Below are 576716 nucleotides of genomic sequence, written 5' to 3' on the forward strand. Positions count from 1 at the left end.
ACTCAGCCCTTTTCCTTCATTCCTTCAAAAAAAAAATGCAAATCTGCTCACAAAAAGTTAGCTTTCAGTGTGGCTGACTTTACTGAAAGCTTGGCAAGACTAAGGCAGTTAACACACACAATTCTTCATATTGGTGATTTCTCTACTTAAAAGTATGTTGACCCAAGTCATATATCACATGGACTGAACACCTTCTTCTCCTTTGTAGGATAATTCCTCTTCTCTCTAACCAACCTCCAACTCAGCTCTGAGTTTCCAGGGCACATGTAAGACTCACTAAGTCTTCTTCTAAACATCTACTCTAGGTATTACGCTTTCTCTGTCCTTCACCAATCTCTACAAGGGGAAGTGAGGAGTACAGAAAACTTTTACTCCACCCTTAAGAAATATTCATGCCCCCAACACACACACAGACACACACTTACAACACAAGTGCACGCCACTCACCCCACACTCACACCCTGTAGAAAGCAGAAGTATCTAGAGTCAGTTTGGATTTTAAGCAAAAATTCCCCTTGAATACATTTATATCAATGTTTAAAAGCTCTTACTTGCTATAGATGTATAATATTTCAGTGGAAACTCTTGTTCTCCAAGCTGACCCTTGCCTGTCCCATATCTAGACACACTGACCTTCCTTCTGTTCTTTGAAGGGCAAGCTCATTCCTTCTGTATGAATTTTGCATCTCCCTATCTTTGTGCCTCTCAGCATAACTGATTTGTTCTCATGATACATGCTTTAGCCCAGGTTTCTCCCTTTTGTAAGTGACCGTCCAATCTATAACAACCTCTTCGCAACCCACAGTCACATCACCCAATATTCTCTATAAAAATCACTGTTTTATTTCTTTAAAAGAAATTATCACACTCTGAGATTATCTTTATTTTTTTATTTAAACATTGTCAATTGTCTATCCTTGAGGAGAGGGTCCTCTTTTCTATTGTTTACTGCTGTACTTCAGGACCAGAAAATGTGGGTGATACTCAGTAAGTGCTTAATATATTTCTAAAAATAAATAATTGTGTCTGTTGTTAAAAATGAAAAAATTGAATTTGCTTAATAACTTTAAAAAGTATAACTTATCTAATATATTTTAAAGGACACATCACATTATCTGTCCCATGATAGTTAACATGAATTGAGTAATAATTATAATTATTACTGTAACCAGGACTTCCTGAGGTTAACCTGATGGTAAAGACCACCATTTACTATGCTCATATTTAGAATTCAATGTTCAGAAGAAATAGTATTAGCCTGGGAATTAAAACAGCCTCATTAAAGATTAGCATCATGGAATTCTAACCCAATCCTCTCATTTAACATTTGTGGCAACTGAGACACAGAAAAACTATCTTGCCCAATATTAATGGCATTAAGTCTGGAATTCAGGTTTCTTGAGTCTCAGATGACTAATTTTCCCTGTAAACCATGTCCCCAGTCCTAATCTAAGAGTAATCAGTTACTTCATGTTTTCATTTATAGAATAAGCAGGTGAAATTAGATGATCTCTCACCATTTGCAGTTCAATTACTCTCTTTCTTTCTTCCCCTCTGTTCATCAGTTATTCTGCAACTTGACTGGAAGCAATCTCCTTACGTTCTCATTCTTATTGTCAAGATCCTACTCAGTGATACCTTGAGTCCCCAACAACTCTAAATGTCTGTTACTCAGGGGTATTGGTGCATCTGACTGGCTGTTGCTGATACACAGCACAGCAGACTTGCAACTGCTGAATCTACACAAGTAGAAAAATAAGGATGCTTGACCATTTGCAAGCACTTCATTGAGGACTTCCTGAGTATCGGAGAATAAGGCACAGCCAATCAAACGTAATGATATAAGGTCAATTACGGTAAAATCAAAGTTAAAGTTGCAATTAATATAGAACAAGGTTAAAATTAAAGCACCTTAGGATGAAATTGTTAGGGCTTTTTTGTAACCAATGTATTTGATTCTGAATTAAATTGCCTTGTTCATCTTGTGGGGGAAGTATCTTGTATGTTTCCTCTCTTCTCAATGGTATTGGTTTTTTATTTCAAATGAAGCAGATTACCTATAAACATATATATGTATATGTATATATATATACATATACATATATATATGAATAATACAGACTAGAAATGTTTCTCATTCACTGGTGTAAAAGTCCTTGGATAAATCAAATTTAGCCTGCCTTAATTATATTGTTACCCAATCTATATATTTTATATATTTTAATACCTCACAAAAGGTTAGCTCAAAGTTTTCTGCAGTTTAAACGTTTTTTTGAGAAGGAAACTGGATTGAAGTTAATTATCTAAGCTAGTATGTGAATTTAGAAACTTTAATTTTCCTATGTTTTAGAATTTTCAGATACACTAAGGAATTTAACATTTTTTTAATGTACTATCTTTGTGCCTAATGAGGAGTTTCCCCACGCTGGTTGTACAAGCATGAGGAAAGAGAGATAATGACTTGTCCTATACACAGCCATATAATCCCTTACCTGTTCCCTCTGTTTCTCTGCAGTGTCTAGAGCATTTGGTTAAATCAGCCTTGGTCTAACTGTTGGAAAACAGTAAGGAAGTGAATACAGGAAGTAGTAGAATGGGATAAAATATTGGGGCCAAAAACCTGAAGTGTATTTCAGAGGAAAATAGAACAATCCGAGATTTACTATGTTCATATAACACAATACTCAGTGTTAATCTGGGATCTGTGGACTCTCCTGGAACATTCAAGGGAATCCATACATCTCCCCAATTTTATTTTATTTTATTTTATTTATTTTTTAATTTTTTTTTCTTGCACCATCCCCATCCTGAAAGAATATATAGTCCCATGGAGAATACACATACGAACAAAGAATGGGGGAAAAGCTCTGAGAAAGAGTTCACTGGGTTGCAAGTGGGCATGTTGGTGTAATAGGGATTCCTCTTTTTATCTGGACCCTCCTCTTGTCCTTGGAGGAAAACAAGGACAGAGCCTTGTGGCATGACACTAGAAACCCTTCTTCTGCAGTTTTACATCCTCCCAGTGTACGTCCTTTGGATGCTATGCTCAGCTGTTTGGGAATCTATCCACCTGTACTTTTTTTTTTTTTTTTTTACATCTTTATTGGAGTATAATTGCTTTACAATGGTGTGTTAGTTTCTGCTTTATAACAAAGTGAATCAGCTATACATATACATATGTTCCCATATCTCTTCCCTTTTGCGTCTCCCTCCCTCCCACCCTCCCTATCCCACCCCTCTAGGTGGTCACAAAGCACCGAGCTGATCTCCCTGTGCTATACAGCTGCTTCCCACTAGCTATCTACTTTACGTTTGGTAGTGTATATATGTCCATGCCTCTCTCTCGCTTTGTCACAGCTTACCCTTCCCCCTCCCCATATCCTCAAGTCCGTTCTCTAGTCATCTCCCAAATTTTAATGTAAAATTGTGAGTGTGCATTTTTTGGGAGGCGAGAGACAACCCAAACTTTTCATCATATTTGCAAGGGGGTCTGTGCCCTCAAAAAAGGCTAAGAAGGACAATATCACCAGGTTATCAGACAACAAGCACCATAAAAATGGAAAAGAGTTAATTAATATAAATGAACATCTCTCCTTTCCCATCTCCAATTAATTATATTTGACATTTTTCATTTTCAGACTTGGAAATCATATCTGACCTTAGGGCTGTACAGCTGAAGTAGATGAGGATACTTCTGTGACAATTTAAGGAAGAGAGCTTAGGATGAGTAAAAACTAAGAAAGTAAATTTATTAGAAAAGAAAATTGAAAATAAGGTTTGCCTAAATGGTAAAATAATAATTTATTTTACACGTAGATAACTTTAATATAAAGATTTAAAGCAACTGTTTTTCATCCCCTATTAGTTTGTTTTCATTGGTAACAACAACCAGTATTTGTAGAGAACTTACCATGTGCCTTCAATTGTGCATAAGCATATGTTTTTATATTGAGTTCTCATAATGAACCAATGGAAGAAGGAAATATTTCCCTTAATTTTTCAGACAAAGAAATTGTAATTATCCTGGCAGCTCAGGAAGGACTTCCAACAAGAGACAACATGATGCCAAATTTCCAAGTGTCAGTGTGTGTATTTTGGGAGGAATGTGGAGTTCAGGATGGAAAGGAGTGAATAAAGGGGCTGGGGAAGGAGCAGAGTAGGAAGAGTGACAGCCAAGTTAGATGCCATTTAGGTATGTAGAATCTACTCTTGAGAGCAACTTGAACAGAAGAGACTGATGAGGAAGGCTTTAAAATTTTGTCTTCGGAGATCTGCAGTAGAAGAGAGTTCCATTGAATCACGATGAGGCTCTACACCAAAGCTGGGAGTGAACACGTTTTGGAATTTTTTCAAATTTCTTCCAGCTTTATTTAATTCTTCAAAAACTAAATCTTAAGTCTCCTTAAGCAAAATGAATGTTCAGAATTTATAAATAGGTCAAGAATAGTCAACTATCTTAAGAAATTTCTTTTCATTGTTTTGTAAGAAATCTTATCAACTCTTCCAGGGCAAGGAGACATGGAAAGGAAATGTGTTGACCCTGAAGATTCTAGGGGGAGGATATGGTGATACTGCATCCCTCAAAACAGCGACAACCATCTTTAAAATCTGAAATAAGCCCATGGGTAGATTTGAGAACTTACTAAAAATATATTGTAAAGAACCCAGACATTTCAGTTCCAAGTATATATCCAAAAGAATTGAAAGCAGGAGCTTTAAGAGATATTTGTACACCCATGTTCATAGCAGCATTATTTACAATAGCCAAAAGGTAGAGGCAACTCAAGTGTCCACTGATGGATAAATGAATAAGCAAATGTGTATATGCATACAATGGGACATTATTCCTCAAAAAGGAAGAAAATTCTGACACAAGCTACAACATGAATGAACCCTGAAGATATTATGCTCAGTGATAAACCAGCTACAAAAGGACAAATTTTGTGTGATTCCACTTATATGAGGTATCTAGATTAGTCAAATTTATTGAGACAGAAAGTAGAATGTACTTTCTGGTACCGGCAGGAGTGGATAATGAGCAGACTTTTTTTTTTTGCGGTACGCAGGCCTCTCCTGTTGTGGCCTCTCCCGTTGCGGAGCACAGGCTCCGGATGCGCAGGCTCAGCGGCCATGGCTCACGGGCCCAGCCGCTCCGCGGCATGTGGTATCCTCCCGGACCGGGGCACGAACCCACATCCCCTGCATCGGCAGGCGGACTCTCAACCACTGCGCCACCAGGGAAGCCCTGAGCAGTCATTTTTTAATGGGTCCGGAGTTGCAGTTTAGGAAGATAAAAATGGTTTTGGAGATGGACGGTGGTGATGGTTGCACAACAGTGTAAATGTACTTAATGTCACCGAATGGTATACACTTAAAATGATTAAAATGGTAAATTTTATATTATGTATACTTTATCTATCAAAGAGAACAGAGTGTAAGTTAATTTATTTGATAATTTTAAGGCTGATTTCTATTCCTAGTCTTTAAATACATGAGTGCAATTAAAATCCCTTCTGGATAAGGCTGGGTTAAAAAGTATATATTTGTAAAACATAGTAGGTACTAGACTTACATATGAGAAATCAATATAAATGTTTTGCCTTAAATTCTTGTATGTTATATAGCTTGATTTAAATATACCTAAAATATTATATGGTGAACGTTATATATCTTTTGGTTATTTATTGAGTACAGTCAACTTAGAATTTCATTATCCAAATTGAAAATGTTGTTTGACATGGTTGATGACTAGTGGCTTATGTGGTAGGAAAATATTTTACTGGGAACTCTTGACTAGTGGGAAGGCCAATAAGATGTATTATCAACACTTTAAAATGGTGGTATATTCACAGAGTGCACAGTCTAATAGATGGCTAACAATTTGACAAATATAAGTTTTTAAAATTAAGTACACTGGAATGTCTCTATAATGTTTTCCAGGGATCTGGGGTTGTTTCAGTGTTACATGATCCTCTTTGGGTCCTTAGCCAGCTCTTTAAAAAATGAACGCTAGCTGCAGGAAAATGTTAAATGGAGGCATACTGTGATGAATTTCACTGTCTAGTATTTATTTTAAAGGGTTTAACTTAATATACAACACAGTGAAACTTTGCTTTCTCATACATAATGCATTAAAAATTTTAGTCCCTTAGAAAACATTGCCAGTGAAATTACAGTGAATAACAAATCCATATATACTTAGAGCTAGGATTTTTTTTGGTAGAGTTTATTTTTTCATAGCTGTCTTGAATGGATATTTTAAACTTAAATGGGTTCCATTTCTCCTAAAATAAAGCATCTTTAGAGGAGAAATTTTAAGGGAACAGATGAAATTTCTTACCATGCATGTGGTCACACCTTGTCAGAATTTAGGTCCTAAATTTCACTGTGATATTGATATTTGCACACATTTAAAGTGACATTATTTGGCAAAAGAACAAGTATCTAGTTTGAGTTAGTGGTGCACATGGCGATGACTAACCACGTACTACGAGGTTAAAACAATTTTTTAAATCACTTGTTAATGTGATAAGACCAGGCTCATGTTTTTCCTAAGCTCATTTTCAATTGGCTTTTTTGTTCAGCCAATAGGTGAATAAATGTTTGCAATTGACAGATGTATTCTTTACTCAAATAGAAAGGGCAGGAGCGTGAGATATTAACTGGAAAAGAGTGATTCACACCTTCATGGACATAAATCCCCTATTTTAAAATTGAGTAGTGCTTTTAGTATAACTTACCCTAGTTTGACTCTAAACCAAGGATTCCATCTACATGAATGGACTAATGAAATTGATCTTGTTGGAAAACATATTTCTGGAAGAATTCTGTTCTAAAGAATAATTTATTGGGTATAAATTATCTTAGAATTCCTCTTCCTTCTCCCTGTAACTCCCTATAACTCTTCCTCTCTCAACACATCACCCCACAAAAAAAGAGGCAGTGAAGGGAGGGGGAAGGGTAAGCTGGGATGAAGTGAGAGAGTAGCATTGACATATATAAACTACCAAATGTAAAATAGATAGCTAGTGGGAAGCAGCTGCATAGCACAGGGAGATCAGCTCCGTGTTTTGTGACCACCTAGAGGGGTGGGATAGGGAGGGTGGGAGGGAGATGCAAGAGGGAGGAGATATGGGAATATATGTATACATATAGCTGATTCACTTTGTTATACAGCAGAAACTAACATAACATTGTAAAGCAGTTATACTCCAATAAAGATATTAAAAAAAGAGATTAAAAAAAAAGAAGCAGTGAAACTAAGTAAATTCCACCAAATGCTTAAACTTACCTTTCTCATTAGTCTCATTCTATAGTGATGCTCTTAACAATTAATGAGTCTTTTGTATATGGAACTTAGTAGGTATTTAACAGCCTCCATTTTGATTTTTCTTAATTTTTTATAGATTGACATTGTCAATGATTATTAATGATTATCATTAATAATGATTATTAATGTTCTTAATGATCATTAATGATTATTTAATACATCACATTTTTGGTTTTGTTTGATCACTTGAAAAATTAAAGCTTGCCATGGTTATGGTCATTGTTGCTATGCAGTATATCCAAATTGTGTCTTCTGTTCTTCATCTCATTTTTCCTCCTTCTCGTCCTTCCTCCTTTCCACCCTTCTAACACAGAGCAAACTCTGAAACCTTCTTCACTGCTCTGCCTCATAGGAGCTATTCTCTGTTGGTCCTCATGAAGTCTTACCCTCTGCATGCAGAGTCCAAACCATGGCCAAGGAAGCAATAGAAGCCCCATGCACACTTATCCCCACCCATCTGAGTAGCTCCCTCAATATTGGGAACCTGCCTCTCAAATTTCACCTCCTTGTACACCTCAGAAGTCAGATAACTGCCTCCTCTGCTACACAAAATTACTTTGTTCCATTACAGCTCCATCTTCGTACGCTCGAGAAGAGATGAATCTCATCTCATACTTTTCCATTCGCTCAAAAATGGAAGTTCTTTACCACCTGTTGCCCAATGCTTCAGAAGTCTCTATCACAAATTTTATCCATGTTTACAGTGATTAACAGTGGGAAAATAATTCTCTTAGCAATTACTGTATTGTGATCAGAATAAGAAATCTTATAGAATTCTTTTAAAAAGTTTTTTTAGATATGTCACACGTCATAAAATCCACTCTTTTAAACTGTATAATTCAGTGGTTTTTAGTATATTCATAAAGTTATACAACCATTAACACTATCTAATTCTAAAGTGTTTTTCAGCACCAAAAAAAGAAACCCCATATACGTTAGCAGTCACTGCCCATCATTTTGTCCCCTTGGGCCCTGGAAACCAATAATATAATACTTTTTTGTCTCTACTGATTTGTCTATTTAAGACATTTCATATAAATGGAACAAAACAATATGCCGTTCTTGTGACTGGCTGCTTCTATTCAGTGTAATGTCAAGGTTCATCTGTGTCGCAGCATTTACGGATACTTCGTTACCTTATATCACTAGTATTCCATTGTGTGGATGTATCACATTATTTATCTATTCATCAGGTGATGGTCATTTGGGATGTTTCCACTTTTTTACTATTGTGAATAATGCTGCTATCAACATTCATGTAAAAGTTTTGTGTAGACACATGTTTTCATTTCTCTTGGGTATCAATCTAGGAGTTGCATTGCTTGGTCAAATAGTAATGTTATGTTTAACTTTTTGAGAAACTACCAGGTTGTTTTCCAATGAAGCTACACCATTTTCGATGCCCACCACAGTGTAAGGGTTCCAGTTTCTCCACCTCCTGGCCAATGCTTGTTATTTTCTGCCTTTTTGATTACAGCCATCCTAGTAGGTGTGAAGTGGTATCTCACTGTGGCTTTGATTTGCATTTTTCTGATGGCTAATGATGTTGAGTATCTTTTCCTGTGCTTATTGGCTTTTTGTGTATCTTCTTTGGATAACAGTCTATTCATATTCTTTGTCTGTTTTTAATTGGCTTTTTAAAAAATTACTGAGCTGTATTTACATGTTCTTGATACAAGTCCCTTATTAGATATATGATTTGCAAATTTTCTCCCATTCTGTGTGTAGTTTTTTCACTTTCTTGATGGTGTCTTCTGAAGTTCAAAAGTTTTTAATTTTGATGATTTCCAGTTTACCTTTTGTTGTCCTACTGCTGTTGCTTGGGGTTTCGGTATCATGTGTAAGAAACAACTGACAAATTCGTGTTCACAGAGATTTTTACCTTTGTTTTCTTCTAAGAGTTTTATAGTTTTAGCTCTTACATTTGGATCTTTCATCAATTTTCAGTTAATTTTTGTATATGTTGTGAGTTAAGGGTACAACTTCATTCTTTTGTATGAGATTTCTAGTTATCCCAGCTCCACTTGTTGAAAAGACTATTCTTCCCCTTTTGAAATTGAAAATCAACCTAAATTGAAAATTTAGGTTGATTGAAAATCAACTTATCATATAGAGGGTCTATTTCTGGACTCTCAATTCTATTTTATTAGCCTTGATATCTGTATTTATGCTAATGCCACCCTGTCACAATTACTGTAGCATCATAGTAAGTTTTCAGACGAGGAAGTGTGAGTCTTCCAGCTTTGTTCTGTTTTAAGATTGTTTGGGCTGTTTTGGGTCAGTCGCCTTACATATAAATTTTAGCGTCAGCTTGTCAGTGTCTGCAGAACTGCAACAACAACAAAAACAGCTGTAATTTTCATAGGGATTATATTGAATCTGTAGATCATTTGGGGACGATTGTAATCTTAACACTATTGAACCTTTTAATCTATGAATGTGGATGTCTTTCCATTTATTTAAGTCTTTAATTACTTTCCACAATATTTTCTAGTTCTCAGAGTTAGAAGTTTTGTGTTTTTTTGTTAAATTTATACTTATGTATTTTATTCTGTTGTAAATAGAATTATTTTCTTAATTTCATTTTTGATTTGCTCATTCCTACAGTATAGAAATATAATTGGATTTTATGTATTGATCTTGTATCCTGAAACCTTGCTGAAATTGATTATTGGTTCTAATCATTTTTAGTAGACTCTTTAGGAATTTCTATATGTAAGATCATGTCATCTTCAAATAGAGATGGTTTTACTTCCTCTTTTCCAATCTAAATGCCTTTTCTTTTTCTTTTTTAAATATCTTTATTGGAGTACAATTGTTTTACAATGGTGTGTTAGTTTCTGCTTTATAACAAAGTGAATCAGCTATACATATAAATATATCCCCATATCTCCTCCCTCTTGCGTCTCTCTCTCACCCTCCCTATCCCACCCCTCTAGGTGGTCACACAACACTGAGCTGATCTCCCTGTGCTATGCAGCTGCTTCCCACTAGCTATCTATTTTACATTTGGTAGTGTATACATGTCCATGCCACTCTCTCACTTCATTCCAGCTTACCCTTCCCCCTCCCCGTGTCCTCAAGTCCATGCTCTACGTCTGCATCTTTATTCCTGTCCTGCCCCTAGGTTCTTCAGAACCATTTTTCTTTTTTTAGATTCCATATATGTGTGTTAGCATACGGTATTTGTTTTTTTCTCTTTCTGACTTACTTCACTCTGTATGACAGTCTCTAGGTCCATCCACCTCACTACAAATAACTCAATTTCGTTTCTTTTTATGGCTGAGTAATATTCCATTGTATATATGTGCCACATCTTCTTTATCCATTCATCTGTCGATGGACACTTAGGTTGCTTCCATGTCCTGGCTATTGTAAATAGTGCTGCAATGAACATTGTAGTACATGACTCTTTTTGAATTATGGTTTTCTCAGGGTATATGCCCAGTAGTGGGATTGCTGGGTCATATGGTAGTTCTATTTTTAGTTTTTTAAGGAACCTCCATACTGTTCTCCATAGTGGCTATATCAATTTACATTCCCACCAAGAGTGCAAGAGGGTTCCCTTTTCTCCACACCCTCTCCAGCATTTATTGTTTGTAGATTTTATTTCATTTCTTGCCTAATTGCCCTGGCAAGAACATCCAGTACAACATTGAATAGCAGTAGCATCTTAAAGTCTCCCTTCCTCCAGCCCCGTCTCCGGCCCCAACAAAACTGATCTCTACACTGCGCTCAATCATTCAGTAAATACAGAATTTATTCAGTAAACATTGAGCATACACAATGTACAAGGTGCTGTTTTAAGAGTCACTTCTATTCGAGGTGACAGTGGTCTTTATAAAACACTAGTCTAACTATGACAGTCTTCCATTTAAAACTCTGTGGTGATGGTGCCTCATTATTATTAGAAAAAGGACTAACTTCTTAACAGGGCTTACCAGATCCTACCTTTCCTGGCATGAGTGTAAACCTCCAGCTTCTTCTCCTGCTGCTTCTCTCTTGAACACTCTTATGTAGGCAAACTCAACTGATTTTAGTTTTTCAAAATCTCAATACAGTTGATCCTTCTGATTTGCAGATTCTTTATTTGCATGTTCACCTACTGGCTAACATTTATTTGTAACCCTAAAACCAATTTGTAGGTTTTATTTGTAAAACCTCACAGGGCTTGTCCTTTTTATGTGACATTTTTCACATTTTTTGCTTTTTCTTGGTGACTTTGCTATTTAGAATGGCCTTCAAGTACAGTCTAATATTACTATGTGCAAGAAGGCTGTGATGTGCTTTATGGAGAAGATATGTATGATAGATAAGCTTTATTTAGGCATGAGTTACAGTGCTGTTGGCCGAGTTCAATGTTAATGAATCAACAGTGTATATTAGTAAAGCATCTTTAAACAGAAACACACATAAAACAAGGTTATGTATTGTTCACTAGATGAAAATTTTGTGACTAGATGCTTTCAAGAGCCTAACGCTAAATTTATCCTGGGGACAATGATTTGCTAATCTAGTTTTTGAAGGGAGTTTTTGGAACATTACTACTCTGAATAGCAAGAATCCTCTATGTAAAATGGTAATAATGATAACATAAAAATAGCTAAAATTTACTGAGTGTCAACTGTGTTCCAAACACTGTGCTAAATAATTTACAGACATTAACTTGTTAATTCCCATTATTTGGAATTCCCTGGGGGTCCAGTTGTTAGGACTTGGAGCTTTCACTGCCATTGTCGGCTAAGGTTCAATTCTTGGTCAGGGAACTAAGATCTCACAAGCCACACAGTACGACCAAAAAAAAAAAAAAAAAAACACAAAAAACCCCCCTCCCATTATTTTATTTAATTCATGAGGTAGGTACTATCCTGACCCCATTTTTCAGATGAGATAACTGAGCTTTAGGGATATTAACAGTTCTCCCCATGAGGCTCAGATATTTTTTCCCTGGTAGACTGAATTCAGAGACTGGGTTATTAAAAATATTTCTTGAATGCTAAATTACTTTGTTGCATTCTATTATATTTGAATTTGTAAGTACAGTCTTTAATATATTTTTTGGTTTTCATTTTGTTCTTTAATAATAAGAAGTTGTAATTTATTATAACTTTGATCCAGTCTAACCTTTTGCATGTTTAAAGTTCCTGTGCTCAATCTGTTCCATTTTAGAAGTCTTGAATTGTCCCTCATTCTAGAAGATGTGAAGAATAACTCCTTTGGGGAAACAATGATTATTAGGTATCTGAGTTCCTAGTGACTGGAAAGTGGCAGATTTCCTCAAAATATGTTTTCTCCATCTGTAAATTAGGAGAATTTTAAGGTCCTTAACAAGGCTGTAATTTTCTTTTTTTAAGAAAACACAACTTCGTCTTTATTAAATATCCGGAAAACAGAAGATTCACGGAAAATATTAATATTCAATAATTTTTATAATATTACTCTAAAAATGTAAAACACTGCCCAAATGACATAATGAAGAATTAGTTTAATTTTATTAATAAAGAAAACATGAAGATTAAATAAATTCTCAAACCACTGGCTATACACATGAATGAAATTAAGTATTCTTTATGAGTCTAGATTTAAACAGCATTATTCCCCCATAGTATTCGTGTGGCATATCACACAAGGTGTCATTAGAGAGAATTACAGTATTCAGTTAACACTGAAATTATTATCTGTAAGCCTTCTGTGATTTGTGATGGAGAAGATGAGGTTTACCTAAGGAGGAGGATTATGACAAGCTCAAAAGGAAAATGACTTGATGGCCAACGAAAAACAGAACCAAAAAAGACCACACAACTTTCAAAGCATAATTTTATATCTCATTTAGAATTCTGTCCCAGGGCGCTGTTAATTGCAATTGCAGACACCTATACTGTTTCCTGTGCGGGGAGGGAGTCCCAGATGAATGCTCTAGGACTCAGGGCCAAACTGCCCTAGGAAAGGTGGGTCAACAATTTCCCAAGAAATATGAAATTCTCAAATGAATTTCAATTGATTACTTCCCAAGTTCAAAACAGCCTATTGATTTCAGAATATAAGTTTCTATTTCAAACTATGAGGAGCCAGGTATCTTCTTTTAAAAAATGGGGAAGTTGGCTGTAGGAAGGAGAAAGGAATCATAGAATTGAAACCCTATGGAGATTAAGCAGCCTTTTTGTTGAAAGAGAAAAGCAAAGTCATCAGTGGAGGAATTGGTCAATCAGAGAGGAAAGAAGTTGAAAATCTCTTTAACTCGACTCTGCAGATCTTGGTTTGAGACCATCTTTGCTATCCTTGATTGAAAGAAAGAAAGGAATCCACTGGATTGAAAACTGCTATGGAAACTGGTTTTTGTTGCAACCCAAGAGAGTAACAGGTCCCAGAAAAATGAGTGAAAACAAGTGACTACTCTACTGCAGCTTCTCTCTATAGAAAGAGTGCCCCTTCAAACACATAGATAAAAATAAACATTTCAAGAGCGCAACACTCACATGGTAATACTGTTAAACATACGGGGAAAAGTAAACATTTTTAACTGGTATTAGAAACATATAGAATTTAAAGTGCAGGTTATTTTATACTATTTTATTTATTCCTCAAGTCTCTGCCATATTTTTTAACTCATCAGAAGGATTTCTAAAGAACATTCTGATTTGGGTGCATGCCATCTCTTTTATTCAAAAATGTATAATTTGTATTTTAGTCATAATTTCAAATTCTTTGAGGCATTCATGCTTGGGACTGTTTCTATAGTTCATATTCTTATAGGTTTAAAAGGAAATACTGAATAGTAGCAGATGACAGTAATTCATCAGGTGTTTATGAAATAAGTGAATGAATACATGTAGAAAACTATTTTCCTTAAATAAAATTATCTTCTGAATAACATTATTAATTGAAGCCCTTGTATTTAGTATTGGAGTTACCTTGAGTTGCAAAATCATGTATAAAATCACATAGTATGAAGTCACATAGTCTTGTTGGTAAACCTTCACTACCTGGAATTTCTGCAGAATGACTATTCTGTATGGACTTAATCCAGCTTCTTTCCCCCATTTTCAGCCCTTCTCCTAGTGAATTGCTAATGAAGAACTAAGAAAAAAATACACCAAGGCTTGCAAGGAAAAAGGTATACTGTTCTAATTATTAGGGAAAATTTAATTAAACTTTATGTCACTTGGAATAACATCAACATTATTTTCAAGTAGGTCTGGCCCTGGGCAAATTATGAAGTAAGAGAAGTTTGTTTTTAGGTCCTACCCTTCAGCTTTCCATGTTCTATCCCAGCATCTTTTTCTGTCTTCCATTGCACGCCTGCACCTGTCCTGATCCAGACCCTTTAAGGTATCCACAAGCTGCCTCTTAGATCCAACAGTACCCACAATAGCCCTCCATCTAGGCGTAATGTGAGCTGCCCTGTGCTCAGAACTCTTTCAGATGTTCTTCTTCTTCTCATCCAAATCAAAACTTTCTTGACCTGAGTGCCATCCTGTCAAGACTCTACTGCCTGCTTTTCAAAAAGATTGCTGAGTGATCTAATAAACACAACCTCATGTGATACTCAGATTAATGTATTATGAAAGAATTCTTCCCTCACTCCTTTTTAAAAATGATTTTAGTGAAAGAGTAACATAAATTCAGATAAAATGCATTAGTCATAAGTGTATAACTCATGAAGGTGATCACACATGTAATCAGTACCCAGATCAAGAGATAGAACATTACCAGCAGCCCAGAAACCCTTTACCAAGTGTTACATCCCCAAGAGTCTGCTCTATTCTAACTTCCGAAGGCATAAATTTTGTCCATTTTGTACTTTACTTAAGTTATGCTGTTTGTACTCTAATCACAGGAACGTGGAGGTAAGCAAGGTATAGAAGGCCTGGGAAAGATGTCGACATAGCATCATTTCCACTTGTCTTGGCCCTTGAGTGTTCTAGGTAACATAGGAACACAGCTCCTGTCTTTAGTCATATAGACTATTTGAACTAATAGCCTACCTTAGAAAATGGATGACATTTACCATCCAAGTTACATATTCATGTTATTTTTTCATCTTAAATTGGGGCTGAGAAAAATCCAGTTTGAGCTCAAGATTCTGCTGAGTTGATATCAAATATCAAAACCCCAATGGGAAAAAAAATGCAGAAAACTAGAACAAGTTGGAGTGGGATGGAATAAACATTCTAGCCTTAGCTGTTGTGTCTCTCAGACGTGATGCCCCTAAGGTAATGTGATCCTACATGTGTGGTCACCATAGCCATAAAGCACAGCTTCACTGAAATGCACCCGGAATTAATTAGCCCACAGCGTTTGAACCAGCTTGAGGAATGTTCCCATCAGTACTCCTTGTAAAAGAATTCAAGCAGCAATTCAGAGAATAACAATAATGCCAAATTACTAATTCTGTCCACTATGCTTTTCCATTTTTTTACTGAAAGTTCTTACTTAGTCACAGGTCTACTATAAATTCCTAGGTTTGGCAATTACCTCTAATTCAATTTGTATGAGGGAGAGCCCACCAGTCTGCTTGCAAGGGTGCTGCAGGAATGCTGGTTAGTGACAATTTCAGCTCAGCCTGACGTTATCTAATCTCTGACTCTACGTCCATAAACCTATGTATTTTTGTGTTATCCCATAAATGCTGCAGCAAATAATTATCTTTTGTTTTGGTTTTTGTCTGTTTGTTTTCTTTTCCCTAATGTTCCCTATGAACCAACCAATACCTGACGACCATAGTGAGCTAGCTCTCAGAATTGTTGGACAATTCATTTCCAGAATCTCATTAACCTGGATTTGAATCTCTGCTGTGCTTCCTGCTTAGCAAAGTGAGCTTGACTAAGTGACTTGACCTAAGTCTTTGTTTTCTTATCTGTAAAATGGGCTAAAAATGTTACCTACCTTTTAGAGTTGTCAGGATTAAAGGAGATTATCTGCATAATGCATTGGGTAAGTACACAGTAAAGTTGGCTAATGTTACTACATACCTTACTACATAAAGAATACTACATACATCATTAACATGACAATCATCTGTAGTATTTTTAACTTTGCTACTATTTTGGTAGTGATTCTTCTTTACCTACCTGCCCTTTACCCAATGAGCTTTCTAAAATCTGAAATTAGGAAAAGTCAGTTTTTATTGCTATGTTAGATTTAGAGAAATCAATCAATTTGCCCATGGTTATCCTGATTGGTAAGTGAACAGAATTAACAAGAAAACTTTGCCTTACACAAGTTCCCAAGTGGTATAAATATAAATAAAATGCTTTAAGTACTCAGATAAAAGAATCAGAAGCAACATTTTTTTTAACATCTTTATTGGGGTATAATTGCTTTACAGTGGTGTGTTAGTTTCTGCTTTATAACAAAGTGAATCAGTTATACATATACATATGTTCCCATATCTCTTCCCTCTTGCATCTCCCTCCCTCCCACCCTCCCTATCCCACCCCTCCAGGTGGTCACAAAGCACAGAGCTGATCTCCCTGAGAAACAACATTTTATCAAAAATACTCACTACCAGTTATAAAATAAATAAGTCACAGGAATGTAAGGTACAGCTCAAGGATTATAGTTAGTATTTTATAATCACTTTGTATGGTGTATAATCTATAAAAGTATCAAATCATTTTATTGTACACCTGAAACTAATATAATATTGTAAGTCAACTATACTTCAATTAAAAAAATACCCAAAATGTAAACATAAGCAAGCAACAGGCTCTCATAGAGCAGGAAGTTGACTAAGTATATCTTTTATTATTTTCCTATCTTCCCTTTTTGTTCACTTCCTTTTCCTGGGGTAAGAGGTCCCCTCCTGAAACCTTCTGGTTCCCATTTATCTCCACTGTAACACTTCTCCCAGACCTATGCTTCCCAGGCCACTCAAACACCGTATCTCCCTAGCCCATATCAAAACATCTTCATTATGTGATACATTCTTAAAGTGTGACCCAGTTTGCTGTGGCATTGGAAAAAGAAAAGTCCCACTAAGGTAGTTTAAAAACATTATGGGACCACCTAGCCAAAGAAATTCCATGGGAACAGGCAATCTTGGTTTAACTCAAAATAATTATTTCTTAATGGTGGAATGTTGGAAGTCCTCTACAGAGCTGTGGGTGAGACATCTTGGAAGAAAGTTAATTTTCTTAATAGATAAATCAGTCAACCTTTCAATGACTATACAGCCTGTGGGCAATTCTAGCCTTGATTAAACACACCTACTTATGTATATTTGTGTAGGTTTAGTTGAACCTTCCCAATACTTTTTTTACTACATGTAAATATGTCTACTAATATACGTCACATCTCGCCCTCCTCCCATCACTTGAAAGTTGTTACGGGACACCACCTGAATAACAGCCATATTCACACACCTATGATAAGCTGGACCTGGAAAGTAATTATCCTGGATTAGCACAAGTCCTCTGATGCTAACGTAGCAGCCAGACCCATGCATGCAGTTGCTCCCTGACCCTCAGTTACTCGTCACAGAAAACCTGCAGAAATCTGGGTAGAGCAGCCCTTATGCTATTGGTTTAATTTACTTACCATTTATACACCTGCCCTCAGTTGGAAAACAGATTTATTTAGTTACTAAGAGATTCAGCCAACCTAGGTACATATTAGGCAACAATTAAATGCTTATTCATTGGCTGGAAAACAATCAACTATAAAAAAGGGAGGCGGCAGAATCGATATTAACGCTGGAGTGGGCCTTAGAGAGAAATCACTAAGCACTGGATCCCCTTTTACTGCAGATTAGAAAAATGAACACAGGTGTCGTGACAACATATGTTGGCACAAATGGACCTGGTACCCAGGCTCTGGGTTTCTCATGTAGTGCTCCCTGCACTATGATCTCTGGTCTGCTTGTCAAAGGCGAAAACTTAGGGGCATTAAACGCAGTGTGATGCTGACGTTGTAAAGTGTTATCACCAACTGTTAGGAAGAACTGCCTATCCCACTGATTGTTATACCCCTTAAAATACATTTTACTCTCTCAACCCCGTGACTACATAATGTTTATGATAGCTTCCACTCTTACGGAGTTTTCACTTATATACTTTTTTTTTTTTAATTTATAGCTGTGTTGGGTCTTCGTTTCTGTGTGAGGGCTTTCTCTAGTTGTGGCAAGCGGGGGCCACTCTTCATCGCGGTCAGTTATATACTTAATCACTGTGTCTTTAAATCTAAAGAAATGAAAATGCATTGTTTGCAGCTGGTTCAACAACTGGACAGTGAGGAAAACCCAAACGTTCTGCGGTGGCAGATATTCCTATAACAGAGTCATCAGCCCCAGAATCACTCTGTTCTTTATGTAAACCAGTAAATACAGTACACGAAGTGTGCAGAACAAAAGTTTCTCTGGTGATTCAAGCAAAGAATAGAAGAAGCTGTCTAATGGTAGGTATGATAGGGAATGCCAAGAGTCAGAAAACTGAGGGAACAAAGTGTGAAGTGATTAGTCTGGTGTTACTACTCGGTTATTGGTACTGAAGTCGGAGTCAAACAAGAGCTGGAAAACTTGAGAGCATGGTGGGAATAACTTCGGATAAAACATTAAAGTCAACCAATTTATATATTACATATTATTTATTCTTTTGTTTTCTTTTTAATGCTTTTTTTTTTGTCAAATAGCAGCTCATTGCCTCATGTCAGAACAGCACTTGGTTTAGCACGTGTAGACGCCCATCTGCTGATTTGGAATCCATGGACTTTAATATTAGGTTACTTTTCATTTTGATTCATGAAAAGTATATAAATCATGAATTAATTAAAAACTGATATATATATATAATCCTTCTAATAGGAAACAGAATTGAAGCATTCGAATCATTGAGGGAAAATACTCCTGTTGTCCGCTTGCACACATCAGAGGGGAAATGGGTCAGTCCGAAGCCCCTCTCTGTATGAAGGAGACAACTCCGAGGACAGAGAGGCTCATGTTTTCCAAAGAAAACATGAGGGATCAGTCACAGGCAGGCGCAGATGAAATTCCCAAAGTGCTCCCTGCCGTACCTGACCATCATAACATTTGCCCTTGTCCTGTGCATGCTATCTTTTCTGCAACTTTTTAAAATAACTACTCAAAACAGAAGATGCTCAGAAACGCAATGGAAAGAGTTAAAAATTTAGGGCTGCATCCAAATGAGGACACCCCCAAGCATGGAAATTACGGGTTTGGGAAAACTGTTTTCTTGGTTTATTTGATTAACACTTTGCCACTGAGGGGAATTTTCTTTTGAGGTTTCTTATTCTGGATAGTTTTTAATGTAATTGGTTTAAGGGATACTTTACTTAAATATCTTAAAAAGAAATCTGCCACTAACTATAAAATTTTCATGTTCAGTCCAATTGACTTCAAAGTAATACAAAATGCTTATTCCCAAGTGACACCTATCAGTCTCCAGCTGTGTTCCTGATGGAGACTGACATCTGAAACCAACAATTAAAGTTACCTAATGCCAGGGCTCTTTAAAGACTAAAGGGCTTTACAGTACCCTGTCAAAGCAGCTCTTAACCAACTCATACTATTATTGCTTCTATAAGTGTGCTGGGAGGATTAATTTCTTGACACTAATTTAGCATTACAGGAAAAATAATTTTCAGGGCCAAAAGGCCATTCTTTGCCAAATCAGCACATTCAAAATAGGATGTTTTAATGAGAAACTGAAAGTATCATTAAAACTTTGACTATTCTGTATGAATTCTGTAATTATTCTGGCCTTTTCTCTCATTATCTATGTGACATCAATTAAGAGATATTACTTAAACTTAAAACTTGCCTTAAAGAACATAACCGCTCCCAACACACACACACACACACACACACACACACACACACACACACACACACACACACACACACACACACACACACACATCCCAAAGAGAGAGAGAGAGAGAACACCCCAGGATACACTACCTTTCAGAATGAGGTATGACAGCAATTTTCTTGTTTTTGTGATGCTGAAGTCTCAAAACTCTTGCAGCCATGACTGCTCCAAAACTCAGGAAAGGTGGTGTTAGGGAAACATAAGGAAATATCATTAGTATCAAGCTCTAAATTTGAAATTGAATTAATTTATTTATGTAACAAACATTTATTGTATATCTACTATGTGCCAATCCTGAGATAGTGCTTAAGACTATGGATTGTGGATGACTCAAAGGGTTCTTGATGAGAGTGGGAAGTGACATCTTTATGACTGCAACTAAAATCAACATGTGGTCTTCCCTGGTGGCGCAGTGGTTGAGAGTCCGCCTGCCGATGCAGGGGACACGGGTTCGTGCCCCGGTCCGGGAAGATCCCACATGCCGCGGAGCGGCTGGGCCCGTGAGCCATGGCCGCTGAGCCTGCGCGTCCGGAGCCCATGCTCCGCAATGGGAGAGGCCACAACAGTGAGACGCCCGCGTAACGCAAAAAAAAAAAAAAAAAAAAAAACTGTAACTCCTTTATCTAACTCTATCTTCTTCCCTTTATACTTCCTACGAAGTATAAAGGAAGCCTTTCCTCCAACTCCTTTTCTCTTCTTTCCCTTGATGTTTACCCATAAGAATGAATTACCAAGACCACATAGAATTGATTAGATTTAAAGGAACTTAAAGGAAACTGTGCAGTTGTTGGACACAATGCATGATTTATAAATTCAAGCAATTAAGGCACCTGATATCTGGTAGATTTTCAATAGGACTCTCAATTTCTCAAAAGTTTTCAGAGAGGACGCTCTAACCTGTAGTAGACTGATGAATCTCAATTCCATATTACATGAGAAAAAATAACATATAAATAGCATATAAAATTGCTGTAAGATTAATGTCTTGAGTGTTGAATAAATGTTGAAATACAAACTATTTTGGAAAATGTATACTCCTTTTTTGCTACTGCTTTTGCTTTTTATTTATTTTAGGAACTAAACCCTTTATAAAAAATTATATATATATGTAATTTTATTATATAAGTTTCAGGTGTACAACATTATAGTTCAACATCTGTGTACACTACAGAGTGGTCACCACCACAAATCTACCATCCATCACCATACAGTTGACTCCCTTAACCCATTTCACCCACCCTCCAACTCCCTTCCCCTCTGATAACTACTAATCTGTTCTCTGTATCTATGAGTTTGTTTTTGTTTTGTTTGTTGGTTGGTTTTGGTTTTGATGTTTAGATTCTACACATGTGTAAGATCATATGGTATTTGCTTTTCTCTGTCTGACATCTCGCTTAGTGTAATGCCCTCAAAGTCCAACCATGTTGTCATAAATGTCAGAATTTCATTCTTTTTTATGGCTGACTAATATTCCATTATCTATCTATCTATCTATGTATACATATATCATATCATCTTTATTATTCATCCATCAGTGGGTGCTTAGGTTGTTTCTATGTCTTGGCTATTATAAAAAATACTGCAATGAACATAGGGGTGCATATATCTTTTCAAATTAGTGTTTTCATGTTCTTTGGATAAACACCCAGAAGTGGAATAGGTGGGTCATATGGTAGTTCTTTTTTTGAGGAATCTCCATATTGCTTTCCATAGTGAGTACACAAATTTACATTCCCACCAAGAGTGCACAAGGGTTCCCTTTTCTCCATATCTTCGCCAGGACTTGTTATTTCTGTTCTTTTTGATAGCAACCATTCTAACAGGTGTGAGGTGGTATCTCCTTGTGGTTTTGATGTGCATTTCCATGATATTTAGTGATGTTGAACACATTTCATGTGCCTTTGGTCATCTGTATGTCTTATTTGGAAAAATGTCTATTCAGATCCTCTGCCCGTTTTTTAATTGGGTTGTTTTTTTTTTTATGTTGTTGACTTGTATAAGTTCTTTATATATTTTGGATCTTAATCCCTTATTGGATATATGATTTGCAAATATCTTCTCCTGTTCAGTAGGTTGCCTTTTCGTTTTGAAAGGCATGGTTCAAATGATGATGGTTTCCTTCACTGTACAGAAGCTTTTCAGTTTTATGTAGTCATATTTATTTAGTTTTGCTTTTATTTTCCTTGCCTTTGGCATCAGAGCCACAAAAACATTGTTAAAACCAGTGTCAATGAAGTTACCATCTATGTTTTCTTCTAGGAATTTTATGGTTTCAGATCTTACATTCAAGTTTTATTCCATTTTGAGTTAATTTTTGTGTATGGTGTAAGATAGTGGTAAAAATGTACTTTAAATAATAGGTCTTATTTTGACATAGACAATAGCTGACTTTCAGCTGGAAAACAGAATAGGACAATTAATATTTTTGAAGATGATCTAGAGGGAGAAATGTTCAGTTAACTGTCTAATCTTTTAGATGACATTAAGCCATACCAATTTGTAAAATGTCAAGTAAACATTCATGTTTTAAGGATGGGTGCATGAACAGCTTTTGAAAGGTGAATTTCAGGATGTGGATTGCAATGCAATTGACTTTAGCAAAACATACCACAAACTATACCTTGAGATGATGACTTCTAAATTATAGGTTAGAATGCCTGAGGCATAACTATTATAATTAGATTTTTTTCTGAAGAAATTGTTCCAAGTTCTGATGAGACTATTACAAAATATTTTGTTACCTTTTTGACATTCTTTAGAAATGAACTAGAAATGTAAAAGAAATGGTGGTTCTACCTTTGCTCAGGATTATGATTCATCTGCACCTGGAATGAGATTATGGTTTTGGTGACTATATTCCATAAAAAAAAAAAAGCAAATTGCAGTCGAGGTTTGTGCCTATTCATTTCTTCATTTTATAAGACAATTGTAACTCTTCAGTTTCCTCACAAGAAAATTCTAGAAGCCTTTTAGTAGAGGTCCATCAAGTCATGAAGTTATGAAGAAGAATTTAGGAATATTAAACAAGGGAAAAATCTTTGCAAGAAAGGTGTTTTTTTTTAACTCATATATAATACTGGGTTAATATAATATATTATATATAATAATATATAATAATATATAATTATATATAATAATATATAATACTGGGTTATCAAGAAAAATTGGAATTTTGGGGTCAAATTTTATTTGTTAGGCCATCCCAAATATCAGGTTATATATAAATTTTTAAAACAAAAAGCTGCAGACACTAATTTTCAAACTGGTGTACAGTCTATCAAAGTACACAATTCCATAAGTACTGAGTTGAATAATCCTATATTAGTTTTAATGTGAAAAAATATTCATCATTACTACTTTAACAGAAATGCTAATGGCATTAAAATAAAAGATTTGTTGTTTAATGATTTGAGGGATCTAAGTGAAATGCAGATTGAAACAATGAAGAGACAAAACATTGTCGCTTATGTTTGATCAAGAAAGGCACCAAGGCACAATTTGTAGACTCCATAACAAGCAGTAAAGTTAAACTAGGAGTTAATCTAGCTAGTTACTCATGGTATAGAGATCATTGATGGCCATGAGAAGCTGACTATTTCATATAAGTACACACTTCACAGTTACAATGAAATGAAACAGGAACTAAAGCAAGTTTTTATTTGTTTTGAAATACAACGCTCAATGAGGCATTGTTTGCATATTGAACTAAAACATAAACAATGCCGTTGTGGGTTTAATTTGTGAAATGAGTGTAAGCCTTGATGAGCTCTGATCTTTGCTATTTAGAAATAGAAAACTGCTGTTAATTTTTCATATTCATCTGAAGATTGACACAAAATATGTAGACTCCCCAAATTAGCTTAAAGTTTGAGATTTTTCTCAGCAAGAATTTAAATGATAGTGTAAAAGTAATTGACTTAAAAGTTATATGTCATAGAGTATGAAGTTTTATGGAAAAATATCCAACAAACATTTTTAAATGCTCTGATATTAAAAATACAAATGAAATACTTTTAGTTGTTGGCAATGGGTACCTAAATCCGTGCTTGATTGTGTCCTTAGCCTATGTGGGCAGTCCTGGTGTGTTGTACATGCATTATGCTTCATTTTTAGTTTGATAGTCTTTTTTTTTTTTTTTCCCGATACGCGGGCCTCTCACTGTTGTGGCCTCTCCCGTTGCGGAGCACAGGCTCCGGACGCGCAGGCTCAGTGGCCATGGCTCACGGGCCCAGCCACTCTGCAACATGTGGGATCTTCCCAGACCGGGGCACGAACCCATGTCCCCTGCATCGGCAGGCGGACTCCCAAGCACTGTGCCACCAGGAAAGCCCTTGATAGTCTTTTTAAGTTAAGCATCACAGTGTTGTGTTCAAAATGCATTAGCATTATTTTGAGAAAGTAACATAATATTGATAGAGTACTCACCTTTTCAAACATAAATATCTTTGAATTTTGTTTTGATACTAAAAAGAAAACTGTAAATACAAGACTTGCTTTACTCTAACAGTAATATAAAATTTAAATTAAAAAACAGTGTTACATACACACACGACACTTATGGTTTATTCTTATTGCCAGTTATAACTTGCCTTTGAATTGACATCCAGCTTCCATAGGGAGTATTACTAAAGGGGGTAGGTCATGTGCTCTTGACTCCTGAAATTTGATAACCATGGTAAGTGGATCTCATTCATTCTGTCTTTGTAATAATATTCTGAATTCTATGCAACAGGAAATCCATACTAAAGAATTGTTTTATAGGTTTCCAGTTTTAGCCAGCAAATATAAGGTGCTACAAAGAATAAATCTGAAAAGCAGTTAGAGAAAAAGGGGGGCATAATTAGGGTGAGTCTTGGCATTTGTGTTACTCCTTAATTAGTTGCATATTTTTATAAAAATATTATATTTAGAATTCCTGTTAAAAATTTGTTATCCACAGTGACAACAACACGCACAATGTTATGTGCTCAGAAAATTCAACCAGTGTGAGAACAGTTGAGACCTGTATCCCACTTCCCTTTCCCCAAAAATTAATGAGCAAATCTCTTAAACTCTCTGCAACTAGCATTTTGTAGCTACAGAATGAGAAATTTGCACCAGATTACAATCAAACCTATTTATAGGCTTATAAAATCAGTTATTCTATGACAATGTTTATCTTACTGTTATTGAAAAAAGAAATTTTTTTTTTTTTTTTTTTTTTTTTTTTTTTTTTGCGGTACGCGGGCCTCTCACTGTTGTGGCCTCTCCTGTTGCGGAGCACAGGCTCCGGACGCGCAGGCTCAGCAGCCACGGCTCACGGGCCCAGCCGCTCCGCGGCATGTGGGATCTTTCCGGACGGGGGTACGAACCCGTGTGCCCTGCATCGGCAGGCGGACTCTCAACCACTGCGCCACCAGGGAAGCCTCAAAATAATTTTTTTTATCTGAAGTTCTTTGGTGGGTTTCTGACAAGGGTGGAGTAAGCAAGTTAGAGAAACAGTGGAAGGAATTACATAAAAATGAATGATATAGTTTAAAAAATGCAAGACTCCTAAAATTCTAACCCTGGATATACTTGGATGATCTTTGCCCTATTTTTTGTTACATAGTCATGCAAAAGAGTGTGAACACTTTTAAAAGTTATTTCAAGATTTTTTTTCTTTTCCAAAAATTAAAGGAGTAATGTGAAGTAAACCATGTTGTAAAGTGAACAATCTGATAGGAGAAGTGGGGAGAGGCATTAGAAATGGGAAAACCAATTACATGGCTATATAGATAGTCTGCATAGAGTAAATGAGGCCCAGGTTAAGTTAGAATTTTAAAAAACTACAAAGGAGGGGAGAAAGCCAAACTTATCTCAGAAGTGGAAGCTATGGGACTGAGTAAGTGATTGGATGAACAGGGCTAAGGAGTAAAAGGACTCATTTCTACCTCTAGGTGGCTGGGAGGGCACTGGTGCTAGTAATAGGTAAGGGAACACAGGGAGAGGAGTATCTTGTTTGGGGGGGAGGCTGAAAGGGAGAGACAATGGCTTCTGTTTTACTTGTATTGAATTATACACGTTCCTAGGCATAAACAGTCTTCATGATCTAAGGCCAGGTCCAAATACTACCTTGCTCGTTCCCTTAGCTGGAAGCAAACTCTCTGCTCTGAACTAAAATAGCCTGTTTGTCAATGTTTCTTTTAAGGAGCTTGACATTTTCTCTCTCATGTAATAACTATTTTTAAATGCCCTATTTTCTGCTCTAGACTGAAATTTCCTGCAGGACAGGGACTCTTGCCTGCCTGGTTCATCTCGGTCCCTCCCTACACTGAGTGAGCATACGTGAAGGCTAAGAGCAGGTGCTGAGGAACATTCACATTTAAGTGGCCAGAGGGGATTCAAGGAAAGGATAAAGGAGGAGTGATGAGAGGGGTGGAGGTGACTGAGGCCAGAGCAGACCCACAGAAGCCAAAGGAGAAGAAAGTTCCAACGAGGAGCATGTCAGTGGGGCAATTCACCAAACAACAGGTCCTCGAATAGGAAGACTGAGAGAAGGATTTGACAATGAAAGAAGAGCGTTTGAGGAATTTGAGATCCTGAAACCCAGGATGAACACTAAGCAATGCCACAAGGCTCTTGAGTTTCTCTGGATTGATGTCCTGGGTAGCTTTAGTCCTGGTAGTTATGAAGAATTCTTTTGGCAATAAGGCCAATTTGGGGGAAAAAATATTAAGTGTTTATGGGTTTTATTTTCGTTCAAAATTAAAATAGCTTCTTCACTGGCTCCCATGGGGACAAAGGGTCAATTCTTATAGTTAGACTGCCTCTTACTTAAAGGCTAATGAGAAGAAGGCTACAGCGTTTTCAGCACTCAAATATTCAGATGAGGCAGAATTGAGATGCACCAGTGCAAAGGCTTCCCTACAGAGTCTCACATGTGCACTAGCTCATTTCATCTTGAAATCTTGCCCCAATCTCTCTGTTTTTTGAACCCATAGGCTACTTTGGAAATTCCATCATGAAGCTAGAATGCTTCATCACAGATCCTGAACTACCGGATATGCAGAGAACACTTTATCGCTGTTAATGGAGAATAGTAACATGTAGAATACAAAACATGGTTTGGGCTTAGAGGGTATATCAAATTGCCCAAAGGGGATCCTACAAGAGTTAGATTGAAACACACAAATTAAACACACAGGAGGAGGGTCCCCATCACACTGGATGTCCTCTGCTCTAGTGCAATCAGGTTATCAACTGGAGTATTTGTTCATCCTTCATTTAAGCATTAATTTTATTTTTTTAGTAACTGTCAATCAAGTGCTAGATACAAGGTGCTGTGCATGGAAAGGAAAGGAAGATGTAAGGTTCTGTTCTGCCACATCTGCTCTGGACAGTTGTCACAGCTGGATTAAGATGTTTGTACTTTATAACATAGACGTTTGGACCCTCTTGGAGATTTTTAACTGAGAGAAGAGCCGTACTTTAGAGAAAGAAAAACTCATCTCTGTCTAATGGATTGGCAGAAAAGAGCCTACAGGAGGGGGAGGCTGATGGTGACAGAAGAGGTAAATGTGGAACTGGGCCTGGGGAGGTAGCCGTGATAAAGAAAGGGAAGGATAGAGGAGGAGACACTGCCAATGCAAAATAAACCTGTCCTCTTGACTTGTTGCCTATGAAAGGTAAGAAAGAGAGGTGAAGAAGGAATTCAACGTCAAAGAAGCTGGTGCCACTGACAAAATTCATTCAAGAGGAGAAGCTGGTGGGAGAGGCTGGTGGGAGAAGCTGGTGGGAGAAGCTGGTGGGAGAAGCTGGTGGGAGAAGCTGGTGGGAGAGGCTGGTGGGAGAGGCTGGGCTGGCACCTTCAGCTTGGAGTATGTTTGGCTTGGGATGCCAACAGGACCTGCAGGTGAGGCTTCCCAGCCTTCTGAAATGGAGGTTAATAAAGGGGTGGAAGTGGAAGTCAGATTTCTAGGATTTACTAGGTCTGCAAGTAGATGGACTTAGTCCTGACCACTATTTTTTTTTTTTTTTTTTTTTTGCGATACGCGGGCCTCTCGCTGTTGTGGCCTCTTCAGTCGCGGAGCACAGGCTCCGGAAGCGCAGGCCTAGTGGCCATGGCTCACGGACCCAGCCGCTCCACGGCATGTGGGATCTTCCCGGACCGGGGCACGAACCCGTGTCCCTTGCATCAGCAGGCGGACTCTCAACCACTGCGCCACCAGGGAAGCCCCTGACCACTATTTTTGAGAGGGCTGGTGGAAGAATAAAGAAATCAGATGAACAGAACAGTCATTTTAATGGGTGTTGGAGTTGGTACTGAGAATATATGCCTCAAATTAAAAAACATTGTGTAAATAGCTTCTAAATGTGCTATAAAATATAGTGGAAAGAATGGACATTACAAAGCTTTCATTATACTTTTCAGTGATATTATAATATGCATTATTTTAGAATTGTCAAGTCAATTTATTTGCCATCCATAAAGTAAACTTCCTGATTGAATTGTGTATTTGGGGACTTTCAAATTATAATCAGTGGACATTTTTCACAAGCAGATACGTATCATACATACATATGATAGTTGTATAAAAAAGAGATTAATTGGATATTTCCTATTTTGAAATGTAGATAGTTACAAACCAATGAAGCCAAAAGGACAACAAAGTGATCTTGTTCATATTTTGACTACTGCTATCATTTAAAACTGCTTTTGAAGTACTGGAAGGGAAATCAGGATTGTTATAGTATGCTAAAAGAAACACCATGTGAGGTGAAAATAGAGAAAAAAATTACACTAAGTTTGTCAGAATATGAAAGTAGCATGAGTTGGCGGGAATTTGCAGGGAAGCCATAACGTAGTGCCACAGAAGAAAAAAAACGTAGGATTTATTCTACTATGTTAATGAGACCACACCTGTAATAACGCATTCAATGTGGGATACCCCTAACAAAAATGAACATCTAGGAAACTGGAAATAGTTCAGAGACAAGCAATAAGAATGATTAAGGGCTTGGAGAGACTGAACTGAAATCAGATTAAAAGGCCTTACATTTGTTTAACGTGGCTAACAGATGACTAAAAGTGGGCATGATATCTGTTTATAAACATCTGAAGGTTGGGTGTAAACACGAAAGATAGAGTAGGATCGCATAATATGGCACTAAAAGGATTTGACTTGAGAAAAAATTTCAAGAGAGAATTGAAGAGTAAATATAATGAAGCTGTCTCCCAGAGAGTATGCATTTCCTTTTCTTTAGAGACTCAGCCAAGAATGAGGAAGTTTAGCAGAGAGCTGGGCAGAAGAGAATGACCCAACAGGTCCCCCGCAGATCTGATTTCTTCACTTTCACTAACCAGTAGAAAACCTTTTTAAGCTTGATCTGTTTGCACAAAAATTACTCAGAAAGTGTGTTTATTTATAGATTTTTAGAAAACCAACAGCACAGCACTTTAGATTCCTGGGCAATCATATTTTATCTTCATTTGCTCTGTCATTGGCAGAGTAGTAGAGAAAACAGTGTTAAACCTAGTTCATATTGATACTGGCCTCTAAAAGTCCACTCTCCCAAAACTCAAAGGGTTGGGCTTAGAATTTATTGGGAGACAACCAAATGACTTTATTTTTTAAGAATTGTGTATACTTCCAGCTGGACTTTGAAGGTACCAAAAATGAGTAATTTAAGAGATCTATTTGAGGATTATTTCTACAAGCATCCAGTCTTCTGGCTTCTTTTTTGGTGAATGTAGGATTGAGGACCGAGCAGTACCCTGTGGTGCACTCCCGGGTACAAATCCTTTCCGTGTCCCCCGCTTCTTGTTTGTAGGAATCAGGCTTCATTCAGTCTCCTAAAACATTTCCTGAGGTTCCAAAGCACGCCTTCTCCTTGCTTGGCCCTGGAGTAACCCTTTCTCTACTCCAAACTCTGATGCTTTGGTTAGTTTGATGTCGGGCACATGAACTTGTGTTCAGTAATAGTCTTATTCCATTTTTTAGCCTCAAGTTTGCTCTTACTAAAGTGATGGAAAGGTTTTCCCTTAAGGTTACTTTAAAATAAAATTAAAATAAAAATAGAGTTTTGGATTGTGAGCTCTTAGAGGGCTTCGTTTGTTTAATTTGACTTACACACTAACCAATGCCAAAAAGGGGCCATGCACACTTTCAAAATAAATAGTAGATGATAACTGCAGGAGGGGTTGGCTAAAGGAATTGCTAATACGTGAGTCCTTTATTTCCACTGATTTTCACTATAAAGTCACATTTTTTTTTCTCCCCCCAACAACCAATGTCCTTTCTTAGATGAAGTTGAACGTTCATGGATATTCTGATGGTCTGATTCATGTCATATTGGACCTGCTAGTGTTTCTGAATCACTTCCAGAATTTTCCAGCAGATTTCTGACTTCAGAATTTTCCTCCCTACATATCCTTTCAGGCTCTTTAGCTCCTCTCCATTGATCTACTTTCACCTCTCCTTCTCATTGCCTTGTAGAACTTTGTTGCAGTACCAGACTGCGCCAATAGATGCTGCCACTTCGTGATGTTACCAGTTTAAGTTTCTTTTTCAGTGGCTAAGTCCTAAGACTAAGTGCTTGTTGAGTAACAATGCAGAAGGTAATGAGTAGCTGCTCTGATCTCCCGTGAGAGTAATTTGCTTTTTGATTGTGGGCTTATGAATTGTTTGAATTTTACTAGGAAGAAAGATAATAAAAATTAAATTAAGTTTAGAAAAATGGTACAGATGAACCAGTTTGCAAGGCAGAAATAGAGACACATGTAGAGAACAAATGTACGGACACCAAGGGGGGAAAGCGGGGATGGGTGGTGGTGGTGGGATGAATTGGGAGATTGGGATTGACATATATACACTAATATGGATACAATAAATAACTGATAAGAACCTGCTGTGTAAAAAAATAAAATAAAATTCAAAAAAGAATTAAATTAATTTTAAGACACTTCAGTTTCAGATACTTCAAGTATATTTTAGGCACGGAAATCAACAGTTGACTAATACCATAATTTTAAATGCCATACCTAAAAAAATTTTGAACTCAACATTTCTCTACAGTAATGGAAATGGAAGGTTGGAAAATTTGTTTTGGAAAGCCCAGGGGACATAAGGAGTGTAATTCTTTAAGCGAGTGTTTCTCAAACTGGTGTGTCAGATAATTTTAGGTGGTACAAGATAATTTTTATTTCTATAATAAAGATTTATTTGCAAGGTCATCTTCTATTTGTGGCAAATTATATTGGTTTTCCATTTATGATGATGATAAAAAGTTTCCTTTATCATATAAAATTATGTAATAAAAATAGCTTGTTTAAAGAATAATATTGAGTCAATGATATTAAAGGTGATATGGCAATAATTATAAAAGTGGTATTCAGTAGAAATGCTGGAAATAATGCCTCGTCTAAATATGCAATACATTTTTGCCTATACAGCCTTAAAATTCTTAAATTTCTTGTGCTCAACTTATTTCAAAGGTGGACTGAATATGTGAGATTTTATATCAGTCCTAGTGGCATCTATGTAATATATGTTTATTTAAGGCTATGTAAATGGATTTGAAAGTAGTAATAAGAAGTTAACTAATGTTGTGATGTGATTCTCTTTTTTTGGGGAGGAGATAACTTCTGTAAACATATTCTTATGTAGATTATAAAAAATTACGTGGGAGAAAAGTAACTTGAAAGCAAGATCAGTATTGCTGAAAATATGATTTTTGAAGGGGGTAAAGAAACATGCAAAAAGACTGTGTGAACAATATGCTGCACTAAAGTATGAATTTTTATTTTATCCAAATTATGCATCTTCTCACTTTTCATTAGAGGTCAAACTAACACATAATGTTTCATACCAAAACGAAATTTAAAAATCTGTAGCATTATGAGGAGAGTATTACATTCAGCATTGTACTTAATTTTTACATGATAATTACTATAGCCACTGAGCATTCCTAGACAGTGAATGATTGACAAAACACTTAAATTGCATACTTTACCTGTAACATATAAACTGTACTAAAATAATTACTATTTTTCTCACTACTACCACTAATAATAATAGCATGACAGTGGCTAGCAGCTGTTTGAATCTTAGGTCTGCCATTTATTAGCAATTTGCTAAAAATTCTAAGCCCTTAGTTTTCTCACCTGTAAAATGGGGAAAATAAGACCTGCAAAGTTAATTAAATCTGCCCATTGATATTTCCCTCTTAAGTGTATAATAACTGGCATCCTCTTCAGGCCGGAATGTGGCTCTAGATCATGGTCCCAATCCCCTTTGCGCCAAACCCACTGCCAGAACCCTTTGTACCTTGAGCGTCAGAAGAGGAAACATGCCTGGCGGTGCCTAAGCCCTCCCAAATAAATCTGCAGAAAAGAACACCCAGTGAGTGATGAGAACAACAGTGAGCACGTTTATCAGTTTAAATTTACAACCTCACCTTTCCCATTGCCTATTAATAATTGTAGATAATGCCCCACTAATCCAAAACTAAGTTGAAACTATAAGTATTCAATACTTGTTTTTGTGTTTGAACTTGACAGTGTTGGTGTTCCATTGCTTAAGACTAGCAGAGGGTGAAATATTTTTCTAAATTTTGTACAGAATATAATTCAGTTGTTAATATATTAGAACTAAATTTTCTTTGGGAGTAATTTCTACTAGTTAACTTGTAATCTCTCAGGTCACATCTAAGGCAGTATAAGTGGCTGCTTGTTGAATCATAAGCTTTGTGTTTTGAGACCACTGGGTTTACCTTGGAGAACATCCCTTAGGTTTCTTTGGGCCTCAGTTTCCTTATCTCTTGTACGGGATTAAATAACCACCATAGAGTTGTGAAAATTACATGAACTCACATGTACCATAAGTGACCAGTGTAATGACTGACACTCAGTAAATCCTCAATAAATTAAAACACTTATAATCAACGACAATTAAAAAAGGTATTCCTAACATTGATAATAGGTTTTGCTAAGAGGTGATTAAATGGATACAAAATGTATGTATTGTTTATTGCCAACTTTGCTCACATCTCTGATTGTGATATCCACGTGTGTGCGTGTAGAATATTAGATCCTATGTGGGTGCATACTGCATGCGCAGAAGGCTTACGCATGAAATGTCCCTTCAGCAATGTGCCTGGGGAAGCTCTGACGCTGCCTTGGAAGTTGGTCGTCGCAGCCCGACCTTTGGGCGTCTGGGAGGGATGCCTATACCTACGTCCAGCGCTGGAAGGGGCCCAGGCCCTTCGAGCACAACCTATCCCCAGACTGCTTACTCGTGCCTCGCATACATCTTCACCGAAAAGGGTATTTCCTTCCTTCAGAGAAAGCTCCCCAGTCCAACGTGGGGTGGATTTTACTTTACTTGGTTGCAAGTAGGAGAAGTCCCTCCTCTCTCCTCCCTTGGGGTAAGTGGAAAGGAGTCTCGCAGGGAGCCCGCAGTGGCCGACACCCAGGGATCTGGTAGCGACCGAGTTACAGACAGCTTGGGGGCTGCCGGGCCGAAGCAGGTGGGGACTGAGCCGTTCCCTGGTCCGGGGAGGGGAGTGCGGCCGCGGGTCCCTCCCCTCCGCCGGGAGGTGGCAGCGGCCGGCGCCAGGCCAGTGGGGGCGGGGTGGGGGCGGCGCGGAGGGCGCAGAGATCACCGCGGCGCCACTGGGGACGCCCAGGGCCCCGAGCGGTCCCCACGCGGGACCGCAAACGATGACAACAGGCAATCGCTCCAGGTCGAATAAAAAGGAGTCGCTTCCCCGCGCGCCGCCGCCCCCCGCTGCCTGCCCCGGGGGGGGGCCCCCCCCGGCGGCCTCCAGTGGCCGCGGGCGCCGGCGTCCCCCGCCCCCGCCCCGCGCGCAAGTGCGAGGCTGCCCGCGGCGAGGCTCACGCTCTGCCGCTCCCGGCTTCCGCGCAAAATTTCGAGCCGGGCCGCGTGAAGTTGTCGCTCCCCTTTCGGAGCGGGAAAGAGCTTGGGGAAGAGCCGGGCAGTGAGGACCGCGGTGGCTGGGCGCGCGCTTTTTTTTTTTTTTTTTTCCTCTGTCGTCGATCCGGAGTTTTGGCTCCTCTCCTTTCCTCCTCCCCCTCGTAGCCGGCTTCTCCCCCCGCCCCGTCTCTCCCCCACTGGTGTAAGCTGTTTGTTGGGGGTGGCCGAAGGGGATGTCCTCTTTTCACCAGAGGCACAGCGTTCAGGGGAAACTTCAACACTGGAAGGCACGAGAATAAGTACCTAAATACGGACGCACGGATCCGCTGCTGGGGGAGACACTTGAATTTGGGATCCCGAGACGGTCCGGGCGGCAGGAGGTGAGTGCCTCTTCTTCCGACGCCCCCTCCCCCCCGCCCCGTTCCGGGGCCCGCGGGCTCCAGGTTTCAGGGATCCCGCAAACTCTCTCCGGAAAGTGCGCGCAGCTCCTCCGGGGGCGTCAAGCGCTGGGGACAGTGGGCGCACTGCGAGGAGGTGTGTGGGGGCCGGGGTCTCTAAGGGCGCTTCGTTGCGGAATGCCCCCTGCCCAAGGGCCCGGGCCGCTCTGAGTGCCGCGATGTGTTCTGCCCTGGAGGACGCCCTGGCGCCCCGAAGGTCCCTGCCGAGCCTTTCTTTCCCCGCGGAGCCCTCGCGGAAGAGGCTGCACCGCTCCATACCTGCACTCCGTCCCCGCCTTGCAGAGGCGCGAGCCCCTGCGTCTCCCCTGCGTCTTTCTTGTGACATTTGTTACTTTGCCTTGACGCCCTAGATAAGTCAGACTAAAGGATGCTGACCCGGGTCCCATGGAGGGCCCCAGGCGCCTGGGGTTTTCACGGTGCTGGGTGCGTGTGTACGTTTAATGCTTTGTGTTCTCATCTCGAGGCACCAACCGGGCTGTTCAGCTGCGGCCGTCCCACTTTAAAAGTTATGTGGCGTGGGCCGAATGTCTCCTGCCTTTTGCCAGGGTCTGTGAAATGAGAGGCGCCTTTTCAGAGGACTCGCGTTCATTGGCCCGGGGCGCGGATGCCGTGGAGGAATGATAACTTCTCCAAACGGAGGGACCTGGCCGGGGCCGTGGGGAGCAGGTTTACTCGTTCCAAAGCCTGCGGTGTCTGGGCGGCTGCGGGACTTGAAACGGCTCGCAGCTTCAGCGTTGTTATGCGAGATTTGGAAGTAGATCGTGTGTGTGTGCTTGTTTTATTTTGCGCCGCACAGCATTCAGAACTTTCGTTTAGTAGCACTTTCAAGATGTTTCTTTCTTTTGTAAACAGTGTTCGGAACAGCTTGGAGCCATTAGGGAATTTGCCGACCGAGTGCCGCGCCTGAGCGGTGGCGAAACCGGAGAGCGCAGCTTAATTTTTGTCATCCCTTTCCTAGTTGGGGCGGCACCGTCTCCACTCACCACCACCTCTCTTTCCCCTTCCTTTGAAAGCTAATGGGGTTTGTGTTTGAGGTGAGCGCGTGGGTGGGAGGCTGTCGTTTGGAGTCGGTCTTCTCTCCCCTCGCCGCCGGCGTCTGTGCCCTGCACTGCCCAGCGGGCAGAGAGTCATTCATGAATCCTAGTCTGAGGGCAGTGGAGGAAGGTGCAGGTCCCTCAGACCTTTCTGCCAAGGTGCAGAATAGCGACGGGGCGTGTGTTTTGGTTTCAGAGCAGTTCCACGTGGAGCACCTCCGTGTGCGTGTGTGTTGTGTACTTGATCTGTGAGGAGGTAACAGGAGTCTTGTGTTCAAACCCAGTGGGCCGTTGGCCATTAATTTGCTTTCCTGGCTGTCATTACAGACACTTCCAAAATCTGATACCTAAGAGAACCAACAGGTTAGGTTTCACATTAAGAGCTCATACTTAACAGTTTTCTTTCTCCCTTACCGGTTTTGGCTTGGCACCCTGGGATCAACGTAATTGATGGAGCGAAACATATCTTCTCGAATATGGCATTTTGTTCCTCTTCTCCTCTGCGGCCACTTTTTGCACCCTCGGGCGTGTCAGTTTCAGCGGGCGCTCCTTCTTCTGGACTTAGGTGGGAGTCTTAGGAGCATTTAAGCACCGCAGGCTCCCCTTCTACAGCTCCTGAAGTTTGATTTACACGTAGGTGACTGACAGTCTTGAAAGTTGAGGATGGTTTTTTTTTTTTTTTTGTCTGTTGAGTTGTTTTGGGTTTTATTTTAAAAACCTCCTCAGGACAGGGATGTAACCTTTCACGGGTAAAATTAGGTTTTAAGCAGAAACATTGCCCTCCCCCGCCCCAACTTTTTTTCTTTTTAAATATTTCTGGCCAGTTTATAGCTGAAGAAGCAAAAGCTAGGAAGGAGGTGGGGCCGGGAGAGAATCCTAAAACAAAATATTTGGTACATAGTAGGGTGTGGTATAACATTATCCCAAGAAATAGATAGCAGTAGTAAGAAGAGGGAAACTATTTTGTGTAGAGCTAGACTGCCAGAATCTGATCTTTATGGCAACAATACCAGATGCAGATACAACTACACTCACTTTTACTGTTATTATAAACCATAAAAATAGTTTGTTCTGCCTCATTAAAAGTTGTAAGCCATTCAGAGTTAAACCATTTTTTTTGGAAATGGCTGTAGAAGACAGTTAAAACCCTTGACAGTTATAGCTTTGAAAGTAACATAATTAGATTGTCTGAAAACTGTTCCTTTTTTCCTGATTATTAAGGATATATCCTTGCCTTTCATAATAGGTAAAGGTCTAAAATCAATATGTTTTCAAAAGCCAGTTTTCCTTTGCCAATTATCTGAAAATAGTATGCGTCAACCTAAGGCCACCGTAATTAGAGGTTGTTTCACGATTATAACTGAAATTAAAAGATTTACTTGATTATTCTTTTTTAATGAATAAGTAGTTTACTGATATTAGAGACTTAATTTCTTCTTTACAGAATGAAAAGTTTTTTATATATTTAGAGAATATTTAAGTTTATGTTCAAGTTTAAAAATTTAAAAAAACCCTAAGATTTGTATAAAAAGAAATTTGTATAAAAATAATCATTACTCTTATTAAGCAGTACAGATGCTGCATTCTAGAGGATTTGTAGAAGCAGTTGAAAACAATTGTCTCTTCATGAAAGTTTCTTTTTTGAGGGTGGATCAGTAGGTTGCCATTTTGCTGTAATTTATTTTTTTCTTTCAAAAACCTCTTTGAATTAAACAGAAAAGAAAAATAAGACCTCCATTTCTGAGAGTTTTCTTTTTATTTATATTATGATTTGGGGCGTAAATAAATTTTACATAGCCACGGGAAATAAGGTGTCCCATTTCATGTTTTCAATCTCTGTTGCAAGCTCTAAATGACTAATGCCATGTCTAAAAATATATTTATGTGGCTTGGTATTTCATTTAAAAAAATTTTATGCACTAAAATTAAATTATCCTGAAGTTTTAGAAAAGTAGAATGATAGAAAAACCATGACTACTGTTACGAAAAGTTAGGATGTTGGAAAGTTCACATTCTAACTCACAAATAATAAAATTATACTTATTTCACCCAGTGGAAACTCGCACTTTTTATACAGAATTCAAGAAGAGGGGAGATAATCCTTTTCAAGACTTAGTGAAATGTTAAGTAATTTAAGAGTGCAAGTATTTATTATATTTTTCATTATCTTTTTTCCCCTCTGTTAGGTAAATGCAAGAACACTGAACATTCAGTAAAAACAGGCCCCCCTTTGCAAGAAGTTTATTCACCATAGTTCTGTATTGCAGCTGCTGGTCATATTTCATGGAGCTGTTAAAGCACTTAAAACCTAAAATTAGGTACTGTCTCGTTGTAAATATTTCAGATCACTCATCTAAGAAACAAACAGAAGAGTGTGTTATCAAAAGTAGATGTTCTGAATCCCCTCACTGAAGAGCTGAACAAAACATCTATGAAACACCTTGTTATTTTTTCAGTGAGAATTAATCATGACAGTTTCTTTTTCAAGTAGATATTATTCTTACATATTCTAAACTCTTATAATGTGTCTCCCTGTAGAGTATCTTAAACTAATTGTATTCAGAAATACCGTTGGAGGATTTTATTACAACAGTTACTGGGTGAATGCAATCCACACCAGGAGGGATAGGATGACTTTCAGTGTACCTGCTCCTCTCATGAATTTTTCCCGGTGAACTAAGAAATGACATGCTCTTTCAGGCACTCGTTCTAGAGATGGGTGAGGTGCAGTGGTGTATTTCATTGCAGTTAGCATGAGACTGCATTTTGCAGTTAGATGAATTTTATCGTGGGAGACACTCAATATTAAGTTGTACATGGAGTGAACTTGGCTTCACTTAGTTTGAACTTGAGTGGAAGAAATAAACAAGAATCACATATTCCGAAGTAGTATAAGCAACTCTGATTGCTTTTAAGAGGTCCGAAGACTTTGTAAACATTACTGTCACCTAATATTGCTTGTAGCTCTGCACATTAGGATATGCCTTGGTGAAGTTTGTGATTCTTACCATGTCCCATCCAGGTTTCTACTAGGAGAGTGGTACTGAAAATAAATACCACTATCCTTACCCCCCTAGCTCCTTTTCTTTCTTCCAGAAGAAGCGATGAAACAGATGAATTTAAAAATAGAAACCATTTCGAGTTATCAAAACCACATTTACATGGTGGTTTAAAACAGTTGCAGAGTGTGTACCTCTGAGTCTCACTGTAACCTTTTCTGTCATTGAAAGGTGCTAATTGATCTTAGGGCACTGACATAATAGTATAGTTTGATATTTGAAACCTTTCAGCATTGGTCTGGCCCTTTTCTCACCCTGAGATTTCGGTTCATGGCTGATGAAGAGTAATACCATGTTAAAATGTCAGGAATTCTAATTTTTTTCCCCCATGTAAAACATTTTAATAAAACAGCTGATATTGTTTAAGCTTTTATGTATGTACAGTAAGTAAATTTATTTTAATGTACTTCTGAGAGAGAAGGACCTATATTATCATGTTAAGCTTTTTTAAGTATTTTTTTCCACAGGTAGATTTTTTTTTTAATTGAAATTTTGAGGCAAAGTCTGATTACTGTGATCACATCTGAATAGGTTCAAAGTGAACTTGCATTAAAGCAATACAGAATAGCCATCTTGAAATTTCATATCTAAAGTATATGTTCTTAAGTATATGGAGACCTTAAAGTATATTTTAAAATAAAAATTGTCAGTTCAGTTTTTATACAGTTGTAATCTTTCTGTGTAAGTAATCAGTAATTACATCATCAATGATTATCATCATCCTCACATCACAACTGACATTTACTGAGGATTTATTTACTTTTTGCAAAACAGTTTAAATTATTTATGTGGATTAGCTAATTTTAATCTTCTCAACTGTGCCTTTTTTATTATTCCCATTTTACAGATGAGAATTATGCAGTAGAGTGGAGCCAGGATTTCAGCTCTGCCCCCCCGAACCCAGATCCCCTGTCCTTAAACGTTGCCCTAGGCAGTTGCTGCCACCTGTCACACATGAGTTCATTTTAGGTGGTACCCAAACATTTTATTTTTATATTATTAGTTGTATATTTATTTCTAAGGATATTAGGAAAATATGTAAAATTTCACATTAAACCTATAATTTCCTGGATAATGTTGTTTGAGGCAAAACCAAAAAAGGATTGAAGCAGAAGAAAATTTCAAAGCACCTATTTAAAGAACCATATTATGTAACAGTGAACAAGTGCTTGGCTAAAAGAGCCAAAATCATGAAGGCTGATGGCAAGTGACTACATTGGGAGAAACTGGTATTCTAGAATGCTCCCCAAATGTTGAGAACTTCTGTCCAGATCTTTTTAATATTTGACTTACATGTAGACTCTTCCTTTATTTTTCAAGCCTCATCCTTTAGTTAGATGTTATCCATTTTACAGTTTTTCTCTTGTTGCTTTAAGCCTGAATGCTGGTTATGAATCTCAGATCTACACGTTTCTGTTGAACCAACGGATGAGGACTGTGTAATGAATTTCTAGAGGCAAGTTTAAATGATAACGGGCTCACTTATATTTCGGAGACACTTTCAATTTACACGGGTATCAGACTTTGCGTTTTTAAGGTTTTTCTCTAGGTGAACATGCTTGTTCTGCTGTTAATAATCTGTTTTATAACTTGAATGTGTTTTCCAATGAAGCAGTGGTTTTCGTTTTGATTTACATGTTCAGCCACAGAACGCTTTGTTCAAGTGAAAGCTGACACTATGCCCACTAGAGAAATGTCCACTGCCTTAGTGAAGCAGGATGTGGGTGGGCTGTGAATCACTCATCAGCCCTGCCTCTGACCATTGGCCTCCCAACGTCTCTGTAAGGGTCATCCTGGCTGCAAAAAAATGAGTCTTCTGACGGAAGGGGTCAATTCAGAATACCTGCTGCTGTCTGTGAGTGTGTCATCCACTAAAAACCAAAACACAGGGTAACACATCGGCAAAAGTTGTGTCGGTTTACCCTAGTGTAACATGAATATTCTTATCAACTGACCTGCAACTTTCTTTCAGTTTAGTACTGAGAAAATAAAAAGTAGTCAAGATGTTTCCCACATAGAATTACAGGTCTGAATGAGGCACATAGAATTTGTTGCTACAAAGGTTTGACTAGAGCATCTTTTTTTCCTTTAAAGACTTTATGAAGACACATCAGCAGTGGCATAAATTGACTTGACCTTAGATTTTCACATAAATTATTGCTACTGTTTCTGTTATTCTTTCCTCCTTCCTTTTTAAAATGAAAGGGACATTTCTTGTGAAATGCTATAGTTAAATCATAAAAATTTATGTTCATATACCATTAAGTTTAATTCTGCTCACAAAAGCAATAGCATTAAATTTGAAACTCTATCCTTAATCAAGTAGGTCTACCACATACCAGGAGGGCTTATTCTCTGCAAGGTCATATACACAATTCACAGGCCTTTGCATATACCCAGTGGAGGGATCTATTCATTACATTTCACCTCTGACTCTGAACTCCCTCATGTTAGAGGATTTGAAAAGACCTGAATGTTCCGACTAAGAGATTGAATATTTCTAACTTAATGTGTCCAGTATGTTGAAAGTGATGATGACTTGCAGAGTCCAGAGGTCTCTGAATTAGCTAATTCTTTTCACTTCAAATTTTATATGTTAATGCAAATGTGTATTCACATATGATTTTGACTCAAGTAATTCTAGCCAAATTTAATCACAAAGTGGGAAGTCACGTTCGAATTTTCCTTTTGCAGGTTTTCAGTAATCTCAAATTGTGCTTCTAGTAGGTAACTTTGGAATGCAAACCTCAGTGAGTCGGTCAAGAACATCAGTACTACCGAAATTTTGTACGTGAACTTTAGGTATTAAGATGATGCTACTGTTTTGTTTTTCTTAGTCAACCCAAGAAGACTTCATTTAGGTCTTTTGTCTTCTCAGTTGTTGACTTTAGTTTTTAAAGGCTTCATTCATGAAAATACTAGCAAAGTTCTGGGCATATGATAAATGCTTATTAAATGCTTTTTACATTGTCTGTGTTGCTGAAGAGATGCCAAAATTATAGTGAGATGAATAGATTTTTTTTTTTTCTACTCTGGATAATTTTGAAGACTTTGGGACTTCTAGTCTATGATTATAATAAGTTCTACTTTTTCCTGGCATATACCATTCATAGGAATGGTTAGCCTGGTAAGTAACTATGGTACCCGAGGTCACAGGTTTAATCCTCAGATTACCACGTTAGCTGTAGGGGGACACTTGTCCTACACACGCTTGGTCATATTGTGTTTGTCGTTAAAAGTATAGTTATGGTATCTTGACTGTCTCTCTTTGGGGACCACTCTGGTCTATGCTGGATCTGTCTCCAAGAATCTCCTCTCATCCCGAGGCTGTTCAACCACATCTGTTCACAATTTTTATCAGGTCCCTTCTTGACTTAAAATTCTATAAAAAAATTCCCTGTTGCCTATAGGACAGATTCTAAAATTCTTAGCAGGATCTACAAGCCCTTGAAGCTGAGAACTTTGCTCAAGTTTCCCTTCTCACCTCTCACGAGCCACTCATAAGAAATCTCTTCTCCATCTGTATGGAAAAGTGCAGCCCTCAAATACACCCTGGTCATTTCCACTTCATGGCTTTGTGCATGTGGTTCTTTCTATCTGGAAGACATCTTGCCCCTCCCCCTGAAACTTCCTTTTCTGCTGCTTTTGCAAGACTCAGGATGCAAAGTGCTACCTCCTCTGACCACCGGCAGAGGCTGAGTTGGATGTTTCTTTTCTCTTTGTTCCCAAAGCACCCAGTTTCCACCTTTGGTATAGCAGTTGCCACATTGAAATGTAATAGGTAACATGAGTTTAAATTCTGCACCAGACTGAGAATTTACTGAAGCTATTACCAGTATTTGCTATTCTGTAAATTGCTATTTTCAGTAGGTAGGGGACAGTGAGTGAGTGAAGGAAATGGAAATGAAGGCAGTGGTGGTGGCACTGGACACCCTCTGCCATAAGATTGGGAACAGTGGGAATAGCTGTGATCATTACAAGGCAGGATAGCCTTAAGAATGACCTCAGGGATTTTTGGTATTAATCCAGTAGAATTGCATCTCTGAATTCAGGCCCAACTTGTTTGTATGGGTGTAATGATGCAGAGATGTATTTATGACCATTGGGAAGTCAGTGATCTAGTGGATAAGCTGAAGACCCTGAAAATCTTTGGAGAAATGGGTATTTCTTAGCACTTGAAATCTGAGGGACCCACTTCTTTTTATGGCATAGTGATTAAGTACAAAGAATATGGAGCTGGGCTCCTTGAGTTTGAAGCACAGCTCTGACACTAATGATCTGTAATGATGAGCATGTTAATTAAATTGGTTTTGCTTTGGTTTTCTCATGTGTAGTAGAACGTACTTGGAGTTCATATGCAAATTCAACAAGTAAATATATGTAAAGCATTTAGAATAGTGTCTGATATGAGTACTAGCTATTATGAATTTGATTGTGTTCCCTCCATTGGAGTATGCCAACTATTCCAGAGATACTTAGAGCTGAAAGTCCTTTTTGGGGTCATAGACTGGGGATCATACGTTGAGTACCCAATGGTCCAAGTACAAATTTAATACCCAGGGGTGATCTTGGCAAATCTGAGACTCTATTTGGAGCCATAAGAAAAGACATTAGAAAACTTAGTTTTGGCCATTTACGTTGCATGGCATTTCTTTTAACAAATACTTTCACATACAGTTATCTAGATTTTTAAAGGCTTTCATCTGTGTGGTTCCTCAACTGCTCTAAGCCACCGTAAGAACATTCTGTAATGGTACTTTTGTTTTATAGCCAATATTTGTTTCCCCAGTTGCTTTTTCCTTCAGCCTGAAGGCACCAATTATAAGAATTTGTATAATTTTCAACTGAGTGAGCTTGATGAGCTCAGTGTAAACTCTTTAAAAGATAACATTAAAGATTACTATGACTCTTACCTTTGCAGAGACAGTAGGAGGTCATTAGCATCTCCGTTTCTAGACTTGATCATTTGGTCCTTGGATTCAGATGTAATGACTATATGGCAAAGTGGGGCCGAGGGAGAAGGGGAAGTTAAAATATTAATTTTCAAGGTTCTGTTTTTTAACTGCTTACTTGAATTGCTGCCAGGTGCATCTGTATAAAAAATATGATGCTGCTACTGATGTTGTGCCTGAATCGCTCAGTTTATTTATTTATAAAACTTATTTGTTTATTTATTTAGTTTTTAACTTTTTATTTTATACAGGAGTATAGCTGATTAACAATGTTGTGATAGTTTCAGGTGCACAGCAAAGTGACTCAGCCATACATATGCATGTATCCATTCTCCCCCCAGACTCCCCTCCTATCCAGGCTGCCACATAACATTCGCTCAGTATGTTTAGACCAGTGTTTTTCAAAGACTGATTGTTGACATTTTGAGCTGGATAGTTCCTTGTTAGAGGAGCATGTGTGGCCGTCCTGTGCATTGTAGGGTGCTGTGTGGCATCCCTAGTCTCTACCCACTAGATCCCAGTAGCACCCTCCCCTGAGTATTAACAGTGTCTCCGGACATTGCCAGATGTCCTCTGGAAACAAAATTGCCCTCAGTTGAGGGCCCATAGTCAAAGTAGATCTTAAGATCACTTGATAAAATCAAAAGATTCCCAGGCATCTGCATGAGAGGACTGTTCTATTTTCAGTCAAGTGTGGCGAATCTTCATACCTTCTTCCTAAGTTTAAACACAAAATCAAACAACTCTTATTAGTCTGTGTTCATAGATAAACTTTACATAGACTGACTATGGTCAGCATATAGCTTTACACAGATTGACTCTTGTCAGCATATTTTCCTTTTTGGGAAACAGAATATGAGTGGGGGGAGCAGAATACTTAGGAAAGTATGTAGGAAGTAGATATTTATTTGAATCACCTATATGTCTATTTTAGAAAAATTACCTTTACTGTTACTTCTTAGCAGATACTTTTGATTCATTTTTGATAATGACAATTACTCATCTTTTTGCATAAATATTCAGCAGTAAGGAACTTTTACTTGTTTTAGTCTGTAGTGTCAGAAAAAGTAAAGTATTATCTATAATCATAACTGCCTACGATGAAAAAACTTCATCAGTTAAATCATTTGTTTGTTTGTAACAAGAAAGTTTCAAATGAAATAAGTCTTAGCTTTCAGTTTGTACCAGTTTCAGGATCTTGAGTTTAATAATATTGGTACAGTCTGAAGAAAGTAAAAATGAACATAAAAACTCCTTTGTTGGTTTACCAAATCCAGACCTTAGGTTCTAATTCTATAGGACATACACATTTTGTCTCCGAATTGATCTGCAGTTGACTGTAAGTAAATGTGATGTAGTCTGAGTACTACATCTGACATTTGCCTAGTTTAGATATATATGAAAGATGCTTCAAAATTTACTGAGCAGAAAAAAATGGGAACATATAATGTTAAAGTGAGAGGGGTTAACTTTGCCTACATGAGTCTTGGGTTGGATGTGAAAATTATTTTGGAGAATGAAACAACATTATAAATATATGATTAGATATATTTAGACCTAAACAGTAGAGAAATTTTAAATCTCACTAGTAACTGTAAGGATACTTGAAATTCCACATATATGTATTGTCTAGTGGTTTTACTTTAATTGTATTAGGCAGGTAATCATGTTACGTGGAAGCAGTCAGACAGACCTAGGGATTTCACATCATTTACTAATTGATGCTCAAGGAAGCAGGGCAGAGGTACTTGAAAACAAACTCACTGTCTCTCTTTCTTTCTCTATTACCTCTCCTTTGATTTATGCTTTAATTTTTGAAATATATTCTTAAGAAGAAAAAGTGGCTGCAAATATAGCATACTGTATGTGATCAAATGTATCAGTACTTCTGTTTTCTAAGAAGAGAAGGACTCCTCACAGCTACTTGTTAGCAGAGAGATAAAGTGGGTGCTAGGCAACACAATGACCGATGGGGGCCTTTCCAGGGGAGTTAGGTGGGGGTTACAGGCCAAGGGCTTAAATCATGAATTTTCAGACAGTGAAGGCGGGTTCTGCTCCATGCATTGACAGCAAGTCTGAAGAAGGCGTAGCAAACCTCAAGTCCATCCAGGCACTTTATGCCTGACATTGAACAGGAAGCCTGGTAGCCCTTTAGTCATTAGAGAATAGCCAATAAACCAGAAGTTCTGTTTTTCCAAATGAACACTTCTTGGGTTCATAAATCAGGGAACCCCCCAGAGAATTCAAGTCACATACCTACTTTCTCAGGTTTATTTCTTTGTACCGTGGATATGAATGTAAGACTTACCTATTTTTATGAACGCTCCATGGCATAAAATATAATTAGGCATTTCCTTTTTTCTCCCTGGGATATTCTCACCACCCTTGTCCTCCACTGCCCCAACTCCCTTAACCTCCTTGCCTCTTACTTTTTGCTGCCTACCTGGACAAAAAAAATCTACTCATCTTTCAAGGCTTAGCTCAAATGTCACCTCCTCTGGGAAGCCTTCCCGAGACTCAGGCAGAATTAATTCTTTTCTCTCTGTAATACCATAGCGCCTTATGTGGGCTATTGGTATAAGAGCACATTGTGCTGGGGCTAATTTTATGTGAGTCTGTCTTCTAGAGAGATTCTGAACTCACTGAGGGGCGAGACCATATCTTTCCTCCCCTGTAGCCCCAGTGCCTGGGGTAGTGATGGAAATTCACTAGCTACCCTATTCCCTGCACGTCTTCAAAGGACATACATCCAGAGCCAGACAACTACAAAGAATGGATCCTGTTTACATTTTGGAAACTGATTTCTTTTTTGCATATGGTCACTGAAGCTAGTTTATTGGTTCTATTGTATTCTAAATTATTTAAAGCTTCATTTGTACCAAAGTATTACTGATATTCTAGCAGAAGAAAAGATAAGGCCAGCATGAACTGGTATTTTGAATAAACTGAAATTAAAAGGGCAGATTCTAGTGGAGACTTATGGTTTTCCTACTTCCAGTCTTCTCTAGAAACAAACTTCAGCCTCTTTGGTTGATTTCTGTGGAGATACATTTCATGTTATTTTGAAGAATTTTTAACCCTCAGAATTATGGATTTCATCTGAAAGGAAGTATGTTCTGTATTTGTTTATGTCAATGTTTCAAAATATGGGGACCAAAATTCCTAGAGGTATCCGTTAGAAGTATATGTGGTCATTTGGTGAGAGAAATTTGGTTGTTTTTTTCAGGCATAATTTAGGAAGAAAAATTTCTGTTTAGTTTCTAGTGGTTTGTTTTCAGGCATTTTTCCACAAAAAGATGAGCAAGACCCTTCAAAACCACCAACTTGCTATTTAGGGGGAGAAAAAAGCCTTCTGTGTCCAAAAATAACATTAAATTAAAATGATTGTTTCCAATAGTTTCAAAAATTGTGGTTTTATTTCCTCGTGTATGAGTCATTTCTGAATGCAGTATGTGATTGTACTAAATCGTGATGAAGCCTATTTGCTCTGTGTTTTCGTAGGTCACGTTATTTATCAGAGAATCAGATCAGGAGAGGAATTTAGCCTAACTCTCCATTTTGCAGATGAATACTGGATTAGAGACGTTAAGTGACTTAGTCAAAAGGAAGCTAAAAAGAGAACCTTGTGCTGTAAGACACCCTAGTGCTGCCACCTCTACAACTTTCTGCCTTTATTTTTCTTTGTTTGAATTCCACAAGGAGTTGCAAATACTGGAATCAGACTGCCTTTGTATGTATCCTTCCGGGCTGCCACTCATCAGCAGTGTAACCTTGGAGAAGTTATTTACTGACCTGCTTTAGTCATAGTTGCAGCATGTGTCAACAGGGAATAATAATAGTACTTGCCTCGTGGAATTGTTGTAAGGAATAATTGAATTTATACCAGAAAGACACTGAAAATGCTCAATGTTTACGTATATTGAATTGATTTCTTTGAATAAATTGTTGAGCATATTTAATATTCAAAAAAGGGCTCTTCAAAAATAATGCTGAAGCAAGATGTTTTTAATCAATCTTTTTTTTAAACAAAAGTCATCTATATCTTGTGTAACATATTGAAACAGATATTATAGGAGGAGCCTTTGAGGGGCTTGACTAGAAGAGGTAAGGAGAGAGGCTTCTGGAATGCTGATATAGCCCTTTATCTTGATCTGATTGATGGTGAGATGGGGGTGTAGATGTAATAAAAATTTATCGGCTGTCAACTTTTGATTTGCATATTTTACTGTGTGTATGTTATACTTGCCTAAAAAATTTAAAATACAGATATAGTTATATAAAAGATGAGCAAAAAGGATTTACTGTATGGCACAGGGAACTATATTCAATATCTTATAATAGACTATAGTGGGAAAGCATCTGAAAAATGCTATATATATATATATATATATATATATATATATATCTCCAAATCACTTTGCTGTGTACCCGAAACGAATACAATATTGTAAATCAGCTATACTTCAATAAAATTTTAAAAAATGACAGATATATTTAAAATAAGTTGATATCCCTCACTTCATCCATCTCTTCCACATCCCACAAATCAGGGCAAATTGTTGTACTTCAGCGTGCTTCCTTTCAGGCATTTTTTCCTATACATGCGTAAATGTAAGAATTTTCTGGGGATGTAATTTATTTTTATTTTACATTTTAGGCCAAAATGGATCATCAGTTGTCTTAAAGCTTGCTTTTGATTGGCTGTATTTTTGGTATTTTTTCATATCATTACATATAGTTTGGGGTACTTCTGTTTAATGTATGAATATGTTTTATACTTTAACTGTTCCCTTCCTGGTATATATTTAAGTTGCTTGCGGGTGTTTACTATTACAAAGACTGCTGCAATCATGATTTTTATGTATCTTTTTATATATCTGACCCAAATTCCTGTCGGTAAAACTCTAGATGTAGGAATAATAGACGAAAGAGTGTGTGCAGCTTGCATAAATGGTGCCAAAATACTTTTCAAAAAGGTTGTAACACCTTGTGTCCCTGTGATGATGCTTGCATTTTTCTCATAAAAGCCAAGGGCAAAATTTTATGCTAAGTTGACACTGTAATTATTTGTGCTCTGGTTAATAATGAGACTCACACACTAATTGGAAGAGTTCACTGATAAGAGCAAATAATTCTGTTAACCACATATATAACAAATCTATGTTATATGTAGTTAATATCTCATTTAAGAATGGTTACTACTCCGTTACATGAATGATTATTATATATATTCATAGTTCTTAAACCACTTGGTAGGAAGAAAAAAACTCAGTGTATATAATATTCATGACATGTTTTTACTTAGCACCATAAAATATTTATAAGAATTGTTAAGAGAAACACTGATATTGTTGAGAATTTGTGAGGAATTGTATGTTATTATTCTGTTAAGAGCCAACTGTGTGCCAGGTACAGTTCTAAGCACCTTACATATATTACTATAGCTTTTAAACATGTAGATGAAAGGCATAGACATTGTATTACTATAAATGAGATCACTCCATTTTGAATGTTATTAAATATTACCACAATACCAACTGTATCTTATCAGTGTTCTGATTTGTAAATTTGGGAAATGTCATAATCTGTTTAATGTGAACATTAAAGTGAAAGCATCAAAATCCAGAGAATTGCTACTCAAGTCCTGGCTAAAGTATCATGACACATAACGTTTAAAATGAAGTATGTTAATCAGTTGGCTTTACTGTTAGAGTCTTATATGTAGAAAAGTCTGTCTCCAGAATATTCAATTCTTATAGTTTCTGGTTAAATAAGATTCTGGCTAACCTTTAATGGTTATCTAGTGCCTTAAAAGAGTAATCCAACTCAAAATAGCTAACTTATTCCTCCAGCATTGGGTAAATATAGCTATCAATTTTTGTGAGTTTTTTCTTCCTGCAGAATTTCCTGTTATTCTAAGGGATTCAATAGGACTTAGGCACATAAAACTGAAAATTATATTACTATGGGGAAACTGCTCTGTGCCTTTGAGAAGGAACTCTCTTGCTAACTTAAGTACTATATGTGTGTAGAATAGCTAACATTTTCCTCCCAAGAAATTTCATGTATGCAGTTAAAACACTCTTAAATTGATTAAGCATTTGTTATATATTTCCAGAAGCACTCAAGAGTACTTTTATGGTTATAAGAGTAGAGTGCATTAGAATGCCAGAAACCAACGAATACGCTAGAGGCCTTCAAAACCATGCCCAGCATTCCTGACTTTACCATATAAACACGCGGGACAGTCTGGAAAAATAAAACAACTCCCCTTCTCCCAAACGTAGGTAAGCTTACGATGATAACACTTCAACTGGCTTGAATATTAATTTGATACTTTTTCTGTTAGAAATCATTTTTATTACTTAGAAAACAGAATGGAGAAGTAATAAATATGACTGGTATTTGTTTCTCAAGTCAAGTATTATTTTACATCAGATTTGACCAGTTACCTTTATACTTTTTGGAAAGTGGATTATACAGCTACCACAGTATTTTGCTTATTAATCTGGGAAGCTAAAAAGCCTTTTATAAATGTTGAATCAAAACTCTCACTGCTGTGAGGGAATTAAATTTCAAGCCATATACTCCTTTTATAGGGTGAGAAGCTGAAGTATGGAGAAATTACAAGGTTTTCCCAAAGCCATACACTGAATCATGGCAGACGCGGAAATCTACGATTCTGTTTGCCTGATTCAGTCTGAAACTTCATGAAATTAAAGTTTTCTATTTCCTGACATGTGCCTTAGGAGTGTTTCCTTATTTACTTACTTGTTCATTCATTCATACGTTATACAGGGAACCATGTTTTTGCAAGATACGGTCTTGATGTAGGGACTATAAATAATATTGTGCATTTCTAGATCTTGGATATTTTATTTAAAGAAACTCACTATATTTTTCTTTTTCATGACTATGAAAAAAAAATTAAGGCATTAAAACCTAAGTTGGATTGTCTATATTCAGGCCACAACAGTGTCTATGAGAAGCATCTGATGCTTCTTCAGGGCTAATATAGTTTGTTCAAGCGTTTGAACAAGAGCTTGGTGGAAGCTCCAGGTAGCTCTGGAGCAGGGTAATGACCAGGAGAAACCACAACAGCCATCAAAAGTACAGAAAGACCAGCGTCCACATCTTTATAACCGGTGTCTTTATATTTGGTTTAATCAGGAGGGGGCTGATTATTCTGCTCCTCTCTCATATTCCTGAGTTTCAAGTCTCATATTTTAAATTCCTATTCATTGTGATCTTTTTCATACTCATTTAACCAGTATTTTCCCGAGCTTTCTTCACCCGCTTCATTTTTTTTTGTCTTCTCCACCCTTTGTCATATTAAAAAAGCAAATAGTATTTCTCTGGGTCAGACCTCACTTCTCCCTGATGGAACAGCTGGTGCCACAGGTAGCTTCAAATCAGCAAAGTATTGCATCTTCCCCCTGCACAGCACCCTATAACAGAGAATCCAAAGGACAGAGGGATGCCATCTGTCCTTCATCTTTTCTCCAGAGAGTTCACTTAACACATTTTTGGTTGGTTTGTTTTCTTGTCCTTTTCTTGCAGCCCTGAGACTTAGGACTCAGACTTGGCTCTAGCTTTATGGCTCACCAGCTCTTCCCGTGGAAGAGTTCTTTCCCAAGACAGTCCTGAGGCCCAAGGGCACTTGGAGCCATGGGAACCAAACCCGTAGATTCTACAAACAGGCTCAGGTATGGCCAAGTCCCAGGCAAACCAACCTTCCTGCAGTTTAAACATTAGTCTTTCTTTTTCTTCTTTAATTTTTCCAGAGAATAATTCAGTCTTAAACAAACCAGCAAACAAATAAAACCCCTAGGGCCTTTCTCAAAGGAGCATTCTTACAGCTTTGAAAATTTATTGTTATTAATTTCCATTTCAGCTAGTTTGATTTCCTTTCCATTTTTTGTCTGGGTATGAATGTAATGTTTGTTATACATTAATGCTGATCTGTATTGATTTAATGTCAATTTATAATTTAAAATAATGATGTACTATGACCTACTTCATATCTACCTTCTGTTCAATGCATTTCCTATGCAGATATGCTTTTGTGGCTGACTGAATTGCTCCCTAATTCCCGTTGGGAAACAAAGAGTTTTTTAATTAAAGATGCAGTCTTATTAACTAGGGGTACTTAACTTGAGGAAAAAAAGATTTAGGGGTGACATGAATGATAGCACTCTCTTAATATCTAATAGCCTGCTATACATATGAAAGCGGGATTCAGTTTCTGCTTTGTGGTTCTGGTGGGCAGACCAGAGTAGAAGTTCTGAAAGGTAGATTTTTTTAAACTAATAAGGAAGAATTGATAGAAGGAAAGAGAAGTAGATGGTTCTATTCAGTGGAGCTAAGAAGCTTTAAGTATTGTACCTAAAAACTCATATGATCAGTCTATTAAACCCTACTTACTTCTATACTCCTCATATCCCAAGACAAAGAAATAAGCTGCTATGGATTTCATTCATATTCTCTCTTTCTTTCTTTCTAAGTTTGCCCTTAAAGTCAAAACATTGCAGGGAAGCAAAACATGGAATTGAAGAGCAACACCAAATATATTTGAGATATTATTTTATGAATTCTTTCAGCTTTAGCCTTTAGGAAATTCTTTGGATTTCTAGAAGCTATAATGGCAGATTTTGTAAATGTGATCCTACTCTTAATGCAGTTACAAAGTCAGTGGATGCTTTTATACTGCAATGCTATAGGGAAATTTATTGAGAGAAAAGAAGGTATTCAAACTTTCTTGGATGCCTCAATTAAAAAATCTAGATGAATAAAATTCTCCTTAGGTGTCCCAAATTTTAGGAAGGCAAATAGCATTATATTTAATTAAATTCTTAACTATTATTTACTATAGACACAATTCAAGCATGTAACTTGTCTTTCAGTAAGTCAAAGTTACTGCTATATTTTCTATCTCTCATGTTTACTTTGTTATACATTGGATAGTCTACCCTTAAAATAAAAAAAAATAGGACTTTCAGGTGTCACACCTTCATTCCTGAGAAATTGGTGATATATAAGATTTGAGAGGAAAAGATATGTTTGTGTTGCTGCTGTTGTTTTTGTTTTCATTAATTTCCTCTGTGGGGATGGATACTTCCTGAGTTTTTTCTTCTACTTCACGAATTGTTTCCTTAGCTGAATCTAATCTGCTGTTTAATTCATTCATTTCTGTTTTGAAATTTCAATGGATATATTTTTAAAAACACTTTTATGGTTCTTTTCCAAATTTGTGTATTTACTTTTTGTAATTTGGGGTTCTTTCTATTTTGTTTCTATTTCTTCTGTCTCTTTAATTGTTTTAAGCATACTTATTATGTGATACTGTTCAGACTGTCATTAATCTCAAATTTTTGGATTCCAGTCCCCCTGTTGTTGCATCTGTTGTCTCTGTGGTGTTTGTTTCCTGATGTAACTTATCACTTTTGATGAATTTTTCTCTCAGAATCCTTTGTGGCCTATGGACCAATTTTTCATTTGCTCCCCTGCAGTCTAGGGATTTCAAACCTCCGGATCAGTCTTGATTTTAATATTTTGGCTTGAGGTTTCCATGGTAGGAACGTAATAACTATTTAGAATTTACATTTGTGCAAGGCTGAGGTATTGATTTGTCTCAAATAATTATTTCTTTTATTCTCTCCCAAAGGCTCTATCCCATGACAAGCTTCTTTGCAATTATATCACATTTGACATTCTTTGTGTTTTAAAGATATCAAAATACAGTAACAACAGATTGTATTTATTCACTAATATTTAGCACTTTACTCCTGCTTTTGCCAATTCTTAGGATGCTAAGAACTTCTTAGCATCCTATTCACACTGAATGTCCATTCCTCTCTTGCTTTCTTTTCTGGAAACGTGTTCCCTTCTCTTTCACGTGCTCATCGATAATTCTGTTATTGGAAGCATCAATCTCTCAGTGCTAAAGAAACCACTCACAATTTTGATGCTATGTAGAATGGCAAACTCAAAAGGGGTGAAGGCTAATCGCTTGATCAAAATATCAAAAATCAAATAATTGTTCATTTTTACAAATTAATGTGAGTTCAGAGAATTTGTTAAAGACTGGTGACTTTGGCTACTAACTACCTATACGTAGATAGTTCATGCAGTTTCCGAAAATAACTGATTAGTATAATATTCTTAATTGAACAGAGTTAAAAATCATTTTCACAGAAATTGCATAGGTACAATTCCACAGTATGGCAAAAACTTAAAATATTTTGATTCATTATATGAAGAATGAATAAAAAAGCAGAAATTTTCTTCCACTGTCACAAGTAAATGGCTTACATTTTTAAAATACATGATTTTATTTAATCTTCACAAAATTTAATGCAGTTATTATTATTGTCTCTATTTTATGGATGAAGAGAATGATATTTGGAGGTATTGATGAACTATCCCAAGGCCATACAGTTATCCAGTAGTAAAGCAAGGACTCACGTATAGACTTGTTTTAGTCCAAAAGTCTTTACTAGGAATCACTAAATGTATATTTCATCCAGCAAGCCAGTTTTTAGATTTCTAGGGTTTCAAGAGTTGAATACTAAACTTAGTAGATGTATTCTTCAATTCTTTTAAATTTGCAACACATTTTTCTCCAGAAGTGTGTAAAGGCAGCAGATGTGTGTTCGGTAATGCATGTGGTCCTATATTCTTCATCAGAAAGCGTTCCTAGATACGGAAGAGAGGTTTATGGCTGAGAAAAAATCAGACTGTTTATAAGGAAGGGCTCAGGTCGTTTTTTCTGCCAGGCTACAGGAGAGCCAGTTAGATGAACTATTAACAGTGAATACAGAAAGAGTCAGTGTGCAGTGTAGTTTGGGAGGAACAACAGGGGCAACACGCGAAAAGGAAAGTAGGTTTACAGAGTCGGTCTGAGTTTGTAGGTGTGATAAAAGTTGCCCGCGCTCAGGATTCTTTTAGATGTTTCTCTGAGACCAGCTGGTTACAACTGCGTCTATGTTTTCTAAGTTGACTAGCCAACCATCAACAGTTAGCAGACACAAACAAAATAGAAAACCTTGGCTGGCCCTTATTGTCAAAAACCAAGTGATGGTGATTTATAATTCCGGGAAGATTACTGCTATCAAATGCACCTATCACTAAGGACCCAGATGATTATCATGAAATTCAGCTTGTTATAATTTTTGAGCATGAGAAATTAACCACATTATTTTTAAACATTTTGTGTTAAATGGACCATTTTGCAAAGTCCATGCCCTATCTTTGTAAACAGTTCAAAAATAGCTCAGCATCTACTTCGTAGCTTGGCTTCATTTAAGGCGATTGAAATCAGGCATTACTGTTCACCCAGATCTGTTTCTTGGACACCTTTGCTGTTTTCCTTTTGTATAAGCAGGGACAAGAGTCATGTGCATGGTCACAGAATGCCCATCTTACCTCTCTGAACAGATGGCCATAGAATTGGAGCTAGGTGTTCTTTGTGCTGTTGGCTTCCCTCTCTGGCATGCTGCCTGAGCAGTTGAAACCAGCCAGTGCCTGACCCAGCTTTACAGACCCATTAATGAAATTTGTAGGGAAATGATGGGATCTTGGTGCAGAGGATGTGAAAGCAATGCCCTTATTGACAGTTGATCCCAGCTATAATATCTCAAGAATGTAATGGGAATATAAGTTGTTAGACTTCTTATACAATTGCAGTTTTCTGTGAGACAATATGCTTAGTAAAGGAGAGAATTTAATTGAAGATTATGAGGATCGCTCATGGAATCCAAGGAAGAATTGAACAACGAAGCAGCAGGAAGAGCAAGAGAGACAGTGAGGCTTCAGGAGTAACAGGATCCAGGGACTTCAATTCTGCCAGGACTTTCTTGCCGTCTCCCGCTTTTGATTCTCTTTCTGGGTCAGCTCCTCTCTGTCTCTCCCTAGCAGATCAGCTTTTTACTCATGGCAGTAAAGAGCTCCCAAGTTCTATGTCCTAGAGATTTTACCACTGAAGGAGGACTAGCCTGGTACTTTCCCAGGCCCACATCCTAAGCCATTGGAAAAGATTGTGACGAGTCATTAGACTGAGGTAATTTGGTGTCACTCGGAAAGCCCTGGGGGACCTAGTGTGTTATAAGCTGAATATGGGTCAGTGTAATAGGTGTGTATATAACCCCATGCAAGCAAGCCTTAATTTGGTACACAAGTGTTTTTGAAAATTAACTTGCAGTTTGATAATCTGCAAGTCAAACAGTAGGTTAGCTGTTCTGAATGATGGAATACAATGGAGTGACACCTCCCTTGGCCCAGGAAACTCTGCACGTGTAATAAATCCTCCACAGCTCCCACCTGGGTTAAAAGGGGGCTGTGTCAGAGGTTACGGATGGGACTATCCACACACCTCTGTCCCCATTGCAGAGTCTGCACAGGGGCTAGAACAAGAGTTTGGATGGCCTGCAATCTTTACATCTTTCCCTAGGAATAGACTAGACATTTGGAACATGGGTGGGGGGAATGTAGTCTCTTTCCCCCTTCTTTTTTCTTCTTCTTTTTTTTTTTTTTGCGGTACGCGGGCCTCCCACTGCCGTGGCCTCTCCCGCTGCGGAGCACAGGCTCCGGACGCGCAGGCCCAGCGGCCATGGCTCGCGGGCCCAGCCGCTCCGCTGCATGTGGGATCCTCCCGGACCGGGGCAAGAACCCGTGTCCCCTGCATCGGCAGGCGGACTCTCAACCACTGTGCCACCAGGGAAGCCCCTCCCCCTTCCTTTTTCTTTGCGCTGCAGCAAGAAGCAAACATAGCCTCTACTGTGTAAGCGCCCTCACAGGAGACTCCCGGTGGAATTCCCAGTCTTTGGCTGCAGCGCAGTGTGATGGTAGCGAAGAGTGAGGGGATGGTGAGGACAGTGGAATAAGGCCTCGACCACAGGGAGAAGGAAGGTGGAGGTCTTCCTCAGAACTCCCACTTTGGTCCATGGCCCCAGGGAGCAAAAGCATCTGACTTCTGATTACTTGTTATGGGGCATTTTGGCAGAGAGATGTACTGCCATAGCTGCAGGTAGGACCAATGAAAGGATTTCTGGTTTATCCCAAGGAAAGGGTACACCTCTGAATTGTTTTAAGAGAGTAAAATCATATCTTTATTTTAAAACTATCACTCTGACTGCACTGTGAAAAAATGAGGTTCAGGGAACAAAACTAGAGGACCCTTCGGAGGCTGCTTCTCCAGTCCAGGGGTGACGAGGGTTTGAACTACTATGGTAGCAGTAAGGAGAGAAACATGGAGAGATTTGAGTGAACTCTATGAGGTATTAATAGGTCATTTATTGAATGTGGAGAGTAGCGGTCAAGGAGTGGATGACAAAGCCCAGGTGTTCAGCTTTAAAGACCGGTGGACGGCCTTGCCACATGTGTACGTAACCAGAGGTGTAGTTTTTGGTTGTACAGCTTCTTCATCCCATGCCGGCCCTGGAACAGAGAGCACCACCCACTCCACCTTCAGGTTTGCGTTTATCCAGCCAGGGTAAAGCATGCCTGGACAATCTGATTTTTACTGATGGTTTGCTTAGAAAGACACAGGATTAGGGTTCTATCACACGGACTCCCCAAACTCCTCCGACTTAAGCATCTTCTCTTTCTTGAAGGCACAGGGTCCTTTGCTGTCTCCACCACCTGGATCCAGCCTAAGTACCTCATGCCATTTCTGAGAATTGTTTTTAACATTTTTGATGTGTAAATCTCATTAACTATTTAAATTGAAGAATTGTTGATTTTTTTATTCTGATATTCTAAGAGACACCTCATGCCTAGAGCAGAGTTCAAGCAAAGGATATGACCAATTTTCTGTGTATTGAAAACCTAACTTCAGAAGAAATCATCTAACACGGAATGGGTGAGGTCGCTATTATTCCTGTTTGAAATTCACCTTTTCTGGGGGAATGGCTTTGAAGTAGAGCGGAGGAACTAGATTATTGCCTCATAAAACGGCATGAGGTTACTGTTATACCTTAATTTTATGTCTTTATTAAGAGGTAATACTTCTCTTACTTGATTCAAAGAGGGTTCTTGTCTTTTTCTCATATACTTGTGAAAACTAAATGTTAAAGGATTTAGCAGAACAACCATTGCTAAATTATGATGTAAAATAATACTGTGTCTGCAGTTAGCCCAGTAGTTTTACTTGGTTCAATAATATAAAACCACCGGGCTCATAATATTTTAGTACTTTAGTGTGTTTGGCAAAGAAAGAAATTCATGTTACAGTTAAACTAAGTGACAATTAATCTCAATTTTACGGAATTATAAAGCGAAGTATTATGTTATAACATGGAACATTGATGCAAATAGCTCCCCAACTGGAACATTAAATAGATTCTGAACCAGTGCTTAACAGAAAAAGGCTAGTTTTTGCTTAATTCTCTTATGCTTGAACATCTTTCTTGAAGTCTTAATTTTTAATTTCACTTGAAATTTCACCAGTGCCCTGAGATGGTGGCCCTTCTGGAAGACGATCCCTTCTTTCCTAATGATCAGTATCCTTAATTTACTTCCTGTGTATTCTTTCTGGAAATATTACATCTTGATCACATCTTAATAATCATTTTAGTGTGATAACTGTACATGTGTTGTGGGTTGAATTGTGTCCCCTGAAAGATATGTTTAAGTTCTAACCCTCTTCCCTGTGAATGTGACCTTATTTGGAAATAGGGTCTTTGCAGATGTAATAGAGTTAAGATGAGGTTTTACTAGATTAGAGTGGGTGCTAATCCAGTGACTGGTGTACCTGTAAGAGTCAGGAAATTTGGATACAGAGACGCACACACAGAAGAAGGCCCTGTGAAGAGATAGGCGGGGACAATATTGTGTGACAATGGAGGCAGGATCGGAGGGACACATCTACAAGCCAGGGGATGCCAAGGATTGTTAGCAAACACCAGAAAATATGAAGAGACAAAGAATGATTCTTTTCTAGAGCCTCCAGAGAGGGCGTGGACCTGCCAGCGTGTTAATTTAGGACTTCTTGCTGTCAAAACTATGACAGAATAAAATTCTGTTGTTTAAGCCACCCAGTCTATAGTACTTTTATTACATCAACCTTAGGAAACTAAAATAGCATGCTATGTTGTAAGTAAATAATAGGTTACATTGGTATTAATAGTCATGTTATTGTACGTATATTTTATTGCTAGGTCAGGCGAATAGGAAAATACCTGGTGGACTAATCTCAACATTAGATTTTCTGAAAAATTACAAGACTCTACCTGAAAAACACAGGACAGGTCAACATTTTTCTTAAAATAGCCACATATTTGAGACAGGATTTTCAAAAGTTAAATTATATGGCTGTTCACACTTTTTATTCACATCATCAAGTACATTATGTGTGATTTCATCCACCATTAATTTTGTCATTCATTCAATTAATATTGTTAACCACCTAATGCTTGCCAGGCACTGAGCGAGGTGCTGTAGATGACACTAGTAAATAGGATAAGGAATACCTGCCCTAAAGAGATTACGCTGACTTTGAAATTTATTCCATAGGGAAAGCCACAGAGGTCACTTGGAGAAAGTGTCTGCTACTTAGAAAATTCACTTTCATTGTTTGCTGTGCTTTTAACTGATCTTGTAAAATCATTTTAGCATCATTTGGTTTTACTTACTCTGTGCTCCTGTATTATGGTGGAAAAAAATAAATTTTTATTTATTACACAGAAAATAAAATCAACAATAATCGAAGAATGTGAAGCCAAAGATATAATTCTTTATCAAATTATTTTTATTTTTAATGTTTCTTTTTAATGAATATCCAAACACACGCTTAGTTGTACATTACTGTTAGCATAGCTAAAATTTTGTGTTCTGATTTTTTTCACTTAATATACAATCAGTAATTTTTTGCTTTTCCATGTCTTTTTTTTTTTTTTTTTTGTGGTACGCGGGCCTCTCACTGCTGTGGCCTCTCCCGCTGCGGAGCACAGGCCCCGGACGCGCAGGCCTAGCGGCCATGGCTCACGGGCCCAGCCGCTCCGAGGCACGCGGGACCCTCCCGGACCGGGGCACAAACCCGTGTCCCCTGCATCGGCAGGCGGACTCTCAACCACTGTGCCACCAGGGAAGCCCTTTCCATGTCATTTTTATAATTATACTTTCGATCCTTAAATTATATTATATTAAACTTACTGACCATAATTTGCTTAATCAATGCTCTACAAAGATGAGGCTGCTTCTAGTTTGTATTATGAATAACACTGTAGTGAATACCTTGTGACTTTTGGAGTGGAATAGTTTACTCCTTAGGAAAGTTATTGAGTAAAAAATTTAAGCATATTTTAAAATGCAGTGACAGACTGCTTTCTAAAAATATTAGAAAACTTGACATTATCAGTGGCAGTTGAATGAGGACAGCTTTTTCACTGTATCCTTTCCAACACTGGGTGTTAGTAATATTTAAAATGGTTTAGTTATTGAAGATGTATACAGGAATCCAAAATGTATGCTTGTTGCTTAAGTTTACATATTTTGCCAACTGTGAAAGTGAACACTTTTCTAAATGTTTATTTATTATTTACATTTAAAATAATGATCTATATTTTCACATCCTTGCTTAAGTACCTTAAAAGGTTCTTTAACTTTTCCTTACCAATTTCTTTGTTCTCAGGGTCACAAAGTTTATAAAATTTATTGAAGATACTTTTCATAATCTGTTGTGTCCTTTCACTTTTGGGTCTGTTTTTCTCTATTCAGAAATACAAATACAAATTTTTTGTTTTGTTTTACACAGCTGAATATAGTGTCCCTTCCCTTTGTACTATGGTACAGTGTTTTTACCATTCATCTTACCCATCTACTAGAATGAAAAGGAACATCAGATTCTCCCCTTCAGGAGAGTATTTGGCTAATTTGTTATCCAGGTAGTGAGGAGAAAATGGTGTGATGGACCATCTATCACAAGGAGATGATCCATCAGGATTCCCTCCTGGAGGAGAGAGGAAGGGCTCATGATGCTGGTAGGTGTTGAGTCTTAGCAGGTCAGCATCAATTAGACTGGTGGCCATACATCCTAAGGTGTGCACCATATCCAAGGTGAGGCTGAGCCGGGGAGGTCCTGGTCACCAGGGGAGGGGACAGTGTGCAGGGCCAAGGATCAGGAGGTCTGCGAGGATAGGAGGAGCAAGCAAGAGATCAGCAGGAAGCAGGAACAGAGAGAGAGACCCAGATGTGATATGAGGGTCCATAAGGAGGAGAAGGGGGAGAATGGGAGAAGCAAGATGGAGATGTGAGGTAAAAGGAAAAGAGTTGGCCTTTTTCCAGTCACTGTTTCTCAGGTCCACCTCCAACACAAAGAATGACATCTTTAAATCTAGAACTTCTTGCCTACCTATCGTCCTGAATTCAGACGTATACTGCAACACCTCAGTGTGCCTTAATATCTGCACTTCCCCCTTCCCATCTTAAGTGCACTTTAAAATTGTGCTTTTCTTTAAAATGACACTTTTCTGGTTTTGCAGTATTCTCAATCAGTATCTTACTGAGACTATCACATTACACGTTACCATTACCATTTTATGACTTTTAAAAATTAAAATTAGAAAAAATTTGAGAAAATCAGAAAAAAATTGGAAAAAAAATGTTTGATCTGTGTCTCTGTGTTTGTGTATGCATAAAACAATGTACACTTTAAAATGTCTTGTGTTCTAATAAGGAAAGTAACAGGTTTATTGTAGACCATAATGCAAAGCAGAAATTAAAACCACGCCTACCTGGTTGTAGTAGGGAATATGTAAAACTGAGCAAAACGCTTGCATATGTTGAATGTTCAATAAACTGAATTGGGAACATATTGTTTCTGCAGATTTGAATACTTATTTTCCACTGAAATTATATTCTCAGAAATTTTTGATGTCACCAAATACTCCTTGAAACGTGCATTTAATAATTTATATCTGTTTATGCCTATGATGAACACTTTTTTATATAAATATTTTTTAATCTCTCATATTCTTTTAATTTTATTTTAGAACTAGAGTATGAAGGGCTAGAAATGTATCATTGCTATTTTAAAGTGCATTTCATTTATTCGTGAGTCTGAATATCGTTTTGTGGTGATTGAGCATTTTTCTGTAGGGGTGTGTGTGCCTTTCTATTTGGATTGTAAGAGCTCTTTGTATGTTAAGGACATTAGCCCATTTAGTTTGATATTTGCGGAGATACTTCTTTTTATGTTTTCATGTATCTTTTAATTGTGATTATTTGTGTGTGTGTGGAACTCAAGGGGATGTTTGGCTTTTTTGTTTTATATTCCATTGCTTTTATTATATAAGTCTTCTCTATCTGGGAATTAAAAATATATATGCCTATTTTTCTTAGATTTTTTTTAAACTCCAGTTTGCCTAGAAAATTTTTAATATATGATATGGAGTAAAGATGAATTTTTTTTTAGTAGTTTACTGACCAGTTGTCCTTCCCACATATTTCTGTAATACCTTCTTTAGCATAATAATCTTATTTTCATTCTCTTTTAAAAATTGGGCGTGCATTTTATAACATTATATGTTTTAGAACTGAGTCTGGCGATTAAGACAAATTTTCCTGTAATAGAGAGCTGTCATATTAAAATACACATTATATGTTTTCAATTTTATGTGCCTTAGAAAATGAATGGTTAATGCAGACTTTTAATTTTTAATCTGTCAATTGCTTAATGACAGACCTCTCTCAGCAAAATAGCAGACTAGGTGTTTATTACAGCCTGGGTCTCTGAAGCTGTCCTCAGATGTTTTTCCTTATCTGCAGGATGCCTGAGTAGCTGTTTATATATCTCAGTTGTACTATGATGTGATTTTCAAGATCATTATTTCTATCAGATACGGGGATAATGAATTTTGTTCTTTAAAAATAATGCTTCTACAGATTACCAACTATCATGTAAATCAAAGTTTTGGTAATTTTACAAATAATTTCGAAAGATAACTTTTTCATTTTTCCACTTTGTTTTCATCTTTTTGTTTTAGATAGTCCATTTTTAATTGAAGGAAGCTGCTTCTACTTGGGAGTGGCAGGAGAAGTAAGAAAACCACATGGAAGACTCCCAGGATTTAAATGAACAATCAGTAAGTCTTAATTCAATCTCAGTTTTGCTGAAAAATATTGTGGTAAGACTACTCAAAATCATACTAAAAAGAATATATTGTAAAAAGCAAGTTTTTGGTTATTTTTTAGTTGATTTTTAAATCCTCTTTCAAGATCATAAAACAGACCTTTGGAAATGTATACTCTTTCTGATTAATGATATCATGTTTTGAGGTCTTCTTGATTGTCTACTTGTAAAGCCAGTGGTAGAAAGATGAGGGCATTGAAATCATGCCGAGTGTTTTTGACGGTCTCAACAACTTTACACACCTCCTTTGTTGGGTTTTATTCCGGATGTGCTTGGACAGTGCATGTGTTGTTGAATGTCAGAAGCATGAAAGGAGAAGCATATTACTAGCATGCTTATTGTTCATTTCAAGGATGGTGACCACAGTCCTGAAGGGATTTCCTTATTTGCTAAGCTCTTTGGAGAGTGAAGAATGCACAAGATTGGTGGCAACTATTTTAAGATTCGGATTTCTCAAAGGGAAAGGATTTATATGGCCTTTCCTCCTAACTTATTAGTACTATCTCCATGACACTAGTTCTTTAGTGTGTGGAACTGGCGTCAGTGGGAGATCTTCCCTCACAATCCCACAGTTCTGCCAACAGCGGCCCAAGCTGTTCTGCCCACAGACAACTAGTGATGTCACAAGTAAGGAGATACGTGTACTTACTACGTGTGTGTTATGCAGACTGATGCTAGTCTCCATTAGCTTGTATAATTATGACTTGAACTTAAAGTCTCATGTTTCCATCAGGCAATAGAGGACAGTGTATTGGTGTATAATAATGTGGTTCTAGAAACGATTTCTATAACAAGTTCAATTTAAAAAGTCAGAATAATGTGTGTTCTGCTGTATACATGCCATTCTAAGTTAATTTAATTTATTTTCTATTAAGAATTTCATTTAGATGAAATGATAATCAAGTTTTTAATTTACAGACAGACATCATGACCATTATCTAATTTCTTTGTATATTATATTATTATTTAATTTCACACGGCATCATTACAGGAAAAATGTAACAAAAAATTACAAAGCCATAAGGCTATTAAAAAATCTGTCAAATAGTAGAGATTTTATTCCTCAGAAATGACTCGAGTTTTACAAAAGTAGACAAAAGGCAGTTGGTAGGCAGGGGCTTCAAGGTAGTTTTTTTAAAATTCTGGTTATTGAATTATAAGCATCAGTAGTGTAGACTCTAGCAAAAGGGATGATAGTGAGCATGATGATATGTCGCCCATGCCATTTTATGTTTTTGGATCCCAGTGACGTCAGAGGTCTGTAAGTGTGACCATATACGTACCTGAGTGAACGATGACATGATCTTGGTGGAGATGCTTCATGAGAGGACTACTGTCTATCTGTAGTTTGTTCTAACACACTGAGGATTACTTAAAAGTTTGTGTCCATGTGTGCAAGTATGCGTGAGTGTGTGTGTGTGTGTCTGTGTTAGACTGACCAACTGTCCCTGTTTTCCAGAGACCCAGGAATTTCCTGGGACATAGAATTTTCAAAGCTAAAGCAGGTGGAGTCTGTGCAAACAGGGATGGTTGATCCAGTTAATTACCTTAGGGTGTGTATATACTTAAGAACAACTGTTTGCTTCAATACAGTTAAAAGAGGTTAAAGAGAATATAGTTTTAGGTTTACCATTAGAGTGAGGTTATTACCCCAAATGCTTCATACCACCTTTTACAAAGTGAAACCCAGCACTTGTAAATCGTATAGAGTTTCCTTCCAGTGATATTTTAGGGCTGTGGAACTCAGTATTTAAAAAAAAAATTAAGTTCTCAGTGTTGTTAATGTTCAGCCAGGTTTGAGAATCAGAAGTCTTGGGTGACCTCAGCTCAAACCCAGCTGCTGAATCGGTGGTGAGAATGGGAGAGATTTTGAGAGAAGGAAAGATTGCTCTGCATTTTCCCTTTCTCTTTTCCTTCGCCAACACTGAACTCTCCATCTGAGGGTTATGATCCCGTCAGAGTCAAATTGACAGCTTCTGATCTGTGGAGTGGTTTGATAGGCCATCAAGAGTGGGCACTTCCGCTTTAAACCACAGGAAACTTGAAGCTTGGATCAAGTGTTCATGGCTTAATTGCTTTGGTTTTTATAAATATCATAAAGCCTTCTTCTTCAGCATTCTTAGACTTATAAGAGCATACAGGCTCATCTGTTCATCTTGTCCATGTGCAAAGGGACACTTGCGTCTATTAAGTCCCAAGTCAGAGTTGGGACTTTGCAATGGTCTTCTGACTCCAAGTCCAAAGCTCTCGCCATGCCTTATCGCAATTGAGTTTTCTTATTTGGACTTTCCTCACTATAGAATCAACTCCCATTACATTGAAATGATTCCTGTTTGAATGAAATCTTTAAATCTTCCAGAGTATATTGATTAATGTCTCAAAGTTTTTTGAAAAATGATACTTAGTGTTTATTAAGATATAGAACAAATAGGGTGAAATTAAAAGAGAGCTCATAATAAGATGAAAGGGAATTTACTTAGATCATAGCTATTTTACTTCAAGAAAGAGTTTTTTTTTCTCTAGGCATAGACATAACAATAGGTGCCAGTTTGCGCACTTAATGCACATCTAACATTTTCTGTATATTCTCTCCCATCCTTACCGTATCCCTGTAATGTGTTTGTTATGGTCACCATTTTACAGATAAGGAAATTATGGTTTAGAGACTGTTAAGCTCAAACAACTCTTAAGTAGCAGAGATTAGAATTGAACCCACTGTTATCTAGTCCTAAAACCTGTAATGAGTGGATTTTGCATGATACAACGTAAGGTAAGGACTTGAGTTGTGAAATCAAACATCTCTGACACTTAAATACCATTGGGAAATTTCTCAAACTCTTCCTCAACTGTAGAGTGGGGAGGATAATAAAAAGATGTTATAAGAAGGACTCAGCACATGCCTTCCTTAGAGTAAAAACTCAATAAATGTTAGCAAATATTACAATAGCCTGATATATTCATATGGTCTTTAATGAGTATGTGTGTTCATTCTTGCATATTCAACTACCTTCTGGCAGCCATCCCTGACTGGAAGCACAGAGGTCTATGGACTCAGCAGATGAAAACTGAACTCACCAGCTCTCCTCTCACTATTTTCCCCCCTTTCTCCTCTGTTCCACTACTTCCCATCTCAGTGGATGGCATCATCAGCTACTGAGTACGTTAATTCAGAAAACAGGTAGTCATCCTTTTCTCCTGCATCCCCATCTCAAAGTCCTATCCATTCTCAATTTTTAATATCTCTCAAAGTTGTTCTCTTATCTCTATATCCTTATTTTGGATCTTTATTTTTATCTCTTAACTGTCTTTTTCTGTTTTGTTTCTAGAGTGGCCTTCCTAATTTACATACCTAATCCCATCATTATTCTACTTAATATCCTTCACAGGCCTTTTCTTGCCTTCAAGAGAAAATCCCAAGTGTGTAGTAAAGCACACAGACTTAATTGCTTGTCTGTATCTCTAGTCTTATTTCTGGCTTCTTTCAGTTCCCTGAATCTTGCAGAGTCTGTGGTTTCTATGCATTTGCTAGCGCTATAGCCTCTTTCCATATGGACTTCTTCCCCGCTGGAGAACTTGTAAATCTCGAAGACTCACTGAGGGCTTCACTGCCTCTGAACAAGCCTCTCAGGTTGCCTCCTTCTTCCCTGCACTGTCAGCCACGCTGGGTCAGGGGCCTCTACAATGTGCTGCCGTACCCTTTGGCATTTACCTCTATCCCAGGACTTACCCCACAGAACTGAAATCTTATCTGTTTATTTGCCTCTCTACTAGATTATAAACTACTTAAAAGTAATAGTGGGTCTTGTTCATCTTGTATCCTTACTTCTTAGCACAATTCTTGCTGACATTCAATAAATGTTTTCTTCAAAAGCTTTTATATACTGTTAGTAAGGTATGTTAATGAACAGCCTGACAAATTTTAGAAAGCCAAAATGTTATTCTCAGAATGGATTACTGACTCATGAATTCATGTATCACTTAACATTTAAAAAAAATTGCATATAACATGTAACACTAGTTTAACAGCATGTGATCAAAACAAAGTTTGGTTTTTTTTTTTTTTTTTTTGCATTATATCTGGATCATTTTTTGCAGTCTGGCTTAAAGAATCTAGGAAATTTTAAGAGGTGAGCAATTAAACTAAGATTTAACTTTCACATTTGTCTGAAGTTCTTTATTAGAACTTCATAATTATTTAGTAGCAGTTTGTTATATCCAATTATAGCTTGTTACAGTTTTTAAGGAAATGTTGCTCTTGTTAATAAATATGAATCTAGATTATACAAAACAGTATTTACACTGATAATCAGAAGTTCATTTGATACTCTGAAATATATTATATTCCTTGTATTCAAATAAAGGCTGAGCAATATTTATGTTTTTATAGCTTCTATAGTATCTTTATACACTGAGGTATTTTAAAGTCTTACTTCGGTGGTGCTAAAGATTCCCACAGATTTTTTCTGGTCTGATTCATTCATATCAAAATGAGAGGGGGGCTTCCCTGGTGGCGCAGTGGTTGAGAGTCCGCCTGCCGATGCAGGGGGACATGGGTTCGTGCCTGGTCCCGGAGGATCCCACATGCCGCGGAGCGGCTGGGCCCGTGAGCCATGGCCACTGGGCCTGCGTGTCCGGAGCCTGTGCTCCACAATGGGAGAGGCCACAACAGTGAGAGGCCCGCGTACCGCAAAAAAAAAAAAAAAAAAAAAAAAAAAAGTGAGAGGGAGTCTGACCTAAATTAATCATCAAGCTAGAAGGTTTGAAAACATGTTGTTTGTTAATTTTATGTAGTATATGTTATACAATAAAATATTAGTGGCTACTCATTAGATAAAATGAGTTACAGTTTATGGTACAGTTGCATTCCCTAATATTAAAACATTAAGGGCCTGAATTTTCCTACATATGCAAAACATTGTTACTGAATCAGTTAATTTATATTACTGATGACATATTTCAACTAATGATGTCTAAATTAAGTCACATCCATTGGATACATATTTTGCATCATATATTTCAGCAGTATTTTTAGAAGTTCATATATATGTAGATATTAATAGTATTTATTTTCTTGCATCAAACCTGCTAATTTAATAATGCATATTAAAATTCTAGTTAGTTTAATAAATTAATCTCTTTTCTGTCTCTGTTTTTCACCCCTGGAATACCAAATGATTTTAGATTATTCCTCAGCTGTTCGTTCTTAGAGATTCCATATTATCATTTTTGACTATAGCCACTAGCACATCTTTAAAACCTGAGCTGCTCTCTGAGCCATTTAGACAGTTTTCTAGCTATTGTATGGAATTGAATATACCATCAAACTTATCATCTAGATGTAGAGCTTCAGAATCACCAACTTCTATCAGTGTTTCAACACTATGTAGAAAATAATTATTTTTATTAGTTTCAGTTTAAATCACTATTTCATTTTTGATAATGTAACATTATCCATATCTGGAAATCCTATTACTCTTCTATTGCTTTTTTCTTGGATAGTCTAATTGATTTTAGATCATGCATACAGTGTATTTTATTGAGATCTAACCGAAATCAGGTTATTGTTTTTGAGGCTACAAATCTGAAGAACTTGTCCTTTTAACTAGTCAAAAGAACCATATTTACAATATGTATTTTTTTATACCACCCACCTGGACAATATACTTCAGAATTCAATGGAATTCTGCTTAAAGCTGAATCAATTTCAGAACTATTGTAACTCCCAATTGCCAATTATGGCTTTGCTTTGCATTTAGATAATAGAGTACCTAAACGGTGACATTACCAAGTAGATACGTTAAATACATTTTAATTTTTATTAGTCATTGAGACTTGCTCTTTCATTTTAAGCGATTTTCTAACTTTGAATTTCTGTATTTTTGCATGAGCTTATGAAGATTCACAGGAAGATTCCATGAATTATTATCTCCTATGACCTTCTAAAATTATAACTTAATTTAGTAAAACTTTTCCACAAATTTTAGAATGCACACACATATGTAAAGAGAGAGAGAAGGAAAGCTCCGTATTATACAGAATACGGGTTGTAATTGCATACCATTGGTCAAGATCTAGAGAGTAAATATTAGACTTTTCTTCTGTCAACTCCGATCAGTTTGTGGCAACTATGTGGAAAAGAACCCTAAAGCTACCTCCTGGCTCATTGGAAGAGTAACATTATCAGTAGAGTGCAATCTGCCATGAACTTGGTAGGGAGGAGGGGTGGCACCAAAGCTCATACTTGCTGATCCTGAGCTGGGTAGTTATCCAGCTTTGAGCACTTTGTTTGCATAGTATAGGTGCAAATGAGAGCGATGATATCTTTGGGTACCAGAAGTCTCTTATCTAAATTTACAACTTACATATGGTATATTGATTGTCCAATAATTCTACCTTATGAATTAAAATAAAAGTAACTGTTTATGATAGAAATATAATCTGTTTTTTTATGCTTCAATAGTTTTGAGAAGTGGGAAAATTAATGTAACGTAACTTTTGCTATAAGGTATATGCCAAATGGAAAATATTCACTAATGAAAACAGGTTGCATTCACTGATAGCTGTCATGCTAAGTGCTTTGTGTGACTTATCTCATTAAACCACACAACAGTCCCAGCTCCGTCATAACCCCGACTGAAAGGAGAGCACGCTGATGCTGAGCTTAGAGATCACATTCAAGGTTGTGACCGCTAGAAAGCTGTGCTGATGGAGTGTGAGCTCGCCAAGTCTTATTCCAGAATCCATGCTGCTGCACACATTATCTTACCTGCTTTCATCAACTTAAATGGTTTTCAGACCCTTCAATACATTTGGTGTCTTAAAATATGGATTGAAGCTCAACTTGATATCAACTTATTTAAACAAAGAGCAAAAGTTTTAAATATTGTGGAGAGAAATGTAAATTATTCCACTATGATTATAAATCAGTTGCACAATTGTCGTCACTAAATCTTTAGAACAGGGAGTGGTAAGATAGAAGAGTATATGAAAATTGATGATAATTCAACAAACGCAATTAAACAAATAAAAATTTCTCACCCTCGGTCAGGAAACTTGTTAAACTAAGGATTAAAAGATAAATATTATTACAGTTTCTGTCCTGCCCAAACTTTTAGTTTAATATATGATTGTAAGATGTTGTAGAGTTATTTTAAAATGAGATTTGGGCAGTAGCTACTAATTTATTCAGTGAATACTTGTGAGGAACTGCTATATTTGAAGCATAGTTTTAGATGGTGGAAATACTTGGTGGACAAAGTAGACAAACATTACTCTCATGGAGCTTATTATATTCTAGTGGGGAGAGATGAACAGGAAACCAGTGTTATATACTAGAAAGTAATAGTGCGGCCAGAAAAACCAAGTAAAGCAGAGAGGAGGATAGGAAGTTCTGGAGCTAAGATATACGGGTGGAGCAAGTTGCAGTTTTGGGGGAGTAGTCAGGGGGATCTCACTGAGAAGATGGCATTGGGCAAAGATTTGAAGAAGCCACGTGGGTATCTGGGGAAAGTGGATTTTGGTTAGAAGGAACAGCAACTGTGAAAAAAGTGAGATGGCATCATGTCTGATACAGTCAAGGAATAAAAAGGAGGCCATTGGTGGAGAAATCAAGGGGGAGATAAGGAAGTGATCAGAATGGGAGTGTGGAGGCGAGGAGTACAGGTCGTGTAGAGGTCATTAGGCCATTGTAAGAGCTTGAGCTTTGCTCTGAGTGACATGTGAAGCAATTCGAGGGTTTTGAGCTTAGGGATGACATGATAGGACGCAAGTTTTTAAAAGATCATCCTGTCTGCTGTGTTGAAAAGGGGCCATATGAGGTCAAGAGTAGAAACCGGGCTATTCTAAGTATCCAGGTGTGAAATGGACAAGATAGCAGTAGAAATGGTGAGAAATGGCTGGGTTCAGGATACGGTTTGAAAGTAGAGCCAAGATGACTTGCTGATGGATTGGATGTGGATTGTGAGAGAAAGAAAGAAAGACCTTGACTTTCAGGTCTTTGTTCTGAGCAGTGGGAAGGATGGAGTTGGGCATTTACTGAGATGGAATGAGTTAGAAGGAACAGGTTGAGGGTGGAGATCAGGAGTTCAATTTTAGACATGGCAGCAGAGACATTGCCGTGTTTTCACCAACCCTGTCTCATACTTCTCTTTTCTGGTGCATCCGGGACTACACTTCCTAGCCTCCTTACATTTAGACAGGACGATATAGCTAGTTTAGGGGAAGTGCTGTGTGTATTATTTCCAGGCTGAGGCAGTGAGAAGCCTGTGCGTGATTCTTTGGTCTCTATGTTTGCCTAGTGTGGAGAATGAGGAGGAGGGTTGCAGGTAAAGGTGGCAGAGCTCCAAGATGGAGGAAGATTGAATTGCTGAGGCCCTGAATGGAGGACAGCTTCCCAGGAGAGTATTAAGCAACTGAGTTAATAGGGACATAATAAGTTTTACCTGATATTTGAAAAATGAGTGGAAATGTTGGGGGAGTCAGTTAGTTTTAACCATATGGAACCCAGGAGAGAAGGTTGGACTTGAAATAAATTTGGGAGGCTCCAGGGTATTGATGGTATTTAAAGAACTATTATTGGTTGAGATCACCAAGAGATGAAGTCTAGATAGAGACAAATTGAAGGGACTGAGCTCTGGGGCATTCAAATTTAGACGTTAAAGAGATGACAGTTTACATAAGACAGCGTCTTTGTCCTACTACCATAACACCTGTAAGCACTGAGGTATGCCGCAGCTAGTATATGTTGCCAAAGTCAGTGAATTCTCCTTTGATGTGCTTTCTTTCAAATTTCCTAAGGATCATATATTGTGCCTGAATTACTGGTTACTGAATTTACCCCTCTCGGGAGAAAAAGCCAGCATACAGCCGAATAGGTATTCAAACATCATTCACTTCTTTGCATTTTCTGTCCAAGAAACAAAAACCCATAAATATTTAGAAGAAAATAATCAACAAGTATTACATTCCTATTGCTGTGTTTGTAGATATGATGTTTCTTTTTTGTTTGTTTGTTTTTGTTTTTGCGGTATGCGGGCCTCTCACTGTTGTGGCCTCTCCCGCTGCGGAGCACAGGCTCTGGACGCGCAGGCTCAGTGGCCATGGCTCACGGGCCCAGCCGCTCCGCGGCATGTGGGATCTTCCCGGACCGGGGCACGAACCCGTGTCCCCTGCATCGGCAGGCGGACTCTCAACCACTGCACCACCAGGGAAGCCCTAGATATGATGTTTCTATGCATCCCAGCTTAGCAAAGAATTGATCTACATCAGCGATACTCAGCTTCAGCATTACTGATGTTCGGGTGGGGTAATTCTTTGTAGTGGGGGCTATCCTGTGCATTGGACGATGTTTAGAAGCATTTTGGTATCTACCCACGAGATGTCAGTAGCACCTTCTTCCCCCCCTCCCCCACTCTCTTTCTTTAGTGACAGTCAATGAAAAATGTCCCTAGCTGTGGACAGATGTCTTCTGGGGGGAGGCAAGCATCACTGATCTATATTATGTCTACTTTCAATGAGTTATTTGTTTATATATTTATTCCCTGCGAAATGTTTGAGGAAGTTTACCTGAACATTAATATAATATGCTATATTAAATTATTGAGGGAACTGGGATGAAAAGACAAACACATGATAATACAGAACTTAAGCAAAACAACATTGCCAAGTTAACAGTATAGAATAATAAGTACTATGCTATCAGCAGGGAAAGTCTGTTCAACAAAGGTCAAGAAAGGAATTCTAGATAGGCTAGGTCATATGTTAACTTGATCTTGAAAGAAAAGATGGAACTGTATGGACACAATAGGACCTATCCTGGCCTGGTGAATAGCAGGAATGAAAACTCAAAAGTGCAACATGTAAGGCAGTAAAGCCTGCCCAGGAACCGTAGATGGATTAGAATGACTGAATGAGAAGCTTTGTGGGGATGAAGATGTAGAGTGGTGGGAACTCTGGCTGAGAAGTCCTGAGACCAGACTGAAAGGGTCTTTGAAGCCGAGTTTCAGTATTTACATGGTGCTTGGTTACCAGCGTGATGCCTGTCATGACATGAAGTGTAGAGATGTATAAGATGCTGCCCTATCTTTGGACCTTTATCTTGGATGTAATGGAAAGTCCCATAATTTTTGAGCAAGAGAATAGTATTTTAAAAATGTTGTTTTAGGAAAATTAACCAGATGGTAGGAAGATTAGTGAAGGTGTGCAACTTGGCACGGAGGATGGTTTAGGGGCCCTTGAAGCAGTTTATGTGTGAGCTGAAAAGGGCTTAAACCAGGGGCAGGAAACTTTTTTTGGCAAAAGTCAAGACAGTAAATCATTCTGGCTTTTGCCATGTAGTCTCTGTACAACTCCTCACCTCTGCCGGTGGAGTGTGAGAGCAGCCATAGGTAACGCATACGTGAATGGGCATGGCTGTGTTCTAATAAAACTTTTTTTTACATAAACAGGTGGCAGGCTGTGGACCATACATGGCCAACTCCTGGCCTAAATGTGTGACAGTGGAAAGAAAGCTAGGAAAGAATCCATGTAAAGAACTTGAAGCTTTACTGAACTTGGGTAACTAACCAACAGGGTTAATGGGAGGAAGGTGCGTGGTAGATATGGAGAAGGAAAAGGCAAGGATTATCCTGGAGTTTCAAGCTTAGGGGATACCAGTAAGTGTTCAGGACCACGTGTCAGTGACTTAGGTAATCACAGAGATGTGTTTGAATTTAGAACTTTGGAGAACACGTCAAACTAGCAACTGGTAAAGCTCTGTGGTGCCGTGGAGGAGATGTCTAGGCTGGTCACGTAGAGCAGAACAGTATTTTTTAAGGTGCTGTATATAAGGGGAAATTATAGCTGGCAGAAGGGCAGGAGGATGAGAATACACTTACGAGAATACCATGTTTATGGAGTGGAAGGAGGAAGATGGATCGGGAGAGACTGAGATAGGGAAAAGAAAGGAAGGTCAGGGTAATACTGTCTTCAGAGCCAATGTCCAAGAATAACTTTCAGGAGGAACTGGTCATCACTTTCTGACATTTCAAGAAGGCAAGCAGAATGGGGGCTGAGAAGAAGGCTATCTCATTTGTTGATTAGAAGGCCATTGGTGGCCCCTCGGGACACTGTCCTTTTAGAGTTCAACACAGAGGTTGAACACAGAAAAGATGTAGAGACATCTCAGAGGTTGAACACAGAAGAGATGATGAGGAAGTAAGAGCAAGTTTGTATGTTGAAAGAAGAGAAGCAGATGAGTGATTGAAGGGAACACCTTTTTCAAACAAGGGGAAGCTTGTGTGTGGTTGGTGACGGGGGGAAAAGGACTCCGTGGAGAATTGACTCAAGATGTCATAGAGGGAGGAAGGGTCAGCGGAGGTCAGAATGGAGAAGATAACGGTGGGATGAGGGAGGGATCCACCCTCTGACTGAAAATGTTAGAGAATGCCCGTGTCCTTGGATATTCTGAGGTGCTCTCCCTGGAGGACATTCTTTTTTATTTAGTTCCATAGGAGGGAAGTGCAAGATCAGGAAGTGAATGGAAGCATGGTAGGATTAAATGCTTAGGTAATATAATTAGTATTAAATGCTTAAGAAGATCAGCAATAGGCATAATTTTAAAAAATGGAAGATCTCCTAGAACTCAATATTGTGAGACATTTTCAGTTTTCTTTTAGCAAAGTAGGTCACACTGATTAGGACTTAAGGCTGTGTGTTAGCATGGAAAGTTTATTTATTTATTTATTGCATCAAAACCATTAGGAAGAGACAAGAGAAAAATAAACACTTTTGTGGTCAATGAAAATGCCTCTCCTCTTTGGAAGAAACTGCTTTCTCTGTTTTCTTTGGATATCAGTACATCTAACAAAAAGAAGAGCCTATTTATTTAGATGGGATTGTGGCAAATTAGACAGTAGAGTTGGACTGAGAAAGTACTTGCCTCAAAGTACGTGGAATACTATTATCTCATATCTTCTTGGACGGAGGACTGATTTCTCTGCTCAGACTTCTTTAGGATGCAAATACCCTTGTTAGTGTTCACATGGGAAGAAGTTCATGTTAAATCTCTTGGCAGGAGCCAGCATGGCAGGGTGGAGAAAGGTCTGCCAAAAAAGTAAAAGAGAGTTCAAAAAGAAGGGGCAGACATTGCCTGCTTCCTTTAACTTTTACTGTTTTCCCCAAACTGCTGTGGACGACACCTGTGGACAGCGAATTATACCTAGATTGTGAGCCCCAGTTGCTCACAGCTAACATTTATGCAGTCCTCACTTGGGCTTTCTGAATGCTTTGTGTATATCAGCTAGTTTAATTCTCACGACAGCTTGATGAGGTGGGCACTATTATTATCCCCCAGTTTATAGATGAGGGGGCCACCCAGCTAGTGGGTGAGGGAGCAGGATTTTAACCGAGGCAGTCTGGCTCCAATATTAACTGCTAGGCGAGTCCCCTGGGAAAATGCCAATATTAACTGCTAGGCGAGTCCCCGGGGAGAATGCGCTCTTGATTTTTCAGCCCTCCACCCTGACTTGTGTTTTCAACCGCAGCGGCAGCAACGACACTGAAATGTTTTGAGTGTTCATACTGAAGGAGAAAAAACTTTGATCTGTGTCCATTTCTTTTATATTAACATTTTCTGTAATTCGCAGGTCACACCAGAGATGATGTGAAAGGGGCAGAGGCAAGACTATAAAATAGATGGTTCTTTATTTTTCAGTCTACTGATTAAAAAATGGGCATAGGTGGAATTTGGAGTCTGCTGTTTTTTCTATACCAGGGTCTTTAGGAAGATTCAAAAGCACACTCATGTTTCCTTTATATTAAAGTCTCGCCTCATTTATCTCCTTTTCATATAGCCATGCTTGATTCTGAGGACTCGTGGGCTTGCTTTAGAGGTGGTAGGGAGCTTTAGAGATTGCTCTTTCCAAACCCTTTATTTTATAGATGCAAAAATGGAGGCTGGGAGGGCTTAAGCACCTTATCGGGCTAAGGCCATTGCAACAGCACTGTGGTTTTTTTTCTTTGTTTTTTTTGCTTCGTTCTTAATGTTTAAACCCTTTTATAAAAAATTTTTATTTTATTTATTTTTTAAACAGCAGGTTCTTATTAGTCATCAATTTTATACACATCAGTGTATACATGTCAATCCCAATCACCCAATTCATCACACCACCACCCCCACCCCCACTTTCCCCCCTTGGTGTCCATACATTTGTTCTCTACATCTGTGTCTCTACTTCTGCCTTTCAAACCGGTTCATCTGTACCATTTTTCTGGATTCCACATATATACGTTAATATATAATATTTGTTCTTTTCTTTCTGACTTACTTCACTCTATATGACAGTCTCTCTAGGTCCATCCACATCTCTACAAATGACCCAATTCCGTTCCTTTATATGGCTGAGTAATATTCCATTGTATATATGTACCACACCTTCTTTATCCATTCATCTGTCAATGGGCATTTAGGTTGCTTCCATGGCCTGGCTATTGTAAATAGTGCTGCAGTGAACATTGGGGTGCATGTGTCTTTTTGGATTAGGGTTTTTCTCTGGGTATATGCCCAGTAATGGGATTGCTGGGTCATATGGTAATTCTATTCTTAGTTTTTTAAGGAATCTCCATACTGTTCTCCGTAGTGGCTGTATCAATTCAGCACTGTGTTTTGAAACAAGATTTTTTTATTCGTTTCAACCTCAGCACTAAAATTTGAATACTTTTGTATACAGATTTTTAACAGCTGGAAATTAAAATTAACACCCTGAAAACTGCCTTGAATTACTGCTTTATTTAGAGGTTGATAAAATAATTGCATTTGAGCTTATACTGAAGTTGTTGGTAGCTCAGGGGCATTTAAGAACTCTCCAGCAAAGGTGTGAAACACTTTATTTTACGTGTTTGTTTTTCTCCCAGTTATTATTTACTGCTCAATCAGCATTAACAGAAGAAAAATAATTTGGCTGCTAAGTTACTCTAGGGTAGGATTTCAAAGGATCTTATTAAAGAGAGATGTAATTTCATCCTCTGGGCCTTTTATATAACAGAGTGCATAATTGGGTTACTTCATTTTGACCCGGAATTAAACAATAGATTAAAGTCTTGCACAGGAAGTTAAAATATTTATTCAACAGAGATTTAAAAGCATATTATGGTTGTTTTTAGGATGTCTTTATACCTTTATTTTAGCTAACTTTTGTCTGAATAGCCCTTGCCTCAAAGTTTTCTGTTTATTTTACAAATCTTATAACATGTAGGTATTTGATAACTACTATGTATAATCAGTGATTTTTAAATGCATAACTTTGACAAATTGATATACATTGTATGCTTTTGTATATTGTTTACCTACATATGGCCACAGTTTAGTTATGGTGCTCAGCTATGAAAAGTATAGAGTAGATGTCACAGATCATAACAGTGCTTCAAATATTAATATTAAGGGAAGTAAGTCTGGAAGTCCGTAAGTTTAATTTTTTTTTTTAAAGGGCTTCAAATGCTTGGCTTTTTATTTATTTACTTATTTATTTATACCTGTGTTGGGTCTTCATTTCTGTGTGAGGGCTTTCTCTAGTTGTGGCAAGCGGGGGCCACTCTTCATCGCGGTACGCGGGCCTCTCACTATCGCGGCCTCTCTTGTTGCGGAGCATGGGCTCCAGACGCGCAGGCTCAGTAGTTGTGGCTCATGGGCCTAGTTGCTCCACGGCATGTGGGATCTTCCCAGACCAGGGCTCGAACCCGTGTCCCCTGCATTAGCAGGCAGATTCTCAACCACTGCGCCACCAGGGAAGCCCCTGGGAGTCCGTAAGTTTAAAGTAAAAAGCCTTTATGACTTCAGTTTTGAGAGCACTTTCATAAGATGAAAGGGATGATGTCAGGGCACTACTACCTGGAGCTGTCTAGCAGTGCAGGTATCCTTCAATGAGACTCTTGTAAAGGTAGTTACCTCTGCTCACTCACCCTGGACTGAAGGCTCCCCCTTTCTTCAATCCTCTGTGATTTGCATAATAATATCCATAATGATTCCTGTTGGGTTGATTGTTTCCATCCTCACTGTGAGATTGTGAACTTCTTATTTTTTTTCTTCCATGAAGCAAGGTTTTTATAGGCTGGGCTCCCAGCTAGACTGATGCTTTTTTCCCTCATTTTGTTTGTTTAACACCTTGGATTTTGAAAGTCATTCAAAATTAAAGGACTTGCATATTATCTTAGGAAAATAATTTGTGATTGAAACTCTGTGAAAAATCCTAAGAGGTGTTTAAACGTTTGTTCAGTAACTTGTTATCAATGGTTGGATAAGATGTCTTTCTGGAGTGCTTGTCTGCTAAACATCTATATGGTATTTTCTGTAATGGTATCTGCTTACTTTTTGGATGATTCCGACACATTCCATTGTGCATAAGTTATTCTGCAGAAGTAAATCAGGAATCATTCATGATAATTTCAGGTTACACATAATTATTTTTAGAATGTTAAGTGAATTTGCTAAACTTCAAGGGAGTACATTTTACACCGAGCGTTTCTGGTTTAGTAGGTTTAATATTTTAATGCTAGACTAATTTTTTCCCCTTAGTTTATTTTATTGTTTCTTGCACTGTCATTGGAATTGTATGTACATAATGTCCATCTTGAGCCCTTAATGTTAAGCTTGAGATGTAAGGCAATTAACTGAAGGTCTTCAGGATATTGGTATTTGTTACATGAAGATGGATTGAATGTTGATGTTGGGCTCTTAAGCTGGAAGTTGCTTTGCTGTTAGATTCTATTAGATTGAGTGTATCAACTTTTATACAAGAGATTGGGAGGAAAATTGTGCTCCCAGTGTCTGATTTTCTCTGTCTTTGGGACAAGTAACAAATTTAGGAATTGATAGAAAAGGAAAATTTTTGTGCTGTTAAAGCTTTTTTCAGACTTTGTAATGTTATTAAATAATATCCTTTGACATCTGGATGTTTATGAAAAAGCTCCTAGAAAGTTAATGATGCCTGTTTAATTAGCTTTTTCCTTTTTCTAAATGTTGCCCCTTTGGCATAATCTTTGCATTTTAAAGCTTGACGAGACAGCAGAGACCAAACAGTCCAACTCTATCATTTCATAGATACAATGAAACTATGGACCAGGGAGATTAAAGAGGTTATCACCCACAGCCAGTGGATGATAGAGGATTCATACCTGGATTTTTGAGTCCCAGGCAGTGTTCTTTACAGTCCAAGCATGCTTGGTTTTTTTCATGTCCCAGAGCTTTCACTTAGGACATTTGTTGAAGTTTTGAGTCTAGAGAACTTCCACTGATGGATTTTGAAGTCACACAGGGTAAAGCTTTACTGATAATTTCAGACTGATTTGAATCCCTACCATATTCAATTCCCAGTGTTCTGTAACACATTGAAAACCCTTATCCAGGATTTCTTATCCTCAATAGAATAAATCTGAGGCTTCTCACACTGAACCCAACCGCAGTGCTCTACTGCACAGAGAATGTGAACTAATTTTAATTGTTTCTGAAGAAAATGACATTGGTAAAAATGAAATGATCATAAGAAATGACTAAAGCGTTACAAAGAAAGTTACTATTTCATATTCTGTATTGTCCATGTCAAGATCGATTTTATTAGTGTGTTTTGCTTTCTGTTTTTATTTCTTTGAGATTCAGAAATCAATGGTAGCAGCAGGTTTTCAAACCCTGTGTTCTAGTATATTTCACAATTACTTAATACCTATGTCATACCCCCTCTCTCTTTTTCTTTCAACTGAGTGTAGGTTATTTAACCCTTATTTTAAAGCATATTGTATTGTAAACTACCAGAAGTGCTTTTTTGAAACCATTTATCTATGGGTAAACAGTGAAACATTTATATTCATGCTTTTTCTCTGGAATATAAAGGATAGGAAGTTAAGTATATCGGTAATAGTAAAAGCAGTTCAGGGTTTCTATTTATATTGTAACTCAACATTGGTAGAAGACTTTTTCAGTTGCCTACTAGTCATTTACCTCTTTTCTTCTTTGTTAACAGAATCCTGATTTTGTTGAGGGCCACCCACTGTTCTAGATGTGGAATTGCTTGAAGGCAGATTTATGGTAATCTTAGTCTGCCCTGACAGTGATTGGTCAAGTGCTGGGAGGGTGACCCAAGGGGCTTCTGGGAAAGATCTTATTTCATCTAAATAGAGTGTTACAGGAGGGAGGACTCCTTTCTTTCATCCCTTCATTGATTACTGCTTTGGAGGCTGTTGCTGGAGAATATGATGCCTTAGCCATTCTCTGAGAATGAGGTGATAAGCCTAAGAATGAAAAGCCAAAATGCTAAAGATGGCTAACCAGAAGGACAGAGAGAACTTGCATCCTTGATGAAATTATTGAGCTGTCAAGCCTGGCACATCCTCCTTCCAGACTTCTTGCTTGTGAGATAATTATAGTTTTAAATTGAGATGTTCTGTTAAGACTTGTATGTGTGGTTTCAGACCCCGGGGGAAAGGAAAGAAAAAACAGAAGTCATAGTCCCTGACCTTAAGGATCACATAATCCTGTGCTTCTTAAAACTGGTTTTTGAAATGACATAAGAATCCTTCAGAAACAAGAGGTTGCCTTATTTAATTTGTTTTAATTTTTAAACTTTTGTTGAGTATAAGTTATATACAACAAACTGCATGTGTGTTTGTGTGTTTGTGTATATGTGTGTGTGTATTCTGTATACAAATCCTTTATCAGACATATACTTTCAGATATTTTCTCCCAGTCTGTCATGCATTTTCATGGTCTTAGCTTGTTAATTGCCAAAAAAAAGAAAGAGAGAAGGAAAACAAACCTTTTGGGAGTTTGACTGACATTGCATTGAATCTACAGATCAGTTGGGGACAATTGACATCTTAACAATCAGTGTGAGGCCTTTTGCCCATATATTTATGTCTTCTTTAATTGCTCTCAGCAATGTTTTGTAGTTTTCGGTATACAGGTCTTACAGCTTGTCAGATCTGTCTTAGTCTTTCATATTTTTGATGCTATTGCAAAAGTTTTTAATTTGAATTTCCAATTGTTCATTCCTTGTATATGGAAATAAGTTGATTTTTGTATATTGATCTTTTATTGTGCAACCTTGCCAAGTAATTATAGTTCTACTGTGTGGGGTTTTCTGTATAGACAATAAAATTGTCTGTGAATAAAGACAGTTTTACCTTACCATTCCTCAGTCTAAATGCCTTTTATTTTTATTGCCTTACTGCAGTGGCTAGAACCTCTAGTACCATGTTGAAGAGCAGTTGAGAGAACAGAATCCTTATATTTCTTTATATCAAGTTGAGGATGGAGTCTGTAATTGTCCATAGAAAGTCTCAAATGAAACTTCTTGGGAGGCTTATGATTGATTTTGAAAAAAGAATTATTCATGTTTTACATTCTCCTCTGTAATGTATCTTTATATTTTAAAATAGAAAATACATTTTAAAAATGTAGTTAGATTATCTCACTCAAGCACTGTTTCTCTCTCCCAGCCCCATTGTTAAAAGTGATGCTCCAGGAAGATGAGCTATATTCAGTACTATGATTTTGAGTATGGACAAATGTATAATGACATGTAACCATCATTATACGATTTTATAGAGTATTTTCACTGACCTAGAAATCCTCTGTGCTCTACCTGTTTATCCATTCCCTCCGACCCCTGGCAACCACTGATCTTTTTACTGTTGTCATAGTTTTGTATTTTCCAGAATGTCATATAATTAGAATCATACAGTATGTAGCCTTTTCAGATTGGATTTTTTCACCTAATAATATGCATTTAAGGTTCCTTCATGCCTTTTCATGGCTTGACAGATCATTTCTTTTTAGTGCTGAATAATAGTTCATTGTCTGGATGTACCACAGTTTATTTACCCATTCACCTACTGAAGGACATCTTGGTTGCTTCCAGGTTTTAGCAATTATGAATAAAGCTGCCATAATGCACAGGTTTTTGTGTGGACATAAGTTTTCAACTCCTTTGGGTAAATATCAAGGGACATGATTGCTGGAATGCATGGTAAGAGCATATTTAGTTTTGTAAGAAACTGCCCAACTGTCTTTTAAAGTGGCTGCACTATTTTACCTTTTCCCCAAAGATGAGTGAGAGCGTTCCTGTTGCTCCGCATCCTAGCCAGCATTTGGTATTGTCAGTGTTACAGATTTTGGCCATTCTAATAGATACGTGGTGGTATCTCATTGTTGTTTGAATTTCCACTTCTCTGATGACATATGCTTATTTGCCATTTGTACATCTTCTTTGGTGAGGTATCTATTAACGTCTCTGGTCCATTTTAAAAACTGGTTGTTTTCTTACTGCTACATCAAAGTTAATATGTGAGTTGTAATATGCTATGCATGCAGAGCGTGTTTGTGATTAATAGTTTTTTTTTTACAAGTTATACAAAATTAATGTTTCAAGTGATATCTGAGTTTCAAAGGATTCTTTAAATGATCGTTATATAAATAAGTTCTTCATCTGATTATGTATACAAGTGGTCCGCTACCATGATGACAAATTGAATCATTGATTAATGCTAAGACTCTGAACGCACCTAGAAAAAATAGATTTGAAGCTGTATTCAAAGAATTTTATTTAGCCTCACCAGGGCAACTGTCTTACTGGTGCAGTATTCTAGGACCTTGCACTGAGATCCAGCTTGGTCATTACAGAGAGAGATATAGTAGAAAGGTATCTCCAAAAATAAAAAATAATGGCACATATTACTTATTAAGCACCTACTAATTATAAACCACAGTGATTTATATATGATTAATGTTTCACACTTATTAAATTTATGTGTATACATGTAATTTTTATCTTTGCAAAAATTATAATTACAATTTAGGTATTTACAGTCCCTTTTTGAAGATGAGACAATGGAATCTTAGTGAGGTTACGATTTTGCCCAAATTCACATAATGAGTGGCAAAGACTGGATCCAAATCTAGGTTGTCTGACCCCGGGGTCCTTGTTTACTCTGCTATATCATATGTATTATTTATTGGTGAATTTATTTTAAAAAGTTTAATTGAGTATTTACTCTGTGCTAGGTACTGACTGTTATAGGTGCTGAAAATATTGCAGTGGAAAAAAAAGACACCGAGTTCTTGCTTTCAAATATTTTACATTCTAGTGAAATAAAAAAGGAAACAAAGTATATACACTTTTCCTGTGGTGGTAAATGCTATGGAAAATGAGCAAAGATGTGTAACAGGATAGAAAGTGATAGAGGAAGAGGTATGTATACTATTTTTCTATAGGTTGATGGTTAGAGATGGGCAGAGTCAACTCCTTTTGTAAAACTGACATTTGGGCAGAGGTGTAAAGGAAGTGAAAGAATGAGCCATGGGAATATATGCAGGAAGAGCTTTCATGTAGAGGGAACAGCACGTGCAGTGCTGTGAAGATGGGAACTTGCTTGGCGTGAACACGGAACGAAAATGAGACCGGTGTGCCTGAAGCAAAGTGAGTGTAGGGAAGAAGGTAGGTTCAGGGACCAGAGAGGTGGTTTGGCGCCAAAACTTGGTCAAGACTTTGGATCTTACTCGGGGGGAGATGGGAAGTCATTGGAAAGATTTGAGCATGTGTTTCTGATATGAAGTTGCTTATATTTTAGATGAAGAGGAGACCATAGGACACAGGAAAGGGTTTGAGGACCAGTTAGGAGGATATTGCAGTGGTTTAGGCATGAGATGATGGTGGTTTGGGCTAGGGTAGTGACTGTAGAAGTGATGATAAGTGGTAGAATCTATTTCAAAAGTAGAGCCAACGAGATAAGCTAAAGGATTGGATGTGGTTAAGAGGAAGAAAGAGGGTCAATGATGACCATAAGTTTTTTGACTTATGATGAATATTACCATGAGAAAATTTTCAGGAAGGAAGATTGGGAAGGAAATCAAGAGTTCAGTATTTGTATGATGTGGAGTAGGTTTGTTCTTTCCTAAATGTCTCATCATTCCAAGCACATTTTTTGGCTTTGGCTGTTTTTCATTTATTGTCTATTTTCCATTTATCATCTATCCATTTATATCCATTAAATTAGACATAATTGTGTTGTTCAAAGCTTCCATATTACAGATTTTTGTCACTTAACCTATCAATTTTTTGTGTGTGGGGGGCATCACTGGATCTATCAGTTACTGAGATAGGTGTGTTAAAATCTCTCATTGTAATGGTGGATTTATTGGTTTATTTAAATACAATTGGTTTATTGGACCTTGGCAATCTCCAAGGTCTATTATTGTAATGGTGGATTTATTGGTTTATTTAAATACAATTTAAATACAAATACAATTGTATTTGTATTTTGGCTTTGTATATATTTATGTTACTGGGTCCATGCACCCAGTAATTTAGAATTGTGCATTCTTCCTGGTGAATTAGCTTTTATCAGTATGTGTTAATGTCTTTATCAAGTGCTCTTTGCTCTAAAATCTGTTTGGTTTTATATTAATCTAGCTACAACTGTCATTCTTTTGGTTAGTATTTGTGTTCTTGTTTTTGAGCTCATGTTGTTTTGAACTTTATCTGTGGGAATCCTGTGGGACCTGGATTTAAAATATGTTCCTCCACAAAGAATTCGTACTTGCTTCTGCCAGATGCCTGGAAGCCCAATCATCTGGGGTTAATTTAAACTAAATTTTGATTTAAATTTTTTTGGCAACCCATGTAGCATGAATTTTGATTCCCAGATTGAGTGATTGTGGGCTTGTGGTTAGGAATTCTCAGGAAAGCGTTTTCTTATTTTCCCATCTAAGCCAAGGTCAAGACAGACATGTGGCCCCATCATCGTCCTATGCAAGATGGGGCTTTTCCTGCTTCATCTCTGCGGGTGCAGCCATTCAAGGATCCCACCTTCATGTGAATGTCCAGATCTTAATATCTCACCTGTTTGAACTCCTGGCTTTGCCTCATTGAAACCCAAGTTTGAGTCCAATGGGGACTGATTCTAGGGCAAACCCCAGCCTGTGCTCACTAACCCTGCAGAATTTTCCAGTCTTTTAATTTTTGTCCTCTGAGGAATTTCGTTACTTTCTTGCCATGCTTTAAAAGGTATTTGATTTTTATGCAGCACTTTTACATCTGTCTTAGCAGGAAGGGTTTCTCTAGTCCACAGTGGTTCTTGCTGGCACAGAAGGTTGTAAACACACAAGGGTCTGAGTCCAAGCCCAGCATTGAGGTGGCTCTTCCCAGCTTTATGGGGTAAATACCTTCAGGTTGCATGAAGATCCTCTTCTTCAACCTCTCACCCTGTGGTTTTAGCATCCACTAATGATTATTGCCTGAATTAACTATGATGCTGAGGGCTGCGAAATGGCAATCTCCAAGGTCTATTATTTCTTCTATATGTATTATTTGCTATTTTTCTGTAAAGAAGAGCTTTCTTCTCTGACCTGTCTACCTTTTTCCTCTTATTGTGGTCTCAAGGATTATTTTTAATTAAATATATTTTTATCCTTTATAAGTTATTATTTTTGATCCTCAAACTGTCCTGAATTGAAGTGGGAGCCCCTCAAACCAACTCCTGTGTCCTTTTGATATGCCCCACTTAAATCTTTGAGTCCGTTTTTAGTCTTTGGAGCAAGAAGGTGTCCCAGGCTTGCTTTGTGCTATCACTTCACTGGCTCTCAAATCAGCCAGTTTTCCCAAGGAATCCTCCTTCTTTAGGTGGGGAATGGCAATTATAAACCAAGATGTGCTCATTGCTTCTGGAGTGTCATTGTGTTTAGGCCCTTTCAGTGGAAACAACCAAAAAGTCTTAATTTTTAAAATCAGAAGTTTATACTGATATCCTCGACTATAAGAGTTTATTTGCTCTGTAAAAATCAATGTCAGGAACAATAACATAGTGAAATGCACTGGCCTTTTGACCTTGGGCAGTTTACTTAACCATACTGTGTCTTTCTTAGTTTCCACATCTACAAGATCAGAATAATAAAAGTACTACTTAGGAGGTGTTATGAGAAGTAAGTGTGTTGATATATGTTAGAACTGTCCCTACCTAAGAGTATGCACTTTATAGTCATTTGCTAAAAATATTAGGTTGGACCTTATAGAACTACCACTGTTTGACCTTTTTTGACCTCCAAAAATGATAATTTCATATGGTTCAACATAATAAATGTATGAATACCTTCATTCACTGAGTGCCTATTAGGGGCTAGGCATCAGGCTTTGCAGTAGACACTTAAAGGTAAGTACAAGAGTCCCTGCCCTGAAGGAGATGACAGAGAAGTGATGGGGCTATAAATTAGGTTTCTCAGTAGTGCTTTTTACGTAGTGGGAGAGTGAAGCAGGACTCTTCTTAGGTGATCATGTGTCAATTGGGGGCAGGAGACAAAGTCCGGAAATCTAGAGAACAAGAAGGGTGGGGTTGTAGATTGGAGACCCCAGACTTAAGGTGGGAACTCCTATGGGATGTCCCAGGGAGTGAATTAGAAAAACAAACCACATGGGTGCAGTAATGTGTGTGCAATTATGCAAGTAAAAAATTCTCATAATCATGAACCTATTTCCATAATATGAGAAAAATGAACATGTACATTAGAATCCTACTTATTCCTTTGTTAACTCTTTTTAGAAAATTTTCTTTCCACCTTTCAATGCAAACCCAAGGCCATGGTGATATTTTTATCATTGAAATGGTGCCATTAAATACTTAACATCAAGCTAACAAGTGGTTACCCTTCACAATAGTGATACAAATAGAAGTTAATGTGATGAGTATTAATAGTCTATTCTCTCATCATCTCTTATTAAATGTTAATGTAATGAACTCAGCCAAAAAAGAATGAAATATTGCTATTTGCAGCAACATGGATGGACCTAGAGAATATTATACTTAGTGAAGTACGTCAAACAAAGACGAATGTTATATGATATCACTTATATGTAGTGTCATAAAAAAATACAAACAATAATACAAATGAATCTGTATACAAAACAGAAATAGACTCACAGACATAGAAAACAAACTTACGGTTACCAAAGGGGAAAGGGGGGTGTAGATTAGGAGTATGAGATTAACAGATACAAACTACTATACATAAAATAGATAAGCAACAAGGATTTACTGTATAGCACAGAGAATTATATTCAATATCTTGTAATAACCTATAATGGAGAATAATCTGAAAAAATATAACTGAATCACTTTGCTGTACACCTAAAACTGACACAATATTAGGTCAATTCAGTACTGAATACTCTACTATACTTCAATTAAAAAAATGTTAATGTAATAAGAATAACACAGAATTCAGTACACATATGTGACTGAAAATAGCTGATCCTTCAGGAACGAGTGACTTTTATTGGCCAATATTTAGTTAATCTCAGTGTTAATCACACATATTCGTACAAAATATGTTGTCACTTGGTGTCTTTCAGGAGTGATGCATTCTTATACTGGTTGCCATCATTTTCAGATGAGCTTTAATTGATGGAAGTGTCAGAGTGGAGGAGTATTATGAGTACCTTCTCACAAAAATCGCCTTTTACAACTGCTAATGAGCACAGTGGTTGGATCGTTACCACTCTGTTCCGCTTGCCTTCTGTATTCTGTATGTCCAGTTAATTTTCCAGTGCTTAAAAAATTAAAAGCAAAGTTTTTGTAAAATCCTAAGAAACTCCATCTTGCTAAAGGCTAACTCTAGCTGAGTCTTGACTTTTCATAGCACATGTTTCGTATTTTGTACACTTTTGACTATGATGAGACTGGCATATCTGTGTGAGTCATGCCCACGAAGAGGACACGTGGTTTGAGTTCATGCCCTGTAAGAGGGTTCTGGAACATGCATAATTATTACAATCATAAGGGTCTATTAAACCATCTTCATCAGAAACTTTAAATATGTGAACTAGTCATTAAAATAACCCTTTAAGGAGAAATTCCTTAAGGAAAACATGATGCATGAATGTGTTTATCTTTTAAATATTATACTGTTGTATTAATAACACATGATGAAAATTCTAACCACCGTTGTCTTTGGCTGGTAAGTTTTTTCCTTTGTGTATGTTCTAAATTTCCAGGTTTTCCCCTGGTGCAGCAGTATGACTTTTATGACTATCAAGATTTTAGTGGGTTCCTGGATTCCTTTCGAGGTTATTTTTTTTTTAATTCTGTGAAAAAAGCAATATCCTAATACAAAGTAAATGAAAATAGCTGTACATATGATAATAATAGCTATCTTACTGCATAACAGGCACTGTGCTAAGTATTCTATGTGCATTCTTTTATTTCATCTTCATACAACCATAGGAAGTAGATGCTATTTTATCTCGGTTTTATATATGAGGAAAACTGGAACTCGCAGATATTTAATAATGTAACAGCAAGTACCTACTGTATAGCACAGGGAACTATATTCAGAATCTTGTAATAACTCGTAATGGAAAAGAATCTGAAAAAGAATATATATATATATGTACACACACATATATATATGTACATATATATGCGTGTGTGTGTGTGTGTGTGTATAACTGAATCACTTTGCTGTACATCTGAAACTAACACAACATTTTAAATCAACTATACTTACTCAACTAAAACAAAATAATAATGTAAAAGCCAGTAGGTGGTGGAGCTGGATTTGAATCGGTCTTCAGAATTCACATTCTTATTCAGTATGTTTTACTTGACTTTCTGTGTTGGTTTTCATTGATACGTTCATTCATGCAACAGATTTTTGGTCAGTCTGCACTTTGGATGACGGAATGTGCTGGACTTCAGAAGCAGAAAGATGACAGTGACGTATCCATATAGAAACTCAGTGCACAGTCTACTGGGTGATAGTCATTGAGCTCTGAGGACCAGGGACTGAGGAAATACAAAAGAGCATGACCAGATCTGCCTGGGATGAAGACAGGGGAAGCATCAGATTAACTTCTCTGAGGAGTAATGTTTAGGCTCAACTGGCATAGAAGCGGGGAGGAGGGTGTTCCAGGAAGGGAGGACAACATGTGCAAGATGGTGGTTTTGCAGATGACTCAGAGGCCAGATTTTGAAAGGCCTTGAATGCCTGGTGAAAGAGTTTGAACTTTTGTGGTGTGAACTGTGGGGAACCATTATAAGAGTTTAAGCAGTAATAGAATTAGACTTGCTTTTTTACAAAGATTCCTCTAGCAGCCAAGTAGAAGTTTGGTTACAGTCAGGGAGTGTGCAGTTAGGGAGGCCAGACTGAAGGCTGTCAGGACCCCATAGCCTGAGTCCTTTTGGGGATAGGGCAGAGATAAAAATACCTGAGTGCCCGAGATTTCAGTTAGTACTAGAGTTGTAGTGTATTGAGTTGGTTTTTAGAGTCTAGACTATGTATTCCCATGAACCAAAGTCAATAACATTTTTTAAAATTTATTCATTAAATAATTATTTCACAACTGAATGAATTTGGAATTTATTCAACCAGAAACTCTGACATTCTATAAACAAATTCTTCGTAACAAATGGTCAGTTATGCTTGGTTTAATTTTTTAGCTTAGTGGTTATGTTCTGCAATGAAGCTGAAACTTTTACGAAAATGTATACACACTACACACAAATGCACAGTTACACATCAACTTACTATTTATAGTAAAACCCAAGTAGCTATAGATTATGAAAACTAAAATCTTAAATATTTATGAACAGATGAGAGCATTATCACCATATGTTGATAATAAATTTATATTATTAAATGAAAAGCTTTTTGAAAATATGTAGAATTAAAAGTTTTCCGTAATCAGGAAATATTGCATCAGCTACACTAATCACAGACAAAAGATTTATATTACTACTTTAGTGCAGGAGCCTGTAGACTTCTTCTGCCAGTTAGTAAATATTTCAGGTTTTGTGGGCCATACAGTCTGTGTTGTAACTACTTCACTCTGCCTTTGTTGGGCAGGACAGATTTGGCCCACAAGCCCTTGTTTGCTGACTCCTGCTCTATAGTTTTGCTTGTTTGTTTGCTTGTTTATGATTCTTAATTTTACTATAAGATGTAGGCTTGTGCTGAACAATATTTGTGTGTGTGTTTGGTCCTAGTAAATGCTTAGCGTAAGCATATTGGTTTTCGGTGATTTCTCAGTGATTTTTTTTTTTCCTTAGCAGCATAGATTAGTTTTGTATTTGGTAGAACAAGGTGTATTAATTTTTTTGTGCTGGTTTTTATGTCCTCTTCTGTTTGAAACTGGTAAAGCAGTTCTTCATGGTGACTTGATTATGGTTTGTTCGTTTTAATTATTTCAGATATTTACTTAAACAGAGAGACAGTCCCATCAAAAGTCCAATTGGAGGCAGGTGCGAAAGCCAGGCCAGTATTTTCCAGACACTGTTATAAAACTGGAGAAGCCAATGTTTATAAGCTCCCTTTGCACTGCCTCCACGATGGAGACTATGACTGGTCTCTGTTCTCCCTGTCTTTTCTGCCTCTCCTCATTCCTGGGGTCAGCTGTAGAGATTTTGAATACTTTACTAGCATACAGTACAATTTTCTCCTAGAAACACCTAAATTACTTCAGTCCTTATAATTGGATGTAACAGAGGATACTTCACTTTATCCCATCTTTTAAGATTTGGTTTAGGAGAAATCTTCTTTTCCTCCTATATAAAATATGAATATTACAATACAACCAGTTCTTTTAATTCAAGCTAAATATCATTTCCTTCATATTGTCTTTCCTATCCCCCAAGCTTGAAGTCATATCTCGTGCATCACAGTTCTGGTAGCACCTTGTCTGTATCACTCATGTGAAATTATGTGGCACTACAGTGAATATGAGAATGCTAGCTCCTAGCTGGAGGTAGTGGTGGAGTTGGGTACAGGGCTCAGGTAGGGGAAGGCTTAGCTTCTCAATCTTCATGGTGTCCATGGAGTCTCACATAGAACGTTCAAATAAGTTTGTTGGCTGAATGAATGAATAAATGGATCTTTCTTTCTTTCTTTCTTTCTTTCCTTCCTTCCTTCCTTCCTTCCTTTCCTTCCTTCCTTCCTTCCTTCCTTCTTTCCTTTCTTTCTTTCTTTCTTTCCTTCCTTCCTTCTTTCCTTTCTTTCCTTCCTTCCTTCTTTCCTTTCTTTCTCTTTCTTTCTTTCTTTCTTTCTTTCTTTCTTTCTCTTTCTTTCTCTCTTTCTCTCTTTCTTTCTTTCTTTCTTTCTTTCTTTCTTTCTTTCTTTCTTTCTTTCTTTCTTTCTTTCTTTCTTTCTTTCTTTCTTTCTTTCTTCTTCCCTCCCTCCCTTCCTTCCTTTCCTTCCTTCCTTCCTTCCTTCTTTCCTTTCTTTCTTTCCATCCTTCCTTCCTTTCCTTCCTTCCTTCCTTCTTTCCTTCCTTCCTTCCTTTCTACCTTCCTTCCTTTCTTTCTTCCTTCCTTCCTTCCTTCCTTTCAGAATAAATGGATATATTCTCCTTGAAAGAACAAGAGTGGTATTTGATACTGTTGGTAGCAGGGATTTCCCTTCTACACCCTAACACATAAACCTTCTAGTGGACTTCAGTGGCCATTGTTCAGTTCAAACTTGATTAAGTATCAGTCCTATGCTATGTCTCATTTTTAGATTCTGGGGATACACATAATTAATTAATTAGTTGATTGGTCATTTAATTAGTTATCTAATGGGTAAGACAAGCATTAATATATTATTTTAATAACACGTGGGACATGCATCTCTGGGAACATGTGCAGTGGTCTATGGTAGTCCAAGGGAAGGCACCCCACTCAAGAATCTCCTTCAGGAAGATTGGGAAGGTGGACATTCCTTCTTTCTCCTACATCCCCAGATATATCCTGAAATGTGAGTACAAGAAAGCTAGGGATATAGCAGAAGAAGAAAGCAAGAACATTTAGGAGAAGAACTAGCTATAGCAAAGGTAGAAGTGGGTGAGAAATTGTGGCTTGCACTGGGAACCACAAGCAGCTCTGTTGCTGGAGGGCTAAGAGATAGGTCTGGAGAAAGAGGCTGGCCCAGATTATGGAGAGTTAGGTGCATCATGGTAAGAAATCGTGAATTATCTCGAGAGGCAGAATAGCATAGTGATCAAGTGTGCATTCTAGAGAGTGAGTTTTGATCCTGCCTCTGCATTTTACTGCAAGTTCAGGCACCTTCTCCATTTTTCTCATCTGTAAAGTGTGGAGATACAGATGATCCACCTTCTAGAGTTTGTTCATTAATTTAGGAGTTAAGTTTTGAATACTTACTGTGTTCCAGGACATTCTAGGCACTGGGAATACAGCACTGAAAAGTAAACAAAAATCCCTATCCCAGGGAGCTTACATTCTGGGTAGAGTGGAGTGGGGAGAAAGACAATGAACAATGTAAGGAAAATGTGTAGTGTGTTAAATGACAGAAGGAGGATTCCCCACTTCTAACCTGGTTAAGGTTAGAAGTGGGGAATATGGAGGAGGTTGCAATTTTAAACAAAGTTGTCAGGGAAGACATCTTTGAGAAGATGACTGTTGAGTGAAGACCTGAAGGAGGTAGGGGTCCTATCAGTGAGGGTGACTTGGGAAAGAGCATTCCTGGCAGAGGGAACAGCAAATGCAAGATCCCAAGATGGAAAGTGCTTGACGTGTTTGAGGAACGTAAGGATTCACTGTGACAGGAGCAGGACAGGTAAGCAGTAGGAGATGGTCAGAGTGGTAATGGGGCCCAGAGTTTGTAGGTCTTTGTTGGTCATTGTTATGACTTGGAGTGAGATGAAGCATTGGAGAATTGGGGACAAGCAATAACATGATCTGACTGTTTTAATAAGAACACTTTGACTTCTATTTTGAGAATAGACTAGGTAGGGCAAGGTCAGAAGAAGGAAGACCAGCTAAGAGGCCAGTGTGATAGGAGAGGAGTGGTGAGAAGTGGTCTTTGTAAGGATTGAACAACTTGTTCATCACTTCAAATGGTGCCTGGCACATAGTAACTGTTAGCTATTAGTTGATAGTTAAAACCTCTAATGACATTCAGCAAAGAGGGTTCAATGCATATCCGTCTACTTTGCATTGCTGAGCACGGTGCCCTCCATGAGTTGATGAGCAGATTAAACACGCCTTTTTGGAAGCTGAGTGAGAAAACATATATTCAGTTACAGCTGAGTCATGACAGCCTTACCTGCCAATCGCTGCCGTAAGGAGTTAAGCATAGGGACTGAGCCAACCAAGAAGATAACTGCTACCATTTAGCGAGCACTCGTGGTGAGCCAGCGTCTTGCAGGCTCCTTAACCTCTTTTCCCTGTAATCTTCTCAGTAACTTAATGTGGTAGCTATTGTTATACCAGTATCTATGCTGCACATGAAGCCGCTGAGGAAGTTGAGTGTCCTATTCAAGACCATAGAATTGGGAAATAGCAGACTTGTGTTTGGAAAGCAGGTCTGTCTTTGTCAACTAAGTTAGATTGCCTCATATCTATTCAAAATTTCAAGTACGTTATACTGAAGAATAAAATATGTAAGTAAATAAACATATGGAGGATATATCTATATTTATGCCATTATTCATAATTCTTAAGTAACAGGATTATATATAGGCTTAATGTTATTGTGTGCCTGTGAGTGTGTGGTATGTGTATTTATTCTTCTAGAAGGTATGTCTGATATAATCACAGTAAACATTGGGCCAAATAACCATTTTCCCTAGCACTTTTAATGGTGTTGTAAAATTCTATGATGCTTCCAGGTCCTTTTCTCTGCCAGATAGACAATGCTTTCATACTGCATGATTATTATCATGAATTACAAAAGCAAGAAAACTAGGGCAGAGAGGGGCTAAACGCTTTGGTAAAGATACTTGTCTAGGTAAGTGGCAGAGTTTAGATTAGAACTGAGCAAATTAGCTCCAGAGCCCATATTCTTACGGAATAAAAGCACCAAAAGGCAGAGTCACAGGCATACAGTGTTAAAGGGACTTTACAGAATGCGCTCCTCACTTTGCATGTAAAGAAAGTGGGGTCCTGATAGTGGAATGACATACCGTAGCCAGTAATGGGTAGAGCCAGTACCATGCAGCAGTCCATGCTCTCCCTTCTGTTTTCCTGCATGGCTTTAATTTGGTCAGCTGTTTTTCCAGGTGAAAAGTGTATTCTCCAAGGGGAAAAACAAATACTTCTTTTATTCTCTCAATGTTTCTGAGCCACTTAGTTTTATTGTGGAGATTTATTAAAAATGGAACCTTTAATTTGAAAACCAGACTTGTATCTTTCAGTTATGTTGTATGTTTAATGATATTGAAAAATCAGCATAATCGGATTCTCTCTTGCTTGTTAGTTTATAATATTTAACATTAAAAAAACTTATACTATAGCCATGTTTACATAGTTATTTCTATAAATCAAATATAAGGGATAAAATATGTCTTATTTATAACCCACATAATTTAAATCATAAAAGAACTCAACTGGACAGAGATCCTCAGTAGGAACTTGAAAAAAAAGTATGACATGTATTTAATCCACACTTTCCAATCACTGCAACCAAGCAGGGAATGATTTATGTACAAGAAAAACATTTTTTATTATTTTTGTAGTGGGGCATTTATTGCACACACAGTAAGTGTTATAACCAAAACAAATATACAGTTGGGACATTGTGTTTAAATTATCTTCTGTCATGTACTATATAAACCAACAATAGTTTGAAACATATTTAAACTACCATCTGGGACAAAGCAAAAGCTGTTCCAGGATCCAGCACATGATGAATGTGAGCTGAGTTTCATTAGAAGCCTCCTAGCACGTCCCTGCATACTGAATCATTTCTTCCATGGTTCGAAAGAATTCCAACATCCGTCCTAGCTCCCAGAGGTTTTGAGTGTTTTTAATAGATCATGACATTTTTTTCTGGCCTCATAAGGAACTAAATCAATGCAGTTAAACGTTCCTGCATTTAAGTTTCCTTTTATTCCAGAGAGATGAAGCTCAGGCTTGTGTCTTTTGAAAGCTTCAACAGAATGTCCCATCTGATGAGAAAAGTTCTTAGTGGGATTTGGCAGTTTGAAAGGAGCAGTCTTCCTTTTAGAGTAGACTCACCTGAATTGAGAATCTGTTGTCATAATAACAGGTAGGTATTTAATCAAGTACCCATTAAGGGCTATGGGCTGGAGGCATTTCAGACCTTAACATCAACCTTGCATTCTAATCCAGCTCGGACTGCCTCTGAAACCTGTCTGAGTGTTTTCTTTCTAGGACACTGTGTTTGTTGCATCTTCCCTGTATAATGACAACCATGCAAATAGTGATCTTGCTACTGAGCTCTTACTATGTATCAAGCATGGTTCTAAGCCCTTTACACAAATAATCTCATTTATTCGTAACAGCAATCTTAGAGGTAGATACATTTATAATCACCATTATTTTATCTACGAGGACACTGAGGACCTGTAAGACTGTGTAACTTGCCCAAGGTGACATGGCTAGAAAGTGCTAGCCTTCTAATTCAGCCTTCACAGCAGTACAGGCATCAGCTGCATTTTTACGGGTGATATAACTAGGATCAGAGAAGTTAAGCAACTCTCCCAAATCATACACTGTATCTAATAAATGGAAAAAGCGGAAGTTGAATCCAGGACTCCTGATTCCATATGCAATAATTTTAGACTAAAACAAGTTGTCTTATTTTCAATAATTTTATATTTTTGTGCATTTATTTAAATAAGTAACGTATAAATTAAAAAAATTTTATGTTGTTCAGAGAGGTTTTTAGAATTTTTTTATCTAAATTGAATCAGAAAAGATTGCAAGATGATAATTGTGGATATGATTTTCTATAGCTAGTAAATTTTCTAGGTGTACTGGAATATTATTTTCACCCTTTAAAACAAAATATAGCAAAAAATAACATGCGCAGAAAAACATTTTTAGTGTTATGTTTGATAAGACTATAGTGTAGCTTTGTTATGATTCCCAGTATAATTCAGGTTCTTTAGTAGTTATGCTAAGATATATATTTTTTTGTTTTTATTAAAACAATACAATATTCTTTTATGGGCAATGAGAAAAAAAAAATCACCAAACTCTGGAAATCAAAGAGATTTAAATTGAGATAGATAGATAGATTGATTGATTTTATGAGGTATAGTTGTTTTACAATGTTGTGTTAGTTTGTACTGTACAGCGAAGTGGAGTTACCTGTGCTATACAGCAGGTTCTTGTTATCTATTTTATACATATTAGTGTATATATGTCAATCCCAATCTCCCAATTCCCCCCTTTCTCCCCTTGGTGTTCACATATGTTTGTTCTCTACTTCCGTGTCTCTCTTTCTGCCTTGCAAACCAGTTCATCTGTACCATTTTTCTAGATTCCACATATATGCGTTAATATACGATATCTGTTTTTCTCTTTCTGACTTAATTCACTCTGTGTTAAACTAAGATTTAATGGAGATACTACACTTGTTTTCAGGAACAAATTTCAATATATTCGAGTTTAAGTGGAGTCTGATAATGGTTGCATGATTATCCAGAAGGGCAGTAATTTTAGACAGAATGAAACCTTGAAATTTAATAAAAAGATTCTTAAATAAATGAGGCAGACTCTTGAAAAATTCTAATTTTAACTTATTAGTAATATCTTTATGAATATACGCAGATGTGATAGGAAAACGTAGGGTTTTTTTGTTTTTTGTTTTCCATAAAAATGTTCTGTTTTAAAGCCCTGTAGACATTTTTAAACAAATCTTTGTCCCCTTTTCTGATTAAGGTCATACCACTCCACAATGCTGGGGGGTAGTTTTCATTAATTTACTATTAATCTTACCATTCTGCCGTTCTTTCCTCAATAGAAGTCTAATAAAACCATTTACTGTAATAAGATAATGTTCTAACATGCCTATTTGCTTTGAAACTGGATCTCTTTTTCTGGCTTGAAACTTGTCAGCCTTTAAGTTCTCTGGCACAAGGGAGTCAAGTGAGGTTAGTCTGTGGAAAGAAGAAAGCAGATCCAACTCCGGGGTAACGTATGGACCTTGGGGGTGAGAGCTTCATCTTATTCTTTTGGGTATGAGACAGTATTTTCTATTGATGAAGCAAGTAGCAGGGAGAAGGTTCTGGGGACTGGAAGGGGACTAGGAAAAAAGATACCTGGAAAAGCCTCTGTAATTCGATGCTAATTACCAAGGTCTTAAATACAGTCTTCCTTCAGTGTGAGGTTTTATGATGACGGCGTGAGGGAGCATTGTATTCATACCAGTAGCCTCAGTGGTCACACTGCCTGGAAAGTGAAGCGGTACAGTCTACTTATTTGGCAATTTACAGTGGAGAGCCTGTGAGAAAACACTGTGCTGTGTTTTGATAATTCCTGCTTTATAGGATCCTCAATAATGTCTACTTGCAGAAGGGGAAAAGCTTTTTTCTTAGCAGAACAGTTGTTGGTGAACAGGGATCTTAGTGCCTTGTTATTTCTCAGCTATATATAGGTCTTCTTCTGACTTGAAAACAATTTAACTTCACTATATCTATCTATCTATATCTATATCTCTCTCTCTATATATATAAATAGTTCTGATTCAGAATAATTCTTTATTTATTGCCTATTAATATGTCATTGCAACATGTGTCTCCTGTTCCTTCCCTGTCATCCATTAGTTGTTTATCATATAATTTTAGTATAGTATGCTAGGATATGACTTTGATTAGTTTGAATTTTAACATTTTCAATCCAACTCTGAGCGAACCACTGTCATTGTAAAGCAAAACTGTAGCATATAATTGACATAGGAAATGGTTATCAAGCAGTTGGTGATAGTTTTCTGAGGACTTATGTACTTGGATATGGCGTTAAGATTTCATTAATGATATTTCCATTGGTTTCAAGACTTTAGTGACTCTGAACTGTATTTGGAGGAGTCCTGAGGATAAATAAATGTGTAAAACTCTGAAAAGAAACGTGAAGCCTCACAGATTGTGACACAGTTGTGTGATTTAGGTGTCTCATGTTTACCAGATCCAAAATCCAAAAATAGATTCTTAAATATTACAGTGTTAGGATACTTTAAAAACTATGTGACTAGCTTTAATTTTGTAGGAAATGACTATGATTTTTATCTTTTAAATTTTCCTTTATATTAGATTTCTAGAAGGTTATATATATATTATTATTTTAAAATTTCTATTTCTTAGAATCTTTCTTTTGATGATTCTGCCATAAGAGCTCTTCCCTTTATCTGTATTTGAAGTTAGTTACCCTATTGAGTTGTCTTTTGAGTATCTCAAACCTAAAACTAAGTTTCACTGTTTTCTTCTTGCTCATTCCCCATATACAGCCCATTACCATTATCAAGGCCTGTCCATTTATTGGCCAATATGTGCCCGGTCTGTTCACATCTTTCTAGTTTCTACTGCTTTGCCCCTGCCAGGCTGTGGTAATTCGTCTTCTGGATCATTGCTGCTGCTTCAAGCAGGTATCCCTTCCTTATTCTCTCTTCTGTGTCCTGTCTTTTCTTTATACAATGGAAGGAGTAAATTTTAAAAAAATTTAAGTTAGATCATACCCCCTTCACTCCCAAAATCCTTCAGTAGCTTCCCACTGCACTCAGATAAAAAGTCAAATTCCTTACCTATAAGCCCTGTATGATCTGCTGCCCCTAGAATGTAAACTCCATTCATTCTCATTCAGGAATGTTTATACATGTGTACAACATAGGCTCTGTGCTGTGCTGGGTAGTGGGGACACAGTTAGCAATCAATTAATGAATAAATAAATAAGAATGAGGGAAGAAAAAGGAAAAGAAAAAGAACACACGTGGACCCTGTATGCATGGAACTTAGAGTCTAGTGGTAGGGCAAATATTAATCAAATAGTCGCAAGCAAAAAAATGTAAAAGTACAACTGACCGATACTATGGAGAATAGGTTCATGGTTTTATGAAAGCAAGTAACACTGCTTGCTGTACAACACTGAAGTTGTACTGAGAGAGTTGTGATTGAGGTCATGAGTAGGAATTAATTATGTTGAGTGGAAGGGTGGGTGATTGTGTGAAGGAGGAAGGGTGAGGAGGTGTAGGGGAGAGTTTTCCAGAAGAAAGAAGTAGTATGTCAAAAGCCTGCGGTGGCAGAGGCAGACCATGGCTGGATGGCATGAGAAGTGACCGCTCCATATAATGCTGTGGATCTCATTTATGGATTTTCTAATGGATTAAATATAATGGGGGAAAAGGGAGGAATTAATAGGTTCTTGGTTAAGTGCTTGAGTGGATGTTGGCAAATATAATTAAAACATTTGGAGATGTAGGTTCAAGTCCTGGTGGTACCACTTAACTTGCTGTGGATGTGTGTGTGTGAGTCAGAGAGAGAGAGAGAGAGAGAGAGCGCAACCTATGTTAGGCAAATCACTTAATACGCTGAATCACAGATTCCTCATCTTATTTGTAATAAAAATACTTAACTCATTGTGGTGAAAGTCAAATGAAATAGTGAAAGTACATTACAAACTATAAATTGGTATATACATAGATTATTGTTGTTATTATTTCTCAAATATTTCCCTGTATTCCTCAAATATTAGTTTCCAGCCATTCTCCAGCTAGACTGCCGTTTAGATATTCTTCCTCACTAAACTGGAAGAATTTGCTCGAACATTTATCTTCACCCAAAGCAGATTGTTTCCCTATAAATCACCCTCTGTAATAGCTTCTTTGCTTCCATACTCTTTTCCTGCCTCTATTAAATTTATATTCCTTTTTGTTTCTTTTGTATCCTCCTCATTTTTTTCTTTTACTCTTCTTTCCATCTTGGTCTATATTTCACTTTTAGGATATGACTTTCTTCCATTCTCCTATAGCCTTGAGTCAGACTATGCCCGTTTATGTTTACTTCATATTCCCTTATGGGAAAGAGGAGTTTAGGATTAAGTATAGAAATGTTCAGTTTTTAAGATCATTCATATTCTTTATATTTATTTTCATTTTCTTTTATTGACTAGGTTTTTCTGCTTTAAAATCTCTTTCAAAACTCATGGCTATAACGTTTTATTACTTTTTAAAGATATAAATTACATATTAGATTTATAGTATGTATAAATATATACATATGTCTAATATGTCTAATTATGTATAAATATGTATGTATGAGTATACATGGGTGTGAGAGAGTTCTATTTGTTACATATTGGCTTAGGGAGAAAGAGATGCTCTCTTTTATGATTGGAAGACATTGTCACTCTCCCTCGGGAGAAAGGAAGTTTGCCCCAAGCCAAACATTCCTCCTTCCCCTTCCTGGGGAATGAGGAATGGCCCTCTGCCTGTGTGTGCTCTCCAGATTACTTGGAAAAAGTTCTCAGATAGATGGAGATTGTGATCTACGCATATTATGTGCTTCTTACTCTGATTCGTATTTCATATTTATTGTCTTTATTTTGGAAAACATCTTTTAGATTGAAGAATTCTCCCTTTTTAATTTTGTCTCCCTACCCCAGTTGGTCTACAGTCTTTTTTCTAGGAGATAATAGATTTAGATGCTGATCAGGATAATTTAATGAAACATGAAATCTGTGTGAGGTTAATTGTTGCTATTTCAATAAACAAAATCAAACCAGATTTACTTATTTATTGCCAAAATATGTTAAGCATGATCAACTATTCAGATACATTTGAATCTATGTTATATAATTTATTTTTGTTTTACTTTTATAAACTTTCTTTTCCATTCTTTGATACACAAATATCTGCAATAATTATCTGGCTTCTTTTCCTTCTATAATTGTTAGACTGGGACTCTTCTGTTACCTTCATTGATTGTACTCTATATTTAAGCTGCTACGAAGGAATCCTATTCGAGAATGTGTATGAATTATTTTTCTCTTTCCATGAGGCTCTTTCTGATGTCTTATTTTTCTGAGGCAGGCTGTGTGTTTTGAAAAGTTAGAATGCTAACTTTTCAAAATACCTTTTATGGAATTGAAAATGGCTAAATCCTGGTATGAAGCTTCATTTTTAAAAACTATTTCTATACTTAAAAAAATTATTTTCAGTTGTAGAAAGTTTATAAGTTCTACATTAGTATCTGAGTAAATTCTATGGACAGAGGCATATGTGGTTATGAGAGCCATAAAAATGTAAATATGGCCAAGTCATTCATTTGATACAGATTACTTACGACTTCTGAGTTGTACTTCAAAAATTGAAAAATACATTGAGCATTACTGACTCAGTGTTATGCTGGAAGAAAAATATAGATGAGAACACTAAAGAACCCAGTAGGTGCTTACGGTTGACTGCATATTTTTATATAGAAACTTGTATATTATACACAAAACTTGTTAACTTTTGCAAAACTTATCTCACCTTTTTCAGTTTTACGCGTTAACTTGCAGTTACTTGATTTAGAAAGACCATTTAACTATGTACTTAAGTGAAACCTGCTGAGAAATTTTAGTTTGCAGAAAAATAATCAGAAACATCTCATAGTCAAGTATTTTTGATTTTGGATTAGCCATGCATACCTTCTTTCCTTTCATGTGAATGATGAAAAGTTAGCTATTCTTGATATGAAACGTGAAAATATACAACGTATTTATTTTTATTATTCTACTTTATTGCATGGATTAATTCTCACAAATGGTAATAAAGTACTGTTTTTCTTCCGGGCACACTGATATAACTTGTCTTCTGCATGAAAGTATTTCAGCTTCTCAAACCATACTTCTCAAGAACTAACATCTAGTTAACGTAGCAATATTACAATCATATTAATCAAAAGCAAATATTATACATGATTAATTTTATTTTGATTTTACTTTCTTCATCATCCTTAACAGTTATAACCTTTTCAGCCCATAAAGCATTTTATATGGTGCTATAAAGTAATCTATAGCACTCTCCTTTCAGTAGTTGGTGATGGGAACTGCAAATCAATTGAAATTTCTAGCTGAAATTGGAATCCATTATGATCCAATGTCAGGATCACCTTGTTTTCCCTACTTGTCTAATATGGGTGTGTAATTTGGGGTGATGGCTGATTTTCTAATACAACTTTAAAAGAACATTCGGTATAATATTTTACTTCCCCTAATTCTCCTTGGTGGAAGGACGTGTCTAAGCTGAAGGGAAATCCACCTGCGTGGACGGGAGCCAGTCTCCTGGAACATGGTTAATGGAGCCCCTGGACAGTAAGGATCTGTGATTACTGAAGCAGCACAGAATTTCAGTTTTCAGGCCACTACATCACACTTAGCTTGTACAGCTGTGTAGTCAGGGAAGGCTGCAGATATTATTCAGGACAACAACCACAGAGTCTGTTTTTTATAGAGTATTTTCCCAATGCTTTTGGAAACGCATCGAGTGTTAAAACTAAGTGTTTTCTAGGAAAGTTGGTGATTCTTTTTTTCTCCTCTTATTGGTGATTTCAAGCTTAAGGTGAGAATATTTCTTTAATCATATGTAAACTGTATTTTTAATTGATAAAATTATGTTAAAATTAATTTGTGGGAAAATCAACTATACCTCAGTAAAAAAATAATTTGTGGGACATTATTGAGCAAATAGAAAAAAATCTATTTTTATTTGAGATTTGGTTATCAACTGTTCTTTAAATTTTTTTATTGAAATGTAGTTAATTTACAATGTTGTGTTAGTTTCAAGTATACAGCAAAGTGATTCAGTTATATATATATACATATATATGTACATATATTCTTTTTCAGACTCTTTTCCATTATAGGTTATTACAAGATATTGAGTATAGTTCCCTGTGCTATACAGTAGGTTCTTGTTTACCTATTTTATCGAATATATATATTAGCATGCATATGTTAATCCCAAACTCAATTTGTCACCTATTCTTAAATTCAGAAAATTTGCGGAGAATTTTCCCCCAGAGTGGAGATTAATGAAAGTTAAGTGCCACTGATAGAAAAGTGGAAAGATTCTAAATAAATGTTAGGAACAGAAGTGATTAGGGTGACTGGAGCAAATTCATAGGGTCTTTAAATAGAAGTAAAAATTTGAACTTAGTCATGACACAAGCAGGAAGCTTGTAGAATTAAATTTTGGTAAGAAATGTATTGTGTAGTAATGATCAGGAAGGTACGTTGATTCTTACTTTAGTTCCTTTTGAAAGCATTTTTCTTTTTTCCACTGCTAAGATCTGTGTTATTAAAAAGCTGGTTTGCATCTTCTGGTAGAAATTCTTATTAAAATAAAGTGGCAGCCACAGTGTGGTAATTTCTAAAAAGGGGGAGATGTAAAATCAACAGGAACAGAGTGTTTTTCTAAGTGTCAGCAGAAAGGTCTGGCCTAACGGGACCAAGCTGTGGGACTACGCAACACATACTCCAGAAAGCACTTCTGCTTTCCCATAGAGCATCCAGCAAAGCCTGCTAGGGCCCAAGGACGCCTTTCAGCTGATATCACCATGGAGGTGGGTACGTGATTTGTATTCCTGTTGAAGAGACTTTAATTCTCACTTCAGTGAACTGAAAACTCCCTAGTTCTCTCAAAAGCCTGGCAGCTTGCTTTACTTTTTTCTCAGCAAATAGTTAATAATAGTGAAGATTTACATAGAGATTTCTTTAATATTAGAAGGTGTGTAGATGAACATATAAAAAATAAATAAGCTGCATTTATTTGTTCTGTTAAATTCTCAGGTATAATCCTTCCACCTCACATGGTTATGGGCCCCAAGGTAAAACTCTTATAGCCTTAAGTGTACAACCGTAACCAATATAGTTCTATAATCAGCTATGTAAATAGGTTTTACCATGGGTATTAGTTAAGGTAACGTATGCTAGAGCAGATTTTTCTGGGTAGTGAAGTTATTTGTTGGTAGATGCTCTTTTTTAGGTAATTTGATAATTCAGAAAATTAATACTCAAGTGCTAATTGAAATATTACTTTAGCCTGCCAATTCCACCACTGTCATGTTGTTGTTTAATTACTTTCCATTGAATTTCTACCCTACCCCTCTTTGGCCCTTCCTTACTTATATATGGCTATTCATTAATACTGTGTTTTGCCTCTTACCCCATCTAACAGATACATAGAGTATTCCTCTGTGTTTCCCTCAAATCACTGTTTTGATCCTCTGGTACAGCCGTCCTTTGCCTTGTACCTATTAGTTCAAGGTACTGTCAGTGGGAGCGAAGGCTCTGACCACTTCCTAACTATCAATAACTGTTGATGATCCTGCTCTCCATGCAACATTCAGGCCCTCTGGTACCTTCCCTGTGTCCGAGTGGCTTAACAGCATTTTCTTCTTTTGGCCTGCATAGAAGCCTAAGCTTGTTTTATTCATTTTGGACTGCTGGGGCCTCATCTAAATTCCTTGTTCATTTTGGAACAAGAAAGAAAATGATAAAGAGAGACAGAAATGGGGCTAGGAGACAGAGTCTACCCTAGGAGATGTTATCACCATCAAGCAGCTGCTCAGAACTGTACAGCTCTGTTCATTCTCTTGGTATATCAAAAGGTCAGAAGGCTCTGGGACCTTGAGAAATGGAAACACTCAGAGGCGGCTCATTTCAATAGCTAATAGTCCACACCTGTAACTACCAAATAAGTGACTGCAGGTCTTCATAATGCTCCAAAGAATCTCAATTTCATGTAACAAATCCAGTCATCAGTTCTGGGCAAGCATTGGGACCAAAGTAATTATGATTTTATTATTAATATTTTGTATAAGTACTAATGATAACAGTGTATTTCTGGTCTCCTTCTCTGGTTTTATGTTGGAATAATCCTAATTTAACAGAATTCTAAGTTTATATTTATTACTGTTATACCACTATTTGGAATAATTTGCTTAGATTAATAAACATAAAAATAATGATAAATAACACATATCCAATTTTTGGAGTCAAAGTGTTCTTAAGTATATGAAACAAAAAAGAATGACACCTTCTCATCGTGACACTCCTAGTCCCTAGGTGATATCCACATAAATAGTTTTGTGTGTATCCATCTGAATTTTTATATAACCATTCTCAATTTCACCCTTAATCATCCATCCATCCATCCATGTATCATTTATCTCTTTCTTAAAAAATATTTATTTATTTATTTATTTGGCTGCACTGGGTCTTAGTTGAAGCAGGTGGAATCTTTGTTGCGGTATGTGGGATCTAGTTACCTGACCAGGGATCGAACCTGGGTCCTCTTCAGTGGAAGCGTGGAGTCTTAGCCACTGGGCCACCAGGGAAGTCTCTTTATTTATCTCTTATTCAAGTGTGACCACACTATTTATCTTGTAATGACACTTTCTTTTATTCTTGCAGCTTTTAAGATAAAAATATATACTTCTGTGGAAATTAACTTGTATTTGTTTGTTGATCTATAGTTCAGGGTGATGATGTCCTAGTGCTTTGTTTCTTAGCATGTGGTTGTTCAATTGGAATTGCTTTTTTTCTGAAGCATGACACTTTGTGAGCAATTTAAGTCTGATTTGTGGTAATTGTTGGAACTTTCTGTGGGTGTGACTGGTTATTGTTTGCTGGCTCCACTGAACATAGAACTAACTAAAGGGGAAGATGTGAGCAGAATTATCACAAACTTAGAAACAGAATTTTGTAGCCAAATACTCTTTGGTGACTGTTTAGAATTTGATGTAAAGATTTTTCTGACAGTGAATAAACTGTTAGAGAAAATTGTTGTTTGTCTGTGGAGGTAAGCAAAAACTAATGACATCTCTTTGCTTGTCCTTGTTATTGTCACACCTTAGTTCCTGTGGCACCTTTGTGTTCACCTTCATGCCTTGTCTCTCATCTGATAAAACTTGCACTTGGTTTATTCTTTCTGGATTCTCTTTTTATTCTGCTGTCCATATGCTCCAGTTCAAAAAGTAAACAAATGTTTTTCACCATCCAGAGTCTCTTGAACTAATTTACTTCAGCAGCTTTAACTGCCCTTTTAAACACCCAGGATACCTGAACATGTTCTGTACCACTATCAACACCACTTACGGATGTCATTTGTGCTTATTTTTACCTATTATTGTACTCTCATTTTATCTAAGTGTTTCTAATTTTGGGTTGCCCTGTTGAGACCTGGACTGCGCTTTCTACTTTCTTCTTTCACTTCCTTTGGCATCATTCACTTTTTTTTTTTTTTAAGGCAGTCAACACTGTATGAATGTGATCATCTGAACAAAAAATACCGTTTTTCTAAAGTCTGTGTGAATCTGTGGAGTTGTGTCCAAGCAGTGAATCTACTTACAGGAGGACCACATTTAAAGCATTTTCACTAACCGCACTTGTAGCAGGCGCCTCAAAGGCTATGCCATCTAGTCAGCCCTCCTTCTGAGGGAATCTAGAGCATAATAAAACCCTACCCACGCTTCCCCTCTTCAACCTCCCTTACCGTATTTTAGACCCCAGGAAGCCTCTCTTCACAGCTCTTGGGTGGGGTATTTTTATTCTCAGGGATTTGCTTAAATCTTTGAGGATATCCACATGGTTATATCTTTCAAATGGTGGAGAATTTCAGGTCTAGAGACAACTGGGGGGTTGTGTTTCTGTGCTTAGAGTTAGTAGTCAGAATTTAGATATCAATTGCCATGAAGCTAGATGAATAAAAATCTCCCTTTAAGATTGTGTCTGTTATTTATTATTATTCTTTTTACTCTGTGACTCAGTTTTTACTTTGTATGCTTTGAGATTATGTTGTGTGTGCATAAAAGTTTGTAATTATTATATCTTCTTGCTGGACTTCCCATTCTGTTAGTGGACAATGTATCTTTTTACTCCTATTTTTTTTTTTACTTTAACTTTATTGTTTCATAACATTACTATATTAGCTTTGTTTTTGGTTAGTATTTGTTCAGTGTTCCTCTTTCCATCCCCATGCTCTCATTTTTAAAACAGTTGTTTTGCATGGTTTTGTTTTAGGGGTGTCTCTTCCAAGCAGAACAAGCTTGATTTCTTTATTTTTAGATAGCTCTGATAATTCCTGTCTTTGAATTAGGAAGTTTATTGTTAACATTTCTTGTGTTTGCAGGTATATTTATATTTATTACCTTCTTTTGAGTTTTCAATTACCATTCGTTTGTTTTGCTCTTTTCTTTCCCCCTTCCTGTGCTCTACTGGATTGCTAAAGCTTTCTGTATTTTGTTTTACTTCTACTCTGCTTATTTGAAAGTTATATTGTAGTTCTACTTCTTTAGGAATCGCTTTACTTTTTAAATATACATAAATTATTTTACATTTTAAAGTCTGGAGTTAATCTGTATTTATATCCTCTTTCTGACTATACCTTGACATGTTATAAATGCTCAGTGGATAATTCTCATTGTTAATATTGACTAAAGTTTCAGTTCTACTTTTTTTGAAATGGAATATAATTATTATTTTACAGTAAATAGTTGATTAAATTTACAATATATTTTTCTCTTTTCTTCTGTTTCATCCTTCTGGATTTATTTTTCTACGTACTAAAGTATATCTTTAAATAATTGACTCAGAGTTGATCTAAGGGTGGCTTTTTAAAAATTTCATTTTTGAATAATAATTTAGCTGGGTATAAAATTCTAAATTAACATTTATTTTCTCCTTAACACTTTAAGGATGTTATCTTATTGTCTTCTGCCTGGAGCACAGTAAAAAATAAAATATTTTTTGAGTAAATGAAGGACATCTGTTGCTGATTAAAAACTCCTGTCATTCCAGTGGGTACTCCTTTGTTAATAATCTGCCATTTCTTTTTCTCTCTAATGACTTTTGACAGTAACTAATCTTTTGTTTGCAATTTTATTATGTTGTATGTAGGTATAGATTTAGCTTTATTTATCCTGTATGATGGAGTAAATTATTGACTTGAAAAATGATATAACTTTTTGAAAATTCTTACTTTTATATCTCCAAATATTTTTTATCTCTTATCCATAATCTGTATATCTTTATCTATAAAATATATTTATAATCTCTTTTCTACAACTGCTATCAGATATGTGGTAGATCCTCTCATTGCTTTGCAACGTCTGTTTATTTCAACAAAATTTTAAATTTCCTTTCAGTATTTTCGGTCTGTAATATTTATATCTTCTGTTCTTTTTAAATTTCTGTGAGTTGTTGTTTGCAAATTTTTTTTCCACACAGTCTTTCACAATGAAATGAAATTGGGTGTGAGAGAGGCAGTCAAGCCTCATTTAGCTTAGTTTCAATTAGTGATCCTGGGTGTGGTCCCCGAGCTCATGATGCTTAGGAGCCTAAGTCCCACCTGCTTCTAGACTTAGAGGCCATAGGTTTTCCCACTTGCTTCTAGACATAGAGGTCCATGGCTTCTGCCTCCCTTACTACTTTTCTATTTCTTGCCTAAAGATAATTATCATATTTTAAAAAATCTCTATTACAGCTTTTGACTTTATATTTTCCTATTGTGTTTATTATTGTTATGGTTTCTGAGCCACCAGAGGTATGTCAGTGATTGACAATATGGAAGCATCTTGACTGGAAGTTGAGACCAGACATAGGTAATAATTACTGAAGGGTAAAAGGGTGAGCATTGGTTCTTTAGATTGAATGGCTTTACTATTTATTCCTTAAACGGAGACACTTTTGAGAGTAGAAAAAGGCACTACAAGTAGTAATAGAGAACAATAAGTAAACCAAGGCCTCTACAGAAAATTGAGTTGTATAATCATTGTGCTATAAAAGACTGTTCTCCTTTAATTTTTAGATATGAATACTTGTGACTAGTATCATAGACAGTCTTCCATTGATGTCTGCACTCTACCCAGAATTAAAGATGGCTTTTCCTACAAGAAACACATGATTAGTATAAAATTATAAAAGCCTGAAGACTTTGAACACTTGGAGTACAAGGCTACTGAGAAGAAAGCATAGTGAATGAGTAAACCTGAAGCTAATTTTATTCATTAATTTATTTAGCAAATGCTTACAATTCCGTCTTTAAAATATTTATAATATTGATCCTCATGATAATTGAGGCTGTTTTCCAAAGGAACAGACACCGGAATGTCAGTAGTAGGAGCTGATTCTGAGGTAAAGTTGCATTGACTTTTATATGATGCACATTATGTGATGTAACTATATCTTGACTATTGTAACATGCTATAATTGCCAGTGAATCTCGTGAATAGACATGTATAAAAGAAATTCAGAAGCAGTATGCCTTACAAATACTGAATGAATACTGAATGAACCAATATACAGAACTTTAATTAAAACTAGTAGCATAAAAGGATCATATTTTACAAATACATTTTAGACTTTCTGTGCCTTACAAAATGCCTGCTGCTAAGGAAATACAACAAGCTGATCTCTAACTAACCTGCTATCTTTGAGGGCCTATGATTCTAGTGATTGTTTCTAAATATAAGTATTATCGATCAGGACAAAATGCATTTTCATTCTATATATCTATATCTAATATATGTCAGTACAAAATCTGTGTGTGTGTGTGTGTGTAAGTATCAAAAACCCCATGATGACTACAGGCTTTACATTTTTCTACTCATCAGCACATCTCCCCAAGCCACCATAATTCTTGTTTTTCTCTTTTTCAAATAAGCTCCCGCCATCATGTTGGTCAGGGAGAAGGATAGCCATCTCGTCTTTTGTTTGCTAGAGAGTTTCAATTATTTAATAAGTGCAAGTAATTAAGACATTAAGAATTAAAGTGACTCCAAGGAGAGCTTTGAGACTCTGAACTGCAGAGTGTTGCCTAGGTTTCTGAATTTGAATTTCAACAGAAGTGAAAAGGTCTTGCTACTGGTTCTTTCCATTTTTTTTTTTAAATAAAGATGCAGTGTAATCCATCTGAATTAGAGGCTGAAAAATTATATAACCTTTGGTTAACAAAAACAGTTATAAAATTCAAAGACAGTACTTTCATTTCTTACTAAAACTATCATTATTAGTATCCCCAAATGGCTCAGTATAAATGTGCATTTTTTAACAAGTATGTAATAACAATAGTTGATAATGTGGTTCTAGTGGATAATCAAGGATTATTAGTGCATGTGAACGTGTGTGTATGTGTGTGTGTGAGAGAGAGCGAGCAGGAAGAGGAATAGGAGTGAAAGTATCAGGGGTCAATACTTTCAAAAACTTCTTTTCCAATGACTAGGTTTTATGTGTTAACATAGACAAAAATGATAAAATTATCACCATTATTTCTGTAATCTTAAAGATGTTTCATAGTCTCTCCTCAGGTGATAAGGCACACATCAGGAAGAGGTGGTACAAACACATCTGCAAGAAGCTCCTTGGTGTAGTGGTGTAGAGTGGCTATCTGGGTAGCCACTCTTATTTCTCAGATAATAAAAGGACTTCTTTGGGGTTAAAACTCATCCATTAACTTTTAAAGAAATTTCTACCTCCATCTGAACAAGTTCAAATATTATTGATTTATTTTTCTAATTTTGAAAATAAGCTCCTCAGGTTTTCAAAGGCAACTTGAAAATTGGATACCAGTTCATATATAATTCATATAACCTCTCAACTGATGACAAGTCTTGCTGTAGCTTCACATTAGAAACATAGTTAAAATTCTTAAATTTGGAAAAGTGCACTATTTTTTATACAGTGCGTCTCTTCATATGACAGAAAATTTATACTGTATTCTACTCTCCCCCAAGGTAATTTCAAGCAGTGTCTATAATAATATTTCAGCTTCTGTAATTTTGAAGAAAATATAAGAAATCTAAAATCTTTGAAGATTTAAAATTCTGGGTTTTTTGGGGTTTTGTTTTTGGTATTTTGTGGTGAGAGAAATGTCAAATATAATACCTGACCACCAACTTTTTTCAAGAACTCAGTTTAGAAGTGCATATACTGGTATTTATTATTTTGGTTTTATGAACTATTTTTATGTAAAATAAATGTACAAAATCCTTCTACTGTGTTGGGAAAATAGAGGTTTCCTGTGAAAGGGAAAAGACAGAAAACCAATGCTAGGTTATTTTTCTGGTTCAAACTGGATCCCAGCATAGCTTATGGCACAGAGTAGGTTTTCAGTAAATACTTGTTGAATGAAAATTTTCATGGACTTTCTTGAATATAGATCTTAATAATAATGATGATAATAATAAATTAAAAGAAAACTTTTTATTAGAAAAATAAGCCAATATAAAAAAAATATCAGGGCTTCCCTGGTGGCGCAGTGGTTGAGAGTCCGCCTGCCGATGCAGGAGACACGGGTTTGTGCCCCGGTCCGGGGAGATCCCACATGCCGCGGAGCGGCTAAGCCCGTGAGCCATGGCTGCTGAGCATGCGCGTCCGGAGCCTGTGCTCCGCAACGGGAGAGACCACAACAGTGCGAGGCCCGCGTACCGCAAAAAAAAAAAAAAAAAAAAATCAAATTAATGTCTTTAAAGTTTTGTTAGTTTTTTTTCTGGAAACTTACAGAGCATATTGTGGAAGGCAAACATTGATGGGGTGAGGAAAAAACATACATACAGACAGACAGAGAACTGAAATAGCATATCTTATTGGTGTGGACCATTTTGTCATGATCAGAATTACTACTGTTTATATCCACATCTGTGTGATCCATCTTATTAGTGTGGGTTAGCTGTGGAGATTGACTTTATGATGTTTTTATGGTCTGTCCTTTACAATCTTAAAATTCTAAATTTTCATTGTGTGCACTTATCTGCATGTATAAATTTGCATATAGATACACCGGTATTTCTCTAAGGCAGAGATCAGCAGACTCTTTGTGGAGAGGGCCAGGTAGTAAATGTTTTAGGCTTTGTGGCCCTATTGTCCTGGTTTCAATGACTCAGTCCGCCCCTGAAGGAGAAAGCAGCCATAGGCAATGGGTGTGGCTGTGTGCTTCCGGCTGGCTCAGCTACAGGAACTCAGGAAGTAAGTTTGCTGACCTCCACCCTTGCCACACTCCCTTTCTCCCAGCAGCCACTAGCTTTTCACAAGTGATAAACTGAGCCCTCTCTATCATCACCCACCTGCCTTACAGTTAGTTCTGTTGTAACGCTGTATCTGCCAGTTCCTGTGTCAGAGTCTGCCTCTTTGCCTCTTATGCTTTATAGATCCTTTCCTAGGAAGACCCTGAGGGGACTTCCACGCCTCTTTACGGGTTCAGATTTGGGAAGATAAGTGCAGCCTCTGCCTTCTTTTCTGTTCCCTCACATGTGGAGGCAGTGATGCCCAGAGCAGCCCAGATCCAGAGCCAGTCTTGACTAGAGCTTGACATGTGCTGGGGGACCTCAGCCACTTAAGCTGGCAGAGTGGGGTGAGTTCTGCTGCCGTCAGTGGTGTCTGGTAGGGCGGGTCAACGTTGGGCAGGGCTTTGCGGCTGCAGAACTGGACCCGTCCACCCCCTTGTGTTTAGAGGGCTCTGATCATCTGTTGGGATTGAGATCTTGCCTGCTTGGCTGGACTGGGTGATTCACTCTTCTCTAGAGATCTGACTTACCTTCCTCATTTCTTCGCTGTGGATGAAGTGCTGCCTAATGGGCAGCTAGCTGACTCCCTTTGTTTTTTAAATACAGGTGGCATTGTGGTCTCCAGTGGCTCTGCCTGGTCCATCACTTGGCCTTTCCAGGCTCTCAGTGCCTGCCTGAACCAAGACTCTTTGGGCTCTCTCCTTGGCTCCATCCTCCCTATTTCTTGACCTCCCAAGGGTACCTGTTGCTGAAGACTCATGCCTCACCCTTGGCCCAGCATGAGTTATGTCAAAGTAGAGATTATGGTCCTTCTTTGCAGTGCAGTGATACGTAATTTGATCTTTTGTTCAAATCCTTACATCTTACAGTTATTGTTAGTTAAACACTAATAAAACACTAATATTGATTTTAAGAGCTATTTTTCACAGAACCTTAAAATTAGTGCTCAAAGATATTACAAATAAATTAAAAACAAATTAAAACCAGAGAAAAGATCAGTGGGATCCCATATTGATCCTGATACATAGGGAGCAACACAGGGAGGAATTTGAGATTCACAGGAGGTAAAAAAAAAAGACTAAAAGTATTGGTTTCCCTCAGTGATAAAAAGGTACTAGGAGGTTTTCTGCTTCTAAATTGTCTTTTACAATTCTAGGGTCAAAATTCTGGATACAATTCAGTAAGTGGACATGCACAAGAAACTAGTGATTCTTTATATTTATATCAGAAAATTTCTAGAAATTATATTGAGTAATAGTCATTCTTTTCTTACAAATCAATCTATAGAGAACTGTTTCATATGTATATGCCCTGGAGAGAGAAAAAACTAGATGCTTAAAGACCAGATAAGAGATGCTTAAAGACCAGTTGTCCATTTAATATGTGTTGAGCATTTAGTATGTGTTAAATGACATAGATGACAGGTTGTGTGGATTGGGAGATGTGAGATGGAAGAAGTTCCTAGAGACTGCAGACTGGTTTGTGTCACTTCCAAAGCTGGTAGACTTTTAATAAAGTTCAGGATCATATATATAACCAGTGTAACCCTTTGGGGTAAAGGGGGGGTTAGACAGAGGCTTTGAGAATGTGATGTTAGAGGAGAGGTTAGAGCAATGCCAAGTAGTCAGACTGCCTGATATGATATTACAGCTCGGTTCTCCACCTTAGTAGTAGGAAAATTATTTTACCTCTTTATGACTATTTTTCTCATCCCAAAGCTAGTGCTGTTGAGAGTACAGACATAGATGTAAAGAACAGACATGTGGACACAGCGGGGGGAAGGGGAGCGTGGGACAAACTGGGAGATTCAGTTTGACATAAATACACTACCATGTGTAAAAGAGATAGCTAGCGGGAACCCGCTGTATAGCACAGGGAGATCAGCTCGGTACTCTGTGACCACCTAGAGTGGTGGGATGGGGGAGTGGTAGGGAGGGGATATAGGTATACAGATGGCTGATTCACTTCATTGTACAGCAGAAGCTAACACAACGTTATAAAGCAAGTTTACTTCAATTAAAAAAAAAGTACCCAATTTCATAGGGTTGGTTATGTAAAGATTTAATGAGAGAAGACATGGAAGATACTAACATTTAAAAAATGGAATTATTAAAAATTTTTTTGAAAGTTATTATTATTATATGGATTCACACAGACATAGGTTTTAATCCCTATTCCACCATTTACTAGCTGTATGACTGTTGGCAAATTAAGTTACCTTTGTTTAACTATCCTTATCTTTATTGTAGGAGAGATTAACCTATTTCATTTAATGGATTTAAGGCTTTATTTAGATAAATATTGGTAGTGATCATTTAACACATACTAAATGCTCAATAAATGATAATACTCATTAGCATTCTCTAAAGAGATAAAATACCTGGTTTAAATAATCTGCTTTTAGGGAGAAAATGAAATATATAGAGAAATAAAATCTGTCTCCTATATGTCATTTATTTAAAATTAGCTTCTAGTTTTCCTCCACTGATAAATATTTTCAAATGTAGTCACTAATTAAATCCAGTTCAGTATTTTGTATGGATAGAGAAATAGGCAAGAAATACCAGACAAGTGTGTATATAGAAAGTTGTCCCTCAAGACTCAATATTGAAAAATAAATAAATAAATAAAGGAAAATAAAGACATTCACAGATTAAAAAAAAAAGACTCAATATTGATGAATTTTAAAATCTTGAGATAGATTGTTTTGATAAATCCACAGGTTTGCAGAAGACATTACAGGTAAACATTTGGCTTATAAAAATGGTACTGGATGTTTACGTGAGAGTCTCATCTGGTATCAACTTCAAAGACTTGAAGATTTAATTCAGTTTAAAAAAAATAGAGGGCCACTTGAGTGTAAGGAAATTTTTCTACTCTGTCATTTTCAAAGTATCTTTCATTTATTTGCCTAATCTTTATTTTTTTTAAATAAATTTTTATTGGAGTATAGTTGATTTACAATGTTGTGTTAGTTTCTGCCGTACAGCAAAGTGAATCAATTATACATATACATATATTCACTCTTTTTTAGATTCTATTCCCATACAGGTCATTACAGAGTACTGAGTAGAGTTCCCTGTACTATACAGTAGGTTCTTATTAGTTATTTATTTTATATATAGTAGTGTGTATATGTCGAGCCCAGTCTCCCAATTTATCCCTCCCCGTCTTTCCCCCATGGCAACCGTTAAGTTTGTTTTCTACATCTATGACTCTATTTCTGTTTTGTAAATAGGTTCATTTGTAACATTTGTTTTAGATTCCCCATATAAGCAATATCATATGATATTTGTCTTTATCTGTCTGACTTACTTCACTCAGTATGACAATCTCTAAATCCATCCATGTCTCTGCAAATGGCATTATTCATTCTTTTTTATGGCTGAGTAATATTCCATTGTATATATATACCACAACTTCTTTATCCGTTCCTCCATCAATGGATGTTTATGTTGCTTCCTAAAGCAGCAGCCTCTCCTAGTTTTTGGAGTGGTGACAATTCTAGTATATTGTGATTCAATGATTGGGTTTGTTTTTATACCATCCAAACTTTTCGAAGTTTTAAAACATTTTTGAGTTTATTTTTCCCATTTCTGTTTTCCCAATATACATAATATCTACCCTAAGAGTCTTATTCTGCACTAGCAAATCCATTCCCAGTCTAGAGCCCATACCTGTTGAGTAACTACTATGAAACATTTACAGATACTAAAGAGGAATATAAAAACTAGCAATGCAACCCCTCATGAAAGAGCTGAAATTCTAGCTGGGAAATTGGAAGTGAAATGATAATTCTTTCCCAATTCACAGAAAAAAAAAATGGTTTTTTATAGTTTTAGAAAACCTTAGCCTGTCTACTATGAAAGAACAAGTCACAAACATCAATTAATAGAAAATCTTGGAAACATACAGTCTTGGGTGAGTTATTAATTAATTTGTGAGAACTGTGTATGCTTATGACTGATTTTACATTGCAAAAGTAGTCGTATGTCTTCTTGTAACACTGTTACCAGTTCATACTGATAGAATTAAATACTTGGTATTTCTCAAAAGGCATAACATTTTCCCACAATTCTCTTGTGTTATTTGCTTGAGACCCGCCATTGTTGTAGAGTATATAGCTGCATGCAAATCCACATGATACAAACCACAATAGGGTTAATAAGGATTACTTGTGGAAGTAAATGGGACATGTTTGGGATCAACTCTATAGAAGAAATGACCTGACTTGGCAGAGAAGGAGATCAAAATGCAAAGGAATAAGCAAGAGCTATCCAAGGAAGGGAGATCAGCTTGGCCAGAGATGGGAACTTGCCCGTTGAATGAAAAATGTGTAGTATGAAGGAGAGAAAAAGGGAAAACAGTGGAAAATCTCCAGTGATTCAGAAAGGGCCTGTACGAGAACTTTCTAATCCTATCAGCTGACTGAAAATGAAATAGGCTGCCCTGAAAAATTGTGACTGTGGCTCTGGTAGAAATACTCAAGTCAAGACCATCTCCTTGTTGTTGAATGTTGAGGGAATTCATACATCGGATAGAAGATAGACTTCTAGACGGTGCCTTTCAAGGTACGATCCACCTCTGAGATGCTTTGATTATAGCTGTTATATTGCTGATTAGCCAGCAAATAGTGTATGTCAAAGATATGACAGTACAATTTATTGCTCTGTAATTATAAATTACCCATTCTGTTAATGAGTTTTTTAAAAAAAACAAAACACTACTGAAGCAATACATTTCTTTTTTTTTAAGGTTTATGTTCTTTGTTATATGTATGTTGTATGTTACACTTCTAAAACTTTGCGAATCCCTTTTTTAAAAATTGAAGTATAGTTGATTTACAATGCTGTGTTAGTTTCAGGTGTACAGCAAAGTGATTCAGTTACATACCACACACACGTATATTCATATATTCTTTTTTCAGCTTATTTTCTATTATAAGTTATTATAAGATATTGAATATAGTTCCCTGTGTTATACAGTAGGTCCTTGTTGGTCATCTATTTTATATACAGTAGTGTGTATCTGTTAATCCCAAACTCTTACATTTAACCCTCCTCTCCCTTTCCCCTTTGGTAACCATAAGTTTGTTTTCTATGTCTGAGAGTCTATTTCTGTTTTCTAAATACATTTAGTTGTATCATTTTTTTAGATTCCACCCATAACTGATATCATTTGATATTTGCCTTTCTCACTTAGTATGATAATCTCTAGGTCCATCCATGTTGCTGCAACTGGCATAATTTCATTCTTTTTTATGGCTGAGTAATATTCCACTATCTATCTATCTATCTATCTATCTATCTATATATATATATATATATAGACAGACATACACACATACACACATCACATCTTCTTTATCCATTCCTCTTTTGATGGACACTTAGCTTGCTTCCATGTCTTGGCTATTGTAAATAGTGCTGCTATGAACATTGGGGGGCATGTATCTTTTTGAGCAATACATTTCTTTATAGGAAGATTATGTCACATTTTCTAACTTAATTTTCTAAATCCCATTTAAGAAAAATCTGCCCTCTGCTAGTAGAAATAACAAAAATCCAAAACTACTGTCTTAGACTGAGATTTTAATGTATAAGTATCTTATTTTGGATCAAAATCCTTAAAATAAACCAAGCAGAATAATGAAAACCTATATGTTTGGCCGATAAGTTTTGAAATGGCCTAGATTTTGTCATGCACTGTGGCATTCAAAAAGCTCAGATTTTCCCCAAGTTAATAAAAAAAGTCTCTTAAATATTTTCACCCCCTAAAAGTCTGGGTTGATGGGTTTCATTTCTTCTTATGCTGATCTATCAGCCTATGTATCTTCTGCAAAGTGCAGTGAAAGCAGGACAGCAGTGAAGTATGTGGTATGGAAGCCCTTAAAAATTGTGCTTTATGTTGGTTCATGGCAAATTGAAAAAAGTACATGGACTTTGTGAGACTCTTTTTACTGGGGAGTTTTTCGTTGTACAGAAATCAAACAAAATTCTGAAGTTTTATTACTAATGTTGCTTGATTATTTTGCATAATTGAACATTTTTGCTCCAAAAGTGCAAAAATTGATTAATATATTCCTCCTCATTGTTATTTTGAAGTTGAAATTTCAGATTTTAGATTCTGAGATTCCTTTGTATACTTCTCCTTTAAAATGAATAGGTTCTGTGAATTAAAATTTTCACCAAATAAACACATTTTTATGACTGACAAAATCATGGCCCTAAATTTCCAATGGACATTAAAAATTTTGTGAAAATATCAGACATCTTGTGAAAATGTGACTTTGGAGAAGGATACAGCATAGGTGTGATCAGTATCATTTATTGTCGGCAGAATGGCAGAACCCTATAAATAATTTATTTTCTTAAGGCCAGACTGATACTTAGCGAATCCCTGTGTCATCATCAGCATTATTTAAAAGATGGCACAGAAGGTAACATCTGGGAGCCAATTCATCATTTAATTAAATTATCCTGTAATGAAATCTTCTGTAATGAGATTAATTTTAATTATTAATCAGGAGTTGACATGGGCACAAGGCACGATGAATAATAAATGAAAGGCTTTGTCTGTTCCATTTCTAAGAAAGGACCTACTTTACTGCAACAGTGCTTTTTATCCAGCCGTGCTGAGTCCTCGCAATGTGATCGTCCAAGAGCCTGGCTTGATTTTTATTTCAGAACCTAGAGAGAGGATAATTGGTCAATACTTTCAGATTTGAATTCCGAATTTATGCATTTTCAGTGTACCCATTGATTTTTTGCTTGAAGCAATTTTTAGTTTTTAAAGTGTGCTGAATATGTCAAAGACACAAAATATCTTTACAAAATAATATGAGTTAAATTCCTAATTCAGGTATGAAAATGTCCCCTTTTCCCCCAACTTTACTGAGATATAATTGATGTATAAAATTATGTGAGTTTAACGTGTACAGTGTGATGATTTGATACATGTATATATTGAGAAGTGATTACCATAGTAAGGTTAGTTAACACATCCATAGCCTCACATAATTACACTTTATTGTTTTTGTGGTGAGAACATTTAAGATTTCCTCTCTTTGCAACTTTCGAGTATATAATAACCTATTGTTAACTATAGTCGCCATGCTGTGTATTAGATCCCCAGAAGTTAATCACCTTCTAACTAGAAGTTTGTAGCTTTGGAAAATGTCACCTTTAATGGTTAAAAGTAGTTAATTGCAGTCACACTCTGTGATCAACTATAAGTAGGTAATTGTGCTCTCTTATGAATGGTCTGTCAGTTCCTGACAAATCTGTCCAAGTTGGGTAGTTGGGTACTGGCCTCCAATCAAGCTTACACCCATCCTGAATGAACCGTGTGTGGGTCAGTTGACTGGATCAGAATTCACTGGGGACTCAGCAGTGCCCCGGGAGTACTGGGCATCCGCATAATCACCACGCAGAGCCTTCCCTGAAACCCTGGCCACGTTTGCTCAGGTCTTATGGCTTCTTTTTCCCTTGGTTGCCTGAATGGAGGACAGTCATAAAAAGAGGAATGAGACCTATTCTTTGCAGCCATAGAAATCAGGGTGAGGGCCAAACTAACAGGAAAGCAGACTGAGGGACTTACAAAAACAAAAACTGATCATCTCATCCCCCTTGACTAAAGCTCTTCAACAGATTTCTAATTTTATTTAGACTAAAATCTAATATCCTTACTAGGCCTGCAAAACTTCTGCAACTTCTTCAGCTTTCTTCAGTCCACCCGTGACCCATCCCCGCCAACACACACATGCTCATTCCAGTATAGTCCCAGTCATATTATTTTAGGAATGGAAGGGGCCACGATTTTTCCTGGATCTTTTCCAGATGAATTCTTAGTTATCCTTCGGATCTTAACTTAAATGTCACTTCTTCCAAGAAGCCTTCCCAGATTCCCCAGTCTAAATCATTTCTCTTCCTGTTTTATAGACTCTCATCACATCTCCATTGATTCATTCAATATGGTGTTATTTTGGACTTACCACATGCCAAGCAGCTTTTGCTTTCATTCCAATAACTTATCAAAATGTGTATTTTGTACTCATTTTCTGTGATTATTTCTCTTTCCCACTAGACTGTAAGCCTCATGAAGGCAGGGAACATGCTGAAACCCTGGCTCGGTAGTTGGTACATAGTGTTCCCTTAATGAATACTTAATAAATGAAAACAGAGATGAGAACTTCTTAACAATTTAATCTAGACACTAAAATGAGCTTCCTTAAGAGGCAATGCACTTTCCATCCTTGGAAATATTTTAAAAGAGGCTGGATAACTTGTGTTAGAGTTGAAAGAGAAAGAGAATTTAAGCATCAGAAAAAAAATGGATATAGACGACCATAAAATTTAACTCTAATTCTGTGTAGTGGCGGTTCTAACATCTAGGAAACATTCAATAAATAATTGCTTACTAATTGACTAAGACATTATTACTTCTGGTGAGAGTCTCTCAATGCTCACTTCATAAAAGAAATTGAACATGTTTTAATTTATTCTTTACATATTTATTGAGAATACTGTGTAAAAACTGAGACAACAGGTCAATATTTTAGCCATAGCAGCAGTGTCCAACACCAAATAATCCCCTATGATTCTTTTTTCCCTTTATTTCCTACCACTTGTGTTAGCAAGAACAGAATGATTCTTTTTTCCTATGATTCTTTTTTCCCTTTATTTCCTACCACTTGTGTTAGCAAGAACACCTGTCTTAATATATTAAAATAGTGACGAATGTGTAAAAAATAAAGGGAAAATAAATAACATGAGAATTATAGAAAGCATTATCACATTCTGTAATCCGATTAGGTTGTCCTATACATTTTGAATGTTATTACTACATTCTGTAATGACAAAACTTTTGCAGGTAATAAAATTATCTTGCCTTCTGGAAAATTTCTTTATGATTAGGAACTTTACTGGTGGGCTATATATATATATATATATATATATACATATACATATATATATGTATACACACACACACACACACACACACACACACGAAGTAACTCTTTTTAACTGGTAAAATTCCACTGCTCTCAGCTATCTCTCAATCTTGACCACTTAGTATAATTACAAAGACAGAGCAGAAGAAACATCGAGCCTCTCTACAGTTTTCCAGCCCAGTTTGCTGTTTTGCTCAGTGACAATGAATCTTATATCCCACCTTATAGCTTTCAACTTATAATATGACAGAAATTTGAATTAGCAGATACACATGCTAAAGGCAAAACATCATTTTTTAAAAATTTTGATTTTACAAGCATAAGTTGTCCGTGATATTCCTCAAAGGCATGTAGGGAGAAACCCCATGTAACTACTTCCTCATGCTCCTTATGTCTAAGAAAAGAGATTCAAGCCTTCAGTGTTTTGCAACCAGAAATTTAAAATAGTCCAGCCTAGAATGGAACATTTCTTTCAACATGATCTGTTTGCTAGCAGGTTAGTAGTAATAGTAAGACTTTCAGAGCAGGAGTTTTTGTTCTTAAGTGGTATCTGGAAATTGTATTAGTAATTGTGATTAGCAGTCTCTGCTACCATGTGTCTAGTTGGCATGTATCAGCAGGGCTGAACATTTTAGCACAAGCTAGAGGTTGTATTGGGTTTCAGTAGTTTTCCTACATGAGCATGCCTTTGCCAGGCTATCTATTTGATCACTCTTAGCCAGGAAAAAAACACCCTAGTGACCTCTACCAAATTGTTTATAAAATAGTCTATTTGATTAAGGTTCATTTTATTAAGGCTCTATTATGTAGTCTGAAGGTTGATGAGTATTAGCATAAATATTAGAAATAGTACCTTTGTAAAGAATAACTTAGCAACCATTTATCTTGTGTTGAGAATTTGCTTTCGCTGCTGAAATTCCAGTTGGTAACAACTACATATAGATCGAGCCAAAATAATAATCTTTAGCTAAGTTTTGGATTAAGAAAGTTGTCAAAGCTCTAATGGATCATGTTATGTTGCTTTTGCTATGACACAAAGTGTTTGCTATAAGAGAGAATTCTTTATTCTACAGAAGAAAGGAAAGTTATTTTTAGACATGACCAATGACATGGTAAAGGCCTTTCTTCATTTCACTTTTTTCAGGGTAGTCCATTGATCCATTGTTCCAGATCGCCCAAAAATATTTTTGATTAAAAAAAGGAAAACTACAGCGGTGGTTCAGCAATGTTGCCTTTGTAATGCTTAGGGCTTTGCTTTTCCTTTTTAGCTAATTGTAGATGTACTCAATGATAAGTCCTGGGGACTTTGATGATTGTTTATGCATCTTTTACAGACACTTCCATTCTGTCTCTAAATAGTTTAAAGGTAAATAAAAATAATTAGTGACACTGTGCATTAGGTTCATTTATTCATTTATTCAACAGGTATTTATTGAGCATTTACTATGTTGCAGGCACTGTGCTGGGTAAAACAATAACAGATTCTGTTCTTGCCCTCATGTTGCTTGCAGTTAAGTTAGTAAAAGAGGGCTAAAGCCAGTAGCCATGCAAATAAATATAAAAGCCAACTGTCTTAAGTACTGCAAAGTTAGATTAAATAGTTAAAAGTTTTCTCAGAGAAAGGGATTGATTGAAGACTAAAACTGATCAATAGGAGTTCAGCAGGAAGAAGTGGTTGGGGAGAACATTCCGGGAGGGGAATAGCCTTTATACTGTTAAGGTAAGGGTGATTTTTTTGGTATTTATCCTAAGAGCATTGGGAAGCCCTTAAAGTGTTAAACGTGTCTGTGTCTGTGTGTGTGAGAGAGAGAGGGTGAGAAAAAGATTTGCTTTTAGAAAAGGTGACTTTGGCTGCACTGTAAAACACGGGTTAGAGGCATTAATAGAGGATTCAAAGTAATGATTGTGATTTATTATAACACAAATGGAGGAAATGAAAATCTGTGAACTATAGTGATTCTCTGGGGGTAGGGTGAGGTGGAGAAAAGCTCTTCTTCACAGAAAATAGCCAGCTATTATAAGTAGAGGAATGACAGAAAGTCACCATTTTGCAGTTCCTAATATAATAACTGATTAGGGTATCATTAACAGAAGCTAAAACCATTAAATCACCCTAGTGATCTCTTAGTATCACCCTAGAGACTGAATACTAATTACCGAAGAAAATTTGTAGTTTTCCAGTGGAGGGTCACCACTTGGTCCCTTGATTTGGTTTTAGACATAATGGGTTTGAGATATTTTGAGAAATTAAAGGGAAAATGTATCATTTGATTATACAGGGTAGTTGAGTAGTTTGGCTGGAAAAATAGACTTTTAGAAATTACTGTAGTACCTTTCTTTTGCTCAAAATATCACGCATTTGGTATACTTCTGTAATTGTTCTTGCTTAAAACGGTTTTCAGACAATTAAATTCTTTTTTAGTGGTAACATTTTATTTATTTATTTAACATCTTTTTTGGAGTATAATTGCTTTACAATGTTGTGTTAGTTTCTGCTGTATAACAAAGTGAATCAGCTATATGTATACATATATCCCCATATCACGTCCCTCTTGCATCTCCCTCCCACCTTCCCTATCCCACCCCTCTAGGTGGTCACAAAGCACGCAGAGCTGATCTCCCCATGCGATGCAGCTGCTTCCCACTAGCTATCTGTTTTACATTTGGTAGTGTGTATACGTCAATGCTACTCTCTCACTTCGTCCCACCTTACCCTTCCTCCTCCCTGTGTCCTCAAGTAGTGGTAATATTTTAAAAGTCACTTTTCTCCACTGTTTACTCTCTATGAAGCTATACTATGTAAAAACATTATATAAGCTGTTACTTTTTTTTTTTTTTTTGTGGTACGCGGCCTCTCACTGTTGTGGCCTCTCCCATTGCGGAGCACAGGCTCCGGACGCGCAGGCTCAGTGGCCATGGCTCACGGACCCAGCCGCTCCCGGGCATGTGGGATCTTCCCGGACCGGGGCACGAACCCGTGTCCCCTGCATCGGCAGGCAGACTCTCAACCACTGCGCCACCAGGGAAGCCCTAAGCTTTTACTTTTTTCAGAATTTTTTCAAATATAAAAGTTAACATTAATTCTTTACAGGGTTTAGAAAAAGTCAAATACTTTAGGCCTTACTTTATGGGCTGACCTATCTAATAATTAGCCCAAAAAATTACCAAATTATTACTACCACAAATAATAGATACTCGTTTTTAGAAACACAAGAAGAGTTCTAGTAAGTTAAGAGAAAAAAGTTCGTAATTTCACTAGCATTTGATGTTGATAATGTATGTTCATTTTAAACTAAAATTTTATTTGTGCCTTATATATATAGTGAGGGAATTTTTTTTTCATACCACCCACAAATATTTTGTCATATTTATTGAACAAGAGGTAACTGGATGGTTTGTTTTACTTTACCTGAATGTGTACTTCCATTCCAGGATGGTTCTTTCAGGAAAATCTCTACTTAATTTACGTTGACAGTAATTCATAAAAAAGAAAGCCTTTTACTTTTACCTCTGGAAGTCAGTTAGATGTCATAGCCATTTAGCCTCTACTAAAGCTCTATCTATAAACAAATGACAGATAGTTTAACATAAGACCATGGCCCCTGATACAACACTTCAGTTGCGTTGTACTTTTGCTCAGTGCCACATTTGTGCCTTAAAAGAATTTCTTAGGAAACAGTATAGCAGCCACATTTGGAAGTGTTTAACTTAACTATGGCATGATGATTATAGAAGAGGTAATGACTTTAGTTCTTGTGTGTATGCATGCATGCATGTGCTTGTGCACTCACACACACATGATAAAATTTAGGAAATGATCACCAATTGCTTCTTTTTTTTTGTCATCTCAGAAATAGGCAGATGTATTATGTACTAAAAGTACAAATCCCTAAGAATCTTTTGAAGAAGATGATGTCATCATTGGTCTCTTAAAAATTGATTGCCGTACTCATTTTTATCACTATCAGAAGACTTTATTAGGTGCTGAAATCAGTGCTGAAAATGCTGGATGTGGTAAGGAAAACATCGTGCTGGGTATCGGGAAACCCAGGTTCTGTGCAGACTGGGTCACAGACTTGTCATATGTTTTTGTACAAGTCATTGTTGATGAAATCATCTTTTGGTGAGAGTTTGGATAGTCTAAGGGAAGTGACTAAGTGACCAGGTAAAAGGACTTTTTTTTGGACTTCTGCTGAAGCAGCATGAGGTAGTGAGTCCATCAGGATACATCCACTTCCATTGTGTTAGGCCTCTGAAGGAGACAAGTTCAGATACTGAGTCGAAGGAGCCGGTGGAATTGAGTGGAGCTGAAGCTTCAGAGCATTAAAGCAGTTGCTGCAAACACACTTACCTTTAGAGACCAGCAGGTACATCGTGGTTGCAGTTAAATCAGACTGCAACCTGGTACAGAGGGCAGAGGTGGTACAGAGCCATCAGTGGAAGAATATATCAGATTTATCTGTTTTTAGAATTGGGAAAACGTGATCATGGGTGTCTGCAAAACAAAGGTCATCCCTAGAGACTAAATGGAAATATGCAAGAGAAATGGGGAGAAAAAGTCATTCCTGCTTGTTGGTAAGATTATCCTCTGAAAAGATGATCGTGGATTCTTGGCTGTCTAATGAAACACAAAAGTCAAGGGGGCCTATATCCTGTGGTTAGGATAGAATGTTCAGTAGTCATGTGGTTTTTGAAGTGATAATAGAGAAGAGTTTGTGTTTGGAGAGGGCTTAAAGAGAGCTCAAGCTTTGACAGGTTGATTAATAACAAGTTATGATAAAGTCCAGGTAAGTGTTTATAAGTAGCTGAAGTGGAGAAGAAATGGGAGGTCACTGCCTTTGAGGCAGTGAAGGACTGTGCTTCCAGAGGGCAGAAAAGGTTAGTAACATGACAGTGAGTCATCAGGGATGAAGGTCAGGGATGAGTTACAGAGGTGTGTAAAATAGTTGCTGAAACCAACAAGGATATTTGGAACATTGATCCTGGGATTGGTGAAATTTAGCAACCAGTATGGGTATAAGGTGGTGGGAAAGACTTAGAAGAGAAGGGGGTGTTAAGTCACAATATCAGGGTTTGTCATATCCATTGAAGTGAGTTAAAAAAATTGTCACCAACGTCAAGACTGTACGTAGGCTTAATGTGTTCAAGCATGGGCAAAAGTTTATTCCACACCCTTTCTGTTTACTGGAGGGATTGTGGTTATAGACTTAGACAAACAGAATTTAAAAGCCAAGAAGCAGTGTAAAAACTCACGTGCTGTTCTTTGACAGATTGGTTTTGGACCACTCGTCTGGATGAAAGAATGGTTCTTTTTCTGCTTTTACCCCTTTGAACACACACATCTTGCACTCCTGACTTGTGCCATTCAGAAGGGCATGGGCAAGTTTGACCTAGAGTGTTATCAAGGTCACCCTCATTCCTTTCTTCACATTTCACAATATGGGTCCTTTGGGTAGGCTAGGCATCTCTTCCCTGTGTTTATCCAGTGCTGTTTTTTGCAGATCTTCCTTGGGGGATTGGAAGACCTTCTCTTAAAATGTGTGTTCAGGGTGCTCAGATCCAGGGTTCATGTCCAGGGCCTGTATCACAGCACATTATACATGTAGGAGGAGTTCAACTTTATCATTTCATACGTTTTTGGTTCCATGATAAGTAACTTCTGTTGAAAATCCAGTCCATCAGTAGATTGTATTGGCCAAGTCTTCGAAATCCATACACACTTTTAACTACTACTCACCCTCCCCCCTTTAATTTCACGCTGATTAGTAGCACAGGCTTGAAGTGATCTTCCTGTGTGTTCCCTGACCCCTCTATGTTTCTTTCTTCACAAAGCAGCCAGAGAGATTCTTTTGAAAGCTGACATCAGCCATGCAGTTCTTCTGCTCTAACCCTGCAGAGGTTACCCATGTGACTTAACACTAAAAGACCACAGCTTTATTGGCCTACGGGGCTCAATATCATCAGTTTCACCGAACTCCCTCTGACTTCAGCTTCAAGGGCCTTTCCTCTCTTTCACTCCTCTGCAACCACTTAGCTTCTTTGCTGTTTTCAGACACTCAAAGCACTGTTCTGCCTTGGGACTTGTACGCATCCAGACCCTGAATGCTTGTTTCCCATTTATATTAGACTTTTTCTCTCATGTCTATGAGGTCGCCGTACAAATATCACCTTATTAGTGGGACTTGTTTCCTCCACCCCATCCTCTTGAATCTCCTTTCCAGCTACAATTTCTCATAGCCCTCCCTTATCACCAGCTGACATGCCATATATTTTCCTTGCTCACTTATTTATTGCCTGTTTGACTTCACTAGAATGCAAGCACCAAAAAAGCAGAGATTTTTGTCTGTTTCGTTCATGCTTTACCCGGGAGTGCCTACAAAGTGCCTGGAACATGGTAGGTATCCATTAAATGTTAGTTGAATAAATAAGGGATTGGATGGACATGTGGATGAATTTAACTTACACGATAATTTAAACTATAAAGGTAAGTAGTAAAGCCAGAATTGACAGGCCACATTTTGGTCAAAGCTAGTATTCCTTCTATTTTACCATGTGAACTAATCTGGATCCTTTCCTGAGAGATGTGGATGAAACATTAACAGTGAAGCCTTTGGTAGAGTCCACTATAACATTAAAATGTAAATTCCAGCTGGATTTAGCTTTATGGACTTTCAAATAAAACTAGTCTAATAAATTCTAGTTTAGAGGTATAGATTGAACAGAATTTAGAAAATTCTTTTCTATCATTGAAACAAAGGACTTTTGCATTAGTTGAATAAAAAAAAAAAAAAACGACTCACAAATGACTAGCTAAGGGAGAGCAGGATTTCTAGATAAGCAGGACAAAAAATTTCCACTGTTTCTCACCAACTATGTAGCTAATGGGGATGGTGGCTTTAAGCCAACTACCACTTAAGGAGAAAAAAAAGCTTAGCATTCAACAAGTGAAATAGTTAGTGCGGAATGGATAGCATCTATTGAAATTTGATTTTCAGCAGTCTCCCCAAGTGAGTGAATACATTTTTTCAACCTGTTTACTTTTGTAGCATGTGTTCTCATAGTCAAGTTCAGGATTAATTATATGACAGTATGTGGTCTAATGCTATTGAATTTTTTCAAAGATCTCTTGAGGGGTCATTTGAAACATGCTGGGACCCTAAATGGCTGACTGGCCTAGGGACGTTAACCCACAATAGTCAGGGCTTAGGGGCAATTTATTGACTATAGGACTGAGCCCCAAATCCAGATCATAAAATCTCAGAAACTGAGTTGAACTTGAGACCAGTCTAGATTGGAACCAACACCTTTGGGTTTCTTCTGTGGCAGGGTGGAATCAGGTGGGTGGTACCATGAAGTCATTTTGGATCTGGGCTGATATAAGTCTAAGGATTAATTCTAGCCCAGGAGGTAAGTGGTGTACAAAGGCAGATCCAATCCCCAGAAGGGTTTCAGGAAGCCTGGACACATTTTCAGGGTTTGGTCAAATGGACTGAATTTCAAGGCAATGATTTGGGCCCATCTGGGGGAAAGGGAGACAGACACAGGTCAGCAAGCAAACCAAAGGGCAAGGAAAGGCTGTTTTATAGTAAGCATCTAAATTTAGGTCCTTCATTACTGAGGATTTCCTGAACAAGCTACATCGCTGCTCTCCAGCTTAAGACACCCACTGTAATACCTGTGGTTTCTAGTACTTTTCTGAACTTAACTGAACTTGGCTTAAGGCATACATTGAACTTCTTCTGCATACTGTAATTCTTCAGCATTTTTATATGTGGCTTTGGCTAGGATAAACCGGTATTGATGAGAGAATTTGGGATTTCTGATATCTTTATTTAGTATACCTGAGCCATTAAGTAGGCTTGATAGAAACTGAACAGTGCTGATTAATTTTAATGGTGAAAATTTCCTTATATTTTGATGCCAATGTGTCTTAAATAAATTGTACGGCCTTGAATCTTAATTGTGTACTCTACTAATAGTTCTGTACTCTGAACACTGTTATCTATAATGGGCTTATTTATCTTTTCAATAGAATGAATTTGTGTTTAATTTATTTTTAAGCTATAGAAAAGTGAACAGTTGCCGTAAATATGAAAATTTACTGATCAGTGGCTATTGTGAGTTATTTCATTTCTTAGCTTTAAAGGTTTCTGCTCAGGAGGTGGAAAGTAAATTGATTTTTCTTTGAAATGGCTTATGGACTATTCTAGAATATATGCAGATATGCTGGAAAATGAAGGAGTGGGCTTCTTTGAGAAGAGCTTGACCTTGGGCCAGCCTAGCAACAACTCAGTTGTGAAGAATTTCATCAGAACAAAATTGTCCACATTAGCAGATATAGTTCCTACTTGTGACTCCTCAGCTGAACGTACTGCGATGGCTCTGTTATTGGTTTCATTTCCTACCCACTTGTACACTCTTTTACTCTGTCCCTAATATGCCATCCTTGAGTCCCAGCCTCTCCATCTGTTTTGGTTTTTGACACAGACCTTGATCCTACACTTGAACTCAGTTTCAGCTGGTGTCCTGGGTCAGTGTTGGTCTTGTTCCCTAGCAAGTGGCCCCACCCTAGCCCAGCGATCCCTCCATCTCCACCACCATCACCAGCAACCACCCCTGCCCCCCGCCTCGGCCCCTACACACACGGGTAAACTGTATTCTGATGACCTAACTTAACAAAGGCTAATGATTACAAATCACACACACTTTGTACCATTTACAAAGTGTCTACACATTCATTTTCTTATTTGAGATCGTGGCTGCTATTTTAAAATAGAAAAGGAAGAATTTTATATGAGTTAAAGGTGAACCATATTTTTTCATAAATATTTATACATATTCACATATACGTAGGAAAGGGTCCACACAGGCTATCTATAAATATGTTCTTGTTTTAGTGGGAAATCAAATATTATGGACTTTTTTATATGTGCAAAGTCTTCTTTGTTCATCAGAAAAATATTGCCCTCAAAGTCTTACAAATTTTATTCATTATTAAAGAAATCGTTACTTTGGTCTTGTTTTGTCATATGAAAGTGACCTCTTGTTCTTGAGATGAGAAGAAAGGGCAGTAGATTCTTCATTCTACTGTATGTATGGGAACAGATGAAGGTAGCAAAGCAGGGCCTGATAGGAAAAGAAATTAGCTTGTGTTCAACACTTGCTAAATGTTAGGCAGGGTTATATTGGACCGTAAGTCAGGAGACCCAGGCCCTTGATTACGTGACAGATCTGACTTATCTCAGGTCTTTGGTTGCCACATATGGAGTACACTGGAGTAGATCTATGACCCTTTGATTTCAAGTTTATGTAATAAGGGATGTCCACGCCCCTTTTCCTTTTGAAAGGGTTTCTGTTGGTTTTTGATATTTGAGAAATATAATTTTACAAATTTAAGAATCCAAAACTATGTTTCAGTTTTTTGAGAATGTTGCTTTTGCTTATGATTATAATAACTAACTGAATTATTTCAATCTTATCTGGCCGAGTTTTCAGGTCAATTTTACAGGTTTTTAAAACTTAGTTCTACTTATATTTTGACCTGATCAACTTTAGGTAGTAAACCAATTAAGGAAGAAAACTGCCTTTAGACAAAGTTGGTATTTTGAATGAGATGGCATTTGAAATGATCATTTTGATATAAATATTATATTTTTACATATGCATTTATAGATTATATAAATGAAGCATAGTATAGATTCTGATAAGTATTTCTTTAATCATATCAAAGTCGTACCTCTCCCTTTACGCATTCCATTTTCAGTTGATTTATAACAACATGAATGATATAAAATTTTTATGGCATTTATCTAATATTGCTCCATCTATCAATATCATTAGAACTAAGAAGCATATTTGTTTATCTCCTAAAAATGCCATTAATGCCTTGGGTGTTTTCTCCTCTCCACTTAATCTGGTTAAATAGATGGCTTGGAAAGAAACAGTCTCATTTCTGAAAAGAGACTAGATATTCCTTCAAGGTTCTTTAATTAGGTAAAATTATTAGCTCTTGACATGCTGTTCTATAATGGTGTATATATATGGAGCTGTGATTTTATCAAGCTTTTAAAAATGAATAATAGAATGAAACAGTTTAAAAGAAAAAATTGTGTAAAGTCATTCTGTGGAAGAAAGAAAATCATTAAGCACACTCTTTCCATATAGTTTGTTAATTAGATATGCAGCTGTTACACGGAAGTGAAGTGGCAGAGGTGATGAGATGTAGACGTTGCCACTTGTGTCTTGTGAAGAGTTCTACTTTGTGGCATCGATTATTTGGCCAATCTGTCTTAACAAACTAAACCTTTCCATATGGATACTAAATATGATGTATATGATACTTCTTTGCATATATATACATGTCATTGAAGATTTACTAAAGTATTTTTAATTCAACATGTAAATCCAAAATCTGCATACTCAACTTCTAACTTCCAAATATGCTATCACCTTTGTGTGTTATCAGTCTTATCCTCCACTAGTGGCCTTTTTAAGGTAAGCCGGTAAGTTTCTCAGTTCTGATGATATTGATATATGGAGTAATATTATATAGATGCCATAAAAATTTTATATCACTCACATTGTTATAAAACAAATGAAATGGAATGAAAGCAGCGCATTTAAATGACCAGGCGTTTTTATTTCATCATATGTTTTAGTAATAAGTGACAGTGCTCCCATTTTTAAAAGGTAAGGGCATCTTTAGAGGAAGAGAGTGTTTCTGATTTAGAGTTAATCCGACACGGGTTACCTGGAATGGAAGACTTGAGAGCATAACCACCCACAATCAAAAAGCATGAAGGGGCTTCCCTGGTGGCGCAGTGGTTGAGAGTCCACCTGCCGATGCAGTGGATGCGGGTTCGTGCCCCAGTCCGGGAAGATCCCACATGCCGCGGAGCAGCTGGGCCCGTGAGCCATGGCCGCTGAGCCTGCGCGCCCAGAGCCTGTGCTCCGCAACGGGAGAGGCCACAACAGTGAGGGGTCCGCGTACCACAAAAAAAAAAAAAAAAAAAAAAGCATGAAGGTATGGATTGCATGGGTGACAGACTTGTCACCTGTTCATGCCTTCCTCGAGTTAGGTGCACTCACCACAGCCCAGCTGTGGGGCCTGTGTCAGGCTGAGTAATTCTGAGAGGAAACTGCTTTAGGGAAATGATTGCTTGATATGATTGAAGTGACGGCTTTATCCATTAGTCTTTTGGGCTTTCTAGGTTATGTCTCCAATGTGCTCCAGGGTTATGGAAGTTTATTTGTTTTAATCATAGGCTTAAATAATTTTAGTTTTGGTCAAACTCTAGGCTAAAATTGATATAGATATTAAGTTTTTCTCCCCTCAAGGGATAGTTACATAATCTTTTTTTGACATGTACTTAGAATGTACAGTTTCACGGGCTTGAAAAAGTACAAATAAATAATTGGAATTAGCATTAAAGTAGTCAGAGGAAGGCTTACTCAGATCAGTAGAGCATCTTAGACATGGTCTATGATTTTTGGGTAGAATTAATATCTCTCAAAAATGGTTTTTCTCAGGATATCACATTTATTATATTTAAAAATCTTATGGTTAGAAACCTTAAGGACTCAAAATTATAGTTACAATATTCTAGAATTATTCTCTTTTCTGTTTATTTGTGCAGTTCCTTTATTGTTAGCCTTTTTATGAAATAATGGCTAGTATTTATTGGGTGCTTCCTGGGTCCTTAGAAACTAAATACTTCTCAGAATATATTATTCCATTCTGCCTTCAGTTGGCTTTATCTGGCAGGCATGCCCATTTTCCAGTCATAGAGCAGTAGCTTAAGACTGAGGATTTTTGTCCTGTCAGGCTGACTTGTTGCTCTGGGTCTTGACCACCACACCATACTGCACCCAGGACATGAACTTAACACATGATGCAGAAAAGCTTTTCCTGTTGCTACAATTATGAATCTTACAGAAACAGAAGCATTATTTTAGTGATGAGGTAGGACCAAATTATGTTTCAAAAGTCTTACTAATAATACAGTGTTGTAAAGATGAAGAGCCAGCCTTTCCTTTAAGGAGCTCATGGCTACTGGAAAGATAGACGGTTTAACAGATAATTGCAGGGTGTTTGTACAAGTGTCAAAGAAGAAAGTGACAACTCTGCAGTGAGGAGGGCTTTGGAGAAGACGAGATACTTAAAAGTAAGTGGGAGCAAAATTCTCTGTTCTTTTTTTTTTTGCGGTACGCTGGCCTCTCACTGTTGTGGCCTCTCCCATTGCGGAGCACAGGCTCCGGACGCGCAGGCTCAGCGGCCATGGCTCACGGGCCCAGCTGCTCCGCGGCATGTGGCATCCTCCCGGACCGGGGCACAAACCTGTGTCCCCTGCATCGGCAGGCGGACTCTCAACCACTGCGCCACCAGGGAAGCCCTCTCTGTTCTTTTGTATGACCCTCCCCTGGCAACTTTGTTCAGGATTTCATGATACTCTTTTCATGTTTCAATTCACATGAATTTCTGATCATGGCATTTATTCCAAATGATGCATTTCTCTACAGTTTCATTGTAGTTGGTTTTCATACTTTTCAGTTTCTTTTTATGAGTATTTAAATGCATACTTTATAATGTTCTTGAAGAAGGATAGTGATTATTCTATTTTTTCATTTTTTCCCCTCAAAATAGAAATGTATTCAACTCTTTTCTTTTTTAACTTCTGAGAGTACAATGGGTAAATTATGCACTTAAAATGGAGAATTACAGTGGTGATGTTTCATTTGAAATGGTGAGTATACGTGCCTCCCCATTTCTTGCCCTTCGGTTTTAGAGCTGTCATATCTCATAGTAAATGCTAAAAAGGTGGTTGCCCAGGTTTAGCACAGTGTTTAGAAATAATAATTGTTAAACTTTATCATGAATTACTCTGTGTCAAGCATAGTTGTCAGCATTTATTGTAGGTTATTTTATTTGATGCCCACAATTCTACACTTAGGTAACAGTTATCATGCCTATTTTAGGCATGATGAAACTGAAACACAGAGTGGTTAAAATAACTTGTCCAAGGTCACATGCTTAGCTCGTGGCAGAGTGAAAACATGAACTGGGATGACGTCTGGTTCTCAAGCCTGTACTCTCTACTTTATTGTAGCCTCTTGGCTTTGAGAAAAATCTATAATTTATGAACTGGTCATAACTTTGATTTCATTCAATAAATAGTCAGTGACTATCCTGTACTCCAGAGAATTATTTTTTGACTTCAAAATCAAAATTTCATTCAGGTCAAACAAAATGTATCTTCTAGCCAGATTCAACTTGGGGCTGCTAATTTAGGAGCTCTTCTAAGAGAAGCAAAAATAACAGCAATCTACCTATTTTAGCAAACCTTATCTGTATAAAATATCATCAGAAAAGTTTGTAAAATGACTTGAGTGGAAAATATGTAAGACATTAAATACTCATCAAATCAAGAATATTGGATCAAAAAATAGTTCCTATAATCTTTTGAAGTGTTTCTGATTCCCTTTACCATTTTTGTTGATTGCTATTCAGAGTGACAGGGGTCTGGTCTATGATGTTGACAGTGTAATTTAGCGAAGAAACAAGCAAACAAAAATGATTTAAGTCCCATTATGTGCCACACATACTGTTCTAGGTGCTGGGGTTACAGGAGTGAAGATACAAAGGTACATCTTCACGTGAAACTTCCAGTTCATTTGATGGGGGAGAGGGTGACACACAGTCATCAGATTAGCTAATGAAAACAATTTTACATAGACCTAAGTGCTTAAAGACATAAAACAAAATGTTCCCATAGAGAGTTTTGGGGTTGGGGTGGAAGCTAATTTACAGGGTATTAATGAAGGTGTCTTTGAAATGGTGACATCCGAGCAGAGACCAAACTGACACAAAAAGCAACATTCAAAGATCTGGGGCAGAGCTTCTAGATAATGGGAATATTAAATGAAGAAACCAGAAAGCAGAGGAGAGCTTGCTGTGTTTAAACAGCAAACGGGACCAAGGGGCTAGAGGGCAGTGAGTGAAGAAAAAAGCTGAGCTAGGTGAGGATGGGGAAGTAGGCAGGGACCATATTAAAATGTGATTATAAAGATGACCTTAGAGCCCAGGGCATGGAGTTTAGATTTTATATGAAATGCAGTTAATGGGAAAGCATTGGATAATTTTCAGTATAATCTAGTTTGTATTTGAAGCAGAGATCATACTTTTTTGGTTTATACTCATGGTCAGAAATATTTTAGATGACTACCCAACACACACACACACACCAAGTTTTATGAAAATATACTTAACTTTATTACACACATGACACTCTCATATTTTCTTTTCTATTCCATTACATTAAAAATTCAATTTTATGACCCAGTAAAGAGTCATATCCTACAGTTTGAGGAACAGTGTGTTTTAAAGCACCCTCACTTGTATATAGACGCATTGTGGTAGGTCAAAACTAGAAGCAAAGAGAACACGAAGAAGACATCTGCAACAGCAAATGAGATAAATTATGCTGTCTTGGACTAGGATTGACATTGTGCCGGTAGAGAGACATGTAATGGAGAAGAAGTACTGAAACAGGGAGATTTTAAAAACAATCAAATTTATTGAGATACAAATTACCTACAGAAAAATGCATACATTTTAAATATAACATTTGATGTGTTTTTGACAAATGTATGCATCCATGTGCCTACCACCGTAATTAAGATACAGACAATTTCTATCCCTCCAAAAAGCTATTCGGTCTTCTTTGCAATCAGCAAATCTCCTGTCCATAGGCTCAGGTAGCCATTGACCTTTCTGTAACTATAGATTAGTTGTGCTTTTTCCAGGATTTCATTTGAATGCATTCATACAGAATGACATCTCTTTGCTTGGCTTCTTTTTGCCTGGCATGATGCTTTGGGGCGTCCTGAATTCTTGTGAGCATCGGGAATTTATCTTTTATTGCTGCAGAATATCCAGTTATATGACTGTGCCACAATTCGTTTATCCTTTCAGCACTTGGTGAACATTTGGCTTGTTTTCAGAGTTTGGGGTCTATTATAGATAAGCTATGAACATTCATATACAAGTTTTTGTGAGAATTTATGGTTTTATTTTTCTTGGATACATATATAGGAATAGAGTGGCTGGGTCATATGGTAAATGTCTGTTTAAATTTATAAGCATCTCCCAAACTATTTTCCAAAATGGTTTTACCATTTTATATTCCTACCAGAAATTCCTAAGAGTTCTAGATGTTCCACAGTCTCACCATTTGTATTGTCTTTCAAATTTTATCTTTTCTAGTGGGTGTGTAGTGGTATCTCTTTGTAATTTTTCGTTTGCAATTCCCTATTCATAATGCTGTGGAGCATCCCTTCATGTGCTGTTAACTGTGATATATCTTGTGTGTGTGTGAATTGTCTGGTTAGCTCTTTGCCCATTAATTATTGGATTTCTTATCTTCTTATTCTTGGGTAAGAGGTCTTTATACATCCTGAATGAAAGTCCTTCATCAGATGCTTATATTGATAATATTTTCTCCCAGATTGTGACTCAAAGTGTCATTTAAAATTTATTTTTAAAATTTTTCTAAAATTTTATTTTTTTTAATTTTATTTTCACCAAATTTTTGGACATGTTTATGCAGAAGCTTTTCTGCTCCCCTCTCAATTCCACCATATGTTGTCCCACAAGTCCCTATGGCTCTATTACTTTTCCTTATCTCTTTCTTTTTTCTTTCTGTGTTTCAGTTTGCTATGTCCCCAAGTTAACTGATCTTTTTATTTCAATGTCAAATCTGCTGTTCGGGCTTCCCTGGTGGCGCAGTGGTTGAGAGTCCACCTGCCGATGCAGGGGACACGGGTTCGTGCCCTGGTCCCAGAAGATCCCACATGCCGCGGAGCAGCTGGGCCCGTGAGCCATGGCTGCTGAGCCTGCGCGTCCGGAGCCTGTGCTCCGCAGTGGGAGAGGCCACAACAGTGAGAGGCCCGCGTACTGCAAAAAAAAAAAAACAACAAAAAAACCCGGCTGTTCATCCAACCCAGTGAATTTATTTTTATTTCAAATATTCAATTTTTTAACTCAAGAAGTTCAATTTCATTCTTTTTTTACACATTTCATTTCTTTTTGTTATATTCCCATTTTCATTTAAACTCTCAAGCACATTTATGATAATGGTTTTAATATCCATTTCTCCAACTTATATTATCTCTGTTACTTCTGTATATATTTCTAATGACTGGTTTTTCTTCTATTTATATTTTCTTTGCACAGCTAGTAGCATTTTATGAAATGCTGAACATAATGAGTATTATGTTGTTGAGTGTCTGGATTTTATTGTCTTCCCTTCTGGAGTGTTAAACCATGTTTTAGAAAGCCATTAAGGAACTTGCATTTTAGAGGCTTGTTTTTAAGTGTTATTAGGGTGAGTCCACTGTAGCTTTTAACTTAGTGTGAGTTTTGCCTTCCATTAATGTGTGAACTTCAAGGGTCTCAACAGGATGTCCCAGATATTCAGTGAGGTCTTTCCACTCCAACTTGATGGAACACAAATGTCTTCTAGCTGTACCTTAGATTAGATTAGTTAAGATGGGAGTTTATCAACTGGTAATTTTTTCCACCTGTCATGTGGAGTTTCAACCTATCTCTGTACAGTTTAGTTTTAGCAGCAATATAAAGGGACCCCATGTAGATTTCTGGAGCAATTTGTCTGCATAGCTCTGTTATCTCCATTGCCCTGCCCCATGTATTCAAGGCTTCTTAACCTTCTAGAGCTCCGTTATCTGACTTCTCATCTAAAGGTATACCCTTGCTGCATTACAATCAAGAAAATGACTCTAGACAGAAAGCTGTTACGATCGTAAAGCTTGTCTTTTTTATTTCCCTGCTCTCCTGGATTACTCTGCTGACTTTGTCTAGTATCTAAAATTAACCATTTGATGTATTTTACCTGGATTTCTAGTTGTTTTATTACAGGGATGTGGGGAGAGTCTGATACAAGTTTTTTTGTTGTTGTTGTTGTTGTTTTTTTTTCTGGTACGCGGGCCTCTCACTGCTGTGGCCTCTCCCGTTGTGGAGCACAGGCTCCGGACGCACAGGCTCAGCAGCCATAGCTCACGGGCCCAGCCGCTCCGCGGCATGTGGGATCTTCCGGGACCAGGGCACGAACCCGTGTCCCCTGCATCGGCAGGCGGACTCTCAACCACTGCGCCACCAGGAAGCCCACAAGTTTTTTTTTTTAATTTATTTTATCGAAGTATAGTTGAATTACAATGTTATGTTAATTTCTGCCGTACAGAAAAGTGATTCGGATATATATATATATATATATATACACATTATTTTTCATATTCTTTTCCATTATGGTTTATCACAGGAGATTGAATATAGTCCCTGTGCTATGCAGTAGAACATTGTTGTTTATGCATGATACAAGTTCTTTAATATGGTCAGGAACAGATGTCCATGAGAAAGATTTTTTTCCTATGATATTTTATTATGGAAAATTCCAAACATTTACAAAAGTAGAGAAAGGAAAGTAGAGAAACTCTTACACCCTTCGTCCATCTTTAATAGTTAACAACAGAATACCAAACATGTTCACCTATGCGTTCTTCCTGGTCCCCTCACCCATCTTAGATCATTTTTAAACAAATTATGAGGAAGAATTTAAAGCAAGAAATGGCAAGACTTACTGCTATGTTAAAGACAAAAATAACAGAAGAGAAAATAATATTTATTGAATCCCTACTTTATTTAGTACTCATTCTTGAACTATAGAGCTAAATTTTTTTTTTTTTTTTTTTTTTGCGGTACGCGGGCCTCTCACTGTTGTGGCCTCTTCCATTGCGGAGCACAGGCTCCGGACGCGCAGGCTCAGCGGCCATGGCTCACGGGCCCAGCCGCTCCGCGGCATGTGGGATCTTCCCGGACCGGGGCACGAACCCGCGTCCCCTGCATTAGCAGGCGGACTCAACCACTGCGCCACCAGGGAAGCCCTAATTTTTTTTTTTTTTTAATCTCAGAAACTTTACAGCTTAATTTAATTTTTTTGACTGTTAATTTTTTTAAATTAACACACATTATCGAGTAGTTTATTTTTTAAAGAATGTTCACAACAAAATTGAGTGATGTATACGGAGAATCCCCATACTGTCCCTGTCCCACACATACACAGCCTCTTGCATTATCTACACCACAGTAGTGAAGTGACAAAAATTGATGAACCTACACTGATACATCATTATCACTCAAAGCCAGGTATTTTTTAAATATACCTATATTTGTGTTGCTAAGAAGCATCACAGTTAGGCCAAGAATTTTAATAGTTTATGTATAAGGATTGTCTTCTGTACAAAATGTTATCTAATTTGGCTAAAATTGATAAAAGTGTAAGAATCTTGCAATTCAGTGGCTGCCATGGCAATAGCCAGTAATCTCTTGCTTGAGAGGAAGTTTGTTTTGAGATTTTTTTTTTATTATGATGTATACTCTAGAGTTTAAAAAGGTAAGCAATGAAACAACATGGAAATGTTTTGAATTTATATAATATACTAAGTGAAAGAAACTATTCAGTATTTTCATGTACATTATAATTTGTAGTATTCTACATCTTTTACATAAATGGTTAAAATATATACATACATATAAAAGTGGTATAATATAGATAATGTGGTGGATATCTTAAAGGAATCTAGAAGAAATAAATAATGTGAATAGTTTTTTTGAGGGATTAGTGGAAATGTTTTTTCTTTCCATTATTGTTTATCAATAAATACAAATTAAAATAAATGGAAAAGAAAATAATTGGAGACCTATAATTAATGAATATAATCAGGTGACTTAATTTACAAAACATGATAATAATGAGATTAGAATTGCACCTGCATGAAAAGGAGAAAGAAAAAAAAAACATAGTTGAAGCCAAGTTCAATAAAAGGAAGAGTCTTTTTTTGTTTTTTTTAGTTTTATTTATTTATTTTTTTAACATCTTTATTGGAGTATAGTTGCTTTACAATGGTGTGTTACTTTCTGCTTTATAACAAAGTGAATCAGCTATACATATACATATATCCGCATATCTCCTCCCTCTTGCATCTCCCTCTCTCACATCCTCCCTATCCCACCCCTCTAGGTGGTCACAGAGCACCAAGCTGGTCTCCCTGTGCTATGTGGCTGCGTCCCACTAGCTATCTATTTTACATTTGGTAGTGTATATATGTCCATGCCACTCCCTTACTTCGTCCCAGCTTATCCTTCCCCCCTCCCCATGTCCTCAAGTCCATTCTCTACATCTGTGTCTTTATTTCTGTCCTGCCCCTAGGTTCTTCAGAACCTTTTGTTTTTTAGATTCCATATATATGTGTTAGCCTACGGTATTTGTTTTTCTCTTTCTGACTTACTTCACTCTGTATGACAGACTCTAGGTCCATCCACCTCACTCAATTTCATTTCTTTTTATGGCTGAGTAATATTCCATTGTATATATGTGCCACATCTTCTTTATCCATTCATCTGTCGATGGACACTTAGGTTGCTTCCATGTCCTGGCTATTGTAAATAGAGCTGCAATGAACATTGTGGTACATGACTCTTTTTGAATTATAGTAGTTTTAATATTTAATTGTAATGACTGTAAACTGTCTACTTAGAGAGGCTGTAAATATATCTTACATTGGCATCCTTTTCTTCAAAACAAGCAGTCCAAATATATTATCCAGTAGGAACATTCACTATTTCCCTAACCTCCCAGGTCTTTCAGACCTCTGTATCTTTGGACACATCCTAATGCTTTCTCCCTCATCTATAATTTGGACAAATGCCATTCACCTGGCGAAACTGTCCCTCCTACCACTACAGGCCCATAGCACTTGGCATATACCTCTATTATAACAGTTCTCAGGACCACTGTGTGTAATTGTGCAGTTTGTACACTGCACAGAGGCACCCAGATGAGGGAGTAAGTAAATCTTTCAAGACACCGAAAGTTGGGAATTCAATCACTCATAGCTAAACCAACAGATTTAATACCATTAGTGAAGCTCCTTGTGTCATAGCTCAAAATATCATGGTTGGCAATTGTGAAAAGTTGATTATCCTGTTGTCCCAACACTAAAGTTATTTTGGACAAGTATGTACAAGTTCAAATGATAATAAGTTCATAGCTTATTATCAATGAAAGCAAGTATATATTGCAATAAAAATCCCACTGTGGGTAGTATTTTCTCTACTTGGGAATAAATTGCACATGCATTTTTAAAAGTCATGACTGTAAGTTGTGCTGAGAATGTTCTTTTCTGTAACAATGGAGAGATTTTTCCTGAATAATGCATAATCATTATTGAGTTATTCCTCTATTTTTTACATAAAGTTTCTCAATTATCTATTAATCAAGTATTCCATTTCTAACATCTTGCCAATGAGCTGCACTAATGTTTGAGTGTGCCTGTGCTTCCGTGTGTGTGTGTCTCTGTGTGTGTATTTGTTCTGTAAGATAGTTCATGTTGAGATGAACGAAGGTTATCTACTCTCCCTTCCAAATCTTGCTCCTGAATAAAAATGAAAGAAGCCTCAGACCAAATTCTGCCTTCTATATAAAGATGGTATTAAACATTTATTAGCAAGCAAGCACAAAAAAGATGCCCTAGAGTTTGTTCTGTAGGTTCAAGGAAGTTCTAGCTCAATGTCCTTCTAGGTATTGTGATTATCATCTTGCATGAATGTTTCAGTTAAGGCAAATGTCAAAATTCAAAAGCAGAATTCTCTCAGCTTATGGCCAGTATCAGAAAATCAGAATCTTCTATAGTTCATGACTCAGCTTAAAGAGTTAGCCAAAAACATCATCTCAGAAGTAAAGGGGGCAGGCTGCTCTGATTTTTGTACTCACTTTATGTAAGGGTGGGAAGTATTGCTAAAATATGTTAGCAATCCACTTATCTTGAATACTTTTAATTTCATCTATGGGAGCTCATTTCTGACATTCACAGTGCTAGTCAAGAGGCCACTGTTTTCATCAGCGAAAACCCATTTCTGATATTAAACATTTTAATTTTCTGAATGTTCATTGTTGATGAAAATAAGGATACCAGAAGACTTTTAGCAGTCACCCCAGGGAATATGGGTTTTCTGAGCAGAATGTCACTCCTCTATTCTTGCATTTTTTAATAGAATGATTAAAGCACCTAAATGATAGCTTAATGTTAGTAACCCACTCATAATAATACATTGTATATGCTACAGTATTTTAAGAAAAATTTGTAGACATCATGACAACATACTTGTTTGTAATGTTAAGGGCAAGGTTAGATATGCTTTAGAAGTCCTTGGTTACAGCTTCTGTGGCAAAATGTCCCCTAAATTCTTGAATGAGCTGTGTATAGCAATGAACTCCAGAGGGGAGAAGTTGTAATTTTCCATTATCAGAAGTGAACATACCACCAGTCATAATAATAGTTACTAGTATTGTTATTATGGGTAATAGTGGTCATGGTGGATTGAAAAGTCATAGCAACAATAGTAGTCATAATAGAGGAGGAAGATGAAGACTAGCCAGTGTTTCCTGAGTGCTTATTCTGTGCTATAGTCCTTATTCAGTTACACGGTGACTTGAGCACTGTTATTTTATCTTAACTTTTCTAATTAACAATTTCACATATTTTTTAAGCAGCAGATATGGATCACAAATTCTTTATTCTCAGATTCTAAAATATGTACTCATTTCAGCAGCCTTAGATTGCTTCCTTTTTGTCAAATCTTTTATAAGGATTCTTATAAAAAATTTTAGAGACATTTCTGGAACAAGAATAGTTTATAGGGAAAGAAAGGATCTAGAGTTCTTCAGTTTATTAAAAGTTGTGCCGGAAAAGAAAAGGGGGGAAACTTTATTTCTGTTCATAAAGGCATTCAGCTTCCGTGTAAAGATATGACTCAGACCACTGAAAATAGGTTGAGATGCATTTTTTTTTTCACATGAAAGTTTATGGGAGATCACAGAAACAGAGCCTCTCTGTAGATCCTCAATTTTCCCCAGAGCATGGTCAGCTTCTCATTAAGACTACCGCAGCAGCTTTTAGAAAATAGAATAACAAATAGGCCTCTTTGGTCCGTAGACATCTTAATAAACTTTCAGGCAAGTGGTATGTAAAATAGTGCTGTAATGTTTAAAGTTTCCTGGGAATGAACCTCTGTCCTAAGCTTACGTATAATGGCTTTTTCTCAATGGTTGCTATATAAGGATCTTTAATAAGATCTCTTAAGAGCTTTGTGTCATTATTTATGTTCTAAGGTTAAGTTTTTTATATTGAAAAATCTTTTTACATTTTTGTGCTTCAAGAATTCAGGATCTTGAATGTAAAAACAAAATTAATTAATTAAGGGCATGCTTTTATTTGAAAAATAATTCTCAATAGGGTTACATGATATGGTTGCACATTGTCTTAGCTCAGGCTGCCAAAACAAATATCATAGACTGGTGGCCTAAACAACAGAAATTTGTTTCTCATAGTTCTTAAGGCTGGAAAGTCCAAGATCAAGGTACCAGCATGGTTGGTGCTGGTGACAGCTCTCTTCCTGACTTGTAGATGGCCACCTTCTTCCTGTGTCCTCATTTGGTGGAGAGAGAGAGACAGCAAGCTCTCTGGTGTCTCTTCTTGTAAGAGCACTAACCCCATCATAAGGGCCCTGCCCTCATGACCTCATCTAACCCTAATCACCTTACAAAAAGCCCATCTCCGAGTACCATCACATTGATTGGAGGTTGGGCTTCAGCATATGAATTTCGGGGAGATACAGACATTTAGTCCATAACACATATGATCAGCTTTAAAATCAAGAGTCCCTTTTTTATAGTTTTTCACTTGAAGGGAATAACGTGAATTATTGAAACTGGCATATTTTACTCAAGTTGTATTAATGCACATTTTGATGGTTGTTACGATGATGTTAGGGAAATAAATCAGTGTTTGACCATAACTATCTATGGTACTTCCCCTAAAACTTTTTTTATTTCTGAGGTTATTGATTATTGCTCTTAGCTGTTATTAAGAAAGTTAGGCAGAGCATAGGAGAAGTTGACTGCTCATAAGGTGATGGTGATGTCTGCTCAGTTCCAGATTTAGAAATGATGGCTACTATTATGAAGACAGCTATTTTGGTATTACGAGGACCAAACAAGATCATGAATGTGAAAGAGTTTTGAGAATGAGCTTACTGAAGATTAGTCTGCTGTTAGCATTCAAAGTATCAAAGCATTATTTAGTATAAGGAGGGAGTAAAGAGTATTGGTAAAGCCTGTGAGTTTTTTTAAATGCAAGAGCTCCTATCGTATTATGGCATCATAATAACTAATAGGAAGATATATAATAAGGAAATTGTACATACCTATATAGTAATCATCTTAAATATCTATTATTATAACTAATGTGTAGGGAGTAGTTTAGGAAAAATTAATTCAAACTTAGGCAGCAGTTCTTCTGTCAGTTGAACACAATTATTTATTTAAACCATGAATCTGGGCTCCAATTGCTATTTGCATTCATGATTCATGACAAACTTGGTTAAGAATAGCTATATATGTCTAAAATTAAATTGGTTATTTTTCCTGTATATTTACAGTTATGATTGCAGTATATTTAATGGCCCTAAAGCGGTCTTTTATTCTTGACTTTTTCTCTTTTGGTTAACCTGAGCCTTTCTGAACTGAGGCAACCCTATTTTAAGAGTTTACTTCCTATTATAGTAAGAGCAGAAACAATAGTTTGTATTTTTCTTGCAAAATCTATTTTGCAGAAGTATCTGAATGTGGTTAAAGTAGTAAAATGAATTTTATAAAGGTAAGTTTTTAAAAACTCTAATTAAATGATTGTACCTGATCTAATTGTAAGATCATTTTTGAACTGCAGAAATCATTTGGAAAAATTCCTAAAATATCTTTCCACTCTCACACCATACATTTCAGAATTTGACATAAATCCAAACACTCCCATTTCCAGGTCATGTCAAAAAGTCTAAACTGTTTGTTTTGCAGTAGCTTTCAAAGACCTGGAGTCCATTATCCAGAAGCAGTGGTTTCCTTATTAACACTTAATTTCTTTTAGAATGTATTCACACAAAACGGTGTGCTTCGTCACTAGGGTCGTTTGTTTTGTAATTAAGAGGAGGGGTATAGTGGTCTTTTGATAGGTTTGCTTGCGGCCACAGATTTCATATTATGGTAATTCTTATTGTTTGGGGAACAGTAATTATATATAATTATATATTCATATATTTTATTTGGAACAATAATTATGGAAATGTTATATATTTTTTACATATGTTTCATTAGGACCAGTTTACCTAAAGTATTACTAAGTCTTGCTACTACATAATATTTTCCTTTCAATATGGTTTGAATTAAAGCAATTGTTAAAGGTAAAGCAAACCCTCGAGCGAACCCCACTGATAACTTCACAGCTTATGTTGACTTTTATTTAAGTTCTTACTTCAACACTGCAAAACTCACTTACCTGAAACTCATTTGATAGTAAGAAACCAAAATGTTCTCACTCAACCCTCTGATCAGAGCCTTCTCTTTATTTATTATTATTATTATTATTTGCGGTACGCGGACCTCTCACTGTTGTGGCCTCTCCCGTTGCGGAGCACAGGCTCCGGACGCGCAGGCTCAGCGGCCATGGCTCACGGGCCCAGCCGCTCCGCGGCACGTGGGATCCTCCCGGACCAGGGCACGAACCCGCGCCCCCTGCATCGGCAGGCGGACTCTCAACCACTGCGCCACCAGGGAAGCCCCAGAGCCTTCTCTTTAAAGCAGAGGTATCATAATGTACTGGACTTGTAGCAAAGGATCTGAATTTGAATTTCAACTATCAAGTATTATTTTTGTTATCACGAGGAAGTTGCTAAATATATGAATTTTTGATTATTTTCCTCTGTAAAATTGAGATTATAACTATCTCACAGGATCAAATAAGAAAATGAATAGGTGAATCTAAAAAAACTCTCTTTTTTTGGACTGGAAAATGCATCTATAGCATCATACTTTTCCCATACAAAACTCATAGTGAAAAAGAATCACCCATTTTTTGTTGGGTTTTTCAGGTAATCTAGGTTTTACCCATTTAAAGTACCAAACCTTTTTTCTAGTTGAACTAGTTCGATTGAGCGTTTTTCTAAAAATTATTTCATATGTATTTGTTTGTTAAAATGCATGGCTAGTATTACCTTATATTTACATATTCATCAAGATCATTAGCAAAAATTTGATGAGTGTTATTCTGTACCAGGCACTCTGCTAGACTCTGTATATAAACTAATGGAAAAACAGACATAAGTCCATTTTTCAGAGTTTGAACTAGTAGGGAGACAGGCATTAGGTAAAAACAAACAAATAAATGCATAAAAATCATGGTAAGTGCTAAGAAGGAAAACAAGAGGGCTCTACAAGAAAGAAGAGGGAAGAACTACTTTAGATTGGGTGATCAAGAAAGGTGTCTCTGAGAGAGTGAAATTTAAGCTGGGATCTTAAGGATGAGAGACAGCTAGGCTTACAGAATGTGGGGGAAAGCATTCCAGGCCCTGGACACATGGATGGGTAGCCTTGGTAGAAAAAGGGCCTTTTTTGTTTTTCGGAAACTGACAGAAACCCATGGTGGCTGGAACACAGTGACATGCGGAAGAATTGTCTGACATAGATATAGAGTCCTGTACATTTTAGAAAGCACAATATAAAAAATAGCTTATAGCAACCAGTTGAGATATATGACATTGTTTTTTGTTTGACAAAAACAAACACTGAAGGTTAAGGAGGATGACTTGCCCAAGGTTACCTTTTTAGTAGGTTTGGTGAGAGCACCAGTCTCTGATACCTAGTCCTGAGCTGTTTCTCCTGTGAAAATTTCCTGGCTGAACATTTTCATACTTTCCCAATGGCCAAGGTCATCATTTTGCGGCCAAGGTTATCATTTTGCAGCCAGTTAATGAACGGAAACAATAAACGGCAGTTGGAGTACGGAAGGCCAGTTGCCCTTATATAAAGGTCTTTTGGATTCTTGCATTTGAATGATTTTGTTTTCTCTGTGTTGGGTTACTCCCCAGTTAATGTCAGCTATTCATTCCCTTTTCTATTTTTGAGGAGGTGCAGACATGAAAATTAGTATAGTTAGTTTCTTAGGCATGTGTAAAGTAATAGTAAATAGCTTCTGAGTAAGAGCCCATTGGACTGTCTTGTTAATGTAGTCCAAGAACTCAGGTGTGTGCACTTTGATATTATTTCTGACTGTTCAGAAGTCAAGTTTGTTTGGCCTTTGTTTGGGTCTTCTTCTGATGAAGTCTTGAGGGTTCCATATAGCTGAGGCATTCCTGGTGTTTGGGAATGAAACTGTGTATCTCCCAATACGTTTTGTCTCAATAGTCCAGGCAGTGATGTATAATTATTCTTAATTGTAAAATGGATTTTACTTTGGAAATATTTGCCTATAAAATAAAACACATTCCTCTGTAGCAAAAGGCAGCATGTTTACTGCCCATTATAAAAAAATTGGGTTCCCTAAGCTCAGAGTAGTTTTGCTGTAATGCAGCCCATAGCACATGCAGATGTCGTGTCACTGTGAGAATTGGAACTCAGCAACGGTCACAAAGAAATGCTGATATTCTGGCTTCTGCTATTGCTGTGAGTAATGAGGTCCTTTATCTGTGACCCAGAAGTCTCCTGTATCCTGCCAGCATATGTGAAATTGTGCCACGTTAACTTGTTAGCATGTAAATAAGGTAAAACCTCAGACCCTTCGCATTCTTGGCAGTTTTATCATGAGGATAAGATGCTGAAAAAGACATGGCTTTCTGGGAGAGAAAGGATGAGGAGGATCTCATGCACCAGTCGATAGGATTTGATGGAAATTCATGGACAACATTAGTGAACATGTTGACCAACTTGTTTGGTCAGTTTGGGAATAAATGGTTTTCCATTTTATTGTCTTTTAATGAAGATGAATTGGGGAGGTAGTTGTAATCCAAGTACCCAGAAGTAGGTTCAAAGTTATCTGTCTGAAATGTACCCTGGTTGTTGCTAGCCCTATTCCAGACATGCGGAATTCCTTGCCAATCTGGGGGTCAGTGTCAGATCCACCCCACTGTGACAAGTAATACAATGACCCGTCCTGGTCTGAAGGAATGTTCTGACCCTCTCTAAACAACAGTTATAATTTCACACCCTAAGCAGGAATGGAGGGACATTTGAAACCATTATGGGTAGAAACTAGACAAATGGCTAGGACTTTAACTGGTTCACTTGGAAGATGAAGGTGTGGGGTGTATAATACTTGTTAAGGAAGAATAGCAATAGTTGGTCTAGTTTACGGCTTAGCCTCTCCTGCTGTCTGTCATACAAGCTTAGATTTGCTAGGAGACAACAGTGAAAGGTCTTAGAGTTCTTGCAGTGGCTGGGCTGCTGTAAGGGAGCTTTGTCTCTGAAACAAAATATGTTCATGGAAAACCATAGATGAGGTATTGACTAGTTTTGGGGCTCTTATTGCCCTGGAATGCTGACAAAGATGATCTATTGGAAAATGAGAAACTGACCCAAAGAAATTGAGGCAAATTCTTGCAGTTATCCTCTCTGCCTTGGAAAACTCCTGTAATTCTTATGTTGAAACAGGGATAGAATGTTAGAGGTGTTATAATAATAGGGCAGTAAATGCCTTCCATGAAAAAGGACGCCTTAAAACAATCCTTGCGGTGCAGATCAAGCCCTAGTCTACCAAAGGGACAAATACCGTAGCCACAGCCAGAGTTGTTGTGGCTACTAAGTCTCGGGATTCCCCAAGCTGAAATAGGTGATGTCAGTGATGGTGATCTTGCTGCCCAATACGGAACATTGCATGGACTGAAAGCATTAGAAGTTCATTTGACTGAGCTCTAAGCCAGCTGCCAATCAAAACTGAAAGTAAATGCACCTTGTTTACTAGCATGGAGCTGTTCTCTCCCTCTGTGCCCCTAGATCTCTCCCTCCCCCTCTATCCCAAATTAAGCTTCTTTAAGGAGAAAGATGGTTAGGGATGAGGCTGTCTTGGAGGAGGACCAAAAATCTTATGCATCCATCCAAATGGTGTGTAAAAAGTATGTAATACGCTGGGAAACTCTGGAGAGGGGAGGGACTTCAACTTTTCTGGCCACGTTAGATAGAAGTACTCAATTTTTACCCATCCCATGGAGTAAAGGGGTACCTGAATTTAGCGAATGTGGCTTGAGCAGGATTTACAATGGGGGAAGGAAGCTAACAGATCTTGTGAGTGGGGCGCATTGGTCAATTCAGTGTATCAGTGTTAAAGCTTCCACTACTGAATTTTACATGATTATACTGTGAATGCTTGTAAAATCCAGAGGGATTCTCCTGATCTGAAAGAGCTGCATATAGAGAAGTGCTAGTACCTTTGGAGCCCCACAATCCTAATGCCTTCTTTTGAGCTTCAAGTTTCTATGACTTTGCTGATCGAAGCTTCTGGCAAAAGAGGCAGCCTCCACCCAGAGGTACCACTTGGGGTTCTGGACTCATCATATCCCTGACTTTGATACCAGATACACTCCTTTGAGTCAAACTGAATGCTTCAGCTTGTTATTCCCATTTTGGAGTGGGTCAACTCATACTCAATGAACAGCAAGGTAGGAAGGGCCCAAGAAGCCTTGGTTGTCAAATGGAAATAGTATAGTGAGGAATGCCGTTGATCTGACAGGAACAGAATCTTAACGTCACGTGAAAAAGTGGCAGCTCTCCCTTTGGGGAAAACCTTATCCTCCTGATTCCCAGAAGATTCCCTTAAATACCTGAGCTTGGTTCACTGATGGATTAGCTAAATTGAAACCTGATGGTATATCCACTGGACTGCTACGGTTGTTCAGTCTCACCATCAGCTATGTAGAAAAGTGGATATTGTCTCTGTTTGATGGGCAGAATTCAAGGCAGTTCTCACAGTGTTGGCCAATACTCCATTAATGAATCTTGTTATATAGTTATTTTAGCTGGGAAAGTTGCCAATGATTAGTTGTATGGTCTGCCACTTGAAAAACTGCCAACTGACAGATTAGAAAATCCTTTTTGGGGGCCACAAGCTGTGGACATGGTTAAGCTGTCAGGGCCATTCATGAAGATGCTTATGATAAGGGCATGTTCTCTGATGAGAACCAACTGGAATCAAGCTGGTTCAGCTTGCACCACCCAGATCACCGCCATTGCTACCTAGATTCATTATTGTCCTGGACAGGCAGCACAGCCAGGGTCACAGACTGGGCAGGAACTGAAGCACTCTGTGTTTCTGTTATAGAGATGATTGGCATGGAAGACTGATGACTCCTCTTAATAGTTGACCTGTTTGTCTCTGGGAGGGAAGACATATTTTATAGGGGTTTACCACTGCTGTTTCTAACAGATTGACTGCATTGTACCCCCTCTTGGGACTGTCAGTGGTGCCTCACAGCTGCTGACACTTTTTCAGGTTTTGGTTTTGCTGGTCCATTCCAATCAGCCAACTCCAGCCACACTGTGGGGGCCATTGAAATTAATCTAAATAAATCTGACAATGGTGTACCTTCTATCATGGAAGCAAGGGCTGATAGGCAAGGTATTTAGTAGGGGTTTCACGCTCCCTATCCACAAACATTTTGTATTGTTGCACATTGGAACAGCCTCCTTAAAATCCACTCAAAAGATTTATAACTCTGCCTCCCTGATCTTCTGGTCTACATACGTTAGTAAAACACCTCGGTTACTGAATCTTACTGGACCCAGTAAGGGATCATCTCTTGGCTACTTCCTGGGTTATGGGCAAGATGAAAGGTGTGAGAGGTTATATCAAATTTTATATTTTGAAAAATTGGCATATTATCCTGACCATTCCTAGACATGATGAGTCTTTCTTTCCCCTAAAAGCTACTGTAGACAGCCTGTTAGGTAAACCCTCTAGGTGGCAGCCTGGTTAAAGGGGAAGCAGAGGATTCAAGCTTACTGTGGTTCAGTCACTTGAATTTTCTTGTTGGATTGAGTCATCCTAGATTATAATGCTATCGATCACTTGATGGAGTAAACTGCTTGCTAGAGCCCCCCTAGAGTGGATCTTGTGGGTCAAAGTGGGGAACATATGGGCCTCTGTACGTTTTCTAAAAACGGCTTTGGCCTCTTGCTCTTGACCTTTCAGGATGAGAGATCTGTGTGTGCCAGTAAAAAATGATTGGAGAGGGCTTCCCTGGTGGCGCAGTGGTTGAGAGTCCGCCTGCCGATGCAGGGGACACGGGTTCGTGCCCTGGTACAGGAAGATCCCACATGCCGCGGAGCGGCTAGGCCCGTGAGCCATGGCCGCTGAGCCTGTGCGTCCGGAGCCTGTGCTCCCCAATGGGAGAGGCCAAAACAGTGAGAGGCCCGTGTACCGCAAAAAAAAAATAATAAAAATTTTTTAAAAATAGAAAATGATTGGAGAAAGGTGGTGAAATTGTAGTGACTGGAACATGACACATGATTTTGTGGGGATGGAGGAAGAGCAATGACTCTGAGACTGTGGGTAGAAAACTATAGGTCTGGGAGGTGCAGTAGTTGGAAGGACATTAATGATTTTTTGTTTTTCAGAGTCACCTTTAGCATCTTCTTCTTGGAGGAAAATGCTTTAGCATGGCAGTCCCATCTGTTAGAAGCACCTTCAAGTTAGCTGACTCCAGGCTCTGCTATCCCCCTGCCAGACATCTCTGACATGTTTGGAACACCATTTCCCTTAAATTTACCAACAAGTCTATCATAACAGCAGAAGGTGGCCCAGCCCCACCTCTTATTCAAAAAGCCTCTGAACACCTTTTGATGTCTTCCCCATCATTCCCATAGCTGTTACTCATTCATTTCATAGAGCAAGCAAATGCCACTGGTTAGTGGTATGAACAAACAGAGATCGAACTGACTAGTTTGCAAAACAAGACTAGACTCAATCATTGGAGCTGCACTGGGAACTGTCAGGCCCACCAACTGACCTAGAAGCCACATTGGAGGCACCATGTACCTGTGCCTCCCCGACCAAGGCCATTCCACTTATGGGGTACCATCAAATGTAAAAGCCACTTTCTTTCTGGTGGCTCAGTGTGTATCTTGGAACTGTACTTGTCATTTAGATGACTTTTATGTTAGGGTTGACATAAGAGACATTCAAATGTTTAAGGATTATAGATCATATATCATCAAATGTGGAACTCCATCCAAAATGAAGCCACCCTTGGTCACTCGGGAGTTTCATGGAGAGGTATTGACTTATTACTTATGTGTGCCCTGTGGGACATTATCTCTGTCTCCAATTAGAAGAGGCAATATGAAATTTGTTCCTGATTTTAGCTGGTGTGATCAGTGACACGAGCTTGGTCCTGGAATGCATTCAGAGAAGACTCAACTCACTGGCCAGCTCATTGTGGATAACAGAATTGTCCAAGAGTTCCTCTTGTGAGGCACATTGCTATATATAGACCAAGTAGAAAGGTTGATACAGAAACTTAAGGATAAAGCCACCTGGTTGACTTTGATTGTTTCTGAGATTTGTTCTGCTAATTTGGTCTAGTGCTCTGGGAGGCATGGTTCTTCAAGTTGGTCTAATCTTGCTGCTTAGATGCGTTTAGATGCAGAGTTTGAGGAAATGGAGGACCCAATGATTCTGGTTTCTGGATTTATTTATATGGAAAATATGGGACAGTAAAAATAAACTTGGTGAAAAAGAATTATAATAGAGCCTAACACTGGACATGTTAAATTTTGATATGGCTGTGAGATATTTATATAGAGATGTAAATTAGGAGAAAGTAAGAGTTTAGGACTTAGAGGATGGGTCTTAGGAGGTGATGAAAATTTAGGAATCTACAACATATGGATAGTATTTAAGACATGAGAATAGATGAGAGGGAGTGTGGAATTTGAGTGGTTTCAGGCAGATCATGCATTTTGCCAATAGCCTCACCTCCGTTTGACCCACTTCACTCCTTCAAATTACCCACTTGGCTTCTGAATGTATTTGAGTTTGTCAGCCTTATCGGAAAAAGAAGGAAAAAGATTAAACAAACGATGACTATAATTACTGCATCGATTACTAGGTGGTATTTGTTATACAAGGTCATGGACATAATTTGCTAAATGTTTATTTAAAAATAGGCTCTTAGGTTTTGAATTTTACGTTTTTTATATTCTAATATAGATACCACATCAGTAACCTGGCTAAGGAGGCTGCTGGAGTTTGCGGCGGCTGTTTAATTTTGATTCCATGTGGCCTTTTTCAAACCAGCAATTTGGGAGCTTATTGTACACACAGAAATTTTAAATTGTTTTTTTTCTCCATTCTCCGTGGTTTTTCAGTTGTTGTCAGAGTTACATGATTGCACTTTTGGTGTTCTTTTGTCCCCTCATGTTGGCTCTGTTTTATCTCTTAATTTCTAATATCCTTCCTAGGGATTTTTCACAAAGCTGTCTTATAATTAATTAGGCAATAATGAAAAGTGGCGGGAAATGCTATAAAAGAACCTGTGGGTATCTTATAACTCTGAAGAGGGTGGGTGCTTGATAGATTACTAGACAGTGTACAAAAGAGGAGATGACGCCACTAAGCGGGGAAGACATGAAGAGCAGGGGTCACAGAAGCAACCAACCTGTGTAAGAGTTTATGGAGGATGGGTGGTCAAGGATGCACCCCATGAAACTGCAGTAACTGATTTATTTTCTTGATTTAAAAAAATTATGTGATTTCTACTGAACCTTAGAGTTGTCACGATTGAATAAACTTAATCTTGATTTGCATGTTGCTTGGAAAGATACTCCTGCATTTAAGAAATAACAGTGGAACACGGACACCATGCAAGTCACTGCTGTAATGTACCGGCTGCCAGCCATTCATAATAGCTTCACTTTTATCAGAATGTGGGACAGGCCCTCATTGATAGTACTTACATCACTGAAAGGTAGAATTGAAGGACTAAATAGAGGTTTTGGAGGTCAAGGTGCCATTTTCAGTATTTTTAAAAAAATTGTTTTTTGAAGTATAGTTGATTTACAATATAGTGTAAGTTTAAGGTGTACAGCACAGTGATTCAGTTATATATATTTTATACATAGTAGTATGTATATGTTAATCCCAGTATCCTAATTTATCCCTACCCCCATCCCCCTTTCCCCTTTGGTAACCGTAAGTTTGTTTTCTGTATCTGTATTTTATGTATTTATTACTTTGTATTTTAATACATAAGGGAAACCAAACATTTACTCATAATAAGGCTCTCTTGGCTTTTAAAAACATCTAGTACCTTTGATTTTGGCTATTTTATTAACTCATTTGTACCTGGAGTGTATGTCATAATAATTAGCAGCATTGATTGACAGCTATAATGCCTGATTTTAAGCATGGGTAATGAAAGCAATTATAGGTAAATAAAATCTATTTTGTGGATGGAGTCTTCAAAGTATGTGGTTTGCATTGAAAAAATAAATACTATACTGCTGACACTCTGAGGTGGAAACCTTTATTTCACAGGAGGGGAAACAAATGCTCAGAAAGAACGGTTTATCTATTTGTTCCAGGTCACTTAATTAATTGATGGCAGTACACTGGGGCTAGAAGGGCATCCCAACAATCTTTGTCCATAAAATGTTATTAAAAAACCATCAGTGTAATTTTCCTACTTAGTCATAACAGTCTAAAGTAAAAGTTTGCATTTACTTTTATGATCCAAGGCACATTTTGATGCCCTAATGTAAGCTGAGATAAAGATTACATTTCTCAGAAAAATTTTATTTATCTGTACTCTTTAAGAGTTGAAACTACAAATGGCATTTCTTTTCTTTTTTTTTAAACATCTTTATTGGAGTATAATTGCTTTACAATGTTGTGTTAGTTTCTGCTGTATAACAGAGTGAATCCGCTGTATGTATACATATATCCCCATATCCCCTTCCCCTTGCATCTCCCTCCCACCCTCCCTATTCCACCCATGGCATTTATTTTCATGTTTATATTTTCCTTATCTCAAAGTTTTCACCACACGTGGCTCATTGCCCTCCCCCCACTTCCCAACCCCCAACTGAGACTGGGAAAGAAAATTACCATACAGCCAACTTTCTTTAATTTATGAACTGATTTTGTCCTCCTCAGGGTTTTGGGTATGGTTTGTTCAGTCTCTGTTGTAATAGGGACAGACATAGATTTTTACTTCCAAGAATGTTTCTTGAGCTCTTAAGAGTTTAGAAAATATTGAATAATTTATAATCCCTTTAAAAAGTAGCCAGTTCAGAAGCATATTCTGTTGAACTTAACAACTCTGATGTATACCACAATACTCAAGGAGCTGTAACTACTTAAGATGATTCAGCTGCAAAGAAGACGTTGCTTTTAGCGATCCTAACCATACAAAGATCAAAGAACTGAATCTGTCAAAAGTGGGGTCTCTAAAATAATGAATGAACCATTTTATTAACTCTAATAGACCCAGGCAGCTCTCTGTCAAGTAAGTATTGGAGTGGCATCACAACCTGGGCTAACGTGTGCTGTGGGTGGGACATGGACCCTTATCCAGTTTCTCAGCAGCAACATCCGTGGCCAATACTGTGGGGAGATAGCGCCGTCTTCAGTCCCTAAGGGCACTGGGGTTTCTTGTAGTGCAGCCCAGACCTGAAATAGGTAATGGCTCTTCACCTAGTTCCACCCTCGAAAATGAAAATGACTTCAAGAAACATTTGTGCTACAAATTACTCAGAATGAAGTATTGAATCCTTGGCTGTAGGTCTTTATTTTGAACGCTTTGCCTCACTGTATCAAAGAGTCACACTGTAGAGACCAAGAAAAATGAAAGAAAAAGAAACCATCCCAGAATTACACAGACAGATTGGAGGCAGTAATTCCCATAATGCCTGTAAATGCTAAACTGAAATATTGTTGGAGGAACTTATGAAATGAGCTTAGCTTTTTTTTTTTTTTTGAGATCTGTGAGACATATTTAAAAGGACTAGATGGGGAAAGTTGCATAATATTGTTTTCTCAAAAGAAAACAATTCTTTTTTATAAACCTTTAGAAAAAAGGGGAACCTCAATGCCGGAGAATAGACTTATTTGCATTACCCTTATCTCTTGAATTTAGCTCTTCTTGTTTCCTTTTCATTTCATTAGAACTTAACATATGTCTTCTTTTGAAAACACAAAAGGCTTTATTTTAGAAAATATTTTACATAAAATGATAACCTCTGTGTGAGCATGTCTAATTGTGTCCATCCCTTCCTCTACCTCAAATAAAAATACATTAAAAATGGATGAAATACAAATGCCTGTAATTATCTTTCCATTTTGTCAGCATGCACATATGTATGCCTAGGGGAAGAAGAAAAGTTTGTGCTTAATGGAGAGACGTAATAATGAAAGTGAAATCTTACAAACTTTCTGCCTCAACCAAAAACAAAAAACATAAAGTGTTGGTTGGGACTTTAAATGAATACCAATCCTCATTTAATCCCTATTTAAATGAGTACCAGTTCTTAACTTGCCATGAGGTATTTCTCCTGCAGAAATGTTTCACTTCAAAAGAAACTCAAGTAAAATTTGCTTTTAGAAAATTTAATGCAGGGATTTAAACTCTTCGAGTAGCTACACCAATGGGTTATGAAGGTGTCCCCATGACAGCAGGTTGACAGCCTAGGAATCAGGATAAATGCTTTAGATCCCAGTGAAAGACAGGAGCTGTTGATGGGGGTGACCTCTGACGACAAGTCATCTTACTATAAACAGAAAGGCGTGGAAAGCCATTGGTCAGAGCCAAGAGTGTTTACTCTCCTGGTCTCCTCCTAGTTAACCTAAATAACTGCACTGCTTCTAGAGCCTGCAGGTTCACGGCAGAGCAAGGTGTTTTTAAGGCTACCTGGATATTGATTCGAGACTATAAACCGTGCAGACTGTTCTGTAATCCTTGAACCGGGTTTCATCCTTACTCACACTGGAGAGTGGAATTTATTGGCTGTTGAACTTCACACATACACACAAAACTTCCTTCCAAATAAAACTGGAATTAGTTTCAGGTTTTTGGACTTTGAATGAGGTAAGTTGTATTTAGCTTCTGATAGAGGCGTTATAATTATTATTGTGTTATGTAGAAAGTCATTTAAGTATAAGCAGTTCTATCTCAGAGAAAAAATATTAGGTAAAATAAATTTGGATTTTTCTCAGTTTTAGCACAGAATGAGAGAAGAAATATGTACATAAAAATTGAGTGAGTAGGACATTAAGTTAATAGGTCATTAAGAGAAAATCCCTAGTCTGCCCATGCTGAAACTTTTAAATACATTTTGTCTTTACTTCATAAAATTGAACCTCTGTAATTACCTTATGTTAATGCTGGGACAAATGCTGGTGATCCATTAATTGATAATTAATAGATTAGCTTTCATTAGAAAGTTTTAATAGTTGACTTTGAGGGGTTTTCCCTTATAATAAGGTGCATGCTGCAGTGTTTTAACGATTAATACCAGCCATTTAAATGAAAGGCTTTTTTTTCTGGATAACTTTTATCTTGAAATTTTGTGCCGAATTTGGATTTTTCATTAGATTTCAAATGTAGTCATCACAATGATGTATTTTATATTTTTTGTGAGAACAAATATTTCCCTCTATTTATGGAAATTTCTTTTTTTCCCAAAACTATGATTGTAAGTTTAATTTTAACTTCTTAATGATACCTTAAGCTTCCAGCTGGTTTTTAACTTCATTTGGATGTGCACTTGAGCACGTGCTTTGATTTAAAACCTTGACGTGGAAGCCTTTGGAATGCTTTGGTTTAAATTACTTAAACATATTTTTTTATCGTTGAATCCCTTTTTATCTTTGAATGAAGAAAGAGTGTGAATTGGTGTTTTGCTGCATTAAGGAACTAAGCTGTGGGTGAATTGCCACAATAATTACAGTATCTTAAAGATTTCTTTCATTCAAGACAACTGAGGAAGGCTTTGCTCTGTTGGTACTGTTTTATTATTCTTGTGAGAAAAGCATAATTCTGGAGGAGAAAATGTCTTCTAAGTGTCTGATTTACTACCAGAGTTAGATTGTTTAGGGAACCTGTTTGAAGAAAAGGAGGATGAATTATCACAGCCAATAAGTTTTCCAGTTTGGTTACCAGGGTCTACTGAGCATCAGTCAGCACTATCCAGTTTCCTGCTCCTTTCCTTAGTTGCGGTTACTGTTTTCTGGAATCCTGTGTAATTGAATAATGATGTTGCACTACCTTATTTTGCTTTTTGCCTGTTGGTTTGTTCTTTCACCCAACCTTTCCTAAACTAGTAAAATACTACTTATCAAAATAGCAACAAAAGCAAATACTAATAACCATATAATGTGTTGTTATAACTTCTTAGGGAGAGGGAGAGAGGGAGGGAGAGAGGAAGAGAGAGAGAAAGAAAGAGAGAGAGAGAGACCAATTTTTAAAATCTCTAATTTGATTTCTCTCTTTCCTCCTCCAAGTTCTTTACGAGTTACTGTTGTTAGAATTTTTGAAACTGTATGATCTGACTTTTTGAACTCAGCCACCCGCAGAAGGAAGGTCGTTGTGTGTGTCAGGGGCAGTCTCACATTTTGCTTTGGGGAAATACTATAAGCCAATTTCGAAGGTAATGCAGCTGTTGAAGAAATACAAAAGCCAGATGACTTCATAAGTGTGTAGTGAGGAAACCACGATAAATTGTCCTTAGAACCGGCTCTCAGAAAGCCGTTTTAATTGAGGTCAAAGAGGAAAAAATTGTAAGTATATCTCAATTATTTATTAGGTTTACCTAGAATGAGACCTTCACGACAGATAAACCTAATTTATAGTTCCTTTACTCTTTAACCCTTGAGTTTAACCACTGTGGGGATCTATTTTACATTGAGACTGCAGAGGGTACTTCATTCTTTATGATAGACACGTATTTAGGGTCACAGAAATTTTGAAATTACCTGACTAAATTTCACTTCCATCTAAAGAATCAACTTGTACATTTTAAAAGGCTTGCAATAAATTGCTTAGTTTTTACCTGGAGTTACACAGTTAATGGAACTATTTTTTCTGACCACAAATTTGTATGTGCGAAATACGTTTCACATGGAACTATTTTGTCTTTTGCCCTTAGCTTACAGGTAATTCAAAATGTTACTTTAATTTGATAGAAAATCTACTCAATCTACTCAAAACGTAATTTGTGTTTTTTTAGTGTGTAAATTATGCCACAGAGTCTGTGTTTTATTAACTCTGCTAATGAAGAATTTCATTTTAGGATTAAAACCTGAGGAAAGGTGATGTATAAGCTTCTTACAACAATGGTTATGCAAGATGGACTTCATATAAAACAACTTTAGAATAGATTTTGAAACTCAAAATGTTGCTAGAATGTCTTTTAAAAATCAAGTTAAAATGCAGTATGCTACAAATACATTTTTGCTTATTGGGTATAGTTTAATTCTAAAAATAAAGAACATGATGCCAGAACCTCAGGATTTTCTCTTTAAAAGTTGCTATTTTAATGGAAGATCAACAATTTAAAATTTACAAAATTTGAAAATATAGCTGTCCATTTATACTTCTGTTATCAACACACTGTGCCAGAAATATTTATATCCTATGTAAATTCATATTCAGATCAATCTGCAGGTATATGTTGTTCAATTTAAAATTGTCTTTAACATTTTATTGTTTACATTCTACCTGTCAATTTGTTTTTAAAGTTAAAGACTTTCTCAGTTTTCCTTACTAGGTATTGTGATACCTTTGGGCACATTAGGAGAGTTTTCAAATATTCATTGAAAATATTTTTTAAAGTTTACATATATATATTCAAACCTAAGAGAGATTTTAACAGAAACTTTTACTAAAATTCAACAATTATGTATTAATAAACCAGATTATCTCTATATTGATTACTGTTCAAATTGAAAAGGTTAGTTATCAATCGTACCTAGTGCACAAATGATATCAGGTGCACTAGAATATGTTACACAATGACTGATATCTGTACTTTAAAACAAATGATAGCTAGTCGATGCCTGTGGCCAAATTCTTTTGAAGTTTCATGATTAAGATGAGCTGAATTAGTTAAATGGTAGAGGGCTGTGTAGTCTAGGGGCCAGTTGTGCTTGGCAGGTCATGATAAATGGAGAAGTTTTTCTTAACCTTGTGGCCAAAACATTCCAATATCTTAAAAAGGAAAAAGAAAACAAACATATAAAAAACGTTGTCAGAAACATTAGCAAGATTTCTCTATTTAGGGGAATAGGATCAATTCTTAAGATTATTTTTAAAGCGTTGTTTGTGTGAATTCATATATCTTCACTTGAATGGAGGGCAATCTAAAGGTAAAGATTTTCATATTGAATACTGGTGGATTTATTCCTTCCTGGTCAGTGAGAACGTGTACAGTAGAGTCAGCAATTTGAATTTAACTGCAATGGATTCTACCAAATCAACATTATGCTCATTAAGTATTTAGTTCTTAGTTTAGAATTGCACATTCCATTTTCCTTTTTGTTGTTTTAATATTATCTATCTTGTGACACCCAGAATTGCAACAGTACATGTTCAAAAGTATAAAGAGACCTATACATACATAGGTAGCTATCTCTTATAGTTTATAGTGCACATTTGTGAGAAAAAAAATCATTTTAACACTTATCTGTCATATTTATGCCAAGTATCATGGCAATCTAGTCTCCTTTCCAGGCTTAGGAGGGGACCAACTTTCATTTGAACTGTAACATGATATGTTAAGGCATCTTATGGTTACTTTTGTGGCATTTTAAGTACTGTATTACTTTTGATATAGTCCCTGGTGGGTAGTAATGAAAAAACATACTGTTAGAAAGAGTTTGAAATTTTCTTGAATGTTTTATACAGTATATATGGAGTTTATGGCAGGTGACAAAAGACTATGGCATAACTAAAGAGAAAATGTACTCCAGAATTTTAAAAGCTTATGTGGCTTGACATTTGATTTAATACATATATACTGTACCTGAACAATTATGCTTTGTCTCCCTCAGTCATTGTTACTAAGTTGCTTTTTAAATATTTTCAACCTTGCAATGAACTCTCAAATAATTTGAACCCTATTGTGACAGTTGTAGTTGATGAAGAGTTATAGCCTATAGGATTTTTTAGCTTTAAAACATAATTCCTCCCCAGTGTGTAATTTTATATAACCTCCCTCCCCCAAACCTGGGTCCTGGAAGGCTCCTGCATTAAAGGCCAGAAATCAAGTAAGATCTTGCCATGACAGTCCAATACTAGAGGGGTAAAATAATTTCCACTTCAGGTTTTTGGTGGTGGCTTTGTTTTTATTAAACCTCTAATCCCACTATTATGAGCGTCTTGTGTGTTGTTTTTTGTTTACAGTTGCAGTTAATAACAGAATATTCAATTGTATCTTTATACTTTGTCTATGAATAGCATTTAAAGAAGGGTTATGGCAATTTTCCTTTGGACCGAAGTAGATGCAGTAGAGTTCTCGCACACTTTTATAATAAGTAAGTGGTACCTTGGGCTTTTGGAAACCTATACTTAGTATTGCAGGGAGAAGCTCGAGTAAGCAATGATAAAAACATCGAAGAGGGATATAATAAGAAAAGGGAGGAGTAAAGAAACTTCCCTAACTCCATGAAAAGAATTTCAGAAATGTGTGAATTATAGAGCTGCAAGATTTTTGTTTCTAAGGAAGAATGACACATTATAACAATAGTTCTATTAGATTAGTTAGTAATTAGATTTTCACAAAGTCTGTCTCCAAAACTTTAATTTTTTGTCCACCATTTGGCAAAATGGTATTTTATTTTTTTGAAAAAACTCTCAATTTGTATGAGCATATTAAAACAGAGGTGTCTTTTTTAAAACTCTGTGTGACAACCTTTGTTTTCCAAAGATTCTTTTTTCATGCACTGAGTTTTTAGAAGTCAAGAACTGAATTGTAACATACCTAAAAAATGTAAAATAAGTCTTGCTGAGATATGTGGAGACGTTTTCGTAGAAGCCAGTTTAGATAGTGTAAATTTTGTATGGGAGAATAGCAGAATAGCAATTCTATGCTGATCTCCTCAACACAAATTATATTTACTTGGCTGAACAAATAATCGTAGTTATCACATTAAAGTGTACCTCCTGTGGTAAGTTCCAAAGTGGTATTAACTTGCAAATATTATATTTAGAAAAGGAACATATATTTTCTTTCACTACTCTAAGTAAATAAACACTAGAATAATTTTCGGCAAAAGCCTCTATTGCAAAAAATATATGTTTACTTGAGTATGCCAAGTGTTATTATTTTGACTCAATTTTAAAATTAATTCATATACCTACTTTTATATTTTCTTAGTTATGTTACTGTGTGCATCCTGAAGTAAAATAGAAAGGGACATCGTTTAATTCATATTTATTTAATGCTGTTAATTAGAGAACAGGATGTTCAGGGGGAAGCGCATCAAACTCTGAGCTTGGTTCAACTAATTGAAAAAATTAAATGTGTTAAAAAGGTCATCTAATGGAGATGTAGGAATTGAGAGGATAATTTACATTTCTAGAATAAAGCTGGAATAATTACAAGAAAAACTTTTAAGTTCCATTACATAATTTAAAATTCAAATATGACCAAATTCTAAGTATTAGAAAATATGAAAAAAATGGCACATAACCATTTATACCTCTGTCTCTTTTTTTTTTTACTAAATTAGAACCTAATGGTAACTAAAGTTAGGTACCCATTCTGCTTTATCAGCAATTATTTATAATAATTTATCTAACCCAGTCATAAAATACATTTTATAAAGTGTGTACTAATACAAGACTCTAGGCATTGATACACTACAGTATTTGTATAAATATTATTTACTGAGTCATGTACATTTTGTAGTATTCACACTTGAAATACAATCAGAGCTGACAATTATTGTTAACATTAATTTTGTATCACTTTCTATATTCCAAAGAGTATTGCATGCAATAACCTACAACATAATTTGTATTGGAGGAAAGAATTTTATTTTTATATCTATATTTTATCCATTGTTTTCCTTAAACAGTAATGCATTCAAATCTATTTTTTATTAGATTCTCTACAGAGTTCAGTGAAGAAATAAAAATTGTCTTACATACCACCCACAAAAATATGTATAAGTTATTCATTACATCAGCAAATTTTCATTTATAAAGTTTTTATCTTGGATTTATAGTTTCAGAATTGATCTTTCATTATCACTGTATAGTATGCTCTAAGGCCTAATCGTTAAAGTTCACTTCAAAACAAAATAAAGTTACAAAAGAGGTCTTTTTAAAATGTCTTCTTCCATTATTCCATCCTTTACGTTTTTTATTTATTTTTTTTGGCTGATTTGGGTCTTCGTTGCTGCATGCGGGCTTTTCTCTCATTGCGGCGAGCAGGGGCTACTCTTCGTTGCAGTGCGCAGGCTTCTCATTGTGGTGGCTTCTCTTGTTGCACAGCACAGGCTCTAGGCGGCGGGCTTCAGTAGTTGTGGCACGTGGGCTCAGTAGTTGTGGCTCACACCCTCTAGAGCATAGGCTCAGTAGTTGTGGCGAACGGGCTTAGTTGTTCTGCAGCATGTGGGATCTTCCCGGACCAGGGCTTGAACCCGTGTCCCCTGCATTGGCAGGCAGACTCTTAACCACTGCACCACCAGGGAAGTCCTACATTCATTCATTCATTCATTTATTTATTTATTTATTTATTTATTTTGTGGTACGTGGGCCTCTCACTGTTGTGGCCTCTCCCGTTGCGGAGCACAGGCTCCAGACGCGCAGGCTCAGCGGCCATGACTCACGGGCCCAGCCGCTCCGCGGGGCATGTGGGATCTTCCCAGACTGGGACACGAACCCGTGTCCCCTGCATCGGCAGGCGGACTCTCAACCACTGCGCCACCAGGGAAGCCCCCTACATTTTTTTATTATTGAAAATGTTTCAGGATTTATAAACAGCAAGATTACAAAATAATTGGGATAATTGGTTCCAGCATTTTTAGAAGAAGGTGGATGGGATAAAAGAAACTGGTTTTTCTTTGCAATTTTTTTTACAAGTTAATTCTGTTTTCCCTCAAAAGATTGTAAGCCTCTCAAAGTACCTAGTGTTATAAAATGTGAAAAATTTTAAGTTGATTTTTATACTTGAATATAATGGTCATAATGCAAGACATTCTAGAGATTGTATTTTATACATATATTTTCCCGACATTGGAAATATTCATTATTCTCAATACCAGATCCCACATTCTTTATAATTGTTTAAAAAGTACAATTTATATTACTCATGTACATAACAGCCTAAAAAATTTGAAGAGTGAATGGTTTTGTGAAATAAGAACATCAGTTTTTTATAAGTGGCTAGCTAATGTAATATTGTTGACCAGTCTTTTCTAACCCCTTATTCTGCTTCATTTTCTCTTGGCAATCGTTGCTGCTGACTTTATATTTGTTGCTTATCTGTTCACATTTTTATTTTATATCTCCTCCACTAAAATGCATGATCCATGCAGGCAGGTTTTTGTTCGTCTAAGTCAACGCTGTTCAACAGAAATATAGTCCAAACCGCTTGTGATTTTAGCTTTGTTAGAAAAGTAAAAAGAAGGGATTATAACCCAGTACACCTAAATATCATTTTATTTATGAGTATAAAAAATATTGAGATATTTTCCCTTTTTTGCATACTAAGTCTTTGAAATCCCATGTGCCTTTTACATTTCCAGCACATCTCAGTTTAGACTTAACCACATTTCAAGTTCTACATAGTCACGGTGTGTCTAGTGGCTACTTTGCTGGACTGTTCAGGTCTAGTTCATCGCCGTGCCTAGAAGGGTGCCTCATATACCCCAAGGCATTCAGTAAAGCCTTGTTGAATGAGTGGATCCTGATACATCAGACGTACAACAACAGCAAAGACAACAAAACGGACGCCGTTTTATGCATTAGACCATCTTTGCACTTGTTAGGGTGTTGGTACATGTTACTAGTGCTTGGTTAAAAAAAAGGTTACTTCAGTAGTCTAATTTAAAAGATTTATTAGATGGTTAATATATTGCAAGAAGTAACTAGTAGTGTCAAAAATTGTTCCATAGAATGTTAGTTTCAACTCTTAATTTTAAAACAACCTGATAAAAGCAACTGGCAAATCTAGCATCGGAGAGAAAGGCTTGCTGTGGAGCATTCAGTTCTAATTCTGTCCCTGTTAGTGCTAGCTGTGTGACATTGCCAAGTTGTTTAACCTCTCTGAGCCTTGGTTTTCTCATTTGTAGAAGGAGGATTTCATCCATCACTCCCGTTTTCATAGATTAAGTGATATTACATATATATAGTCCAGTACAATGAGTGGAAAAGAATACTTAATAAATGGCAGCAATTATCATTATTATGATATATTAAAAATTGAACTTTTAAATATTAAGGTGTTTTGATCTTCATTTTAAAAAGATTAGTTTATATGTTTATGAATTTTAGTTTTTTAACATTTACTCGTTAAAATGCCCTCAGAGATCAGGATTTAAAATTTACTACATAATTGCTTGCAGATTAATCTTTCTAGTTCTCAGCATCATCATCTGTGAATTGGGATAAAAAGTAGTATCGGGCTTCCCTGGTGGCGCAGTGGTTGAGGGTCCGCCTGCCGATGCAGGGGACGCGGGTTCGTGCCCCGGTCCGGGAAGATCCCACATGCCGCGGAGCGGCTAGGCCCGTGAGCCATGGCCTCTGGGCCTGCGCGTCCGGAGCCTGTGCTCCGCAACGGGAGAGGCCACAACAGTGAGAGGCCCACGTACCACAAAAAAAAAAAAAGCAAGCAAACAAAAAAAATTCAGTGTTTGATGTTTGTATCTTCATTACATACTAATAGTTATTTTCTTGAAATAAACTCTTAATTCTTTTTCACCTTGCTTTGGTTTTTTTTATGTACTTTTATAACATTAAGGGTTAAAATTCATATTTTTGCCACCAATTAAATGCATTTAACATTATTTATCTTTTTTCTCTTGGCATATTTTTGGCTCATTTCCTTGTGTGTCTTATGAAAACTAAGATTTGGATTTAAATTATGGGCATGAAATTCTGCCTCGTTTCTTGGCCTGCTTGTTTCAGCTTTATTCAAAACAAATTCAAAACTAAACTAGTGGTCATTAAAGACAAAATTCTACGTATTTTGTAAGAATAGTGTTCCTTTAATAGTGTGTATATTTCAGCAGTCACTGTTTAATGAAGTACTGATCTCTCAAATGGGACAGTGTGTTTAAATTTAGGTAAAACTGTCCATTTGGCTTCTAATTCTGTGATCAAGACATTGTGAACATACAAGTTTCTTTATTTAAAATTTTTATTTTTTATTGTAGTAGAGTTGATTTACAATGGTGTGCCGATCTCTGCCGTACAGCAAGGTGACTCAGTTATACACATACACATATTTTTATATTCTCGTCCATTATGGTTTATCACAAGGTATTGAATATATTTCCTGTGCTATACAGTAGGACCTTGTTGGTTATCCATTCTAAATGTAATAGTTTGCATCTACCAACCCCAAACTCCCACTCCATCCCATTCCCTCCCCCCACCCCCTTGGCAACCACATGTCTGTTCTCTATATCTATGAGTTTGTTTCTGTTTTGTAGATAGGTTCATTTGTGCCATATTTTATGACATAAGTGATATCATATGGTATTTGTCTTTCTTTCTGACTTACTTCACTAAGTATGATAATCTCTAGTTGCATCTATGTTGCTGCAAATGGCATTATTTCCTTCTGTTTTATGACTGAGTAGTATTCCATTGTGTGTGTGTGCGTGTGCGTGTGTGTGTGTGTGTGTGTGTGTGTGTGTGTACACACACACCACATCTTCCTTATCCATTCATCTGTCAGTGGGATAAGTTGTTTCCATGTTTTGGCTATTGTGAAACAGTGTTACTGTGAACATAGGGGTGCATGTATCTTTCTGAATTATAGTTTCATCTGGGTATATTCCCAGGAGTGGGATTGCTGGATCATATGGTAATTCTATTTTTAGTTTTCTGCGGAACCTCCATACTGTTTTCCGTGGAACCTCCATACTGTTTTCCATAGTGGCTGTACCAACTTACATTCCCACCAACCGTGTAAAAGGGTTCCCTTTTCTCCACACCCTCTCCAGCATTTGTTATTTGTAGACTTTTTTAATGATGGCCATTCTGACTGGTGTAAGGTAGTACCTCATTGTAGCTTTGATTTGCATTTCTCTAATAATTAGTGATGTTGAGCATCTTTTCAGGTGCCTATTGGCCATCTGTATGTCTTCTTTGGAGAAATGTCTATTTAGGTCTTCTGCCCATTTTTCGATTGGGTTGTTTGGTTTTTTGTTGTTGAGTTGTATGAGCTGTTTGTATATTTTGGAGATTAAGCTCTTGTCTCTCGCATCATTTGCAAATATTTTCTCCCATTCTGTAGGTTGTCTTTTCATCAGGTAGGTTAATTCTTACCTGTTCTTCTTTTTGGAAGTCAGAATAGAACATGATGATTGGAGCTTGCATGACTCGTGATTAACGTCTCTGCATAATCAGGACTTGCAAAACAAGTTTCTTAATGATCATCTAACTTTTCTCCATCAATTCAGAGGAAAGCTGGCGTTTTGAAGTATTTTAAAGAAGGCATAAGTTAACTTTTTTTTTTTGATCTTTGGTATTACCAAAGTTTTTTCAAGGACAGATTAAAAGGTCAGATCATATTCTACTTTATACTTTGTTTCAGTCAATAACAGTATTCTGTCAATTCTGTCTTAGAAGTATCTATCAAAAACATCCTCTCAACTCTCCCCATGGCTCCTATCTTAATTCAGGCCTTCACCATCTCTCACTGATGGATTGAATGATTCACTTAGTGAACTCATATTTGGGGACTCTCTTAATCCATTTGGGCTGCTGTAACAAAATACTGCAGGTAGTTTATAAACAACAGAAATTTATTTTTCACCATTCTGGAGGCTGGGAAATGCCAGATGGAGGCTCCAGCACGGTTGTATGTGGTGACAGCCCACCTCCTGGTTTAGAGCCAGTGACTTTCTCTCACTGTGTCCTCACGTGGTAGAAGGGCTAGGGAGCTCTGTGGGGTCTCATTTGTAAGAGCATTAATCCCATTTGTAGAGCCTTCATTTTCGTGATCTAAGCACCTCCCAAAGGCCCCACTCCCTAATTCTGGGGGGTGAGGATTATACATATGAATTCTGAAGGGTTACAAACATTCATACCATAGCAAGGAGCGTCTGTTCAAGGCTAGGGATTAGTGATATACAAGATCAATGCCATGTCTGCTTTCATGGAATGTATACTTTCTCTCTTGCTGCATTAGGCTCTTATCTGTCTCTCAGTCCTCAGCCTGTCCCCTTCCACACTACCTCCTGCACCATCTCTACCCAGTCTGTTTCTTAAAATCCTTCATTGGTCTTCATTGTCCAAAGATTAAATTCCAAATTCTTTACCATTTATAAGGTCTTCATAATATGATTCCTCTGACAAACCCCATGAAGTACCTACTTTTTCCAGATTTCGTCTTTGAAGCCTATGTCCTTTAAGACTTAGTTCAGAAGTCACTTGCCTCTGAACAAGTAGATTGTCCTCTGAACATCGACCTCACTGCATAGACCTCTCCTATAGTAGTCATGGTATCCTAAATATTATTGTTCCCTCATTCGACCATGAACAAATGAATAAAACCTCTAAAAAGAATTACTTTGAAGAATGCAAAGTTCTAACAATATCTAAAAGAATATCTATATCTACTTCAATCTTTCATCATATTCTTATTAAGCATAAGCTATGAATCTGGGACTGTGCAAACTAGATAGTAAGTAATCAATAGATGTGTTCTCTGGCATTACAATTACTACTTTAAGAATAAATTAAAATAATAAGAACTTTCTGGTTAGTTATTTGGAGAAAGATGTTACGTAAAGCCATTGGTATTAAAGATTTTTTAAAATCTTTGTTTTTTAAACCATAGGAAGCTTGTCTCATTCTGACTTCTGCTTGGAAGTATCTGTCTAGTTTGCTTGTGTGATCTGGAGCTCCTTTAGTCAGTCCCAAAGTCAAGCTATCATAGTCTTTCAGAAAGTGACATTCACTTTGAAGTGATTTCTACATATTCATTGGGCAGTTCATATAGTTTCTGGTGATGAATCATAGGTAAGAACCAGTGGGAAAGAAGGGTTTTATTATCGTGTCCTTCCCTTTTAGTTCTTATTTTTCTTGGAGTTTTTAATGGACTTTTGTGGGTTTCATAGTGAATTTTATGCTTACTTTTTAAGAAAAGTTTTCCTTTTTCCCTTTTTTTTTAAACTAATTAATCAAAAATATTTCTTCACCCTTCCATCTCTTGGTGCTAAGTTTCATATTAAGAGCATAGAATACGTTACATAATAGGACAGAGATAATAATTTCTTTGCTAACCAGTTTTATTTTCATACTGTATGAATGTATACACAGGATGCAAAAAAGAGTATAGTTAATCAAGCCAAATACTTGATTTCCCCAATTATAAAACGTCTAGGCTTAAAACTGAAAGCAAAAACATGGCTTTTTGAAAGTGTAAGGATCTTTTTTTTTGTATTTGTATTTTTAAGTCAGAAGAGGAAAGAGTTACTTTGTGAGCTGGAAAGACAATGCTGTGTCTTTAACATTTAAAACTTACTCTTAAGTGATGCCGTTTGTATCACAGTTCACACTTATGTAGTATACTCACGGTGTAAATTCAGGAGACTTATTTTCACTTCCAAGCTACATATTAGAAGTTAAAGTGCCTTGGATTCTGTAGGTTGCGTAAATAGACCATGGCAATGTAAACACCCAGAGTGTATGACAATGGACTTGTTAATGTATACTGTTTATGATACATATTAACTAAGGAATTTTTGAAACGGAATTTACTTTGCATATAATGTACCATTAAGACCATAATAATCAGACATAGTTATCTGTGCTTGAAGTTAAATTGTGAAAGGCAATGGATGTGTGCTTTACCTTATTTTAGAGGATGTATCACACACTTTCATCCAGAAATGGATAGTGTGTCCTAAAGTAAAAGTTATTTTCATTCTTTACCTTTTGTGGGTTAAAAACCACTAAGTTGAAATACAGTCTGCAAAGTATACTCTAAGTATATATGAGATGTCTGTGAGCAATGCCGAAACTTAATTGATATGCTGAGCAATATATAAAACATACAGCCACTGGATTGAGAAAATGAAAATTAATATATGAATGTTTTAGCTAACACTGTGCTTTGCCCCCAGAAGCTGGTGTTTATTATTGTGCACTTTAGTAGGAGACAGAAGCAGTATCAACTGGAAAAACATTTCTTAGTGAATTGAGAGCAGTATGACTTTCCAGTTCCTAAGTGGGAAACCTGGTTCTTCGGTTTCTTTGTTCCTAGTTAAGCTAGTCCCAAGCTATTTTAGCTGAACATTTTACATACTAATGGAGTCTAGGGAAGTGCCTTTGACAGCTGTTCATAGGATAATAGTGAAATACACTATTTAATACTGCATGCTACCGCTGTAAAATGTGGGGAGTATCTTATAGAGATCTTGGTGAGCAGAGCTGTAGCCACTTTAAGTTTAACAAGTGTGTGAACCTGAATGAGGAAGTTGTATTTTCATATGAGACTAACTAGTACTCTTTTCTTACAGGTAAAGAAAACGTGCACAGAATCAGATGTTCCAGAACCCCAGAATTCCAGGTACAGTAAAATAGAGGCCAATACTTCACTAAGAAAAATTGCAATTTTTGAGAACTAATAAGACATTAGACTCCAGATACAACTGTGTTTTAAAGCATTGAGTTTAAGAACTTATCTGTATGGAAATTACACATTAGACTGGCTAGGATGCCATTAATCATAATATTAATAAAAAGGGCACTGATTGAAGTCAACTTTAAAGAACAATAGTGGGAACATCTCTAGGAACACTTGAAAATATATTCCCTTAGCATTCATTATTTTAAGTTCACCCTCATTTTTCTTTCTAATCTCTTCTTATAACGTATTCACATTTGAAATTTTGCCAGAAACTGAATGCCTCTTAAATCTGTGTTTACCAAAAATCTACCTTTTTTTTTTCAATCAAACATTGCTAGATTTTGAGAATGCCGTCAAAGAGAAAAGATAAAAATTAACTTGGCATTCTCTTTATGGTCATATAGAGCTTGAAGAAATGATGAATTAAAGTGGTCAGGCCACTACATACAGGAGTTAGCCCCATTTAGTTGTTTGTGGTTGGACCAGATGCCTAACAGACATTTTTAGGTCTATACGGTTTCATTGTTTTTATTTCAAAATTTTAAATGGGTAAGTAAAAGTATTTTAAATATCATAACAATAGTAAACGCATATCCTTCATATGATGTAAATGATATAATTTAACTTCTTGCATTAAGAAATTTGTTTAACGGTGAGATGGGTGTTAGTTTATTTTGTCCTACTTGCTCCAGCTTATGATGTATGTAGTGATTCTCTTGATAAAGTAAAACAATACAGAGCTAGGTAAAATGTTAATGACCACCATATTTTCCTTTTGGAAAGCAAGTATATATTATATACAGTCCATTCACAGTTTGAGTAAATCTTCCTTTGTTTTATGTAATATGATATTCTTATAATTAATTCCTAGATATATTATAGTGAAATGATTGCGTGTGGTCTTTTTTTTGGATCATCAAAAGTATATAATATGATATAGGATTTTTGACATATGATCTTTGTCTTTTACGATTAGACATCAAAATAGAACCAAATACTTTTAACTCATTGGAGCTTTAGGCAATGGATGAACCATTAAATTTTTCCGACAAAGCAAAGGAATTCCAGGATGCATGGAGAGGGCAGACTCAAGCTCTAGTCCTTGTGGACATTTCCTTCCTGACCATTTTGCTGACTTCTGTGACTTATAGTTTAACTTATAGTTTAACTAATTAGATAATCTTTGCAAGTAGCTGGTCTTGAGGGTTAGTAGGGAAAACAGAACATATAATTATATTCTTTTTATTAATATTGTATATCAAAATGTTTTACTCTTTAGGCCGCTCGGGATTTTTGGACAGGTAGTGTTAGTGCTTGAACAAATTTTAAACAAGCAGAAATGCACCAAAGTGATTCAGTGTTTTCAATTTATATCAGTAAGTTAGAAAAGAAAGAGAGAATTCAGATCTCAATGTATTTAAACCTGGAATTAGATCATTCTCATTTATCTAGCAAATCCCAACCCATATGGCCTTAAAAGTGCCATTTTATTTTTAAGATCAATAACAGTTGTTTTTAAAAGATTGTTTTAAATATATTTTGTTATATATTATTATTATTATTATATAATAGAAACTAATTGAAAAGTGTCTTGACCTCTTGGAAACTACTAGTTGGTTGCCATGGATTAGCTGCTTCTAAAAGTTTCCTAATCTGCAATATATGGGTAAAATTAGGTAAATCAATTTCTAAGGATTCTAAAGCTTTGTGATATAAAAAACAAACACATAGGGGCTTCCCTGGTGGCGCAGTGGTTGAGAGTCCGCCTGCCGATGCAGGGGACACGGGTTCGTGCCCCGGTCCGGGAAGATCCCACATGCCGCGGAGTGGCTGGGCCCGTGGGCCATGGCCGCTGAGCCTGTGCGTCCGGAGCCTGTGCTCTGCAACGGGAGAGGCCACAACAGTGAGAGGCCCGCGTACCACAAAAAAACAAACAAACAAACACATAAAGCACCCTTGTTTATAAAAACCCGAAATGGAAAGGCCTTCAAGAAAACTTAGAATCATTTATTGATTCAGTGTTGCCCAGACATTTTGATAGTGTCTGGTCCCTCCTCCTAACTTATGGTGCAAATGACAACCTCCACACCCTCATAGTGTCAATAACAAAAAGAGGTGGATATTCTTGGATTCTCTATTTATTCACAGATATTAGGTCTGGGAGTGGCAAAATGGCATTAAGTCAGTGCAGTGATGGAACACCAAGAAGAGAATAAAGATACGCTATAGAACATCTTACACAAAAAGGATACAATAACTTACTGAATAGTCAACGAATCAAGGGATGCCAAAATTAATAATTATTATATGCATGTACTGAGGTTCAGTTTTTATAAACAATCAGAAAAAACATGAAGATGCCTTTATTATAGATAATGGACAGCATTCCTTTAGCATATACATGTATGGGTACATTCTTTTTTGCTCATTAAGAACCACAAATATTCATATATTCTCTCTCTCTCCCCCATGCCTCCCTCCTTCCCTCCCCTCTGTGTGTGTTTATATGTGTGGGGGGGGGTGGGGAGAGAGAGAAAGAGAGTTAAGGCCTGGGGCTAGGTAATTCTATTCTAAACAAATCTATAGTAAAGAACTGAGCTCAAAATGAAATAAGGTATCAGCATAAAATGCATGGGAGCTGGAGACCCACTGCCTTATAAAATGCTCCCTCACTTGGAACCTAAAGCTAATATCATTCATTTATTTAGCTAGCTTTATAGTATGTTGGTTTTGGATTTGAAAAGATTAGAATAAATGCAGATGGAAAGTGTTTTTACAGTAGGGAAGTAATTAAATTGGGCGTGGAAACTTTGCCAGGGAAATTTTTGGAGTGACATATGTGTATCAGCAAATTCTTTGTCTTGCTTGGCCTTAATTCCTCTTTTGGAAAGAGATGCTTGGCCCGCAGATGTGACTGGTAGATTAGAAAAAAGAGAATTTACAAACCCATACAATATAAGGAAGGTAAAATGTCTTCTTAGAAATAATATTATGTGTATATACTGAAAGTCAGACGTTAGGGACAGTATTCTCTCAGTTTCATAAGACTGTATTGAACTTGATGTCATATGGAAAGGGATAGAATGTGCTTCATGGAAAAACTGACATTCCTTAAATGTACTTTTTTTGTTGTTTTACTTTCCTCTGTGTCGTAACCATGTTGAGAATGTAGTGTTGTTGGCCTTTGTTCCTAAAACCTACGTTAACCTTCAAATGGGTACATGAGAAAACTAAAATTTATATTTCTCATGCTTTACCTTTCCCTAAAATTAAGTCTATTACTAGACAGACCATCTTAAAACAAAATCTGAATTATCATTTTTATGTTGATTTTTTTCTATATTCATGGTGACTTTATTTGTGTAGATTTGTGTCTAACATGTGCCATCCCTGAAAATACATGGTTTTTTTAAAATTTAAAATAATAGATATCTCCTGGAGTGAAATTAGAAGTTTCTATGAGTCTCCCTTTTTTTTTTTTTTTAACTCTTCTACTTTTCATTTATGAGGTGAGGAAATAATCTATCTAATTCTTTAATTGCATTCTTGGCAAATATCTTAGAGTGCCTCTATGTTAAAATAGTCCCCATAATACCCGAATGATTTCTCTGGTAAACTTCTGTTTCTCTTTATTTTTCCCTTTTTGGGCCACTAACTAGTAGAGCATTTTCACCAAGAAGAGATCAAGAACTTAGAAAGGAGATAAAACTCAAATCAGCCAGTTTTGTTATATACTTGTTCTGTTGATTAAGGAGTAAATGGAAATAAAAATTTTGGTGAAAATTAAGCTATGAAGTGACTTCTGTGAATTATACCAGTTCTTTTCCTATTATTGCTCTGTCTCATTGTGGCTACAGTATTGCCAGAAGATTACAGTAAAGAGATCTAAAGGAGAATATGAAAGTATATATATAGGAAGTACTTATGGTACATACGAGCTAAGATGATAGTTTTTGCAGATGGAGAATAAAAAGGATTCTGTGGGTAATGATGAGGGTGCCCTAGTCTATACTAACTACAACCATCAAGAGAAAGACAGAACAAACCTGCAGCTTTTAAGGAAGCATTGGAATTAATCTCAGTTTAATATCATAATATTTAAGTGAGCCTCAGGAAGTTTATCTATTCAATGTTTATGTGTAAAAGCTTAAAAATGCAACTAATTCATCTTATGTAAATAGTTATGATATGACAGTGTTATATTTAAAGTATTAAGTTATACATGATTATTTTCTAGCAAAATAATTATTGCAATAATTCCAGAAGCCTGAAATGTTTATCTGTATATAATTGCCTGTCAAAAAATTAAATGCTATATTGTTTTCATAGCAGTGAAAGCTGAGGGCCCCTTGGTGAAAACACACATTGTATTTCACTGTGTCAAATTAGAGGTCCATTTAGCCCAAAATTCTGTCTCCAAGAAGCCTCAGAAATTATTAATAGCAGGTTGCATTTCCTCAAACCTGAAAATGTCAAGATGTAGTTCCAATAAACTTAGATTCTTTCAGTAACACAACCTAACTGTATAGTCCATGGAATTATTTAACCATTTCTTTGACTTAGTAATACATCATTGACTATCTTCAGATCCTGAGATTTTATTCTTGATCATTTTTAGCTTTCCTTCCATTTCATTTTTTTTTTTTTCACATATAATCTCTGTTCACAACTCTTGACGTAGCCCACCATGTCTAGAATGCTCTGGCCACTTCCTATTACTCTAGCCTCAGTGTCAATCAGCCTTCCCCTGTAAGAAGATCTGCATTTACAGATGTCATGCTCCTCCCTCCACAGGGGCTGGACTGCTCCTTCCCCTCTTGCACTACCCTCCCCCTCCCAGCTTTGCTCACCTGCTGAATTTCAACTCATCCTTCAGATCTCTGCTCAGTACATCTTCCTCAGAGCAGCCTTTGCTGCTTCTGGTCCCACCGTCATCAGGGCCTCACGGCCTTCTCCTTCACGGTTGCCTCGTTTAATTAATGCCTGACTCATGCACTACACTATAAGCTCCACAGAGTGAGGGATCATCTCTGCTTTCTTTTGTTCCCCATTGTAACATTAGGATATAGCACAGGGCCTGGCACAAAGCAGGTCCTCAGTATATACCCGTTAAGTGAATGAAAAACTTCCAAATACAAAAATCCAGCTTGCAGTCTCTCCTGGAACTTCTCTTGTAACCACAAAGTCCTAATGTAATTTTATTAGGGATTTTTCTCAGCCATCTCAAACTCCCTTTGTATAGAATGATTACTTTCCATCCCCCAGGATCTTTTCTTTCCAGTGATAATTCTCTCAGTTGTCCTGCCTCAGAACTTCAGAATAATCCTTCACTTATTTCTCTCTTTCCTTTCCCAAATCCCGTTGGTCATCAAATTGTATTTAATTTTCCTCTGTTGTGTTTTGAATCTCTCTATCCTGCCCCTTCCCACTGCCACTATGGAAGTTCAGGCTCTTGTCACCTCACCTCTGAACTAATACAACAAATCCCCTATGGCTTCCTTGGATATAGACCTTGCCTTTCTAGTCTGCCGGGTTGTGGGACGAGCCTTTCTTAAATGATACACTTTCCATATGGGATTGTTCGTTATTAGACACACAGTATTTAGTAGACATTAGAGTATACACGGAAGCATGAACAAATAACTTTAAAAGTGAAAGTGTGTGCAAGAGGTAAAAATAAGGACATGTACTATTCATGTCTAATTGCTGTCCATAAGAGGTCAAGGATTACTTGGGCTACCTGTTATCCACTTTCTTATTGCCCTTATTCTGGTGTGTTAGATGTTCATTGAGTCCCATTTCATTTTCTTCCTTTAGCTCTAGACTGACAGAAGAGTTCTTGAATTTAACATGGTCCCTAGAAAGTAAATTCCAGAAAAAAAATATACCAGTCACACAGGTACCTTGATTTTCATCCCCTTTTCCTGTCACCATTACCTACATAGACATTAGAGTGAAATACGATATTTGTGTACTGTGTAGTTCGTTAGCTGAGAGCATCTGTTTAGGAGAGTACTTCCCTGCTAGTTCTACAGATGAGCTCATTTCACTGAGGAACAGTCAAGAATGATACACCAGAGTGTAGCCTGAATTCTGAACACGGTGGGCCAGAGTGGTTAGGAAGAGTTGCATGGAAGTTTTAGGGCTACAGCTGGGTATCAAAGGAGAGATAAGATTTGAAGAAATGGGAGAAAGAGAATCCACAGTGGGGTTAAGGGGGGAAAAAGGACTAGAAACTGAAATTGAAAGGTAGCTTTTATGGATGGTTGGTGAGTAGTCTCGTTTGATTCGTATGGAGAAATAGTCGATGAGATTGGAAAATAGGTAAATTCGCATAGATTGTGGTTGGCTTGGATTTCCTGTTCATCTGTTACCCACCTGTGTCCTCACTGCTTGGCTGCTTCAGTGTCTTTATCTCTCTTTATGATGGTTGGCTGGCTGCTCAGTCTTATCTTTTCTGCAGGACCCACAATAGGAGGAAAATATCCATGTGACACTGCTCCGATTTTGTAATTTTTACCTCTTCAGACACCAAGATAAGAGGATCTCTCTCTTTCTCTTTATCTCAGTTCCAGATTTCCATGGAAGGGAATGGTATCAGAGTGGCTTTCAGGAGGCACCTTTAGGAACACATGTATCAGTGGTGAGAACAAATTCCAAGAAAAGTGATGCTTAGCAGCTAACCCATCAGGTGCCGTCTACTTTCTACCTCTTCCCCACCCAGAGCATACAACCCACCTATTTCATCCAACACCCCTTCCCCAAGCCCTTCATTTGATGTAATCCAGCATATATCACTCGCTCCTTCCCTGATTATATATAACTCACTGGTTATCTGTTTCACTAGTATGGAGATTTGGAGCTCGATTTTAGGTCAGGTGTCTACAAACTATGATCTGCAAAGTAGAGATCTCTTGCGAGAGCATTAAGTGGAGTGGCAGCCAGACTTCCAAGTAAGAGGAGCTGCATTCACCTCTTTTTGTAAACCCTTCTACCAATTTTTGACCTTCCTGTCCCCATCCTCAAACTGACCAGTTACTATTCAATGAACCCAATCTCCTTTTCTGCTCTCAAAAACCAATCCAAATAGAAATTGTTTTCTCCATTTCCTGTGGTTAATCCAGTTGTTAGATAATTGATGAGTGTTCTTCATACTGCAGTTTAAATTATTTACTTTTCTGAAGGTAAATTTGCCAAAATGAGTATCTAGTTCTGGACTTTTCTCTCTTTTGAAACCAGTTCTCAGACCTACCTAAAGAAATACAGTCAGCCGTCAATCACTTGTTGTCCAAACTTGAAATTTTGGCCACCTCTCTTTCAGGTATTAGGAGGTCACCACTGAATTTCTAATCAGATAATAATATTATTAAAATTGTACTTGCGATGACAGATCAGCCATGGCACAGGTGCCATGGAGGCAAGGAAACCAACAGTGAGACTTACTTAAAAGGCCTGAGAGACATTTAGCAAATTGTGGTTATATTTTGGAGACGATCTTATACACCATTTATTTCATGGTTTAAACATATTTTCTAATTTTTCTACATCATGTATTTATTTTTTTGTGTGTCTTAAGAATGTGAAATAATGGATTTGGCTTGAAATCGGCATAGTGGCAGTGGAAGGACCTGTATTCTTCTTTCTGACAACCTGCATTATCCTCCAAAAATAAGAAAACTCCTGATTTCCTCACATGTATTAGTGATGAATTCCAGAGAATGGCTATGTTCCTGGTCAGCCTCTTCTGTACTAAACTGAGTTCCTCTGAAGTCTTTATGGTTAATGATCTAAAACAGTCTTTCCGGAGACTCTTAGCTGCTTTGAATTAATTTGGTCAGAGTAACACATCACATAAAGTAGCATTTGTTTAGTGATTTTTATCCAGAGGATCAGAGGAGCTAAGATAAGACTCTACTTTGCATCACAGTAATAATTAAAATTGTTATTCAATGTGAGTAGAAACATTGGGGGTCCCATTTTATGTGGGGCCGACTTAACATGAGAGCAAACTGGAGGAGCTTAGTTTTCTTTTCAGCAGTTCAATTATAGGAACATTTATTCTTGCCCTTAAAGTTACCGTTTATTGTGTATCAGCCATGTGTCAGGCACTGGTCTGAAAGCTTGAGATACTTCAGTGAACAAAATAGGAGCATACGTAATCGTGGAGTATGTTAGAAAGTGATCAATTCTAGGGATAAAAGGGAAGATCAGGAGTATTGGGGAGAGTAGATTGTGATTTTAAATCAGATGATATTTAAGTAAAGCCTTGAAGGAAATGAGAGAGTAAGTCAAGAAGGCTGGGGGAGGTGCATTCAGTTCAGATTGAGCGATGCACAGGCCCTTCAGTGGACGCCTGCCTGGCATGTTCAAGCAACAGCGGGGAGAACAGTGTGGCCAAAATGGAGAGAACCCAGAGTTTCAAATTTGAAATAGCGGCATTCTAAAAAAAGCTACTACTTCTAGTCTTTCCCATATTTTGAAAATATTTACTTGGAATTTAAATACATCAGTTGCAAATATTTGTTCTTGACTCATTGGTAGTAGTCTCTGGCAGGCATCTCATCCATCACTGCTACCAGATGGGACTGATCCACAGCCAGGAACACCTCTCTTTGCCACACCACACACATTCTCCAAGACCAGGGAGGGCTCTCTCCTGATCAGGAGGCTTCAAGCGTCTTCATCAGCAGAGCTCGAAAGCCTGAAGCCTGTTTTGTTTGTTTCTTTTTTTTTAAGTAATGTTCTTAAAGTTTCAGCTGTAAATATAGATGAGGGCTTAGTAAAGATTCTAAACATTCGATTCGTGAAGGTGCAGGGATTCTGCCATTATCTCACATTTAATCATCACATCTCAGTTGTCTTAGCAACCTACACAATGTTCTCATTTGCTTTTCAATAAGCCAAGGGATGAATGGATTCTTTGTTCATGAGTTTATGAATTTCTATCACCTGATACTTGATGTCTTTCTGGCATGCTTACTGTGCCAGATAACTGTCTCTATTTTCTTAAAATTCATGTAACCAAAATTAAACTCTGTTTTTCCTAAAAAACTAAATTTCTAATGGGAAACTATCCAACCTCAGATAAACATAAATAAGTTTATGCTATAAAATGTTTTTGTTGTAACTGTAATTAATTTCCAAGGCTCAGCAAACTTGGCAAACTCAGTTATCCAGCAGACTTGACACATGCGGGCATATCTGTGAACTAAAGAGAAAGAAAAAAGCCTGATGACAAATCTAGGTGTCATAGAGTCGATTCCCCCAAAATCACATGTTTGCTTCTCTCTGATGCTGTCTTGGAGCGTATGTTCTCTTACCTTATGTATATCTCTAGTTTTCGAGCTCATACCGTAATAAAGTGGATGTGAGCATGCTTACACGGCATAATAGGCGAATGTGGTAGACTGCCTGAGTTCAGATTCCAGCTGTTTGGCCTTGTTGCAAGCTACTTTACTTCTCTGTGCCTCGCATATCCTCACCTGAAAAATGGGATTAATACCGTATTCTCCCATGGGGTTATTTTAAAGACTAAATGAAGCAATATAGGGAAAACACTTAGAGACGTATCTGCTACATATTAGATGAATTTAAACGACGGCTCTTATTACAAGTACGCATAGTGATGGTATCGATAAGTGACAGTGTAACAATAAAAAGAGACAGGAAAATAATGAAACATAAATGTAAGAAAGCAAAATGCCTAATCATGTGGGATGTTTGGTTATTAATGCTAGAAGCCCCGTATGCTTTAGGAACCCCTGAGGGCAGCCCTTAGTACAGTGTACTGATTCTCATTAGTGTTGATCACCTTGATTCTATAAGTGAAAGTTAAATTGTGTTTATCATCATAACACATTTTAGAATTATTTCTATATAAAGTGATTTCCTTTTAAATGTGCTAGTGCTTAAAATGGTGTACATCTTAGCGACAGCGAGAATTTTGACTAAACCCTAACGAGTATTCTTTGAAGGTTCCTGATAGCTGAGATTTTGTAAAATTATTCCTTTTTTCCACTAACAGGAGCAACTCAAGTGTCTGGATTATTTAGAGATTTTCTTTTTCAGTCCAGTTCTGGTACCTAGCACAGTACCTGCCGCATAGTAGGAAACCAGTAAACATTTATTATATGAATGAATGAATGAATGAGCAGTCAGTTTTTACTTTTTTGTTTCTTTTTTGGTGAGAAATTCTTCATGCCTTTACACTATTCTCACCATGATATGCTGCATTATAGCTGATAAGGCTTAAATGTCATTTGTAAACAAGGGCAAATCCAAGAGAGGCCTCTGTTTGCTGTAGCAAGGAGGGCGACTCTACATCCCAGCTTGCCCAAGTACAATCCCAGTTTCCTTCGGCTGTCCCAGTGTCCCCTCTGGTTAGAGACACTTGACTTTCAAAAAAAATCCCAGTTTGCCTGATAAATAGTATGATCACTCTAATTCAGATCATCATGCCCTTACCAAACTTTTTGAGATAGAAAATGTGACAATCAATCTCTTTCTCCATCCCTCCCTCCTTCTCTCTTTCTTCCCCTTCCTCTGTGTCGTCTTCTCTTTCCTGTCTTAGGGGTGACTTTTATCATGGGACATTGCACTTTTATCTTTAAAGTAACACTGTGTGAAAATGCTGCTTGAAACAAAAGACCACATAGGAAATGATGGTTCTGTTCTATAGGCTTGACTTAAATAGGAGCTTGTCTGTTGCATTCTGTCATGTGATTAATTTGTAGAAATTCCATGCTTCTCAAGAATAATACCATCTTTTCAAGAACACACCCAGTCTTATTACATGACGTGATATAATCCTGTATTATTTATCCTCCCCCGTGTTACCCATTTTTTCATTTTCTACTATTCTTCTGATGGAAGATCCAGAGTCCCAACTAATGGGGATGTTACGTAACATGCCTGGGAAAAAGATGACTAATGTGGTTTGGCAAAATGCCAAGGGAGCAGCATACCCTCCAGCAGCAGCTGCTGTGGGAGCACCATGCCTGGCATCCAGCAGGAAACAAAACCGGCTGCTGTCGCTCAGACATGGATTTTTACATAGTCTCAATCATAACGTTGCAGAGGCGCTCTTGGGGTAGTTACTGTTGTAAGTTTCTCATTATGTATTGTTGTTTCTTTCAAAAAGAGAAGCAATGCTGGGCTTCCCTGGTGGCGCAGTGGTTGAGAGTCCGCCTGCCGATGCAGGGGACACGGGTTCGTGCCCCGGTCCGGGAAGATCCCACATGCCGCGGAGCGGCTGGGCCCGTGAGCCATGGCCGCTGAGCCTGCGCATCCGGAGCCTGTGCTCCGCAACGGGAGAGGCCACAGCAGTGAGAGGCCCGCGTGCCGCAAAAAAAAAAAAAAAAAAAAAAAAGAGAAGCAATGCTGATAACCATGGTGGAGAGAAAAAATGAGGTGTGTGTGTACATGACTAGATGACCCACTGTGTGGATTACCCACCAGTGTTTCTCCAAAGGGGATTTTAAGAGTCGATTCTTTGCTATGCAGGACTGTCCAGCACATTGCTGGACCGTCGGAACCTGGCTTCTTCCAAATCTCAGTAGCAGCCCCGTCACTGTGAGAACCCCAAACTCCCTGGTGTGTTTTCCCACGCTCCCCAAGTACCCAATAGATGGCTGATTGCAATCAGAGGAGGCTACTGTGTATCTTAAAAAATTCATATGTGTCTCCTGGAGGTGTTTTTAAAGATTTGAGAAATACAATGTTTAGAAAACGATGCTAGGGAAGCGAGGCTTCCAGAAGCCCAAATGAGTCACTCCACTTTGTTGGAAAAAGCGCTCTCTTCTCTTCTATAGCCCCTGACAGTTAACCCCAGCTGTGGCTCTCACAGACACTTGACATTGGAACAAGGGCATCCAGTGAGAGTACAGACAACAAAACACGGCTCATCAATAACTTAGCAAAAAAATGGAAGGTCGGTGTCCCAATAACATCATTTGACTGTAGGTGCTACTTAGACAGTCAGTAAGCTCCAGAGTCGGAATTCAAGGCCTTTTCCTGACAACGGGAAAGAGCAATGTAAGGTTTCAGAATTATTTTCCAAATGTCTGTATGTTCAGTGCCTTTTACTCTTTCCGTTCCATTTCCAATCTATTGAATTTCTCCTGACAAATTCTTGGTATTAGGGCATATGAATTTTTATAAAATTTCGTTTTACTTTATGGAAATGTTTTTCTTCATTCAAGGGAAATTAGTGATCTTTGAGGAATATTAGGAATAGTTGGCTTATAAGTATTGATAACCTCTCCTTGGTTTCTCATGTATGAGTGCTCTGAAAAGGGATTGGAAAGTCTTTGGAATTAATTTATCTTACTTGCATGTGCAATATACTCCCACATTCTTTACATTGCATTCTTTTGTGCATCCTTTCCCCTATGGTCATGCATTGAGAGTCCTTTTTAATTAAAGCAGTTGAGTGGCTGCTAAATAAAATTGGGAAAAAGAGAAGACAGGCAAAACGGAGGCTTATCTTCAGGTCAAGAATCCGATGAATAGCAAAGGAATGCTTGTTTTCTATCCCTGCAATTCCCGAGAGTAACCAAACTGGTTTTACAAACCATGTGAATTGATTCTATGTGTCTTGGGAAGGGCAAGGGGGTTGTTTAAACTAGTTTATTTGAAATATTTTGAGTTTTTTACTTTTTAAATAATGTTACCTCTTTTTTACGGGAAGGAATTTTATGCAATAGACTTTCATTAAATTGAATTTTCACCTCCAAAGTGAAGCTGCATATCAATTGGTTGAACTCTCACTAACTGAATGACTATCAGGGCAGGTTTCCATTTCTTCTTATTTAAGGAGTCAGATTTATCCAACTGCTATTTTTTTTTTCTTCATATTTTCATGTTACTTTTACCCAGCGGGCTTTTCTGTTGATATCGTCAGTAGTAAGAGTTAAACTTCTGAGTCTGACATGTGTTTCTTATTTCAAAGTTCTCTCCTAAAATTGCTCTTTTTGCATGCATGCTATAGGTTTATTTGAAAACTTTGGTTTTAGCACAGTCCAAAATTTTGATGAAACTGTGGACATTTTCTTGGGTAAATTGTCCATACTGCAGAATGGGAGGGCGGTTTCCCAAAGAAAGTCCTGGAATGACTTCTCTGAAAAGAGGCCAATTTGCAGGTTAAAATTGTGTTTAGTAAAATCTTGCCCCCCAACTGTTAACTTGTAAAATGTGTATATAAACAAGAAACCTGCACAGGGTTATTATAGCTGATACATTTGGTACGTGATGTGGGACGATTGATTTGTTTACAGATTAATCATAAAGCATGTGGATGAAAGTTAATTAAATAAGAATAAGGTATAGCGTCACTACATGGTTATTTATCTTCTGACTAAATGTGTGCCTTCCAAGGTCTGCAGTCTTTCAGGCTTCTGTTTAGAGGAGTGCCAGCTCAGGTCATGCTAAATCCAGGTCAGAATCTGAAGGGAATCAGCTTGCTTTGCTAGTGGATTTTCTGGGCATAATTTATACATGCTCAAATTTTTTTTTCAGTGTCAGACCAAGCGTATTTATGTTATAATTTATTCTTCATTTAATTTGGAGCAAATATAAATTATTCCTAATGAAGCATTAGGGACAGAAGGAAATTACTTTTGTTAAACAAGTACTTTGGTGTATTTTCCCCCTCTTTCAAGTAGAGGATTCCTGTGAAAAACCAGTATTCAATATTATTCATTATCTGGTTGGTTCACTAGATCAAGATGTCCGCGTGTAGTGTAGAAAGATGGCAAAAGTTAGGGAGTTAAAAACAGGTTGATACAAGCTGTTGAGGAAAAAAAATCAAATGAGACCACTTATGTTTTAAATCAAGAATATGTTTTCAGTGAAAATATTTTCTAATGATTCACAGAAGAATGTTGTCAACTTTGACTACATCTGCTGAAAATCAAAATATAAGTAGTTACATAGCATTGAATTCTGGCAGGAGTTTATACTGTGACATGAAACAAAGTTCCCATTACATGACAATACTTTTTATTTTTCTGGCTTTAAAAGTAGTTTTCTGACTTTTAAAAATGTTCACAGCCTTTTTTTTCTCCACATTATATGGATAAATTGGCAACATGCCCGTTTGATTTCCAGAGTAGGTTTCTTAAAATAATTTTGATGGGAAGATAATTGTTTAATGACAGTGTATAAAGTTCTGCCACAGTTTAAACAAAATTAAATGAGAGAAAATACAAAGAGGGGGTTTGTATAATTACTGGAAAAACATAGATGGAAGGAACAATTAGGCAGTTAGATCTGAAAAAATGGCAACGTGGGTTTCCAAATTTTGTAATATCCGTAAGGATTCCTTGCCTCATTCTCTGGCATTGCTTAGTTTTTTACGTTTCTGAATCTGCACATCAGAATAGCAGTGCATTTATCTACTTATTTCTAGGTTTTTTGTGATTATATATTCTCTATTTAAAAGTTTCATATAAAAATGAAACACACCTACGTATTATGTGCGAAACAACATCATTACCAAAATCGATCCAGATAAAAGTGAGAAAATTACATGCAAGCCCCCTTGTGTAAACAGTCTGCACCAATATAAGGACTTTATTTAGCAAGATTCATGAAAATCGACTTTGCATTTTTGCCCTTGGACATCGTTCAAAGGTATCACACTTTAGTCAAGGATAGTAATATAGCACACAAAGTATTATTGGTTACTTTCTCTTTTAACAGTGTTATTTTTCTATATACCTTTGAGGTGTTCTAAATTATGATTTGGTTTCCAACCAACTTCAGTTAGCATCTGCTCCTTTTATGTTAAGCTGTACACTTTTTCTCACTCACTTGGCATACATTCTAATCAATTCTAACCTCTTTGTAAGAATGTAGAAAAAGAGTTTGAAATGACTCATGTGGGCAGTTTTGCTTTTGGAATTAAACTGAGGGGCACAGCTCAAGTGTTTCTACTTTGTTCTATCACTCTTCTTAAAAAATAGTATCAAATAAGCATAGACTTTAGACACAAAAAGATCTGAGTTCAAGTGTCATCATCCTACTTACTAACATTTAAGTTTCCTCTCCTCTTTTACCCCAGAAATCTGGTGCCTTCCTCTTTTATTTTCATGAAGTCTAAATTAGATGATTTCATGTTTAATGTATGACACATAGTAAACACTCAGTGAAAGGTAGTTATCTTCCAAAGATGTGTACACAGATGGCCCTGGGGACTTATGACTTGACCTGTTTTAAATGGGGCAGAATCCAGGACTCAGCTTTCCTAGAAATAAGGAGCCTTGGATTGAGGGTCTTTTTCTACATAACTTTCTCTTATACCAGAAACACAGTATTTTAGCAGACCCAGCGAAAAGATGACAGACAGCAGCAGTGCCACAGGAGAATGTACTGCTTTTTCTATCCTTTGAGCAGTAACCATAGTGAACTAAGAGGAAAAGGGAGGAGAGCTGGGGAGTTGCCCACCACCCCGTTATGACCAGCCATCTCCACTGTGTATGGGAGGACCTTCCTTGACCTTTCTGCTCCAAGTGATGTCTAGATAATTTCAGCCAAAACATATTTTTTTTCAAAAATATTTATAGTATTCTTGGGAGGGGGGATTTACATATGTGTATGTGTATACACACACACACACACACATCTTGTTTCTATCATTGTAGTTTTGTGGATCCAGAATGCACACCTACCACAGACAGCATAATAACACAGAAGGAGGTCTAACGATAACTCTTAAAACTTCCCCTTATTAGGGAGAAGTACGTTGGTGCCTTTGTTAAGTTGTAGAGTGGCAGGCTCTTACTGTGTTATCTTTATTATTTAATTAGCTGCTCATTATTTAGTAAATAGCTCTCTAAATACAATACCTGCCCTTTTAATTCCCTGTCAGATTTCTAAAAAGGTAGCATTCATAAAATAAAACAGCATTATAAAAAGCATTCCAAAGTGAAAATGTAGTTAAGTATCTAGACGCTTAATTCAGACTACTTAGCAACACAGATGTTGAAATGTGTACTAGAACAGTTTAGTCAAATTTTCCCTGAGCAAATTCATTTTGATGAAGCACTGTGAGAATTTCTGACTGTAATTAGGAATTGTGTGCTGGCCTCTGTTTAGTCTAGCGATTCAGGGAGCACTGCAATGTGAAGTTGCTGTTGAGGTTTGACCAGTGCGAGCTGTTGCTCCCTATTAATCCCTGGTGTGAAAATCCTGAGCCATCGCTAAGTAGGGTCTTTATATATTAGCTTGTCAATAATAATTAGGATCATACGTATGAAGCCAGAAAGACTAGACTCTAAGCCCAAAAGAATAATCGAATGAATCCATTTGAAAATATAATAAAATCTCATGTTTGTAGAGAAATAAGAGAGAGGGTAACAAAGAAGAAGGACCAGTAAGAATTAGGAAGGAGCATGGTTTATAGAATGGTGAATTATTTGATACTTACTTTAATTGAGAAGACAATGCTAATAAATAATTCTTATTGAATATTTGAGAAATGGCATTGTACAGTGGTAAAGGGCATAGGTCCTGGGGACAGACAGTCTGAGGTGGAGCCCAGCTCCTTGGCATTTGCAAGTCCACCTGGGAAGCCCTTCTCTTAACCTCTCATGACTCTGCGTCATCACTTTTATCATGGGGGTAATAACAATGCCTTCCTTCCTGAGGTCCTGTGAGGATGAAATTAGGTAATGAATTTAGCACTTAGAACAGCATCAAATGCCTTTTTTATTATTTCTGTTACTTCCATTGTGTGCATGTGTTTACGTAAAAGGAAGCATTAGTATCGTGCAGGCCAAAGAGTGAGAAAAAGTGTTTTGCTAAATTAGAATTCGTGTGCTTTTAGTGTACCTGAAGGTAAGTATGATTCTGGGATTCTGAAAGCAGAAAAGTTAAAAAAAAAAAGTCCTTTCAGACCATCGTAATTTGTTTATAAAGAAAAACAGAAATCGGCCTGATAGAGAATGAAAACTATGAAACAGCTAACTGCCTTGCTTTACTGATGTTTTCCATAGGCTTTAAGTCCTGAAGACTTAGCCTAAACAATAGTGTTTCATAGAGCATATAGTGATATAAAATAAATAATCTTTCAATTTTCCCCAAAATGCCTTCTTTAACTGAAGTGGAAAAATGAATACTACTTTGTTCTGGTATGTTTAAGTCAGGGTGGTATAGTGTACAATGTTAGTTCCATATTAAAATGACAATTTGATGAAAGTGTTTATTAAGAAAGGTTGCATTTAACGTCAAGGATTTTCCTTTATATCAAGAACTATTTATTTGTTATGATTGAACTCATCTCCTTAAAATAATCTTTTCAAATCTTAGTGATAATAACCTTCTATTTGCACATTCATAATTTATACTGTCTTATAAAAGAAAGGAAGCTGCCCCGTAACTAATACTTCAGAACTGGGAGGTAGATATCTTTCCCTATCGTATATTCTTAATAAAAATGTCTTGGGAATTTAAACTCTTGACTTCTTTGGGCTACTTCCTTTGTTCACTTTTTAAAATTCAAAGTGAGTGTCGCCAAAAAGAGATAGATTAGATTTAAAAATATAAAGCACATTGTCTATTTCCTAATTCTGATATTCAGTAATGAAGCAGAACAGATAAGGTCCCTAGTTACTGAAGCCATGAGTAACTTTATTCCATTAATTCATTTACATCCATTTAACCAGTATTTATTGATGACCTATGTTTGTCCCGGTCACTGAGCTCCTTCTGAAAAGACAGTACAGACTCTTAATGGGTTTGACAAGTAGTGGTTCCTAGTTCAATATTTTTCCTAAAACATTCAGAACTGATTTTTTCATATTACAAATATAATACATTGTAGATCCTTTAGATTGGAAATACATTCAGTCATACTAAATAAAATAAAAATCATCTATATTTCCAGCTCCCACCATCTTGTAGTGATCTTCTTCTTCTTCAACATCTTCTTCCAGTTACTGGCTTAACTGCTAAAGGCTTTTCCTAATATAAAATACTTGAGACTAATAATTTTCTATGCATTTAATTATCTGGTAATATAAATCTATGAGTAACAGCATTTTCATTTAGTTTTGGGATGGACTTCTGGTCTACCTGTGTCCCTGCTTCATCGGCCACCTCAAAGCAGTTTGCTTATATTCAGCGTATAGTCCCCTTGCTCTTCATGTGAAGAGGGAGAAATGAGACCCTAATTCCTTGTTCACTTGTTTCAACATCTATGATTACATTCTATTTTCGGGCTCTTCCCTAACAGTACTTGTTCACTCATTCTTAGCTGCCTTTCAACGTGCCGTTCTTTCTGCTTGAACACACTCCCTTCGTTCTCCTTGTAAATAACTCTTACTTTTTCTTTCTCACTTAGGAACCCACTTTCTGAAAATCATTTCTCAGTGTATGTGTTTGAGGCGCTTTTCCCATCCACCTCCTATGCTCACCACAGCCATGGCCTTATAATACTGTTCTAGAATATTGTCTGATGCCCTGCCACCCTAACTGGTCTTTGGGTTGGTTGGGACCATACCTTTTATTTGTATTCAAGGGACTTAGCCACCTGCTGGGACGTGGAAGTGGGTATCATAAAATATCTACTGGATATGTGAATGAATGAAGGGATCAGCATCATTTTGGCAATGTCTTTTTACCAATAAAAACCAGAATGGAATATGCTTCTTATAGACTAATGGTTCTGAATGAAAGTAATGATTATCTTGGTGGTAGAAAGCACTGTTGTGAAAAACTCAAAGCTGTCTAGTAACTTTTTCTTATTTTTCTTGCATTTGTCACAGTGAGGTTACTAATTTCCACAGGTCTCATTAAAAAATTGTTCTTAATATTTTATATTCTAATACCTGTCTAAGGAATACAAATACTCTTGGTTCATTAATTCAACAAATATTTATTGAATTCCAGTAATGTGCCAGGCACTACTTTAGGTGGGGGTCCAACAGGGTATAAAACAGACAAGAGTTTCCTCTTTGGGATTTACATTCTACTGGAGGAAGGTAAAAAATAAGCAAGATTAATGTAAAAAATAGAATAGTGTATTAGGTGACGATAAATGCTTTGGAGAAAAACAAAGCTGGAAAAGAAAAGAGGGAATGTGTGGGGACAGAGGGTGATAATTTTGCATTGCATGAAGCCTCAGTGAGAGCATCAGACAGGGGCAATGATGGTGTGGGCCGTATCTGGGAAAAGAGTTCTAGGCAGCAAGAATAGCATGTACAAAGGTCCTGGGGTAGAGCATGTTTGTTGTGTTTTAGGGACATTGGGGCCAGCTGGAGAGCAGTGAAGATGAGAGAATGGTAGGTGATATGGTGGGGGGTGAGGTGAGGCAGAAAGCTTTTTGAATGAGTATATATATTTTTGGGGTTCTCTTCATTAAAAATATGCTAAGATTTATCATGACGTTGAGTACCTTGGTCTTCAAAATCCTCTGTTGTCCTCAGCTAAATACCAATATATATCAGTTAGATTGCATAGCCTGTATACGTTTTCAAGTTGAAAGCTATTAACAAGTTTTATAAAACCTGGTTTTTTTGTTGTTGTTGTTTTGGTTTTTGTTTTTTTTGTGGTACGCGGGCCTCTCACTGTTGTGGCCTCTCCCGTTGCGGAGCACAGGCTCCGGACGCGCAGGCTCAGCGGCCATGGCTCACGGGCCCAGCCTCTCCGCGGGGCATGTGGGATCTTCCCGGACCGGGGCACGAACCCGTATCCCCTGCATCGGCAGGCGGACTCTCAACCACTGTGCCACCAGGGAAGCCCTAAAACCTGTTTTTATGTTATAACCAAATATATAATTTCCAGGATGCTACTATGATTTTTTTTAATTCTGGAATTTTTTCCATCAAAATTAAAATGAAATATATGCAATTTTTTAAATTTCACTTTAGCCTACAGGTGTAAAATCTCAGAACAATGCATGATACACTGTGTGTTTGAGTTTAGAAAGAAAAATAAAACTTTGTTACCACTTTTTTATTAGGGAAAGGGTTAATTAAAACTCTATAATTGAGCTGTTTAAATTAAAGGTTTAAATGCTAATTCAGTTTTATCAATCGCGTTAATCACATGGTTTTATCAACCAACATCATTAAATAACTTAGTCGAGGCATTTTTTTAATTGAAGGAAGGATTCATCATAAGAGGTTTATTTAGATCATTCTGTTTCATCTTGGGAATTTGTTAGTATTTCTTAAATTGGAAGACGATTGTACTAGATGTTGAATGGGGATGGAATGGGGATGGGGATGAAAGGAGACAGACCCTATAGTATCAAACTCTCCCAGATCACCAGAACTTTTGTTCTTGCTTACTTCCTTCCCTGCCCTGGAAGACTGCTTTCTCCCCCCGCAGCGGCGTCACATTACAGCCAGCTTAACAGAGGCAGTTCATAGGGTGCCAGCTCCCCTGACTCTTGAATAATCTGAAGACCCCTTGTGCCACAGATAAAATGCAATAATAAATCTTCTTAGCTCCAGTGATTTTAGTCTCCTCAATTCAATTAAGTTGAGCTTAGTAGGAATTTGTAAATCAAATAGTGAACTCTACGTAGATTCAAATCCAGCTTAGGGCTCCTATGTTTGTTACTGATTTTCTTTTTCAGGAAAGAAGAAAAAAAAAAAAAAAAGCATTGCTGCTGTTTTCCATTTCTCAGCTTCCTTGTAAAGGTATTTCTTATTGAAACCAAACTCATAGTTCTTAAATTCCTAGACCACTATCTATCATGCACTTCAAGGCTATTTTCCAAATGGTAGAGTTCCAGAAAATCAAAAGCTGCTTGCTTTGGTTGCCTGATTTTCTCTAGCATTCTTTGGAGGATTTAAAGTAGGGGGTAAAAAACAGAAAAACAAAAAACAAAAAAACTGACCTATATTATAGAGCTCAACATGAAAAGGGGCTTAGGACGAGCTTTAACTTAATTATGCAAACACTCCTAGAATTATAATGCATACCTTCGTAGAGTTTCTTTTACTGTGGGTGCAGCAGTTTGGATTTTGCTAAAGAGTGTTATTACTAAGGATTTAATGGTTCTTACAAAAGACATGACGCATTTTACATTTGGACGCTTTACATGATGAAAAGTCCATCCCGCCTTCATCTCTTCTTGGTGACTGCCCAGCTAAAGTCCTGGATGGTGAGCTAGGGAAGAGATCCCTCCTCCAAGGGTGGCATCTGGCTCCCGGGCAGATCCCTATGCGCACTTCAGTTAATGGGCTCTACTTTGCCCGGAAGTCTTTCATGTGGTTACATTGCAGATGGACTGTCTGCATAGTCTTGTCCTCCTGAACGATTTGTGTAGAGGTTTAAAAAAAAACCTTTGTCTGATTTCTGGAATATACGCATAAGATTGAATGAATTTCAGCAGGAAAAAAAAAAAAAGTTGTTTTTACAGTAATCTAGTATAATGGTAGAGAAGGTAGACTCTGGAGCCAGACTGACTTAATCTGAACCCTGGATTTACCACTTGTTAGTTGTGAGGCCTTGGATAACTTCCTTAGCCTCTTAGTGCCTCAGTTTCCCCATCCAGACAGTGCCTACCTCAGATGCTTCTGTGAGGGGTAAATGAGATTACCGCTCAAAGCTTTTAGGACAGTGCCTGGTGTATACCGGATACTCCGTGAGTGTTCGTTATGATGTGACGTGTGTCCATGGTATTCATCCGAGTAGAGTGTGCTCTCAATTTTATGAGATTTAAAATTAAAATTGGCTTTAACTGTGCAATGGTTTAAGGCTATTTTTTAAATTTTTGGTGGAACTCATGGAGATGTGTGGTCATATTTAGTGGAGAGCAACTTCAGTTCCTTTTTGAGTAGTGAAAAAAGAGTTCACCTTCCACTAACTAGACTTTGATCTTGCAAAACCCCTGTTTCAATCTGGATTTCATTATAAGTGAAACGTAGTTGGTGAGTTAGTGGTCCTAAGGTCCTGGGTCCTTAGCTGCTGTTGAACACAGAAAAGGCTTGGGTTCTTCAGAGATGACATTTGAGGCTGGATTGGCAAGATAACTTGGAAACATCTACTCTCCCAACCAAAATTAAAGCATTAAAATTTATATTCATTTCTTTCAGGATTGTTTGAGTGGACTTAAAAAAAAGAAGTAGAGGGCTATTAAACTTTTGAAACACCTCAAATACAGCTACAACCAAAGCATGTCTATTAAAAGTTTAACCTTTCAAATTTACTAATATTTGTAAAGCCAGGTCATGACCTTAGCATCCTATGTGCTACCAACATCTGTTGATTGAACCTCTTTCATTGATTTAATGAGATAATAGTGATATATACTAGAACTTGCCTAAGTGAATGGAAAAGTTAGCCTCCTAGAAAGCTTCCTATGGAATGTGATATGAGTAAAATGCTCATGTAAAAATCTATTTTTAAAAAATAAGAATGTTATTGGTGTTTCTTAAATATAAATTACATGCTGCTTTTCCTCCAAATTCGATCTAAACTTTACAGTGAACAGCAGTGTCTGAAGACTTAGAAGAGAGAGAAAACACATTTTGAGAAAGTATTAAGTTGGTGTAAATCCAGCTTAATTAATGGCATTCGTTAATTAATATTCAGGTCATCAATTTTCAAAAAATTATCACCTAGTATAAAAATGAGCAACTTCTTCCAAAAGTAAAGATTACAGTTTGACTGTGAAGGAGACCCTTCAAAAAAATGTTCTCTGGCGCTTCCCCGGTGGTGCAGTGGTTGAGAGTCCGCCTGCCGATGCAGGGGACACGGGTTCGTGCCCCGGTCCGGGAAGATCCCACATGCCGTGGAGCAGCTGGGCGCGTGAACCGTGGCCGCTGAGCCTGCGCGTCGGAGCCTGAGCTCTGCAAGGGGAGAGGCCACAGCAGTGTGAGGCCCGTGTACCACACACAAAAAAAAAAAAAAAAAAAAAATGTTCTCCGTAGTTTTTCACTGAACTGAGATCTTAATTTCTTCTATCAATCATGCGTCTTCCCTTTCCCCTTGAAGGCTCCCTACTCTCCTGTGGCCGGGGCAGTCTCTCCTGTTGACCTGGCTTTCCTCCCCTCCAGAGGCTCCCTGCAGTCCACTTCAAACAGAGCTCTGGCTCCCCATTGGGCCAGTTAAATGATTACCCCCAGGTGTTAATTCACCCTTGGCATTTCTGGGTTTTACCTCTTTCAGCCACGAATCCTGGGGGAAGGGGAAGGGAGTTAGTTAGAAGATCAAAGTAGTGGTGCTCTAGTGGGAGCATTTGAGGCGGGGTTGAGCCCTGGTCCTATCTTCTGCTCCTCTGTACCCTACCCACACCAATTCTGGACCTTCTGCCCTCCTGAACCTAATCAGAAGGCAGTGGGGTGTGTGGCTAAACCAGAAATCGTGCAGTTGGAAGTATTTTATTTTTACTTTTGAATACAAGCAACGAAAGGTTTAATGCTTCATGATGTTTGTTTAATTGTAGTGTACAACCATATAAATAGAAGGTAACAGATGCGGTCTTAATATGGGTTTGATTCAGTATTTTTTGAGCATATAGACTGTTTTCCAAAGTACTGTGGAGGAAAGTTAAAATGAATAAAATACACCCTGCCCTCAAGCAGCTCAGAGTCAAATAGTTAATACAGTTCTTATGGAACAGAACCCGGTTGTTACTTGTGTTGTTATAAAAATGTGAAACTCCATGAGAAAAGCAAATAAAAATGCAATACCAGCATGATTATTTTTAAATCTGTAATCAGAATATTGTAAACTCTTCTTGGAAAATCTAGGAAATACAAAATTTATTAAAAGAAAACCAAAATCACTTTACCCAGAGATAACCACACTTCGGTACATATTTTTTACGTGTATTGGGAATTGTAATGCTGTATATTCACTTTTTCTGTCTTGCATTTTTAAAAACACTACATTATAATCATTTCACCATGTAATTGAAAATTATTTGCATAATTATCACATCACAGGATATAAGAGTTTATGTAATCATTTTCCCATTTGGGGACATTTGTGTTCCTTTCAAAGTTTCCCCTCTTATAAATAATTCATTGAATATATTTATGCGTAAGTCTCCTCATATTTCTAATTTTCTTAGAATGAACTTCTAGAAATGAAATTCTAGGTCAAGGGCCATGCATATTTTAAAGCTCTTGAAACATCTTGCCAGATAGCTTTCCACAAGCTTGTGCCATTTGAAAGTCTAACCAGGAGGCATAAGAGTTTTTGTCTCATGCCTGCCAGCAATGAGAATTACTGTGTTGTTTTTTTTTTTAACTATAACTTTTACTATTTGGATAAATAAAAAAGGCATGTGTTTTTTCTCAGTTGGGTAGTTTTAAAATTTAGTTTTTGAAGTGTAATATATACACAGAAACGTGCACATTCATAAACGTGCAGTTTTGTGAATTTTCGTAGAACTGGACACACCATGTATTCAGCACCAAAGAAGACAAGGAGCACGGCCAGCTCCCAGCAGCCTACCTCATGATCCCTTCCCAGCCACAATCCTCCCTTCTTACCTTTAACATCATAGTTTGATGTTACCTGTTTTTTACTTTGTATTAGTGGAATGATATATGTGCTATATATACTTTTTTGTGTCTGGCTTCTTTTGCTTAACTTTGTACTTTAAAAAATTCATCTGTATTGCTATGTGTGGTTCTATGTTTGCTTTAGTCTCCATTGATTCCTGTTAAGTGACCCTAATGTGTGAGACCTCATTAAGGCACCCATTCTCTTGACCCAGTCTGTCAGCTCTGAATGATCATCACTTCTTGTCTGTCTGAGATCTCATGGCTCACCTTTTCAATGACTCACCTGCCTGGAGTCTTAGTTTCCTATCTCTTTTTCTCTTTATCATACCCTTTAGCAGAATCAAAACTGTCCACCCTCTCTGCTCATATACTTATGGCTTCCGAATGTTTTAAGACTTACCCTATGTATTAGTTAGACTAACAAAGAAATCTGGGAGCACCCAAATTAAACAAGATAGATGTTCTTTCTCACATAACATTCCAGAGGTTGGTAGGTGATCAAGAACTGGTGGTTGGTTTCCTCTTCACTCGACTTTCCTTGGTGGGTCCAAAGTGGTGGTTCTAGTTCTTTCATCTCACAGCAGCTGAAAGGGCTAAGGATAGGGAAAATCAACCCAAATGGAAATGACACATCTCTTACACTCAGTCCTGTTGGATAGAATGCAACCACGTGTGCATAAGAGAGGTTGTGAAATGCGGAAGTATGGTTGGGTGGCCATGATCATAACTAAATCCTGTTTATTACAAAGGTAGAAGGGAATCACAAAATATTGGGGAATAACTACAAGTATGCCAGAAAACTACCAATTCATCCTTCTTTCTCCAACTAGGATTTTAATCCTTCCTGGCAATTATTCTGTCTCACAAACAACTCCGTTTCTCATTTCTGGTAGTATTTATTCAAAACTTTCTCCACTCTCCTTAACCTTATTCCACTTCATCTTCCCAAGTTTGAAGATATTGCCTCTTACTTCACAGATAAACTAAAAACTGCAGGCCAGGAATTTCCTTTGCTTCCTCTCTTATCTCTTCTCTGTATCTTATCTCATCTTTCTTTGTCTCTTATGCTATCAAAGGCCAATTCTCCCCATATATGTTCTGGGTCCCCTACAATTTCAGAGTTTACTAATAACTTCTAGTATTAAGCCAATGAATTTTTTTTAGCTATCCTGAGACCATACCCTCCTAGCTTTCCTGCCATCTCTTCGTTCTTTCTTTTCTGATGTCTGTTTTGTGTTCCTCTTTCGTGGCCCATCCCTTAAGCAGTGGTGCTTCCCAAGATTCTACCCCTTTATCTTCTCATTTACCACTGTTTATTGGGTGACTTTTTCCTTAAGCAGGGCTGATAAATATTTAGGCTGATGAATCTCATATCTGTTTCCAGCACAGATCTCTCCTCCAAGCTCCCTGTTAACTGCTGGGTGTCTCTACTTGCATGTCCCTTGGGCACTTTAATCTCAACATGTCCAAAATTGAACTCATGTGTCTTCAAATTTTCTCCTTTTTCTTTGCTTCCTATCTCAATGCATAGTGCCTTCCCTATCACAGAAATCTGCATATCCACCCTTGATTCTTTTCTCATGCTTTCCCCGCATAGTTGATCAATGATAAAATCTATCCCCCTAGAGTTTCTAGAATCTATTGCCTTTTACTGATCTCTACTATTACTGCTCTAGGTCATACCCATAATCTGTCACCTAAATAGCAGTCTCCTAATAATTTCTCTGCATCTGGTTTTCTCTTTCAATCTACTTTCCACATGAAGCAGAATGATTTATACAAAATACAAGTTTAATTATTCCCTCCTTAAACGATAGGTGGCTCCCCATCGCCTGCAGTATTAGTCCACTTTTCTTAGCCAGACATGGAAGGCTCTTCATGCTCTAGTGCCTACTGACCGCTCCACTACCTTCTCTCTTTCTTTGCCCCTTTTATTTTCCTTGCCTTCATGCTCCTTCCCATATCTGGGCTTTTAAGTGGGTTCCCCACTCTTGCTGGATTGCCTTACCCTCCCTGGTTTAGCTCAGCTCCTGTTTAGGTTTTAGAACATAGCGTATGGTTTCCTCTGCTAGAAACCTTTCTCAGATCTGCTCCCTCCAAGGTCTGGTGAAGGATCCCTCTTGTATATTACCAAACGATTGTGTGTTTGCTCTTATTGTAGAGAACCTAGAAAACTGTATTGTAATTTTCTGTTTTATGTGTCTGCATCCCCACTAGCCTTTGAACTTTTTTTTTTCCAGCTCCTTTATTTTTTTCAGTATTTACTTATGTATGTATGTATGTATGTATGTTGTGGCATGTGGAATCTTCATTGCAGCATGCGGGATCCTTAGTTGTGGCATGCAAATTCTTAGTTACAGCATGTGAGATCTAGTTCCCTGACCAGGGATCAAACCCAGGCCCCCTGCATTGGGAACACAGAGTCTCAGCCACTGGACCACAAGGGAGGTCCCCCAGCCCCTTTATTCTTAAAAATTTTTAATTGAAATATAGTTGATTTACAATGCGTTAGTTTTAGGTGTACAGCAAAATGATTCAGTTATACATATATATATATGAATATATATATATTTTTTTACATTCTCTTCCATTATAGGTTATTACAAGGTATTGAGTATAGTTCCATGTGCTATACAGTACATCCTTGTTGGTTATCTACTTTATATATAGAAGTGTGTATATTTTAATCCCAAACTCCTAATTTATCCCTCCCCTCCCTTTCCCCTTTGGTAACCATAAGTTGTGTTCTATGTCTGTGAGTCTATTTCTGTCTTGTAAATAAGTTCATTTGTATCATTTTTTTAGATTCTACACATAAGCAACATCACATGATATTTGTCTTTCTCTGTCTGGCTTACTTCACTTAGAATGATAATCTCTAGGTCCATCCATGTTGCTGCAAATGGCATTATTTCATTCTTTTTTATGGCTCAGTAATGTTCCATTGTGTATATATACCACACCTTTACCCATTCATCTGTTGATGGACACTTAGTTTACTTCCATGTCTTGGCTATTGTAAATAGTGCTGCTATGAACATTGGGGTGCATGTATCTTTTCGAATTATGGTTTTCTCTGGAGATATACCAGGAGTGGGATGGCAGGATCATATGGTAGCTCTATTTTTAGTTTTTTAAGGAACCTCCATACTGTTCTCCACAGTGGGCCTTTGAGCTTCTTGAGGGCAGAAACTCTGTCTTATTCCTCTCTGAATCTATAGATGATATTCAGAATAGTTAACACCAGATACAGCATCTGCACAGGTCCGATAAGAAGGAGGCCAGGCCCCCTGCTGTGCCAGGTGCTAGCTCATCAACTCACTGGGCTCCACCTGGGTTTTTCCTTTCTTCACCATGACCTGAAACCTTTCTCCAGAGACTAGGCTGGAGGTCTCATCTGAGTTGTCCCCCATCTCTCAGGGGTCACTGTTCTATGTTGCCTGATGTTCACTGTCTTGAAAACCATTGTTCTATGTGTTGTGTTTGCTTGTTTTCAGGTGGGAGGGTAAGTCAGCTTCATGTTACTCCATCTTGGCTGAAACGCAATCACGTTTTTATGTATTTGAGGAAGATTATGAGGGGAATGTGAATGAGGGATCTGTACATTAGGAGATGGGGCTTCAGAGAGTATTTCAACATCATGTAGGAAAGATAAAGCAATATGTATACCTTATAGTATGTTGATATCATAGAGAAACAAAATTATACATGCATGAGAATTTACACACCTGTGTTTTTGCATTCAGAGCAATCAGACTTTTGCATTGAGAATAAAGGCACCAAATCTGAGTACTCCAGCTTGCTTAGCAAAAAGCAGTAGACCCACGTTCCTTGCGGTGAAATTGCATATTCCCTTTATGTCCCTCTGCTCTTTAGATACCGGGGCTCACACATGAATGGGAGGGTAGGGCAGAACGCCATCTCCCTCATGGCATCCATTCTAGTTTCACAGAAATGAGTAGAGATGGTCGGGCCAGCTGACCTCTATAGTTACTCCGCTGTGGGTGCAGTGGCGGCTGTGGGAGCATGTTGAACACCTGCTGCCTGCATGGCTCAGGGTAAAGCAGTATGCTGATAAAGGACATCCTGTCCTGATCATTATTTCATGTGGGGCAGTTGTCTTTTTTTAAATTGAAGTAGAGTTGACATACAGTGTCATATTAGTTTCAGGTGTGCAGCATAGGGATTCAACATTTATATACATTGTGAAATGTCCAGCTATCATGTGTCACCATACAAAATTAATAATACATTTTTGACTACAGTTGACCCTTGAGCAACATGCGTTTGAACTGCTCTGGTCCATCTATATGTAGATTTTTTTTTGAGTAGTAATTACTATAGTACTACATGATGGGAGGTTGGTTAAATCTGCAAATATGGAACTGTAGGTATGGAGGAACTGCATGTATGGAGGGCTGACTATAAGTAATACTCACATTTTCCACTGTGTAAAGGGTCAGCGCCCCTAACACCTGAGTTATTCATGTGTCAGCTGTATACTTCCCATTCTGTACATTACATTCCTTATTACTTATTTATTTTGTAACTGAAAGTTTGAACCTCTTGATCCCCTTCACCCATTACACCAGCCCTCCAACCCCTTTTCCCTCTGGTAAACACCAATCTGGTCTCTGTATCTATGAGTCTAGTTATGTTTTATTTTGTGTGTTCATTTGTTTTGCTTTTTATACTCCACATGAAATTTTATGGTATTTGTCTTTTCTGTCTGACTTATTTCACTTAGATTAATACCCTCAAGATCCACCTGTGGTGTAGCAAATGGCAAGATTTCATTCCTTTTTATGGCTGAGTAGTATTCCATTGTGTATGTATGTATGTGTATATATATATATATTTGTATACACACACACACATATACACACACATACACACACACACACACACACACATAATACCATATCTTCTTTATCTGTTCATTCATCAGTGGATACTTAGGTTGCTTCCATGTCTTGGCTGTTGTATCTAATGCTGCAGTGAATGCAGGGGTGAATATATCTTTTTGAATTAGTGTTTTCATTTTCTTTGGATAAATACTCAGAAGTGGAATTGCTGAGTCATATGGTAGTTCTATTTTTAGTTTTTTGAGGACCCTCCATACTTGTTTTCCTTAGTGGCTACACCAGCTTAGTCCTACCAACAGTGCAGGTGAGTTCCCTTTTCTCCTCATTGTCTCCAACACTTGTTATTTCTTGTCTTTTTATTAATAGCCATTCTGACAGGTGTACAGTGGAACAGTTGTCTTGACTATAGGTTTTTACAGTGATGCTTTTGATGTGTCATTTGAATATTAAATTTAAAATTAAGAATATTAGAGTTGGAAGGGACCCATGAATCATTTAGCTCAAATCTACTCAGTTTATAGAGGGGGAAACTGAAATCCAGAGAGGTGAAGGGATTTGCTCAATATTTGGGGAATTTGAGGAAGAATCAAGACTAGACATTAACCCCTTGGCTCATACTTCAGTTCTCTTTCCACTACACTTTGTAAGCTACGTGGTACCTAAACAGGGGAAGGAAAGCCATCTTTTAGGAAGGTGGATCTATTGATAGGTCGGGAATTACGGTTGAAGCAATAAGGTCTGGACAGTATTGTGATTCACACCTGAAACAGAGAGAGGGTCAGGATTAGGGTGAAGTAAATGGGAATAAGAAATAAAAGGTGAATATGGGGCCTGTTTTCAAGATAAACTCATGGAACTTGTGATGAATTGGTTAATGCACAGTATTTGCACATGGTAGACAGTCAGAATATATATGTTGTAGAATGTTGAGTGAATAATGATCTACCTTTGTATAAACGTGTGAGTATACACAGCCCTCATACATATCATGAATACACTCTAAATTGGATATTTCATTCATATTAGTAAAAAAACAAAACAACAATCAAAAGTAATGTTCCTTTAGTCTTTACAATAACACTAATAGATATCGTTCCCAATATATAGATAGAAATAAGTCTCCGAGAGGTTAAATGTTTGCCTAAAATCACAAAGTTCTGTGAGGAGCTGAGTTGAGACTTGAAGACACATTTCTTGAGTGAAAACCTGAATCTTTCTACAGGAGCCTTTTTAATTACCCCAAATATGTAGGGGATATTCTGTTTTTTTCTGCCATGGCTGGTTTTTAAACCAGGTATGTCATTTTATTCCTTTATTGTATGCACTGCATAGTCTTCCTGCTTTGGAAGTACACCCCACACCCTCTTCTCTGGTTTTCCAGATTTGTTTTGCCTTTACTGCTTTTCCCTGTGTTTGACGGCTCACCCCATGATGTGCTGCATTGTGGCATTAGTTTTTGCCTGTGGGCTTCAAGTATTCCCACTTTAGGTTTTCATCCTTCACCAGTTGGGGGAAAGCAATATACATTGTGAACCTATGTACTACCTAGTAAAAATGTGTAACGTCTATGTCGTGGTTGACTGTATGCTAGGAGTGTTTTTCATAAGAGCCTGCCTCTCAGGGGTGGTGCCTGAGTAACAGCCCACATTTTTCACAAAGTGGATGTGACAGCTGTGGCTAAGCTTCGGGCTTTGTTATGTATATGCTAGACTGTTAGACGTCTTGTAAATCTCTTCTCCCCACACTGCCCAGCGCAGCACCTTGCATATACTAATTGCTCAAAAATCTTTGTTGAATGCATGATTAATGAAAGTTATTGCTGTCATTATACTCTGGACTTTTTTCCTGACTATGACATTTAACATTGAAATGTATACATCTATACGTATACACACATGCATTATAAGCCTTTATATATATACACACACACACACAAATATAAACTATCTGTATTTATTCTCAATATATTTCAAATACACATAATTGTTAAGACAGTACACAGATAAATTGTATGAAGTCTGATACGTGAACTTAAGGTTTTATTCAACCTGAGTATATTTTAGACAGATTAGCTGGGGAAATGGTAGTACAGAAGCTCAGCATAACCCGACATACAGATTAACCAAACAGATATAATCAGGGATCGAAAGAAAAATTATGGTTTTATAAAGTTTACAATTTGGGCATTTCCAGGTTAGAAAACTGTATATTTCTTTTTTTGATATATACTTGAAAATAGAGAAAATAGCTAAGCCATGAGCAATAATTTCTAAATTGATGAAGACTTACTGCCATGGCATTCTATTCTGTTCCTGTGGTTGAGAAGCATAAATAGAGTGATATAATTCCGTGCTTTCTTTCTCTTGTTTCTTTTTTAAAATTTATTTTATTGAAGTACAGTTGATTTACGGTGTTGTATTAATTTCTGCTGTACAGCAAAGTGATTCAGTTAAACATAAATATTCTTTTTCATATTCTTTCCCATATGGTTTATCAGAGAATATTGAATATAGTTCCCTGTGTTATACAGTAGGACCTTGTTGTTTACCCTTTCCATACATAATAGTTTGCACCTACTAAACCCAAACTCCCAATCCATCCCTCCCCACCCCCCTCTCCCCCTTGGCAACCACAAGTCTGTTCTCTGCGTCTGTGAGTTTGTCTCTCTCTTGTTTCTGGGCCACTGTTAGATTATGTCTAGTCATATCCACTCACAGGACATGGGATGGTCTTTTCCTCTCATTATAGAGGGTGGAATTATGCAATAGTATTTCAATATTCATTCCAGAAATTCCTCAAATTCTTTAATTTCTGATGTGATTTCAATAAGTGCAGAATTTGCCTAGCCTTACAAATAAAGGAGACAGGACAGAGTTTGGGAGAAAATGGCCAGGAGCATCATCTCCACTTATACAAATCCATGAACCAGTGTGTCAGTCAGCTTTACACTGTGTGACAGGGCAGTGCTTGCCCAGATGTTGTTAGTCCTAGATCAAAATGGAAATATTTTGTTTGCATGCAGATATAATATCCCTTGCAGTTCATTTGTGATTCATCAGAATTCCTTCTTTGAGATATATCCCTGTCCTTCACAAGATGACAGTGGTCTTATGTGTTGGGACCCCTCGGCGCACATCTTACCTGTGTGTCATCACTGCCCCTTTGTGATACCCTGCCTGGTACTGGCTTTTCACTTATGATTGTTATGGCTTGTCTTTCTCACTAAACTCTAAAGTCTTGTAGGAAATGAATTATTACTTACAAACCTCAGTAGATTTCAGATAAATATTTGTGAATGAATGAGATAATTTCATCCTATATGAAAATAATTCTGAAATGGAAGACAGCATGCAAAAACTCCATAAATACTATGCTTCTTCCATGTGCACGTTCTCAAACAAACCAAAACATCATACTACCCAAACAAAAAAGGTTTCTGTGCATTTAAAAAGGAGTACAATACAGTCCAAGAATGTATCAACCATGACAGTCTGAGTAGGTGTGATCTCATTATGCAGAACAAACGGTCCATCTTCATCTTGTGTATGGAGTGCCTAGCTCAGTACCCAGCACACAGCAGGCATCAAAGAAAGACCTTTGTGAATGAATGAATGAATGAATGAATGAAATGCCTCACATCTGAAAAATCAGAAGAGATGTTTCATGTTAATACTACTGCTCAGGGGTCCTGTTTAGTGTGTTTTTGGGGAAATAGTGCCAGTGTAAACATGGGAAGCATTCTGAGGTGACCTGCTATAGTGGAGAAGCTACAGGAATGTATTTAGGCAAGGGACCGCACAGGAAAGCTCTAATGAGATCTGTAGTTTTAGTCTATGGAACATCATCAAAAATCACCCACAACTTACCATGTAGGAATTTCTCATAATTTGAGAGGCATTCTTTTAGGGGAAAATCATATCTTCATGCTTGCTTTCGTATTTATTATGAAGTCCATGAACATTTATTCAGCATCCCTTGGGGGCAGAGCTGATAGCCTGTTGATAAACATCCAGTGTTTACCTAACACTCTAAGACTATGGAAAGAAGGGGAACTTTGTAAATATAAGGTCTCTCCTGATTATTTTTGCGATAATTACAAATAACCTCTTGCATTTGCATATGACTTAGAGTTTTAAAAGCATCTTCCCAAACATATTCTATCGTCTTTATACCATCTACCTTGTTGGGCAGGACAAGTGCTGTTTTCCTGGTTCTCTCCATGAGAAAACAGAGGTGCAGTAGAATCTAAGTAACGCCACTCCCCGGGAAAAGAATGGAGACTAGAGTCCAGGCCTTGTAAACATGCCATTCTTCCATCCAGACCAGTCGGACTTCTAAAATAGAACTCCGAAAGCGGCTTCAGGAGTTTACCTTTTGCTAAATAATGTTCGAAGGAGAGGTAACCTTGATGGCATTGAGGGCTCTAACACTTGTGTGAGCACGGGCCAAATCTCCTCTGCCGGATCCAGGTCCAATCTGCGCTGTGCCCGTCAGTGGCTGGAAGCGGAAGGGCCCACCCTGAGTCATGACTGCATTTTGAGCTGCTGCCAGACTGCTAGAGTTAATGTTGGTGACTGAGCCGGAGGAATCCAACAAGCAGCTCTGTAGCCTCTGACACTCAGTTTAATGCAAACTGAGCAGGCTCCACAGTCGTTCAGGAAGTCGCTGCATCCTTGGTACAGAAGAGGACACTATTTCACAGCCTTTTATCTGGTTCACTTTTCTTCTCCCTACTGTTAGTGCACGCTGCCCTCTAAGTCAAGTTTCTCTGCAGATAGGAGATGGAGACACCTAAGAAAAAACAACCCTTTCCTCCTTCTTTCTCCCATTTGGCTCATTCTTAGACGTACCTCCTCTCCAAGGAAGACGAGGCTCGATGTGGCCGTGCAAGAGACAGGTCAGAGGGAGCTATCTGCTTCCCCCACCCCTCCCACAAGATGCGCTTAGCAGCTCATCCCCCCCGACCCCCTGCCCACTCCCCTCCCCCGCATGTTGATTATAATTGCACCTGGAGTCGGGTTCCATATAAATGTCATTCAAATTAGCTTAGCTCTTCTCTCCAAGAATTCTTGTAAGAACCCAGGAAGAAGAGCTGCTCAAACTGCCAGCCCATGAAGCCAGACATGCCAAGGAGTCTAAATAAATCATGGCACATCTCGTTTGGGATAAAGCTTAATATACTGAGCTTGTGGCAAGCCACAATGTTTGGAATGTATTCCACATGCCTGAAATTTGGTTACAATAGGTTTCGTTTAACATGGTTCTCAAGAGTGGCCTAGACAGTCTTCATTTTAATGTTTTTGGATTTAGGAGATATTTCCGTGGGTGTTCCCAAAGCTCTACCTCACTTTGAGGTGATACTAATTGAATTGCAAAATCCAGAGTTTTCTGAAATTGGGCATCACATAATGGGAAAGGATTGAAACCATGTTTATTATTTTGCTTAAGGCTGAATTTGCACAAGAGCAGCTCAGCTTTAGAAGATGTTTTCCTAGAAGAACATTCCATCATCAAAAGCTGAACTGTTTACAGGATCAGCTTAACCAGGACATTTTCCTCACGTTCATAAATTCATAGCTGGGGTGTGAATTTGGAATTGAAACCTAGTCAGCCTTCATCACCTCTGTTACATGTTTTTTTTTTTTTTTTTTTTTTTTGCAGTACGCAGGCCTCTCACTGTTGTGGCCTCTCCCGTTGTGGAGCACAGGCTCCAGACGCGCAGGCTCAGTGGCCATGGCTCACGGGCCTAGCCGCTCCGCGGCATGTGGGATCCTCCCGGACCGGGGCACAAACCCGTGTCCCCTGCATCGGCAGGCGGACTCTCAACCACTGCGCCACCAGGGAAGCCCGCCTCTGTTACATCTTAATAGTTCACTATTTTCTATTATAAAGGGGTTTTAAAGGTAGCATATGTCTACAAGACTGTGTTTTTGTTTTTACACTATAATAGAAAATATGAAATAGTTTTGGTACCAATCTTTTTGGTTTAAAAGGGAATAAAACTATTTAATTTTTATACACTTATAAATATTTGTACCCACACTCTATATGAGATCTTAACATCAATTTATGTTCACTTTGGATCAAAAAATACACACTACAGACACTGCTGAAGATCCTTGTGTACTGAGCTACCTATCCCCTCTCTCCTTGAGAAAGTACTATCCTGAATTTGGAAATTATCATTACCATGAGTGTATTATATGTTACTACATATTTATGAATTCAAAAGCAGTATATAATATGCATTTGCCAATTTTTAAACGCCACGTGACTATAAAACAATATGCATTGTTTTGTGACTTTTTCCTCTAACATTATATTCTTTATTTATATTAATATATGTAGCTGTATCTCATTTATTGTAAACATTGTATAGTATTCTATTGTATTTACATAACCCTAATAATCTATGCATTCTTTTCTAGATGGACCTTTAAATAGTTTCTAAGTGTTTACTCTTACAAACAATGTTATGGGATACTTTTTTGGGGAGTTGAAACAGAAAAGAGGAATTTGAGTGCATGGTGTTTGCTGTATCAGAGCAAATGACAGCCAGCACCTCAGCATTTATCTTGTAATACAAGTATTAATAACAGCACGTTAAAGTGTCAGAGTGTGTCCATCAATAAAAACATTTTATGACACTAAATATCTAAAATATATCACTAAAAATTAATAGCTACGAATTATAAAATTAGAACCTATCTCTGTTGTTGCTGTTGGCTTTGCTGATTCCTGGGTGTTGTTACCTCAGCCAGATGCCCTTGGAATAGCCTCTTCTGACATGCTGTAAGGGCTTCAGTACCTGCCTGCTGTGTCCACCTTGCCCACTGATGGACTGTCTCCATCCCAGCAGAGAGATGTGTCTTCTTCAGGTGGCACTTCTGATCCCCGCTCAGCCTTTTTTGGGGGGTGAATGTGGGCTTGGAATGGGGAGGTTGGGATGGGGAAGAGAAAGGGAGCTGTTATGAGGCAAGGGGTCTCCAGGAATGGTAAAGTGACTGGAGGGTTTGTGAAGCTGTCAGAGAGGAGAAAGAGGAAGGACAGGGGCAGGAGGGGATTCCAGAGAAATCTAGGAGGGATGAACTAAGCTGTGGAATATTTACACAAAATACACCAAAAAAGTATTCCAGTATTTTACAAATGGCACCAGGGGCTTCCCTGGTGGCGCAGTGGTTGAGAGTCCGCCTGCCGATGCAGGGGACACGGGTTCGTGCCCCGGTCCGGGAAGATCCCACATGCCGCGGAGCGGCTGGGCCCGTGAGCCATGGCCGCTGAGCCTGCGCATCCGGAGCCTGTGCTCCGCAACGGGAGAGGCCACGGCAGTGAGAGGCCCGTGTACCGCAAAAAAAAAAAAAAAAAAAAAAAATGGCACCAGTAGCTAGAATAATGGAAAATCGAAAAATAGTTCTGCAACCATTAATGGTATAAACACATTTTCAACTTTATTAGATATTGCAATATTTCTTTCCAAATATGCTGTACCAATTTACATTTCCACCAGAAGCATGAGACTGACCCATTTTACCACCTCTAGCCAACATTTGACCTTATCTGATTTGTAGTATTTGACAGTCTGATGGGTTTGATACAGTGTTTCATTGTTGATTAAAGTTGCTGTTCCCTGATTATTAGGAAAGTAATTGTGTGCCTGGCCAGTGTGCTTTTTTATAATTTTTACAAGTTTTGAAATGAATTTTATTACAGAGATGATATGGTTTTATAGCATCACATTTAAAATGTAAGAAAGCAAAAGAAGAAAATTAAAGTCAACTTCTTTTGTGACAGCGACTATCCACTTGTGAGGATACAAAAATCTTTCCTCAGAGGCATTTATTTATTTATTTATTTTTAACTTCTTTTTATTGAAATATAGTTGATTTACAAGTTGTGCTAGTTTCAGGTGTACGGTGAAGTGATTCAGTAGATATATATTGAACATATATATATGTATTTAGTAAAGAAGGTCTTTAAAGAGATACAAAACAGAAAGATTCACTGATACAGCTACTGAATATTTTAATATTGCTGTATGGATACAGACATATTGTTAAAAAGTTGAAAGGAGAAATGAGAAAAAAAATAAGTGCATAATCCACACTTAAAGATACTCATGATTTTTATTATTTAAAGACAGCTTTATTGAGGTATACTTAACATGCATATTTAAAGTGTTCAATCTGATGATGTGACGTATGTGTACGCCAGTGTAGCCATCACCACAATCATCTGTCAACTTATCCATCACCCCCAAAATTTGCTCCTGCCTCTCAATTATTTTTCCTATCTCCCTTCCACTTCCCCCACCTTCATTTTCCTGCAAGCACATATCTCCTTTCTATTTATTTTCACTTTCCTCCATGCTGTGAGCATCTATCAGTGGGTCGTTCCTTTGTGTTGCTGTATCGTATTGGTTGGTGTTTGGCCATTCACTTCTTGACAGACGTTTGTGTTGTTTCCAGTTATTGAATTGATTGACCTTTTTAGAGAAAAAAAATATATATCCATAAACTTTCTCATAAGCAAAACATTAAACATGAAATAATACCTGTTATTAGTCAGAGCCTGGGACAGTATCTGGCATGTATAGGTGTTCAGTAATTATGTGGTGCGAGAACTAGATATCTGTTGGCAAATCTAAAAGCTAATGAGGAAAACAAAGCAGGCAAGCCTAAGTAGAAGATCATGGGACAGTTGAAGAACTGAAATCAGTGGTATTTTTCCTTTACCCTGAGGTCAGGAGGTCCTGCACTGCTTACCTGGAAATCTTTTCTTCAAAGCAACACATCAACTCACTTTCACTGAAAACAACCTCAATTCTTTTTTCCTCTTTTGTTCCATCCTTCCTCCAACCAGTGAGTTCAAATCCTGAGTGATCTCTGAAATTTCCCTCTCTTCACGTCTAATTAGGTTCCAGGTTCTGGTAATCCAGCGTCTTGCGTGACGGTCATTGCATTGCCCCTATGATGCTCAAGTTTAGTCTCTTCTCACCTCCTGCCTCAGCAGGTCAATAGTCTCTCATCTTGGGCCCCCCTCCAGTTTTCCCCTCTCTAATTCAGCCTCGACGTGGTCATCGCATATTTTTCTAAAAGGTAGTTTTGACCACACCGCACTGTTGCTACCAGCTCTCCACTTGCTCTTCCCTGCCAGCAGACTACAACTCACGTCCTCATCACGGAGGTGAAGGAGTTCTGTGTGCTCTTCATCACCTGCTCCCTAATCTCTAGGATGCAGAAATATTTTACTACTCGCAGGTATCGCAACACACTAGGCCATTTCCTTTCTCCGGGCCTTTGAATAAACCTGTTTTCCCATCTTCTGAACTCCCTCACCAACACCAACCCGTGTCCCCCTGATACCAGGGGAATCACTCAGAACTCAAGTCTTGAAGCCTTCTTTTATCTCTGCACACAGATGCACGTGCAGTTACAAAACCCCAGCAAAGTTAATCACTTCTCATCTCTGCTGCCAATGTCCACAGCGCTGCCCTTGTTCTGTGCTGTTGTTCCAGCTGCCTTGCTAGACTGTGACCACAGTCACAGAGTGTGGGGACCATGCTTTTTTTTCTTTTGAGTCTACTAACAGGTAGATTGGTAGTTACTTAGCAGGTGTTCAGTAAATAGGTTGGGTGTTCAGTAAATATGTTGGGTGCTCAGTAAATATGTTGGATACTCGAGAAATATTAATAACTCAAATTGCGATGTTCAGTACATATGAATAAATGAATGTTTGACTTAGATGTCTGATCATCAAGTTGTAATTTTCCAACCAAAATATGCTTAATGCCTTTCACTTGTTTTCAATCCTGTCATCGCCAACTTAGTCAAAATCCATTTAACTTCCCGCCTGAATTGTTGCATCGGAGTCCAAACCTGCCTGTGTCAATAACTTCTCCCTCTTTTCTAAGCCATATTAATGCAGATTAGCCAGACTAAGCCCCTACAATGACTGCTTTAATTACAGTACCCCGCCCTGGTCAGATTGCACTGCTTGGCTTTTAAAAGCTCTAGCTATGCTAGTAATCAAACTTTTTTCTCTTCTCCAACACACATTCTCCATTTTAGCTGGCCTGTTCTTCCCACTTCCCCATGCCAAGGTGTGTTCATTCCAGCTGTGTTCCAGGGCTCAAGTTTATCCTCTCACCAGAATACCCTCTCTTCTCGCCTCCATGTATCTGAATTCTGCGAATAATTTATGTCTTGTTAAAGTTACACCTGTGTGGCTGAGCCACATCTCCCATGGACACCTTTGGTGTTTCTGATCTATAGCACTCATAATCTAACTGCATTGTAGCCAGTCTTATAAATAGGTGAAATAACCCACTGCAACATTTCAAAGTGAATGATGGTTATAACATAAGGGGATGTATATTCTTCTCCTACCCCACTCTAGAAAGTAAGCTCCACAAAAGCACAGACTTGTTTTTTTTCATAAAGGAAAACTGAGGGCACCTGGGCATCCAAATAGTTGTCAAATAATAAATGAAGGTACAAAATTGTCTACTATATGGTGGGGATAATAAACAATAGTCCTTTCTTCAGAAGAACAACCTGGAAGGAAATATGAACAAATTTGAGTGATCGCTGAATTTTAAAGAATGTGATACAGCTTCCGAAAAGTAGCGATTTCTGTACCTGACAGTGTCACTTAGTCAATCATGTGTTTTCTGGAATTCTTGTACATTACTATAAGATGAAAGATCAAGATCATTCTAGGTCTAGATAGATAGAGCATAAAAAATGATATGAGAATATTCTAGCTCAGAGTAAATTGATGCAGTTTCTTGGATTCAGAGTAGAATGACGATACTTATATTTTTCCTAAATTATGCAATTGTTAAAAGAAGAAAATCATAACGCACTCTTTTAAAGCTCTTAACCCAGAATCTTAAGTGTAGTACATATTTGTTAAATATTTGAACTTAAGCCACTAGAGAACTTTTTTTTCCCCCGAGGGGTAGTGGGGAGGGAAGGGAATTTAAGAAGGGAAGTCACGTGGTTATAGTTTTATTTGAGAAAAATAATTCTGATGATTGTCTGGAGGACGATTTGGAGAGAAGATAGAAACACCAGGAAACTATTTGTTCCTTCGTCAAGGTATGGTCAGAGCCCTTCCTACTTGATATACACTTAAGAATGAGTGAACTGCTAAGATTCTGTGTGATATGTAGAGCCTGTAGCAAAGATTAGGTGAAGAATTATGAAGACCTAATTTAAGTACTAAATAGATTCCTAATTGGGAATCTAATTAGGCAGAAGCACTGAGAATATTTGATGAACCTGCTAAAGACTGAAGGCTTGAGGATATCGCCTAGGATTCTGATTTGAGTGACCAATTTAATAGTATAGTTAGAGATAAGAGCATGAATAGGTGTGAAAGCGATGATGATGAGTTTAGCTGTGGGCAGAGAATGTTAAAAGAGTCTGTGAGAGATCCTGGTGGAGATGACAAGTAGAGCATTGTAGATAAGATCCAGTACTTAGAAGAGATTTGAGGGTTGAGGAGGGAGGGATTTTGAATTGATTAACAAACAATAGTTGTTAAAGACATAAATATGTGTGGAAATTCCCCAGAAGGGTGTTTCCCTGAGTGACATGAGATGAGGGCTGAGGCTGCAAGATTACGGGCATCAAAAGGTTAAGAGGACAAGAATGACCCACGAAGAAGTCTGAAAATTGATGGCCAGATGTGACGTCAAGAAACCAGGAAAGAGTAGTTGTATCAGTTAAGATGGTTTCAAGTGCAGGTAATAGAGAAGCTGACTCATGGAGCTTTAAACAATAAGGTAATTTATTGGTTCACATAACTGGAATTCCGGAGGTAGAAAGGCCTCTGAGTGGTTGATCCAGGAGCTCAATAACTTCATGGAGAAATCACTTTCCTTTGTCTCCTTTTGCTCTGCCCTCCACAGTTTTGGATGTGCCCTAAGGCTATTTCTCCACTGGGGATAAAATGACTGGGGGTAGAAATCAACACTCCACGCTCCCTCATTCACATCCAGCTGAAGATTCAGTTTGGATCTGGAAGCTCTCTGAGAAGTATGAAGAGGAACTTACCCACAAGTCTCCAGCAAAGTATTCCTTGGGTCTCTTTGGCACAAATATGGTTACCTTAGGATTCCTGAAACAATCATTAACTGGAAAGATGAATTAGGCTGCCATCTCCTGGAAATGAGGGTAGACTTAGCTTTTTCTAAGACGCTGAGCTTTTTTGGTGGGAAATAAATACCTAAACAAAAATTAAGATTCTTTTAGGTAAAAGGGAATGAATTAAAAATGGCAAACCCATAGCCAGGCAACAGGACCACTACAAAATTATTAGATAAGCCTAAGAGGAAGAAATTTTGAGGAGAAGTCATTAACAATACGAAATGCCAAAGAGGGGCCAAACTAAGAGTTAAAGAAAAAGCCCATTATATTAGGAATTGGGAGGAGGTGAATCTAGGTAGACTCTGGAAACTGATTGAAGTGGAAAGAAGATTGCTGTGAGGTGAGAAAGAAAATACGAAGCATTGACTCTAATTTGAAAATTCTGGGTTTTGAAAGGAAGAACAATGTTTATATAGCAACTAGAGGGGGGAAATAGAAAGAGGAGTGCTTTTTTGCAACCACCTATTCCTGTGTCAAAGTCTAGTCCATGGCTGCTGATTAGGTTCTGTTGAAGCTCTTCCAGTGACCAGTTGTATGAACTTAGTCAACTTGTCAAGCCCTCTTGAGTTTCCAATCACTTTAAAGGCAGAAAAACAAAGCTGTGGGGTTTTTTTTGTTTGTTTTGTTTTTGTTTTTAATCTCACAGAGTTGTTAAATTTCATAAATATTTTAAAGAAGAAAATAATATTATTTTTAATTTTAGGTGTCTGTGTATATGTGTGTTTAGGAGAGATTTTAAATGTTATACTCTACTGAGGCTTCAAAAAATATTTGGGGACTGAAAATAGAACAGTTTTACTTTCAACCTCATTGCTTGGTGCTATGGTCTAAATATTTGTATCTCCTCAAAATTCATATGTTGAAATCCTAACCCCTCAAAATGATAGTATCAGGAAATAATCTTTGAGAGGTGCTTAGATCATGAGGGTGGAGCCCTCATGGATGGGATTAGTGCCCTTATAAAAGAGGCTCCAGAGAGTTCCTTTGCCACTTCCACCATGTGAGGACACAGTGGGAAAGCAGAAAACATGAATCAGGAACAGGGCCCTCACCGGGGAACTCAACCCTGCTGCACCTTGATCTTGGGCTTCCTAGCATCCAGACTGTGAGCAATACATTTCTGTAGTTTATAAGCTACCCAGCCTGTGGTATTTTGTTATAGCAGCCTGAACATACTAAGATACTTGATCTTAAGCTAAATTGGATTTTGCAAAGAATATAAGAAAATGTTTAATTTCAGGTAAAACTATGTTTTTACTAAAAATATAGAAAACGTAGTACCTGATTACATGCTAGGCACTCATTAAATAATTATTAATTTACTCTATTCTTCAAATTTAAAGACGAAAAAATACTAGAGATTCTGTCAATCACATTGTACAATTCTTTATATTTGAACTGTATTTTTTTAATCAGAGAGTTGATTTTAAGAAACAATAAAACTATGCCACAGAAAACTAGTGATATTGAGGTGTGTGATCAAGCCTAGGTAACTAGGACTAACTAGGTTAGTCAGTTGAAATTACTGGAAAATCTATTCATACATTGAACACTTATATGCCAGGCACAGTCCTAGGCACTATAGATACAGCCATGAATAAAAACTCCCCTCCTGTCATGAGCATACATTCTAGAGGGAGAGACAATTAACTAATAAGTTAATATATACTATGTCAGGGGAGATAATTGCCTTGAAGAAGAATAAAGCAGTATAAATGGTACAATTATAACATAAATTAGATAGTGGGTAATTATTGGGTGAGGTTGTTGCTGTTTTATAAGGAGGGCAGAGAAAGGCTCTCTGAATAGGGGGGGTCTGAGCAGAGGAACAGGACAAGGAGGATGGCTGAGGGAATGGTGCTCCAGGGAAAGGAAACGTCAAGTGCCAAGAGCCTGTTCTAGGAGCCTGTTGGGTATGTTTGAAGATGGGCAGGTCAGGGTTGGGGAGATGGTGTGCCATGGGCTGGAGGAGCTCCATGGGTGAGGGAATCACTTGGGAGCCAAGGTCAGGGAAATGGTGCATCGGTGTATCACATAAGGAAGTGACCTGAGAGGCCAGGTGAGCAACTGGGGAATTTCTCTAGGAGCGATGGGAAAGCGTTAGAAGGTTTTGAGCAGAAGATGAACTTGGTTTGAGTTGGTTATTGCAAAGCTCCACTCTAACTACCATGGGGAGAAAAGGCTGTCCTAGGGCAAGCATGAAATTGAGAGATAAAAACAAATGCAGCTTTCTTTTTTCCTTTTAAATACAGAATAAAAATGAAGCCATCCACCTAGGAGGTTTGCCCAAGTAATAGCACAGATAGATCTACTCTAAGAAATAGATAGTATTGGTTTGTAATTAGTAGCGCAGTAACTATTCATAGAGAAATAATCCAGCAGACACTAGTCAACCTCACTTATGTATTTGGTGAACCTTGCTCTGTAGCAGTTAGAATAAGAAGCACACCCTCCCCCTTTAGCCCCAACAAACTACAACAGATTATTGAGTTTAGGGTCCTAAAGAGTAATGCCATTATGCCATTTTATTGTAAAGAAAAAATTACATTGTAGTTATTTTTGTCAAGCTTTTAGGAACTGTTCAGTGCTTTAAATTCAGAACAGTGTGTGTTCCCCTTAAATGTTCATGGTTGGAACACATCTAACTCTATGCAATATTTAAACACCTTTTTGGCAGTGAAACTCATGGGACAGTGATCTCAAAGCTTCTCTCATCCTACATTTTATAGGCTACACATCAACTGATTTCAGAATTTAGGAGCAGCCATCTGTATTTTCTAGGCAGAATTTACAGAATAATTTTGCTTTGGAAAATGAGAAAAGTAAAGATTGCATGTGAGCCTAACAAAATACCATTCAATTTGCCTGATAATTTTTGCCAAGATTTTTGTCTTGAGGGCCGACCATAGAGCATTATTCCACACCCCCAGCTTTTGCAAACCACCCATCTTTTCCTAAGGGACCTTAACAGATGAAGCATTGAATTCTCTGCAGTCAGTGTTACCTCCCACCTGGGAAAAAGACAGCCCTGTAATTGAATCCCAGCATATGCATTGTCATCCCTCCTGCCTGTCCCTCTGGTGCTACAGCAAATTAAAAGATCTCTAAGCTCAGCCTGCCTTCCAGCTGCCAGCCCCTGGTAGACATGAGGGAGCCAGAAGGGACCAGGTGGAGCAGTTTTGAGTTGCATTAAACACACAGCACAAGGAGGTTGGCCGCAACTTCCCAATGAATATTTATACCAGCCCCATTTCTCATCTTGCTCTTTGGCATGGATCGGAGTGCTGAGCTCCTGCTGATTTCAAGGGCCCTGCATTGTGTTTGGACCTGCTCCGTGAAGTATTACGTCAGATGAGCAGTGGGCCCCAAGTTCCTATCACTAAGATGGCTGTTTGACTTTTTTTTTTTTAGTGGAGACTATCATGTTATGGGGTCATAAGGGTGGGGCAGTTGGGGAGTTCCCTGATGTCTCCTGGCATTGCTGGCTGTTCTGTGAATTACACACAGGAAGCAACCATTGCTTCCTGTGGAGTGGAACTTTAATTGCTTGTATTAAGAGCGGCACAACACTCTGGTTGGTATATTGGTATATTACTGCATTTTCTTCATTGTTTTCTGAGAGGTTTTTTTTGTTTGTTTGGTAAAAGGTCAGGCACTTATCACAGGGCTCCCTCCTCACATTTCACATTCTGATCCCCCGTGGCAGGTGCTAACTTCCTTGCCTTCAAAGTGAATGGGTTGAGTAACCTCATAAAGATACAGAATGTCTTGGCATAGAAAGGGAGAGAGTACAGAATGCCTGTCTGTGGAGGACTCACAGTGTTATTTCGAGAGCCGTGTAAACCTGAGAAGATATTAGGAAAACCATCTACACACACACCCATTAACTTTTCCTAAGTAGTAGATCATAGACTTAGATTCCTGTTCCTCCTTCCCCATCCATATTGTTATCTAATAAAGCACATGCCATATGTGTATTTTAGGATCAGATTTCTAAAGAGAAATCATTTTTTCATTGTTTCATTGTGTGACACAATAAACTTTAGATCAGTGATAAAAAATGAACTTATTTACAAAACAGAAACAGACAGAAAACAAACTTAAGGGTACCAAAGGGGAAAGGTGGTGGGGAGGATAAATTAGGAATTTGGGAGTAGCATATATACACTACTATATATAAAATAGATATTTTATATATTTTATGTATAAAATAGATAAACAGTAAGGATCCACTACTGTAGAGCATAGGAAACTACACTCAATATTTTGTAATAACCTGAAAAAGAATATATATATATATATATCTGAATCACGTCACTGTACACACATATATAGGTGTATATATACATATATATGTATATCTCAATCACTTCGCTGTACGCCTGAAACTAACACCACATTGTAAATCAACTATACTTCAATAAAAATTTTCAAAATTAAAATGTTCGAAATCCATCTCAAAAAAATAAAATTACCTTCTTAGATAACTAAATATAAATAATTAGAAAGAGGACTGTGATCATGAGAATCCAGCATAAGTTCTCTAAGCAAAAGCCATGCCAGAATAGCCTGACAGCAATACCAGAAAAGAGGAACAAAGGCCTGCATTATACTTAGCACATATGGCATTCAACAACGTGTGTCTCAAAGGCTCTTGATATATTTATGAGGAAAATACAGAAAAATAGAGACTGAAAGATAGTACTGCTATTAGCTCAATAACTATCTCCCAGTGATATAGATCTAAAGATATAACTCTAGTGCCTTCTTCAAGACCTGTCCTTGACATTGGCCTGTTCAACATGTTTATTGTGATTTGGCAATGAGCGCATGCTAGGAAAGTTTATGGGTGTCATGGCACAGGGAAAGAATACTTGGAACAGCAGAATCAGAATCTGACAGGACAAGATAAAACAGTGGACTCAATCCAACAAGATAGCATTTAAGAGGAACATATGAAAAGCTGTTCACTTAGGTTCCAAATGCCAACGGCATGTGTTGTGGCTGAGAGAAAACAGGGCTGTAAAGCATTACATGGGACAAATCATAGGGGTTTGGTTGGCTGGGTTTCAGTGTATGTTCATACTGTAAAGTGTCTGATAGCAAAGCTAGTGTACTCTTCAGACTATACTGATGGGTCCAGAGTGATCCTTTTAATATTCCTGCCATGTTTTGCACCTTTAAGGCTCTGAGTTGGGACATTCCTCTTTGAGGTTTGAAGGGAAGTTATGGGAAAGAAAGTTTAGACTTACCCCATGTCAATGGGTTAAATTTCTTCCAGGACCAAAGTTGCATGGAAACCATGTATGGAAGACTTTCTGATTAATAAGTGAGTGGAAAATGAAATGGGCTTCCTCTTAAGAAAACAATTTTCTTGATACTACAGGTTTTCAAACAGACAAATCAGACATTTATTGACAGCATTGTAGAAGTGACTTTGGTAATAGCTAACATTCATAAAGATACACTGTGTGCCAAATTCTGTGTAATTTGCGTGCGTGATCTTATTTCATTCACTCAGTAACCCTCCAGTGGGTATCATTAACTCCATTTTTGAGCCTAAAGTCCATTGACTGGTAAGTGATAGAGATGGAGTTTAAAACCCAGGTTTCAGCCTATAGTACAGGCCCTTAACATAGTACTCCCAGCCTTGCGCATAAAATGGTATTTTTGCATTCGAGGACATTGAATGTCCCTCAAGACTCCGAAATTCCATCATTTTCATAGGGAGCTATCTTTATTGTGTACATTATGCTAATGCTTTGCTCTTTTCAATTCAACATTCTAGCATTGAAAAACCCTCATTCAATCATCCAGTAAAATGTTTGATCCTTACTGGTAGAGTTTTTTCCTTAGAAAAAGAGTCTATATATTTCTTGGTATAATTAATGGTATTAGATGTTTTTATTGTGGCCGTATGGCTTTATTCTTCTGCTTACTGGAGGGAAATAATTTCCTGCTTCATTAACCATGGTTTGTAACTGATCTAACAGAAACTTGAGTCCTGTACTATTCAAATAACGGTTGGAGAATTCATTGGGCTTTTTTTCCTTTGTTTTCAAAGTAAAGGGGGGGGGCTTTGAAAACCTAAATTTAGAGAAGTGCTTTAGAGATACACTTTTTAAAAATTTACTCACATTTTTTGGGTGGGGAGACCATGTTTTATCTAAATAATCTGTTAAGAGTCGTAGTGAAGAAAGGGCCAGAGCTGTAGGACTCGTCTAGATCTGTAAGGAAGCCCTGGAAAGGAAGGACTGTAAAAGTGTCCAGAGAACAGTGTGTCCATGGCTTTATTTGCTGTTACTCCAGGGCCTGAGGTCACTCTGGCAGACGGGTCACTTGCACTGCAAGCATTCAGGCTGGCCTCAGGGACAGGCATGAGGTCACTGACAAATTGCAAGAATAGCTCCCATTATTCATGGCCCACTTCCCTGATCCTTGTTGATAGGGGTTTTCTTCCTCCAACATTTCCTTTTCTCTGCAGCAGAGCCCAGTTCTGATGATGTCTGCTGAAATGGGCTAGTGAGGGCCTCCTTCTGGGACTGTCTGGCCACCTGATCAGTGACATAGACACCGTGCAGCAGAGAGCATCCACATCTCCCAGCCTAACTGAGCCAGGGGAGAAACTGGCTCAGGACTGCAGCTGGGACAAGGGCTTCTTGGCTCCTAATCTGAAATGTGTTGGTTTAAGGTGGACGGATGTGCTTTTTCCAGAGAGTGGGAATTGGCACCCAGTAGTGACATGCCTATGACTTTCATCCAATCTAAGTTGACCAAATGGCTTTATTATATTTTTTCTCGCACAGTGGTTTTCTGTATCCATGCAGGGCATCTTCCTCCCCACCCTCTTGCACGCTCATGGGTGCACACACACACACACACACACACACACCTCACTCATTTGGGAGTTCTAACATTGCACATGCAGATATGAAACCTTCCATACACATTGACATCACAGTGCTAATCCCCGTCTCCCTCCACCCATCCCTTTGCTCTCCTACTAGCCTCCAAGCTCTCAGAAGATACTTTCTGGATTCCTAGAAATGTCCCTGAACTTCCTGGATGCTCAAGCAGTGTTTGTTGAACCAGAGTACTCTTGACTCCGAGTTATTCAAATCACTTCATCAGCATTTTTCCTATTCCTATTTTATTATTCATCCTTAGCACTCACTAAGTACCCCACACAATTCTAAGTGTAGAGGAAAAAAGCAATGAATAGAAAATAATCCCTACCCTAATGCAACCTATACTCTCATTATTTAAGTAAAAGCTGATTTTGTTATTCCAATTTTTCAGCTAAGGAGGATGAAAAGGCTTATATTACATAAAAAAGGAAGTTATGAGTAAAGCAAATACCTGAACTCTTGCCCTTAAATGCATTCTGACGGTCCAAATGAAAATTGGCTAGTTAGGCAGACTCTGAGAGCTTGGGACACAGAGCCCTGCATACACACTGTCCACTTTATGCAAAGAGAAAAGCTGGCATGGGAGTGAATGCCTTTGAAAGTCTAGGATGTTTTTGCATTTCTTGGGTCATGAAGAATTGGTGGAATCTCAGCCTGTAAATAAACAGTCTATGACTCATTACCAGGCTCTGTGCAGAAGGAATCATGGTTTCTGAGTTACAGGAGACTAAATGCACAAGTATAAAGCATGCTCTTCCTTGGGTTTGAAGAGGATATTTAAGTCTGCTAGAAATAAATTCCACCTGTGCTACAGAAGAATGCAGACAAGAAGCAAGAAAACAGCTGCATGTGACCTGCAAGTCTTCTTTTCTTTTTTTTTTAAAGAGTTTTTGTGTTTATGGATAAGTTTGTTTTTTATATTGTCCAGAAAGATGCTAGTATTCACATGGCCTTATGACATGGGTTGAAAGTGACATCTTGGAAGATAAAAAGGGGCACCTTTATACATATATATACATTCTTTTAAAAATTCTTTTCCAGTGTGGTTTATCACAGGATATTGAATATAATTCTCTGTGCTATTTAGAAAGGGGTCTCCTTTAAATATGGTAATGTAGATTTGTCAGAGTAGAAGCTTATATTGAGTTGAGTAGTTTTTGAAAACCATTCAAAATGTTTTATTGCAAGAATATGCATTCCTAATTGTGGTTTCACAGTGTGAAAAAATTAAAGCCACTTTTAAAAATGGGAAACATATAATGTGACAGAAAGAACCTGGGCTCCGGCATCAAATAGACTTGAGTTCAAGTCTTGGTGCTGCTACTTTCAACCTATGAGGTCTTGGGCATGCTGTATATCCTCTCTGAGTCTCAATTTCTTTATCTATAAAATATGGAAAATAATATGCACATCAGTGTGTTAATGTAAAGATTAACAGAGAGGATATATTTGAAGTACCAAGCGTAGGCTGTGTCTTACAATATGTACTCAGTAAAAACTGGTAGCTGTTAAACATTTTCTGCTGTTGAACTCTAAGGTAAACTTTATATTTTATATGTTACATATTGTATGAACTAGACTTAAAAAGAATCTGAAGTTTAACATACAAAAGGAAGTACAGGAATATCCTTACTGTATAGTTTATAGTTTATAGCAATAATGTATGGTTTATAGCAATAATGCATGCCTATTCTCTACAGGCTCTATTAATTGTAAGAAATATCAACCCATTAAAATAAATTCAAGCAAAGGAGACTTACTGTACAGAGCCAGATAATTGCATTTTGGCTTCCTGGAAACTGGAATGTGAGATACAAAGGCTATCTTTCTTTTGTTTTCCAGGAGTGACATATTCCTGCTCCTCTCTGTAGTGTGGGCTCCGTCCTTTCATTCCTGACTGATTTTCCTTGCTTCTTCACGTTGCATGTGGCTCAGATTGGCTGTGAGCCCCTACACTACCTGGGCAGTTTCAGTAATACTACCAACTAGATGCTTCCCCTAGAACCCCTTCTTTGAATTCATCAAAACCCAGCTAACAATTTCTGAGAAAATTTTCTAGACTCTTTAAGTTCACAGTATTAATAGTAACAACACTCCCTGCCCCACTCCTTGGAAAACGCGCCTCTATAATCTCCCATCGACCCACCTTGGGTTTAGTAATCCTGTGGCGCAGGCACCCTGCGCGCCAACAACCACTGCTAACGTCAATCCTCCAACTGATTTTTTTCATGACTCCCCAGATCAACAACCCTCGATGCCTCCTCATTGCCTATGGGTCAAGAATAAACTCCCTGGCGGTCCAGTGGTTAAGACTCTGCGCTTTCACTGCAGGGGGCGCTGGTTTGATCCCTGGTCGGGGAACTAAGATCCCACATGCCGAATGGCACGGTCAAAAAAACCCAGAAAAACAAAAAAAGAGGGATAAACTCCTCAAGTTTGACAGCACATTCCCCTGGCACCCTAAAATGAACTTAGTGTGATGAAACCTCTCTGGCCAAAGGTTTCTGTCTTGCTTTGGCCTCTGCTCCTGAATGCTCCCCTCTGAGGGCCCCATCCACCTCCTAACTCTTACGGAGCCTCTTACCTTCTACGCAGCATTTATCCCAACCACTTATCGAATTCTATACAACTCCTTCAGGCATAACCCAGTAGTGGACACGTGGTAAAGCTGGAAAAACCTATTCATATGTCTCCCAAGCCCCGCACGCCTCTGGTCAGAGGGAGGGAACGCAGCTCTCAATGACCTTCTCCAGGATGTGGCCCCAGGCTCTGTCTGGATACTTAATGTACTGTAGTTTTCTATGCATAGGATCTGCTTTCTCATTTAGATCATAAATTTCTTTGAGGGTAGGACCATGGTTTCTCCATTTAGCAAGCCTAACACCTGTGACAGTACTTTGCATGTAATAAGCAATTATTCATTTATTAGTTCAATTAAACTAAAAATATTTCTGTTGGGTGGGTTCGGTAGGAGAAGATAAAATCATGAGCATTCGTTGTTTACCGTAATTAAGCCTGTTATCAGGAGTGTGCTACCGATAATACTTTTGGGGGTTCCTACTATTCTCCTCTCCTCTGTGTCTTTTTTATCCGATTGCTATAAAGATTTCTCTTTATCTTATTTTAAGAATTTGACTGTAATGTGCTGTATGTATGAATGTATGTACGAATGTATGTATGAATGTAATGTGCTGTAATGTGTAAGGTTTGGTTTTCTTTTTCTTTTTCTCATTTATTATGTTTCAGGGCTTTATGGGTTGCTGTTTATTATCAAATTTGGCCATTATTTATTCTGAAATTATTCTGTCTCTTTCCCTTTCTTGCTTTCTAATAATATTCCACAGGTTACTTTTACTTTATTCAATATTTTCCCCAATATTTTGTCTGTTTGCTTCAGTTTGAATAACTTCTACTGGCCCAGTTTCAGATTTACTGAATTTTTTTTTTTTTTTTTGCAGTGCCTTGAAGTCCATCCAAAGACTATTTTTTTATTTAATATATTATAATATTCATTCTAGAACTTTCATTTGGCTCTATTTTGCAGTTTTCATTTTTTTTCTATATGCGATATTTAGATGTAATACATACACGTTATATTCATAATTACACATACATATAAAATATATATGGCACATATGTATATATGCCATATATGTATATATCTATATACGTGGCATATTTATATGTTTATACCTTGTGTACATATCTTTTCCTATAAATTATTTCACATATACACCATAGTTTTTTAAATCCTTGTCTGCTAATTCCAAATCCTGAGTCATCTACAGGTCTGCTTCTATTTACTGTGTTTTCTCTCTACTATGGGTCATATATTCCTGCTTCTTGTTATGACTCAAGATGTCATTCTGAACATTATGTAAAAAATAATTTATAGTATTCTGAAAATCATGTATTTATAGTTTTCTGAAGATTGTGTACAGAAACTCAGTAGAGACTGAAGCATGGTATTTGTTTTGTTTTATTTCCCAAAGTGTCTAAGTCGTTTGTTCTGGCTGGCTGTGAAAACAAGGGTCTGAGCATTCAGATTCCTTTTGGAGTTGAGTTGAGCTGGAGCGGGACTGTGAATAACCCAACTTCCAACCTCCTGAACAGCCACTGTTTTGGTAGTTCATGTTTGAACTAGAAAGGCATTGACTGATGTTTCAGATATTTTTGATTCATGTTTTTATTTATTATTGGCAAGGCCCTTGTACCTGTAACTTTGGTAAATTCACCCATTAGTTCTTATAGGGTTTTTCTAATGGATTTCTCAGAATATTTTACATAAACAATTATGTTACCTGTGAATTAACAGGGTTTTTTTTATACAGCAGGTCCTTATTAGTTAACTATTTTATTGAATTAACAATTTTTCTTTCTAAGATTTACCCCTTTTACTTATTCATTTTTGTTTTCTCCCACTGACTAAGAGTGCCAATAAAATGTCGTATTGAAGTGGGAAAAAGAGATACTCTTGCCTTAGTTCTGATCTTTCTTTAATGAGAAATCATTCAATATTTCATCATGACATAAGATGTAGATTTTTCAAGAATGGTCTTTATCATATGGGAGGCAAATGCTTCTTTTCCTAGTTTTCTGAGAGTTGTATCATGAATGGATAATGAATATTGTCAAATGCATTTTACACCCATTGAAAGTATATTCTGTTAATATATTGAATTACATTTATTGATTTTTAAGTGTTAACTCAACTTGAATTCTTGGAATAAAACACACCTGGTCATCATATATTACCCTTTTCATTGCTGGATTTTATTTGATAATAGTTTTTGAAATATTGTTTCATCTATGTTCATGAGAAATATAAATCCATAATTTTTTTTTTCTTGGAATTGCCTTTGGCAGACTTCGGATCAGGGTAATTCTGGTCTCTTACAGTGGAGTGAAAAGTATTACCTCCTATTTTTTTCTAAAAGAATTTATGAAAGATGGCTGTTATTTTTCCTTAAATGTTTGCTAGCATTCACTAATGTGACCATATGGCCATGGAGTTTTTTTAAATGTTTAATTATGAATTCAATTTCTTTAATTGGTATAGGACAGTTTTTAAAAGTTGTTATAAGTTTTTATAGTTTGTGTCTTTCAAGAAAGTCTGATTTTATCTAAATTATTGAATTATTTGGCATAATATTGTTCATAATATTCTCTTATCATCCTTTTTAATATCTTCAGTATCTCTAATGATCATCTTCTGGATTTGTAAATTGTCTCTGTTGTTCATAGATTTTCTATTTCAGTGATTTCTGCTTTTTATTGTTTCCTGTCTTTTACTTACTTTGGGTTCAGTTGCCTTTCTGTCACTGGTTTCTTAAGGTAGAAACTTAGATCACAGATTCTAAACCCTTCTTTTCTTATGTAACCGTTTAAAGATATAAATTTCTCACTAACCACTGCTTTATTTGCATATGACCAATTTTGATTTGGTTTTTCCTAAGATTTTATTTTTCAGGGTAGTTTAACACTTACAGCAAAGTTGAACAGTAGGTACAGAGATTTTCCATCTACCCCCTGCCCTGCACATGCGTAACCTCCCCTCTTATCAGCATCACTCACCGGAATGCTGCATTTGTTACCCAGGATGAACCTACACTGAAAGTACATAGTTTACCTTAGTGTTAATTCTTGGTGCTGTATATTCTGTGAGTTTGCATGATGTATAATGACATACATCTTTCATTACAATATCATACAGAGTATTTTCACTGTCCTAAAAATTCTCTGTGCTCTGCCTATTCATCCCCACCCCAGTCCCACCCCTGGCAACTATTCTTTGTGCTGTTGTTGTCACATATACTTTTATCCTATATCATAAATTACACAGTTCACTGTCTTTCATGAATTAAGAGAAAAATAAGATAATCTTTTGTATTTACCTACAAATTTACCTTTCTGTCACTCTTCATTCCTTCCTGTAGATCTGAGTTTTTGTATGGTTATTACAAATAACAAACAAATGAGGAAGCTTAGCTATCATGGAAGCTTTACTTATTTATTAACTTTTAATGGACCGTCACGTTCACCTGATTAACCAAAAAGTCTTAGCTGTGGGTTTCAATTCCTATTATTGTGAGATCACCTGCATGCTCAGTAGAGTGATATACAGAGTTTATTAAGAAAGCATTGCTGAAATTTCAACTTTTTCTCTGTTGCTTCCTGCTCCAACAGGTCTATGGAAATGCAGGACCTAGCGAGTCCTCATCCTCTTGTTGGAGGTGGCGATACTCCTGGTAGCTCCAAACTGGAGAAAGCTAATCTCAGCAGCACATCGGTCACCACAAATGGGACAGGAGGTAAGTGTACAACCCTGAAGACACCCAGAATCACATTTCAAATTTTGTTGTGGCTTTACATGTTAGGAATCTGCTAGTAAATAAATATTATATCTCATAAGCAATAACATCACAGCATCATACTCAAGTAATATATAGTTAATGGATTATTTATTGTTCTGTTGATTTTCTTGAAATTTTTGCTCCTCCTCTATAGCTGGAAGCATTCAGAAAGAATAGATAGCCCCGAGCAACATTTTGAAGGCCTTTAGCAAGGCTTCCTTTTTGTATTTGCCCTTGTACATATTTTTCAAAATGTAAAAAATGTGGCCCAAGGATTTACTCTCTGATCTTACTCAACAACAACAAAAATAGAAAATGGAAAAGAAATTCTATTAGTTTTTGGTTTTATTTTGAATTTTAAGAGAAAGGCTACTCCAAAATTTTTCTTAAAAATGGTTTTTCTTAAAAATGGTTTTGGGAATGGAAAAATGTCCATATCTGCTGCATTTTCTTTTCAAAGAGAGAAATACCTAACATGTATTTAAAATAGGAATTGAATTTTTTCTAGATACCTTTTCATATGATTAACTCATAATTATGCCACAACATATGGCAACAATAATAACTATTTCAAATATTTCACCCTATTGTTTTTATAAAGTGCATTCAACCTGTCAGAAAATACGATCTGATTTTTGCATCAGAATATGTATACGTAGAATGCCTATACATATATATATACATATATACACATATATAAGCTGCATTTTCAATTACTCACAATTATTTTGAAGTTTTGTAGATTTAGTTGTTTTTGTCGAGTGAAAAATTACTTGAAAATTGCTTTAATTTGTAAGCTATTCATATTATTAGATATCAGCATTTGCCACATCATATTTTCTTTTAAATTTTCAGTAAATATTTATTAAATCGATACACCTCTTTCCACTTATTTTAGAGTAACTGTGAAATCTAAAATTTTCTTTGTAAAGTTGTGTGGATTGCAACTTGCCTGTATTTAATAATGTTTTACATAAAACCCTTTGTAAATTAACATTTTCCTTGTTTATAGTGTTTGTCTCTAAACATGCATCTATAATTTTGGCTAATTAATTATAGGATTGCAAATTTATAAGATTGTTTAGTGATAACTTGTGGAGTAAGAACATTTATATTTAAACCTTAACTTGGGTGCAAATAATAAGATTTTAAAAAAAAAAAAAACATGCACTCTGAAATCAGACTTTGAAGGTCACTAATCACCATGTATGTATATTTAACTGAACTAAAACATACCTGATAAACTAAAATGTAAAAGTCATACCATGCAGTTATAATTTTGGCAAAAGGGTCAGAAACCAGTACAAGCACTGAAGACTATTCTCGTACACTGAGCAGGCATTCAGACAATGAACCCTTATGCTGTTCCTGTTCTCAGGGGACAACATGACTGTTTTAAACACTGCAGACTGGTTGCTGAGTTGCAACACCCCCTCCTCCGCAACAAGTATGAGAGATGATGGTACACTGCATGTGTTTGGGTGTGTGGATTTGCCCTTCTGGTTTGCTTTCTGTTGCTATTTCTGTTTGCACTCTTTTCTGTGTTCAGTACTTGTTATAAAAAAAAAAAAAAAGGAGACATGAACACACCTTTTAGTTGTTTATTGATAACAGTTGGCTATGTTTTTCTTATCAACTAGTATTCTAATCTTAGGTCAGTAGTATTCTTTTCTTAGTGTTTTCATAATTTTGCACAAACGGGTGCATCTACTATTTTTCTATCAGTTTATTAAGTGATAATTCAACACAACTGTCACGTCCATGAGCAGTTGAAGCAGATTGCGCCTCTGTACAAACTCAATCTCCAAAGCCTACAGGCTTTCATAAATTAAATTAAATTCATAACATGGCAAAATGATATTTCCTATTTTACAGACTTTAATAAATATTCCAATTAAAATACCTAAAGTAATATTAACATTTAAAAATCCATCATTTAAAAAATTACCAGTGATGAAAGCTATACATTTAAAATTATAAATTAATATTAAATCTCTTAAAATGTTTTGAACTATATATATTAACTACATTCCTATATTTATATATATATAATATAAATAAACTTTTTCCCAAACCAAAAGTTATATGCTATCAAAATTTAAAAATTAAAACAAAACCACATAAAACTTCTGTAGCACCACCCAATTCTAGCATTAAAAAGAAGAGCTCACGACCTGTTAGAAATGTGCATTACAAGCAAGCAGTTAGAATAGGCACAGTTTGCCTGGACCTTGCTGTATGTAGATTAAATTAGAATATATGACCAGTGTGAAAAGTACTCCGTTATGCCCGTTATTTAAATTTTTATCGTTTTAGTTTCTTTTTTTTTAACTCCACACTTAAAATATACTTTTCATACTTAAAAAATATGTTGCCAGAATTTAGTTCCTCTTAATTCTCACTCAAGGGTCTTTTTTTGCAAAGAACCAGACAGGAAATGTTTTAGGCTTTGTAGGCTATGCTATCTCTCTCTGTCTCATCTATACAGCTCTGTCACTGTAGCTCAGATGCAGCCATAGGCAATACGTAAATGAATGAGAGTCGTCAGGTTCCAATAAAACTTAATTTATGAACCCTGAAATTTAAATTTCGTATAATTATCACATGTCACAAAATATTCTAATTTTGATTTTTTTTTTAAACATTTAAGATGTAAAAACCATTCTTAGCTCACTGGCTGTTGTTCTATTCTGACATATTAATGTAACATAGGCAACTTTACAATAGTGAATATATACAATCAATATTTAGTAATTTACATCTAATATCCAACAGAAAAATTTTTTTAAGTGTAAAACATCAAGTTTTCCTTGTTCTTAGTATAAATGTTTAAGAGTTGTGTGACCGTGTGGGAGAAAAAAGGACTTCTGTGTCAGGAAGACCATGGATCTGAAACCTGGCACTACATTTACTAGCTGTGTCTTCTTGGACAAGTTACTTAACCTCTCTGAGCTTTAATTCTTTTCTACAAAAGAAGGATAATAATACTTTACTGGCAAAGCTTTTGTTTTAAATCATATAATGTATGTAAATTTGGGGCAATATAAACCAATATATTTTCCTTAATTAATAATTCAATAATAATTAGGCAACAGCTTTTTAAGGAAAATGGAAACATGCAGTCAGTGTGTTAAAAGACCCTCCAGTGTTTGGTCAGATAATAAACTTTTCTGCATTTAGAACATGTAAACTGGCCACAGTTTATTATTATTATAATAAAACAAAAGACAAAAGCAAAAGCTAATTTAGTGGCTTTTCAAGATCTTTCCATTAACTTAGATTTTCAAAAAGATAATTTTGATAGTTTTTACTGATACAAATGAGTCAATAGTATCACCTTAATATCCTACCCTACTACCTTGGTGCTGTTTAAATATATTACATTACTCCTTAAAAGTAATTTTTAAAGGGGTTCATCACCTTAATCCTAATTCTGTAATTACATCTGCAGATTTATATTAGAACCTAGATTTTCCTTTCAAATTTTTGTCACTTGTGAAATTGTTAAAATGAAGAACTGTCAATAAAAATATAATAAATATAATCATATCTTAGCATGCAGATCAGTGGTCAACAAACTTTTTTTGTAAAAGGTCAGATAGTAAATATTTTCAGCTTTGCAGGCCATATGGTCTCTGTTGTAACTATTGAGCTGTGCTTTCATTGCACAAATGGAGCCATAGACAATAGTTAAACAAATGAGCTTGACCATATTCAAACAAAACTTGATCAATAAACACTGAAATTCGAATTTCGTAAAATTTTTATGTCACAAAATTTTATTCTTCTTTGATATTTTTCAACTATTTAAAAATGTAAGAGTCATTCTTAGCTCATGGGCTATACAAAAACAGACCGTGGGGTAGACTTGGCACTTGAGATGTAGTTTGCCAACCCAGATATAGATTCATGTATGCTACTTCATGTATATGTATATACATGCATGTAAATGCATGCCAATCATGTGAAAAGTTACTTCCATATATGTGAGATTCTAATTTCCCTAATGGTGTCAAGATACATGATTAACTATACTTTATATACAAAATACTTAGATTTATTGGAAGTGCTTAGGATAGGGTCTAAATGTGAATTTTCACTTTCTAACTTAAAATGTATCAGGTTCCTATTATATGCCAGGTTCTGTGCTAGGAAATGGGAACCCAATGACCTATAGAACATGATACTAGCCATCAAGGGACCAAAAGTCTAGCAGAGGGAAACAGAAAAGAAAATAATGAGTGAATAATGTGTTCAAGGTGGGTGCACAGCAGAGGGAGGGAATATTTGATTCTACATGGAGATTAAGAAAATACTTCAAAGAGAAGATTTGGAGGAACCAAGATCAGACATTCTGATTTGGGGGAACCAAGATCAGACATTCTGATTGGGTTTATGGTGTTTTCTATATTTGAAACCTGTAGAGCATAGAAAAGAATCTCCCAGAGTTTTTAATATATAGATGATTGATTCACATGGGATGAATTTGTTTCTGAGTATTATGTGTCTGTGCAGTAGAACCAGCTACTACTGTGGCTCTACTCCTTTTAGATTTTCCTTCTGGAATGAAAGCCGTAAATTGGAAGCATTATCAAATTATTTTACAAAACTAAATACTTCATGGATATTTAGAAATGAAAGACATTTGGTGCTCATAGGTTTTTGAGTGAAAAAATTAATTTAGAAAAACATAAATCATAAAACTAGTAGGCAATACCTCTTTCCTCCCCTGCAGTGTTGTAAATTGTATCCTTCCTGATCTAACTCCTCCTGAAATTCTTTGTAGAACCTAAGTTGTCAGAGGTGGCTATGTGAGATTTTGTGGTTCAGGAAGGCGTATATTTGGAATTACATATATAGTCTTTTAAGTGGACACCAGTTTAAACACAGATCTCTGAAGATGAAATGTAAAATGTAAAGTACTTGGGTTACCTCTCTTTCAAGGGTTAATTAAGCCTAATATTGCAAAAAATGAACATGAGCATTAAGTTATGATAATAACATAGACTTCCTCTAAAAATAATTAATATATATTAATGTTGTATTTGAGTTCTAAAGATAATCTGAGGGCACAAGATTAAATTTGCTTTGAAAATACTTGTATGAGGGTATGCAAGAAGGTTGGGATGTAAAGAGAGAAAATCAGTGATTTAGTAGCCATAGCTGACAGTAATCTCATGCAATCTTGATTTAGTCCACAGAGATCAATTATTTTTGAAGGTTAAAAATAAAACCCAATCATGTCAATATAATAAAATGACTTTGACTTTTTTTTTACTATTTGGCTTTATGAAAAACATCAAAGTTGCAAGTGGATAACTAGTGTGGAGGGGGCCTGGCAGTATAATTATTTCTTGAAGTAATGGTTCTGTACAAAGTGCTATATGTATGTGGATTTTCCATCCCACCTTTTGGGAAATGAACCTCGAATCACTTATTTCGAGCATGTAGAAGAATAAAACCACAAAACTCTCTAACCTAAGAATTAAAAAATGATTGCGGCTTTTGAAATCAAAATGTTTATGTTGTGAGTTTGAATTTTGCTCATAAAGATGATGCTTTTCTTCTGTAGAAGGTTATTCTTTCCATTTGATAGCATGAACTGTAATGATATTGGTCACAGTCCTTAAAATAAATTAAAAGCCCTGTTTAACTTCTGTGTTAACTTAAGAAAAATAGAATACAGTAAAAAAAAAATACATTTGAACATGACAGTGAATGTACACTCATAAACTTTTGGGATGAGTATTTTTATAAGTTTTAGAAAACAGACGCATAAAACTAGGTTTGTTTCATTGATGAACATCTTTCCAATAGTGTCTTGCACATATTAAATGTGTGGAAACAAAAGCAAGACAAAAGAAAATGGAATACATTTCAAATATATTCAGACCTGTAGTGAAAACGACTTCCATTTTTCAAACTTTATAATTATCATAATGTTTACTTTATAGTCATTAGCTGTTTTCTAAATATTAAGACACTTCTTTGTATTTTAACATCTTTTTAATAAATCAGCTAATCGTATAAAACATGCCCATTTCACTTCAAGTTTTCTGTTCCTGAAAAAGACTTATTATTCCTTAATATTACTTTCTTTCTCTATAAAAATCAAATCAAAATAACTTTGCATCTTACTCAAGAGATGTTTGCTGATGCTGCCTTCCTGTGAACATAAATTATTTTCTGTGGCAGCATGATTAATTTTCCCCCTTTTCCCTATTATTCAACTCTTACCCACATATGAAAAATAAGTTTGGATTAATGTGTAATGTTTTCCCCCAAATGTTAGCATCCATTTAACTATTACTTTTAAATCCATGTGTTTTAGTCCACTGAACACATCTTGATGTGTATGCTTCTCTTTATATACTTTCTAGTGATGCCTCTTCTCAGCTAAATGAGCCTCCTTTGTCTTTGACTAAAAGCAGACCTTTAAAATTTTAATGAGAGATGATTCCAGGATAATGAACGCAACCACAAACTCTCTCTCTGGCTTTTCTTCGTTCTCCTTTCAAACTCTCTGGCTTTTCTTCCTTCTCCTTTTGACCACCTGAAACTTTCAAATTGAGGAGATTATAATCAACACCAATACTAAGTTTTTGAAATCAAGCCTCAAAGTTGGGATCCAAAGTAACAAAACTAAACCTCATGTCTAGCTTGGTTAGTTTTTTAGATATTCTGCTTCCCCTCTCCCCACTTCACAAGTGAAATATATTTAACCATTAGTATTAATACATCTATTTTAAAAATATTGTTATAGATTTAGACATGTTTACATAGGAATTTCGCCATGATTAGAATTTGGAAGTCTCTTATCTTAGTTTTGCTGGAGGCTTTGGACGATTCCTTTTTGTCACGTGTCAGAAGTCAGATGGGGACATTGCATCATAGAGAGTAGCTTTTACACCTTTCTAAACCCTACTCTGGATCATCTCTATACAGATGAAAGGAATTCTTGGTTAGTTAGTGCTGCCTGTGAGGCAGTGTGGTTTAGAGTTTGGATTCTTTCCAACCTTTACAGTTCGACTCTGAATCTTCCAGCAAATCTTCATGACATAGTTAAATCCCGGATGCTAAATTAACCCCAGAGCTCACTGAGGGAGGGTCCAGCCAATTCTCTTCATGTGGAAAGGGAACATAATCATTACTGCATGTTTCTCCATCATTAATTGCTTTTCTAACAGAGTAACGTCGCTGACTTGCTTGCTTGGTGGGTGCGCTCTGAGCCCACTATTCTTTTGGCCATATTTGTCCGTGGTGGGCGAGTCTTCAGCTTTCTTCTTCATAGTTTTCTGCTTGCTTCTGAGGTTTTGAACTGTGTCATTCCATTTATGACCAGGAAACATAAGAGGTGTTAAGCAGAAAATAATTTAGTTTATTCCCTTGCTGCTGTGATACGTGGAGCTCTGGCCACAAAGGGAAAATATGGTGTGACAAAATGGGTAGAGGCTTGCCCCTGCCAAACTCGTTGCATCTAATAATGACAGTGAAGTAGACCTCAGTGGCTACATCATTGCCAAGTGAGGATTTTGCCAAAATATACCGCCTCAGAGGAGAAATAATATATGAAAGAGTTTTCAAAAGATACAATTAGTGTTGTAGAAACCATCTCGTATTCTATGCTTATGTCTATAATGTATTGAAAATTGTTATACCATTAGAATAAAAAGCCCAACACCTTATGGCTCTTCTGGCTTTTGTAGAGCAGAAATTTACTGAGCGCTTCATTTTTCAGCCACCATATGAACACACCCCTGGTTTCTGTATTTGCATATGCCTTGTTGTATTCTTAAGCAATCTTTTTTTTTTTTAATGTCATCTTGGGAAGAATAAAATATCAGCAGTAAATCTCTTTGTTACGATTTGGATTACATGTGCTGAAGACTGACTGACGATTCCTTTCTTCTGCCTTTTGACTATAATACCAGAGTGTGCTTAGGTGATTTAAAAATGCAAATACACGTACTGCTGTTTCACTGTGTAAGGTTGACTGCCTTTATAAGCCAGATTCGAGAAAACCAGCTTAGGCAGAAGATTTTTAGATTAAATCCTCTATAAATGCATGTCCATTTAGAAGCTAAATTAACAAAACTCTCCTCCTCGACTTCCCAAGTTTCCTCTTGCATGCCATGGTAGCTAGAAAAGCCACTAGTCGTACAGTCTGCATCTTTGATATAAAGTTAGAAATAAAACTCACATGTACTTATTCTTCTACGTAGTGTCTCTCCTTGCAGTCAAAACAGAGCCTTTGAACAGCAGTGAAACCACAACCACGACTGGAGATGGAGCGCTTGACACTTTTACTGGGTCAGGTAAAGCCTTAAGCTCGTGTGTTGTTCTGTACGCATTGGGGTCCACCTCATCCTCCTGGTGAATGAGCGAGAATTGGATTTTTATAAATTCAGCAATAAATTCACTTTTTGGAAAACTCATTGTCATAAAATTATGCTTTTTTTAGAAATGATGTTTAGAATAGTTTTGCTGAATCTGCAGTTGACAGCAAAGCAATCCCCTGACTTTCTTATTAGAAATAAGCAGAACTGACTTCTTCATAATTATTTTATACAGTGCTTAATTTAATTATTAGGTTGTAATTGTTAACTTTGTTCCTTCAACTTACCCATTTAAATGACATAAAAACTGCCTTCTCTCCAACATTCGAGATGTAAAACTATCCATTTGATTCTTTCTAAATAACCTTGTTTCCTCTCTGGGTTTTAAAAAAAAAAACCTTCCTGTGTAAGCAGCTGAGTGACAGGTATTAAAGGTTAATGGGCTGCAGGAGAGCACATGCTGGTCGCATTAGAACCCAGCCTCTGAGAGCACGACTTTCGCTCAAATGCTTCAAAGAGAACAATAGCGTGTCTTTAAACATCAATCCTCTTTAAATATAAATACCTGATAACTCCCAGGTGGGCAAAAGGACAGGCAATAAGTTGACTTAAAGATTTTTTTTCGTTACTATATTTCGTTTGGTTGATTATCTGGTGAAAGGACGTTTTTTTTTTAACCTGAGGAGGAATTTGTATAGCAGAAAGATGAACATTAAACCTAGAAAAGTATTTGTGATAATTAAATCTTGGTTCTGTTATTCTACTCTAATATATTTTATACTTATTCATGTTCTCATATACAAGGAGTTTGTGTGGGTATGCTTCTCATGTAAAAAGAGCTGAGGTAAATCCTTGACTATAATGTCATTATAGCATATATTTGATTTTTATAGATACAGATGATCCCGTTTCATTGGTTCACACTGATTGGAAGCAGCTGCCATGTATTCACTTAAATATTAGTACTCCAAACAGAAAGATATAATAATTTATACACTTTGTATAGAGAAGCATGTGTCCTAATTCACATCCTTTCTAGCAAATCTCTTGCCTCTTAGCAGATAAAATAGGCACCAACTTACCCTAGCATTTATATTACTTACCATAACTGTTGTAAACTTTCTGCAAAGTAAATGCATATATGAACACAGTTTTTAAGGATAGGAATGAAATTAAGTGATTGCTGATATACTTAAATAGTACACTACAAGTCAATGAAAGATGAATGAAAAAATTATGGGATGTTAGCTCCAGAAGGAATTTCAGAGATCTGTGATGATCCGTTTTATAGGCAAGAATACGGAGGCACAGAGAAGTTAAAGGTGGTTAAGGCCATACAGTCAAGGCCTCACAGGTGGTCACTGGTAAAAATGATTCTAGAATAATGTCCTGGTCAGTCCAACAATCTTTTCTTTAATACTCCACTGGAAAATATAAAGGTGGAAAAAGAAACAGGTGTGAACCGTCAAGCTGTCTGGAATCTACTCATATTATATTTACAAATAGTTTCCCAGTTTTCTTTTAAGAATTATCTAGGGCTATGCTGTCCAGAAAAGTAGCCACTGGCCATATGTGGCTATTTAAGTCTAAATTAAATACTATTTGGTAAAGCAAAAATTTTTTATCTAGTCACATTAATTACATTTTAAGTGTTTAATAGTTGTATGTGGGTTTTTTTAGTGGCCACCATAATGGACAACTCAGATATAGAACATTTCCAACGCCATGGACCAAGTTCAATTAGACAGAGTGCTTTAGGTCAGGGATTCTCAACAGCACCACTATTAAAAACTTGGCTAATTTTTTTTATTGTGGGAGAGCTGTCCTCTGCACTGTAAGGTGTTTAGCAGCATCCCTGGCATCTATCCCAAGTTAACAGTAGCTTTCCTCAGTTGTGACAACCAAAGATGTCTTCTAGCATTTTAAATGTTCCCTGGCAGGCAAAATTTCCACCCATCCCCCAACTTCATCTCCCACCTCTCATCCCATTGAGAGTCACTAATCTAAGGTGTTACAGTAATACCGGTAAAACCTTAAAACTGCTTGACACCACCCTATGAGAATCTGATAATATTCATTAAAAATGTATTTTAATTAATTTTCAGGGCATTTTGAAGACAAGCACTTTTGCTCACTTTTGTATGCAGAAATGATGGAGTATAATGAGTTGAGTGCTTTGCATACATCTCTTGATTGATTAAATGACAATGGGGAATAAAAGGAAGGTCTCCTAAATTTGTACATGGGATTCCAGAAATCATACTGGAAAGATTAGGCTGCTCTGTGTAGGAACGGTCTTTACTTTGATCAGCATAATCTCAGCTCACTTTAATCCAATTTTGTTGTTGTTTTCAATTGTCTGCAGATTTATTAGTTAGAATAAAATATATACAGCTTCCTTAAGAAGCACAAACTTTCTAAGTTTTATGTAAACATAGTTTTTTGAGTCAAAGGTTTTGTTTTCTACCTAGAAAATGAACATATAGACATTAATATGAAATTTTAAAGGTTGAGCCTTTATACTGTTATGGGTACATTATTCTAATGGTATCTAGATTCATTCATTAGAGGGAAGAAGCATCCTATATATTCAGATTTGTGTTCATATATGTGAGGCTTTTTTTCTGAAATAATTTTGTTCTTTGGCTAATTCAATAAAAGCTGCATGTTTCTTTTTATTATTTGATGTTTCTTTAGAAAAACCTTGTGTTTCACAGTCTTGAGAATAACTGATTAGTATAGTCTGAGTCTTGGGTATACCACAATGAAGTTTTATAAATGAAACAAAAAATGTGGAATTGAGCCCTACTTAAGTATATTTCTGCTAAATAGAGTATAATTATTGTGAATCAATGAATCAGACTGAATTTCCTGTGCAGTACACTGTTGCTATTATGTAGCCCATAGTGTGAGAGAAAAGGCCAGTTCTCATTGAATTGATTTGAAAGTTTTAAACTTTCTTTATGTTTTTAATAGATAAGTAGAAAATTAATGGTTCAGGGATCCATGTGTTTTCAAATATACATAGCAAATTCACTTAAACTTGGTTGCTGAAAATATTTAGAACGTAACACCTCTAATCATATTCAGTGATTGTCAAAATTGATTCATAATATTCTTGAAAATATACTCTCTGCATTATTGCTATGAAAAGTATAATATACTCTCCGGACTCAGAGCTTACAGTCTAAATAGCATTTTAAATACATTAAATTCTATGTGTTTATGAAGCAATAGATCACAAGGGTACTTAATAGCATTTGGATATAGAAATATATCATGTTTCATAAAATAGTTAGCAACCTAAGCCTATTTGTCACTTTTACAATTCTAAAAGTTTAGCTCCAGAATTATTATGAACAACTTAGAAAAGACATAGTACTTTGAAGTATAACTATGATTGATTAGACTAAACTAATTCCAGCACTGCATTGTATACTACTTTAATCTTTTTGAAAAGTGAATGAACAGCAGATGGCCTAATAAAGACACTCTGTGTGCTTGCCCAGTATGGATTGGCTCTGAAGGGACTGCCTTAACACTTTAGGGTCCATATATTTGCAGTACATCTGTCTTAGTCAAGGCAGATGGTTAAAGGAAAGAGAAACTTCCAAACTTTTGGATACATTCCAGTTTGGGACTGCATGTTTGGCTGAAATGTTAATAGGACCTGATTTTCACCTTTAAGTTCTCCTCAAAAGAGTACAATCTCTGAGAGTTCAAAATATATTTATAAATATGACTGCTGCTGCCTCTTGCAGTTAGGTTTTTTTTTTTTAATGTTGCATTATCACCCATGCTTTCTGTGTATATTCCAATTATTATTAGAATTATTTGGACCCTGCATTTTTAACGACTCATTGGATTGACCAAATGAAAGGAAAGAGAAAACGATATCATTTTACAACTTGAAAATGAAGCCTGAAGCATCATATTTTTCTTAATTTTTATGATATTTCTAATAGAATAAATACACAGGAAGAGCAATATATTTGGAATTTAAAACATAAAGTCTGCAAATGAAAAAATGTATCTTTATATCATGAAAGCTTAATTACCTATAGTCAAGGATATCTGTTCATAGCATATTAATACGTAAGAGCATGCTACGGATTTAAGAAAATGGAGGAATGATGAAGGGGAACGATTTGTGAAAAAAGTTCGTGTCATGCTCCTAGCACATACGTGAAACAGTTTAGTTAGAAGAAAATGTTTAGGCATCTGTTTCTGTCTAGAAAACGAATGAATTTTCTGTTTAGAAAATGAATGAATTTTTTGAAACATATCTCTAACATAGTCATTTCTTGAAATAAGTTTTGCACACTCCAGTGAAATATATTTATAAAGCAACCTTTTTTTGCACTGGTTTTTGTGTCTTACAGTAATAACAAGTAGTGGCTATAGCCCCAGATCAGCGCATCAATATTCCCCACAGCTGTATCCTTCCAAGTAAGTGGTCAGTAGTCTTTCAGATTTGTTAGAATGATTTTCCAGCATTATCTTGATTAATCATGTTTATACAAGATAACAACTTTAAATCAGGATATATTTATGTATATAAATGTTATAGATAGGCAGTTGAATTGACAGATACTTGGATAGATTCATTGGATAGATTAGACATTAGGTAAATACCCTTCACAGGTCTAGGAATACCCTCACTTATATCTAGACAATTGCTTTAATTCTGGATATTTATATACTTTGAGGAAAGCATCAAGCTCAAACCGGAATACACAGATTTTTTTAATGAAAATTCAAAAATGCTGACTAGTTTAAAGAAAATCTAAAACGATTACATTTTATTCAAACATCAACACTTCGTAATTTGTTCCATCATTACAATATTTTCATTGGATTTCAAGTTCTAATAAACATTTTTGAAAAATATACACTATTGCTTTTATGACTAATATAGTCAACTTTCTGAGCACAGTGGTAGAAATTTCAAGTTTAACTACATTGGGTGTATCTGACTTTGGTTGCCATCAGCCAGATGTGTCAAGATTTTGGATTCCTGATCATGTACATTTAAAAGTTATTTTCCACAGCAGCTAGAGTGTTATCCTTCAGTATAGGCTAGAGATTGGATATCCATTTTGGGAACATTCCGTAAGATGTGGCATGATGAAGGGAATGGCATTCCATTTCTTTTCGGGAAGCTGCCTACTTTTTAATTTTTTAAAATTTTATGTATTTTTTAAGATTTCTAGTTCTCTGTAGAGAATTTTTGGTAGGGCCTTTAATGACTTTTGTAGTCATTACATAACATTGGGTCATGCATGGTAACAGGAAGTATGCTCATGAGTGTACCAATTAACTGGCCTGGGCTTTACTTTCCTCATCTACGTATCAGTTGGGATACTATTTCGAATGTAAGCAATATAGACCTGGAAGAGACTTTAGGTGTGATATCTAAACCAAAGTTTTCTTTTCACAGGTGAGGTGTAGACTTAGCAAGTTTAAATTATTTGTCCAAGGTAACTAGACTGGTTTGTAGCAGAGCCTGGGCTCCTGACATTCAGACTCTTGTCCTTTTCCATATTGTTAAAATGATATTATGGATAAACAAGAGGATTACTTCCGGGCTATTGTCAGGTTTCACTGAATCTAAGCTGTCTGAATTAATATGCAGTCTTTGTTGCCACAGTAATGCTATTTTTCTGATATTTAGGCCCTATCCACACATTCTTTCTACACCAGCAGCTCAAACAATGTCTGCCTATGCAGGCCAGACTCAGTATTCGGGGATGCAGCAGCCAGCCGTCTACACAGCGTACTCACAGACAGGACAGCCCTATAGCCTGCCCACTTACGGTATTTCACATCTTCTCTCTTCTTCTTTGGTTATAAGCACGTAATCCTGCTGGCTAGTAGTTGTATAGTCTAATATATTGATATGTTACAACTCAGAGGTAAGATCACTTTACTAATGAAATGGGTTGCACATGCGTTTTCCAAACAGATCTGGGCGTGATGTTACCAGGCATCAAGACAGAGGGCGGACTCTCACAGACTCAGTCACCGTTACAGAGTGGGTGCCTCAGTTACAGCCCCGGGTTTTCTACCCCGCAGCCAGGCCAGACACCTTATTCTTACCAGATGCCAGGTAAGTACCACACAGGAAACATGTTATGTGAGAAAGAATTCTTTGAATGAGACTCCTTGGCTTCAGACTAGGAATATAAAGTCATGAGGACAGTTTTAAATCTTACCACTGCTCACACGACGTCATCAGAAAAGACAAATAACTAGGAAGAAACATGATGAAAAGAGTTCAGTATACATCAAGAAACATGACCCATATCAAAGTTAAATATTTAAGTTTAAGTTGCATAAAATTGGCAGGAAACTAAGTCCAAGCAAAGCAACCTCCAGGCCAGTCGCCACACCAGTCACATGTTTGGCATCTATTAAAGTGATTTCAAAGATTCATGACAAAACCCAGTATTTTCTTGTCGGGATTCCTTACATACGTAATGCTTTTTTGATAAAATTTAAAATTGAATTAGCACTTCTCTAAGTCCCATTTATTGTTGAATAATTGAAGATTTTTTTGTTCATTTCTAAAATCTCTCCCCTGTTAATACTATATTTCTTGAAGAGGAATATTTAGATAATTTGTACCTCCACCTTAAAAATTTTTTCTCCATATAAGATCATTATTTAATTTTTCTTTTTGTTTTTGTCTCCAATTAAAAATTATTTTTGAACATTGTGTAGTAGTTGCAGAAAATATTTTAGTGACTTACTAAAAACATTAAAAGGTTATTTCCTATCTGTCATTTTTTCTATATGGTTAGTCGTAGTTTGGGGGCTATATTAACATTATTTGAACCAACTAATATTGCCATTTAGTTGACTGACTAAAATGAAATAATTACTTAGACCTTTTTGGCTGAAATGACAGGTCTCTTTTTTCCTTATAACATTGGTAGATACATCTGTGCATACATGCCTCAACCACAATAAGCCACTGTGGAAAATGCCATAGAGACATATCCATTTATTCCTCAGAATACTTTCATATCGGATATTCCAGGCCATGTCAGTTTGTGTCGATTACCTAATACTATTGCTATTCAAGACACATTGATAAAACAAGTAATCAGCTGCCTCAATAGTCTTTTATTTTATTCCTTAACAAGTACATTCCATGAGAACATTTTTTTTAATCTGTAAATTGATAGTTCACTTGTTTTTGCTCTAATTTTAAAAATAATTAAATAACTTTCAGACCTTGTCGTAAAATTTTAGAAGGTCGTCAAACCTTAGATGATTGCAGTATAAACAGTTCTGCCTTGGGTCTGAGCCCTAGCTCACAGCTTTTTTTGTTCTAAAGAAAGGACATAGAGGAACAGAAAGATGGGGAGCTGGAAGCATGAACTCTAAATGGATTCCATGTGTTTATTTCCTAAGCTAGCCCCAGCCAAATGTTTGAACTTGAGTAGTTTTTGTATGTATATGCAGTTGATATGACCACTGGAAAGTCCCAGTAGTTTCCTGGAAGTAGTCTCAGTATGGATAATATCTTATTCTTTGAGTACTTCTGTACGTGTAGACATTGACCCTTGAAGGTTAGCCAAGTCCTTGGTAAGACTGTTCCCACAAGTTCCTGTTTACCTCTATAGACTTCTAAAGAAAAGACTTTACCTGTTGTCACAAGACACAGCTAAGGACATTTTCCTTAGAAATCTCTCAATTTTCAATCTCACTGCCTCAACAACAAAATTTAATATATATTTCATTGAATTCTGCAAAGAGAAATATTTTTAATATTTTTCAAGAAATATTTTTTAAATGCAATTTGTTCTTTACCTCTAGGTTCTAGCTTTGCACCATCATCTACTATTTATGCAAATAATTCAGTTTCCAACTCAACGAATTTCAGTGGTTCACAACAGGTATAGTAGCTTTTTGTGTTTATGCTTTTATATATATTTCAGATTTTTGAAGAATAGTATCAGGTTAGTAAGGTTTATGTATTTCAAATTAAGATGGCATTTCAGGGTAGTAAAAATGAGCTGTCTGGAATTCTTTGGATTTGTGTAATTCTGGATGTTTCAGTTTTCCTGATTGCTAAAGTTTTGCCCTTTAAACATTTAAGCCATGATTGTTTTAGTCATTTGACAGGAAATTACAGAATCTATTGCATATTTTCCTATTATTTTAAGCTATACTAAACATAATTTTATTTTTTCTTGATAAAACAGTTATTATGAAAATTCATAGGTTGAACTATAATCCATAATCAGATTATGATGTAGACAATAAAACACTCTTGGTCCAAAACCAAATCATTTGTTCCTAAACAAAATGCCTCTCAAACTACTATTGGCTTTTATTTTTTAGTTCTATGATTTTTTTTTGATAACTGTTAAATTCCTACTGCCCTGACAGCTGTAATTTTTTGCTTTTGTCACCCACTACACTTGCTCCTAGAATTCCTTAGTCCTCATAGTGAAGTTTGCTTAATATTTTTGTGTGTTTTGAAACCTGCGATTGTTTTTAGAATCGTGTTAGAATTATGTGTGGAACAAGCGTGGATGTGCCTGAATGAGTGAGTTAGCATGGAACGACATGAATTTGTGATCTGTTCAGAAAGTTTTGTCCCTATTTCCTGCTCCTCAGTCATGTTCAGAGTAGCTGAGGTAGAAGGGTAGCTGATTTCATGGGTAAGCAACACACTAACATAATCGCTGGACTTCTGTACATTCTAAAATATGTTACTGCATAAGTGTTTGCTCTTTGGATTTACTGAAGGAATTATATTAATTGCCTTCTCCTTTCAATTTTTATTAAGGTAACAAGAGGCAAAGAGGAAAATTTGATGATTAAACAGTGGAATAATGATATTTTTGACAGCATTAAACTGTATAGTTTGGCATTAGTTTGAAAAATGGTTTCTTAGAACAGTAAACATCAAAGTCAGTATGCATATTTTATTATAAAAAATTGAGAATTTTTGATAATCCAGGTAGCTTAATTTCACTCGCTCATTTATTAATACACCAAACATTTATTGAGCACCTGTTAGCCATTAGATTTTTCAACTGTGCATTGGAGATTCGAAGTCGGTGTTCCCTGCTCTCTGGAAGGATACAATCCTCCTGAAGACACAGACATGAAAATAATATGGGCAGGGAGTGGAATATTTGGAATATAATAATAGAAATATGCACTAGGCAGAGTAGTAGCATAAGGGGAAGACTGCTTTGTTCTTTGTTGGGAGGATTAAAAAAATGATTAATAAGGAGAAGAAAATTTATTGACAAACAGTTTTATATCACAAAATACATCCAGTACTAGCAGTATATTTAATTCAGTGGCCCCAATATAATATGTAATCTGTATTTTGGACCATGGTCTGAAGACTAATTGATTCTTTTAGCAAATACTCACTGAGTGCCTATTAGATATTAGGAACTGGTCTGTATCCTGGGGAGCTGAAGGTAGGAGCAGCGTGAATGGAACCTGTTTCTTGCTTTAGGGAGCTTTCTGTCTACTGAGAAAAGCAGACAATAAACCAGTAAACACCTGAGTAAATATAGAATTGGAAAGCATGAAGGGAGAGAACAGGGTCCTATTAAAAGTATTATGAGAAGGCTAATTTTGAGTAAGGGGGATTTTGTGGAAGGCTTCTCCATGGAAATGACATTTAGGCCAAGTCTTCCAAAAGTTAGGTGAAGACTGAGGGCAAGGGTGTCCAGGCATAGAAAGCAGCATGTATCACATCCCTGAGGGGTGAAAATCGTGGGGTGTCAGTGAACTCAAAGAAGGCCGGAGTTTAGTTTGCACCTGAGGGGCAGGTGGGGAAATATCCATTTATGGAGGTAAGCTGCGGCCTGCTCATGTAGGGCCCTGTGGCTTATAATAAGGAACTTCAATTCTATTCCAAGCCCAAAGGGAAGCTATTAAAGAATGTTTTAGCAGGAGAATAGCATCATGTAATTTATTTTTGAAAAATATTACTCTGGCTTCAGAGACTTTGGAAAAAGCCAAAAATGGAAATGAGGAGAGCAGTTAGAAAACTGGTACATTGGCTACAGCAGGCAGTGAAGGTAGCTTGGACAAGGTGATAAGAGTGGAGATGAAGAGTAGGGGGAATCTTTGAGATATACTTGAGTGCAAAAAGACACTATAATCACTGGAAGCTGGTAGACTGGACCTTTCCAGTGAGTAACTTCATCTTCCTCTCCGGGCACTGGCAGCCCAGTGGAGAGCTTCCCACACAGATAGATGCTGGAGTCAGTCTCTCTGGCTTCCAGTTTGAGCCCTGAAACTTGCTGTCTGACTTTGGGCAAATCTCTTTAAACACTCTGTGCCTTTATCCCTTTACTTCAGTGTAAAATAGAGATAGTAATAATACTGCATAGGAGGTTGTGAGATTTCAATAAGTAAATCTACTAAAGGCCTTGGAGGAGTGCCTGACACAAAGTAAGCACTGTGTTAATATTTGTGATCCATGTTTTACTCTGAGAAAAATACGTTACTAGGAATTTTGTCCAAATACTGCCAAGAGTTTTCTGGTTTTTTTGTTTGTTTGTTTGTTTTGTTTTTGACTCTCAGGTAATAGTAGGGAACATCAGATCCTGAAATTAACAGACAAATAGAATTTTCATTTTCTGCCATACTGCTTAACCCTTTCTGATGATACATATATTTGCTTATACATATATTTATGAACGCAGAGAATTTCCTCTTTTGGAAACCACATCAACCATGGATCTTTGTTTCCCTTAGAAACGTGCATTAGGGACTCTTCATCCTGACCAAGGATTTGTCATCACTGATAACAGTTTGGGCTAAAACATGTCAGGTATATTAAACACCAACTATTGCAACAAATACTTATTCCTTATCTTAATATGTAAAAGGATTTTGAAGGATTATTTACATCATTTTAAGATTATTTAAAAAATTTTTAATAAAAAGCAGGTGAAAGGAATTGGCCCAATGGCTTTCTTTTCTCTCTAACAAATGATGCAAACTAAATATATGAAAGCCTCACAAAAGACTTTAGGTCAAGGCCTCAGGTGGCATGTAGCCTGTGAGAAACTGGGTAAGAATATCTTTTATTCATTTTCTTTTCTCTACTGTTTACCTCCTGCCAAGAAAACAAAATTATCAAGAGTAGCCTAAAAAGGGAACAAAAATCACAATAATGCAGCCCAAGGTCTGGATGGAAGTGGGGAGAGGGGTACACCTCCTCCTTGCTGGTGATATTAGAAGATGAGAATGAATGCTGTGAATACGAACACCTCCTTCTCTCCTCTTCAAGTGCATAAGACCTGAGGATGTACATCCTTGGAAATGTAATTCTGGGGGGAAAGTGACGCATATACAACCTTTAAACAGATTAAAATTTGTGTACTGGACCTGGTTTGCAAGACCCGCAAGGTATATCATTACCATGTGTGTGTAGGAGATGCCCGCAGAATGGTCTCTGCTTATTAGGATCACCTCAAAGCTGGGGACTCCAGAACCAGTGGAGCCAGATACTAATCTTTCCATTGCCATTGCGATTGCTTTTCTTTGGAGTATACTAGAGGGTAATCTGTCTTTCAAACACACACACATGTCAATTATTATTTCAGGATTATCCATCCTACGCAGCCTTTGGCCAAAACCAGTATGCACAGTATTACTCTGCATCAACATATGGAGCATATATGACATCAAATAACACAGCTGATGGCACGTCCTCCTCGACCTCAACCTACCAGTTGCAGGAATCTCTCACAGGACTGACTAGCCAACCAGGTACAGATCTTCATCCAGGTGAAATACTTTTTATATGTTTTGCTGTATCTAATAATATGGAGAAAATGGGCATTTTACAAACAAGGCTGAAAGCTTCCAGATAATTATGCTGATGTTTAATCTGTGCTAGTACCACTGATTTAGGTGAGGCTTTTCTGGCATTCCAGAAACCTTTCTTTTAGGTGTGGGATAGTTAGGAGATTTTAATATCAAATGACAGAATACATATGAATATGGGGATAAAAGGTAAGCGGATCTTTTACCAGACTAATTATTTCATGGAGATCTTGACAACATAGAAAAGTTGTAATATTATCTTCTTTGGGTAAAACTGATTTCCTTTATGCTTGAGAAACTGTATAACTTTTTCACCTTACGAGTCATCAGTAGCCCCAGCCAGTGAACATCTCCCACATTCCTAGGATTTTTCGGATCTTTGGTAGGTAGTTTAATATCTTTGTCTGATCAACACATATTTAAAATCCATCATAGTCTTCATTGCCAGAAGCTTGTCTGTATTCTTATTAGAATTGTATTTGCTGACATGTATTTAACACAGCTGAAGAGCTTAAAGTGAAAAGCAAGTTTAATAGAGATTCATTGTAACCCCAATCAAAATTCCAGCAGGATCTTTCGGAGAAATTATCAAGATGATTCTAAAATTAAAAGGAAAGACAAAGGAACTAGAATAGCCAAATAATTTTGAATTTTATAAGAACAAAGTTTGAGGACTCACATTGCCTGATTTCAAAATTTATAAAATATAATAATCAAGAATGTTTGGTATTGGCAAAAATATTAGATACATAGAGCAATGGAATAGAATAAAGAGTCCAGAAATATATATATTTCTGGATATATTTTGTATATGTTGTATATAATATATACAACATATACAATGATACAACATATACTAAAAGTTTGGTTTTTGACAAAGGTGCAAAGGCAATTAGAGAGAATGAATAGTTTTTCAGAAAATGGTGCTGGAACACTGACATCCATATGCAAAACAAAACAAAACAAAACATAAAACAGAATCTTGACTTGTAACTCATACCATATACAAAACATGTTAAAACTGAAACTTCTAGAAGAAAACATGGAGAAACTCTTTGTGGCCTTGGGTTACATAAAAATTTAATAGATATCACGCTAAAAACACAATCCATAAAAGAAAAGAAAAGCTAAATTAGACTTCATAAAACAACTTCTGCTCCTCAAAAGACACCATCACAAGAGTAGAAAGACACGCCACAGATTAGGAAAAAATACTTGCAAAACACATATCTGATAAAGCACTTGTATCCAGAATATATAAAGAACTATCAAAACTCAATAAGAAAATCAAAGTTAAGAAATTTTTTGTTTTTGTAAATACCATTTAGTATGTTCAAGAATATTTTTCTGACTTCCAGTTATTTGCAAGATCCAAACTCATCTCTGCTTCTTTTTTGTCCTGCTTTGGAAGGGCAAGAAAATAGGGACACATGGTCACAATACTGTAAATTCTTTCTAACTGGACCAGTGGTTCCAAGAAGACAAAAAGCCCATTAAACAATTATTCATTGAGTGCCTGTTAGGTACCAGGCACTGCTGGTAGTTCAGCAGTGAATATGCTCTCTGCATACATTTAACTTCATTTAGCTTCCATTTAACAAGCAAGACAAGATCGAGCAAATAATTAAAATAGTATGAATGTTGAGAAAAGGAAAATGCTAGATAACGTGGGGAATATTAACGAGAAAACTAATTTGAACATGAAGAAGTGACAATGAAACATACTTTTGCGATACGCGGGCCCCTCACTGTTGTGGCCTCTCCCGTTGCGGAGCACAGGCTCCGGACGCGCAGGCTCAGCGGCCATGGCTCACAGGCCCAGCCGCTCCGCGGCACGTGGGATCCTCCCGGACCGGGGCACGAACCCGCGTCCCCTGCATCGGCAGGCGGACTCTCAACCACTGCGCCACCAGGGAAGCCTGACAATGAAACATACTTTAAGCGACAGAGAAAATGCAATTATATTCATGAAATGGCAACATTCTTTCTTTTTGGTTCACTATTATATAACAACAAGGTCCTACTGTATAGCACAGGGAACTATATTCAATATCCTGTGATAAACCATAATGGAAGAGAATATTTAAAAAAAGAATCTCAAAATATTGTCTCTAATCTAACTATAGACCGAAGGGAAAATTGTTAATAGGTGTACTAGACTTTGATGCCCCTACTACCAGTTTCTTTCCCCTTATCTTCTTTTTAGACCCTCCCTCCTGTAAACACATAGCCCCTTTGAACCTCTAGTCCTCATTCCCTTTTTAGTCGTTCCACCTAACCTCCCCCTCTCTTAGCAGCCATATCTTATGTAGGGCCAGGATGAAGGGAAGGCAAGAGTTGCCTGGGGTGCAGAATGTAAGGGGGCGTTCATTCTCACAGCCCTTAAATTTTACACCCTTGGCACACTACCTGCCTTAACTTCCGCCCAGCCTAAATCCCATGTTCCAATTCTGTCCTGATCCTCTTTGAGTAAACACTTACATTTCATTAAGAATCTTATCTTAATTTAAAGAATGAGTGATTTCAGAATCCTTGCTTACAAGTGGTGGAAGCACTTTAGGTGGGGAGATATTTGACGTTCTCGTCACACTGCGAAAGGTGTTTCTCACTGGTGAATGCACGGGGAAAACAAAGTAGAATGACTGTGTTCAGAAGCAAAACCACAGACTAAATATTTGATCATCGAGATATCAGAGACAGAGTGACAGGACTGGCAAAGTGTTTTGGAATTTACTAGAATTGAGCTACCAGGAATGAAAACCATTCAAATACCCCAAAATGGTTTATGCTGCGTAGAACTTTGGGTGGAAGATTGGTTTTAATCTAATTTCAGTATGACCACAAGAGTTTCTATGCACGAAAGACACAGATGGGTACTCTCTATTAGCTAAAGAATAATCAACTTTCAGAATAGCTATTTTATTTACATTAAAAATACCAAACGCAGACATGTAGATATTCTGAGCATGTGACTTTGAATGTAACACAGTCATATGTGACATTCTCATATTCAGTATCAGAATGCTGCAATTTCTTCAGCTTTCCACTGGTTGCTAATACCAACGAATACGGTTTGACATAATTGTCAGATCTTACGAGACTTTCCATTGAATTTAAAGAAGAAATTATTTCTACTTGTACCCATATTATTCTCTCAACCAAAATCATAACAATACACGTGTCTAGATCTTTAAGGAACTCTGTGACCTCAGACCTTCAGTCAAGATAGTTTTAAGTTTGATTTTTGCCTTTGCAGGTCTGGCATGCATCCAAAAAGTAAACAAGTTCATAACTATGGGATTTTTCTTTATTATTGATGAAATTTGAGGTATTTTGTTTAAGGGTATAAAGAGTATTTTCCACTGACTGGCTCTGCGTTTGGACTTAAAGCAGAGACCTAACAGTTAAATCCACAGTTTGTCATAAATCATTCACTGTTGACTTCTCCCGTGTTTAAAATGGAAACATACTTTATGTTCTATAAGAGACAGCTGGTTGCTCTGATTTAGCGATAAACCTAATGAAATAAAGTTGGATCTAAATATCCAAAAGTTAGAAGGTGCAGTTATTCATTACGGTACTGATTAAAAGATAATTATTCAGTCATGTATAGTGTTAGCCCAGGAAAAAGCCTAGGGCAATGGGTAATGACTGATGTTATTTGGAAATTACAAATAGCATTCAGTCATTTATTTTACCTTATTAGGTAATTTGACAATGTATTTAAAGAAACATTACCATGCTGATTAAGAACAGATATTTTAGTTCATTATCTTTGAAAAGAGCTTTTTTTGCCTTTAACATAAAGGTTATCTTAGGTATATTATATTTTTGATTCACATTCCGAATGTTTGATGACTGATAGCACATTAAGCTTAGTGATATTTTTATAGCTCCTTTTTAAAATTTTAAACATCTTTAAAATTAAATATAACTAGCAATTTGTAACAACATTCTGTAGTCTGAGACCTTGGCAAGCATTTCAGATACATTAGCTAATTAAACTTTACAAGTGTTGCAGAAAAGTAAAGGATATGGTAAGATCACTCTTTGAAAAGAAGCCAGTTTCTTAGGCAGAACTCAGTAGACTGTCTAGGCCTCGTGGCATTTCACATGAGGACAGGAAGGAAAGCAAAGTACTAATTCAGTTCATTGAAGGAACAAGAGGACTTAAACGGAAAGGACTGACCACATTTAACTTCTCTGCCAATTTGCATTTTCCCTACCTGCAGCATACTGTACCCTAGTGCAATTACCTGAGTGAAATTGACAGAGATGCTGGAATTAACAGCTTTCTCCTTTTAAAAACAAATGTCAACAAATGTTTAATGACCAGTTGAGCTCAAGTTCCTGATTTTGCCCTTTATCAGAAGAAAAGCTAGAACCTTCAAAAGATATGGAGGTCAGTTCATTTCCATCTGGGTGGTTGCTGTAGGAGCCCAAATACAGCACATGGCCTCTTAAGGACCTGCTCTTTTACTCTGATGTTCTTCAGATGAATTCCTTGGCCCTCACTCTCACAGAAATTGTGTAAAGTCTGTGTAACTCTTTTGATTAGTAGAAACAGATATACATTTGACCTTTTTGTAACCTGGACAGACTGGTGCTATTTGGGAGAGGAAGTATTACCTAGTGGTTAAAGTGGGAGTTCTGGAACCATATCAACATTTCACATACAGGCTATTTCATCTTGGTTAGTTAATTGAGTCCCACATGTCTCCAGTTCTCCCATTATTAAAAGAGGCTAATAAAGGAAAAAAATTCACTGGGTAGAAGTGAAGTTTAAGTCATATATATATGTGTGTGTGTGTGTGTGTAAAGAACGTTTCACAGTAAAGAGCTCTGATAAAGCAATAAGAAAAAGATAACCCAATTTTTTTTAAATTAGTCAAAGATTTAAACAGTTACTTCATAAAAAGTAGATACCAAATGAGTAAGAAACAAAGTATTCTACATCATTACTCATCAAGAAAATGCTAATTAAAACTACAATAAGATACTACCAACCCCTACAATCGCTAATATAAAAAAGACTAGCAGTACCAAGTATTGGTGAGGATGTAGAGCAACTAGAACTCTCATTGCTAGTAAGAGAGTGAATTAATACAACAGCTTTGGAAAAGAGTGCTCAGTGTCTACTGAAGGTAAACATATTCCTTCCATTTGACCCAGCACTCCCTCTGCCAGGTGTATACATATAGGCATATGCTTAGTATATACATACAGGGATATGCTAGGAAGGGGAGCTTATGCCCACAGGTATAAACAAGAATGTTTATAACAGCTTTATTCATAGTTGCCTAAAACTACAAATAACCCAAATGTTCATCAACAGAATGTATAAAGCATAGTGTACATATGTCATGAAGTTCCAGCCACATTAAGGAAAAAGCAAACAACTGCTCCAGGCTACAATGTGGGTGAATCTCAGACATAATGAGCGGCGACTCTAGCCAAACACGTATTCCAATAAGCTTATTGAGACCCAGACACTTCCTATGACCAGTCTTTTCCCTTCCTCCTTCTACTCTTTTCACTCCCTTGTTGTGATAGCTGCTGACTTCCAGTTCATTCGAGTAGCTGAGTTGTTCCTGCCAAACCCCGTCTTTAGGGATCCAGTCAACCATCAACCACCCATAACTGAGCACAGTAACTTCGGGATTTTGCAAGATTTTGTCTATTCACCCCTTGCACTGTGGCAAGAACAAAGCTGCCTGATGAGAGTTAACTCCTGAAAATTGATCTATCATGGATAGAAAGATAGGTCTTGGGGAATGTCAACCAAAAAAATCTTACAAGCTTAATAAATGTGTGTTAATTTGAATCAATATTTTATCTGAAAAAGAACATTTGACTGGCAGGACATAGTAACCTTAGAAAAATAATTGAAAATAGAAAACATTTTGTGTGATATTTTTAAAAAGTAGATGTGTGTTTAAGTACCCAAATCCCCATCTAACGCCTATACACGTAAGCTGAAACCTGATTTACTATGACATAGGGCTGTATTCAGCATCGTAACTCAAGATCCTTTTATTATGCTTTCTACTCTCATGCATTCGATAGCAGAGACCCATGCAATGAACTGTGCTAGCAATGTTTTAAGAGCAAATAATATTTGGAACACAGACATTTTTTTTGATGCTGTCCTGACATGCACAGTTGTTTCCCAAAGAAAACATTTGACCGTTAGAAATTATTAGAGCTTAGCTATGTAAACACTGTTTACCTAAAACATCTCAGAAAAAATGTTACCTAAGTGTGATCTAGTTTGTTCAGATGTGTTTATTTAGATTAATAACTGCTTGGCTGTCCTCATAATTATTTTACTTTAATTTTTATGATAAAGCATGAGAGTCATAACATCTTTACTTTTAAAAATTGGGTAACTTTAATATGGTTTGCCATTGGACTCTCCTAGACATTTTAACATTATGCATATGATTTCAGTTAAACATAAATCAGATTTATCTCAGTAATACAAAAAGATAGCTGCTGTTACCCAGGCTTTAGTATACAAAGAAACTGAGATTCAGAGAGACTGAGTAAAATGCTTGAAGTCATATAGTAAGTCCAACTCTTGTTACTTGTGAAGTTTTACTGCACCTCACTGTCACCTTGGTGGGTTTATCTTAACACCCTCTCCTACAGACTTGCCACTGCTCTGTACTCTCCACCTCATAAGATGCTGCATCGCTAGCTTTAGACGTGTCAGACTTTTGGGTATCTGTGGGACATGCAGAACCCAATTAAACCTAAAGTCTGAAACTTAAGATTTGACTTGGTATGCTGTATGGGTCATCATGTAGAAAGTGACTGACCTATGAGAGGGTTAGATTGCCCACATGGTGTGGAGTGGGGAAAATGATCAAAGGAGACAAATGTGCCGTCCAGTACTGTAGCCGCTGACTTCAGTCTGTACTAGCCCCATTACAAGGACTTAATAGGCACGTGTGGCTAGTACAGACTGAAGTCAGCTCTAACTGTCATATACACACAGGATTTCGAAGACTTAGCATGAAAACGAGATTATGTAAAACATGTCATTTTTATATTTATTATATGCTGAAATGATAATGTTTTGGATATATTAGAGCAATTAGCATATAGGAATGAAATTAGTTTTACATGTTTCTTTTTACCTTTTTTAATGCGGCTTCTAGAACATTTAAAATTATATGTATGCGTGGTTACATTCGTGGCTCACTTTGTATTTCTGTTGGACAGCACTGGTACGCGCTGTTCTTTTAAGACGGGTCCTTTAAAAAGAAAAGATAGCAAACAGATAGCTTCTAGATAGAAATGCAAGGTCAAAGGGAAGGACTTTTCAACTTGTCTGTGTGCCCCCCGCCCCCAGAAACGGGAGAGGTTGAAGGGAAGGTAAGAGAGAGTTTGAGTAGTGGAGCATGATTATTCTCTAATAGGTGAGGCACGGAAGTCATATTTGCAGGGGGAGGGATGGCATCTCATCCTCAGACATAAGGATGTGACAACAGATCTAAATTTAGATAAATACATAGGTGGGGATAGAGATGGGAAGTTGAGGGCATCTGGAGTACAAAAGGTCTTCAGGTTTAATAGATCACATAGATCGAAACTAGGAGAAACCTGTGCGACCTGCAAAATTTTGACTGAATTAGAATTTTGTGTATTTGTGATTATAAATCTTTCTTGTCATAAGGAATTTTCTGTTGTAGGATTTGTTAAAATCATTAATCATGAAGACTCATACCTGATCTAAAAATGAAGTGCTGTCCTTGACAGTATTCATGTTATTCACAGGAGAGTTTGATACCGTGCAGAGCCCCTCCACACCCATCAAAGATCTTGATGAGAGAACGTGCAGGAGTTCTGGGTCAAAGTCCCGAGGAAGAGGCCGGAAAAGTAATCCCTCCCCGCCTCCCGACAGTGACCTGGAGGTATGCTGACTTCTCCTTAAAAGGTGTAATGTGATGTTTCATTTTATTGAATGATATATTCTATACCGTACAGTTCTGTAAAGTTTCAGACTTAAAAGAAAAAGATACATCATGAAATGAGTGGACCTACTATGAAGTAGGCATTTCACAGCTCTGAAATTGGAGATTTCGTCCATTATAATGGCAAAACTAAAAACAATAACAACTTAAAAATCATAATGCTCTATAAATTCTAGGCCTGAGATAGTTGCATCTCTTGATCCAAAAGACACAAACAGAAGGCACAAGCAGAAATTTGAAAAATAAAGCCATTGTTTGTGGAGTATTTATCTGAGAAGCACTCTTTCTGGGAGTACTAGGGTCATGAAAGATGTTTACATGGGTCAATAAATATTAAAAGGTAAAATTAATCTGTATGGAGAAAAAAAGGTGTCATCAGAAAATAAGAAAAATTCCAATCATTTGATACATATGTTAAAATTTTTATACCTGTAAAAATTTCCGTGTGTCATTGTTTCCAGTTGGGACAGATCTTTTGAGATATATCCATACTAAGCAGGTTGTTTTTATTATGAAACATCAGAAGAAACTATTCTTAACCGTAATGTGTTACTTCTTACACAGCTGCATATTTTAACTGCGAAAAAAAGTTAAATCTCCAGATTTAGTAAAGTCAAGTAATAGCCCTTGTATCTCTTCATAAGAGATCATTTCCTTGATGCGAACAACAGTAGTAGATTCAAATGCCTTCAAGAACCCAGCAGGTGATATGAATGAGTGAACTGGGCTAGGGGGCCAGCAGACTGGGAAGAGTGGGGAGCACCGGCCCAGTCTACAGGGACCCCTGCATCATTGCCACATGGACTGTCAGCCACCATTGCCACAAACTGGAAGTTTGTCTACTGCAGTCAAAACCCTGAACTTTGTGTGAAATCTTCTAATCTGGACATTTTAATCAATAATTTGAAACCGTTCAAAACACCGTGCAGGCCAAACAACCCACCTTATGACTTAATCTGACCCAAGGGTCCACACGTTACAATTTCTATTTAGGGATTGTTCATTGATTCTTTAAAATATTTTTTAAAATATAATTCTTTGCATGAATTACAAAACTTCATGAATTCATGAGACATAAAATTTTATAAGAGCACACTTCTATCATAAAGTCCAAACGTGTCTTTTGGGTATTAACTGCAAGTACATATTTGAATGAATTCATTCAGATTAGGACATCACATTTTTAAGCCTTATTATTTTTGTCACTCGTGTTCCTCAAGTTTTACAGGGGTTAGATTTGACAAATTTGGAGGAAAAATTAATGGAGTAGCATAGATTTCCATATAATGGTATCAAGATTATATCCAACAATAAAATGAGAGGTCACCTACTTGTAAAGAGATTTCGGTTTCCTTAGAACTTGATAATTCTTCGAGATTTATCTTTTTTCTCCAGCGTGTGTTTGTGTGGGACTTGGATGAAACCATCATTGTTTTCCACTCACTGCTCACGGGATCTTATGCCCAGAAGTATGGCAAGGTAAGAAATCAAGAAATTTTACCCCAAGACACCTTGTTAGAATTTTACTTTAAATAAAATCAAAAACCATTTAAAATTACCTTGTAGTGTTTTTATTGCAGTCTGTCAAGTCTGCTCTTAATTATTTATTTCCAGTGGCTCATTGTTCTTTAATGTGAACTGGCAAATTTTACAGAACTTAATTAGAAATCATATTCTTTTTCCTTTCTTCATAATAACTGAATTTTCTACATGAAAAACCAAGCTTATTACCCTCACATAATTATTTTAGAAAATGTTTTTGTAAATTGAAATGGACTTTAAACATTATAATACATATATTATTGTCTAATAAGGGAACCTTAAGAAATTGTTTGGATTAATTTGTTGCACCAGATGTTGCTATAGAATGCCATTTGATATAAGGAAGTAATCTTTTGTCTGACAGATCCTTTGCATTTATAAATATAAGTATTTTTTGGTAACTTTGAGGAAGCATATTATAGAGACTGGGAATAATACCCCGTCACACATACAAATCCAGAGGCAGATGTTCTCATTACTTTCCTTTGTCTCTTGCCATTATTTTCATAGTCAGTTTGCTTCTTGTAACAGTGCTGTTATACACGTGTGTGAGTCTGTTTCAAAGAGTGATGCACCTGCAACAGGTTTTTCAGCTAGAAACACAGTTGTAGAGGCCATTTGAGTCTTTGATTCTGTAGGACTCACAGTCTAACCAGAGTCAATTCACAACATGTTGACCTGCCTTCAATTACTGTATTCAAAGTTGTATCTAACTTTGGTTCCTTTTCATATGACACTTACAGAAGTGTCTCCCTTCATCTTTATAGTGTCACATTATTTCATAGGGTCTCATGTTAGCTCAACATGCAGTTTTTAACATCTTCTAGACTAGTTGTGATGAATTAATTGCACTCAAGCATTTCCTCCTAAATTGCGCTCTTGGTGAATTTGCATTGCATTTGATTCTTAGTATAAGTAATGAAAGTTGCTAAACATATGAAAGGTAACAATTTTATTTAGTGACCATTCAGAAAAAGGAGTCTTAGCTCCTTTATCACAATCATCATCATCTGAAACAGTGATCTCCAAAGCAGGATGTATGCGTATGTGCCAGATATACACAAGGTGCTTCACTGAGATAAGGAGAGAAAATAACACATTTATACCCGCAATTTCTATTCTTATCTGTTTCAATACATGTAAATGATTATAACTTAAAGAATATGTATGTAATTTATAAATAACTATACATAAATTTGTGGTACACACTCAAAATTCTATTACTGACAGAGCATACAGTCTAAAAAGTTTCCAGATAAAAATCTAAAGCATTTTCTTCTGAAATAATTTTGGCTTATGTGGAATACACAGTAATCCTATTGAACTGACTACAGTATTTTTGTGCAAATTTTCATATTAGATAAATGTTTAAAATAAACAGCCTAACTTGAACACACAAATCCAAATAAAAGTCCCCTTCAAAATAGTCACCATTGGAGGCTATACCTAAATATCCCTGTTGCTTCCATTATGCCAAACCAGTGGTGCGACTCATCTTTCGGAATTACCTTTAGATTTTTAAAATATTTTCTGACTTCAAATCTTCATCCTTATTGGTAATTGTGATATTTGGAAGTAAAAGGATGATTTGAACCCAAGACGATAAATAAAGAGCATGGTCAAAATGTCACTATATATATATATATATATATATATATATATATATATATATATATATATATATACACATTTTTTTTCCGTTTTCGTCAAAAATACCTTAAAGTTTCTACCATCCCAGAACTGAGCGCGGCCTTCTATTTGGGATATGAAGGGGTACCAGTAAAGAAGCAGAGGGATGGTAAACCATTATAAAACAACATCAAATAATGAAGCTGCTTTTCTTGAGTGACTGATAAACTGGCTCTAAGAGCAATTCCAAAAGCAAAGTTCTCCTACTTCCCTCAGCAGTGGTGCATCACTGAAATAACCCATCCCCTCCCAGGATGGCCACCTGGTCATGCAGCATTCATTTCACAAACAAGTTCCGTTATTTTAAAGTATTGTCGAAAAGCTTTGTTCGCATAGAAAAGAGAGACATTCTCTATGCCTACAGAGGCTTAAAACAGCCGAGCTTGCAGCAACGGCGGGAAAAGTGAGGGGAAGAAGGAAACTAATGTGTATTTAATGCCCACAATGTGCCAGCGTTAAGCATCAGAACAATTTTAAGAGGTGGGTTCTTCTCCCCAATCTGTACGTGAGGAAACATGCTCAGAGAGGGAATAAGATGTGTGCAATCACACAGCTAGTCAGTGGTAGAGATGACTCTTGGGGCCCTGGACTCTTTGACCTCAAAGCCCATGGCATTTCTGCTTATAGAACATCACATGGCATAGACGATTAAGCTACCATGAACACAATATACAAGTGACATTTCCTGAAAGGAATAAGGACAATTAGTGAGGTACTGTGAAGGCAGTTGTATGAGTTCTCCTTTAAGTTGGAATGATTCTAAGTATCTTCTTGCAGACAATTGGGATAGTTTTCCATCAAAAGGGAAAACTTAAGAAATGTTCAGTGAAATAGAGTGTGGTAGACAGATACCAGTACCTCATGGTGGTGCAGAATCGGAATAGGATCAGAGGCACTGTTGGCAGGGTGTGGGGAAGATAAGCCTACATTTCTAGAACACCTACCATGTGGTAGCACCTGTGTTTGGCATTTCACAAGCAGTAGGGATGGGGGAGAAGGACAAGAGCCTTCGAGTCAGAGAAACCTAACTTTGAAAACCCAGTGCTGACGCTTACAGTTTTCTGACCTTGGGCAAATTACTTAATTCTTCCGTCTCCATTTCTGTAACATGGGAATAATACTATTTATAGTGAAGGAGAAGTAAAGAGAATACCATGTTTAATAGCTTAGCAGAACACTTGGTGTGAACTAACGCTCACAAAAATTGTAACTGTGATTAGTCACTTTCACAAATGTTATCCAACTCAACTCTTATAATTACTCTACTGTAACGTATTGTGATCCAAGTTCTGTGGATGAGGAAACCTGGGTTATTGGAGTTTAAGAAACTTGACCAAGGTTGCAAAGTGATAAATGCTGGTACGAGTATTGGAAACCAGGTCATTCTCATAACAAAGCTTTGTCCTTAATACTATTCTCTGCTACCGGAAGGGGGCCTGCTGGAGTTGACCATGTTGAATAATGGTTTCCTCCAGGAAATTAAAAGAAATTAAAGGGAAAATGTTTTTAAGCTCTATTTTTTTCTAATCAAAATGAAAATTCCTTTATTGAGTTGCATGAAAAACAATTTAGATGACCATGTTTATTGAATTATTATTTATTTTTTAAAGTAATTTGATCATTGACTTTTTTCTTAATGTCAATAAGGAAATTGGTGTTGCCTCTTAGTAAGACGTTAATATTTTGGCATGTTAAGAAGTGACTAAATAAAGGATGTTGTTATATGAGGCCCATCCTGTGAAGCTGGGGACCACATGTAGCTCAGGGGTCATTTGAAGGGGACAGAGAGGGTATTGGGTAGTTGCACTTCACCACACACCAGAAATAAACTAGAGCTACAAGGACAACTGTGTTCATCCAACAAATATTTACTTAGCACAGGTACACATGCTTCCCGCTCTCATGGAGCTAACAAGCAAACAAAGTAACTTCAGATTATGGTAACTGCTCTGAAGACAATAAAACTAGGTCAGATGGAGAGTGACTGGGTGGGTGACTGGGGAGAGATGACATTGATGCTGACACCTAAATTACAAGAAGGAGCTAGCCGTGCAGGTTAGGGGGGAGAGGAGTGTGGAGGGGACCGTTCCAGGCAGAGGACATAGAAGGGCTCTGGGCAGGAGCAATCTTCCAGTGTTCCGGGCATATAAAGGAGCAGTGTGGCTGGAAGGTTGTAAACAAAGGTGCGTAACACAAGATAACACAAGGTAAAAACAGAGAGACAGGCAGGGGGCCGCATCAGGTCCAGCGTCTGCCGTAAGGCATTTGGAATTTATTCTAGGTGCAGTGGAAGTTGTTGTAGGGTTTAGGTTGAATTGGGACCTGGTGGTTTAAGATCGGCTGCTGCGTGGAGAAAGGAGTTTAGAGGAAGAAGACTGTTTAGGAGACTGCTGCCTGGAGAAGGGCTTCTTGAACTTGAATGTGAGTCCCTGACCCTCAGGGATTGTAAAACCCAGAGTTTCTGATTCTATAGGTCTGAGGCAGGGCCTGAGATTTCACCTTTGGAATAAATTTTCAATAAAGCTGATGGACCATGCTTTGGGAACCGCTAGAAAAGAGCATTTCCCCAACATTTTTCTTGGGAAAGCGAGTTCCAAAATATGTTAATTGATAGTCTTTGTGGAAAAAAAAACCCATGGCCAAATAAATTTGAGGAATACTTGAATTTTATGGCCATTCAGTATATGTTATCATCTTAAAGGTCCTGAGATGTTTTACAGTTAAGAATCCTTTGTAACCATGTTTAATTCCTCCGTTCCCGAGTGTCTAAGTAATGACCTTGAGGACCCACTGAAATGAGGTCTTTCTGGTGATCAGCTGACAATTCAGAAGGACTTTGCCAATAGCGAAAGTGACCAGGGCCATTATTTCTGCTGAGGAAAAAAAAGACCCCTGTACTACGTAAAGTTTATCAAATCTTGAAATTCTTAATGTCTTCAGTCTTTTTAATTTCTCGGATCAGTCTTGTTTCCACAATGTGCACTTTCAGAGTGTAAAAGTTTTGTATGACATAGTGATTTTTCTGTTCTTTTAACCAGAGAATCTTTTGTGTTCGTAGTATATCACGCTGAGTATCTTTATATAAAACATATAAGGGCAGATCTGCTCTAGGTGAAATGTAGAAGTTGGAGGACTGGAGACATCCCATTTCCCTCATGTAGACAATCCCTTCCCCCATGGTTCTCAGTCACCCCAGAAGGGTTTCCTGAGTCCTGAGGGTTGCTCAGAACACATTCTGTAGGGCAGTAATCCAGCTGAAGGAGCACCAAACTAGAGGTTAGGAGGAAGTCCTGTGCCTAGATGTACCTTAAGCTACTCATTTAACCTCTGAGCCTCTTTTCACATCTAAACATGGGTTATAATCCATTTCCTTCCTGGAGTTACCGGATGGATTAAATGATATAATGTAAAAAATATATATATAAAAGTAGCACTTAGCTCTGAAAACTATCATCCATGTCCTGTGGCGGAGAAATTTAATGCACTATTTCCCCCAAAAGGGAAATGACAAAGGCAGAAATTTCCAGACATGCAGAAGGTCAATGTTTGCACAAAGTGGTACTGCAGTGGCCTGAAGTATAGTGAGCTGAGAGCTGGAAATATAAGCGCCAGCGGTGTAAAATCATGTCCTGCCATGACCACACCTACCTACCTATCTACCTATTTTTCTCTCTCTTCCCCACCTCCAACCCCAGTAAAAATAAAGAAACAAGCAAACAAATAAGTAAGTACCATTTTTGAGCTCTTGCTATGTGCCTGGCACTTTTCTGAGTGTCCTGTCAAATGCATTACTATCTCCTTTGCTTTCACCACCACCCTATGTGATTGGTACCATGTCACACAGCTCGCAAGTGGTTTGGCCAGCCGGAACCCACGTCTCTTCCACCTGCTCTGGATCTCTGTACTCTTTTTGTCTCATGTCTTTCCCCACCACCTATCAAAATAAAATTCATGGAACATAATAATTTAGGAATGCCATTTTTACTCATAAATTGCTCTGTGTAACTAACTTTTGTGTTTTAATTAAAAAAAAACTTTAGAAAAATCCTGCTTCAGTTTATAAATAAATAATATTATGAATTTTCCAAGGATCTTCCTAATATATGATCACTTTGGACCCTGTTCAGTTGTCAACACAACATGCTCTTTTCCCAAGCAGAACTATTCCTGGATATTTACCGTGATGGCAAAGGAGGGATGTCAGTATTTGAGTTCTGCTGCCTGTGGAGCTGGTGATAGGCTCTGCAGCTGAGCACCAGCTGGCATGTACACCTTTCAGCACTGCACAGCTCTAAAGCAGGAGTTTGTAAGTTTGGCAGGACACAGACCAGGAATCATCCATCATCTGTTAGAGTTTATGAAGATTATCTCTATTCCCTGATTAATTGTATATAGTATTTTACCTGATAAGTTGCAGTAATTCCTCTTTGTTAGAAGGAGGAGTGAAAGAAGCTAAATAAATTGTGCTTTAGGGATTTGGTTTATTTTGAAGCATTAATGTGTCATGTGCTATGAGGCCATGATTCTCTAAAAGTCACTCCACAGGAAGGATGCAAAGGAAATAGCCCAAGTCAGGGAAAAGACTGAAGGAAAAGTGAACAGTTATATTGCGAAACTGAAATCCAAGCTCCCAAAACTACTTGCTCAATTTAGACAACATCTTATATAAAAGGAGCACTGGAGAAATGATATGTTCATCAGGATAAATCCACTGGTTACTTTTATATTAAACAATCTACACACACTTATGTGGAAAGGCTTCTGAAACAGCACAAGCTATATTTTAAATGATGAGATTGTCATGAAGATAAGTACTGACGTGTGTGTACGTCACCTAAGGAAAAGCAACATGATTTGCTAGAATGTGGTTAGAATGAATCAAGTGTTGGAACCATGGATTGGAGGCCACTCTGATGGCAGCATGCAGGTGACCACCCCTCTGGGCATAATGGTTAGAGCATTCTGAATTTGGAGGGAGAAGGGACCTGAGTTTAAATTCTATCTCCACTTCCTACTATGCATGTGACCTTGGGTAGTTTTCTTAGTCTTTGTGAGCTTCAGTTACTTTTATATAAAATGGGGAGAATAATTTCATAATTTGATTAGAAGGGTTAAATGAGTCAGTGCATTAAAACTCAGCACATTACCTACCACAAAGCAAACATTCAATGAGTGTAACCTGTTTTATTTGGTTCCAAGGAAGTCTGAATGTTGAGAAACTGAATTTGGGGGAAACTGGGTGTTTTATCCAAAAATGTATGTGTTGTTTCATCTCATAATGTGAGATACTCAGCTCAATGTTGTAGAGAAGAGCGTGACTAGAGAGTGATCATGGCACATATAAATTGAATGAATGAGGAATTCACAAGTCTCAAAAACTTTAGTGATAGAGAACAGACTTGTGGTTGCCAAGGGGGAGAGGGGGCGGGGAGGGATGGATTGGGAGTTTGGGACTAGCAGATGCAAACTATTATATATAGTATGGATAAACAACAAGATCCTACTGTATAGCACAGGGATCTCTATTCAATATCCTGTAATAAACCATAACGGAAAAGAAAAATAAAGTGAAAAAAATGTTAGTGTTTTTCATGGTTGCTCATAGTATATATGTTTAAGGGCACACATGCGTGTGCATGTAAACATAGTATAGTTGACCCTTGAACAATGCGGGGGGTCAGGGGTGCCGACCCCCCATGAAGTCAAAAATCTGAGTAACTTTTGACACCTTAAAAACGTAACTGCCAATAGGCTGCTGTTGACTAGAAGCCTTACTGGTAACATAAATGGTTACCACGAATTTTGCATGTTGAGGTATGATATACCGTATTCTTACAATAAAGTAAGCTAGAGAAAGGAAAATGTTATTGTGAAAGTCATAAGTAAGAGGAAGTACATTTACAGTCCTGTACTGTATTTATCAATACCATAAGTTTGTCGTCTGTTTGTAAGGTGAATCGTCTGTCAGTACCTATGTCAGTATTGTCTTACATGGTATAAAACACTGTAGATGTGATACACATTACTAACACTAGACATCAAAAATGAAAAGATAACGTGAAAAATAAATTCATATTTATTTACAGACATAACGATTCATGCACTGATAACAAAGCAGCGATGTGATTGCTTTATGGTAGCCTAAGTGTCATCAATATGGTTGCTTCACAGTAGCCTAACCTACACACTAATGAATGAGTCATTGTAAAATTTTTATGACACACAGTATTACAGTTATATTCTTAATACAGTATTGGAGACACAGTTACATTAAAAAAAAAAAAAAACACTTACCTATGATGATAGGCTGATACGCAGTTTCTCCAGTTAATAGAGAGGGGTATACTGTACAGTAATGTAATTCTTTGAAAGCAAAGTTATAAAACAGTAAGAAAACTAACCCATTATTAATTTTATATGATATATCGCTCACCTTATGCACACGTAAGGATAAGCTGTTCACTTCAATACAAGTCTTTGCACACGATGTTCTACAAGACAAAAACTTAGGCGATGGTGATTATGGGACAAAAACGTGTCATACAGTTCTTGCCGTACAGTTATTAGATTTTCACACGAAGACATTCAACACACATACACAACAGCTAAGGTTATTAACTGTCATGATGATTACTCTTCATTTAGTGGAAGTGGATCGTCATAAAATTCTTCATCCTCGGTCTCTTTACAATGAGTAGGCTGAGGACGAGGGAGAAGAGGAGGGGTTGGTCTTGCTGTCTCACCAGGCGGCAGAGGTGGAAGCGATGGTGGAGGTGGAAGGGGAAGCAGGAGAGGCAGGCACACTCAGTGTAACGTTATGGAAATACAGCGCAATTTCTGTCTGACTTTTTTTGCTTTTTCGTTTTTCTAAAAATGTTTCTATATGGTACCAATCTTTCCATCGTTTGCTTTAGTTTCAGCGCCCATATCATAGAAGGGTCCATGTCTTAAAAGAGATCAAAAGCAGTTTTGAATAATCAGAACCTTCTGCCAGACTGCCTAATGTCATTTTGTTTCCTGGCGCTGCTTCTTCTATGTCTTCTTCCTCGTTGTCTGGCACTGGTTCAGATGCACTCATCTCCATCAGTTTGTCCCCTGTTAATTTTTCTGGTGTGGTGTCTGTTAGCTCTTGAATTTCTCCAAGATCTCTATCTTGAAACCCTTCGCCCTCACCTCTCTTTGCCGTATCCACCATCTCTTTCATGATTTTCTTGATTGGCTCTGTCGTAAATCCTGTGACGTCATGCACAACATCTGGACACAAGTTTCTCCAGCAAGCATTTATTGTTTCTGGCTTGATGGCTTTCAGGGTTTTTTCTATACCAGTGATGGCATTTTCAGTGGCATAATCCTTTCAGACATTCATGATGTTCTCTGTTGAGGTTCTCTTCCATAGCATTGACAATCCTTTTCGTAGAGTACCATATATAATGAGCCTTAAAGGGCCCTGTGACCCCCCCCCCCCGCTCCCTGTTCTGGAGACTGAATTAGAGATGTTGTGTTTGGGGGCAAGTAGACCACTTTACAGTGCCTTCAGTGTTGAACTCATGGGGTTCTGGGTAGCCAGGGTCGTAGTCCAATATCAAAAGGACTTTTAAAGGCATTCCCTTACTAACAAGGTACTTCCTGACTTCAGGGACAAAGCCTCAATAGAACCAATCCAGAAAAAGTGTTCTCGTTGTCAGGCCTCCTTTTTGTACAATCAGAAGACTGGCAGCTGGTGTTTATCCTTTCCCTTCAAGGCTTGGGGTTAGCAGCTTTATATATAAGGGCGATCCGGATCATAAACCCGACTGCATTTGCACAAAACGGTAGTATTAGACTGTCCCTTCCTGCCTTAAATCCTGCTGCTAGCTTCTCTTCCTTATTAACAAATGTCCTTGGTGACATTTGTTTTTCCAGAATAGGGCAGTTTCATCTGCAGTAAAAACCTGTTCAGCAGATATTCCTTCTCCCCAATGATTTTCTTAATGGTGTCCGGGAACACATCTGCTGCCTCTTGGTGTGTGAAGCTTCTTCTCCTGTTATCGTGACATTTTTTAAGCCAACCCTCTTTCTTAAATTATCAGACCATCTTTGCTGACATTAATTTACTTATCTTGAGATGGAGGGCAACCACAGCTGAAGAACTTAAGCTATGGTACATATCAAGTAATTAAACTTTTTTTTTTTGTCACGTCATGATTTTCTCTGCTTCTTGGGAGCACTTCTAGCATCACTAGGGGCACTCGTATGGGTCCCCTGGTGTTATTTAAGGTTTATGGTATTGCAGTAAACAACGCAAAATACACGAGAGCTGCAAGAGATCACTTTTTACTGCAATGTGCAATTTACTGGAGAAATGAACTGCTCACAAGGAGTTGATTAGCCTCACTTGGCATTTAAGCAGATACTTGTAACACTTGAGCTCACTGAAATAGTAACAGGAGGTGGCTAGGAAATTACTACAGTAGTACAATATGGACTACAGTTAATTTTTTCAGTTATGATTTAATCCTGCATTTAATCCTGTTTGTATACATTTCTCTTGACTGTGAACAGTGCCGTGAACAGTCTGTGTGTGCATAAATTTTGATCAATTTTAACTTTTTAATAGATTTGTGTGTATCTTATGGTATTAAATGATAAAATAGACTAGTATCTCTATATATTTTATGCATTCATGATATACCTAATTTAATTTTTTTTTCAATATTTCTAGGCTATGTGGTTGGTCTGGGAGTTTTTTTCAAATGATCGCAAATCTCCAAAAAATGTTCCAGCATATTTATTGAAAAAAAATTCTGCATATAAATGGACCAACAAGGTTCAAACCTATGTTGTTCAAGGGTCACTTGTACATATGTATGTAAAAGTAAAGCTAAATCAAAGACAGTGACACTTCTCAAACTCTCATAGGGAATTTGAGAGACAGTGAAACTTGAAATTAATATACAAGAAAGATAAGTGGTTATTCATTTCTTTTTTTTTTTTTTTTTTTTTTTTTTTGCGGTACGTGGGCCTCTCACTGTTGTGGCCTCTCCCGTTGTGGAGCACAGGCTCCAGACGCGCAGGCTCAGCGGCCATGGCTCACGGGCCCAGCCGCTCCGCGGCATGTGGGATCTTCCCGGACCAGGGCACGAACCCGTGTCCCCTGCATTGGCGGGCGGACTCTCAACCACTGTGCCACCAGGGAAGCCCTATTCATTTCTTAAAAGCACAAACTTCTGGAGGCACCTTTTATAACCTCCCTGAAGTTTCAATCTCCGTTTATGATCTTCGCTTATGAACATTCAATCTCACTCTGTATGACAGTCTCTAGTAAGTCAGAAAGAGAAAAATAAATATCGTATATTACCACATACATGTGGAATCTAGAAAAATGGTACAGATTAACCAGTTTGCAAGGCAGAAATAGAGACACAGATTTAGGGAACAAACGTATGGACACCAAAGGGGTTGTAGGGGGTGGGGGGTGGGTTGGATGAATTGGGCGATTGGGATTGACATGTATACACTGATGTGCATAAAATAGAGAACTAATAAGAACCTGCTGTATAGCACAGGGAACTCCACTTCGCTGTACAGTAGAAACTAACACAACATTGTAAAACACCTATACCTCAACAACAACAAAAAAATAAATAAATTTTAAAAAAGCATTCCATCTCACATCTTGGGTGTTGGAGGGAGGCAGATTACATTATTGCCTTGCCTTAAACTTCCATAACTCATCATTAACTTGCCTTTTTCGAAATTCATGTCTCACTTATCTTTTCTACAGTCTTCCTCTAATATACCACCCACCTTTCTCCAAGTCCTGAGGCCTCAGTTTGGTGGGTTCATTTGCCATCTCTGTCACTTTTCTCTCAGTCCTATGCTTTCTAGCTCATCCTTCCATGGTCATTCTCACCATTCTCTTTTCTTCTCCCTTTCCATCTGGTTGCTATGCTATACTATTATATATTGTATAATATAAATATGATACTTTACTATTTTTTATTTTTAAAAGTATTTATGATATATTATGGGCTGGAAGCAAGTTCCATCCGTCCATAATCTCTATGATAGCAGTAGTATAGCATAGCAACTATAGTTGTAGCATATTACTATTGCTGTAATTCCCCTTGAAGTATATTTAATCTGTTATTAGTTTAATAAATGTGGGTGAGCATTATTCATTGGATTCTCTACTGATCAAAACAGTAGAAGCCGGTAGTGGTAGGTAAGCTGTGTGATGTCCCCTTCATGACTTCTGATTACTTAATTTGACTACTGTTCAGTTACAAATATGATGCTTACATCAAATACTTGGATTTTGAACACATCCTTTTAATCCAGAGGAAAAATTAACTAGTTTTACACCTTTACCTGCTCCCTATAAGGTCGTTGGCTACATGACTAAGAAAAGAGGCACCATGGTTCCTCTGGTCCTTGAAGTTAAGTCCACAGATGATCTTTATGGAGGTGAAGGTGGGGCGATTCACTCTTACTCATAACTGTAAGCTATTTCCAGGGAAGCCTAATTCCCAAGAAATTATACGAGTCACCATGCTACTCAGTAATCAGACTGATTCAGGTCATAAGAGTCTTTTGGAAGCATCTCAGAGGCTTAACTCCTGGGAAACCAGAAGGCCATGCCAGCCCTGGTGTTCCCTAACCATCCCAGACCTTCAGGAGAGCTCTTAGACCAGTGCTTTATAAATATTAACATGCGTATGAGTCACCAGGCAATCTTGTTAAGCTGTATATTCTGCTTCAGTAGATCTCCAGGGTAGGGTCTGTGATCTGCCTTTCTAACAAGCTCCTAACTCAGTGCTGCTGGTCTGTGAGCCACACTTTGGGTAGAAAGATCTTAATCACTGATTCTCGGTCTTGTGTACATTAGAATCACTGGAGAGCTTTGAAATTACTGGTGCATGAGTCCCACCTCAGAGAATACCTGACTTAATTGGTACAGGGTGTGGCCTGGGCAGCAGGATTTTTCAAAGCTCCCCAGGTGCTTCTCATATGTTGTCAAGTTCAGGAGCCTCTGCCTCAGACGTCATCATCCCAGCCCCGGATGATGCTATCACCCCGCTTTTGCATAAAGCCTCATCATCTTTATGCCTCTTTTTCTCTGTCAGGCTCACCTTGAAAAAAACAAAACAAATCAAAAAAACCCTGTCCAACACTCTACCTGTACCTCAACAGCTGAACGTGGCCACAAATCTCAAGTGGGTCCCAGCACACCTGGGCTAACTCTTCCAGCTGATTATTTCAAACCTTCTCTCCCCTCAGCCCTTCAAAGCCCCCTCTCAATTCTGCACAAAACTCTTCCTCCATCACTTTAAGGAAAAAAAAAAAAAGCAAACTGGAAGAATCACTTTATCTTTGCACCATAACCGTATTCTCTGCCTGCTCTCTGCACCCCCATTCATGCCCTGGATCCAGGCCCTCTCACTTACCCAGTGAATCTCCTCCCAAAAAGACCTCTTTCATTCCTGAATCCCCAGTGTCCCACTTTTTTGGATTATTCCCATCACTCTTTTACATATCGTAATAGTCCCATCACCAGAAAAGCCTCTTGAGCCGTTTTCCAGTCACTGCTCTCTTTCTCTGCTCTTCCCTCACTTGCCAGTCCTACAACTCTCTTCAAGTCTGAGAAATGACCTTCTTGCCAAATTCATGGTTTATCTTCCTGGTGTCTCTCTCACTTGTATTTGACCCAGTTAATCACTCCCTCTTTCTTAAAATCCTTGGTCCATTTCACGTCTCTCACGTGGGTCACTGTGCCTCACACTCTCCCGTACACATTTTTCTCACTGTCGCCTCTGTGTATGTTCCCTATCGCCATGGCTGTGCATGGCTAGTCCCCTCCCTTTTCTCAGGTCTCTTATCCTCCACTATCACCTCCTAAGAAAGGCTTTCCCTTCACTTCCTTTCAATAAGCCATCACCACCCATCCCCATAGCCTTCTGTGTCTGCTGACTGATTTTTTTTCACCACCTAGAATACTACATACTTCCTTGGTTTTTGTCCATGTATTCACCAGAGGGCCCATCCAGTAATAGTATAAACCCCATAAGGGCAGGGAGTTTGCTTATTTAATTTTCTGCTCTCTGCCCAGAATTTGATCATGTCTGACACATAGTAGACACTCAATAAATACATGAAAGTTCCCAAAACCCTTCTCCAGTTCCCCCTGAGAACGCTTAAGCCCACTGCCTGTCCATTACAGACAAACAACTCAATTGTAAAATTTCCCTTCTGATTCATGACTGAATGTCATGGCATTTCTTGTCACTGATTAAAAGAGTTTAGGTATTCTAACAAACCCACTAGCTATTTCCACCTTGGTTCGTGGAGCTAGTTTGTCTTTCTTTTCCTGTAATGAATTTGCACATCTTCTGCCTCTGTGTGCACGTGTCCACAAATATGATTCAGGTCCCAAGGGAGTAACTGTTCCAAGAGCTTGAGTTCTTAAAAAAAAGTCCCCCATTTCTTTAAAAATACATAATTGCTGCCTCTCCTGAAATATTTTTACAGTGTGTCCCTAGAGGAGGAATTCCAGCTGATGGCCCAGTGCAGGGCAGAGGCCCATAGACAGACTGTCTGGCTCCAATTTACGCTCTGCGCTTACACGGCTAATAGGCGTTAGTATTTTGATATAGAGAAGTGCTGTCCTTGATCCTGACTTGGTTATACACTGATCACATCCGGCTGAAAAGCACACAGTTAAGGGCCAAGAGCTACTCATTTTCTTCATCTCCCCTCTGTCTCTGTTTCTGTCTCTATATCTCTTGTCTGTCTCTCTCTGTCCAACAAATGTCTTGGGAATCGTTTCAGTATTTTCGTAGAACGCTACACAGAGTCAATTTAAATTGGCAGAGGTTCAGTTTGCCCCATAGGAAACTCTGCTGTAGACACTTTGAACCGATTGGAACTGTTATGCATGTGTAATACGTATCAGAGCTACCACAAAACCCTGTTACTCACTTTATTATCCCACTTTTCCCCTCTATCCAAGTTTTCACTGTCACTTCATTGCAGACCCTAAACTCAACACTCACTACAGTTAAACTGAGGAAAGGCAGTAACCCTTGATTCATAAGGTGCCCATAATTCTACAAACATCTAATGAAAACGAGCAAACATCTCTGTATAAAAGTTGGCTTCAATCCAGAAGTATGTTTAATTCTCAAATGCCTGATAAAGCCGTGGGATTGCAGGCTGCGGCAGCTCCTGCCCAGTGCTCTGCAAGGGAGAGGGTGTCCCACATGACAGCGACACCCACCAACTTCCTGCCCATCTTTCTTGGATTCCTACGTCTGGGGGTTCTTTAGCTGGAAAATGGGGTGCTGGAATCTTGCTTACTTAGAATTAGCTATCCCAGTGACTTAGTAAACTGGAAAAAGAAAAAAAAAGTAAAACCAGATATTTGAAAGTAAGCCCTCACCTGATGTTCTCTTAGAAACAAGATCAGCACCTCTTACAAGCACAGCTTTCCTTGGCTTGTGGCGTGGCTCTTCCTAGCCGTTCTGTGTCAAGCCTTCGGCATAGGTGACAAAACACCTCCCTTTCAACAGGCCTTAGCAAAATACAGCCAGTTCACACTCAGGCAAACCTCAAACTGAAACTTCCCCGGTTAACCAATGAAGTTTTGCCAAAATGCTTACTAAGTCCTGGCTCTGGGAGCCTGTGTGATGTGGAATCGCCGGAGCTAGAGAAACAGATAACTGCCCCTTCCTTTGCCGTGGGGTTGCGTTCCAGTGGGGTGCTCAAAAACAGTTTTCATCATGTCATACGCTATGCTTCTTCGTTAGAGAATTCTTGTTGATTTTCTAAAAATTATGTTTGTTTGTGTGCCTCTCAGATGCACAAAATGCATTCTTCATGGTTTTTCCTATCACTGCTTAGGTAGCATAGAGAGTTACGTGCTACAGAAGCGTGGCATCGGTGAAAGTAACAATCAAAAAGAAATAGTACGTTTTCTCCCATCCCTGTAAATCTGATCTGTAAATGCAAAGAATATGAGGCATTGAACATAACAAATTGAAGAATTTTATCTAAAACTTGAAAAAGAAAAATTGGCATATCATACGATAAGACTTTAACCAATCTAGTCTCAAGAAGGAAAACCTTTTATAGAAGACATTTCTGAACCCCCATCTGAAATATATATCTTTAGGGCAGTAATCATCAGAAACATAACAGAGTCCTGTGGAGCTCAGTTTTATTGTCTTGCATCAGTGAACATTCCTCAAAAGCATAGAGCATCACTAATGGAATTATATGTTTTCATGCTATAATTACATTTGATTTTTCCTGATATTTCTGTAGGCTTTTTGTTCATGGTTCCATGACTAGATGGAATATTTACAAGTTTTCTGTGTCCTCAGCCTATTCAAACCCCCCACCCCCATAACAAAGAGAGAGGGAGTCTAGAAATAGGAATTTTTTACAGGAAGAAGACACATGTATACTTTTAAATTTTTTTACCTCCAGAGATTTTCTTTCAGCAACAGCAACAAAAACATAAACAACAACAAAAAGAAATAAGAAAAAAGAATTTTATATTTGAAGGAAACAGAGCAAGAGATCTCTCTGAGTTTTGAAGCTCCTTGAGACACACAATGGGCACTTCATGTTTTTGTTTTCATTCTTGAATGAATACTTGTTGGATAAAATGGAATTTATTTGATCTTTGGGTATGTTGCTCCAAATGATCCTGTCACTGGAATACAGATGAATCTAGCATAGAGTCATACTGACTGGAGGACATAACACCGAGATGCCATCAAATATGTGAACCAGGGCTTCCTGGTGGCGCAGTGGTTGAGAGTCCGCCTGCCGATGCAGGGGACACGGGTTCGTGCCCCGGTCCGGGAAGATCCTACATGCCGTGGAGCGGCTGGGCCCGTGAGCCATGGCCGCTGAGCCTGCGCGTCCGGAGCCTGTGCTCCGCAGCGGGAGAGGCCACAGCAGTGAGAGGCCCGCATACTGCAGAAAAAATAAATAATAAAAATTTAAAAAATATGTGAACCATGAGTCTCTGTTTTTGAGAAGAGAGAACGTCTAGCTATGAAATCCACAGAAATCTCCAAGAAAGAGACGTAAACAGTTGGAAAATTATGTTGACACCCAACATACTATGATTGTCCTCTCATCTTCTCCCACATCAAGTCTTAGCTTTGCTCAACATCTCTGTGACCTTCTCCTCTCTCTCCTTCTCAGCACTCAGTTCCTATTCTGTAGGTTTTCATCACTACAGAATAAGAGGCTGACATTCACTTCAAACATGGTTACACTCTAAGGTTTCCCCCCTCAAAGCATTATGGAAGTACAGAGGGAAAAAATTGGTTGTTGAAGTATAGGTGTGGCATAAAGAGGGTCTTCTTCTTGCAAAGTCGAGGAAGTTAGGGGGTGTTTATGAATACTGCTTGACCTGACCTGGGTTGCATATTCTTATCATAAATTGAAGTAACGTTAGCATTACATTTCCCCAAGTTTAAATACATTTCTTGAAACGCCATTTATTAGAACATTGAAAACACAAGTTTGGTTCTCTCTCCTCACATCCCTACAGTCTGGCTCCTGGCCCAGCCACTCAACCCAAATCACCCTCTATGGTCTTCCAAAATAACTTCTCAGCCAAAACCAATAGTATCCGTCTAGATCTGTCAGCCTTATTTGAAACCATTTTCTTCTCCCTGCCAACACCCATTCTGGTCTCAAATTCTGAGGATTTGTCCCTTCCAGGTTTCCTCTTTTCTCATCTCCAGAGTCACATCCAGAGCTGTTCTCCTTTAGAGATATTCCAACTCTGATCATTTTAAACACAAGGTTTGTGCATGACTTATTTCCCTAGCCCTAAAATAAAGGTCTTACTTTTAAAAATAAAGTCTTACACCTCTCTCTTCCAGGCTTTCAACTGTAATTAACTGTGATAAAGTACCAACTCTGGTCTTCATTCTCAACTCCTTGCTGCTGTGTAATCTCTTAGTTTCTATAAAGAAAAATTAAGTCACTTTGACTTTTTACTAATCCCCTTACTTTCATTAGACTTCTAGATGTATATATTTTATTTTTATACATTTCTATATTATATTTACTCAATTAATGTTCCTTTAGCCATACTCCACCCTTCCCTCTTCATCCCTAGTCAAATGCAGGTTAGATCAGACTCTACACATATTCAGATAAATATTGCCTGTTGATCAAAATACAATTAATAATGAAGTTAGAGCTGCTCTGCCAGCTCTTTCTATCCCACCTCCAGACGATATCATCTGCTCTCGTCCTACAAACATCCAATAGACCTGCTTTTCTCTCTTTTCTACTTATTTTTGTCTACTTATTGTTGTCATTCTTAAAAGGACGTCCTTTTCTCTTTGTAACAGATCTGCTCCATTCTTCAGTGTCCCATCCAAGTACCTTTCTCCAAAGGACTTTCCATGGAGTATATGTAAACTGGGTCCTGTGAACTAGCTTGCTTCCTTCCTCCTCCTCTCATGAATGTATAGCTTTATGTGAAAATGTATCTAAGTCATTTTTCTGTGCATATAAAGTTCTGTAAATTCACAGATGTAGCAGTATATTTAATATGTTGTAGATAACCCTTTAGAAAGGCACCTTTTCTGATAATTGGGAAATCTTTTGCATCTTAGGTTAAAAACCCAAACAGGGCTTGCCTGGTGGTGCAGTGGTTGAGAGTCCACCTGCCGATGCAGGGGACACAGGTTCGTGCCCCGGTCCGGGAAGATCCCGCATGCCGCGGAGCGGCTGGGCCCGTGAGCCATGACCGCAGAGCCTGTGCGTCCGGAACCTGTGCTCCGCAATGGGAGAGGCCACAACAGTGAGAGGCCTGCGTACCGCAAAAAAAAAAAAAAAAAAAAACCCAAACAGTCTCCGCCTCCTTACCCCCTACAGGCATATGCACTTAAGATAATTTTAATAATAACTGTGGTTACTGAAAATTTACTTCATTATATGTGCATTTCCTTTTCAGGATCCCCCCATGGCTGTAACCCTTGGACTCCGAATGGAGGAGATGATTTTTAATCTTGCTGATACACATTTATTTTTTAATGATTTAGAGGTAAGAATTTACAGAGCTAAGAATAGTTGTATCAAACTATTAAAACTCTTATATGGTTTCTATATATGCAGATAACCTCAAGAAAACCAGAAAGATAGAAATTTAGCTCAAGAGAACAGTAAAGTTCCTGTCAAGGGAAGAAATTGTATATGCAAATATAAACAAAAGAGAAATTGTATTAATGAATGATACATATTTACTGGTGCATATTTAGAACAAAAAGTGTCTCCAAAAAGGTCTGCTTTGATGTCTCATACCATACACCCCTGTCCACTACTCCTGGTCTTTTTGGTGTCTCAGCCACAATTCATTCCATCTTTGTATCAGCATTAGCTTTTCCAGGTTACTAACAAGGATGCAATTTAGGTTAATCACTGCACAGTAGTTAGTCACAGATACTGTTCCTGGTTCTAGCGTGGATCATTAATTTTTAAAATTTTTTTATTGGCGTATAGTTGATTTACAATGTTGTGTTAGTTTCAGGTGTACACCAAGGTGGTCAGTTATAATCTTTTTTAGATTCTTTTCCATATAGGTCATTACAGAGTATTGAGTAGAGTTCCCTGTGCTATACAGCAGGTTCTTATTAGTTATCTATTTTATACATAGTAGTGTGTATATGTCAGTCCCAATCTCCCAGTTTATCCCTCCCCGCCCTTATCCTCTGGTAACCGTAAGTTTGTTCTCTACATCCGTGAATCTACTTCTGTTTTGTAAATATAGATAATCTGAAACCTAATTCTAGACATTATCATTCCCTATTTCTTCCCCTTCTGGATAAAACCATGCAAGAGCTATTTACATAGCACTTCTGACTGGTTTGATTGCACTTATTTTCTCTTTTTTCCTTAATTCATCTTTCCATTTCCAACCTCAAATGAAGAGAAAGCAAAAACAACAAACTAAAAGAACCCAAGAAAAAATAGCCTCAGGATAGCTAAATAAGTACTGTAATAAGGTATATAATAGGAGTGCTAACGATCTGAGTTATTAGGCATTCAGATGATAAAATCTGAAATAACCGAGTAACTTGGGCACTGGACAGAAGTTTCTCTCTGTCAAGAACAACTATGCTGAAATAGATTTCTCTTTCTTTTTTTAAATGACCCATTCCAATTGATTTTTTATCCCATGATTTCACAATGAAATTAAAGTGTTTATCTATAATCACATTATGAGTGAAGATGGGGATTATTATTACTGAATCTGCTCCTTGTGTTTGACATTTTATATTGGGCTTTCCATTAATTAATTAACAAACTTTTGGAATAAATATGTTTATCACATTATTGTTGTAGAGAAGAAACTGTAGGGCTCACCAGCATAAAAATCATGTCTAAGGCTACCTGCTAACTGATAGAACTGGAATTTGAAACTCTGGAGTTTGTCTGTCTCCAGAACACATACCCTGTCCCCATACTATGCTGAAATTAACAGACGTGTGCAAGGAAAGTAAGCCAAGTTAGTGCTTTGAATAAGTTTTTTTTTCAATTGACAAGGTCTTAAACCCAGTTTTAGTTACATCTGAGGCATGAGTAAAAGATGTGTTGTTCAGTATATCCCATAAACATATGTGTTGGAAACCTGTGTAATCGCATTTTCTTTCTTGTTCTCTCTGCAGTGAGTCACTGTTTTTACTGGATAATAAAATTTAAATTCTGTTTAAAGAGGTTTTATTTTTTTCTTCAAGAGACACTATGAAAGATCAGTATTCTTGGGCAAGTCTTCCAGTTTTAGATAATAAGAAGTAATAATCACCTCTCTAAAACCTGATTTAAATTAATCTTACTACTTATTACTGTCTACTGTATAGAATTATTTTATATATACACAATAATAGGAAACACACTTTAATCTTTTGGGAACTTGAATTTTTTATACATATATGGTGATAACTTTTTAGGTTGATTTTTCTGTTGGGTAAAATGGACGAGTCTCATTCTAAAAAGAATTCTAAGATTATTACTCCTCTCAAGCCTGTAAAACACACAAAAAAGAAGTTTGATATGGTTTTATCCAAGTTTTACAGTTTTATTTCATTTCATTTATTATTTTTACTAGAAATAAATGAAATAAATGACTCTAGGTTCTTAGTGGCACATTAGAAGCCAGATGGAATAAATTTACCATCCAACTTCTAACAGAACACTAAAGTGAGAACATATGATGAATTTGAATATAACTTTATATTGATGATGATGAATTTGAACATACCTTTAGCAAGTTTGACGTGAATATTGGCATATCAGAAACATGTGGTCAGCTATGGTGCTTTAAGAATTTTTATTTTGGATTTGATACTATATAAAATATATCTTTCAAATACCCAACAGGATCTCAGGTAGAAATAGTAACTGAGAAAATATTGGTATTGACTTTCTCGTCTATGTTTATAGCTTTTTAGTTGTGCTTTAGAATGTGATAAAAATTCCATTTTACTCAAACACTAAAACTTAGTATCCAACAATAATGTACTAGATCAATGAAATGATTTGGTCTCTGCATAGAAGCTGAGTTCTCAGATGTGCACATACCCATGTGCACACACATCCAGGTGCCCAAGGAAACTCAGAGGTTTATACTAACTTAGGTGAGATAAACAAACAGTAAAACTAATAAAATCTAAACAATAGCTTTCAAGATCATTCAGTACAGTTACATACATATCCACTATACTTCTGTATCTGATTTTGAAGCTTTACTTTCTCCCAGTTTTTTATTTCAGTAAACCTCTTATAAGCAAAGATTGTCATGAGCTTCGTAACTGGTATTAAGCTATGTCTGCTTCTACTGACAAAGAGAATTCCTCAGGAGAATAACTTCATCATTAGCCTATTATGTGATTTCCCCTTGTGTATTTAATCTCTCAGGGTTCCTTTTCTTAACCTAAAAATCTAATTTGAGACTCAAATCCTTCAATAGATACTGCAACATATGTAGTAGCAGCTGCTCACACATAATTCCTTAAAAGATACAAATTTAAATCCTCTTAATAGATACTTCACTACATCCTGTCCAACTGCAGAGAAGGCAAATGCTCACACCACTGTCCCTAAGAAGTGAATACTCTCTGTTTAAATAAAATGTTATTTCAGTTAAAATAACTTCCAGAAGAGAAGGCACCAGGGAGTTTGGGCTAACAAAAGTGAGAGAAGACTGCTGTGGATTATAACTGATACAGATCAGTGACAACTTTGCGGTCACCTTATAAGACAAAATTAAAGAATTTATGATTAGTGCCAGAATTATTCCAAATGTTTGAGTTCTTTCACTGAAGTTTGTTAAAGCCAAAGCATGACACTGTTTTTACTATTTTGTGTTTTGTCAAAATGTTTCTTATAAAGTTCCTCTGAGTGAACACTAATTGAAGAACAATTATTTAGATTTTTCTAAAAATGTAAGTGATTGAAGTTCAGGTTTCTTTCACTGGACTGTAATCCTTGGGCAATGGTCCAGAGTCAACAAGCATAGTTAACTAGGCATAAATTTAAAGAGAAGTTCCATTTGGAAAAACCTCAAATATAACTTCAAATATGGAACTCACGGTCCAATAAGTTTGATATACTGATGTCCTCAGGAGTAAAAAGTAAATTTGGGGGCAAAATGTACAAATTAATCATATGAGTTAATACTTGAAATGTCAGAGGAATTTCTATAAAAATTAGATGGGAGGATATTAAATATAGAAATGACTTGTAATTCATAAGATCCCCCTTTTTTAATATCATTAGTTTATTATAAAATTATGGAAATTGTTTACATGATAAAAGATTTCAGAACCTCAGTGGAATCAGCAGCTTCGCATGATTCTGTTTCAATAGTGGTTTAATTTGGTCTTCATCCTTACCAAGATCGTCACCAACTCAAGAAATAATCCTTGTCTTCGAGAACTACTTTGCTGCCTCAGTATTCTGGAAGAACTTTTATTTTCAACTTTCACACTAACTAGTTAAATCTCTTCACCCTTTCCTTTAGAACCCAATCCAAGAGCTACTACGGTTGCCTGCAGTACTTTTCCCTGAGAATTTTCTGGAAGCATAATACCTTCTTTGGTTAAAGTTTGGGCTGTGCTCCTTTCGACAAACACTCAGTCAAAATGAGGAAGAACCTCTCTAAATGCCTCTCCTGTAGCCTCAGCCCGTACTCTGTTCTCTTGCCTTCCCCTCCAATCTTAATATAAATATCTTCTTACAGTCCTTACCATCTAGAATATTGTTATTTTTATCACCTAACTTTATGTTAGAAAATTTAAATGATTGTGGTAATTCTGTCATAAACTACATTTGTTTAGAGTTCTGCCATTCATTCAAACAAAGAAGTGTTGAGTGATTACTTCTTGCCAGAGAGTGCCTTAAGTGTGGGTATAGCATATCTGGGAGACCCAAACACCCCCCTCAGGGAGCTTCCAGTCAGATGAACTTTTTGAGGCCCTTCCTTACTTACGAATATATTTATTCAAAAATTACTAAACCTATAATTTATGTACATAATATGAACCTTTAAAATTAGTTTACCTGGATTTTCAAGTTATGTACTAAAATTGTATTGATTGAGCTACTCACTAAGTTTTATATTTTAAAAGAAACCTGAGCCAACTAATTTATCCTCAGACTGCAACAAGATCTAATATACTCAGTGTGGAAAGCTAGAGATAAAATATTAAATATTTCACCATCAGATACTTCCAAGTCCTATAATGATTATAAATAGTAGCTGAAAAGTCTTTAGTATGGCATCTTATTTTCAAATTTAATGATTTTTCAGAATTGATTTTGAATGATGAACACTTAATATATATAATCAGACTCTGTGAGTTTGACTGTAATTATCTGAGGGGAAAAAATGAGGCCCAAAGGGCTAAACCATATTTACTCTGAGGTTAGTAAACTAGTTATTGAAACGCCCTACCGAAATTCCACCTTCACATCATGTACTATTTCACTGGAACTATGCCGATTATTTGAAGATAGAAAAGGACTCTTAGAACAGCAAAGAAGAAATGAATTCTTTTCTAGAAAAGTTACCATTTGTTCTGAGTACACTATACCTTAGGTCAAGTATGTGGGCGTATGTACCTAAAGTTTATTTTCCTTTGAATTTGTAGCACATTGGAGTTGGTAAATCTTCATTACTCCCTTTTACTTTCAGTATTCTTTTCAGTTGAAAGACTTAAAACAACCACAAAAAGTGTCAGCTTCTATAGTTATTAGCTTTTTGCTGGTTGAAAGACCAGGACTTTTAAAACAACATTAGCATGATTCTTTTCATGGTGTCACTGGCCCAGCAAAAAGGAAGTCATAGAAATTTAACAGAACACCATAATCATCAAGCCCCTCTGTTACTGCTCCAAAGATAATAAATAATAGTAACCACTGAGGTGTTCAGCCCAAACAAGTTTTGAGTATCTTCAGATTAGCTTTGCTTTCATACTTAAGTATGCTTAACGGAAATGGCCGAAAGTGATCACCAGTGATTATTGTAAAGATTCAAGAGAATTCCTTATCAATAATTTTAAGATTAAAATTATTTTTGTATTTGCTCTGAAGAAACTCACATGCCATATGTTTTCAGGCCCCTTTTAAGGTCCTCTTCTGGATTTAGATCTTACAGGGTAGAAACGGTGCCATTTCCCAGCATGAGAGGGCGGGATGGGTGGGCAAATGCTGCCCTCTTCTGGCCATGGGCTGAGCAGGTGGAAAGATGGAAAAAGCTTCAAACATGGTGACAAGCATCCTTTGAAAAACGACTCTTCCAATGTTTTTAACAGGAGTGTGATCAAGTTCACATAGATGATGTTTCCTCTGATGATAATGGGCAAGACTTAAGGTAAGCCATGCCTTTCAGTATGCTCTTTCCTACAGAAATTCAGCTGTGAAGTTTTGCACATGTAATTATTTCTTTTATTTCTTTTTAATGTATTTTGGGTGTTGCAGTACCTACAGTTTTGCAACTGATGGCTTCCATGCAGCTGCAAGTAGTGCAAACCTTTGTTTGCCAACAGGTGTAAGAGGAGGGGTTGACTGGATGAGGAAGTTGGCTTTTCGTTACAGAAGAGTAAAAGAATTATACAACACCTACAAGAACAATGTGGGAGGTATGTGTGGCTTTTACAATTTAATAAAGGTACTGCAGATAGAGGTACAATTTAAACTGTAGTTTCAAGTTTCATATTAGGGACTATCCTTCTGTAAGATAAATTACCAAGAGCTCATGCTGGACGACAGTGAGCCAGAAATTTTAATTTCTTAGAGTTAGTGGGGGAAAAAAAATCTAACTGCAAAATAAAACGTGCAGCACTGTCAAAGGAATTGGGAATTCTTTGTGCCCAGATGTTTGGTCAAGATTAATTGCAGGGCAGAAATAGAGACACAGATGTAGAGAACAAACGTATGGACACCAGGGGGGGGAAGCAGGGCGGGGGGGATGAATTGGGAGATTGGGATTGACATGTATGCACTGATGTGTATAAAATGGATAACTAATAAGAACCTGCTGTATAAAAAAATAAATTAAATTTTTAAAAAAAGATTAATAGCAGGACATTTATTTTGCCCTTCCTCAGCTGGGACGCTCTCAGTGAAAACCAGACAAAGGAACTGATACAGGCTGTGGAAAGAAGATCTGTCTAAACATAAGAGCCCTAGTCAGTGAAGCAGAGTTGTTAGCAATCATTACCTTTCTGGAATGCTATCAAAAATAAATGCAAACTGTGCTTTATGTCATTTTGAAGACTTCAACAAGTTAACTTTATCCTGTCAAAAACTGCATATTATCTGACAGTATATCTTTGCCATGTATAGTGTTAACTATATCATGGTTTTTATAAATTCAAATACTCTGTAGGTAGTATCTAAACCATTTTGTACTCATTCATATATTACAGGTGATATCAAAACCTGTGACATCAAAACTTAGATCCTGGATGTGCTTCTTGGCACAATAAACCTTGATCGTCTTTATTATTAGGATCAGTTTTAGGGCAACAAGATCGTAGGATTAGTTATGAGGTCACTTAACATTCTTCTCTCAGGGCTTTTTGTTTGTTTCTCTTTTTAAAGAAAAGAGGGATGGTTGAGGAGTATAAACCAGAATCTAAAATTGAAATAAGACAGCTAAATATATATTTTGCATGCTATACATGTGTATATTTACATATATGTCATAGAATACAATATAGTAAATAAAGTTTTCATCTATAAGGTATATACTACACCATACACATCTTAAGGTTGGCTGTGTGTCTATTGGCCTTGTATCCCAGTGCCTAGCTAGCTTGAAGCACATAATAGATGCTCAATAGATGTTCAGTAACTACAAGAGAACCAAAACATGTAGAACCATAGACAGTAATAATGTTAGAACCAAACCGGAGCTTAGATATGGAAGATCTTTATTTCCAAATGAGAAATAGTCTCCTGCAGGCTACTAACCTGCCCATGCGTTTAGGCAGGCAACTTAGGTTTCCTAATTCACTCTAACACTCTATACAAGACACTTCTGTAAAATCAAATAAATAGGTATTCTATTTAAAAGCAGTTGAGGGTAATAACTTTAACTTTAAGATAAATATCCCTTTGGGGAATCTGAATTAATTTTTATCATTCAGGCATGTCATTATTTCCCTCTTAAAGGGTATTATTAAAATTATTTTAAAATTAACAAGATTACTAGTAAATAATCGTATAGCTTAAAAAGTTTAAACAATGAGATATTAATCCATTTTTTGTGATATGTTAACATCTCTTTATTGAAATAATGACAAATGAGGCTCAGTAGAAACTATAAATTTTGGTTTAAAAATTTGTCCACCAAGGACTCTCCTGGTGGCGTCGTGGTTAAGAATCCGCCTGCCAATGTAGGGGACATGGTTTCGAGCCCTGGTCTGGGAAGATCCCACATGCCGTGGAGCAACTAAGCCCGTGCGCCACAACTACTGAGCCTACAATCTAGAGCCCGCAAGTCACAACTACTGAAGCTCGCATGCCACAACTACTGAATCCCGCGTGCCACAACTACTGAAGCCCTCGCTCCTAGATCCCATGCTCCACAGCAAGAGAAGTCACCGCAATGAGAAGCCTGTTCACCACAATAAACAGTAGCCCCCACTCGCCACAACTAGAGAAAAGCCCGTGCACAGCAACGAAGACCCAACAGAGCCAAAAATTAATTTATTTTTTTTTAAAAAAGTTATCCGCCTATAAATGAACTCTTAATATTCTGAAATATGATTTAACTAAGGAACTTTATTTTTTAATAGATTTACATGATCTTGTTTCCTCATGAAAGCAACAGGTTTTTCAGTAAAATTAGTATGCCTACTTCTTTTCTTATCCTAACATCAATGTAGTTTTCAACCATCGTCTATAGCTATATCATAGGCTTCAGGATTTTAAACAAAATTCTTAATTCCTTTGTACAAAACAACGTATTTCTGACAGCTTTAGCACTAGTATTAGAAACAAATTCTAGAAAACTCTATAGCTGTATGCGATAATGTCATTATTACTGTTTCCAAGTGGTAATGGTTGTGATTATTAAGAAACTAAACATTTTCAGACAACCAAAATATTTGAGGTTTGTATCCCTAGGCTGGTAGACCCCTACTTCTTCTCCAGACCTATCCTGTCAGTCTTCTGGAGTAGTTGTCAAAGCTCCTCAGGTGATTGGCATCCACCATGCCGGATTCTAGGATCAGTGAGGGCGGAGACTGGGACCCACTCTTTCACTGTTATATCCCTAATTTTTAGCCCAGAATGTGATGTGCAGAAGTTGTTCAATAAATGTTTGTGGAATGAATGAATCAGTGGATAATCAATTCTGAAATGGAAGATCAGGGTTGATATCAATCTCTCTCTTTTTGATATAGGTGGGAATAAAAATCATCTGGAGCAGACAGAAGGAAGACCAAACTAGGCATCCCAGAAAAATGTTCATCTCTTGACACTGCCCTACTTTTCTGTGTTGCAGGACTTCTTGGCCCTGCCAAGAGAGATGCGTGGCTGCAGTTGAGGGCTGAGATTGAAGGTCTGACGGACTCCTGGCTAACAAATGCACTTAAATCTTTATCAATTATTAGTACTAGGTAAGCGGTATTGTTGCAGTTTCTATATTTATTGTATTGAAGATGTAGTTCTAATAGCATAGCATATATCAAAATGTTTTAATTCCCAGATTTGTTTTAGAGTTTGAAGGGACCTAAAATTCACTGTGTGTGTGTGTGTGTGTGTGTGTGTGTGTGTGTGTGTGTGTGTCTGTGTGTGTGTGTCTGTGTGTGTGTGTGTCTGTGTGTGTGTGTCTGTGTGAGTGTGTGACTGTGTGTGTGTCTCTGTGTATGTCTCTGTGTGTGTCTGTGTCTGTGTGTGTGTGTCTGTGTGTGTGTGTGTGTGTGTGGTGTGTGTTTGTGTGTGTGTGTGTGTGTGTGTGTGTGTGTGTGTGTGTTTTGGGATAGAGGATGGGGGTTGCTGCTTCTCAGAATAACTGGGAGATCCATCTCTTTACCGTTCTCTCCTCATGACCCCTGATAAACCCCATGGGAATGTCATTTGACTTTCAAATTTAGAAAAAGCACTCTGTTGGTGACAAAGTACAGAAGATGATGGCAAAAAACACAATACTGTTTATACAATTAGTGCATGTTTTTAAGTCTTTTATGCCATTATAGAGAATATACGTAATTTGAACACATCAAAAAAAAGCAAGAGAAAGCTCCTGAAAAACTTGTAACCTTTGTGTTGTTTAGTTCAAACGGTGAAATGCTGACTTGTTAGTGTAGATAATAGAACTGAATTGACATAACTAGTTGTGTACCATGTGCCATAAATGCTAATTAATAATATAAATCCGGAACATGATAGCTAGTAGGGTGGGAATGAATCTTTGTTCTATCCTATTCCTTAGTTTTATTTCTGTGTTGGATGAATAAATAAAATCATGCTTAGCAAATGTGTGGGTAACACAAAATTCAGAGAAGAGCTAATATTTGGACTGATTGAATCAAGATACAGAGAAACCTTAGCAGGGTAAAAGGAGAGTCTAATCAGAACATGGAAGTAAACGAGTGTGTCCCAAATCCCTCACGTGGCTTTTAACCACGTGGCATGACAAGCCACTGCATTTATAGCAGAGTCTCTAAATGGAGAGGGGAGGGGGCCGTAGATTCCTGGGTCAGGCTGGGGAAGCAGAACAGAGTACTTTGCTCAGTTCTGGGCACCTCATTCCAGCAGGGGCTGTGACATATTTGTAGCATCTTGTGTCCAGCAAAGTGGCCAGAAGAGTTTAGGCTGTGGAAACTACAGAAAAGGAACAGTCAGAGGGAGGAACCGAGGAGTTTAATCTGAAGAAGAGCCGTGTATGGAACAAGGTTACCAATTTCAACTACTTGAGATGCTGGGCTGGAAATAAATTACATTTCTCTCTGCATCTATGAAGGAGAGAGTTGGTCCCGACGAGTAGGAAGCCGGGGAAGAGAGGTTCTGGCTCCATGTGGGAAGAATTGTCTGACAATTAAAGCTGTTTTAAAATGGGACTTGCTGCCTTGTGAGCTCTGTGCAGTCACAGAGACATGGAGACCAAAGGGCAAGGAAGCTGGGATGTGAGGACAACAGCCCCTAAAATCGTGTGTAAAATGTAGAAGGTGCTTTCATTATTTTTAAAGAGGTCTCCTAGATAGTTAAACACCAAAGGGTATTACATTACATTGTATGTGTTACATTATTACATTATCTATGTGTAGCCATTGTATATTATATATAGATTATTATTAAACACACGGGTATGTGATATAACTAACTAACTAAATAAATAAATGTATGACAAGGAAATGAAGGGGAATAAATCATTATACATTGAAGTTTTAAGTACCATGAAAGTTGCCAAGTTATCCACATCTGTTACCTTATTGGTAAATTTCACAAACTCTGTCAGAAAAGCAGATGTTTACACCAAACACTGCTGAATTATATATCAGAGCCTGTAGCAAAGTGTGTACCCTGTGACTGTATTCCTCTTCTAGGAATGTAGTCAAAGGACATAATCATATGCATAGGAAAAGTTTATATGTAAGATAGCATTGTTTATGATACTGAGAAATCAAAACCATCTAAGTGACTAAGCTTAACTTTAAAAAATGGTGGTGCAGCCACAAGATAGAGTAGTTTGCATACATTATGTTTTGTTGGAGGGGGAGGATGATGGACAATATGACATATATAAGTAGGCTCATGATAAAAACAAATGAAAAGAGTAAGATGTAAGATTACACATACAGTATGATCCTAATGGGAAAACAACCTACATGCAAACTGAAAATCTGAAAATAAATGCACAAAATGGGGACAGCAGTTATCATCTCTGGATGGTTAAATAATTGGTGCTTTTCATTTTCTTCTTTATATTCATCTGCATTTACAAGTCTATATATGCAATTTATAAATGTATGCAATGTTTGTAATTGAAAATTACAATGCATTATAAATTGCATATAAATATATGCAGTGTTTGTAATTTATTTATTAGATTTCAGAACCAAATTTAAAAAGCCCGTGCTATCTTTTATTCCACCGTGTTTTCATTCTGTAACACTCATCTATATATGACATTGAATAACGTCTTATTTTGATGAAGTATGATGTAGAAACTTGTGTCACAATACAGTAATGTGTTTGTGTATTATTCTTAGTAGTCTGCCATTATTGGGGGAAGTTTTGTCTGATCAAAGGCAAGTCACTTTCTAGCTTTTTATTTTTTTATTAGTAAAATTTAATATTGTATTCATGATACTTATTAAACTTCTACCTCTAGAAGTCTTTGTTTCTTTGTCCCATATAAATTGATAACCTCATCATTTGGTCTATGGAGATAATTTAGAAATGAAAATGTTTTAAAAGGCTATCATTATAAAGGTTTTATAATTGTTTTTAAATAAATTGTAGTCTTCTTTACACATGATATGTCTAAAGAATATAAAGCATAATATGAAGAGTACTGGGGGCTAAACATACACATACCTATAAGAATTTAGCACTCAACTTGTCCTTCTAAGTTGCCCTTGAGACCAGTTTTCTGAAAATCAGTCTGCAGAATTCTAGAGAATATTGTATCAGCCCTTACAAATATGTATTAAAGGCTCATGATACAAAATATCTAGTAGAGAAAGGTGCATAGCTATATGCCTTCTGATTCCCAGTTTCAGGTGTGTGGTTTGAGCCCCTCCAGGTGGGACAGCTCAATTTCCCTGTAATCCAGAAGGAAGGGCCACAGTCCATTCTTTTCCCTGACTCAGGCTAACAGTCTCCCCTCTCTTGGTGTTTCCTTTATCTCACCTTCCCGGCTGCACCCTCACCCCCCATCCTGTCTACTGTGAAAGAAACAGATGTAAGTTGCAGAGTGGAAGATTCTCACTCTCAAAGGGTAAGGCCTTAGTAGATGGATTAAAACAAGGCCCATTGAATGCAGTTTGCCCTTGGTTGTTAGAAGGAGATTCAGGAACTCAATCCCTTCCGTTCTAAATAAGAATCCTCTCTATTTTTACTTCTTCAGGATGCACCATTTGTCAATACCTTGATTGGGACTTTCTGGGCTGTTTCTTGAACAAAATCTAAAAACTCCTCTTACACATCCCATCCCCTCCTCCCTTCCTGTGTCCTCTACTTTCCCAGGCTCTAAAAACTCTGGGACATGGAGTCCTATCACCCTAAAAACTACCTTACCTGCCTCAAATAACAAAGCCCCTTGTGACTCTTTGTATATGTGCAAATTTTATGAAAACTGCTGATGTGCATACTTGTAAAACTCAGAGGTAAGCCATGCCCCCTTTAATAATCTTTCCATGATTGCCGCTGGCTGAGGTAGGTATCCTGTGAGGTTCCACAGGGGCCTGAGGAGATCTTGTTTATAGAACACATTTTTTATTCGCAGGGGTCTATTTACTTGTCTCCCTCCCTGTCTAGCTTGTGATCTGGGTAGGAGGGAAAACTTATTTTCCTTCACTTCCTTCATTTTGGGATGTATTTCTGGCATCTGGCATTGCGCCTACCAGGTGATAGGTACCGTAAACAACTGTTGAATATTGAAAGGGTAGGTTATCAGGGACTGTTCATTATAGAATTGAAAGACTGCAGGATAATTTAAAATTTGTACTGTTAGATGTTATCTAGTATTAGAAAACAAAAATGCCTGTTTCCTCCTCATCTTAGGAGTAACTGCGTAAATGTCTTGGTAACAACAACCCAGCTGATCCCAGCACTTGCGAAGGTTCTACTCTATAGTTTAGGAGGTGCTTTTCCCATTGAGAATATTTACAGTGCAACTAAAATAGGTAAGAAAATTATTTCTAACTCCGTGTGAAATACGTTCGTATCTGTGTTTTGGGAGATTTTCTTAATGTGTGTCTCCATATGATTCCCTCTTTCATCAATTTTGCTATAAGAATATCAAGCAAATTTGAATAGAGCTCAAATAGCAAAGTCCCCTGCAACTCTTTGAGCAGGTGCAAACTTTATGAAAACTGTTGCCTATGAAATTCTGAACTCGGTATCTGGATAGCTCTGACTCTTTATATATACATATACATTTATATTATATTTGTATTTCATTATGGCACATGTTATCTAAATAATATACAGTACCTTTAGCCATAGTATTTAATATTTTACCTAACATGGTATATGGTATTACATCCTTGCATATGCAATAATCTAGATCTAAGATAAAAGTACTGTTTTGGCATTATAAGGGAGTGTCAGATGGATTGAACTAGTAACCTTAATTCCAGGGAAAAAAAAATTTCGTGAATCAGAAAACATAATTGGAGCATTCATAACATATGAATGGCTGGAAATCCACATTTCCAGAAACGTTCAGTAGCAATCAAAGAACTACAGCCTTGTTTATTTAGATCATAGCTATCTATGGAGACATCTTTGACTTTAAGTACCTTTCACAGGCTCTAAGACTTCTAAGAAACTTTCAAAAACAAAAGCTCATCAACTTCTGCCATCTTGAAAGAGTTAAAAGAAAACAACTCATGTATTCTGTTGTCTGTCAAGGAAATGCCTGGGGAAATAGATGGGTTGCACAATGTGCCCTGAAGGTCAACAAACAGGCTCTGGCGGCTTGACAAGAGTTCCGAATCCTAAAATCCCCTACCAGAAATAACCTGCCCTGGGCCTTGCAGAGTTCTGATATTGGCACAGGCAAAAAGAGCCCCCAGCTACAGCTGTTTGGGGAGTATAGTTAAAGAGAGGCAAGCTTTCGTAAAGTAAATTCCTCATTGTCCTAAGCACTGCCATTCAGAGCCCTGGTACCAATCCCATTCATTTTTTATATAAGTGTATTTATGCTAGCAGGATTAATACATCGAACCCGATTTTGCTTTTTGACAAATCAAGTAGTTTTACACAAGCATAAACATTTCCTCTAGTAAGGACATCATTCTTTCTTATTGGCCAAATTGTTCCTTATCTTTAATCTGAAAAAAAAATCATTTTTATTTTTCCCTTTAAGCTAGTATTTTTTGGAGTTCTGAACTATCAGAGTAAGAAAAAGTGAAAAAGAAGCCATGACTGAATGAACATGCTGGGAATGAAATTCAGAGAATAATGCCAATGTTGTAAAAACAAAGAACATGTAAAAATTCTGTGGTGTTATTCCCATAGTGCGATCAGAGGATACTAGTGTCACCAGTGCTGTGGTCCAAGCAAACAGCACCCTTAGTACAATTAATCTGAGCAGACTAGCTCCCAGCCACTTGAAGAAAGGAATTGTTTATCAAGATAAATCCATATCTTAGTATTTCCTCTTTCGTTCTAGGTGAACCTTCAGTTTTTCACAGTAATAATTTTAGCTGACTTGTCTATACTAATTAAAACAAACTAGATAAAATGTAGAATTACACAAATAAATGTAAAAACTGATAGTTGCTTGTAAAGTTGTTCCTATAGCCTTTTAATGGACTGAAAGATATAAAAGAGATATAAGTTTTTTTTCCGATTAGATACTTAGCCCTACTGACTTTTTTTGGAGTGTGAAATACATTCATTTAATAATCTGTCTTAAGTAAAGACTTAGAGTATTCAACCATATTTGTTGATTTCATAAACCCAGAGTTTGCAAGCAAGTTTAAGTGATTGATGTTCAAGAGAAAGTAACTTAACACTTTATGAATCTTTAGGTTAATGAATGCAATGGCTGGAAGAATAAGCAGTGCATTGTTTTTCAGGCAAGGAAAGCTGTTTTGAGCGTATAGTGTCCAGATTTGGCACTAACATAACTTATGTTGTGATTGGAGATGGCCGAGATGAGGAGCATGCCGCTAACCAGGTAACTTCACTCTGAACTTTATCTTGTTTATCTTCCAGGAAAAGAAAGTTGCTTTGAACGAATAATGCAAAGGTTTGGCAGAAAAGTAGTATATGTGGTAATTGGGGATGGTGTAGAAGAAGAACAGGCAGCAAAAAAGGTAACCTGTTTCAGACAATGTTGGTGTGATACTTCTAATGCAAGCTTTTTTGTTTGCATTCCTGTAGTTTGGCCCAATGGCAGCTTGACAAATGATTTAAATTTATAGATGCAAAGCAGTAAGAGCATGAGAAGGTCAGTACTTACATTCAAATAAACCATTTGGAGTCTAGCATTTTTTTTGCCTGAAACTTCATAGGAAATATAGGAACATTTAGTTACATTTATTTGTGTGTGTGCTTATGTGTGTGTGTGTGTGTGTGTGTGTAATACACACAGATATAAGAAAGATGGGGGAAAAAAAACGTTTTTGAGCACATGAAGTTCAACAAGATTAAAGACGCTTAACGAGCTCCATAGAAAGCCATGTGAGTGGCTCAGTTCTTACCCTTTTCCCATCCATCCTCTATGCCATATGGTCCTTGCGAGTGCCTAGTAGTAATTGTGCCCCATGATGATAAATCTGAGGGTAGCTTTAATAGATGAAGAAGAAAACTTACTAGAGAAGTTAATAAATGCTATTGGAGTGGGATATATTATTCAAATCCTTTTGTGCCAACTTGTTATAGAGACTTAGAGGCAATGTCCCTTACATCTTCTAGAAGAGTGTTATTTGTTTTGGTGAGTCATTGGTACTTGCTTGAAGCCAAGCAGCTGGCTTTGAATATATTCAGAAGATCTCATAGGCCCTAGGTATTTAAATCAGCCTTTTCATCTGGCCCATATTTCTGAAAAAATCAAGGCAATTAAAAAACCATTAACTGGTTGGTCCAGCATCAAAAGGAGAATGATATCAAGATTGGCCCCAGATACCAGACTATCGATCAACACAACTGAGATCTACCGCTTCCTTCACTGATTGATAGCAGAATATCATCTAGCCAGGATTAAAGTGATATAATTTATAAAACAAAGCAAAATGATGAATAAGTATTGTTGAATAATGACATGTCAGCATATATTGTTTTACATAGAAAGAATATTGTCTTTATTATCCTGAGGAGATTTCAAATAATCATCTGATAAAGCCTTCACTAAACACTTGCATGTGCTGGAGTGTTTATCTGATTTCTGTCCCCCCTCGCCCTCCCCCCGAAAAAAAACAACATAAACAGTTTCCTAGGAAAGTTTATAGTGATACTAGAAAGGTAAAAGATACGATTTATGTTTGTGGTCAATTCAAATCAAGCAGAATGGAGAAAAAGAAGGAGCTTCCACTTTAGAAGGTTTGGTGACGCGTTGGAAGCCATACTTGAAATATTCCATGCTTTTCCATAACATTAAGAGAGTTGTTTCAGACTCATCCTCCCACAGTGCCCCTCCGTCTTAATTAGCAGTGTCAGTGACCCAAGCTGACGACCACTTGATATCCTTCCGGTTGCACACAGTTGAAATATCTTCTGGAGTTTGTCAGTGTCCCGAGTCCTTGTTGTTTCAATTTTTCATATTGGCACCATAATTACACACAACAAAGAGCAGTCAGTGCAGCCACCATAGCAAGCATTTTACATGTCTTTTAGCCTATGTGAAATTCACACACATCTAGGTCAGGACTAATCAGATTCGCTTTTCCAAACCAGAAATGGTATATGCCTTTGAAAATTAAAATTTATAAAGTCAACCCCATTTATGCGTGGCGTGAAAACTAGACTTGGTATACCAGTTGTTAACACCTTCGGCTTTAAACCCAAAACTTCAGGAGAAAAAGGCATGACTCCAAGTGGATAAGAACCTTGGTTAGAATGCTATTTCCAAATGGTTGTTTATGTAGGTACAGTTTTGGTGATGGTGAAGGCTTATAATTCTATTTTGAAACACAGGTGGTTGGTTTCTCTAGTATCCGGAATGCATGCTCTTCTTTGGATGTAGCTGTAATCGCATGTGCAAAAATATAAAGTACTATTTTGCTATTACAAATAGATCTGAGCTGAATTTTTAAAAAGTTACTTCTAGGTGAATTTTGTGCTTTAATTCGACCCAAAAGCATAATTTGTTTTGTAAATCTAAGAAGAAATTTCAAAGTTGACAACTGAACTCCCCTATAGAAATATATGATGTGAGCCATATTTGTAATTTTAAATTTTTTGGAAGCTGTGTTTAAAAAAAATTAAAAAGAGAGACAGGTAGAATTAGTTCTAATGATATACCAATATACTCAAAATATTATTGTCTAAACACCTAATAAGTATAAAAACTATTCATGTGATATTTACATTTTTAAAACAATTCTAAGTCTCCGAAATTCAGTGTGTATTTTGAACTGGACTTGCCACATTTTGAGAGCTCAATAACCATATTGAGCTAGTGGCTACCATATTGGGCAGTAAAAAACTATATAACAATAGAGATTATTATTTTAATTATTCATTTTTATAATAAAGTGTCTTTTCCATGTTACATATAATATACATATATTTCCATTTTACATGCAAATATATAGTCTACAAGATGTGATCAGCCCAAACTTACAAATAAAGTTTTGGTTTTGTTAATTGCTATAGTGCATTATTTCCTTTTTTTCATTATTGTCCACAATGAAGTATTTTTAGACATTTTTTTTCCTAATTACAACCATTCATGAAATTTTAATACCACGCATATACCATTACTGGTATAGCTTTGGAGAGCCACAAACCATTGTAATATCTAAGAATTTTTTCCCCACAAAAACTCATTTTTGTCCCCGTAAGGGGGTGATATCTCCCCCTTGAGCATGCATGCTGGAGTGCTTTCCCTCAATCCCACACCAAGGAAATAAATCAGGTCAACTCTGCTGGCTTAAATTATTACTTACCCCAGACAAGTAAGAAACTTGATCATCCCCACATTTTCTTCTACCTTATATAGTCCAGCTTCAAATTATATTTTAATGTAGAAAGGAATTCACCCTCTTCCTCTCAAATGGACAAAAAGCCTTGGATTTAGGAAGTTTATCATTTTTTCTGAGAGATGGACCTTAAGGAGTGACGTAGTAAGTAAAATTTGTTTTCCTCCAGCCACGTAGGATTTTGACGCTCAGCTTGCTTTCCCGGATGCTGAGATTAGTAATGACACTTTCCAAAATAAATATTAAACTACTTAAGAAATCTCATTCCTTTCTTTTATTATCATTAAAATCCAGTTCAGATCTATTTCTCTATTATTTTGACAATACCACATTGATGCTACCAAACCTTCAAATATGATCGTCCCTCCCTTAAACTCCCTCCCTTGAACTTGGGTGAACTACACTTCCTTGTGCGGACCGCTGCTTCACTGAGATAATAGTTATGCTCTCTCTCCATCCCTTCCCCTTCTCTCTCCCATCCCTCCCTCTCTTAACCACACAGCACAATATGCCCTTTTGGAGGATATCAAGTCATTCAGACCTCTTGGCTCTACATCAAGCACTGGAATTAGAGTATTTGTAACTGTGTTCTCTAGCTGGAGATCCGTTTTTTTTTTGTTTTTTTTTTTTTGTTTTTTTTTTTTATATTTCAAGTACACTGAATTTTTATGTGTGATTCAATGCCTCTGGCTTTACACATATAAATTGTCTTAAAGGATGAAATCATATTTGGAATGAGAATTCCAGAATGAAGAATTCAGATTGCTGAATGGAATTAAACTTTAGTGCTACAGAAAGGAAGCTCTATGGTCTTATATTTACAACACTTTAATGGTTTAAAAAAAAAAAATCTGTGGAGGTTGCTGGTACACACCGAATGAGTCCTAACTGGAAGTAACAGCTTTAGCAAAGAGCTCTCACCCTGGCAAAGCACCAACACAGGCTCCGTCTGACAAGGTTCAACAACATTCCTCAAAATGGGAGATCTTCTCAGCCCTGAGGTTTGAATCTGACTTTAGCCTACCTAGCCCAGAAAATCTGAATTGGAATGCACTCAGACTGTGTAAGGACAGTCCTATCTAGACCTGTAATTTGTGTAAATTATTGATGAAAGTAATTTACTGTGACTTTATTAGCAGCTGACTTTGAAAGTGGATGCAATTTTTCTTTCATTTGTCGGGGAGGGTAGCGGGAGGGGAAATGGGAATCTAATCATGTCTCTTTTTTTAAGTTTGGCAAACAGAATGTTCATACTGATGTGTTGTGCCTTAAAGACAAGACAGCATTTGTGTGTTACAATGTAACTTTGGTTAAAATCTCTGTAGATAATGAAAAACAAAAACCTTTGTGATCATTCTTAAGATGACCAAATTTAAAATTCAAGCTATCAAAGCTTCATAATGCATCAGCAAGAAACTGAGTATTTGTTGCAATAAGAAAACAATAATAATAAAGGAAAGCTTGTGTTTTATTTGGGTTCTTAATAATTCCAGTAATTGTATGAGGCAACTATTGGTGCATCCAACCAGAAGCAGAAGGTTTGGGAAAGATTGTGGGACCTTTACTTAGAAAGTGAAGTGTATGTTGAAACCTTGAGTACCCTTTCTACAGTTTTACTGGAGAAAACTAAGAGCCATATTCATGATGACCTATACTGTTTGGAGTCTGACTCGTTGATACGTCTAAGTTGTATAGAGGAAAATATTCTGATGAAAATCATAAGCAAATATCACCCAAACTTTCTTAAAATATGCATGAACATGGCTTAAAATTCACATTGGGTGAACAGGGCTTAAAATAAAGCTAAGTGCATTTATTCCCAATGCCATTGCAAAAATGAAGTGTCATCAGTAGTGGAAGGTGAATGCCCCGGACGGTTTCTAAGGAAAGAAGTGAATCAATGAAAATTTTACCTAGACTATCATCATAAAATAAATGAACAGGTGAGCCAGATCTTGGCAGCGTTACTGAAGTTACAACGGTGAAATAGTATCTGGTTCTCTGTCTTAACACATCCATCCAGTCTCTCTCCATTACAGACCTGCGTACCTTAGTTTCTGGCTGTACCATTACTGCACAATGGACTTCATTCATTGCAAGGAGAGCCTGTCATCGTTGTGTTTGCATGTTTTTTTTTTCTTGGTGTGTAGCCCATGTTAGGAACACGATACAGGTTCTCCTGTCATTTCGTATGACATGATTTCCCTTGTGGAAATTTAAGACTTCAAGATCTAGGAGTGTTTTAATGGTGTCTACACCTGCAGTTCTGTGTTTAAAATGTCACAATGCGGAACTTGCCATCCAGCTACTAAGCAGTGCTCCTAACCAGAGGCTGGTCCACGATAATCCATCATCTGAGGCTTCAGTGGCTCCCAAAAGATTGGTGCTTTGTACACTGATCACAACATTTGCTATGGAAATGTGATTTTATTTTCCAAGCTATAAACCTGTATTTCTTTACTGTACGCTAAGGCCATGTTTACATTGGGCAGAAAGAGATTGAGACCCTATTTTGCAGATTTTAAGATTGTGGTTTCATCACACGTAGACCTTAATCTTAATCTTTAAATTTTGTAGCTTTTGGCTACCTCTGCACCAAGTACTCTTGCAGATAGATTAAGGTTGGAATACTTAATAATAATAATAATAAATCTTGCATTTCTATTGGCCTTTAGCTTGAAAACAGTAGTTTTAAAAAATTAAAGAGCTGCATTGATTATCAGTACATAATTCTATTTTGTGCACTAAAACCTTAAATATTTATTACTGTGAACAAAACAAAATTATCTTTACTGTAGAGCCAGGTTCTTTAAATGATAGAATTTTGGCATTACATCGAAATTTTTCACTCTTTTTCATATCAAACAGGCAAGGCTTCTTATGCTGCTAAACCTGCAGGTACAGAAAGGAACACCCCTTTACAGGGCAAAGAGGAGAGTCACTGATTACATCAGCAGTGCTATTTCCCACAGACCTCTTCTCCGATGATGATGTGTTCAGAAGAGGCTGCCAGCCTAAAACCTAAATGCTAGGTTGTTGGAGAACAGCTCGTCTGGTACCACCGTGGTGCAGGCCAGTGAGCCCACATCACAGTTTGTCCTGTGACTTTGAGCATGCTCAGGCTAGAACGCTTCTCTTCCCCCCCCTTAGGAACCCAAGATCCTATTCCTTTCTGATCTTAAAAACAAAAGATAAACCAACAAACAAAAAAGCCCCTTTGGAAGTTGCCATGTTCTGTTGACATATAGGATATTGTGCCTTATTATAAACCAATTTGAAAATGTTTTGTCACGGACATGGGTGTTTGGTTCCTATATGCACAAACTTGTGATATCGCCGGGACAGGTCACCACCTCGTGTTGCACCTGAAGAATAGCAAAACAGGTGGCCCAGCTACAATAGTGTCACAGACAAGATGAAGTCATTACACCCTGCAAAGATTTGTAAATCAAATTCAGAGGCAAAAAAATATTTTAGGATCATGGAATTTGTGCACAAAAAGTAGATAATAACACTCTAAAAATGTTTTTTCCCTTAGTCTCTGGTGAGCTAAGATGCAAAATAGTGTCAACAGCATGCTCAGTATGAAGGTTTTTGGGGTTTTTTTTTTAATGCACATTTGTTTATGACAAGCCTGCATTCTCAGTGAATATGGCATTTAGTATCTCTTTTAAAAACAAACAAGCATCTTGAGCCAAAGTTGCATTTTTGACTCCCAGCTATGGTAGCATTATGGAAATCTAACAAAGTCAAGGGTTTCTGTTACGTATTAGTAAAGTATAGATTATTGGGGCCTACATAATTTAAAGAAATGTAAATTAATATTAAAAGCTTGTAAAAATATGTATATCTTTACTATTTCTCAATAAATACCTTTGGAAATGATTTCGTTTTCTTCACCCTCCATGTCGTAGAGTTTCTGTTGTGTGTACTAAGCTTGATTCTAAATAACGTGAAATTTGTATTTAGGCTTCTTGCTGTCTTCTTACCTTCCCTTGTTTGTGCCTAAATTGCATAGTTTGCAGTTAAGGCAAGCTGAGCTGCCACACAGTAAAATGTCACTAATTAAGACTAAAAGTGGGCTGATGTACTGAAAAAGATGTGAGTACCTAGTTTTTTACATACAGGTAGTTATGTTAAAGTATAATGCATAATGTAGTCACTAGAGACAGTGACTACATTAGTGATAGATGTATCGTTAGTGATAAAATAATACCATTTAGAATATTTAAAGCAAGTTCCCTTTAGATGAATATGGGACATGGTTTATAAGTAGCTTCCAAGAGTGATAAAGGAATGTTTTTCTGAAACAGATCTAACAGCTCCTTTATTATCTTGTGTATAGTATTGATTTACTTGCAAGTCTGTTGTTCAAATACAAACCAAAGGGAAATTTCAGACCAAGCTCTTTCACAACTTTTTAAAACATCACCCTCCAAGTTGATGAGTAGGTCCTTATCTCTAAAACTGCACATGCTCATCCAACACTTCTGTCATTTCCCTGCTTTACTGTTAAATAATATTTAGTCCTTATACTTATCCAACATGACACATATTTTATTTATCTTTTGTATTAGATGACTCACTTACTAGAATGTATGTTCTGTGAAGGCAGGGATTTGTTTTGTTTTGTTTTCTTAACTTCTATATAACCAGTATCTAAGAAAGTGTCTGGCATATAATAGGTACTCAAAAAACATTTGTTGAGTGAATGCATAAACCATAGGAAAACATCTATATGATCATGGTTTGGAATTAAAGAAATTTAAAATGGTAGAGTTAGATTTTTTTTAAAAAGAAGAAAAAGAAAACATACAGGTAAGTTTAGAGGGGACCAATGTAAATTTTTACAACTTAGCTGGAGTGTTTACTGACCTAATAATTCATGAAAATAAAGAGCAATAAGCCATAAGCTTAGGTGTATTTGGAAAAAAGTTATACATGAGCTGGAAAGTTATACATGAGGAAAAAAAATAAGTTCATAATGAATCAATGATTTCTTCCTCTTCCTTTTACTCTTTTCTTTAAAAAAATAATATGCAACATCAGTAGATTTAGTTGATTTAAATTACTTAAAGCCACAAAATATTATGTAAAAATCAGATCTATGCAGACTCTGTGGTTCATGATTCTGAATCCCAGAAACAAAAAAATGAAAGAAAGAGAAGTGTGTGATTTTCCTTAGGTAGCAAAAGGTAACCATTGTTTAATATCTGTGCATGGTTTGCATTTATTTATTAAAAAATCAGTTATTGGATGTAGTGATACATATATTCTCATTCACTGGTCACTTCTCAAAGCCCTCTCAAGTCTAACCAGGCCAAAGTCAATTCTGGGGATGTACTCTGGCCAAGAAAGATGTTTGCACACAGCAAAAATAATTTCAAGCTCTGACTTTAAATGCCTGACTCGCCTCCAGAGGATCTTCCAGGATTGTTAGCACAGAGTTTGAAAAATGTGGAGACATAATGTGCTAAGAAATCTCTGACAAAGCAGATATATACGAGCCAGATGCTCATTTTCCCTCCCCATGAAATACTTTTTGATTGGGGCTTGTGCGGACACTGTCTCTACAGCTAAAGGGCACTGTCTCTACAGCTAAAGGGCACTGTATTGTCCTTCGTAGTCATGAAGTCTTGGAGTTTTGTGCCTGGGAGCTGCGATGATGATGTCAATCTAGTTCTCTGGGGAGCCTTCCGGGAAATACAAAGATTTGAATGAGAGCATGTATCGGAGGCGGTGGAAGAGCCATCGAGTCAGTCTCCTACCACAGCTGGTAGGGCTGACCGTGAACTCAGCACACTACTGACCCTCGGTTCGGTGGCGGAAGGTGTGAAGACAGTGTGTGAAAGGCGCCACGATGGGTAAGCACATGGTACGTGGCCAGTAACTTGCATATGCACCTGACCAGCCCACAAAGGGAGAATTCCTGGACAAGATGATTTCCAAGCTGGAACTCCACTGGCAAAATGGAGAAGGCCAGGGAAAAGGGGATGGGAAACACCCAGATAAAGTGGAAAATATATATATGAGACTCTAGGTAAGAGAGAGAAAAGTAGAATGATGTGGTCAAGGAGCTGCAAATAATTCCTATTTCTGAGGCACAGAGTAAAGATAGGAAATGAGGCTGGAAATAAACAAGGGCCAGATCATGAAGTTTTCCAATACACCGTGAATCAATTTTGGTTTTATCCTGGGATAAGTAGTATTCAATGAACCGTTTATAAACAAAGGATTTATGTGTCTGGATTTATGCTTGATAACAGTTTCTCTGGCAACTCATTAGAGGTAAGGGATCTAAGAGGATCCCAGAGAGTTATTGATCTATTCCTGAATTAGGGGATGGCCGTGAATATGGACGTACACAGACTCAAAAAGATTAAGATGCTAAGAAGAATGAGGACTTAGCAATCATTACTGCTTCTCAGGTAAATCCAGCCTGCCTTCTAGGTTTCTGGTTTGGGAAATTTGGAAGACGCAGTGCAGTTCACAGAGATCAGAAACACAAAAGAAGGAAAAAAGCTTCTGGTTGTTGTTTTTATTGCTGGTGGTGGTGCTTGTCATTGAAGGAAGATACTGAGTCCAGTGTTTGAAAGTGTTCATTTGGAAGAATTGTTCTGTGTAAAGCTGAATTTGCAGCAACTTCCCGGCTGTTTCTTAAACACCCTACTGCATCATAACTGAGTTACTCTGAAAGCAGTCCAAAAATCTAAATAATTTCATCTGATCATATCAGTTAGTCATTTAAGAAACATGTAGCATTGTGCAAACTTGAGACAGCACAAGTGAAAGTTGGGAAAGATGGCGGTAATGTAGAATGTGTAGGCACAAGGCACACCAGGGAAAATTATTGGGGGTGACCAATTGATTTAACATGCTGCTCCCCATATCCTGCCTTACCCCAGTTTCCAGTAAAGATAAACCCTGGTTTACAACCCTGGAGAAATTCAAATGCCTCAGTGAAATTTTCGTCAGTAAATGACAGATGATTTAATCACTTATTCTTAGATGGATTCTGTATTCCCCCAAAGTATGGCTTTCATTAGGATCTATGTTTTGGTTGAATAAGCTATTTCATGAGAGTGGGCAGTAATAACATGTATGTGAACAGAAATTAAAATTAATGCCAAACACACACCTGCAAAGCTATGCTATTTGGCTCATGAAATTACTTCTACATCAGTTATGGGAACAGCAGGGGGTGGAGGTAGGGGAGACACTAGAAAGGGCTCTGAAAAAAAAAGTGGTCTAACACATCATTTTTTAAATTTGCATTTAGAGTTTTACAAATGACAAGTGCATTTTCCAAGTTTTGAGGACCCACCCCTCTTCTCAATAAAATCTACTACCACATACTATTACCCCTTTCGGCAATATGCATTGTTACAAGGCTTGGCTCAAGAATTGGTTTCTAAGAATAGACAAGGGAACATTTTCTTTCTGTCTGTGCAGAGTGTGAATATTCATTCATGCTCCTTCTCTCTGTGTGAAGCCTTTATTGTTGTTGTAGTTTTACTCATCTGACCTCAGCAGTGTCAGCTGGGTGGAGACAGTGGGTACCACTGAAGTGAGGTGAGCAATGGGAATGTCTTGCAGTCTTGCTTTGATTTAATTGGTAGCTTTGGAGTCAGCTCTAAAGGGAGAGAACGTGCCAGAGGAGGAAGAGGAAGGAAAGTAACATTGGCAGACATATAATGAGCCAGGAGCTTACCCTATGTGACCTCATTTAATGATCACATCCCTGGGAGCTGGTATTATTAGTCCTATTGTATAGTTTAAGTGACTTCCGGAGGTCACATGACTGGTGGGTGGCACAAATAGAACTGGAAGGTAGGTCTATCAGGTGGACCATCTGGGCTGCAGAGTTATGCTCCTTGCACTGTATCTGGTTGTCCAACTATTGTAATCGAGTTGCTCAGAACTTGTAGAATTATGACCTGAGGAAAAGTGCAATCAGGAGCAGGTGAGGTGAAGGATGGATTGGGAGTTTGCAGTTAGCAGATGCAAACTATTATATATAGGATGGATAACAACAAGGTCCTACTTATAGCACAGGGAACTGTATTCAATATGCTGTGATAAACCATAAGGGAAAAGAATATGAAAAAGAATATATATGTATATATATATATATATATATATATACACATACACACACATATATGTATACTGAATCACTTTGCTGTACAGCAGAAATTAACATAACATTGTAAATCAACTGTACGTCAATAAAATAAATGTTTTTAAAAAAGCATGTGAGATTGCAAACAATGGAGTTAACTGTAACTCTTATCTCCCCACATGGGTATAAATGCCATCCAAGTAACATCCTATGTTGCCTATGTGACAAATGGCTCTTGTGCTAAAAAAATGTTACTTTTGCAGATAAATGGTAAAAGGACCCTTAGCTGATGATTTGACTTAGTGATCACAGTTATATCCAGTTCTATATGGAAACCCAAGAGATAACTATCCAATGAAAGCTGCTGAGTTGATTGACATTTAGTTAAAAACACATTTTCCAATGTCCCCTTTTCAAAATGCCTTTCTTGAATTAACACATACATCAACAGCTTTTAGCACAACTGACTTACAGGCTCCCTGACCTTACGGAGGGCTCTGAACAGGTGTCTGACCAGAGTGGGGAATTAGGAAGTTTCAAGAGCCACCTGGTATGAGGGGAAACAAACCAAGGTGGAGCACTGAAGAATCAGCATGATTTCAGCAGTGTCTAGAAGGAAGATGTTCAGAAGAAAGTCCCTAAAGGGTAAATGGAGAAAATGTTTTTAGAAACATATTGGCCAACTTCATATCTTTTTAAAAATTCTATAGTGGACATGGGTTTCTTTTTAAGTTGTAAAATATACATGAAATTCACCATCTTTACAATTTTTAAGTGTACAGTCAGTGGTTTGAAGTACATTCACATTGTTATGTTACCATCACCAACCATCCATCCACAGAACACTATGTCTTGCAAAACTGAAACTCTGCACCCATTGAAAAATAAAACCCTTTCCGCTCTCTCAAGCCCCTGGAATTTGACTACTCTACGTACCTCATATAAACATAGTCGTACAGTATTTATCCTTTGGTGACTGGCTTATTTCACTTAGCGTAATGTCCTCAAGGTTCATCCTTGTCCCAGTGTGTGTCAGAATTCCTTTCTTTTGAAGGCTGAATGATATGTCATTGTATACATATACCACATTTTGTTTATCCACTCATCCAGTGAACATTAGAGTTGCTTCCAGCTTTGAGCTATTGCAAGTAATGGTGCTATCAACATGGGTGTACAAATACCTCTCGGAGTCCCTGCTTTATGTGTTGGGTATATACCCAGAAGTGAAATTGCTGGATCATATGCTAATTCCAGTTTTAAATTTTTGAGGAACCACCACACTTTTCCATAGTAACTACACCATTTTACGTTCTCATTACTAATGCACATGGGTTCCAATTTCTCCACATCATCGTTAACTCTTATGTTTTTTGATTGTAGCCATTCTAACGTGTGTGAGGTGATATTTCATTGCGGTTTTGATTTGCATTTCCTGAATGATTCATGATGTTGAACATCTTTTTATGTGCTTATTGTCCGTTTATATACCTTGTTTGGAGAAATGTCTGTTCAGTCCTTTGCTTATTTTTAAATTGGGTTGTTTTTCATTGTTGTTGAATTGTAGGAATTCTTTATATAGTCTGGATATTAACTTCTTATCAGATATATAAGTTGCAAATATTTTCTGCTGTTCCATGGGTTGCCTTTTCTATAGTAAACATGAGCTTTCTTGTGTACTCAGTATCTCCCTTTTTAGGGAACGACCATACCTCTGGGCTCAGCCTTAGCCAATCAGCATATTCCATCCTATTTGCCACAATAATTTATTTGCCCAAAGATAGGTATAGGACCAAAACTTGGCTTATGGAAGCCCACCCCGAGACTTCTCTCCAAATCTGTTGTGGGAGATGCACTGTCCTTCTGGGATAATAAGCTCTGGTAGCTTCTTCAGCCTAGAACACCAGGACTGTTCTTCTCACCATGCTGAGAGAGAACCTGAATATGAAGCCAGCACATGAGCTGAGAGATGGAGCCTGGTGATATTACTGGAGAATTTAGTTTCAGCATGTCAGGAGCCAGAACTTCTACTCAACAACCATGCCTGGATTTTTTTAGTTTCGTAAGCCAAGAGCGCTTCTTTCCTTTTCTTCCCTTTCCTTCCCTTTCCTTTCCTTTCATTTCCTTTTGTTCCTTAAACTTGTCGTCAAGAAAGTGTGCACTAATAAACAATTGGAAATGGTGATTCCTGGAGCAAACAGCCCAAAGGATGCCCTCCAATCAACGTCTGAGAGAATAAAGGAGGTTAGAATTGGTCAAAGTATGTTAAGTGGTTTGGGACTCCTGATTCTCTGGGTCTGCTCTTTCCGGTTACACTGCGGCCAAGAGACATGGGATCGGCAGGAAAATAAAAGGGAGGGAACTGTTTATCTAAAAGAAAGGGACCTAGGACTTCCCTCGTGGAGTGATTAAGAATCCGCTTGCCAGTGCAGGGGACAGAGGTTCGAGCCCTGGTCTGGGAAGATCCCACATGCTGCGGAGCAACTAAGCCTGTGCGCCACAACTACTGAGCCTGAGCTCTAGAGCCCGCGGGCCACAACTACTGAGCCCACGTGCTGCAACTATGGAAGCCTGCGTGCCTAGAGCCTGTGCTCCGTAACAAGAGAAGCCACCGCAATGAGAAGCCCGTGCACCGCAACAAAAAGTAGCCCCTACTCGCTGCAACTAGAGAAAGCCTGCGCACAGCAACGAAGACCCAACGCAGGCAAAAATAAATTTAAAAAAAAAAAAAAAGCGATCTAAAATATCTTAGAATAGTTTTAAATTGTTACTTTCAAATATTCCCCCCTCTACATTACAGTGCCCTTGATCAATCCTGGCACCTCACTTTATGTCACCCTATAAATTGGCCATACGTCCTGAGAACACAGATATGTAGGCCTGGAATCTCAGAGCTCCATCTGCTTCCCTCATCCTCCCTGCCCTAAATCCAGTGACCACATCACCTAATCATCTGTGAAAAGCAGTTTAGAACAAACTTAGTCAACTGGATGCCAAATCCTGTGACCACTCTTTACTTTTTCTTTCTTTGGAAAAATGTTTAGCCTATCACCCTGACTCATGACAGTCCCTCTGATAGGCACACAATGTGTTCAGCAAAAAGGGCACTGCTAAGTCACAGCAAGTCCCCAACATTCTGTATGATGAGAACTAACATGATAGTTAGAACTTGTACAGGTTTTCTCTTTTCCCCTATTTTCATGTAACCCAAAACACTCATAAGGCGCACACCCTGAGAGCTTATTTACTTTGTTTTTAGATCAACCAGAACCTTTTTTTTTAACAGCTGAATGCTAAACCCTAAAAGTAAGAGTTTCTATTACAACAACTGACAGAAACTTAATGCTGGAGAACACATCATAGTAATGAAACAACTCATGACCTTGACAGTTGTGAGGCTGTTGTCTGTTGGTCTTTTTACAGGGCAGTAATTTAACCTTGTAGGTACTTATTTCTTTAACATTATGTATAGGAATAAGTCACCTTCCTAGCCTGAAATTCCCTTCTTTAATAACCAAATTGTACATAATTAATTAGTGCCTTTTTTATGTTTTGTTTAAAACAATGGTCTAGCAAGAGTTTCCTTCTAAACACTTAGCTTGAATCATATTTATTAACTACAAAACATGAGCTATTTGCCAAAATCTGACCATAAAGTATGCTATCTTGAGTTTCTCTCTCTGTTCTAAAGAGAATAAGAAGAGAAATATCTTTAAAATAACCAATCCCATCCTGAGAAAAATTTCCAGTTGCTTTCTCTCCTTGAGATATTTGTTTTTAATTAAACCCAACCAAAGTGAAATAAAACAAAAATAAAATGATCTGGAGTAGTGGAGGCAAGTCGAATTAAAGTACCTTTTCCATTCAAAACAATGTCTAAATAAATGTTTAAATTCATCAGACTTTCACTGCCTAATAATGTGACATGTTTACAATGTTGAAGGAAATCAGGTGTTTTCATGCTAAATGAAAATAAAATTTATGTACCGTTATTACCATATTCTTTGCCTGGTATTTCTCACTCTATTCATCATTAAAAGCTGCTCAATAAATACTGTGCAAACTGCCTGTAGGGATGTAATAACTTAGAATCGTCTACAAGTAACCACTCCTCAGAGGCTTAAGAAGAGTAAAGGGCTTGAGAGGGAATGTTTGCACCACAATTGCTAAATTGTGAAAAAGAGAGTTATCAGTCTCTTTTCTCTTCATATTTGATATAGTAGAAGCAAGTTTGGACACTAGTGCTCTAGCCTGAGATGAAGTCTTTATCCATCCTCATGTGAGCTGAGGCAGACAATAGGTTAAATGGTATGATTTTGGAGACTAAGTTTCCTCTACCCAGCTATATCAGAAAAGCTGATGGAGAAAGACTTACTTGTCTACCCCATGTATTAGTTAGCCATTTCTGTGTAACAAATTACCCCAAAATTTAGCTGCAAAATTTAAAGTCATGTTGGTTTCTTCTACTGTCTACAAGTAATTACCACTGCCAATTTTGCATTATTTGTATTGCTTAGGGCAATGGAATAAGGATGTCCCTAGATCTTTCCAAGTCAAGTGGGTGTTCCATTTCAAGGCAAAAAGGGAGGCCATGAGCCTATTACTTGGTTTTATATCAGGAGCCAAATGTCAGCAGCTCAGAGCGGCATTAAGGACATTTTAATATGTGTACTTTTACTGTTTTTTTTTTTCACTTACAAAAGATTTATCCCAAGATTCTTTAGCAGCAGATGCTCTTCAATTTCTATAAAGTGTGATTCAGTTCACGAACAACTTGTAAAAGCCGTATATGCCAAAATATTCTAGCTTACTTCCTTCTTACTAAAGTCACGCTCCCCTTTTTGCCTGTCAACAAGAGTGTCTCTAAGGTCAAGCATTGTAATATTTGCTCATGCCTGAGGAAAGAAGGAATGAATGATTTGAACAGGCCAGATTGAAACCTAGTCAAGGAAAACCAAGAGATTGCCTCTTCAGCATATCTGACTATGGGTTTACAAGATGTTTTGATGTTGAATCAAGCTTGAAATCTGCTTTAAATTATATGATTTATCATTTGTCCCCTTCTTCTCTTTGTCATTAGAATTCCTTTCTTTAGAGATATATTTTATGTGACTGAAACAGAGCATGATCCTGTGGTCCTTCCCCCTCTCGTCCCTCCCCGTCTTCCACCTGCCTTTTGTCTGTAGAAAAACTTTAGTCAAAGAATAAGTTTAATCAGAGAAGTGAGAAAATAGAGAAGCAAAGGAAAGCAGTCAAACAGGACAAACTAATAATAGTTTAGTCATTAAGCAAAGTCAAGGACCTTTAGTTCCTCTTCAAGGGCTGTAGATAATATTCTGAGCCGTATCCTCTGAGCTGTTTTGTAGATACTGAAACCCCCACCAGGTGGAAGAACGTAACTACATGATGACCAGATTATAGCCATGACATAAGCTGCCACAATTCCGAGAACTGGCCTCAGAGAAATGGGAACAAACCGACCCTGGAACTGAAGACTAACTGTACTTGAAACACTCAAGATGATGCTGATCAGACCACCTCATGACCGATTTCAAGATGACTGTCAGAGCCAACTGTGCTGTTTCTGCATGTAGCCCCTCCCTCCTTCTATACAAAAAAGCTCTTGCCCACTGATTGTCAGTCGGGAAGTCAGCCTTTGGACAGGAGTCTGCCCTTCCCTCTGGTTGCCAGCCTCTGAAATAAAGCAAACTTTCCTTTCCACCAACTTTGCCTCTTTATTGGCTTTAGAATGGCGAGCAGCCAGATCCCACTTTTGGTAACATGATGACTACAAAGGAAGAAGCTAAGAGTAGTAGCTTGAAGTATCCAGTGACAATCATTGAGGAGATGTTTTAGTGGTTTAGTATGGCAAAGAACCCATCACAAGAACTCTGCTCTCTGAATCTGATTTTAATGAAAATATGGACTCTAAATTTAAATAGTCCAATAAAGTTGATACAAAAATGATGCTTAGAAACTGTTTTGGACTGATAGGAAAAATTTCTTTATGTGTAGAAAGACCAATTTGGGATGATGGGAAAAGCACAGGATTAAGAATCAAAAGACCTATTTCTTGATCTTACTTTTAGGGTTTTTTTCCCTTAATTGAGATATAATTGACATATAATATTATATTAGTTTCAGGTGTATAACATAATAATTTGTTATTTGTGTATATTGTGAGATGATCACCACAGTACATCTAGTTAACATCCATCACCTCACAGTTACAAACTTTTTTTTTGTGATGAGAACTTTTAAGATCTACTCTCTTAGAGACTTTCAAATATACAATATAGTATTAACTATAGCTGTATTAACCATGTTGTATATTACATCCCCAGGACTTATTTATTTTATAACTGGAAGTTTGTACCTTTTGACACCTTCACCCATTGTGCTCATCCCCACCCCACCCACCTCTGACAACCACTAATCTGTTCTCTACATCGATAAGTTTGGGGGGTTTTGTTTTGTTTTTAGATTTCACATATAAATGAGATCATACAGTATTTGTCTTTCTCGGTCTGGCTTCTTTTACTTAGCATAGTGCCCTCAAGGTTCATCAAAAAAATTCTTTTCTTTTCCCCTCTGTTTTTCAGGAACACTTATAAAGTAAAATAAGGGGAATAGAAATTATTGTTTCCAATATTCTTTCCTATTTGGGGATTTGAGCATTTATAGTTGATTGAAAATTGGAAATGAACATAATATCAATAAAAGGAGTATGTGACTTCTGTTTACATTTAAGAAATATTTTGGCATCTGGCAATAAAAACTTACTGACTCATTTACTCAACAAAAACTTATCAAGCACCTATTATGTGTCAAGCCCTCTATTAGGCACTGGGCCAAAATAGCAAAGGAAGGAGGCCTTGTCCCCAAGAGGTGTTTGGAGTTTGGAGAGGGATACAGTTAGAAGCACAGACAACCACAAGGCCTGGGATAAGTGCTATAATGAGAGCTGTATGGGGTGGTATTTGGAAATGAATACAATTTCCAATTTAATAGTTTTTGAAGTGGAACCACTTTTTATCCGTGTCCAACTAAAATGGCTTCCTAATCTTACATCACAATATAAAAAATGCAGGCCTTCTGTTGATCTGCTGCAGAGATGGCATATGTGCGCAGAGACATCTGTTTAGACGTCCACTTAGCAAGCATTCTGTCAGCCTGTCAGGACCAGCACCCCAGCTGAAACACATATAGCCCCAGACATCAGCTGTAAGGGAACCAAATGGTGTCTTCTCAAAAATTACCTTAGAGGGCTTCCCTGGTGGCGCAGTGGTTGAGAGTCCGCCTGCCAATGCAGGTGACGCAGGTTCGTGCCCCGGTCCGGGAGGATCCCACGTGCCGTGGAGCGGCTGGGCCCGTAAGCCATGGCCGCTGAGCCTGTGCGTCCGGAGCCTGTGCTCTGCAACGGGAGGGGCCACAGCAGTGAGAGGCCCGCGTAATGCAAAAAAAAAAAAAAAAAAAAATTACCTTAGAATTCAAAGTATCTAAACAGCTTGACAGGCACAACCAATGATTTATAAAGGAAACCCACAGCACACAGATGTACGTAGCCCCTAAGTTCAGTAAGGAACATTCTGAATTTCAACTGTCTCACTCCAGTACTGAATTTAGAATCTTCTCCATTGAATGAGACAACGCATAACACCATGAATGTAAGCCAAATGAAAAGACATGTTAGGTGCTAGCCAAATAATGGCAGATCAATTAATAATTAATTCATTCCTTATTAATTAATTAATAGGTAAAATTCCACAAATCTAAAACACTTGGCAATATTGGAAATCTTTGATTGCTTGATAGTCTGCTGTTTTTATGAGAAGTTTCGAAACTGAAGAAGCTTTTTATTTTTAGATTTTCAGAGTAGTAATGCAGCAAAATGGACTATTAGGTCGTTACTGCGTCAGTCTCATATCTATTGAGAATAATTAAAGAAAAACAAAAGTTCCCCCCATGCTCCCAGGAAAGCCTGAAAGTTCTAAAGCTTTGCTAATCAGTAAAGACTAGAAATTCTTTTAAACCTGTTTAATCAATAAATTTCAGTTAAAGGGTGGTGGTAACAAGCAAACACCAGAGCTGATTTTAAACTTACCTAATCAATCAATGAGGACTTGCTGCAATGAAGCAACTCTGAAAACCAACCAATCAATGACAGCCTTACATTTTCAAAGCCAGCAATTGCGCAGCACACACACTCTAGTGAACATGCTTTAAGGCTGAAATCAGACTACCCTTGCCCCTCACCAACACAAAACCCTGCTTCCAAGACTGTGGCAACCTCGTCTTGCCTCTGTAACCAACACCACCCAAAATAAGTTCTTCCCCAAACCCTTTGTAAGATCTCTCTTTGCTCAGTATGACTAGCCGAGTTCTTCCTACTTCAGCAAGCAATAAATTCAACTTTGTATTTTCGGGATCCAATGTGTTGACCTCTTCCTTTTTTGACGCTATATACACATTATTTGAAACTAAAATGACTCTAACTTTACTTGACACTTTGCGTACACTTGTTTTTCTACAAGATGACCCATGATGTTAAAATACTTTATTTAGGAAACATTCTATACTAAGTATAGACCCACACCCCTATGTAAAATCTGTCTGCCTTTTATAAGTTTATCTTTACTTACAAATTCTGCCCTTAATCTGTCCAACACACAGTTTGGACTCCCAATCTTTTTTTATGCCATAATTGACCACCTCGTTCTCCAAACTATAAGCCTTGGACTTAGTAATGACCCTTCCTTCTTTCTTCCCTCTCCAGGCTTAGCAATACTATTTCTGAAATGTTCTTTAAATCTCTGTCCTCACCTCACGCCTCTGGCCCTAGCCCTAATTAAAGATTTCAATTCATTTTTGCCAAGAGGATTACCCAAAGTTCCTCCACACCCTTCTAATACATCACCTGTGAGCCAGACCGCCGGGGTGATAAAGAACAGAACTAAGTTTGTTTCCTTGCTGTTTGAAAGTCTGTTTTAAAGACCCCAGGATCTCTTAAGGGACTAGGTAGAGACTCCTTCCTATGACAGTGTGACACCAATGCTACTGACTCACCCTCCTCTCTGCCCATTTGGATTTGGCGTTTCCCATGGAAATTGCTTGCTCTTCCTTAAACACCCTGTACTCTCATTGCTCTTGCTAATTAATTCCTCTTCCTAAAAATCCTTTTTGTCTTCTGAACACTGCTCATGCTAAAATCATCTCCCTATGTTTTGCAATTCATTCTGCTAGTAGAACATGGAATTCAGTGCGTTCATGCTCATCGTACGCCCTTACTGGAAGCAGCTTAAGACAAAAGCAAAATCTTATTTCTCTTTGGGTTCCATTGGTGAGAAAAAAAAATGGTAATACAGAGTAATATTCCAGTAAATGTTAATTTAAAAGGATTTCATTGGTATATGGACTATATACTAATACAGCAGCTGACCTTAATGTGTTCATAGGACTTGTAGAATTTCTCTACTGAAAACTCTTCATCGTGTAAATCCACTTGACCCTGACCTCCCAGCACTGCCTATATTAAGGTCTGTAAGTTTCTAGGAGCAAATGTTAGTCTCTGGTTTCGTTTTCGTCTCTGCTGGGCTCTCACTGAGCTATTCTTATGAGAGAATGCCAAGGCATTCCAGAATTAATGTTTGCATGTGTTTCCAGAGGAATGTTTCTTGGACTTTCCTGTCTTCGCTGTCATTTTAAAGGAATGACTTAGACGGCAGCAGAGACTCCTGTTTGCCTTGGCAGTTGTTAGCGATGCTTTGGCAGATAGATTCCACACCTCCTGGTTTGGGAGGTGGGAGCTTAAAGAAACATTTATTGAGCTCTTACTACATGGCAGGTTCTAGGTTAGATGATAAGGCTACAAAGACAATTAAAAACAAATATCTGTCCTTAAAAATTTGCACTCTAGTAATGAATGAGGCAGGTGTCCATGCAAATAATAAAAACACACAAAGAAGGGGTGGGGTGCAGCCCTGAAGACTGTGTTCCAGAAGCAGAGAGATGGACTGGGAGAGAGGGCTTCCTGGGGAGGTGATGTTGGAGCATATACGCATATGCATATGTGCCAGAGAAACAGGCCAGAAAAAACGGTAGATTGAATAACTCACAGGGCCTCATGTAAACATGCAGCTCACGTTCTAGAGCAGTGGCAACCCTTTCAACGGAGGCTGCTGTTGGCAGTGCCTCTGTGTCCGCTTGACTTGTATACTCCCAGCTCCCAGGATCAGTGTGGGGTGCTCTCATCCCTCCTGCTTAGCTCAGGGCATTAAATCCTCGCCCTACATTGTACAGCTTCGACCCCGTGACAGGGGAGCTGACCCCAGCTTGGTGCCAGGGACCCAGCAAAATGGGGATTAATAAACCCCGCCCCAGTGTAGCCAAGGTCTCAACAGCTGCTTCTTGCAATTAGACTTGTCATCATTCTTTTAAGAAGCCCCTGTTGATTTTTAAATCCTAATTGGCAGGAGACACCTGTTTCCCGATGAGAAGGATGGGAAGGGGTCATTCACTTGCAGCAGGCATAGGAGAGAGGCCGAGAAGCTGGATGAACTCGTGCAAATACCTTTGTCTCAAATCTGTTTACTTCCATTTAGAGTTTCTTTTTTCTTTCTTTCTTTTTTCCAAGAACAGCATATCCAGAGTCAGGCTAGTCCTTGGGAGTAAGTAAGAATTTCGCTCTGAATCTTTTGTTGTCGTTGTTGCTAGCAAGAACTTCTCACTGGTCTCTCCCTAAGGCGTCCTCCTTACTATCCAGCAGCCCCTTCTTGGCATGAGTACTGTTTCCTGGCTACATTTTTTGCCAGGATCCTGGCTGTCTTTCATTTGGTATTTAGCTATTTATTAACTGCCTGCAAGCTACCTAAACCCTGTAACCTTCTTGCGCCTATAAAGAGTATTAAGTATATTTTTAGTTCCTGTCTTCGCAGAGCTAGCCTTCTAAATAAAGGGAGGCGTTAGAACCACATGTAATAATACATGTAAAATATTCTTTTTCAGCTAACATGTTTGAGACAGTGTTTATGGGTAGAAAAAAGAAGTGGTAAAGGTTCTCAGGACAGTCTTTTTAGAGGTTTGGGCATTTTGATTTTATCTAAAACTTAATCACCTTAGAGTTTCTGCTTAGATCTAATGCTTGAAGTTGTCTAAATGGTAACAAGTAATGTCTGATAAAATCACTGTGACCATTTCTCTTAATTTATACCACTGGCTGTTTCCAACTTAAGTATTACTATTATTTGTTAGGTTCCGATCGTTAGGGCAAATATGTGGGATAGTAAGAAAAAAATAACTGGATAGAAATGTGGAAGAAGCTATGAATCAGTAAAAAGGGAGAAGCAATGGAATCATAATTCTCATTTTCATGTGACAAGCATTTATTGAACACTTAGTACATGCCAGGATCTTTCCTAGCACTTAGCCTTCTGGGTCACACCCGGTTTCAACTCAGTTTGGAAGCACTGTCCTCTGAACAGAACTTTGCCCACAGCCAGTTAAGTGCTCTCATCGACCTTGCGGTGTCCTTGTGGGCTTCAGTGAAATTAGGCAATCAGGGAAGACTTATCTACGCCCAACTGAATACCAGTGAGATGGTCCTTCAATTATAATACAGTAAATTCAAATAAGTTTTTCAGTTTTGCTTGACTTCCTCTATGCCTTGTTTTATGTTTAGCTTCACAAGATTGTATGTCTTGTTTACATACAGTTGTATTGCCACTGTCACTGCTGAAAATGTAACGGAAGTAAAAGACCTGATTATCGCCGGTTAGAGATTTGTACGTTGGCGGTACATATACATCGTGAGAACAACCACCTACATTTGGGCAATTATGCATGAAAGTTTAATTGAAGGCATTGTTGGAGCCCATTACACCCCATCACTCTTCAGAGAATTCCATTGTGATTAGTAATCTGAAAGTCTTTTAAGATCCTGGATAAATGGTTCTCAAAATTCAGCATCCAAAAAAGATTACCCAAGAATCTTATTAAAATCCAGATTCCCAAGGCCCCCAACTCAGTGATTCTGATTCAGTAGATTGATGATGAGGGCTAGGAATCAGCATTTAGCAAGCACTCCAGGTGATTTTGATGGAGATGATCTGCACCCAACACTTTCAGAAACTATGAGACCATCCCTCATTGTCTGCAAATGGAAGGATAAAATTACAGAGCAATCATTTCTGCCTCTTTCATTTTTCACTTAAGACCAAGTGGATTTCAGTCATGAATGTCGAAGTGCTTCCAAGGCTCATGACTTGTTCCTTGTGATCCCGTACACGTAACTCCATTTGAAAGGTGGTTGACTGTATACCTGCCTTAAATACATTTTTATCAAGTACAGAAACAAGCTACTCTAGGTCTTTGTTGATATTGCCTCTGACTTCCATGTTCCTTCAAAGATAGGGCCCTGCTCTGTCAGTGGTTCAGAGCTCTAGCATTAGCATGTAAGGAGGGGGACACCGAGGCCCAAAGCTCCTTTTAGATGTTTGGAACAAAGTGTGAGGCTTTGCAGCCTCCGTGTGTATGTGCATGACGTGAGCAACGGTGACTACTGCAAGGAACTCAGAGGAGAATGGATGATTCACTCTGGAAGAAATAGCTTGCAGCTGTGAGGACGCCTCAGACGCCACTTGGCATTATTGGGGTGCTGCATCAGCTGGGAGGCACCCTCTGTCCCCAGACGAGCTGACAGCTTGTCGATCTTGAGCAGACCTGAGCTCTCTCACTGTTATGTTTTGCTTTTGGAGTGAAAGCAAACTTGTGACTCACATGGGAGCCGAGGGGCGGTAGGTGCTTAGTAGCATTCAGTCTTGGCAGGAGGGCGTCTGCTGCAGACATGGGATGCAATCTAATAAGCACATGTGTTCTTACAGTACGCCTCATGGCCAGGCCACTTTATCTTCAGTAATCCTGATCTATGTCCCAGAATCACATTATTTGGCTGGGGCTCAGACCCCATGTATTCTTGGCTTGGGGAATAATGAAACGTGATCTCAAGACAAGATAGGATTATGATCTGAAGAGGCACTGACGGATTTCTCTCCCCCGGCAGCACAACATTAATGGGACATGGTATCAGGAAAGTATATTTAACATGCCGCCATTAGAGAAGTTCAAACATTGCCTTTGTACGTGGAATCCTGCCTCTATAGTTTATGATGGCTGACAGGAACAAATTGATGTTAAAGATAAAAGAACATAGAAAACAGAGCTCCAGTAATAGGTAGCAGTAGCCCTGACTGAATCTGCTGTCACTGGCAGTAGTCATTCGTCTTTGAGAAGGCACTGCATGCTATTATACGTGTCATTCAAGGGGCCATTTATCAAGAAAAGCCCTTCAGGGTACAATAATGTTAAAAGAAAAAACCCTTTGTGCTTAAAGAGTGCAGTGAATGGGACTAAGCCATGGCTAGAGCTAGGACGATCTCCTTTGAGCAAGCCCAGTGCAGTGGGCCAGAGTCTCTGTGATCTAGGTAGGGTCACTGGGAGGGCAGGCTTCTAGAAGACTTGAGGCAGATCAGGACTGAATCCCTGTAGCCACTGATGATCAGAAAGTGGCTGGTGCTCGATCCAGTAATGAGAAAAGGAATCATTCACTTTGGAAAGCCTGACTCTCTTGAAATCATACATATGTCATATAATCTCTTAAAGCAGTGATCGTTCTTTTCCAACTCCGTCCCATTTGCTATAATTAAAACTCTGGCTTGCACTGCAATCATCCCTTTTCAAAATATTAAATTATCCTTAAGCTCAGGATTCACACCAGGGACACATATGTAAATAGGACAGGTCAAAGTCACTACTGCATAGAATAGAAAAATAAAAAGTACAGCTAGCTGGGTGTGGTAGGGGAAGCATGCAAATTCTGTTGACTCTGTGTGAATATACTTAAGAAGTCCCTGTCCATGCACTTTATTATCTTGATATCTTGGTGTAACACAATTAAAAAAAAACAAAAAACCCTCCAGGTTTAATTTCCCAAAAGCTCCCCAAAGGAAAAAATATATATATCTATATATATTTTATTTTTAGATTTTGGTTCTACATTTTCAGAAAAATGAAGCTTTGTCTTCTTTTTTTTTTGGAAAGAAAAATAGCAATGAAATTTGTTTTTTAGTAAACGGCCAGTAACCAGCGATACATTTTTCAGGTCTGACAATTTGAGTTGTCCTATAGTGAGTACAGGTAGCTAGAAAAAAGGCAGAAATAGTCAAACACTGCCACCTGCTGTTACTGCTGTTGCTGTTATACATTTGCTGTTAAAATTTAGGTTTTATTTGGCCTCTGTCACATAGAGGCAGACAATGTAGAACAATGGCTCTCAAATTTCAGCTGGCATCAGAATCACCTGGAGGGTTACAAAAACACAGATCACTGGACCCCACCCTAGAGTTTTTGATTCAGTAGGTCCGGATGAGGCTGAAGAATTTGCATTTCTAACTAGGTTCCCAGGTACTGCTGCTGCTGGTCTGTTACCAAACCCAGGTTCGGCTGCTCGTCACTCACAAGCCAATAATTCGAGAGGCAAGTGTCAGTAGAAGGGAAAGTCACTTTAATCAGAAAAGCCAGCAATCTGGGGAGAAGGTGGACGAGTGTCCAGAGACCAACTCCAAAGAGTCTGCTCAGCCATGGCAGTTTTTAAAGGGAAAAAATGGGGGAAGAATCTCAGTGAATCATCAAGGCAGGAGGCTGGGTTCTGCATCGTTCTCCGTCAGGGGCAGGCTGGCTGACTCGTCCTTCAGATGTTATCTTGCTGGTGTGATCTGCCTGTAGGATTCCTTAGGAGGCTGTTGGGGGTAGAGAGCTAATCACTCTTTAACTACTTAAGTCTTCATTCTTCTTTTTATTTAGGAAAAGAATCAACAAGTTAGACAAGGCATGTTGTGCATCCAGGAGAGCATAAGTCAGGAGTTACCTAGGTTCAATTGCTTAGCGATCTCATTCCTATAATTAAGCTTTTAAGTTTAGAGGGGGACAGAAATGGGTAAACAGGGAAGGAGCAAAAGAGCTGCTTTCAGATCCAGCCACTGATCTATTTTAAAATGCCAAGGATGCCCTGGGTTGCTTGCCTAAAGCTTTCCTGACAAAAGAACTCAACTTCTATGGCCCTATGAGGATTTACATTGTATTGCTTATTCTAACCTATCCTCTACCTCACATAAGAAGAATAAGTTGGGTTTGAAAGCCAAATCTGAAAGGAGATGCAATCAATAAGGTATGCAGGTTGCTGTGCTTCAGGCTGAATGATTATATCAGAGGAACATGGGGTGACTTGAGCTACAGGAGACTGTTTCTATAAAGAAATAACTTGGCCTGGAATGTGAAGGAGCTGCGCATATGTAAGAATACTGCTCTCAAACCAAATGGATAGTGCTGGTCTTGGAAGGTCTGGGCAGAGCCCCAATTTTTCTGCCTTTCTTTCATGCGCCACATGTTAATTTGTCTTCAAGATTCACTTACTCTGAAAAGCAGATGGCCAGAAGTGTGAAATTTTGGTGGTATTAAGTGCTATCACTTTTGTCATCACCAATGTTTTCAGGAAAACTGGAGAGTTCATTGATTAAATAACTCACTGAGCAAAGCTGTGCTTTTTGAACTTTGGAAACTGATAAGAAGGAATGTGCTTTAATCACTTTTTTTTTTTTTTTTGGTTAAAAAACACCACGTGGCATTAAATTTACCATCCTAATCACTTTTAAGTGTATGGTTCAGTGGTGTTAAGTATATTCACATTGTTGTGCAACAGATCTCTCGACCCTTTTCATCCTATAAAACTGAAACTCTATAACCCATTAAACATCCCTCCAGACCTTAGCAATCACCTTTCAAATTTTTTTCTATGATTCTGACTACTTTAGATACTCCATATGAGTAGACTCATATGGTATTTATCCTTCCGTGACTGGTTTATTTCACTTAGCACAACGTCCTTAAGGTTCAACCATGTATACCCATCCATCACATATTGTAGAATGTGACAAGATTTCTTTCTTTTTTAAGGCTGTGTAATATTCCATTGTATGTATTTATTCATCTGATGATGGAGAGATTGATTGCTTCCATCTCTTGGCTAAACATGGATGTACAAATCTCTTCTCAAGACTTGGCTTTGAATTCTTCTGGATATATACCCAGAAGTAGGATCATAGGGTAATTCTATTTTTAATTTTTTGAGGAACCTCCATACTGTTTTCCACAATGGCTGCATGATTTCACGTTCCCACTAACAATGCACAAGGATTCCAATTTCTCCACATCCTGGCTGACACGTTTTATTGCCAATAACTTTTGTTATTTTCTGTTTATTTGATAGTAGTCATGCTAGTGAGTGTGAAGTGATATCTAAATGTGGTTTTGATTTGATTTCTCCAATGATAAGTAATAATGAGTCATCCTCTCATGTGCTTACTGACAATTTGTATGTCATCTTTGGAGAAATGTTTATTCAAGTCCTTTGCCCATTTTTGCATTGGGTTATTTGATATTTTGTCATTAAGTTGTAGTACTTTATATGTTCTGGATATTAACCATTATTAGACATATAATTTACAAATATATTCTCCCATTCCATAGGTTGCCTTTTCACTTTGTTGATTGTGTCATTTGATGCAAAAAGATTTTAAGTTTGATGTAGTCTCATTTGTCTATTTTTGCTCTTGTTGTCTGTGCCTTTGGTGTCACATCCAATAAATCATTGCCAGATCCAGTGTCATGAAGAATTTCCCCTATGTTTTCTTCTATGAGTTTCATCATCTTGAGTTTTACATTTAGGTCTTTAATTGATTTCAATTTAGTTTTTGTAGAAAAGCAGATAAGGGCCTAGCTTCATTCTTCTGCATGTGTATTCCCAATACCATTTGTTGAAGAGACTATTCTTTCCCATTGAATAGTCCCAGAACTCTTGTCAAAAATCATTTGACCACATATGCAAGGGTTCGTTTATAGGCTCTCTATTCTATTCTACTCTATTCTATTCTACTCTATGTCTGCCTTTATGCCAGTGCCACACTTTTTTTTTTTTTTTTTTTTTTTTGCAGTACGTGGGCCTCTCACTGTTGTGGCCTCTCCTGTTGTGGAGCACAGGCTCTGGACATGCAGGCTCAGCAGCCATGGCCCACGGGCCTAGTCGCTCCACGGCACGTGGGATCCTCCCAGACTGGGGCACGAACCCATGTTCCCTGCATCGGCAGGCAGACTCTCAACCACTGTGCCACCAGGGAAGCCCCACACTGTTTTGATTACTGTAGCTTTGTAATATGTTTTGAAATCAGGAAGTGTAAGTCTTCCATCTTTGTTCTTTTTCAAAATTGTTTTGGTTATTCTAGGCTCCTTGAGAGTCCAAATGAATATTAGGATAGATTTTTCTTTTTCTGCAAAAAATACCATTGGGATTCTGATAGGGAATACATTGAATCTGTAGATACTTTTTTTTTTTTTTGTAGTATTGACCATCTTAACAATATTAAGTCTTCCAATCCATAAACATGAGATAACTTTCCATTTCTTTGTACCTTTAACAACAATTGTAGCAATATTTTATAGTTTTCAATGTGTAGTCTTTCACCTCCTTGGTTAGGTTTATATCCTACAACTTTATTGAAGTTATTACTTTTGACAGTTTTTTCTGTGAAATCTTAAGTGTTTTCTGCATATAAGATCATGTCATCTGCAAAAACAGATAATTTTACTTCACCCTTTTCAATTTGGATACCTTTATATTATTTTTCTTGCCTAATTGTTCTGGCTAGGACTTCCAACACTATGTTGAATAGAAGAAATAGGGGAAGAGATATGGGGACATACGTATATGTATAACTGATTCACTTTGTTATAAAGCAGAAACTAACACACCACTATAAAGCAATTATACTCCAATAAAGATGTTAAATAAATAAATAAATGTAGTCAAGATTAAGGACTCACAGCCTGAGGAGAGGGTACAAAATGGTCATCAAGTACTACCTGTAGCCTGAAAAATATCTCACACATATGCACTATCGTTTTACAAATATATGTAGATGATATTGAGAATAGTAAAATACAATCCTATTTAAAAGTGTTACCAAGTTCATGTAGGTGATTTGTCTTTATGTTCTTGTCAATGGGTATCCCATGTGGGGATTCAACTACATTTTAGACATCGAATGTTGCATCCTCAACAAACCAACAGTAAAAACACGTTTCGGTACAATCTGGGAAATTGATTATGAATTAAATATCCTATGATACCAAGAACTACTGTTAATTTTTTTAGATGTGGTAACAGCATTTATGTTTAAAAAAGCATCCATTTTGAGATTGCACATATCTAGAGGTGAAATAATATGATGTGGGATTTGAAATATTAAAATATTTCACCAAAGAAAACAAAGGAAAGAAAAAGGAATTGTCAAACAAAGGTAGCAAACTGTTGAATCTGAGGGTTCCCTTGTACTGTTCACTCTACTTTGGCGAATGTTTGTAACTTTTCATCGATATTTAAAAAATTTTAAGTGAACCAAATACTCAAATCTTGGTAAATATCTTATTAGATATCAAGAGAGCAAATATTTTTTTAAAGAAAAAGTATGCAGAAAAAAAATTTAGTTTTCTATTTCTTAAATAGGGTTATCTCTATTTTTAGGGTGCCTTGCTTACCTGTTGGGGACTCCTGTAGTAATATCGAGGTGCAGGTCCCACGGCCAAGTAGCCATCTTACTGAGAATATTTATTGCCTTCCTACAATTTGTGCATGGTAGATTTCCAGGCACAGAGTCAAACATTTCAAAATAACAACAAAAGGAGCAATCTTAGGTGGTTCCTCATGTACTCCCCAAAGAAGATTATGGATGATAAAAAAAACACCATGGAAGACCTAAATGGGAATCTATTTTATTATTCAGGTAAAATATTGGTGTCAGAATCCCAGGTTTACAATTTGTCAAGAAATAAACCAACTTAAAATTATAATAAATCACCAATAGGCAAAGGGCTTATAATTTTTGGAAGTGAAACATTGCCATTCAAAAAACTGGCATTGGTTCTTCTCAAATAACTGTACCTGCAGAATCAGTAGGGTCAACAGGTTTACCAAGACCAGAGGCCATCACTCAGATAAGCCATTAAAAAATACTTAAATTATCTACTGGAGGGGGAAATAAAGAAGAAAAAAAAACCCAGCTTTTTAAAAAAATTTGAATTTGACTAGATTTCAATTTTTACTTGTGCTCAATCAGAAAGATGTCCTGAGGTCTATAAATTTCAGAGAAATTATTATTTTTTAATAAAGATGAGAAAGATGGGTCTTCCAGAAAGACATGAAGCGAGATCTATGATTTTTCTATTTCGTTCGTCTTGGTCTTAATCTAGGTAACCAATCATCAGAAATCTGTCCTCATTCCTAGTGCTGCCCACTAAAACTTGGTTCTCCTTATAAAATGTGTCACATTTGAGATTTATGGAGTAAATAGATTCATTGTATGATTTAAATTTGATAAGAAGTCAGGGGCTGCTTTTGGATTGCATTTTATATACTAAGCACTATGGAACATTTTATTATGCTTGTTTGGTTTTTATTTTTCATTTGTTCAAGCTCCTGATGACCCAATATCATACAGAAAGTTAAAGGCCTCACACATGGTTACCCAAATATAAACAATTAATCTGCACTCACTCCATTTATTAGAATGTAATTTTATCATTCATTAATTTATTTCCTCAACAAAATATTTATAAATCTCATTTTTTAAAACAAGCACATTCTATGCTAGGTGCTAAGAATACAAAGTGAATAAGACATAGTCTTTGCTTTTAAGGGGCTCCAATACAAATGGGATTATGTAGATCTGAAAACAACTTACAAAACTCCAACTGCTAAGTGCTACAGTAGAGATGAAAAGACGTAGTTTCAGAGAATGTGATGAGAATGGATTATGATCCTACTTCATCTCAAATTAATGAACAATTTCCAGATTCTGGATTGTACAGGTACACTACTGCTTATCCACCTTCAAGATTCAAAGAGGGAAGGGATATGTAGGTTAAAAAAAAGCAAACTAATTTTCAAAAGACTACCTCCATCATTCAGCCCAAAGTTCAGGGGATCTTCAGACTTTGAACCAACATGAATTGGAGACGTAATCTTTTTTTGTGGCATGTCAGTTCCCTAGATTGTGGCATAGGCCACAAGGAGTCCAAAGAAGACAAAACTGAAAACAAACATAAAACATGAGGGATGCAGAACCCTGACCCCATGAATTCCTTTCACATTTGTACTTCTCAGGTAGCTTCCCCTTCAGTCCCTGACGCACTATATTTCCATCTCAGCCCCCTTTTGATTTTCTCAATTTGGATTTTATAATCCAGTCCAGTACTGCTTCCTTTCATGCTAGCTAAAACCCCCTCATACACTGCCTCTGAAGAGTACCTCTAGGATCACCCACTCCGACTATACTCTAATGCCAAGTGCAGGCTTGGGGATATTGCTGGCCAACTTCCCTGGCCTTTCATCACTTGGAGAGAGACAGGGGAGACACCAAGGTATGGCAGTGTTGCCACCTCCTCTCTCTAGGCCAACTTGTAGACTGAATTATAATGCACACAGAGTTTAATAACACATTTTTCCAGTGCATCTCCCTACACTTTGCATGTTCTCATTCACACTGCAATTGTCGAGCATCTTCATGATGCCTTCTTGCTCCTGGACTTACCCACATAATATTTCCCCCCAACCAACATTTTCTGAACAGATCCCAATGTTCCACCTTTCCAACCTCCTTTTCCAGTTTTTGATTCCCATATGAACGAATGCCTCATCCTCCCAGGATTCAATTTCTGCCAAGAAAGGTTGGCTAACCTTTGAGTATAAGAGAATAATTCTCAAGCGCATTTGAGACAACTTTGAGGATTCTCAGAAATGTGGGGGAAGAATTCAAGGGTGACTGGAATTCCCAAAGAGCAAGAGGAAGCTGATATTATGTTTACCTACAAGTTGGTGGGTTTCCCTAAATAATCAGTAAAACCTGGTAAGCCAGCAAATATTCGAGAGCAAAAGAGAAAATTTTAAGTATCTCCTCCATCTTTCTTTTAGCCATTAGCACAGTATCCGGCACATAGTAGAAGCTCAATAAATATTTTTTCATGGACTAACTGATTAGAATGGCTACTCTCAGAGACCAAAAGATATAGGGTCTAAAGCTTTGATGGGGAAAGAACTGGCTAAGACTTGAGGGAAAAGAGCAGTAACATAAAACCAACAGAAACTAAGGAGTGAGAGAAGAATAAAGAGATTCCTTCGGTGGGTTCACAAGAATATCTCACAGCTGCTTCCTTGGAATTGTTGCAATGTATTCATTTAAAGGAGAAAAAACTCCATAAACTTTTGCTTGATTCCTCTTCAATAATACACGCTCACGGTTTTTGTCTCCTGATTGACAATACTTTAAAGGGACACCAGAGGGCGGTCCATTTTAACTGTTCGGAATCCCTCTAACGTCCAGTCTCTTTCAGAGTTCGAATCTCAATGCAGGAATTCCTCTAAGAACTAGTCCACAAAATAAAGTCAGAAGTAGCATGACTTGTAGAGAAGCTGCAAGGTTAGTTATTATCCTTCAATATGATTATTTCATGTAACACAGAATTTATTCTAACTGCACAAATATGAAGATTATTTGAAGTCTAAAAGGGGGCCAGTTCAGAGGAGGAAGTATTTAAAGCTTTAGAAAACGGTAGTTTGCTTCACACTGTGATAGCATCCTTCCTGGGAATAAGCTGCTTTTCTGCAACTACCTCCTTGATAAGTGTGATATTGTTACAAAGTTATAGGTAAAGCAATAAGAATTACAGGAAGCACATACGGTGCCATATAAAAACAAGTTCATATACACATACGTGCAGCATATATGTGTTTTGTATATTTGTATGTATGTGTATATCTGTACAAATTTTGAACCCCTCAAAAAAACTATGCATATTCTCTCAAATATTAACGTTACAGATATCATTTCATCCTTCTCTGACTACTGATTTATAGCAGTTTTTCTGGGAATGGAGATGAGAGCTTTGGTGACTAAAAGCTTGTCTCCCCTCAGCTGCATCTGCAGGGTGTGTGGTGAGGTTTAGCCATCCTGAGAAACGTGTTTCAAACCAGGTCCCACTGAGTGGCGATCTCAGCCCTCCCTCCAGCTAGAACCGGGCGATATCACGCTAACTCTAGCACACCTGATTTGTATATGCTTCATATAAATGCAACTTTGTCAAAAAATACCAGAAATGGAGTTTTTAATAGCAAACATCCAATCCATTAATAAAAGTATACTGATTCTCCTGAGAGCTTAATAGTGATAAAGAAAACTGACTGGGTTAGCAATTTGCTTCCCCCTTCCCGCCCCCAATTCTGGCCTCTTGTGACCTCTTTACAGAAGGGTATGGCCCTGAAGTCCTGAAAACCTCTCTGAAACATAAGCTAAGATCACTGTCTCTTCTCCCAGACCCCAAAGTTTTATTTTCTGTGAGGCTGCATTTAATATTCAGAAATGATTCTGTGACTTGTCATATAACAACAGTTAAGGGGATGTGCAAAATGCAATTGACTCAAAATATACAAGTACTTGAAAGCATTTTAACCTGTAAATAAAGTCCTCTCAAACCCTAAAACATTTTGAAACATTTGAAAAATTCAGAAAATAATTTATTAATTCAAATAGTAATTCCAAGCTATTACTAATATTAGCAAAATACTGGAGGTTCAATTAAATTAACTCTATAAAAATCTGGAATCTGGGAATAGTATATTCATAATTTTTAGAGATGCCAAGGCACAAATATTTTACCTAGAGTCTCACATCAATATATAACACCCTGTAAACTAAATTAGTCAAAACTGCTGCTTCAATAATTAACTGCATTTGAAGTGTTATGGTAGAGATCATTTTTAATGCATCAGAAGGTTAGAGATTAGAAACTTGCCTAATTTCTGTTCAAGTCCATATTTGTTGCTTATGTGCAATTTCTCTGAATCTCATTTTCCAAATTTGAACCAACAATTAGAAAAAGCAAATATTATTAAATAACAAACATGAAAATGTATTCAACTTCAGTACCAAAGAAATGCAAATTGCTACATATTACATAAGAAAAAATTTAAAATAATGAAATATTTTTAAATCGATGAAATATCCAGTTTTAATGAGGATGTGTTGAAACTACTATCTTCACACATAGCTAGTTTTAATAAAAGTTAAAGCAGTCATTTTGAAAAGCAAATTGCAACACAGTTCAAAGGCAAGTTTCTATTCATTTAGAGAATCAAACAATAACTACTGAGTACCTCCAATACACTGATTTAGGGGCTAGCTGGAAGCACAGTGGCTAGCCTAAAATGACACGCTGGCTCTGTGCCCATGTTGCTTGTTGTCTGGTATTATTTTAAATTGAAAGGAAACAGCTGTCTGCACATGCGTATTCTCTGATATTCTCTGAACATAATCTAAAGGCCCAACAATTGGAAAGGCAATAATTAAATTTTAACCTAATGTGTAAAACCATATAACTATTAAAATGAGAGTTATGAATAAAGCAATTAGGAAAATGCTTCTGATATAATATTTGCTGAATAAAAAAATGGGTACTGATAATATGCCATGCATATAAAACCAAATATAAAGTCTAGAAGGGAACATCAGAATGAAAGGGTTAGATGAATTAAATATTTTATATTGTATTCCCCATTATTTTTGTCACCATAATTTTACATAGTAATTTGAAAGAATTAATAACTGAGATAAATAACTTTTTCATGATTAACGTCATAGAATTTGTTGTGCCTGTCAATTCTTCTAAAAAAATCTTATGTTTCCCAAACTACATTTTATGAGAATTCTGTAAGGCTTTTAAAAAATTATATTTGATTCTTTTTGGAAATTAACCTATGAGATGATTTTTCACTGCTTACATTAACCTAAGCACACTATATATCTACTTTTCCATTATAACTATACTTAATACTCCTGGGTCAAATGAGTTTGGAATTGCCCAGCTAATAGATGTAAAAATACTTTGAAACCTGTAAAATGCTTTGTAAGTATAAGATTTTATTACTGCAGTGAATAGTTCCTTGAATCATCTTTTTTATTTCCCTTGTTAATACTGAGGATTGATTTAATAAGATTTTAACCCAGAAAAATCTTTCTTCTGTTCCTTCTCTTTATGAGTAAGAGAGAATGACTTCCCCAAAAGAATGTGAAGACACAGTTGGTCTGTTGTGTTTAAAACAGGTTTAACTGATAAAGCAAGCCTTTACATCAGGAGAACTGTAAACAGTGGGAAACCGTGCCCTGAGGTGATCCACAGGTATCACACAGTGTGACATCGCCTGAACCTAGACACTCAGGAAAAGCCATTGTGACACAATTCTCTGGGAACGACAGCGCATCTTAAATTAGGAAGAAGATGCATACAAGGCAGAGGGCATGCTGGGGCTGTGTAGTCCTAATCTTCAGCATTTGAGAAAGGGAGATAGGGATTTTAGTTCAAGAGATGATAAAAGTTTTGTTTTCTATGCTTTGTTTGTTTTGCTACTTCTTTTTCCCTATGAGAATAGCAATAATAAATTTAGGCTGCAAATTACTAAGCTGAGAAGCTCTGTCCTACTCGGCAGCAGGGCTCCTGGGGAGAGGACTCCATGCCCCAGTCCCGGGCAGTGCTGACAAGGAGAGGTGAGCAAGCTCAGCCACGAACCCAGAGAAGCAAAAAGGAAAACGAAGAACTGCAGGAGACAATTTGATCCCCCCTTTCCAGTCATAGTTGTTAGGTCTTGTCCTTGTCTGGTTGGGATAGCTGATCCACCATATAATGTTGAAGAGAAGTAGGCATCTCTGTCTTGATGTGAATTTTTTTTTTTTTTTTTTTTTCGGTATGCGGGCTTCTCACTGTTGTGACCTCTCCCGTTGCGGAGCACGGGCTCCGGACGCGCAGGCTCAGCGGCCATGGCTCACCGGCCCAGCTGCTCCGCGGTATGTGGGATCTTCCCGGACCGGGGCACGAACCCATGTCCCTGCATCGGCAGGCGGACTCTCAACCACTGCGCCACAAGGGAAGCCCTTGATGTGAATTTAAAGTGAACACGTTAAATATTTTACCAAGTTGTCTGACGTTTTCTAAGTCTTTTGTATTCTTTTATTGTATTATGGAAGTTGCCTTCCACTCCTTCTTCGCTAAGAGTTTTGATAACGAATGAAGGTTGGGGTCTATTAAGAGCTTTTCCTGCCTCTGAGATAATTGTTTGATATTTTATCTTTTTGATCTGTTGATATGTAAATTATTTTCCTTTTTTCCCTGAAATATATTGTGTACTATTTCAGACATACAAATAAGTATAAAAATATGCGGCCACCACCCAGCATAAGAATAAAAATTTAGCATTAGAGCTGAAGTTTCCTAAAACAGATCTGCTTGATCAAATTTTCCTTTTTCTCAAAGGTAGTTGCTACCCTCATCTTGAGATTTAAAATTTCCAACCATTTTTCTTCAGTTTTACTAATTAGAATATATACACCTATATGATACACACATGCACACACACATCCCTAAGGAATATATAGTTTTGGTTTGCATGTGTTTATGCTTTATAGGAGTAGTGTCATGATGTATGTATTCCTCAGCAATTTACTAGTCTCACTCAACATTGTTTCATGAAGTTCATTCTTTCATTCATTCATTCATTTTCATTGCTACATAGTAAGCCATTAAATGTCTATCTTTAACAATTTTTATTCATTCTTATCTTGTTCAGCATTAAGGTGTTTCCCATCTTCTTTAATATAAACATGACTGTTTTGAACAATTTTTTATATTTTCTTTATACACATGAGTAAGAATTTCTCTAGAGATATAAGTTCACATGGAATTTCTGAGTCGTAAGCTATATGTATTTAACCAAATCTCTACAAAGTGGTTTTAACAAGCCACACTTCAACCAGAATTGGATAGTTTTAATGTTCTTCTACATATTCCATGCCAATAAGTGTGAAAGTTTTTTCCCCAGCCCAATGATCATGCAAGTATATATCTTTTTGATTTTCCTTTACATATTCCAATTTTCCAGTATCTTTTCATTTGTTTACTAGTCATTTACTGCCTTCCTCTTTCAATTTACCTGTTCATATTTATGTTCAGTTGTCTATTAGATTGTTCTTTATTGGTTCATTTTTTTAGAGTTATTTATGTATTCTGTATACAAATTCTTTGTTGTATGCATGCATTAAGACTATCTTTCACCTTTCTGTGGTTTGCATTTTTTCCCTTTTAAGGGTTTGGTATAACACAGAGAATTAAAATTTTAATAAGTTAATTTTTTAAAATAAATTTATTTATTTATTTATTTATTTTTGGCTCACCGGGTCTTCGTTGCTGCATGTGGGCTTTCTCTACTTGCAGCGAGCAGAGGATACTCTTCATTGCGGTGTGCGGGCTTCTTATTGTGGTGGCTTCTCTTGTTGCGAAGCATGGGCTCTAGGTGTGCAGGTTTCAACAGTTGTGGCACGCAGGCTCAGTAGTTGTAGCTTGTGGGCTCTAGAGTGCAGGCTCAGTAGTTGTGGCACACAGGCTTAGTTGTTCTGCAGCATGTGGGAATCTTCCCAGACCAGGGTTTGAACCCATGTCCCCTGCATTGACAGGTGGATTCTTAACCACTGCGCCACCAGGGAAGTCCAAATAAGTTAATTTTTATCTTTTTGTTTATTTTGTAATTTGTTTATTTTGTAATTTGTGATTATCGTATTTTGTTTAGAAAATCATTTACACTCTAAAATTGTAAACACATTCTCATGTATCTCTCATGTATTTTCTTTAAAAGTTTCATTTTTTAATTTTTACACTAGATCTTTAATACACCTGCAATTTTGTGTTTGTGAATGTATTTGTGCATCTATGTGTGTGTGTGTGTGTGTGTGTGTGTGTGTGTATGAGAGAGAGAAAGAGACATCCAGATTTTCTTTTCCTGCAATAATTATACCAGTACTATTTCTTGAATACTCATCTTTTTCCCACTCATCTGAAAAGATAGTTCACCAGAGCTTGATATAGTCCATTATTTCTTATTTTAGTCATTCTAATAGATGTGTAATGGCATTTTATTGTGGTTTTAATTTGTATTTCTCTAGGGTTAATTATGTTGCACTTAGGTTCACATGCCCATTGCCATTTTGATATCTTATTTGATAAAGTATGTGTTCATGTCTTTGCTAATGGTTTAATTGTACAGTTTGATTCATTTTTAATTGAATTTGAGTTTTTTATACACTTGCTAAAAATTATTTGTAGATATATGATTTGTGATAATAAAATGATAGCTGTAAATCCAAGTAACTAAGTGATAGGTCTCTATATGTGCTGTCTATAAGAAACTCACTTCAAATATAAGGATATTGGTAGGTTAAAATTAAAAGGATGGAAAAAGGTATACTGTGCAAACACTAATAAAAAAATAAGCCAAACTGGCTATATTAATGTTAGTCAAGATACATTTCAGAGCAAAAGAAATTATCAGGGACAAAGAGGGACATTACATATGGTAAAAGGGTCAATTTATCAATTAGACATAATAATATTAATTGTGTATGCATCTAACAACAGGAATTCAAAATGTATGAAACAAAAACATACAGAACTGAAAAGAGAAATAGACAAATACAGAATTATAGCTGAAGATTTCAATTCTCTCCTCTCAGGAGTAGGAGGAACTAGTATTCAGAAAATAAACAAGGGTATAAAAGAGCTGAACAATGCCATCAATCAACTGGATCTAATTGACATTTATAGAACACTCCAATCAACATAGCAGAATTCACATCTTTTTTCAAGTGCACATGGAACATTTGACCATATCCTGAGTCATAAAACAAACTTTGACAAGTTTAGAAGAACTGAAATTATACAATATATGTTATTAGGCCACACTACAATTAAACTTCAAACCAAAAGAAAAATAAGAGAAACATCTCCAAATATTTAGAAATTAAACAACACATTCTAAATAATATATAGGTTAATGAAGAACTTTCAAGAGAAATTAGAAAAAATTATGAACTGAAAAAAATGCAAACGCAACATATCAAAATTTATAGGGTACAGCCAAAGCTGTACCTGTAGAGAGAAATTTATAGCATTAAGTGCTTAGAAAAGAAGAAAGTGTCAAATCAAAAATCAAAGCTTCAGACTCATAGATATAGAGAACAAACTAGTGGTTACCAATAGGGAGAGGGAAGAAAGGAGGGACAATATAGGGGTAGGGCAGCAAAAGGGGTTATTAAGGGAGTACATAAAAGTATGTGTGTGAAACTTGAAAATTGTAAAGCACTACAGAATTTAATGAATCTTTCATTCAATAAAAAAAACAACAACAAAGCTTCTACTTTAAGAAACTAGAAAAGTAAGAACAAAACAAATCCAAATTGAGCAAAGAAGAATGTAAAAATAGAAATAAAATATAAACGTAACTACATACAATATAATTATGATAATAAAAATCATGTTTAATAAGGAGAAGTCAATAAATATAAGTTAATAAAGAATATCCATGAAACCAGAAATGGTTCTTTCAAAAGAGCAGTACAATTGATAAATGCCTTGCTAAACCAACAAAGAAAAAAGAAGACACAGATTTTCAACACCAAGAATGAAAGAGGACCTATTGCTACAGATCCTGCAGATAATGAAAGAATAATAAGGGAATATTACAGATGACCCAACATACTGTTGGGTCAAATAAAACAAAATGGAGACCAGGCTTAAAAATCCCCCAAGCAGACAAAACCATTTAAGCCATATAAGCAAAACTAAATCTAGCTAATTTCATGATCATAAGTGAAACTTACCTTAGATTATTTCTTGTAAATATCTGATAATCATAAAGAAACTTATGTATATAAAATGCTACAGGATAATCACTTTTAACCAATCGCTTGCATGTGGAGGAAATCCAAAGCTTTACAAACAAGCAAAAGCTAAGAGAGCTCAACACCACCAAACCAGCTCTAAAACAAATGCTTAATGAACTTATCTAAGTGGGAAACACAAGAGAAGAAAAGGACCTACAAACACAAACCCAAAACAATTAAGAAAATGGTCATAGGAACATACATATTGACAATTACCTTAAACGTGAATGGATTAAATGCTCCATCTAAAAGACACAGGCTCGCTGAATGGATACAAAAACAAGACCCATATATATGCTGTCTATAACAGACCCACTTCAGACCTAGGGACATATACAGGCTGAAAGTGAAGGGCTGGAAAAAGATATTCCATGCAAATTGAAATCAAAAGAAAGCTGGAGTAGCAAGACTCATGTCAGATAAAATAGACTTTAAAATAAAGAATGTTACAAGAGACAAAGAAGGACACTACATAATGATCAAGGGATCAATCTAAGAAGATATAACAATTATAAACATATATGCACCCAACATAGGAGTACCTCAATACACAAGGCAAAGGCTGACAGCTATAAAAGAGGAAATCGACAGTAACACGATAATAGTGGAGGAATTAACACCTCACTTACACCAATGGACAGATCATCCAAACAAAAAATTAACAAGAAAACACAAGCTTTAAATGACACAATAGACCAGATAGATTTAATTGATATTTATAGGACATTCCATCCAAAACCAGCAGATTACACTTTCTTCTCAAGTGCACATGGAACATTCTCCAGGATAGATCACATCTTGGGTCACAAATCAAGCCTCAGTAAATTTAAGAATATTGAAATCATATCAAGCATCTTTTCTGACCACAATGCTATAAGATTAGAAATAAATTACAGGGAAAAAAAATGTAAAAAACACAAACACATGGAGGCTAAACAATACGTTACTAAATAACCAAGAGATCACTGAAGAAATCAAAGAGGAAATCAAAAAATATCTAGAGACAAATTACAAAGAAAATATGACAATCCAAAACCTAGGGGAGGCAATTCTAAGAGGGAAGTTTATAGCAATACAAGCCTACCTCAAGAAACAATAAAAATCTCAAATAAACAATCTAACCTTACACCTAAAAGAACTAGAGAAAGAAGAACAAACAAAACCCAAAGTCAGTAGAAGGAAAGAAATCATAAAGATCAGAGCAGAAATAAATGAAATAGAAAGAAAGAAAACAGTAGCAAAGATCAATAAAACTAAAAGTTGGTTCTTTGAGAAGATAAACAAAATTGATAAGAGAAGATAAACAAAATTGATAAACCATTAGCCAGACTCATCAAGAAGAAGATGGAGAGGACTCAAATCAATAAAATTAGAAATGAAAAAGGAGAAGTTACAACAGACACCGCAGAAATACAAAGCATCATATGAGACTACTACAAGCAACTCTATGCCAATAAAATGGACAACCTGGAAGAAATGGACAGATTCTTAGAAAGGTATAACCTTCCAAGACTGAACCAGGAAGAAATAGAAAATATGAATAGACCAAGCACAAGTAATGAAATTGAAACTGTGATTAAAAACCTTCCAATAAACAAAGTCCAGGACCAGATGGCTTCACAGGTGAATTCTATCAAGCATTTAGAGAAGAACTAACACCCATCCTTCTCAAACTCTTCCAGAAAAATGCAGAGGAAAGAATACTCCCAAACTCATTTTATGATGCCACCATCACCCTGATACCAAAATGAGTCAAAGATACTACAAAAAAAAGAAAATTACAGACCAATATCACTGATGAATATAGATGCAAAAGTCCTCAACAAAATACCAGCAAACAGAATCCAACAACACATTAAAAGGATCATACACCATGATCAAGTGGGGTTTATCCCAGGAATGCAAGGATTCTTCAATACATGCAAATCAATCAATGTGTTAAACCATATTAAGAAATTGAAGATTAAAAACATATGATCATCTGAATATTTTCAGAAAAATCATTTGCCAAAATTCAACACCCATTTATGATAAAACTCTCCAGAAAGTGGGCATAGAGGGAACTAACCTCAACATAATAAAGGTTATATATGACAAACCCACAGCCAACATCATTCTCAATGGTGAAAAACTGAAAGTATTTCCTCTAACATCAGGAACAAGACAAGGATGTCCACTCTCACCACCATTATTCAACATAGTTTTGGAAGTCCTAGTGACAGCAATCAGAGAAGAAAAAGAAATAAAAGTAATACAAATTGGAAAAGAAGTAAAACTGTCACTGTTTGCAGATGACATGATACTATACACAGGGAATCTTAAAGATGCCACCAGAAAACTACTAGAGCTAATCAATGAATTTGGTAAAGTAGCAGGATACAAAATTAATGCACAGAAATCTCTTGCATTCCTATACACTAATGATGAAATATCTGAAAGAGAAATTAAGGAAACACTCCCATTTACCATTGCAAAAAAAAGAATAAAATACCTAGGGATAAACCTACCTAAGGAGACAAAAGACCTGTATGCAGAAAACAATAAGACACTTATGAAAGAAATTAAAGATGATACAAATAGATGGAGAGATATATCATGTTCTTGGATTGTTGGAAGAATCAATGTTGTGAAAATGACTATACTACCCAAAGCAATCTACAGATTCAATGCAATCCCTATCAAATTACCAATGGCATTTTTTACAGAACTAGAACAAAAAATTTTAAAATTTATATGGAGACACAAAAGACCCCGAATAGCCAAAGCAGTCTTGAGGGAGAAAAACAGAGCTGGAGGAATCAGACTCCCTGACTTCAGACTATGCTACAAAGGTACAGTAATCAAGACAGTATGGTAGTGGCAGAAAAACAGAAATATAGATCAGTGGAACAGGATAGAAAGCCCAGAGAAAAACCCACACACCTATGGTCAACTAATCTATGACAAAGGAGGCAAGGATATACAGTGGAGAAAAGACAGCCTCTTCAATAAGTGGTGCTGGGAAAACTGGACAGCTACATGTAAAAGAATAAAATTAGAACACTCCCTAACACCATACACAAAAACAAACTCAAAATGGGTTAGAGACCTAAATGTAAGATCGGACACTATAAAACTCTTAGAGAAAAACATAGGAAGAACACTCTTTGACATAAATCACAGCAAGATCTTTTTTGATCCACCTCCTAGGGTAATGGAAATGAAAACAAAAATAAACAAATGGGACCTAATGAAACTTAAAAGCTTTTGCAAAGCAAAGGAAACTACAAACAAGAAGAAAAGACAGACCAGAGTGGGAGAAAATATTTGCAAATGAATCAATGAACAAAGGATTAATCTCCAAAATATATAAATAGTTCATGCAGCTCAATATTAGAAAACAAGCAACCCAATGAAAAAATAGGCAGAAGACCTAAATAGACCTTTCTCCAAAGCAGACATACAGATGGCCAAGAAGCACATGAAAAGCTGCTCAACATCACTAATCATTAGAGAAATGCTAATTAAAACTACAATGACGTATCACCTCACACCAGTTAGAATGGGCATCATCAGAAAATCTACAAACAACAAATGCTGGAGAGGGTGTGGAGAAAAGGGAACCCTCTTGCACTGTTGGTGGGAATGTACATTGATACAGCCACTATGGAGAACAGTATGGAGGGTCCTTAAAAAACTAAAAATAAAATTACCATATGACCCAGGAATCCCACTACTGGGCATATACCCAGAGAAAACCATAATTCAAAAAGATACATGTGCCCCATTTTTCATTGCATTACTGTTTACAATAACCAGGTCATGAAAGCAACCTAAATGCCCATAGACAGATGAATGGATAAAGAAGATGTGGTACATATATACAATGAAATATTACTCAACCATAAAAAGGAATGAAATTGGGTCATTTGTAGAGGCGTGGATGGACATAGAGACTGTCATACAGAATGAAGTAAGTCAGAAAGAGAAAAACAAATATCATATATTAACGCATATATGTGGAACCTAGAAAAATGGTACAGATGAACGGGTTTGCAGGGCAGAAATAGAGACACAGATGTAGAGAACAAACGTATGGACACCAAGGGGGAAAAGTGGCAGCGGGTGGGGGGGGGGGCGGTGGGGAGATGAATTGGGAGATTGGGATTGACATGTATGCACTGATGTGTATAAAATGGATGACTAATAAGAACCTGCTGTATAAAAAAATAAAGAAAATTCTAAAATTCAAAAAAAGAAAAAGAGTAACAAGCAGCTCTATATTTTTAGAACAAATTTTTCTGAGCTTATGCTTAATAAAATCAAATAATTTTTCTTTTATAATTTATTATGGTTATATATACCCTAATTAGTACATATATTCTCATAAAGGGACTTTTATTGCTGTATGCCATATTTATTACCACAATCTATGTTGTTAGAGCTTGTTCCTTAGTAAATTTAAAGAAGGAGGTATATAGTAGTGAAGAAATTCATTCCTAAGTGTTTAGAAAGCTGAAGTTTATTGAGGCAGCAAGGGAATCTGTCTAAAGGGTAGTAAAGAATTGTGAAGAACAACTTTATGCCATAAATTTGATAACCCAGATGAAATGTATGTATCTAAGTCATGAGCATATGTCACATGGCTCCTTTAAAACAATAGAGGTATTCTAGAATGCCTTTCCTTTGGTTATTATTAGAACCATAGAGCAAGTTAATCAGAAAACCAGGTCAGCAACCAGAAAATGTGGGAGAGTGGTGGGAATGGGGAAGAATGGGGAAGGAGAGGTTTACCAAAGCCAAACTTCCTCACCACTTCATCCCTAAAGGGGATGGATCACACTTATGCCATGGATCACACTTTCAAGATCAACGGTTAAGGATGAGGGAGTTCTCTGTGAGTACACAGGAGGAAAGAATGAACAAAGTCTTCTTCCCAAATATTTGTCAACACAGCAACACTCTTTTAAAATAACCTGAAGAAAAAAAAATCACGAGAAAAACTGGGAATTATTTTAAACCAAATAATGAAAATATAAAATTTGTGAGATATAGGTAAAGCAGTGTTTCTGTTACATGCTTATATGAACAGAGAAAAAATGTTTAAAATCAATTATCTAAGCTTTTACCTTCGGAACCTAGAAGAAAGGAGAAAAAGTTAAACCCAAAATTAGTAGAAGAAAGGAAATAATAAAACTAACAGAAGAAATCAATTAGATAGAAAACAAGCAATAGAGAAAATCAACAAAACCAAAAGAATGTTGTTTGAAAAGTGAGAGAAATGAGTAGATTCCTAGAAAGAAATGACCTATGTCAGGAATGAAAGAGCAGACATGTCTATGGATCCTATGAAAATTAAAAGGGTAATAAGACTTCCACTTCCAGGAAGATGGAATAGATGTAAGTTTTCCTTCTTCTCCCACTAAGTAGAATAAAAACTGTGGAAATTATATATGAAACAAACATAAGAAGATTCTGAAAGAAGAAGGCAGAACAGTTACAGACCTTGGGAGCTAAAGAATGACATGTTGGTGAGTTTGCTGATTTTCTTTTGCCACCTAGTCTCCAGGCTGGGTGCTGGAGAAACCAGAAATGCTGATGGACACAGACTTTAAAATAGCTCCAACATAGACTGCTGGCCCTAGTCAAAGGCCCAGAGAATGTGTAGCCTAGCAAGACAAAAAATTTTAGAAAATAACTACTCTACTCTCTCTAAACATCTCACACACACACACACACACACACACACACACACACAAACTGTAGTCCCAACCTCCTGTATGGCAGCCAAGACTGAGTGGTGACCCTACACTTCCCACTCTTCCCAGGCTGTCCCTCCAACTGCTGTCCCCCACAGGGATGACATCAAAGGCTGAGTACAGATCTGGGACTTTGTTGCCTGATGGACAGTAACAAAGCTCTCCTTACAGCCATGTCCTGGAGACCACATGAGAAGCAGGGTCTTCCATCTCTAAAAGGCAGTAACAAGGTGCCCATCCCACCTCTCAAGCATGTTACAAATATTCTTGAAACAAATGAAAAAAATAGAAAGTAGCAGCAAAAAAAAAAAAAAAAAATAGAAAGTCTCAACAGACAAGTAGAAAACATAAAGATGAACCCAGTGGAAATTTTAGATATAAAAAGTACGGTGAAAAAAATCAATCCCAAAAGATTGCATAACTATAATTCCATTTATGTAACATTCTTGATAAAATTACAGAAATGAAGAACCAGTTTAATGGTTGACAGAGTTTAAGAGGTGAGAAGTAGGCAGGTGTGTCTATAAAAGGGCAACCTGAGGGCTCCTTGTGGTGAAGGAAATGTTCTGTATCTTGACTCTATCAATATCAATATCCTGGTTGTGGTATCGTATTACAGTTTAACAAGATCTTACTACTGGGGGAAACTGGATAAAGTGTATAGGGGCTCTCTAAATAATTTCTTACAATGACACATGAAGCTACAGTTATCTAAAAATAATCAATATAATTAAAAATAAGACATTCAAGCTAATAAAATATTTTCTAAAAAAATGCAACAAGAGGATATTATGAATGATCTTATGCTAATAAATGCAACCACTTAGATATAATGAACAAATTCCTTGAAAGACAAAATTTGTCATACCTGACACAAGAAGATACAGAAAACCTATGACTGGTTTTTAAAAACTGAATTCATAATCAAAAACCTTTCCACGGGCTTCCCTGGTGGTGCCGTGGTTGAGAGTCCGCCTGCCAATGCAGGGGACACAGGTTCGTGCCCCGGTCCAGGAGGATCCCACATGCCGCGGAGCGGCTGGGCCCGTGAGCCATGGCCGCTGAGCCTGCGCGTCTGGAGCCTGTGGTCGGCAACGGGAGAGGCCACAACAGTGAGAGGCCCGCGTACTGCAAAAAAAAAAAAAAAAAAAAAAAAAACCTTTCCACAAGGAAAACTCTACAATCAAGTGGATTCTTTGGTTAGTTCTATGAAGCTTCTGAGGAATAATACTAGTGTTGCACAAAACTCTTTTGGAAGATAGAGGAGGGAGAAACCCTTCCTAACTCAGCCTACGATGTCAGCATAACTGATATCAAAACCCAATAAGAAAAGAAGATGAGGTGTATATATATATATATATATATATACATGTATGTGTGTATATACACAAACACACACAATGGAATACTACTCAGCCATAAAAAGGAATGAAATTGTGCCATTTGCAGCAACATGGATGGACTTGGAGGGCATTATGCTAAGTGAAATAAGTCAGACAGAAAGGCAAATACTGTATGATGTCACTTATATGTAGAATCTAAAAAATACAACAAAGTAGTGACTGTAACAAAAAGAAGCAGACTCACTAATATAGAGAACAAACTAGTAGTTACTAGTGGGGAGAGGGAAGGGAGAGGAAATATAGGGGTGGGGAAGTAGGAGGTACAAACTATTGGGTGTAAGATAGGCTCAAGGATATATTGTACAACATGGGAAATCTAGCCAATATTTTGTAATGACTGTAAGTGGAGTGTAACCCTTAAAAATTGTATAAAAAACAATAATATTATAAGAAAAATATATTAGTGAATTGAATCCAGTAATATCTGAAAGGATAATGCATAACAACCAAGTGGAGTTTATCCTAGAGATGTGAGATTGTTATAATATCTATCTCTAATTACTTAAACCCAGACACCTCTGTGTTTAAAGTCTGATTTTCTGTTGCTTCAATGTGGTGTTGGAAACTGAGATTGGGAATCTACTAGAACAGGACTCGCTGTTTTGTAGTCTGTGCAGTGCAGGTCTAGTGAAGAAGGCCTGTCAGAGTCTGGTGAAGCAGGGATGTACACACTGTCCTGGGAATGGATGAAGATCAACCAACACCTAGGGACAGAGGAAGAGGAGTCATCAGATTTGTACGTGGATGGCAGGCATAACTCGGCAACCAGAGCCATAGAACAGGAGTATAGAGATGCCTATAGAGCAGGCAGAGAAACATGGCAGTAGAGAAGCACCAGTAAGAGGCAGGCATGAGCCTCTTGCTAGGGAGGACCAGGCTATTATAGAGGAATTTGAAATAGACCAGAGCTCCTGGAATTCTCTCGTTGGAGAAAGTCTGAAAAGAACACATTTTTAGGACTTCCCTGGTGGCGCAGTGGTTGAGAGTCTGCCTGCCGATGCAGGGGACACGGGTTCGTGCCCCGGTCCGGGAAGATCCCACATGCGGCGGAGTGGCTGGGCCCGTGAGCCATGGCCGCTGAGCCTGCGCATCCGGAGCCTGTGCTCTGCAATGGGAGAGGCCACAACAGTGAGAGGCCCGTGTACCACAAAAAAAAAAAAACAAAAAAAAAAGGATTCCACTTTTAAAGCAAACAATGATTGCATTTAACTGGATATAACTTTCAAGTGATTATATTTTCCCTGAATGATTGCAATAGTCTTTTTTACTGTTCTCTCTGTTTCCAGCTTCCACTCACTCGAATCTCTCCTACATTCTACCCACAAATCATCTTTCTGAAGTTCAACTCTGATCGTGTCATTCCTCAGCTCATAAACCTTCAATGACTCCAAACTTGAACCGGCCATTCAATCTCCAAATTAGCTTCCAATTCTGTCTTCTACTTTATGGTCTTTATAGTTCAATTCCCTTTATGACCCTTAGAGTCCAATCATCTGGAACCACTCCTATTTTATGTGTACACCCTGCATATTGCTATCTAACTATTCAGTTCCCTTGTTTCTGATACTGGCAGTCTTTGTATATTTAAATTCTATCCAAATTTGCATGCCCAGTTCACATACCACCTGTTATGAACTGAATCACGTGCCCCCTCAAAATTCTTAAAGTCCTAACCCATTCTGTGACTATATTTAGCAATGAGGCATTTAGAGAGGCAATATAGGTTAAATGAGGTTTTAAGGTCGGGTCCTTAATCCTATAGGACCGGTGGCCTTATAAGAAGAGGAGGAAGAAACAGCAGTGATCTCTCTCTCTCAGCACATACAGAAGAAAGTCCAGCTGAGGACACAGCAAGAAGACAATCCTCTGCAAGCCAGGAGAGAGCCCTCACCAGAAATCAACTCTGAAGCACCTTGATCTTGGACTTCTAATCTCCAGAACGGTGAGAAAATAAATTTCTGTTGTTTAATCCAGGGGTCCCCAAGCCCCCGGGCTGCAGACTGGTAATGGTCGTTGGCCTGTTAGGAGCCGGGCCACACAGCAAGAGGTGAGCAGCGGGCAAGCGAGCGAAGCTTCATCTGCCGCTCCCCATCGCTCCCCATCGCTCCCCATCGCTCACATTACCACCTGCACCACCTCCCCCCACCCTGTCCGTGGAAAAATTGTCTTCTGCGAAACTGGCCCCTGGTGCCAAAACGGTTGAGGACCGCTGGTTTAAACCACCCAGTCTGTGCTATTTTGGTATGGCAGCTCAAGTTGGCTAATACACAACCTCTTCCACAAATTCTCTCTGATCATCAACATTTTCCCTCTATTCTCATGACATTTTATTTGTATCTATACAATATTACTTATCACTTTCTGGCATTAATTACAGTAATTTAGTGTATCCGTTAATAGTAGAGCTTAATTGTTCTCTAATGTAAAAGCAGTGGGATGTAGGTATTTTAGGTCTAGTTGTATGCTCAAAAAACCCAGTCTTGTCTTATCTTTTGATTTGTCCACTCTGCTATTTCCATCCTGAAGGTCACCTGATTGTTCAAGATAATTGTTAAAGTTCAAGCTGCATGTGTTCCAGGAAACAGGAATGAGGAAGGTAGGAGAAGGAAAGGGGCAAAGAGCCCACCTCACTGAGTCACCTCCCCTTAGGATGTCTTTCTAGAAATCGCAAACAGCACTCTGCTTACATTCCATTAACCAGAATCTAATTAAATGTAACACCTAATTGCAACAGGTGTGTAGCCATTTAGTTATATGTTAAAAAGAAATATTAACTGGTAAATAGTAATCTCTGCCATCTTTATATTCATTTTTATCACCCTTAAAGGACTATAAGTTCCTTGAAAGCATGTTATGTCTGTGCATCTTAAACAGTATACAACACTACGATTTGCACATATAGGACACTCAAAACTGTTGAATGAATGAGCTAACAAATATTAATTCATTTGAACCATGCATGAAAACCTCTTAAGTAGAGCTTACCCATTTCCTGCTGCCTGCTCAGGCTTATGGGGCATCCTAAGTGCCTTTCTATAGTAACACTGTCATTAGACTAGAAATGTTGGATTTTATGTTGAATTTTTTTCAAGATGGAGGTTTCCACTCATTTCTATGAGGGTCAGGTAGTCTGTCTAAACTTTTCCACAGGCAGCAAATTTTTGGTGTGACAGTATTTCCAGTTTTGGGGTGTTTTTGGAACATGTGTACCATTTTTATTTCTATATGTGGTAAATCTAGTAGGCAAACTAGTACATAATTCTTTTTTTTTCATTGAGGGATAGTTTATATGTATAATATTATGTAAATTTCAGGTGTATAATGTAGTGATTCACAATTTTTAAAGGATATATTCCATTTATAGTTTTTATAAAATATTGGCTATATTCCCTGTGCTGTACTATATATCCTTGTAGCTTATTTATTTTATATATAGTAGTTTGTACCTCTTAATCCCCTACCCCTCTCTTGTCCTTCCCTCCTTCCCTCTTTCCACTGGTAGCCACTAGCTTGTTCTCTTTATCTGTGACTCTGCTTTTCTTGTGTGTGATATTCACTAGTTCATTGTATTTTTTAGATTCTACATATAAGTGATACCATACAGTATTACTCTGCAAGTCCATCCATGTTGCTGCAAATGGCAAGATTTCATTCCTTTTTATGGCTGAGCAGTATTCCATTGTATATGGAATACAGTCTTCTTTATCCATTCATCTATTTTTTAAAAAATAAATTTATTTATTTATTTATTTATTTTTGGCTGCATTGGGTCTTCGTTGCTGGGCGTGGCCTTTCTCTAGTTGTGGGGCGAGTGAGGGCTACTCTTCATTGTGGTGCATGGGCTTCTCATTGCGGTGGCTTTTCTTGTTGCGGAGCACAGGCTCTAGGTGCTCAGATGTCAGTAGTTGTGGCACATGAGCTTAGCTGCTTCACAGCATGAGGGATCTTCCCAGGCCAGGGTTCGAACCTGTGTTCCCTGCATTGGCAGGCAGATTCTTAACCACTGCACCACCAGGGAAGTCCCTATCCATTCATCTATTGATGGACACTTAGGTTGCTTCCATATTTTGGCAACTGTAAATAAGGCTGCTATGAACATTGGGGTGCACCTATCTTTTTGAATTAATGTTTTTTGGTTTTGTTTTGTTTTGTTTTGTTTTTGATATATACCCAGGAGTGGAATTGCTGGCTCATATGGTAGTTCTACTTTTAGTTTTTGAGAAATCGCCATACTGTTTTCCACAGTGGCTGCACCAATTTACATTCCCACCAATAGTGTACGAGGGTTCCCTTTTCTCCACATCCTCACCAACATTTGTTATTTGTGATCTTTTTGATGATAGCCATTCTGACAGGTTTTTAAGCTTCCAAAAGGTTGTAAGAGCAAAATTTTTCTTTTTAAACAAGGGAAATAGTTTTCATATTCTTCTAGGAGAGAAAATTGTGTCTGCATACATTTGTATGCTAAACTTGATGACTTTAGCATCATCAGACAATTTGCCTTCATCTTTTCCCATAGACAGTGGTGAGATGGAGTGGGAGTGGGTAGGATGCTACATTATTTCGTCTTATTTTGCTTTGTTTAAAAACCTACCCTCTTCTTTTGGGATTCTGCTGAGGGCAGAGTACTTACACTGCTCCTTAAATGTACTATCATATGTTCTTTATTTTCCTTTTCTTCACCCTACTCCCTCATGCTCTAAACCAGGATTAAAAATCACACAGGATTGGGGCTTCCCTGGTGGCGCAGTGGTTGAGAGTTCGCCCGCCGATGCAGGGGACGCGGGTTTGTGCCCCGGTCTGGGAGGATCCCACATGCCTCGGAGCAGCTGGACCCGTGAGCCATGGCCACTGAGCCTGCGTGTCCGGAGCATGTGCTCCGCAACGGGAGAGGCCACAACAATGAGAGGCCTGCATACCGCAATTACACAGGATGGTAAAGGATATATATGAGATAAACATAGGTGATGGGGTAGAGATATGGGAGGGGTAAATTCCTACTCTCTCAATCCTTGCTTCAGTGTCCCATCTTGTGGAGGTACAGGGGGCATCCAGCAGAAGTGAATTCAGAAATGGAACTAGGTGACTATTGCTTGTCACCTCCTTTCATCAATTTCACAGCTGGACTGAGCCAAGGGAAGTCTGGTGAAGGTGTTGCCCCAATGGGTGAACGAGAGTCTCCTTTTAGACACTTCTAGTCCAGTCCTGCTCACAGGGATCTAAGTTTCTACTGAACTTTTCTCTACTAAAGCTATCCCTGAAACAGAACACAATCTCTGGTCTTAACTCCACTGTGCCATCCCCCCATGAGCACAATTAGCACAGAAGTAGTCACATCTAGCAAGGGATCTTTGCCAGGTCTAGCAGAAACACCTAGAGAAATGGAGGCATCTCGGTTTGTTTATCCTAACTCCTCCTTTCTCCATTGTATCCAATCAGATCTATGGTAAATAACAGATGTTGTTAATAACATAGTAAGAGCCACTAATATGCCCATTTTCCCAGGAGTGCAACTGAAGGTTTTCCTGTCAACATAGTAACAAGTGACAAATTGTTCACGTTTACTTTCATGAAATGTTTTGACTGCTGAAGTTGTTCTATAGCAGTTCATTAAAAGACCCATAAAATATGTAAGTTTACGTTCTATAAAAAGATCATCAGGAATGTCTTGGCTGACGGCATTCCTTCTATTAAGCATCTGCTTTCTATTTTCTAAAGGATTGCAGCAGTGGTTGTATAACTGTATATTAAAAATAGTTGATGTAAGCGGCATGAAAATGTTGTAATTTCTTATTAAAGATCAGTAACCCACCAATGAAGCTTCCTTAGGAGGCAACCAGCAATGTGTACGTAGCACATCTGGTTTCAAAATATTAAAAAATGATAAACACTCACCGATCTAATCCATCTGTTCCCTCCATCTACATAATTGTCTTATTTTTAAAACTAGGACATGCACTGAGCTTGACATTACACAAAGTGAAGACTTTTTTTTTCTCCATGTCTAGACAGTAATGGATGACTGAGGTCAGTTTCAGAGGAATGTCATGTTTATTATTGAATATGTAGGCATTCTGGAAAAATGGTTAAAATCCAATTCCAATATAAAGTAGATTATCTTTGATTTGGAGTTGTGGCTAGAGTCAAGCAGATAGAATATGTGAGATCACAGACTAATGTTTTTGATGAAAGAGTGTCAAGAACTCAGTCAAGACTACCTAATTTAACACTATTAATAGCAGCTAGCACATTACTGAGTGCTTAATGTGTATCAGGCCCAGTGCTAAGCACTTTACATGCATTGTTTCATTTAGTGCTCATAACAACCCTTACTAACCCCATTTTAGAAAAGAAAACTGAGGCTCAGGCAGTGAATAGTTTACCCAGAGCCACTTAGCTAGTGCATGGTGAAGCCATGATTCATAATTGGGAAACATGACTGCAGTGCCCATTGTCTTATGCTCTCTCTGATGTGGCACACAAAATGCCTTTAAAAAGAACATCGTCTTCTTAGCCTTAACAGTTCTTTCCTAAAAACTCCATCTCTCAGATATTAAGAACTTCTTCCCCAGCCTGCATCTCATCTACAAATTTGTTAAATGGTAACATGAATAATAATGATAATAATTAACAATTGTGAGTGCTGTGTTTCAGATATTACTCTAAGCTCCTTACAGATTAACTTGGTTAATCAAAATAATAACCCTACAACATAGACACAATTCTTACCCCCACTTTTCAAATGAGGAAAATGAGGCATACATAAGAGGTTAAATAACTTGCCCAGAGCAAACAACTAGGAAATGAAGTTTCCAAGATCTGAACTCAGAAACTCTGGCTCCAAATCTATACAGGAAATCATTTGCTAGGCACATGCCAGGAGCCATGTTAAGTGATATATATACAAGGAGGAGTAAAACATTGTCAGCTTATTTCGGTTAGCATATTTTCATGGTTCATTCATGTTGTAGCGTGTATCAGAACTTGTCTTTTTTTTTTTTTTTTTGCAGTATACGGGCGTCTCACTGTTGTGGTCTCTCCCGTTGTGGAGCACAGGCTCCGGACGTGCAGGCTCAGCGGCCATGGCTCACGGGCTCAGCCACGCCGCGGCATGTGGGATCTTCCAGGACTGGGGCACGAACCCGTGTCCCTTGCATCGGCAGGCGGACTCTCAACCACTGCGCCACTAGGGAAGCCTAGAACTTGTCTTTTTTATGGCTGAATAATATTCCATTGTACCAATATGCTACATTTTGTTTATCCATTCACCTTTTGATAGGTACTTGGTTGTTTTCACCTTTAGGTTATTGTGAATCTGTTTGAATCCTGTTTTTTATTCTTTTGGATGTATATACCTAGGAGTAGAATTGCTGCATCATATAGTTATGATTTTTATGTTTTTATATACTTTAACACAATAAAATAATAGTAAAAAATGGTCTGTATCTTTGGAGGACTCACAGGTTAATAGAAGATGAAAGAAATTTGAACTAATAATTAAAGTAATATGATATGTGCTATAATGGTAGCATGTGCAAAGTGCTGTGTGAACTAGAACATGCCTAGGATGGCTTAGTGTGGGTGTAAGGCTTTAGGGAAGACTGTAGAAATTACATTTGGGAAAATTCTTGAAGGACAAGGAGATATTCTCAAGGATGATGGTGATGGCTAATAGGACTGGAGGTGGGGAAGGTCAGGAGGGTGGAGAAAGCATTGCAAACAGAGGAATTCCCATGAACAAGGCTCAAATGTACCTAAGTCCAATGCGACTATTTTATGTGTCAACTGGACTGGGCCGCCAGGTGCCCAGATATTTGGTTGCACATTCTTCTGGGTGTGTCTGTGAGGGAGATTTTGGATGCAATTAACACTTGAACCTGTAGACTGTGTAGATTCCTCTCCCTAATATGGTGGGCTTTGTCTAATCAGTTGAAGGTCTAAATAGACCAAAAAGGATGACCTCCCTGCAAGTTAGAGGAAACTCCTGCCTGACTTTTGAGTTAAAACATTAGTCTTTTCCTGCCTTCAGACTCAAACTAAAACATTGGCTCTCCTTGGGTGTTGAGCCTGCAGGTTTACGGACTGGAACTTACAGCACTGGCTCTCCTTGTTCTCAGGCCTTCAAACTAAGAGTGAAACTACACCCTTGGCTCTCCTGGGTCTCCATCTTGCTGACTACAGATCTTGGGATTTCTCAGTTTCCATAATCCCATGAGCCAATTTCTTGTAATAAATCTCTTTCTATATAAATATACATCTAGTTGGTCCTGTTTCTCTGGAGAACCCTGATGAACCCTGATTATAGTTTGTGTGGCTGTGCGTGAAGGTGAGTGGAGGGGATGGGAATACTCTTTCACAGTTTCTAGAGTTAAAAACTTTACACTCCCGTTTGACAATTCTCTCTTCTTTACCTATTATGTGTTTCCAAATTCTATTGATTCATCTTCAAAATGACGTCTTAACTGTTGGTTCCTTACTAGGGCAATCAATGTATTTTGGCATTTGACTCCATCTTAGCTTTCATCTCCCTCTTCATGCCTGTGCATAATCTGTGCTTCAGCCATCCTTGGTTGTTACTGGCATGTCCATCACATGCACTTCCCTCCCTCTGTATGTTTGCTCATGCTTCCTTCTCTTCCAGGAATGCCCTTTCCCCATCTCTGTGTGATTATATCAAAACCATGCTTAAAGATTTATGAAACAATGTGAGTTCATAAGGGAGGACAAAGCTAGTTGCTTTGTTTGTGTATTCTCTGCTGTATCCCCAATGTGTAGGACAGTGACTGAAACATGAGATAGAGGGAGACAGAGAAAGAGAGAGAAATTGACAGAATTCAGGACCTAGGATGAATTGTCAGAGTGTTCAGCTCCAGTTCTATTCTTCCTGCTTTGATTATATGAACTCAAATTCATTCAAATTTATTTCACTTGCAACTGAAAAAGCTCTGGCCAATCTACTATCTACAGAGATTTAGTCATTAAAAGTATTGAAAGAGATTTCTCACAAAAAAACTGGTCACAAGGATGTAGGTCCAACATTCTCCACTGTCTCATGCTCTTCCCATCCTTTAGGATATGTAAACACTAAAATTCTCCTGCAATCACAGGACCACTTTGAGCCGGGAAGAATATCTTATCTCTGAATACCTTTTTCTTTAAAAAATAGAATGTTAACTAAAAGCTAAAAGAAACACCTTGAAGTCAATTTATGAACCAACTGCTCTTAAGATAGCCAACTACTCTTTCCATTTGAAGTGAAGACACTGCCCTGGCTTGTCATGTTCTACTGTGTCTAAAATTGTATGTTTCATTACTAGCTTAATAATTAGTTTAATAATAATAATATGTATACCATTAGTTTAAACATGTATCATTATTTCATTGTTTATTGATTCCATTATGTTTGTTTCCTCTGTACTATTAAGAAGAAAAAATAACTAGTTTCATCACTTGGGATTTCTGCAATTATATTTTTCCTTTTTAGAGTGTAGTGAAAGAGTTTTCTTCCTTTCCTATTACTGTTTTTGTTATAAAATTGTGCAATCCTGCTACTTTTTATATCATTCATTTGCATAATCTATGGCTCTAGATGCTATATAAATATAGTTCAAAGTATAATAAAATGCTCTTGGTCATTCTACAGTAGATTCAGGGAGTGATTGTCCTAAAGGATTCTGAATGAATTTTACACACAGAGAAAATGGTACTTGTTCTGGCAGGGAGAAAAATATGGCAGACTAGCTGGAGTCTAGCAATTTTGAAGCCGAATCTTGTCTCTGTACCCCAACACCGAATTAAATCTCGGAGACAGAGTTTTGAGTGAAGTAGAATAGAATAGCTTTATTGCTTTGCCAGGCAAAGGGGGCCACAGCGGGCTAATGCCCTCAAGACTGTGTCCCAACCTGGAGGGGGTAGTGAGGAGCTTTATAGTAATGGGAGATCAGCTCGTGGACATTCTTCTACGTGGTTGGCGGTGAGGTAAGTGGAAGTCGGCATCATCAACCATCTGGTTCCAACCGGTCTGGGGTCTAAGCGCTTGTGGGCAGCATACTTCTCCCACCTGGTGGGGGGCTTGCAGTATCTGCAAAACAGCTCAAAGATATTGTTATGTGTATCCCTTGAGGGGGGACCAGGACTCTGCCCCAAGGCTGCACTGTTGTTTCCCCGACTATTCCTCCCTTGCCTCTGCATCCCCTCCCTTCCCTAATTAGCAACTGTTTGAACCTGCCCTCGGAACTCAGGGAAGGTCATAGAGGCTGAATGAAGCCTATTTCCTGTAATCAAGAAATGGGGGACACAGAAAGGCTTTTCTTCCCAGGAGGCCCACAGGGTTCTGTTTGGTTTCAATTTCATCAAGGAAAAGATGAAATTTCCTCATTTATAGCATAGTATGTGTTTAATAACTAATTGTCAGATGAAACATTGCTTGAATGAATGAATAAACAAATGAATCATAGATATACTGTGAAAACACAAACTTCCAGGAGTTTCATTTAGAAAATTTTATTACTTAGAACAATGGAGGTTCCCTTCTCCCCCAAACGTGTAGGGCTTGCTGCATATGATAGAAAACATACATTTAGAATTAACTGAGATGGGATACAACATACCAAATGTGGTTTCAGATTTTCTTTACATAAAAATTATAGAATAGAAATGGATGGCCATTTGATTTGTGTTGTTTGGATGGTCTCCTCCCTAATAGAACTAGAAAGCATACTGATAACCCTTTCAGCATTTTGGGCTTATGAGAATATATAATCCAAGAAGGTAGCTGGGCAACTGGCTTTACTTAAATTGGAAGAAAAAGAGCTCCATGGAAAAATGCAAGTAAAATATCATGGCAGGGTTTTTCATGGATGTTTCAGCTAAAGATAAAAAAAAACAAAAAAAAAAAACCAAAAAACACTACAAGAGAAAAGGTGAGGTTAGATCTAGGATAAAATGAGTCATGTTTTTATGACTAAATGGAATCTTCAGATTAGTGAAACACAAATGCATTTATGTCAAAATATGTGAACTGGGGTAGAGTACACTAGATAATCACTGTCTTGATAGGGCTTTTTTTTACGAACCAATTTTGGTTTTCCTTTTACTACAGCAATTGTTATTCTTGCAAAATGATCTATGAATAGTAGCATTTTCCCTGTCTTAGTAACCTCACATTAAGAAAACACCCATATTTCTACTTTACTTATCGCAGAGGAAGGCTGACTTCCCAACTTTAGAGAGAACAAAGTTATAGTCTTCTGAATACATGGGTGGTGATTTGAACTTGACCTAAAAAGTCAAGCTTACAAGTAGTCTAACTTCCAGAGATAGAATGCATACACCAAAGGCTAGAAATGCTATTTTCTTTTTGTAACTTTGAGGATGGCATACATTTAAAAAAATATCTCTGAAGGTGAATCAAAGATTGTCATGAGGGCCAATCTCTACCGCAGCTTTCTTATTTTCTATCCATGACACAAGAGTTAAACAAAACGTTTGAATGGAACATTTAATAACAAAAGACATTTATGATGTTTACTTAATGTTTTGGACCATTAAGCATCAGTGACATGAGTTATTGTATGTAATATCTGGCCAGAAATCTTTTGACCAGGCTGTGTTTTACTACTCTTGGAGCTGCCAGCATCCCGATTTGAAAAAAAAATCTGTGGTCAAATCCTAGTTTTCTCAGAGGACTTTGGATTTGAAAATATCTCCTGTTGCCAGAAAGTACCTTTTGAAGTTTACATTAAGATGGATATTTATTTATTTTTTCTCTATAACAATGACAGTGGTTGAGATAAACTGTTTAATTCTAAATAGAAAACACATCTGCTGTGTCTGCATTGTTTGTGGTTGCTGGAGGGGTGACAATTTAAACCAAGTAGCACACATGACATTTTAAGTGAGATGTTGTGTGAGGGCTCACAGCTGCTGTCGTTGTCCTCTGCTGCTCAGCTGGGTCCAGTGGGGCCGCCCGGCCAAGTCAAAGCCCCCATTAGGGAACCCACTACAAGTAGACATCCAGAGATGTCTTCTGCTTTCCCTCATCCTCAGAAACTGGGAGAGTGGAAAACTAGGACTTACAAACTAACATTTTCCCTAGTTATACTTACCTGTTGATTAGTAAAAACAAATTTAGAATATTTTTTTAAACTTCTTCTCCACCCCAAGTCATATTGACTTTTGTCTGAGAATGTATGAAATCTATAGATTAATTTAGGGAATGGATATCTTTGTAATATCTATTTCTTCTATGTATTTTTCACATGCTTTATAAAAGTTTCAAATATTTCTTCATATAGTCTTCCGTATTTCTTGTTACATATATGCTTAGGTATTCTGAAATTTTTGACATTTTAAATGAGATCTTGCCTATTTGTTATACATCACAGTTTTCTGTGATTAATTGTTTTTACATTAGTATTATAGCTTGTATTCCTAATGATTTTTTAAATTATTTCTAATAGGTTTTCAGTTCATGCTCTATAAATATTTTTTTGTAATTTATGATAATGTTGCTTTCTCTGTTGTAATTATTATACTCCTTATATAGTTCTCTCGCCCAAGTGAATTATCTAGCACTTCCAAAACAATATTAAATGATGATTCCAAGAGTGGGCATCTTTTTCTTTTTCCTGATTTAGTAGAGATTTTCACCATTAAGTTTGATGCTAGTTTTGGTTCAGTTTACTTATTTCTCTTGTTCAATCCATAAAAAATTTAGCATGTATTTATAAAAGATAAGGATATTTATTATATTTTTTATTGAAGTATAGTTGCTGTATAATATTATGTAAATTACAGGTGAACAATATACTGATTCACAATTTTTAATGTTATACTACATTTATAGTTATAATAAAATATTTGCTGTGTTGTATAATATATCCTTGTAGCTTATTTTATACCTAATAGTTTGTACCTCTTAATCTCCTACCCCTATCTAACCCCTCCCTCCTTCCCTCTCCCCACTGGTAGCCACTAGTTTGTTCTCTATATCTGTGAGTCTGCTTCATTTTTGTTATACTCACTAGTTGTATATTTTAGATTCCACATATAAGTTATATCATACAGTATTTGTCTTTCTGTCTGACTTATTTCACTTAGCATAATGCCCTCCTAGTCCATCCATGTTGCTGTAAATGGCAAAGTTTCATTCTTTTTTATGTCAGAGTAGTATTCCATTGTATACCTATACCACATCTTCTTTATTCATTCATCTATTGATGGACACTTGCTTTCATATCTTGGTTGGCAATTGTAAATAATGCTGCTATGAACATTGGGGTGCATATACCTTTTCAAATTAGTGTTTTTGTTTTTTTCCGAATATATACCCAGATGTGGAATTGCTGGGTCATATGCTAGTTCTATTTTTAGCTTTTTGAGAAAACTCTACACTGTTTTCCACAATGACTGCACCAACTTACATTCCTACCAACAGTGTACAAGGGTTCCTTTTTCTCCATATCTTCACCAACATTTGTTATTTGTGGTCTTTTTGCTGATACTCATTCTGACAGCTGTGAGGTGATATCTCACCATGATTTTGATTTGCATTTCTCTGATGATCAATGATGTTGAGCATCTTTTCATGCCATCTATATGTGATTTCTTGAAAAATGACTATTCAGGGAAAAGATATATGCACCCCAACGTTCATAGAATCATTATTTACAAAAGCCTAGGTGTGGAAGCAACCTAAGTATCCATCAACAGTTGAATGCATAAAGAAGATATGTCATATATCTATATCTATATATATATACACATACAATGGAATATTAGTCATAAAAAAGAATGAAATTTTGCCATTTGAAACTACGTGGGTAGACCTGAAGGATATTATGCCTAGTGGAATAGGTCAGACAGAGAAGGACATACTGTATGTTAGCACTTAAATGTTCAATCTAAAAAATAAAACAAACAAATGAATATAACGAAACAGAAACAGACTCACAGAGAACAAACTAGTGGTTACCAGTGGGGTAGAGGCAAGATAGGCGTAGGGGGTTAAGAGATACAAACTACTATGTACAATATAAATAAGCAGTAAGGATATATTGTACAGTACTGGGAAATATAGCCATTATTGTGTAATAACTTAAATAGCATATAATCCATAAAAATATTGAATCACTGTATTGTATACCTGAAACTAATGTAATATTGTAAATCAACTATACTTTAATAAAAAGAAAAAGATGTTTTTGATATAGTAATATGACTCTGAAAACCAGAATGGCAGTAGACTTCTTGTCATTTTTACTCTTCTCTGAACATCTCTTTATCTGCACTCCAACGTGTAGAAGATAACTCAATAACTCCCAATTTCAAAACTCTCGTTTAATTCATATCCTGAGAAAAAGCAATCATCACTGTATCACAATTGCAAATTTCCTGGAAAGGCAGATTGTGCAGATTCCCTGGCCCACACTGGGAAACGTGTATACCTATGTCTAATTCATTGTAGCCAGAGGAACAGGGACACAACTAAAAACGTGACTGTGGGGAACCTACCCCATGACTGCAGAGAGGCTTTCTTAGAGGAAGTGATCAACGTGAGCTAGGCAAAGAGCTCAAATCATATATTCTACAATTTCTAATTCATTTTATCAATGTTTTTAATAGATAAATCTTTAAAATTACCTAAAATGCCAATGTTTAAACAAATACATTTAAATAAATTTTGGTAAATGAACCCTGACATTATGTTTGCTACAAATGAAAAGCCGGGCAGGGTCCATTCATTAATCCATCACTTTGAGAACATGGTCTTACTTTCAGCTCATTACAAATATCTTTGGAAACAAGAGAGTTTCGCAAACATCCCTTTCCTCTTCCCCTATGGTCCTTTTTGATCCATAAGAAACTTTTTCCTTTTGTAACAGGGAAGAGCTAAATCGGACTCCATGTTTGATCTGTTTCTTCTACTTTAACCTTTGCTTTTCGTTGCTTTTGTTATTATAATCATACATCATGGCCTGCCTCAGGGAACCCTGCCCCTCTGCCTGAATGTTAAACTAAAGTGCCTCTGTTCAGCTCACAGGGAGTTAATTTGACCCTGCTGGCCTGTGGATAGCTGCAAGGAAGAAGAAATTAACACATCCCCTCACTGAGGCTGGTCATTCCAGGGGATATTTGCAAAACTTATGGCCTTTTTACTTTACTTCCTCATCTCCTCCCCCTCTCTGTACTATAAAAGAAACTGGCATCCAAACCCTAATAAGATGGTTTTTCAGAGACACTAGCCTGCCATCTTCTCGGTCTGCTGACTTTCCAAAGAGTCCTATTCTTTACCTCAACACCTCGTCTCTGATTCATTGGCCTGCCGAGCGGGGAGCAGAGCGAGCTTGGACTCCGTAAAACTTTTAGCACCAGAATTCTTCTTCCTGTTGGATTTTCTCCTTTTCTATTTCTTTTTTACTCAGGATTCCAGCCCCATTCTACCATAAGCCTCTGCATCCAGCAGGCACCTTCCGTCTCTCATGGATTCTTAAGTATTGGTACTCACAGGTCCTGTTATCTCGGGTCCTTACTGATTTTCAGAGAGCAGCACATGTAAGACAAGCTAAGCACTCTCTTCTCCTGATCCTGGTTGCCTCAGAGAAGCTTATTCTGTTATTTCTCAAAGATCCCTCTGCAATTACAAGAGCTGCTGAGAAAGACAATAGGAGTAAACCATCCAGGCACAGTGATTTACAAAAGTTAATGCAGTTTTCATCCTGAAACATGAACAGATGTGTTAAAAGATACAGAAAAAGCTGTCCCACCTTGCCCTCATATCACCATTATCTTATTAAAAAAACTGTGATGGGAAATTTTTTAATTCAGTTGTCATCAGCGCTAATTTGTTTTAACCAAAATACCTACATCCCTAGGAGACTAGCAAAGTGGTAGTTGAATAAGCATTGGATTAAAAGATAAGGTCTGAGTTTGGGAACTTGATGCTAAGTTACATGATTTAAGAAATTCTCTCTGAGCCTCAGTTCACTTTTCTTACTTTTCTGTACCCTGTACCTAATAATACCTGCCCTACTTAAATTGCAAGGATACTGTAAAGATCAGTCAACAAATTTTATGATACAATATTTTTCAATTTATAAAACATTTTGCTTTCTTTGGTTACAGGTGCCTATTCTTGGTCATCTTTGTACTCCATCAGGACCCAGTCAAGTGCCTTAACCATAGTCTGGTCTTGATTAATGTTAAGTAACAAATTAAATAATCTTTGACCCTATCATCCCTTTCTATTGTCTTGTCCAGCATGTTAAACCTTTGTAGACTCCTATTCTTATATCACTTCGTATCTTCTCCATGGTTACTAATTGCTTTCATGTAAGTTCATTTACTTAAATCTCTCTATTCTTTTGAGCAATGTCAACCATACATCTGTTACCTTGGACACTCAGTGGAAGGAGAAAAATCTAGTAACTTATGTCTCTATATAAGGGCACTAATATAAAGCAACTGCAAATTGAGAGAGAGATTTTAGAATACTAGATAGGTAGAGAATTGATATAGCCTCAACATGGATGAAACCTTTAAGAGTCTGGTGTTTATAAGAATAAAATCATGGTATCCTTAATGTTGTACATTTTGTTACCAAAAAAGCTATTACATGCTACAATCAGTTTACCCATTTATCAATACATGCTACCCACCATACAATGTTCCTTAAAATATGCTCCAATTCACTCTGTTTTGTGATCCCCAACAGTAGGGTGCTCTCGGCTCAATTTCTCTTTATCCAAGGCTCCGTGATCTCCCAACCCTTCGCCAAAACAATAGATTGAATTATTCCATTCAAATAGTTATAGCTTTCCTAGTAATAAGATGATATATGTTTAGCTAAAGTATTCCATTCATGATTCATGAAGAAAAACATACATGAATATTTTAGGTATTTGAACTTATAAATTAAATTTGTTAATTCATTTGACAACTATATGTGTCAGTCCCTATAAAAGATGCTGGGAATAGAGATATTAATGACATACAGTCTCTGCTTTCAAAGAGTTCAAACTCAAGTTCTGGGAATGACCATCACCTTGACCAGCATTCTGTGTAATGTTATGGCAAAAGTTAATTGATCTAACTACCTTTAAGATACTTGAAATTTGGAAATAACTTTTGAAATAATTTACTTTCTCTTTACTACCTACCAAACATGCAAGATGCTTACAGGACTTATCTTATTTAATACCAACAATAATCTTGTGAGATAAGTATTATTGTCTTCTCACAGCTATTTCACCCAGTGTCAGCTAGTTAGTAGCAGAATCAGTTTTTGAACCTGATTTTTGTGGCTTCAAAACTGGGGCTGTTAATTTCTATTTTACCCCATCTCTGATAAAGAAGACCAATTTGTCTTAAGGTCACCTCATGATTGGAGCTGACATACGTATCTTTAGCTTTCAACATCTTTCCATTGGAAAGACTGGGATGATCTCAGAGCAATCCATAGTTGGAGAGGAGCTTTATTATAAACCCTGGGGTGGGCAACATCTAGTCAGTAAAGGGCAGAGCATAACAGAAGTTTATTTAGTATAAGGAAAAATATCTTTAAAATTTTACTTGGGGAAAGCCTTAAGTTATAAAATATTGCTTCGTCATACTGCCACAAACATAAACAATAAAGGAAAACATTGATAAGCTCTGAAGAGGTACATATTCAAACATCTAAGACATGTAAATGTTAAGAAAAATCCATAAATAGAACTGAAATGCAAGGGGCAAACCAAGAATACATGGCAACATATAAAACAACCAAATATTATTAATATGTAAAAAGTATGTTTTCAAAATAAGAAAAAAACAAATCAAAAACTAAACAAAGAATAATAGTAAGAAATTACAAAAGAAAAATGTGAAATAACAATAAATATTTGGTGAAGAAAAACTTGTATCATTTAGCTAAGAAGGAAATGGAAATTAAAACAAAAGTGTTTGGAAAACTGATGGTACTTACAGTTTACAAAAGTATTAGAGAAATGGGTAGTCTCACTGCTGTAGAAAACAGAATTTGTAAAAGATTCCTGGGAAGTCATTTAGTAATATTGCATTAATACCTTTAAGATGACAGTTCTAGGGGCTTCCCTGGTGGTGCAGTGGTTGAGAGTCCGCCTGCCGATGCAGGGAAAGGGGTTCGTGTCCCGGTCCGGGAAGATCCCACATGCCGCGGAGCGGCTGGGCCCGTAAGCCATGGCCACTGAGCCTGCGCATCCGGAGCCTGTGCTCCGCAACGGGAGAGGCCACAACAGTGAGAGGCTGCATACCGCAAAAAAAAAAAAAAAAAAAAAAGATGACAGTTCTAGGAATTTATCTTAAGCAATTAATAAAGATGAACTTAACTATTTAGCTACAAAATGGTTAAGTGTGGCATTATTATAAAAGAAATCAAGCGGAAATGTCCAGAAAGAGAGGGACTGGTTCAATAATACATAAAGTATGGTGCATTCAGATGAAAGAATACTTAAGCAGCAATTTTAAATGAGGCTGTTTTGTTTAAAATGTGAAAAGCTGTTTACAATAAATTAAATTAAAAAAAAACAGGTCACAAAATAAGCATGTCTGGTTTTATCATGGATGTGTGTCTTTGTTCATGCGTGCGTGCCTCTATTGGAAAGGCCAGTCACCAAAACCACAGTTGAGCCTATTTATGGGTGATGGTATTATAAGCACTTTAATTTTTGTCTTTTTGCTTTGATAAAAACAATGAATGCATTTTTCTTTTAGAATTTTTTTCATGTAAGGAAATTTTAAAATAAGCTACCCTATGATCTACCATGCAGAAACTTGATATTGTCTATGAAATAGCCTCCCTTGTTCAGTTTTTAATTTCCCTGTTGAAATTTCACAACATCCCCTTTTGTGTTACTGCAGGCATTGGTCAAGTTATTAGTCAGCATTTATTACGTGAGAACTGTATACTTGACTTTAAACAAAACATAAAGATGCAAAGGGAGCTGAAAGTAAATAAGAGGCCTGAGAGCTGTGGTGCTGATGGCCCTTTGGCAGAAGCTCTTCTAATGGGCTGGGATCAGTGGCATATTTAATGCATGGCCTCCTGACAAATGGGTTTGGACAGCCCTGAGAGGCCTTTTAGGCCCCAGTTGGCAAGCAGGAGCAAGGAGAGATGAGTAGGTGGTGAGGGAATTTAAGGCCACAGCCTGTATCCCCATAAGAAAACTGGATTCGGGGTTACATACAAGGTGGCAGCTGCTGTAAGCTGCTGAAACGATGGCTTATTTACCTATCAGTACAGCATTTTCTATTTCAGCCCGTACATTCATAAATGCTAGAAACTACCTTGGAAATAGAGAGAGAAAAGGCGCTTATCAATGAGAGCTTAATATCTGCAACAGGATGAAATCTTATCTTGGCTCTAGGTTCTACTCTAATTGGAGATTTCTTCCAGGAATGATAGAAAGCACAGTGGCTGGAAACAATAAAACAAGAAATGCAGATTGAAGGCTATTCGAAATCTAGGTCCCCACCCAGGTAATAACAAGTATGTTGTTTTCGCTCCTATTTCCTATTTAGACCTTCTTAATCTCTCTCCCGAGATCTCTCCTGCTCTTTACACACACAAGACCGACAGAACCCATGACTCTGTATCAGCAGTTCATGAAGTGTGGTCTCTGGTCCACTGACATCAGCGATTTCTGGGAACTTACTAGAAATGCAGATTCTCAGGGCCAACCCCAGCCATACTAAGTCAGGATTACTGGGATTGCAGTCCAGCCATCAGTGTTTTGATAAGTCCTCCCAGGTAACTCTGAAGCACGCTCAAGCTTATGAACCACTGGTCTAAATGATGCAACATCCAAAGGTCTCTGGGTCAAAGTAAAAAAAGTCCCACAGGGGAAAGGTGGGGGAGGGGATAAATTAGGAGTTTGGGATTAACATATAGACACTACTATATATAAATAAATAATCAACAAGGACCTACTGTATAGCACAGGGAACTCTACTCAATATTCTATAATAACCTACCTGGGAAAAGAATTTGAAAAAGAATGGATATACATGTATGTGTAATTGAATCACTTTGCCGTACACCTGAAACTAACACAATATTGTAAATCAACTCTACTCTAATATAAAATAAAAATTAAATTTAAAAAGTCAATTATAAAATCTAAAAGTTGATGCATCATCAAAAATGTAATTAGATTTAAAAAAATTTTGAGGGGGATTTTATTTCTGAGTTCAACACTTCTTTTCAAATTAATGAGTGTCATATTTAATAAAACCTAAATTTATGTTTATGTATGTATACGCATACCATATAATTAAAAGTATTCAAAATTATACACTGTGTATATATGCACGTGGAATTTTATTTTAAAGACTCCTTATGATATGGTCATCTATGTCTATCTGAGTTTCCTTTTTGTTACAGTGGAAACATTAAGAAGAGGAAGATCAGTGGTAAGACACTTCCACTCTCCTAGAGTATATTTTGCAACCTTTCTCATTTCTCATAGTTCCAGTACTCTCTTTCCTGTTCTCAGGTAGCTGATGACCTTCTTTATTTTCCTCAGAAAACCTCACAGAAGTTGTCAGAGGGTTAGACGTAAATGCCCACATGCTTGGACCAGCTCATCTATCAGCCAGCTTGCTTGTACCTCACACTCTGTTTTCCCCTGTGATGGATGAACTTGAGAGTGAATCTCATCCCTTTGACTCACCCAAGTGTATCCTTCCTTTAGCATCGTTAATCAATCACTCTATATTGAGTCACTCCCCACAGCACACAAACATTTTATATTCATCTTCCAAAAAAAAAGTCCTTTTACCTCATATCCCCATATCTTCTCTAGATATTGCTCCATTTCTTCCCACAAAATTCTCTAGATATTGTTCACTTTACAACAAAATTCCTCAGAAGAGTTATTCATACTCAGTGTCTCCCCTTCCTCTCTTCACATTCTCTTTGGAAGCCACTCTAAGCCGGCTTTCATCCTAACCCCTCCACCAACACTGTTCTTGAGTTACCAAGGACCTCACCTTCCAGATGGAATGGTCACTTCCCCATCCTCAGATTACTCGAACTCTCACCTTTGACACTGTTCTCCACTCTATCTGGAAATATTTTACTTGGCTTCTCTTGGATTCTCCCTGCCCTCAGTTTTTATCCTACTTCAGTCACCATTCTTTCTTAATCTCCTTCACTGAATCTTTCTCATCTTTCCCTTAACCTCCAAACATGGAGTGTCCCAGAATTAATCCTTTGACCTCTTCTTTTCTCCATCCACTGCCTGGGAATTTTATACAGTGCCACTGCTTTGAGTACTCTATACGATTAATACCAAATTTACATCACTAGCCTTGACATTCTCCCTGGTCTACTCTATTGTCTTCTCAATATTTCCACTTGGATGTCTACAGGGGGTCAAAACCCTCCAGCCTAAGACAACCAGGCCCTGCTGGATAGGACCAGGCCAGATCCCAGATGTCAGGGGCTGCTCTTCTCTTTCTCAATGGGTATCTCAGACTTGAAATATCCAAAACACAACTCATGATTCTTCCCCTCTCCCTACTTCTCATTAAACCTGTGTCTCTCAAGTCCTCCTTGTTAGTAATGGACAATTTAATTATCAGGGCTAAAGTCCATGAGTCCTCTGCTTCCCATGTAATTCATCAGCAAATTCTGTTGACTCTGCCTTCAAACTATGTCCCAATCCTGACCACTTGTCATGCCTATTATCCTAGACAGAGTCCTAATCATCTCTCACTTAGACTCTTGCAAAGGCCTCCTTGTTGGTCTCCATGTGTTCACCCATCCACCCTTAAAACCTCTTCCCTGTACAGTAAACAGAGTGATTAGTTTCAAAGGCAAACCAGACTATGTTACTCCTCTTCTTTAAGCCTTCAAATGGCTTTTCTTCTAACTCATAACAAAAACCAAAGGCCATAGCCTATAAACCTTCTGTGGTCTGTGTCCACGCCAACTCCCTGACCTCATTTCCTCTCTCCTCTTGCTCAACCTGCTGGAGTCCCGCTGGCCTCCTTCTGCTCCTTAAATACACCATGCACAGTCCCCTTCCAGGACTTTTGCACTTGTTGTATACTCTTTGCTCTTACATTCTTCTCCCAGATATCTGCACAAGGCTCTCTCCTTCCATTTAAGTTTCTTTCATATGTCACTTTATTAGAGTGGCTGTCCCTGATCACCCAACTATTTACTCTTTCTCCATTGACCCTCTTCTATTTGTCACAGTGCTTACTGCCACCTGACATATTTTGTTTATTGTTTCCTGTCTGCCTCTTCCCACCAGAACGCAATCTCCATTCAAGTTGGGACTATCCTGCTTACTGCTGTACCAAAGCATTGTCTAGCACAAAGTAGATGCTCAAGGAATTTTTTTGAAATAGTTACATGGTTTACAAGAAAATTCCTAGAGCTAGGCTTTCTTTGATGCACTAGAGAAATACAATGCCAAATTTGGTACTGTGAAAGAAAGAAAGCCTTTGGATAAAGTTTCTTATGAATAAATGAACGTTACCAATAAAGAGAGTGAGGAAAGGCATAATGGGGCACTGGGATGGAGCCAAGGGCTATAGAGCTGCAGTATGTGAGGGTCTTTATGCAGACTCAGGACATTGGACTCTTGTGCCCATTCTCCAATGGCCTGCTGAACAGTCTTGGACAAAGGAACTATATTCTTCCTGGGTCTTAGTTTCCCATCAGTAAGATAAGGTTTAAATGATTATTAAGACACTGAATATTCTGATTATAAAAATATGGTAACTTTTTTTGTTTGTAGGATAATTAGTAGGACTACTTCTTCATCTTTGTTTTCCATTACAGTTGTACCCTCCTTCCACCTCTTCTCAACGTTTCTCCTGCCCATCTCTTCCAAATGTTCTATTACCTCCATTGCACCAAGACTACCCCGGGCACCAGACTCCTGGTGTTGAGCTTTTTTAAAACATGTCTTCTCTTTTACCAACATCTCTAATCCATCATCAGTGCAGGCTGATAATCCTGTCTGTAAAACCCCACTCTGTTTGCCATGCTCAAGGCCCTCCTCAGTGCACACCCAAATCATCATGGTTATCTCCTCCTTGGAACCATCTCCAAGCACCTCTCTTGAATTCACCCAAATGCAACAGGTGTAGTCCCTGAATAGGAAGTTTTTATTATGTCAGTCTTTGCTAAACCACTCAGGTAATTTCTAGTCTTTTCAACCCAATTAATGACTAGCTCTTTCCTTTCATGTTAACCTCTTTGCTCAGCATCCCTCGTTCTCCTCTCCAATGAGTTTGGAGGTACTTTGTCATCTCCAGCAAGACTCCCTTGCTCTCACCTCTGTGTCTTTATGAATACCAGATTCTCACCTCCTTTAAATTAAAAAATAAAGAATTTCCTTAGAGAGGGCAGACAGCAGAAGCAAGAAAAACTACAATCCTGAAGCTGGTGGGACAAAAACCACATTCACAGAAAAATAGACAAGATGAAAAGGAAGAGGGCTATGTACCAGAAGAAGGAACAAGATAAAACCCAGGAAAAACAACTAAATGAAGAGGAGATAGGCAAACTTCCAGAAAAAGAATTCAGAATAATGATAGTGAAGATGATCCAGGACTTCGGAAAAAGAATGGAGGCAAAGATCGAGAAGGTGCAAGAAATGTTTAACAAAGATCTAGAATAATTAAAGAACAAACAAACAGAGATGAACAACACAATAACTGAAATGAAAACTACACTAGAAAGAATCAATAGCAGAATAACTGAGGCAGAAGAATGGATAAGTGACCTGGAAGACAGAATGGTGGAATTCACTCACTGCTGTGGAACAGAATAAAGAAAAAAGAATGAAAAGAAAGAAGACAGCCTAATAGACCTCTGGGACAACATTAAATGCAACAACGTTCACATTATAGGGGTCCCAGAAGAGAAGACAGAGAGAAAGGACCCGAGAAAGTATTTGAAGAGATTATAGTCAAAAAATTCCCTAACATGGGAAAGGAAATAGCCACCCAAGTCCAGGAAGTGCAGAGAGTCCCATACAGGATAAACCAAAGGAGAAACATGCCGAGACACATAGTAATCAAACTGGCAAAAACAAAAGACAAAGAAAAATTATTGAAAGCAGCCAGGGGAAAAGGGCAAATAATATACAAGGGAACTCCCATAAGGTTAACAGCTGATTTCTCAGCAGAAACTCTACAAGCCAGAAGGGAGTGGCATGATATAAAGTGATGAAAGGGAAGAACCTACAACCAAGATTACTCTACCCAGCAAGGATCTCATTCAGATTCAATGGGGAAATCAAAAGTTTTACAGACATGCAAAAGCTAAAAGAATTCAGCAGCACCAAACCAGCTCTACAACAAATGCTAAAGGAATTTCTCTAAGTGGGAAACACAAGAGAAGAGAAGGACTTACAAACACAAACCCAAAACAATTAAGAAAATGGCCATAGGAACATACATATCGATAATTATCTTAAACGTGAATGGATTAAATGCTCCAACCAAAAGACACAGGCTTGCTGAAAGGGTACAAAAACAAGACCCAGGGGCTTCCTTGATGGCACAGAGGTTGAGAATCTGCCTGCCAATGCAGGGGACACGGGTTCGAGCCCTGGTCTGGGAGGATCCCACATGCAGCGGAGCAACTAGTCCCGTGAGCCACAACTACTGAGCCTGCATGTCTGGAGCCTGTGCTCCACAACAAGAGAGGCTGTGATAGTGAGAGGCCTGCTCACAGTGATGAAGAGTGGCCCCCACTTGCCACAACTAGAGAAAGCCCTCTCACAGAAATGAAGACCCAACACAGCAAAAATAAATAAATTAATTAATAAACTCCTATCCCCAACATTAAAAAAAATAAACAAAGAAACAAAAAAATAAACAAGACCCATATATATGCTGTCTACAAGACACCCACTTCAGACCTAGGGACACATTCAGACTGAAAGTCAGGGAATGGAAAAAGATATTCCATGCAAATGGAAATCAAAAGAAAGCTGAAGTAGCAATACTCATATCAGATAAATTAGACTTTAAAATAAAGAATGTTACAAGAGACAAGGAAAGACACTACATAATGATCAAGGGATCAATCCAAGTAGAAGATATAACGATTATAAATATATATGCACGCAACATAGGGTCACCTTAATACATAAGGCAACTGCTAAAAGCTATAAAAGAGGAAATCGACATTAACACAGTAATAGTGGGGGAATTAACACCTCATTTACACCAATGGACAGATCATCCAAACAAAAAATTAACAAAAAAACACAAGCTTTAAATGACACAATAGACCAGATAGATTTAATTGATATTTATAGGACATTCCATCCAAAACCAGCAGATTACACTTTCTTCTCAAGTGCACACGGAACATTCTCCAGGATAGATCACATCTTGGGTCACAAATCAAGCCTTAGTAAATTTAAGAAAATGGAAATCATATCAAGCATCTATGTTCTTGGATTGTTGGAAGAATCAATATTGTGAAAATGACTATTCTACCCAAAGCAATCCACAGATTCAATGCAATTCCTATCAAATTACCCACGGCATTTTTTACAGAACAAGAACAAAAAATCTTAAAACTTCTATGGAGACACAAAGGACCCCGGATAGTCAAAGTAGTCTTGAGGGACAAAAATGGAGCTGGAGGAATAGACTCCCTGACTTCAGACTATACTATAAAGCTACAGTAATCAAGACAATATGGTACTGGCACAAAAACAGAAATATAGATCAATGGAAGAGGATAGAAAGCCCAGAGATAAACCCATGCACCTATGGTCAACTAATCTATGATAAACGAGGCAAGGATATATTATGGAGAAAAGACAGTCTCTTCAATAAGTGGTGCTGGGAAAACTGGACAGCTACATGTAGAAGAATGAAATTAGAACACTCCCTAACACCATACACAAAAATAAACTCAAAATGGATTAGAGACCTAAATGTAAGACCAGACACTATAAAACTCTTAGAGAGAAACGTAAGAACACTCTTTGACATAAATCACAACAAGATCATTTTGATCCACCTCCAGAGTACTGGAAATAAAAAGAAAAATAAACAAATGAGATGTAATGAAACTTAAAAGCTTTTGCAAAGCAAAGGAAACTACAAACAAGATGAAAAGACAACCCTCAGAATGGGAAAAAATATTTGCAAACAAATCAATGGACAAAGGATTAATCTCCAAAATATATAAACAGCTCATGCAGGCTTCCCTGGTGGCGCAGTGGTTGAGAGTCCGCCTGCCGATGCAGGGTACACGGGTTCATGCCCCCATCTGGGAAGATCCCACATGCCGCGGAGTGGCTAGGCCCGTGAGCCATGGCCACTGAGCCTGCGCGTCCGGAGCATGTGCTCCGCAAGGGGAGAGGTCACAACAGTGAGAGGCCCACATACTGAAAAAAAAAAAAAAACCCAATCAAAAAATAAGCAGAAGACCTAAATAGGCAGTTCTCCAAAGAAGACATACAGATGGCCAAGAGGCACATGAAAAGCTGCTCAACATCACTAATTATTAGAGGAAGGCATTTCAAAACTACAATGAAGTATCACCTCACATGGGTCAGAATGGGCATCATCAGAAAATCTACAGACACATGCTGGAGAGGGTGTGTAGAAAAGGGAACCCTCTTGCACTGTTGGTGGGAATGTAAATTGATACAGCCACCATGGAAAATAGTATGAATGTTCCTTAGGAAACTAAAAATAGAATTACCATGTGACCCAGCAATCCCACTACTGGGCATATACCCAGAGAAAACCATAATTCAAAAAGACATATGCACCCCAATGTTCATTGCAGCACTATTTACAATAGACAGGTCATGGAAGCAACCTAAAGCCCGTCGACAGACAAATGGATAAAGAAGGTGTGGTACATATATACAATGCAATATTACTGAGCCATAAAAAGGAATGAAATTGGGTCATTTGTAGAGGTGTGGATGGACATAGAGACTGTCATACAGAATGAAGTAAGTCAGAAAGAGAAAAACAAATATCATATATTAACGCATATATGTGGAACCTAGAAAAATGGTACAGATGAACGGGTTTGCAGGGCAGAAATAGAGACACAGATGTAGAGAACAAATGTATGGACACCAAGGGGGGAAAGTGACAGAGTGGTGGTGGTGGTGGTGTGATGAATTGGGAGATTGGGATTGATATATATACACTGATGTGTATAAAATGGATGACTAATAAGAACCTGCTGTATAAAAAAATAAATAAAATTAAATTAAAAAATAAAGAAAGAATTTCTTTAGAGAGCCTTAGATTGTTTTCACTTACCTCTGACCATAGGTAAGCAGAACATCTGAGCTCTAGTTGCATTCTTCTATGCCATGTTCTCATGGAGATGGCTGGGGTCAGCTGCTGTGCTATTCTTGAGGCAAGGGATCTTGGCTAAGGCTGATAACCCCATGCTGGAACCCTACCTCCTAACATGTCCCTAACCACTACCCCCTCTACTGCAACCCTCTTCTTCCTCCATGCTCCCTCTTCTGCAAGTCCAGTGAGGTTTTCTGATGCTCTTGGGCTTTTGGAAATACAAACCAGAAAGTGTTTCTGTCTTGTACTTGTCACAGGCCAACACTTGAGCTAGCTATCTGCTTAAGTGATAAGAAAAGATAGGGAAAAGGTAGAACAAATTCAATATATTATCTTTCCGCAAGAATATGACATAGATTTTGCTGAGAAATATACTTGTGTCATATCTGATAACACAAAATTTTCCCTTCAAGTGTTTGGATACATGACAGGGGGGTTATTTTATTCTGCTTGAGATAGATATATGAGGCTCCTAGATGGCATTACAGAAAATTTCCCTATTTGTACTTGGCCTCAGTCCTTACATTTTGAAAAGATAAGAAGCATCTCCCAGAGAAATACATGTAAGAATTCATTTGTCATAATCTTTTTGCTTTTCTGACATGAAGGATAAGGAAAATAGAGTGAACATTTAAAACAACTGAAGATTAAACTTTACTCTTCAAATTCACAAGGAACTTGTCTTGGAATAAGTGATAATTGTGGCTAAGGGACCATATGATGTGAAGTAGGCATTGGCATGTGTAAGAGAAAACAATATAGAATAAGAAATGCTTATCCAGAAAGTGAACAGTATCGCAGCTTTTGCTGTATGCCCGCCACTGGGGTGAAGTGGAGAAGCACATGCTTTATCTTTTTACCTTAATTTCTAATTTTGAAAATATTTTTTTCAAAGTACATTTATGTTCATGTCTCTGTACTCTTCATAAACCAATATTACACCATTTCTTTATGGGACTCACTTCTGTGGCACGGCTTTGGGAAAGGTCTTAGAAGCTCTATACCTATGACTTTTTCAACACATAGGTGGTTAGCAGATTGACTCATGGGCCCATTCCTTCTTTTTTAGCTTTAGAACTGTTTATTGCTGTTCATTTTAAAATCTGGATTGAATTCTTTGTCTATCTGTCTCATTTTTTTCTTTGGACTGAGTCAAGTTTCTTTTCAGATTCTCAATTACATTTTGGAATGAGAGAATTCTCTTTACGGGCATTCCTAAGTTAGGCAGCAGATGTTCTGATTTCTTTTGTTTTTATTTTTGTTTTCTCCTAAAGTGTGGAAAAGATGAAAGAAGTATATAATCACAGAATTTTAAAGCTGAAAGAAGTAACCCAATCCGTAGCTTTTTTTTTTTTTTTTTTCATTTACAGATGCTGAGGCCCAGATTAGGTAATGTACTGAAAATTAAATATCTTGTAATGATAAAATTGAGAATGGAAAGAAGATTATCTACATTCTAGTCTTTTTGAAAAATAATCCTAAGGGGAACATCTATCCTGTTTACTGTTATATCACCAGGGTCTAGTACTCGGCATGTATGGGACAAAAGAGAGGTATCATAAATATTCATAGAATGAATTAATGAGTGAATGTCCAAGTCTGGAAGTCCAAACTGCCAAGATGATTTTGGAAATTATCTAGAAAAAATCTCTAAAGAAAAAAATAGGCACTCTGTGGTGGTCCCAGACCTACTTCTGATCAAAGGTATTTCCAAGATGGTGAAGTATGGAGGGATATATACCATCCTAACGCTAATCAGAAGAAAGCAGGAAAAGCTATAATAATTTCAGACAGAGCACACTTCAGATCAAGGAAAGTTATCAGGGATAAAGAGGGGCATCACATCATGATAGAGGGGTCAATTCTCCAAAAAGCCATAACAATCTGATGCACTTAACAGAGCTTGATGCTCTGTTAAGGTGTTCCTTCCTCAGGACCTATGGGCACAGGCTCTGCTTTAATATTATTGCAAATAATTAATACATCATCTTTGGTCTTTCATAATTGAAACATATTTATATATTATTCATACTTTAAGCTGTTAGGTGGAAGGGGCTCTATTCTGTTTTTACTTTTGATTCTTCCCCCAGCTATTGATAATTGTGTCCTGCACATATGTTGAGAGCTGAATAACTATCATCGGTTTGCTGGAGTCCCATGTACCCTTTCTAAGTTACTGAGATCTATAACCAGAACCTGCCTGATTACAGAACTGTAAAGCAGTGACAGTTCTCAGCCATGCCTCCCCAGCTCAAGCTTGGCTCCTAAGCAGGGTTTCTATTCTTGTGCAGACTTGCCGCCAGTTTTTGCTTAGGACACTTAACCTCTCTGCACCCCATTTCATCATTGCTTAGACACAAATGATGATATCTACCTCATAGGCTTGTTGTTGCTTTGAGAATAAAATGTAGATATAAATGTAAGTATAGATAGATGTTATCAATAAAAGTACATTTCTTTTCCTTTCCACAGTTCCAGACTATAATTCAGAATCCTACAAGGATTGACCAGAGACAGGAGGACAGAAAACCAAGTTAAGAAATGCAGTGGAGATTTCAATAATATGGATATATTGGTCTCACTGATTGCTAGGTATAGAAGGTGAAGGAAGACACGAGGTTTGTGTAGACTTGAAATTTTAACCAAAAATGGTAAAACATGTGGGACTTGGAAAAGACAGCAACTCAGTGCAGACTTGCCCAGGAAATGCCAGTTCATTTGCACAATAACTCCTCATCCTCGTCTTAAAAGTCCTGGGAGCAGCTGTGCATTTTCTCTTTGTTTCCAAAAATCAGTCCAGCTCCCTCTTGACCCATTGTGCAGTTTGGCAGTTTGCTTCACATTCTGCTCGTACCCTTGGTGCAGAAAGAGTCTGTCTGTGGAGATGGCAGGAAGGAACTCCCACCCCAAGGCTACTGCTGGAAAAGCCTGCCGAGACATCACCAACTACTTTGCCCCATTCCTCCTGTTCATCAGCTTTCTCTTTTTGGCATTCTCCTGACTCTCTAAGAGATTCTTCACCTCTGTTTCTCTCATTTGATATTGAAGCAATTATGTCTAACTATCTTCTTTTCTTCCTGTTTCTGTTCCTATACACTCAATAAGTGTCGTGTTTTTTGGCTCTGCTATTTAAGCTCATCTGGGCTCTTCCACAGTTTAGAAAGTGGAATGAGTACTTTCATTTCAGAGATTAAGTCTGAGAAATGGCTATTTTTAAAAAAATGTGAATGTTCTTGGAAAAGTCCTTTTTTCAGGTATTATAGCAGAATCATTTTGTTCTTACCAATTTCCACACTGATCATGGGATTTCAGGCTGCTCCTCTGGGATTGTTATGTATATTCCTATTCAATTAAAACCCAATAATGGAACATAACAATGACTGACTTCTACTATCTTGAATCAGGGAACTGAGAAGGTTTTGATTCTTAATTTCTCAGAATTAATTTGCAAATCAGTGTAATAATCAAAGGTTCTTCCAAAGGAATTGGATAAAAATGGAGTCATCCATCAGAAAAATGAGGTCTCTGCCCACTTGGAAACTGATCAAATTAACTATTTAGAAAAAACAGAGGAGCATGGTGATCCAGTCATCATGATGAACTAAATTAATTTGGGGCTCTATCCATGTAAATTGCATGGGAAGTACACGTATATTATGTGTGTGTCTGAGCACATGTAGATGAGATTATATCCTTCATACTTAAATATGATATTATTCACACTTTGTGTGTCAAGATTCAGAGACACCATGGGGGCTTCCTGGTGGCGCAGTGGTTGAGAGTCCGCCTGCCGATGCAGGGGACACGGGTTTGTGCCTGGGTCCGGGAAGATCCCACATGCCGCGGAGCGGCTGGGCCCGTGAGCCATGGCCGCTGAGCCTGCGCGTCCGGAAACTGTGCTCCGCAACGGGAGAGGCCACAACAGTGAGAGGCCCGCGTACAGCAAAAAAAAAAAAAAAAGATTCAGAGACACCAAAGTTTGAACAATGGTTTGCTAATATGAACTTTCTTTCAAACTACTTTCATATTTATAAGGAACAACTTATGTGTGTCTTCTGTCAAGCCATTAAGCAACTGTTTATTCTAATATACAACTTTGATCACACCTCTCAAAACTGTTGACTGGAATTTATTTTACACAAGGAAAAATTAAAGCTTGTCAACCTGTCATTAAAAAAAACCCAAAACTTCATGTTATAGAGTTAATTTCTCTTTCAAAGCTCATTGTAGCGGACACAGCTGTTAGCTAATCTAATATTCATTCTCAACTGCTCTTCGCCCTGAGTGCTCTGCAGTAGAACGCAAAAAGCTAAGCTGTCACTTTCCCAACCTCCCTTTGGGTTGCCATGTGTCCTAGGCTGCCATGTGACACAGTGCTTTCCAGACAGTTGCAAGCAGAAACAGTGAAGGAATTTCTGAAAAGGATTTTGTTCTTCTTAGGGCAAAGGAACAGATACACTAATGCTTTCCACTTTCCCCTCTTCCTTCAGTTTCCTGGTCTTAGCAAAGACAATATGCCTAGTGTTACAGCAGCCATCCTGTGACCCTGAGGAAGAGGGCATTAGAATTGGCCCTGACATAGTTGATATACTAGAACAAAACTTCCAAACTTACATGAGAAAAATGAACCCCCATTTATTTGGTTAATCTGGGCTCTATTATTGTTGCAGAATGGTAACCTAACTGACACACTCATTTTTTACCATTCTTCTTTGCACAAAACTTTACGCTCCAAGTAAATTATATTTTGCCAAGCATACTATGGGTTTTCATGCCTTTGTACAGCCTGTGCTGTTTCATCTTATCCACTATTTCCCTAGGGTGTCTAGTGTCATCTGGTAAAACCCAGCTTTGATATCACCTCTTCTAGGAAGTCTTCCTTGAGATTCCTCAACACAAACTAATCACTCCCTTTCCTCTGGGCTCTCTCTTTATTTCAAAGATATCTTCATTTTTGAATTTCTCACATAGTATTGTCATTTATTTATTTATGTGCTTAGCATCATAAATAGACATGAAATAAAGTGCTGTGGAATGGCATGCAGTGCATTAACTATGGACAGGGTTGGAGACTATAAAGACAAGTCTTCTAGCCAGCTAACAGAGAAGATCAAGCTTATAGATGACTAACCAGACTCTAAGATATGTTAAAGTAAAGGTTGTCATAAAGCAAAAATGGGTATTATATGAGTTCAGCAAAAATGAAGAATTCATTCCAGCTGGCGGCAGGTCCTGCTTCTTTAGGATTATATTGAAGTGAGAAATAAAGAAAAGAAAATCAGCAGATAAACAGGATTTGATGACTGGCTGGATGGAGAAAGACTGAGAAAGCACAGTTGCTCTTGGGAATCTAGTGGCCTAATTTGTGAAATAAGGAAATGTACTAAAGGATTACTAATGGCTCCTCTAGCCATTAATCGAATGCTCTTTGGTCAGTTGAATCAATTGATGTCATCAAATTGACACTATAATCAGAGTAATGCTCCTTTAATCTTGCTTCTTTTTTTTAGGCATAGTAAACTAAAGAAAAGAAAAAGAAAGAAAAAATAAAGACAGAAAGTGAAGAGAGGTTTTCAAAAGTCACTAGTAAGAATGAAGGAAAAATAGAAAGAGAAAGAGACCTACATCTGAGACAAGTCCTAATGGAGGCAAGCATTTGGGACAGAATCCCACCCAGTGATTGTCTGGCATTCCATTCTCGTCACTTCTTCTGCAGCTATTCAAGGAATTGATTCTATAGCATGATCCGCTCCAGATGGTGTGAATGGATTGTGATGGTGGTGTGGTATGAACATGCTGTCATATGATGACAATGATGATGATGATGATGATGACAGTGACTATGGTGGTGATGGTAATGTTAATCATGAGGAGGAGGAAAAAGAGCATTCTAGCACTTCACATTCAATCTTCCACATTATTCCATTCCAAACCAATACCTTCCTAGTTAACTAGTCAAAACTAAGTTCTACCATGCCACCATTGGAAGCCAGGAATTTAACTGAGATGTCCATGAATCTCTCCACCAGTATCTGTTCTAAAAGTTCTACCTCTTTCAGATAAAGTTTTCTGAAGAATCTACTAGAGTTGGTTTCTGGAGTTGTGTCATATGGATGCCACGTGACCAGAGCATTATTGACATCCTAATCAATGGGTCCCCTGATATTCTATTGATTCTATTGAGACACATCTTATTCAGAAATGATTGTATCATTTGCTTGTGACTAACTAGGAAATACAGTGCTCTTTATGGACTAAACCTTTTGCAAGGGGGATAAAAGGATGCCATATTGTTTCCTTCCTTGGCTTCTAGCAGAAGCTCTTTTCTCTGCCTGGGAATATCTATTTCCTCTAATCTGAGGAACACCTACATTACTGGGAAGTTTGAGGAAGTTCTCCATAGAGAACTCTTCATATCCATTCTCCCTCAGGAGTTTATCACTCTTACTCAATTTTAGCACTTATCAGACTATGCTATGTTTATTTATTTGCATATCTATCTTTTCTACAATATGGTAAGAACTTGATGCCAGGGTCTATGTTTGTTTGATCTTTGAAGTTTAAAAGTCTGAAAAAGTATCTTGCACAAGCACTTGTTTAATGAAATAATGGCATTCATGTTACTAACACACTAACATTCTTTCAAGAAAAAAGCTAGAGAAATACCATTTACCTAAAGATTCCAGATTTCATGGATTGGATTATCTTTTAAGAATAAATGACCAAAGAATAATGTATGAAAATAAAATATTACAAATCATTTTAGAGAGGTAATGAATTTTAATGGGAATTTAGCTCATCTATTAACAGCTCAGGTATACACAAATGGGCCCATTCTGTTGAAATGTATATTGTAGAAGTTAAACTGTCTTCTTATCTTTTATGATTTTCTTTTTCTTTGCATTAGGCAAGATTTGTATTTGAAACTTAGATAGTATCTCCTTTGGCCAGAGTTTTCAAATACCACTCATGAATTATTTAGTAGCATAACAGGAGAGTGAACCCTTTTGCATGTCAAACATCAGATTGTAGAACACATACCGCATAAAGTTTCTATAGAACATAACTGTGCAGCTTCATGAGGTTTTTTTCATTAGATATTATTAATTGTTGAAATTATTGTTATTGAAATAGTCCCAAAAGATTGCAATATGATTAGGACTAAAAGAACTAACATTTTAGCAAATATATTGGCTGCTTATGGAATAAACTGTTATTTCATGGCCAACTTTTTGTTGTAAACCATGTTATGCAATAAAATACAACTTCCCCCAAAATGGACATGGGCCTTCACTATCTTTTTGGATTAAATTATAGCATCTTTCAAATGATTTTTAGTATGTGTGCTACTTTATCTTCGTCATGAAGAAAAAATATTTGGATATAAGCTTTGGAGAAAATTACAGTCTCATCAGGATACAAATAAATTACGTATGGCTCATTAAAAACTGTCAGTTTAATCCAGATAACATTTATTTATTATTAGTTGTTTTAAAGGTTTATAGTTATTTTCCATATTATTTCATTGCACTTTACTTACCCTCATTTAAAATTCTTTTTCCATGGTGAACTATCTAGTTTAACTTTTCTTTCCGTTACTTTTCTACTGAAAGTTAAATAGAAATATGCTGTCATTTGCCATTTTCCTCGTATCATTATCATGTGCTGTGCAATAGTATTCTCTGAATTGCCAGTGGACTCTATGCCACTTATTTACAGGTACTGTGTTGATATATGAATGTTGAGAGAAATGAATTTACTTTATCAAGATACAATTATTATGTGGTACTATGTCTTATGTAAAAGTGAATCAAACAAGAAACAAATAAGGAACTGTGTCATCTAACTATTCTAGTATTTTGAAAACACCTTAAAGTTTTTGTACACTAGAACCAGTACTTTTGGCTTTATTTCACATAATTTAGCTGCAGAGATGAGTTTATCTGATGTGAATTTTTCTATTTGTGTACATAGGTCACAGACATATAAAAGCCATTTATTGGTAAAAAAAAAAAGTGATGTGTATTTGCAAATTTAACAACATAGTGTAAGGTAAAAAGCACAGAACTTAGAAACAAGCAGACGTTAATTAGAATTTTGAATCTGCAATTTACCCGCTATGTAAGCCACAGTTTCCTCATCTACTATATAGGAGTAATAATAAATACCTAGGAAGGATTGTTGCAAGGATTAAATTAGATAATATATGTATGAGAACTTGAGAGGCTGTAGTAGTTCAGTTCATGATGGTAGGACTAATTCGAATGAAAAGAGTAGTGTGGGAATGGTGATCATATAGATAATTTTTTTTCTTTTTTTTTGCGGTATGCGGGCCTCTCGCTGTTGTGTCCTCTACCGTTGCAGAGCACAGGCTCCGGACGCGCAGGCTCAGCGGCCACGGCTCACGGGCTTAGCCGCTCCGCGGCATGTGGGATCTTCCCGGACCGGGGCACGAACACATATCCCCTGAATCGGCAGGCGGACTCTCAACCACTGTGCCACCAGGGAAGCCCCATATAGATAAAGACCCATAGAGATTTTGATTTTTCATCCAGAATTTTGCTGTTTTAGGTAAGCACATGATCTAATGTTCTTTCACATTAATTTAATTTAGTAGCAAAAGTGATCACGATGATGATGATGCTGGGCTGGTAAAGTTGATATACTGTGATGCTGATGCGGGGAGATGATGCTGTGTTGTGAATACAGTTTGCTTTGAGGATGGTTTAGTGTGATTAGGGTGTAGTTTGATGATGGTTTGGTGTGATGATGATGTGATGTGATAATGGAGTCACATGTGCCAGGAGGTAATGGTGTAGTGTGATGTGATAATGGTATAGTATAATGTCCGTGTAGTTCTGTGTCTCTGGTTGAAATATGACTGATACAATTTTTGGTATGAGAAGTGATTCTAGAGGACCAGAATCTCAAGGATGAGTTTTCTGGGTTGGTTCTAGGTTTTCTTGAAGTGGTTCTATAACGTGATTAGATCTAAAAGCATTAATAATTCTATTTCCACTGGTAAAAAAGGACCCTGGTAGTCCGTGACTTGGTGTGGCAATTGAGATACACAAAAAATTGCCGTTGGATACTCCTACTCAAATACCAGTAGAAGGTAAGGTTATGGGTGATCATGTATTTGATATCTTAGAACACTGTAGTCAAACTAAGGAGTACAGTTGGGATTGGCAGCTTGTTCCCAAATACACTAAAGTGAGAGGACAAAAGGGTGAGCTCAGCGCTTCAGATTCCTAGCTCTAGCTCTGTGTAAATTGCCTGAAAGCTTCTGCTTCTGCCCTGAAATCAGGATCTGTCCATACGTCCTCAAGTATGAATAAGTATGTATTTCAAGTTTAGAATTATGTTAAGTTCCTAACATGCTTCCATTTGTAAGGTATTCCTTGTCTCCATCACCACCAGAGAGTAATGGTTTTCAAGTGTCACTAGGCCAATAGTAACAGAACTAAAATTTCTATATTTATAACCACTCTTTGCATTTTTCTTCAAATAATTTTTTTTAATCATAGTCTTTTATCTTTTTTACTTTCTCTTATTCTAACTCTCTTGCCTGATGCACTCACAAGTATATTCCTCCAGAAAAATGTATCTAGGCAACTCTATATTACATCACACTTCATCCATATTCATGAATTTATTTTCTCATTTAATCATCCCTCAAATAGTTACCAAGTACATAACTGTGTGCAAGGAATTGTGCTACATTATTCAATGTGTCAGGACCTCTTCATGACCAAATCCAATTCTCAGCCTGTGGCAAAAATCAAGAGTAAAAACAGAAAATAAAATCCTTTGCCCACATTTACTTAAGTGTTTGCTTGCAGATAAACATTTGATTTTTCTCCTTCTCTAAATTCGAGTTAGAAAGCTAAGTAGATTTTCAAATTGCCCTTGTGGTTTCTCCCTACAGCAAACACACACACACACACACACACACACACACACACACACTCTTAACTGCACTTTTCCTTAGAAATTCATGAGTGAGAGTGAACTCAGACACACACTGACAGACCATTTTGAATACCTGTATTATAACATTGGCCATGAGCAATCAAACATTTGCATAAGAGCCAGTGGTTCTCATTTTTATCCTTTTCGAAATATTGGAAGGGGAGTAGCAGTCAAATTTCCAGAGAAATCTAACTTTGAGGGTTAAAATCATATGCTACCAAAATCCAGTCTGAAGTCCTCTTTTCTCCGGCAGGAAAGACTAGCTCAGAGAAGGTTCTGAAATGGGTCTCTCTGTCAGATGATACTGACCATGAAGAAACTATCCTGAAGCCCACAGTAGTGCCATGTTCAAAGTCATAACATAAGATATCCTAGAAAAGCTCTACCCACCTTGGATGGGATACTAGAGATCTTTATTCTGCCTTCCATGCTATAGAGGGCTGTGTTGCAGCCGAATTCCAGAGCATGATCACTGCCACAATGCAACTGTTTACTCCATCTCAAAATGTCACATCAACATGACCTTTGAGAGGAGGTATTTGTTTGTGTGACTCCCCAGAGCAAGGCCTTCTCTGTGTCTGGAACATTATGAGTTGTTAGTAAATATGAAACAAATAGAGGAGAAAATGAGAAAATTGGATCCCAAATAAACAAAAAGAATAAAAATGGAAGGAAGGAAGGAAGAAAGAAAGAAAGAAAGAAAGGGAGGGAGGGAGTAAAGGAAGGAAAAGAAAAGAGAAAGAAAAATATGACAATAGTAAGACTAACATCTATTAAGGGCTCAATGTGTGTCAGGCAATAGTCTAGAATCTAGTCTCTCACATATTAATTCATTTAGTCCTCATACTATCCTGGAAATTATTATCTCCATTTTTAGATCCGGAATCTGGGCACAGAAAAGTGAAATTGCTTGCACAGTTAGTGTAATTTCTTGGTGGTAAAGCTGGGATTTGAACTCAGGAAATCTCAGTTCAAAACCTGCACCGTTAAACGCTGTACTGTAGTACCTCTCAACAAAAACCAATAACAACAACATGAAGTGGGAAAGGGTAAGGAATTAGAAGAATTTATTCAATAAACATTTTATCCTATAAATATTTATTGAACTGGAAAGACAGTATTTATTGAGCTACTGAAGAAGACAGAGCTCCTGGGATCAAAGAACTCAAAATTTGGTGGAAGAGAGAAAAAGGGAGGGAAACAGAAGATGAATGAATGCAATAGAGTACAAGAACTATAGCAGGACTTGATGCTGTGCAAGGCCTTAGGTGTACACACAAGAAGGCAGCCTTCTTCACCTGGGGAGGAGGTGAGGGTGTCTGTGGTTCTCCAGGAAGTAATGTCTGGGCCGGCTCAGAGAACCAACTCTGGCAGCCATGAGAAGTGTGGGTTGAGAGAAGGTGAGGCCCAAGAGGGGAGCTGTTAGAGCCTGTTGTAACACACCAAGTGGGAGATGATGAAGACCAAAATGAGAACATTGATTGATGAGAGCAGTTGGATTCGAGAGGATGGGATAAACTGAGTTAAACTTTGGAGGAAGAATTGTCAAGAGCCATTCATCGACCAGTTGCCATTAAAGAGAGGGACACCATGAGCTGACTCCCAGGTTTCTAACTTGGCAACTTGATGCTGCCACCAATGAACCGGGACAGGGGACACAGGGAGAAGAGCAACTTACAGGGTTAGAGGAGGGGAGAGGATATAAAGACAGTTCTTTCTTGTTGAGTTTGAAATCTCCATGAAACTTCTAGGTTTAGATGCCTTGGGAGCTGTACTTCAGAGTGTACAGATCTGCCCAGCATGTTACATCCAAAACAGAAGGATTGCTGATAGAATGTGCTTAATGGGAGAAGAACGGAGGAAGGAACCCTAGAAAACACTGACAGTGGAGATACATGAAGGAGAAAGAGCCTGGAAAGTAGTCAAGGGTAGAAGGTAGAAGAGAATCAACCACTCAAAACTAAGGGAAAGGGCTTCCCTGGTGGCGCAGTGGTTGAGAGTCCGCTTGCCGATGCAGGGGACACGGGTTCGTGCCCCGGTCCGGGAAGATCCCACATGCCACGGAGCGGCTGGGCCCGTGAGCCATGGCTGCTGAGCCTGTGCGTCCGGAGCCTGTGCTCCGCAACGGGAGAGGCCACAACAGTGAGAGGCCCGCGTACCGCAAAAAAAAAAAAAAAAAAAAAAAAAAAAAAAACTAAGGGAAAAGAGTTTCCAACTAAAAGAGATCAGAAATGATGTCAAATGTCACAGGATGACCACATAGACTACATAATGAAAAGCATTTATGGTATTTGACTGTTATAAAATTATTGGGACCTAGAGCCCATGTTGGGGCAGGGGGCTCTTGAAGAGAAGGGGTTACTTTTTCTCTAAGAGGGAGAGAGCAGAGAAAAGGATAAAGAAGATAAAGATGAATTTTCCAGTGTTTTAAATGGAAGACAGAAGTTTAAGGTTAGTTTGTGAATTAGGAAGTGAGATCAGATACTGAAATGACAATGGAATTGACAGCAGTGGGCAATGTTTGAACATCCACTGAGAGAAAACAGCAATTTAAAAGGCTGCCAAGTTACAAAAAAGTCCCAGCTGGGACAGAGAAGGATCAATTTCTAGTTACAAATCTGCATTCTGACCGCCCTCAGCAACCTCCCTGGCCCACCAAACAGGAAAGTAGGAGATTGTGATTAGAAGATAGGATAGGAATTTATGAACTCAAAGGCAGAAATTATGAATGTTCAAAGGAAAAGGAAAATAATTGAGGAGAAATGTCTATTTCCTAGTTATCATTTGTTAAATTAAATACTTACTGATTTCCTGTGCTTTGCTTTGTGGACAATAATTATTCAACTAATCTCAAGTATTTGCTGAGCAACTGTTATGTGCTCAGGTTTCTGTTACGCACAGGACTTTCAGAGTTACATGACCCCTACCCTTAGGATGCTTACAGTCAGATGGAGGACTCACATGAAAATACTGCAAAGGAAAAGCAGTGTGGTGGAAGCTATGTACACTTAGGAGGCTGGGAGATCAGAGAGCAAGGGAGTATAAACCCAGACTGGGAAGGGAGAGAAAAAGGAAGATTTCCTGATGGAGCCGTGCCTGAGATATAAAAATGAGTAGGAGTTAGGCAGGGTGCTTAGATGTGGTCAAAAGAGGCACATGGTGAGGCTGAAGAAATAAAGAGGGCCAGATCATAAGAAGCTCTCTGGGCCCTACTAAGGAATTTAAATTTTATCCGTTAAACTAACTCACTCTGTCTCTGTCTCTGTCTCTCTCTCTCTCTCTCTCGGCAAATTACAACTAACAGCAAAAGCAAGCAAGTATTTATCCTCCAGAGATACGTAGCCTACCTAAATTTGTTGTTGCTCAAGTTAAAATTCCTCGTTTCCATATTTAGAAACAAATGTGAATTTTATAACCTCCTTTAAAATATATTAATTTAAATATACTTTGAATTTTTAACCTGAAAATCAATCAATCATCAAGAAGATGCATCATGCTTCTCTTGGAGTTCCTTGTTTGTAAATTATAGCCATAGATAAACAAAGAATCATTGAGTTGTTTTAAGCAAGACTGTTGCATAATCAGATTTCAGTTTTAGAAAAATAACCTAGCAACGATGTGTAGTATGGTTGGGTAAATCAAGACTAGGAACAGGGAAAGTAGTTGAGAGGCTGTGGCGGTAATCCAGACCAAAAAGGATGATTTCCTCCATATTAGCAGTATGAGGAGCAAGAAGGGTAAATAGTCCCGAATTATTACGGGAATAAGAATTTCAATGAATTCTGTAGTGCAGAGGAGTCAGGATGACTGGCAGAAGTATGGATTGAATGCTGTTCCCTAAGTTGGTAACTAGAGGAGGAAAGTCAGGGCCTCAGGAGTAGAAGAAATGGTGAGTTCTGCTCTGGACGTTGAATTGGAGATTCCCATGGGGCATCCATGTGCTGATGACCAACATGAATTTAGATACCTATGTGGAACGACCAGTGTATATATGGGGAAGTTACGTGGTGGAGGCGGAGAAGGTCATCAGACAGGGTGCCTTAGAGTTTATAATGCATTTGTAGAAATGATCTGGAAATGACAAATAAACCCATAACAAGTAAGTCTGGTAAATCAGTTCCAATGGAATGAAAAGTGCTGAGGGGATGGGGAGTTAGGGACTGACTGGACTGAGGTGGGTTAGTCAGGGGAAAACACCACTGAGATACATCGCTGGGCTCAGAGGCAAGTTCACAGCTTTATCCTGAACAAGAGGACCACAGTCACAAGCCACTCCTTCTTTGCTGCATCACCTTGTCTAATTGCCAAATCATCTGCACCTGCCTGGAACAATGAGGACGCCTTTTTTCTTTTCTTTTTCTTTTTTTTTTTTTTTTGCGGTACGCGGGCCTCTCGCTGTTGTGGCCTCTCCCGTTGCGGAGCACAGGCTCTGGACGCGCAGTCTCAGCGGCTATGGCTCACGGGCCCAGCCGCTCCGCGGCATGTGGGATCTTCCCGGACCGCGGCACGAACCCGTGTCCCCTGCATCGGCGGGCGGACTCTCAACCACTGCGCCACCAGGAAAGCCCCGAGGATGCCTTTGATGAGAGGGATGGCCTATTTATGAGAACTCCGAAGATGTGAAGACCATGTGATGAGTGAGATTCCTGAGCAGGGACTGTGAGCCTGGAGGTGATGCTATTCTTCCTATTGTGAGTTTGGGTCTACCATGTTGCCGCAGTTGGAAAGCATTGCCTAAGCAGCCGGGAGAATCTCACCTTCTGGAGAACACATGCCTGCCTGCCTGCCTACCTGCGCAGCAAAGTTCAGTCCTACATCCTAAACCCAAAGTTGGGGTTTTGAGTTACTCCCAAGTGGGAAGGAGAGCCTTGAGAGTAAGATTTGGATATAAATATATTTTAATTTCTGGGACATTTTTGTAGCTTCTAGGGATGATAGCACAATGTATAAAATTAGGTCTGTCCTGTCCTTGTATTTATATGGAACTTTCCTGAGTTCTTCTTCCTGGGACTCCAGAATGGAGGGAGGAAAAATGGTCAGAAGTGGGCCCTGCACTCTGCTGTACTTCCAACCTCTCCACTTTGCAGATTGAGCTGCGTTAATGCAGCCCCAAGGAGGCTTGGGATTGAGCAAAGACGAGGTGATGTGAAATGCTGTGTAAATACGAGAGGATGTGGAGATCTAAACCTTGGCTGGACATTTAAGTTCTGGGCTCCTGGAGCTCTCATTTTAACTTTATTTAAAATAGTTACGTTTTCCACTTTGGAAGATGTTAGTGAATGGAACATTTTATATTACTAGATTCAAAATGAAATAAATTTTAAAAAAATGAAATACCAGTGAAATATGTTTGGAGGTCAAGAAAAAATATATAAAACCCTAAATTCTCTCAAGTCACATACAACCTGGTAGTCCTGAATACCACTTTTCATGGCGTTCATTTTTAATTAAAAAAAATTCTTTGAATTTTCTACATTGAATTTATCTTTCCTTTGTAATTAGAAAAAAATACAACCTATTTAAAAAACAATAATACTAGAATTACTACCAAATGCTCCTTTCCATGTTTCATTCTATTCTATTTCAAATCTCTATTCTCTATAACTGATGTCAGAGCTGGACTCAAATTATCTTAGCAAATATTATGTCTCCTGAATAGCTAGAATCAGATTTGTGCTATACAATCACCTGTGAGTTCTCTGTGACTCTAGTTTCCAAAGAGTCTTAATCCTGGAACTTCTAAAGGCCAAAGATTTATGCGGCCGTAAGTGAAACAGTTCTTCTGGAATGAACAAGATCTAAAAGTTTAGAAATCCTCAGGCTATTCTCTAAACAAAGATGTGGGAAACTATTAATGTTTATATTAAAGTTTCCCTAGTGTTGGTTTTCTTTTTTTTTTCTTTTGGTCATTGTAGGATATGAACGGTTATGTCCTCGGCAATCCCTATGTAGTTGTCTCTGGGCAGGGACCCCTTAGCTTGAGATGTGGCTGGGGGAGAAGGTGGAGAGGTGACTTACCTACCTTAGCCATAAAAGGAGCCCAAACGTTCACACACACTCACACATACACACACACACACTCACACACACAAACACATGCACACATGTCTTCTCGACCTGGTTATCAAATAGTAGATCTGAAGAACTAGAAAAGAGTAAATAAGTTTATCCTTTATAATGTCTGTCTAGGCTGACATACATTAAGCACGATAAGGACAGTGCCCAGGGCCCACAATACTTTTAAGGGCCTTTGAAAGTGTTTTAATTTCTGTTAAAATCAGAAGAAAAAAAAGTGAACCTTTAAATTGCAGAAACATTTTAAGATGCAATATAATATATTCATCTTTATACCAATACAATCATAAACTATAATTATCAATCCTTCTTTTGGAGGAAGCAGCCCACAAAAGCAAAGGGGCCAGGGCTCTCAAACGTCAGAATGTGGCCTGTGTCTGTGCTCCATTCTGTTAGCTGTAGAGACCCTTGTGAATACAGTATCTGAGCCAAGCCTGTCAGTTCCAGAAGCAGGATGCTAATGAAGCCGGGATCTTGGGTTTCATGCCTAAAGAATTCAGTTAACTTTCATCAAAGAAAAAAATATTTCATAGCAACCAAGCCATCTACTAAAAGCATTACTTGAACCAAAAAAGTAAGATTGGACATGGGAAAAAAAATCACATAGCTCAATGCAAGCTCATTGCCACCTCTGGGGGAAAGGACTAGGAATTCCATGTATTTTTAAAAAAATTAACATTGTAGCATTTGATATGTTAAATGATCATGAGCCTTTGTGGTTTATAAAAACAAATATTTACTCTCTCAGGATTCTGTGGGTCAGGGAGAGGGCCGGCAGCTGGGGAGCTCTGCTGCTGACCTCACCTAGGCTCACTGCAGTCCGTTGGCACCTTGGCTGGGCCAGTGGACTTCACTCATAGGCCACCAGTCAGCAGGCTGCTGGTCAGGACACTTGGGTCCTCCCCCATGTGGCCTCTCCTGCTAGCTAGACTGGATTTCCTCATGCCCTGGTGGAAGTAAACTCTGCTTGTGTCACATTTCCTATCTCCATTGGCTAAAGCAAGTCACATGTCCAAGACCAGATTCACAGGGTAGAGAAATAGACTTGACTTCCTGATGGAAATAGATGCAATGTCACTTTGCAAGGGACATGCGTGCTAGGATGGGAAGAATCTGTGGCCATTTTGCAATCTACCACACCTCACCCTTTAAAATCCTCATAGCAATACTTTCGCCATTTCACCTCCTTTTTGAATGTTTATGCTCAGATGATTGGTTTTAGAGTGTCAGCTAAAGTTTAGTTTGGTTTCTAAAAGAAGGGGAAAGGGAGATGCAATTGAAACCAGTCCAGTATTTTTTTAAACCACATTTTATATTATATTTTTAGAGTTTACAGCATAATGTGATGGAACAAGTTTGACTATTGAGTTCATATCACAGCTTTGCTACATACTGTGTGACCATAAGAAAGTTGCTTACTCACTCTGGGCATTTGTTTCCTCCTCTGTGAAATAAAGACAATAAACCTCCCACTCAGGGTTGTTGGAGAACAAGAGAGAAGTGCTTAGTTCACCAAGCTTTGGTAGGTACCTAATAGTTCTTAATGTTGGGATAAGGATGATTACATCTGGTAAACTGCTGATTAAAATTAAAAATTCAATAAATAACTATGGAGTAAATTCTGTGTACAAACGCTCCACAGTCTATCTTCATTTTTCATGTGCCTTTGTGAATTTTACGTATTTAATGATTAGATGTTCTAGTGGCATTACTTCTCTTCTTGTTAGTGGGCAGCCAGTTCTGAAGCGGAATGGGGGTGTCTCCTAAAGACCAATATAGCTTTATTTGGAGGTTTTATAATTAAATCAAACCAATCATACTATAATGTCACACTTGCTACTAAAATTTGAAATTTTATTTCTCCTATTCATATCTCTGACTGCAGTCTGATTTTTTTAAATTTCATTTTTTGGAGTTACTGATGAAAATGTTTAGACAAAATAAATAGTTTGGAAATGCTAGCTGCCCATGTACTTACCCTGAGAGTGCATTAATGAACCTGACTTACTCTACAGTGTGCCTGCTGGGTCACCAGTTTCTGAGCATCAGAAACCACACTCCTGAAAGTCTAGTAGGATGAGGTTAGGTTGAATCAAAGAAAGGTTTCCTGGCAAGCAACGCAATGGAAAAGAAAGCAGAATTTTGTGGATGGCATTTTCTTTCATAGTTTTTAAAATATCTCTGTAGACAGTTTACTCATTTATGTATTGAAAATATTAAGTATATACAGATTTACTTTATATGAGTTGATTTCTTTAATTAAGAAAGTAATACATAGTAATAATTTCCTCAGTCTAGATATATGTAGGTGTAAGTGTGTACTTGTGTATTACTCAAAGTCAGTAGAAAAATTTAAACATGATTTTCAAATATGCAATTTAATAAAGAACTTTAAACTTCAGAATTATCCAGTGAAATAATTTTTATATGAGGTAAACACCATAGCATCAGCAGGTGAGTGGGTTATACTTCACCTTTTTTGCTTTGGTGAATTTTAAATAGCTCTTTTAATAGCTCTATTAGATGTTGAAACAGTGAACAATTTGATTACAGTTATTACTTGCATCCAAGTTCCCACAAAATCAACTGTAATTGGCATAATGTTTTTGTGTTCTGTAATCACAATCTTAATCAGAAGTTCTCTTTCAGTGCAAAAGTATAATTTTTATCTTCATTTCTTTTCCTTTTAATCACATGTTTATTTCATAAAACATGTAATCTCCAGAGGAGGCATTTAGCAAACTATGATATATTCATATGTATCAATGCAATCCTTTCATTGTTTATGACAAAGAGAACTATGTAGAAATATGGAGAGAAAGTGATCTAGAACCAAAAATTCAAATAAGAATGATGTACGGACTTTAGAAAATATGCTAAGCATGGCAATGTAAAGAGACATTTTCTCAGCAGAAAAGAATGAGATGAATTTTGTGTTTTTCTTGTCAGATTTCAATAAGTTAAAACATTTTTTTCAGTTCACTGAAACCTCAAACTCTAGTCCAAGTGATAATGAGCTATATCGATAGCATGTATTCTTTTCATTTGATAGATATATATTTTCACTCCAGGAAAGAATTCTATCTAGGTTCTTTTATATATATGTATGTGTATATATATATATATATATATATATATATATACACACACACACATACACACACACACATATACATATATATATATATATATAGGGACTTATCAAAAAAAAATAAATGTGAGCCCCAGTTTAGGGAAAAATTATCCTCAACCTTCTCAGTAATTTGGTATTTTGGAAAGACACTTTGCCCTCAATATGTAGCTTCTGAAATACGGAGGTGAAGCCAGTGATATCTGTTACCATTGATGGGTGTTTACTGTGTAAATGCAGGATGCAATTGACAAATAGTATCTCTTACTTTCACTGTAGCTACATTTTACAGTGATTAGTATGTTGCATCAAATCACCTAGTTTCTGAAAATATGCGACCCAAGAACCATCGAAGTTATTATTACAATCTCCATCTTCTGAAGGACCATCAGTTATGCCTATCTTGAACTTTCTCTGCAGATATCTACATTATTAAAACAGTATTCTGAATAGGAAAGCAGTAAGATGGGCAATGGAAGATATACATTCTAAACCTACTTTGCCACCAGTTAGTGGTGTGAACTGGGAAGATTCACTTCTCTCAGCTTTGGTCTTCTTCTCAGAAAACATCACGTTTGAACAAGTGCTAAAGGTTTATTCCAACTCTAAAATTCTCCTTACAAGCTTAACTACTTCTTTGGACAGAGATTTTTTTTTTTTTTTTCCTACGGGAAGAAATAGGGCTCTCACTGTTGTACTGAGGGAGCTTTTACTTTAAAAAGAGAAAGTCTGGGGCATCCCTGGTGGCGCAGTGGTTGAGAGTCCACCTGCCGAGACGCGGGTTCGTGCCCTGGTCCGGGAAGATCCCACATGCCGCAGAGAGGCTAGGCCCGTGAGCCATAGCCGCTGAGCCTGCGCGTCCAGAGCCTGTGCTCCGCAACGGGAGAGGCCACAACAGTGAGAGGCCCGCGTACTGCAAAAAAAAAAAAACCAAAAAAACAAAGTCTGTACAGAGTGGCAACCGTACTTCAATTCTTTGCGGTAAGGAATTCGCTTTAGCTGGTCTCTGTCCTTCACTTTCTCTTTATCCTTAAATACCATATCCATCAAACGTGAAAGAGTATATGATTATCAATTTCCTTATTTAATACTAAGGGAGAAAATCTAGTGCTCTAGAGTACTGATTTATGGAGGAGGGGTTAGTTTCCTTTCAAAAATTTACCTTTTAAGAAAAATTATTTTTAAGAAGTTAACAAGCTAATATGAGCTTACTTTGAATTAGTTATTTTTCTTCTTTTGCTGTCTATATATTATTATAGGATGAAAACATCGAATGAAAGTTGTTTCATCACATGGGTTCTTCTTCATTATTTGCTAGCCTGTGCTCCTTTCTATGTGAGTTTCTTGTGCCCCCACAGTCCAGTTGATAAAGCCTTAAAGGATTTTCAAATATTCTGTCTATACAGGATACTGACTCAGTGTTTAGCTAAGAGGTTAGTTTTTGAAATAAAAGTATAATGGGGAAAGGTTGTATTATCCCCAATTTAGGAATACTCTTTTTCCAGTCCTAGGTTTGGAGCCCTTGACTTTAATCTAACTGTGTTTTTTGTCTGATCAGGAGGGGCTTATTTATTAGGAGTCATACAAAATAAACATGAAAAGTTTGCCATAAAATATGACAACCACTTTAAATAATGTTGACTTAATTAAACTTTAAACTTTATATATTTTATGGTTTTAGTGTGAGCTCTTCTCGGATGTTTACTCCAGTGTAAAATCCATCATGTGAGGACCTTGAAAGGAATTAATCCCCCTACCCCTGGCACAGAACTCAGCTCCAACAATTCAGATCTAAATATTTAGTGATGGATGATACATGTTTATGGAACAGAGGGCAGCATGACATTTAAATGTGAACTGTGGTTTCCATTTTGAGCATATGGTGGAAAAGACACTAGAAGCTGAAGTTATGCCAACCAACAGAAGTTGATAAGTTTTTTTATGCTTCTCTTTCTCCTTCCTCCTTTTTTTTTTTTTTTCGCCCATTCCATTTGTTTCTGGAGTCTCTTAACAAAACTATTCTTATAATCAGCTTTCCAGAAAAGAAGTTCTGCTGACTCTTGCGCATTTGGTAGTGCATCCCATGGTTAAACTAATAGCCTTGCTGGGTGTCAGCCAAAGGTTACAGGCCTCTCAAAATATTCCTGGAAAAAAAAAGTTTATCACGAAACTGAAGTTTCTCATTAGTAACCCTGTGGTGTCTAATCTGTGAAATTACATGATTAACTCCTTTGCAGAGCTGGCTGCAGTTGAGGTTTGCAATCCCACAGGAAGTTATTAAAAGTATCACCAAGATAATTCCTTAGCTTTGTACTTGGTCCCTGGGGTAAAGGAAATAGATCATTAGATGAGATGAGTACTTTATAATAAAGTCATAGATCACTCACAATTATTAAATGGCTGTCAAGGAAGATTATTATTTTAAAAGTTGAGGACAATGTGATTTGCAAAACACACAAAAAAAAAACCATGAAAGAATTTCTTACTTCTTTTGTTTTGGAAAAGAAACAGGAAACATACTGTTTTCTCCCCCGTGCTTTTTGAAGTTGATATTTCAAATACAGATATCTTACCTTGTGCTTTTTTTCCCTGCAGTTATTGAAATGTTCCTTGAATGAAAGAGAAGATTACTGTAAGTAAATAAAGGATGCAAAAAAAAAAAGGTCCAAAAATAGAATGGAGAAATACCTTGCATATATGTGTAAATAATGTGAGATTTTTCCTATAGCAGAAGAGATGTGGCTATGTGCATGGTTAGTAGCTCACTGGAGGTTCATAAAGGTTATTCTAGTCATTCATTCAATTCATAAAATAATATCAGCCAGGACACTTGGCCTTTGGTAAGAGTAGAATACAAAAAAATACCGATCTTAAAAGGAAAGCAATACAAAGTATCTCTCATTATTAGTCCAAATCCACTCCACATTGAAGCTGCTCTTGGTAACTTCAGTTGGATATTTGGCTTTAAACTCTGCTCTAAGTGCTAAATCTTATTCTGTTCCATACAGAAATGTTTCAAATGCCTTTTTCTTAGTTTGCTTTTCAAAATATTTACTGTAACTTTTTATTAAAAAGAATCCTAATCAATAAAGTACATGGTTTCTTTTGAAACCAATCCTTGACAAGGTCAGGTTTTGTAATGAAAAGCCCCAATAGCTATTCAACCAAACCATTCAGATTCCTGTGTTTAATCATACTAGCACTTGGCACTCACTGCATGGTGATGTTTAAAGATGCCAAATGGACTCAATAAAAATGCGTGCGTCATGTGGAAAAATACTCATACACATAATGCCAAACCTTTTACAAATTTCCAAATATCAAACCCAATAGAGGGAGCAAAGCAGGACATTGGTAAAAAGTTAATTCCATTTGATCTGTTTTTCTGTTCAGTTTCTTTCCTTCTTCGCATTCTTTGTGGTTTTCTGACCATAACCAGAAAAAACACTGTCCGAAAATTTCATTAATAAGGAAATGTATGACAGTTGAAAAAAATCCAGGTTTTTCTGCTCACATTTGGATAGTGGTTCCTTTCAATAGTTACATAATAAACTTCTGATATGTACAATATTATTACAAAACAAAAAATTACACCAATTCACTCTTTTACCCTCAATATCAAGTCAATAGAAACATAAAATGCAGTGCAGTGTTTAACAGAAATATTGAAGATTGATGTAGAGGGCAATACTTGCATTATAAATGCTCTATGATGCTTTCTTTTTTTTAATTTCATTTTTTTATACAGCAGATTCTTATTAGTTATCAATTTTATACATATTAGTGTATACATGTCAATCCCAATCTCCCAATTCATCCCACCAACAACAACAGCAACCCCCACTTTACCCTTTGGTGTCCATACATTTGATCTCTACATCTGTGTCTCTATTTCTGCCTTGCAAACCGGTTCATCTGTACCATTTTTCTAGATTCCACATATATGCGTTAATACGCATACGTTATTTGTTTTTCTCTTTCTGACTTACTTTACTCTGTATGACAGTCTCTAGGTCCATCCATGTCTCTACAAATGACCCAATTTCATTCCTTTTTTATGGCTGAGTAATATTCCGTTGTGTATATGTACCACATCTTCTTTGTCCATTGGTCTGTCAATGGGCCTTCAGGCTGCTTCCATGGACTGGCTATTGTAAATAGTGCTGCAATGAACATTGGGGTGCATGTGTCTTTATGAATTATGTTTTCCTCTGGGTATATGCCCAGTAGTGGGATTGCTGGGTCATATGGTAATTCTATTTTTAGTTTTCTAAGGAACCTCCATACTGTTCTCCATAGTGGCTGTATCAATTTACATTCCTACCAACAGTGCAAGAGGGTTCCCTTTTCTCCACACCCTCTCCAGCATTTTTTGTTGTTTGTAGATCTTCTGATGATGCCCATTCTAAACAGTGTGAGGTGATACCTCATTGTAGTTTTGCATTTCTCTAATAATTAGTGATGTTGAGCAGGTTTTCATGTGCTTCTTGGCCACCTGCATGTCTTCTTTGGAGAAATGTCTATTTAGGTCTTCTGTCCAATTTTTGATTGGGTTGTTTGTTTTTTTAATATTGAGCTGCATGAGCTGTTTATATATTTTGGAGATTAATCCTTTGCCCATTGATTTGTTTGCAAATATTTTCCCCCATTCTGAGGGCTGTCTTTTTATCTTGTTTATAGTTTCCTTTGCTGCGCAAAAACTTTTAAGTTTCATTAGATCTCATTTGTTTATTTTTGTTTTTATTTCCAGTACTCTAGGAGGTGGGTCAAAAAAGATCTTGCTGTGATTTATGTCAGAGTGTTCTTCTTATGTTATCCTCTAAGAGTTTTATATTGTCTGGTTTTACATTTAGGTCTTTAATCCACTTTGAGTTTATTTTTGTGTATGATGTTAGGGAGTGTTCTAATTTCATTCTTTTACATGTAGCTGTCCAATTATCCCAGAACCACTTATTGAAGAGACTGTCTTTTCTCCATATAATATCCTTGCCTCCTTTGTCATAGATTAGTTGACCATAGGTGTGTGGGTTTATCTCTGGGCTTTCTATCCTCTTCCATTGATCTATATTTCTGTTTTTGTGCCAGTACCATATTGTCTTGATTACTGTAGCTTTATAGTATAGTCTGAAGTCAGGGAGTCTGATTCCTCCAGCTCCGTTTTTTTTCCTCAAGTCTGCTTTGGCTATTCGGGGTCTTTTGTGTCTCCATACAAGTTTTAAGATTTTTTGTTTGAGTTCTGTGAAAAATGCCATTGGTAGTTTGAGAGGGATTGCATTGAATCTGTAGATTGCTTTGGGTAGAATAGTCATTTTCACAATATTGATTCCTCCAATCCAAGAACATGGTATATCTCTCCATCTGTTTGTATCATCTTTAATTTCTTTCATTAGTGTCATAGTTTTCTGAGTACAGGTCTTTTACCTCCTTAGGTAGGTTTATTCCTAAGTATTTATTCTTTTTGTTGTAATGATGACTGGGATTGTTTCCTTAATTTCTCTTTCTGATCTTTCATTGTTAGTGTATAGGAATGTAAGTGATGTCTGTGCATTAATTTTGTATCCTGTTACTTTATCAAATACATTGATTAGCTCTAGTAATTTTCTGGTGGCATCTTTAGGATTTTCTATGTATAGTATCATGTCATCTGCAAAGAGTGACAGTTTTACTTCTTCTTTTCCAATATGTATTACTTTTATTTATTTTTCTTCTCTGATTGCTGTGGCTAGGACTTCCAAAACTATGTTGAATAATAGTGGTGAGAGTGGACATCCTTGTCTTGTTCCTGACCTTAGAGGAAATATTTTCAGTTTTTCACCATTGAGCATGATGTTTGCTGTGGGTTTGTCATATATAGTCTTTATTATGTTGGAGTAGGTTCCCTCTTTGCCCACTTTCTGGAGAGTTTTTAACATAAACAGGTGTTGAATTTTCTCAAAACCTTTTTCTGCATCTACTGAGATGAGCATATGGTTTTTATCCTTCAATTTCTTAATATTGTGTATCATATTGATTGATTTGCATATATTGAAGAATTCTTGCATCCCTGGGATAAATCCCACTTGATCATGGTGTATCATCCTTTTAATATGTTGTTGGATTCTGTTTGCTAGTATTTTGTTGAGGATTTTTGCATCTATGTTCATCAATGATATTGGACTGTACTTTTCTTTTTAGTAGTATTTTTGTCTGGTTTTGGTATCAGGGTGATCGTGGCCTTGAAGAATGAGTTTGGGAGTGTTCCTTCCTCTGCAATTTTTGGAAGAGTTTGAGAAGGATGGGTGTTAGCTCTTCTCTAAATGTTTGATAGAATTCACCTGTGAAGCCATCTGATCCTGGAATTCTGTTTGTTGGAAGATCTTTAATCACAGTTTCAATTTCATTACTTGTGATTTGTCTGTTAATATTTTCTATTTCTTCCTGGTTCAGTCTTGGAAGGTTATACCTTTCTAAGAATCTGTCCATTTCTTCCAGGTTATCCATTTTATTGGCATAGAGTTGCTTCTAGTAGTCTCATATGATGCTTTGTATTTCTGCAGTGTCCATTGTAACTTCTCCTTTTTCATTTCTAATTTTATTGATTTGAGTCCTCTCCATCTTCTTGATGAGTGTGGCTAATGGTTTATCAATTTTGTTTATCTTCTCAAAGAACCAGCTTTTAGCGTTATTGATCTTTGCTATTGTTTTCTTTCTTTCTATTTCATTTATTTCTGCTCTGATCTTTATGATTTCTTTCCTTCTACTGACTAGGTTTTGTTTGTTCTTCTTTCTCTAGTTCTTTTGTACGGTTAGATTGTTTATCTGAGATTTTTCTTGTTTCTTGAGGCAGGATTATATTGCTATAAACTTCCCTCTTAGCACTGCTTTTGCTGCATCTCCTAGGTTTTGGATCATCATGTTTTCATTGTCATTTGTCTCTAGGTATTTTTTGATTTCCTTCTCTGATTTCTTCAGTGATCTCTTGGTTATTTAGTAGGGTATTGATTATCCTCCATGTGTTTGTGTTTTTTACATTTTTTTCCCTGTAATTTATTTCTAATCTTATTTCTAATCTTATAGCATGGTCGGAAAAGGTGCCTGATATGATTTCAATTTTCTTAAATTTACTGCGGCTTGATTTGTGACCCAAGATGTGATGTATCCTGGAGAATGTTCTTTGTGCACTTAAAAAGAAAGGGTAATTTCTGGTTTTGGATGGAATGTCCTATAAATATCAATTAAATCTATCTGGTCTATTGTGTCATTTAAAGCTTGTGTTTCCTTATTAATTTTCTGTCTGGATGATCTGTCCATTGGTGTAAGTGAGGTGTTAAAGTCCCCCACTATTTTTGTGTTACTATCGATTTCCTCTTTTATAGCTGTTAGCATTTGGCTTATGGATTGAGGTGCTCCTATGTTGGGTGCATATTTATTTATAATTGTTATATCTTCTTCTTAGATTGTTTCCTTAATCATTTTGTAGTATCCTTCCTTGTCTCTTGTAACATTCTTTATTTTAAAGTCTATTTTATCTGATATGAGTATTACTACTCCAGCTTTCTTTTGATTCCCATTTGCATGGAATATCTTTTTCCATCCCTTCACTTTCTGTCTGAATATGTCCCTAGGTCTGATGTGCATCTCTTGTAGACAGCATTTATATAGGTCTTGTTTTTGTATCCATTCAGCGAGCCTGTGTCTTTTGGTTGTAGCATTTAATCCATTTACATTTAAGGTTATTATCTATATGTATGTTCCTATTACCATTTTCTTAATTGTTTTGGGTTTGTTTTTGTATGTCCTTTTCTTCTTTGTGTTTCCCACTTAGAGAAGTTCCTTTAGCATTTGTTGTAGAGCTGGTTTGGTGGTGCTGAATCCTCTTAGCTTCTGCTTGTCTGTAAAGCTTTTAATTTCTCCATTGAACCTGAATGATATCCTTGCCAGGTAGAGTAATTTTCATTGTAGGTGTTTCCCTTTCATTACTTTCAATATATCGTGCCACTCCCTTCTGGCTTATAGAGTTTCTGCTGAGAAATCAGCTCTTAATCTTATCGGAGTTCCCTTGTATATTATTTGTCATTTTTCCCTTGTGCCTTTTAATAATTTTTATTTGTCTTTTATTCTTGTCAGGTTGATTACTATGTGTCTCAGAGTGTTCTTCCTTGGGTTTGTCCTGCCTGGGACTCTCTGCACTTCCTTGACTTGGGTGGCTCTTCCTTTCCCATGTTAGGGAAGTTTTCAACTATAATCTCTTCAAATATTTTCTCGGGTCCCTTCTCTCTCTCTTCTTCTGGGACCCCTATAACGCGAATGTTGGTGCATTTAATGTTTTCCTAGAGTTCTCTTAGGCTGTCTTCATTTCTTTTCATTCTGTTCCACAGCCGTGAATTCCACCATTCTGCCTTCCAGGTCACTTATTTGTTCTTCTGCCTCAGTTATTCTGCTATTGATGCCTTCTAGTCTATTTTTCATTTCAGTTATTTTATTGTTCACCTCTGTTTGTTTGTTCTTTGATTCTTCTATATCTTTGTTAAACATTTCTTGCATCTTTTAGGTCTTTGCCTCCATTCTTTTTCTGAGGTCCTGGATCATCTTCACTATCATTATTCTGAATTCTTTTTCTGGAAGGTTGCCTATCTCCACTTCATTTAGGTGTTTTTCTGGGGTTTTATCTTGTTCCTTCATCTGTACATAGTCCTCTGCCTTTTTATTTTGTCTATCTTTCTGTGAATGTGGTTTTCGTTCCACAGGCTTGTAGTTCGTCTTGCTTCTGCTGTCTGCCCTCTGGTGGATGAGGCTATCTAAGTGACTTGTGCATGCTTCCTGATATGAGGGACTGGTGGTGGGTAGAGCTGGGTGTTGCTCTGGTGGGCAGAGCTCAGTCAAACTTTAATCTGCTTGTCTGTTAATGGGTGGGGCTGAGTTCTCTCCCTGTTGGTTGTTTGAACTGAGGCAACCCAGCACTGGGGGCTACAGGCTCTATGGTGGGGCTAATGGTGGACTCTGGGAGGACTTGTGCCAAGAAGTACTTCCCGGAAATTCTGCTGCCAGTGTCCTTGTCCTATTGGTGAGCCACAGCCACCCCCCACGTCTACAGGTGACCCTCTAGCACTAGCAGGTAGGTCTGGTCCATTCTCCTATGGGGTCACTCCTCCTTCCCCCTGGGTCCTGATGCCCACACCACTTTGTGTGTGCCCTCCAAAAGTGAAGTCTCTGCTTCCCCCAGTCCTGTCAAAGTCCTGCAATCAAATCACGCTAACCTTCAAAGTCTGATTCTCTGGGAATTCCTCCTCCCGTTGCTGGACCCCCAGATTGGGAAGCCTGACGTGGGGCTCAGAACCTTCACTCCAGTGGGTGGACTTCTGTGGTATAATTGCTCTCCAGTTTGTGATTCAGCCACCCAGTGGTTATGGGATTTGATTTTATTGTGATTGCGCCCCTCGTACCATCTCATTGTGGCTTCTCCTTTGTCTTTGGATGTGGGGTATCTTTTTCGGTAAGTTTCAGTGTCTTCCTGTCAATGATTGTTCATCAGTTAGTTGTGATTCTGGTTCTCTAGCAAGAGGGAGTCTTAATGCCCTATGATGCTCTCATAGTTCTTTTAGTACCCTAGAGAGGACTCTAATATTTATTGTGTATGTGTGTGTGTGTAAACACATCTAGTGCCACTCTAACAACTTTTCAAAGGAGTGGTAAGAAATGTATCTCTGGTGGTTCTTGTAGTAACTCTTGATCACTCTTGTCAGGAGTGCTGGCAAGCGTGGGCAGCCTTCAGCCCAGTACTGTCAACTGTATACTCAGAGCCAGTCCCATGATTCAAAGGGAGCTTATGGGGTGTGATCTGAGGATTGCTGAAAGGGTATTCACCCAATATATCTGCCTTAATAGTAAGCCATAATGCCAGTAATCCCCATGAAGCCATTCATTTCATTAATATACAAAAGTGGGAAAATGCACATTCATCTTTAGGGATAGGAAAAATGTATAGTCGTAGCCATCCATGAGTACATTAGTTCTAATTAACATGTTATATCAGTTGCCCAGAAGCTTCTAATCCTATTTGTTATATAATATACATTTTTCATTTACTATATGTCAGGCATTCTGCTGAATTTTTCTACACTTTTCAACACATTTAATGCACATGACATGCTAGTGAGGTAAGCACCATCATTTCCCCTGTTTTACAGGTAAGAAAACTGGAGCACAGAAATGTGAAGTAATCTTCCAGATACCACACAGCTGAGAGATGATCAGGCCAAGATTAAAACCCAAATAGTTTTCCCCTAGGGCTAGAATCACTGTGAATATTACCTCTGTGTGAGACCCAGGATGAGGTCCAGAACAGACTGGTCTGGAGGGAGTATACGAAGCAAGCAAGGGCCCGCTAGGAAAGTCTGTCAATGGAAAGCTGCCTGCAAAGGAGCAGATCTGGGAGATATGCTAAAAGCAGGCAAGACGTCTGCTGTTGCTGGGTACTTGAGGCCAGGAGAAGATACGGGATTGACTCAAAGGTCAATCCTGTCTGCCATACCATTTTCCCCATGACTTCCCTGACTCTGCTTTCTAAAGAAATCCCATCATAACTGTAGAGCCACTGCAGATGATTTTGCTTCTTAACAGGTGAAAGCAAAATGCAGAAAATATCACTAAGTCATAATATAATGAATGCTAAATATAGGTGAACATAAAGACATGGCCCATCCAGCCTCCATCTACATAAAGAAACTAAAGGTCCACACAAGTTAAGCAGTCTGCCCAAGATCCCACAGTCTATTAGTCTCAAAGCTAAAACTAGAAGCCAAGTTTCTTCCAATCTTTTACTCCCATGAAATGACTCCCACCTACCCATACTCCATCCTTTAAGAAGCATATCTGGTACTATCTCTGGACACTGAGTACTGCTGCTTAAGAAATCCATTGGGATCTTAAGCCTGTGCTTGAGCTGCATGATTCATTAGAGGGATGGCATCAGCCTAACCCCATTGCTGTGTGAATAAAGTTATATTCAAACACCAAGGTTCACTCAATGGACTTTAAGCACTAATGCTTGGGGAAGGAGGAAGTTAGTGGTAGACCTCTTAACATCTTTTTTAAGGCAATGTGCTCAGTGTATTCCCAAAACCACACACACACACACACTCACACACACACACACAAACACACACACACATACACACACACACATTTTTAGAACTTACTAATGACAAGAGCTGTAGTGCTCTTTTTTGGATCTACTACAGACAGCAACATTTTTTGAATGGTCTAATCAGCCCCATTAAATGCTATGTATTTATTTATTGAAGTATAGTTGATTTACGATGTTTCAGGTGTACTGCAAAGAGATTCAGTTATATGTATATATGTGTATCTGTTAATCCAAATTTCCAATTTATTCCTCCCTCCCCCCCTTTCCCCTTTGGTAACAATAAGTTTGTTTTAAATGCTATTTTTTATGGGCTTTGGAGTCAGACCTACCTAAGTTTGAATCCTATATCCCCCATTTCCTAGGTGAGTAAACTTAGACAAGCTAACTGACTTCCATGGAGAACCATTGTGAAATGGGACAAGCATAAGCTTTAGAATTATAAGGCTTCATTTGAATTCTTCTTCCACCACTTGTTAGCTATATGTTCTTGGACAAGTTTCTTAACTCTTCTGAGCACATTTCTTCATCTGTAAAATATATGTTGTAACTCCTGCCTCTTACAACACATAATTCTTAGGTTTGTGGTGAGAATTAAATGAGACAATGTTTGTAAAATGCCTGACACAGTGCTAGGCACAAAGCAAATGCTCAGTAAATGTTAGTTTCTTTTTCTTTTCCATTTTGATCTCAGTCCCCTTATCTGTAATCTGTGAATAATATAATTTACCATGGGAGGTTTTGTGTCATTTTACAATGGATGTGAAACCATAAAGAACCATGGGTTCACATGGTAAATGTTGAAGATACATAAGCTTCAAGGTGCTTTGTTTCCAAATCACAGAGTACCAAGTTCGAGTGCCTGCAGTTCCCCTGCCTGCCATCTGGAGTCAGGACACAGCTCTCAACCCACAGGGAAGAGGGAGTAAAGAGGAGTGGAGGTGATGGCATATAGATACCAAGTGGCTCATCTGCGAGGCAAAGAGGGCTTGCAGACACCAGGCAGGACCTTGAAGCAGAGACAATCTCCAGTCAAGACTATTAAATCTAACATCACAGAGATGATACTTCAGTGGGTTGGACCATCCGGTGTAAGGAAGATGGATGCCACTGAGAACTGCTATGTAAACACACAAAACACACTTCTAAGGACTTCTGGATTTAACTTCAGCCACTCACATGTTTAGAGTGCTAAAAACTAGCCCCAGACGATACCCCAGTCCATGTGCTCATCAGAACCACATTCTTCTCTGAGTAGAGATGCTGAGTATCAAGTGAAGGGACCATAAGCCATGGTTAGAAAACAAACTCCAGGCTTCTGTTTTGTCCCAATTCACATAATTTTTGGCACCTTCAATTTTTTAAAAAGTAGAATCTAAGTAAATAATTCCATTATATTTACAGAATTTTTTTAATCTCACGAAAATTTGACTATAATTTTAATGAATGGGTTGAATTGCAAATATAACCTTTCCATTCACATGAGGAAATCATGTGTGTAGTTCTTCAATTATATTTGAATTTTATAGGTTGATAACAGCAATATAGTCATTGAATAGTGCAAGAATTCTAATGTGAGTTTCTAAATATTAAGAAGTCATAAATTTCTCAAAATCCTAATATGACATTTTCCTTTGAAAGAAAATTATTTTTAGGTTGGTCTTTGAGTGGGGTTGGTGTGAGGAAGTACATGAAAAGTTTAACTATAGAAGCTATTATTAAAGAACAAATTCCTCTGTTTATGCTTGAACCTTGGAAACATTTTTTAAAAAATCGGAAACAAATTCCATGTATGTAAATTCCTTTGCCTGTTAAATTTATAATGATTAGGAAAACATGCAGCGATAAGATTTCTCATGACTTATTCTGAGCTGTTCTTTTAAGATATTAAGTTTGAAAGGATATCTCAGCTCATATCCCCGATACCTGCCTACATATGTACACAGAACCACAGCAGTTACATTTGAATTTCAGATAAATAACTAAAAATTAGTACAAATATGGCCTGTGAAATATGCTCAATTGCATGGGACATACATATACTAAAAAATTATTCTTTGTTTTCTGAAATTTAAATTTAGTTGGGTAGTCTGTATTTAATTTGCTAAATCTGGCAACCCTAACACACCTAGACATATGCACACACATACACACACACACAAGACCAGTAAAAGAATCTTTAAATTTCTTTTTATTTTTAATTTAATTAATTAATTAACTTTTTTGGCTACGTTGGGTCTTTGTTGCTGCACGTGGACTTTCTCTAGTTGCGGTGAACAGGGACTAGTTGCGATGGGAGTGCTTCTATTGCGGTGGCTCCTCTTGTTGCAGAGCATGGGTAGGTGCACGGGCTTCAGTAGTTGTGTCACGCTGGCTCAGTAGTTGTGGCTCACGGGCTCTAGAGCGCAGGCTTAGTAGTTGTGGTGCACGGGCTTAGCTGCTCCGCAGCACGTGGGATCTTCCCAGACCAGGGCTCAAGCATCTTTACTCCCATCAGCCCCTTTGTATGCATTCTCGCTAATCTGCCCTTTTTCTTTATTCCTTCGAGCTTCCCTGTCTGCCAGTCTGTGATCACTGTATTGAGTCATACAGCGTCATTCATACCCACCAGTCTCAAACCTAAAATAAGCCCTATTTGTCTGCCCATGTTAGTTTATACCCAAATTTTTCTTAAAAAGAGACAAGGTAGTTTACAAGGAAAGAAAACATCTCCTTTCTTCAAGTCAGAGATTCTCTGGGTCTTCAAGCACCTTGCCTTCCCTCCTTTCAGCTTGGCCAGCGAGAGATTCTACCTCTTCCTCAGGCCAGTCTCTTTCCACATGTAAACTTCATATGTAACACTTCTCATCTGCAACCTTGCTAAGTAATTTTATTTCCACCAAACTCTCCCATTTTACTGCCTCCTTCCCCTCTGTGTACAGCCATGAGGAATTCTCCCCACCTCACTCCCTCAATTCCTGGAATTTTGTTAAACCTCATAATAAAAACTCTACATAAAATGGAAATAGAAGATAACTACTTAAATATAACAAAAAGCTTGCTACCAAAACTCCAGTGTAGAAAATAATTAAAAACTGAGATAATTTCTACTAAAAATAAAAGCTATGTAAGTGATACCTGCTATTACTACTATAATTCAACATCATTTGAGAGGCTCTAACAAATGCAATGAGAAAATAAATAGAAATAATCAATATTAAAGAAGAGAAGGCAAAGTTACCTATACATACATATGATAGGGTTATATGCTCAGAGTACATAGAAGACTGTATAAGAAATTTAGTAAAGTAGCCAGATAAAAGAAAAAATAGACTTACAAAACAGACTTTCTCTATATTAGCAACCAGTTAAAAATCCAAATTGAAAAACAAATATCAATTAATAATAACAACCCAAATGAAAAAATAATACCTAGGAATATATTATGTAAGAAAGGTAAGGAATTTAAAGAAAATTATATAATAGTGATACATGAACACTTGGTGCTATAGACTGAATATTTGTGTTCCCCCAAAATTCATGTGTTGAAACCTAACCTGCAATATGATGATATTAGTAGGGGAGACTTTTGGGAGGTGATTAGGTCATGAGGGTAGAGTCCTCATGAATGGGATTAGTGTCCTTCTAAAAGAGACCCCAGAGAACTTCCTAGCCTTTTGACCCACCAGTAACCATGTGAAGTTACAGAGAGAAAATGGTCCATGAACCAGGAAGAGGGCCCTCACTAGACACTGAATCTGCTGGTGTCTTGATCTTGGACTTCCCAAACTCTAGAACTGTGAGAAATGAATTTCTGTTGTCACTCAGTCTGTAGTATTTTGTTATAGTATCCCAAATGAACTGAGACTCTTGAGAAAATATATTTCATTTCTGAATGAAACAACATAATATTAAAAATGCAATTCTTTCCAAATTAATATGTAAATTTAATGCAAATTCTGAAATCATTTACTGCAATCACAATGTGACTTATCTTGGAATTGGATAAAATTAATTTAGAATTCTTATGAAAAATAAGTTACTAAGAACCACAAATATCTCTACAAGGAGGAAAAATGGAAGGAAAATATGCTTTAATATATATTAATGTATTATAAAACAAACACAATTCCAAACAATACATAAATTTGTCAGTAGAACAAAATAGACAAAAGTACACATAAAAACTTAATATTTGTCAAATTTAAGCAGGAAGGATTTTGAGATGACTCATTTTTGACATGAGATAAATAACATAATGATGACAATAATAACAATCAGAAGTATATGAATCAGGGTTCCCCCAAAAGGAAAGCAGAGACAAGAACTTGGCTGCTGCTTGGTCCCTGGGAGAAGTGAAAAAGAGGGAAATGAGGCAGGAAAGGAGGAATATTCGACCTAAAGGTGTATGATTAAGGTTGCTGTTTTGGGCAATTGGCTTAGTTCCTCTTGGACTGACTGGGAAATGTTCACAATGCCTCCCAGAATTGTCCCCTGTGAAAAATTGGAGGAAGATGGGGCATTTACCCAACAGTTCCTATCCCTCCTCAGTTGAGGATTGCCTCTGGGCCTTAAAACTACCCCTCCAACCCCTATGTTGCACTTGAATGCAGAAAGCCCATAAGTAGAGAGCATGTACCCTGGATAGGACAGTGTTAGCTGAGGTGAGCCTGAAGTCACCAGGAACTGTGCAGTGCAGATATGGCTAGAATCACAGGTCAGTCATGGGGATGCTGATGTGGGAAACCAGATGTGCTGGGAAACCCTGGGCATATCGGTTCACCTGGACTGAATGTTCAGCCTAGAGAAATTGTGGGTAAGGGCTTTTGGGAGGTAAGTTTCTTTAGTGATGATGCTCTTTCTTCATTGTTATTTCTTATGGTATAGCCTGATTTTATGCAGTGAGTCTCATTGGGTCACTGAAAGCACACTGACAGTTAATAAAAAGCCCATGATGCATACATTTGATCTCTCTCATGGATATTCTCCCAACCCACAAAACTAATTTTGAAAATTGTGGGTAAAGTATCTTCCAGATTTATGAAAAATCATTGATATTCAACATTGGATTCTTGACTTTTAGCTAAAATATAAGCATTCCTTAATCATCTTAGTGCAAATGAATCATTGTTATAGCCTCAGGTGACGGGTTATCCTGTTCTTTGTTCAGAAGCCAAACATGCGTCCTTTTAGAAAAATCTCAGGATGATTTAAATGCAACCCTAAGAAAGGAGAAAACCACTTCCCATGAGTTTTTTCAAAGATCAGTAATAGCAATCTCTCTGGAGAAAAAAAAAGATATATTTTAAGAAAATAAAGTAGGCAAAAAAAGCAAGGTCTGGTGAACACCAGAAAACACTAATATATTAATATTCCTATGGTGGTGAATATATTAATCATAATTTATCTTCAGTCATGACTGACTTTTCTAGATGGATTCTATTTCCCAGGTTCTACTGCTAATTTCTTCACCTGAAATGTTCTCCTTACTTGTCTATATGTATTCAAAACTCCCTTTGGCTTTATTTCTTCACTGATTGCTGTTAATTAGTAGTAAAATTTTCTTTTTCTGTAACACAGATTGATTTATGTTCAGCACCTGGATCCTGCACCAAATATAGTAACTTTTAAGTACACTTGTTTCTATAATTGTATATGCCACATATACTATCATTCTGATGTAACTTCTTTTAACGATCGTGTTTCACGATTTCTGTTTGATGTTCCACAAAATCAACATTATGCCTCTGTTTTATGCTGATCTTCTTGTTTGCACTGCTTTATATACTAACTGACTTCTAATATAAGTTATCTTAAACAAATATCATTCAAAATGACATATCCTTTCCTTTAATTTTAACTTTTCAGACAGTATTGTAATTTAATTTTACAAAAATTGAAACATTCACGTTCAGAATCCTGACTTGTTGAATTAATAATACAAATAAAATAGACTGCTCTTCAAAGATTCAAGACTCATTTTTTTATAACAATGTGACACTTCAGATTGAAAATAAAATCTTTTCTCACACAAGATATCTCAAGTTGCCTGGAAAATAGGCAACTATGTACAATGCTGGAATAATAAGAGAATGTTCACAATAATTGTAATTCATACAACACAGAATCAAAATTAGACTTCCAAAACTAAAACTGCCTTCTGACATAGAAAAACACCGTATCACATGTATACTCCAAAATACTTATGTTTTCACTATAGGTACAATCTAACCAGAAAGTTTTCCAGTATTTAAGACTCAACAAGATAATATACTGTGGTTTGATATAGAATATATCAGTGTGTCCAAACAAATGTTTTCCTTAAATAGGGTGAGGCTGGGATCTAGATCTGTCTTAGGGTGTCTTCAACATGGTGTCTGTGAGAGGTATAGTGAATGTTATGGTCTGTCAGTCCAGATACCCCTCAAGGGCTGAGGCACTCATCCTTCCAGATGCTGGGGTGTTGACTGCTGAAGGTTCTTAGTGAGTTCCTCTCTGGACATTGCCCTTTTTTATGATAATTTTTTTATTAATTCACCTTTCTTAAACTATTTCTTAAATTGAAGTATTAAATGTTTACAATGTTGTGTTAGTTTCAGGTGTACAGCAAATCCGAAAAGAAGCTTTTATAGGTTATTATAAGATATTGAATATACAGTAGATCCTTGTTTATCTATTTTGTTTTTTAATTTTTAATCTTATATTGGAGTATAATTGATTTACAGTGCTGCACTGGTTTCAGAGGTACAGCAAAGTGGTTCAGTTATACATATACATATATATATTCTTTTTCAGATTCTTTTCCCATATAGGTTATTACAGGGTATTGAGTAGAGTTCCCTGTGCTATACAATAGGTCCTTGTTGATTATTATTTTATATATAATAGTGTGTGTATGTTAATCCCAACCTCCTAATTTATCCCTACCCCCTCACCTTTCCCCTTTGGTAACCATAAATTTGTTTTTGAAGTCTGTAAGTCTGTTTCTGTTTTGTAAATAAGTTCATTTGTATCATTTTTTAGATTCCACATATAAGTGATATCATATGATACTTGTCTTTCTCTGTTTGACTTACTTCACTTAATATGATAATCTCTAGTGAACACTGCCCTTTGTACAAGGAAGTTGCCTCACCCAAGGTAACACCTGTTCCCTGGGAGTAGCCTACATCCAAGGTAGTCAAGATAGGTGTCCAAACTGATTCAGGACAACTCTTAAGGGTCATCTCCGCTCTAGAGGATCTGCTGAGGCCTCCGTTACAACAGAATCATGGTTCAATTCCTCCTCTCTTTGCAGTGTTTCTCAACACTCACAGGTGTTTCTCCCAAGAGTGCTCATTAATTAATCACTTGCACACAAATTTCTGTCTTAAGAGTCTGTTTCCTGGGAAAGATGGAAGCCACAGCAATTTTTTAAACATTATTTGAATAATGGTATTCAACACTCTAGATGTTTTTGTGCTTTATATTAGAAAATAACATTCTGATATATATTAGATACCAAGTCTAGTCACAGAAGAAGGAAAAGAAAATTAAACCACAGGAAAATTTAATTCTCTGAACTTATCAGCTTTATTGGCAATTGTACATTTTAGTCATAAGAAATAAAAGTCGTCATGAGCATGATTAATCCACATGACCTATATTAAACTAATTATAAAACTAAGTCTAAGACTGTTTGTACATGGAAATTGAAATTATTTAGTTCAATTAGTGGTCCATTTTCCTTAAAACTTTCAAGTTACTTATATGCAAAGACATGCATAAGTATATTCAGGAAATATCTATTATGGAAAGCTGCCCCGGCGTCAAGGGGGCAGTAGCAGGAGTGGAAGCTGTTTGCTTGACCTTATAAAGGCAAACAAGACTACACAGTAAAGGATTCTGGCTGAGTCTCTACTCAAGAGTACAAGGCCTGAATGCTTCTGTCCTGGCCTCCTCGGCCTAGTGCTGACTTTTGGCAGCAAAAGAGAAGATGCACACTTGCTGCCTAGAGGTTGTCTTTTAAGAATCCTAGGGAAGGCTCCAGGCTCTAGGTCCTCTTCCCAGGCCAGTGTGAGGAATTAGAGTCTCACTGGGAGATCGTACAGCTACTGCAGGTAAAGTGTGCCTTGCCTGCTGGCTACTTCTCACTGCACAGTGAGTGTTCACTGCAATATGGAAACAACCAAGGCCAACATCTGCTCTAACTTGAGCTGCTCTTGTGATTCCTCCTCGTACCACTGGTGGCCATTTCTTGTTCCAAATCTGGTGTAAACTCTATCAGCCACTTGGTCTATTCATAGAGGAGTATTCATTGCTCAAACAGCCTTGTTTTTTCACAGGGACAGGAAACGCATGGGTTAGAGAGGGATACAGGTGAGAGCTCCCTCTAAATGGTTGTCTATTGTTGAAGAAGCCTTGCCTCTCTTTGTTACTAGAGGCTGTTTTATATCCCCAGAGGTCAGTGTGAATGTGGCTGAACTCTCCTTCTGTAAATACTCCCATTTTTAAATCTTGTTGCTGCAGGTGGGCGTAATTCTGGAAATTTTATAACTGCTTTTCATCAGGAAGTCACGAAGTAAGAGCAGAATTGGAAAGAGATGATGATACAATAAAGGAACTGCAAAAGAAGTTCTCTCCAACTTGTATTTCAAAGGAAATTCCTCTGTCGTGTACTGTTTATTTTCTACGATTAAAATAATATAGAATCAGAGACTCAGGATTTCAAGCAGTCTTTTTTTTCTAATTTCCTTACAGAATTGACTAAACCAATTTAGAATATTTTTTTGCTTAATGTTTTCAAAACTCTTGTAATCTTTCTCTCATTTGCCTCACTCTGTATTTCACACTGCACTTTAATTGTTGATAAGGTCCATTATCCATGGCTTCATGTTTTATTTGGTAGAATACCAGACTCATAGATGATAAGCCATAGTTTATGAAGTAAACTTTCTTAGAAGTTCAGGGATCTTCTATTGTATGAAACTGAATATCTAAACCTAGTCTTTGGTGTCCTCTCAGTTCAAATGGTGTGGTCACAATCACCCACTCATCCAAAGATGAGAAAACTGGCCAAAGCAATATAAGAAAACTGATGTTTCTTATTGACCCCTACTGATTTCATAATCAAAATTTATTTTGTCAAGTCAGTTTTGAAGATTATAATAATTTTGTTAAATAAGCAAGTTTAAAAAATGCATATAATTAGTTTTATTTTACTGATAAAATATTTGTTAGCAATCAAAATAGGCAAAACAAATTTAAAGGGAAAAATAGCAAATACATATGCTGTCAACTGTATTGTAATGCACTTGACACCACCTACAAATAAGTCTATAAACTACAATAATTCACCAAATTATGACTTTACAACAGCATTATTGCTGTCAAAGAAAGACGGGGGAGAGCAGAGCCACTAGCACAGAAAAAAGCAAATTGAAGTACATATAACTAACAAGCAAAAAAACCCTAGATTTTATTAGTTGCATTGTAATTGGAGTGGTTTTTGGAGAGGAGTAAAAATATGCCATCCATCTGCTTCTAAGGAAGAAGATTCAAACATTCCATTCAATAAATAAAATAATAAAAACAAAGTTTAACTTCATGATATAGTTAATAGAGTCAAAGAAGAGGGAAGAGAAATAGACACAAAAGGAGACCACACACAGTCACACAGAAAGAGATAAAGAAAGGGGCCCTATGAGGGAAGAGATGTGCAGTCATTAACACAGAAACGGAGAAGCAGGGCTGATTTCCATGGAGAAGTACCTTCATCTTGTGGACTTTGTATTTTGGATCCTTAAAGCCCATGAACCTAGTGCAGCAAACACCCTTGTCACTTGGGGCTGTTTGACTGTGGGCTGAAATTTAGTCAAGAACCAGCTGGGCTCCATGGGCCAGCTCTCACTTTCCAATTTTCTTGACTAAATTAATAAAATCTATCTGCTTACACCAATTTTCATTAGAAAGAAGGCTTACTTCGCTAATTATCTCACTTCTAAAATGTCAAACGGAAGGCTAAAGTTAATACTTTTATTCCCACCACCACCCCCCAATAAAACCCCAAAACATAACCAAAAGACAAAAAAAAACAATGTTATTTACTTTAGGAGCTGATGTGGTTTTTTTAAAGGAGGAAATGAAAGAAGGGTGTTTACCAGTTTTACACATGTCTTTTCTTAAAGGATATTATGAGAATCTAAGTCTGAGAAATATATGTTAGAGAGAAAAAGATGAGCAGTGAAAGAGCAAGCCAATAGCAGTAGCAACCCTGCATGACCTTGGACCTAGGAGCTAGAGAGCAGCAAGATGCCCAAAGGGATGAGGGCAAGAGCCCAGGAAAACAAGGGAAGCAGTCACTGCTACTTACAGTGTTCTCACCCTGTGCTAGGCTAACCTTTCAAAGCCTCATTTAAAAGATGTATTTATATGTGAACTAATAACCAACAAGGATCTACTGTATAACATGGGAACGCTGCTCAATATTATGTAACAGCCTAAATGGGAAAAAAATTTGGAAAAGAATAGATACATGTATATATATATATAACTGAATCACTTTGCAGTACACCTGAAATTAACACAACATTGTTAATCAACTATACTCCAATAGAACATAAAAAGTTAAAAAAAAAAAAAAAAAGAACCTACTGTATAGCTAGGAACTCTACTCAATACTCTGTAATGACCTATATGGGAAACAAATCTTAAAAAGAGTGGATATAAGTATAACTGATTCACTTTGCTGTACAGCAGAAACTAACACAACATTGTAAATCAACTGTACTCCAATAAAAATTAATTTAATAAAAAGAAAGCAGATAAAAAAAGAAAAATAATAAAAGATTTATTTAGAGATAAACCTGTGCTAAGTTTATGCCATTCAGAGATTTTTAAAATAGCTTTATTGAGGCATAGTTGATGTACATAAACTGCACATATTTAAAGTATAGAATTTGAACCACCCCTGCAAGGTAATGAACATATTTATCACTCTCAGAAGTTTTCTTGCACTTCTTCATAATCCCTTCCTTCAGGACCTCCTAACCTTCTTTCTCCCAGCAACCTCTGATCTGTTTGCTGTCAGAATACATTAGTTTGCATTTTTCAGTTTATAAAAATGGAATCATACAGGATTTTTTTTCTGACTTCCTTCACTCAGCATAATTATTCTGAAACTCTTTCCTGCTGTAACATGGATAAATATTTCATCCTTTTTTATTATTGGGTAGCATTCCATTGAACGGGTGAACCACATCACTTAGTTTATACATACCTATTAATGGAAATTTGAATTCTTTTCAATTTTTGGCTATTATAAATAAAGTTCCTATGAGCATTTGTGTACAAGTCTCTATATGGATGTGTGCTTTCATTTCTCTTAGGTAGGATCTAGTGGAAGTGCTAGGCCAGATGATAGGTGTATGCTTAACATTTTAAGAAATTGCCTATTTTCCAAAGCTGTTTTACCATTTTACATCTCTACCAGTAAGAGTTCCACTTCCTCATCAACACTTAGTATGGTCAGCTTTGAAAATTTTAGCCATTTAATAAGTATGCAATGCAGTGTTATTTTGTTGTAGTTTTTTTTGGGGGGGTGCTGTACCTAATTATTTTATTTGAAAGAATACTACAAATGGAAGAACTTAAGTTGGTGTTTTGGTGCAACTTATAGAAAAGGTAAAGGTAAACCCAAATGCATGCACTGCCTTGGTGACCAAAGAGGTCACCCCATGGCTATGGAGAAGCCAACTTAAGGCTTAGCCCTCAGGGTCACTGTCTTCCAGGGTGTGCTTGTCAAAGACAGGCTCTGTAGTGCCAGGTTCCAGGGCCCCCATCTTATGCAGGTTGATTACAGTGGTCACCCAGTTCTTTAATGGATTTCACCTGCTCATTCAGGTCATATGTCTCAATGAAATCACACAAGTAGGTCTGTTTTTGTCAATGCCAGTCTGTGCAGTTCCAGTACTGACTGACTCACACTTATTTTTCAAGTGTAACATACACTCCATTGCGTTCAACTCACTCTCCCAGTGGTCTCAGTTTGGTTTCTTGATATCCTGATGGGAGTTTTGGGTATCTACTTGAGTCTTGTAGCTTCATCAGTTTCCAGCATGTTCTCTCTCCTTATGAGATTGATGAAGAAAACATTTGGCAAAGTTCTTTAAAGCCACGTCATCACAGTCAAAGTAGTAAGAGGTGCATGGACAGGTAGATATAGGAGATGCAGAGCTCCTGCTTGATCTGGCAGTTGATGGTGACCTCTGAGTCCTGGCAGTCATTCTGGTAAACCTGCAAGGGGGAACTGGCCACCACGGCAGGCAGTGGGCTCCTGGAGGTGGTCTGTGGGATCTATGAGGAAGTGTCAGAGGGCTGGCCCTAAGTGGCAGGCTAGCTAGTTTCCACAGAAGGAGTATTGAAACAGGAAGCCACAGTGACTTTCTGCAAAGAACCTCTGCCCTATTGCATTGTAGCTTTAATTTGCATTTCTTTAATAATATTGAACATCTTTTCCTGTGCTTATTTGCCATTCTTATATCTTCTTAGATGAAGTGTCTGTTCAAAACTGTTGCCCACTTTTTTAAAAAATGGATTATTTGGGCTTCCCTGGTGGCGCAGTGGTTGAGAGTCTGCCTGCCAATGCAGGGGACACGGGTTCGTGCCCCCATCCGGGAAGATCCCACATGCCGCGGAGCGGCTGGGCCCGTGAGCCATGGCCGCTGAGCCTGCGCGTCCGGAGCCTGTGCTCAGCAATGGGAGAGGCCACAACAGTGAGAAGCCCACGTACCGCAAAAAAAAAAAAAAAAAAAAAAAAAGGATTATTTGTTTACATATTGTTGAGTTATGAGAGTTTTTTGCATGTGCGAGATACTAGTTTTTTATCAGAGTGGTACTTGGCAAAGATTTTCTCCTAGTCTTGGGTTTTCAAAGAACAATTTTTATTAAGTTCATTTATTAATTTGTTCTTTTATGAGTTATGCTTTTGGTGTTGCATCTAAGAAATCTTTACCTAACCCAAGATCATAAAGGTTTTCTCCTATGTTTTCTTCTAGAAGATGTATAGTCTTATATCTTACATTTGGTTTGTAACCTATTTTTGAGTTAACCTGTGCATATAATGTGATGTATGAATCAAATTTTTGTTTATTCATCCATTTTTTTCCATATGGATATCCAATTTCTAAGCACTTTTGTTGAAAAGACTATTTTTTCACCATTGAATTACCTTTGAACTTGTGTTGAAAATCAGTTGTCTATTATGTGTAGGTCATTTTGTAAACTATTTTATTTTACTCTTTTATTCTCTGTCTTATTACCAATGCCACACTGTTTTAATTTCTATAACTTTATAATAAGTCTTAATAAGATACAGTGTTAGTCCTCTAACTTTATTTTTTGTTTTCAAAGTTGTTTTAAATATTCCAGTAGAATCAGATATTTTAAAACCTTCAAAAGTCCTAATATTTCCCTCCAAAGTTATGGTGCTAGTACACTTAATCAGAAATAAAATTTAGAAAAAAACTGGACACATACAAATTGATGTTATTCATATATCAATATCTTGTTATACCATATCCAGAAGCTGTATTATTAGAAGAGCCCTATCAAGGAGAACAGTCTGCAAATAGGAAGAATCAACTTTATTAAAAGAGAATGAAAATGTGAGTGGAGAATAAGAAAATCAGAAAGCACTTTAATTTCTTTAACTTGACTCATATTCCAAGTCCAAATATACTTTATTTAGGGCCCTAGAATAACTTCAAGATATTCTCTTTAAGGCACATTCCTCCACTCAGCACAACAAAGGCTCAGAAGCTAAGCAGGATGACACAGGCTAAAAATACATTTTTATATATGTGAGATATATAGAGCTATATATATATTCAATATATATATATGCATGTATATATGTATAATTTTTCCCTATCACAAAGGGAAATTCCAAGAATGGCAGTGGGAAACTTCTAAGATAAGCCAGCTGTTCTTGGGTGGCCATTTTCATTTAAGTGACATGATTACATAAATTAAGTACACATGGGCTGGGAAATGTCTTGTAAAAAAATTTCCTTACAAGTAAATCTGGACAGATTTTGAGGTCTTGAGCTTCCCAACACTGTGAGTTCAGAAACAGACTGGAGGCCCTCCATCAGGGGTGTTGGGGAGCAAATTTCCTCACTGGGTGAGAGACAAATGTCACTGACCTTGAAGGAGGCAGCCGACTCCAAAAATTGATGGTTTTTGAACAATTCATCCTATGGCATAGATAACTACAATAGGTGAGTAGTTTTCAAACTATATTCCAGAGTACAGCATCTCTCTATATTGCATAGAGAGAGCGTTGCTTTGGTGCCTGCCTCAGCTACTGCACAAGCAGTGTACCTCCAGGGCCTGGGTGAGCAAAATTCATGAAGAGGTTCCTGCAGTTCAGAAATTAAAGTCATTCTCCTTCCATTGCTTTACACTTTCAATTATATAAACACATACTGGCATTTTAGTGATCCAAGCAGCATTTCACACTTGATTGGCCCACTTTTCTGTGGGAACTTTTCCTTTGCTCACATGGATGACCACAGGAACCATTTCAGAATTCTGCACAAAGTAGCAATAAAAATGACTTTGGCCCACATGTTTGACTGTAGAGCTGATATCTATCCCAGATCAAATAGTTTTTACTCTATAAATAAAGGGTTTGACCTGTTCATTTTAGCTAGCTTGTCTAAACACAGCAGTTCAGCTGAGAAGTGATCCAGATTTCAAGTGTCCGAGCCTTACATATATAAAACATGGGCACACATTTGCACACATATGCAGATTCATGTGTGTACACAGGCTGGCATTCTTCCCCCTTTGACCAGTTTTGGAGTATCTGCCCTACTTCTCAGAGGAATCATCTAGTAAATAATCAGCACAGGGAGGAAGAATGATCCTAGGATTTTTTCCAGAACACCTCTGGCTCAGTAGGCACTCGGATGAAAAGTAGGGCAAATACCAATCTTAAAGTTCATTGGCTGTTTAATTTCCAGCCAAGAAAGCAATGAAGATGGAAAAGGGGGAGTACCTGTGGTCTGTGATTACTGGGGTGGCAGGCTTCCAGAGACACTGAGCCTTGACTTTGTTTCATCAGGATTCTTCCTAAGTTGCTATTAAGAAGTATTTTCAACAATCTCTTTTTATTAGCCGTTTGTGCCCAATATAGTTTTCTAGTTGCTAGTTTGTTATGGCTTTAACATAAATAAGGTTCTAAAAATGTCTCACATGAGGAGTTGCAGGGCTGGGTATGCTATTTAGACCACATAAAAAGTCTATGTAAAGGACTTCCCTTGTAATGGGACTCTTTTATATTTAATAGAACTGTCATATAAACATATACTAGCATTTAAAATACAGTTTCTGAGCTATAAAATAAACACCATTTCTAATATTGCTGTTGGCTTTCACATGCATAGAGCTTAGTTCATTAAATGTTCTTTACTCCATTTACGTGAAATGTGTTTTTAACTACCGGAGCAGCACATAAAGTGCATTATCCCTTGAAATGCAGCCATTATCAAGTAAAGAGCAGTGAAAGTCAAACATACCAAACATTTTGTGTAGACTCAAGAAAATTACAGTTAATTTTAACACCTTGTATAATGCCACAAATTGGTACTTTTCCAATAAATTATTATTGATGATTATAACTGTATTCACAAAATGAAATATAAATGTGGACATATATCACAGAAAAATATACATATTTATTTAGAAATATTTTCACAATTTATTGTTTACCTGAAAGTTATAAAATAGCAATATTTCATTTATTTTTCAAGTTAAAATGAAGTGGATTAAATAAAATGATTCTGCATTGCCTATCTTTATAAACTTGAGTAAAAATTTGCTACAGTGTGCTTCAGTTTTCTCATCTGAAAAATGCTGATAATAGTAGTTCCTAAGTCACAGTCTTCTTAGAAATGAGTTAAATATATAAAGCTATAGAGTTAACATAGTTAACACATATAGAGTTAACATAGTTTTTAGAACATTTCCAAGCACATAATCAGCAACCAATAAATCTCAGCTAATAATAATATTTTTCTAGAGCTCTATTTTAGAGTCACCACAAGTAAATATTTTGTTGCACATGTTGCAATATCCAACAGAAATCATCCGTGTACATTTTGTGCTAAGTAAAAAGTGCTATGTTGTTTATCAACATATGGCATGAATCAGTTTAGATCAATATATCTATTAACAATGTTTCACTGTACTTAATTTTTATAAAAGTTAAAAAGTTTGGGAGAGTCAAAGAGCCATAAGATGTGATTACTGTCCTTAAGTAGTTATGTGAACATAAAAAAGAAATTAATGACATTAATACACTAAAAATACTGAAATTAATCTTACAAAAAACACTGACAGTGACGTTACCAGACAGTTAGGAAGTGGTTGGCATTTGGTACATGGTGCTAGAACATGTGGCTATTCCTACATAATACAACACAGAAAAGTAAATGCCTGGTAAATTAAAGGCCTCAATATGAAAATAAAACTGAAAAACTTTTAGGAGAAAGCCTAAGAGGATATCTTTATAACATCAGGACTCAGAAAAATTTATTAAACCAGACACAAAACCCACAAACTATAAAGGAAAAAATGTTTGAAATTTATCTATTAGCACTGAAAATTTCTGTGTGACAAAAGGTAACATAAAAAAATTAAGACAAGTCACAGACTAGAGGAAGATATTTGCAGACATATTATAGCCTCCTTTCCCCCAAATAGTATCTGGAGTTCTTCATGTGTTAGCAACCAAAAAACAACCTAATAAAAAGTGGACAAAGGATTCACAGAGAAGAAAACACAATGATCAGTAAATATATAAAGACCTCCCCAAGCCCACTATAATAAATGGATATGCAAATTAAAATAACAGTCAGAGGGTGTGTGCATCTGGCTATAGCTGCCTAAGTTGCATAAGACTAAATCTTTTAATATAAAACAGCAAAAAAAAGTCTGGAAAAATTTAAAAATCTGTTTTAAGACTTCAGAGAGCAATCAAAATAGTTAGGACTTGAGAAGCCAAAATTCCAAAGAGAAAGAAATAACAGAGAAGTAAGCTCAATATTCACCGTTGCCTGCCCCGTTGAAATATTTGTCAATATTTGCCAATCTGTAACTTTCAGCCAAGATGCCAAAAGCCAAACAAAAATGGTATCTAAGAGATTAAGAACCTTCAGATTTCCCAACAGTCACAAAGGCTGGGGAGACAAAAACTGAAATACAGGGCTTACCATAGAAGATCATGGTAAAATGCCCCAGACACTCAGCTGAAACTCCAGAAAGGCTACGCTTTGGACTAAGGAAACTAGAAATAGACTATTAGTGAAAAATATCTGGAATTAGTTCAACCCAAAATAGATTAGGATGACCTCCTTCTATTCTAATTGTCTGTCTACCAGAAGCAAAATTTAGTACTCTCTGTAGGAAAGTAATATTATCATGAGTGTCAAATTATCTTTAAACATTTTCATATACAATGACAACAGCCATTTAAAACAACGAGTCACACCAGAAACAGAATCAAATTACTTAGAACAAAAAGGAAAAAATTTGGTAAAATAAAAACAGATCCATAGGAGATCCAAATATTAGAGTTATCAGACACAGAATTAAATGATTACGGTTAATATGATCAAAAAAAAAAGTACAGGACAAGATAGAGACTTTCAGCAGAGAACTAGAGTCCAGAGCAAAGAATCAAATAAAAATTCTAGCTTGGAAAAATATAAAAACCCAAATTAAGAACTCAGTGGATTGGTTTAACAGAAGGTTGGGCACTGTTAACGAGAGAATTAGTGCACTGGAAGATAGGTTGGCAGGTAATAGCTTGAATGAAACACAGTGACAAAAAAAGAGGAAAAGTACAGAATATATTACAAGAAACATACTGGACATGATAAAAAGTCTAGCATGTAATAAATATATAATATGTATAAAAGGAGAGAAGAGATAAAGTGGGACAAAACAATATTTGAAGAATATGACTAAGAATTTCCATAAATGTGTAGAAAATATCAAGCTACAGACTCAATAAATTTTATGAACCACAAAAGAGATAAATACAAAGCAAGTCCACACAGATACACATCACAGTAAAACTACTGACACATCAAAGATTCAAACATTCAAATACAAATACAGAGAAAATATCAGATGCATCCAGAGAGAAAATGTTACCCTCAAAAAAGCAAGAAACAGACTAATGGCTAAATATGCAGCACAAACATCAGAAACTAGAAGAAAGTAATAGTTTTTAAATACTGGAATAAACTACTTGCTAATCTAGAATTGTATACACAGCAAAAATATCCATCAAAATTTAAGGTAAAATAAGTATATATTCAGATATACAAAAACTGAGGGTTAGTCACCTGCAGACCCACAATAAAAAAATATATATATAATAAAAATTTTATTAAGTTCTTTAGGTAGAAAACCTCCATAGAAAAGTCAGAAAAAATAAAGAACAAAAAAAGGATAATTATTTGAATACATCTGAATGAATGTCTAAAATATTGTCTAATACATTGTGTGATTTAAACATTTGAAGATGTAAAATACATAACAATGAAAGATGGGAAAAGAATATATGCATTACTGGGGAAGTGGTAAAAGTAACAGTTTGTATTAAAATGTAACAAATCAAGGATTCATGTTTTAGTCTTTAGGCTAATCAGCTAAAGAATAGTATAATAATGAATAACAAAGTAATAGAGGGTAAGTATGGAATAACCAAAAATACTTGATTAATCTAAAAGAAAACAAGAAACGGCAAAAGAAAAACATGTAGAAAATAAATAATAAGATGGTAGATTTAAACCCAAATATAACAGCTATTTAATTAAATGTAAGTAATCTGAACACTGTGATTAAAAGACAAAGTTTGTAGAATTGGATGTGTTTTTTTGTTATTTATTTATTTATTTATTTATTTATTTATGGCTGCATTGGGTCTCCGTTGCTGCGCGCAGGCTTTCTCTAGTTGCAGCGAGTGGAGGCTACTCTTCCTTGCAGTGCACGGGCTTCTCATTGCAATGGCTTCTCTGTTGTGGAACACAGGCTCTAGGCGCACAGGCTTCAATAGTTGTGGCATGTGGGCTCTAGAGCACAGGCTCAGCAGTTGTGGTGCACGGGCTCAGTTGCTCCACGGCATGTGGGATCTTCTCAGACCAGGGCTCGAACCCATGTCCCCTGCACTGGAAGGCGGATTCTTAACCACTGTGCCATCAGGGAAGTCCCTGGATGTTTTGTAAGTCAGGCATTTATGACACACAAAAGATGCATCTTAAATGTAAGACTGTAGAGATGTTGAAAGTAATTTTTTTCTAAAAAGAATGAAAAAAGATACATATGCAAATATTAGCCAAAATAAAACTTATATAACTGTACTAATATTAGAAGAAGTAGGCTTTACTGCAAAAATCACTATTAGAGATAAAGAGGAATATTTCAAAATGATAAAAGATCCAATCTACTAGGCATATATAACAATTCATAAAGGCTCAAAATACATAAATCAATAACTGACAGAATGTAGAGAAGAAATTGACAAATCCACAATCATTGGGACATTTTATTACAAAGACTGATGGGGATATGGAAGATTTCAGCAGCATGAGTAACCAGTTTAACTGACTTGAAATAATAGAGGACACTGCACAAACATGGAATACACATTCTTTTCAAGTATAAAATTGGCCATATGCTAGTCCATAAAGCAAGTGCTCAATCTCATTAGTAGTTAAGGAAATACATATTAAATTCACAATGAAATTATTACACATCAGAGTAACCAAAATAAAAAATACAGAAAATACCTCGTGCCAAAAGAATGTGGAGCAACTGGAATGTACTGCTGTTGAGAGTGTAGATTGGTGAAGCTAATTTAGAAAAGTTTTTGGCTGAATCTACTAGAATTGAACAAATGCACTTACCATGATGCAACAATTCCATTCCTAGATCAATACCCTAGAAAAATGAACATGTGCTCACCAATATGAACAAGTTGTACAGGAATCTTCAAAGCAACACTTTTTTTTTTTTTTTTTTTTGTGGTACGCGGGCCTCTCACTGTTGTGGCCTCTCCCGTTGCGGAGCACAAGCTCTGGACGCGCAGTCTTAGCGGCTATGGCTCACGGGCCCAGCCGCTCCGCGGCATGTGGGATCTTCCCGGACCGGGACACGAACCCATGTCCCCTGCAAAGGCAGGCAGACTCTCAACCACTGCGCCACCAGGGAAGCCCCAAAGCAACACTCTTTATAGCAGCCAAACACTGGAAATGACTCAAATGCTCATGAACATAAATGGAGCAATAAATTTTTACACACACATAATGGAATGCCATAGACCAGCAAGATGGACAAACTACCACCATGTTCAACAATGCAGTAAATCTCAAGAAAATATCTTTAGTGAACAGATCTAACACAAAAGATTCTGAATCCGATAGTGATTCTGTTACTAAATCATTCTGAATGAAACTAATCTACTGTACTAGTTTTTTTGCGGGCTGCCATAACGAAGCACTGCAAACTGGATATCTAAAACAACAGACATTTATTTTCTCACAGTGCTGGAGGCTAGAAATTCAAGATTGGCAGGGTTGGTTTCCTTTGAGACCTTTCTCTTTTGGTTTGTAGAAGACCGTCTTCTCCTTGTATTTTCACATTGTCTTCCATTTGTACCCATCTGTGTCCTAATCTCCTCTCCTTATAAGAACACCAGTCATGTTGGATTAGGGCCTACCCCGATGACCTCTTTTTAACCTAATTACTCTTTGCAGGGGTTACAATTTTGCCCATAACATTTATGTGATTAAAATTTAGGATAGTGTTTACCTTTAAGGAGGATGGTGGTAGTAACTGAGAGGAGGAAAGAGGAGGTCTGATATTCTTGATTCTGATAACACATGTATTCTCACTTTATAAATGCTCATTAAGCTATATACTGATGATCTGTGCACTTTTCTAAATGTTTGTTTTTCATTTTGAAAAATCTTAATAAGAAAATATGAATTAATAAAAAGTAATTTACATCCATCAAATTGCAGAAATATAAAAAATGCAATGATATGGAAGACTTATGTACTGCTGGTAAGTTTATAAATTAGTGAAACACCTTAGAGAGCAATTCGGCAATTGTTGGAAAGATAACAAAATAATTGATATACTCATTGAGCACTGTTCTAAGCACTGTTGTATTTACTATGGCAATGCCATAAATGATGAATTTTTAGAGTCTGAACTGGACTGCTGTAAAAAAGTGACTAATAAAAACCCAGTGGTTAAATAAGACATCTATGTATCCTGCTTATAACAGTCCAGCAGTAGATGGCTAACAGGACAACTCTGCAAGGTTCAAGATTTCAAGATGGAGATTCCATCTCTAGGAATAAGGCCTCTCTCTCTCTCTCTTTCTCACACACACACACACATACCATTCTCTCTCTCTCACCATTTCTAGATAGCAGGAAGTGGGGAAAGGCACACAAACACACGCAGGAGTGTACATCACTTTCACTCACATCCCATTAACCAGAATGTAGTCACATGTCCACATCTAGCTGGAAGAATGCTAAGAAATATAGCCTTTATCTGGGTACCTGAAACTCTTCTATGGACAAAGGGGATAATGGATATTGGAGTACAACAGGCAGTCTGTCATAGGCAGTTACTACTACTATCATGATTTTAGAGATCAAGAAACAGAGTCAAATATGGTAAGGGTACACACAGAGTAAACGACAGAGTCAAGACTTGAACTCACACAAACAACATACCTACTGTATGAGGCACTGCCTCTCTACAGCTAATAAAATTAAAGTTGTATACCCTGTAACCCAGCTGTTCTAGCACACGTGCATAAAGACACATGTACTGGGATGTTCATTCCAACACTGATTGTTAAAATAAAAAACAAACAAGCTAAACTAAACTAAAAAAGACATGCAATAGAAACTTCTCAGCCATCAAAACTAGCGTTCAATATGAAAAAATCTCCAGAACATAATACTGAAAGGAAAGAAGTTATAGAAAGAATACATACAGTATGATGTCAGTTGCATAACACTTTAAAAATAAAAAATATGTATTGTTTATGACTGAATAAGTGTGCAGAAAAGTGCAGCATATGTGTGGGAATAATGTTCACAAATCTATTAAATATGGCAAGATGTTAACAAATATTTAGTCTTATATGCTCATTATTTTAATTTCTGGTTTTTGTGTGTTTTAAAAATTTACCAGTGGTGTCTAAATTTTCTTTTTTAGATGCATTGACCATATGGTGTAGATTTATTGGGGATAGTTTGGATATAAATTGCTCTTTATAATCTCTGTAAACTATCAATATATTCTAGGAATATCAATCCCTTTTGGACTACCTCTCACACATAGAATTGATATAAAAATCATTATCTTGATTTTTTACCTAGAAATATAGTTGGCCTAGATGTGGTGGCTTACTCAGTTGACTTAGGATTCAAATTTCACATTTAATTTTTACATTAATCATATAAGAGAGAAACCATTTTTCTTTCATATAAATGATGTAATTTTCTGTTTTTCATCCTCCTATACTTTCAAAAGTTCTTTCCTTTTCATCTAAAAATCTTTCAGACTAATTCATATTGGTCTACCATTTTAAATTATCAGTTTCATTTCCAAGTGAAAATTTGATTTACATTTTTGTGACTAAACAAAAATAACAACAGACTTCATCACATTTAGGCTAGATTGAATTTTTAAGTGAAGCAATTTCTTCACATCTTTTCTAGGTGGGACTGGGGGAAAGAATGGGAATGTGAGGAGAGATCTTTGATAGTTTTTTTTTTTTTTTTTGAAGGGCAGGCTCAAGTGTGGTGTAGAGAGATTATAGAGTCAAGATTTTTCCACTGGACAAAAAAAAAAGATTTTTCCACTGGATATTCCAATTATTCTTGAGGCGCTATCTTTCTCTTAGACCAACATCATTTAAATCCAGATATATTGCCTTGGCTTAAAACAATTTGGGGTAAGAGAAAAGCAGAATTATTAATAACTTCATCATTCTTTCTTCTTATCAAATGCTGACATATTCAAGACAGATTTGGAAATTATTGGTACCTAAACACTCATCTCCTTCATTATTTAAAGTTGATGAATTCCTAAATTAATTCTTAGACCTTTCTTTAACAAGACAGACAGAAATAAAAGGAGGGTAGAGAGGTTTCTCTTACATTTGAACCAAAGTTACTTTATTACTTAGTATAGCTAAAATTATCAAAGACAGATTTCACGTTTTAACAATGGATTCTCTTCAGTTTATAGGGATATTGTTCTACAGAGGAAAAACAAACTGAGGACTTTTATAAGAGGGCATTCTTGGTTCAGAGTACGTTATAGATGATGTGCTATCACTTTCAGACCCAACAAAAAAAGAGACAAGGTTTTAATGTTAAAACACTAAGATTGATTTATTGATATTATGCTTGTCAAACACAGGAGAAATGGTTTTATAATGTTGATAAAGTGAGCATAGAATTTAGTTTTGGCTATAGATATAATTTCTTATGTAATGCAACTACAAAAACAATTTCTTGAGGGTTCTCTGAGGAGTAAACTGGGTTGAGGTGGACCACTAGAACTTCACTGTATTCTTAGTAAACTGGAAGCTAATAATGACCCTATCTCTTTCTGGCAGCTGAACGTTTCTAGCTTCATATCTAGGGGTTCACATAAGAAATGCATGATAGCCAAGCCTACAAAATTTCTTACTTACAATCTCTTTGGGGTGAAGTGAAATAAAATTTTGATCAACTTCATTCATCAGCTTTGATCTCTTCTCTAAATTATTTGACCTATATTTCTAAAAAATGAGACTCTAAGACAAAGTCTTGCATGCAGATAGTTGATCTCAGGGAGAAAAGAAGGAGGACATGTGGAGTGAGACCAGGAGGAAAGGAAAGCTAATCCAAAGGTACATATTGAACTGGCCATTACTGTGGGGGCTGGTGCACCATCCTGTCAAGAATTCTCAAGCACTTCATGGAATATGTCTCAGATTGAAAAACCAGGGGACAAAACAAGAGAAATATTTATTAATTGTCTCCATTTACCTTATTAGTCAATGGTGGGCTCACTCCTTTGGTGGGCTCAGTCCTGGTTTGTGCATTCATGAAGGCCAAGTGGGTCATGCAATCCCATGTTGCAGTATCAGAGGTGTCCTGGGGCAGGTAGTGAGGGATATTTGGCACAAGTGTTGTTAAGAAGCACCTGAGCAAATTGGTAGAAATCCGCAGAGAAGATATGAAGCAGTACTCAAGAAGTGTCTGACGTAGTCTTTGCAACTTTGCACCTTTTAGATCTTCTTGTGTCCCGCATTAATTAATTCCATTAAGTCAAGTTCATCAGAGTTCCTTTCTAGGTCATGACCACTTGCAATATTTATAAAGACTCAATACTAAGAGGCTTAGTGCAATAAGCTGTGTTTCCTGCTGCTACAATTGGTGCTGAGACTGAAATTGGTACTTACCATCTCACTCCTCTACTACCCATTCTAGAATTCTTTCATCCTTTGCCTGTGCCTCAGCTTGTCTAGGTTGCTTGTCTAGTGTGGTGACCTAGACTGTCTTTCCCAGAGACTCAGAGCTCTTAATGCCTTTCCCTTTTCAAGCTGCGGTTGCTATGCATCCATTTACCATTATCACTAAGCACAGAGTCACCTAAAGACATCCTCAAATACCCTGTAGTCTAGACAGACTTCCCTAAGTTCCCATCATGTAGCAGCAACTCTAGATCTTCAGGAAAATTAGAGTCAATTACTTTAAGTTATTCCTTCCTTTGCTGACATGAAAAACCCAAAATGACTAAGTGGTAGTTGGAGCTACAAGTTCAGAGGAACCTTTACTATGTCTTCTGGTGTAAGTGTTTCCTCATTGGGAACTTTTGATCTGGCAGAGCACAAATAGGAAACTCAAATTCCAAAATACAGTCACTAATGGTGAGAGGGTTCTGTACTACCTGTCTTTGGTTCCTGGACCCAATTTTTCTGACAACTCAACACCAAATATCACGTATTGGATAAGCAAATATACCACATCCCAGACTATGTCTATCCACCTTGCTGGTGCATCAGCTGAGCTGCTTCTAAGCGATAAAGTTTATAGTCTGGAGTCACTTGGCTCGTGTCATAAAATGTGTACCTTCATCTGAGTCACTGTTATATGGGATGCCATAACAATGGGTTGGTATTTTGGAATTCCTCAGATGGTGGTACTAGCTGAGACACGGGTTATACATACAGTAAACCCCTATCTACTATAAGTATCAGTTCTGACTGGGGTACCTCACTTCTTCCTCCAGAATGAAAGGGATCTGATGTAGCAGATATACTACCAGAAATCTGGTATCTCAAGGGATTGTGCTACGTCTAGGGTTTCAACCAGCTCTTCCCTGGATCATTGTCACTGAAGTTCCAAAGTCAGACTCTCAGTGTCTAACAGAGTACAAGAGCACACGAGAAATTATTTTATAATAGCAGATACTTAGTTCTCTGCTAAAGCAGCCATGACTTTGCTCTAGAATTCTGGAAGTCTGAATTGTGACTTTTCTGGTAGAGCTCGATAGAGATTCTACCTTGCACACTTAACCACCATGGATACCTCTAGCACTCTAAGCTCTTGAGGCAAATGGCCTAAGTGCCAGGCATCTCTCACTGAGTATGGATCTGGTATAAAATTTTCCATTATTCTGGGTACCACTCAAAACTGGGAGCCTTCTGAACCATCTAATAAGTGAGTCAGAGCATTATTCCCAAGAGTAGTATATATTGCTTTAGAATCCAAAGGCCCACAAAGCATTGAGCTTCTTTCTTTTTTTGTTGTTTTAATTTTAATTTTATTGGAGTATAGTTGATTTACAATATTGCGCTAGTTTCAGGTGTACAGCAAAGTGATTGAGCTTCTTTCTTAATAAAGAGGGTTGCAATAAATAACAACGTGTCCTTAGAAAGGTTGTTTCAGGATAGCCCAGATCATTGGACCCATTAAAACTTCATCAATATGATAGGCCTTCTAAAACTTTTGAGAGTTTATTCTCTCTCCTATGCCATTCATCAGTCTTAATGGGCATTCAATGCACTTGCCACTATCTGTTCATCCTCTGCAGTTAGCATGACATAATCAATATTGTGGTCCAGTACCATGGATAGACAGAATATATTAATTGGGTTTTAGATATAATAAAATTGTTGTAATAACCAGACTTCCAAATAATAATGCCCATCAGGCAACTACAAATGTAATGGTTGTGTAGCAAGGTAAAAAATAAATGAATATGCATGAAAATATTTGTTTGACAATAAATTATAAGAGGATAACAAGGTCTTCCAGAAATAAATTAGTCCTCAGAGAAAAATGACACAAAAGAGCAGTAAACCAGTTCTGTTGTTTTGAGCTGCTGTATGGCCCTGTGCTGCCTCTATTCTTAAATTGAAAGGTAAAGTGTTGTACAACAACACTTGAAACTAATATAAAGTTATATGTCAATTATATCTCAATGAAAAAAAAGATATAGTATTAATGTGGGCAGTGCACCAGGATCTACATGGTTAGGAAAATAAGTGTGAATAAATACAGTGTAGGGACCAAGAAAAGTGAAGAATGATTATCAGTTTAAGGACCAGCAGCAGGACTCTGCCTAGAGGAGAGTAACAAACTCATATCCTAGTGGGGAGGACTATTTTGGCTTGGCTAATCTGATGAGACATCTTTGATATGGAAAATTAGCTTTCAGCATATTGCCAGTAAAATTTATGCATGAAATAAAGTGATTTTTAAGAAAATTATATGGGAGATTTCAATAAGCTAGATAGAAAGGAAAAAAAACCCACCAATAACAAACATTAGATTGGGGAAGAGAAGAAACATGATGGGGATGGGAATCCAGGAAGAGGACGTAAGCAGTTAAACTTTTCCAGCAGGAGATTGTGGAGGGGGAGGAAAGGATAAGGATAATGGCAATGACTTTTAAGGTTAAGAACTTTATATTTAAACCATATGATCTTCTGCATAAGCCTCCTGCCTTGCCTTATTTGCCCCCTAAAATAAGTAAAAGTCTATGACCTACATTGTCTTTCTGGGAATGTTTTGGAAAGAAATCAAAGAAAAGACCCTGTGCTCCACATTAGTATCAACCTGAGACATATGAAAGAAAACAATAAACCAAGGAAATAAAAGAGACAGAGAATTTCTCATAAATAAGAAATTAGAGACAGAAGTGTATCGATATTGGAAAGAATGCTTATAATCCCATCCTGCATGAAAAGGGGGAGAGGATATCTGCAAATAACCATATCCCCATTTCTAAATAACACAACTTTTTCTATCAAAGAAAAAAGGTTTAAAATTTTTTTTTATTGAAATCTACCATACATACATCAAAGTGCAAAAATTCTAAGAGTACAGCTTGATTATTGATCACCAATTGAACATACCCATGAGACCACCCAGATCAAGAAATAGAACCTTATCAAATTCCCAGAAATCCCCATCCTGCACATTCCAATTACTACTCCCATTCTCCTCTCCAAATAAAATCACTATTGTAAGTTTTAAAATCATAGATCAGGTTCGCTTGTTTTGACTTTCATATGAATGACATCATAGTAAATGTTTTTGTGAGTCTGGCTTCTCTTACTCAATTTTATGCTTGTGAGATCCATTCATGTTGTTTCACTTCTCATTCATTATCACAGCTATATAATATTTCATTGTATGATTACCATACTTTATCCATTCTACTGTTAATGAACTTTTGAATAGATTTTACTTGTAGGCTATGACATATCTTTTGGTGAACACATTGTCTCATTTCTAATGGATATATATCTAGAAGTAAAATTGCTAGGTCCAAGGAGATATATATATATATCTGACATATATATAGATATATATATCTATATATAACTGACACTTTTCCTCCCATCATATGGATCAGATATTTTATTTTCCAGGCTCCTTTGTGGATAGGGCTAGGCACCCAACCTAAGTGTGGCAAATCAGATAACTCCACAAAAATCACCTAGACTTTCTATCCCATCATCAAGAGTCAAGAGAGGGCCCACACGCTGGGAGTAACCATCAGCTTCTCCAAAAATCTCTACTCCTGTCCTAGTCCATTTAGGCTGCTATAACAAAATACTATTGTTATAATATAAACCACTGTTATGATATAAACTGGGTGGATTATAAAAAACAAAAAATTATTTCTCACAGTTCTGGATGCTGGGAACTGCCAGATCTTGGTGCCGGCATATTTGGTGTCTGATGAGAGCCTGCTTCCTGGTTCATAGACAGCCATCTCTCTGAGGCCTCTTTTATAAGGGCACTAATCCCATTCATGAGAGCTCCACCCTCATGACCTAATCACTCCCCAAAGCCTCACCTCCAAACACCATCACATTGGGCATTAGGATTCAAAATACAAATATTGGATGGACACAAACATTCAGTTTATAGCATTCCATTAACAGATATCAAGGCAAAGTCCAAACATCTAATATAAGGCTCTGTCTCCTCCAATAAGTGTACTGAATCTGTGACCAGTCCTCCACCCAAATCTTCTACCATCATTTTCAGGAAAGGACCTACAACCTGAGACTATGACCCAGCTATCCCAAATTTCCTTACCTCTATTGATAAGGAGCTGCAGGTACTCACCCTCCAATCCCCTAATGCACATTCTCTGTCTTGAATTCACCCAGGAAATACTCTCGTTTAACCCTTTATTCCTGTTTTTATCTCTCACCTGGGCTCACAGTTAACCTTTTTTCTTCTGCTTTTATTCCCCGTAACCCTCTGTACTGTCTCCCTCTCCCACTGCTCCAGTTCCACAAATCATTTCACTGTGCCCTCTGAAATTCATGGTCCACATGCCAGACTGTATTTTCTACAGTGGCCACAAGATCTCTCAACCCTCTGCTCCTGCAATCTTCGCTGGAATGTCACTCTTTTATGAGGACTCCCAAAACACTCCATTTAAAATTGTCACCTACAAGCACCCACCCAGCCCACCCTTTTTATCCCCCTTAATCTACACTTGTTTTCCTAAAGCACTTTATCATCTAACATCAATTTACATGATCCTTTACTTTATTGTTTATGGTCTGTCTCAAGATACCCCACTCTCCCCTGCTTGAATATAATTTCTAAGAGGATGGAGGCATTTGTTTGTTCTTTCAGTGATATATCCCAAACACCCCGAGTGGCATGAGGCACATTTTAGGTGCTCCAGATTTTGAATCAGAAGTTGATGTCTCAAATAGATAAAATCAAAATGACTTTTCTTCCTAGTTGTAATGTTAGCAGCCCCACACTCACTTTCCCAGGATGGGGCATGTAGGGCAGCAGCAACAGTAAAGCCAGTGTGTCCAGCACCCCATGATATTGTGGTCACCAGCAGTGTCAGTACTGACCTCTGGACCATCACTGTGCCTGGATTTTGGCTACAGTTTTGCTCAGTCTTCTTGTTAGTTTTGCTCAGCCTTGGGACTGATTTTCCTCAGTTTCTTGGGACTGATTTTCCTCAGTTTCTTGGGACTGATTCTGCAGCCATCTCTGTGATCTTGCAAGTGACCCAAAATTCTTTTGAATAATTTTTTTCTGCTTATATCAGCTGGTGAGGGCTTGTTTCTTTGCTAAGAACAACGAACTTTTAAGTATTGGCCTTTTGAAAATGGATGAGGACATATCTGAAATACCCACAAGTTCAGAACAACATCACTAAAAATAAAAGGGAAAATAGTACCAGAGGAGGCTGTCTACCTAATTAGCTACCAACATATGCAGATGAGAATGCTGGTCCAGAAACTCGGAGTGGAGAAAGCCACAAAATGTCAAGATTGTTTCATCCAACATCACATAGACAGCCTATTTCTTTACTTCTTTTGGTAGGGCTGGTCAGAAAGACATGGGAGTGAAAAAACATCTCTTTTTAAAAGCCATCACTTGGACTCGTGTAATATAAAAGGCCATCCCTGGGAGACACCCGGCGTGGATCCATATGCTTTGTGAGTCTTTTTCCCTGTGACATTTTTATGAAGGTTATGTATATGTCCCGTTCATCTTCATTCTCCTGGTGCTAATTGCTGTCCATTGGACCTTGCTACTGTGTACAGAGACCACATGCTTCTCCGACACTGCCCTGGCTGCGGTGTGCCACATGGCCCTGCTGTCCTCAGATAAGAACCTGCTGCTGTCTGACCACAACAGCTGGAAATGTTCTGCCTTGAAGAGCTTATCTTGTGGAGACTCAAGCTGAGCTATGACACAGTCGACAAGCACACAGAATGAGTGGATTCTCTGGGGGCAGCTTATGGAAGCCAAAAAGCCTCCCATGTGCTGTTGGATGAGAGTTTGGAGTTGATAGTGAGCTTTACTGTGGACACTTCCTGTGAGGAAAGCATTGTGCTGAAGACAGAAAGAGGTTCAAGAGAGCCACGAGCACAACTTCTCCAACCATTGGTCTCTCTCTGGGACTCTCAGCTTTTTACTGATTTTTCCTTGATTAGGGGCAGGAAAAAATGAAAGAAGATAACTCTTCAATTCTTTCTCCTTTATCTCCTTCTAATTTATAAAGCATCTGCAATCCAAGAATTGCAGCATTACTGATAATGGGCCTCTACTCTGATGCTTATTACTAGTCTTACACTTCTGCCTCCCCAAGCCCCCCAACCAACATTACCTGTTTTTCATTTCCTTGCTTTTTAAAATAATTCTTTCACATATGTCTGTATGTTTAACCAACATAGTGTTTAGTTTCTGGGTTTTATAAAAGTGATATCATACTGTATACAGTCAGCCCTCCATAGCTGCAGGTTTGGCATCTGCTGATTCAACCAAAATTACCACCCAGGATTGGTTGAATCTGTGGATGCAAAACCTGCAGATAGGCAAAGCCCACGGTACAGTGTTCTGGAACTTGCCTTTTTATCAGTTACCAGTATGTTTCTAAGGTTCATCCATGTGGTTCTGTGGAATAGAGATTGTCAACATTTCCTGCTATATATTAGGCTTTTGTATGACTAGACCAGAGTGCGTTTATATGTATTCCTGCCGAGATTTGGGTTGTTTCCTGTTTTTTAGGTGTCTGAACAGAACTGCTCTGAACATTCTTGCCCGTGGCCCTTGGAGCACTCCTGCTACACTTCCTCTAGAATAGATCTGCTGGTTGTTTGCATGTTTCACCTCACGTGATAGGGCCACATTGTCCAAAATGATTATTCTACTTCACAAGCAATCCATGAGTTCCCCTTGATACACCTTCTCTCAACATTTGGTATATTTGATTTCACAGAAGATTTATTTTGTGAGGGAGAAGGAATTGTCCCTAATTTGAGAGGATGAGCTAATTAATGCTAATCAGGCTGAGAAAGGTACTCCTAGCTACCCTGCTTGCACTTTTGAGTACATCATTTCTTTTGCTTTTAATATGCTGTATCCATCCCTGTCGATTCAGCCGTTGCTTAGGAGTGGGGCCTGGCAACACCCTTCAGGAAGAAAGCACGGATACGGGGTCAGAGAGAAAAACATCTCCTTCTCTCCTGTACCATCCCAGGGCTCCCTATCTTGTGGACAAAGACTAATTCTTGGGCTCTCTCACCCCTACACCCTTGCCGTGGTGATAGAGAAAATATAAGGCAGGTGATATTTGTCCTGGGCATCCCCACTGCTCAGGTATTGATGATGGCTCTGTGCTGGATGCTCCTAGGCCTGTTCCTGTCCCTGGGAACATTCAGGCTTGCTTTTTGTGGGAAGGGGGTGGGGTATGTGTGGAAGGGGAGATTCAGGGATACAGGCCAGTGACTCTCTCTTCTTACTAACATTGGAGTATCTGTGTTACTCTCAGAAACAAGGCATCACTCACTAAAGCTCTGACCTACACTGCACTGATGGGAGAGGGCTAGCATTCCCGTCTAGGTGGCAAAGGGGTATTTCACCAGGACTATCACATGGCAGGAATCTCAAGCTAGGTAGGAAGGGGGACAAGGCAGAAAGGCAGTTGGAAACATAATAACACACCAATTAGTTGACTTAATCTTGAAGCTAAGCCAAATCTCACTTTGATAAAATTGAGGCAGAGAATCAGGTTTGTTATTCATTTATATGAATTTAATTTTCTTCCCAGCAAGCCTACAACTCTGCCTCTCAGGCTCTTCAGAGATTTGGGTTCTGTCTCTATAATAAACTTGAAAATTTAAAATAAAGTCTGCACTTTTTCTCTGGAAACATTTCTGTATTTGGAGAATCCTTATTGAGGGCTGCATTTCCTAATGATCAGCTGGCTGTTTCAAGTTACTTACCCACAGATTTGAAATTTGGTGAGCTCTCTGCCTCCAAAGTTTTTCTGAAGTCCTGGAAAATACATGATATGTTCAAGGTCACAGTTTGCTCTTGGAATTTTTGAAAATATCTATGCATGCTGATTTATGGTACTGTAGCCTTTCCCAAGCAGAGAAGACCTTGTTCCTTTGGTTTACATGCTTGGATAAAGATGTTTTCTTCTTTTTTAATGGAACTCTTCTTCTATTGGAAAAGTGATGTAGGAAAGAATAATGGAATTTACTAGCTAAAAATGATTCTGAATTGTAAAAATGCAATGCTTTGGCCAAAAAACACTTCCTCTCTTGTTCCTTGTCATTAGAAGTATGTATGTGTATAATAAATAAGCTACTTGCCATTGCTTTTTATTCTCTGGAAATAGACTTTTTAATTCACTAGACGTTTTCCAAGTTAAGCAAAGGAAATTGGAAGATATATTTATGACTACAGTTTCTGGGGAATAAACATGAGGCCAGTTGGATATAACCCTAGTGAAGTAAGGGTGGTGCAACAAAGCAATGAAATCAGAACAGTCTAACTAGCCAATAAGGATGAATCACAGAATAATGTAATCTTAGGTTTGAAGGGATTTTAAAGGTCATCTAGTCCAGCAATATGATTTAGACCAAAGACTATTTTGGCTCAACAACATAAAACCAATGTTGGGTAGTTTGTTTTCTAGAACCAATCCAAAATTTTCTAGCAAAATCAGATTTGCCTTGCACATTTATTCTAACCTCGAACTCATATACTAGAGGTTTTCAACCTGTAATCTATGGATGGCCCACAAGGGAGCCCTGGGGCCCTCTGAAATGGAATGCAAAATTGTTTGGGATTGTATACATTTGTGCTTTATTCTAATACAGTAAATATTGATCAATATAACCCAAACAAACAAAAGTTCTTTGAGATCCTTAATAATTAAAAAAGAATTTTTTTAACAGTCCTGAGACCAAAGAGTTTGAGAAACTTTGTCTTATACATTACTGCTATCTTTCATTTCTTGCACAAAATAAATACCTTGTTTTTTCTCCTGGGCCTCTAAAACAAGTAACTGTAATGCCTCCAATTTGGACTGCCTGCTTGTGTCTCCCCCTTTCTCACTTCCACAGATTGACCATCCTGGAACCTTAGTTTTATCATAGAATCTGAAGTGACCCTTACAGATAATTTACTTATTTTTTACAGTGATGAAACTGAGATCCAGGAAGATAAGCAATTTGTCCCAGGTCAAACAGGAAGAGGCAATTACTTCTCATCTGGGCTCAAAACCTCCAGACTTCTAAGTCCAAAGCTCCCAGCCTGCCATTCAGCGTCAACACAACTACTTGTCCTACTGTTCCTAACACAGTCCCCTGCTGGAAACAGCTCATTTCCTTTGCTGTCCCCTGAACCCACTAGACCCACCGTTACCTCCAGGTGAAGAACTCCTGTTTAGATAGAGCTGGTCTCTGCACTCAATCTTTCCCTAGTCCAGAATGGTTTCTACCCTTTTAAATCCTACTTATTTTATATTTTATAGTAGAGAACAATTACATATAACTATGCCCTAAATCATACATGTAATATATTATCAAACAACGATTCTTGCCTGTCTCCCTACCCCAGAATCCCACTGCACAGAAACAACCACTTTCAATTCTCCACTATTTCTTCTGTTGTATGTCTCAGTATTTCCAAATAACATACTTTAAAATGATGTTTCCTAATATTTTAATATGGGAAATTATCTATTGACTATCTACAATTCAACATCAGGATTTAACTCTTTAGCTTCACCACCTACAACACAGACATATCTCTTCCTGCTAGTCTTCCAATCTAGTGATGTCACAATATTTGGCTAAATGAATATTTGGTATATTAGATTGCATCATATAAAATTGCTGTCATATAACCATTTTGTCTTTTTTACCATTTATTTTTAGCTTACACACAGTAAAAAATATGTATCCTTTCACAAATACCACACTGCCTTGCTTACGGTTGATTAACAGTACTTTTTTTTTTAAACAGTCCATTTTAAAATCAAGAATTCTGAGTTCTTTCATTTTTTTCTTCTTTTTCAAAATGGTTTGGGCAATTCTAGCTCTTTTCCCTTTCCATGTAAATTTTAGAATCAGAATAGGGACTTATTTTCTCAGTTTCTTTTATCCAGAGAAGGATTTTCCATTGGGGATTCACATGCCTGCTGCCACAGCTGCCATGACTGTACAGTTCCACACCTGGGGCTGGCCTCAGGGCAGGACCAAGAGAGAAAAAGAGAGAGAGGTGGAGATTCTCCTGACACTCTCCAGCTTGCACGGTTTTTATTCCTTTTTAGATGTGACTAACATTTAAATCAGTAGATTCTGAGTAAAGCAGATCACCTCCATGGTGTGGGTGGTCTCATCCAGTCAGTTGAAAGTGAGGTCCCCAGCAGAGGAAGGATTTCTGCCTCTAAACTGCCATTGGGCTCAAGACTAAACATCAACTCTTCCCTGGGTCTGCCCTGCAGATTGTGGTCTTCCAACCCCCATGGTGACATAAGCCAATTCCTTAAAATAAATCTAGACAGAAAGATACAGATATCGATATAAATACATCCTATTGGTTCTGTTTCTCTGGAGAACCCTGACTAATACAGCTACCTAGACACATAATTTTTTAAAAAATCAGTAATGCCCGTACAGTAATATAAAAGAAAAGTAAATAAAAGAAAAACAATTTATAATAAAATTATGTGGAATTCAACATATAAATTCAAGCAGTGTCCCAGTTACTACTGCTGCATAGCAAACAACCCCAAATTTGGGAGTGTAAAATAACCACTTTATTACACTCACAAATTGTGGGTATTAAGAATTCAGAAAGAGCAAAGCAGTGACAGCATATCTCAGAGCCACAATGTCTGAGGTCTCAATTAGAAAGACTTGAGAGCTAAGAGTGACTCAGTAGCTGGGGACTTGAATAATCTGAAAGTTCGTTTACACACATCTAGTGCTTGAGTTTGACTGAAAGGTGAGACTTCAGCTGGAACTATTGAGCAGAACATGGGCAAGTGACCTCTCTATGTGGCTGTGGCTTCCTCAAAACATGGTAGCTAGGTACCAAGAGCATTCCAAGAGAGCTAAGTGGATGCTGTATCACCTTTTATGAACTAACTTTTGAAGTCTCATAACATCACTTACTCTGTGGTCACCAAGCCACTTAGATTGAAAGAGAGGGAAAATTTTTGTACTTCTTGATGGGATAAGTGCCAAAGTCATGTTGTAGGAAAAGTATATGGAATTAAGGATAGTGTCATTATTTGGAAATGCAGTCTGCCATGGACTAGAAATAAAATATTTCCATCCATATTTCCAAAATATTCTATGAAGGGCCCTGTCAAGAATCAATATTTTAGAGCTATGGGAAACCAACTGGTGAGAAAGGAGTACACGTGACTGTGTCTTTTACATTGTAAAGATCACTTCTAGAGCAGTGGTGATTTGAGTATGATATAACAGTAAGTATAGATAAGTCCCTGAGAAGTTTCTAGAAGTAGTCCAGATGAGAAACAATGGTAGCTTTAGACTAGGGTTGAGGGGAAATGGAAAAAGCTACATGGATTTGGTAAAAGTTTCAGAGATAAAATCCATAGGATTTGCTGATGAGTGGATACAGGGCAGAGGTGGTGAAGGAGAGGAACACGTCATAAACAATGATGACAACTTTTCTTGTTTGCACAACTTGGAGAGACCATGGTGCCATTCACTAGAGCCATGGGATAAAGGTTTGGGGAAAGATCATAATTTGTGGGGTTTTTTATTTGAATAATAGGAATTATCTTTAATATCTTTCTGAAATAATTGTTTCTGTAAGGAGAACAGAATTAACTTGGTGGTTAATTGGATGATGAGTGGCTCTGATAAATTAGCTGGAAATTATTTCCCAGCTTAAAAATTAGAGGAAAGTATTTTGTTTTTCAAATGTCTAGGAAAATGATCCTTCTAAAGTGCTCAAGTTGAGCCCTCTGTCACCATTATGTCATTGTGGCCAAACTACTGTTAATTTTCTAGTTCTTCTCTGGGTTTATTTCATAATTCATAATTTTAAGCATCAGAGTTCAGCTGCACCTGTTGATATTTTCTCAGAATAAAGTGAAGGTCGTTGACGCAATTTAACTGAGGAATGTCTGGAAGGAATATTCAGGAAAGCCTACAGTGACAGTGGTGGAAGTGGTTGCCTAATCACTTGGGCTGGCTACAAAAGAATACATTTTGAGAAAGAAGAAAATTGGAAAAGAGATCAGCGACAGTCCTCCGGCCATTTCTCCCTGGCACTCTTTCTGAAACAAAGAACTGAAAGAAAACAAAAGATCCTTTCTGGATTTTATTGTTTTGCTGGAAAATAAGATTTTAGGAGATATTAGTTTTGTAATTGACACTATGAGTCTCCTTAAAATATGAGAATTGTATTTCTGTGAAATGTAATTTTACATTCTATAACGTTTTCTTTTTCCACTTTTTCAAATAGTAGTTTTAGTTTGTAAAGTGGAGCTCACAATACCACCCTAGCAAGATTGTGGTTCATTTCAAATAATAGATGTAAAGAACCTAAGCTCATTACTAGAATTATGGTATGCACTCAGTAAATGTTTGTATATTACTTTTATTACCATTATTACGAATTCTTTGTCATTGTTGATGACATGATCAAAGGTATTTCTAAAAGTATATGTAAAGCAGGTTTGATCATTTTCCTAAGAGTGTATCAGAGCAATATGACACTGAAGCAAGTTGCAGAAAACCACTTTGATGTTTTTATTAGCAGCAGCAATAAACATGTAGAGTACCTACTAACCTTGGGAAACTTCTAGGTCTATTTAAGGTCTAGAATTAATTTAATTAATACAATAATTTTGAATACAGAGAGCTTATTCTTAAGGCTTTTATAAGCTATATGTTGACAGACAATGTATTAGTGGAAAAGAGAAAGAGATAACATTTGCAAGACCCTCAATTTAAAATTGTCATCAAAGACACTGATCTACATTGCGGAAGGGGGATCTACTGAGCTCTGCATTGTGAAATATAATCCTCAGTTTATTATTCTTGAGATAGAATCATTTAAGAATCTCCAAAATATATACACATATTGAAGAGAAGAGTTAGTGTTAGATAAGATTCTAAGGAAAGGCATGTGTGATCTTAAAATTAATTTTAGCAATAATTGCAACTAGAAAACTTTAGTTTTCATTTTGTACAATGAAGTGATAATATTCAGTTGCATAAATAATATAACTTAATGATATGCTTCTTTTCATGCTTTTTTTTCTAGTGAAAGAAAGATGAGAAAATCACACTTCGTGGGAAGTTGTAAAAGGTATTTTTTAATTTGATTTATTATAATAATGGGATAATTATATTAAAATATAACTCTTATAGATATGAGATATTATTGTAAAGATTTCTGCAGGGTAAAAAAGTAGTTAGACATTTTTATGAATCCTGTGATGTTGTCAAAAGAGAATTTTGAAAACTGTAGTTTTTCTACCAAATGTAAATTGGAACCAAGTCATATATAAATTCAGTGATAATGTCTGAAGATTAAAGTGAGCTATAATTTTAGTCTTTGATCTAGGCTAATTTTTATTGAGTTATACTAATAGCTATTTTAGATAATAAAATGTTATGACTATGTTGAAATGTATTCATAATGCTTACACTAATATTGAAGACACTTTCATAAAAGATGTTCCTGAAGATAGTTTACATAATAATTGAACAAGAAAATCTAGTCAGAGTGGAATTCAAAAGATATTAATAAATTATAGTCATTTTTCTTCTTGAGAAGACCTTTTTCTGAATGAGTCTTCTCCTGAGGAGGTATTACATAATATAAATGATATAACTGGTAAAGAATTGCAGTATAGCATTATAGCATTTATCAGCAGGTGTTATTCTTTTGTGTCATCTGGATTGTGAGGACCTGAGGGCATTGTCATTGACTCTGATTTAGTTGTCTTTGAATTTTCCTCAGTCCACGACAGTGACAAATAGGCATAGAGAAGACAATTAGCATGCTTCTTAACTGAGATGGATTTATTTTCTTCAGGGGTAAAAAGCATGCTTTCCCTATTGCCCTCTGTCTTGTGTATTCCTGGAGCTGGAACCAAGAAGCGCATCTTCCAGACACCCTGGCCAGCAGGATTGCAGTGCAGACCTGCCAACAAAAGGTATTTGCATGGAGTGTGACAGGCTGAAAGGAGGTAAAGCCATTATTGTCCCTTTGACAATTGGCTTCAGCAGATTGCAAATGTAAGGTTCTGTGTGGTTTTAGGCAATCTTCAAATCACTCCCCAATGATATGGGCAGCTGAAATCTTAGCTGTGGTTTCCTATAATTTCTGACTACTACGGCATTCCTCAGCAACTAATTCTCTATAATATGTTGATTACTGCTGGCAGAACTTAAACTGATGTCTGCGTTACTGATTAATCTATGACTTAAAATACTGAATAAAGTATCTAAGTAAGGTTAGTTCAAAATGACTCTGTGATTATGGATGAACCAAGAAAATGAACAATGGACTTAAAGCAACCTGGTTTTATGTCCCAAACTTGCAACCACATAAGCTTAATTCAAAAATGTCACTCCTCATATCAGGTATATTATCTGCCAAGTGTAGCTATTAGCAAAATTCTTACTTTATTCATTGTCTTATTCTTTATTCATTCTTACTTTATTCATTGTCTGCTAAGGCTGCCATAACAAAGTGCTATAGGCTGGGTGGCTTCAACAACAGAATTTATTTCTCATTGTTCTGGAGACTGGGAAGTCCAAAATCCCAGGAAGGTAAGTTTTCTTCTGAGTCCTCTCCTCTTGGCTTGTAGTCTTCTGCCTTCCTGCTGTGTGCTCATGGGACCCCTTCTTTGTGTGCACATTGGGGAGAGAAAGAGAGAAATTTCTCATCCTCTTCTTATAAGACCACCAATCCTAATGGGTTAGGACCCCACCCTTATGACCTCATTCAATCTTAATTGCCTCCTAAAAGCCCTATCTCAATATACAGTCACATGTGGGTTAGGACCTCAACATACGAATCTGGGGGGTACACAGTTCATTCCTTAGCATTCATTAAGCTGATATGAAGATTAAAACCATAAAATTGAGGAAAATGTTATGGAGACTAGAAGTTCAAATTGTTGTCATACTGACTTTCCACATTTATAAGTTTAGAATAACTCTCTTTTTTCCTTCATTTTAAATATTATAGTTATATCCTAGCCTAATTCAATCTATTCCCTAATAAAATTAATATGCACCTTTTGAAGTAATATTACTCTAATAAAACTCAATTACATTTGTTATATAGTGATCAAAATTCTATAGACTTAGATATACTGAAGATTTCTGTTTATAACAAAAATTTACAATACCCTTAAACTTCTACTTCAAATCCTATAATGTAAATATAGAATTGAGAAAGTCTATTTTCAAACCCTCTCTCCCTCTCAACTACTCCATTTCTATCTGAGGCATATAATCCATACATTATCCATCTCTTATTTCTCTATGATTTTCTCAAATTTCTGTACTAGGTTTTTCATTGCTTCTCTATAAGATTTATAATAAAATTGCCTACATCTTTGAAGATATTTTACACAAAATCAGACTTGTTCATTATCTTCAACATCATCCTACTCCTCCTGAATCACCACCACTATAGTCTGCTCACTATATTCTTTTCTAATTAACTATATGGAATGTATATATTTTAATCTGTTTAAAAAATTATTTATGATGTAACACACTAGTTTCATTTTATCTTTGAATATCCTATGATAATCATCTTCTTAGAAGTGGAAGAGCATGACACTGTAAAAAGCCTGGGGTCTGAAGTTGAGACCTAGATTCTAATCTTGCCTGTGGCACTAACTATGAATCTTGAGTAGTAAGTTGGCTAACTGCTTTGTCATCTGTAGAAATAAGCCATTAGACTATATGACTTCAAAGCTACTTTTAATTGTAATTTTTCTTTTACTTACATTTTATTGAGCAACTACTATTGCATATCCTGTACTAAGCAGTATGGTAAGATTCTAAAGAAAGATTCATAGTGTTTCTTATGGAGCTTCTACCCCAGAAGGGAAGATAAGACAATGTCAAAAATAGATGAAAAGAGGAAGAGAGAAGACGCCTCTTTGTACTTTGTTCTTTATTGTATATGTAGTGGAATGTACAAAGTCTGACACGCAGTAATGATTGTAAATATCTATTGCACAAATCAACCAACGTAAATATAAAATGAGAAAGCATGAAAAAGCACTAAGTTGTACACGTATAGATTGAATCTCGTTTGAAGGTATGAAATACAATTCAAATTCTGGGTGCCCATTTGGCCTTTAATCTCAATTCAATCACTTTATATTATTATTCCAAATTAATTATATGTTTTCTCTATCAGAAATAGTAGCCATGACTAAACAATAAAAAATCTGAGAAAGAAATAGAATCAAATGAACTATGGATTAATGGACTGCTTAGTAATAATACCACTTCAGCTAGTTAATTGATTTGATAGCAGTTTTGTAGAAATTAGTTATAATGATAACTCTTTAAAATTTGACCAGCATGGCTAATTTAAATTGCTACTCAAAAATATAAATCTTATATAATATACTATTTATATAATACAAATTATTATTATTCAATAATTATATATTATTATTCAAAATAATCATAAGTTACTTTTAAAATACAATTGCAAGAAATTTGGGGGGGGGGCAAAAATACTAAGAGTAATACAGTTGAATTTTTCCGTATTTAACCCATAGCTGTTTGGTTTAACTTTGAAAGTAGCATTAAATATGCTACTTCATACAATACAAAAGTTTTTTTTTAACAGGAATCTCAGGACGAACAGCCTAATGCATTAACTTTAATCTAGCTTTATCATTTATTACCCTCCCCCCCAATTTTTTTACATTGAACACTAAATTGAATGCATTAATCTTTTCTGCTTCTAATGTATATGCTACATTTTTTCTTTGATTCTTGCTATCCTGAAGCAGCAACATTAATTTCTTTTTTTCTCTCAAACTGCAGTTGTAGATGTTCATTTATCAGGTGTATATTAGAGGATAATGTGGTTTTTAGAAATTCCATTTGCTATATGCGGTCTGTGATCTTTGCACAGAGCTTTCATTTGTCATGGGATTTAGCTCTCAGCTGTGTTTAGTTTTTAGGTCTTGAGAACAAGTCAATCCATATTCAGACACTTAATGATATAATTTATGCAGTACAAAAGACTTGACTGCCCTCTATCAACCTATCTGTAGACAAGTCCTTTGAATGTAGTAACGGGTAACAATATGAAAAAAGGACCTCTTGCCAAATATCAAAGTTTCTTGAAAAACCTGACTCTGTAACTTAGCCTTAATGACATTGGCACAGCACCAGAATCTTCTAGAATATTCACTTACTCGACACTAGCCCAAAATAACCAATGTCTTAATGTGTCTGTTGACTTGTTTTGAAATCTGTTACAAACTGAAAAGTTAGAGACTAGTAACACTAAATCTTATGAAATGAGAAAATACCACAACGTGTATGACCAAGAATCCAATGTCTTTCATAGGAAAATTCTCCCTAGGTATAAGGAAAACATAATTTATAAAGCAACAAATTATCTCCTACATCATATTGGGGAATGTAAATGTAAAATAAATAAAAGTTGATCAGGGATTACCCAGCATTGTTTTACTGTCAAGATTGTTTACAGTTTGTTTGAATAAGTAGTGACTAATTTTTAAATTAGTCTTATTTTATCTCATTAAGATTTATCTTGCTGCTTTAAAAACTGAATTTAACACTTCATCAATCATTTGGTTTGTGAGGGTCCCTAAAGTGTTCCAATTCTTATTCGACTAGTATTTTATCAGGTATTCACTTCACTTTAACTTTACTATATTATTTTGTCTCAATTTATAAAAGAAATCTTTATACCGTCATTAATTCCTCAAGTGATTATAATTAGAATCATAAGATGTTGATTTCAAATAACTTTCCATCTTTTTGAAGGGAGGAACCAAAGATTCATGAAAAGATTTTAGGCACTCTGAAGTTTAGTATATTTTATACCTCCAAATGCCTATTTGTGGTTAATAACATAAAGACATTTTTCATCCTTGATAAATTAAAAGCCTTATCAAAATCATGTGATTTTTTGGCTACTGGAGACTTTATTAAAGCTCATTATAAATGAAGTCTAGAATGCCCTTCATTAAACTGTGTCTGAAGTTTGGATGGTGATAGAACTAGTTCATATGGGAATTAGAGTAATTTAAAGATGTACATGAAAAGGTTTAGGACACCATCAAAGATGATCAACGATATTATCCATGGTAGTGTGCATGTCTCCAATCGGTATTAAATAAATGGTTGTTATTTACAAAGTGAATGATAGGTTATCTAAGGGCATACCTCATAAACATGTAGTCTTTGTGGATATGTGTTATAAAAGTCAATTAATAGAAAATTTAAGTGGTTATTACTCTTCTTTTAGCCTGAGATCAATCTCTGGCAGTGAAGGATGAAAGGAATTTTGATCTCCACATTGCCATGGAGTCTGACCTCCCTTGTGTAAAAAGGGTATGGATAGGTTGATGCCTCTTATACAAGATTTTTCAAGCATTTCTGACAGTGATCCACAAAAAATTAATTTTACATTGCAATCCACTTACACACACAAACACACACACACACACAAGAAAATATTTCTTACCATTACTCTACATGACCTACGCATACATATTTTTTCTATTCTTCTATTCAGTTCTATTACATCTTTAAATTACTGCTTTCATATCACCAACTTGATTTCATGATATCTAATGGGTCATGAACTACAGCTTGGAAAATACTCTCCTAGACCATATCCAATAATCATTGACACAGTCAAGAGTTCATCAGAAAAGAATGGAGCAACTTAGAGGAAGATTGTTAAGAGCACCAGCAACAGAGACTTTGCACATTAGCTCAGAATCAGACATGAACATGACAATGGGCCAGTGACAATGGGTTTTACTAACGCGGATGCTAATCTCCCTAGATCCTAAAGGTCTGAAGGGTGCTTTTGAATTTAACCCTGACACAGACATATTTTCTAAGGGTTATCTTTTGCTGTTGCCTCTCTTTTGTCTTCCACATTCAATATTTCACTGACTTCTCTGAAATATCTCTTGGACTTCTCCTTTCTATTCCCATTGTCATCACTCTAGTTCAGGAGTGAACTAGATCTGCTTCCCAGATCGTTGTAGGAGCATCTTGTTGTTTATCCTCTGTGGTTGCTACGAGGCTTATCTTTGTAAAGAATTGCCCAGTTACATCAGCTTACGTCATCCTAAGAATAGGTCAGTACAAGTGCACGATAGAAGTATGTGGCAGATAGACCTAAGTTTGGAGTAAGAATAAAACTTGCTCTTCTCTCCAGCCCCAGTATCATTTGGCCTAGTCTCAGAAGTATGGTGATACCTCGTGGTCCACACTGGTGTGAAGACAAACCAGGAAGCCAGCTTGGTCAAGGACTCTGGAACAGGGGTCAGAAAATTTTTTTCATGAAAGGTCTAAATATTAAATATTTTAAATTTTGCTGGCAAGATGGTCTCTATCATAACTGATCAACTCTGCTATTGAAGTGAGAAAGCAACTATAGACAATACATGAACAAATAGGCGTGGCAATGTTACAATAAAACTTTACTTACAAAAACAAGCTGCAGACAAGAATTGGCCCACAGGCTATATTTAGTCGACCTTTACCCTAAAACAAGTCTGGAACTTTAAAATAGGGTAAATTACTTTCTTTTAAAATTTACTTCCGTGATCATTATCTTTTGGTAAAGTACCAATAGAGGTTATAGCATCATCTTACTTTTACTGTTTAAGTACAAGTGTTCCATGTAGTCCAAGTCCCCTGAGCAACAAAAAATTTTAACCTTAGTTTATTTTTCCATCTGAAGATATCTTTACTTTGCTTTCATTCATGGAGAATATTTTTACTGGATTTGGTATTCTGAGGTTATTCATTTTTCTTTCCACAACTTAAAGATGTTTACCCACTTTCTTCTGAATTGTCCTTCATAGTTTCTGATAAGACACAGTCATTTGAATCATTGTTCTCCTGTATGAAGTATGTCATTTTTCTCTGAGTATTTCTATATTTTCTGCTTATCTTTAGTTTTTAGCATCATGTGATGTGTCCAGAGATGGTTTACTTCTTATTTATCCTTTGTGCATTTTGCTGAGCTTCTTAAATGTGTAAATTTGGGAAAGTTTTAATCATTTTTGGCACTATTCTTTCTCTATAGTCTTCTGTCATTCCAATTATGCATATGCCAGACCTTTTGATATTGTTTCACCAGTTCCTGAGATTCTATTCATTCAGTTTTTTTCTCTGTTCTTTATATTATATAATTTCTATCATCTAACTTACCAAATCTTTCTTCTGTCATTTCTATTCTACTGTTAAGTTCATTTGCTGACTTTTTTTTCTTTCATATATTGTATATTCAGTTCTACAATTTCCATGTTATTCTTTTTAATATTTTCTAATTATTCACTGAAGATTCTTATCTTTTCACTAATTGTGAACATGTTTTTTCTTTATGTCCCTGAACATAATTAAAATAACTGATTTGAAATCTTGCTAACAAATTGCAACATCTGGATCATCTAAGAGTTTATTGATTATCTTTTCTCTTGAGAATGGGTCACATTTTCCTAGTTTTGTGAATGTTGAATAATTTTGGATTTTATCCTGGGCATAGTTAATGTCATATTGTGGAGACCCTAGATTCTGTTATAATCTTCTAAAAAGGATTTTTGTTTTCTGTTTATTTTAGCAAGGAGTTAACTTGGTTGAGCCCAAACTGCAAATGACAGCTCAAAACCCAGTTCAGTTCTTTTATTGTTTTTTTGAGCACTTTTCAGTTTGTCTCCAGCATGCATGATATGGGGGTCAGTCAGAGATCTGGGAAGAATTTATATGCAGAACTAGGTGATCTCTCTGGCTCTCTACTTTCCAGGACTCCCTCCTCACTCATTCACTTTCCAGTAGCTGTGGTTGTCCTGTATGTCAGCCTCTGATTCTTAAGGCAGAAAACACTGTGGATTTTCTATTGGAGGTGTGTGTGTGTGTGTGTGTGTGTGTGTGTGTTAAGAACACTTAACATGAGCTCTACCACTTAATAAAATTTTAAGTGTACATTACGGTATTGTTATAAGCACAACGTTGCACAGGAGAGCTCTAGAACTTATTCATCTTGTATAACTGAAACTTTATACCCACTGAAAAGCAATTCCCTGTCTCCCCCCGACCCAGTCCCTGGCAACCACCACTCTACTCTCTGCCTCTATGAGTATGACTATTTTAGATATGTTATATAAGTGGAATCATGCAGTATTTGTCCTTTTGTGACTGATATTCATTTAGCATAATGTAGTCAAGACTCATTCATATTGCAGGATTTCTTTCTTTTTTTAAGGCTGAATAACATTCCATTGTATACCTATACCACATTTTTTTATCAGTTCACTACTCTATGGACTTTAGGTTGTTTCCCTGTCTTGGCTATTGTGAACAATGCTGCAGTAAACATAGAAGTACTAACATTTCTTCAAGACCCTGATTTCAATCCTTTTGGATAAATACCCAGAAGTGGTATTGCTGGAACACATGACAATTCTATTTTTAATTTTTTTAAGAACTACTATACTGTTTTCCATAGTGGTTACACCATTTTTCATTCCCACTAACAGCATACAGTCATTCCTATTTATATGTATCCTCACCAACACTTGTCTTTTGTTTTTTTGATAACAACCATCCTAAGTGGTGGGAGGTAGTATCTCAATGTAGTTTTGATTTGCATTTCCCTGATATTAGTGATGTTGAACACTTTTTCATATAATTTTGTCCATTTATCTTTTTTAGAGAACTTAAGTCCTCTGTCCATTTTTTAATCAAGTCTGGTTTGTTTTTTTACTATTGAGTCATAGGAGTTCCTTAAACATTTTAGAAATTAACACCTTATCAGATATATGATTTGCAAATATTTTCTGCCAGTCTATAGGTTTCCTTTTCACTCTGTTTATTATTTTTGTTTTTGTTCTTTTGCTAGGCAGAAGCTTTTTAGTTTGATGTATTTATTGAAGTTTTAGCCACCCAGTACAACACTAACTTTGGTCTGCCTTCAAGCTAAGAGTCATATTAAGTGGGCAACTCACCCTATGCTGTTCCTTCCTTCCTAGTGTCAACTCCCTTCCAGAATCTTCTTGCTTTTGTTCACTCTTCAGTGACTTCAGGTGGTTGTTCCTGTTGTTGAATGTACTTTATTCAGAGTTTACAATTGTTATCTGTGAAGATACTGGGTCTAGTAGGATCTCACTTAATCATACTAGAAGTGGAAATCTGAGAAAATGAATTATAAAATACTGTAAATAAGAGCCACTTCTCCCTTTGCCACCCTGTTTTTTGTGTGTGTGTGTGTGTGGTTTTTTTTGCGGCATGCGGGCCTCTCACTGTTGCGGCCTCTCCCGTTGCGGAGCACAGGATCCGGACACGCAGGCTCAGCGGCCACGGCTCACGGGCCCAGCCGCTCCGCGGCATGTGGGATCTTCCCCGACCGGGGCACGAATCCATGTCCCCTGCATCAGCAGGCGGACTCTCAACCACCGTGCCACCAGGGAAGCCCCGCCACCCTGTGTTTAAGTGTTGGTAGCAGCAATGGTTATCTCTGGTTCAATATAGCAATGAAGGAATCTTCCAGAAACTAATGTCATGGCAGATGACAAGAAGGTGGCACAGAAGAACTTGAAGGGTCTAGTCCTGAGAAGCTGGGAGACAGTGCCCTGACAAACTAATATTAGCTGAAGACTACCATTATGGGGACTCTTTATGACAATAAATCCAGGTGGGATTTGCTCCCTTTTAGTCCAGATTGTACATGCAAAGGAAAGGAACCATATTCTTGCCGATGAGCTAAGATGTTTTGTTTATAAAAACAGAAAACGCTGAAATAATATTTAAATAAGTGACATAAGAATGATGTAAGGGAAAGAAAGCCAATGCCAAGGTGGAGAACTATAAATTTGGAATAAATATGCAGTACACAATATTGCTCTTTCTAATACAAATAAAATACTTGGAACCATTATAGAACTCCTAGCAGTTAATATTTGCCTGGCTTATAAACTGAAATTGACATCCTTTTATTTCTGTTGGAAATGTTTTTATCACAAAAATATTAGAATTAGAATCACTATGCAACCCACAGTCTCCAAATATTTACATGTTCAATTAAGGAGAATGAATTCTGATGTACCGAAACTAATTAAATACATGACGATGTCATAAAAAGTCTACTTATCCTACATGTGAGGAAGTAACTGCCCCTTTCAGAAGTACGGATGTGGCATTTCTTGTCATCAAAACCTTGTAAAAATGTAAAAGTATAAAATGTATAATATTATAGACATGTTTAGTATAAAGAATAAACACTGAGGCAAAGTGGTTTGAATATTAAGACCTCAGCTAAGTTCTCCTTGAACTTATTACCTTACAAATCTAAACATGAGTCTAGGACTCTCACACAAGCTGAGGCGGTTTATTATTATAAAGTGGCACAAAGATGTAATAGACAGGGCAAGTGGCTAAAAGCTCTACTAACCTCATAAATTTAAAAAAGCAAAAAAATCTCAGCCTCCTGGCTTAGGAGTCAAATGGTAATTCTGAATTATAAAATTACTACTATGTAGTGATTTGTGTGATCTGGTACCTTTACGAATATGCTTTGGAAAGAGGGAAGGCAAGTGAAATTATTCTGAAAACAATGTATGAGAAGCAGAAATCCCCAATCAATCTTCCCTTATTTCACAAATAAGTTAGAGAAACAATAAATGGGAGGTAAAACTGTGATAAAGTAGTAGGGAAAGAGATGGAGTTTTAAAGAGGTTTGGGGATTCTATCAGTATGTGAAAGCACTAAGAGAACTAGAGTTCTACCCCTTAGAAAACCAATACACGCTCTGGTCTAGCCTGGGATCAGTTCTGAGAATAGAGGACAGGGACCATAAGAAAATCTTGAAGGAGATTTAAGGAAGAATTAGGCAAGAAATTGTGTGTGTGTGTGTGGGTGGGTGGGTGGGTGTGTAGGTGTGTGCACCTGATAGCCATGGCTTTTTGGACAGAACATTTTCTTTAATGTTTCTAGAATACATTGCAATTTATTCATTGAATGAATAAATTTATATTGAGCACCTACTATAAGGTAAGTACTAGGGGAAAATTGTGGATAAAACAGGGTTTCTGCCTTCTTGAAGCTTAGATTTCAGTGAGAGATACAGGCAAGCAAGAACACAATCTCAATACAGTATGATGCCAGGGAGAGGGAACTGCTCTGTACCATGGAAGCATGTAGGAGGAGGGCTCAACCAAAACTGAGGGGAAGGGTATTCAAGGAACACTTCACCGAATTAATGCTTAAAGGAACTGTTTTAGAAACACAGGGAGGAGTGTAGAAGGCTGAGACATACAGAGCAGATGTGAAGATAATGGGGTGAGAAACAAGGATGGAGAGGTGAACAGGACTCAGTTAGTAAAGGGTCTTATACACCACGTTACAGAGCCTAGTTTTTGTCTTGAGAACAGTGGCGAGCAGAAGAGGCATGATCAGATTTGCATTTTAGAAAGATCACCATCTGGTGAATAGATGGGTGGGTGGGGCAGAGCCTGAGGCAAGGAGCTTAGAAGGTTCTTGCAGTAAGTCACAGGAGAGAGGCTCATGGCTTTATTTAGGGTAGAAGCAGTGGGGATGCAGGAAAGTGGGCAGATTTACCAAGGTACCGAGGACATAGAGGTACCAAGATTTGATGTTTGGTCAAATGTTGGGAGTTTGGAAGAGGGATGTGTGAAGAATACTGCTGAAAATGCTGTTTTGGATTGGTGAACAATGTATTATTTATTGAATGAAAAAGCAAAAGATGAGAGACAGTTTGGAATTGGGGAGTAGAAATAATGAGATCACTTTTAGGCATGTTCATTTGAGGCATCTGTGGATATCCAAGTGAAGCTGTCAAATACATGTCAGTTTATGGATGAGGGACTGGTTGGAGGGATGGATGGAAGGATGGATGCATGAATTAGAAAGAATGTGTTGAAGCTATGGAAGTAGATGAGACCTATGAGGAGGAACACATGGCATAAGAAAAAAGAGCCAAAAATAGTTACCTGATGTGAAATAACATTTCAGAGATGGAGAGACGAAGATGCTCTGATACAGAAAACTAAGAAGAAACATCAGAGAGGAAGAAAACCAGGAAAGTGTGTTATCATGGAAGCCAAAGGAGGAGAGTTTGTTGGAAAGAGAAAGTGTTCAATAGCATTGAATATTACTGAGAGGACAAAAAAATGGAAAGTATAAAATATCCTTTAAATTTAGTAACAGTCACACAAATAATAGCTGCCCTGTTGCAGAGTAGCAGATTCCTCCCTTATAGAAAGGAAGTAAAAGGTTTTTAATGCTTCTCTGCGAATTGGTCAGTCTGCTCAGAGAATCCAGCCCACAATGTACTGGAGTCTTCAGTTACACTCACAAACACTAGGGTGTGTGCACCTTCTCAGCATTCAGCATTTACAGTGATCCCACCGATGACTACAATGAGAAATAAATAAACCCCTCCTTTTGTCAATTGTTTTGTCTCTTTCTTTTCCTCCTCATCTGATCCTCTGCTTTTCAATGGGATTCAGTACTAAGGAGTCTTAAATGTACAGCTTTGAAAAAGAAAGACCTCATAAGTAGAAGAATTCAGCAGTATCAAGCAAAAATGCCCATGTTTGGGCACTCCACTTATCTTCTACGGCAGCTCGTCTTCTGTACTATTCTAAAATCGTGTGCTGTGGGCACGATATTTATAACCTGGTCTTTATAACCTGGCAGCAGAATTACCTCCCCAGGGTTGCTACCAACCAAGCACTCAACCATTTTGCAGTCCATCAATTATAGTGCCCTTAAAAGAGATGTCACAGGAAGAATAATCCACATCTCCTTACATTTACACACACACACACGCGTGCGCACACATGCAAGTCAGTCAGTCATCTTCTACACCATTGCTCACTATTTCCTCTTTAGTGAATATTCTCCCTTGAATTATAGTTGGCCATTTTCTTGTCTCTCACTTTCTATTTAAGTTTCTTCAAAACAGAGGTAATCTCTTGTACTTTCATCCTGCCGACACCTAACATCATGCCTCAGACATAGTGAATACTTGACAAATAGTTGTCAAATTTGAACTTATTTAATTAAATTAAGAGCTTATAAGGGTTCTTTCAGTTCTTAGCTCTTTACAAAAGTTGGAAAGCATTATAGTTAGTTTTCAATTTCTAAGGTAAACTCTCTACTTCGTGGACATAATTTAACGGCCTAACTTATTTTGTGGTTTACATCATGAGGTTATATTCATTCTGCTGATTGACTCTTAAGACTCTGATTGTCCTATGTTATAAGATGCTCTTAATATAGAGAAAAGTTTTCAAAAATACAATACCGAACTGTTAGAACACTAGCGTTGGGAAATTCACTGAACTTTGGCTACATTTTATTGCACAGTAATTATATCTCCCTAAAGTGTATTTTAAAAATTACTCTTGAACAAACCAATAATTAGTAAGGAGATTGAATCAGTAATCCAAAACTTACCAACAGAGAAAAGCCTGGGACCAGACGGCTTCACTGGAGAATTCTACCAAACATTTAAAGAAGAGTTAACACCAAAACTCCTTAAACTCTTCCAAAATATTGAATAGGAGGGAGCACTTCCAAACTCATTCTATGAGGCCAGCATTACCCTGATACCAATGCCAGACAAGGATGCTACAAGAGACAAAAAAACTATAGACTAATATCTCCAATGGATATTGATGCAAAAATCCTCAACAAAACACTAGCAAACAGAAATCAGTAGTACTTTAAAAGGATTAAACACACCTTGACCAAGTGTGTTATATTTCTGTAACGCAAGAATGGGTCAACATATGAAAATCTATTGATGTAATACTCCATGTTAACAGAATGAAGGACAAAAACCACATGATTATAACAACTGATGTAGAACAGTCATTTTATAATACATAACACATTTTCATGGTAAAAAAAAACACTCAACAAATTAGAAATAAAAGGAATGTACCTCAACTTAATAAAGCCATATATTAAAAGCCCACAGCTAACAACATACTCAATGGTGAAAGACTAAAAGTTTTCTTTTAAGATCGGGAACAAACAAGTTTGCCTGCTCTCACTACTTCTATTCAAGACAGTATTGGAAGTCTTAGCCAGAACAATTAGGCAAAAAAAAAAAAAAAAAAAAAAAAAAAAAAACCATAATCTAAACTGGAAAAGAAACAAAATTATCTTTGCAAATGACATGATCTCATATGTATAAAAATCCTAAAGATTCCACAAAAATTCTTTTAGAAATAAATTCAACAGAGTTTCAGGACACAAAGTCAACATACAAAATTCAGCTCTATTTCTATATACTAACAATGAACACTTCTGCCACAAAAAGTTAGGAAAACAATTCCATTTGCAATAGCTACAAACAGAATAAAATACTTAGGAATAAACTTAACCAAGGAACTGAAAGTATTGTACACTAGAAACTACAAAACTTTGCTGAAGGAAATTTTAAAAGACACAAATAAATGGAAATGCATCTCAACTCCATGGATTGAAAGACCTAATATCCTTAAGGTGCCAATACTATCCAAAGCTATCTACAGATCAAATAAAATCTCAATGAAAAGACCAACACCAATTTTTTACAAAAATGCAAATATCCATCCCAAAATTGGTATGGAATCTCAAGAGACACCAAATAGCCAAAACAATTTTGAAAAAGAAGAACAAAGTTGGAAGAGTCACACTTCCTGATCTCAAAACATTTTGCAAAACTACAGTAACCAAAAGTGTGGTACAATCATAAACACAAACCAGTACCAATGTAATGGAACACAGAGCCCAGAAACAAACTCTCCCATACATGGTCAAATGATCTTTGATAAGAGTGCCAAAAACCTGGACTTCCTTGGTGGCGCAGTGGTTGAGAATCTGTCTGCCAATGCAGGGGACACTGGTACCGGAAGATCACACATGCCATGGGGCAAATAAACCCGTGCACCATAACTACTGAGCCTGTGCTCTAGAGCCCACAAGCCACAACTACTGAAGCCTGTGTGCCTAGAACCCATGCTCCACAACAAGAGAAGCCACTGCAATGAGAAGACCGCACACTGCAACAAAGAATAGCCCCTGCTTGCCACAACTAGAGAAAGCCCACGCACAGCAACAAAGGTACAGCACAGCCAAAAATAAATAAATAAATTTATTTTTAAAAAAGAGTGCCAAAAACCCACAATGAGAAAAGGACAGTCTCTTCAATAGATAAAGTTGGGAAAACTGGATAACTACATGCAAAAGAACGAAGTTGAATTCTTATCTTACCTTTTATACAATAACTAACTTAGAATGGATTAAAGACCTAAATGTAAGATTCAAAACTAAAGTTCTCAGAAAAAAATATAGAGGAAAACTTCATGGCATTGGACTGGATTTGGGAATGATTTCTCAGATGTGACACTACAATCACAGGCAACAGAAGCAAAATAGACAAATGGACATCAAATTTATAAACTTCTATGCATCAAAGGACAACCATCAACAGAGTGAAAATGCAGCCTATGGAGTAGAAGAAAATATTTATAAATCATATATCTGATAAGGGATTAATATCCAGAATATATAAAGAACTTCTACAACTCAACAACAAAAAGTCAAATAACCTGACTAAAAAATTGTGCAAAGAATTTGAACTGACATTTCTCCAAAGATAATACACAAATTGTCAACAAACATATAAAAAGATGCTCACCATCTAGTCATTAGAGGAACATAAATCAAACCCGCCATGAGATATAACCTCACAACTTAGTAGTTAGGATGGCTACTATGAAAATAATAATAATAACAAAACTTATTGGCAATAAAAGTGTTGGCAAGGATGTGGAGAAATTGGCACCCTTGTGCACCATGGTGGGAATATAAATGGTGTCATCATCACTTAATACATCATACTGTATGAAAAAACAGTATGGACGTTCTTCGAAAAATTAAAAATAGAATTACCATGTGATTCAGCAATCCCACTTCTGATTATATATCCAAAAGAATTCAAAGCAGGATCTCAAAGAGATATTTGCGCACCTAAGTTTATTGCAGCATTGGTCACAATAGCCACGAGGTGGAAGCAACCCAAATGTCAATTGACAAATAAATGGATAAAGAAAATATGGTATATACATACAGTGGAATACTATGCAGCTTTAAAAAAGAAGGAAATCCTGTCACATGCTATACAAGATGGATGAACCTCATGGACATTAAGCTAAGTCAAATAAGCCAGTTACAGAAAGGGAAGTACTGTATGATCCCACTCACATGAAATGTCTAAAGTAGTCAAAATCAGAAATAGAAAGTACAAAGGTGGTTTCCAAGAGCTAGAGGGATGGCGGAGAGGGAATTAGTGTTTAATGGGCATAGAGTTTCAGTTTTGCAAGATGAAAAAGTTCTGGAGTTCTGCTGCACAACAATATGACCAAACTTAATGCACCTGAACTATACACTAAAAATGGTTAAAATGGTAAATTTTATCATTTTTTACCACAATTAAAAAAAATTACTCTTGTCAGAGGCTAAGAATATCAATCACATTACAGGTATCTCCCATGTCTTTAATCTGACATTCATATATTACTGAATCATAGAGTCTTATACTTGCAAATTAATAACAAATCTTGGTTTTACAAGGAATATTCTAATGAAGTTTGTCCTTTGTTAAATCTCTCCTCAATTTTTACCTGAAAGAGAACTTCTCTGGTCACACTCTCTAAAATAATCTCTCACCAGTCGCCATCCCCTTTTCTCCACTTTGTCTTCATAGAACTTTATAGCACTCCCTGACATTAAATATTTTATCTCTCTATTTACTTTTCATTGTCTGTCTTCTGCCTAGAGTATAAGTTCCATTAGGACAGGAACTTTGTATTGTTGTGTGATATTGACAGCACCTAGAAGAATGCACATGTATGGCAGGTTTTCAATCATTACATGAACAAATAAATTGACATTATTGAGAGAAATAACTTCTACATGAGAGAGGGAATTTTATCTGGGCCATCTATTCTGATTATTTCTTATATCACAAGTACTTTTTTTTCCAGCCTGTTTAAATTAAGGAAATCTAGATTTCAGCATGGCAAATCCATTCATATGAACAGCCATTATGATTTATCACTTACACTGAGCCAATAAGCATCATATATAAAGACAGCTAAAGTAATTGAATTAGTCATACAGCCATATGTCATGATGAAATATATGTTTTAATTAAATGATTTTTTTTCTTTAGCTTACTAACCACCAAAATTATAGCTCTTGTGTTTTAAGCTCTTTTCAGCTTGGATACATTCTTCATATTAAGATACTAATCTACGTCTTGTTTTGCTCCTTATTACTTTTTGGTTTTGTTTTGTTGTTTTTTTAAAAAACATTATTTATTTATTTATTTTTGGCTGCTTTGGGTCTTAGTTGCTGTGCATGGACTTCTCATTGTGGTGGTTTCTTTTTGTTGCAGAGCACAGGCTGTAGGCTCACAGGCTTCAGTAGTTGTGGCACGTGGGCTCAGTAATTGTGGCGCATGGGCTTAGTTGCTCTGCGGTATGTGGGATCTTCCCAGACTAGGGATCGAACCCGTAGGGATCGTGTCCCTTGCATTGGCAGGCGTATTCTTAACCACAGCACCACCAGGGAAGTCCCTGCTCATTATTACTTAAGCCAGTTAAATTTCATGTCACTTCACTATTTTTGACTCTCCTCTAAATTTTGGAGCTTTTAAGGAATACACATTAAAGAGAGATTACCAGGTGTACTTTCAGTATAGGAGATTTTGTTGACTCTTTTGTGAACTTGTCCATTGTAGTTGTAGACAACAGATTATAGTCTAATGAATGTAACCTAACAGAGCCAGCAAGATTTGTGTCTGAATCACAACTCAGCCACTTACTAGCTTTGGTGGACTTAAGTTAGTTAAGATCACTGATTTGCATTTCTCATCTGTGAAATATGCCAATAATGCCTAGGTCACAGGTATATTAAGAAGATTAAATAAAATAATATATGTGACAGTTCCTGAATACCTGGCACACAACACATGATCTGTTTTCTTACTGTTTTTTCCCTTAATTTCAGCTATACTTTATTGATAATTAGTAAGTTAACTTCTAAAAATTGAATGCCACTTTAAATACTCCAGAAGAAATCTGGCTACTTTAAGAAGTTCTACAATCAAACTTTTCATTAAGAGAAAAACCCTTTTGTAAAGCAATGACTCACTTTAAATTTTTATACTTTGAAGTTTCTGTTAAATTAAGTCATAACTTTTATTAATTTAAATGCTTTCAGTTAAAGCTATTTGTTTCTTCACCTTCATAATTCAAAGAAATGTTTTCACTTTCTCTCCAAACATGTAATATAATCAATAATATAGTAATCACTTTATCTCTGTAACTTTCTCTCAAGCAATCAAAAAAATTAAGTTTATTGTGGTTACCTAATAGACTATGTTGGATCTGGTAACAACCCCTCTGCTAGATGTTAGGATGCACAACACTTAATAAGACCATAAATAATCTGAATGTATACTAATGCTTGTTAACCCAGATCTTTAATATATTATATCACTTTTTTAAGTTCTTAGGATATCAAGTGTAATAAGAATAGAATTTCTTTTTGGTTAATAAATAGTACATAGTTTTAACCAATTTTCGTATTTCTAGTTTTTCTAATCCTCATCCCTAAACAAGCAAAATAATGGGAATAAGTACACCAGTGTTCTTTTTCTTTTTACATAATACTTTAAGCTCTTGTCAACTGGGTATCTAGTCTCCTGGTCCTCAGTTGCTTGAATTATTTTTCACCCACTTGGAAGTGACTTTAGATTTTATATTATTTTGCAAATGTCACTCATTTGACTGAACTGTGTTTTCAGTGGATACACTTCTCAGCAGCTTCCTCTCTCCTCCTCTTTTACCACCTCATTTCCCCGCTTAAACCCTTCTTTACTGTCTCCCATGAAACTCAGAATGTGAACGCATCCTGCATCTGGTTAACGTTATCTTCCTTTGCATTATCTAATACCCAGCTTCCTCCCTTTTTCTCCTTTTCCAGAAAACTTGCTTTTGATTCTGTTCTTCACAACGGTGTTTGGTAATTGTTAGTGTTTGCATTCTTTCTTTCCAAGGAAACTGACTTTCTTATGCTTTACTGTAAATGAACCAAAAATATTCTAGAATTTTTTCTGATATGATAACCATGCATAATATTTACACCTCTGCCCAAATGTCACTGAAAAGATAAATTCTGCTTCATCAACATGACTACACGTATTCTACCTGGAGTAAAAATGGCTTCATATGAAGATTAAGAATTATTCCATTTTTCAGCCACTATGGAAAACAAGTATGGAGGTTCCTTGAAAAACTAAAAATAGAGTTTCCATATGAGCTAGCAATCCCACCCCTGGGCATATATCCAGACAAAACTGTAATTTGAAAAGATACATGCACCCCTATGTTCATTGTAGCACTATTCACAATAGCCAAGACATGGAAACAACCTAAATGTCCCTTGACAGATGAATGGATAAAGAAGATGTGGTATATATATAATGGAATACTACTACTCAGTCACAAAAAAGAATGAAATAATGTCATTTGTAGCAACATGGATGAACCTAGAGAGTATCATACTAAGTGAAGTCAGTCAGAAAAAGAAAGACAAATACCATATGATATCACTTATATGTGGAATCTAAAATATGACACAAATGAACTTACTTATGAAACAGAAGCAGGCTCATAGACATAGAGGACAGACTTGTGGTTGCCAAGGGGGAGGGATGGATTGGGAGTTTGGGATTAGCAGATGCAAACTATTGTATATAGAATGGACAAACAACAAGGTCCTACTGTATAGCACAGGGAACTATATTCAATATCCTGTGATAAACCAAAATGGGAAAGGAAAAAAAAATAATTGTTCCATTTTTAATGAAAGTATTCACCAGTTTAAAGTTAAAAATAAAGAATTTATTTTGTTATTTATGTGACTATTCTTAAGGGAAAAATATTTTCTGATTGTGAAAACTGTGCTGAAAATTCAGTTTTACTCCAAATATTCAGTACTTCTATTGGACTATTTTGTTTAATTTGTCTGCATATGTATGTTATGACTTAATCAACAGACATTGAAAGGTTTGGGTGTTATATATTAGGTATTATGAAATATCCAAATGATAAGTAAGAGAAGAAGGAAGAACACAAAGAAGTAAGAGGTATCACTGATTCTTTCCCACCAGCATTTGCAAGAACACTAGGGTTTTCCATTCTAATTTAATAGGTCTGATTAGCTTATATCCTTGCTCTGCAAGAAAATAAAGTATCAATTTTTGTCTTCTCTAAAGGATTCTACTTCCCTGGTATAAAAGCACAGGAAATGCAGTTTAACGGACTCTTCAATGTTTCTTGCTTTTAGGTTGGGGCCCCTGACTCCCTTGCTTGAAGGTCACTATTCAAGTTATTCCTGAAATCTTTCTTGACAGATGCTTCTTGAAGATATGTGAGTTTGAGCAGGCGTGATGGTGGGTGTGCACACTAGCTTCTCATCTACCCATGGTATTCAGCGCTTTCCACGTGGGATGTGATTCCCATCCTCAGCTTGACTGAGAGAGCAGGAGAGTTTAATCAAGTATGCCTATTACAACCAAAACAGCCATAACAATGAACTGACTTCTATGATCTATCAAAAGTCAAAACTCCAGGAGATTTTTGTGCTATGGTTATGGAGGAAAATGCTAATCTCATTTCTTATTCCTATACTTAACAGTCCCCATGTGGGCAGAAATCCACACTGTCAAATTTCGTGGCACTGAGAAAGCCCTGGTTCCTAACATGCCTCACATTGAACTCTCCCTAAGGTCTGAGCATCAACATTTGTCAGTCAAGCATTCCTACTGGCTAGCAGCCCCTTTTTGTCACTTTTTCCATTCTTTTCTTTTATGATAAGAAGAAGCCGAGGGCTCCTATAAAATTCCTGAAAGTGAAAAGAAAACAGATGAAAAATTGTAAATCTAACGTTGGTGTTGTTAGAACTGAATTGTATGTCATATGAATATGGACAGACTCCTGCAACCAAACTCTTGGTTAACTCCAAAAAATCTTTGTCCAGTTTGTAATTATGCTTCAGGACAAAGCCATTCACAATTTACGTGAAATAAGCCCACAGAAGAATTTTCTTGCTTAATTTTCCAGTCTGTTTTGAAACCTCCTATTTAAACAAAATTCTACCCATATTTTTTTTTTCAAGCCAATGAGTACAGGCAAAGTACTTAAGGGAATTTAATTATCATTAAGTCATTTGGGCAGTAAATGCAAAGAAATCAGACCCTTCTCCTCTCCAGATCATCAGAAGCTGAGAGTGAAAAGATTGAGACTATGACTTGGCACAGGTCAATGTATTTGGAGGTAATAAAAAATGTTTCAATGAAAAACTTCCATCTTTTTTACAAAAAAGTCCTAGCCCAGTGAGTTGTGGCTTTGAATGTAGAGGTTGTCAGTTTTGGAGGACAAAATGAAAACCACTTTTCAAGCTGTAGTGGTGGCAGGAAAAAGGTCTCTTCCTAGGAGAGTTTATTACTTGTCCATTAGAAGGCTTAGCATCAAATCCCACAGTGGGGAGATTTAAACAAGAGTTATAGGATAGCTAGGTCTCCCTGCAGCAGTTTGTACTGTGGGCAGTGACAGCCTCATTACCACCCAAGCTGCTCCTACACTGACTGCAGTGTAACATGGAAAGAGCAAAAGGAAGGGGAAGGAGAGAAATGTAATATGATCTATTATTTTGCAATTAACTTGAGACTAGCCCCTGTCCACTGTCAGCACACACACTGCGCACACCACACACACTCATACACATGTGAGGCTGGATCCAGAAACACTAAATCAATTTCCCGTCTGTCTCTCACTCTCATGGAGAGATTAGAACAACCTCACCTTCTCCTGTGTGAAAACTTGGCTCCCAAGCCCCTCATGGACCAGAGCACCAGGTTCCTCACTCTCCTGGAAGAAAGCCAGCTAGAGATTTCATTTATGCATATTCCTCTTCCATCACTGTTTTGTGATATCTGTTTCATGCTATGGATTTCATCATACAACTTAAATGCAAATGATCAGAAAATCTAAATACTACCTAAGTAATTACATTTGTCTTTAATTATAACGACTAATTGGTCCAGTGTCCTAGAAAAACACTGGTTGGCATTAGTTACATAACTTTACCTGAAAGCAGACCAAGCACTTGTTTATCCATGCTAGCTAATTAAGTAAAAATTCATTGCAGAAAAGTTAAACAGATGCACATTGTTTGTATATTTTAAATTATCATTAAGGTAGGGGAAATAAAGATATTTTCAAACATTGTAAAATAAAATATAAAGTATTGTTATTTGCATGCACACCCTTATCAGAGAAGCTAAAAGCATGGTTTGAAAAATTATTAGAACTAACAGTTAAATATATGGAGAGACTGAGAGAGAGAGATAGATCCCACTAAGCGGCACCACGAAAAAATGTAAATTACTTGTATTAATTTTTTAAATATGAAGAATCTATATTAAGAAAACAATATGTCAAGAAGACTTGAATAAATAAAATGATATCCCATGTTACTGATTATAGACTTTATTTTAAAGATATTCTCCTGTAATTGCTTTTCAAGTTTAACTCAACTACAAGTCTCAGTGTTGCAGGGCGTCTTGCAGGAGTGGGGCTCTTACCAATGGATGTAAATATGCACCTGGTCCAGGAGTTGGAAAAAGTGAAGAAGGATCTGGTGGGAAGAACCAGATGAGCTAGCAGATATATGACCACATGCTTGAGCTGCAGCAGTGCCTGGTGACCCTGCACCAACCTCCTGAGAATATAAGGCATATAATCCTGCTTTACTTCCACCTTCCAAATCTCATACAAAATGTCTCTTCTGGCCCAGCCAAACTTGGAACTATTCAGGGAATGGAACTCTGTTTAATGTACTGGCAAATTAGTTAGGCTGACAGAATACAAACTCACCACAACCATACAAACTTTTTGAAAGTAGTGACTTATAGAGCTTTGAGGATATGGAAGAATTTTCTAAACATGACATCAAAGGCAAAAAGCATAAAGAAAAAACTGAAAGATATGACTTCATAAAAGTTTTTCTTAAGTCTGTTTAAAGAAACAAAAACCACATGTAATTATTTTATTTAAAGAAAGAAAAAATTAGGGAAATATTTTCAGTGTAGTGATAGACAAATTATTAATCTGTTTAATATATAAAGAAGCTTTCCAAATTAATAAAAAAGAGATGAACACCTGATATTTTAAATGTACAATAGGTAGTAACTTAATTCACAAAAGAAGAAAAAATAAAATGGCTAAAACACATTTTTAAATGTAAAATCCATTGGAAATCAAATAAATGCAAACTGGTATTCACCGACTTATTGGCAAAAGGTATAAAAATAAGTATATATCCTAATATAAAGAAGGTATTAGGGAATCAATACTTTAATGTATTCATACAATTTGATCTAGATTTTTTAAACTTTATTAATTTTTTTCAGAGAAAATATATCACAAAATACCCAAGATAAAATAAACACCTACTAAATATGTTTGAAGGGATGTGTAAAAATTCTTTTGCTCTAAGGATATTTAAAACAGCAAAAAATGGGAAAAATCCCATAATAACGTATTAGTTAAATAGATTTTGATATCTCCTTTCAATAAAATATTGTGTAGCCATTGAAAACATTTGATTAAAAATGTGGAACCATTTATGATAAAATAAGCAGTTTAAAAAGTTTTATCATGTGATCTCATTTGAGTAAAAAATGTTATATATCTACACATATATAGTCATTCACATGGATGAAAGTAATGGAAGGATATATACTAAATTATTAGTAGAATTACTGTTCTTTTCATTTTCAGTAAATATGTATTATTAATACAGTACAAGAAGTGATAGAAGTCATTTTAAGTACTATTAAAAAGCTTGATTACATGATAAAAACTTTATTATTTTCCCCTTCTCCTCTTCCTTAAATGTCTGTACTCTTATTGAGTGTATGAAGCATAAAGATATCAAAGAGAATAAGATGAATTTAATTAGAAGGATGAGGGAACTCTTCCCAAAAGAGGTGACATTTGAGATAAGTCTCAAAGGGTGGGCAGAATTTTAAGTGGAAGAGCTGCAGTAAACAGGAGGCATCAAAGTGTATGTGGGAGCAAATACTGAGCCTGTGCTCTAGAGCCCGTGAGCCACAACTACTGAGCCTGCATGCCACAGCTACTGAAGCCCACGTGCCTAGAGCCCGTGCTCCACAACAAGAGAAGCCACTGCAATGAGAACCCCACGCGCCACAACAAAGAGTAGCCCCCGCTTGCCACAACTAGAGAAAGCCTGCACACAGCAATGAAGACCCAATGCAGCCAAAAATAAATAAAAATAAAATAAATTAATTTAAAAAAAAAGTGTATGTGGGAGAAGAGATGAGTTCAGTTTGAGGAGCAGCAGGAGTAGCAGGTGTGTTAGACATGAAGCTGAAATGTCGGTCGGAATAAAGAAGGTAAGTAGACTTCTCCAAGCTAATGAGGAGTCTGAATCTAGCAATACGGATACTTTGCTCATTGGTATTTCAGGTGGAGCAAAGCCTGGGAAATGTCTTTAACCTTCAGTTATGGGTCACATGCTCAGAGCCCTGTAAGGACTCTGAGCCTGGGATTCAGGCATTAGATGGTCTCAGGGACTGACTCAGGGAAATGTTTATGAATACAAAAGAAATTATCATTAAGCCTTCTTAATATATGTTCTGCCCATAAAAATCATTTTCGAAGATCGATATTGATAGCCTAGGTCAAAGGAGCAGGAAATAAATTCTTTTGCTCTGGTTAACATTATTGGTAAATAAGTGAGAACTGACACTCTTTTTTCTTTTTCATCCCACATAATATTCTTGTAAGATACTTTTTTTCTGGAATATGAACATGTCACTCTTGAAAATAAGCCCAGGAGTATGGGTCTAATTGCCACGAGACACATCATGCAGCCCCAGATCCACAAGAATCCACCTCCACCGATCTCTGCATGTGCTCCTTCAGAATCCACCCTCCCACTTCTATGAGCCTATCTAAATATACATATGGTTTGCCTGTCTTGACTAAAATGACTAGTTATTTCAGGTCAAAAAAGAATTCATGTTGCTTTTTTTAAAAAAATTACACATAATGTCTGCCCATTTCTATGGAGCCAGCTGATTCAATCAAGATCATCTAACACTTTATACCTACCTTTGAAAAGTTTTTTAATCATTTGTTAAGGAAACCACTGCACGCCTCGCTGGCCTTTACAGGCAGCTCTGTATGACAAGATAGGCATGGTGGTTTCTTATTACTGCGAGGGACTGTCATTGAATGTTAATTGTGTATCTCTGCAGCTAACTGAGACTTATGAGTGAAAATGAACCCCCCCCAAAATAATTACTGTGTGTTCACTGATAAAAATGGAGAACAACACCATTACCAATCATGGTTAACCTTTACCTTCTAATTATGAATAACATAAAATAATCTTTTTTATTACTGATGTAGATCATGGTCCATACTCCTGAAATAACGTTTCTTCTTCCTACCTCTCCAACCTGAGCTTACCCATCCTCTGTGTCATTTTCTCTACTGTTTTAGATGATTGGTCAGTTAATGTAAAACACTAACTAAAGCTTATGTTAATAGCCACAGATAATTATTTAAAATACAGAAGAATATAAGCTAAAAGTGTCTCTTCCAAATAGAATTTGCTATTTAACCAAACCACAAAAAGCAGTGAAAAATGAAAGTGTTACGATCACTGCTCTAGAACAGAGAGGGTCACTTATGCCAGTTCAGTCATTGCCCACACTGCCGACATACAGACAACATCCATTTTCATTTCTATATATTAAGGCAGAATATAGAAAGAGAAAGAAAATAGATCAAAAATTACACTTTTTGGAAATTTGGTCTGATGAACCATGAAACACAACCCAAGACAGAAATATGATGGATAGTGTCGTTAACATTTAAGAAAGCATTGACTTTAGATGGTCTCTGTCCAGATGCACAGCTAATCATCAAAATCCTTACCAAAATTATGTATGAGTGTAAAAAAATACATTTCAAACACATAAATCTATAAAGGTGTTAGAGCAAGAGAAATTGACATGCACTGGCTTTGCTGGGGTTGTGAATCAATTTGCCAGTGTTTTTGCTTTGCTGTCCTACTGCTTTCCAGAGTTTGATTTTCTCATTTACAAAAATTTGGGATATATTTCATTTACCAAAAAAAGTTGGATTTAACTCTATAATTTGTAAATATTTATGCATATTTCCAAAGCATACATGGGCTTAACTACATTTTTCCCTGATTACTTTTATGCCTAATACATCATGTTAGATCTCACATCTTGCACTTTCACAATAAAACGTTCAGATGAGAAGGCGATAACCCAAACAACCTGACAATGAATCAGCAGACACTTGCAAAAAATAAAACCTGAAGTTAGACATAATCTATCAAATTGGTGCAGATTTAATTTGAGGGCTATTTTCTACTTACACTTAAAAATTATTTTTTTCTGTTCAAGGATGAAATCTCTGTTGCGATTTTGCAGAGGGTTAATAAACAGTCTAACAAATGACCAGCTGGTGTCAGTGGCCCTACCCCATTTCTCTTCCACCTTCACTCACATGGCAAGTGGGATATGAACGCGTTGTTCTGCGTCGTATTCAAAGATGACACGACTGACAGTGATTGCTCCAGCCCCGTGTGTGACTGAGAAGCCCAATATGGTACCAGAAATCCTTCCTGTAGTTTGCACAGATGAAGCTTGTTGGGAGATTTGTGACTGCAGCTGCTTTTAACAGAGCCTGCCATTGTTTATATCTCTGCCTCCAAAATACAAAATGGGCCGTTGCTAGGAACGAACCACTCCATTTCCTGATCACTGCAAGCCAGACTGATGTCTCTGTTGTTCTTTCCCAGATGTTCTCCAGCACGACCACGTTACTTGAAGTTGTGCTTTGCCTCATTCAGGGATGAACAAGATAAGTTAGCTTGAACGGCAAGTATCCATTTGGTTGAAGATTGTGTGCACTGCAGTGAATAACAATAAAAATTGAGAACTGAGTCTAAGTACCTACTCTGCATTACAGAGCTGTGATAAATGGTAGGCAGAACACAAAGCAGTATGAGCCGTAGGCTCTGCCATTGGGTTGTTTACTAGGTAGATACACTCTTAAAATGGTGCAAGTCAATGAGTGATTAGGACAAGGGCTGGACAAGGACTTCCATAAAATGTAACTAGAGGGAGAGACCATTTCAGGTTTGGATGTGAGGAAATTCTTCCTGGAACAGAGTATATTTGAAGAAAGATGATCAGAGAGGACACTTTGAGCATGGGAAATGTGAAAGACTATAGCAAATTGGCAAAAGGATAATGTATTTTGAAAATAGTGAATATACAGGTTGGGCCCAAGGGCAAGACTACAGGATATAAGAAAGAAGTAGGATGGAGCCTGGACATAAGGGTTAAAGCCATTATAGACATGTCATAGAAACTTCAAAAATAATTAGATTAAGGAGCAGTCAATCCATGAGCATGACTTGTCCCCATTCTGGTACAAACTAGTTGTGTAATACTGAACAAAGGATTTAAGCTACCAGGGCCTCAATTTTTAAATCTGAAGATTGAGAAGACTAGAATAGAAAAATAGTTCTCAACACCTAGGTGCAGAAATATTTGGAAAATTATGAAGGAACAACTAAAGATTTGGGAAAGGGGAGTGATATTAGCATCTGATGGACCTAGCCAAAAATGCCTGATGTTCTGCAACACGTGGAACGGTCCCACCGGAAAATGTTCACACAGTTTTCAAATGTCCCCCAGGCATAGGGGAATAACCTATTTATTATTATCTGAGCCTAAAAGCCAATTCTGTTTTGTTTGAAAATTTAAAGTATGTTAATTAAATATTAATGTAGTTGCTTTCCCTAGATGTAACACTCTTGTGGTATTTGGATTACCAATAAAATTGTCACCTTCATGGTAAATCTAAGTATTTGTAAGAATATAATTATTTAGCTCATATTTCAAAATGCCAATATAAAAGAAGGTATTGACAATATGCACTTGAATATTGTCTTCATTTATTTTTTTCATAAATTTATTTATTTTTGGCTGCGTTGGGTCTTTGTTGCTGCGCGCGGGCTTTCTCTAGTTGTGGTGAGCAGATGCTACTCTTCATTGCGGTGCATGGGCTTCTCATTGCGGTGGCTTCTCTTGTTGCAGAGCACGGGCTCTACAGGCGCAGTCTTCAGTAGTTGTGGCTCATGGGCTTTAGAGCTCAGGCTCAGTAGTTGTGGCGCACGGGCTTAGTTGCTCCGTGGCTTGTGGGATCTTCCGGCACCAGGGCTCGAACCCGTGTTCTCTGCATTGGCAGGTGGATTCTTAACCACTGCGCCACCAGGGAAGTCGCATTGTCTTCATTTAAATCCAACCTCATTCATTCTAAGTAGGGGAAAACCTCAGGTTACTTCATAGTATCTTCTAGTGTAGTTGCACCTAAGTTGTCACATTTTGAAAGGCACATTCTTTTATTACAAATGCTTTTTTTCTTTTCTTCCTCCTTCTTATTATAGTTAGGGCATTTATTAAGGGTTTTAAATGATGTGTACAGGAAGACAATCTACCTATGAATTTTATTTCAGCTAGTCAAGAGGATTGTAGAAAATATTTGTAAGTTAAAGAGGTATTATATCTGCTGAGATTGGGGACCACTGAGTGAGATGATCTGGAAGCTCCTTCCAGAGCAAACCCTCTGTTATCCTGCTGATGTGAGAGAGTCTAGGGCTCAGATGCGTCCAGTGAACTCTCAGAAGCTCAGTGTGCTATTTCTTAACAAATACAGCCATAGATTAGTAAATGATTACTTAATGGACGGAAGGAGCAACGTCAAGACAATCCATCTTTCACTAACAGAATGATATTTATCCTTAGAATATTTACCCTGGGAGTAAATATAAGCAGAAAATCCTTAGGATTTTTCAGTAAATTCCTCACCAAAAACAAAGGGTTTTTCTTTGTGGTGTTCTGAAGCAGCATGCCTCTGGTACCCTATGCCTGCTAAGCAGTCACTTACTCATCTGATCAATTTCCAATGGCATTTGACATGTCACAGTGCTCTTCTTACCATTGTCACTCTGCCTCTTGCGTGAAAGCAGTCGTGGCCATGATATTTTTTACCATGTCTGCAGTTCAGCAAACGTTGATTTAAGGCTTTTATACTTGGAGCATGTCCTGGACTCTCCCCAACACACCTTGAGCAAGCAACGCCCTGACCTGGAGACGGTGTAGGCATAACGCCAGCCTCGACTGTCAGAAGACTTCTGCTTCCTTTGCCGGCTGTAGGATGTTTGCAGGGGCCCCTGGGAGATGCTTGGCTAATGAGTTACAGGCTGCCTCATCTATCCAGTGCTTTGACTATCTGCCCAATCTTTCTAAGTTCCTAACCTCATGCTTCCTCTTTCCTCCTACTAGATGTCCTTCTGGGAGACATTGGATACGGGGATGAAACAGTCTAATCCTAGGGCCTGCAATCTTGTCAGTGTGTACAACCCAGGGGTCTGTTGCTTTGTTTATCTTTCCTACTTGTCTAGTGGGAGGTTTGGCGAAACGGGAAGGAATCAGATTGTAGTCTTGGAAAAATATCTGAGTGGTTTGTTGTTGTTTTTAAATTCCAGTCATTAATAATGGAGGGCTGAAACTGACTTACTTGAAAATGAAGTTGTCTGCTTTGAATATAGCAATCTTTCCACTCTGACAATAAGGAAGATCTTACACATTGTACTATGTTCTTTTAAAACTGACCTTGGTGTCTGTCAACAAACAGAATAGCAGCTTAAACAGTAAGATATCTTTACGTTAGAAAACCAAAGATGTTATTTCCAAAACACAATCCTGTTGACCTCACATAAGCCATGCTTTGTTTTGGACAGACTGAACGAATTGAGGGAAGCGGAATTTGGGGATAGAAATTTTATTGGTTGCTTTCTGTTGTTTTTTTTTTTAAAAAAACATTGTTATTGGAGTATAATTGCTTTACAATGGTGTGTTACTTTCTGCTTTATAACAAAGTGAATCAGCTATACATATACATATATCCCCATATCTCCTCCTTCTTGCGTCTCCCTCCCACCCTCCCTATCCCACCCCTCTAGGTGGATAGAAAGCACCGAGCTGATCTCCATGTGCTATGCGGCTGCTTCTCACTAGCTTTCTATTTTACATTTGGTAGTGTATATATGTCCATGCCACTCTCACATTTCGTCTCAGCTCACCCTTCCTCCTCCTGGTACCCTCAAGTCCATTCTCTATGTCTGTGTCTTTATTCCTGCTCCCGGTTCTTTATAAACTTTTTATTTTTTAGATTCCATATATATGTGTTAGCATACGGTATTTGTTTTTCTCTTTCTGACTTACTTCACTCTGTACGACAGATTCTAGGTCCATCCACCTCACTACAAATACCTCAATTTCGTTTCTTTTTATGGCTGAGTAATATTCCATTGTATGTATGTGTCACATCTTCTTTATAGATTCATCTGTCGATGGACACTTAGGTTGCTTCCATGGCCTGGTTACTGTAAATACAGCTGCAATGAACACTGTGGTACATGACTCTTTTTGAATTATAGTTTTCTCAGGGTATATGCCCAGCAGTGGGATTGCTGGGTCGTATGGTAGTTCTATTTTTAGTTTTTTGAGGAACATCTATACTGTTCTCCATAGTGGCTGTATCAATTTACATTCCTACCAACAGTGTAGGAGGGTTCTCCACACCCTCTCCAGCATTTATTGCTTGTAATTTTTTGATGATGGCCATTCTGACCAGTGTGAGGTGATACCTCATTGTAGTTTTGATTTGCATTTCTCTAATGATTAGTGGTGTTGAGCATCCTTTCATGTGTTTGTTGGCTATCTGTATATCTTCTTTGGATAAATGTCTATTTAGGTCTTCTGCCCATTTTTGGATTGGGTTGTTTGTTTTTTGATATTGAGCTGCATAAGCTACTTGTATATTTTGGAGATTAATCCTTTGTCTGTTGCTTCATTAGCAAATATTTTATCCCATTCTGATGGTTGTCTTTTTGGATTGTTTATGGTTTCCTTTGCTGTGCAAAAGCTTTTAAGTTTTTTTAGGTCCCATTTGTTTACTTTTGTTTTTATTTCCATTTCTGTAGGAGGTGGGTCAAAAAGAATCTTGCTGTGATTTATGTCATAGAGTGTTCTGCCTATGTTTTCCTCTAAGAGTTTTATACTGTCTGGCCTTACATTTAGGTCTTTAATCCATTTTGAGTTTGTTTTTGTGTATGGTGTTAGGGAATGTTCTAGTTTCATTCTTTTACCTGTAGCTGTACAGTTTTCCCAGCACCACTTATTGAAGAGGCTGTCTTTCTCCATTGTATATTCTTGCCTCCTTTATCAAAGATATGGTGACCATATGTGTGTGGGTTTATCTCTGGGCTTTCTATCATGTTCCATTGATCTATATTTCTGTTTTTGTGCCAGTACCATACTGTCTTGATTACTGTAGCTCTGTAGTATAGTCTGAAATCAGGGACCCTGATTCCTCCAGCTCCGTTTTTCCTTCTCAAGATTGCTTTGGCTATTCGGGGTCTTTTGTGTTTCCATAAAAATTGTGACTTTTTTTTTTCTAGTTCTGTAAAAAATGCCATGGGTAGTTTGATAGAGATTGCATTTAATCTGTAGATGGCTTTGGGTAGTAGAGTCATTTTCACAATGTTGATTCTTCCAATCAAAGAACATGGTATATCTCTCCATCTGTTTGTATCATCTTTAATTTCTTTCATCAGTGTCTTATAGTTTTCTGCATACCAGTCTTTCATCTCCTTAGGTAGGTTTACCCCTAGGTATTTTATTCTTTTTGTTGCAATGGTAAATGTGAGGGTATCCTTAATTACCCTTTCAGAGTTTTCATCATTAGTGTATAGGAATGCAAGAGATTTCTGTGCATTAATTGTGTATCCTGTTACTTTACCAAATTCATTGACTAGACCTCGTAATTTTCTGGTAGCATCTTTAGGATTCTCTATGTATAGTATCATGTCATCTGCAAACAGTGACAGCTTTACTTCTTCTTTTCTGATTTGGATTCCTTTTATTTCTTTTTCTTCTCTGATTTCTGTGGCTAAAACTTCTAAAACTATGTTAATTAGTAATGGTGAGAGTGGGCAACCTTGTCTTGTTCCTGATCTTAGTGGAAATGGTTTCTGTTTTTCACCATTGAGAAAGATGTAGGCTGTAGGTTTGTCATATATTGCCTTTGTTATGTTGAGATAAGTTCCATGCATGCCTACTTTCTGGAGGGTTATTGTCATAAATGGGTGTGGAATTTTGTCAAAAGCTTTTCCTGCATCTATTGAGATGATCATATGGTTTTTATTCTTTGGTTTGTTAATATGGTGTATCACATTGATTGATTTGAGTACATTGAAGAATCCTTGCATTCCTGGGATAAACCTCACTTGATCATGATGTATGATCCTTTTAATGTGCTGTTGGATTCTGTTTGCTAGTATTTTCTTGAGGATTTTTGCATCTATGTTCATCAGTGATATTGGCCTGTAATTTTCTTTCTTTATGACATCTTTGTCTGATTTTGGTATCAGGGTGATGGTGGCCTCGTAGAATGAGTTTGGGAGTGTTCCTCCCCCTGCTATGTTTTGGAAGAGTTTGAGAAGGAAGGGTGATAGCTCCTCTCTAAATGTTTGATAGAATTCACCTGTGAAGCCATCTGGTCCTGGACTTTTGTTTGTTGGAAGATTTTTAATCACAGTCTCAATTTCAGTGCTTGTGATTGGTCTGTTTATATTTTCTATTTCTTTCTGGATTAGTCTCAGATGGTTGTGCTTTTCTAAGAATGTGTCCATTTCTTCCAGGTTGTCCATTTTATTGGCATATAGTTGCTTGTAGTAATCGCTCATGATCCTTTGTATTTCTGCAGTGTCAGTTGTTACTTCTCCTTTTTCATTTCTAATTCTATTGATTTGAGTCTTCTCCCTTTTTTTCTTGATGAGTCTGGCTAATGGTTTGTCAATTTTGTTTATGTTCTCAAAGAACCAGCTTTTAGTTTTATTGATCTTTGCTACTTTTTCCTTCATTTCTTTTCCATTTTTTTCTGATCTGATCTTTATGATTTCTTTCCTTCTGCTAACTTGGGGGTTTTTTTTGCTCTTCTTTCTCTAATTGCTTTAGGTGTAAGGTTAGTTTGTTTATTTGAGATGTTTCTTGTTTCTTGAGGTAGGATTGTATTGCTATAAACTTCCCTATTAGAACTGCTTTTGCTGCATCCCATAGGTTTTGGGTCGTCGTGTTTTCATTGTCATTTGTTTCTAGGTATTTTTTGATTTCCTCTTTGATTTCTTCAGCGGTCTCTTGGTTATTAAGTAGTGTATTGTTTACAGTTTTTTTCCTGTAGTTGATATCTAGTCTCATAGTGTTGTGTTTGGAAAAGATACTTGATACAATTTCAGTTTTATTAAATTTAGCAAGGCTTGATTTGTGAACCGAGATATGATCTATCCTGGAGAATGTTCCATGAGCACTTAAGAAGAAAATGTATTCTGTTGTTTTTGGATGGAATGTCCTATAGATATCAATTAAGTCCATTCTGTTTAATGTGTCATTTAAAGCTTGTTTTTCCTTATTTATTTTCATTTTGGATGATACGTCCATTGGTGAAAGTGGGGTGTTAAAGTCCCCTACTATGATTGTGTTACCGTCAATTTCCACTTTTATGGCTGTTAGCATTTGCCTTATGTATTGAGGTGCTCCTGTGTTGGGTGCATAAATATTTATAATTACTTTATCTTCTTCTTGGATTGATCCCTTGATCATTATGTAGTGTCCTTCTTTGTCTCTTGTAATAGTCTTTATTTTAAATTCTATTTTGTCTGACATGAGAATTGCTACTCCAGCTTTCTTTTGATTTCCATTTGCATGGAATATCTTTTTCCATCCCCTCACTTTCAGTCTGTGTGTGTCCCTAGGTGTGAAGTAGGTCTCTTGTAAACAGCATATATATGGGTATTGTTTTTGTATCCATCAGCCAGTCTATGTTTTTTCGTTGGAGCATTTAATCCATTTACTTATCAATATGTATGTTCCTGTTACCATTTTCTTCATTGTTTTGTGTTTGTTATTGTAGGTTTTTCCCTTCTTTTGTGTTTCCTGCCTAGAGAAGTTCCTTTAGCATTTGTTGTAAAGCTGGTTTGGTGGTGCTGAATTCTCTTAGCTTTTGCTTGTCTGTAAAGGTTTTAATTTCTCCATCAAATCTGAATGAGATCCTTGCTGGGTAGAGTAATCTTGGTTGTAGGTTCTTTCTTTTCATCACTTTAAATATGTCTTGCCACTCCCTTCTGGCTTGCAGAGTTTCTGCTGAAAGATCAGCTGTTAACCTTACGGGGATTCCCTTTTATGTTAATTGTTGCTTTTCCCTTGCTGCTTTTAATATTTTTTCTTTGTATTTAATTTTTGATAGTTTGATTAATATGTGTCTTGGCTTGTTTCTCCTTGGATTTATCCTGTATGGGACTCTGCACTTCCTGGACTTGATTAACTATTTCCTTTCCCATATTAGGGAAGTTTTCAACTACAATCTCTTCAAATATTTTCTAAGTACCTTTCTTTTTTTTTTTTTTTTTTTTTTGCGGTACACGGGCCTCTCACTGTTGTGGTCTCTCCTGTTGCGGAGTACAGGCTCGGGATGCGCAGGATTAACGGCCATGGCTCCTAGGCCCAGCCGCTCCACGGCATGTGGGATCTTCCCGGACCGGGGCATGAACCCATGTCCCCTGCATCGGCAGGCAGACTCCCAACCAATGCGCCACCAGGGAAGCCCAGTATCTTTCTTTTTCTCTTCTTCTTCTGGAACCCCTAAAATTCGAATGTTGGTGTGTTTAATGTTGTCCCACAGGTCTCTGAGACTGTCCTCAATTCTTTTCATTCTTTTCCCTTTATTCTGCTCTGTGGTATTTATTTCCACTACTTATCTTCCAGGTCACTTATCCATTCTTCTGCCTCAGTTATTCTGCTATTGATTCCTTCTAGAGAATTTTTAATTTCATTTATTGTGTTGTTCATCATTGTTTTTTTGCTCTTTAGTTCTTCCAGGTCCTTGTAAAATGTTTCTTGTATTTTCTCCAATACAAGATTTTGCATCATCTTTCCTATTATTACTCTGAATTCTTTTTCAGGTAGACTGCCTATTTCCTCTTCATTTGTTTGGTCTGATGGGTTTTTACCTTGCTCCTTCATCTGCTGTGTATTTCTCTGTCTTCTTATTTTGCTTTACTTACTGTGTTTGGGGTCTCCTTTTTGCAGGCTGCAGGTTCATATTTCCCGTTGTTTTTGGTGTCTGCCCCCAGAGACCAAGGCTTATTCAGTGGGTTGTGTAGGCTTCCCGGTGGAGGGGACTGGTGCCTCTGTTCTGGTGGATGAGGCTGGATCTTGTCTTTCTGGTGGGCAGGACTGTGTCTGGTGGTGTGTTTTGGGATATCTGTGATCTTATGATTTTAGGCAGCCTCTCTGCTAATGGGTGGAGTTGTGTTCCTGACTTGCTAGTTGTTTGGTATAGGGTGTCCAGCAGTGTAGCTTGGTGGTTGTTGAGTGGAGCTGGGTCTTTGCATTGAGGGAGATCTCTGAGAGATTTTCGCCGTTTGATATTATGTGGAGCTGGGAGGTCTCTTGTGGACCGGTATCCTGAACTTGGCTCTCCCACCTCAGAGGCTCGGGCCTGACCCCTGGCCAGAACACCAAGACCCTGTCAGCCACACGGCTCAGAAGAAAAGGGAGAAAAAAAGAAAGAAAAGCTTTAAAAAATAAAGTTATTAAAGTAAAAATAAAAAAATATTAAAAATAAAGAAAATTAAAAAGTAATAAAAAAAGAAAGAAAGAAGAGAGCAGCCAAACCAAAAAACTAACCCACCAATTATAACAAGTGCTAAAAACTATACTAAAAAAAAAAAAAAAATAGAACCCTAGGACAAATGGTAAAAGCAAAGCTATACAGACAACATTACACAAAGAAGCATATACATACACACTGACAAAAAGAGAAAAAGGGAAAAAATATATGTATCTTTGCTCCCAAAGTCCACCTCCTCAATTTCGGATGATTTGTTGTCTATTCAGGTATTCCACAGCTGCAGGGTACAGGTTGATTGTGGAGATTTAATCCGCTGCTCCTGAGGCTGCTGGGAGGGATTTCCCTTTCTCTTCTTTGTTCGCACAGCTCCTGGGGTTCAGCTTTGGATTTGGCCCCGCCTCTGCGTGTAGGTCGCCGGAGGGCGTCTGTTCTTCGCTGAGACAGAACGGGGTTAAAGGAGCCGCTGCTTCGGGGGCTCTGGCTCACTCAGGCCGGGGGGAGGGAGGGGTACGGATGCGGGGCGAGCCTGTGGCGGCAGAAGCCGGCGTGACGTTGCACCAGCCTGAGGCGCGCCGTGCGTTCTCCCGGGGAAGTTGTCCCTGGATCACGGGACGCTGGCAGTGGCTGGCTGCACAGGCTCCCGGGAGGGGGTGTGTGGAGAGTGACCTGTGCTCTCACACAGGCTTCTTGGTGGCTGCAGCAGTGGCCTTAGCATCTCATGCCCGTCTCTGGGGTCCGTGCTGATAGCCGCGGCTCACGCCCGTCTCTGGAGCTCATTTAGGCGGTGCTCTGAATCCCCCTCTCCTCGCGCACCCTGAAACAATGGTCTCTTGCCTCTTAGGCAGCTCCAGACTTTTTCCGCCGACTCCCTCCCGGCTAGCTGTGATGCACTAGCCCCCTTCAGGCTGTATTCACACAGCCAACCCCAGTCCTTTCCGCTTTCTGTTTTTTAATAACAGAAATTTCATTCACATGAGGATCTCTGATACACAGAACCTTAACCAAGTCAGATGATGCTTTCATTTGGCTGCAATATAAAGAAAACTAAAGCAAAGATGCCCCTCAATTAGGAATGTATATTATAAAACCTGATCGTTGTGTCCCAATGGGCTTAAAAGGACTTTAAGTCCAGTTCCCAGATCTTAATATATAGATACTATACAGATAATCAGACTAGACTGATTCCTGACCCTGGATGTGGTCACATCTCTCCCCTGAACACAGAGGTCTTCAAAGGGGCCTATTGGTGGAGGTTTTCAGTGAGGCAGGGGCAAGGACATTGGTTGAATAATTTCAGTCTCAGTGGAGCTGTTCATCCCAGCTGAGCTTTGTGAGTGTTGGACTGATGTGTGTGTTATATGCGGGGAGGGTGTGAGCTTCAAAGGCTGTAAAACACAGTATGTAGTATCTTACATCACTTCTCAAATCTGTGTGAATTCAGATTTCTCTCTGACAAAACCTTCCCATTAAAATGGGAAGTTCAAAAGTACAGTGGGGTTTAGATTGACTATTCAACAAATAAACATCCCTGTGAATGAAAAAGTCAAAAAACAATTGATAAAAATGCTAGTCCTAAGAATCGGATACAAATCTCTGTCATTTATGAGATATCATTTATCCATCAACTATAATGTAACTTCTTCCTTCTATTCATTTCCTCTTAGCCTGTATGTTAGCTGATTATTATCATTATATCTTTGTTAGCCTTAACTCCAGGATCTGCAATAAAGGTCTTGTGAAATGAAATAGCCCAATTTGTCATGCTCTGGAATTTGCCTGGTTCACAGAGTCTTGGAATTAAACATATAATTGAAACGCTCCTTTGTCTAAACTTCATCCACAGTCATAAAATAGAGAACAGAGAAAGGGTTGCAACTATGGTGTTTCATCTGAAATCAAAATACTAAACATATTCTACAGTTCAAAAGGCTCCTTGAGTAGATAGCCTATCACATCTATGCCAAGCCATAACGATGGTTAAATAACTAGTTCTCATTGCTAATCTGTAGGATAGTTTATTAATCACAGAAAGCGTAATCAGTTAACCTAACCAAGAAGTTGGTGTTGGATATCATACTTCTGCTGTATTGTAATCATTCAGCATTTTCAACAGCTCTACAGACACTCCATTCCTGACACGGTCTTTTCTCAAAAGATAAGCATTCCTGAAAGAGTAGATTGAGAGAAAATACAAAGCATTTAGAAAAAACATTTCCCCTGACATGACTTTCATGAAAATAAAGAGTCTGCCTTAGAAAATTTAAAAGTAAAAGAAAAAAAATACAAAAAGAAAGGAAGAACAATAACAACAACAAAAATCAACCATGGTTGTGGGTTTCTAGCAGCTAAAAAATAATCATAATAAACCAATCTGGAGACCTGGGTTGGAAGACTAGGTGGGTCATTGAACCATTCATAGGTAGGATGGGAGGAGGAGGGAAGTGTCTAGATTGTTAAGGTCATTCAAAACTGGAAAGTTCTATGACGTAAACATCTTAGATTAACTTTAGCCCTTTCATTTGGGGCCAGGTCATCATTGGCGCTTGCAGCTCAGCCTAGTTGAGAACGGTCTGTTTTCTTGAGAGCAGCTGCCCTCTAGCCTCATTCTTAGAAGTAACAAGTAACAAATAACATGAATCCTGCTGCTTCCATGTGTCCACTAACAAACTTTGATTCTGAGTACTTTATTTTGTCAGCTTAACACCAGGTCTTACATTTTAATATGTAAACAATTTAAAAAGATAGTAATATTGAGAGTCCCTGGATGTCTAAAATATGGCCTCCAGTGACATGTTTGGTGACTCCATTTGGTAATTTTTTTTTTTTTTTTTTTTGGCGGTACACAGGCCTATCACTGTTGTGGCCTCTCCCGTTGCGGAGCACAGGCTCAGCGGCCATGGCTCACGGGCCTCATCTGCTCTGCGGCATGCGGGATCTTCCCGGACCGGGGCACGAACCCGTGTCCCCTGCATCAGCAGGCGGACTCTCAACCACTGCGCCACCAGGGAAGCCCTAATGAAGTGATTTTTTGAAACAAACTTTAGAATTTTATCAACTAGGAAACAGAAGTCTCTTCAGATTTATGTGTATTTATTTACTCTTTAAGGCAAGATGAGTAATTACTGCCCCATCTTCTATTCTCAGCACTCTGATTTTAGTAGCTACTGATTTTGCTGAAAGCTGGAGAAGTCAAGCACATTTGTAATTAGCTCTTCTGGGCAAATAACCTTGTAAAACAAAAGATTTTACTCCAGTTGGTTATAAACTTGCTAGATTTGAGTGGGATGTTATATGTATATTGGCCTCCTTAACTCTACTAAGGAAAATTATTCTGGGGGGTAAAAAAAATACTTTGAAACCAGAATGCAAGGAGAATTGCGAGCAGTCATTTCACTCCCCCATGTTGCTGGTGACCAAATGTTCTGAAGGGAGAATAGTTAAAAGCAGTGTCTCCCTGACTGTGAGAATTGATTCACTTGCTCAGGATGGTATGGAAGCCCAGAGAGGCTGAAGACTCAAGACTCTAAAGGTCTTGCCTCATGAGAAAACTTGGACCAAAAAATCTTGCTTGGCTTTGAGCTACATTCGAAGGGATGTTTTTCAAATTACTGGGATGAAATCTGACTGAGAGTGATGATTCTTTAGGGTTTAAGAACACAAACCTTTTCCTTGGTTGTTTCTTTTCTCTCTCTTATTCCACTTGCATCACTTAAGCTTCCTTTCTCTCCAAATATGCAGTAAAGACAGGGGAAAGGATAAAAAGCAAATTCACCAATTGCGTATTTTTTGTTGTTGAGATGCTTTCAAACTACATTTTTTTTTTTTGTTCCCAAATATTTTCAAGGCCAAGAGGCTAAAGGACCCTGAGTGAGAGATCCCGAGTGAGCTCAAAGATTTAGAGCATCCAACAAATTAAACTCCTTCCTTTAGCATGTGTATTAGAATCTTGGAGTCTTTAATATAATTTAAAGCAATTGTCCCTGTAGGGAGGTCTAACATTTTGTACAATAACGTTAAAATAGTTGACCTGCCTGAGGAAACTAGAAGAATTTCAAGGGTACATTTCAAGACTCTGTTTCTGTTGATAATAGTGTTCCAGAATTTATATTTATTAATATTGCTTTATTTTGGTCAGACTCCCACAGGAAATCCTGAGGAGTGTATGTTTCTGGCATATTTTATCTTAGATAGTTCCATCCCTTTGGTCTTGCATCCTGATTGCTAGACTGAAGAGTACCTTTGTAAGCCTCTACTCTTTAATAGAGCTGAGGATGACAGCAAGCAGGAACTTCAACACTCTAGGAAGACAATCTATCTACTTTCTCCGGTTATCATTAAAATGTCTTTTAGACGTAGGTCATAACTGGAAACCTATAAATGATGTCTGTGTAGTGAGCACTTCCCACAGAGCTGGAGTCCCAAGCGATTAAAATTTATCACATTGTTCTTATGGTTACAAATGCTCCTGATATGTGTCATTACTTAGAAAGTACTATTCATAACATTTTGATTTCAGTCCAAATAGTTTTTTTTTTTTCCCTGAATTTCCCATAAAATGCTCTTGATCTTTTCTTCAGAGGTCTAATCCGCTTTTCCTTTGAAAGAACAAAGAAAAGGGGTTGATTGTTCTCTAGTTTAAATTTTGTTTAGTGTGATATATTTATTGCCTGGTGGGATGCAGCTAATTTTCCACTAGCTTTTCCGAGAAAGTTATTAGGATAGAATTTAATCCTGTTTACCGTATGGGCCCTAAGCTCTTTCATGAATTACAAGTTATGGTGTTTAGTATGTAGCTCTATTAAAATGATATGTAACTACGAGTCCTCATATTTGAGCAGTGCTTTGTTTTTCAAAAATGCATGCTTTGACTGTACAAATTTGCCCTTTGCTTACATGACACAGTATACACTGAAATGCTTTCGAGTGAGCTCTTAATATGGGAGGGGTTTGTTAGAACACAGGATAACAAGGTGGCCTCTCATTTAGTCTCCTGGAGAGCTAAAGATCTAAAGTTCTTTCAATATGATTTTCTAACCCTCATGCATTTTCCATACCTCTGAGAATTTATACATTAAGGCAAAATGTTAGTACAGAGTACCCTCAGACATTTATCTCTTATGAGGTATTTTACCTGGAAAGCAGTGAATTGAACTGGCTTGTATTTATTGAAAAAGAAGCCTGTGCAGACAGCATACCACCTGCTTTTCTGCCTACATGTTTATTTCCTGAAAACTTGAGACAACCCTGGCTGGACAAGTCTGCTTTGAGCTTTTGTAACTGATTTCTAAATCCTGGAACTAAGAGTACCTTGTACTAATATTGAAATATCAGGAAAGGAAAGAAAGTGAGATACGAATGGAGTTGAACACCAGGATTTTTTTTAATCTAAAAGATAATTTATTATTGACTCACATCTCCAATATTTCAAGTGAGAACAAATTTCATGAAAGGTGTGATCTGAGCTTTTGCTCCATTTCTTTGTGATTCTCTGGACTCAGTGCTCCTCTCCTAAACCCCTCTGACTTTGGTTGCCTCATCCTTGGATGACTTCCTTCATGGCTACAAGATGGCTGTCTATAGCAATATGAGCTATACCCACTTCTTTGTTCACTTTCAAGGATTGTGTCCCTTCCACAGTCATCCAAACCAGACCCCTTAACTTTGGGATGATTACATAACACCAGGAGTTTTTAACTAAGGAATATATCAAAACTTTTATCATGATTTGGACTGCTGGTTATGAGAATTTCAACACCATCTAGCCTTCTAATTTAGCTGACTAATATATACACTATTGTACTATAATTTAACATTCTACTTCGTACATTTTAATGTGATTTGACATCACAAGGAATATTATAAAGCTGATGCAAATTTTTACCTTATAGTTTTAGAAATAAATTAAAGAAGAAAAGGTGAGCTTCTTCACTTAGAATTCTGGAGTCAAGAATATTTGGGGCTTAAGTAGGCAAATTGCCAGATGTAGGATTTTTTTTTATATTCCAAACAAAATGTACTAGTTCTTTCCATCGCTGACATAGTTGGCTCCGTGGAACTTTTGGAGCAAATCTCTTTTTGTATAATTATCTTGCCGTTTAGAGTCCTTTTGCGGTGGGAAAAACAGCCAGCTGGTGGCTAGCAAAAATGAAGTAGAGGGAGTGTTGATAGGAAAACAAAAAAAGGATCATAGAATTGATTTTATGAATCTTATGAAAACAAACTCCAAGGGACTAACTTATTTTGTCATATGGGTATCTTAAAATATCAAATGTTCTTGGAAACAAGGGAGCTATTGGCTGGGGCTTGACAAGCATTCGTTATCTGGAGATTTTTCATTGTACATTAAAAGACTGAAAAGAGACAATGATACATAAAAGCGACCAACGCAAAATTTCTGATTATAATGGAATTTTACAGCTAATGTAATTTCAAACTGTTTTGATCAGGGTTTTATGTGTATCTGTTTTCATTCATTTTGCCTGTTTATATTGAGAATTATATTTAAATGGCATGTCTGTAGGCAAGACGGCCCAATAACCAGAAAACAAGCCATGTCTCTTAGATACCTACACATCAAAATTTAACTTTCTAATCAATCAACCAGCTACTTTGTCTATGTGATAACAAATGCTAGTTTAGTGTCATTGTTTTCTCTTTTGCAATATCACTAAATTTTCTGAAATACTTGATTGCTTTGGAAGATATTCATACCAGAAAAACATTTAAATACTCTAAACATGCTTAGAATAGTAGAATACCAGATTCAGTACAGGACCACAAAGATCTAGATATAAATCCAATGTGAAAATCACCTCTCCAGCCTCTCCAACAGGTGAGAGGTGCTGGCCTCCTAAAGCAGCCCATTCTATCTAAACGGGATTAAATATAAGGAAGTCCATCCTTACACGGAAGCTTCTATAGATTGGTCTTTGTATACATATGACAGCAGAGAGAATAAACCTTTTCCTCTTCAATAATAAAACTCTTCTTTCTTCCAGATAAAACATCTTGTGCCCCTGTAGTTTTTCTTCCTTTGACATGATTTTATATCCTCTCACCAGGCACATCTTTTGTTTCTGAAAGCATACTTTCTTAAAGTGGGGTGCCTAGATATGAACTCAGGATTTGAAAAGAAGTTTTGACCACTGTGGAATGTTGAGTGGGGTTATCACATCTTCCTTAGCCTGGAAAGTTTGCTCCAAAATTGACCTAAACCCTATTAGACTTATGACAGCCTCACCACTCTGTTGACCTGTATTGAACTCACTATTACCTAAAAGCCCTAGGCCATTTTTTTCCCAGCATTTTCAATACAAACTATTTTCCCAGTTGGTTTTCTGAACCCAGGTACAGGAATGTGTATTTATTGTTTGTTCCTATCAAAATTCATTCTGTGAGACTCAGCCAATTTGTTCAGCTTGTCAAGCTCATTTGGAGCCTGAGGTTGTCATCATCAGATGCAGTAAAACCCCAGCATATTTGACAAGATACCTGCCAAAACATTGAAAACGATATCTGGAAGGCATGGCCTTCCAACATGTTAAATTCTAGCCCCTAATCCAGCAGTCCACAACCTTTTTGGCGCCAGGGACCAGTTTCATGGGACCCCTGCCCTAATCCATTCTTGCTGAAGTTTAAATCCTTTCCCAGGTAAGGCAAGATCTCAAATAGGCCGTGATTAAAAAATGGCCTTATTCTTTCAAGTCACATCCTTGATAACTAATAGCACTTTATTTTAAGCAAGAATAGTATGCCTAGCAAAGTAAAAATAATCCAGGGAAACACAATGAATCAAAGTCATTTATTATGACCTATACCTCCTTTTGGTTATTTATCTGGTCTTTATACAAAAGTGTTGATGATGAAACTCAGATTGTGTTTACCAGAGTTAGATGTTTGTCTTTCTTCAACTTCAACTAAAGTGAGGACAGGATTAAGCAAAGGACAGTGAAATCCCTTATTAAATAAAAATGAAACCAAAGCAAAATCTCCAAGTCAAATAGAATTTTTCTGTCTAACAGCTTTCAAAATACGCTTGCTTGACTATGGTTCCCTTAGGATTTATGTTATTGTTCAGTAGACACTATGAAATAACAAAAATTATGCTGTTGGTAAAACATAATGATTACCATAACTTACCCCAGAAGCAGACACACACTAATCATACAGAAAGAAGTCTTGGCGTTCAACTTTAAAGTGTACCATCATCAAAATGCTTGAACAGTCACATGTGTAGGAGTGATGGGTCTTGCCCATATTTATAAGCCGCCTTAAATCCTTTCTGGAGCGAAGAGACAAGTAAATAAAAGACACAGTCACATATTTAATGAGGAGGGAGAGAGAAGTCTAAATTGGTATGCAGTCATTGCTCTCACAAGCAATTTAATTTTCTAAACGTTATACTGAAATGTTTAGATGCCTCCTTTCAGCCAACAACCCCAATGTAGGAGACATGCTATATCTCCAATGTCATAGATACATAGAACATTGTTAAACAAAAATACTGTAATGAAATAGCTTTTTTAATGATCTGTTACCCTTAAGTTTTTAAATGAATGTAAACACGCCACCTGCCATCCACAGGGTGATTCCTGATTGTCTTAACGGGATATGCCTTCTTCTGTGACTCCAGGAAGAATTCCATGCTGCTGAGTCAGAGCTCAATATCTTTGGTTTAGTTTAGATGGGATTTGCATGGGGATAATACGATTCCATCTGCATTTTTTTCCCCACTTACAAATTAAACAGGAAACACATATGTACTATATATGTGATATAAATATATCTGGTTTTATTTAATTTTCTCCTCTCTAACCCAAACCGTGCCTCCTTCTTTCTTTTCATTTTTGCGAAAAGAATCATCAGAAACTAATAATTTATTTGAAAGTTTGTTGGAAGCCATTTTATTATATGACTCTTTGAGCAGAAATGTCCTTTTCATTAGAGACAATTCTTTGTTCAGTTGCTTGTTGTTTTTAACTAAGTGGCATAAATTAACCCAGTCACAAGATAAACAGATACTCATTTGTAGGGTAATCCTGTTTTAAATCCTGTTTATCCCCTGTATAGCAAAGACTGGATCCTTAGCCTAACCCTCTCGGCACCCCTCCCCGTGCTCCCAGCCTTACACACTAGTCTCCAACGAGACTCAAATGAGTAGCATGGCCAGATTTAGCAAACAAACTTACAGAATGCCCAGTCAAATTTGAGTTTCAGATAAACAACCAAGAATGTGTTAGTATAAGTATGTTCCAAATATTGTATAGGATATACTTATACTAACACACTCTTGGTTGTTTATCTGAAACTCTTTAACTGGATGCCCTGAATTTCATCTGGCAATCCTACAAACACATCTTCTATGTTTTTGTTTCAAGTCATTTTGTGCAGATTTTCCCTTCCATCTCAGATGACCTACTGTGCCTTGTCAACATGGGAGACATGGCTCAACTGGCTTTTTCTCCTTTTCCATAAAATCTTAGCTGACCTGCTCCATTCCAACTTCAGCAGAGTTGATCATCCCCTTCTTCGGGCTGAGACTGTGTCTTGAGTATTATTGAGTCACAAGCTATATCTCACCAGAGACGTATATACATATACACAGATACATTTGTGTGTGTCTGGTGGTAGGGTCTCTGGCACACAAGGTGCTTTACTCATCTGTATCCCCAGTGCTAGAAGATAGAAGGAGAGCTTCTGGGTAGGAGTAAGAGCAGAGGGTTGGAGCCAAAGACAACTGTGTTTGAATCTTGGCCTCTGCCACTCTGCAGCTGAGATTGTGGATGGCACATTTACTCTCAGGGTCTAAAATTTCTCATCTACATTTTAAAAAAATAACACATCCCTGGCCAAGAAATTGTTGAAAATTAAATGAAGGTGTTTATATATAAGTGACCTGTCACCAAGCATAGGGTCATCTAAATAGTTACCTTCTAGGCCTTCCCTGGTGGCGCAGTGGTTGAGAGTCCGCCTGCTGATGCAGGGGACACGGGTTCATGCCCCGGTCCGGGAAGATCCCACATGCCGCGGAGCAGCTGGGCTTGTGAGCCATGGCCACTGAGCCTGTGCGTCCGCAGCCTGTGCTCCGCAACGGGAGAGGCCACAGCAGTGAGAGGCCCGCGTACTGCAAAAAAATAAAAATAAAATAAAATAAATAGTTACTTTCTAATCCCACTCTCCTTGTTGAACTAAAAAGTCCTTTCAGAGGTACAATGTCTTTCCTTTCCTGGTAATCTAGAAAGAATTTCACTCTTCAAATTAAGTTTTAAATTTTGTCTGATTATGGCCTCATACACTCAACTTTTAATATTTTCATTGTTTTGCCCACTTATCCCCAAATTCGGATTGAATGCCTTGTTCTTCCTTTACAGTCAAATAGCACTTCCAATCAGACCATATAAAACAAGAAAAACTCTGCTCCCAAAAGCTTGCAAAGCAAGAGAGTTTCTAAAAATTACTCTTGTCTCATCTGTCTGACTCACATTTATCTAAAAATAAAAGGAAAACTAGGAGAAAAAATAAACGAACAGAGGATAACGTGCAGCTTCATGTCTCTAAGTCAGATAACGAGATAATTTTTCTGCATGCTCTATGTTTCACTTTACTTTCCAAAATGACCTTTCCACCCCTTAGTCCTATAACTAGAATATAAATCCATTAATGAGGAATCTTTTCTTTCCCTGTCCTTTTTCATATCAATCTCAGCAGGATGCTAGACTGTTCTTTTGAGTTCATTCACTTTATTGCCATTAAAAAGAAAATATAGTCTGGAGACGGCCTGACTCCAAATGGTTAAGTACAAGATGAAGAAATAAATTCCTGAGTTTCTAGTTTTCATATACCACTGATTTTCTATGCAAAACTTAAGGAAAATCCCCAAACTCATTTTTTAATCTGTGAAATGAGTCAGTCATTTAAAAATATCTCTTTCACATATGCCATTTTTTATAGCAGAAAATAAAAAGATCTTAAAATACTGGTGTTTACAGTTAATGGTTTTCAAACTATGCTTGCCTGACTACAGGTACCATAGGATTTAACTCTATTGCTCTTTAGATGCTCTGAAATATAATAATTATATTGGTAAGATGTGACGATGACCATAACTTTCCCCAGAAGTACATACATTCTAATCTAACTTTCAAAGCTAAAGCTAAAGAAACCAGAGGAATCACTGAGAAAAATACGTAGGGAACCTCGGAGTAAATTGACAGACAACCTAGGAGATACAACCAACCTATATAGGTTGGTGCCAATTCATTTAACCATTTACTTATTCATTCATCAAATGTTTAGTAAGCATATACTATAAGCAAAGCTCTGTGACAGACTTTTTCTGAGGTTCATTTCCTCGATTTCCTAATGACACTGGGGTTGTACTAGTAAAATGTATAACTCAGGGGTTAATAGCTTAATGTCCCTAAGTTAATCCTTTAATAATTTTATTAACATTAACATCTCACATCTAGGTAAATTTCTTTCAATGAAGAAAGGGGAAGATCTTGAGATAACAAAACCTTACCATGAGGATCTCATCAGGGTACCTTGCAGATCCAGTACAGGTAACCCTGTGGCTTGGAAAAGTCTCTGAAACCAGCCTGAAGCACCTTGTCTGTTAGAAGTGCTATCAATTATACGACACACATGGACCACAAAAATACGACCTCACATCCTTGTGCTAAAAGAGTAATCCTAATGAAAATCAGGAACGCAATCTAAAAAATAAAATATACTTGCTTGAATTTTTCGTAATAAGCATGTATATTTTGTAAAAACGTTTCTAAAGAGGAAAAAGAAGAGAAGGAAGGAAGGAAGGAAGGAAGGAAGGAAGGGAGGAAGGAAAGAAGGGAAGGAGGGGGCAGGGAGGAAGGAAGGGTATGTGATTTAATTTTTTAAAATTGATACCCATAGGAGGCTGTGGATGGCAAGACTAAGGAGCACAACACAATGCCTCGAAAACATCATGATTTCTGAACCCAGACACTTGATATCTGAATCTTGCAGCCATAGAAGTTAGTATAGGCACTTTGGATCAGCTTCCATCTTCCTCATAGCTCCTCAAGAATTCACTTTGGGTTCTGACACAGAATACTGAAGAGGGAAAATAACTCCCTCCTGCTTCAGAAAAACAGCCAAGAGGATTCTCAGAGCTTTCTGTACTGATGGGAAATAATCATTCTTGACCTCGTTCTCTCTCCCTCCAGAGGCTCATGGCTCTTTGTAGACACAACTAGAGAGATTGAACAGCTTCTCCCATATTTCCAGGTCAAGGGGGCAAGGCTAGAGTTGTTCGGATATTTACTAAATGCCTAATAAGCACAAAACATAGTACTTGGCACTCTACAGGTCCAAAAAAATAAAAGATATGGTTCCCACTGGAGAAAGAAAAAATATACGTAAGCAAAAAGTAGATGACAAATTAGCCGCGAAACAGGAGATTTCACAAGGTTATTGCTAAAGGCAAATGTACACAACATGAGAGCTCTCTTGACCAATGTATTAAATATGCACTGCTTTCTTTAAAAGTGGATCTATCAACATCTGTCAAATGCATGCAGCGCACACACACATATATATACACATGCACAATTGCCAGTCTGTTAGAATAAAATTTTTTAAAAATCAGAAGTTATAAAAATATACAAAGTTTAAACAATTACAGGGAGAGCAGAGATTCAGAAGAGATGGCATTTACTGAGCAATTTTACTGCTCCAGGTACTGTGCTAAGTGTTCTAAATGCATTTGCTCAATTAATTCTTGCAACAAATGAATGTGATATAGATTATTACCATTTAATATTTGAGGAAACCAAGACTTAGAAAGGTTTAAGTAATTTGTCTGAGATGTCACAACTAATCTCATGTTTCTGAAGCATTTGATGATACGTTAGAAAATTAGTGTGTTCTCCATTGTACAAACACAACATGACTCTATTCTTAGGGAACTCAGTGTTTCATAACAAACTCAAAAATTCCGTGAAGTTGTCTTATTTATTCACATAAAAAAACAATTATTACAAGAAGACTCAAGGATATATTGGCAAATTGGCTAATGAGTGGGATTAAATGAGAAAAAAATTTTGAAGAAAATGAACCTGGAAGAAATTTGTAAGGAAAAGCCTATAGACAGTTCATTCATATTTCATCATTAAACTCTTCTTGAACATCTAATATTTACACATCCCTTTTTGATGGTGATAATAGAAATATGAATGACGGATATAATTAGCTGCCTTCAAGAAGCTAAAAATAACCCTCTGTGAGGTGATGGGATGGTGAGAAGGTGAAGACAAAAGAGACAGACAATGCAATGGGTAGGACATCCTATTACGGAGATGTGAACCAAAGGATGTAGAACAGGGGTGGACCCACACAGTATGTATTTTGGAGCTGGGAATGACTTCACTGAGGAAGTCATAGCTGATCTGGGTTTCAATAAATTGGCGAAGTTAGCCTGAAAAATAAAGGACAGGGGACATTTCTGACAGAGAAGAAAGTAGGTATAAATGCGTGAACTTTGTGAGGCCAGGTTTTCCATATGAGGAAACAAAGCACCTCTGAGGTGGAACAAAGCCAGGAGCTATTTAAGGTGAGGTTGGCCACAGCCTGAAGGAAAATAGGGAAATGGGGAAAAGGCAAGACCCGTTGGAGTGAGAAGAGAGAGAAGACAGAATGGTTAAGAAATTATGGCTGATCATCGGGCACTAGGAGAACCAAACACTTCTCCTTTTCTAGCTCAGAAAAAGGCATCGTAATTCACCCAGTTGTTCAACCCAGAAACCAAGGTATTATGCTTGCTTTCTTCCACTCCGTCATTCCCTACGTCTTGTCAGGCACCAAGAGCATCAACTCTGCCTCCTACACCTCCCTCCTATCCGCTCACTTCTCTGCACCCTCACCACTACTGAACTAGGACAGGTCTCTGCATCCTCTTGCCTGGGCTAGCACGGCAGCCTCCTTACTAGTGCACTTGCCTTCCTTTAGCCAGCATGACCTTTCTAACAGCACAAATCCATTTACGTTGCTCTTCCAGGGGCTTCTCAACACCCCTGAGGGAACCTTCTCTTGCTTTACAAAGTCCCCTTCAGCCTCTATTTAACTCTTTCCCACCCTGTCTCCCAGCTCCTCCATCTCCTACAAAACACACACATTCTATGATCCACTGATGTTGAATTACTTTCTTTTCCTGAGATACATCATGCCCTCTCTTCTCGAGATTTTGACTCAGGCTGGTTTCTCTGCCTGAAGCACTGTCTCCAGGTTTCTCTTGACTAACTCCAACTCATCCTATAGCTCTCACTTTACACACTACCTTTTCTGGAAAGCCTCCCGTGAGCTTCATAGTCGAATTAAGCATCCTCCCTCGGTGACTACATAACACATTGTTCTTCCTTTTTCCCAGCACACAGAGCTGTGTAATTGCCTGTTTAGTTATCTGTACTCCCAAACAGACCTTCAGTTCCAGAGAGCAGGACCACATCCATCGCATTCGTTTTCTATCTCTTAGCAGCTGGTGCATATTAGACCAGTAAATGAATAACCAAATGAATCTTACTGACTCTGGGACAATACTGAGGGAGGATAAAGGATTGGTATATAACAGTGGATGAGTCAATTGAGGTTCAGCTACCAACTCCAAGAGTAAACCACGAGGGCAGCTCAGGTTCAGCCAGCATTGATCAAGCAGGTTCCAAGCAAAATCAAGCTTGGGGCTGCCAAGGTGTTTTGTCTACTTGCAACTGACTGAGTAGTTTAGTGGAAGCCAAGAAACTGAGTGTCCATTCAGAGCTGTGGAAAGTTCTCTTCTCAGCTGGGGTCCAGAATGTCAGTCTTACAAATTGAAAAAAAAAAAGAAGGTTGAACCAAGTTGGGTGTAAGACAGTAAAGAAAGCTGTAGGGAAATGATCTGATTTGTCAGACTGGAGGAATATCAGAAAGTGGTTTTTAGTTCTCTACTGTAAAAAATAACTAAAATATGGGGCTTTTTATTATAAGCAGTGCAATCGACAGTGACTTATAATTTACTCCATAAAACAATATGTACTTTGTACTTCAAAGAAATGTAGGAACCAAGTTTCATCGTCTCCTAAATTGAGTCTCTTTTCCCCTAATCCTCTACTTTGTACCTGAACTTTATTTAATTCTATCACTGTACTAATCTTTCCTGGTGTTTATCAGAGTCCTCGTACGGGTTTGAGCAAAGTGGAGAGCAAAATCCATTGCACCACAGCTAACTTTCCTGCATAAGGAAAGTATAAGGTCCCAGATTTGGCTTAATAAAAAATCAAATAAATATCTGCCTATTTGGAAAGGTCGGAGGAGAGGACAGGAAATATCACTAGATAACGAAGTGCCATGGTACCTGGTGAAGGCATCAGCCCTGTGTGTTGTACTTCTGTGCTTTAGATCTGTATCTCTTCCTTGCAGTTGGTGATTAGTCTCTGTAGCAGTGTCTGTCTAGAGGTAGGAAAAGCTGGTCATTATCTGGGCTTTAAATTGTGTATAAAGTCTGATAAGACTTTCTGTTTTTCAAGAATAATTTAAGCTTTTCTGAACTTTTTTGGGTAAAAGCACACTTAATCATCATGCAGCAAAGCTGGAAGCTGGCCAAATGCAGGACAATCAAAGGGCTTTCTCTCAAAAAGCCCTGAGCCGGATACCTCAGCTTTGGATAAGTACTAGTGGGAGAAATGCAAGGACCCCGGTTCTGGAAATCTTCAAAAACCTTCTGAGTTAAAGCAGATCCTTCTACCCTTTGGAGTAAAACTTAAGACTGGAGCATGAAAAGGACTGAATAGTCCACGAATAATCATTTTTATTTAATAAATAGAGAATATAGAACAGTTTACAATTATGAGCCATAAAGATAATTCTTAAGCAAGAATTTCTTCCTTAATTGATGTGTCTGAATGCCACTCTTCCCGCCCCCACAAAATAAACCAAACTGTTACTGGCTTTGGCAGTTTTATACTAAAATGCAAGGTTATATATAATCTGGGAAAACCTAAGATAAGCACATCCTTCCTAATTGCCTCTTTCTAAGTTATGTTTCTTGTAACTCCTCATGTTAGAGGCTCAAATTATATTTTCAGGGTATTTATCACGTTTTATGCTTCTAACTCTGCAGTGTTAGACCTTAAGGGGCCCATTCTAGGGAAGGTGATGGAGACACAGTTTAAGTGAATCCCTCCTTCCTTAACAAACCACACTAGTTGCCAACACTCTGATGTCATCAGCTAGATGGTTTCACTCCTCCATTGGTAATTTATTTATTTGATAGACAACGGTGAAAATAAAGAGAAATCAAGGACTTAGAAATATGTTGGGTGATAGTCACTGGCTCTAATTCTGCTTTGTCCTTGACTATAATAAGTCACTTACCCTTCTGTACCTCATTTGTTCACTTTACAATCAGAGGTTTGGACTAGAATATTCTCAAAATCCCAATCTAAAATTCCAAGAGTTTTTGACCTATTTTGAGGTATTCTATAAAAAAATATGGAATAAGTCTTACATGACAAATACTACTGGTTTGCCTTCAAGTTTCATGTTTACTTTGCACTTCTTTTTTTTTCCTTTCAACGTTCACTTATGATTTAATACTTGCATGTTCTAATTCTTTTAAAATGTTGATCCACTTGGAACTTTTTAAATGTTACAATTTAATCCAAAGCAAAGTTACATAAATCTCAAATATTAGTTAAGTCAACTTTAATAAATACCTAATCAAAAAAGAAAAGCTTTAAAGGATTTTTAAACTATTTCCAGAAATACAGCAGAATAAATATTCCTACGTATTAGGCTTTGAAGAGCTTGACTGAATTGTGAATAATGTGATAAGATAAACTAAAGAAGCACAAACCAAAATCGTATAATTTTGTTTTTTAACATACTAAGAAATAATGTTGGCTTGGAAAAATATAAGTGGCTGAGTGTCTTATTGTAGTCATTGTTATCTGGTCCTCATGTGGTACATTAGCAGATGGTACATTCCACAAATTATTGTAGGCATAGAGCAATCCATTTCTAATCCTTGTGTCTATATATCCCCATGAATATCAACATTAAAGTGCTACTGCCTTGAGCTCAAATATTAAATTTCCTTTTAGAAAAAAACAGTTCCTCTCCTCGGTCTCTCCTTCCATTTCCTATACCATGTTACAACAACCCCCATTATTCTAAGAACTTCTATTACAGATATTTTGCCTCTTTGTAGTTCATGTTCTATGGAATAGCCTTCCATTCTTCTTCCTTCAGTGAACACTTACTCAACGCTTACTATTTTTGGCCAGTGCTGAAGGCCACAGAACTAAACGGACACAATCCCTGCCCTCAGTAAAGGCATGTTTTAATGAAGTTATCCATTCCTTCTAACGCCTAGTTTATTCATCTACAAAGGGGTAACAGTAATTATGCATGCGTTATTGAGAGGATTCAGTGAAATAACAATTTTTAAATACTTGGCAAAATGCTTTGGTGAATACCTAACACTCAATAAATATTGTTTATTCCATTCTATTCCCTAGGTACTATAGTAGAAAAAACTCAATAAAAGAGATAATGTTTGAACCATGTCTTGAAAAGGATTGTTTCTCAGAGGAAGGAAGATGGAAAACATTTTAGACATTAGGAACATACAGTCTGTATAGAAGAAGTCTGAAAGAACTTGTCATGTTCTATTTTAAAGAACTGTTTTAAAGAACTATTTAAAGAAAATATTTGCAAACAATATGACCAATACGGTGTTAATATCTAAAATATATAAACAGCTCATACAACTCAACAGCAAAAAAACAACCCAATTTAAAAATGGGCAGAACGGAATAGACACTTTTTCAAAGAGGAAATGCAGATGGTCAACAGACACATGAAAAGATGCTCAACGTCACTAATCATCAGGGAAATGCAAATTAAAACCACAATGAGATACCTGTCACACCTTACACCTGTCAGAATGGCTATCATCAAAAAGACCACAAACAACAAATATTGGCGAGGATATGGAGAAAAAGGAACACTTGTGCACTGTTGGTGGCAATGTAAATTGGTGCAGCCACTGTGGAAAACGGTATGGAGGTTTCTCAAAAAACTCAAAATAGAACTACCATATGACCCAACAATTCCACTCTTGGGTATATATCCAAGAAAAACAAAAACACTAATTCAAAAAGATACATGCACACCAATGTTCATAGAAGCATTATTTACAATTGCCAAGACATGGAAGGAACCAAAGTGTCCATCAACAGATGAATGGATAAAGGAGATGTGGCATACATATACAATGGAATATTACTCAGCCATAAAAAAGAATGAAATGTTGCCATTTGCAGCAACATGGATGGACTAGGAGGGTATTATGCTAAGTGAAATAAGTCAGACAGAAAAGCAGATACTATATGATATCACTTATATGTGGAACCTAAAAAAATACAAGCTAGCTAATATAACACAAAGAAGCAGACTCATGTATATAGAGAGTGAGGTGATGGTTACCAGTGGGGAGAGGGGAGGAGAGAGAGCAATATAGGGGTAGGAGATTAAGAGGTACAAACTACTATGCATAAAATAAGCTCTAAGGTTATACTATACAACACAGAGAATATAGTCAATATTTTGTAATAACTATAAATGGAGTATAACTTTTAAAATTGTGAATCACTGTATTGTACACCTGTAACTTATATAATATTGTATATCAACCATATTTCAATTTAAAAATAGTTCTTTTGTCAAAAAAAATTTAAAGAACTGGAAAGCTGTCTATTAAGCTAGGAAGAAAAAGCGGAATACAAAACTGGAAAGATAGGCTGGCTTAATGGATTAAATCCTGCAGAAGACAGAGAACTGGCAGGGGCTTTTAAAAACAGAAAATAACAGTTCTACCTATGTAGCAGAAAAGTCATTATGGTTTCAGTTTGGAGAATGGATTGGTGGTAAAAGAGTCTGCAGTGAGTGAAATCAAGTAAGAGAATCTTAAAATCAAATTAGAGAAGATGCTGTCTGAACTAAAACAATGGTAGTTATTGAATGATGGAAGTTTAATCAAGAAAATATTTTAGAGGTAGCATCTGCTATATGTGGTCACTAACTGAACCTTGAGGAGAAGGTTGACCCTGAGGCTTTCAGTTTTGTAGTCAAGTGGATAGATACACCACTAACTAGAATAAAGACTGCAGAAAAGGAGTAAGTGTACTGGGGAAGCAAGAGGTGAAGAGATATAGAAAGTTGAAGATTATGGACATAGTTTTAGACAAGGAAAAACTCAGGAGAATACCAATCCCTTCAAGAGGGCAGGGCAAAGGGCAGGAACCAACACAGAAAATCTCGGGGAAAGGGTATAATAAAAGAGAATAATGAATTGGGAGTCAAGAGAACTGAGAGTTTCAAAAAGGAGGAATTAAATATTCATGCCAATATCATACAAAGGTCAAGTAAGAGAGCTAGGAGAAATCTGGCTCAATCTTCTAACCTCAGGATTGGGGGAGAGGGATAATGTACAGTCTCCCCTCCTGATGGGTTTGAGGAAGGGAGTGTAATCAGAGGAAATTCATATTTCAGTCCTAAGTTGAGAAGGTGAAAGGAGCGCTCTCTGTAACTTTTTGTAAAGTTTAACAATGTGGGGAAGAATTAGAAGATTCAGTATTTCAATAAAGAGATTGGGAGGAGAGCCAGCAGGCAGAGGAGGGAGAGGCCACCAGACCACCAGGAAAGAACAAGACCAACCTGAATGGAGATAAGAGTATGAGAAGATTAATGATGAGGGGACTCTGATTTCTTTTTATCTTTATCTTATGTGAAATAATTTTCAGCACTTCGAATTCCTTTCTGATATCACATTAACTTAATAACTTAATACTCTGCATGTTCTGCAATTCTAACCTGTATATGAAGGCACTATGCCAATCTAAGCAACTGTGATGCCAACCACCATAATGAGAAAGTACAGTATCGTTGCAACATTGCATAAACCTTTCCCATTCAGGTTGAAAGCCACTAGTTCCCCTGTAAACTTCTCAAGCATCACCTCTGGGATTTAATGACAGTCTTGATATGCTTCATAGATAGCTGTTTATGGTGGACCCCAGTCGTTTTCCCAGCAAGGAAAACTCAAATCTGCATTCTTCTGATTTAGCTGTTTATCTCTGTAAAACACATATATAACTAACTTACTGGCCAAGCCAAGACGTTATCCTGCAGGAGCTGCCTGAAACCCCATCATCACCACATAAGAAAAACTGGCAGAGTCTAGGTGTGCCCCTTGCAGTTATTCAATAAACTAAGAAAAAAAAGATTGGGTAAACCACATGTCTAAATCAAAAGATAAAGTTCTGAAAATTGTTTTTGTCACCAGATATGCCTTGTTGAGAGCCCTGTTTTCTTTTGCCAAGATGCTGAGTCTAATATTTTGCAGCCAGTTTTTTTCAGTAGTCCTGTGGTTAGAAGAAAAGATGGACTGCTATACTGACCACATTTGGATTAGGGGCAGAAATAATATCATCATCCTGGCATGTAGGACATTGTTCAGATGAGCAGTTTACTCTGCTATCAAATTAGTAAATAAACAGACTGTCAAGTTTATCTGTTGATATGTTTACCCTAGTATGGTAGATGTAACACACGGTCCCCACATTGCTCGACACTTCTCTTATCGAAAGGTGGGCTCTATGTTCCATCCCCTTGAAATCAGAAAGGCTTATGATTGCTTCAGCCAATAGAATAAGGTGTAAGTGATGTGACCTTCAAGTGAGAAAAGGGCATAGAGCTTCTTTCCAGCCCTCTTGAAAGGGCTATTCTCCGGAAGAAGCCAAACGCCATTATAGCAGTCTATTTCCATCATGCTGGAAAGGCACGTCGAAAGCCTCAGCTGAGCTACCAGTGAACAAGCGACATCAATCGCTAGCCATACAACTGAGGCATCTTGGACATCCAGCCCAACTGGGCTTTCAGACAACTGTATCCCCAGCTGATATCTGGCAACAACTGCATGAGAGACCCCAAGCAAGAACTGCCCCTCTAAGCCCTTCCTGAATTACTGAGCCACAAAACTGTAAGCAAGACAAAAAGGACTCTTTTAAGCTGCTAAATCTGTGGGGTAATTTGTTATACAGCAGTAGCAACTAAAACAGAATTTGTTACCTGGAAGTGGGATACTGCTGAAAACCACAACAAACCCTAAAACATGTGCATTAACTTTGGGCCTGCAAACCAGATGGTGAGTAAAAGCTAGAAGGGCCTTGAGGAAACCACTGTCAAAAGTCCAATGGCCCTTGAAGAAACTGTCAGTGAGAGCTTAAAGGTAATTGAGAAAAACATTATTGAAAGGTGTAGGAAAGGAGATCCTTGTTCTGTAGTGGGAAAGTTTAGCAAAACTATTGCTTGCAGTAACAAGGAAATAGAAATGTATCTCATAAAATAATGGATCTGGTTAAGGAGATCTTCAGGTAGAATGCAAGAAAATGCTCACTGTTTTCTTTTAGCCGTATATCATACGGCATGGATAAAGCAAGATAAGCCAAAGAAGAAAATTTTCCATTTCCAAGATTATGTAGAGAAAATATAGAAGAACCAAGGCTTGAGGGGTTTCAAAATAAAACTATTTCCAGTCTCTTCCTGTAGAAGATTCTCAAACTGAAAAGTCTTAGGATACATGTCAAATCAGCAAAAATGTGGTCTCATGGTAAATACAAAGCTAATGTGAAGCTATAATTTTTAAATCTTCAGAATTATTTCAGATGGTGCCTCAGAGACATTTTCCAACAACAAAAGACCTTCTAAGTCTCTTAATATATGCTTTGTGATCCCCTCTGTTAAACAATAAGGCTTCAAAGAATGAATGATAAGAGTGTTATCTCATAGCAGCCTTGTCGGGAGCCTAAGGTAGTTAAGGGCTTACCCGGAAGAGATTTGTGAGTGTCACTTTTATCTAATGGAGTAGATTTTAAATTGATACACAAGAAGCTTAGAGGGATTTTTGTTTTGTTTTGTTTTGTTTTGCGGTACGCGGGCCTCTCACTGTTGAGTCCTCTCCCGTTGCGTAGCACAGGCTCCGAACGCGCAGGCTCAGCAGCCATGGCTCACGGGTCCAGCCGCTCCGCGGCATGTGGGATCTTCCTCGACCGGGGCACGAACCCGTATCCGCTGCATGAACAGGCGGACTCTAAACCACTGCGCCACCAGGGAAGCCCGCTTATAGGGTTTTTAAAGGAAGTGTATCAACTTGGACTGAAATGGACATCAACAGTACCAAACGAAGGGAAGCCTTTGACTGAGAAAACTACAGCTGTATCTTGGGCCATTTCTTAGAGAAAGGAAGGATTAATCACAGTATAAAACCAAGATTCTGAGGACAACTCCAAATCCACGGAGAATTAGTCCCAGGAAACGCTATTGATCCCTAATTTGAAAACCAGCAATACTGCCCAGCCATATTTCAGATATATAGATCAGTGACTGCTATGCCTTCTGTTTCCCCTTTTTGCATGGGAGTGTCTGGCAGTTATCCAAAGTCTATTCCACCATTTTATATCGGTGTGTGGGAGCAGACAGCTTGTTTCTTTAGGTTACAGATCTTCAGATCAAGAAGAATGGTATTCACAGAGCTGAACCCAAGGAACTATATCTCAAGAAACTCTTCTCTCTAGAGCTACTTTAGACAATGAGATTCTGGACATCAACAAGTCTGAACTAGATGTTATAATAGAATGAAACATGAGAAGGAGAAAGAGGGATTGATCTTGAGAGGGGATGAATTATTTTGTGTGTGGAAGGAATGAAAATAATTTGTGACCAGAGTACAAACAGTGGTTGTTTAAAACATGGCTCCAAAGGTTGTTGACATTTCTTCCATCAGGAGGTGAGATGTACGTAGATGGACTTATGACTATTTCAACCAATAGGGTACAAAAGAAGTGATGCTGTGTAACATCTAAGTCTGGATCAGAAAATCCCATGCAACTTCTGGTGTTCTGTATGCATGTGTGTGTATATTATATGTATGCATGCATGCAATTGTTAAGCACAGATAAAACCAGCTTGTTAATATGGCTACTCTGCACATGGTGGGCAAAAGTTTAATAAGTCTAATGGGGGGAAGAGGGAAGGAAAGAGAAGGAACCAAGGGGAAACAAAGAAAAGACTGACTGCATTAAGAACATTTATGAATTTATGAAAAATACATATGTGTTTATAAAAGTTCAACTATTCATGTATGTGTATGTATACAGACATTTTTTATATTGGGACACAGGGACCATAGACCATGGATGATGGTATTATGAACAGCTGTCAGCAAGATTAAAAGAGCGAAACATATAGGGCAAGGATAGCCATGATAAAACAAAGTAGATACAGAGTTGCAGGTGGGAAACTGGCTAAACCCAGGAGAAACCACCGTTCAAGTGACAAATACTAATGGAGTGGTGGTGAATTGAGGAATGCATAGATACAGTAGAACAAAGTGAATAAACAAAAGCAATGGGAATCAGAAGACTACAGATACTGGAGAACAATAGGAATATTGGGGGAAAGCAGGGCAGAGAATAGGAATAAGAACACCTAAAATAATAGAAAAGATAGGGTGAAGTACTAGGGCAAAAAAAAAAGATTCATAGTGCGAGCAAGAAGTCTGGGAAGGAAGTGCCATGGGCTGCGAGCCTGCAGATCAGGTTATTTGTGGATTACTTTGGGCAGGCAGGGTTATATGGTATAATTGTGTCTAATTAGTGGCCAGCCTAGGAACTAGAAACTCAAAGGCTATTAGAGTGAGACGACTTACTATGAATAGAAGCAGCATTTTCTAAGATTTATAAACCTTTTAGAAGAGTTTTGAATGTCTTTCCAGAGGCACATGCTAGGTTCTGCCCATTTGCTCACAAATTTGGCAGTGAGAGAGGTCGTTAACCATTTTTCTTTGGAAATTTCATATTGACTTTTGCCCAACAACTAATTTGGTTAAGCTGTTCTCACTACTTTCTAGGCAGCTTGAGTTTCTTTCTCTAGAGATAAATAACAGTGTACATTTATACTTATTATATAATTCATTTTGGAATCATGAACATCCCAGTAAGAATTTATTGGTCCATATGTGAATTTACTTAGTCCTTCAAGTAGAAATTGTAAGTATAGTAAAGCTTGAATCAATCAAAAATTTCTCTTCCCAAGGTGTCTGTAATATGCATCATCCAGAAAATTATTTCAGAATTGCCTCTCTACACTAGAGGAAATATTAAAACTTGGTGGAATAAGGTGGAGGGCAAAACTGATTAGGGAAACCTTCTTCAAATAATTTCAGCAAATTTAATTCAAACAGAGACACAGTTAGCCTGGACAGAGAAGATCTAATTATTCTGTCTGTCCTCTCCTAGTCCACCAGAGAAAGATCATATTTTCACATTTTTTTTACACGGACCTCTCACTGTCGCGGCCCCCCCCGGACGCGCAGCCTCAGCGGCTATGGCTCACGGGTCCAGCCGCTCCACGGCACGCGGGATCCTCCCGGACCGGGGCACGAACCCGCGTCCCCCGCATTGGCAGGCGGACTCCCAACCACTGCGCCACAAGGAAAGCCCTTCACATATTTTTATACTATGCGTTAACTGCATTCAACAACTGTGAGAACTCATGCCAGTAAATTAATAAAGCCTCTCCTAGAAAACTAATGAGAGGTGAGGGAACTCAAATTTTTGTTCTTTATTTCATTCTGAATTGTTTGGGGTTTTTTACAGTAAATTTCTATTATTTTAGTAAACTATAAAACTTTTAAAATAATTTTAAAAAATAAAAACAATCATAGCAGGAATAACATTCCCAATGGTTTAACTGAAGCACCCTGCTTTCTCTTAAACAATAAAAATTTAAAAGTTCTTTGCAGTGAAATTGTATTAATAAGAGATTAATAGTTTTTACTGTCCAGACAGTATTCAATGACACATCCATTGCCACACCTTGATTTTCAACTTTGGAATAAGAGGTCTTGCCATCAAGTCAAACCATTTATCAAAATGACAGCTCTTCATATACACTTTAAATATGTGTTGAAATCACCTATCATGTCTTATTATTTAGGGGTAATGTTCTCTTCACTCTCAAACTCTCTTAGGAAGCATTTCTAATGGAAAATTTAGGTCAATTTTTTTCTATTGAAAATTTCTTTTTAACATTTATTATGAGTTCTCTTTCCTTTTTAATTATGGATTTTCAATGAAAAATCGAAACTGTACATAAGTTCATGTCAAAATTTGAGTGTCTAAGCTCAAAATTCAAATAAAGTCAAACCTCAGACTTGAAATTCCAAATGCTTAAAATATTATTGAATGTGAAAAATATTTTTTACCACTGTAGAGTTTATTCTTAAGCCTATTTTTCAACTGCACCAAGTTAGATCCCAAGCCAATTTGGACCAAACTAAAGTCTGAAAGAGAGTGGGAAAAAATCAGTAATTCAAAGTCCTTTCAAACTTGGACATGTGAACTAGCATGACTCAGATAGGGTGAGAAAAATGTCCAAAATGTCCAGGGCCTTACAGGTCTCTTAAATTTTTGATCTTGGCAAATCCTAATGGTTTACATTTGATTTTAAAATATAGGGCTTCTCTGGTGACGCAGTGGTTAAGAATCTGCCTGCCAATGCAGGGGACACAGGTTTGAGCCCTGGTCCGGGAAGATCCCACATGCTGCAGAATAGCTAAGCCCATGCACCACAACTACTGAGCCTGCACTCTAGAGCCCATGAGCCACAACTACTGAGCCCACGTGCCATAACTGAAGCCCACGTGCCACTACTGAAGCCCATGTGCCTAGAGTGCGGGCTCCTCAACAGGAGAAGCCACTGCATCGTAATGAAGAGTAACCCAGCTCACCGCAACTAGAGAAAGCCCGCCTGCAGCAATGAAGACCCACTGCAACCAAAAATAAAATAAATAAATAAAAAATTATTTTAAAATTAAAAAAATAAAGATATAAGCACACTGAAGATTTCTAGGGCCCATATCCAATATAAAACTACTTTTTTCAGCTATTAAATTGGATCATATACAAGTTACATTTTCACCTTTTTAAAGCTAAAATAGAGTTGTATATTTGACCCCAAGTTTCTTCATAATTCATTTTCTACTAATATGGAGTGAAATGTAGCTAGATAAAGAACATTATTCAAGTGAGGAGTGTCTCAAAATAATATCTATATTAGCTCTGACTGGTGTTTGCAGTAATATCAGCCACGTATTTATACAGTTAAATGTTTAAACAATACCACTTAAACTGAGTAATAAAAGAAGTTGTTTAGATTTTTGACACTGCTTCTCAACCTCAAATGCAGGGAAAGAGTATAACATAACTATAACATTTATTTTTACTGTACTTTTTACCTGTAGTATAGTGTCCTGAAACTTGTGACCAGAATAGTGCAAGACTTCGTTGGGGATAAAGATAACAAGTTTAAACCCTAGAACAAATACACACTACTATATATAAAATAGGTAAACAACAAGGACCTACTGTGTGGCACAGGGAACTGTATTCAATATCTTGTAATACCCTGTAATGGAAAAGAATCTGAAAAAGAATATATATATATATATATATATATATATATATATATATATATGTATGTATGTATGTATGTATAACTGAATCATTTTGCTGTACATTTGAAATTAACAAAATATTGTAAATTAACTATACTTCAAATTAAAACTTACAAAAAAAAGAAATACAAGAAAAAAGAAAGTAGATAAGTGAAGGGGAGAAGGAAGGTGATAGAAAGAGACTGTTAATGGGTATGGAGTTTCTTATTGTAAAGAAAATGTTCTAAATTTGATTGTAGTGTTGAGTGCATAATTCTGTGACTATACTAAAAACTGTTGAACTTCACACTTTAAATGGGTGAATTTTCTGATGTGCAAATTATATTGGAATAAAGCTGATATAAATTTTTTTCTCCTGATAGAAAAAAAAAAAAAACCTAGAAGAAAAAAATAGTAAAGTAATGCCTGGTAGAAATATTTACAAAGAGATCATACTTTTTTATGAGGTATTATACAGGGAAGTACTAGATTTAAGACAATATGATTTTTCACTAAAGCAATTAAATAGAATTTGTGGTTTTCTGAATGTCAAAATTTGTAATTTTTCAAACCACTACTATGTGCACTGTGGGAAACTGCAAGACATGAAAGATATGAATCTTTCCTCCAAAAAACTCTACATCTGTTGGGAAAGGAGCACATATATTCATGATAAATTGAACTACTTGGTTTGCCCATATTCACTCTTGTTCACAGGAGATCCAAGACAGGAAGATTTAGCTATTAATAAATAAAAATAAAAATTTGATTTATATTTAATTTTCCCCAAAGGATTTAAGAAATGAAAAGTTAATAGTACAGCAAATTGTTATAATATAGATAAGAAATCACACAAGGGAAAATGTTATACATTTCAAATGAAAAGAACAGATATTAGCACTAGAAGAAGAGTGAGACAGACAGAATACCTTTGAGCTATTGAGCCAAGTAACACCTCATAATAACAATTAGCACTTTACATTCATTACTTCATTAATCTTCACATGAACCACAAGCATGATAGAGCTTATCATTATCCATGCTCTACAAATGAGATAAAAGAAGCTCGAAGGTGATGAAGTGGCACTGCCAGAATCTCAACATAGATGGTCTTCTAGATCCAAACTCAGTCCTCTACGTGTTAATCAAGCTGTTGCACAACCAGATCTTAAACATTTTATCTCTGATTCACCTGGCCTTCAGGTGTTCAGAATCTCACCAGTACTTTTCCTTATATGACAGGGATACCACTACAACTCTCCAGTGGAAGCAGTTTTTTTTTTCCCAACAATCACTGGAATAAACAGTGCCAAGGCATTTTGGAAATCAGAGTCAGATGGGCATTTTATGTCTCTTAGGAAAAATAAAACCAGTTCTAATACTGGACACCTGTCAAGTCACATCACATCGTGAATATTCTTTTCAGTAACAGGCAAAAAACTCTATATGAGAGCAGCTGTCTTTCTTTAAAAGAAAATGACGTTGTCACTGTTACCTCAAGATATTAATTATCCTGGTGGAACTGTTTTCTGATACAGGCCACAAGGAAATCTTCCTGGCTTTGAATATAACCACCGTTATCCATGACCGTGGGAAAGGTTGTCGGTTCTGGGGATATTAATTTTTATGAAGGAACTGATGTATACACATTTATTTCAAGGCAAGTTAAAGATTCCTTTTAAGGATTCTGGATTTATTCCTTCTATCCCTGAGAATATGAACTCATTTTTGGTATTCAGAAAAAAAGTGAAACTTTCCATGTCAAACTAGATATTTTCTTGTCTAGTTTTCTTTTCTTTTGTAATAACTGAATCTCATGCTGAGTAATCCAGTGTTCTTATGATACGATTGAAAAATTATAGATAATCACAATAAAACACTTTCCTAATTAGCAGTGATAGCTGAAAGCAGACTCATTCTAGAAATTAAAGTAGTTCACCAAAAATATCCTCTAACAGTGAAATCTAGGCTTTATTTCATTCTATTTTTATTTTGAAAAATAACATTTAAAAGACCAAAGAGTACAAAGAATAATATAACTAACACCCGTATTCCCACAATCTAGAATTAAAAGCTGCTAATATTTGGTTACATTTACTGTAAGAAATTTTTTATATATGTTCTTTGAAAAAATTATACAAGTAATATTAGCCTATATTAGAAGAAGGAAGGAAAGGAAAGCGGGACCAAGGGAGAGAGGGAAGAAGGGAGGTTGAGCTGAAGAAAGAAAAGAAAGACGGGGGCTTCCCTGGTGGCGCGGTGGTTGAGTCCGCCTGCCGATGCAGGGTACACGGGTTTGTGCCCCGGTCTGGGAAGATCCCACATGCCGCGGAGCGGCTGGGCCCGTGAGCCATGGCCGCTGAGCCTGCGCGTCCGGAGGCTGTGCTCCGCAACGGGAGAGGCCACAACAGTGAGAGGCCCAAGTACAGCAAAAAAAAAAAAAAAAAAAAAAAAAAAAAAAAAAAAAAAAAAAGAAAGAAAAGAAAAGAAAAGAAAGACGGAAAAAAGGAGGAGGAAATATTAAATAATTATAAATAAAATTAAAGACCATTTGACCACCATCTCTATCCCATCTCCCAGTCTCCCCTGCCAGCAAAGTTCATGATCATGAGTTAAAAGTGTACTTTTCCATGCTTCCCTGGTGGCGCAGTGGTTGAGCGTCCGCCTGCTGGTTCAGGGACACGGGTTCGTGCCCTGGTCCAGGAAGATCCCACATGCCGTAGAGCCGCTGGGCCCGTGAGCCATGGCCGCTGAGCCTGCGCGTCTGGAGCCTGTGCTCCACAACGGGAGAGGCCACAACAGTGAGAGGCCCGCGTACCGCAAACAAAACAAAACAAAACAAAAAAAAGTGTACTCTTCCAGTCTATTTATGAGTTTTATGCTTGTGACTTATTTTATCATACTGGTAATATACCTACTATCGTTTGACTAATTGCTTTGTTATTCAATATCATGTTTTGAGTTCCAGTCATATTAATATATAGAAATCAATGCAATCTATCTTAATTGATGAATAAATTGTGCCTGAATTCAACACATTTTAATTATCATCATCCCTAGTTGATGTGTCCAGTTTTTTTCCTAATACAACCAAGGCTGCAGTGTACATCTTTCTACATATTGCCTTGCATACAGATGTGAATGGCTTTCTAGGGAATAAACCTACAAGTAAAATCGCTGGTCATATGGTACAAATAGTTTCAATTTTACCATAAACTGCCAAATTGATCTGCAAAGTGGCTTCACAAATGTATACTTCACAAATGACAAATGTCATGTATACCACCATACATGACAATACTGTTTTCTCTATATCTTCACCCACCCTTGATATTGTCAGAATTCTAAAATTGTCAGTGTAATGACTGGAAAATATTAGTTCGTTGTTGTTTTAATTTGCATTTCCCTGATTACAAGTGAGGCTGAATTTTTTATATGTTAATTAACCACTCACAAATGCTATTTTGTTGTTTGTCGGTACATATTATTTACTGTTTTTCTATTTTAACTTTTTTTCCTTAGAATCTTTATAATAGTCTGAATAATAATCCTTTGTCTACTATGTACATTACAAATATCTTCCCTTACTGTGGCTCTTTATCTTTTGACATAAAGCAATTTTAAATTTTGATGCAAATGACTGATGAGCAGATTATAGATTTGCTGAGATTAAATTCTTCTTGTATTCCAGTGACAATCCCCACTTGATTACAGTGTATTATTTTTAAAACTTTCTTGGATTTGGCTACTTAATGTTTTACTCAGCAGCTTTATACCTATGTTCACAAATTTATAAGCCCATAATTTACCTTTTCCACACTGTCCTACTAATCCAGTTTTGAAGTCAGTTTATAATAATCTCATTTCAATAGCCAAACGATTGTGTTTCTGTTTTCTGGAACAACTTGAGAAATTTAGTAAAACTCGCCTAGAAACTTTCTGGGTCTGGGGCTTATAATTGTGGATGAGCTGGATATTTTTTTACTACTTTGATTTTTTTAATGGTTATTTATGTACTCAAATCTTTAAAAATTTCTTCCAGTGTCAATTTTGACATTTTATATTGCTACAATTTTTCAAATTTATTAGCATATAATTTTTATAAGTTCTTGTTATATTTTCATGTTTATTTTATCTATAGTTATTTGTCCTTATTTAATAGCAAATTCTGTCTTTTTTTTCCTCAATCACTCATGCCAAGGTTTGGCTTCTTTCAGTAATCTTTTGGTAATATTAGACATATTACTCTGTTTTTATTGATAGCCTGTTCTCTATTTTCTTGACATTGACATGTGTCTGTAGTGTATTTTTCTTCCTTGTTTACTTCTTTAAGGCATTGTTTAGGAAAGCATAAAGAGTAATAATATGCACACATTTTTAACACTACCCAGCTTAAGAAAGTGAATTTCACTAATAGAGTTCAGAACCTCCTCCTCAAGGATATCTCCTCTGCACCCAATGTCAGAGATAAATACTATTCTGAACTTCATATGCATCATTCCCTTGCTTTGCTTTATACTCTTACTATATACACAGGTATCCCTAAGTAATGTATAGTGCTACCTTGCCTACTTGTAAAGTTTGCATATATATATATTTATATTTATATTATAACTATATAAGTGTAAATATATATGTATGTATAACCAAGCAGATAGATAGATAGAAAATAGATAGATAGATAGAGATAGACAGATAGATAGATAGATGCTTTTTTGCTCAACCTTTGTCTGTGGGATGCATCCATGTTTCCTGAAATCATGTCCCAGATACACTTTCCTGGAATCTCTACCTCAATATCTGCTGCTAGGAAAACCCAAACTAGGTCAGCAGTGTATTCAAAGTTTTTTACATTGTTTTCATGAAGAGGTGTTTAATATTTTAATACTTCTGCATATTTTGAGAAGGTGTTCTCCTTTCACCTCTTAATATGAAGAATTAAACTGAGGTGCTTTAATGTCTAATAATCCTTTTATTCCTGCAAAAATCCAATTATTTTGATCTAATTTTTCATTTAGTTTGTAAATATTTTGTTTAGTATTTTACATCTATGCTCATAAGTGACATTAGCCCATAGTCTTCTTTTCTAATATTTTCTTATCTGATTTAAGTAACAAGGTTATACTAGTTTCATTTTTTTAAAAAAAATACAGTTTATTGGGGGGTTCTCTTTGATTTTCCAGAAAAATTGGAGTAAAGATGAAGTTATGTTTCTTGACTCTGAATTAAATTACCTCTAAAACAATCTGGAACTGGTTTTATTGTGAGTAAATTTCTAAACTTGATTAAATTTAATGGATAGAGGAAAATTCATCATGTTATTTCTTCTTGAATCTGTTGTTAAGTTATAGTTTTTCTAAGAAATTTGCATTTTATCTAAGTTCTCATGTGTTTTGGAAACATTTATTTCATAGTTTTATCTTTTTGGTCTCAGCAATGTCTATAGTTGTCTTCTTTTTTATTTCTAATATTGTTTATTTGTACTGTTTCATCTTTTCTTGAGCCAAAAATGTCTATTTTATTAGTTTTTTCAAAAAGTGAACTTTTGCCTTAGTTGATTCACTCTACTGTATATTTGTTTTCCATTTGATTAATTTCCACTCTTATCTTTATAGTTTCCTTCCTTCTACTTTCTTTGTGTTTATTTTGTTGTTCTTCTAACTTCTTAAGTCACTTAGCTCATTTATTTTCAGCTTTCTTCTTTTCTAGTGTAAGCATTTGGAGCTATAAATCCACTATAAGTATGCTTCAGTTATATCTCATGATTTGGACATATATTTGTTGTTATTCAAGTTGAACTATGAGTTATTTAGAAAGCTTTTTAAAATTAATTTTCAAAGGTATGAATTTTTCTGCATTGCTGTTTATTATTGATTTCTAACTTATTAGAAAATGGTCTAGGTGATAAAAATTCTATGAACTTATGTCTTAGGGTAGGGTCAATTTTGACAACTGTTCCTTGTGTGTTTGAGAATAAGATGTAATCTCTCGTTTGGGGTTATTTATCTTTCATATCAAGCTTGTTAATTATGTTATTCAAATTTTTCACATACTTGTAAAAAATTTTTGCTGCTTGATTAATCAGTTACTGAAAGAAGTTTGTAAATTCTTATACTCCTATTAGCAGTTTTTCCATCATGACCTTATACGTTTTGAGGCTATGCTACAAAGTTTACACAGATTATATCCAATGAATTAAATTTTTATCATCATGTAGCAATCCCCTGTATGCCTGATAACTTTTTTGCCTCAAAGACTATTTGACTGACATATCATCTATTTATCTATCATCTATCTATCTATCTATCTATCAGTATCTTGGTAGGTATTGGCTTAGTATATCTTTTCCTATTTTTCTTTCTTTTTTTTTTTTTTTACTTTTGACTTTTCTGTATACTCTTATTTTAGGTGTTGCTTTTCATCCCATTTGACAATATATGACTTTTAACTGTTAAGTCTATTGAATTTATAGTAGTTAATATTACTACAAATCTGGGTTTATTTCTTCAACTTCATTTTGTGCTACATCTTCTGATTTTGCAAGTTTTCTGTTTTCTTCTTCTTCTGGCTTTCTCTTGGTCTGATTAATTTTTGTCTCTGTACTGCAGTGCCTCAGCACAGTGCATTTAGATGTTGAATTATTTTAGTATATCCTGATGAGAATGTCCTGATGATCCACATCTTTCATTGAAGATGATCCATTTCATTCTTGGGAAGTTCTTAACTCATCATGTTCTGTTTGAATACTGCCTTTCCATTATTCTGTTTCTGGAACTCTAATGAGATATCTTTTAGAACTTTCTCTTCTATGCTCCAAGAATATTAACCAACCAAGCAAGAATCTTAATCAACTTTTGTATTTCCTATGAGAACTTTTTTCTCTTGATTGTATTCTGGGTGATTTCTTCAGGTCCTTCTTCCATTTTACTTTTTCTCTCCAATATCCAAAGGAAGATAAGAAACTCAGAGAGTGGAGTCCAGCATTTAAGTGACGGTTCTTCTAGGGACAACAGGCAATTCTCAAGTGAGACAACCAGAAGTCTGAGAAGAAGAACAGAGGTCTTAACAAATTTGCAGAGTGTGGGACAAAAATTGAAGCTCAGGACTATCAAAGAGGGAGAGGAGAGAGCACTGATAAACCTTGAGGTTTGGTGCTGGAACCCTTCAGGGCTATACTCTAGGAGGAAAGGTAAACCACAAGTTGACTTGCTCTTACAGCTTCAAATTATCTGAATCCATGTACTCAGACTGAGGTAATTTTAGATTGCAAGTGCATGGTCTAACCAGAAGCAAATGCAAATCCACTCTGAAGAAGGAAGGCATTGTTGTAGTTCCTGAAATTTTCTAGTTTCTTACTGTGGAAGGGCAAGTCCATCATCCCTAGCTTTCCTGAGTGAAGGCTTTGGGCCTTCACTATGTTCTGAAATAGTCATGGAGCTATAATGAAAGAAGTCATAAAACAGAAGACATGATCAACTGAAACATGTATTTAGGTTTTGTTAGGCATTTTGATGAACTAAAATGTCTTCCACAGCTTTTTTGTATTAAAAGAAAAAAATGACTACTCTCAAACCGACTGATCTGCCACAGCCACCATAAATTATACTGTGACAGATTTAAGTGATTCTATGAAGGAAACAAGGATACTTCTTGTTTGATATTAAGTGTTAGGGACATGTGATGACATCTGTGGTCTGTCACAGACGGGGAGTTAAGAGATGTGGTTTTTTTAGGTCATGTTTCTGTCACACACTACAACTTTGCTTGGGTCTGTAATGTACTTTCTCGGCACCAGTGAAATGTGCCATCACTGTGTTTGGGAAATGAATAGATTTGTAGATTCACAACTAAGAGATGAGATGGAAAACTTACTAGGGGGGAATTTATAATGTAGAAAAACATATTCATTATTATAATATCATTCTATGATTTCATATTGCTCTCATAATGTAAACTGCAAAAGGTGAATTTGCCAAGTTCCCCTAGCACAGTGAGGTAGGCAGCAGTTAGACTTTTAGTTAAATCCAAAGCTGATTAATAATCAGAATTATCTGACAAAATTCTCAGAATAAATATTCTGGGATGAGTATCATCTTTCCTCCTTCCCAGGTGGAACACTCCCCAGTTATTCTTTCACCTTAGTTTATGTCCTTTACCACCCTTTCCACAATCTGTAGTTAGATATTTGTTTATTTGTTACTTCTTTAAGTTCAGTCTCCCCCAGTGGACAGGGAGGCCCATGAAGTCAGAGATGTTGACTGTTATCTTCTCCATCCTGTTCACAACAGTTACTCTAAGGCCTAGAAACTAGTAGGTGTTCAATAAATCTGTGAAGGAATGAAGGGATGAATAAATAAACCAGAAGAAATCTCTGCAATGTGATAGGAATCTTTATTTGTAAGGAGTTCCAGAAATGGTTTCGTTGACCAGCTCATTGATGAACACACTACACTGGTTTATGACAAAGTGATTTTCAACTAAGGAGGATATGTCAGAATTGTCGATGGCATGGGGGTAGGGCCAGCTACATGGGCATTTGACTCATGCATTCTCACAGGGCCAACTCAGAAGGGCCTCCCTCTCTCCCCTCCCACATTTGAGACTCTGCAGTTGCCATCTTAAAGGTCTTAATCATTTTCTCTTTGAATGTGTGTTTTGTAAATGCGGTCCAATGGGACAATGGAGGGTGAGTCAGAAGCTTGGAGCCTAGCAATCCTGCCTCCTCCCACTTCTGCCCCCCAGGAGGGGTTGTCAGCTGCCTGTGCCCCCCACCTCCACCCTGCCCTTGACAAGCGACTGTGGCCACCCTTGCCCCACGAGAAGCTGGGCATGAGTTAGGAAGGGGCAGGGTCTGGGATGTCTATGAGGGTCTGCTTTTGCCCAGGAAGTTTGAAGTTAAATAACAAAGAAACCATGACAGGTTGAAAAAGACCGTGGAAAAATGGAAAACATGATTTTCCTGCTTTTTGAACAAGGAGCCTGGCATTTTCATTTTGCACTGGGCCCTGCAAATTATATAGCCAGCCCTGAGGGCAGGATATATTTATGCAACTAAAGGGAGCATGTGTATTTGAAAGCTGAGAGACACCATCCCCAGGTTTACTTCCTTAAAGTCAGGTTGCTATGAAACTAAGGCACATTGCCACCTGGTAGATGGTGGTGCCTCAGTGTCTTTTGCTCTGAACACATAGAATTTTCCATAAGTGACACAAACAATGACCTCTTTTCCCCTAAATTATTTTTTCTTGATGAAAACATGACTTCACTAAAAAGTTAAGCTTAAAAAAAAGTTAACTACTTTTTACTGAAAAATACATTTTGTATACTTGAAGAATTGCACGTAAACAACTTACTCATGAACCCTTAATAGTATCCATTTTTATTCTTTAGTTTTCTTACTTCAAACTTATGTTCTCCCCCTCTTTTCCCTTCCTTCAAAACCTAGAGGTTTCATTACCAACACTTGCTTTAGACAAAGTTCCAGTAGCTCCCAGTTTGCTCTCTGACCTCTCTGTTGTTCAACTCCTTAAGTATGTGTCCAAGGGTTTTTCTTTCTCTAGGGGGCTCCAATCTTCCCTCCAAGTCACTTTACAGGAGTCTCAAGTGCTGAAGTGTCAGTGGAGAATTTTGAGTCCTCCAAGAAATGGCCCATTTAAAACCAGGTACAGCGATAGCCAAGAAGCTGTCTGGAAATGCTGAACCACTGAGTTAAACAAAGAAATCTGATTCTAAAGCAGGCTGTGCTGAAGAAACTTGCCTACCAACTAGAAACACTAACTATTTTTCTTGACTGTGCCTCAGCCCTTACTTCACAACTTGTGTGACTTCACCAATATTCTACCAGGGTTCCATGTTTTGGGAGTCTTTTCCCTGTCAACCTGCCATGCTATTCATCTCCAAGAGCCTATTTATCTGGGGAAGGAGCAACATTATTCCTATTACTGGCTCTGCATAGGAATGACCTCTCTTTCTCTTTCCACCACTCCTACCCTAGTAGTGGTTTCTTGATCTTGTCCCTTGTTTGTTCACCAAACCCCAGCTAAAGTGCCTAATCCAACCTCCTGCCATCTGCATATATGCCTGTGTGTCCTTCATCAGCAGCACCCATCAGCCAATTACTGTCCAATGCAGGCCACTTGCCCAACACTAGCATTATTGGATGGAGTAATTAATGACTACTCCTTGGGCCCCATAAGATGGGCGTGACTTCCCCTCATCAAAGTGAATTAGAGCTTAGAAGCACAGCTTTTCAATTCTGTTTGATTTCAAAATGTATGATCTTTCTCTTAGATTACAGAACTAGTGCACCTGTAGCCTGATAAAAGCATAAAAAGGTGTTCAAAATACTGAACTAGAAGGATACTTTGAAACATATTTGGTGACCCTCATTGGGCCACAGCTCAGCCAAAGAGGATGACATTTCATTGCCCTGGGATAAAACCCACCTGAGGGACCAGCCCAGGTGGTGAACCAGCTGGGTAAGGTTATGTTCTTGTTGATCTACCCTTGTCTTTGGATCCAGGACAAGCAGAATTCCAAACCAGGATTCCAATTTCCCATAGCCATCTCATTGTATATTTTCCATGTTCCCCTCATGACAGCCTTTAATAGTTGCACATGGGGATGGCTGCCAAGAAGAGAGGAAGCAACAAACATGAATTCCTATTTATAGTTTGGACAAGAAGAACATTCACCAGGACCTTCCCTGATAAGCAGTAGTCCTTTAAAAGAGGAGAAATTCTTAGCATTGTTGTATGGAGAACACTTGTGGTCCTGCCTAATACTTCTGATTCCATCCGAGCTAAGCTCCTCACTTTCTTTACTTGTAGATTGAATTCCATCTTCCAGATTCAATCTTTAAGTCAGAGGCTTTTGACCTGGGCTTCTGAAATTCTATAAATTCCTTGGATTTGTATGTCTGTGTCTTTGTTTGTATGTCCATTTTTTAAAGGAAGTGCAATGGATTTCATTAGATTTTTTAATGGTGTTCATGATCCAAAATGTTAAATCTTCATCTTAGTTGATTTGTGGCCAAGTGGTGTTATCGACAAAGATGTGAGACATGAGGACATTTTAGACCAAGTTCATCCTTGCAGTCTTAGAAGATCCTGGCGAAAGGCTGCTAATTGAAGTTAGATATTAATTCACGAGCCCCAGGACTATGACTTGTGACCAAAAACCATGAGAAGACAATCATATGAAAGAGTGGTTTCCAGAATGTGTATCACAGTAGCTAGGATTCCATGGGATGTCTCAGGATTTTCTGTAGGAAGTGACCAAGAGGTGGGGCTCCATATCTAGCTGCAAGCCCATTAATTCCTGTGTTACATGTTGCAGTTATGATTGAATCCTACTTTTAAATTTTTATGAGAAAAATAAGGTATGAGGCTTTCTTTCGAAGTTTGAAAGTTACTGCTCAAGGATGTCACAACTCCTTTTTTACCACTGATTCTCAGGATCTGGTGGTTGGGACAACATAACTTCACCAGGACGTGATGCACCCAGACACAGAATTAATTACGGAATTAATTAAGAAATACTACTATGAGTATATACACAAACTCCAGTTGCATTAGTAGATAAATTTTGCTAACTCTCATGTTAACTGCAGCCAGTTGGAGGAGGATGCCTAGGAGACATTTTTGAGAAGGATTCTGAGCCAGGCTGGTTCAGCAGGAAATAAGACTATTAATAATTAATGATGTCTGCCATGGTCCCAAGGAAGGTGTTATGTATTTGAGACTCCTATCCTGAATTTTCTGGGGGAGAATAGCTAGCCTGCACCTGTACCACACAAAATATAATTTCCAACATGGTTATTTTGTCTCCATGGAAATGGAGACTTCAACTCAACCATTTTTATCGATTTGATAACCTACAAACTCTAAAGACTCCACCCCTCCCACTTCTTCCTCTGCTGCTTTTTCAGACTTGACCTTGGACCCACAGTTGCCAACTGTATTGGTAAGTGTTAAAAAACAATTTGAAGGGAGAAACACCCTGATTTCCAGTTCTGTACAGATAGGAGTACTAGCTCATAAAAGGGGAGTTATGTGGCCCAAATTCCCAAATTACTTATTAACTCTTACTCAACCTTCCAGTCTGAGCTCTAGGGAAACTACTCCTGGCTTCCCCAGCTGTTGGATGATTTCACTGCATAGTCATCTTTTCTTTCCATAACTCTTATTTCAGTTTATAAAATGTGTGCCTGTGTGTGTGTGTGTGTGTGTGGACTTATGTGATTAAATTCTCTCTCCCACTAGTCTATGAGTTCCAAGAAAGTCTATTTTTGCTTACCACTTTATTCTGAGGTTCTTGCATTAAAAAAATCTGTCACACTTATTTTACCCTAAGATGTGTTACTGCTACTACTTGCTAAAATTGAATCTTATGAAATGAAAAGACAAACAACAGAAGGGGAGAAGATAACAAAAGAGACAGGAAAATAAAAGCAATTGCTTCATGTGAGAACCTTAACTACCCCCTAGAGCATGTTGCCATTAAGATCAGGAAAGATTGCTCTGGAGCACTATGAAAGAAAATGAGCCACTCCATTTTAAAACCAGCACTGAACATCCAGTTTTGTTGTCTCTCCTAGGAGAACTCCCACCTGCAACTTTGACCTTTGGTTGGCACCAGGCTAGTTGTTTATACCTTGAGGTTTCCCGATAGTCCCTACGACTTCCTCTGAGTCGCCTAAATGTGATTCAGATTTTTCCAGTCTAGCATTTCCCTATCCCTTTGCCCAGTGTCATTCTGTTGAAGTTATGGAATGGAAGCCTGAAGTCAGGTTGATGAAGACGTAAGAAATACCAAGAACGTAGTATCCCAGATTCCAAAAGAAGATGTATTTTAAGAAGGAAAGAGTCCTGCAAACATAACAATGAGTGGACATGTTGTTGAAAGAGACAAAAAGAATAAATAACTAAAATTAAATAAATAACATACGGTCAAATGGTGATAAGGGCTATGAAGAAAATGAAACCTGTTTGGGGAAAGAGAATGACGGGAGAAAAGAATGTAATATTTTTAATCGTGCAGTCAGGAAGGCTCTCTTTGAAGGGGTGATATCTGAGCAGAAACCTGGATTATGTGAAGGAGTGAGAGCAAAGCATTCTACACTGAGGGAATAGCTGTGTAAAGGCTCAGATAGTTCGAGGAACATCAAGAAGGTAAGCGTGGCTCAAGTGGAAGGAATCAGGGAGAAAGAGGTAGGAGAGTTTTGCAGGGGCCAGATAATGAACAATCATGGATTTTATTCCGAATGGGAACCAAAGAGAAATTGACCACAGGGATAGTACAGACAAAGCAGGAAGTCTGGTTAAGAGGCTAGGATGGGAGTCCAAACATGGCATGACAGTCAATTGTTCCAAAAAGGATAGAAGCAGTGACAGCAGTGAGAAGCGGTCAAATTCAAGATATATTAGGAAGGCTGACCCAATAGCACTTGCTAATGGATTGGGTGTGAAGGGTGGGGGAAAGAGAGGAATCTTTTATGATTCTTAGTTTGAAGACCTGAGCAAAATCTTATGCTACTTATTCAGTTGGAGAAGCTTGGGGCAGGACTTGTTTGGGGTAGGGATATAAAAAATTCTCTTTTGGACATGTTAAATTTGGGATGCCTATTAGATATCCACGTGGAAACTTAAAATAACTAGTTACATATACAAGTCTGAATCTCAGGAGGGAAGTTGTAGCTGAAGAATATAAACTCGAGCCTAATGAAGGTATTGTAAACTATGGCCCAGAAAACGGTTAGCTAGGAAAAGTATGTAAATAGAAGAAAAAAGAGGGCTAAGGCCTGAAACAGAAAGCAGGCCAACATCTAGAGGTCGGATGCGGGAAGAGTAGCTAGTAGAGGGGAAGGAGCAATGAGGTTACAGATACCAAGAGAGGGGTGTCTCAGGTACTGAAAGAAAAAAGTGTTCCAGGAACAGAATCATCAACAGTGCCAAATGCTGCTGAAAGCACAAGAAGCAAGTGGGTGGGAGATAGTGTGGAGAACTGACCATTGGTGTGAAAAGTTGGAAGCCAGTGGGTTCCCTTAACAAGAGCAGTTTCTGTGGAATACTAGGGGTGAAAATCCCTAGTATTGAAGTGGGTTCAAAATATTAAGGATATATTGTGTATACATAAGTCATGCCAGGGATTTTACTAAAGAAAAGCAAAGAAATGGGCTAGAACTGGGTGTGGGATCAAGGGAGGGTTTGGTTTATTTAAGACAGAGGGAATTAACTTGAAGACTGTGGGAATAATCTTGCTGAGAATGATAAAATAATGATTCAGGAGAGAGGAGATAACAGTTGCTGGAGAAAGGATGGGACCAGAGGCCTTACAGGAGGACAGAGCACATCATTGTAACAGGAGGAAGTTGACGTACAAGTATATGTAAAGGTTAGTCAATTTGGTGATGGGAAGATGAGGTCATTCTCCTCTGAATGTTTCTATTTTCTCATTGAAATAGTCAGTGAAGTCACCAGCTGATAGTGAAGAATGGGAAGGTGGAGTTGACAGTTTGATGACAGAGGAGATGATATAAATTTGCCTTCTTGGAGAGGAGGAAAGCAAATACCCCAGGGAAATGCAGGAGGCCTCATTAAGATCATTTTCTCTACTTCCTTCCATTACTCATGGACAATCCTGGACACAGACCACCCACTTCTTTTAAAAACATGACTGTTAAAGAAAATTTTTTGAATTATTGTTCAAAACTTGAGATGTGCTTTTTGTGACCAGAGACCTCAATTTACTCACTTGTACCATGTGCATTGAAAACTTGCTTCCTCCTACCTTACGGAAAGGTAGACTGCTAATATGAATAACAAATGTGAAATCTTTTGAAAGGAAAATTGTATTGTATTCTGTCCCAAGGCAGAGATGGGACAAACCAAATACCCTATCTGCAGGGAGAACATCCTTCTCTTTTTGAGTGGAAGTGACTAGAGATGTGAAGTGGACAGAACAAAACAATCCCTTTGATATTAACACCAGTGCATTAAATTTTTATTTTTCATATTTTTAATTTCACACTTAGAGAAGTTTCACTAATGAGGCATGCCACAACTCGATTCCCAGATGGTGACATTAATGTTAAAAAGAAGATGCACCTGAAACAATTTAAAGAACTCCAGAAAGACCAGATTAAGCCCACGCACTATGTTTTATCAGCCTTTTGGGGCTCCCAAAGAGTTGTAATGCAGCAGGACTACATCAAGTTTAGTTCAAATCAAAATACATTTTTAACACATAGGACCATTCAACCTAGTAAGTCTGAAGTACAGAGGGCAATGTGATTAATACTTTTACATTCTTTTACTTGGGTTTAGTTTTGGTGGGTTGAAATAAACCAGTATCCATTATATCAAGGAGATATGTGAGAATGTAGTCTTTAGAAGAACACTGCCTGATTTAAAAAAATAATAATAAACAGATATGATATTCTTCTGTTAGGAAATAAAGAACAACTTGAGGTAAGGAGCAATCACGAAGATGGTGGGTAAAATCAAAGGCCCATAAATGTGTGCTGAGTTACTTGTAAATGTTTTATTTGTCTGATCCCTCTGTAACTTAGCAGTGCTGCATGAGGAAATGGCCAGAATGCCTATAAGTTATTTTACACACTCATAGACCCTGAAGTTAGTAAATCCTACAGTCCCCTTGGCAAACTCTCCATGTTCTCCCTTTGGAAATACAATAAACTTGTTTATTCCATTTTGTCAGTTTTCCGTTTCTGAGCTTCTTCATTGACTTTGTTATCTTTTTTTTGTAACCAAGCTGTCCCAAGCACTGTGTGGCCACAGTTACAAAGAGAAATTAAGGATATAAGTAATAATAAAGAATAATAGTTTGTATAACACAAGGTTTTGTTCATTGTAAATGGGATGAGGCAGTTATTTCAGCTTCAAACCACACTGTGTAATACTAAATATGTCTTCCAAGTTGACTTTAAGAAATGAAGTGTGTCTTCTCCATCTCTGTGAAAAGATAGAGTTTTTCCTATGCACTAAGTGTTACACATTCCAGTGCTGGGATGTGAAGGTTTGAGAGAGGACAGGTGTAGCAAGTCACTGAGGTTGAAAAGCACTTCAGGCCCAATTCTCTTGCCCTCCTAGGTCTGCCTGAGAAATAATGACCATGTGAACAGCAGCTAGGACAGGTGAGAGTAGCACAGGGGAGCCAGACTTCCTTTATTCTCCTTACACCTAGAGAAACCATGAGTGGGCCAGCCATGGTAGTGGTGACTATGAGTCACTGAAGAATTTTTCTTCAGTAAGCAATGAGGATATCACTAGAAAGATCAAAACATCTGTGTTTCAGTGATAGTCATAGGAATGGAACTTCCAAGCTCTCCTGTTCTCTCAATGGGACAAGAATAAGTAGACAGGTCCATAGGACTGTAGAAAACTCCGAGGGAGCATTTTGGAGTTATCACTGGAAGAGGAACCTTGGGAAAGAGGTGTGATATTCTCGTATGGGTAGCCTTGGTGCTCACAGTCGTTTAATTTAAATGCTACATACTTCAAGGTGAGATAAGATATATCAGTTGCATTTGTTACCTTAGAAACACAGGGAAAATAAGTTCCTTCCTTAAAGAATCAGTAACTGTTTCATAAGTAAATTCTGCCTAAAGTTTGTAATACATCAAAAAAGAAGTAGCCCAACCTCCTGAATTATGGTATTAAACAGATTTCCCTCTTTCCTCTTAAGGAAAAACATAATTCTTTGCACATCACGACCACTCAACCTTTTTGAACTGAATTAAATAGTGTTGAGTTTTTAAAGAAATTGTTGAAATACGTTGCATTATTCCTAATTAATCATCTCTTCAGTGTTAAAAAAAAATCAATCGTCTGGTTTGATGAGGATCTTCTTGGCTAAGTCCTGTAATTCCCTAAGAAAACACTTTTTTTTGGTGTTAAAGTTAATCTGTACACTTTAATTTATATACAATCCTGAATTCAAAATACTTAATAGATTCACTAAATGTATATATTTTCTCAATTATAGAATTGAAATACACAAATTAGAAAATCTTTGGATTATTTCCAAAAGATAATAATTAATGTGGGTTCAGCATTTTAGGAAGTGTTTTCACATACATGATCTCATTTGTTATTCATTACAACCTCATGAGTTGAGAATCTCCCTATTTGATAAATAAGTTAACAAAGGCTCCAAGAAGATAATTAACTTCAACATCAGTAAGAGGCTAAGATGCGAGTCCTCTGTATCCAAATTCCATGTCTTTCTCACCATAATGCATAGTCTGACATAACATAATGCTGCAAATGTGTCACAAAATAGAACATAAGTCTCCTTCTTGAAATCCCAGGATTTATCCATTAGTCTACCCAATTTGATTTTAAGCTAGCATATATCCTTTCTTTACATTCCTCTTAATGATTGATCTTACTCTGCAGTTGATAAGGATCTCTATAGTTGATAGCTGGTAGGATATCTCCCCTGCCATATTCCTCTGGGCTCCTAGCCACATGTTTACACATTGTGTCCCTACCCCACTGGTGATAGCTGATTGGTCAGAGATAAATAGCTTCTCCAAGTTGAGCAGCTCAGATTTCTTCTGACAGAAATTTGGAATGAGGACCATGAAAGAAATAATCAGTGTCTGCTTTACTCAACTTAATTCATGTATATTCTGAACCATAGAGTGACCAATTCCCTCTTTCTGAACTTGAGGAAGAAAGAAGCACATATGTGAAGAGAAAGAGAAAGGATAAATTCTTGACCTTGAATTTCATAAACTACCCCTTATCCTCAAAATAAATCCCTTTTTTCACTTAAGCTAGAGCCAGTAGGTTTTTTTTACTATTTACAACCAACATCTCAAATAATGTATCAGATAATCTACTAAACTCATCTTAATCACTTCATCCCCAACTTTTTTTTTTTTTTTTTTTTTTTTTTTTTTTTTTTTGTGGTACGCGGGCCTCTCACTGTTGTGGCCTCTCCCATTGCGGAGCACAGGCTCCGGACACGCAGGCTCAGCGGCCATGGCTCACGGGCCCAGCCGCTCCGCAGCACGTGGGATCCTCCCGGACCGTGGCACGAACCCACGTCCCCTGCATCGGCAGGCGGACTCTCAACCACTGCGCCACCAGGGAAGCCCCATCCCCAACTTTTGAGCAGACTTCCAAAATTCATTTAGATACGTGATTAAGGGTAGGCAATAAAAATTAAAAGTTACTATAAATTGTGAGATTTTTTTCATTAAAAATATATTTTTCAATAAATATATTTGTAGAAAAGAATTTAACCTTGCCCAAAAGAGAATCTGGCCTTTGCCCTTGGTTCCTCAGAAGAAATCTCTAGGCCCTTGGAATGTCATGCCTGATACAGTGTCTTTGTTTGCCTTGGGGCCCTGAGTCACTCTGGATAGTCTAACAATGTGACTTAGAGTGGGGGCCGGCTGCATCAGTTAGTAACAATGTATTTAGAATGGGGGCTTTAGGTCATGTGGTATCAGTTGACCTTTGGAGAGACTGAAGACAGAGATCAGCCAGCTGGGCAATCAGTCATGCTTACATTACAATATAATGTCATGCTTACATTACAATATAAACGTTGGACATCAATATCAGGGGAGCAGCACTGGTTGGCAATATTCAATGCTGATTGTCATACATTGATACCAGGCAAGTAATGCTGTCCTGCTTCTACGGGGAAAGGACAACTGGAAGCTCCATGTTTGGTACACTCCTGGACTCTGTCCCATGTGTCTCTCCCTTTGGCTGATTTTAATGTGTATCTTTTCCCTGTAATAAACCATAACCATGAGCATAACAGCTTTTAGTGAATTCTGTGAGCCCTTCTAGTGAATTATCAAACCTGAGGGTAGTTTTGGGAACCCCTTAAAACTGCAATTGGTGTCATAAATGATGGCGGCCTTGTGTGTACTCTTCCCTCTAACTTCACAGTTGACTTAGCTTTCAAGATGAATGGTCTTGTTTTGCTTATATTTTATTAGAGAAAGCAAGCCCTTTTCTAACAGTTATTTTAAAGATTACAAATAGTTTTCAACTCAATCAAAGGGATCCAGATCCACAAATAGTTTGAATCTTATACATGCTGTTTAAATTGACATAACTGTGTTCACTTTATTTATTACATTTCTCTTTGGCCTCTTTGACCATGATATTGTTGAGATGAGAAACTGTGTCTTCTTCCTCATTATATTTCCAGTTCCTAGCATATACAGATATGCAGGTGGCATTTAGAAATGTCGAATGGCAAATAGATGGGTGTATGGGTGAATAGGTGGATAGAAGGATGGAGAGGTGGATATATGGATATATGGATGGATGGTTGGGTGGGTTAATATTACAGTTTTTCAGTTACAGTGAGATGTGCAACTGCCTAGTGAAATTCCTGTGAGTGAGGATCAGAATGAGCACATTCCTGTTCCACCCACCCCCCCAACCTTACCTGTGTCTAGATAGCAAGGTCTATACAGAAGTTTAGTAGGGAGTATTAGGGAAAGGCTTCCCTATATGTCTAAATTTTCCCAGGCTCAGAACCAACCAGAATAGTGTGAGAAAAGGAAGCGTTCAAACCAAAACCATTCAATGAACACCAGCCCCAGACATGGTCACAAAGAGATAATACAGCCCTGGACTTCCAGGCAAATGTCTAGGTCAGCATTAAAAAAGTTTTGTGTTGATTTTTTAAACCTGATATTTAGCTGTTTTCATTGTTACTTCTACTAATACCTTCTATTAATTGTCCTACAATGTGCTTAATATTCTATAGCTTCTTATTTACTCCTCATTTCTACCCACTGGGTTCAATATTATTAGCACTATTTTACAGATGAATAAACTGAAGCTTGGGGAGATTATATTACATGTGCCAGGCCAACAGCTGCAAGCGATGCAGCCTCACTGTGAAAATGACTCTAAAGTTCATGTTAGTTCTACTATACCATATCATTTGGACTCTTCCTTTTTGTGAGTGTTTAGCACATTTAGCCACATGCAAGAAACTTCTAGAAATTATGAGCAACAATAAAATAAATAAGGTCCTGTCAATAAGGAGCATATGATCCAACATAGGAGAGAAGGAGCATGCACGTAGGATGGTCCAAAGCAGACAATGAAGCAGGTTGACCAGCAGGAGAAAGCACCACAGTGATCCAGAAATGATCCCTGGTTAGTGTGGCCAGAGAAGAGTTCCTGAAGGGGGCAGCATCTAAACTTGTGCTCGAAGAAGCAGGTTTTATAGAAATAAATTTGGGGTATTCCAGGCAGGAAAAACACAATGAAGAAAATCAGGGTAGAACAAAGCATATTAGGGCATACCAAGTAGACCAGTTTGTGTAAAGTACACAGTGTATATTTTGAATCAGCTCTCTCTCTCTCAATAGTTATACACACTTGGTTACATCTTTTCACTTTCTGGAGCTAAAGTTTTCTCATTTATAAAACCATAAAAATAACACCGAGCTCACTGTTTGTTGTTCTGGTTGAATAAAGGAACAAGAGTGGTACAAACACAATAAATACATATTATTTTTTGTTGGCAGTGTAGACCTAGAATTTCTCAACTGCAGCCAGTTCTGTCCCCAGCTCTGAAATTTGTGGACATGTATGTTGTTGCCACAATGCCCGGAAGATTCTCCTGGCATTTAGTGGATGGGCTCGATGAGGCTAAATATTCTGTAATTCTTGGGACATTATGATATAACAAAGAAAGTTCCTTCCTTTGGGACTTCCTTTGGGACAATATTGTTTGCATGGAGAAATATGGGAAAGAAGAATAAAAGAAAAGGTTGAAGTAAGATGATTTTATATCACTGTAAGCTTTGAATACATAGTTCACTATGATAGACAAGGATGAGCCCATGAACTTCTCAAGCAGGAATTAACAACATCAATGCTTTCGGAAGATTAACATAGGAGGGAGTCACAGGATAAACCAGAAGTAGGGGAGACTGCTGAGAATGTTATAAATTGGCAGGTGTCCACCAATGCCTCAGCATGAAGCACTAGAGGCTTGATAAGTGTGTCATAGAGTCTTCTCAAACCCCCAAGAAGCTCGTGGCAGATTAGAAAGGAAGCACTTCTTTTAACACCTTAATGCGAATTACAAAAAGCCTCCCCTTCCTCCAGGTGGACACTGCCCTGTGCCGGGATACATGACTTGAATTTTAGCCCTTTTATCTCTTGAGAGAGTCACCTTTTTCAGTGGTGCTCATGGTACAAGAAGGAATGAAAAGGAAGGGTCAAATTCCAGAAGGATCACAAAGGAAGAGGTAAGAAATGGGTAACTGATTGCAACTGGGGAAAAAAAAAGAGAAAGAGCCAGAGCTGATTCCTCTGTGAAGCCTGGAGAAATTTACAATGGTGATGCCATCATTAGAAAGATGTAGGTCAGAAAATGTTTGGGAGGTGAGATTATAAATTTAGTTTTAGACATTTTGAGATGAAGGTGCCTTCTGGACAACAAAAAAGAAATGCGTTAAGGCCACTGACTGCAACAGAGCAAGAAGATTGGGACTGAAGAGGACTGCAATAGAGAGGTTAACTGCTATGACAAATGAGCACACAAATTTCTAGTGACTCAAACACAGTAGAAGTTATTTTTGTTATTATTGTCCATAAAACTGTCCAAGGTCAATATTCCTGGGCAGGAAAAAGCTCTCTTCCACATGGTAAATCAGGAACCTGGGTATCTTCCATCTTTGGCTTTGTTTTTCTCCTGGGAACCTTCATTATCATCTGTATCCATCCCGCTAAAGGGAAAAGGAGAGGGTAGGGGAGGCACACCCACCTCTTAAGAACCCTGGCCCAGAAGTGACACATATATTACTTCAGCTCACATTCTGTTAATGACTCACGTGGCCACATCTAACTGCAAGGGAGGCTAGGAAGTGTAATCTATCATGTGTTCAGGAAAAGAGGACGTATTTTGTGAACAGCCTGCAGTCTCTGCCCCAGGGGAGACCTAGCCCTCCTCTCTTTAAGTAAAAGTTCTATGAAGGCAGAGACAATGTTGGTCTTCTCCACTCTGTCTCCATCACCTTGTATAATACGTTGTCTGACACCTAACAAGTGTGCAACTTTTGTCAAATAAATGTATAGCTGAAACTATGGGTGTGGAAAAAATTTCAAAAAGAGAAATTATATAAAAAGAAGAAAGATAGAGGATATTTTAATAGCAAAAATTATTTTGTATAGTTATTGCTGTTGCTACCATTTGTGGAGGACCTGTTAATACCTAACCTTCACAACAATCTTGCAAGATTGTAGATTCTATTCACCACATTTTAAATATGAGGGAAACTGTACCTCGAAAACGTACACCACTAGAAAAGTTCAGAGTCAGCATTTAGCCCCCAGGTCTTCTGATTCTTCATTCCAAAATCTTTCTAGAACACCAGGTTCCATTTAGTGGGGGGAAGGATGTGAAACTTTGACTATTGTGTTGCACCCTAGAAGGAGAGAGATGTTTTGGGAAAACATGGAACTATCGCAAAGGTAAGTCAGGTGACTTGGCAGATTTCGCTTTCTTGGGTTACTTTGGGACATTTTCAGAGCTGCTTGGGAAATCATGAGCCACTCCATATATAACCAGTATTGAATGTCATGCTTTGTTGCTTCATTCAGCAAGCCTTCCCAAGAGAACTCCCAGCTGTTGCTGCCGACCTTAACTTGGCCGCTATGTTGCGGTAACTTTGGCTTTTCTGTTTCTGAGACTTTTACCATGTGATGGCTTATTACTTGTCTACCTTCTTCAGCTGCCACCTCTGCTGATGTCACATAAATGCCACCTGCCCCTCAACAATAAGGAAAATGAGTGCCTCATCAACTAAGGTTTTACCCATCCTTCTAAGTTTCACTAAGTGAGAATTCTAGGAAATTTCCTATTGATTTTATCTTCTAGAAGTTCCTTGACCCTCTCCACTTTCCTTCTCTTCACAACTTCTGCTAGCAGCTCTCCCCTGAACCATTTTAATAGGTTTCTAACTGGTCTTCCTTTATCTGTTCTTATCTCCCCTGTAATTTATCCTCCACAATACAGCAAGAGTGATTTTTTTTTTTAATGTTCATATGGTCTTGTCACCTTTTTGCTAAAACACTTTAAGAACTTTTGCTAAAACACATTAAGAACTTTCTTTGGCCTTAGTACAAAGATCAAAATCCTTAGCAAGGTTTTAGACCTTGCAAGATCCAGACCGACCTATCTCATGGGACAATTCCTTTCTTAACTTCTGTGCCCTGGACACACTGGCCTTTTTTTGGGGTTCTCACACGTGCTGTGCTTTCTTCCCATCTTAGGACCATCACACATGCTGTCCCTCCTTGCTCCTTACCTAGCTGTCTCCTATTCATTCTTTGTATCACAGTTCAACAATTACCTCTTCACAAGGTTCTTCCCTATTGCTTAGTTAAATCAGGTCTCTCAAGGCACCGTATTTTTTTCCTTTACAATATAGATCACAATCTGTAATAATAGAATGGTGTGTGTGTGTGTGTGTGTGTGTGTGTGTATGTGTGTGTGTGATTATTGGGTTAATGTCTATTTCCTCAACTATTGTATCACTAATACTAGCACAATGCCAGTTGGCACTTAACAGGAATTTGTTGAACGAGGAAATGAATGATTTTGTCATTTTAAAAAACAGAATGTGTTTTTCTGGGGGAACAGTCTATACCACGTAAAACCCTTGGAAGAGGACTTTCAAATTTGAATCATTGTGTCGTTCCTTGTTTGTAACTCAGGGAGTAATTTTATTTTAAATAAAAAGATTCTGTGGTTGAAAAGTCAATAAATTAGTACGAATCACAGCAGGAACAACAAAAATTAAACTTCATAGTATTGGTGACATTCTCTTCTGAGTATAAATTTGTACTATTCATATAACATTTATTAGTAAAAAGGTGATCCTTTAATGTGCTTTTCTGCTCATCTAGATTTACAATATTTAAAAGTCTTTGTTCTTCAAGCTTTACTTTTCCTTTAAGAATTTTCAATCCAAAAGTTTAGTAAATGAAGTATATATACAGCTCATGAACATATTTTAAGACTTTTGGGAAATACTCAAAACAAAAGCTATTTTCAGGATTAGGAAATAGCTTGTCTGAATATTGCCAAGTGAATTTGGAATAACCTTTCTGTGGGATGCAATGAAAAAGCAAGGCAAGAACTTCAACATTCTCAGTTCAAGGTTACAAGGAAATGTGAGCAAAAAGTGTTTCTCATCCTGTTAACACTCAGACACACAGAACATAAAAACGGTGTCTTCTTTCATTTAAAAAAATTTTTAAACACACAGGGAAACTTTGACCTTTTGCCTTTTAGCTTCTCTGGGAGAGACTCATATAGATTTTGATCTCTTTTTCTCCTTCCCAACTTCTTACTGTGTATTTAATGACCCTTGGCTACCTGGGCATCCCACTGTATACATATGAAGTGAGTTGGCACTGGGAGAGAAAAGCAGGCAGCCAGATGCTGTGTGTATAATGGGTAGCGATGCTGTTATGTCAGGGCTTCCCTTTTGGCTGCCAGCTGAAGGAGAAAAGAAAATGCTTCATTCATAACACGTTACATATAAATGCCTTTTCTAAAAATGGGCAAAGAGAGATGGGTGCTGGCAGAGTCAGGCCAGATAGTTACTCAAGGCAACAGAAAATTATTAGACAGGGATGACTATAGCTCATAAGAGCTAGGAACCTTATTCTGAAGGGTCTATGTCTTGAATCAAATGTTTTGCTCTATAATAAAGAACTTCAGAGCCCTAAGGACTATTTTGTTTATATGAAAACTACTAACTACTGTAAGGGTGTTATACATAAAATAAGTGTATTATATAAATAAAATAAAGATTTTAAATAAAATTAAAGTGTTTTTAGGGAGTGATCGCATGCAGAAATAACTTACTTTACAAACTGAACCCAAGACTCGAAGGGAATTTCAGGTTAAACCCAACATGGTGGGGCCAGCGCCCCTACTGGCGAGGTGAGGCACTGCACACTCCGATGCCCGCCTACATTAAGTACATTTGCCAAGAACTGGGCACTAAAGTCAGGGTATTTCCTAGAAACACGGGGCCAGCATGGTGCAGTGGAGCAGGGCAGTTGCAGAGAGAACTGACAGTAAAGACAATACCGAATTTTTTTTCTAAAAATGTTTTCACTGGGTAAAAAGGAATTCTCCTGTGAAAACACTCACCGTCTGTGGCGGTCTTGGAGCTGAAAACCCTGTCCGGCTCTTTGCCAAGGCTTCCCCATTAATGTACTTGGGCAAACTTCCTCCTAGAAGAATACATCTCAGTTTTTAGAAAAGAACCTTACAGAGTATACAATCCAGCTCATTCATTTTACAGGTAAAACATTATAACCTAGAACTAGACATGGGGAAAATACATTTATTCAGTATGCTATTAAATATTATTACATGTATTCACTATGCTACTAAATGCAAATACATCTATTCAGTATGCTATTAAATATAGAAATAAATACATTTATTCCATGCACTAATAATTTTGTAAATTGAAAAATAATATGTTAGGGGCTTCCCTGGTGGCGCAGTGGTTGAGAGTCCGCCTGCCGATGCAGGGGACGCAGGTTCGTGCCCTGGTCCGGGAAGATCCCACATGCCGTGGAGCGGCTGGGCCCGTGAGCCATGGCCGCTGAGCCTGCGCGTCCGGAGCCTGTGCTCCGCAATGGGAGAGGCCACAGCAGTGAGAGGCCCGCGTACCGCAAAAAAATAAAATAATAATAATAATACTATGTTGAAGTGAGAGGCTGAAAGAAAGCTGAGTAAGTGATGTTTTTTGAGGAAATCTAATGAAGTTCTACTTACAATTCACAAAGAATGAATATTGTATACAGCAGGAGAGGCCAGCTATGATAGGACAAAGCTAATTAAAAACTAATTACATTCTCAAATTAGCCAAGAAACTACGGCAGCTCTTACTTCAGAAGCAGTGTCTCTTTCCTAAATTTAGCTTCTTTGGAAGTAGGAATAGTCTAATATCTTCAATCATGAGAAAACCAAAGCACAAGTTCCTGAGATCACACAGCTACATGAGTGGCAAAATCAGGACTCAGGCCATTTTAAGGCATGAAAAATCCAGATCTTCATTTAAGATACAGCCTCTGTCCTGTATGTTGGCCCCTCAAATCCCATTCTTCTATAATGTTTTCCTTCTTTGAAAGTGATCATAATATCCTCTATTTTCTCATGTTTGTATAGTACTTTGTATATATCTGTTTCTACTTTTAAGGATCTATTAGCATTTTATTGGTTGAATCATTAATTTTTTATTCCTAAATATATAAGTAAATTAAAGACTATATTGGTTTGTATAAGCTAAACTGCTGTAACATATAGGAAATTTTTAGTGAATTAAAAGCAATTGAAATGTATTTCTCACTCATGCAACAGTTCCGGGCTGGTAACCATGGTGGTGGGTCTCTCTCGTCAACCTATTGTGTGCCTTTTCTATTCTCTATGGATGCAGCATCATCTTCATCTAGCTGGCAGAAGCCGAAGGAGAGCCTAAAGGACCCACACACACACTTCTGAAAAGTCCCAGCCCAGATGTGCACAAGTCACTTCCACTCCATCCAAGGGAGAAAGAGAAGTGAATTGTGGGTGCTTGCTTGCCTACTGTCCTTTCACTGAAGCAGAGGAGGGACGTTGGTAGCTAGCTGACAATCTTTGCCACAGTCACTCTCTCAAATCCATCACTTAGGGCTTAAGTCTTAAGTAATGGGGGAGAAGGAATCAAATCTACAGCTGCATTTTATTCCTCAGATTTCTTCAATTTGTCTATAATATATTGAGGGTCCAATCTGAGCTAAATACCATAATAATAAATCCCTAACTTCTCAGAGCGTATATCCACTAACAAAGAACACAAGGCAGTGTACAATTAAATATAAGCTGCACAAATCAGATTTAAAAAATCAAAGACATACTCAAAGTTAAACTGAAATTAACTTTCAATATTACCCAAGCACAAAACTTCTACTTATTTTTTCAAATTAATCAGTCAGTAAGTTAAAACACATGCCCTGAACACAGACTTTGCTCAGGGTACCATCTTCAGCCATGCTGTGAATATAAACAAATACAATATTTGCATCCTGACCTTAAAGAGTTCCCTCTGTAGTCGGAGAACTAAAAATATAAGGCTGTATATAATTTCTTTCTCAATTTTAAAATCTGCAGTGCTGCTGTTACACATCTAAGCTAAAGACACTACCTTATTATATATAAAGCCTGTCTTTCTTATTGGTTTTTGTTTTGTTTTCTTTTGTATGGTTTTTATGCTTAAAGAGTTTCCTATCAAATATTTCAGGTATATGTGATTCATTCTTTGTCTCCCCTATCACCAGTTCTCATTGTAGACAAAGCAAGAAGTACCACAGTCTTGGTCTAATTACAGCTTAGCCAAATGAGTACATACTGAACAGTGTCAGCCCAAATCAACAGGCCACCCACCACGAGAGTGAAAAAGAAGACACTGGTTCCTCCCACAGAGAACTGGAAGAGCTTTTGATGGAAAGAGGAGATAATCGTGTTTTGTCATTGGCAAGTGCAAATAGTGCCTAGCACAGCGACCCATAGGCCATAATATTTAACAAATATTCCTGAAAGCATGATAGTGAAAAGAAAAATAGTGGTTAGACGGAGGTATGGCACAGTATCTTCCTCCACACTCCCTCCCCATATTCCTGAAGGAGTAATTCTAGGAAGAACCTAGTGGAGAAAAAAATACAGTTGCTTATGGATATGTGACTGGGCTTTTTGAACTAAGATTCAAAATACTTTTAAATTAAAAGGTTGTGAAACTCTTAAGTTTCAAAATATTAAAACATAATACCTCTTTTCTACTCCATCCTAACACTAGTTTTTCACTTAGCAAAATTCCTACTTAGTTTTTAAGTATTGGTTTAAATTTTGCCAATTGGAAGCAAATAAAAACTTGCGGATGTGCTCTAGATAAGTGATTCTCAAATGGGAGTTGGTAGGAGTGTATCAGCATCTCAACAAGATAATGGAGCTAGGAATGTATGGCTTGGAAAACTTCCCCAAACTGACTCTACAACGCCTCCACCCTCGTCCTCATTCAGAGCTACCATTTGAGTTGTTACTTAATAATTTAAGAATGAACTGCTGTCATAGATGTAGAAGACTGAAACAAATGGCTGTGAATGAAAACAATGGCCCTTGGAATGTAAATCGGTGCAGCCACTATGAAAAATATTAAGAATAGAAGTTCCTCAAAATATTAAAAATAGAACTATCATATAATCCAGCAACTCCACTCCTGGGTATACAGAGCTTCCTTGACTCACAACAGGGTTATATCCTGAAAAACCCATTGTAAATTGAAAATATCCTAAGTAGAAAATGAATTTAATAAACCCAACCTGCTAAACATCATACCTTAAACGTGCTCAGAAGACTTACATTAGCTGACGGTTGGGCAAGAGTTATCTACAACAGAGCCCATTTTATAATGAAGTGTTGCATATCTTATGTAATTTAGTGGATACTGTACTGAAAGTGAAAAACCGAATGGTTGTATGGGTAGAGAATCATTGTGAGTATGATTGCCCTCATAATCGCGTGACTGACTGTACCCTGTGGTTGCTACCAATGCTCAGTATCACAAGAGAGTGTCACTCTGCACACGGCTAGCTGCGTGTCTTCTTTGAAAAGATCAAAATTCAAATGCGAATCACTTTCACACCGTCATAAAGTTGAAAAGTCTTAAGTGAAACCATTGTAAACTGGGGACCTTCTATATATCCAAAGGAAATCAAATCATCATCTCCAAGAGATCTCTGCATCCCATGTTCATTGCAGTGTTATCTACAATAGTCAAGACACGAAAACTAAGTGTTCACTGACACTGAGTGGATAAAGAAGATGGATATATATGTGTGTGTATATATATCTGTATATATACAGATATATATACACACAATGCAGCCATAAAAATGAAGGAAATCCTGCTATCTAGGACACCATGGATGGACCTTGAGAGCATTAGACTAAGTGAAATAAGCCAGACAGAGATAGACAGACACTGTATAATCTCACTTACATGTGGAATCTTAAAAAAAACCTGAACTCATAGAAACGGAGAACAGATTGGTGGTTGCCAGAGGTGAAGGGTGAAAGGTGGGGGAAATAGGTGAAGGTGGTCAAAAGGTACAAACTCAGTTATAAGATAAATAAGTCCTGGGGATGTAATGTACAGTCTGGTGACTGTAGTTAACAATGCTCTGTTGTATATTTGAAAGTTGTTAAGAGAGTAGTAGTAGGATCAATAACCATATCTTAGGAATAAAACCCATTTTTAATTTCAGAAGTGACTTTAAATTGTTTGTGATTATTTTTTAACATAAGTTCATTGATTACTACCAACTTTTTCTGAGCCTTCAAAACTACTTGCTGCCCTGGTGTTTCAAAGTTAACTTATATTTCTATTATTTTTTTTTAGGTAAAAAGCAGGACTCTCTCCAGAGTTTAAGATAAACAGCAGACTCACGTTTTTTGGTAGTCAAGTACCACTCTTCTCTATGCCTGATACCCACAACATAAAAATTAGTGATTGCAACGATATTAGCCAATGTCTTAAGTATATCATTAATTCAATGGATGATGCTGAGAGTAATGATATTCCAAGATAATAAATTACAGAAGGAGGCATTAAGCCAAATACTGAACAAATAACCAATTTTTAACTGTCTAATATATACAGAGGTTTTAATGAATGGCTAGGTCATCTTTGTAGGAACCCATCTCAATTATTAAATAATATCCAATAAACTCCTTCCTTATTCAGTTTGGCTTTGTAAAGGTTTATTTGTATAAATCTAAAGTAAGCCAAAGTGCAAGAATATACAATGGGGAAAAATCAGTTTCTCTAATAAAAGGTATTGAGAAAACTGGATAGTTACATGCAAAAGAATGAAACTGGACCACTTTCTTACACTTATACAAAAATTAACTTAAAATGGATTACAGACTTAAATGCAAGACCTGAAACCATAAAACTCCTAGAAGAAAACAGGTGGTATGCTCTTTGACATCACTCTTAGCAATACTCTTTCAGATATGTCTCCTCAGGCAAGGGAAACAAAAGCAAAAATAAGTAAATAGGACTTACTCAAACTAAAAACTTTTGCACAGGAAAGGAAACCATCAACAAAATGAAAAGGCAACCTAAAATGAAATGAAAAGGCAGCTAAAATGTCATGGCTGGTCATTTCAATTGTTCCCCTGAATATATTCTTCAACTTTTCATCCTCCTATGCTTTGTTAGATTTGCTAGGACAACTTCCAACTATGGTTAAGTGTATCTTTCCAACGTTTCAAACCAGCCCACCTCCAACGGAACATAGATGGAGAAAAATATACAATTATGTCAAATCTCCAACAGCTCTTTACCCATCCTCACTTTCAGTGGGTGACCTTGGTTACTATTTTAATAAGAAAAATAGAAGTAATCAGAAGTTCCACAAGCTGTCACTCCAACTGTGTATTTCCATCATATATCCACATACGTTTTTCTATCCTGTTTCTATAAATGAACTGTGTGAGGTCCTATCAAAGCTCAACGCCCCCATTTGTGTACCATATCCCATCCCTTCTCAACTATTAAATGTGGTCTCTCCAGCAATTCTCCCCTCTCTCTTCTGCCTCATCATTTCCCTCCATTTTGGATTATTCCCATCAGCATATCAATAAGCTGTTATTTCGCCCAACATACTAGAAAACATTTTTGACCCTATTTCCCTTTTCAGCTCTCATTTCTCTTCTCCTCATTATAGGAAAGCTCTTTGAAAGAATTACCTACACTTGCTATCTTACTTTTCTCCTACCATCCTGTCTTGAACCCATCTCATTCGAGCTTTCCTCCCCACTTAAACCGCACCTGTCGGGGTCATCGGTGACCTCCACATTGCTGCATCCCGAGGTCGGTTCTCAGTCTTCACCCTCACTTGACTTGCAAGCACTGTGGGACACAGATGATCATCCTTGAAGGACTTTTTTCGCTTTGCTTCCAGGACACCACACCTCTTGGTCTGGCTCCTGTTCTACTGATTGCTCCCTCTCAGTCTCATTTGTTAGTTGTTGGACTACTCCAGAGCTCAGTTCCTGGACTTCTTATCTTTTCACTCCCTTGGTAATTTTGTTCACTCCCAGACTGATGACTCCCAAATGTGTATCCTGAGTCTATATCTCTTCCTTGAACTCTAGCCCCTTATATCCAACTGGCAACTTGAGAGTTCCACTTGGATGTTTAATATGCATCTCAAAAATCTTACGTACCAAAACTGAACTCCAGGTTACTCCATAACACATCCAAAACTTTCAACTCTAGCAAGTGTCCCCATCTTAGTTATTGCCAACTACATTTGTATTAGTCAGGCTAAGCTGGCTTATGCTGCAGTAATAAGCAACATGAACATTTTGCTGGCTTCCAACAACAAAGGTTTATTTCTTGATACATATCCTCTGTGTGTATCCTGCAGTTATAATGCACAATGGCTTTGCTCTAGGAGCCAAACCGACAGAATGTGCTTTAGCTGGAACATTGTTGGTTTTGTAAAGAAGGAAAAATGATGTGGCAAGTCAAGTGCTGGCTCTTAAACCATCTACCTACTTATTATGGGTCAAGCAAGTCGCATGGCCTCCCAATTTCAATAGGACAGAGATGTATTATTCTCCCACAGGAAGAGACTCTATATTTAAAGAAACTGAAATATTTGGTAAACAGTGAAACAATCTATCCCACCAGTCCTCCAGTTACTCCAGCTGAAACTTTGGCTACTCTCTTTTTCTCAAATCCAATCCATCAATAAATCAACAAATTTATAAACCACTTAGTGCTAGCATCCTGGCTCAAACCACCATCTATCGATTCCTTACTGGTCTTCCCTGTAAGACCAGTAAGAGACAGAGAACAGGGACTTCCCTGGCGGCACAGTGGTTAAAAATTTGCCTGCCAATTCAGGGGACACAGGTTCGAGCCCTGGTCCGGGAAGATCCCATATGCCGCGGAGCAACGAAGTCCATGTGCCACAACTGCTGAGCCCATGTGCCACAACTACTGAAGCCTGTGTGCCTAGAGCCCGTGCTCTGCAACAAGAGGAGCCACTGCAATGAGAAGCCTGCGCACCACAACGAAGAGTAGCCCCCGCTCGCCACAACTAGAGAAAGCCCGCGTGCAGCAACAAAGACCTGTTGCAAGCAAAAATATAAATAAGTAAATAAATAAAATACACAACAGAAAAAAAATAGAGAGAGAAAAATGACTGAATTAGTTAATACTCAATAAACATTTATTTAATGAATAAATTAACGAGTGACACAAACCAGGGAAAGTTGAAGAACTCCAGCAGGGTTTGACGTAATTTAAAGACGTAACGAAAACTATGGTAGACATTAATAAATATTGTGCAGTCACACAAACTCAAGTTGCTTGCCAAGTTATTTGTCTTGAGTTAGAGAAAATAAAAATAATCTAAGTGTAAAAATAAAATAAAAAACACCAAAAGTGTTATTTCTAAAACTATTTTATTAATGATCAAGGCAAAAGAGTAAACTTGCCTATTTGATTAAATAAAGACTGCTTAATTTAAATCCAAATTTGAAAGTGTATATATTTTAATCCTTTATCTCTACCAAAGCAAAAAGGTAGTATACCATTTCACAAATAGCTGTACAATTCTTGGTAGAAATCAAAACTCATTTTACCTCTGACTCCAGATTAAAAGGAAAGCCTTTCAGCCAGATTACTTACCTGCTTTCTAGTCTGACTTTGCCCTCTAGTAGGGTTTCTCAACCTTGCCACTATTCACATTTGGGGATGAGTAATTCTTCGGTGTAGGAGGCTAACCTTTGTATCATAGGGTGTTGAGTGGTATCCCTGGCCTCTACCCACTAGATGCCAGTAGCACATCCCCAGTTGTGGCAAAAAAAATGTCTCCAGACATTGCCAAATATCCATGGGGGGAGGAGGGTGTTCATATCAGTCCCAGTTAGGAATCATTGCCATAGAGCTGTGACAAGACTATAAAGTTAGCACTCCTGTATGAACTCAAGCTGTAACCCATGAAATGCATTGTGGGATTATTATGGAAATATTATACCAAAGCAAGAGAGCAGATCTTACCTGTATGATTTAAGGAAATACTGAAAATTCTTCCCTTGAAAAACAGCATCCCTGATTTTTTTTTTTCCATAGCATTACTTTGCTTTGGCATTTTAGAAAGAAGTTACCTGGAAAGTAAAAGTTATTATTAAGCCATTTTGGTCATAACACTTTAATGACAGTCTGGGAACAGAGCTCAGGACCAAGAAAAAGACAAAAAAAGAAAAAAAAGAAAAAAAAAAGCTTTAACAGGGAGAAAGAAAGGAAAGTCCACAACATGAGAAGAAGGAGTCTCTGCAGTAGGGAATCTTACTTATTTAAGGAAATACACAAGGTCTTTGTTAATGGTGAGAAATAGAGGATGAACCTCGGAGGGAAAATTCTATTTGTTGACAATATTTAGAATGGTTCTGTGCAGTAGCATCTACTTAGGAAAGAGTAAAACTGAAATAATCAATTTAAAATAGTATGACAGTTTTGAACAATATTAAATAACAAATTTTACCATTATTATGGTCTGTGCTAATACTTCAAGTTTAATAACTGAAAATGGAATTATTAAAAAGTAACTGGAACTCAGACATAAAAGCATTTTTTTGTGGTAGTTTTTTTTTTAAAACATCTTTATTGGAGTATAATTGCTTTACAATGGTGTGTTACTTTCTGCTGTATAACAAAGTGAATCAGCTATACATATACATACATCCTCATGTCTCCTCCATCTGGTGTCTCCCTCCCACCCACCCGATCCCACCCCTCTAGGTGGACACAAAGCACCGAGCTCATCTCCCTGTGCTATGCGGCTGTTTCCCACTAGCTATTTTACATTTGGTAGTGTATATATGTCCATGCCACTCTCTCGCTTCATCCCAGCTTACCCTTCCCCCTCCCCATGTCCTCAAGTCCATTCTCTATGTCTGCGTCTTTATTCCTGCCCTGTCCCTAGGTTCTTCAGAACCATTTTTTTTTTAGATTCCATATATGTGTCTTAGCATGTGGTATTTTTTTTTCTCTTTCTGACTTACTTCCTTCTGTATGAAAGTCTCTATGTCCATCCACCTCACTACAAATAACTCAATTTCGTTTCTTTTTATGGCTGAATAATACTCCATTGTATATATGTGCCACATCTTCTTTATCCGTTCATCTGTCGATGGACACTTCAGTTGCTTCCATGCCCTGGCTATTGTAAATAGTGCTGCAATGAACATTGTGGTGCATGTCTCTTTTTGAATTATGGTTTTCTCAGGGTATATACCCAGGAGTGGGATTGCTGGGTCATATGGTGGTTCTATTTTTAGTTTTTTGAGGAACCTCCATACTGTTCTCCATAGTGGCTGTATCATTTTACATTCCCACCAACAGCGTAGGAGGGTTCCCTTTTCTCCACACCCTCTCCAGCATTTATTACTTGTAGATTTTTTGATGATGGCCATTCTGACCAGTGTGAGGTGATACCTCATTGTAGTTTTGATTTGCATTTCTCTAATGATCAGTGATGTTGAGCATCCTTTCATGTGTTTGTTGGCAATCTGTATATCTTCTTTGGATAAATGTCTATTAAGGCCTTCTGCCCATTTTGGGGTTGGGTTGTTTGATATTGAGCTGCATGAGCTGCTTGTATATTTTGGAGTTTAATCCTTTGTCAGTTGCTTAATTTGCAAATATTTTCTCCCATTCTGAGCGTTGGCTTTTTGTCTTCTTTATGGTTTCCTTTGCTGTGCAAAAGCTTTTAAGTTTCATTAGGTCCCATTTGTTTACTTTTGCTTTTATTTCCATTTCTCTAGGAGGTGGGTCAAAAAGGATCTTGCTGTGATTAATGTCATAGAGTGTTCTGCCTATGTTTTCCTCTAAGAGTTTTATACTGTCTGCCCTTACATTTAGGTCTTTAATCCATTTTGAATTTATTTTTGTGTATGGTGTTAGGGAGTGTTCTAATTTCATTCTTTTACATGTAGCTGTCCAGTTTTCCCAGCACCACTTATTGAAGAGGCTGTCTTTTCTCCATTGTATTCTTTTTTTTTTTTTTTTTTGTGGTACGCGGGCCTCTCACTGTTGTGGCCTCTCCCGTTGCGGAGTACAGGCTCTGGACGCGCAGGCTCAGTGGCCATGGCTCACAGGCCCAGCCGCTCCGTGGCACGTGGGATCCTCCCGGAACAGGGCACGAACCCGTGTCCCCTGCATCAGCAGGCAGACTCTCAACCACTGCGCCACCAGGGAAGCCCTCCATTGTATATTCTTGCCTCCTTTATCAAACATAATGTAACAATATGTGCGTGGGTTTATCTCTGGGCTTTCTATCCTGTTCCATTTATCTTTATTTCTGTTTTTGTGCCAGTACCATATGGTCTTGATTACTGTAGTTTTGTAGTATAGTCTGAAGTCAGGGAGCATGATTCCTCTAGCTCCATTTTTCTTTCTCAAGATTGCTTTGGCTATTCAGGGTCTTTTTTGTTTCCATACAAATTGTGAAATTTTTTGTTCTAGTTCTGTAAAAAGTGCCATTGGTAGTTTGATAGGGATTGCATTGAATCTGTAGATTGCTTTGTGTAGTACAGTCATTTTCACAATGTTTCTTCCAGCCCAAGAACATGGTATCTCTCTCCATCTGTTTGTATCATCTTTAATTTCCTTCATCAGTGTCTTATAGTTTTCTGCATAGAGGTCTTTTGTCTCCTTTGGTAGGTTTATTCCTAGGTATTTTATTCTTTATGTTGCAATGGTAAATGGGAGTGTTTCCTTAATTTCTCTTTCAGATATTTCATCATTTGTGTATAGGAATGCAAGAGATTTCTGTGCATTAATTTTTTATCCTGCTACTTTACCAAATTCATTGATTAGTTCTAGTAGTTTTCTGTTAGCATCTTTAGGATTCTCTATGTATAGTATCATGTCATCTGCAAACAGTGACAGCTTTACTTCCTCTTTTCCAATTTGGATTCCTTTTATTTCTTTTTCTTCTCTGATTGATGTGGCTAATGCTTCCAAACTATGTTGAATAAGAGTGGTGAGAGTGGGCAACCTTGTCTTGTTCCTGATCTTAGTGGAAATGGTTTCAGTTTTTCACCATTGACAATGATGTTGGCTGTGGGTTTGTCATAGATGGCCTTTACTATGCTCAGGTAAGTTCACTCTATGCCTACTTTCTGGAGGGTTTTTATCATAAATGGGTATTGAAAGCTTTTTCTGCATCTATTGAGATGATCATATGGTTTTTCTCCTTCAATTTGTTAATATGGTTTATCACATTGATTAATTTGCATATACTGAAGAATCCTTGCATTCCTGGGATAAACACCACTTGATCATGGTGTATGATCCTTTTAATGTGCTGTTGGATTCCGTTTGCTAGTATTTGGTTGAGGATCTTTACATCTATGTTCATCAGTGATATTGGCCTGTAGTTTTCCTTTTTGTGGCATCTTTGTCTGGTTTTGCTATCTGGGTGATGGTGGCTTTGTAGAATGAGTTTGGGTTGTTCTTCCCTCTGCTATATTTTGGAAGAGTTTGAGAAGGATAGGTGTTAGCTCCTCTCTAAATGTTTGATAGAATTCGCCTGTGAAGTCATCTGGTCCTGGCTTTTGTTTTTTGGAATATTTTTAATCACAGTTTCAATTTCAGTGCTTGTGATTGGTCTGTTTATATTTTCTATTTCTTCCTGGTTCAGTCTCAGAAGGTTGTGTTTTTCTAAGAATTTTTCCATTTCTTCCAGGTTGTCCATTTTATTGGCATAGAGTTGCTTGTAGTAATCTCTCATGATCTTTTGTATTTTTGCAGTGTCAGCTGTTACTTCTCCTTTTTCATTTCTAATTCTATTGATTTGAGTCTCCTCCCTTTTTTTCTGGATAAGTCTGGCTAATGGTTTATCAATTTTGTTTATCTTCTCAAAAAAACAGCTTTTAGTGATCTTTGCTCTCATTTCCTTCAATTTTTTTCATTTATTTCTGATCTGATCTTTATGATTTCTTTCCTTCTGTTAACTTTGGGGTAGTTTTGTTCTTCTTTCTCTAATTGCTTTAGGTGTAAGGTTAGTTTGTTTATTTGAGGTTTTTCTTGCTTCTTGAGGTAGGACTGTATTGCTATAATCTTCCTTCTTAGAACTGCTTTTGCTGCATCCCATAGGTTTTGGGTGGGTGTGTTGTCATTGTTTCTCTTTTATTTTATTTCCTCTTTGATTTTTTTATTTCCTCTTTATTTCCTCTTTGATTTCTTCAGTGATCTCTTGGTTATTAAGTAGTGTATTGTTTAGCTTCCATGTGTTTGTATTTTTTACAGATATTTTCTTGTAATTGATATGTAGTCTCATAGTGTTGTGGCCGGAAAAGATACTTGATACGATTTCAGTTTTCTTAAATTTGGCAAGGCTTGATTTGTGACCCAATATATGATCTATCCTGGAGAATGTTCCATGAGCACTTGAGAAGAAAGCGTAATCTGCTCTTTTTGGATGGAATGTCCTATAAATACCAATTAAGTCCATCTTGTTTAATGTATCATTTAAAGCTTGTGTTTCCTTATTTATTTTCATTTTGGATGATCTGTCCATTGGTGAAAGTGGGGTGTTAAAATCCCCTACTATGATTGTGCTACTGTCAATTTCCCCTTTTATGGCTGTTAGCATTTGCCTTATGTATTGAGGTGCTCCTATGTTGGGTGCCTAAATTTTACAATTGTTATAGCTTCTTCTTGGATTGATCCCTTGATCATTATGTTGTGTCCTTCTTTGTCTCTTGTAATAGTCTTTATATTAAAGTTTATTTTGTCTGATATGAGAATTGCTACTGCAGCTTTCTTTTGATTTCCATTTGCATGGAATATCTTTTTCCGGCCCTTCACTTTCAGTCTGTGTATGTCCCTAGGTCTGAAGCGGGTGTCTTGTAGGCAGCATATGTATAGGTCTTGTTTTTGTATCCATTCAGCCAGTCTATGTCTTTTGGTTGGAGCATTTAATCCATTTACATTTAAGGTAGTTATCGATATGTATGTTCCTGTTACTATTTTCTTAATTGTTTTGGGTTTGTTATTGTAGGTCTTTTCCTTTTCTTGTGTTTCCTGTCTAGAGAATTTCCTTTAGCATTTGCTGTAGAGCTGCTTTGGTGGTCCTGAATTCTCTTAGCTTTTGCTTATCTTTAAAGGTTTTAATTTCTCCATTGAATCTGAATAAGATCCTTGCTGAGTAGAGTAATCTTGGTTGTAGGTTTTTCTCTTTCATCACTTTAAAGATGTCCTGCCACTCCCTTCTGGCTTGCAGAGTTTCTGTTGAAAGATTAGCTGTTAACCTTATGGGGATTCCCTTTTATGCTAATCGTTGTTTTTCCCTTGCTGCTTTTAATACTTGTTCTTTGTATTTAATTTTTGATAGTTTGATTAATATGTTTCTTGGCGTGTTTCTCCTTGGATTTATCCTGTATGTGACTCTCTGTGCTTCCTGGGCTTAATTGACTATTTCCTTACCCATATTAGGGAAGTTGTCAACTATAATCTCTTCAAATATTTTCTCTGTCCTTTTTTTTTTCTCTTCTTCAGGGATCCTATAATTCGAATGTTGGCGCATTTAATGTTGTCCCAGAGGTCTCTGTGACTGTCCTCAATTCTTTTCATTCTTTTTTCTTTATTCTGCTCTGTGGTAGCTTTTTCCACTATTTTATCTTCCAGATCACTTATTCGTTTCTTCTGCCTCAGTTATTATGCTATTGATTCCTTCTGGAGAATTTTTAATTTCATTTATTGTGTTGTACACCATTGTTTGTTTGCTGTTTAGTTCTTCTAGACCCTTGCTAAACATTTCTTGTATTTTCTCCATTCTATTTCCAAGATTTTGGGTCATCTTTACTATCATTACTCTGAATTCTTTTTCAGGTAGACTGCCTATTTCCTCTTCATTTGTTTGGTCTGGTGGGTTTTTATCTTGCTCCTTCATCTGCTGTGTATTTCTCTGTCTTCTCATTTTGCTTAACTTACTGTGTTTGGGGTCTCCTTTTCTCAGGCTGCAGGTTCGTAGTTCCCATTGTTTTTGGTGTCTGCTCCCAGTGGGTAAGGTTGGTTCAGTAGGTTATGTGGGCTTCCTGGTGGAGGGGACTGGTGCCTGCATTCTGGTGGATGAGGCTGGATCTTGTCTTTCTGGTGTGCAGGACCACATCCAGTGGTGTGTTTTGGGGTGTCTGTGAGCTTATTATGATTTTAGGCATCCTCTCTGCTAACGGGTGGGTTTGTGTTCCTGTCTTACTAGCTCTTTGGCATATGATGTCCAGTTCTGTAGCTTGCTGGTCATTGAGTGGAGCTGGGTCTTAGCGTTGAGATGGAGATCTCTGGAAGAGCTTTCACCATTTGATATTACGTGGGGCCGGGAGGTCTCTGGTGGACCAATGTCCTGAAGTCGGCTCTCCCATCTCAGAGGCTCAGGCCTGACACCTGGCCAGAGCACCAAGACCCTGTCAGCCACACGGCCAAGTACGTGGGGAGTTTGTTGCCTTTTGGGAAGTCTGAGGTCTTCCGCCAGTGTTCAGTAGGTGTTCTGTAGGAGTTGTTCCACATGTAGATGTAGTTTTGATGTATTTGTGGGCAGGAAGGTGATCTCTATGTCTTACTCCTCTGTCCTCTTGAAGGCGCCCTGAAATACTTTTTAAATCTACTTTTAAATGAACTCCTCAGGTCTCAAAACTTTAAAAAAAAACAAAAAAACCTTCTTAAGCCTTTTATGATGAAAGTTTTTTTTGTTTGTTTTCTTTTTTTCTGGCAATTGTTCAATTCTCAGGTTTAATGTTTTTCTTAAAAAGTAGTAAGATAACTGATTATGCCAGAGAGAAACTCTTACTATGTAAACAGAACAACCAGCAATGCTGGCTCACTTCTTTGGAAATCAAACACAAGAGTTTTTAGACAGACATTTTAAAGCATTTGGTGACTTTCAATAAATAGTCTTTTAACTACTTATAAAAATTATCAACTTAGGGCTTCCCTGGTGGCGCAGTGGTTAAGAGTCCGCCTGCCGATGCAGGGGACATGGGTTTGTGTGCCGGTAAGATCCCATATGCCGCGGAGCGGCTGGGCCCGTGAGCCATGGCCGCTGAGCCTGCGCGTCCGGAGCCTGTGCTCCGCAACGGGAGAGGCCACAACAGTGAGAGCCCCACATACTGAAAAAAAAAAATAATAATAAAACAAACTTCGTTGATCTCTTGGGTCTACAAATTGGATAACAATTCTCTAAAATTTTGCCCCAGTCACAATTACGTGTACTTTAAAATCCTCTTAGGCTGACATTTAAATATATATTGACAACCAAAAGAAGATGTGCCTTCATTTGTTTCAAAAACTCTTGAAATACGCTTTTGTTTAATATGCCATTTTTACATGTTTACATTTTATACGATGATTTAAAAAAATAATTTTTAAACAAAAAAAAAGAAAAAGCTCCTCCATCAGTAGTCTGAATTGAGGCTTTGAGTTGCAGAAGTAAACTGTGAATACAGCCCAAGTGCTCAAGTATCCGTTAATAGAGGATCTCCATTTGTCTGCCAAAGTTGATTTTTAAAGGAACTGTGTTAAGAAATACAGCAAAAAGAAACGTGCAAGAGCTTCTTGCCAAACTGCTTGCAATGTGCATATTCTTGAGTGATTTTTAAAGTCTCAGCTTTTATTTAGCTGTATTTCCAACTGTTTAGTTAATCTTTATTGACTTGTGTATAATTCTCAGGAATAGGAATGTATCTGTGACTTGAGAGAAGCTTCCTGGTGTGCTAAAATGGCTTGTTTACTTTCCTTTGCTAATTCTCATGCCTAGTTAGGGATCTGGAGGTTTGGAAGGCCAAAAACAGTCACCTGGAATACTGTTCCCAGGGGAGTGGGTTACAGCTTCTACACGCACGTCCTATTCGAATTCTAGAAAGAGCTGTTTTTGTTTTATTTGGGTTAGCACTGGTCAATTCTATTGTTTGTCACTAGAGTTCAAAACCAAGAGCTCTGAAGGCAGCCTGTAGGACAGGAAAAAAATGAGCCAGAGAAACCATGAGATGCATGACACAAGTGCAACTGTAAGGTAGGACACTGTGATGAGTTGAACACAGAGATAATAGGGTAAATGTGGTTTTCGATTGCACAGTGACAAAATATTCAAACTAAAACTATCTCAAGCGGAATTATCAGTACATACATTCTTGCCAAACAAAAGCAAAACCAACAGAAGAAAACAAAAATTTGTGCTGCATCCCCATCTCAGTAATGTCAAAAACCCAAGCCATATCATCTCCAATTTTAACCCCACTAAACGTGAGCATCAGTCATCAAGTCTTGTTGATTATGGCTCAAAATGTCAAATGAATCCTCTCCTCACCATTTGCATTGTCACTGCCTTGCTTAAGGTTTTATCCCTTTTTCAGTCACATGTATCATGACAGTCTCTACATTTCAACTCATACTCTTGCTTCAACAGACTATGCACATGGACTAGAAACACTACGCTGCTCCTTCAGTTGAAGCTTAGTTACCTCTATTCATCCTTCAAGGCCCCCTGCACCCCATACTTGCAGAAGAATCAATCCCTCTTAATAGCGTCTCCCTAGTAATATATTGGTATTGATACCATAGTATTACCACGTGCATTAGACTTAGATGAAGATAATTTGTATTTCTCTCATTAGACAATGCTTTTTACTGAGAACAGGACTTATTCAATTTTCTGTATCCAACCCCCGTAACAGTGTCCAACATCTGATTAGTGGTCCATAATTTATTTTAGTTTAAATAACCAAGTGACCACAGAACAACTGGTTAAACAACAAAGTATGAAGAGTAGCAACTTGAGGTAAATGTATTCATTGATAACTTATTTAGGATTTAGTTTGGTTTCAGTGCTTTTCACAATCTTTATCCATGTTTTACAATACTTGTGTAAGCTAGGGATCAATTCATGTTAGAAGAAACTCAAGGAAGAAAGTGACTTTGAGTGAAATCTTCATTCTTAGTAGGTGTGCTTGATAAAACATCAGAGCTCCTCCATCCTAAAAAGTGTGCAGTTCTGGGGCATCGTGTTACTTTATGCCTTATGTTATCTCAGAACGCAAATGAGAGCTATTCCATGAAACAACTTCACTCAGCATTGAAGCAGCATCACAAAGAAAACTGATGCTAGAAAAAATTAATAGAATTCACTTCCTGTATGTTAAACCTGCTCTTATTTTACATTGAATTTATTTCCCTAAATAGAAGAGCTTCCCGTATGCCATTTACGTGTTTCATCAGAACAAGAAATACCGGTTGGCTAGAACTATAATGGTATTTTCTTTTCCTCAATGTCATAGGAAATATTTAAGTACCTCTCTATGGATCCTTTTCTAAATACTGTACATAACAGGTTAAGAAACCACGAAAAATCTTTTAAATATTTATAGCATCTATAAATAGTAGCAATATTTAACATTTAATACTATTATAAATGTTATATGTATTTACTCAAATATTACTAAAGCCCTTTTAGTGAAGAATTAGTTTTAGCTGCACTTTACAGATGAGGAACATAAAGGTCAATAATGTGAAAGTGCTAGGAAGTGGCAGAGCCTGGAATCCAACCCAGCGTGTGTGGATCCAGAGTCTATGCACTTCATCGCCATCTGAGCAGGGGGAGTGGAGAAATGCTACCAAGTAGTTCTGCCAAATGACATTATTCAGTAACAACATGTATACCTTTAAATGCTTTTGTTCTTTCCACTTTTAAACTGTCCGGTATATATGTGTATATACATACATATATATGTTTTACTCTGAATTATCTAGAATCTTTTTCCTAGGATGGAGAAATATACAAAACATATCAAGACATTTTGAAGAGGAAGAGAGTAAGAAGACACTTTTAAATATTCTAGAAGTCTTAGATATTACAAGTTTAGATATCATGAGATTAAAGAAAAATAACCACAATTTAAAAAACTGTCCTAGGAAGAAAAGAGGTGGGAGTTCAGTATGCTAACATTTTAATTCTCAGTCTCGGGGGAAATTGAGTTTTCATGAATGCTGTGAGCCCTTCTCCATTAGCAATGGATCCTGAGCATGCCCTGCCTTCTCTTATGCCCTCAAGTGAGAACTGAGTTATGACTGGTTGTCTTCGGAAGAAAATGGCTATTCCAGGACATGAGATGGGGCGGGGTGGAAGGGTGGCTAAGGAAAGGCCTGACATGTAGCTTGTAAATTGCAGCAGCTGTGGCCTGTTTTCACTAATATCTGACATGTTTCTTTGGCCACTCGCCAAACTGAGCTGTACCCAGCACTTCTCCCATCCTTCCTGTGCCTCCAGGATCCTTTGTAACTGCTACTTGAGACTTCAGTCCACTCCAAATCAATTCCCTCGGTTCCTTCCTCCCCTTAACGTGCAGGCATCCCACCCTAATTAATTAACCCAACACCAACTTCATCCAGGACCTTCCCACACTTTGCCCCTTCGTGCAGCCCAGAAACATCAGCACATTCCTTACTTCATCACTTGTCAACTCCCTTTCTGTTAAAGACCAGTGTCCCCTTTCCCTGACCTGGCCTCTGATTTGATCTCACTTTAAAGTATCCCACTTTAAGAGACAGTAACAAAGGCTGCCTTTTTCCTGTTTGGTTTGTTTATTCACGTTCACCCGACCTACTATAATTAAAGACCAAGAGACTTAGAAGAAGAGCTCAAGAAGATACTTTATGCATTTGATATGTGGATAAACTCCAATACTGGATTTGTAATGAAGCCTCACTTTGCCTAGTACTAAACGTGTGACCTTTTGTGAGTGCCTTAACCTCCTGTCACTCACTCAAATACTTATCGGGCACCCATTACTGTACTGGGTTCTGTTCTAAATGCTGGTGTTGCATTTTTTAAAAATAACAAAAATAAAAATACCTGTCCTTGGTGAAGCTTATATTTGAGAGAGGGGAGATGACCCCTCTCTAATGAGTTTTATAATATAAACAGACATTCAAGAAAAAATACAAAGAATAAGGGAAGACGAACAGAGAGTGTCAAGATTCGGGGTAGGAGGAAAAGAGGCAACTTGCAATGGAATAGTCAAGAATTACCTGATGTGGCATTTGACTACATCTAAGAAAGTTAGGGAGTGAGCCATGTGGATATCTGGGGAAAACGCATGCCCAACAGAGGAAAGGCCTGAGATAGTGCAAACGCCCTGAGATAGGACAGCCTTGTCTGTGCAAAGTGCAAAGGCCCTGAGATAGGACAGCCTAGTCTGTGCAAAGTGCAAAGGCCCTGAGATAGGACGGCCTTGTCTGGAGTGTGGAAGGAGCAGCAGAGAGACAGCTATACCTGGTGGAGAGCCAGCAAGCAGTAGGAGGTGATGTCAGAATAACAGGGAACTAGAACACGGAGGGCTGTGGATGTGATGATAAGGACTTTGGTTTTTACTTTGATTGAAATGGGAAGTCACTAAAGGGTATTGATTAGAAGAGTAACATGATTTGACTTACCTCTAAGAAAACCTCAACTAATTCCTCTATAAAATGGGAAAAATAATGTGTGTTTAAGAGCAGAGTGCCTGCTCAAATCCCAGTGCCACCACTTACTAGCAGTGGGACCTGTAAACTAATCATTTGACCTTTCTAAGCCTCAGCTTTCTTAGTTTAAGGTAGAATTGATAGTACTTCCTATTTTCTAAGGTTGTTATGAAAAATAAATTTAATAGTACATGTCGTCAAGGTGCTGAGCACAGGGCCAAGCACATGGAAAGACCCAGCACTTGCTACTATTCTCAGGCTGGTGAGGATCAAGTGAAGTGATGTGTGTGGAGTACTTGATACGTTGTCTGGCATAATGAGCACTTATCCATCATCCTAGCATCATCAATTACTAAGTCATTGGCTGTTTTGAAATAACTCTGTATATTTTAAAATTTTATAATACCATCCTTAAAAAGAGAGTAGCAAAAGTTCATGGATAATTTTCAGATCCCTCAGAGGATTGATATAGCATTAATTGAGTGCTTCTGTGCAAAGTACTCTTCTAGGCACTGGAAAGTCATATGTACTCAGGTGAAAAGGAATATATATAGATAGAGTTAGAGATAGATAGAAAGATACAGGTAGGTAGATAGATAAATAAATATCTTACATTTATATAGCTCTTAAAATATACATAATTTTGAAAGGAGGAGCAAGAGTTAATTGAGACAAGTTGCTATGTTTGCTGACCTCTATCATGTGGAAGAATAAGAAATGAAAGTAAGAAATGTGAGTTATCAACTCCCTGGTCACATACCAGATCTAGAACCTCCTCTTGTCCATCGCAGAGATTCCTGCCTTTGGTTGCAGTTGGGGGTATTGGAGGCCTAGTGAGTCTTCACAGCCCTGCTTTATTATCCCAAAGTTATGGGGTTCACACCTCACTTCTTTCCTAGGACTTGGGACACCTTAGTCTGAGGGAGTGTATCTGGTCTCCCTCTCCCTCGCCCACTACACACACACACACACACACACACACACACACACACACACAAAGCAAACACACATCCCCAAAGCAGAGGTCTCTTTGGAAGCTCAACTATATACCCTAATGTGGTTTTAACAGCCCCTCATGAGAAGAAACAAAGATCAAGGCAGAAGCGTGCAATAGAGTGAGTTCTGGTTCTTTCCTCCCCTTCATATATCACCTTCTCAATGGACAGACAAAATTTCATGTTTTTATTCTCATTTTATCTAGGGAAAAAAACCTCTTAAAATCAGGTGGGAAAATATCCTTGTCTTATTGCTGCTTTTTTCTAGTAAGCTGTTCTGCACAGGGCCAGGTAACGCTTTCAGAGGATTTAAGCACCTGCTTACTTTGGTGCCCAGCTTAGCCAGTGCCCTGAGAGGCCTGTCTTTATCTGTTGAGGAATCCAGCCCTGATTCTGGAGAACCAAAGTTTGTGCTCTAGAATGCTCCCTTGCTGACTCTTCCCCCAGCAGTGATCAATTGCACTAAAAGCCAGTTACACTCCATCGCTTTATTTTAATGGGAACCATCAAACCATCAAACGAGGTAGATAAGAGCAGGGAGAAGTGACATTTAGATTTCTAAAAGACAGAGATGCATGATTAGAATAATAAATTGCAAAACGTCAAGAAATTGGGTGCTGTTTTTTAAATACAGCCTTAGAAAGGGCACAGTTAGGAATGTTAATTTCGGGGTAGTTCACTCCTAGATATATTCTATTTTGTTTATGCAAAGGCTTGACCTTGTCTGCAGGGACAAGTAAGGGCGGAGCATGAGAACCTATAAGGCAAGAGGCTCAGTCGTCTTGATCTTCACTTGAGAAGAAAATGTGACCTCTTTAGATCTTGGGTAAGGATCCCTGCAGTCCATTTTTCCTAATACACTCCCACCCTGGGAGTGAGGTGTGGTGTGGAGGGAGAGGGTAGCAATTTTAACTTGACAATTCACAGCTCCTCCTCGTCTGCAAGTTTAAGTCATCTCTTTTGCATAAACATCCAAGCGTTGCTTTTGCTTTGTCTCTTCCGGGCAAGGCGGGTCTCTTCTAGTTCTACCCCTCTCCTCGTCTCCTCCAGAGGGCGCCATTTCCACAGGGACCTCGCTGTGAGTTTCTGGGTTTGGGGGTTGTTTTGGGTGGGGAAGAAGCTGTCTTGCATGTGTGCCAGGCGCCTTTGTGCGGTCTCTGGTCCTTTGTTCCCTGGGCACCACGCGCGCATCCTCTGCCGAGTCGGGGCTGGATGGGAGTGCACGGTCCTCTCGCTCCCGCTGTGTTGAGATGCGGGGCGCTCCACGAGGGCGCCTCTCCCCGGCCGAACCCGCAACCCGCATCGCCCTCTCCTCATCAGCTCTCTCCCGAGAGTCCAAGAGGCCCGGACCTGGAACTTCTATTCCAGGAGAGAAGTGGGGACATAGATGCCCCCAGTCCCTTGCACCTTTTCCTCCTCCTGTTACCCTCCGAGGATGGAAGGGGCCGACTTTCCTTCCTTCCCGGTAGCTTCAGTCAGCCTCTTTCCTGGATCCAATAAGACGGGGAAGGAGCAGGGAGGGAAAACTTGGCTAGCTGATAAGGAAACATCAATTGGGAAATATGTCCAAAGCAGCACACTTGTTAGCATAATAGAGTACTGATGGCCTCTGTAATGAGGTCGCCGCTTATAGGTCTTATTCTGGCGCTATGCTGGGAGCACCTTGAGAACAGGGCTGCTTCTATTCTATTTTTCAATCCTCAAAAGGTACAGCACATAGCCCAGTACTTGGCACAGAGTGGAATGATTGATAAATAATGATCTAGGTCGAGATTTGGGTGAAAGTTTTCATCTTTGTGTTCTGATTTTTGTTTGAGTTTAACCCTATAATTGAAAGTGCGGAAGACAAATATTTACGATTTTATTGAAAATCTCTATTTCATAACCCTATTCATATATCCAAAAATATTAGTTAAGACCATGCTAGCGAAAGCACCTATTTCTTGTTTGTTATCAATAACATGGTGGAGCATTTTTGCTTTCTAAAAACTTTAAAACATTCCAGAGAAATCTGTCAAAGTAATTATTACAGTGTCCTAACATCCTTTTGGGTGCAGGTGGGGGGAGCGTAATACTGCAGAAATTCATTGTCTTAGAGTTCTAAAGGCTAGAAGTCTGAAATCAGCGTGTTGGCAGGGCCATGCTCTCTCGGAAGGGCTTAGGGAAGGAGTGTTTCTTGCCATTTAAAGCATTTGGTGATTGCCAGCCGACATTCCTCAGCTTCTGGCTTCATACCTCCAATCTCCGCCTCCATCTTCACATGGCCGCCTTCCTTTTGTGTCTGTGTCCAAATTTCCTTAGTCTTGTAGGGACATCAGTCAATGGATAAGGGCCCACTCTTGTCCAGTAGGATGGACTTTATCTTAACTTGATTACACCTGCAAAGACCCTATGTTTGAATAAGGTCACATTCACAGATTCTAGATAGACATGGATTTGGGGGGGAACACCACTCAGCCCAGTACACCAATTATATTTGGGGATTTTAATATTCCAGTCTCAGTAATTGAGAGAATGAGTAGATGAAAATCAGTAAGGACGTTATCGACCAACTTGACCTAATTGACATAAATAGAACACTGTAACCAACAATGGCAGAACGCCCAGTCTTTTCAAGTGCACCTAAAACATTCAACAAAATGGGTCATATAAAAACCAAGTGACTAAAAAATAAAAATAAACAAGTGACTATCAATTCCAAAGGATTTAATTCATACACAGTGTTTTCTCATGAAAATGGAATTAAAATAGAAATCAATAACAAAAGACATATAAAACCCCCAAATACCTGAAAATAATGAACACACTCTAAATAACACATTTCTAAGTAATTTTGGAATTATACAACAGGCTTCTAAATTTTTTCTGTGTCCAACGAAGGAGTTACAAGGAAAGTTAGAAATATTTTGAACTGAATGTTACTGAAGACATAAGGAATCTAACATCCAATTTTTACAGACTTACATAGAAAATGGGCATCTTGTCAACATTTGAAATCAAAAACTGTTAAAGGGATGAGGGTCAGAAGGTATTACCCAGTTGCAGTTAGATAAATTACCTTTATATCACTTGTTTTCAGCATACTCTTTTATTTCATTAAAATATTGATTTTTAAAAGTTAGCATCACTACCTGTGTCTTATGGAATCAAACATCCCTTTAGACAGAAACAACCAAGATTTCCAAGCTTTCAACTACTTGGGGAGTTAACTTCATAATTACTTAAAGGAATTTTTAAAAAAATTAGACTATGTACATCCTAGCACATATGTGCATACATACATAGTCTATGTTGTGTGTAAAATATAACATATCAATTTGTTGCAAGGGCTTCTAACCTGTGATCTCCAAGCCCAAAGTCATGATGAGCCTCACTGAATATTCAGCTTTTGCAAGTATATGTGCATTTCTCTAGAGAGGGTTCTACAATTTTCATTAGATTCTTAACAAAATCTATGAACCCAAAACTTTAAAAACCAGTTTTTAGAGATTAAAGCGTATTTCAATGCTATTCTTTACTCTCCATATTCTCTTCCCTCTAGTGACCTATTGCAGTCTTGGTCTGTTATTGACATTTTGGATGTCCAAGTAGTGAACAATGCAAAACAGGGAGAATAATCCTTTTAATGCAAAGAATGACCAGATGTGATAACATAACACAGCCCTGTTTGAGATTCTTGACTTGTTTAAAAATTTAAGTAGCATTACATCTCTTTACAGAGCTGGCTTAGGATAAGCATGGAAACTGCTCTTATGTGGTCTATGAGGCCAAAAAATAAATGCAACTCTGCACATTTTTTATTTGAAAGCATTCACAAATGACATGCAAGGCATAAACATTGGCCAAAAGCCACAGCTAAGCATTGTGTTAAAAAATACTATTTTGTTTTTCAGCCAAAAACTATTTAGGAATCAGTTCTTCATTTCCTAATTATTAAATTAGGAATAATTTAATAATTATTTTAATAATTAAAAATTAGGAATAAAATCAGGAAAAAAATATATCTAAAGGATGTGCTTTAAGTATTGCCTTTCTGTTTAATAGCCATGACAACTTTTAAAAATCCAAACAAAATTGATCAACGGCCTATGTAAGCAGTCATGTAGGACTGAGGAGGACTCTCCTGTTTAGACTAACAAGAAAACTGTGCCAGAGGTAGCTTGGTGAGATGTTGGGAAATAAAATTAATGAAATAGATGTGTACTAGGAGAAATGATTCTACACATGTGTTTGAATGCTTCTGCTTAGATTAATGTTTTCCTGCAAATAAAACTGGTTATCATCTAGTTCAGGTCAAATAATGTAGCTATGAAGATGAATCGACAATAAGCAAGGTATTTGGCCATTCAGAGCCAAGAGATGAGACTTATTCTAGAAAAATATTAAATGAGCAAAAACACTTTGCAATCTCTAACTACAGCATATATAACTACAGCAAATCTCTAACTACAGCACACAAAGGCTTAACCTATGTGACAACAGATACTGAAACCTCAAAACAAATCCAAATTTTCAATGTCCTCAAGGTATGTGTCATTATTATAGTGCATGAAAGAAACACATACCTTACTTGACATCCTATTTAAATATATATGACTCTCCTCTATCTCTGAGTAAAATGTTTTTGTCACTCACCCTTAATTATGATGCTAACGTGAATCTTAGAATCCACTTCCATCTTGGAAAGGTTTAGTAAGATGTACACAAGTAGGTATGTCCATCTAACAAATTTTTTTTTTTTTTTGGCCACGCCATGAGGCTTGTGGGATTTTAGTTCCCCAACCAGGGATTGAACCTGGGCTCTCTGCAGTGAGAGCGTGGAATCCTAACCACTAGACCACTGGGGAATTCCCACTAACAAATGTTAATAATTTGCTTGCAGAAGGATAGTCTGGAAATGACATCACAACTAAAACATCCCCTTTGAATCCAAAGGTCGAGATTTAGCAAATGCATTTTTCCCACTATGTGCTTTGCTTCAGGGTGCCATCAGAGATGTAGTTAAAATTAAGAACTGTATAAATGAATATACGTGGAAGAATTATGAGTCCGGGACAAAAGACACTTAGAAGGCAGAGTCATCTTCTCCTGCTGTCTAAAATTGGTCTCAGGAAAATCCAATGGACAGTGTCATTGCCTCTGATGCTTTCTCGTCCCCACCATCCATGTGTCATAGAGTTAATAAACCCATATTCTCAAGCCATGTTTCCTAACTTAGTCTGACTCTTAAGTACTTCAAGCTGTGAGTTAGGTCCATTTGCTTTTTTTTCATTTCCCATTTGGTGATTCCCAAATAACATAGAAAAAGCAGGAAAACTAAGGCATCCTGAGAACTGGTGTTTGGCAAACCTAATTATTATCAGGGAGGAATCACTTTCTCGCAGTTTTATATAGCTTTTGACTAATGTATCAAAGTTGCAAACTCAAAGGCCTGTAGGGCCTGGTGGTCCATAGGAAGTCAGCCGAGAACAAAAGTGTGTGGCCCTCATAAAATGGGCAATCACTATTCCAACTCACCTGTCACCTATGAAAAGAACTCTAAGTTGGCCTTTTCAAGGTTATTTTCAAGACAGCCTAGATATCTGAATTTTTATGTGAATACTCCTGATTGCTAAATGCACTTACTAATTCCGAATTTCTTAACTATTGTTAAGAAATAGCGAAGACCTGCAGACCTGATATGGCAGCCAATATTTCATGAGTCTGTGACCTCTGGAAAAAGACTTCCTGAAACCCGCATTGGCTATGTGGCCATGTGAACTGGAAAGTGACCACGTCTGTAGGATGGATGAGAAGGCTGCCCTAGCAGCAGCCACTGGCGTCCCCTTCAAGGTGTGAATTCATTGATTCTGGGTCATAATCATCCTCCCCACATCCAGTACCAGCTCTCAGACAAGGGTGTGGCTTCTGACTTAACCACTGAACAAAGGATCAGGTGTACCACCATCTGTCAAGACCCAGTGAGACTAGCTTTCTGGATCAATTCCACTCTACTGATTTTTTTTTAATTTAATGTAAAATATATTTTTGTACTTCTGAGTACAAAATCAATTAAAGTTCACTCTAGAAAAGTTAGTAAATACAGGTAAACAAAGGGAAATCTCTTTAAAACATTCATATTCCCACTAAGTACCTTGATATAGATCTTTTTAAGTCTCTAAGTGTGTATCTTTTTTAGAAAAATGACAGCAAATCAAGTGCACTTTTTTGTAGTGCATATATATGTATCCAAGAAATACTGATTTTTTAAAGGAGTATAAATGCAATTCTTATAAGATTAATTTCAATTCACTTTATTTAACATAAGCACAAATATGCCCATTTGTCAAGAGTATAGTGTTGATGATCAAAAAAAAAAAAAAACCCCAAAGAAGAAACAAAATGCAAAGCAACCCTCCCCCGCAAAAAGAGCTTTCCTCAAATCACCCACTAATTTAATAAAAGAATTCTCCAAATGTTAAGAAATCTAGGATTATTACTCTGTAATGATAAAGCCTTATAAATCTAAAGTGAAAGTAGATCAAAATACATTCATTATATCATGAGGAATATTATTTTGGTATAAGAACAAAATCTTGGAAAATATAAGGTGTTAATAGTTTAAATAATGAATCTAGAGAGAATGGGAGGGAAAGACAGGAGAGTCACTGCAATTAACTCTGAAAATTCTATACTGTAGTGCAGATGTAATTAGGATAAGAAAAAACAAATACAATTCCTATATAGTAATATATAATAAATGTATTTATGAATTATATATTAATAGAGTCAAGAGTATGTTAATAATATATAAGTAAAATGCCAAGTATTTTTAACTCTCTTCTTTACTAAATCTCTTGCTAATTAAAACTAAGGTAAATTTTTTTTATTAATTTGGAATTTAGCAGTGGTAAAAATTTCTGTTCGTCTTTTCCAAGAGGAGGCTAATTAGTGAAATAAATGATCAGCAGATTAATTGATAGCTGAGAAATGAAAAATCAACATTTTGTAAGATTGTTTCTGTGTTGAGTATCCCTCCATTATTTGGCCTTCTCTTGACAAAAACTGACTATGTTACAAGAGCACATAGTCAAGAATGAATGAGTTAAAAACAAACAAGAAAAAAAAAATCCTCATATAATACAGCCAGAGAAATGCTTTTTTAAGAATAGAATTTTCTCCCTGTCAGCAGCTCCAAATACTAATACAGTCTTGATTTCCAAAAAAAACTTTCCTTCTTAGATCTGTTTTAAATAAAATCTGATCACTCTAAAAGCAAAACTTTGCAGAAAAATATATATTAGTGGAATTGATATATCCAGTAGTCTGACAGTTCCCTCGCAGTCATGTGCACCCCAGTATTGGGTTCCACTGTCCTAACAAAAAAGACCCACAAAAAATCTATTAAAGATGCTGTATCACTAATCTTATACTAATATTCAGAAATTATTAGGCCCATCTAAGCTGATATAGCTTTCCGTATTTTCATTTGCTTCACATATACAACCCACTGATAAATCTCTTTCCTGCTAAGCATTCTGTTCCCCATTTCTGAGATTACATAAATCAATTTTATGAAATCATCTTGCAATACAGATGCTCTCTTTTCTCAACCCCACATATTCTCATAAAAATTTAACAGGAAAATTTTAAAACATCTCGTCAACATTGTTTTTACAAAGCAACCGTTAGTTATAAACAATCTTTTAGGTCTCAAGGAGATTTAAGATACTTCAAAGACTTGGTCTAAACCCCCTAAATCCAGGTTGCTCTTATGTATTTTCTAAAACATGGTATGTTAAGTTTAATGCTTAAAAATTTTTAAGTGTTTTGTTATGCACTGGAAAATCTTAAACTGATCTCATTCTAAGAAACAGACATTTCTGGAATTTCCATTTTCACTAGTTCTCTCTTCAAAAGATAAAGTAACGTGCCTCTGTTCACTGTTTTTATATAAACGTCTTTGAACTTATTTAAAGAAATCATACATCTCATCTGCCCAAGGTAATATATATTAAAATATTTCGATTCATGTTAAAAAAAGAAATTACTCACCACTTAGTTCTTGCAGATGGCCTTCTTGGTTACTCTTCTTATCAGGAAAGAGGCTGATCTGTTTTCTTTTCGTATATCCTATGGGTCAGTGGCAAGAAAAAACAAATAAAGGCCATCTTGATAATTATTAGAAGTTTCTGCAAATATTAACCACAAGAGTCATGCTAATCTGAATTGCTCAGTTAATATTCAGTGGTACATAGTTCAATTTTTGAAATTCTGACTTAAATGACTTATAAAAGCATGCACAATGGTGAGTATTTATTTTAAATTAATAGTCATGGTGTATGTTTTCCCCCCTAAGCTTTAGGTGATAATGTAGACCACGTTTACCCTGGCAGGTTTGGGTTATTTGAAATTCTTTTTAAAAAAATCACAGTTTTAGAGGGCAGTATTTTTTATTTCACAACAAAGATTCAGTTGGATCTAATAAATAAATTCCTCAGCTTTCCACTGTTCTTTGCACTGGTAAGAAGGAAGTATAAGCAACAATAATTTATTATGTCTTGTTTTAGTACATATTTTGAAATTTTTACAACTAAGAGGAACACAAATAGTTCTTTAGAGGTTTGTTTCCTCTAAAATAAAACAACATGTATCTCTTACCACTGACTGGACATATTCCCCTTAGTTTCAAAATTAGAGAATAAAAGACACAAATGTTTGTCTATTTGTTCTAATGCCAACTCTGTTTATCCTTGCAAAGTAATGGAAGCTTTAGAGGATTTATTTTCATGCCTATTTTGCCCAGTGAGATGTGTAGTCTTCCCACCATATGTGAATACACAGGAAGTGATAAGTGCTCAACCAGACACTGAAAGGTCATCGATAAAAAAGCTAATCTTATTGTAAGATTAATTCACAATCAAAACATGGCTGTAGTTATCATTTGCTTTGCGTTTTCCGCATTTTCAAAATTTTCCAAAGTGAATAGAATGCAGCTATTTTAAAAAGAGAAGAAATTTTGAATCATGGTTTCACAAAAACTTGTGGCAGATTAAACACCATCAGTTTCCTGGCCCAGCTCTTGAACATATGGAGACAGTAATAAAAACAAAAGGTATGATATCTCCCTCCCCTCAGAGGAAAAAAAATTAAGTGGTACTCAGCTGATATTCTGTAACGATTGCTGCTAAAAGAACACCCTATTTATAGTGAAAACTGAGTTTATTCTCTCTCCCATTACAAAATTAATACCTTAATAAATTTCTTTTTTTTTTAATTTTATAATCCTGAAAAAGAAACTTCCTTTTGAGCACTTGTACACCTTGTATTGTTAGTTACTAGAGCGTAGCAAGTTCAAGATCTTTTATTTCTTCTCCTTCCCCTCCTCCTCCCACCTCCTCTTCCTTCTTCTCCCCCACCACATGTGCGTGTGCGCGTGCACACACACACCAAGCACAGAGTTTTATGTCTGGCCACACGGCAATTATTTAAGCAATATTTGACACCTACTGGATAGTCATGATGTTAGTTAGGCAATGACACGCTACCATAGAAGATTCAACTAATGAAGTTAGAAAAAGGATACTTTTTATAGTTTATAAACACTCAGAGCCCAGGTTCCTACAGCGGGAAAATCAGTGTTTACTCCGGTTGCTTTGTCATTTTCTCTATATTTTCTTCAAGATCCAGCCCCCGTCCATCAATAGAGTATCTTTAAAAGACTTATATAAGCATTTTGAAATTCCCAATGAGATACATGCTAATTTTCCAATTTCTCATTCTCTTGCTGACCTGTACAGTATAGTAGCCAAGTTTTTTAACTATCCAGATAATAATAGTAACTAACATAGTGCAAGAAGAGAGAGAGAGAGAAAGAGAGAGAGGGAAGATGATAAGTATCCTTAGAATAAAATGCAAATTACTTAACTAGATTGCCAAAGACCATGCTAACTATCTCCTTCCCTCTTATATAGAAAACAGATGCCTATATTTTACCCTGTATTCACTACATCATTCATTCTCTTATTTATTCACTTACCTTTGTGTCTTTTAAGTTTAATTGGAAGTCAGTAGACAGTCTATACAATGGTTTTAGAGAGTGATTTGTATGGTACTAATATCAATATATCTATAGTAAGATTAATTACTGTATCCTATTCTGAAGACAACTTGTCAGGAGGCCACCTGTCCTGCAATAAGTAAATACCATGGAGTTATAAATCTCTGTATACTTAAGAAGATAAACATATAAAGCTACAAGAAAGACTAAGTTTGTGCATATCCATGACAGGAAGTCAGGTCTCATTTTTTTCTTGCAAAGAAGATTATCGGAGAATCATTCTGTAATGAAGAATCCTAGGCCTGGGATACCCAGGCTCATCAAATTAACATTTTTCACTGCACTGAATCACCTTCCTACACTATTTAGCACCCAAACATGTTTTGTCCTGGGCAGTACACTTGGAAACAAACTTTCCAAAGCTCAGGGGGATGTTGACTGTGCAGGACCTCTTTTGAAATGCTAGAGCAGGAAAAGGGAGTCAAAAGTTTTGACCAATTAGAAGTTAACGGAATGGAGTGTCTTCATCTGAACTTCATACCCCAGGAGTTCATGCTGCCACGTCTAAAACCCCATTCTCAGACCACTAATCTCACCCAATTCCAAAGCCACTTCTTGCCTATACATATTTTTAAAAAGAGACCTTAAAATAAAGGATATAGCTTGTGTCTGGATTTAAACATAAATGCGTTTAATCAAAATGACACAGGAGAGAAAGGGAATTGGAAAGCACCGAAGTCCTGTTGAATCTCATTGCATTAACTCTAAACCTCACATAGCTCAGGAAAGCCCGTGTTTTAGGTTATAAAAGAGTTAATGACATTTTGGGGGGAATTATGATTTTATCCCTACTGCCACTGCTGAGTCTCAATAACTAGAATCTACCTCTTTAAAAGCCTTCTTGCAAATTGAATGAGATCTACTTTATTTCCTTTGAAACCTCATATACATTGAGATTTTTGCAAAAGTGTTGCAGATGCTACCAAAGGGGATTTTCTTTTTCAGAGTTATCTACAATGATTAACTATTATTAACTACATAGTAACAACCACCAGCTCTATACTGTAACTGACTTTACACAATGTAAACCTTAATTCAGTTGGAATTAGGTTAGTTACATGGTTTCTTAACAGAATCAACTGAATTTCAAAGCTAGTAAACTGTTGTGTGTTACAAATTTGGTTCCATGAAATGTTTGGTTCCAAAAAGGTTTCAGGTATTCCAGCAGGTGCTACGTGGATCTATGTAATAAATCTATGTAATAAATAATATCCTAAAACAAAAAGATTTTAATACTCATGTTTGGATGTTATAATTAAACACATTATGCAAGTTAGTCTCTCGCAACTGCGGCCACAATCAAAGAGTGGCCCAGTCTTGAGCAGTACTTTATCTATTTTAGTGGGAAGAATGTAAATCCTTAGTTACATAAAAAGCAAATAGAAGAAACTCATCCGCATCAACCATATCAGCACTGTGTTGAGAGGTAATCAATAAATATCTGTTGGACGACACTTTTTTACAGAGAACATGTACAAGTGCTAACTGCTGTCCATTCAATCTAATATCATGCCATCTGTTCTTCTTGGAGTTCTACTTTGCAAACAATGAATATTTTAAAATACAAGTTGGAGCCAGATTCATCACAGTTGCAAGGCAGAACACCATAAGTATTCTACCCAGCCCCTTAAAAATGCAAATGAGCCTGCTGTCATAGAAATCAAGTGCTCACTGATAAAACCAAACCAAAAAAGGCTAAAGAGGCTCTGTTTACCCAATGGAAGGAGAAAACTAAAGTGTAAAATGAATATTCTGTGGGAATATGAGAATTACAATAGTAAGTAAGCAAGCATACAAGACTTTAGGGTTAGCACAATCAACAACAACAAAATCAACTAAATTGCACCCGATGGAAAGTCCACAAGCAAATATAGCTAGATCCTAATAGCTGCATATAGTTTCTTTTGGATAACTTTATTAATTAGACTATCTGAAAACAAAAAACAATTTTTTTTCTGTTTTCCAGTGCCCTTTTTTCTACCTGGTTCAAATGAATAGACAAATTAAATAACTCTTTACTCCTACAGTGCTTCTTAGAGATAAATTGTATGAATATGTCATGGAAAACAATTCACAATCTGGTAAATGGACAGTAAAAAATGGGGTTAGATTTCTATTTCTTTCAAGATAGAAAGCAAATTTCCATCTATCTATCACATGAACATACAGATCAAGCAGTGCTTGACACTATATACAATCAAAGCAGAGTGGAGCACAAAAACTTATACACAGGGCTTCCCTGGTGGCACAGCGGTTAAGAATCCGCCTGCCAATTCAGGGACACGGGTTCAAGCTCTGGTCCAGGAAGATCCCACATGCCACAGAGCAACTAAGCCCGTGCACCACAACTACTGAGCCTGCGCTCCAGAGCCCGCAAGCCACAACTCCTGAAGCCCGGGCGCCTGGAGCCCATGCTCTGCAAAAGAGAAGCCACCGCAATGAGAAGCCAGCGCACCGCAACGAAGAGTAGCCCCCGCTCACTGCAACTAGGGAAAGCCCGCGCACAGCAGCAAAGACCCAACGTAGCCAAAAATACACTGAAAAAATAAATAATAATAAAATTAAAAAAAAATCTTATACACAAGTGTCCATAGCAGCATTATTCACCATAGTCAAAAAATATAAAATCTAATGCTCATTAACTGATAAATGGATAAGTAAAATGTAGTATATCTATTCAGTGGCATATTATTCAACCATAAAAGTGGATGAAGTACTGATACATGCTACAATGTGGATGAATTTCAAAAACATTATGCTAAGTGAAAGAATCTAGTCACAAAAGACCACATATCATATGATTCCATTTATATGGAATTTCCAGAATAGGCAAATCCATAAAGAAAAGTAGCTTAGTGACTGCCTTGAGCTGGGGTGAGAAGGAGGGAATGGAAGTGACTGCTAATTGTTGGGGGTTTGTCTGTAGTGAGGAGGGGAATATTTTGAATTAGATTGTAGTAATGTTTGCACAATCCTGTGACTATACTGAAAAACCTTGAATGGTACACTTTGTGCTGTATGGTATGTGAATTATATCTCAATAAAATTGTTTTTTTTTTTTTTTAAGCAGATGGGGGTTTTGGGTAATTATCTGGGCTTAGATTTGTTATTTGGAGGCACAATCGTCTACTTGTTTTTCTAAACAAATTCTATCAAATTCACTAGAAAATTACTGTCAACTCTATTTTTTTGAAAAGATAATTATTGTATTTCAAAACTATTTTAAGGAGTTTTTTAAATCTCCCTTCTTAAAAAAATCTGATAAAGTTATAAAGTATGACAGACTTTAAAAAAAATTGTGTCAAGGGTTTCCCTGGTGGCGCAGTGGTTGAGAGTCTGCCTGCCGATGCAGGGGACACGGGTTCGTGCCCCGAGTCCGGGAAGTTCCCACATGCCGCGGAGTGGCTGGGCCCGTGAGCCATGGCCGCTGAGACTGCGCGTCTGCAGCTTGTGCTCCGCAACGGGAGAGGCCACAACAGTGAGAGGCCCGCGTACCGAAAAAAAAAAAAAAAAAATTGTGTCAAAAGATAAAAATCAAAAGTGATACTATGATCAAACTGGCATTATTTTTTTTGTCTTAATCTTTTATTCATTCCTTTTTTGTTGTCATTTTCCTGTTCTACTAGGAGAATAATTTGCTTCAACTTAACCCAAATGAGGCTTTGTTCTCATATTTGCCAGCGTTAACCTGAAGCTAATCATTTACCTTGAGTGGTGTCCAAAAATGACTTATTTTCAGGATAAGTTAATAATATCTGAAATAACACTGTTATGCTCTGTCACCCACCGACATACTCTGGAGTGAGAAAAGAAAATTCAGTTGGTTAACTGACCTTGTACAGTTTAATTGTCAAATAAATTCCATAATGGACAACTCAAAAATCTAATTTGGTAAAATCCTGAGAAACTCCCTCCTACTCCTTGTCCCTCCCTCATGCTCTCTAAAAGGTTCAAGAAACAGCAGTTATAACATTGACATCTAGCTCTAATTTGTGGAGTATTTCATATGTCTGCCTTGGTATTCGTAAAATTAACCTAGCTTTTCTAGAACCTAGAAGATGTTGTCTTTAAATTACAAATTTCATACACTGATATATTCTGCCATTTCTTTTTGGCAGAGACACAAACTGGAAAACCTTGTAAATGAGAAATACCTCAAGTAACAAAAATCGTATGTCACTTTTGGCTCCATGAAAAACTCCAAATCTCTGAAATATGGCAGATCTTTTCCCACAGGAAGATCTTAATGAACTCCCAGTGTAGATCTGTACCTTATCTTTGACCACTGTTTAAACTCCGTCTCTGACTAACAAATCAGGCGAGATCTCCAAAAATGATTTATGAAACGGGAAAATCTCTGCTCAACAGCATTCCAGAAGTTCATGACCATAGGAGTGATGCCACAGTAGAAAGTAAACTATGAAGCGTCACAGATCTTGACTGAAAATTGCACCCCATGACAGCTGAGCTAATCTCAAGGTGTTTTAGGTGACAGGGAAATTGAAGTGAGGGCCTTTGGACAGGCTTTCCTCTTTAGCTATCAACCAAAATGAGTTCTGTGAACATTTACTGAAGACCTGAAGCTCTGCTCAGCAGCACAGAGGCAGGGCCAAGCAGAAAACAAACCCAGACAAAGATCTTTGAAAGACAACAATTTTCAGATGAATTTTCAAATAAAATTACCTAAAAGTATCTGCCATTTCTCCAACAAACTTAAATGTTTAGAAATATAAACACAGCACATAGTTTTCCAGTGTTTTATAAAGCTCAAGAGCTTTACATAATAATCATGGGCATGGCAAATGATTTATAAAGAGTAAAATTTGAAAAATAAATGAGATATTAGGTAGAACTGAAAAGCAAAATGTTATAACAGTCACAAAACATTATCGGACTATTAGGTTTTGCTTTTGTGAAAAGAAATGATATAATAATGATTTTATTTGTTCAAATAAAACACACCTGATGCTCTTACAAATGTTTAGGAAAAGAAAGTCTGTCTTTCAACCTCCTGGTGGTAAACATCCATAAAACATCGATATCTTCATCAATGATTCACCTTATACATGAAATGTAAATAATATCTGGGAATAAATCCACTGTAAAATTATGTTTCCTAAATCTTTCTAGTTTAACACCAAAATAAAATGAGTGAGATTTTCTGCTTTCCCCAGCATTTTTTTTTTTCCAGTAAGGGTTTTGGAAGCAAATGGAATAGTTCACTTTTACTTTACATATTTTGAAGCTTTAAGACTTGCTGGATCCCTTTATAAAAGCTACCTGTGGACCAATCCTGGGCCTCATGTTCATTTCACAGATGCCAAGAATCTAGGGCTGCACAAAGCAGAGTCCCGGAGACAACGTGTTAAATAGCAATCATCGGGTCTATTAAAGTGGTTCCAAATTGTCCAGCCCTGCACTCAGGATTCACAATAATTCCTGGTGTTGGCGCTGGCTAAGCGACAAGTTGATGGGGCAGAAGGTGGGGAGGAAAATGACCCCGGAAGCAGAGTGTTGGTTTTACACCCGCTGAGTATCTGTTACAAGTGAATTTCCTCTGGCGCCAGCAGGTACTTTGAGCAGGCATCCAGAGGGATCCCAGAGGAAAAAGGATGGAAGTGGGGGAGATGGAGCTGTAAGTTTGGGGATCAAAGCTTTAAAAATCTCGGAGGAAACCGGTAAAGATCCTGATTGACTGGCCCAAAAGCTTCAAACGAGATGCGGAAGATATTTCGAATTTCTGAGGCTTAGAGCAGCAGCGGAAGAGGTAGAAAGGTGGGGAGTAAAGAAGATCCCAGAGGAGAGATCTTCAAACCAGGCCAGGGGGGTAAAATTCCAGACAAGTCCACAGGAGGATGAGAGGCTTCACCGTTGCTTTTCACCCCGGGGACCCCAAAGGGCAACTCCAGCCGTTAGATCATGCCAGCGTGCTGGGGCTGGGCTGCCACCGCTCTCATTGGTCCCAAGTCGCGGGAGAGGAGGCTGCCGCTCCCGGGCGGGCCAGGGGCGCTGAGGTGTGCGCAGTGGCCGCGGTCTGGGAGGCAGAGACTTTAAAGCCCGGCTGCCCGCTTGAAGCGCTCAGAAAAAGTGACTGCGATTTATTTGGATTAGTCACTATACAGGTCTGGGGGAGACAGCTATTTATTCGATGCGGGTCCTTGACAAATTGACTGGGCAGTGATAGAGAGGACAATCCCTCTGACCCCGGGCAGTGCTGGGGCGGAAAGCGGGATCCTCCCACCTGCTCCCTACCCAGAGCTGCGCGCACCTCCGCGGAGATGCGCATCTCCACCTGCGGATGTGCCGCGGCCAGCTACCCGCCCCAGCCCGCCCGGATACCCTCTCCCGGTTGGAGGGATTTGGGCTGCAGCCGTCAGGCCCTTTCAAGGGAGATTTCCGCTCCCTCTGCGGCGGAACCTTCTCCCCAGGTTCCGGGAAGGTCACCAAAGCTGAGATCTGCCCTGCAGGTGACCCAGTTCTAAGCCCACACTGGAGGGCCCACTTTGGTAAAAATTGTTTGGTCTGGCAGCATCCGGGTCATATATCAGAGAGGTCGTTTGGGGTTTTTAGAGCGCTGACAAACGATTTGAACCCGAAATTTAATTCCACCTAATATGGAATGCAACCTAATGTACTCACTGGTCCTTAATTGAAGATAACTTAGACCCTGGTGTCGCCGATTCTGCAAAAGCCTACAGCGTTTGCTTTTACAGTTAATACACCTAACGAGAAAAAACAAACCAATTCATTCATTCTCTATTTCCAATCTTAATTTATTTCTTAGAATTTATTTCTGTCATTAATATATGAAGTGCTACATTAAAACCTTCTCAAAACAAAGAAGTTTGTACTAAATATCGACCGGCAAAGATAAATAGGTAATTTTGTAACTTGAAATACAATCAAAAGGATTTATTTTCCTAACAGTGTATGCTTTTAATGTAATTTATTGTTGCCTCAGCTTTAAGGCCAACGATGTATTATAGTAACGCAACGATGTAAGACCAGACACCTAAAATGCGGAATTCTGAACAGGAACTCGAAGTACTGACGACAAGTAAACACGATCACTTTGCTTTTAGAATCTGAAACAGCACTTTTTGGACAATCTCTGAAAAGCTCTGCATCAAGCGGTGATGTTAATTTCTTTCATCTTTTGCCTTTATTTTGGTTAAAGACCTAACACTGAGAGAGTCATTTGAATAAATTCTTTCTTATTCAGTAAGAGAAATCGGATCCCTTCAGTTAAAAAGATGAAAGTTCAGTGTGGCCAGAAGATGAGGGTTTTCGCCCTTTTGATGGAGACTATTTGAACCTGAAAATTTTGCGTGGCTATCTATCTTGCTAAAAGTCAGGGCGAGGAGATAATGTGTAATCTGGCTCTGATTTCTTCTAGAAAGAAAACATTGAAATGACTGCTCATTTATCACTGTGCCCACCCTCCCCCTCTTCCACCTTGGTTTAATTGACTATGTAACACCGAGCTGTTTGTGTCTTCCCTTGACTGTTGGAAATGAAACCAGCTCCGTTGAAGGGAGAGTTTTAAACTATCAGGTTTGTTATGGAAAGAACTCATAAGAAAAACGTATAGGAAGTGGTTGAAAAACTCTACCATCAGCAAAAACACTGGCGAACCATCCAAATTTTGTGATGACTCATCAGGTTTTTCTTCTTGTATGACTGCTTGGTGAATCTGCATATGTAGGTTCCCTGACTAATAGTAACTACTTAAGAGTTAAGATACTGTTTGTGACACTATCCTTGAACTGATTGCAAGAATACCTACTACAGTGACTATGGAAATTGAAATAATCAGATCATTTGTTTCTAGTCCAGATAGTTATTTTAGCCAAATAGGCACAGCATTTATTTTCTCTAAGTAGATACCTAACATCACAAGAGGAAAAAAAAAAAAAAAAAAAAAAAAGTCTGTATGTATATATAAGATTCAATCTCATTGTAATCATTTATATAATATTAAAACAATAATAAGATACATTTTTCAGTGATCTTATTAGTCAGGATTTCTTAAAACGGTAATCCACAATTTTGACAAGAAATCAATGAAACAACTACTCCAAAATACTGTCTGAGAATGTATAAATTAGAACAATCTAAAAATGTTCAAAATTATTATTTAAAGATTAAAAAATACATATGCATTTTAACCTAGCAATTCTATTTCGGGGAAGTTGTTTGACATAAAGAATTAATTAATATCATATGGGATGTGGATAAGGATTCTTATTTAAGGAATGCTCATAATAACAAAATACTGGAAACAAATGTGTACAACAGGAAAAATGATTTTGCCATTCAATTGCGTCATAGAACATTTCGTGACATCCAAAGATATTGATAACATGTAAGATAACAAAATGAATGATTATAAAATACAATTCAATGTTTTGTAAAAAATATATTTATAGAAAATATCTCAGAAGATATATATGCAGGTGGTTTATCACAGGGTAATGATATTCTACTTTTTTGTTCAAAAGTTTTATATTATATATATGAAATTTTAAACTACAGAAAGATTATGTGCTAGAAAGCAAGTCTTCCTTTTTCATGCTTTTATCCATGTTGCTACTGGAGTTGTTGGCTTTTTCCATATTGGTTCACAAATTTCTTAATAGATTAAGGAAATAAGCCCTCTTTCTAGTATGTGCTTCCAAGTATTTCTCCTATTTGAAATCTGTGCTTTGATTTTGTTTATATTTAAAATATATATGGAAGCACATTTATCAGCCTTTTCTTTCATGGCTTTCGTGTTTCATGTTTGCTTGGAAAGCCACCACCCCCTTGCCTCCCCCCACACACACTAAAATTAAATTTTTAAAAAGTTTCTCACTTTTCTTCTACTAGTTTCATAGTTTTAATTTTTTACTTTTAAATCTTTAGTCCATTTAGAATTTATTTGAGTTCAAGCAGTTAAGTGAGGATACAGCCTATTTGTCCTAACACAGTTTATTAAGGAATGTATTTTTCCATTGATCTGAAATAACACCATTTTCAAAAATAAAATTTTCACTTATATTTGGATTTCTAGATTCCTCATATTGTTCCAACAATGTGTCTGTTTACTCAGGTGCCAACACACAATTATTTAAATGAATATAATTTTATAATATATTTTAATATAGGGTACCATTCCTCCCTTATTACCTTATTATTTTTTATATTCTTTTTTGGAATATACCTGGCAATATAAAATCCAGTTTATCTAACTTAAATTTTCTTCTTTGTATTTGTATTGATAGTACATTATATTCATTAATTAAATAGGGAGACTTGATGTCTTCAAAATATTGAGTCTTCAGACCAAGAGCAATATAAATTTTCATGGTGGGTTTTCTTTTCCAGTTTTTTTAAAAAAATGTTCCTCAGTGAGTATTACACTGCCCAGAAGGAATTGTATTCTGTGAATTAAAAGTATATGTTCTTAAACTTATAAGATCTTGAGCAAGTTACACAAACACTCTGTACCTCATTTTTCTCATGAGTAAAACAGAAATAATAATAACTCCTACTTCAGAGAGTTGTAATGAGAATTCAGTGAGAAGCTCCTCAAAGCACAAAGTGTGTGCAGCAGTAGTAAGTGCTCAATACCTATTTCCTATTACTAGATACTGAACATTGCTTTTTGAATTTTTTCCTAAGTGTTTAATTCTTTGTTGTTGTTATTATTGTAAATGGAAACTTTTCCTCTTTTATCTCTTCTAGCAGATTGTTACTTGTATTAAGAAAATTGTTGATATTATGTATCAATTTACAAACTGCCATCTTTATTAATTCTCTTATTCTTTCTGTAGCTTTTCAGTAGGTTCTCTTCAATTACCAAAGTATGTAATTTTATCATCTGAAAACATTTATAAACAATTATACATTGTCCTCCTGAAAACAATTGTAAATTGTCTCTCTCCGATGAAGTTATACTAACCCATTTCTTCCTCTTGTATAATTGCCTTGGCTAAGACTACTAGAACAATAAAGAATAATAGTAGAGATAATACAATTTTTTTGTCCTTGGCTTCAATGAGAATGTGTCTAGTTCCTTGTCACATTACAGAAGTTTCTATTTAGTTATAAGTTTTTTTTTTTTAATGAGTCAATGTTAAATTTTATCAGATGACTTTAGCACATGCAGACGTGACTCTGTGGGTTTTTTTCCTGAGACCAATTAACGTAATGAATATATTAATGGATTTCCTAATATTAAATATCATTGTGTTCATACATATAAAAGTGTGTAAGTATACTTATGTGTATCATATTAGTCTGTTCATATGCTGCTTAGTTCTATTTACTCATATTTTGTTTAGGATCTTTGAGATGATTTCCACAAAAATAGACTAGAGTTCTTGGGCATGGTGAATGGCTATTACAAGTTCAAGTATAATAGCATTTTTAAAATTTGGTGTCAATATTATACTCACTTCATAAAAATAACTTAGAAAATTTTTCTCTCTACTCTCTGAAACTGCTTAAGTAAATGCAGTTATCTGTTCTTTAGAGACTATAGAATGATAAAATCATCTAGTTCTGTTGCTTTTTTGGTGAGGAGTGTGGTGGAAAGTCTTGACAACTTTTCATTTTTTCTAAGGACTATTAGTCCTCATCTGCCTCATCTGGTTTGAGTTTTACTATATCATATTTTTCTTCAAAATTATGCATTTTTATCTCCACAGCCGGACACAGTAAATTTTCGTAATGTCAAGCTATGAGAAAAGGCATGGAAGATACTACTCCTTTCTATATCACCACATCAGTGAAGATGCCATATTCAGATCTACCTCTCACCAAAAACTACTATTTGTCTTTAGCTTAAAAGCAATGATAAGCATGATATCCTGGCCCCAGGATTCATGTTTTCAAAGATCACTCCAGCTGCATCATGAAGAATGGATAGAGGGGGGCAAGAAAGGATGTGGTAGGACCACTTTGAACAAATCCAGTTGCAGCTATTAAGGTGAGGGGTGGTGGTAGCTTGAATAGTAATGTTGGTTGGGAAGATGAAAGAAGTGAATAGATTCCATAGCTTTTTAGGAGGTAGAATCAACAGAACTTGGTGATAGACTATCCTCTATGGAAGGTGAGAGAGAAAGAAATGTCGAGAATCAGTCCTGAGTTTCTGGCTTCTGTAGTTGATGCTTTTCCAGAGGAATGAGGCTCACATGATCTGTGTCCATGGCTTGGGAACAGAGATGACCATGGGAACAGGAGTATCTCAGTTTCAAGACTCATGAAAATGTGAGCATAATTAAGAAGTTAGTATACATATCTAAGAACCTAATACAGGCATCTGCAGATATTACAAAGACACCAAACCATGTCCCTGAAATAGTTCAAACAATTATAAAAAGATGGATCCCCAAGAATCCACCTCTGAGAGAATACCATTTCATCTGACAAGGAAAACCATCTGGCAATTACTCCACTGAGAAAGATTTCTATCAGAAAGGGGTAATTAGGAAGCAGTGTGAAACAGTGGAGAAATACCAGTCAGGAAAACCTGGATTCCACCAGCTTCTCCCTGCTGCTGAATGAGTGAACTTGGGTGGATAATCACTCTGAGTATTAGTTTTATGTCTGTAAAGGGAGATGATGACATCCACCTAAAAATGTTATTATGAGGATTTAACATGATGACACACGTCAAGCACTGAACCCTCCTGGTACACAGTAGTTCTTTCCCTTCGAATCAGAAGTCTCTCAAATTATTACCACATTTGCTTTTAATAAACAGGTAATTCCTAAGAGTAAATCAGACAGTCCCTCACACTTTAGTGCAAATTATTTACTGCCTTTTAAATAAAAATATCACTTTTGGAGGCTAATATTGATGAAATGAGTTTGTAATCTTGTAAATTCTTAATAATGAATGCAGAAAGAATTATTACAAAGGGTATATAAACCTGTATTTCTATAAAACTACCAAATGCATTGAAAGAATGTAAAACACAATACTGTCACAGTGAAATTTGGTCTTTTAAAAGGCGCAGGACATTGATTTTTCTAATATATTTCTTTGCTTTGAACTTCTTTAAATGTCATATGGGAGAAAGGTACTCTTATAACTGTATAACACAGCTTAAAAGTTTCATCAAAATTATAACAATGAGGGCTTCCCTGGTGGCGCAGTGGTTAAGAATCCGCCTGCCAATGCAGAAGACACGGGTTCGAGCCCTGGTCTGGGAAGATCCCACATGCTGCGGAGCAACTAGCCCCGTGAGTCACAATTACTGAGCCTGCGCGTCTGGAGCCTGTGCTCCGCAACGGGAGAGGCCGCGATAGTGAGAGGCCGGCGCACCGCGATGAGGAGTGGCCCCCACTTGCCGCAACTAGAGAAAGCCCTCGCACAGAAACGAAGAGCCAACACAGCCAAAAATAAATAAATAAATAAAAATTTTAAAAAAAAATTATAACAATGATACAGTTCTAATTGTGTTATAAAGATCTTAAGAGCTCAAATATTTTAACTGCCTTGAAATTGTTGTGTTAGTCAATGCTTATTAAAATGCATAAATTAAAGCCATGGCTTTATAGTCATTTTGTTATACAAAGATTTTCATGGTACGTGGGTTTGCTCAAACACGCAGCTTACAATTCACTAAAAGTTCACATTGCAGACTATAATGATTAATTTCTCTAGAAACTTTAGGTTAAGATATACACCTAAATGATCAAAGAAGTAGCATGTTTTACTTAGAGAAAGGGGAAGAAAAAGAACCGTAACTTGGAGCATATAAGAAACACAAGATAGAATATGTAATAGCAAGGGGTCATGCTCATAGAGAATTTAGGATGTGCTAATTTCTGTGTGTGTATGTGTGTGTGTGATCTCACTTAGTCCTCTTAACCACCCTATGAAACTAAAAGAGGTTAATCATGCCCAAGCTCATACAGCCAGAGAGAAGTACAACTGGGAACGACCCGTCCATCTGGCTCCAAACCTGGCTGTGCTAGTCTGTCTCTCATAGGTACCCATTTCTCTCGAGCAGCCAGTTCGTGGAAAGAAGACAAGGGTCACAATACACTAAGGACCCCTTTCTGCTTCAGACCTGTCTATTTTGTGGTCAACAAACCAAACTCTTATATTTGGAGCACAGACTTAAATCTAAAAAACACCTTTAGTAGAAAAATGCCTTAGTTCAAAACATGTGTGAAACGAAAGGAAGAAAAAAGAAATCCAATATTGCACCTGCTGATTGCAGTTTGCAGCTACAGCCTGCTGCCCTAAGCAGTGGCTGTGGCTAACGAAGCACCTTGCATTCCAACCTGATGAATAAAATGGCGATAAAGATGAACAAGATAAAGTCCACAGGGCCTTGTATGTTACTTGACACATGGAAAGTTCTAATATATATTTGCAGATTGGAAAAAGGAGCCTGAGGGTTGGACAAGAATGGGTTGTTACAGGTGTTGATAGCATTATTTTACTTATTTAAGAAGAGTCCTTCTGAAACAGGGATAATCCCTGTTGTTTGTACGTTGTATTTGCTCAGTTTATTGATTTTACAATTTTATTAAAAGCAAAGATTATTATACAACTAATAAATCAAAAGCTATAACTTAACAAAGTAATTCAACCATTTCAGTAATGATTTCAAATTTACTTAATCAAAATTCTCATTTAATTGAAATCACAAAGCTAATACATTAGATATATTTAAACACTTCGAAGAACTCACACAGATGATCACAATGATTATAAAACTTCCTATTATACTTAAGTGGATTAAAATGTATTAATACCTTGAATTTAAATTTGCTCCTTCATCTTCCCTATACTTACTCACATTTTAAAAATAATTTTCCAAGTTCTAGACAGATGATATTCAAAATATTTAACAACCTGTACTGCTAACTAAGGAGAATTGGGTGCCTGTAGTACTAAAGCAAGCTCCTAAGTGCCCCTACTTTCCTGGCCTTTCAGTCGTCCCAGGCATAAACCCTTTTAGATAAAGCCGGGGAGATCTGTGGAAGTACAAGGCAGGATTGAGGAGGCAGGTGACAAGACTGGAGTATTTACTGACCTGAATGGAAGTATTGAATTTTAACCAATGGCATGGCCATCTTTGTACTTACCAACTGAATGTCAACACTTCTTACAATAATATTACAAGACTCAGAAAAGAAAGGCTATTTTTTCAGACCAGCCAAGGTTAATCTGGATTGTTGACCAACTGACCAATTGTATGGGGCACAGTGTCTGCTCACACCATCTACAATGACTTGAACCATAACCAGAGATATCTGATTGGGCCCCTTTTGATGGCTGGATTTTAACCACCATAATTTTTCAAAGAATACAAGGCTCTGACAAATAATTTTTGATATCTCACAACCTTAGTTATTTTCTCTATTTGATGCTTTTTTTAAGGTTTTCTTTATCATCATTGTAAAAATGTATTTTCATCTTGCATAACTTGTGCCTGGGCTGGTTTGATAAGGCTGGAAGCCTCTGAAAAATCTGGTTCACTGTAATCCCAATTATTCCTTCTTATCCGTAATCAGTGTGACACGAGAAGTTAGTTTGAAGGAGAAAGTAAAGAGTTTAGTTTTGGACGTGCTGCCTGCAAGATATATTCATATGGAAATGACCAGGAGGCATATGAAAATTCATTCCTAGCCTTCAGGAATTAAATCCAGAGTAAAGACTTAACTGGAGAACTGCGTAGGAAAATGGTAATAAAGAGTTGAAAATGGATGTGATCATTCAATGTAAAAGGAATGAGAAAACCAGCAACAGAAATTTGAGAAATGTCCATATTTAGGTGATTTGTGTAAGAAGACAGTGAAAATAAAACAAATGATCAAACATAAACATAAAGTACATAGTGTCACAGGATCCAAACAAAGGGAAAATAATTTTAATATATACAGAGAAAGTGACGTAGCCTTGCTTGAAATAACAACAACAAAATGTTAATAACCTAAATGGATCAGTCAGCAAATAATTAAATTATAGACTATTACACAACCATCGGAATGAGGTAAATCTATGCTTGCTACCATGGAAAGATTCCCAAGTCATACTGTTAAATTTACAAGTAAATCATAGAAATATATATATTTATATATTATGATTTATGTATATTATGATTCCAAATAATGTAAGAGAAAAATGAAAAGCATTGCATAATACAAATGTAGGATCTATATATATATTCTTGCACATATGTATAAATCTGGAGCTATCTATCGATCGATTGATTGATAGATATACATAGAATATCGTACTTGTAGGATTTTCAGGTTGGTCACCACTGAAAAAGAGGGCTTGAGAAAAGTCTGAAGTAGGATTTTCTTATTTTGATTAAGATACTCCTGCTTTGTTTGAAGCTTTGCAATAAAACTATACTTATGCACTACTTGGGTAAATGGTAATAAACTATATGTAATTTTTATAATAAACCAACAATAAGCCAGCAACCAATGCTGCAGGAAGAAACCAAAGAGAATGAAAACGAAGGGAAAGGTCATTGTTTTATGACTAGCAATTTGATGGTGGCCTAAAAAGAGCAAGTTCAGAATACTGGTAAGGAAAGGATCCTGATTACAAGGGTGAGAAGAGGTGAAAGGGGTTGGAGGGGGAGTTACAGATACGACCTATTCAAGCTTTTTATCTGTGCCTTGGGGAAAGACTAAAGAAAACTGGTAACCAGAGACTTTCTCAGGATTAAATCTGGGAGATATTCAGTGAGCCCGTCAGAGCTGTTGAGTTGCCATGAGACCTTTTGCTGGAGCTTGGGAGAAGATCGTTCCTTTTTTTTTTTTTTTTCCCCCACTGAGGTTATACATGGGAGGAGGTGTAACTAGACCTTCAGCCAGCAATTCTGATTCCATCTGGAGTCTGATAAAGAAATCAACCTAGCAGAAGGCAGCAGGGAAACATGGGCTGAATTCTAATGATGAAATTAGGCACTAATCCTCAATATGCTGAACCATCTATATCCTTGGACTTTTCACCTGTAAGAACCAATAAATTTCCCTTTGCTTTTTAAATCATGATGGGTTTTCTGTCACTTGACACAGAACCCACATAAAGGCTTATTTTTATTTGGGACTCTATCTAAATAAGTTATGAAAGAACATCTTAAATTGAATTTCACAAATAACCAAAAGAATTTAGTATGGCCATTAATTTCAGCATCTGTCCTATAGCTCTTACCAGAACAGCTTGCTAACCAACACTGTAATAACATTGGGTGGTTTGGATTTCACCTCCTCTCCTTTCCTTTCCCTCCTCTCTAATGGAGCTGCTTAATGAGTAGTGAAAAGTCCCAAAAGGTGAATGCGAAAGAGAAGAGGATAATCAATCCCAAAGGCAGTGAACTCCAAAGATATTCAGTCGGTAAAAAATTGTTTGGCCTCACTGAAGTTATCACCTTCAACAGCTAGTTCTTCCTGGCATACTGATGGAGAGTGGCTAGTAGATTTTCTTTTGAGGGTAATATTTGAAATATTTAATGCTATCAAAGAATGGCTTTCTTAGAAATATAAATCTGTTTCTGTGTTATTTGAGAAGACATAATAAGTTAATGAACTTCATAAAACTTAGGGGGTTGTATCCAGTTTATTTCATGGTTATATCATACAATGATATAATTGTACAATATCTGATCCATACAAAAGAAATTTGTGCAGTACATGTGTAAGTTATGAAACATAGTAATAAAAAACATTATTATAGTAATGAATGCTTGTCCCCCCAAAAAAAATTCATATGTTGAAAGCTAATCCCCAGTGTGATGGTATTTGGCAGTGAGGTTTTGGGAGATGATTTGGTCATGAGGGCAGAACTCTCATGAATGGGATTAGTGGTCTTATAAAAAAGACCCTACAGAGTTTCTTAGTCCCTTCTACCATGTGAGGACACAGTGCAAACATGGCACCAGGAAGCAGGCTCTCACCAGCCTCAGAATCTGCCAGTGCCTTATCTTGGACTTCCCAAACTCCAGAACTGTGAGAAGTAAATTTCTCTTGTTTATAAGCCGCAAATTCTATAGTATTGTGTTATAGCTGACCAAATGGAGTAAGACAAACACCTAGTACCACTATTCAACATAAAAACTAGAACACTGCCAACACCAGTGAATTTACTTTTGTGTTCCGTCAGTCACATCCCTTTATAACCCTAGATAAAATCAGTATTCTGAATTTTGTGTTCAACCTCCCTTTATGTTTCTATATAATTTATTAAATATGTATATATTATATTTTCTATAAGGTATATATATCCCTATACAATCATAGTGTATGTAGTCTTCTATGGTTTGATTTTTCATTCAACATTGTTTCATCCATAATGTTGAGTGTAGCTGTAGTTCATGTAATTTTCCCTGCTGTATAATAGTAAGCATTTGTTTTCCGTATTGTTATTCAGTTTTTTCCTCTTTGTTCAAACCTAATGTAACCTGGGAGCCTGGGAGTGGAATATATCCCAGTCTGTGTCTGTGTAAATAGGAACATAGTTTCTCTCTCAGGAGTTATTTATATAGAGAAAAAGCTGCTGATTCTCTCCATTACAGTCTTCCTAGAACAAACTGAGTGTTATCTTCATAAGAAACCTGAGTAAAAACTATGAGGAACTAGTCATCATACTCCATTATGGTTTTCAAAAGTGAAAGGAAAGTACTTACCTTGTTGCTTCTCTTTAAAACACTGAACATATATTTGTTAATACTAAAGTCAAAGTTATGCCCCTTGGTTGGGTCTGTGTTTCCATGCTATGCCAAATACCCAGTTAAAAAGTAAAATGCAAGAATATCATTCACCAATTAAAAGGAATAAAATGCTAATACATGCTATATTTTGGATGAACCTCAAAAACATTATGCTAAGTGAAATAAGGAAGATGCAAAAGATCACATAATGTTTGATTTATATCACTTATGGTTTATACAACATGTCTAGAAAAGGCAAATTTATAGACATAGAAAGCAGATCAGTGAGTGCCTGGGGCTGGGGGCAGGAGTGAGAAGTAACTGCAGATGGGCAAGAGGGAGCTTCTTGGAGTGACAGAAATGGGCTAAAGTTAGATTGTGACAATAGTGATGCCTGTATACCTCTATAAATTTACTAAAATCACTGAATCACAAGGGTGAACTTTGTGGTATATAAATTATACTTCAATAAAGCTGCTGAAAATTAAAGTGCTGTCATAATATCTCTAAAGTACTAAATCTAATTCTTTGTTGTTGTTGTTGTTTGATTTCACTTAATTAATGCAATCTATAAATTATTTGGGCTTTTGAAGAAGCAGCTTCAGTCTGTTAAATTTTAACATTTACATGGACTGTTTAACTAGCCCATTTTATTTTATTTATTTTTAAGATCTTTTTGATGTGGACCATTTTTAAAGTCTTTACTGAATTTGTTACAAATTGCTTCCGTTTTATGTTTTGGTTTTTTGGCCACGAGGCATGTGGGATCTTAGCTCCCCGACCAGGGATTGAACCCACACCCTCTGCATTGGAAGGTGAAGTCTTAACCACTAGACCACCAGGGAAGTCCCTTAACTAGCCCATTTTAAAGTAAAGCTAGAATGGGAGAGGTCCAGCAACTTGAAAAGACCTGCTATTGAAGATGGCAACTGAGTAAGAATGAGTTGGATTACTTGCTAAGGGGCCTAAACTATGACATTGGGAAGATAATTACCCCTCCACATACAAGTAGAGAAATCTTAAAACAGCAGCAGTTTCCCAAGGGATCCTATGTCATGATGAGGAGGGATTACAGGAAACTTCTACTAACACTTTATTTTCCTTCCTGGAGTGCCCGGAGAGGTTTCAGTAACTCGGTGGACAGGTCAATGGCTACTTACACTATAGAGTTACCCACAGCCCTCATGATAACTTATGCCTTGCCTACTCCTTTAAAAACCCTCTTTCTTTTTGTCAGAGGCATTTAAGTTTTGTGTTTCCACAAGTTTGCAACTCTCAGTTGAGTTTGGTTTGTGACCTGGTAGTTGTTCATTGAAATAGGACATCATACCAAACATGCCTTGAAAGGAAAACAACTATAGAAAGCCAGGAATAAAAGGATGAGTTGGCCAAATGGATCCCACTCTTTTGGATATAATTTTAAATGAAACAGCATTTTTATCACAAAATGGACAGACCTAAAGCTAAAATATAAGAAAAGAAAGCTAAAATAGAAAGCTAAAACTTTTATTTTAGCAATGGAAACCTGGACTCAAAAACATCCTTCTCTCATTTGTAATTGTAACTATTTGATTTACTTATTTTCAGTTTTACAATAAATGATGCTTTTTAAAGAACAGATGCTCTTTCTTTTCTTAATGTGTATTTGTCAATGTTAAGAAGAAAATGTTGTGTACTCCAAAAGTTTGCTACATCATGACAAAGAAGAGAATTCAGGGTTAACTCTCTGCTGTTGAGTGGTGAATTGAGTGTGAGGGCAGAGACGGGACAGAATAGTCCTTGAGTAGGCAAAGCAGCTGGCTGGAGAGGACACAGGCCCTCACTGACTCTCACCTCCACCAAACATCCCAACAATAGGGACACTTCCCTGTGCCCAGAACAAATTCTCATTAGTTGTATCAGATTCATGTCGTCTTTTAAATTGAAGATTTATTTTAAAATCTTTAAAGGAGCGTATATATCTGACCTTTCAGGGTATGTGTAGAAGTAACAACACAAATCAAAACAACCCAAAGGAAAAAAGACATCTGTTTGATCAAGCATCTCTGTCTTCCACAGTGAGAAATATTATCATAAATAAGAAAAAAAGAAAAAGAAATACCCCCTAATTTGCATAATTTAAGTAATGTTCTAAGGCTAACTCTTTACTGTTTGGGAAGTCTATGAGGCATTTGGTCCAATAGATAGAAGTCCACAAGGAATGGGAAGTGGCATTACATTTATTATAAGATTATCCAGCATCAGATATTGACTTCGAACACATTTTAAAGAAAGGCAATTAAAGGTGGATCTAAGAATGCAAAATAATTGGAATCAAGTAGAGTTACTTGGTAGAAATAAAATTTGAAAGTGAAACACTTAAGCCTTTCATGCTTTTCTTAACATTACAGTAGACGATAATTTTTTAAAATTTCTCCTATTAAAGGCAAAATGATGAACAATACATTCAATAATTGGTTCAGTTCTTAGATGATTTTTTAAGACTCGATCTTCTGTAAGACTTAAAATGTATATAAATATGAATACATATATGAAAATAAAAATTAAAAAGTATGTGTTTGAGTAACATTAAAATAGAGGTTTCATGATTCCGTTACTAGTCTCCATTTAATGAGAAATCATTTGTATATATATTATTGGAGAGGCATGATGATTTTTTCCTCCTGTTCTAAAAGTTTAAAACCTTTATTCCACAGTGTCCTTTTAAAAAGCATTTGTGTGTGTGTGTTTGGTTGGTTTGTTGATTGGGGGTTTCCCCACCATCACCAGAAGTAAAGGTTGGCACCATTTTCCATCTGTATAACGATCCAATGTAAGTTGAAATGTCTTCATGATGCAAACTGGTGACTATGTGCTTTAACCCATTTTAATTCTCTCACTCCATGGAAACCCAACCTGAGACTTTTGCTCATGGTCGTATGTAGTGTAAGTCACAAAGTAAAAATGGAGACATGTTGAATAGTGTCCCCCGCAAAATTCATGTGCCACTCAGAATCTCAGAATGTGACCTTATTTGGATATAAGATCTTTACAGATGTTAATTAAGGTAAGGATGGAAATGAGATCATACTGGATAAGGGTGGGCCCTAAATCCTATGAAACTATGCTTATAAAAGATGGGAAACAATACAGAAAGAGACACAGAGAGAAGCCCATGTAAAGATAAAGATGGAGATTGCAATAATGTGACTGAAAGCCAAGGAACATCTAGGGTCACCAGAAGCTGGAAGAGGCAATGAAGGACACTTCTCTAGAGCCTTCAGACAAAGCATGACCCTGTGGACACCTTGATTTTGGACTTCTGGTCTTGAGAACTATGAGAGAGTAAATTTTCATTGTTTTAAGCCACCCAATTTGTGGTAATTTGTTACAGCAGCCCTAGGAAATTAATACAAGACTTGTGCTTTAAAATCTCTAAGTTCATTCTTTAGTTATGAATTCAAAAGACAGGGGCTATTCAAGGTGTTGGCCTTTCTTAATAAGAATGAAATTTGAGGCCAGGATTATAGGATGTGGCCATGTTGGCTTTCAGTTAGAATAAATTTTTTTTACTGAGATCTAATTTTCAAAGTTTGTAATAGAATTGCCAAAGAATAGGCAGCAGATCATCTTCACTGTGAATAGTCCATTTTCTTTTCTAAGAAACTCAAGCAATTATTTAAAATTAGATCTATACCAAGGCAAAGAGGAAATCATTTATTAATAGAATTCCATCATAAAAAAGTCAAAACAGATGATAACGCAGCATCAATTTTAAAATAAGTATCCCAAATAAATATAGTTGTGTCTGCAACTATTATATATAAATATAGTTGTGTCTGTTAATCTTTGGCAACAACTTTTATATCAAAAGTGTAGTTACTTTCATGATAAAGAAAGTTGTGATTTTTACCTATAGAGTCAAACACTTGGTGATTTCTGTGACCTACTATGAGGCCTTTGCAAAACATGCTATATCATTATTCCACCATGGTCTAGACTTCCTAAATTTAATTTTGGGGAAAAAAGAATGATTGCTAATAAAGCAATCATTTAAATCACCAGAAAGTGAAGGGAAAGACTAAAGTAGTTATAGCTTAATACTGAATAGAGTTTTAATTTTGAGATTGCCATCATAAACTGCTTTTCATCCAAAATAATAGAATTCTAGATTTTATTGAAATTACTCCTGTCCTCCCCACATGTTTTTAGGGCTTAGTTGTTAAAAAGGGATTTCTTTGTTGTTGTTCTATGACTGTTGAAAGTCGTATCTTTTATAATCTTACCCCTAGCCTAAAGTGAAAATGGGGGGAAAAAATGGAATGCAACTATTGAAAAGGGCCATAGAAATAACTGTCATAGCAACAACCACCATCACAACAACAACCATTATTTATAAGTGTTTATCATATGTTAAGCACTAAACTAAGTCATTTTACATGTACCATCTCAATTAATACACCCTAAACACTATGGGACCCATCCCTGCTGTCATCAGGTTAAATAGGAGGACTCTGAGACCCAGTGAAGTTAAATTAAGGGACTTGTCCAAGTTCACACAACTAACTGGTTGTATAAGCAGAACTTAGACCCAGTCCCTTAGTGTCGTACTTGCCACAATAACTTAAGAGAAAAACATGAACAAAAATCATAATTCTATTAAGAACATTCACATTTTATAATTTAACAGGATGTGAGCATTACACTATACATCCAACATTTAGTTCACTCTTCTGCCCAAATTCATTTGAGAAGTGTTATACCCTACCCTTCCTGGGTAGATTGTCTCACTGTGGTCAGTTCTGGAATTGAGTTAAAAGAAAAAAGAACTTATTCATGTGAGGGGCAGTTTAGTATTTGCCTAAAATTCTGGCTGAAAATAATACTGGCTTTATCTAAAATATGTCACAGTGACCAGTTAAAAAAAACCCAGTACAGTCAATCAACTGTTTGTTTTGTCTATTGAGTAACCCCCAAAAACACATTTAGCAAATTTCAGTACTGAATTGATCTAACCCATGTCTGTTTCTGTGTGGGAGCTATGTGGTATACTCAAATGCAATGGATGAAGAATTCCTAAATTCTTCTACTAATGGGTTCTTTAGAATTGATTTAGAGCTTCTAACTAAAGAATGGTCCTCCTTTCTCTAGGAGGATTGCCCTTTGTAAATTTTAAGAATAAGTATCAGATGACCCTTCTTGTCATAGACCATGGATTTAAAGCTCTTCATCCTAATGATTCCTCAGAAAAAGAAAACGAAGACAAACAAAGCCTGAGGTGTGTTGTTCTTATTGTTGTAATTGTGGTTGGTATAACAACATTGGATGCAGTAAACCCTCAAATGACAGAAGAGTCCAAGGCATATCCTGAGTAGATTGAAAGTTGGAAATAATAATAAATAAGAAAAACCATTTTCCAGTTGTAATTTCCAAAGATAACTGCTATGGGCTGATTTGTGTCCTCCCTGCCCCCAAATTCATGTCAAATTTGTAACTGTAACTGTATTTGGAGATAGGGCTTTTAGGAGTTAATTAAGGTTAGGTGAGGTCGTAAAGGTGGGGTCCAACAGCATCGCTGGACTTATAAGAAAAGGAAGAGAGAGAGACCACTCTCTTTCTCTCCCTCCTCAAAAGTACTCAGAAGGAAAACCATGTGAGGACACGGCAAGAAGGTGGCCACTTGCAAGCCAGGAAGAGAGTTCTCGCCAGAAACCAACAAGTCTGGTACCAGGATCGCTGACTTCCAGCGTCCAGAACAGTGAGAAAATAAGTGTTTGTTGTTTAAGCCACCCAGTCTATGGTATTTTGCTGACTAAGATGATAAACTATTAGCAAACCTTAAAAATATGTCAGAAAAGTAAAAAAATTTTAAGAAGCTTTCCACTTGCTCTAACCCCTTATAAATTTACCTGCTGCGTGATCAGATTGATAGAAATTAAACAAGCAATTTACAGGGTTTCAGTTAGGGCCAATAGTAGGTAGTAAACAGCCTTAACAACCTGCACATTTTTTCTGGCCATTTCTCAAAAGCAGTAACTTTAAAAAGTTATTTTACTGAGAGTAAGTTAACGACAACATTTGCTGGAACGGCTCATATTGATGAGTTTTCTCAGATGAGTAGTCAGAGGTAGATTGTTAAATATTTTTCAACTAATTCTGAGCTCCAAATAAGAAGTGAAGCCCACTGGTACTTTGAACAAATTATAAACTTCATAGAGAACTTGTGATCTGCCTTTTCTATCAGAATCAAACAAAATATTCTACTCTAGCTGTGGTTAACTTGATCCTTTATGCTACAAATACACTGGCAGAAAATAAATTGGCTCCCCTTGTTTCTACTAATGGATTCCCCTTATATTCAGAGACTATATTTCCAAAATTTCCTTGTACTAAAGAGGCTAATAGAATGGAAGCAGAAGTGATATGTATAACTTCTAGATCCCATTATTATAAAGAACCTGCTCGCCCTCTACCCTCTTTTTCCTCCCTCCTGAGGGCTGGTGAGGGTAAACTGACTTTACCTATGTATATGAAGTCATCCAGCTCCCAAAGGATTACAGAGTAACAAGACAGAAGGAACCTGGGTGCCTGGGTATCTTTGTGAAGTAGAGTCACCCATCCTGGACCACCTGCCAAGGTCTACACTATAAGGAAGAGAGAAGTAAATCTGTGACTTGTCTGAGCCACTGTACGTTGGAGTTGTGCTTAGTCCTCTAAATAATGTGCATATCTTACAGTTTACAGTGTGCCTTCCATATGCTATGTTCTAGAACATCCATCCATTCATTCAACAACTACTTTTTAAGTACATCTTATGTGTTAGCTCTACTCTAGGCTCTAAGCACACAACTAAGCCAAGCACATAAAGTCCCTGAACTCAGGAAAACTTTCATTACAGTGATGGGGGAACAAAGTAAATACAAATAAACACAATAATTTCAAAACAGTAACAGTTGTTTAAAGTGAAGGCTCTACACTCAGATTGGCCCACGTTTAAACCCAGATTTTGCCATTTATCCCCTGTAGTGGCCAGCCTCCAAGAATGACCCCCCCAAACAGAAATATGCACACTGAACCACACTTCCTCTTTTATAGACCCCTCCCCTTGAATCTGAGCAGGTTCCATGACTCACTTTTGACCAATAGAATGAGGCCAAAGTGATGCTGTGTGTCTTCCAAGGTTAGGTCATAGAAGACTTTCAGCTTCCACCTGGATCTTATGGAATGCTCACCCAGAAAGGGGTCAGCTGTCATGTAACAAGATCAACTGCCTGAGACTGCCAGGCTGAGGAAGCCATGTGGAGAGGCTGTACAGAGAGAGATGCCCGGCCCGACCAACCCTAGCTGTTCTGCCCATGCCAGTGTGTGAATGAAGAAGTCATCTTTGATGTTCAGCCTAATCAAGCCTTCAGCTGACTCAGCTGCCTTCTGACTGCAACAGCATGAGAGACCCCAAGTGAGAACCAGCCAGCTGAGCCCAAGCAACCACAGAACCACGAGAAATGACACTAACTTAAGCCACCAATTTGGGTTATAACACAGCAGGAGCCAACTGGATCACCAGCTTCATGAATTAAGCACATTTCTTACTCTCTCTGTGCCTCCACTTTATCACCTCCAAGGTTCCTATCTCATAAGGTTGCTACTAGAACTAAGTGAGTTAATCTGGAAAGTGCTTACAACAGTGCCTGGTTTGTGGTAAACATTTAGTAAATGTTGGCTATTATTATTTGTGATCAATAAATAAAATAGGATGATGGGACAGAAATATTCATAGTGGATGCTCAGGAAGTTCTTACCTAGAAGATGACCCTTGAACTTAGACCTGAAAAATAAGGACTCCACCACGCAGAGAGCCGGAGAGGAGCCTCCAAACAGAGAGAGGAGTGAGGACAAAGATCCTGGGGTGGCAATGATACAGTGTTTTTGAGAGATACAGACATGGCCAGTGTGATTGGAGGGTGGTGAGCCAAACAGAATCATGTAAGCCATGATAAGGAATTTGGATTTTGTATTAAACACAATAGAAAGCTTTGAGGGATTTTAAGAAGGGGAATGTCTTGGATCACTCTGTTGGAAGACGATTTTAGAAAGGCAAGAATGGAAGCAGAAAGAGCATTTAGAAGACTTTTGTAGTCATCTTAGTAAAAGACTTTGGTGACTTGAACCAGTGTTTAGCAGGGGAGATGGAGAGAAGAGGGCAGATTTGAGGATGTGTTCATTGAATGAGTGGCCCTTGGGCTGCCCATCAGGTCCCCATGGTAGAAATGAGATTTATTTTAACAAGGCCACTTTGGAACTTACATTACTTTAACCCCTTAGACAGAGTTCAAAGCATTATACCCCAGGACGGCTCGAGTTTGTCTCATTTTGGATAGTTCAGGGTTCAGTTGCTACAGATTCTTGTTACTAAATAGGGGATGATAGAATATAAGTTTTCTCACCCATTTCTTATTATTATTCAAACAGGAAAAGCAATTCAAAGCAATCTAGCTTAGTGGAAGGAGCATTACAAGGCAAATCAGGACACAGGTTCAAGTGGCAATACTGTAGCTGACCACTTATGTGAGCCTGCACAGAATTCTTGACCACTTAGGGGCCTTCTTGATTCTCAGCCCCTTCCAATTCTGAGAGTCTATCACTTTGGAGCTCTATTTTAAAATACTACATTACCTGGACATATTTTATGCTCATGAGGTCAGGAGTCACATTCTAAGTACTTTCTTGATGGTCCCAGGATCTAAACTCTATGACTCATGATTTTTGGCTCCTTGAGGCTAAAAGCACCTGCCACAAGGACGTAATTACAAGCAGATCATCACCAGAAAGAAGCTGTGATTTTATTTTTTGCCCACCTTATCCTAACCTGATAGGAAGGGGCCCGACAGTAAGTTGGCCTCTTTGTTTTATTGCCATCAATGGGCCATATTTAACATAAAATGCTTTATAGGCATCTTTCAAATAATCCATAAAATTTATTATTTTTAGGAAAACTTGGGAGGTTTTGCTCAGGCTTTACACTAAGACACAGAAAAGTCATCACTCAAGCAAGTTTTTCTAAAACTTCATTGTTATGGGTGGAAAGCCTCTGGCACACATTTCTACTAGGATTTCCATTTCATAGACTCACAGACATAGAAATCAAACTTATGGTTACCAAAGGGGAAAGGGTGGGGAGGGATCAATTGGGAATTTGGAATTAACAGATACACACTACTATATATAAAATAAATAAGCAACAAGGACCTGCTGTATAGCACCGGGAACTATATTTAATATCTTGTAATGCCCTATAATAACCTTATATAACCTGTAATGGAAAATAATCTGGAAAAGAGATATATACTTGCTGTACACCTGAAACATTGTTAATCAACTATACTTCAACAAAAATTGCAAATATAACTTTAAAAAAAAAGATTTCTATTTCATATAGCAGCTCTTTCTTTAGTGGTGACAACAGAAAAGAGAGATTCTACATAAAATGGGAGAACGGAGGCACAGAACCTCACATGGCACCTGACAGGAGAGTTGTTCAGTTTCTTCTCTCTTCTCTCCTAATATTGAGCAGGTCTAATAAAATATGCTAGTGTTAGAAGACTTAGGATGACATCAAATTCGATTTGTAAAAATTTCACTTCTCACTATCTGCCTGAGTTTCTTTCAGCTCACTTGCCCCTTAAGGTAAACTCTGTCTTTCACGTGCACAGGCCTTGTTGCTTTCAGAGTTACATTTTGGAGCATGTGGGATGCAAGGGTAACTCTTGGATCTGAAAACCATGAGTCTTTCTTTGGACTTTATTGTTGCTGTCTGCCAGCTTTAAATTTTAGTG

General features: G+C 37.3%; 1 protein-coding gene, 1 long non-coding RNA gene and 1 pseudogene across 12 annotated transcripts; 1 reads left to right on the plus strand and 2 right to left on the minus strand.

Moving 5' to 3' along the window:
• Positions 1 to 33963: 33963 nt before the first annotated feature.
• EYA4 (EYA transcriptional coactivator and phosphatase 4) lies at positions 33964 to 295451 on the plus strand. 10 transcript variants are annotated; one of them, XM_082668672.1, is made up of 20 exons: positions 33964 to 34432; positions 62536 to 62634; positions 170004 to 170053; positions 224692 to 224816; positions 226237 to 226305; positions 233081 to 233173; positions 237577 to 237643; positions 238869 to 239011; positions 239160 to 239303; positions 241019 to 241098; positions 244792 to 244975; positions 252797 to 252933; positions 254389 to 254472; positions 273194 to 273283; positions 279051 to 279109; positions 279217 to 279377; positions 282251 to 282365; positions 286477 to 286598; positions 288640 to 288740; positions 292069 to 295451. In XM_082668672.1, exons 2-20 carry the CDS (start codon positions 62602 to 62604, stop codon positions 292147 to 292149), a joined length of 1938 nt encoding a protein of 645 aa, XP_082524798.1. In that variant the 5' UTR covers positions 33964 to 34432; positions 62536 to 62601; the 3' UTR covers positions 292150 to 295451. The 10 variants fall into 10 exon arrangements, with proteins under 10 accessions (XP_082524798.1, XP_082524800.1, XP_082524803.1 ...); XM_082668674.1 differs by having other exon boundaries at positions 244792 to 244957; XM_082668677.1 differs by lacking the exon at positions 226237 to 226305.
• Positions 295452 to 405094: 109643 nt separating this feature from the next.
• Positions 405095 to 421715, minus strand: LOC309831505 (ferritin heavy chain-like; annotated as a pseudogene). The gene is made up of 2 exons: positions 421629 to 421715; positions 405095 to 405686 (listed from the first exon to the last, which is right to left on the minus strand). The product of its transcript is annotated as a ferritin heavy chain-like (transcript).
• Positions 421716 to 515837: 94122 nt separating this feature from the next.
• LOC309831869 lies at positions 515838 to 526705 on the minus strand. The gene is made up of 3 exons (XR_014297640.1): positions 526682 to 526705; positions 518707 to 518789; positions 515838 to 515965 (listed from the first exon to the last, which is right to left on the minus strand). It is a non-coding gene; the product is annotated as an uncharacterized lncRNA (long non-coding RNA).
• Between the last annotated feature and the right edge of the window lie 50011 nt (positions 526706 to 576716).

The sequence above is a fragment of the Grampus griseus genome, assembly GCF_964374135.1.
Source record: "Grampus griseus genome assembly, chromosome: 13".
Classification (NCBI taxonomy): Eukaryota; Metazoa; Chordata; class Mammalia; order Artiodactyla; family Delphinidae; genus Grampus; species Grampus griseus.

What these genes read in the sequence shown, in the direction of transcription:
- EYA4 (XM_082668669.1), top strand. Translation starts at nt 80,004, where the DNA reads ATGAAATTATTGAGCTGTCAAGCCTGGCACATCCTCCTTCCAGACTTC. An exon ending in CACCACAAATGGGACAGGAG is followed by an intron (nt 224,817 to 226,236) that starts GTAAGTGTACAA and finishes TCCTGTTCTCAG; the next exon opens with GGGACAACATGACTGTTTTA. An exon ending in TTATTCTTACCAGATGCCAG is followed by an intron (nt 239,304 to 241,018) that starts GTAAGTACCACA and finishes CTTTACCTCTAG; the next exon opens with GTTCTAGCTTTGCACCATCA.